Consider the following 500,417-nt stretch of genomic DNA (forward strand, 5'->3'; position numbering starts at 1 on the left):
TTTATTACACTATTTATTTTGATGGATCTTTGAAATGATTCCTTTTTTTCTATGATAAACAATATTGCAATAAATATCTCTCTGTGCTATTTTACACACATAACACAAAACGTGGGTGTTTCCCAGGGAAGAGATGAGATGATCATAAATTGCTGAAGGAAAGCACATGCATGCCTGCTTTTAATTGTACTACCGAATTTCTTTTGAGAAATGCAGTATACTGTTACAAATAGAGTACAAAAGTTCATTTCTGCAGGTACACACAAACACTTAGTACTATCTGTGTTTTTTGTTCTTGCTTGTCTTATGGGTGAAAACAACCTGCTATATGTAATGTGTTTTTAATTTGTAGTTTCCTTATTACGGTTCGGTTGAATGTCATCTCCTATGTTTATCAGCCATCTGCATTTCCTCTCCTGGGAATTGACTGCTCATTTCCTTCACTGAACTGCTCATTTCAGTTTCAGAGAAAATGCATATTGAAACAGTGAGTTTGTTTTAAGCAATGAAGTTAAAAAAAGATGACAAAAATTCTCAGAGCGGTGATGATTGATGTTTAAGTTTAGAAAAGCCACCCTTGTAATTACAAATTAGCATATTTTCTTTCTAAATGTTTTTAGTTAAAATTTAGCCCCAGAGCCATATGAGAATATTCTTCATTGTTTTATGAGACCAATGTTGATTTTTTTTAAGTGACTAAAATTTTTCAGCATCATTTATAGAAGAGTCTTCGTTTCCTCCCAGACTTGTTATGTACTTTATCTCTAAAAAATTCAAATACATAACATGTCTTTTTTTTGAACTACCATATCTTTCACTGATCTAGGTAGTCTTTGTGCTGGCACAAAAAGCTTGGTAGTGTTTTTCTTCATGCTATGGCCTCTTGTTCTGGAGAGGTGTATATTCCTAGTGCTGGCTGTGTGCATGATGTTGGGGTTACTCAGGGAATACTGGGATTATTTTCAACCCATCATCTTTTAGATGATGTTTAGAATTTGGAATCCAGAGGAATGGAGTTGGTGAGGCTGAGCTGAGGTGAAGAGAAATGGGTAGAAGAGTTTTGGAGGGCGTGTGTTCAAACACTAGAACATCCTGGAGCAGAGAGGGATGGCAGGGGGGAAGGCATGCCAGAGTGATTGTGTCTGGAGAAGTGGGAGGGGACTCAGAGTCTGGGGTGACACCTCAGGGCTGCAAAAATTAAGATGCAGAGAAAAGACAGCTCTGTGAGGCAAGCACACTTTTGTCAGCCCTTGTAAATGCCACAGGCAACTCCTAAGCGTTTGTCACTTGTTTATTAATTTGGCAATTATTTCTAAAATGTTTGTTGATGTGTCAAACATTATTCTAGATGTTAGGGCTATAACAGGAAAATTGAATGAAGTCTCCCTCCTCATGAAGCTTACATTTAAGAAGGAGGAAATAAATGCAGATAAACCCATCATGCACGTACACACATACTATCATGTGGGTGCTAAATGCTGTAAGGAAGCATAAAGCAGAGTAAGGTGAGAGACAGATAGGGGGTTGAATTGTGCTGTTTTCTAATTAGGGAGTAGAGGCAGGCTGCCCAGATAAGGTTATTTCAGTGAGACTGCAGTGAGAGTCACATGCAGACCCAGGACTCTACGCAGAAGGAAGGGCAAGCCCAAGAGCTCCTGGCAGAGTGTGCCAGGCGTGTTTGACCTGGATTGGCGGGTCACCACAAGTGAGGGTGAGTGTAGAGGGTGGAGACATGAGAGAGGTCCCTGGGGACCCAGGTCATGGAAGACCCGGCAGACCCAGATGATGGAGGTCTGGAAACTTTGGGACAGTGGGGAAGAGGCAAGATTTTGTCTTTCCAGTTTCCACTGTGTGAGGTGAGCCCATTTTTGATGTTGGGTGATGACCATACATATGTGGGCTTTAGTGTGATTCAGTCAATGTGATGTGAATTTGTGGGTATGCATGTGTGAACATATGTGTGTTTAGTGAATATGGGTGTGTATTTGTGTGTATGTGTGTGTGTGTGAGTATGCATCTGCATGTTTCAATGTGTGTGTCTGAGCAATTATGTATGTGTTAGAGTAAGTAGGTGTGTATGTGTGTATGTTTAGGTGTTTGTGTCTCTGTGTGTATAAATGTTTATATGTGTCTGTGTGTCTGTATTATATTTGTGTTCCTGACATACACAGGCAGGGGAAATGAGATCCTCGCAAGAAGCCTCTCCTGGCATCATGCCATGGGTCACAGAACAGACTAATGTCACTGATGAGGTCACAGAATAAAGCCAGTATCCTAGTGACCATGGAGAGCCCAGCCTCCAGGCTGGGGCCAGTAGAGGGCTTCAGCACAGCCAAAGCCCACCCTCATCAAATAGCTGGAGTGCTGAGTCCCCAGGTGCTGGGGTCACATCAAGAAATGCCACTTCAGGGACCACAGGGGAGACCAGTCACCAGCAGATGGGGCCACCCTTAGTTTGGCCAGCCCGGAGTCCATGGAGGAGAGTGTGGAAGTGTGCTGGCCAGGTGGGTCAAAAGAAAGGGCTGGAGGGTGGGACCAAGTCTGTCCCTGGGAGGGAGGTTCTGGATGGTCGCCCCTTGGTGTTCTTACTCAAGTGTTGTCTTGGCCATAAGAATGGATGGTGGGTATGACTGAGGCTATTGGTGAGTACAAGGTGATTTCAGGAGGTATGAGAATGAAAATGGTTAATCATTATGTATTTTCACAGGCATTGAGAAAACCAGAATTAACATGGCAATTCTGTGATTTCTGAATGATATACAAAATTCTTTTATAATAAATGGATTACAGTTAATTTAGAGCATCAAGTTGAAGATCACTGTGAAATGCCTAAGAGTAACACCGGCTCTCAGGGCTGAGTGCCTGGTACCAGCTCTGGGTCCATCAGTCATTTAAACTCTCTGTGCCTCAATTTCCTAATCTGTCAAATGGAAATCATAATAATGCAATGTATTAGGGGTTTTTATTTTTAATATTAAAGGTGTTAAAGCATGGCAAGCACTTGTATAGGATGGGATACAACTATGGTTCAAGGAGAGGGCAAGATGGGGGCACATCACAAATGCCAAAGGGGAAGGTGGGGCTTTACTGCCTGCCCAAAGCACTTTCCATGTGTGGCTTTTCAAATTGGCTTTATTGAGATGTAATTGACATAGAAAAACTTCACCAATTTTAAGTGTATAATTTGAAGAATTTTGATGTGTACATTTGTGTAACTACTTCCATAATCATCATGTAGAACATTTTCATCACCCCCAGAAGTTCTACTGTGACCCTTTGCAGTCAGTTCCCTTTGCAGGGCAGACCTGCTGCCCCAAGCTCCTGGTAACCCCTCATCTCCTGTCTCCCTATAGTTTTACCTTTTCTAGAATGTCATCTAAATGGAATCATATACTTTATGGCTTCTTCACCCCGGCTGCTCTCACTCAGCATAATGCTTTAGAGATTCACCCATGATTTGCATGTACCAGTGGTTCATGCCTTTTTTGCAATGGATAGAATTGTACAGTATGGATGTACTACAGTCTGTCTGTTCACTGGTTGATAGTCCTTTGGGTTCAGTCAAGTTTTTGGCAATTACATTCATACACTGTTTGATCATTATCGTCATATCCATAACTTACAGATGCATCTGTCTATACCTTCTTTGATCCTTATCATGGCCCACAAGGTAAGCATTATCATCTCCATTGTATGAGGAGACAGGTGCAGGAAGGTGGTGTTACTTGCTCAAGGCCCTTGCAGAGTCCTTGCAGGCTGTAGCACAGATCCCTCGCAGGCACTGATGAAGATGTCTTTCCACCTCTCAGGGACTGTAAAGAGAAGAGTTATCTCTACCGGGGCCAGCCATTCCCTGCGAGGATGACATCTGCTTCCCCAGCGGGGCTTGGAGTGTGCTGAGCTGGAGCAGCTTCCCATCGTCCCAGGCCTCCTCTGAGTACCAGTCTTACTCCCAGTACCAGTCTTGCTATTCCTGCATGTGCAAAGATGAGGACGCTGCCCCCAGTAAAGTGTGTGTGCCTTCTACACCCATATGCAGACTGTGCAGGGTGTGGCAGTGGCCTGGGAGACGGAGACTGGCTTCGAGCCAGTTAGCAGGAAGCCCCACATTCATGAAGCCGAATTCATCAAGAGGCAGAGGAGAAAAGTCTCCTCCTTTGAGGTGGCTTCCAACACCGACCTGCACTGGCTCCTGGAAGCCAGCAAGAATGACTGTTCCCCAGAGGCGGATGACTTGGAGCTGCTGGACTCCCTGGAGGGCTGCCTGCAGGAGCTGTGGGACACTCTGGACTGGCTGGTCACCGTGAAATCTGGGCTCTGGGCTGCGCTGTGTGGACTGCTGCCAGGTCTTCCCCACACTGGAGGTACTGCTGCAGCACGCCCAGTATGGCATCCAAGAGGGCTTCAGCTGCCAGACCTTTTTGAGGAGATGCTGGAGAGAAGGCAGGCCTGGGCACAAATGCAGGAGCTGGAGGAGGAGGACCAGAGCTCTTCAGACAGCAGTGAATGTCTCACACCCCATGTCAGGGTGCTTCAAGTGCAGCAGCAGAAGCAGTGAAGGGGATGTGCCCTGCCCTGCCCTTACCTCTGGACCCTCTATTGCTCCTTCTCCAGCCAGCAGGACCAGAGCCACCTGAGCAGGGAGAGAGGAGGAGGGCAGGGAGAAGGAAGCCAGCCTAGCATGGAGCTGGGAGGGCCGTGACAAGGGAAGGCAAGGAACACTTCCAAAGGGCACAGCATTTCAACCAGACTCCATTTCAAGTGTTCAAGTGTTTCTGATGGTGGGAGCAAGATCTGGAGCCTACAAGCATGTGGCCACTGGGATTTCTATTTTTGCTGGTGGATCAAGCAGGTCATGACTCACAAAAGAGTCAACTGTAAATGAAGAAGCTTCAGTCCTATTTTTTTCATTGTTAGGAAGCCATCATATATGCCCTAGTTCTATGTCTTATTTTTGTGAAATTAAACTTGAATGACTCAGAATTTAAGGCAATGACTCATTGAGTAAACCATGCTATCAGGTTGGACCCCATGGGAAATTGCCATTTCTGTAGGTTACATGTAGCACAGACCCCTGGAGACAGGCAGGTTCCCAGAAATACAGATGGTGGCTGGGTAAGTCCTGCTGACCTATGAGTTCATATGTCAATTCTGTGTTTTAGAGTGTTGCTACAAAATTCATTTTCACCCCCCTATGTGTCCCCAGCTCAAGGGGCTGCATTCATTGAAGAAAATACATGGATGATTCACTGTGTGTGTCAAGCATGCTGATGAAAATACCCCAATCTTCCAGTGAGAGGCAATTGCGATACAAGGGAATGAATCAGATATAGGAGGTTTGGGGAGCCCAGTGGAAGGCCCCCAAACTCATGCTGGTTGATGAGGAAGGAAAACTTTCAAAAGGAAGTGATGTTCTGAAAGGCTTGGAATTAGTGAAACCAGTGTTTCTCAGCTTTAATGCTGTTAATGTTTTAGGCTGTATAATTATTTGTCTTGGGTGGGAGGAGAACTATTCTGTCTACTATGGGATGTTGAGCAGCATCTGGCCTCTACCAGATGTCAGTAGCACCCCCTTCCCTTTAATTGTGACAACCAAAAATGTCTCCAGGCATTAACAAGTGTCCACTGAAGGCAAAACTGTGGCTCAGATGAGAATCACTGAGCTAGACAAAAATGAGGATCTGGAAGAGGGAATGGTACAGCACAGTATTCTTGGGCAATTGCCAGCCACTTGGCCTGGCTAGAATGCTGGAGACATTTCTCCTCTCACACACACTGAAAATTTAGCACCTACTCTGTGCCAGTTAGAAATAATTTTGGAAGTACATATTTCATGACCTGCAGGGCCCTGCATAGCCCAGCCTTTGATAAGATCTCTATTCCCATTTCTTGGCATCCACTGTTTCAGTCACTCTGCTCCAGTTCGATTGGCCTTCCTTCTTTACTAAAATGCTCCAAGCTTTCATACTTCAGGGCCTTTGCACTTGCTCTTTCCTCTAAATGGAGTGCACCCCTTCAGTGTTGCTCTTTTGGCTGACCACTTGCTCAGCTTTGTCACTTCTTCAAAGTGGCCTTCTCCCACCATATGATAAATGCCTCATTTTAAGTGTAGGTGGTTTTAAAGAGAAGTGGCATGACCAGATTCATGTTTTAAAAATACTCTGGTTGTATGTGAAATACGGATTGGTGCAGTAGCAAAAGAAAAGAAGAAGTGGGGAGATTCCTGAAGAGACTTGTCGAAGTCCAGACAAGGATAGTGTTGCCTGGCTAAGGCTGGTCACAAGCCAAGAGGGAGAGGAATAGATGAATTCAAGATATTTTTTGAGAATAGTTCCAAAGGATTTGGGACAGGCAGATATGAGGGTGGGGAAAAGGGGCTTGTCAGGGTGGATTCTCAGGTTCCTAGTAGGAGCAAATGATAGGTGGTTGTACAGGAACTGATATGGGGAATTTTGGAAGAAGATCAGCCCTGTGTGTGTGTGTGTGTATGTGTGTGTGTGCACATGTTTGTATGAACACATGTGAATGTGCACACATGTATATATGTCTGCACATATCTGCACATACATACACATTGTATGCATAAGATTGTCTGTAGGGGAGATGACAATGTTAAATGTGAGACAGTGGGAGTCTGCTGAGGATGAGACATTTCTGACCCGGTACATGGAGGCTGCTGATGGCTCTGATGGAGCAGTCTTGGGCTGAACCAGGCAGAGGTCAGACAGGCGTGGGTCAGCAGTGGACACACCACAATCCCTTAGAGAAGTGTTAGACAATTCTGTTGGCAAGTTTGTTTAAGAAGGAAAGCAGCGATGGTTGTAGCTGGGCAAAAGGAAACTAGAAAAAGAAAGATGGGGGAGAATGTAAGTTTGCTAATGGGAATGATCCAGCAGAGAGGGGGAGGCTGAAAATGCATGAAAAAATGGGGAAATCCAGGAAGAGGAGTCAAGTAGATGAGAGAGGGCTGGATCCTAGAGAGACATGGAAAAACTGGCCCTTGACAAGAGCACCTTTATGTTCTCTCTTGTATCTAGATGGGCAGTTAGGCCAGCCAGGGCTTTGGAACCAAAGTTATGGGACTTGATTTTTTTTTCCACTGAAAACTCCAAGGAGATCTTGAGGAATTGTAAGCACGTCAGGTTTGCATTTGTGAAAGGTCATGGTAAGCAGGATCAAGAGCAGATGAGACAGAATCACTGGTGACAAGGAGTACAGTTAATGAGTTGGAAACAGGATGAAGTCAAGAGATATTTAAGAGATGGAAATCAACAATTTGGGCTAGTGTTTGATGAGGGCAGTGAGAGGAAGATGTTCAGAATAATTTCCAGGCTTTTGACCTGGGTGGCTGGTGAATATTGAAGCCTTTTCCAGATAATGGAGGGTTGAAGGAGGTTTGCTGCAATGCCAAAAGGCCCACTTTTAAGTCAGCCTAGTTTGTGACAGAAACATTAAGAAGGAAGCTAGTTAGAAGAATCTAGAGCCCAAAGAGTGTTAATGGGTAGTCATCTACATATATGTGCCTAAGACCATGGTACTTCACGTGGGCCTCATGTTGGACTATTCTCTTTGCTGGCTCCTGTGTAATAGGAAGCCATGAGATCATCTTAGAATGGACATCAGCTATGGGGATGATATTTTATCAGTATTTTCAAGAGTCAGTAGAGTCACAGACTCCTATATTCACTATGAAAGTGGCTGGAGGAATTTCTGGAAGATAAAAGGGATGGGACAATGGCTCAAAAATTTTCAAGCTCTTCTCAGACAAGCTACCTGGCGGTTAAGGGAGCGCAGTAGGCAGGCAGGATCCAAAGGCAATATAAGGGGAGGGGAGGCAGCTAAGCCAAAAGTAGAATACTTCTATTTAGAAATTAGTGTGCAAGGGAAAGAAAATGAGGCATGGCATCTAAGCTCTGAAATTTCAGCCTTTGAAAGACAAGTGTATTTTTGTATTAATACTGGTAACCTAAAGGCCAAACATTGTTCTAAATAATTTACAAATATTAAGCCATGTAATGCTTTCCACAATACAATGAGATATGTCCTACAATAAGCCCTGATTTGTAGGTGAGTGAGCTAAGACCTTGCCAAGGTCACACAGTTGCTCTGCAATGGAATCAGGCTTCACGCTAGGGCAGCCTGGTTCCAGAGTCTGTGTTCTAACCATCACATAGAGAAGCAAAATTTTAACACAAAGACAGATGCAAGGTATTTAGAATAGCAAACATGTCAACTCCACAGGTTGTATTTCCTTTAGATTAAGTAGCATCAGCTGGAGATCAAGGGAAATATGATGGGCATTCAGGATAAATGAAATGACAAGAACCTTGGGTAAGCAAACTTTTAATGTAGAGGATCACTTAAGCTGGCATTGATGGGGAAGGAGGGGATAGAGTCGTTCTTAAGATAGTGACTTGCTCTTAAAACATAACAAATTCAGCTGAGTTAAGTATTCATTTATAGTTTAAATTCATCAATGTGCAGAGACCTGTGACCTCAACCAAATAAGACAAGTATCAAGGTGAGTAAGGAGGACACTTCCAGAAGGTTCAAGGGATCTCAAACATTTTAGATCTTGAACCACTTGAACCACTTCAGACCATTTATTTTCCCAAACCGTAGAAAAAGATGGAGCTCATTTTATGAAACTTACAGAAACCTGATAATAAAGCCTGACAAAGATGGCACTAAAAAAGTAAACAATATATGTCACACTTATAAATACAGAATAATAGCTAATCAAATTTACAGACTATGAAAAGAACAATTCACCATGACTGAGTTTAGATCATCTCTTGACTGTAAAGACAGAAATTATTAAATAGTAATACTTCCTATTGAAAGAAAAATCATAATGATTATCTCAATCTCAGTAGACATTAGAAAAAAAATATTAAAAAATAAGCCCATATATTTATGGTCAATTTTTTTCAACTATGTGCCAAGATAATTCAATGGGTGAAAAATAATCTTTTCAGCAAGTAGTGCTAGGACAATTGGATATGTGTATGCAAAACAGTGAAGTTGGATCCCTACATTACACCATATATAAACATTAAAGTGAAAAGGAGCTAAGTGTAAGAATTAAAATGATAAAACTTTCAGAAGAAAATAGAGGTAAAAATCCTCATGACCTTGGATTAGGTAATAGGTCCTTGGATATGACACCAAAAACACAAGCAAACAGAAATATATATATCTAAATAGGATTTCATCAAAATTAAGAACTTTTGTGTTCAAAGGACATTATCAAGAAAGTAAAAAAATCAATCCACAAAATTAGAGAAAAATACTTGCAATCACATCTGATAAGGGTCTAGGACCGTACATATATAAAGAACTCTTCTAACTCAACAATAAGAGACAAATATCGCAATTAAAAAATGGGCAAAAGATTTGAAAATATTTTTAAAGAAGATTATATGCTACTAACAAATACATGCATCATTCATCTTTAGGGAAATCTAAATCAAAACCACAAAGAGATACCACTTTGTACCCACTAGGATGACTAGGGTTGGTGAAGATATGGAGAAACTGGACCCCTCTTACATTGCCGGTGGGGAAGATGAGGGTCCCCTCAAAGATGACAGAATCTGACTGGTCTTTCCAAGGGAGTCAGCAGTCTCTGAGGTGCTCAGTAATGGATACTGTTACAGGCTGAATTGTGTCCTCCCCAAATTCATATGTTGAATTTCTAACCTCTAGTACCTCAAGATGTGACTTTATTTGAAGATGAGGTCTTTAAAGAGGTGAAATCAAGGTAAAATGAAATCATTAGGGTGGGCTGTAGTCCAATATGACTGGCGTCCTTATAAGACGAGGACATTAGGACACAGGCACATGCAGAGGGAGACCATGTGAAGACATGGGGAGAAGACAGCCAACTGAGAGAGGCCTCAGCAGAGACCAACCCTGCCAGTATCTTGGTCTCAGACTTTTGGCCTCTAGAGCTGTGAGACAATAAATGTCTGTTGTTTGAGGCCCCCAGTCTGCAGTATCTTGTGATGGCAGCCCTAACAGATGAATACAGATGCTGAAGAGGAGGAGCCAGAGGCAGGAAAGTGGCAGCCAGCAAGGCTTGAGGAGGTCCATGTATCAGGTGGGGAGCATGCCTGGGCCCAGGTCCTCAGAAATGCAAGCACGCAATTAGCACTCAACCAATGTCTGTTGCCAGGATGGTATATATACAGTGGGAACAAGAGGCTGACTTCTGCCAAACTGAGTGGCTTACTGGCCTGAACACTCAGAGTGTTTGGGGTACTCATCAAAGGGTTTTGTGGAAGGAATCTGGTGTGTGATTTTATGGTGCCATGGGGATTGGTTAAGAGAACACAGTACATTCTCTTTGATTCTCTTCCAAGCCTCCAATGCTTCCCTTCCCAGTGAGACCAACCTGAAGGCCCCACCAGCAAATGAGCTGGGCACAGGGACAATGAGGAGCTTGACGTTCTGAGCTGTGGAGAAGATTTCATGAAAATGCCATGTCTAGAGCTCAAAGTCCCACACTGGGGGCCAGGCCCCCTGTGTACATGTGTGTGTGAGTGTGGATGAGTGTGTCTGTCTGTGTGCATGCACACATGTGGTATGTGCTGCTCTGCATGGGGGCATGGTGTACCTGGCTGAGGCAGAGCCCAACGACCTGGAGAGGAGGTCCGTGAGTGATGCTCAGACTCCTGAGGGCTTTCTAATGCTCTGCTGCCAGACTCCCTGCAGGCCCTTCCAGTGCACACCCAGGAACTGCCAGCGCCCAGGTACCATCAGTCTTAGAAGAGAGTGAGAATTCCCCACAGCAGTGTTCTGCAAAGTTGAATACCATCCTTCCAAAAGCCAAGAGCATTCTTACAGGGCCCTTGTGGACTTAAGTTATTGCTGCTTAAACAATATGACACAGCACAAAACAAACATTCAAGCTGATGGTTGCTTTATAACTATAAATAAGAACACATTTATAAATTAAATACAAACACAATTTACAGCAGCAATAAAACCCCAACTAACAATGTTAATTTTACATGACTGTTGAGCATGCTGTATGCAGAGTCCAGTTGCCTCCTCAGTGCATATGGGACTGAATATGAGGCCAATTCTTCTGGGGGTGATGGGTCCTCACTGACAGGTGCTGAGATGACACAATGTCCCAGCATAGACAAAACAGATGTGAAAAGCCAGACCCCTTGAGGGCATCCTGACTGCCAACCTGGCTTCCAACAAGGGCATAGGAAAGGTGCCACCAGGTGTTTATAAGCTGCTTATCCAGACAATCTGTGATTTAAACTTTTTTCCCAGATCTACCTGAAGTTTTAAGAATCCCATTAGGAGCATAAAGAGTGCTGGGGTTGCTTGTGGGACCCCTGTTTGAGAAACACAGCCTAGGAGTGTTTGTGTGGAACATCCTTCATTCATTCCACATTCATCTGCCACTTCCCCCTTGCCCAGGACCTGGTCTCCAACAGGAGGGACACAGAGATGACTGAGAGTCAGTGTCTGGCTTTGGGGATGGATGGTCCAGCAGGGACATTTACTTAAGTATCAGTGATGCTGGATTAAAGGTTTGTATATGAAACTGTGGGGGCTCTAAGACGGTACCTAACTCAGCCTTTTGAGGTCTGGAAGGCTTCCTGGAAGAGGTGATGCCTCTTCAAGCTGAGTCTTGAAAGGATTAGAAACTTAGCAGCCTCCTTGAAGGGCATTTAGCCCAGACATCCCAAGCTGAACTAGGACTAAGGCTCTGCCTTTCTAGAATAAAGGCTACCCTAATGAATAGGAAAAAGGGTTTTTGGCCTCTAGAGAGCTCACCTCTTGTCCCCCCAGTCTCTTCTGCAGGGATAGTTAATAGTTCAGCATTTTTACCATACTTCATTGAGAATCATTCATTGACTTAAAATTTTTCCTTCTCTATTGTAATAATAATATCCTTGAAAAACTCATATAGTAAGACAATATCAGCCTTTTCCATGGTAGCATGAATTAGTTCATCAGTTAGCTATAGGTTCAGATAAAATCCTGGAGCAAATGGAAATCAAGTTTCTGTGAGAACAGTCTCCTGACTCTGCACCCCTATCTTTATTTGGCAAGGAAGTTGGGCCAGATCTTGGAGCATACCTGCTGAATGGTGGGTGCCAGGAAGAAGGAAATGGACAGTGAGGATGTCCCATCCCTCATCCATCCATGTGTGGAGTGGGGTGCATGTGTGTGCAGGTAGGGAAGTAAAAAGGTGGGTAGGGTGGGATGTTTTCTCACCACTGGGTAGCCTCAGCTTTCTCAGGCTCAGAAAGAGGTTTAATCTAGGTGCTGCACAAAGGGTGGGCTGCCTGCATCCTGCCCTCATCCAGCCAGGAAGCCTGGGAGGAGCAACCTGGCCACCTGGGATGGAGGCCTGATCTGGGGCCCAGCAGCTGTTAGGCCTCTGGCAGCCAACAGCTGAGCTTCCCATTTGGCCAGCCCTGGCTCTATTTGGGCCATTGTTTGGGAGGAGCCTGAATAGTACTGACTCTGTCTCTTGTCCTGGGTAGCTAGCTGAAAGCAGCATGCAGCTGGCCCTGGCTGATTCTGAAGAGAAAGAGCACCCCTGTGCAGAAGCAGCATAAATGTGAGAGGTAAGCCAGGCTGGCAGTTGGAGCCTCCACTGGAAGAAGCCTAATCCGAGAGCAGCAGACCAGATGGGTGCCACTCAGTGTGCTGACCTAGAGCTGGTGTAAGACCGTCAGCAGAAATTTGTACTTGGACATAACTTTCTGAATCTTGTAAATCCTCTTCTCTCAAAGCCCCAGAAGCCCTTGGTTACCCCAGAGTACTGAGTCAGTGGCTTCCATTCACCCTGACTCTGTTTCTCAATGGGAGCATGGCTGGCATCTTGCTGGGCTGTTATCCCCACACAAGACTCCCCACTGCCTTGTAGGGTGTCGCCTCTCAGCTTCTGCCCCTAATGCGAGTTGTGCTCCCACCCCTAAGGTGGTTGTAACAAAAAAAAAAACAACAAAAATAACAAAAAGCAAAATAACCCACACATTTCCAAAGACCCCTAGGGGGTTCATGCTGCCCCCTGAACGGAGTCACTGGCTGTCTTTCCAAAGATAGGTTCTACCAAAGACCATCAAATCTTTCAAAACTTCCTTAATTGATTAGCCTATGTGTTAAGCACCCACAGTGCACGGTGGGGGCAGGGCAAGGAGACTAGGTTGGGCTTGTCTACCAGGGGTGAGGAAGGGGGCTGAGGGGCTGGGTGGAGGCCTCTCAGCAGGGTTCTGGTGCAAAAGCTGCCCCCAGCTCCAGATCTCCCTGGCCCAATAAAGGCTGCTATTTAGAAACATCTAAAATGCATGGTGCCTTTTGTTTTGGGATGAGCTGCCCCTCTCTCAGAGAGCTGATCTTAGAGCCTGGGTCTCCAGGGAACAGCAGTCTCCTGGCTCTGTACCCCCATCTCTATTTGGCAGCCCCCCTCTTCAGTTTCTTGACTGCGCTCTCAATTAATAACCTGCCTTCATCTTCCTTCTCTCTCCTTTCTTCCCTGCTGTCATAGACTGAATTGTGTCTCCCCAAAATTCATATGTAGAAGTCCTAACTCCCAGTACCTCAGGAAGTGACTGTCTTTGGAGATGGGTCTTGAAGGAGGTAGGTAGTTAAGGTAAAATGAGGTCATTAGGAGGGCGGGCCCTGATCCAGTACCTCTGGTGTCCTTTTAAGAAGAGATTAGGGCACAGACACACACAGAGGGAAGACCACGTAAGGCCACAGGGAGAAGATGGCTATCTGCCAGCCAAGGAGAGGGGTCTCAGGAGACACCAACACCGCTGGCATCTTGATCTCAGACTTTCAGCCTCCAGAACTATGAGAATAAATTCCTGTTGCTTAAGCCCCAAGTCTGTAATATCTTTTGGCAGCCTGAGCAGACTTATACAAAGAAAGACTTATACAAAACAGACTTATACAAAGAAGAAAGAGACTTCCTCTCTTTCTTCACTTAATGATTCATTGATAAACCTCTGAAATGTTTATCAATGACACACTATACGCTGGGCTCTGTGCAGGAATGGATCCCTTCAGGTTCAGTACCGGCCCTTCTTTCATCCCGAGAACCTGCCCTGGGCAGTGGCATTCATTCCCAAGGCATCCCACACAGGCTTGAAGATGAAAAATGAATCAATTGTCTTTCTCAGGTTCTACCCTCACTGTGAATTACAAACTCTAAAATTCAACATTTGTCTTAAATCTCTGTCAACAGTATTGGCCATACTGGACTCAATGTAGCCCCTTCCTCTAAGCTTGCTCTGCCCCTTGTACCCTTCATCCACTCTGTGATGCCTGGGGAACCCTGTGACAGCTCCCCAATGTGTGGCACCCACAATTGTTGGGATGAAGTCCAAACTCCTGGGCCTGGCATTTGGGGGCCTCTAAGGCTTTGTTCCTGTCTGGCCTTCTAGCCACATCTCACTCCCCAGATATGACTGGTGTTCTAGGCCCCCAGAAGCCCACTATGGGATGTGAAAGTCCTTCTCCATGCTTTAGCTTCTGTGCTTTGACACATGTTGTTCTCTCCCCTGCAACAAGCCCCTCACCTTCTGCCTTCAGAACTCTCCTAGCATCTTTAAGGTTCAGTTCAAGGGCTACTCTTACTGTAAATGTTTCCAGCCTGACTAAGAATAGGAAGCAGACATGGCCTCTGTTGTGGTCAATGATACAGCTAACCTGTCCGGTTCCTAATCTTCTCATTTCAATTCCTTCCACTAGGAGCCTTCTAGAATCCAGTCGCCATTTTTTTCTCCTATCTAGCCAGCCTGCAGAGGTCCCGACACCAAACTCATAGTCATTGCTAAGGTTGTGGAATGGCCCCAACTTATCAGGGTCACCATGGAGTTGGTTTGGCGAAGCTCTTTATACCTACACATACTGTTGGGCTTACAGCTTCACATTTCCTTACCTTCACCAGTGCCCTCCACACAGCTTCTCCAATTGTACAGGGGAGAGATGCTGCAGGTTTCATGAGTGTTCAAACAGTCACTGGTGGCTCCTGGCTTTCCTTCTAATTGGATGGACCCATCCTCTGTAACCACCATCTCTTCTTGTCCTCCTCCCCATCAGTCAAAGCTGAAACTCCTTTATCTAGAGTCTACTTTTTGTTCACTCCATTTTAGTGATAATTTAAGTGTTTGACTAACTGCATATAGCAGTTAAATGCTTGTGAAGAGTAAGGAGGAGGAAATCTTAAATATTACATGTGTAAATCCAGACTGATAAAGCAGCCCAGAAATCTGCCACAGACCTAAGACAGGGGGTGTTAAGTTTTCCTTGTGGGGTGAGCAGGCAGGTGTCAGGGTGAAGTCTTTGCTACTGTGGTCCAAAGCAACTGGAAGATTGTTGGGGTTTAGGTATATGTAACATCCTTGTATCATGCAGCAAAGGCCTAACCAAGATGGTCTAGTAGATTATCTGGAAAGCTGAAAAGTACTGAGAAAACAGTACAATGCAATGTATCACAGAACTGTAAGGAAGATAAAAATCTCCAACATGGTGCCCATTTGGGCAAAGAGAAAGCAAGGCAAGGGTGGGCATTTAGATCTAACACTGGGTTGAATGTCTGCTCAATTGTATAAGGAGAGACTGACATTTAGAGAAGATGCCATGACCAAAGTAGGAATTGGCTCCTCCCAGTGTGGCCAACATGTGTAAGGGGCCTCTTCTACTTTCCAACAACTGGGAGAGTAAATCCTAAGCACAAGGGTGGGATGAGGCGGGGAGGTCAGGGTGGATACCAAACAGTCCTGCCACTCTCTTAGCTCTCTGCTCAGGTGAAGTCATGTTGACATGCTATTTTACATATGTCACCTTCATCTGGAAAATGAAGTTCAGAGAGGGTACATGGCCCAGGACCCACAGCTGTTACCCAGGGTGGATGCTGGTTGGCTTTCAGAGTCAGCTCTTCTTCTGGCATAAATCCTAGTTCCTAGCTCAGATACCAGGTGTCCCATAGGACCCTGGACAGATCTCTGGTCTTCTTTGAGCTTGAGTTTACTGATCTGAAAAATGGAGCCTGGGGCCCCACAGGGATGGAGTGTGAGTCTTAGTTGATCACTCATGCAAAGTGGTTTCCAAGCTCTGGTCTGGAAGTTTCCTAGGAATGTTTGCATTCCTGGGCTGTAAGATCCAGTCTGACACTAGTTATTGTCCTTGGCATCAGCTTACCATCAACTCCCCAGGTCCTTTCCTCAGCCTGGCTGAGGAGTGGGGTTGCTCTTTCCAGTCTGGCTGGCTTGATGGCCAGCCCAGTCACTGCAGGGCCCTGCTTCTTGTGAGGGTCTTCCAGCTGAAGAGCCCTGTGGGGATCATGGGCCCCAGGACCCTGGTAAGTGTCTGTGATTTGGAGAAATCACAAAGGTTTGCACCCATTGGCCCGGGCTGCACGGGTGAACAGTCAGTCCCTCCGTGACATGCCCTGGGGTCTGGCACCAGCCAGCAACACCGCCTCTCTCCTTGCCTTCCCCAACCCTCCTCACTATGCTTCAAATGAAGGAGGTATTCTCCTCCTCTTCCAGGGACCCACTCCCAAGCAGGGCCGGCCTTTTCTGGAACCCACGAAAGACCTCCCTTGACAGACACACACAAAACATACCTAACATGCTCTTGCTCTAGAGACCCTGGACTAACATATCAGCTGGGCTCAGACCCCATGGTTAGGACCGTGGTGAAGAGACCAGATATTGGCCTAGAGTGACCTGGGCTGAATGGCCTTGTCACACCACTCTCTGGCTGTGAGATTGGGTGGGCTCCTCCATCTCCCTGCCTCCGCTTCCTTAGCTATATTGATAATAGTAATGATAGCTGACATTCATGGGCCAGGGACAGTGCCTTACCTGGAACTGCCTCACTTAATCTTAAACATTGCATGACATAGCTTAAATATGCCTATTTTCCCATTACGCAGATGGAGGAAACTGAGGCATATGGAGATGAAGGGACTTTCTCACAGACTTACAGTGCCAGGATCAGTAACATGTTGCAGAATACCTAGCCCAGGCTGGGCTGAGGACTCCAAGTGGTCATTATTTTTCATAGTGTCCATACACTGTGAACTTGTGCTTGTGGAATGTCTCAATTTCCCAAGGGTCCCCATCCCTGACAGCCCCATTCAGGGCAGCAGAAGAGGGCTCTTCCCTCTCAGCTGCTCCTTGACTCACAAAGGTCCCTGGGGAGTGACCTCAGGGTCCACTGGGCTGGCCTCAGGTCAGTGCAGCCACTGCGTTTGGTGGTTTCCTGTGACCCCAGCCCACCCCCAAGCTCCAAGATGCCTTCCCCTTACAGTAACTGAGTCTGTGATGAAGAGCCCGCGAATACCATTGCAACTGTGCCTCCGGGACCGGTGATCACCTCTCAGAACCTCAGTTTTGCCATCTGTGAAGTGGGGTGGTGAAATGCGCCAGCCACTGGTCGCTGAGCGCATGATCGCGGGGCCTCGCCCTGCCCAGGGCGGCGGGGCACCCAGCAGCCTGGCCCGGTGAGGGCGGGACGCCGAGAGGCGGGCTGGGCCCGGGCAGGGGGCGGGCGCGGGGCGGGCTGCGCGGCGAGGCCGGGTGGGCGGCCGCGCTGCTCCCGCCTCACAGCGCCGGCAGCAGCGGGGAGATGCGGCTCCTGGCGCTGGCGGCGGCCGTGCTGCTGGCGCTGGCTCCGGCCCTGGGTAAGCGCGGCGGGGTCGGGCGTAGGGGCCCGGCGGCTCCGGAAGCCCGCGGGTGGGCGAGGCAGCCCGCGCTAGGCAGGCCGGGGTCGGGACTTGGGCCTGGCCGGGCGGCCCTGCCGCCGCCGGGCGCCCCCTCCACGGGCCGGGATCGGCGCCGGCCCTGAGGCCGTGCGCGTTCGGCGGAGCGCAGCGGCGCCTCCCCGGCCCGCCGCCGGTGCGGGCCGCCCTGCCCTCGGCTGCGGGCTCCAGCGCTCGGCGGGGCCTCGAGCAGCCCTGTGCCCCTCCACCGGCCAGGCCTCAAGGTGGGAGACTTGGGTAGGGGCGCACAAGCCCTGGCTGTTGTTTTCTTTTTTTTCTCCCCAACAGTCAGCACCGACAATTGGTGGCAGGTCAGTCTGAGCAGCAACTTCCCCTGAACTCACTTCGGAGAGCTCTTGGGAAGAACCAGCCAGAAAGGGGCTGGGGTTGCCCTGGCTGCCGGCTGGCGACCGGGGACGTGTTAGTGGGTGTTTCGCGATGATCGCGCTTGGTGAAGTAGGGTATCCACGGCTGGATGAGGTGGGATGCGCGGGGGCGAGGGGGCCCTTTGCCCGAGCATCCTGCTTCAGTGGCAGCCCCCATCTACACTGCTGGCTTTCATGTGGGGTTTCTCACTTCTAAGCTGCTGAAGAATTTTCTCTTTATTCCTCAGGCCCTGCCCTCCTGCCTCAGGGTTGGAAAGGCCATGTTGGCTAGAATAATAGTGATAACAAATATATCAATGGCTCTCATATTTCTTGGGTGCCTATAGGGTGCCAGGTATTGTGCTACACATTATCTCATTAATCACAAGGACCCTTAAAAGAGCAGATATTTATATGTCCAAGTCCTTTGCCAACATTAATTCAGTTAAACCTACAGATATCCCCTGAGGGAGGTGCTAATATTATCCCCATTTTATAGATGAGGAAACTGAGGCACAGGCCAATGAGTTGACTTGCTTTAAGGCACAAGGCTTGTAAGAGTTGGAGCTGGAATTTGAACCAGGTCAGCCTGGCTCTAGACTCTGTGCTCCTAAGGCTAAGCTGTGTTGCCATTGTTTGGTAAATAAGCTGATGCTCAGAGTTAAGTGATTTTCCAAGAGCGACCCAACTACCCAGGGTAAAACTGGCACTGGGGACAGAATAAATCATAGTCTGAGGAAGAGGGACTTGCATCATAGCTGGAAGAAATTCACTCATTGTCCCCTGGCTACCGGTGCAGTAGGGTTTCCAGTGAACCTAAGTTGGGGCTGTGGGAAATGCTCTTAAGACAGTAGTCACTGTCTTGGTTGACAATGACTGGAGGTTTCACTGGGATGGTTCGGCCAGGTGAGCCCTGGTGGCTTGTGTGGAGTAGCCAGCAGCCAGCAGGGTGGAAGGGGTCATGGAGTCTTCATTACCCAGGCTCCCTGACCACCTTCCCAATTGCAAATGCTGCCAAGGAAGGTGCCCCCAGAGAGCAGCATTTTGGGGGTCAAGGACATTCTCATGTTTCCAAGAGACCTCAGGAGCCTAGAGGGCTGGACTGTGGGTACCTTCAGAGTCTGCCCTGGCTGTGCCCAAGGCCATGCCTTGGATAATCAGCACTCACTGTGTGCCACTCACTCTTCTGAGTGTTTCGTCCACTACTCTTCATCATGATTGCCCATGGGAGGGCCTGGGACTGCTTTATACATAAGTCTGCCCTCTTAACTGCTGTACTTTTCTACCTTTTGATTTTGGGGTGGAGTGGAATCTTAGCAGTCACCTGGTCTCATCCCTCATCTTACAGAAAAGGAAACCTAGGGGAAAAATGTTTACTGAAAGCCGAGCTGTGGTCCAGAGTAGTAGCTGAGAATTGTCGTTGAAGCCAGGCGGCTCAGGTTCAAATTCCAGCTCGGCCACATTCAGTGTGCAAGTGACTTAGCCTCTCTGTGTCTCAGTCCTCTTGTCTGCCAAATAGTGGTAAACATAGTATGAGGACAAATTGAGAAAATACACCTAAAGGGCTTAGAACAGTGGTGCTTGGCATAGAGTTCACATTCAGCAAATGTTAGCATTTGTCACTGGGTAAGGCCATGTGTTTGTCCTAGGTGAGAACTATTTTTAGATGATGGGCTTAATATGAACACATCACCCTGCAGGCAAAGTCTAATAACACCTCTGTTTGGTGTGTGATAAACACTGGCTCCTAGTGCTGTGGTTTTTTAGGTAATACAAATTGATTTCTTTCAGAGATTTATTTGTTATAAATTCCAAGTACCCTTTTAATAAGAATGAGATTTCCCTTCTGTATGGTACACATAATTTCAGTTCCTTATAAATGCAGAGACTCCTGGCTCCCTGAAGTGAGTGGGGGCAATTTCTCTAGGACAGAGGAGTGTAGGGCACAGAGCCACTAGCACATCACTGGCCAGGTCAGAACAGACGGTCCCTGCCCATGCCCACCTCTGCATCCCAGGTGAGGGGGGTGGCTGTTCTTTCTATTAGAAGTCCTATACTCCCCTGACCTGGAAATTTCTATTCTCCTCTTCATGATGAGTGTGGAGGGAGGGGGAAGGGGAGGGTGTATCCTAGAGGAGTAGGTCATGTATTGCTTGGCTACATGAATGTCCTTTAGGCTCTTTTCAGTGTTAGTCCTTTTCATGACATTATCCATATGGGAGCAAGAGGGTTAGAACCCATAAATCTTATCCACAGGAATTTAATGTTCACTGATAGCCAGCTATATAATTTGTGTGATCCAGTGCAAAATGGAAAGGTGGGACCCCTTATTCCAAAATTATTAAAATTTCAAGAGAGTGACAGCAGAGATTAAACTAAGTGGGAGGCCCCTCCAAGCATAGGGCCCTGTGTTACTGCAGAGCATACACCCAAGAAGCCACTGTGCCCACACGTCACTGTGTGTCACTTTCTATTGTCCTCATCTGCCCAGCTCTCAGGGCATGTAAACTAAAATCAGTGTTTTATAGGTGTTTTCTCACTGGAGCCTTACACCATCTTCTCATTTTTCAGATGTAGAAACAAGGTGTGAGGCCTCACACGTAATAGAAATGGGTCTCCAGCCCAGGTCTGTTAAACACCAAGCCCTGACTCTCTGCCGAGCCTCATCAAACCAGTGTGAAGGCCTGGGGCCACGAGCATCCTGGTGCCCAGTGCATGTGGGGCTCCCAGGGCTACCAAGTAACAGGTGTGCTTGCAGCATCCCGAATTCCATTCCTCTGTTAGGGTCAGTCTCTTTGCTACCATGTTGTCATTTCTCCTTTAAGACCTGGCCTTGGGGGCACTGGCTGGGGTGGAAAGTCCCTTCCTGAAGTCTATCCGCCAGGCATGGGTGACTTCCCAGGCCATGGCTCAGGGCACTTCACCAGAGGACACTGCTTTCCAAGATTTATTTGTCATAAATTCAGACTATTTCCAGTCTGCACCAGGTTCTTCCTGCCTCAGGGTCTTTGCACGGGTGGGACGCTCTCTCAGGAGGATCATTATTCCTCACTGCTGCCCTGAATTTTATTCCATTAACTTCAACTCTGTCTTCATCTCACAGCCACCACCCCAGGGTGTCTTTCTTCTCTGACTCCATGGACTAGATTAGGATCTTGCCCCAATTTTCTTAAGCCCTGCACCTTTTCTCTGCAGCATGTGATGTCATTTGTTGTCATATACTCCTCTGTCTTTTTCCCAATGACACACTTGACTCTCCAGCTGCCTTGTCAACTGAACTCTCAACTCCACGAGGTTAGTAATGCTGTCTTCTCTGCCCAGTGCCCAGCACATCGTTGTTGCTCAGCAAGTATTTGTAAAGTAATTAAGTGAACAAAGTGTGAGCAGGACCATCAGCTGGAGGAAACGGGGACTCTGAGAGTGAGGCACAGGGGTGGAGAGCAGGGCTCTTACCTCCCACCTCAGGTCCCTGCAATGCAGGGTCACAAAGCAAGAAATTAAGTTCTTGCCCAGGCTATAATAACTTTGATGATTCTTCCCTCCTAGGCCAGGAGAGAAGATTCTGCCCTGCTTGGGGATGTGGCACCCATCCTCCCCTGTCTTATAGCTGCCTTGGCCTTTCATTGCTTGGCTTGCCCTTCTGCCCTGCAGTGTGTTTGCTTTTTCCTTCGGGAAAGAGCCAGAAGGGAAGGGCTTGGGCTCTCATGGGTACCATAATCTAGTCAGCCTGCCTCCATATACTGTTCCCACAACCTGATCCCACAGCCATTTTTCTCTGCTAAGCCAGTGAGGCCTGATGACAGGGGCAGAAGCTGTGTGGCACTCTCTTTCCTGGTATTAACTAAATACCCAGCTCAGCTAGCATTTGCCAGGCTCTGGGTCCTCTACCCAAATTTTCTCTCTTCTCTCCCAAGATGCCACCACTCACAGTTGAGTGCATGCGAGCTGTGCTCACCGCACTTAAGGTAGCCTCTCCTGTGCCAAAGGGAGGGTGTTACTGGGAACACCCTCAGGGAAAGCTCACTGAAGGCCCATACCCCGTGACCTGAGAGCCTGTGTCCTCTAGCAAAGCTTTAAGACCCTGAGGGGCCCTTGGGTATTAGGGTTTCAGTCATACCCTGCCATACCTAGTGTTGAAGGTGGGAGGAAATAGTGTTGAAGTGGCTGATGTGGGGCAGAAATGAGCCTTCTTGTGAACAAGGTTGTATTGGTATGTTTGGGCTACTCAAACAAATTGCCACAGACTAGGGGGCTTAAATAACAGCAGTTCTTTTCTCATAGTTCTGGAGACCAGAAGTCTGAGATCAAGGTGTCAGCTACACTGGTTTCTTCCCAGGCCTCTCTCCTCAGCTTGCAGATGTCTTCACCCTGTGTCCCCACGGTGGTTCTCCCTCTGTGCTCATCTGTGTCCTGATTTCTTCTTATAAGGACTCCAGTCATGTTGGATTGGGATCCTCCCACATGGATTCATTTTAAATTAATCACCTTATCTTCATGTTTAAATGCCTTATCTTCAAATATGATCACTTCTTGAGGTACTGGGGGGTTAGGGCTTTAACATATGAATTTGGGAGTGTGCAATTTAGCCCATGACAACGGTCTTTGCCTGTCAGTGGGAGAAAAGTGCGTAGGCCATTGGTAAAAGCAAATGGGGCTCAGTGAAGGTAGAAAGGCACAAGGTAAAGAGAAAAGGAGGCTTCACCTTGGAAAGATGGCTTAGCCCATCCCCTTTCCTGGGAGCCACTAACTCCCGGCCTGAGTTGCAGATGTGGAAGGGTTACTAGTTTGCCTCTAGGATGGAATCTCGCCTCCTATGGGGACCGGAAGCACTTGGCATGTTCTCCTGGTTTCAGTCACTATAAATAATACCTCCTTCATGCAGCATTAATAGGAGGAGACTGGGGTGTGGGGTCTCGCCTGCACTCTCATCACACCCATATTGTTTCAATTTCCTGCCTTCCCTGGCTCTCCCTGACTCCAGTGGGGAGCCTTTGAGGGCAGGAAGAGCTGGACTTCAATTCTGGAAGACAGCTGCCTCATCTCTGCCATTCTCTGCCTGCTGAAGCCCTGGGCAAGCTGTTGGGTTGGGTCTGCCTGGTGTTCCTGGCTGCTTATCAGGGGGCTCTTGCCATGGAGGCCTGTGTGAACTTCAGCCAGGGCTCTGGCAGTCAGGAGGGAATGCCCAGGGACTGCTTTAATATGGCGCATGGGTAGCATGCATAGATGGCAGGGGAGCAGTTCCTCCTCTTGTCCTACATGAATGACTGTGTGGGCATTGGGATTGCTGCTAGAGAGTGTATGCCTTCCTTTGTAGCTGCTGATCTGAGTTCTCCAGGTATCTCCTTGGACTCCTTGTCCATTATCATTGTACACATATAAGACCTGATTCCTGTCCGCAAGGAGCTTGGAGTCCAGCTGAGCATCAAACTTTTTCTTCTGTATTTATGTCTACCTATCTTTTTAAAGTAACAAAAGATTATCATGATGTGATAAAAGCTGACTAATGGTCCCCCAGGTGTCTGTGTCCCATCCCATGGAACCTGTGAATGTTACTTTATTTGGCCAAAGGCACTTCATGAATGTGATTTAGTTGAGGATTTTGAGTATCCTGGTGGTCTGGACTTCTAAGAGATAAGCAAGAAAATTAAAGAATATTGACCCTCAATCATCTCTCTCAAGGTGTTGAGTTTATTAAATAAATAGTGGAAACCAGACAATAGGATGAGCTCATTACCTGGATTTTTACATTGAAGACCATTTTTATGACACACACGGGGCCTCACCTTGTTGATTCACAGCCTCCTCAAAGTGGAAGCTTCAAATATTTCTTGATCTCTTTTTCATCCTTCTTCCTAGCTTACCTGAAGCACAGAGCTTTTGGTGACTCACATCAGGACCTAGGCCCCTTCATGTGAGTGGAAGGTGGCAGCTGGGAGCTGAGAGCTCTGGTTTGGGTTGGCCCTGGGGACACCTGCCTGTGAAGTGAGGTGGGCAGGGGGCAAGGGTGCTTCTTGCAGTTGTGCACTGGGCAGAGCGAGGCTGAGGGCATGAAACCTGCTGAGAAGACAGCCCACTTGCATGGCAGAGGCTGCAGGCATCGAGGGCACACTGCCCTTTCTGGCTCCAACTGCCAGGAGGTGCTCCATTTACAAGCTCCAGGGCAGGACACCATGCCGCTCCCCTCCTGGGGGAAGGCCTCTCTCTTTGAGGTCTGCTGGTCTGGCTGGTCTGGGTGGCCGTTGGAGTGGTTCCTCAAAGTAGTTCAGGGAAGAATGGTGGCTGGTGGTGGCAGGCAGCCCTGGGGGTGGATCTAAGAAACTGAAGGACAGAAAGTAGTGGAGCAGGCCTGGGATTCTGTGCATCGTTTGGCTTTTGGGGAAGTTCTCTCATCTCTCCTTGTTTCTGACCTTGTTCATCCTTTATTCCTGCACTTCAGCTTTAACACCATGAATCCAGAGAAGACTTAGAGGAAGAAACAGAGCAATCTGTTGTTCTAGCTCCCTAGTACTAGTTCAGCACCTGCCTGACCAGTACCGATAATTGCTTTGGTTATAGTTGAAATGGCAGAGACAAGGCAAGGGGCTTAGAAAGGCACGCCCCAGAGCCACAGCATGGCTGACCGTAGGCAAGTGATAAAACGGCAGGAAGCAGGCCTTGGGGAGATGGGCAGCCGGGATGAGATGTGGACATTTTTAAGAGCTTCCAAAAATCCACTTCTTGATGTGACACTCCTGAATTTTAAACACCAGTGACTAATTAAAAATTTTTAAGAATATATTTGGGTCAGGCTGTCAATGTCATCCTACATGGACATGATTGTCTCACTGATGAGGACGTGGGAGCCACACAATATCCCCTCATCTGCCCTGCTCCAAGAAGAGTCCTTTTTCTGTGCAGAGGCACAGAGTGAGCATGGAGCGGATGGGCGGCCAGCCTCTCTGGTTCTTCAGGCCACTTGCTCCTGCAGGAAAGTCACACTGTGTGTCTGTCTGGAGAAGGGCAGTGGCCTTCCTCATTTTCTTCCTTTTCTCTCTGCAGAGGTGTGTGGGGCCCTCAATGTCACTGTTTCGCCCGGGCCCGTGGTTGACTTCCTGGAAGGGGAAAATGCCACCCTTCTCTGCCATGTCTCCCAGAAGAGGCAGAAAGACAGCTTGCTGGCTGTGCGCTGGTTCTTCGCATGCCCCAACTCCCAGGAGGCTTTGATGGTGAAGATGACCAAGCTCCGGGTGGTGCAGTACTACGGGAATTACAGCCGTAGGGCCTCACGGGAGAGGCTCCGCCTCCTGGAGGAGAGGCGTGGGGCACTCTACACACTCTCTGTTTTGACCCTCCGGCCAGCGGATCAAGGGCATTATGTCTGCAAAGTCCAGGAAATTAGCAAGCACAGGAACAAGTGGACAGCCTGGTCCAATGGCTCCTCGGCAACAGAAATGAGAGGTAAGGGCATGTCCACTCTCTGTGGAGAGGGTTGGGGTCCAGGTCAGGGGTCCTCCATCTAATCAGCCAGACAGCAGACCCCAGATAGCTCTGCTGGGCTAGAACACATCTCAGCCCCTGTGGGTCATAGCCATGTGAGCCAGGCCATGGGGATATGGGTAGATATCTACTAGGACACTAGGTTGATGTGGAAGTAAGTTGAGGAAGGAGCATGTACCTGGCCCCATGCTGCCCAACCTGCTCTTGGGCAAAATCTCCTTCCAGCCTGAAAGATTGGACTGGCTGTGTACTGGCCTCCAGCTCAGGTCTGTGTAGCCTTGATTGCTTTGGCTGGAGGGTGCTGGCACCCGAGAGAGGAGGTGCGCACTGGGAAGTCCTGATGTCAGTTGCCAGGCCTCAGAGCAGGGCAGGCTCATGGCTCTGATCCACTGCCCAGAGGAACTGATTCAAGCCTCAAGCACTAGTTCCCTGAGAAATTCATCTAAAAGTGGGCAAAGAACCAGAGGTAGCCCTCCAGTCCTGGAGACAGATAGGAGGCATGGGCTGCGTTCCGGATTCTGGAGTGTCTTAGTTGCCAAGTGCCATATATGAGGGTTATCATTTTTTATCACAAATGTTCTATTCAATAAAACACCTCTCATATTTTTAGTAAAACTTGCTTTTGTGTGCTAAAGTTACATTTTTGATTGTTTTGAACTTGAATTTGATCTGGCACAAGATTAAGAGGATCACAAAATAGGAAAGGAAACATTTTATTATATACATGTAATAGCATACCAAAGGCATTAGTGATGTTGCTTTGATAAGCTTTTTTAAGGGATACAACTCAGCTGTGAAAAGATATTTTTTTTTGGTGGAAAGGGTAAAGGTATTTTTAAACATCCTATGTGAATAAGGGATATGTTCAAGTAGATGACTTATGAAGATAGTGGTTAATTAGTCCAACTTTGTCTTTGGAGTTTGCTTATTCTAATGTTGTTAAGCACAGAATGATGCATATCTGAAATGTTGTGTACTTTTTTCCTGAAGCAAATTCATTTAAGAAAACAAATGACTATGAGTATAAATATATGTTTTGGCACAGAAAACCGAAAAATACATCAGATGAACAAAGGCTGAGGAGGGAATTCATTCTATATATCACTTGGCTTAGAAACATATGATTTTATTTATTTCCTTTTAATTTTTATGTCTCAGTGTATTCTGGAACTGTACACTAGATCTCTTAGCAGTCAGACTGTCTGCCAATTACAAGAGATAAAAGTTCCTGCATCCAAGTGTGGACAATCGTCTGGTTCCTTATTTAATGTGAATCTACTTTCAGAGAGTGAAGCCGGGTGCTTTCTGGAATATTTCTTTGGGTACTTGGTTCAAAACTCTGAGTTAGTTCATAGTATTTCACTGGAAATAAAGATCCCTTTTCCCCACTCTATCTCCATCCTTCCATCTCTTCCTTTACCCCTTCTCAAAACCTCTGTATTTCTCTTCTTCCCCTTATGTCTCCTGTTCCTCCCATTTCTGTTACACACACACACACACACACACACACACACACACACACACACACACACACACACACACACACACACACACACACACACACCACACAGCTCTCTCACCTGAACCTCTCTCGCTGTGTCTGCTTTGCTCTGCACCTCCTTCTCCTCACATGCCCTCAGCATCTGGGCAGGGCTGTGGTTTTCTGACTGGAAGATTCAAAACCTAAGGAAGCAATGACTGTGACTTCCAGAACATTCCACAAAGGCTTCAGGTGGCTACAACATGGTGGTTAAAGGAAGGTTAAAGGTTAAAGGAAGGTAATCCCAGGTGAGTGGCCAGAATGCAGACTGACTTGTTTATGTTGGAACGTGGTTACGGGGAGAGCATGTGAAGGAAGGTTGGCCTGCTGTCCTTCCCAGGCAAGGTGGGGACAGACCTGCAGCTCCAGGGTGCCTTTCCCTTCGCCCTTTGCTTTTCTTATCTCCAGTGACCTTGCTTTTCTAAGTATTCACCTCATGTTAATAGTTGTTACATAGAAACAAGAACAAGAACAAAATAGCACAGTGAAAAGTTTTGTGGGCAAATATGTTTGGGTTGTAGTAGACCCTCTCAGAGGTATTTTGGGAGTGAGGGCCTTTACCCTGCTGGGCTCCATATCTCCTCTTTTCTAACAAGCTCACATTGCTTCTCAAGCCATCCACAAGAGAGAAACCTACCTAACGATACCCCTACCCCCTGCCCTTTACCACAGGCTATCAGGCTTTCCCTTGCAATGTTCTCAATGTGAGATAAAATTGCTTGCCCTTCTCTGTAAACTCTCAGAAAAGCAGGCTAATGCATGATTATTTCTCATCTCACCATTGCAAATGGAGGTTGACTCATGCTGCATATTAAGGGAGAGTGCCTGGCCTAGAGCACATGTGATAGGAATGTTGGCACTTATTAGTTACCCCAATTTCCATAGGTTGATTGTTTCTGTTGCAAAAATAATATGGTTCAATTAGAATATGGAAAAATGCTGAAAAGGTTTAAAGAGAAAAATAAAAATGACTTGACCTAACTCTTACTTCAGTATAAGTCCTTCCAGTCATTTTTATGCAAATAAAAATTAAAAACCTAATTCCACTCATACTATAAATAGTGTTTATGACTTTTTTCTCAGATTATTAATAGTGTACACATTTTCTCATGTTGTTAAATATGCTTTTATAACATACTTTTAATGGCAGAATAGTATTTCATAATATGAATGTACCACAGTTTAGCTTTCAGTTACTGTTTTTGGACAGTTTTATTATTCTAAATCCTTATCAGTGAATCTCCACAAATGTCCCTGTCCTAGAACAAAGTCCTAGAAATAAGATTGCTGGGTCCAAAGGTATACTCATTTTAAAGATTGATACACTTTAGATTGGCATGATTTTAAAAGGGGAAGTGACCTCTAGAGTAATTAATGAGTTTGCATTCTTTATAACTTCGAAATGCCTTTTTCCCATGGATTGGCCTACATGATGTTTTCCTTTTGGGGATGATGATTATGACAATGATGGTGACTATGAAGGCCTAGAACAATATTTGGTACACAGCTGAGACCCTCAGTAAGTACTTATTGAACAAGTGAAATGCTTTTGGACAGCACCCCCTGCTGTGGATGACTGAGGTAGGCATGGCTTGGTGGAGAACATAACTCATTCTGGGAGACCTCCCCTTTCCTCCCCTCAGCCTGTTCCAATTGTACATCTTAGTCCAGGTCCCTTGTATACTTCCACCTCCATCAGGCCTCTTTGTGTGTGTGAGCGCATGGAGACCTTTCCCACCTAAGACAAGCTACAGGTAGTCACTCCAATGTTTTTGTAAGCTCTGTGGCACAGGGATTATGAAAAACAAACTGTGTGTACAAAAGTCAAACAATACAAAAACTGTAATGTGAACATCTGTGTGTCTCCTGCTTGTAGCCTGATATCCCCAGTTCTGCTGCATCCCCAGAGAGAATCCTTGTCAATAATTTGATTTAGATCCTTCAAGTCCCTCTCCCATTGGCATTCATGCCCACCCACAATATATTTTAACAATATTACACTTAACGCTTTATAAATATTGTCGATGGTATTATTTGCACTTTTTTGTAATTGCTACTACACAGTGAGACGATACCAAACTGCATCCCATCATTCCCCCAAGTGATGAAGACTTAGGAAACTTCAACTTTTTCATTAATGCACCAGTACTTCAGTGAACAACCTTGTACACATCTCTAAGTGTTTCTCTTCATTAGAGTCCTGGAAATAGAATTGCTGGGCCTAAGGCTATGCATATTTAAATATTTAGTAAACAATGCCCGAATGTGATCCAAAAGACTTTACAAATTTATACTCTGACCATCATTGCATAATAGTGTCTATTTCCCTGAACCTCATCAACAATGGATATTATTAATCTTTTCTATTATTTATCACAATGATGGGAAAATAATATTTCATTGTTTTAATTTTAATTATTATATTCAATGCAATACAATTTATTTTCAATTCTTGTATTTAATTATTAGTGAGGTTGAACATCTCTTCATATGTTTATTGACTGTTTAAAAATTTCTTCTGTCAATTGCCTGTCCATAACCTTTGCCTATTTTTCAATTAGTTGCTGTCTTTTTCATATACAGTTGACCTTTGAACAACATGGGTTTGCATTGCGTAGGTCCAGTTATACAAAGATATTTTTCAATAAATATGTTGGAAAATTTTTTGGGGAGTTGCAACAATTTGAAGAAATATTTTCTTTTCTCTAGCTTATTTTATTGTAAGAGTATGATGTATAATACATATAACATAACAAATATGTGTCTATCAGCTATTTATGTTGTTGGAAGGCTTCCAGTCAACAGTAGGCTTTTAGTGGGTAAGTTCCGGGAGCCAAAAGTTCTAAGTGGATTTTTGACTGTGCAGGAGGTTGGTGCCCCTAATCCCCACATTATTCAAGGGTCACTATGTATATATATATATACTTTTTTTTTTCTGACCATTTATTCCTTTGTTGTTATATATGGTGCAGAGGTTTCCTCCTCTTTGTTATTTGTCTTTACACTTTATGGTTTATTTTACCATATAGATATTTTACATTTTCAGGATATTTATATGGTCAAATTTGCCATTTTTTTCTTTTTTGCATTCCAGTACTATTTTTTTATTGAGATGTAATTTATATTCAACAAATGGCAATGGTACCTAGGTTTTGTAACTTATTTAGGAAGGTGTTTCCCACCCCAAACTTGTAAAAGTGTTTTCTATATTTTTCTTTAATATTATTAAAGAATTAAAGAAAGTTTTACTCCGTTAACTCTTTGGAATCCATATTTTTCAGAAAGGTGTAGAGTAGCTAATTTCTTTGTTGTTTCCAAATAGCTATTCTGTTGTCTCAACACTGTCTTTTGAATACATAAAATTTTGCTGTTTTGAAATGCTGCATTTTTCAAAAGTTAAAGTCCTGTATTTAAATGTGAACTCGGTATACCTTGCCAATATAACACTATTTTAATTATTATAGAATAGGGCAAGTTTCCTTATTATTCTTGAAGCAAATGTCTTACCTATTCTTACACATTTAGTTTTTCCTTCAGGTGATCTTATATAGTTCTGTAAAAATTATGTGGGGTTTGATTTCATTGGATTTAATTGACTTTATAAATTATTTTGGGGTGGGTATATATATCTTATATGTCTTTATGGTTTTAAATGTTCCTGTCTAGAGACCTGTTGTGTTTCTTCTTCATGCAGGAAGTGTGGTTTAAAAAAAAAGTCAGTAAAGATTTCTTCACATGAGTCTTGAAAATTTTTTATTATGTTTATCTCTAGGTATTTTATATGTGTAATTAGGATCTGTAACTTCTCTGTCTATGTGTGCATGCACACATGCATACCTCTTTTGAATTGGCTACTGCTGGTTTATAGAAAAGTTGTTGACTTTTATTTGCCATCATAATGAGTCATTTCATTTTTTTTGGATGTAGTCTTAGTTGCTTTGCAATGACGTCTGCCAATTTAAATCCATTTCTTTTAAAACCTTATTGCATTGGCCAGTATTTTAGAGGTAGTGAATCATCAACCTGTACTCTTCTTTTTCTTGACAGTACTAGGAATTTTAACTTTACCACTTGGGCTTTTATCATGACTCTAGTTTTTCCTGTAGCCTATGTGGCCACTGTGAAGGACTGTCAGCTGCTTTACAAAAAGCAAGCTTTGGGGTATCCATGACTGTTTCATGATTCCCACTAGTAAATCTATCAGAAAAGCAATTGGGATGGACCTGACAGTGTCTCTTAATAATTTACCTTTTGCTTTTTTAATTTCTTAAAATCCTTATTTAAAAATCCATTCCAAAGAAATGAGCTTATTAAGCTATGAAAAGACATGGAGGAAATTTAAATACATATTACTAAGTGAAAGAAGACAATCTTAAGAGGCTGCACACTGTAGGATTCTAATCATATGGCACTCTGGAAAAGGCAAAACTATAGAGACAGTAAAAAGATCAGTGGTTGCCAGGGGTTGTTGGGGAGGGAGAATGCACAGGTGAGGCACAGAGGATTTTTATAGAAATGAAAATACTCTATGACACTGTAATGGTAGATACGTGTCATTACTCATTTGTCCAAACCCATAGTATGTACAATACCAAGACTGAACCCTAATGTGAGCTATGGACTCTGCTCAGTTGTGTGTCCACATAGGTTCATCAGTTGTACCAAATGTACCACTCTGCTGGGGGATGCTGCCAACGGGGGAGGAAGCATATGGGAAATCTCAGTATCATCCCTCAGTTTTGCTGTGAACCTAAAACTGCTCTAAATAATAAAGTCTTAATGATAATAATAAATCCAATCTAGAAACCTGTCAGAGATAGATGAAAGGTCCATCAACCTATATTAGCCTACTTTTTATTAATCAAGAGACTTACAGGCTTCTAGCTATTTGGCACCTTTTCTATTTTCCAGGATATCTTACCTTTCCTCAGCTAGAGTTTTTTCTGATCTGTGAATGACCACCACTAAAGAAAGGTCAAATATTCCTCTCTGAGGAGGAGAGGCATGGAGATGTGGCTAGTGAGCCCACTGGCTGCACAGGTCATTATTGGGAAAGCTCACTTGCCAGGTTCCTGCATAAATGAAACTCATGATTATCACTGGGGTCCCACAACTAAGCGGTCATGAACACTGATTAAAGGCCAGCATCTTTAAGTTGCTTATGTATATTACAGTGGAGTCAAGTCAGTTATCGTAACATCAGTCCATATCCCTTAAACTTTGATTTGATCCTTTGAATGGGACAGGAAGGGGTGGAACTACAGGGATATCCAGGGAATTTCACATAATCTGCAGCCTGTCACATCCATGCTGCATCCCTAAGATGATGGCTCCTGACAAAGTCCAGCTCATTATTCATGTGCTTGTGAAATACTTTCCAGATGTTATATAAAGTAAAAACCCAGAGCAAAAATCCCAAGACCAAACCAAATAGCCCACCCCAGTATCTGCAGTGTTATTGCTTTACTTTGCTCTACATATTTTTGAGTTTACCCACGCTGAGGTAAGTCCTTGAAAACTGTGGTGAAGAAAAAGAAGTAGCAAATTATTGGGGGGAAAAAAAGTACACTAATACATGAATTTGTCATGGCTTTTTTCCTAGAGACATCCCTGAAAGGGTTTGGCTAAGAAATGCAGGCTCTATTAATTTGGGGCAAAGCATAAGTTGCCATTTTATGTTTTAGTGTGCAAATTAATAAAACACAATGGAGAATGGGGATTCTGAAGAATGGGGATGTATTTAATTGGGGTTATCTGCAAACCGTGTACTTTGAGATTATGGGAGGGAGGCTCCTGGCTATATAGATTGTTGGTGCTGTGTGGCACAAGATGATATGATAAAGAATGAAGAATGAAACTATGTGACCCTCTAGGTGACAATGGAGTCCTGCTTGTTGTATTTTAGAGAAATTGTCATACCAGATGAACTTGTCAATGTCATTTTTATTACACAGAAGTAGAATGAAAGGCAAAGAATGTTACGTGGATTCTTCAATTGCTTGTGCCATGTGACCATTTCACTGAGCCCTGCCTGCAAAGAAATGGACTGAAAAGTCTTAAGTGACACATGGCATTGGAACCCCCTGAAGAGGTTTCCAGTGGAAACCAGGAGGGACAAGGCTAGGTTTGATTTCATTTAATTGTTTTATCAATAACATTGAAAAAGGAGCCCATGTTGCCCTAATGAACTTTACAGAAAATACAAAATTGGGAAATGTTTTTAACATCAGTGAGGAGTAAAACATAATAAAAATGAATCCAGAGAGGTAAGAAATACAGGCAGGAAATAACAGAATGAGATTCAATTTGGAAAATGGCAGAGTAACACATCTGGGGAAAATGAATCTCAGGCACTAGTTGGATAGTCAAGGGGAGGCTAAGAGGCTGTCTCTGTGAAGGGACTTCGGTGATGGTGGTGGTTGATTAGATGTGCATCTGCAATGTGATATGGCAGCACAAACAGCTGGTGTTATTTCTGTCCACGTACAAATTGGCCTGGTGTCCCTGAGAAGGAAGGTGACTGTGGTGTGTGTACTGCGCCGGTGAGGCTCTAGTGCAGACTACACAGTCCGTTTGGGGAGGCTCATTTCCAGAAAGAGATTCAAACTAGAAAAGAGGGGCAGAAATGAGTGGCAGCCTTCTGAGATGTGATCAGTTAAGCCAAGGAAGCTTTGCTGGGCTCAGTGAAGAAATTGCCTTGGAAAATAATATTGACTCCAGTGTTCAGCAGTGCTGTGTGGATTCGCTTATCTCTTCACTCAGTGGGTGTATTTTATCCAGAGCCTGCTTTGCACCACGCCTTCACCATGCTGGAAACTTGGGGACTCATGGGTGGATCTGTTCATAGTGTGGTGGATGCGCAAACAAATAGATGTGGTGTAAGTGCAGTGATAAAGGTGTGCATGGGGCATTGTGTGCTTGCATCGGAGTCCCCTAAGGATGTGGGAGAAGGCAGTGCTTGAGCTCACACTGGCTGTTTATGCAGGACAGGGAACAGTTGGAAGCAGCAACTTGGTGTGGGACAGGGGTCACCCTACAACAGTGGGTCAGGGCAGCTGGAGCCTGGGTGGGGAGGTGGGAGTGGCCTCAGGTAACTAGGGGAGGCATGCAAGGCTGCTAGTAGAGGGACTTGTAGCAAGTGCTAAGGAATTTACACTTGATTTTGTAGGCCCTATTTTCATCCTTGCCTAATGATAAGAATCACAGGGGCCACTGTTAACATGCAGATTCCCAAGTATCTGCCCAGGAGATTTTGGCCTCTTAGGTCTGGGCTGGAATTTGAGTATTTAACATGCAGTCTGGATGATTTTTATCATCAGGGAGTGTGGGAAATCCCTTCTTTAGGCCTTGGAAAGGCTGGAAAGCAGTCTTTAGATGGATCCCCCTGTTGGCTGCTCAGGATGTGGATTTGCGGGGAGCAGGCTGGAGAGTGAGGAGGCAGTGTCTTTTATATTTGCCCAGGTTTGAAATGGTGGAGGACTAATTTGGCAGTAGGAATGGAGAGCAATACAGAAGACAAATGAGGCTTCTTTAATAATTGACGGGATGTGGGCAAGCGAGAGAGCTTTGGAATGACCCCCAGGGGTCTAACCTCGTAAGTCTGTGCAGGATGGTGCCCACTGCTGACAAAGGGAACATGAGAGAGGGAGCTGGTCCACAGTGGAAGTTTAGGATTGAGAATGAGGGGCTGGAGGCTATCCCACACTGATGTCCAGTAGGTACATAGACATGTGGCCCTGAAGCTCCTGTCTGATGTGGCTAGTGAGAACTGATTTCTACATCAGGCAGGTGTAACCCTGGGTATGGGTGAGCATTCTAGAGGGCAGTGACCAAGGGTGGAGCCCTGGACAACTCCAACGTTTGGGGCAGCAGAAGGAGCTAGTGTGGCTTGGTGTCCAGTGTGGGCTCCTCTGGGCCAGCCCATTGGCTGGCTACACAAGGCCCAGTGTTCTCAGGAGAAGATCAGCACTGGAGGGTGAAGGTACAGCAGTCCTTTCCCAGGAGCCCAGTCTGTGGGAGACCAGGGGGCACAGTGTTCTAGGAAGGGATGAAGGGCATTCGCCTTGATCTGGGGGGCCCAGTGAGCCCCATGTCCTCTGCTCTGATGACAACCATGTCTAGGTAACAGCTTCTTTCTCATTCATCATGAACAGGTGAGATGCAGGTGAGGGCCTCACTGCAGGTGGGTTACATGGGAATGCCCTGGCCTACCCCAGGAATAGCAGGGAGGCGGACTGTGCAATTGGGATGGAAATAAGGGGAGTATAAGCAGAGGTTTAGGGTGCTTTCCAGTTGGAAGATGAAGCTGCTTGGTAAAGGGTCTCTCTCTTTCTCTCTCAAAGGGAGAGACTATTTATGCTCTGTTCAGGTTTTCTGAATTAGAAGCATCATAAATAGACTAGTGCAGAGATTTCCAAAATGTTCTTGGTTCTCAGTGCCCTTAGGCCAAAAGGAATAGTTAACAGTTTTGCTTTTTAAGTAGTTGGATCTAACAGCTTAATATAAGTATTTTTCTACTAAGAACTGAGAGCCTAATATGTCCCTAGAGACTGAAGCAAGCAGTTCTCTTTCTGGTAAATTTCAAGATCACTTTTGAAATGAGATGAAGACTTGGTATTTTGTGGGACCAAAATCTCCCATAGAAGTGCAAAATAATGTATAGCTAGCTGTGTTCAATTTTTTGCAAACAATGGTACTTCTTGAAGAAGTTCACTTTACTATATCCCTGTAGATGCAAAGGAGCATTGACCCCACACTTGTTCTCCACACTGTGTTAACTTGTGCATTGGCATGCACTTTATAAAAGAAGCTCACTGTCTTCCCATTACTGGGATATCAGGGTCCCTGTTGCCCTTTCACATGCCCTTTATCCCCTCTACCCTGTGTCCCCTTGTCCAGGCACTTACTGTTGTGTTTTGTCCTCTGCTTTCTTTAGTAATTCTCTGACCTCCCTTTGCTTCCTCTGCTTCCCAAGCTTCGGGAACCTCCCTGCCTTTGTGCCTTTTCTCTCCTGCTTCATGTCCCATGACCCCCAGACTCATCCTCCCTGGGCACTGATCAGGCCTTGTCCCTCCCAGGACATGCAGACCCTGTAGAGTTCTAAGCATGAGCATGACCCCGGGCAGTGATGGAAGGCTGGGCTAGCTCATAAGCCTGGACTTTTTTCAGGTGCCAACAGGTGAGTTTCCAAGATGAAGCTTGAGGGTCAATGGGGCTTCCAGTCAAGGGCAGGCCCTGGTGCAGTTCTGGGTCCCACATGTCCTTACTAGTCACCAGGCTTTGAGCTTTAGCCTGAGGGCACCAGGTGGGCCCTTCCGCTAGGGAGTGTGAAACTCTGGGGTTTGTAAGAGTGATGATATTCCTCTAGGCTTTTGCTCTTAGGGGTACAACAGCTTCAATTCCCCAGACCTCATAAAAAATTATCTCCAATGGATTTTCAGCCCAATTCTGCCACCCAGAGAGACTCAGAAGCAGCCTTATATTCTGAGCTGAAATGAATCTGTACTTCCAGATGGAGATGTCTTCATCAACAGTGAAAATGTTAATCATGGAAGCAATTTGCAAAGGCTGTCTCCTGTAATTTAATCAGTATTTCAGTCTAACCCCAAATAACATAGTTTAACAAGCCAAACTGCTGTTTGATTTAAAATATGTAAGTAAGCTTTAAATGTGAGGTGTGGACAAAGCAAATAGGAAACGGTTACCCTAAAAGTATTTGGGGACAAAGGTAGAATTCTAATTTCTTATCTATTTAACCCCCAAATGTTAGAGGGACTTTAATAATTGGATCTGGAATTACTATCACAGGGAACAATGTTTCAAGTTTCAGTGGAAGAAATTAAATAATTCCTTTTTCTCAAGAGACATGGAATAGATAATTAGGAATGAGATTTACTAAACATTTAGTGTTACTGTTTAATTAAGCAAGCACACATCATGATGTTTGAAGTGTCAACAGGTCCAGATACTCAAAGGGAACAAATTGACAACTGGAGTGTAATTTAAACACCACTGAAAACAATTCTTCATTGTACCTACCCTCATCCCAACCACCAGGGTCTTGGGAGAATTTAAGAGATTGAAGACTTAAACTGAGCAAACATGTATTAAGCCCCAGTTTATGAGCCTGTCATCACTTGCCTTGTCCAAAGAGAGGTAAGGTTGGAGAGATTTGATTGCCCACCCTCATGAGGCCTCAGCCTCACAATCTGGAGGAGGAGACATATGTAGATATGGGTATAAATCTGACAGGCATTATGGAGGTAGCTAATAAAATGAAAGTGTGACAGGGTCACACAAAAGAGTGTCATTGGCAGGCAGTGAAGGAGAGATGAAGACACATTGGGAGAATATGAGGTCACCTGGAGGATGTAGGATTCCAGTGGTGCCAAGGGTAAGTAGAGCTATGACAGCTATGGGCCATGCCATGGCAGGAGATGACACAGCCTGAGCAAAGGTGTGGACACGAGAAAAGAATATGCAAATAACTTGGTGGAGATGAATGTATGTTTGTGGTGAGGGTCTGAGGTGGGCAGTGGTAAGAGCAAAGGTTGGACCTGGCCAAGGGCCTTGATCCAGGGGCCCTGCAAGATTCTTCTTAGATGTACCCTCACACCTGACATAGTACATGGCACACAGAAAGGCTTAATAGTGAATATTTTGGATGAAAGGAAGAGTAAATGACCCAGCTCTTTGGTAAAATGCCATTTTAATGAATGGTAACAAGGAGTGGAAGGTTGTAGCAAGCAGATATATAGACCTATCCTGGAGTTGTGTCTGGAGAGGGCCTGTTACTATCCTAAGTTTCAATATTTGCTGACCAGTGTTTGGAGACCCCCACATGGCCTTTGTATTCGATGGCTGATTTCCTCTCAGAAAGCAAACTTCTTTCCCAGCTGCCTTGTCACAATGGGAAGTCTGTTTAATATGTTTTTTATTGATGTTGTTTGCTCTTTTGCTTTGCTTTTTCTAGAATTTGTCTTAGATTGGATGCAAAGGACAGTGGCTCAAAATAGACAAAGCTGGAGCTTTTCCATTTCTCATCAGCTGCTTCCTGCAGGTCACTTGGAGGTCTCACTCACATACATGGCTTTGTCTGAGCCCCAGGCAAGACTGCTTTTGGCCTGAATATTGGAGAGGCGAGGGGGAAAGGGAAGCAATAGGCAAAGTTCTGAGAACAGGAACAGAAAAGGTCTGTGTGTTGTTCTGGAGTGAGACAGTTCTCATTGTCTTCCCTGAGAATGCTGATCCAGCTATAAATAGTGGGGACATAGCTACATTTTAATAGCTTTTTCCTGGGAAACTATCCCATCACTGAATAAGAAGGGACAGTGAACTGAGTATATTAATTTTTTAATTTGCAGCGAAAGCATTGACTCATCTTTATTGTATTTAAGGGTCATTTCTTGTGCATACTTCACATCATCAATAATATCTCCCTGTCTCTTAGCTTTTTCTCTTCTGTTGATCTGTGCAAGATGCTGCCTGAGGAAACTGAGGCAAGGTGGTGTCTGCTCACCATATTTCCCCCAGGTGCAAATTAGTAGGGTCTACATGCCAGGGACCAGGGCCTTATACTCCCACCCTTTTCCTTTCAACTTGAAAGAACTAAATAATCATCTTTGCTGAAGGTCCTGGAACTTCCTGCCTCCATTCTTTAAGGAACTGAGAACTCATAGGCCACAAAGTAAATCATAACAGACCCAAAGCAAGTAGGTCCAAGGCCAGAACGTTGCTGGGGAGTCAGCCTTGATGGCCTGGCATGCTGGTGCCTTCCCATTGCCTCTGAGGCAGGGCGACCAGATGAAGGAGGGTGTCTGGGTAGGATGGGCCCACTGCCCTGGCCTCTCTTTCCACCTTCCAGAGAGTAACAGTGTCCTGGTCTCAGCACAAGCTTCCTGTGGGAGGCCTGGACTCACCAATACAGTAGTGTGTTAATTCTGTTCACTTGTTTGATCAAAAAGACTTGTTATGGGCCAAGAAGGATTTTACGAAGTGAAGAAAACTGGTGCAGTCCCCACCTGCATGCCGCTTCCCTTCAGCTGGGGGTGGCGCATCCTGAACAAGATGAATGAGTAAAGCACAGGGAGGGTGTGCAATAGCATGGTCCTTGGAGGAAGGCCTCTGGCTCAGATTCTCTCCATTTTCTAAGTTTGAGTGGCCACTTGGGGAGGCACTTCAAACCTTATAGATGGTCTGCACTTTTGAAAACTACTTTCTTGAAAACTGTGTTTTCCACATGGTATTCTTTTGCCCTGAGACATGCTATGTAAAGGGACCCATTTGGAGTCCTTTGTCAATAACACTCTGACAGCCTTCCTTCGCAGGTTTTGCTGCTATGCTCTTGTTTCCCCTTGACTGAATTGAAGATGTGGCATTGTTTTAGTTTTGACTTTTGGATCTGGAAGGGAGATTGAGGCCCAGGGTGTGGGTCCTCATGACTTGCATCCCCTCTCCAATGTCTCCTTGGACCCTGCTCGCCTCTCCTCTAGGACTGTGTGAGGCAGGGCTTCTCTAGATGGGTTCTGGGCCCCTGAGCATCAGAGTTTCCTGCTGAGAGTGTGCCCTAGTCATGCAGGTTCCTGAGCATCCCCCCGACCCCCAAGATTTCTCAAACCAGAATCTCAGGGGAGATGCCTGGCAATCATCCTTTGAACAAGAGTCTCAATTAATTTTCCTGCATACTAAAGACCAGAAATCCTGGTCTTCAGCCATGAAGTAAAGACAACATCCTCTATAGTCAAGACTGTAGAGTCTAGGGGAATACTGTACCTCACGGTGACCAGGTAGAAATAGAAAGGCAAAGACACATCTCTTAAATGCCAGCTGCTCCCGCCTGCATCCTTGCTGCTGAGCCCTGCAGCTGCCTTGCTCCCCTCTCTGTCCTCTCTTCACTCCTGTCCACCAACACTTCCATTACTGAAGGCTTTCTGTGTCAGAAGCATGCACTTTAGTTTGGATGTAACCTCTGGTTGTACTTTAAGATCCTTTCGTTGTGGGATCTGGGGCACAGGAAGCAGGTGGGAGAGAGTTTTGGGAGAAAGGAGCCTCCCCAGCACCTTGTTAGCCATCTGCTCCATGGAGAATGGGGTCAGTCCTTCAGTGCAGGTCCCAATAAAGGTGTTAGTATCATCAGTGAACAGAACACCAGAAAGGAAATGGGGGCCCCTTCACCAGGAAGACAGTGTCACAGGGTCTTGGCATGAACTCAGGGATGCAGAGTGCTACAGCCTATGAAACACACCCTCCCCAGGGGAGTTGGCAGGATGTTCTGTCCAAGTTAGGGATCAAGGCTCTCAGTTTTCACACCTCTCTGAGTGGTAGTTTCCCCACAGGGACCATCAAAGGGAACTTGACTTAAAATCTTTCTTTCCAACCTGTTTCTTCCAGACACGAGGCTAATAGGATCAGTTTGTCTTTGTTCCTCTGAGCTGCATTCTTTTTTTTTTTTTTTTGACATCACAATAAACTATTTATTTTTTCAATATGCTATATTTTAGTAAATACATTTACATCACCACCACTGAAGAACATTCAATGAGTGCCCACCAGATGCTTCATACAGCACTTGAAAAATCAGTGATTGTTGAGATGTTGACATATTTAAATTTGGCTCATATTACATGAAGCAAATGAGGGTGCGTAACTTAGATTTGGGAATTACATTTATGCTACATGGCTGTTATTTCTTCTTCCTCTTTTTCTTTTCTCCTTCTGTTAATCTCCCAGGTGGTATGGAACAAATTATTCTAGAATGCAGAGGGCCTGGATCTCTGCCGATGAGCATAACCATCGGTATACATTTTTGCCTCCATTGCTGCCACTCACAGTGGTGTAATCTGTTCCCACCAAGAACCCCTAGCCGTCCATGCTACTCGGGTGTGAGCGTTGCTCCAGTAACTTTTTTTTTTTTTTTATTGAAGGATAGTTGACACACAGTATTACATTAGTTTCAGGTGTACAACACAGTGATTTAACATTTATATACATGATAATTCTAGGAACCAGCTATCACCATACCAAGTTGTTGCAATATTTTGACTATATTCCTTATGCTATACATTACATCCTGGTTACTTATTTATTTTACAATTGGAAGTGTGTACTTTTTTTTTTTTTGTGAGGGCATCTCTCATATTTATTGATCAAATGGTTGTTAACCACAATAAAATTCTGTATAGGGGAGTCAATGCTCAATGCACAATCATTAATCTACCCCAACCCTAATTTTCGTCAGTCTCCAATCTTCTGAAGCATAACGAACAATTTCTTACATGGAGAACAAATTCTTACATAGTGAATAAGTTACATGGTGAACCTTACAAGGGCAGTCATCACAGAGGCTTTTGGTTTTGATATGCATTATGAACTATGAACAGTCAGTTCAAATATGAATATTCATTTGATTTTTATACTTGATTTATATGTGGATACCACATTTCTCTCTTTATTATTATTATTTTTAATAAAATGCTGAAGTGGTAGGTAGATACAAGATAAAGGTAGAAAACATAGTTTAGTGTTGTCAGAGAGCAAATGTAGATGATCAGGTGTGTGCCTGTAGACTATGTGTTAATCCAAGCTAGACAAGGGCAATAAAACATCCATGGATGCAGAAGATTTCTCTCAAAACAGGGGGGGGAGGTTCTAAGCCTCACCTCTGTTGATCCCCATTTTCTCACCTGATGGCCCCCTCTGAGCTGCATTCTTGGCTATTTGATCCTTTGGCCATTTCAACCAGTTCTTCCTAGAGGGGTCAAGATGTGGGGGATCTTGCAACTTGCCCGTTATTTGATTTATCTGATTCTGCTCTCTTGGGTTGAGCCCCTAGGACAGTTGGCAGCTCACGCGTCTGGACAGCCGTCTCACCAGAAGGTCAGAAGGGCTTTGCCCACTGGGTGCTGGGGTCCTGAGGAAATTACAAAGCAGTCAGTAGGTCAGCTGATGGCTTAGCTTCTGAGTGCTCTTTATTCCTCTTCTCCACTGTGAGCCCAAACTGATTGATAAATGGGCATAGGAGTCAGACAGAAATCAAAATGCCTGCTTTATGTTAAAGCTGATTTGAGAAAAGTGGTTTGGTGCTGAGACCCAACTGGACTTCCTTCTGCTTCCCTGACCAGTTGCACCACTCTGCTCCCCACCCCTTCCCGGGCCTGGCATGGAACCAGAGGCCCTGCACCCTGTGTGAGGTGGTGTGACCTTGCTCTACCCTCCCTCATGGGACCCCTGGATGTGGGAAGGACCGAAGAGGGGAGGGCGTATGAGTGGCCAGGGGCTGGGCATCCCTGGAAGCAGAGCTGGTTATCATGACCAGCAGCTGGGGTAACGAGACCTCCTCAAAGGGGCGCATACTGACCACCCCTGCATTAGTTATGGGCTGAGAGGCCAGTTTCAGAGCATGGGCAAGACAGAGCCACCTTGCTTCACTTTCCTCTTAACTGAAGAGGGGCAGTTTATCAGAAGCTCCCCTGGATCAGGGGCTCCCCCTTCCCCCACCCCCAGGGTAGTAGGAGGCATGAGAGAGAGTATGGGAGTGGAGGGAGGGACAGGCCCTGTTACTCTCGTCATGCTCCCTCCTGGCAGGGGACAGAAGCCTCAGTGCTCTCCCAACCTTGGAAACTGAGCACAGAAGTAGGGCCCCCACCTGCTATCATGACTCTACAAGACAACCCATTGTTAAAAGGCTGGCTGACTACATGTGAATTTCTAATTTTTGAGGGATTAGGCTGAGAACTCCCCCATTTATAGGTAAGCTATCAGAGTGTAAGGACTTACAGAACCCTGAGCTGATGCTTAGGAAGGACCAGCATTTTGGGTAGGAAAAGCTGTTTGTTGCCTTTTTCCCATTTGTCTGAGAGTCCAGCTGGATCACAGGTGAGGCAAACACAATTGAAAGTGAAAGATATACTGAATCTTATTTAAAAGGCTGCAGTCTTCTGATGGCTAAACCATTGGAAACCATTAAAAATGCTCTTCCACCAAGAGATTTACATTGTATTTCTGAAAGTCTTTGATCAACAATTAGTAATCCATGGTTAGAAAAGTTGCTTCATTTTCCTTGGTCAAGCAAAATGTTTCCTTGAAGTACTTCATCCTCTAACATGTTGACCCTGCAGTGGCCTCTCGACCTCAGTGTGTCCAGGTTGGCCATGGTGAATTTATGTCCTCTGTGTGCACCTGTGGGGTCAGTGTGCCTGCAGCTCGTCCACTAAGAAGACCTTCTGTGGGCCTGACTGTATCCCACAGTGTGCGTCCTTATGGTCTGTGGACACAGACACATGGCTTGACAATGTGTCAAATTCACTTTGAGATAGCATGGGATGAGCAGAACTTTGGGAAAATTTCCAAAGCTCTCACAGAGTCTCTGGAAAGGTTTTTCATTCTTGTAGGAACAGATAAGATCATGAGCAGTTTTGCTGACCATCATAGGCCAAACAAAGTTGCTGCACTTTCCCATAAAATAGCTGCACTGGGGTTGGGGGAGATAAGGACCGCCGTGGGTCCTTGGTTAGAGCTCTGTGACCTTGAATTCCCAGGTTGTTGGCTCTTTCAGCACATGGCTCCGTAAGTCGATTAGGGAAACCTTGTAATCTTTTATCTCTATTAAGGCAAAATAATTGTAATGAGACTAAACCAAGGGCCCAACATTTCTGAAAAAAAAGTCAGAGATGAATAAAAAGTGGTCCCGAAGCATCTGTCTTTGCTAGAACAGTAGCAGCCTGTTTGAGCTGTAGAAATTTAGCCACAAAGACAAGGAATGTTTTCTTGTGGACCATTTGTATGATGGAAGATTCACACACCAAGACAAAGGGCTGACGGCAAAGGATCATGCTGGAACTGGGTGTGAGGATTAGAGCAGTGAATAAAATGGACAAAAATCCCTGTTCTCAGGGAGCTTGCATCCTTCTGGATAAAAACGGCTTGCTAGGTCTCAGGTACTGTTCTAAGCACCTCTCACATATTAAGCCATTCAACACTCACACCTTACTATCACCTCCATTTTACAAATGGGGAAACTGAGGCATTGGGCAGTCAAGTGACTTGCTCAGGGTCACACAACCAGAAAATGGCAACTGAGTTTTTCAAACTGGTGTACCCTGGTACATCTCAAATGCTAAAGTACCTATGATTCATCAGGAATCTAGGTTTAAAAGCAGATTCTGATCTAGTAGATCCAGACTGGGGACCCTGTGATTCTGCACTTCTGACAAGACCCCAAATGACACTGATGCTCCTGGGAAGCTCAGCAGGAGTGGTAAGGCCCTGGGCCATGATGGGCGTCCTTGACTTCCTGTAAACTAAACTCTTTGGAGATACATTCATTTCTCATTTCTGATTGTATTCAGTCAGACCCTTGTGGTTATCCTAGTCTAAGCCACTTAGTGAGAGCCTTAAAAAGCCATTCAAGCTAATGCAGAAAAGAGGTGGGGATAGTTTAAGGATGCAGAGCTCATGGAAGGCAAGGACAGCAAACAAATTACTTGAGCCCTCTTGGGACCCAGAGGACCATTGAGATCAGTTTGAGCCCCACAGGTCCTCTCACCCCATTTTCTTCCTGTAGGTTCTGACCTCCACTTCTGCTAACTTGTTTTCTAACACCAATGCACCCCAAAGTCCATAGGCTCTTCCAGCCCCCAGGGCCCACAGTGACCATATGTTTCATACTTTAAATTTTTGAAGGGGGAATCTGATTGGTTGCCCTGGCAGTCAGCAGATTACTGGGGCTGTGGGTGGGTCAAATTAAGCAGAAAGGATGAAGGACAAATTGTCTGACATATCTAATACCACATGCAAGATCAAATATACACTAAGAATTCATTCCTGGAAGCCCAGACTGTTTACTTTTGGGGGCAGCCAGAAAGAAATATATTATTCATTTATTTTCTGGGCATCTATTGGTTGCCAGGCAGTGTGCCAAATGATGGGATATAGAGGTAGAGGACACAGCTTCTGGTGTTAAGGAATTCAGGTTCTAATGGGAGAGGAATTCTTTTCCAGTAATGGCAGACTAGCTTACAGCAGACCAGAGCCCTCCTTCTGAGAACAATTAGAAAAGCTGAAAAAAACTATTTCAGCTTTACTAACTGCATATTTATATTTCATAATACATTTCTGTTACATAATTACATGATTATATGTGCACATATATATCACAGCTATCCTAATTGTCCTCCAGAGGATAGATAGAGCATAAGAAGAGCACTGAGTGTGCCCAGCTTTTGGAGACACTTAACTCTTTAAGAGCAACCATACTTAAGCAGTGACAGTTGAGAGAAGCTATGCAGAAAGTCATGATCGGCATGTATAGAGGCAAATAGAGAATCTGGTAGTTCTAACAATGAGGTGACAACTGGAAGGCCTATGGTAGATAACCCAGGCTTTCCACTGAGGATCTCTGAAGTAAGGGCAAATCGGAAATAGACAAGATCAAAGAAAATCTGAAACCCAGCATCTAATGGTAAAAAGCCTGATTGGATTAGGTCATCACCTCCCCTACTAGGAAAATAAAATTTTATCTGGTGTTTCCATGATTTCCCATATACAATGTCTGGTAGTCACTTATAGAAATTATCAGATACACCAAGGGACAAGATCAAAAGCAAAAACAAATAATAAAAACAAGCCTACAGGCAATGTAGACATGAAAGTCATCAGGCATGTACATTACAATAATATGATTAATATGGTTGAGAGATTAGTTGACAGCTGGAGAAATTCATTAGAGAGCTGGGATATGTAGAACATTAACTGCATAATCTGGAACTGAAAAAAATACAACAAATGAAGTTAAAAACTTAATAGATGGGTTTAAGAGCAGGTTAGATGGAGACGAAGAGTAGTGATCTGCAAGATAGGTTAATAGGAAATAATCCAGAACAAGACATGGAGAAATAAAAAAAAAGGAAATTCAGAATTGAAATTCATGACAATACTAATTCAAAAGTTTGTGGGAAGGGCAGTAAATATTAAGTTCCAGGTGATCCCTGCTGTATTCCATGCCTCTCATAATTGATTCAATCTCCATGCCAACCACCTATGTCTTCTTGTTCAAATCTAAGATTCTCTTTTCTAGAGCTCTTGGGTGTGGTAGCCACTAACCAGATGTGGCTAATTAAATTCCATTAAAATGAGATAAAATTACAACCTCAGCTCCATAGTCCCATGTGGACTAGTCACATTTCACATCCTCAATAGCCACAGGTGGCCAGGGGCTGGTACTTGTACAGCACAGACAGAGAACATTTCCATCATCTCAGAAAGTTGTGTTGAACAATAATTTCATTTGGATATTTTACATTTTCTTGTGAGGGTAATTTTTTTATTAAGGTATTATTGATATACACTCTTATGAAGGTTTCATATGAAAAACAATGTGATTACTACATTCACCCATATTATCGAGTCCCCCCCGCCCATACCCCATTGCAGTCACTGCCCATCAGTATAGTAAGATGCCACAGAGTCACTATGTGCCTTCTCTGTGCTACACTGTCTTCCCCATGATCTCCCCACCCACTCTCCCCAACCCCTCCCCTTTGGTAACCACTACTTCCTTCTTGGAGTCTGTGAGTCTGCTGCTGTTTTGTTGCTTCAGTTTTGCTTCGTTGTTATACTCCACAAATGAGGGAAATCATTTGGCATTTGTCTTTCTCAGCCTGGCTTATTTCATGAGCATATATCCTCCAGCTCCATCCATGTTGTTGCAAATGGTAGAATTTGTTTCTTTCTATGGCTGAATAGTATTCCATTGTGTATATGTACCACATCTTTATCCATTCATCTACTGATGGACACTTAGGTTGCTTCCATATCTTGGCTATTGTAAATAGTGCTGCAATAAACATAGGGGTACATATGTCTTTTTGAATCTGAGAACTTGTATTCTTTGGGTAAATTCCTAGGAATGGAATTCCTGGGTCAAATGATATTTCTAGTTTTAGTTTTTGAAGGAACCTCCATATTGCTTTTCACATGGTTAAACTAGCGTATATTCCCACCAGCAGTGTAGGAGGGTTCCCCTTTCTCCACATCCTCACCAGCATTTGTTGTTCTTAGTCTTTTTGATGCTGGCCATCCTAACTGGTGTGTGATATCTCATTGTGGTTTTGATTTGCATTTCCCTGATGATTAGCAATGTGGAGCATCTTTTCATGTGCCTGTTGGGCATCTGAATTTCTTCTTTGGAGAAGTGTCTGTTCATATCCTTGTGAGGGTAATTTTTAGATTGTTATCTATAATTGGAACCTTTCCACGGTTTAGACTCTTGTGCAGCATTCAAGATTTCACACAGTGTAGCTCAATTTTGTTTCCTTGCCTGTCGAAAGCAGGTGTAGCAAATTCAGTGATCAACTGCTGACGGAGTCGACAAAACAATTTTAAAATCATATGCCTGCTGCCCTGTATGAAGAATGGTGCTCAGAGTGCTGACCCTGAGCCATCAGACTTTCGGTTCCTCTGTGTAGGGATAGCTGGCCAAGTACCCTACATTTTAGAAAGATGCCCCCCAAAGTGGTAAAATAAATAATATTTTGGTTCTTGGAATTCCCACAGGGGAACTCTTTATTTTGTAAGTATATGGGGCAATTGGGACTTTTACTGAACTGAGTCCCAGCTGTGCTATTTATTGGCTTTTAAACTTAAGACAACTGAATTGCCCTCTCCGATACCTCAGGTGTCTCAGTTATTATGTAAAAGTCATTGCACTTCTACCTAATGTATGAGTTGTGACAATTAAATATGGTTTTGCAAATGTGAAATTCACTTTAGAAATGTAAGTATCATATATGCCATATGGCATTATTTTAGATTACAGTGTGAGTCAGGTCCATAAGTGATTCTACTTCATGCTATGCTGTTTATTTTTCTCTTACAGTGATTTCCTTCAAATATTCTGAAGATTCATTCCTTGAGAAAAAGAAAGAGACCTGGGCATTTTTTGAAGGTAAAGCTTAAACATTTCTTTATTATTAAAAATGCTACTTTGGTATTAGATCATAGAAAAGGAGTAGAATAGGAAGACAGGACCCTAACTTAGTTTTGCCATCATATCAAGCTGTTTTTTTGCCCTAAAATTACTCAGTAGTAGGATGGGAATCCCTGGTGTTATCAGCCCACAAGTTTTCAAAGAGTAGAGGTGAAATCTCCAGGCTGCATGATTTGGAGTTGGTTTGTTGCTCTGTTTTGCCCCTCCAGGGAACATTTGCCAATGTCTGCATACATTTTTTGTTGTCACCCTAGCATCCTGGGGCTGTTGGCATCTCGGAGGTAAAGGCCAGGCATGCTTCTGTACACCCCACACAGCAGAGGATTATCTGGCCCCAAGTGTTAAGCGTGCTGAGGTTGAGAAACTTTGCCACAGTAAGGAAAGTTCACAGAAATTATGATCACATAGTGATTAAGGATTATGACCTTAAGCAACAAAGGAATGTATTTTGCGAGTTCCCAGATAGAGCATTTGGTTCAGTGACTAATATTAAAAGGTAATCAGGAAATTGTGAAAGATTACATCTTGTGAAGGCATGGCATTTATTGATAGCTCCTTAGCCAAAAGGAGTGAAGCAGATGTGTGTGCCACCGGACTTCAGCATCCCATTTTCTTAGCTCAGCAGATGTAGTGGAGGGAAAGCTTGCCCTAGAGGGAGAGCTCTTGGATTCAAACCTGCCTTTAACACTAGCTAGTTAAAAGCAGTGGATAGAGGCATGCTCCCTCTTAGAAAAATGTCACCATCATTGTAAACATCCTTTGCAAGCCATAGATTGTCACCCAGGTAGACCATTAGGATTTGTTGTTTCGTTTTGAAATATTTCACTTCTCAGATTGTGCTTTACTCCAACAGTGATTCTTAGTATTTGCTGCCTTTTCTTCTGCATGTTTTGTAGCTGCCTTTTTTTTTGTCTGATGACCTCTCCTAGCACAATAATCCCGGCTTGCCCCCTGAGCCTTTCATTAGGGAATGCAAACTCATTCATAAAGAGGTAAAAGTGGCTTTACTCCTGGAGTGAAGCAGTTGAAAAAGCAATCAATTTACCCCATGTTTCTGGAGCTGCCCTATGATCCAGGACCTGTGATGGGATATATTAGATGCTGAGATGCTGGGGATCCCTAAGATAGGTATCTGCAGCTGTGACAGCAGGAGCCCTATTTATAATCAAATGCATTAGCATCTCTTGGAGAGGTTGTTAGTAACCCAGACTTTGGGATCCTCCTGCGAGTATGATTACTGCATTTAGGAAGGGATCAAACAATTTGTACATTATCAGGGGCTCAAGGTGCTTCCTGATGCAAGTGGTCTAAGGACTCCTTTTTTGAAAACATTGTGAAACAAAACCCAGAACTTTACATATTTGGAAGGATTGTAGCATTTAGTTCCAACATGGCTTGCTAACATCTCTAAAACATTTGGTCAAATTAATGATATTTTATAATTCACACATAGTATAGACTGTCAGGGTTCCTCTCCATGTAACTCTACAAATCATCTGACACCCCACATGCACTCTTCTCTCAACACAGAGAATGAGGTCTCTCTGGAGAAGCAGAATTGGAATCTTACTATTTATAATGCCTCAGAGCAGCTGCTTCCCAAGTGCTCGTACCCTAGGATTTCAGCAGCAGCGGCCATGTGTTTTGCTTTTTTAACCCAGCCACAGCGTTGGCGAGGTCAGAGGGACAGTTGAAATTCCTGGGCGCCTGATCCCAGGCCTTTGCCCTTTTGTTCCTGGGTGGGAGGGCTGCTGTAGGGCTTGAGAATGGATGTCCATCCCCTTGGGCTCAGCTTGGCCTGGCTGTGTGCCTGCAGTACACAGAAGGCATTGTGAGGCCTCTTGGTGAGATACTGGAGTGAGTTAAAAACCCTCAGGGTTCCTGCTCAGGTGTTCTGCCCTGAGCAAGATATTATAAGCTGCATTAAAAAAAAATAGAAGTAAACAGTTTTCTTGACAGAACTGCCATATCTTAGGCATTTGCATTTTCCTGGAAATATAGAGGACTGGCATTGACTTCTCGATTGACTGGCCTGGGGAGAGTTGGGTTTCTTCACTGTGCTGAGGAATGCTGGGATCAGCAGGCTTCAAAGCAGCACTGCATACACCAGTGGCCTCAAGGTTGCCTAGCAACAGGTGCCTGTCTCTCTGGGCCTGCTCTGCCTGGCATGGCCTGTCCCAGCGTGGCTTTCTAGGAGGGAGGGAGGGAGCTGGTGCAAGTACATCCTGCACCCTGTCTCGACCTCCCTGCCACGTGAGCATCACTGCAGCCTGCTGGCCCCACCATCTGCTTCAGGGAGGCCTGGGCTGGGGGCAGTGGGGAGACATTTTCTGCATGGTGGCTTGCAGTTGAGTCTAAAAAGAACCAATGGCAAAAGACAAAACTGCAAATGAATTTGGGGAATATAACAAGATTTTTAGAATTATTTTGAGTGTGTAGGCGTATGTGCTGTTTTAAAAGCTAATCCCGATTAGGTTAAATGCAGATGTTTTGTTAAATTTGGACCTGAAGGCTTGGATTCAGCCTCTGGACAAGCATTGTTTGGCCTAGTCTGGGTTTTAAAAGCTTTGAGCCAACATTTATAATTAGAGAGGTGTTTACATAAAAGTTAGTCAGAAGATACAGCAACAGTGGGCCGGCATTGCTGTCTGGAGAGAGTTGCATCTGCCTCCATCAGGCAGGGCACAACTTTGTTCTAGCTCATCCGGCAAAAGAGTGGCCCTGGAGTCTGAGGAGGTTTTCACCCTGGCTTAAATGGCTCAGGGTTTAACCTTTGTTTGCCGAGAAAGACTGAGGAGGTGGTTTCAGGGTTTTAAGTAGATACAGCAGGGTAATTGTCTTTACACAGCAAAGGGATGCTTGGCACAGAGGAATAAACCAGAGCTTCAGGGTACTGGATACTGCCCAGTCCAGGGAAACTCAGGGTTCTTTGGAGCTTTTCTCCTCCTGCCAGGAGACACTTTTTAAGGTTCCTGTAGCCTCAAAAGCACAGCAGAGAGCAGGCACGATCGGCCCTAGGCCTGTGGGGCGCACACACGGGCGGCTGGTGCCTGCTGGCTGGTGTCCACAGCCTGGAAGGCTGTGTGCTTGGCAGTCCAGCTGAGCCTTCGGGCTGGCCAGATGTTTCATGATTCTGTAGCCGCGGCTGCCTGTGGAGCGCCCCCTTTGTACCCCGTAGAGGAGGCTGTGATCTGAAACCATAACATGGACCTTTGGAGTTCCTCACCTCCTGCCAGGGCAGAGTGAGCCACAGATGTCCACATTATGCTTCTGGGGATGCTCATGGGACATGCTGGCTGTGCCCTTGTCCCTCCTGGGTTCCAGCAGTCCCCAGACCTTGAAAGAGTTCTGATGAGGTGAGCTCATGGATCATGTGGTGCTGCTCTGCTCAGACAGGTTTTCTCTCCATTCTGACAATGAGCCTGGAGCCAAATTGCCCTTGTCTTTTTGGTCCAGGGGCCAGCATGTCGGAATCCCTTTGAGGTGGATGTTGTCACCTGCTCCGTGTCTGTCTGCCTGGAAACACGACCTCATTGTTTATTATTCTCTTGTGCCAGAAACGACTCCACAATCCTGTTTCCGGAGTCATTTGCTCACAGTGTGTAAATGCAGGACTGGCCATCCTGTATCCTGTCCTGAATCCTGGCCTATGACCTTGCTCCATCCTTCAGAGTTTCATGTTGTTGAAATGGAGGCCCAAGCCTCTCTTCTAACTCGTTCACAGAGTTCTCTACCATACTAATCCACAAAGCCCACACGTCTGAGACACAGGTGTGTGTATTGAAAGCAGTTTGGATTTTAGTTACAGGAAAGTTTTCTGTATTTCTATCTCAAACTCTTCTCATACCACTGAACTCCTCTGCCCTATCTGGCTCTGTCCCCACCATCCCACTGAATTGGCTTTCCCATAGGACTTTTCCAGTAGCTTCCTAGTGGAAAACCCAGTGGGTGTTTTCCAGCAACAATTGCTGCTATTAAGGAATCGTTCTCACAGTGTTCTACTTGTTGACTTCTAGAATTCTCACTCCAGTCTTTCTCTGCTTCTGTGACTGGCTTCTAAGCTCCCTTTGTGGGAGACTGTCCTTCATTCCCATCCACCCGCCCACTCCCCTCAACTGCAACCTTGTCCTACTATGCTTTCTACTTATTTTATTTTTAATCCAGGCTTTTAAGTTTCCAGCAACAGGGACCTACTCAAACTAGCTTAGGTGAAAGTACTGATTGGGCCTAAGACCACAGAAGGAGCTCATGGGCAGAGACAATGCTGAGCCTCTCTGGGGTGTGAGTCAGGGAGAGATTATCAGAAGGACTCCATCCCATTCTGCCTCTTGCTCTCTCATTACCCATAGCCTTCCCTGCTGCTTCAGGCTCACTTGTGGAAGCCACTCACCCTGCAACCCCTAGCATGCTTGCTTTCTCAGCTGAAGCATTTAACTGCTTGCCCAGGTCCCACGCGCTTGACAAAGGTACATTTCTGTTGACTCACAAATTCCTCTTGTAGGAATTTAATCTTAAGAACATAAAGTGAGAGATGCATTACATTTAAGTTTGTAAATGCCCATCGTAGGCTCATTTAGTATAGGGAACTTATTTGAATAGCCAATATTAAGGTATTGTTAAGTCACTTTTATTGCTATGGTAAATTTTTCTCTTGTCTCTATTTTTATTCTTTCTATATATTTTGCATTTTCTGTTATTTTACATGTGACTCTGCACAGGGCTTTAGTCCTCTGGGATGCCCCTTATGGCCTCCCCAGGCTGGGTTGGGTCCCTCTTTGTGTGCTCCTCATACTGGGCATATATTTCCTATTGCTGCAGGTACCATACAGCCCTCTGATTGCTTGACAAGAGGAACTTTGGATGTTCATCACTGCATTTCTCATACCAAGGAGAGGGCAGAACACAGCTGATAATAAATGTCTGTTGGCTGAAAGGAAGTCAGCAAAGACATTTTTGTTAAGTTCATACATTTGCTAAATTCAAACATCTGCAGCTTTTTGCTGCACGGAAGATTAAAACAATGCTTTTGTCTTCTCTTTCATTTTCTGAGCCATTCTAGCATTGTATCGATTAGTTCAGTGATAAAGTTGATCACTGGAGTTTAGGAAATGGATGTGCACTGTTATGGTCTGAATGCTTGTGTCCCCCAAAATTCCTATGTTGATATTCTAACCTGAATGTGATAGTATTAGGAGATAGGGCCTTTGGGAGGTGATTAGATCATGAGGGTGGAGCCCTCATGAATGGGATTGGTGCCCTTGTAAGAAGAGACCCCCACCAACCCCATCCAAGAGCTTGCCTGTTCTCTGTTTTCTGACATGTGAGGATTTCAATCGGAAATGTCTCCCAACTGGGAAGAGAGCTCTCACCAGACTCTGGATCCGCCACCATGTGAGAAATAAATGTTTGTTACTTATGTCGTCCAGTCTATGTATTTGTTATAGCAACCTGAGCAGACTGAGACATATATGAACATGGTTTATTAGAACTTAAAAAGAAATTTATTTTGACATGATTATAGACTGACATGTATTTCTAAAAAATAATACAGAGATCCTTTGTACCACTTTGTGCCCTTTACCCAGTTTCTCCCACTGGTAACATCTTGCAAAACTCTAGTACAATATGGCAACTAGGATATTGACATTGATACAGCCAAGATCCAGAACATTCCTATTACTACAAGGGTCCCTTATGGCCAAACCCATTTTTCTTTGGTCCACCACTCCCTCCTTAACCTCTGGCAACTGTTAATCTGTTATCCATTTCTATAATTTTGTCACTTTAAGAATATGATATAAATAAAACCATACAATATGTAACCTTTGGAGATTATTATTTTTTCTACTAAGCATAATTCTCTGGAGATTTCAAGTTGCTGCATGTATCAATAGTTTTTTACCCTTATTTTGAGTGGTATCACCATGGTATGGATGGATATAGTTTGTTTAACCATTCACCCACTGAAGGACATCTGGTTCTTTCCAGTTTTTGCTATTGTCAAAGCAGCTGCTTTATACATACATGTATGTGTTTTTGTATGAATTTAAATTTTTGTTTCTCTGGGACAAATTCCCCAGTGTGGAAATGCCCAGTTGAGTGGTGGTTGTAGATGTACCTTTTAAGAAACAGCCAAACTGTTTTCCAGAGTGGCTGTACCATTTTACATTCTCCCCAGCAATGTCTGAGTGACCAAGTTTATCCATATACTTGCTAACATTTGGTATTGCCACTATTTTTTATTTTAGCTGTTCTGATAGGTGCATGAGATATCTCATTTTAGTTTAAATTTACATTTCCTTAGTAGCTAAGGAAGTTGGATGTCTTTTCATGTATTTATTTGTCACTTTTATATTCTCTTTGGTGAAATGTCTATGCTTCTGACCATTTTCTAGTAGGATTGTTTATTTTTTAACTGTTGAGTTTTGGGAGTTATTTATATTCCATATAGTTCTTTATATCCTTTGTTGGATATGTGGTGTGGAAATTTTCTCCCATTCTGTAGCTTGTCTTTTTTCACCCTCTTTATGTGGGCGTTTATAGAGCAAAAGATTTTAATTTTGATGAAATCAAATTTATCAGGTTTTCCTTATCTGGATGGTGCTCAGGTGCCAAGTCTAAAAATTCTCTGCTTAGTCCTAGGTCTCTATGCTTTTTTGCAAAAGTTTTCTAGGTTATGGTTTACCTTCAGGTTTATGGTTCATTTTTGAGTTGATTTTTGATCATGTATGAAGTTTATTGTACTTGGTGTGTCTCCTTTGATGTGCCCCATTCCAGTGATCACCCAGCTCGTCCTTGCCTTCCAGATCTCTACGTGTATGCCGTGCTTGTGTGCTGTGTGGGGATTCTCAGCGTCCTGCTCTTCACCCTGACCATTATCTGGCAGTCTGTCTTTAGCAAGAGGAAATCCAGAGGTAAGAGAACAGATAAGGTCATGTCGGGAACAGGTGCACAGCCAAACCACAGGCAGGTGGAAGACACTGGGCGAAGTACCACCTTGGGTGAAAAATACTTTGTGAGGCAGGGGTTATTTACCTTTGACTGGGGAGCAAAGCAGGTGAGGAGATGTGTCTCCTTTGGACTCTGCTAAAATCAGCTATGACCACTGGTGACATTATTTAAATTTCCCTTTTTCTTAAAGCCCTTCCTGTGGTGGTTTCCGAGGGCCCTTAACCCTCTCTTCTCCCTAAAGATGCCGTGGAGTCAGGTGAACTTGGGTTTGATTCTGACTCTGCTGCTTAAGGCTGAGTTTTTAGACAAGTTCCTTAACCACTCTAGACTAGTGTTTTTGTTTATGAAATGAAATGGAATCGACACCACCTTCCTTAGCTTGAATGTTGTTCTGACTGTTCATAATTGAATCAGAGCACCCAACACTGCCTGGCAGGCAGGTGGGATTAGAAAGGCTCCCCTCCTTTCTTTTCCTAAACATCCAGTCTGAGTGTTTACTTCCTGCTGGCTCCCTTCTTGTCAGTGTCCCTGTTGCCCTGGAGTCCATGCTCAGGACCCTCAGCTCTCCTCTGTGCTCTCAGTGATTATGGTTCTCAGGACCCTGACTCTGTGTGACTGCTGCTGCCTCTCACCAAGCCTCGAGTCAACATCACATTGCCACCAGCTCCTATATGTTTTCTCTGAAACACCCCATTCTGTGCTCCCTCCTGTAGAGTTTCCAAAACAGATGAGGATGCTGTAGCTCCCAGAGATGAGCTGGGTAGGAGCTGGGCTCTGAAATTAGACTGACTGAGGTTCAGATGGCTACTCTTCACATACCAGCTGACCACTTACCCACCGTGCCTCACCTTTCCATCTAAGGAAACAGTAGGATACAGGGTGTTGTGAGGATTAACATCAACAACAATAAAACCTCTTTACCACATTCTGGCTCCTTCAAGTGTCCTGTAGTTATGATGATTTAGGGTATCTTATGCATTAGACCAAGGCCATAAAGCTGGGAAGTGTCAGATTTGGTGGTAGCAGCTTATGGGGACACTCACACAGGGACACTGAGTAGTGTTTCCTGGCTTCCTCAGAGGTGCAGGCAGGGCTCAGGAAGGGGGGAGGGGGATGTGCTCAGGGACCAGCACCCACCAGAAGCTGTTTCCATCCTAGACTTTAGGGGACAAGGGGAGGGGAGGTTCCGGGAACTCATGAGAGCTGCTGCTGTGGGAGAAGAGACAGACTCAGCAGTGTCAGCCCAGGAGGCGGCAGGGAGGGAGCCAGGAGCTTACATTCCTCTGCCTCCCCTCCCCCTCCCCCATCCATCCTGCTGCTCCTTCCGTCTGGCCCCAGCAACCATAAGCCAGAGGGCAGTGCATGGAAGTCAGCCTCCAGGGCCTGAGCAGGCTGAGGAGGGGTGGACTGGGGTCCAGAGGGGTGCGCAGAGATGCCTGACACCAGAGACAGAGCGAGGGCTGTAGCCGTATCTTTCTCCTCCACAGCCCGTGTCCTTCCCACCATGCTCTGCATGCGTCTCTGTGCTGTGCTGTCAGAGCCTTCTTCCATGGCAACTGCCCATCTCATCAACAGTGCCTGGGCTTTTCTCCTGTTCCAAACACTTGACTACTTTTATGAGCTCAATGCACATGTGCAAATGTATTTGCCTCCCTTCAAGAGGACAGTGTGTATGGCAGGGACCATACAGCTTATCCATTCTCCTCCTTGGAATCTGGCTTATGACAGTCACTCAACAAATGGTGGACAAATGGGTTTGTTTCCCAGCTCCTTTACTCCCAGCTGTTGGACTTTGGAAGCCACATAGGCAGTTTCCAAGCCTGTTTTGCTCCAAAGGCATCTCTGCCTGGGTTCAGGGGCATGATAGGGAATTCTCTCCTGAACTACAGGCCCTGTTAGCCCTTAGGTAGGGTCAGGGAAACAAAGCAAGGTGGTTAGTTCAGGAGACATCCTTCTCCTCCAAGACCAACACAGACAGACCAGGACACAGGCACCAAGCCTTACACAGAGCCACTGAGATCAGATCACATTGGCCTCTAGGTGGCCCCGTGTGCACCTGTGCACAGCATCCTAAAGTCCTGCTGAGCTGTCGAGAGCTTTGCCTGAGCACCTGCTCTGGGCCAGACCTCCTGGGCATCTCCACATTCTCACATGATCCTCCCTACCAGTCTGGAATGAGAACCCTTACGGCTCCCATTTGAAAGAGAACACAGCTGAGGAGCTTGATGAAGTCCTGCAGCAAGGGTGTGGCAGAGCCCAAGCCTCCCATGTTTCTGTTAAGGAAACCTCAGCATCTGGGGTTTGCCTGGCCAGGGGATTTTCCTCCAGTCTGTGATGGCAGCTGTGCTGAGGTGCTTCCCATATAGCATCCATAGCTCCTGTAGCATCTCGGGAGTTTGGTTTTGATACGGTGTAACTGCTGCCTACAGCCCTGGTGGGGCACATTTTGCCCCATGTGGCCCTATGAGCCAGGTACCTCCCAGCCAAACTGTAGGGTCAAGGAGGGTCAAGGAGAGAGGTCTGTGCATGGCAGGCCATTGTCACCCCTCACCTGGACCCCAGGGCCTTGAAGTAGCATAGCTTCAGAAGCAGAGCAGTGGGAGCCTGCTCAGGTGCAGATTCTGAGTCATTGCATCTGGGCAGGCCTGAGGGTCTGCAAGCTACATTTGTGTGTGAGGTCACACTCTGAGTAGCAAGGCCTCAATGCCAATTCTTAACTCTGGCCTACGCAGCACTCCTCTTTCCAACCACTATTTTGAAATGATTCCATTATTATTTTGAAATGAAACTCATAGGTAAGATCTACTACCTGTACCCACAAAAATCAAATCAGGCCCAGGTCCCCTTGTTAAATTGATGATTTCTGGGTTTTCTGTGCAAGTGTGTTTTTGTTGGGCTTTCTGCTTCATGGCCACATGTAGGAAAGCCAGCCCCACCTGGACGTCCATGTTTGCAGGCTGCTCACACACACGTGGTGAGCCCTCCCTTAGCAAGATCTGTCTGCAGAGACATCAGAGTAGCCATCCCCACTCCTGGTATGATCCCTGGTGGGCCCTCTAGGTAAACAAAGCCCATCCCAGAAGCCTGGAGCCAGAGGGGCAGTCCCCTTCTTTCAGCTTCCTGCTGCCCCACATGACCTTGTTTTCCTGGGGTGCTCACTGCTTATGTAAGCTGCAGTTGATTGCACCAATGTTTTACTAGCTTTCCACTTCCCTCCTAAGCTGTGAATCTTTCAACCCTGCTCTATATTGGTGCCAGGGTGCCTGGAACTTCATCCCACGGCCTCTAGTAGCTTTGAGTCACCCTAGAAAACACCAATTCTGGTGGCCAGGACAGAGCCATGGGTTATTCTAGTGTCCCTCAAGCACATTGGTTTCCTAAGGCTTTGCTTCTTTGGAAATCAGCCCAGACTTTTTGCTTTGAGAGGCCCTGACAATCCCCTGACCTTCCATGTCTGAGTTTTTAAAAGGATAGTTCTGCAAGCACACTAGAGCCAGCCAGGGAGGGGAGGGGCCTTGCCCCTGTGTTTCTGCTCTTCAATGTTTGCAACAGCTCAGTTTAGCTTGCAGCCAATATGCTAAAACCCTAGCACTGGAACCAGTGCCTCCTAAGACTTGCTAGGCTCCTACCCCTCCTGCCACAAGCTTGCTCCCCACTGCTTCTCCTTGGTAATACCCTCAAAAGGCCTGCAATCTTTTCTCACATAGGTACAAGGAGGGAGCTGGGGGCTGTGTCCCACTCACAGCCACAGTCAGTATAGGGAGGAGGCTGCAAAACATAGAATGGGGTGTCTGTAGAGAAAGAGCAGTGGGTGACCCCACGGGCTTGGGGAGGATGAAGGGCTCACCGGCCTGGCATCAAAGACACTCAGACAAACTCCAGCGGGAGCTGTCCTGTCCAAACACTTCCAAGACACAGGCTTGGCCCTCAGAGTGTGTGGGAAGGCTCAGCTGGCTCTCGTGGGCCCACTCTCGCCATCAGAAGACAGCCCATCTTACCTGGGTAGGAAGGTGCCTGAAAGACTCCCCAGTAGCCTAGTGAAAAGAACACTGAACCCATAACTAGGATTCAAGCTCCTTTACTTACAAAACAGGTCTTTTCAGGCCTCAAATGTCCTGAGTCCCCAGTGTCCTCACTGTAAAATGGGACATGAGTTCCTCTTAAATCACAGGGTAGCTGGGGATGCTTTCCCTGGTGCCTTGTGGCCGACAACCCTGGGCGTGGACTGCCCCAGCGGGCACTTTCTCTCACATGTGGTTGGCCTTTCCAGGGCACATCTCCCATGGTAGTCATGGCAACCATGTCGAATCAGCCATCCCAGCAGCCAGGGCAGAAGGAGCCCCCTGCGCTCTGTCCAGAGTAGAAATACTATGCAAGCCACATGTGTCATTAGACCTTTGTTAGTAGTTACATTAAAAAGTTAAAGAGAAACAGGTGAAATTAATTTTAATCTGTTTTATTTAACCCAACTTATCTGAAATACCATTTCAAGTATCAATATGAAGATTCTGAACGAGATATTTCACATTCCTTTCTTCATACTAAAGCTGAAATCCAGCATGATTTCAGAGCACTGTGCTCCTTCATTCTGCAGATGCATGGGGCCTTGTGTAGGGGTTGCCACAGTGCTCAGTTACAAGCACGGAAAACTCGGCAAAGAGCAGAAATACCCACAGGTCCTACCTCGAGGACTTCGCAACATCTGAAGGGAGTGCAGCAAGTTGGCGGGAGAAAGGGGGAGGTCAGCTGCATCTAGGAGACCCCAACACTGCTACAGGGCCTGATGGGATCGGGGGCATGGCTGCCTCCATCCAAATCACCAGTCTAGGGGTGGTAGTGGTGACAGGGACAGGCGCACGTGGGAGTGACAAAGCCTTTCGTCTGGATGTGTCATCTGGGAGGTTTGGCCATGAAGTGGGGGCTGGGAGCAGTGTGGCCCTAGCTGCAGAGGCAGAGAAAGCATGGCCTGCAGCCTCAGCCTACAGTACTCTGAGGCATCTTCCTATCAGGAGAGGTGAGAGAAACAGTCCTTCCTTTTAGTGTCTTCAAAGTCCTAAGGGTCCTAAGTTGACCATTTTAAAATCTGTGTCCAGAGTTTTCATTTCTGTGCAGGATGGTTGCCTGGCCTTGGAGCCAGAAGCCTCTGGATCAAGTGTGCTGGGCACCAGGCCCTGTGGCCCATGGTGGAGCCTGGCTCCACGACCACCATTGACTGGCCTCCTTCTTTCCTATCCTCACTTCCCTGCTCTCCAATGGGTTTCCTAGGATCCCCTCCCACATAAACTCTTTGCACTTGAACTCTTGTCTTACAGATTCTGTTTCTGGAGTACCCCCCAGCTAAGGCACAGGTCAGTGCTTGGTGTTGAGAATGGTGTGGAGTCATTTCGAGAGGGCTGTGGAGTCAGGCTGCCCAATTTTGCCCCTTTCCAGTTGTGTTAGTTTGCTTGGGCCATCATAGCAGAGCTTCTCAGTGGCTGTCTTCTGCCTGTGTCCTCATGTGGTCTTCCTCTGTGTGTGCCTATTTCCTAATCATCTCTGTATATAAGGATACCAGTCATGGATCAGCGCCTACCCTAATGACCTCATTTTAACTTAATCCCCTCTTTAAAGGCCCCATCTCCATATATAGTCATGTTCTACAGTCCTGGATTTTGAGTTTCAATATAGGAATTTTGGAGGGGTACAGATCAGTCCATAGCACTAGCTGTGTGACTTTGGGCAAGCTGGCTAACCTCTCTGTGCTTAGTGTCCTTCAATAGTAAATAGGTATAATGACAAGGTTATTGTGAAGATTAGAGTACAAAGTTGTGGTCTTTGAATATTTTTTGCTTGCAAAGCTCCTAAAATCATTTTTAAAACTATGCACCCTTAAATGTTTTTTGTTCATGTGAGCTTTTACATTGTAAATCTAAATTATTGCAAAGGATGTAATTTCCAGAGCATCACAAATATTTACACCTTAATATGAAATGGTTAAATCTCTCCTGTACATCTAAATGTTGTGAATTTAACAACTACCTCTCTTGATGATCAGTTGTATAGTTGTTAGAAGTTTTATATTGTCCCTTTTTCTCTTTGAACATCTATCTTTAATCCTTTTTTCACACTAAATTTTACCCTTTACTTTAATACATTTTTTGTTTGAAAGTCCTTTATTGATCACCTAGTATACTTCTCTATAAAATAATCTCTGTATAGAAATTTAAATTAAGAATTGGTGAATTTTTTATTCCATAAGTCTCCAGGTGTTACATTTTTTTTTTCTGGATTGGGTTATCAATATTACATAATTAGTGAGACTTGGAAAATGAGTACAAACTTAATCAAAACCACATATAAAATAAATTTAGATAAATAATTAATAGTTATAAGAAGCAAAATTTTATTGGAAATGCATTTTTATTGAAATAGATTTTATTTTTTCTTTATATAGCCTTCTGTGAATTGCTTAGGGGTAGAATTCAGCATCAATTATATTCCTATTTTTTTAATAGATGTTAGTTCTGAAATGCCTCATTCAATATAAAAAGAGGCAGGAATGGATGAACTTTTCTTATACCAGTCAGTGCTTTAACTGCTTCCAAATTGTATGTCGAATCATATAATGATCTATCATGGAAAATGATTTTTAATACTCTACCAGCTGACAACTGGATTAGGGCACTATTCAATCTCTGTTGAAAGCAAAATATTGGAAACTTGCCCCCTAGTGAAAGATTAAGTTGCCCAGTCATTACTCATTTGCTTTCTCAACACTGGCACCAGTATTTCAAGTCATTTCTTGTTTGGTGTTCAGTGGTGTTTACCCCTGGGAGAGGTCTCCATAGTAGAAGTCAGGATGGGGGAGAGGTATGCCTGATTTTCATGAAATAGAAAGGGTTGGATGACAGTGATGGGCCAAAGGAGTCAGCAAGACCTCAGGCATGTTCCAGGAGAATGAATTCTTAGGAAAGAATACCATGGAAATTAAGTGTCTAGGAACTGATTTCCTTAAAACTGTCCTTCCTAAGAGTGTCCAGGGACATGCAAACCCCAGACTAAAGATGGTCGATCTATATAATAAGCTCAAATTGTGTCAGGAACACATGAAGTGTTTAATAAAATACTATGTTGCATCTATAAATTATCCAGCACTTAGTAGGTGCTCAGCAAATGGAGTGCACCAAGGGTTTATGGGGTTGGACCAGATAAACCTAAAAAGCCCTTCCTAAAACTGAGATTCTATCATCCTGGTTTGGAACCTGCCTTGGTCACCTGGATGACAGATCACTCCAAATACAGTAGCTTAAAACAACTATTTTATTTGCTCACAATTCTGCAGGTCAGCAGTTTGGGCTTGGCTCAGTGAGCAGTTCTTGTCTCAGCTGGAGTCACTCATGCAGCTGCAGTCTGCTGGTGGATCAGCTGAGGCTTGGCTATTTTGGAGCTTCAGCTGGGATGATTTGTGTCTGTTCCATGTGGTCTCATCTTCCAGTAAGCTAGTCAGGCTTCTTCATGTGGTAGCCTGCAACAAGAGAGAGAGAGAACACAAACTTTAGAGCATGAGGGCCTTTTATGCCACTGCTTATGATGTATTGGCTAATGTTTCATTGGCCAAAGCACATCTTGTGGCCAAGTCTAGAGTCAGTGTGGAGAGGGTTATTACACAAGGGTGTGGTAGATACAGGGAGGTGTGATTCGTTGGAGCCAGCAGTCTAACAATCTGCCATACAAACCCAGGGCCCGGTGGCCATTTCAGCTTTACTTCTGTTTGAGGTGAATGCAGCTGTAAATTTAGGCTGGACACTTGTTAAGATAACTACCTAGGTATTCTTACTTTTACTCTGCAACTAGAATCTGTTTTTTCTCAAGGAGACCTCCTGTGGAGGATGTCTTGTTCTAAGACTATTTTTCTAAGGACCTCCTCTTAGTCCTGTCAGAACTTTCATCAGAGAATGGAAACCCATTTTACAGAGAGGAGAATCTAAGAAAGACAGGGTGACCCCAGAAGGCTTTCTCATGACTAAGGTAAAGCTGCTAAGTTGGGTGACTCTATTACTCCAGGACCCTTCAAGTTAGAACCCAATTCAACCTGGCTTAGCAAAAAGAAAAGAATGTTTTGGATTATGTAACCAGAAGTCTGGGATATATGGCTTCATGACTAGATCAGTCCAAGTGTGGAACAATATCAAGTCACTATGGTGTCCTTGGTATGGCTCTGTTGTACTCATCCAAAGAGAAGTATGGGAGTCCTGAGAGCTAGCTTGTACCAACATCTGAGCAATACCTGTGTACCTGTATTTTCTGGTAATTCCTGGAGTACATATATCTGAAGTATCACTTGTTTACCATCTCTATTTCTTTTTCCCTTCACAGTGAGACATTATTTGGTGAAATGCCCTCAGAACAGGTAGGAATATTTTTTTCCTTCTTTCAAATGAGACTCTTTGCTATTTTACTTTCTTTTGATATCATCAAGAAATTGATTAAATTTGTTTCTATACCTAAAGGTCTGCATATTAGTCTATAAACTGGCCTAAAAGTGTGTGTTCTGCATGCATTTGCATGTTCTCAGATTCCATGCTCTGGATATCACCCCCAGAGGGTCCAGAGAACCTGTGGCTCATGCTGGCTCAACATTCATGGTAGAGGAGGTTTGGCACCTCTACCTGGAGAATTGCTCCCCAATTTAGTAAGGGACTGGCAGCTAAACTGAACCTCGTTGATGCCTTCTGACCACAAACACACATAATCCCCTTTTACTAATGTCTGCTTGTCCTAGGCCCCACTCTGCCAAATGTATCCATTAGTTAAATATGTGCTAAGATTCTAGCCTTTTAGGTGGTAGGACACAACCTCACAGATAACATAGTATCCTAGTAGATATTGCAAATTCATAGTATTTAAACATTTGAGGCTTCTGGTCTAGACAAGATGGCATAGGTCAATTTCTCCCTGTTCTTCCCTGCTAAGTACAACTATAAACACTGGAAACAACACAAGAGATAACCAAAGCCGAACTCTAGGAAGTGCTAAGAAGAAAGTTATGAAAGCCAAAGATAAAGAAAGAGCTTAAAAGCAACCAAAAAGAAACAGTGTATTACCTACAGGACCACACAAATTTGAGTGAGTAAATTTTTCTGGAGAATCCATAGAGGTCAGAAATAAATGGTGCATTTTTCAAATATTGAAAGAACTGTCAACCACAAATTCTATATCCAGCAAAACTACCCTATAGGAATAAAGAGGAAATAAAGACATTCTCAAATGAAAGGAAACTAAAAGAATTTGTTACATCCAGGACTACTTTAAAAGAATGAATAAAAAGAATTCTGGAAATAGAAGAAAAAATCTTGGTGCATTAGGAAGGAAGAAGGAACAGTAGAAAGAAGTATGGGTACATAAGTACACTATTCTTTTCCTCATGAATTTTAAAAATAATATTTGTAATTGAAATAAAAATTATAGAACCATCTGATATTCAAGAAGATCATTATAATATTTAAAAGTAGGGAAGGTAAGGTGACCTAAATAGAAGTGGGGTTTCTATACTTCATTCCAGTGATAGTGTTGGTGCCAGTAGACTGTGGTAATAATACACACACACACACACACACACACACACACACACATGTGTATATATATGATAGATAGACAGATAGATATAGTAATGCTCAAAGCAACCATTAAAGTAACTATGAAAAAATTACACTCAAAACTGTATGGAAAAATAAAGATAGAATCCCAAAATATTTTCAACTAACATAAAGAAACAGAGGAATGAGAACTACAGGAAACAAACAACAAAATGGCAGAGTTAATTGCTAATGTACTCTTTATATTAAATGTAAATGGTTTAAATTCATCAATCAAATGGCAGTGGTTGACAGAGTGGATTAAGAAAAAATATGACCCAACTCTATATTTCTTACAAGGACTCATATCAAGTACAATGACATAGGTAGGTTGAAATTAAAGGATGGAAAAAGATATACCATACAAATAATACAACAATAAATCAGGAGTGGGTATACTGATATATGATAAAGCAAAGAAACTTACTAGATACAAAGAGGGACATCAAAAAATGATAAAAGGATCAATCCACCAGGAAGATAAATATCCTGAATGCGTGTATATCAAACAGCAGTACCACAAAGTGCAAAAAGTAAAAACTGAAAGAACTGAAAGAAGAAATGGATAAATCCACAATTATAGTGGGAAACTGACGCCCCCCCCCCAATAAGCAACGGATAGAACTGATAGACAGAAAATCAGCAAGGATATTCAGAATATCTAAACAATACAATCAACCAACAGGACCAACTGATACACATCAAACACTCCAACCATCAACAGCACAACACATTTTTTTCCAGCCTCCGTTGAACATTTGCCATAAGAGATGGTCTATTGTAGACCAAATCCTGGGCTTTAAAACAAACCTTAACAGATTTAACACAAACCATACAAAATATGTTCTCTGACCACAATGAAATAAAAAACAAAACAACAGTAGGAAAATCTCTAAACATTTGGAATTAAACAACTCATAGGTCAAAAAGAAAGTCTGAAAGGAAATAAAAAATACATAGAATTGACCAAAACTGAGAATAAACATAACAAATAAGTGGGATGCAGCTAAAGCTGACAGGGAAATTTATAGCATTAAATGCTATAAATTAGAAATGAGAAAAGGCCTCAAATCAACAATCTGAAGCCTCACTTCAGGAAACTAGGAAACAAGCAAAATAAACCCAAAGCAAATAGAAGGAAGAAAATAATAAAGGTCAAAGCAGAAACTGATGAAATTGAAAACAACAAAACAGTAAAGAAAACCAATGAAACAAAAAGCTGATTCTTAGGAGACCACTGGGAGAAAATGGGGAAAGTGTACATTTATTTGAATTCCATTTACTTGAAATGTCCAGAAAAGGTAAATTTAGAGAGACAAAAAGTAGGTCAGTATTTGTTGCCCTTGTCTAGCTTGGATTAATACTTAGCCTATAGGCACACACCTGATCATCTACATTTGCTTTCTTACAGCACTAAACTATGTTTTCTACCTTTATCTTGTATCTACCTACCACTTCAGCATTTTATTAAAAAAAAAATAATAATAATAATAATAAGGGAGAAATGTGGGATTCACATATAAATCAAGTATAAAAATCAAACGAATATTCATATTTGACCTGATTGTTTATAGTTCATAATCGTGATCAAAACTGAAAGTTTCTGTGATGACTGCCCTTGTACTGTGCACCATGTAAGAACTTATTCACTATGTAAGAATTTGTTCACCATGTAAGAACTTGTTCATTGTGCTTCAGAAGATCGGAGACTGATGAGAATTAGGCTTGGGGTGAATTGATTGTGCATTGAGTCCCCTGTACAGAATTTTATTGTTGTTAACTGTTAACCATTTGATCAATAAATATGAGAGATGCCCTCTCAAAAAAAAAAACAAAAAGTAGGTCGGTAGTTGCTTAGGGCAGAGGGTTGGAGTAGGGATAACTGTAAGTGGCAAAGGGAACTTTTGGGGGCATAGGAATAATTCTAAAGCTGTATTGTAGTGATAGTTGCACAACTTTATAAATCTGAAAAATATCAAATTGTAGATTTATGCTCAGTGAATTTCATGGTGAATAAATTATGCCTCAATAAAGCCATTTATTTCTTTTTTAAAGCACAAGTTCCCCAAGTACTGGCATCTCAGACTGCTCAGCTGCCATGGAGGGGCTACCCTGCCAGTTCCTTGGAGTTACATGCTGTGATCTAGTGTCTGGCCCCTGGCCTGTTAATGAGCAGTGCCAGGCATTGGGGCCCCAATTCCTTCCTCTCCCAGGTCTTCTCCTTCACTTGCCCCCATTCTGAGTTGACTGAGGCTTGTGAGGACATCATCCCAGCCTGGTGGGCATTAGAGTTTGGTTTCTCCCAGTTCTGGGATACCTACCAGAGTCCAGGAATGACCACAGAGTCAAATGCTGTCCCCTCTACCAGCTGGTGCTGTCAGTGGGACTGGTTGGGTGCCTGAGTTGAGTCTCCCTGTGGACATGTCTCATGTTGGGCTGGCCCACAGATATGCCTCTGGAAAGCCTGCCCCTCCTCCCCTGCACACCAGCACACTGCAGGGGTCAGACCTCCCCACAAACCTGGTAGTGGGACAAATGCTGGGCATAGAAGCCACAGGGCATAAATCTGCAAAGAAGTAAAAAGCTAACCTTTTCAAACAATATGGCTTCTCTCTCACTTACCAACTTTACATTTCCCTGTATGGCCCCGGAAGATGACTGGTTAGCCAGAGACGGGTAAGATTCCTCAAGGGAGGAACAACCTAAGATAGGCACAGTTGCAGGGGGGCCATCAGGAGAGAAATTGGGGATCAACAGAGGTGAGGCTTAGAACCTCAACCCCTCTGTTTTGAGAGAAATCTTCTGCATCCGTGAATGTTTTATTGCCCTTGTCTAGCTTGGATGAACACATAGTCTACAGGCACACACCTGATCATCTACATTTGCTCTCTTACAACACTAAACTATGTTTTCTACCTTTATCTTGCATCTACCTACCACTTCAGCATTTTATTTAAAAAAAATAATAATAATAGTAAAGGGAGAAATGTGGGATCCACATATAAATCAAGTATAAAAATCAAACGAATATTCATATCTGACCTGATTGTTTATAGTTCATAATGCTTGATCAAAACCGAAAGTTTCTGTGATGACTGCCCTTGCACTGTTCACCATGTAAGAACTTATTCACTATGTAAGAATTTGTTCACCATGTAAGAACTTGTTCGTTATGCTTCAGAAGATTGGAGACTGACGAGAATTAGGCTTGGGGTGGATTAATGATTGTGCATTGAGCATTGACTCCCCTATACGAATTTTATTGTTAACAACCATTTGATCAATAAATATGAGAGATGCCCTCTAAAAAAAAAAACACCTGGTAGTGGGCACCCTGCCAACTTGCATTAATCTTCCTGATTAGAACATCATACTGATTTGACAGTGCTGCCCAGATTCCCCTCCACGATGCCTCGCTAGTGGACTGGTCAGTCCTTGCCTTTAAACTGGCTTTGGCCTGAATTGTGCTCTTGCCTCTGCAGCCCAGACAGTGCCATCAGTGGGCCCCCAGATCCCAGCTCCATCATCGCTGCCATGGCGGTGGGTGGCTTGGCCCCTGAAGTCTTCAGCTATGATTGGGACAAATGCCATTCTCTGTTCTCTGACCACTTCCTCCTTAGGGAGAATGGGCAGAGAGTACAGGTCCAGGGAGAGGTGCCAGGAATGGAAACCCTCAGGCAGGGGAGGGACCTTTGGAAGAGGCCACATGCTGGCACTCAGGCTGTGGTCACTGACAGAGGGGCCTTGCCAAGTGATGGGGGCAGAACCTGGAGACTCTGGGGAGTTCCATGATTTACTGAGAGAAGTTCAGACAGAAAGAAAACAAGTCTCATCTTGAATTTGTGTCATCATCCCTGAAGTCAGAAGTTGCCCTCTCCTGGGAGAGGTGCCCTGATCTTTGGGCTTGGGAGACTGTCTCTTTCCCATGGCAAAATGCTCCCCCCAGAGCAGAGAGCCAGGCCTGAGTGAGCATCTCAAGGTTTGCAAGATTTAAATGTGGCCTCCCCAGGGAAGACAGCCCTGATCGCACTTCAACCGCTAAGTAGAAACTGCTCCAAAAGGTCCTGGAAAATCAAATTTAAAATGAAATGCTGCTAATTGCATAGAATTGTCAAGTGTTCCCCCACCATGACACTTCCTCAGTGGATTCAGATGCCTTCCTTCTTGTAGGTCAAGTTCAAGAATGTTGTCAAGAGGATGGAAGAGGCACAGTAAAGGCAATTCTCAGCCAGTACATTTCCTGACATTTTGCTTGACCTCTTCTTATGGGTTTGAGATAAGTATTTGCAAATGGGAGAAATTAAAGTGGACATTTTGTTACCTCATGAGCCAGTTGCAGTTCAAACTGAAGTTGTGCAGGCTTTCTTTGTGTTTCCTGGTGTACATTTTCTAATGGATAAACAGGGGCACAGACTATTTATATGTTGGATAAATTACTGGCTCAGCTTTATTGTGGTGTGAGAGTTTAGTTTAAAACATGTTTCAGTCTTTCTTGAACTGTCAGAGATTTCTAAACATACCCCAACTATCAAAGTATGGGATTTAATTAATAACTGGTTTGTTCAGGATCTCAGAATGAAGGCAGAAATAGATTTCAAAGAGGATCAGACTTAGACATGTCACTACTTGCTCCATGTTTGTAATATTGAGTATTAGTGTGGCAACACATTTATTCCCTCTGTAAAAGGAACTCTGCCGTGAAGGTTAAAGGTTCCGGGGCCAGGCTTCTTTGGTCCAAGTTTGGGCTCGGCCACTGATTGCTGTGTGCTCTTGGCTAGTTTTTCAACCTCTCTGATAAAGTGGGGACAGTGAAAGCCCTAGCACATAGTGTTGTTGGGAGAATTAGATGAGAGGTCTGTATAAAGTGTTTCTAACAGTACCTGGTAAATGATGAGCTCTGTGCACATGGTTCTGTTGTTACATAGTCAAAACTTAAGAGTGATTCTTCTATAGAGGACTGCTTGTAGGAGCCGTTGAGGTCCGTGTCCAGTGTGGGGCCCAGAGAAGCCAAACTGTGGCAGCCCCCATGGGATACCCACAGAGCTGTCCTGGGCACCCAGTGGAGGCGCTCCTCACACCACCTCAGTGTTCTGTGGGTGGTGAGGGAGGCTCCCCGGAGGTGAGATTCGGGCCAAGTCTTGCAGGAGGAGTAAGAGTGTTCCAGGAGAGGAGGGTTGGGTGAGGCCCCCACACAGAAGAGGGAGAAGAGCAGCTCAGTGAGTGAAAGTCCTGGGGGCTGGAACAACTTGGTCTATGGGAGTGAGGAGCTTAGAGATTCAGGGCAGAGCAGCAGGGAGGAGAGGCAGGGGAGAGTGGTGGGGCCACATGCCAAGGGATGGCAATTGTCATATTAACAATAACCAAGCCACACTTTTATTAAATGCCACCTCCTGGGCTCAGTGCTAAGTAAGCATCGACACACACCAACTTCTTCCCTCTGCATCACAACCCATGCGTGGGAGCTGTGATTATCTCATTGTACAGATGCACTGATACCAAGAGTGTGGATGACAGTAAGGCCACCTTGCCAGCAAGTGGTGGAACAGTGAGGGACACAGCCCAGGCCGCCTGGCTCCAGGGCTAACCCGCTGCCCAGGCTCATTGGGAAGCTTGGGTCTGATTGTGCATATTTCAAGGTTGGCATTCACACAGATGAACAAGGAGTAGATGCAGCAGAAAAGTCAGGACAGTGGAAGGAGAGGTGGGGAGGGTGTGGCTTCAGATGCTGAGGCTAGCAGTTGCTGCTCTGCCTCTCACAGCTTTGCAAAGTGCAGTGGGCTCTGGTCAGAGGCTTTGATTTGCAGATGGCCTACCGTGTTTGCTTTGGTTTGTGCTGAATGCCTTCCCCCATCCACCTTCACTGGAGCAGCAAGGTGGCAGAGGGCAGGGACAGCAGGCAGTGGCGTGTGCCTCCTGGCCTCCCTCCTGTGTCCTGGCATCCTCGAAGAGCCAGCTTCCTCTCACCCCAGAGCTCAGGCTCAGTAAGTCTATGCCTCTTCCATAGCCCTGGCAGAGGCCAGCCTGAATTGCACCTGGATTTGGTGCCAGTTTGAGCAGCGCCACCTTGCAGTTTGGTGACCTCAGGCTGGTTATTCAGCTTCTCTGGGAACGTTTCAGTCTCCACAGTGTGGGCACACGTTCACCTTTGCCCCTGTCACTCATGGTGTCGGAGTGACTCTGTGAGCACAGTGACAGTGGACTGATGCTCATCACTGATCAGGGTGCGCTCGTCACCTCTGCAGCAGGCCACTTTATGGGATTTATTTCTAAGCCTCATCAAAGCCCTGCAGGGTACAAACTATTCTTCCCAGGAGAAGAACAGGAATAAAACTGCCACCTATTAATAAATAACCAGCCCTCTGTACTATTTATGAACCTTTTGATTCCAGGTGACAGAAAAGCCAGCTTTGATGGTCTTACCCAGGAAGGGACTTGGCCAGCTCACCTGAGGATGCTGCAGTGGGTGGGCCTCAATGATCCAGGGGATGCAGGGTCATTGGGGTGGTGGCTTCTGTTCCCAGTCCTCCTCTGACAGTGCCACCTCCACTGAGGTGTTCTCAGCTCCCTCAGGAAGAGAAATGCCGCGATAGATACATTCCCTCCTGGCTTATGCAGGAATTGTCACTCTTCCTAACGAGCAAACTCAATGCCACCTCACTGTTCGTGTGCCAGGCTGAACTGAGTGCAGTGGCCAGAGGATAAGACTGTGCTGAGCAGGGGTGGGGTCAATCCCACCCAACCAGGTGCCCTCAATCCTGTGGAGGCCACGGGGTGCCGGCCAGTTAACCCCAGTGACCTCTCCCTGTCATTATTCTTACGACCTAAGACCAGGACCCTGCGTGGAAACACTGAATATGAATGAAGCCTATCCTGATCTTACCAGTTGGCATCCAGAGGTTTTAAACCGCAAACAAGACGGCTAGCCTGGCAAAGGCTCTGTGCACACTTGGCAAAGCTGGCAGAGACTGCAAAGGAGGAGCTCTGACAATGAGGCCCCAGCAGAATTTCTCTGGATGTAAACCATTGATGATAAAAGGCCACAGGAGTCTGTGGACAGGAAGGTGCCTTGGCACCCACCTCCAAGGAGCAGCTTTTGTTGTGGTGCTGTTCAGAATACCCATGCAAAAGGCCACAGGGTGGAAGCAGCAGTAAATACTGCTTTGTAACCCCCAGCGTCTCCAGGTCTTTTCTAGGTGCACAGGCTCTAGCTCAGGTAGTAGAGAACTCTGCCATGCTTGTCTCTGTTCAAGGACTCTGAGAGAAGATTCCATAATTATGATGATAATAATCCTGGTAAGATAATAGGTGACACCCAATATGCTCATTACATACCAGACCCAGTTCTACGTGCTTGACAGGCACTACCCATTTATGGAAAAGAGTCCTTTCAAGGGAGTTACTGTGAGTTGGTGGCACCATTGATACATCTTGAAAGTGAAGTTCTACAACTTTAAGCCAGCTGCTGGCATGTGGTACCAATTAACCTTGGGTATTCCAGTGGCAGGGGAAGCCCATGGGGTAGGCTCCAAAACCTGGAGTGAGATATCAGGAAATTTGCCCTCTTTGCGCGAGTCACTGGCCTTTATCAGTGGCAGCCAACATGGTGTTGGGGGTGTATTGCATTTTTTCCCCCTTCTTTACTGAGATACACCCAAACTGAGATACGTGGGCAGTAAGAAGGGAAGCATATGGACATTTCTGAAGGTAAAATGGATCAACGGAAAGAATGACTTTCAGACTGTGTGGAGCAAGAAGGGCTTGGGAGGAGTTGGCTCCAGGAAGAAGACCTGCAAGGGGGTGGCAGGACCAGAGCCAGCATATCTTCCTCAGCCCCACTTACGAAGGATTCTGGGTCAGGTTCTTTTGTCTAAGAAGCAACACGTGGCATCTTGAGCCATCCCAGCTCAGGTGTCAACACATCCCTTTGCAGCAGCTTTGTGCCCAGGGACAAGGAAACAAGATTCTTCATTCAACAGGAAATAAGATTAAATAGATCTAAGCGTTTTGTTGCATAGTTCATATGTTAAGGCACAAAGATTGCCCTGGACCGAGGGAGCCCAGTGTCTGGGGCATGGAGGTTGCATGTGTGGAAGCCCCTTGCTGTGAATGGTTAGCTGCTCCTCTAGTACATACCAGGGAGACACAGGTATTAGGGTGGCTAATGATGGAGGGCTGAGGGCTCATTATGCCACAGGTGCTGTGCTTCAGTATGAGCGTGCTTTGGCCTCCTGCCTGGTTATGAAAGCAAGATGTGGCTGGATCTCTGATTCTTAGTGATGATTTTTTCTTTGGTGGGATCAGCTCAGTTTATGCGGTTTTATTTATTTCAGATGATCTTAGCTGTAGAGTAGAAGTAGAGGCACAGAACTTCCATGTGACCAGCGCACCCAGACCCACCTCCATTTTGGAAGCTGACATCACTTATTCCAGACATTTCCAGGAGCAGGAACATGCCCCCCTCCTCCTCTGCCCAATCCCAGGCTAGGGTGGCCGTTGATCTTGGATACTGGCCATAGCCTCCACGTCCAAGACCCCAGCACTCAGGTCAGCCCCTCTACCAGGGCAGGTCTTTGAGCTGCTATAACCGGCCAGATTTGGGAGACTTAAAATGCAGCGGAATGCTGATATTGCTTGCTAGTACCTTCTCTTTAGGGAGTTGGTTTAAGCCCAGAGCACTCATTATGGATCTGGCTTGATTTACCGTCTTCCTGTCTTAGTTTTCTTGTTCTCTGTTGTCTGGACTAGGTCCAGAGTCCTTGTTCCAGGGCCAAGGAGGCAGGTCGACCTGGATCAGATCCCACATCGCCTGCTCAGACCTCTCTGAGGCTTCATTTTCTCATGTGGAAGTTTTCTCATTTTCTTCATTTTCTCATGCTGGACATTATGGATATCAAGCACTTTTCACAATGCCTTGCATAGGACAGAGACAGACATAGCCCCTATTAACTCTAGACTTTCTGCAAAATATGTACAATTTATTTAATACCTAGCAAATTGCCTGCTTTACCTGGTGTCCTAGGGTGGCCATCCACTGCTTAGGGGTGCAGCCTCTCCCTGCTCCTTGCCTGCCTGCTCTGTCCTCTGCTGGTGCTTGCACAGCACTGCTACATCTGTGGCAATGGGAGGGCATGCTGTGCTGACTTGGACAGAAAGATGTTCTGATCAAGGTTTAAGTTGAAACCTGTAGTCCCCACCTCGTGGTCAAGGCACAGAACCACGAATAGCCAAGTGGCAACACTGTTCTTCCTGGCAGCACCTTGAATGTCCCCCACTGCACCCACACACCAGAGATCAGGCTCTGTGCTATGCAGTCATTTCATACCCCATCTACTTTAGGCTGAGCTCTTTCACCTGGCCCTCATGGCAACCCTCTGAGATAGAGAGCAAGGGTGCATCTCCACATTTTATAGGTTGAGAGATGAGGCCTATGGAAGTGAGTGACTTGCTCAGGGCCGCCTCTCTAGTCAGAGTGGAACCAGCTTTAGTGCAGACTTTCTGCCCTTTGTCCAGTGCCCTTCACTAGATCCAGCCACCATGTGTCACTGAACAGAGGTACCCAGCCTCTGTGGGGTAGAGACGCCTGTGAGAGGTGCCCAGGCAGGAACCTTGTGCACATCACAACAAGGCTCCACATGCACCTCCTGCCCGCCCCCCCTTGTGGAGCCAGAGATGGCCCTGTTCCCCACAAAGAGCACTTCTCTCCAATCACTCATCTCTCTAAGTTAGATGGAGTTTCCAACCTATTTTCTCTTTTTCTTGGTTTGACTGGCTCCAACAACACTTGCTCCCTTGTGTCAAAGACAAAATACAGTCCTGTTCCAACCCAGGATGTAGAATAACTCCCTTGAAATTGAATCATAAAGTAGACTTTCTTAGCTGAAAATTCCTCCCAATCCTGCTGGCTCAATGGAAGGCATACGATTCTGAGAGAAAAATCATCTATCATATGTCATTGTGGTGACTCGTATATAACTTCTCATTGTTGAAGTACAAATTAGAACTAAATTTAGTGCAGTATGACTGTTTTGAAGGAAAACAGTGATGACAAAGCAGATCTTTTTCAGTTTACTAAAAGCCCTGGGCATGGTGGCATAAGTTTATACAAATGATGTCTCCAAACTTTCATTTTGTATTAAAGGATTAAATCCAAGAAAAGAAAAGAGGAAGGGGAAATATTATTTGATTCTGCAGGGTGTGAGGTGCAGCTGGGGAGGAAGATCCAGGCCAGAGGCAATAGACAAAGAGAAAGCATAGAATGATTTTAGCAAAAAGAAACAAATCACTGTACATTTTTTGAAAGAGCCAAAATTCAAAGGGAATTGGAGGAAATGTTTGCAAAAAACATGCAAACTGACATGAAAGATGCATGCAAATCTGTAAGAAAAACCAAGATCCTAATAAATAACATCCAGTGTTGATGCATCACTTATAGATGAGGAAACACAATTGGACAAACATGGGCAATGGTCATTCTCACTAGCAATCAGAGAAATGCAAGGAAAACCTTTCCTCATTAAATGAATAATTTTTTAAGCTGGTAAACCTGGTGGTAAAGAGGATGGAAATATAAATACCCTTATACATTGACCAAGTGGCTATAAAGTAGTTCCATTTGGAAATCATTTTGACAGTGGGTATTAAATAGCATTTAAAATGGTCCTCCTCTGTGAACTTGTAGTTCCAGCTCTAAGAATCCAACCTAAAAAAAAGGCTTAGAATGGAAACCATTATACATAAATACAAGTATAGCAATGTTATTTATATATCAAACTGGGAAACAGATGTTTAGATGTCAGGAAATGGCTGAGAAAAATGTGTCATATCTTCTCACTGGGAGCATATAAGGATGTAACAATATGGAAAATGTAGATAAAGAAGAAGGGTGAAAAATTATAATGTGGTATGATAAAAAAACAACATATAAAAACCAAGGAAGAGTTGAACTGTCCAAAACCTGCATGGCAACTTTATTCTTAATTGACAGAACTTGGAAGCAGTTAAGATGTTCTTCAGCAGGTGAACAGGTAAATAGACTGGTGTATCCACACAATAGAATGTTACTCAGTGCTGAAAAGAAATGAGCAGCTAAGCCATGAAAATACATAGAGAAATCTTTTTTTTTTTGGTATCATTAATCTACAATTACATAAGCAACATTATGGTTACTAGACTCCCCGCATTATCAAGTCCCCACCACATACCCCATTACAGTCACTGTCTATTAGCATAGTAAGATGCTATAAAATCACTACTTGTCTTCTCTGTGTTGTACTGCCTTCCCCATGCCCCCCGTCCTATATTATACGTGCTAATCATAATACCCCTTTTTCCCCCTTATCCCCCTCTTCTCACCCATCCTCCCCAGTCCCTTTCCCTTTGGTAATGTTAGTCCATTTTTGGGTTCTGTGAGTCTGCTCTTCTGTTCCTTCAGTTTTTTCTTTGTTCTTATACTCCACAAATGAGTGAAATCATTTGATAGTTGTCTTTGCTTGGCTTATTTCACTGGGCATAATACCCTCTAGCTCCATCCACGTTGTTGCAAATGGTAGGATTTGTTTTCTTCTTATGGCTGAATCATATTCCATTGTGTATATGTACCACATCTTCTTCATCCATTCATCTACTGATGGACACTTAAGTTGCTTCCATTTCTTGGCTAGTGCTGCTATAAACATAGGGATGCATATATATCTTTTTCAGACTGGGCTGCTGCATTCTTAGGGTAAATTCCTAGAAGTGGAATTCCTGGGTCAAATGGTATTTCCATTTTGAGTTTTTTGAGGAACCTCCATACTGCTTTCCACAATGGTTGAACTAGTTTACATTCCCACCAGCAGTGTAGGAGAGTTCCCCTTTGTCCACAACCTCGCCAACATTTGTTGTTGTTTGTCTTTTTGATGATGGCGATCCTTACTGGTGTGAGGTGATATCTCATTATGGTTTTAATTTGCATTTCTCTGATGATTAGTGATGTGGAGCATCTTTTCATGTGCCTAACGGCCATCTGAATTTCTTCTTTGGAGAAGTGTCTGTTCAGATCCTCTGCCCATTTTTTAATTGGATTATTTGCTTTTTTCTGTTGAGGTGAGGGGATCTAGCTAGGGGTGTATCTGTTTTGTTTATTTTCTCAAAGAACCAGCTCTTGGTTTCATTGATTTTTTTCTATTGTTTTATTCTTATCAGTATTATTTATTTCTTCTGTGATCTTTATTATGTCCCTCCTTCTGCTGACTTTGGGCCTCATTTGTTCTTCTTTTTCCAGTATCAATAATTGTGACTTTAGATTATTCATTTGGGATTGTTCTTCCTTCTTTAAATATGCCTGGGTTGCTATATACTTTCCTCTTAGAACTGCCTTCACTGTGTCCCACAGAAGTTGGGGCTTTGTGTTGTTGTTGTCATTTGTTTCCATATATTGCTTGATCTCTATTTTAATTTGGTCATTGAGCCATTAATTATTTAGAAGCATATTGTTAAGCCTCCATGTGTTTGTGAGCCTTTTTGCTTTCTTTGTACAATTTACTTCTAGTTTTATACCTTGTGGTCTGAGAAGTTGGTTGGTAGAATTTCAATCTTTTTTAATTTACTGAGGCTCTTTTTGTGGCCTAGTATGTGGTCTATTCTGGAAAATGTTCCATGTGCACTTGAGAAGAATGTGTATCCTGCTGCTTTTGCGTGTAGAGTTCTGTAGATGTCTATGAGGTCCATCTGTTCTAGTGTGTTGTTCAGTGTCTCTGTGTCCTTACTTATTTTCTGTCTGGTGGATCTGTCCTTTGGAGTGGGTGGTGTGTTGAAGTCTCCTAAAGTGAATGCATTGCATTCTATTTCCCCCTTTAATTCTATTAGTATTTCTTTCACATATGTAGGTACTCCTGTGTTGGGTGCATAGATATTTATTATGGTTATATCCTCTTGTTGGACTGACCCCTTTAACATTATGTAATGTCCTTCTTTATCTTTTGTTACTTTCTTTGTTTTGAAGTCTATTTTGTCTGATACAAGTACTACAACACCTGCTTTTTTCTCCCTATTGTTTGCATGAAATATCTTTTCCATCCCTTCACTTTTAGTCTGTGTATGTCTTTGGGTTTGAGGTGAGTCTCTTGTAAGCAGCATATAGATGGGTCTTGCTTTTTTATCCATTCTGTTACTCTGTGTCTTTTGATTGGTGCCTTCAGTCCTTTTATGTTTAGGGTGATTATCAATAGATATGTACTTATTGCTATTGCAGGCTTTGGATTCATGGTTACTAAATGTTCAAGGGTAGCTTTGTTACTATCTAACCATCTAATTTTAACTCACTTATTATGCTATTATAAACACAGTCTGATGATTATTTCTCTCCCTTCTTATTCTTCCTCCTCCACTCTTTCTATGTTAGGTGTTTTATTCTGTACTCTTTTGTGTTTCCTTTGGCTGCTTTTGTGGATAGTTGATATTATTTTTTGCCTTTAGTTAGTATTTGGTTGGTCTGCTTTCTTTGCTGTGATTTTATTTTCTCTGGTGGCATCTATTTAGCCTTAGGAGTACTTCCATTTAGAATAGTCCCTTTAAAATATCCTGTAGAGGTGGTTTGTGGGAGGCAAACTCCCTCAACTTTTGCTTATCTGGAAATTGTTTAATCCCTCCTTCAAATTTAAGTGATAATCATGCTGGATACAGTATTCTTGGTCCAAGGCCCTTCTGTTTCATTGCATTAAATATACCATGCAATTCTCTTCTGGCCTGTAAAGTTTCTGTTCTGAAGTCTGATGATAGTCTGATGGGTTTTCCTTTGTAGGTGATCATTTTTCTCTCTCTGGCTGCCTTTAAAACCCTGTCCTTGTCTTTGATCTGTGCCATTTTGATTATTGTATGTCTTGGTGTTGTCCTCCTTGGGTCCCTTGTGTTGGGAGATCTGTGGGCTTCCATGGTCTTAGAGACTATTTCCTTCCCCAGCTTGGGGAAGTTTTCAGCAATTATTTCTTCAAAGACACTTTGTATCCCCTTTTCTCTCTCTTCTTCTTGTACCCCTATGATGTGAATATTATTCCATTTGGATTTGTCACATAGTTTCTTAATATTCTTTCATTTGTAGAGATCTTTTTATCTCTCTCTGCCTCAGCTTCTCTGTATTCCTGTTCTCTAATTTCTATTACATTAACAGTCTCTTACACCTCATCCAGTCTGCTCTTAAGCCCTTCTATTGATTGTTTCATTTCTGTTATCTCCCTCTGGACTTCATCCCTTAGCTCTTGAATATTTCTCTGCAGGTCCATTAGCATGGTTATGACTTTTATTTTGAATTCTTTTTCAGGAAGATTGGTTGTATCTATCTCGCCAGGCCCTCTCTCTGGGGTTGTTTGAGTAATTTTTAACTGGACCAGATTCTTCTGCGTTTTAATGGTGATAGAAGTGATTGCCGGCAAGTGGCGCATGTGTCTGCTCGGAGAACAAAGTCCCTTCCTGCTTGATGGTCACTTTGTCCTTCTCCACTGCCTGTGCCAGTTACCTGCACACAGGGAGCAGTCACTGGGTTAACACCCTGAGCTGCTGTGTGCAGGGTGGCCCTCGAGATAGCCCAGGGCAATGCAGGGGTTGCAGACCTGCTGTGTGTATTCTCCTGTGAGAATGGTGCCCCTTTGTGCCTTCTGGACCATGCGCCAGCTTCCTCTGCCTGTGCCAGGAAGCTGCATGCTGGCAGTAGCCTCTGGGTCTGTCCCAGTTAGCTGCACACTGGGAGATGACTCTGTGTGGTTGCTGTGGGCAGGGCTGCTCCCTGGCTGGTCTGCGGCAGTGGCGGGTCAGCCAGTTTGCTTGCAGTGCTGGCCAGTGGGAATGAATGGCAGGCTGCTTATCACCATGAGGGACTTCAGAGCTGCCTTGCCACCCAGGGGGTTAGGGTTAGGGTACCTGAAGTTCCTTAGGATTCCCAGTCTGCTGGGTTGAGTGTGCCGGGACGATTTTGTCCATCTGTTAAGCCCTTTTCCCTTTAAGACTTTTAAAAAAGCACCCGCTTTTCTTTTGTCCCAGGGGAGCCAGCTGTGGGGACCCACTCACAGTCTCTGTCTTGGATTTTACTTTCCCGTTTCTCTAATATCCAGTACATCATGTGATGTGTGTCTGTGCTCCTGGTGCAGATTACTGGGCTCGTTATTTAGCAGTCCTGTGCTTCCTCTCCCTCCCCACTCTGATTCTTTTCCTCCTGCCAGTGAGCTGGGATAGGGGGAGTGCTCAGGTCCCACTGGATCATGGCTTTGTATCTTACCCTCTTTGTGAGATGCTGAGTTCTTGCAGATGTAGATGCAGCCTGGCTGTTGTACTGTATCTTCTGGTCTCTCTTTTAGGAATAGTTGTATTTGTTGTACTTTCAAAAATGTATGTGGTTTTGGAAGGAGATTTCCACCACCCTACTCACACCACCATCTTGAGCACCTCCTCCATGGAGAAATCTTAAGTGCATGTTACCAAGTGAAAGAAGCTCATCTGAAAGGGCTGTGTACTGCATGACATTCTGGAAAGGCAAAAATATAGAGATAGTTAAAAGATCAGTGGTTGCCATGGGTTAGGGGGAGGGAGGGACAAACAGATGGAGGACAGAGGACTTTTATGGCTGTTAAACTATTCTGTATGATACTATAGATACTGATGATGGATATATAATATATCTGTCCAAACTCATAGAATGTACAAGGCCAAAAGTGAACCCTAACATAAACCATGGACTTTGGGTGATAATGATGTGTCAATGCAGTCTCATCAGTTAATAGCAAATATATCACCCTGGTGGGGAGTATGGATAATGGGGGAGGCTGTGCATGTGGGGAGGTAGTGGTGTCTGAAAAATCTCTGTACCTTTTGCTCAATTTTGCTGTGACTCTAAAACTTTCCTAAAAGTAAAGTCTATTAAAGAATAAAACAAGGAGGAGTAAAAAGCCTGAAAATGAAAAGGTTGTGTTTTGGTTGTGATAGACTTATTTTCGTTTGTTTCTATGCCTGTAACGACCATTTTAAAACATGAACATACATTAATTTATAATGTAAAGAAGAAAACATTTCTAGAATCTAAAAAGCTGTGAAATGAAGCTATACATGTGGTTGCGTGTTTAAACAATTCTGAGGGTTTCTGATCCCTTGCTTTCTCTTAGCAGTCAGAGTTTTGTAAACACACATTCCTTTTGGCTATTTGTGAGTTTATACTGTTGACCTTATACTCTAAAGCTATGGCCAGTTAGGGTTTCTGTTCCCAGTAAAAAATAGCCATCCTGGGGGAATCTGAGTGAGAGCTATTCTTGGAATATCTCCCACGATGTGTGATTTAGTCTTTGTTTATTTTTAGAATTCTAGGACTATGTTAGACTAGTCTATTTTCTTTTTAAAAAATATATGTAGGTATTTATTCATGTTTAATTTGCTGTTTTTCAAAGACACAATCATGTAGTTTGATAATTAAAATTTAAAAGTTAAGTGATTAATTAAAAAATCTATGTGATAATTCTCTGTCCAGTCTTCCATCTATTTAGTTCCTCAGCACCCCTAATTCCAAGGACCCACTATTTTAAATTATTATGAATACTTTCAGAGTTTCTTTATGTATATATACACAAATACTAATATATATTCTTATTTTCCTTTATTTGTATATTAAAAAGTGGCACATTTTATACATTATCCAATACCGAACTTTTTCACTTAACAATATATCTTTTCTTATCAGTACATAAAAAGCTTCTCCACTCCTTTTTATAGCCATGTGTGGATTTGTGGAGCCACATTAATTTCCTTAATCAGTCTGCTGCTGATGGACAGTTGGATTCTTTCTAATCTGTTGCTATTACCAACAGCAGTGTAATGATTAATCTTATACATATATTTCATGCACATGCAAGGATACCTACAGAATAAATCCCTGGAAGTGAAATTGCCAGGTCAGAGTATAGCCTCTATGATTTTTATAGCCCCAGTTATTCTGACTGCCGAGTTTTTCTCCATCAGGAAGGGTTTATACTCATGCCAGCAATACTTCAGAGTGCCCGATTCCCCACACCTCTGCCAAAAGACTGTTTTGCCTTGAATTTGATTAGTGCCATTCTGATGTGGAAGAAGGAAGCACACTGGTTTTTTTTTAACTTGGCTTCCTTTCATAAAGGGCTTTAGCCCATTTTCACAGGGAAGAGCCTTTCCCCTGGAGTGAAAACTATTTATCACCTTCATTCATATTGGTTATTAGGCGGTTGGTCATATTCTTATGGATTTCTAGAAATTCTTTGTATAGTAGGGTGATAGTCCCTTTTGTTAACTGTACCTTCCTGGCTGGAACATTGCCTGAAGATGAGATTCTAAGAGGTGCTTACTCTGGATTGCTGGAGCTGGTGGGATGCATTTAAATTAGAGTCAATGGCCAATCAAGAAAGTGTATGGACTCCATCCCACAGGTAGCATCGAGAACAGCATCCTTGTCAGGACAGCCTCTGTTTGCAACTTTTGTGTTCACTGCTTATTAACAGTGTCACTTAGAGCAAGTTACTGAGCATCTCTAAGTCTTGGCTTGCTGCCCTGTAATGTAAGTTGTATCAGTAACATCACTTTGAGTTATCATAGCTAACCCACAGAAAGAACGCGATACCTCAGTGACCACATGGGACCAGAACACTGAGAAGGCTCACAGCACTGCTCAGGGTGAGCTCAGTTACCCTTTACTAAAGGTGAAGGCAGAGCAGGAGAACATGTGAGTAATCCTGGGGTACCTAGTGACATCCAGATACTGTGCTCCAGGGTCCTCTTGCCTGCACAGGAGGTGCTCTGTTTTTGGACTGTGAACCACAAAGATATGTGCAAGGAATCTTGGTTTTAGGAGAGCTCAAGCTGAAGTTTCCAATGGTATCTTGATAGCCTTCTGGTGTCATAGCCAAGCCAGACTGTGTAACTGATGACACTAGGTGTAAACCATCAAGCTATACACCCATAAACAATGCCAACAAATTGGCCCTAGGTCTTCACAGAGATTTTTGAACTATAAACAGCTCATTATAAATCACTAACTAGCTCATCTCATTGTCCTTATCTTAGCGGAGGGTCAGTACCAGACCTCCAGACATCCCTGGAGATAAGGATAAAGCAATCCCTGTCCAGCTATAAGATAACCTTACCTTATGCAGGTACACAGGAAACACTTGGAAATTATTGCTTCCTTTCCTTTTCCAAATCTCCCTTTGCCTTCATCAGGACTTTTTTGTTCTGTAGCTCAGGGGAGACCGTCACCAGCATGACCAGCTTGGCCCCATTGCAGCCCAAGAAGGGCAAGAGGCGGAAGGAGAAGGCTGAGGTTCCTCCTGCAGTCCCTGCCAAAGGTAGGGGGCTAGCCTGCAATTACTTACATGGACACCACCATGACTGACCCAGAGGTGGGTCCGGGCTTTGATGTGGGGTTAGGACAGGAGGAGGAGGCAGATGGAGGACATGATATCCAGTGATTATAGGATCTGGAGGACCCCTCTTAGATTCTGGTCAGAGTGAGCCCCATCCCTGGGCTGGGGCTAGAGGTCGTGCCATTGGCCCAGCATGGCTTTAGCAGGTAAGCTGGGCTCAGTATCCACAGACTGATCCCACAGTGTATTTCACTTTGAACTGTTCACATAGCAGAGTGGGGAAGGGGGTGTCAGCATCTTCTTGGTTCATTCAAGGGAAAGAGGGCTCTCTGAATTTTCTAAAGTTGTAAAACATGTATGTAATTTATTTGGGATTTGTTCTGAGGATAAAATGAGAGTTATTCTTTGATTCCTGCTGTGACTTAGAGCTATACAAGTGAGGAAGAAGGGTGTTTCTGGAGGAAAGAACTGTACACGTCTAAGGAGAACTAGGACCATCTATAGATAGTTCCTTGAAGGACTGTGGCTAAATTAAGAGAAGTTCAAACTTAAGGAATTTGAAATATAGTTGGAAGTACTATGATTGCCCAGGTGAATGTTTTAATAACAAGACAAGATATATTTTGTCCCTCAATGGGGGATTTATAGGCTCTCCCCTGGGGACCCTTAGAGCCCTGTGATGAAGAACAGTGGTGCACAGGCTGAACATATGTCGGGTGGACAGAGTGGGTGGAAGGCATGGACATTCTGGGAGGCATGACAGGTGTAGGCCTTGGGAGGGAAGGTGGGCAGAGAACCCCTGCTCTGGACCAGGCAGCATCCTGCTGTATTGTCTCATTCAGACTAGATAGTACCCTACGTTATAAAAGATGAAAATGAGACTCAGAGCTAAGGAGTAGTGCCTGGCTTTGAAGTGAGGTCTGCCTGACTTTCAAAGCCAAGTTCAAGTCCCAAATCATCTAAATACCACTTCTATGACATTTGAGAAGAGCCTAAGTTTCCCCCCCCTATTTAATGAATCAATATGACCCTCCCTGATGATCTCCCCAGGCTTCTGAGGGGGTCAAGGGTCACTGCTGTCTGTAATAGTGTGCAATTAGGATGAAGCCCAGGGAAGGTCCCAGCCTCAGCCTTTACCAACTGCACCTGGTGCTCACCTGCACACTTGACCTCTTTGTAGTTGGCAGTGTTTTATGTAGAGCTATTTTGTTCCCCTTGCTGAGGAGAGAGTATGACACGTCCAAAATTTAGGGGAGGATTGCTGCCCCGTCAGCAGGAACTCAAGAGTACCTAGATCAGAAACTGGAGTTCTTCCATGGGGCAAGGGAAGGGTCCAAGAATCTCCACAGAGTGTGTCCACAGTGCTCAGGATCTGTGGGCATTAAGAATCCTGGGAGCAGTTGCAAACTGAATTCTCGATGTACATCCACAGCTCCCATAGCCGCCACTTTCCATAAACCGAAGCTGCTGAAACCGCAAAGGAAAGTCGCCCTGGTGAGTAACCATGTTCTATATTGGGGTGTTGTTCCCCGCAAGCCTTCAACACACTTCATGGGCCAACCTGTACCTTTATTGGCTCAAAACATGCTGAAAGTCCTTGGTTCTTTTGTCCCCAAGCAACAGCATCCTCTCTTCTTGGGTCAACTTTTGAACCAGCTGTGCTCCATTCTTAATTCCCACATGTCTTTAAAAAATCCAAATGGAGCTGTTTGTATTATAAATGCTTTTTTTCAAGGCAAATAAAAATGCCACACTCAGGAATGTATAAAATAGAATGTGGATACCTGCTTGTAAAATTTGCCTGATAATCTCTCCAAAGAGACTGCTGAAGAACCTTCCAGAAAATGTGTCATAGCCTTTTATTTTGGAATGACTTTAGACTTACAGAAGGTTGTAAAGATAGTATAGAGTTCCCGTCTACCCTTTTCTCAGACTCTCCTAATGTTAACATCTTACATAGTCATGGTGTGTTTGTCAAAAGTAAGACATTGCCATTAGTATATCACCATTTACTGCAGTCCTGACTTTGACCAGATTTCAGCAGTTGTTCCACTTATCCAATCCAGGATATCGCATTGCATTTAGTTCTTATGTCTCCTTAGTCCCCTCCAACTGATGGGAGTCCCTCCTTTTTTGAAAATATTTTTGTTTCATGGCCTTGAGCCTTTCAAAGAGTGTCATCCAGTTATTTTTTAGAATGTCCTTACATTCTAAAATGTTATTTTAAACATTCTAAAATGTTCTAAAATGATGAGTAGAAATGAGTTTATGGATTTAGGAGAGGAACAACACCCAGAGTCTCATTGCGTCATATCAGGGTACATAATGGTAGATCTTATTAATGACTAGGTTCAACTTTATCACATGGTTAAGGTGGTGTTTGCCAGCCTGCTTCAGTATAAAGTTACCATTTTTCCCTTTGCATCATCTATTTGTTAGCAGCTAGTCACAGGTCCAGTTTACACTTAACGGGAGGAGAGCTGAGCTCCATCTCTAGCAGGCAGGAGTATCAGAGAGCTCGTGGACATATGTTAACCACCACAGTAATTAATAAATATCTTAAGAGAGATATGTCAAGCTATGCAAATGCCTTGTTTTTGCCTTGAACTTTTGCCCATACAATTTAGAATTTATCAGTGGATTTTGCTGGCAGCAGCTATCACTGTGGTGTACTACTGGTGATTTTCTATTTACCTCAATCCTTCCTCATTTGCTACTTGAAATTCTTCTGTAGGGAAGAGCTGGACCCCTTCTCTCATTTTCTTATTCACTGATTTTACATGTCAGTATTTGTGTGTGTGTGTGTGTGTGTGAGAGAGAGAGAGAGAGAGAGAGAGAGAGAGAGAGAGAGAGAGAGATTTGAAAGGAGAGAAACTGGCAAACCTATTCTAAAATGTATATGTATTACAAAGGGCCAAGATCATCATGAAAGAAAAAAACAAAGTGACGAAATTATGTACCCATTCTCAAGATTTACCTTAAAGGGACAGTAATTAATACAATATAGTATCAAGCACAAAGATAGACCAAAGGAACAGAATAAAGAGCTCCAAACAGATCTACACAGATATTGTCAACTTGATTAATGATAGAAGTGACATTACAGTGAAGAAGGGATTATCTTTTCAATATAGGGTGATGGGTCTGTTGCATATCCATGTGAAAAATAATGACCCATACCCTCTGCTTCACACTGCATACAAAAAATTACACAAGGATCTTAAATATGAAAAGTAAAAATAAAGCTCCTTAAAGTTAGCTTGCCTCCTAACTTCAGGGTAAGCAAAGATTTTTTTAAACAAAACATATAAAGTACCGACCATAAAGGAAAAGATTGAAAAATTTGGATTACCTTAAAATTCAAATGTCTCTTCTGATCAGAATACCAATAAGTAAATGAAAAGGCAAACCACAGATTGGGAGAACATATCTGTCATGCATATATCTGACAAAGGATTCTTATCTAGAACATACAAACATCTACAAATCAATATGAAAAAGACAACCCTACCAAAAAAATTGGCAGTCTTAAATTTGTACTTTACAAAAGAAGATAAATAAACAGCCAGGAAGCTCAAGAAAAGTATTTAATCTTATTGGCATCATGGAAATGGAAGTTAAAAGCATAAAACCAGTTCACATGTACCAGGATGGCTAAAATGAAGTACTTTGTATGGTTTCTTTTTGCCTGTTTTTCTCTGTTTAGGAATGTATCCTATGTTATCTGCTTGTCACATTCCTTTTAATTTATTTTACTTACTGTTGCATTAATCATTACTGACCAGTTGCATTAAACTTCACTACATTATAAATAATTATTACTCTTTCTTGAATTCAGTGTCTTCCTCCCAAATCTTTGTTTGTCTTTACATTTGAGCAGTTTGTCTGTGAATGGAATTCTAGTTTTGTGAACCTTTTCCACTCCATCCTGGGAAATATGGTAAGCATCTTTTTGTGCATTTCTGTTTATTTCCCACATTGCTCAAAATAAATACCAAACTCCTTACTATGGCCTGTAATGTTACATATCATGCAAACCACACATGTAATTTAAATTTTCTAGTAGCCTCATTAAAGAAGTAAAAAGAAACAGGTGAAGCCAATGTTAATAATATGATTTATTTAACTCAGTATATCAAAAATATTATGATTTAAGCCTATGATTTGTATAAAAATATTGATAAAATATTTTACATGCTTTTTGTTCTACTAAGACTTCACAATCCAGTAGATTTTATACCTATTGGATATCTCATCTCAGAACGGTATTTCAAGTGCTTATAGTCACATTTGCTTAGTAGCTACCTTAGTAGCAGCATAGCCCTCTATGATCTGGTCCCCATTGCCTCTTTGCCATCATTTTTCCACCTTGCTTGTTCCCCTCTGGCCACACTGGGCTCCTCACTAGTCCTTAAACATACCCCGCATGTTCTGGTGGGGCCTTTACACCAGCTGTCTGCTCTGCCTGGAAAGTCCTCCCCAGGATATGCCTGTGACTTACCACTCACCCGCTAAGGTCTCTATTCAGATGTCACCCCAATGGAGAAACCTTCCTGAAATCCTATATAAAACACTGCTCACACTCTGATGGCACTCCCTATGAGATGCACCCAGACATACTTGATATTTGTTAACTTCCCCTCCCTTTGACCAGAATGCAGGCTCTGTGAGGGCAGGGAGCTTGTCTGCCCTGGGCACTGCTATGTTCTCCATGCCCGGGACAGTGTGCAGCATGATGGAGGCTTGTTAATGGTTCTGCACACCAGCTCTGTGGAGTAGGTTCTGTCCTTCCACTTAATGCTTGAGTGCAGTGAGACTCAGGAAGGTGAGAGATGGGTGACTCACAGGGTCATGCAGCTTATAACTTGCAGTCAGGACTTGAACTCTGAATTCAGGGTCCTCTGAATCCCACACATAAGCTCATTTGATGCCTTGCCTCTAAGTGGAGCCATGGTCTGGCTGCAAGCTGTGCCTGGTTCTGATGTCCTGTCGTGGCTCAGCCCTGCCCGCACCCTGCTGCTCTGCTGCCAGCTTTCCTTCTTTTCTGCTGGAGAGGCTCGTTCACCTGATTTCCAAAGGGAGCCGCCTTCTGACTGTGGTGAATCGTGGTTTCTGACGGGCTTTCACAGTGTGATTCCATCTGCTTCATGTCATCAAAAATCCCTCATCAGTTCTGCTCTGTTGACTACCCCTGTCTTGTCCTCAAATGTAGCTGTGGAGTTTTTGCTAATTTTAATAGCTCTCTGGTCATTCTATGGGCCGTTGGAAACTCTATAGAGTACAAAAGCTAAAACTATCAACTTTCTTCACTCTCTTCTCTCAACTGTGTACATCACTGTGTATATGTATATCTTTTTCAGATCTTTTCTTAATTCTGATGTTTATCAACAACTTGAAGAGGGACTATGCCTTGTAAATTTGCCCACCTCATGTTCTCTCTAAGCTGCTCAGGACCTGCTGTTTCTAATCCAGTCTCTTAACCCTGGCAATAACAGAAACAGTTGTTTACTGAAGTTCTATGGACCTATATATTTTAAAAAATTGTGTTTTGCCTGTTACCATGTTTAATTCCCACAATAAGTCAATAAGTTTCCCCTGTCCTGTTCCCAGTTTTGCATGTGAGGACACACACTCTGTTTAAGAAAAGTGAGTTCCTACAACCCACGGGGTAGTGTTCTGTCTCCCATCTAGACAGTAGGTCTGGCCCTGTGGGCAGCCCCTTTGCAGTCCCACTGCTCTTAAATGGACAACTTTCTCTAATTCACAGCATGGTGGGCTCCACCTTTTATTTGTCCGTTAAACAAAACTCAGTTGTACACCTGTTGGGTACAAAATGCTGCTTTAGGAAGTTTGGGGCCACTGATAAACAGATTGAATTTGATGGCATTTTCAAAAGTAACACTGGTCCTAATCACAACTTTTTGTTGTAGACCTTTTTGTGTGTTTATTTGAGCTACTGTGCTCCTCTGGATGGAGATTCAACATAGAAAATTCTTAATTTTTGTAGAAAGTAAGTTGGGCAACTGTATGCATTTCAAAAGGATTCTTTGTTTTATGGGCATACACCCAGTAACAGTTCTTAAATACCACATTGTCCTTTGATTATTTAAGATATGAAAAGACTAAAAATTTTCAATTCTAAATTTTCTAGAAATGAATAGATTTGAAAGCAGTTTATACCTATAAGAATACACAATAAGGAAAAGAGTTGACTTTGAATGGGCCTCTGTTTGACCAGCAGTTTAGAGGCAAAAGTATCAGGCCTAGCGTCTGCAAGTTTTGGTTAATATTAAGATTTATTTTCCCAGGAGGCCGGTATTGACCTTAGTCTCAATTTGGTCAATATTTATCTCTCAGATCAATAAGTCTTGATGGTAGCTGAAATTAATGTCAATAGCTACTGTTGACTCATACAGACCTTGGTGGGCAATTTAGAAAATAACTTGGAGAGATCTTTTCTTTGGGGCCTGGTTCCAGTTTAGGGTGTTTAGTTCTGTAATTGCTCCATTATGCTCCAGTCTCCATAAAACACTGCTCTCAGGAGTGGTCACAGGCCACAGAGCCTGCAGTCCTCCTAGAGGGATCCTGACACTGTGTACCCCAGGAAGCCCCACTGCCCACCCCTTCCACCAACTCACTGACAGGAAGGAAGAGCCCCCATTTATTGAGCACCTTCTGTGTGCCAGCTCCTCTGCTAGGTGCCTTATCCACTGCATCTCACTCTGATCAGCAGCACATGCCAGCCCCTGCTGACCTCCGGACTCCTCCAGGCAAAAATAACATGTGTATGTCCTTTGTTTTCACTCGCAATGCATGAAGAGCAGGAATCTTTTCTTGTATCCTAGATGACATGGCAGTATGTGAGAAGTATTTACACCAGAGACTTACAGTGTTGGAAGGTAAAAAAATGATAGGATTCAGGAAGAAAACAGAGAGGTGAGAAAGGCATTTTAGACATTTTGTAATCGAAATATCAATGCTGCACGCCCTTTTTAAAACAAACCAAACACAACCACTGCTTTCAAAGTTAGCTAATCAGCTAACAAAGCCACACATTATCCTGCAGGGTCTTTCTGACCAACAAAGTGATCAGTTTGTCTAATAACCTTAAACAACGATAGTCATTATTTAAATGTATCAGTGTTTCTTCATGGATTTGGGGATGAGGGAGCACTTTTACAAAACTCAAAAAATATGTAGTTTCCCTTGAAATTGGGGTTAGGGAATGGGCACTGACTCAAAAACCCCCTGAAGCCTTCTGGGGACCCCTATGCCCTCCCTCTGGTGAAGTGTCCCTGCATTGAAGCCCCCAGAACCCGTTGAGCTAATTCAAGTACTTCCAGGAAAAGCTGTCATTGCTTCCTTGTTTCAGAAGAAACTGAGAAAGCCAGAAGTGCATTTGATTTATTTTATTGCATTAGGTCAGTTATTGATTTACAGGCCAAGTGGAGGAAGAGAAAACGGTTTCTGTGATGTGTATGCAAGACCTTAGTGTTTAAAGGAGAAGAGCCACAGGAGACGTGTTTGAAAGGAGGATAGTCAGCCTCCCAAACTGACCAAGGGCCAGAGAATGCAGTTCTTTGGGCTCAGTGAACTCCTGGGTACTCCTCCTGCTTCAGAGCCCACAGCCTCCTCACTGAGGATCACCCCCAAGTCCTCCATCTCTGGACTTAAGTTGCTTGTATATAGTACTTGACAGCAGAAAGGGTCAGGCCACCCTTGTTCTCTAAGAAGAAAGTGATCGCTGGTGAGAAAAAGACTGAAGACACAGAAAAATCAGGAACATCATGGACTTAATTGCCACAAATTTCCCAGTGGGTCTTTTGTATCCTGTCTCTCCCTCTCCAATCTATCCTCTTTGATGCTGCCTAGGGATTTTTCTAAAACACAACTTCAACCATGTCATTACCCTGCTTAAAATACTCTCCTGGCTCCCCTGTGCTTTCAGGATGAAGCATAGCTTCCTGCAAGTGGCATGCACACTGGCAGACTGTCATTTGTCCCCTGCTCTGCCCTGGTACCTGTTGTGGTCCAGGTCCTCTTACCAGGACCCAAGAGCTCTGTCCTGCACCTGTTGCCCTATCCCCTTCTCCTGCAGAGCTGCCACCTACCTGTACAGTGTGGCTCACTCACCACCTTCTTTTTGAGGCATCCTGCCCCTTCATCCCCTTCTTCACAAATCTAGGTTCTTCCAGGCATCAGAGTTATGCCTCTGCATGTCAGTGATCTCCCTATCACCAACTCTTATGGCACTTTTCAGTTAATGTTGCTTTGACACCTCGAGGCATCATCACCCTCATGCTGGAATAACTGTGGGTTGCCTGCCATACTGCCATTCTCCAGCTGTCTGTTTTCCCTCCCGAGATGGCTAGACTAGCTTCCCTCCTCTGCCTCCAGTGTTGACTGACTCTGGGGTACTCTTCCCCTTGAACACATTGCCTGGGACAGTCAACATGCCCACAGATGCAGCAGCCACCTGCACATCCCAGCGTTTCCCTAACCTGGGTCTTCAAGTCAACTCCAGACTGGTTCTTCTGACTGTTTACGGGACACTCCCCTGGAGCCTCCACACATACCCCAGAGGCACTGCAGCGCACATGGAACCCATTCCCTTCCCCTGGTCCTGCTCCACCTGGGGTGTCCCCACCTCAGGGAATGGCTGCCCATCCAGAGTCAAGGTACCTTCTTCTTCACCCCTGTGCCCACTGGTGACCAAAGCCTGTTTCTTCTCAGTATATCTGGGCTTGTCCCTCTCTTCCTTCTCCCTACCACCCCTGGCTCACATGCCTGCTGCCTCCCCATTCATCTGACTCCAGAGCCTCTCCTTGGGGCTCCCGCAGCACCCTGCCTTACTTGTATTTTAGCACTTCCCACTCCACGTTGAAGTCATGTTTACCTGCCTGACTGTACTTTTTCACCCACTGGAACCACATGGTTCCGTTTTACAAAGTGACCTCTGTATTTTTTATGCTACAAAGGCTATATATTGTATAGTCTGAACACAGTGCAGACAGTGGGAATTGGATTTTTTTAAACCGTGCTAAAATACACACAACATAAAATGTACCATCTTAACCATTTTCAAGCATGCAGTTCAGTAGTGTTAAGTACATTCACATTGCTGTGCAAACCATCTCCAGAACTCTATTCATCTGGGAAAACTCTGTACTCTTTAAACAACTCTAGACCCTCAAAACCACCCTTCTACTTTCTATCTTTTTTAATTTGACTTTATTAGATACCTCATATAAATGGTATCATATAGTATTTAACTTTTTTGTGACTGCTTATTTCAGTTTGTTAAGGATTATCCATGTTGCCACATATGTCAGAATTTCTTCCTTTTTAAGGCTGAATATTTCTTTATATATATATATATAATATATATTACTTTTTGTTTCTCAATTCATCTGTCAATGTCACTTGGGTTGCTTCTACATGTTAGCTATTGTGAATAATGCTGCTATGAACATAAATGTACAAATATCTCTTTGAGTCCCTGATTTTAATTCTTTTGGGTATATACCTAGAAGTGGAATTGCTGTATCATATGGTAATTTTATTTTCAATTTTTTGAGGGCCTGCCATACTATTTTCCATAGTGGCTGCACCATTTTACATTCCTACTAACAATGCACAAAGGTTCCAATTTCTCTATCTCCTTGTCAACACTTGCTATTTTCTGTTTTTTTTAACAGAAGCCATCTTAAAGTGAGATAGGATCTCATTGTGGTTTGATTTGCATTTCCCTAATGATTAATGATGGTGCACATATTTAATGTTCTTGTTGGCCATCCGTATATCTTCTTTGGAACAATATATTCAAGTCCTTTCCCCATTTTTTTAACTCAGGTTGTTTTTATTGTTGAGCTGGAAAAGTTCTTTATATATTCTAGATATTAACTTCTTATTAGATACATACTTTGCAAATATTTTCACTCATTCTGTAGGTTGCCTTTTCCTTCTGTTCATTGTGTCTTTTGATGCATGGAAATTTTCAGTTTTCATTAGCACTAGTTTTAAAGTGGTGGAGGACCTGTCCACCTCATCTCTGTGTCCCCAGTAGGAGACCTGGAACTTAGAGTGTGCGTATGGACTAAATGAACAACTAAAGGGCAGGGATCAGTGACTGGTGCTCTGAGTCCTTACTGCTCGCAACATGGTCCATGGACAGCAGCCTGGGCATTGCCTGGGAACTTGAAAAGAAAGTTCACACCAAATTCTAGATCTAATGACTCAGAATGTGCAATTCAACAACATCTCAGATGAACTGGATTAATGTTAAAGTTTGAGACTGTGCCTCTGAATAACTGATCAGACTCAGTGGCCAGCTCTGTTTGAGTCACTGATGCCACCTCCAGAGGGGACTCTACTAACATTTTAGTAAGAGAATTCAGTCCCCTTGGGAGAATGGTGGGATTTGCTATCTATCAATAAAGAGAAAATTAAACATGCAATTCTGCTTCTAAAGGGGATTGTGACTTCCCTTCATTCCTGAAGACTTCCCTGGACAGCGCATCCCCATCTCAGCTTGGGGTAGCCCTGTCCTGTGATCTCCTAGGGCTCCTCACAGGTAAAGAATTCTGATATGGAGGAAATATGTGGCCAAGACCTGATTGTCTGGAATTCCCTTAAAGTCTGTAATAAACTTGCCTTTCTTGTGGAATCTGAAAGGTCAGAACCCTCAAAACAGACATAAGGGACATGGTTCATTCTGTCACAATTGAGAGGGAAGGAACCAGCCTTCCACCAAGTGGTTGGCCCAGGACCAAGATACTGTGCCCTGTTGGGCGACTGTCTGGTATCAGGAAAGAAGCCCTTTTTCTTGGCTCAGATTCACTTTGAGAATATATTGCAAAGACCAGAAAGAGTTTTTCTCTGATCAGTAGCAGAAATGGGCTTTGAGGCACATTAGACACCAGTGATATAATTCTGAGAGGATTTTAATAATAACCCAAACCCCAGCAAAATTATTTCCAAAGGACAGGCATTTCAGGTTTCTTGAAGGATGTTTATAATAAGCCAGAGAATTTCTCTTGTTGTCGTTAATGTGCTAGAACTGGTTTCAGTTAAATTTTACATGAAAAGGATATATTAACCTGCATAAAATATGTTCATAATCTCGATTTAAAATTAAAAAGAAGAAAAAACCCTCAACCACATGTGCAATATATTGCCCCAAGTAAAAGCCTTGGGAAAAAAACAAAAACTTTGCTTGTACCACGCTAGTGCCATTTTTATAGAGATAAAAATTCTATGCCCCCCTCGGTACACATGCGCATCCCATTATTGTCACGGGGAGTTATGTATGTCGACTAGAGGGAAGTATAGCTGCCGAGGCTTCTGAAGAGATGAGAGTTGGAAAAACAAAAGTCATTTGGTTTCCCAGGCTTCCTACAGTCTGAAGAGAGTCAACTCAGCCTTTTATAAGTGGATGTGATCATCAAGGAGGTGTGATCAGACCCTCCTGCAGTGGAATTGAGAATGTCTTGATTTAGGGGCTCTTAGTCCTGGCACAAGGCTGTCATTTCCTGGCAGACCCTGAGGTTAGCGCCCTGGACCTCTGCTGCCTGTGTTCTCAAACAACTGGGAGGTTGGACTCTTCTCAGGTATGTCAGAGGCCAACGGAGGTTGCCTGAAGCTCTGATTTTATTAATGATGGACCAAGTGAAGCCCTTACTTTCCAGGAGTCTCTTACAACTAGGAATACCTTAAACACTCATTAGGAACCCCCATCTGGGAGACGTCGGGAACCCTACTCTAGAAGTGCTGCAGACGTTGTCTGCCTCACTCATTCTAGAAGGAGAATGTGGCTTTGAGCTTTGAAGTGGAAAGCAGCTTTGGAACTGAGCCTTCCAACTGTGTCTCCTGGTTACTGCCCCATTGATTCTCAGATCATTTTGCAGTCTTCCACTTATTCATTCCCCAAGCATTTATGGAACACCAGCAAGCAGTGTGCAGGTGTTGTGGGGACAGACACATGGGTCTTGGAGTCTCCTGACAGAGGTGAACAGGTGGCAGAGAGGGGAGCTGGGCCTGAGGAAGGCAGGCCTGGAGGTGCAGTGGGTCCATCCCCACGAGTGACCCCACCTGGTTACACAGGCCCGCCTTGCTCCAGGGATCCCCAAGGGCCCCATTCTGGAGCAGGCCCATCCCTGTGTGTCTACAGGGAATGTTCCTGCAGAACAGGGGCATGTTTCCCATCTCGGCCCAGCTGATTGGCTGCTCTTATTGTGCACTTCATTGCTGGGATCATTGCACTGCTGGGAAATGTTTTTTAAAACATTTTTTACTCTATTTTATTTTTGTAATCTCATGGAATGCTATCATTTGTGCTCACATTTGATTTTTTTAAAAAGCTTATTTCATTTAAGACCTCAGTTTGGGATGCAGAGCATTTCAGAGTTGTTATTAAAAGACTTTTCCAAGCTCAAATAGAGAATAATAGAAATGAAGTGCCGTTTTGGAAAAAAAAGAAAAGAAAAAATATTGTCAATGGGTCTGTAACATCAAATTAAAAATCATTCAAAATATCGGGAAGAAAATCTCCATGTGAAATTCTGAGTTCATGACAAACTAACAGTACATTTAAGGGGACTTTGTTTAAAATACCCAGATTCAATTAAGTTTATTATTATAACTTTCTAAAGCTGAATTTATAAATTCAAACAAGTGCACATGATGTCAAAAAGGCAATAAGCCGTGTGAATTTATGATTGGAGTATCCATAGAAATATGAAGAATACAAACTGGATTCAATCCTAGGTGCCATTGCCCACATTACATATGAATTCAATAAATGAACCAGCATACCTACTGCTATCTTATATTTGGTCTAAATGCTTGGTTTGTGTCCTGTACATTGTGTGCATGACCTAAGGCTAGTGGTGATGATGGTGAGGATGCACATTTCAATTTGATGGTACTTCCCCCTGTAGGCACTATCCCAGTGCTTACCAGTGTGAGCACTGGGGCAGCCCTGACCTAAGTAAGCATTGTTATTGTGTCCATCTCACAGGTGTGGCAGGGGAGTCACAGTGAGCTAAGTACCAGCACATGCTCCCCAGTGGGGAGGTGGTAGAGCTGGGTCTGACCAGGCACTTGGCCCCAGGTCCCTGTTCTTCCCCATTGACTCTGGGCCCTGCTGCCTCTCATCCAAATTGCTCAGTAAAGCCTCAGCTCACCAGATCTCAGGGCATTTCTGTCCTGATTTCACTGGATGAGTTTTTGCCTGATGAAAGCTGCAATGGTAATTCCAAGTGGGGTGCAGGAGTGGAGCTGGCAATTTAGAATCTCCATGTGTTAAAATAGAAAGTGAAAATCCTTCTCTAGGCCCTTGTTTTTCTGAGGTGGCCTCTGTTAGGAATTTGGCTTATATTCTTCTAAACATTTTTCTGTGTATATGCAAACTTATATCCATACCTATGTATATATTCCCAAAATGTATACACAGTTGATTCACAATCAGTGAAGGTCATCGCTGTGGATTATGATAAACACATTGCTGTGTGCTGAGCTCCCTAAGACTGGTTTTCTTTAAATCTGTCTCAAGCTCATTCGGTCCTTCATTTAAACTTGGGCACTGAGTATGTCCTATGTGCCAAGTAATACTTGAGTCAGGGAACTTCCTAGGAGCTAAGTCACAGCCAGTGGCGTGCTCCAGCCCACTCCCATCCACTAGAGAGAGCAACTCCCTTTGGCATCTTGAAATCAGCCATTGTGGGAGGATTTGCACATGTAAATCAGTAAATGCTACAAATCAGATCTTTTTTCTTGAAGACCAGTTGCTCAGCAATTTGCCAGTACACAAGGAGATGTAGCAGTGAATTAGTTTGACAAAGTACTGCTTTCATGGAGCTTAGCGGTGTGGCTCTGGTTCTGTTGCTTACTAGCTGCTGACCTCAAGTTTTCCCTTTCTGGGCCTTCGTTTCTGCAATTGTAACATGAGGATGGCAATAGGAGCATTTTCTACAGAGAGTTGTTGGTGCAGTAACTAAGCATCAGGTGCGTTATTACAGTCCAGTGGGAGAAGCAGAAGATAACCAACAGATGGTACTTTCTACTGCCAAGGGGTGATAGGTGCTCTGTAAAGCAAGGGAGCAGGGGAGGGTCTGTGTTTGATGGGCTGGGGCCTCCTTGGAGCAAAGGCCTAATAAAGAGGGGGAGTAATCCACAGTGCTGTGCAAGGAGAGCACATTCCTTGCAGAAAGCACACCCTGGCCAAGGCCCTGCAGTGGGCCCCAAGCGAGGAGTTCTGTCCAGGTATATCTGTGAGACACAAGGAAACCCATGTGGCTGGAGAGCTGGTCAGCAAGGAGGATGTGTGCTGTGGACTGAGCTCAGAGAGTCCCAGGGCAAGACCATGAAGGATAAGGATCTTGAGAGAGACTCTGAATTTTATTGTGTGATGAGAAACCACTGGAGAATTTTGTGCAGAGCAGTATGTGGCATGGTTTGGCTTATCTTTTTAGAACAATTAACTTTCCCACTATTAAAAAAAATATATCACTGAATTTATTTGGTACTGGCCTGAGACCTGATGGCATTCATCAGAATCTGGCACTTGACATTTCCAAGTGATCTCTGATTGTCTTCATCTCTGTGCCTCTAAATATTTCAAAGGGACCAATTATTTTTAAAAATTTGTACTCCCTAATAAAAATTATAGTGGTAATAATAACTAACACTCATGTAGCATTTGCTGTTTACCTACCAGGTAATTTTCTAAGTATATTACATGTATTAATGCATTTAATCCTCATAATAACCCTGTGGTATCTATTGTTATGAATTTCACTTTACAGATGAAGAAATGGAGACACAGAGAATTTAATGAACTTGCCCAAGGTCACAGAGTTAGTAAATGGCAACCCTTCTCTCTCCAAGAGTCCATGCTCTTAAATACAGCTTGACAGACCCTTGCACAATCAGATAAGTTTAGAAGAGTGTTCGAGATTTTAGTTGATTAGAAGATTGGGAGTGTTCAAGACTGAAAATTCTTAGAGTGGATTTTTAGGTAGAAGTAGATAATCAAACACTCTCTTTTTTTTTTTTTTTTTTTTGAGAGGGCATCTCTCATATTTATTGATCAAATGGTTGTTAACAACAATAAAATTCAGTATAGGGGGGTCAATGCTCAATGTACAATCATTAATCCATCTCAAGCCTAATTCTCGTCAGTCTCCAATCTTCTGAAGCATAACGAACAAGTTCTTACATGGTGAACGAATTCTTACAGAGTGAATAAATTCTTACATGGTGAACAGTACAAGGGCATTCATCACAGAAACTTTCGGTTTTGATCATGCAATATGACCTATAAACCATCAGGTCAAATATGAATATTCATTTGATTTTTGTACTTGATTTATATGTTGATCCCACATTACTCCTATTATTATTATTATTTTTATTTTTAATAAAATGCTGAAGTGGTAGGTAGATGCAAGATAAAGGTAGAAAACATAGTTTAGTGCTGTAAGAAGGCAAATGTAGATGATCAGATGATCAGGTGTGTGCCTATGGACTAAGTATTAATCCAGGCTAGACAAGGGCAGCAAGACATCCACGGATGCAGAAGATTTCTCTCAAAGCAGGGGGGGTGAGGTTCTGAGCCTCACCTCTGTTGATCCCCAAATTCTCACCTGATGGCCCCCCTGCGACTGTGCCTGTCTTAGGTTGTTCCTCCCTTGAGGAATCTTACCCGTCTCTGGCTAACCAGTCATCTTCCGGGGCCATACAGGGAAATGTAAAGTTGGTAAGTGAGAGAGAAGCCATATTGTTTGCAAAGGTTAGCTTTTTACTTCTTTGCAGATTTATGCCCTGTGGCTTCTATGCCCAGCATTTGTCTCGAGGTATCTTTACCACCTGGAGGAATTATGATACTCGGTAAATTCGATATGAGGCACGAATTCTATTTAAGGTTTGTAATTAGGAAGGAAGAAGAAAAGCTATAGATGTAGCATATGAAGGAAACTTGGGAGGATTGATTATTTCTTTGACATATCTTCTTGTATAGTACCTTAAGTATGTATAGGTTTTAAACTACTAACTAATTTGCACACACATATTAACATAATAGGAATACGGTGACATAAACAAAGCAAATCTATAATTACCAGCCATCTCCAGTGAAGCCAAGAAAACCATTTAGGCACCCTAGGCATTTGTGAAAATTTATCTATAATATGATGGATATTTTCCAACTGTACTTGAACCATCAGACAAATTAAAGCAGCCCATTTCTGGGATCTGTTCACATCCCATATGTTCTTTTAACCATAGATAGTCTATAGTCATGAGATTTTGGGGTGCTACAACTTGCACCCCTCCCAACTCCTGGTTGAGTTCCAACAGTACAGATCCAGTCAAATTCGTTGTCTCACTGTATGCACATGCCAGCCTAGACATCTCCCTCCTCCTTCTTATGGCAAGTCCAGGAGACGGTGGGCTGGATGCAGCCACAACCGCAGCATCGTCCGGATCCCTGGGGAGGCTTTTTGATGATCATCCCCCGGCACGAGTCCTCCAGAGAGTGCTGATGCCGGAAGCTCCTCCTCATATCGTATCTTATTTCATTTTCTGGGTATCCAAGCTAGGCCTTGATCTTCTGCGTAGAAACAAACAGACCCTTTGCCCACACTTTGACATGCCCTCTATACCACTGTGCAGAACTCATTGGAGGTCAGCACACAGTAACTGCTTTTTTTTTTTTTTTTTTTTAAATTAAGAGAAAGGAATATTATCAGAAAAGAGTACCTCCATAGCTGATCATCTGACACCCTTTAAGTGATCAACATTAAGGATATTTAAAGCATGCATTGATCTTTGATTTACCAATAGTTTTATCCTGTTAACGAGTAATCCCCTTTTCTTTCTTTCTTTCTTTCTTTTTTTTTTTTTTTTTAAATTTTTAATCGACCCTTACATGAAGAATACTATGTTTACTATGCTCTCCCCTATATCAGGTCCCCCCTAACAACCCCATTACGGTTACTGTCCATCAGCTTAGCAAAATGTGGTAGAGTCACTACTTGTCCTCTCTGTGTTGTGCAGCCCACCCTCCCCTTTCTCCCTCCCCCCCATGCATGCTAATCTTAATACCCCCCTTCTTCTTCCCCCCCCTTATCCCTCCCTGCCCACCCATCCTCCCCAGTTCCTTTCCCTTTGGTACCTGTTAGTCCATTTTTGGGTTCTGTAATTCTGCTGCTGTTTTGTTCCTTCAGTTTTTCCTTTGTTCCTATACTCCTCAGATGAGTGAAATCATTTGGTATTTCTCTTTCTCCGCTTGGCTTATTTCACTGAGCATAATACTCTCCAGCTCCATCCATGTTGCTGCAAATGGTTGGATTTTTCCACTTCTTATGGCTGAGTAGTATTCCATTGTGTATATGTACCACATCTTCTTTATCCATTCATCTACAGATGGACATTTAGGTTGCTTCCAATTCTTGGCTATTGTAAATAGTGCTGCAATAAACATAGGAGTGCATCTGTCTTTCTCAAACTTGATTGCTGCGTTCTTAGGGTAAATTCCTAGGAGTGGAATTCCTGGGTCAAATGGTAGGTCTGTTTTGAGCATTTTGATGCACCTCCATACTGCTTTCCACAATGGTTGAACTAATTTACATTCCCACCAGCAGTGTAGGAGGGTTCCCCTTTCTCCACAGCCTCGCCAACATTTGTTGTTGTTTGTCTTTTGGATGGCAGCTATCCTTACTGGTGTGAGGTGATACCTCATTGTAGTTTTAATTTGCATTTCTCTGATAATTAGCGATGTGGAGCATCTTTTCATGTGTCTCTTGGCCATCTGTATTTCTTTTTTGGAGAACTGTCTGTTCAGTTCCTCTGCCCATTTTTTAATTGGGTTATTTGTTTTTTGTTTGTTGAGGCGTGTGAGCTCTTTATATATTCTGGACGTCAAGCCTTTATCAGATCTGTCATTTTCAAATATATTCTCCCATACTGTAGGGTTCCTTTTTGTTCTATTGATGGTGTCTTTCGCTGTACAGAAGCTTTTCAGCTTAATGTAGTCCCACTTGCTCATTTTTGCTGTTGTTTTCCTTGCCCGGGGAGATATGTTCAAGAAGAGATCACTCATGTTTATGTCTAAGAGGTTTTTGCCTATGTTTTTTTCCAAGAGTTTAATGGTTTCGTGACTTACATTCAGGTCTTTGATCCATTTTGAGTTTACCTTTGTATATGGGGTTAGACAATGGTCCAGTTTCATTCTCCTACATGTAGCTGTCCAGTTTTGCCAGCACCATCTGTTGAAGAGACTGTCATTTTCCCATTGTATGTCCATGGCTCCTTTATCAAATATTAATTGACCATATATGTTTGGGTTAATTTCTGGGGTCTCTAATCTGTTCCACTGGTCTGTGGCTCTGTTCTTGTGCCAGTACCAAATTGTCTTGATTACTATGGCTTTGTAGTAGAGCTTGAAGTTGGGGAGTGAGATCCCCCCTACTTTATTCTTCTTTTTCAGGATTGCTTTGGCTATTCGGGGTCTTTGGTGTTTCCATATGAATTTTTGAATTATTTGTTCCAATTCATTGAAGAATGTTGCTGGTAATTTGAGAGGGATTGCATCAAATTTGTATATTGCTTTCGGCAGGATGGCCATTTTGACGATATTAATTCTTCCTAGCCATGAGCATGGGATGAGTTTCCATTTATTAGTGTCCCCTTTAATTTCTCTTAAGAGTGACTTGTAGTTTTCAGAGTATAAGTCTTTCACTTCCTTGGTTAGGTTTATTCCTAGGTATTTTATTCTTTTTGATGCAATGGTGAATGGAATTGTTTTCCTGATTTCTCTTTCTATTGATTCGTTGTTAGTGTATAGGAAAGCTACAGATTTCTGTGTGTTAATTTTGTATCCTGCAACTTTGCTGTATTCCGATATCAGTTCTAGTAGTTTTGGAGTGGAGTCTTTAGGGTTTTTTATGTACAGTATCATATCATCTGCAAATAGTGACAGTTTAACTTCTTCTTTACCAATCTGGATTCCTTGTATTTCTTTGTTTTGTCTGATTGCCGTGGCTAGGACCTCCAGTACTATGTTAAATAACAGTGGGGAGAGTGGGCATCCCTGTCTGGTTCCCGATCTCAGTGGAAATGCTTTCAGCTTCTCGCTGTTCAGTATAATGCTGGCTGTGGGTTTATCATATATGGCCTTTATTATGTTGAGGTACTTGCCCTCTATTCCCATTTTGCTGAGAGTTTTTATCATGAATGGATGTTGAATTTTGTCAAATGCTTTTTCAGCATCTATGGAGATGATCATGTGGTTTTTGTCTTTCTTTTTGTTGATGTGGTGGATGATGTTGATGGATTTTCGAATGTTGTACCATCCTTGCATCCCTGGGATGAACCCCACTTGGTCATGGTGTATGATCCTTTTGATATACTGTTGAATTCTGTTTGCTAATATTTTATTGAGTATTTTTGCATCTACATTCATCAGGGATATTGGTCTGTAATTTTCTTTTTTGGTGGGGTCTTTTCCTGGTTTTGGTATTAGGGTGATGTTGGCTTCATAGAATGAGTTTGGGAGTATTCCCTCTTCTTCTATTTTGTGGAACACTTTAAGGAGAATGGGTATTATGTCTTCTCTGTGTGTCTGATAAAATTCCGAGGTAAATCCGTCCGGCCCCGGGGTTTTGTTCTTGGGTAGTTTTTTGATTACTGTTTCAATTTCTTTGCTTGTAATTGGTTTGTTTAACTTTTGTGTTTCTTCCTTGGTCAGTCTTGGGAGGTTGTATTTTTCTAGGAAGTTGTCCATTTCTTCTAGGTTTTCCAGCTTGTTGGCATATAGGTTTTCATAGTAGTCTTTAATAATTCTTTGTATTTCTGTGGAGTCTGTCGTGATTTTTCCATTCTCATTTCTGATTATGTTGATTTGTGTTGACTCTCTTTTTCTCTTAATAAGTTGGGCTAGAGGCTTATCTATTTTGTTTATTTTCTCAAAGAACCAGCTCTTGGTTTCGTTGATTTTTGCTATTGTTTTATTCTTCTCAATTTTGTTTATTTCTTCTCTGATCTTTATTATGTCCCTCCTTCTGCTGACTTTAGGCCTCATTTGTTCTTCTTTTTCCAGTTTTAATAATTGTGATGTTAGACTATTCATTTGGGATTGTTCTTCCTTCTTCAAGTGTGCCTGGATTGCTATATACTTTCCTCTTAAGACTGCTTTCGCTGCATCCCACAGAAGTTGGGGCTTAGTGTTGTTGTTGTCATTTGTTTCTATATATTCCTTGATCTCTATTTTGATTTGTTCATTGATCCATTGATTATTTAGTAGCATGTTGTTAAGCCTCCATGTGTTTGTGAGCCTTTTTGTTTTCTTTGTAGAATTTATTTCTACTTTCATACCTTTGTGGTCTGAAAAATTGGTTGGTAGAATTTCAATATTGTGGAATTTACTGAGGCTCTTTTTGTGAGCTAGTATGTGGTCTATTCTGGAGAATGTTCCATGTGCACTTGAGAAGAATGTATATCCTGTTGCTTTTGGATGTAAAGTTCTATAGATGTCTATTAGGTCCATCTGTTCTAGTGTGTTGTTCAGTGCCTGTGTGTCTTTACTTATTTTCTGCCCGGTGGATCTATCCTTTGGGGTGAGTGGTGTGTTGAAGTCTCCTACAATGAATGCATTGCAGTCTATTTCCCTCTTTAGTTCTGTTAGTATTTGCTTCACATATGCTGGTGCTCCTGTATTGGGTGCATATATATTTAGAATGGTTATATTCTCTTGTTGGACTAAGCCCTTTATCATTATGTAGTGACCTTCTTTATCTCTTGTTACTTTCTTTGTTTTGAAGTCTATTTTGTCTGATATTAGTACTGCAACCCCTGCTTTCTTCTCACTGTTGTTTGCCTGAAATATGTTTTTCCATCCCTTGACTTTTAGTCTATGCTTATCTTTGGGTTTAAGGTGAGTTTCTTGTAAGCAGCATATAGATGGGTCTTGCTTTTTTATCCATTCTATTACTCTATGTCTTTTGATTGGTGCATTAAGTCCATTTACATTTAGGGTGACTATTGAAAGATATGTACTTATTGCCATTGCAGGCTTTAGATTCGTGGTTACCAAAGGTTCAAGGTTAGCTTCTTTAGTATCTTACTGCCTAACTTAACTCGCTTATTGAGCTGTTATATACACTGTCTGGAGAGTCTTTTCTTCTCTCCCTTCTTATTCCTCCTCCTCCATTCTTCATATGTTGTGTGTTTTGTTCTGTGCTCTTTTTAGGGGTGCTCCCATCTAGAGCAGTCCCTGTAGGATGCCCTGTAGAGGTGGTTTGTGGGAAGCAAATTCCCTCAGCTTTTGCTTGTCTGGGAATTGTTTGATCCCACCATCATATTTAAATGATAGTCGTGCTGGATACAGTATCCTTGGTTCAAGGCCCTTCTGTTTCATTACATTAAGTATATCATGCCATTCTCTTCTGGCCTGTAGGGTTTCTGTTGAGAAGTCTGATGTTAGCCTGATTGGTTTTCCTTTATAGGTGACCTTTTTCTCTCTAGCTGCCTTTAAAACTCTTTCCTTGTCCTTGATCCTTGCCATTTTAATTATTATGTGTCTTGGTGTTGTCCTCCTTGGATCCTTTCTGTTGGGGGTTCTGTATAATTCCATGGTCTGTTCGATTATTTCCTCCCCCAGTTTGGGGAAGTTTTCAGCAATTATTTCTTCAAAGACACTTTCTATCCCTTTTCCTCTTTCTTCCTCTTCTGGTATCCCTATAATACGAATGTTTTTCCTTTTGTATTGGTCACATATTTCTCTTAGTGTTGTTTCATTCCTGGAGATCCTTTTATCTCTCTCTCTGTCAGCTTCTATACGTTCCTGTTCTCTGGCTTCTATTCCTTCAATGGCCTCTTGCATCTTATCCATTCTGCTTATAAATCCTTCCAGGGATTGTTTCACTTCTGTGATCTCTTTCCTGACATCTGTGATCTCCTTCCGGACTTCATCCCACTGCTCTTGCATTTTTCTCTGCATCTCATCCCACTGCTCTTGCATTTTTCTCTGCATCTCATCCCATTGCTCTTGCATTTTTTTCTGCATCTCTGTCAGCATGTTCATGATTTTTATTTTGAATTCTTTTTCAGGAGGACTAGTTAGGTCTGTCTCCTTCTCAGGTGTTGTCTCTGTGATCTTTGTCTGCCTGTAGTTTTGCCTTTTCATGGTGATAGAGATAGTTTGCAGAGCTGGTACAAGTGACCGCTGGAAGAGCTTCCCTTCTTGTTGGTTTGTAGCCTTTTCCTGGGAGAATAGCGACCTCTAGTGGCTTGTGCTGGGCAGCTGTGCGCAGACAGGGCTTCTGCTTCCTGCCCAGTTGCTTTGGGGTTTATCTCCGCTGTTGCTGTGGGCTTGGCCTGGCTGGGGCTGTTCCTCCAAAATGGTGGAGCCCCGTTGGAGGGGGAGCAGCCAGGAGACTATTTATCTCCGTAAGGGGCCTCTGTGCTCCCTGCTGCCCAGGGGGTTAGAGTGCCCAGAGATCCCCAGATTCCCTGCTTCTGGTCTAAGTGACCTGTCCTGCCCCTTTAAGATTTCCAAAAAGCACTCCCCTTCACAAGGCGCTGGGTTCTTGCAGGTGTGGATGTGGTCTGGATGTTGTCCTGTGTCCTGTGGTCTCTATTTTAGGAAGATTTTTCTTTATTATATTTTCATAGCTCTATGTGTTTTTGGGAGGAGATTTCCACTGCTCTACTCACGCCGCCATCTTGGCTCCGCCAAACACTCTCTTTTTTAAAGCATAAACATTATCTTGAATAACACTGCCAGTAAAAGTACTTTTGGAAGACAGCTGGGAAAACATACATCTATGGTCTGTGGGGATTAGGAAATGAGTGACTGTATTAGATCATGCGGCTACCCCTGTGCCACTATGAAAAGTGTCATGTATCAGGACCCTCCCCAAGAGCATTGCTTATAATCATATTTTAGCTTCCAAAACATATGCTGGTGAAATCTAGAGACATTCATCTGTCTGATGACTTGTAAAGCTGTGGGCCTCTCTGTGCATGGCTTTAGCAATTTCTATAGCTAATCACCTCTGTCTGTCCTCAGAACTATTAGCCAGAGAGATGTGATTTTCTGTCATGTTGAATTCATTCTGGGAATTCACTTTGCTAAACATCCTCTGAATTCTCCAGACTCAAGAGCGTGATGTGAATTTGTTCTGCTCCAGATTTCCAAGTGACTTCATCCAACCCAAGGTGCCAAAAACCTGGGTAGGACTTTGAAATCTTCATCTCATCCAAGACTTCTCTACTGAGTTCCAGATCCTTTCTAATCCTTCCAAAGTCCTTTAGTAACCATGTGGAAGCCAGGTGTGGGGTAGGAATCTGAGCAGATTAAAATCCCCAGGCTTACAGATGTCTGAAGCAACAAAGGAAATGGGCATCTTACACCTCAGCACCTATGTCCCGTGAGTGATGACTGAGGATTCTGATCTTTCTAGATCCTGGTTCAGATTGTCAAGATGCACCTAAAGCAGCAGTCGCAGCTGTATGCTGGATTTGCAGAGTGCACCTGAATTCCAGCCCTCACCTCTGAGTGAGGATTCTGATAACCCGTTATGCAGCCAGAGACAGAGGTCTCAGTGGACCAATGATCTCAGCTCCAAGTAGATGGCAAAAGTAGACCTGGCACGTGGCTCCAATGGTTACTGCAGAAAATTCCCTTGGATTTCTTTTTCTATCAACACTTAATTTCATATTTCCACCTGTCCAACAGGCACCTCTAATCAAAAGTCTGTTGCCACCTCCCACACAGCCTGGCCAAAGCAGAGCGTGTACCACCATGTCACTTTCATCCCATGCAGGTCAGAGGGGCACCTGCTCCTTCCTTGGAAGTGAGGAGTCTTGGAGAGATGAGAGGCGAGGTGTTGCCTGTAGGCATTCCAGCAGGATTCTCTCCTCTGTTGTCCACTCCAGTCTGGCAGCTCCCTTCATGTGCCTGCCCTGTAGGGTCTTGGGTTCTGTACCTCAAGCCTTCATTCCCTCCACACAAGGCCAGGCCCTCTGTCCTGATGAGGATTGAGGTCAGCTCCCATCTCCCCACTCCCCCTTTAGCTAGAGCTCCCGCTGCCCACTGAGTGATGTGAAACTGTACTGAAAACTCACTTTCCCACCATTTGTGCCAGTGGAGCTCCCCCACTGTCTTTGGAAGGTCACTGTTTTCCCTTTTAAGATTTCAGGGACTGCTGCCTGCCTGGCTGATTCCCTTGGGTACAAGTTACTCACGCCACAGTTATAGTCACTGCCTCTGACCATGCACTTTGAAGTGCCGGGCACTGCCACAGAGCAGAGAATGGATTCTGGCAGGACTGCCTGGCTCTGGGTCCAGAACCCCCCCAGCAGCCGCTGCAGGACTTTCGCCAGTTCCCTGCCTTCTAAAGCCTGGTTGCTCAGCTGTGAAGTGGGCATGACCAGTGGACCCATCTCACAGGACTGATGTGAGGACTGAATGAGGTGGTGAAGCTGAGTTAACATTGGCTGAGTACTGAGTTGTTAACTGCCACACTCTGCCAGCCCTGAAAGTCACTTAAGGATTGTGTCTTCTGTACCATCCTTTGACATCTCTATCTTGGGAAAGGTGTCTCTTGTTTATTTTGATTCTTTATTTTCATATAGCATGCATATCAGGGAATTTTATTTCTTTTCATAATATGTTTAAATATAAATAAATATGCCAGTTGGCAGACCTGTGGATCTCATCCTTAAGTCAAGTTCATTCCCAAGTCCTGCTGATTCTAAGAGAACCAATAACGACAAGACAGTTTTCCTTCCTGAGTTTAGATCTACAGGTACCCACTGAGGGCCCCCGTTCATTAGAGCTTCCCTGAATACACAGCCTCCATCTCCTTAGTGGCTACAGTTATGTGTGTGGACGCTGTATGGGGAGAATCCGTTTTACTAGGTATTCCTCTGTTGAATAAAAAATGAGCACTTATCTTGAAGGGGGAAGAGAAAGCTGCCCTTGATAATATGTAATTCTCTCTTGGGTAAATAGATTCCTTATAGTGCATGTGGTAGAACTGCAATCGCAATTTTTAACAATAAGGTGATGTTAGCATAAACATCCCATGTCCTAGTTATTGATCTTTGCTCTGATAATGGCATTACCCAATTGAACTTCTGACATTGGAGAACTTGCAATGTAGGCAATTGCATTTTTCTTTTATTCCTGCAACTTAATTCAACGTGCACATCCAACTGTGATCTCCATGAAAAAAATGGCATTTTGCAGGAGTTTGCATGGAATGTTTAATCTCTCCATCACTCCTGGTAGGAACATTACTTTTTGGGTTGAATCTACTAAATGAAATACTCAGAAACTACCAAATAGGAGCTTGAAGTGTGGTGTGCTCCCAAGAGGTGCACAGCTTATAAATTCTTCAGAGTTGACTTTTCTAATGTTAGTCATATCAAGTAAATCCTTTCCTAAAAACCTATTTTCATAATCTGCAGTCTAAAACTGGGGAAAGTAAGGGCTTAAATGAGAAATGGGAGGTCCAGCCTAGAGCTGTCATCTGCTGTTGTATCGTCTCACTACTGGCAGAACAGAGGGATGGAGAACAGAAGGCACAACACTTCAAACTCTGAAACTGGCATGCACACTTTGTTACACCTTGAGTCCAGAAGGTCCTGTCACTGAATTAGAAAACTGGTATGTGTGATGATCATTTCCTAATTCTTCTAAGGGGAAGTTGTGCTTTGTGGAAATTGGCCTGGTGGCTGTCACTCAGCTCCTGAGTTCATGTCTACGATCAGTGAAGTCCTTAAGGACAATGAAAGGTAATTACTGGAATACGAACACCTACTAGAATGGCCAAAATAAAAAATACTGACAATGCCAAGTCAAGTATGTGGAGCAAAGAAAACTCTCAGACATTGCTGGTGGGAGGGAAAAATGATTCACATACTCCAGACAAATAGTTTGACAGTTTCTTATGAAGTGAAATGTACACTTTTCATATGACCCAGGACACCTACTCCTGGGTGTTTATCCTACAGTCATGCAGATGTCACACAAAAATCCACACATGAATATTTATAGCAACTCTCTTCATAATCATCAAAAACTTGAAATGACCCTTCAGCAGGTGAATGGATAAACAAAGTGTGGTTTGTGGTATACCATAGACTATTTCTTATCAGTCAAAAGGGATAAACTATTGATACTGGCAACAATTTGAGCAAATCTTGAGGAATTATGCTGAGTGAAAAAAGCCAAATCCCACTAGGTTTCCTAGTGTATGATTCCATGCGTGTGGCATTCTCTAAGTGGTGAAACCACAGTGACACGAAACAGATCAGGGTTGCCAGGGGTCATAGTTGGAGGGAAGCCGTGACTGTGGATGGCAGGGTGAAGCTTGGAACTGTGCTGTGTCCTGTTGTGGTGGTCACAGAAGCTGTGCATGGGATATGTTTACAACTGTCCACCTAAAAGTTCACTTTTACTGCATGCCATTTAAGAAAATTAAATTACAAAGTTAAGAATAATCCCCTTAGTGTCACTGGAAGACATAGCAGAAGGTACAAGGGGAACTGTAATCCAGTGGCTGAGGGGCACGTGCACATGTGCACATGCATGTGAACAGGTACACGTGTCTGTGAACATGGACATGTGCCTGCAGCATGGAGGCGTTGCCCATATTTGAAAACATAGCTCAAAAGCATGCTTAGAAAGTTCTTCAATTTTATGTATATAAGTAAGTAAATGAATACTAGTCTATTTATTATAAAATACCTTTGTTCTTTGGTGAGCTGTTCTGCAGTTATTATCAGAGAGAGAATCCTGGTAGATCCCAGTGCAGTCCCGGAAGATTCGTGATGTTTGGCAGTGCTGTGGGAGGGGGTGTGGTTTTTGATAGTGTCAGAGGTGGGAGTGCCTCACAGAGGGCCTGGGTGGGTTTTGAAGGAGTTGGGGACCACCTTGTGTAGGAGGGGAGAGGGACTTCCATGCATAAGGAGAAACCAGAAGTCCCCACACCTCGAACTTGAGGATAGGAGCCTGGGAGGGAGACTGAAAGCAGATCACACCACATAGTTTGCATCCATCTTAGAACCCTTGGCACCTTCAGCAGTGGCAGGATATCCCAAATAAATAAATGCCTTCCCTTGGGGTTTTGCGACCTGCAACAGCTATTGCTAGAGAACTTCTTTGATATTCCAAACAACGGATCAGCAAGATCTGCAAGGCAAGTATCAGTGGGTTTTTCTACGGTGAAGGAATAAATCTAGCCCTGCTTCTGGCTCATGTTGATACCCGTATCCTGAACCCTACCCCATCCCACTCTCCCAGTGGGGCAGACCTTCTTTTTGAGCATCAAAGACAGCAGGCTCCAGGCTGCAGTGATTGCTGAAAGCTACCAGAGACTCCGTGCCACCAGCCCCCACCATCTGACCACGTCCGCCTAGCCCTGGGAATGGGAATTTGCAAATCCTTGGTTTATTTTATATACTTCACTTTATCTTAAAATGGGTTGGCATTTATTTGGGCATCTGGGCATAGTCCAGGACCACTGCCAGTACACATGGCCCATTTATGTAGATTACAAAAAGGTGCCCCTTCTGAATAGACAAAAGAGCTCCCAGCACTGTTGGAACAGCCCTGGCCACTAGAGAACATCTTGGAGAGCTGAGCATGGGGTGAATTTCAACGCTCAGCCACCTGGAACCAGAGACCTGGGATTCCTGAGGCCACAGAGACTAGGGCCCTCTGTCTTGTCTCTCTGCTTTCTTAAGTATGTTAGCCCTCATTTTCTTTCTTATTGTCCCAAAGTCTCAAGATCTACCTCAGTTATTATTTTTCATTGGGAAGAAACAAGACAGCTTGCCCAGTGGGCTCCGAGTGCACAGATGTTGTATTACCATTTGCCTGGACCGAGCAGCCCTTTTCTGTGGGATTTTGATCTGTCTTCTACTCAGTACTTGCTAAACCTCACCCCAGTCTTCCTGGGCCTTGTTTCCCGTTATATCAGAAACATGAGAAGTGGCAACAGAAGAGGTGGCTTCAGAGATTGTTGGGGAGTGACAGGTGGGGCACAGGGATTTGGGCAAAAACAAGCTGACTCAGTAAGACTGACTTGTCCTCACTCAGAACTCCATTTGCTCAGTGGTGAAGGTGAGGATGAAGGGGGCTCTGTCTCTGTCCCCAGCTCAGTTCAGAGGCAGGACTGTCCTTCAGTGGAAGGCCCATTATTCAGGGGAGGCAGCCATGTCCTGGGTCTCAGTAGCTGCCTACAGTAGTTTCCTCTCATATGGGAGCCTATAGCCCCTTCTTTCCTGAAGGCTGATAGGGGTCTGACCCAGGGCCATCCCCCTGGGATGGGCTGCCTGCGACACAGCTAGGTTTGTACCACCCCAGGTGAAGCCAAGCCGAGGGACAGCTGCTGGGGGTGGGAGGTTTGTGTGTGTGTCAGTGGCACCACGTGGGGGGGCCCGGAGCCCCTCTTTTCCAGCCTGTTCCTCACTGAAGATGGGGGTAAATGTGTCAGGCCTTAGCTTCCTTCCTCCCCTTGGGAGAGGGTGGCTTTCCTCTGGTGTTGACATAAAAGAGGTTGATGCCTTATTTTCATCCACCCTGATCAGGTAGCTCATCTCCTTTCTCCTGAAGGCAGGCCATTGCCTCTTCTTCCCTTGTCTTCTACTGTATGGGTTTGCTTGGGCTGTCATAACCAAGTACCACAGGCTAGGTAGGCTGAACAACAGAAATTTGTTTTCTCACAGGCTGGAGGCTGGAATTTCAAGATCAAGCTCTCTGCAGGATTGGTTTCTTCTGAGGCCTCTCTCCTTGGCTTGTAGGCGGTTGTCTGTTCCCTGTGCATTCACATGGTCTTCCCCTGTGTGTTCTAATATCCTCAGCTTGTAAGGATAGCAGCCACATTACATTAGGGCCCACTCTAATGATCTCATTTTTCCTTAATTACATCTTTAAAAACCCTGCCTCTAGATATAGTCATGTTCTGAAGTACCAGGAGTTAGGGCTTCCATGTATGAGTTTTGCAGGGATGCAATTCAGCCCATAACAACTGATTCCTTAGAATCTATTACTTATCTGTCAAAAGATATCCAGGATTATTTAGTTCACATAATTCTTGGTAACTAATAAAGAACCGACAACATATACAAATGGATGATATTTTAGCTGGCTCTCTAGAGAGAAAGTGATGGCATCAAAGATTTATTTAGCACACATGTGTTGAGCATGTTTTGGGCAGGCAGGTGGTTCCAGGCTCTTCACATGTATCATCTCATTTAAATCTTCATTTATGTCAAACAAAGTGGTTCCCTGAGTGCCAGTGATGGAGCTGTTCCAAGGTCACACAGCTGACATTTGAACTGAGATCCACATTCCTCCTGGCTGCACCCATGCTTGCTTCCAGCCACAGGATCACGGCCTCAGGGCCACTCTCCTTGCCTCCTCTCCATGAACACTTCCACTGGACTGAGGGTTAGAAGTTTCTTTTATTTCATTCCAGCCAGCCTTTGCTTCAACAAGTCTATATATGTATCTGAATCTGCATCCCCTCTTGCTCACAGAATCCCATCTAGACTGAGGAGTGGATTCTCCCTGGCTGGGAGGAAATGGCATGAAAAGTGAGATTAAAGGTACATAAAACAAAGGGGTTTAGAACAGACAACATATATAGCAGGTGAGCACAAATACTTGGCCTTTATTGGAGGAACAGAAAGAGAAACTGACCAGGACTCTGTGCAGGCTGATCAAAGGGAAAAGAAGCAAAACTGAATAGTCCTCAGAAAGAGGAAATGGCCCAGTAAGGCTTTTTCTAAAAGACCTACCAGAACTTACCAGCAGTTTCCTTTGTGTTTCCAAAAGCTGTTGCAAGAATGTTTGTAAACAGCTAATTCAAGTTATTCAAGTTTGTGCTCTTGAGTGCTAATGCCCCTACACTTCTGTACTTGCTTCATCCCCAAGAGTCAGATGGGGCTTGAAGAGGGCCATTTTGAGGGCCAGTGGATGGCAGGGAACTAACAGAAGTGCTTCTTGACTCATCTTCTCAGGCCAACTTGCTGTATTCCAGTTCTTGAACTGCTATAGACACTAGGAGTGATTCTTAGCTTAAACCCCAGGTTTGAATTGTCATGATTACAGACTTCACCTGAAATGCAGGTGGGCCCTGCGGCAGGTTCCCCACCATGCCGCAGCCCATTGCACTCACCTACTTTTCACTTTTATGTTCTGCTTCTGGCTCATGGTTTGCTACCAGTTCCATATGCTGTGGGTTGAGTTTGTTCTCCTCAGTGCTTGTCCCTACAGAAACAAAGAACTGAAAGGCAGAGACACAATAGCAAAGTAGAGCGTAAGTTTTATTAGAATACACTCCAAGAGAGTTGCAGGCCAGAGTCAAGGTAGACCAAGGCTCTGAACTTTTAGGGGAGGGTCTATTTATCATGTCCTAGCCCGGAAGCACTTCTTTGATTGACAAGGTGAGGTCATTTGATTGACACTTCTGGTTATATACCCATTCCTCTTGATGAGCATGTCTTTTCCCAAAATGCACACAGAAAAGCCCATGGTTAATTACAGGGCAGCAAAACTGCAATTTTATTTTAATGAGATTATGATGAGGTGTGGTTTGGGTGGGTCTTAGTTTTGTTCCATTGTGCCTTCATTGTGATCTGGTTGGGACCAGTTTGGTCTGGTCCTGATAGGCAAGAAGTTAACTCCCTGCAAAGCCTTTGTTGTCTTCATGTGGGACCCCCTCCCTGGGTTGAGTTTCAGCAACTTTTTCCTTGAACCTTATCTTCCCCTTCCCCGGCTGCTATTGTCTATCATTCTACCTAACACCTAGTCTTACACATTGTGAATCCAGGTGGGGAGGGATAAATTCTCACCCAGGGCGAATTACCTTTGAAGCTGAAATCAGTCAAAGGGTTAAATAAAGTGGGAGAAACCCGTTTATTGTTTACAAGCAGTCTGTCCACTTCTGCTCTCCCATGTCTCTCGCAACCGGCTGTAAAAAGGGACTCTTCCAAACCTCTCTAGTCTAGATATACCCTGGCTCCCCTTCACCCTTGTAATCACCTACTGATATGGAGATAGGCTACTTCTCTCCATGCCTTGGAAACACTTATTGATACAATAAGGCCAGGCAAGAGATTCTGGAAATACTGCAGTTCTACCCCCACACGCTGTCTTACCAATACGCTGATAATAATTTTCTCTAAGCTACTTTTCAATGCCCTTAAACCTTCCACTAAATTCAAAAAAAGGTAGCCTGGTAAACTGGCAAGAAGTCTACATTTGTGCCCTTTCATCGGCTATTACAAATTTATTTCCAGTTAAACAAGTTGAGAAATGTAATTAAGCACATGGTTGATGGTAACAGCCAGCTGTGACTGCCAGAAAAACAATAGGTTCTTTAAAGGTGCCAAGGACTGATATTATGCATCTTCTGTGGAAACCGTATACACTTCACAATTTGGAGCCTTCTGTGTGCTGCCTCATATCTTCAATCAAATTATTATATCCCAGAAATATGCATAAGGGAAATGATTCTACACATTTTATGGTGGGTTGTTACTTGTAGCAGTAATTGAAGTACCTTTCCACTTATGAAAGTACTAATTTTATTTGCTTTTATTGCTTTTCTAGATGCAATTATTTATTTAGTGTTGTTTGGCTTTATTAAATTATGTTCACTATAGAAACATCATAAAAATGTATGAAAACAACACATCAGCCAAGCCAGCCTGGTGACCTGTGTTGAGAAAGCTAGCATTATTTTTCATATCCAAACGTAATGGAATAACTTAAGAATAAACAGATAATCTACACTAGAAAACAATGCAATTTCAAGGTAATAAAATAAAACACCTGGACAATATGATTTCATAAATCTTGGTTCTAAAATTTACATGAGTTGGGTTTTGCATTGCTTATTTGAGGACACATGGCGTTTCTAAATGGAATCGTTATAAAGTGAAATGTAATTAAACCAAAATGCAAGATGTAAACAGGATTTTTGTTGGTTTGTACGAGATGGACAACTAAGAAGCAATATAAAGACTTTTGGTTCAAAAAGTAAGCAGGAGGGTCTCATCTCCATTAATGTTCTTAATTTTGGAATTTAAAAGGAGTCCATTTGTGAAGGTCACTTGGCATTCGCCCCTGATCAGTAGGAACTGGCTGTAAGGAGTTCTTTACACACTCTCTGTCTTCTTGCTCCATCTCTATTATGATGCTTCATTTCAAAAGAAGAGAGGCTTTCTGCTTTTGGCATTTTTATAAAGGAATTTAAGTTGAATGTAAGTGGTTTATTTGTTCTGAGTTTTAGTGAGATAACCAAGGTTTGGGGGTGGGGAGAGGGAGGCAAAATCCAAACAAAACAAGGATAACAACCAAAACCAAAACCCAGAAAACAAAAGCAGGGCTGCTTAACTCAAAGACATGGGTCTTTTATGACTTTTTAACTAGTGACTGACTTTTGTTTTTCTAATTATGAATTTTGATTAATATGTTTAATTAATGTGTAAACACAAATGCCTATTACATAATTCTCAAAAGGTTATCAACAAATGTATACAATAAAGGGTGGGCCTCCCTCCACATCCAGTTTACTTCCCTGGGGGAAGCATGGATACCAGGTTCTGGTTGTTCCAAGCAGGTACGAAGGATTGTCCAAGCATATGAAATATACACATGCATATTTATTCACATATGCACATATTTACACAAATGATAGTAAAACATACAGTACACATATAGGTCCATTATTTTTAAAGACTACATCATATTCTCCACTGTATGAATGCACCAATCATCCACTGATATCTGTTTAACTGTTTCCAGATTTTTGCTTCTATCAATAATTACTTCCACCACCAATACACAAGAGGATCTGTTTCTTTGGCAACATTTTTTTTTTTAATGTTTGTAAACCTGGAACACAAAAACTGATATCTAAGTGATTTTAGATCTTGATTCTTGACAGGTGGAATCTCAATTCATATGTGTAAAAATATATCCTTTGTATATCCTTTCCTGTGAACTGTCTGGCCCTGTCTGTTATTCTTTGCTTAATTTTCTAATGGACTATTGGCCATTATCTTTGTTGAATTGTAAGGCCCTTTGACATGTGTTGCAAGTATTTTCCTCATTTTTTTTCAGTTATCCTTTTATTTAGAGAGTATTTTGCCATATATTATATGAAAATGTACATATCTTTTTTCTATTGCTCCTGAACTTTGAATCATACTTTAAAATGCCTTTTATGCCCAGAGGTTATTTTTAAAAAATTTCCCCACACATTCTTCTAGCACTTACATGAGTTTATTTTCCACATGGAAAATGTTAGTTCATATGGAATTTATCTGGTATAAAGAATGATATAGGGGTATGACTTTTTTTCCAAATGGCTACCCAAGTATTCCAATATTATTTATTGAAAAATAATGTTTGAGTTATTTTCTGGATTTTCTCATCAGTCCCACTGATAAATATGTCTATTCATTGCAACTTTATATTTTTAATATCACTAAAGTAGGATTGCCAATTATTCTTTTGACAATAATAACAAATCAATTAATAATATTTAATTAATTAAATTTATTCATTTATATTTTTATTACATAAAGTTGACATGTACCACTGTGTAAGTTTAAGGTGTACAGTATGTTACTTTGATACACTTATACATTATAATATGATGGCCAATGTAGTAGTATTTATCACATTACATAGTTATAGTACAATATTATTATCTATATTGGTTATACCTTGCATTAGATCTCTGTTTTACTTACCACTTGTTACAACTTTGTGCCATTAAACAACATTGCTCTTACCAACCCAGCCCAAAGCCTTTCTTTGGTAACTACCATTTTATTCTCTGTTTTTTACAGGTTTGTCTTTTTTAGATGCCACATATAAGTGATTCCGTACTTGTCTTTATCTGACTTATCTCACTTAGCCTAATGTACTCAAGTTCCATCTATGTTGTCGCAAGTAGAAGAATATCTTTCTTTCCCATGGGATAGTATTATATATGTATATGTACCACATCTTTTTTATTCATTTATCCATTAATGGACATTTGGGTTGTTCCCAAACCTTGGCTGTTGTGAATCATGCTGCAACAAATGTGGGAGTGCATATAATCTCATTGAAAATCCTGTCTTGAAGATGGCGGCATGAGAGGTGAGACAGAGAACTCCTCCCCAAATATATAATATGAAAATATAGTTAATACAACTAATCCTAAAACAGCAACAGGAAAGAAGGTTGCACCAGACTGCATACACCTGGATAACAGAGCAGACCTCATGAAAGAGGGTAAAATATCAAAGCCTTGATCCCGTGGGACCCAAGCCCTTTCCCCACCCCAGCTCACCGGAGGGAGGAAGAGAAAGGGAGTGGGGAGCAGGTGGAAGCCTAGAACTGCTGAACATCCAGCCCTGGAGATCTGCTTTGTGAGCACTAACCTACATTGCATGGTGGTCTGGAGATTAGTGGGGTTGGAAAGCTAAGACAGGCAGAATACTTGGCAGACTGAGATTCCAGCTGTTTGTGGAGAACAGGGATCCACATCTGGCTGCTCTGGGACAAAGGAAAAGCGGGTAGTCTGATAGGCTTCCTAGGAGTGAGAAGGCTGCTAAAGGGGCAGGGTTTGCACAGAGCTTGCTGCTCAGGAGAAGGGATAGGTGGCAAGGTTGTCTGGGCATGCTCTGCCCAGCAGGTTGGGAACTTTAAGGAGCTTCAGGTGCTCCACCCCTTAGGCTGGCTGCTCAACCAAAAGGCCCCCCACTATGATATACAGTCTTCTGCGCCTTCCTCCTGGCCTGCTGTCACTGCTTACAAACAGGCAGTCACTGCCCTGGCAGCAGACCAGCCAAAAGGAGGCCCTGCCTATGACAGCTATAGACCAAAGCACAGAGGCTTACACCTGTGTGATAGGTCCACTGTCTCTGACAGTGGAGGCAGGCACTGCAGCTGGGAAGCAGGGAACACTGCTTTCTCCCCCCCAGGCACAAGCACCACTCCCCAGCGAACCCTGACCTCCCTCCAGTGGGTGAGCAGTTCCAGAGACTAGAGCTTCTGGGCACTAGAGGGTGCCACATAGAAATATGAAACGTCAAAGGAACCTGGTTCAGACCAAAATCTCACAACCCCCAGAAAAAGGGCTAAATGACTCTGAACTCACCAATCTTCCTGAAAGAGAGTTCAAAATAAAGATAAAAAACCTGCTCTTGGAGGTACAGAAAAATATTCAAGAACTCAGGGGCAAATTTAGGATGGAGATTCAATCATTAAGAATTCCATATCTGAAATGCAACATACAATGGAGGGATTTAAAAGCAGATTAGATGTAGTAGAAGAAATGGTAAATGGAATAGAAATTAGGGAAGAAGAATGCAAAGGAACTGAGGCATAGAAAGAAAAAAGGATATCCAAGAATGAAAGAATACTGAGAGAACTGTGTGACCAATCAAAATGGAATAATATTTGCGTTATAGGGGTACCACAAGAAGAAGAGAGAAAAAGGGACAGAAAGTGTCATTGAGGAGGTAATTGCTGAAAACTTCCCCAGTCCAGGGAAGGAGATAGCCTCTGAGGCCGTGGAGGTGCACAAATCTCCCAACACAAGGGACCCAAGGAAGACACCAAGACATATAATAATTAAAATGGCAAAGATCAAGGATAAGGACAGACTATTCAAAGCAGCCAGAGAGAGAAAAAAGATCACCTACAAAAGAAAGCCCATCAGGCTATCATCAGACTTCTCAGAAGAAACCTTACAGGTCAGAAGGGAGTGGCATGATATATTTAGTGCAATGAAACAGAAGGGCCTTGAACCAAGAATACTTTACCTGGCAAGGTTATCATTTGAATTTGAAGGAGGGATTAAACTATTTTCAGGTAAGCAAAAGCTGAGAGAATTTACTTCCCACAAACTACCTCTACAGTGCATTTTGGAGGAATACTCTAAACAGAAGTATTCCTAAGCTAAATAGCTGTCACCAGGGGAAATAGAATCATATAGCAAAGTAGAACAATTAATTACTAAGCAGATGCAAAACCAAACCAACTACCCCCAAAGTCAATCAAGGGATAGACAAAGTGTACAGAATATGATACCTAATATATTAAGAATGGAGGAGGAAGAAAAAGGAGGAGAAAAAAATTGAACACTTAGGTTGTATTTGTAATAGCATACTAAATGAGTTAAATTAGACTGTTAAATAGTAAGGCAATTACCCTTGAAACTGGTAATCACGAATCTAAAGCCTGCAATGGCAATAAGTACATACCTATCGATAATCACCCTAAATGTAAGTGGTCTAAATGCACTAATCAAAAGATGTAGAATCACTGAATGGATAAAAAAACAAGATACATCTATATACTGCCTACAAGAGACTCACTTCAAACCCAAAGACTTCTTCATACACAGACTGGAAGTAAAAGGATGGAAAAAGATATATCATGGAACTAACAGGGAGAAAAAAGGAGGAGTTGCAGTACTTGTATCAGACAAAATAGACTTCAAAACAAAGAAAGTAACAAAAGACAAAGAAGGACATTACATAGTGATAAAGGGGTCAGTCCAACAAGAGGATATAACTATTATAAATATATATGCACCCAACACAGGAGCACCTACATTTGTGAAACAAATACTAACAGAATTAAAGGTGGAAGTAGAATGCAGTGCATTCATTTTAGGAGACTTCAACACACCACTCACTCCAAAGGACAGATCAACCAGACAGAAAATAAGGAGACAGAGCCACTGAACAATGTTTAGAACAGATGGACCTAACAGACATCTACAAAACACTCCTTCCAAAACCAACAGGATACATATTCTTCTCAAGTGCACATGGAACATTTTCAAGAATATATCATACACCAGACCACAAAAAGGGCCTCAGTAAACTCAGAAAGATTGAAATTGTGCCAACCAGCTTCCCAGGCCACAAAGATATGAAACTAGAGATAAATTACACAAGGAATACGAAAAAGCCCACAAACACATGGAGGCTTAATAACATGCTCTTAAATAATCAATGGATCAATGACCAAATAAAAACAGAGATCAAGCAATATATGGAGACAAATGACAACAATAATTCAACACTGCAAAGGCCATGCTAAGAGGGAAGTATATTGCAATATAGGCCTACCTAAGGAAAGAAGAGCAATCCCAAATGAACAGTCTAAACTCACAATTAATGAAACTAGAAAAGAAAGAACAAATTAGTCCCAAAGTCAGTAGAAGGGGGGACATAATAAAGATTAGAGCAGAAATAAATAAAATTGAGAAGAATAAAACAATAGAAAGAATCAATGAAAGCAGGAGCTGGTACTTTGAGAAGAAAAACAAAATAGATAAACCCCTAGCTAGACTTATCAAGAAAAAAAAGAGAGTCTACAAACACAAACAGAATCAGAAATGAGAAAGGAAAAATCACTACCGACACCACAGAAATACAAAGAATTCTTAGAGAATACTATGAAAAATTATATGCTAACAAACTGGATAAACTAGAAGGATGGAGAACTTTCTAGAAAAATACAACCTTCCAGTGCTGACCCAGAAAGAAAGAAAATCTGAATAGAGAAATTACCAGCAAGAAAATTAGACTGGTAATCAAAAAACTACCTAAGAATAAAACTCCTGGACCAGATGATTTCACTGCTGAATTTTATCAAACATTTAGTGAAGACCTAATACCCATCCTCCTTAAAGTTTTCCAAAAAGTAGAAGAGGAGGAAATACTCCCAAACTCATTCTACGAGGCCAGCATCACTCTAATACCAAAACCAGGCAAAGATACCACAAAAAAAGAAAATTACAGACCAATATCCCTGATGAACAAAGATGCAAAATATTCAACAAAATATTGGCAAACCAAATTAAAAAATACATCAAAAAGATCATCCGTCATGATCAAGTGGGATTCATCCCAGGGATGCAAGGGTGATACAACATTCGAAAATCCATCAACAAAAAGAAGGACAAAAACCACATGATCATCTCCATAGATGCTGAAAAAGCATTTGACAAAATTCAACATCCATTCATGATAAAAACTCTCAACAAAATAGGTATAGAGGGCAAATACCTCAACGTAATAAAGGCCCTATATAACAAACCCACAGCCAAGATCATACTTAACAGTGAGAAGCTGAAAACTTTTCCTTTAAGATCAGGAACAAAAGAAGGATGCCCACTCTCCCCACTTCTATTTAACATAGTACTGGAGGTCCTAGCCACAGCAATCAGACAACACAAAGAAATAAAAGGCATCCAGATTGGCAGGGAAGAAGTAAAACTGTCCCTATTTGCAGATGACATGATATTGTACATAAAAATACTAAAGAATCCACTTCAAAACTACTAGATCTAATATCTGAATTCACCAAAGTTTCAAGGTACAAAATCAACACACAAAAATCTATTGCATTTCTATACACTAATGGTGAACTAGCAGAAAGAGAAATCACAAAACAGTTCCATTCACAATTGCATCAAAAAGAATAAAATACCTAGAAATAAGCCTAACCAAGGAAGTGAAAGACCTATACTCTGAAAACTACAAAACACTCATGAGATAAATCAAAGAAGACACCAATAAATGGAAACACATCCCGTGCTCATGAATAGGAAGAATTAATACTGTCAAAATGGCCATCCTGCCTACAGCTATCTGCAGTTTCAATACAATCCCTATCAAAATACCAACAGCATTCAACTAACCAGAGCAAATCACTCTAAAATTCATAAGGAACCACAAAGGACCCCGAATGGCCAAAGCAATCCTGAGAAGAAAGAATATAGCTGGGGGGATTATGCTCCCTGACTTCAAGCTCTATTACAGAGCCACAGTAATCATGACATTTTTGTACCAGCACAAGAACAGACCCATAGACTAATGGAACAGACTAGAGAGCCCAGATATAAACTCAAGTATATGTGGCCAATTAATATACCATAAAGGAGACATGGATATACAATGGGGAAATGATTGCTTCTTCAACAACTCGTGTTGGCAAAACTGGACAGCTTCATGCAAGAGAATGAAACTCGATTATTGTCTAACTCCATACACAAAAGTAAACTCAAAATGGTTCAAAGAAGACCTGAATGTAAGTCATGAAACCATAAAACTCTTAGAAAAAAACATAGGCAAAAATCTCTGGAATATAGACATGAGCAACTTTTTCCTGAACACATCTCCTTGGGCAAGGGAAACAAAATAAAAAATGAACAAATGGAACTATATCAAGCTAAAAAAACTTCTGTAAAGCAAAGGGCACCATTAGCAGAACAAAAAGTCATCCTACCGTATGGGAGAATATATTTGCAAATTACATATCCAACAAGGGGCTAACATTTAAAATATATAAAGAACTCACATGCCTCAACACCCCAAAATCTAAATAACACTATTAAAAAATGGCCAGAGAATATGAAGAGACACTTCTCCAAAGAAGAGATTCAGATGGCCAAAAGCCATATGAAAAGATGCTCCACATCACTAATTATCAGGGAAATGCAAATTAAAACCACAATGAGATATCACCTCACATCAGTAAGGATGGCCAACATAGTAAAGACTAGGAACAACAAATACTGGCAAGGCTGCAGAGAAAGGGAAACCCTCCTACACTGTTGGTAGGAATGTAAACTAGTTTAACCACTGTGCAAAGCAATATGGAGGTTCCTCAAAAAACTAAAAATAGAAAAACCACTTAACCCAGGAATTCCACTTCTATGAATTTACCGTAAGAATGTAGCAGCCTGGTTTGAAAAAGACATATGCACCCCTATATTTATTGAAGCACTATTTACAATAGCCAATAAATGGAAGCAACCTAAGTGTCCATCAGTAGATGAGTGGATAAAGAAGATGGGGTACATTCTACAATGGAATAATCCTACCATTTGCAACAACATGGATGGAGCTAGAGGGTATTATGCTCAGTGAAATAAGCCAGGCAGAAAAAGACAAGCACCAAATGATTTCACTCATCTGTGGAGCACAAGAACAAAGGAAAAACTGAAGGAACAAAACAGCAACAGACTCACAGAACCCAAGAATGGACTAAGTTGCCAAAAGAAAAGGGACTGGGGATGGTGGGGGGGAAGGGAAGGATAAGGGGATTAAGGGGCATTAGGATTAGCACACATAATGTAGCTGGGAGAGAGCGGGGGAGAGCAGTATAACACAGAGATGACAAGCAGTGATTCTATAGCATCTTACTACCCTGATGGATAGTGACTGTGATGGGGTGTGTGGTGGGGACTTGATAATGGGGGGAGTCTAGTAATCATAATGTTGCTCTTGTAATTGTACATTGATGATAGCAAAAAAAAAAAACCCTGTCTCCATTTCCTTCAGGTGTCTACCCAGAACTAGAATTGTTGGATCATATGGTAGATTTATTTTTAATTTTTTGAGGATCCTCCATCTTGTTTTCCACAGAGGGTGGACCAGTTTACAGTGCTTGGGATTCCCTCCTGGGTCCCCTTCCCTCCGCATCCTCATTAGCTTCTGTTGCCTCTTGTCTTCCTGGTGATAGTCATTCTAATAGGTGCAAGTTGATATCTTGTGGTTTCGATTTTCATTTCCTTGATGATTAGTGATAATTGAACATCTTTTTACATGTCCATTGGTCATTTTGGTGTCTTCTTTGGAGAAATGTCTAGTTCTTTTGCCCACTTTTTAATTGGATTCCTTGCTTTTATGTTCTTGAGTTGACTGAGTTCTTTGTATATTTTGGATAGTAACCCCTTAGCCATTACATGGTTTGAAAATTTTTTCTCCCATTCTGTAGTTTGTCTTTTTATTGTGTTAAATCTTTTGGTGTGCAGAAGCTGTTTAGTTTGATGTTGGCCCATTTGCTGATTTTTTTTCTTTCATTGTTTGTGCTTTTGGTGTCATGCTTAAAAAATTATTGCCAAGACCAGTATCACTGAGCTTCTTCCCCACATTTTCTCTCAGGAGTTTTATGGTATCAGATCTAATGTTTAAGTTTTTGATCCATTTCAAGTTAGTTTTTGTGAGTGGTATGCGATAGGGGTCCAATTTAATTGTTCTGCATGTTTTTCTCCAGTTTCCCCAGCACCATTTGTTGAAGAAACTATCCTTTCCCCACTGGGTATTCTTAGCTTCCATGTCAAATAATAGTTGACCCTATGTGCCAGGGTTTAATTCTGGGCTCTCTATTCTGTTCTATTGGTCAATATCTCTATTTTTATGTCAGTACCATACTGTTTTTTGGCTATGACTTTGTGTTATAGTTTGAAACCTAGAATCCTAATAGCTCCAGCTTTGTTCCTTTTTCTCAGCATTGTTCTGGCTCTTTGTTGCAATACTATATTTCTGTACTCTCAGTTATAATGGCTCCTCTTTCATTTCTAATTTTATTTATCTGAGTCTTCTTTTTTTCTTAGGTGTGTAAATTTTGTTTATTTTTTTAAAGAACCAGCTCTTAGTTTCACTGATCCTTTCAATTGTTTTTCTGGTCTCTATTTCATTTATTTCCATAGATTCTTATTAGTTCATTCTTTCTGCTGACTTTGGGCTTAATTTGTTCTTTTACTAGTTATTTGAGGTGTAAAGTTAGGTATGTTTATTTATTAATATATGTATTTATTGCTATAAACATTTCTCTCAGAACTGCTTTTTCTGTGCCCCACAATATCTGCTATGTTGTATTTTCATTTTCATTTGTTTGGGGATAACTGTTTATTTCCTTTTGTTTTCTTCTTTGACCTATTCGTTGTTTAGAAGTGGGTTGTTTAGTTTCCACATATTTGTAAATCTTCTCACTTTCCTTTTGTTGTTGATTTCTAGTTTCATACCACTGTGGTCAGAGAAGAGAGTTGGTCTTATTTCAGTCTTCTTAAATTTGCTAAGATTTATTTTGTGGCCTAACATTCCTGGAGAATGTTTCTTGTGCATTTGAGAAGAATATATTTTCTGCTGCTGTTGGGTGGAATGCTCTCCATGTTTATTAAGTGCATTTGTTCTAAAGTGTGACTCAGTTCCAACATTTCCTTGTTATTTCCTGTCTGGACAATCTATTACTGATAGTGGGTTATTGATGTCCTCAGCTGACGTCCCCAACAATTAATATATTGTTGTTTAGTTTTCCTTAAGATCTGTTATTAGTTGCTTAAGTATATTTCAGTGTTCATTCATTGGGAGCATATATATTTACAATTGTTATATCTGCTTGATGTATTGAACCCTTTATATTTATTTGATGACCTTTATCTCTTGTTACTGTTTTTGGCCTGAAGTTTAATGTTCTGTCTGATGTAAGTGTGGCTATGCCTCCCTTCTTTTCATTCCCTTTGCTTGGAATATCGTCTTCCACCCTTTCTCTCTGAGCTTGTGTGTGTCTTCTGGCTGAAAGAGTCCCCTATAAACAGCATATAGTTGGGTCTGATTCTTTAATACATGTAGCCACTCTGTGCCTTTTGATTGGTGAGTTCAATTCCATTTACATTTAAGGTGATTATTGATGTGTAAGGATTTGCTATTGCCATTTTACTTTTACCCTTCCAGTTATTTTGCTTTTCCATTGTTTCTTTTTCCTTTTGTTTCTATCTACGTTTATAAGTTGGTGGTTTTCCATGATGAATTGCAGTCTCTCCTTTTTTGTTTTCTGTATCTGCTCTAGATTTTTGCTTTATGGTTACCAGGAGTTTTACATAACACATCTCATAGAGAAGATGACGGCGTGAGTAGTTCAGAGGAAATCTCCTCCCCAAAACATATATATATATGAAAATACAATAAATACAACTATTCCTAAAAGAGACACCAGTGGATGCAGTACAACAGCCAGGATACATCTACATCGTGAGAACTCAGCATCACACAAAGGGGGTAAGATACAAGCCATGGCCAGGCGGGACCCAAATGCTCCCCCACCCCAAAACCCGGTGGGAAGAAAGGAGTCAGAACAGGGAGGCAGTGAAAGCCCAGGACTGCTAAACAACCAGCTCTAGAAATCCACACCCGGAATGCAGACACAAGGTACACAGGGTGCTGGATATTAGAGAAATGGAAAAGCAAAACCTGTGGGCAGGTCCCTGCAACTGGCGCCCCTGAGACAAAAGAAAAGCAAGTGCTTTCTGCAAGTCTTAAAGAGATAGGGACCCCATAGCTGGAGGAAGTTGTCCCGGCAGCTGGAAATACCAGGGAAACTTAGGCTCCCTAAACAGAGGCAGTGCAGCTCCAAAGCCCCTCACAGCACTAAGCAGCCTGCCAGTCATTCCTCCAACTGGTGCAGACCCTGACACACAGGCCCAGTAGCAGGAGAGTGGCAGTGTATGCCAGGGACGGCAGCGCCGGAAGGAACTGAGAGCAGATCCGCGCGCCGCAGGAGAGGCTTGTGCTAGCCTGCAGCGGTATGACTGAGCAGCCTGGGTGTGGCTCGCATGCACCGGCGGCAGTGAAGCCAGAGCCTGGTAGAAGCCTGCACGGAAGAGCCCTGCACGCACCTGCAGTGGAGCCAGAGGGAGCAGGCAGCACACAGCAGCCGACCGGAATCCCAGCCCAACACACAGCCACCCAAGCCAGACCCAAACGCTGCTGCTGCCACACAGCTGCCCAGCAGGGTCACCACTAGCACGGAGAAGCCCACCTGGCATGCCTGCCACTCCCCGCAGGGCTCCATGCTGCTCTGATGGACACCCTGCCCACAGCAGCTTAGGGGACTAACTGGGTGGCTGCTCCAGGAGTGCAGGTAACCATCACAGGCAGCAGAGAAGGGCAAGGCATCCAGCAAGCAGGAAAGGACTTTCTTCTCCCAGCTGACATACCCGCAACCTGCCTACAGCCACTGCTATCACCATGAAAAGGCAAAAAAATCTGGTCCAGTCCAAGACAGTTACACCTGAGAAAGGATCTGCAGAGGCAGACCTAACCAGTCTCCCTGAAAAAGAATTCAAAATAAAAATCATAAACATGCTGACAGAGCTGCAGAGAAATATGCAAGAGCTAAGGGATGAAGTCTGGAGGGAGATTACAGAAGTGAAACAAACTCTGGAAGGATTTATAAGCAGAATGGATAAGATGCAAGAGCCCATTGATGGAATATAAACCAGAGAACAGGAACACATAGAAGCTGATGCAGAGAGAGATAAAAGGATCTCCAGGAATGAAACAATATTAAGAGAACTGTGTGACCAATCCAAAAGGAATAATATCTGCATTATAGGGGTACCAGAAGAAGAAGAGAGAGAAAAAGGGATAGAAAGTGTCTTTGAAGAAATAATTGCTGAGAACTTCCCCAAACTGGGGGAGGAAATAGTTGCTCAGACTACGGAGGCACATAGAACTCCTGAGAGATGGAACCCAAAGAGGACAACACCAAGACACATAATAATTAAAATGGCAAAGATCAAGGACAAGGACTGAGTATTAAAGGCAGCCAGAGAGAAAAAAAAGGTCACCTACAAAGGAAAACCCATCAGGCTATCATCAGACTTCTCAACAGAAACCTTACAGGCCAGAGAGAATGGCATGATATATTTAATGCAATGAAACAGAAGGGCCTTGAACCAAGGATACTGTATCCAGCACGATTATCATTTAAACATGAAGGAGGGATTAAACAATTCCCAGACAAGCAAAAGTTGAGGGAATTTGCCTCCCAAAAACCACCTCTACAGGATATCTTAGAGGGACTGCTCTAGATGGGAGCACTCCTAAAAGAGCACACAACAAAACACCCAACATATGAAGAATGGAGGAGGAGGAAAAAGAAGGGAAAGAAATAATCCTCAGACTGTGTTTATAACAGCTCAATAAGCGAGGGAGGTCAGACAGTAAGGTAGTAAACAAGCTAACCTTGAACCTTTGGTAACCACAAATCTAAAGCCTGCAATGGCAATAAGTACATATATAATCACCCTAAATGTAAATGGACTGAATGCACCAATCAAAAGACACAGAGTAATAGAATGGATAAAAAAGCAAGACCCATCGATATGCTGCTTACAAGAGACTCACCTCAAACCCAAAGACATGCACAGATTAAAAGTCAAGGGACGGAGAAAGATGTTTCATGCAAACAACTGAGAGAAAAAAGCAGGTGTTGCAATACTAGTATCAGACAAAATAGACTACAAAATAAAGAAAGTAACAAGAGATAAAGAAGGACATTGCATAATGATAAAGGACTCAGTCCAATAAGAGGATGTAACCATTATAAACATATATGCACCCAATATAGGAGCACCAATATATGTGAAACAAATACTAACAGAATTAAAGGAGGAAATAGAATGCAATGCATTCATTTTGAGAGACTTTAACACACCACTCACTCCAAAGGACAGATCCACCAGACAGAAAATAAGTAAGGACACAGAGGCACTGAACAACACACTAGAACAGATGGACCTAACAGACATCTATAGAACTCTACATCCAAAAGCAACAGGATACACATTCTTCTCAAGTGCACATGGAACATTCTCCAGAATAGAACACATACTAGGCCACAAAAAGAACCTCAGTAAATTCCAAAAGATTGAAATCCTACCAGCCAACTTTTCAGACCACAAACTAGAAATAAATTGTATAAAGAAAGCAAAAGGTCACAAACACATGGAGGCTTAACAATATGCTCCTAAATAATCAATGGATCAATGACCAAATTAAAATGGAGATCCAGCAATATATGGAAACAAATGACAACAACAAACACAAAGCCCCAGCTTCTGTGGGATGCAGCAAAAGCAGTCTTAAGAGGAAAGTATATAGCAATCCAGGCATATTTAAAGAAGGAAGAACAATTCCAAATGAATAGTTTAATGTCACAATTATTGAAATTGGAAAAAGAAGAACAAATGAGGCCTAAGGTCAGCAGACGAAGGGACATAATAATGACCAGAGAAGAAATAAATGAAATCAAGAAGAGTAAAACACTAGAAAAAAATCAATGAAACCAAGAGCTGGTTCTTTGATAAAATAAACAGAATAGATAAGCCTCTAGCCAGACTTCTTAAGAGAAAAAGAGAGTCAACACACATCAACAGAATTAGAAACAAGAAAGGAAAATTCATGACTACAGAAATACAAAGCATTATTAGAGAATACTATGAAAACCTATATGCTAACAAGCTGGAAACCCTAGGAGAAATGGACAACTTCCTAGAAAAATACAACCTCCCAAGACTGACCCAGAAAGAAACAGAAAATCTAAACAGATCAATTAGCAGCAACGAAATTGAATCAGTAATCAAAAAACTACCCAAGAACAAAACCCCCGGGCCAGATGGATTTACCTCGGAATTTTATCAGACATACAGAGAAGACATAACACCCATTATCCTTAAAGTTTTCCAAAAAATAGAAGAGGAGGGAATACTCCCAAACTCATTCTATGAAGCCAACATCACCCTACTACCAAAACCAGGCAAAGACCCCACCAAGAAAGAACTACAGACCAATATCCCTGATGAATGTAGATGCAAAAATACTTAACAAAATATTAGCAAACCAAATTCAAAAATACATCAAGAGGATCAAATACCATGACCAAGTGGGATTCATCCCAGGGATGCAAGGATGGTACAACATTCGAAAATCCATCAACATCATCCACCACATCAACAAAAAGGACAAAAACCACGGGATCATCTCCATAGATGCTGAAAAAGCATTCAACAAAATTCAACATCCATTCATGATAAAAACTCTCAACAAAATGGGCATAGAGGGCAAGTACCTCAACATAATAAAGGCCATATATGATAAACCCACAGCTAACATCATACTGAACAGCGAGAGGCTGAAAGCTTTTCCTCTGAGATCGGGAACAAGACAGGGATGCCCACTCTCCCCACTGTTATTCAATGTGGTACTGGAGGTCCTAGCCATGGCAATCAGCAAAACAAAGAAATATAAGGAATCCAGATTGGTAAAGAAGAGGTCAAACTGTCACTATTTGCAGATGACATGATATTGTACATAAAAATCCCTAAAGACTCCACTGCAAAACTACTAGAACTAATATCAGAATTCAGCAAAGTTGCAGGATACAAAATTAACACACAGAAATCTGTAGCTTTCCTATACACTAACAATGAACTAATAGAAAGAGAAATCAGGAAAACAATTCCATTCACAATAGCATCCAAAAGAATAAAATACCTAGGAATAAACCTAACCAAGGAAGTGAAAGACCTATACCCTGAAAACTACAAGACACTCTTAAGAGAAATTAAAGAGGTCACTAACACTAACAAATGGAAACTCATTCCATGCTCCTGGCTAGGAAGAATTAGTATCATCAAAATGGCCATCCTGCCCAAAGCAATATACAGATTTGATGCAATCCCTATCAAATTACCAACAGCATTCTTCAATGAATGGGAACAAATAGTTCAGAAATTCATATGGAACCGTCAAAGACCCCGAATAGCCAAAGCAATCCTGAGAAGGAAGAATAAAGTGGGGGGGGGGGATCTCGCTCCCCAAGTTCAAGCTCTACTACAAAGCCACAGTAATCAAGACAGTTTGGTACTGGCACAAGAACAGAGCCACAGACCAGTGGAACAGATTAGAGACTCCAGACATTAACCCAAACATAGATGGCCAATTAATATACGATAAAGGAGCCATGGACATACAATGGGGAAATGACAGTCTCTTCAACAGATGGTGCTGGCAAAACTGGACAGCTACATGTAAGAGAATGAAACTGGATCACTGTTTAACCCCATACACAAAAGTAAACTCCAAATGGATCAAAGACCTGAATGTAAGTCATGAAACCATAAAACTCTTAGAAAAAAACATAGGCAAAAATCTCTTGGACATAAACATGAGTGATTTCTTCATGAACGTATCTCCCCGGGCAAGGGAAACAAAGGCAAAAATGAACAAGTGGGACTATATCAAGCTAAAAAGCTTCTGTACAGCAAAGAACACCATCAATAGAGAGAACATATTCATAAATGACAGATCCGATAAAGGATTGACATCCAAAATATATAAAGAGCTCATACGCCTCAACAAACACAAAGCAAGTAATCCAATTAAAAAATGGGCAGAGGAGCTGAATAGACAGTTCTCTAAAGAAGAAATCCAGATGGCCAACAGGCACATGAAAAGATGCTCCACATCGCTAATCATCAGAGAAATGCAAATTAAAACCACAATGAGATATCACCTCACACCAGTAAGGATCGCCATCATCGAAAAGACAAACAACAACAAATGTTGGCGAGGTTGTGGACAAAGGGGAACCCTCCTACACTGCTGGTGGGAATGTAAAAACTAGTTCAATCATTGTGGAAAGCAGTGTGAAGGTTCCTCAGAATGCTCAAAATAGAAATACCATTTGACCCAGGAATTCCACTTCTAGGAATTTACCCTAAGAATGCAGCACTCCAGTTTGAAAAAGACAGATGCACCCCTATGTTTATCGCTGCACTGTTTACAATAGCCAAGATATGGAAGCAACCTAAATGTCCATCAGTATATGAATGGATAAAGAAGATGTGGTACATATACACAATGGAATATTACGCAGCCATAAGAAAAAAACAGATCCTACCTTTCACAACAACATGGATGGAGCTAGAGGGTATTATGCTCAGTGAAATAAGCCAGGTGGAGAAGGACAAGTACCAAATGATTTCACTCATATGTGGAGTATAAGAAGAAAGGAAACAACTGAAGGAACAAAACAGCAGCAGAATCACAGAACCCAAGAATGGACTAATAGTTACCAAAGGGAAAGGGACTGGGGACAATGGGTGGGAAGGGAGGGATAAGGGTGGGCAGAAAGAAAGAGGGCATTACGATTAGCATGTATAGTGCTTCGGGGGCGCGGGGAGGGCTGTGCAACACAGAGAAGACAAGTTGTGAGTCTACAGCATCTTACTAGGCAGAGGGACAGTGACTGTGGAGGGGTATGTGGCGGCAACTTGGTGTAGGGGGGAACCTAGTAAACATAATGTTCTTTCTGTAATTGTAGATTAATGATACCACAATAAAAAATAAAAATAAAATAAAAACATCTTATAGATAAAATACTTCTTTTCCTGCTAATAGCAATTTATCTTCATTTGCCAGTAAAAATTCCATCCTTTTACTCTTCTCCTTTTTTATTTTTTGATGCTGTGATTCCATCACCAAATTATAGCAGCTGTAGTTGTTTTTAATTATCTTTTCCCTTAAACTTTATGCTATATTTAAGAGTTTAATATACTATTCTAAAAAATAATTACAGTATTCTGACTATTTATTTCCTTAATCAGAGTTTTGTGTACTTTTGTCTTTTTGTTTCAGCTTGAAGAGCTTTTCTTAACCTTTTTCTTGGGCAGGTCTAGTTGTGGTGAATTCCCTCAGCTTTTGTTTGTGTGGACCTTTTATTTCATTTCACCTCTGAAGGATAACTTTACCAAATAGAGTATTTTTGGCTGGCAGTTCTTATCTTTCAATATTTTGAATATGTTATTCCACTCTCTCCTGATCTGTAGTTTCTGCAGAGAAATCTTTTGATAGCCTCATGGGGGTACCTTTGTAGGTTCCTGTCTTTTTTTCTCCTGCCTGCCTTTAAAATTCTTTATCATTGACTTTTGACAGTTTTAATATAGTGTGTCTTAGAGAGGATCTTTTTGCATTGAGATAATAAAGTGTCCTGTTAGCTTCATGGACTTGTATATCCAGTCCTTCCTCCCTCCCTCCCTCCCTCCCTTCCTTCCTTCCTCCCCTTTTATTTCTTTCTTTTTTTCTTCTTATCTACATTTAATCTTTTATTTAAAATTTGTTTTTCCTTTTTAAAGTTGTTTTCCTTTTAAAGTTGATATTATTATTTATTTAAATACATTCACTGATCCCCTCTTCCTTTCTTTTCCTTCTGGGATATTCATTATTCTTATGTTGACTTTTCTAATGGAATCAAATAGTTTCTTGAAAGATTTCTTATTTGAAAGATTTAAAAAATCTTAGTCCTCCATGTGAATCATTTCCATATTTCTATTTTCTATATTTCTATCCTCAAGCTCACTGATTCTTTCTTCCATATGATCTGTTATTTTCCCAATGCATTCTAATGCATTCTTCATCTCATTTATTGAGTTCTTCAGCTCTAAAATGTATTTGGTACTTTTTTAGAATTTCAGTCTCTTTGGTAAAATACCCCTGTTCATTAACTTTATTGCTGGGATAATTTTATTGCCTTCAAGTGTTCTTGTAGCTTGTTGAATTCTTCATAGCAGTTATTTAAAATTTTTTATCAAATTAGATCACAATATTCAACGTCTTTGGGTTTGGTTGCTGAAAAATTGTCATTTTGTTTTTGTGATATTGTATTACCGTGATTTTTCATGGTGTTTGATGAGAAGGTTTTCTGCCACTGCATTGGAAGTAGAAGCACCTTTTATACTCAGGCAAGGTTTTGTTTACTCTGATTCTAATAGTTCAACTGGTTGGTAGTTAGGCGCCTTCCTTTTGTTCTCCAGAAGGTGGCGCTATAGCACAAGTTTTCGGTTCTTTTTGCAAGAGCTGATTTGCCGCTAAGACTTGGGAGTGTGGGCATTAAAAAAAAAAGGTGGTGGCAGAGTGTGGGTGGGTGCATGGCAGAAGTTACGTAGTCCTTAGGGCTTTGGGTGTGCCTATGCCCCAGTAGAGGGACTCTGTAGAGGTCTGCAGGTGGTCCTGTTGCCTCCTTGGGCAGACAGCAGGAGAGGCTTTCTTTCAGTTCCTTTTGGTCTGCCACTTCCTTTTCCTTTCCCTTCCCCCCAGTCACAGCAATCCCCCTTCAGAGACAGCAATTGGTCCCTCAGGCTGCAGTGCATGTGGCCAAGCAGACGCCCCCCAACTCCTTGCCTCCATCTGCCCCTTCTTCTCCCAGAGGGCTGTGCTGGCTCACTCCTGGACCAACCCGTGCCTGCTCTGCCTTCACCTCCTCTGCCACCCCAGCGCTGCTATCACTTCCCTTGCTCCACAGCCTCCTCCAAGGTTCAGTCCGCCCACTTTCAGGTGCACAGATGGATGGATCTCTCTGGTATGCTGTGCAGAGACGCTTTTCTTCTTTTTTTAAAAATCTGTTTGTGGACTTCCAATTAGTTGTAAATCGAAGGGGAGAGGAAAAAAGGAACAACTCGCACTGTCATGATGCCGACATCACTCTATTATAATCCACCAATTCTTTATTTCAATAATGTTCCTTAATCTTGGTAAGAAAATATAAAAAATATACACCTGTGACTACTTTATTCAAAAGTTGTTTATAACAAACATGTTAAAATTTTTATTAAATGCCTTTCCAGCATCTATAGAGCTGACCATATTTTTTTTTTATCATCTATTGCTACAGTGAATTATATTGGTAGATTTTTCTAGTATTGAGCCATCTTTGCATTATTGGAATAAATCAACTTGAATATGATTACCTATCCTTTAATGGGCTTCTTCATTTTCTCGGAGTAAATTTGACTTAAAATTTTTGCTAATGAGATTGTTCTAAAATATTTGTTTTTCTTTTTTTTTTTATGCTCTGGAGCAATTTAATTACATTGGAATTATCTGTTCCTTAAGTGAATTTCTTCTAGAAATTCTCTTATAAAACTGGCTGGGCTGGGTGTTTGAGAAAGAGCTCTTTGGCAGTATTTCCTCCCTTTTTCTTTCTTCCTTCCTTCCCCCTCTCCCTCTCTCCCTCTTTCTTTCTTTTCCTTCCTTGCTTTCTTTCTTCTTTCCTCTCTCTGTTTTTACCCTCCCTCCCTCCCTCCCTTTTTCTTTTATTCTCTTTCCTTGTTTTTTGATAACAATTAGTAACACTCATATTTCTCAAAGTTAATGTTTATAATTATATTTATATTTTATAATTTTTAAACATATATTTATATGTGTATAATTAATTTTATAATTATAATTATATTATTCTGGAACATTACCCATTTTATCCTGTATTTCAAAACTTTTGGCAGTAAGTTGAGCAAAGTAATTTTGTTAATTATAAAAAGATCTCCTTCATTTACATTAGATCCCCTTTTTCATTTCCTATTTTATTCATTTATGCCTTTTCCCTTTTTATCTTGATTAATTTATTGTTCCATTTGTTTTGCTGGTGTTTTCCAAGCACAAGCTTTTTGATGTTTTTATAATTCTGTTTTTCTTAATCATACAGTCTGGTTTTAATTGCATTGGTCCTTCCTTCCACTTTTCTTTCATTAATTTTGTTTCTTTTTCTTCTACTTGAATTGAATGCTTGATCCATTGAACTCATATTGTCTAATGTAAATATTTAAGGCTATGATTTTTCTCATAGTACTGCATTCTTTACATAGTATTTTTTTTATCCTTGTTTTCAAGATATTTTGAAATTTTATTTTTTTATAGGTTAAGTCATTTAAGAAAATTTCTAGGTAGTACTATTCTTGATTTGTCATTAATTATATGATATTTTGACTCATATCTTTATTTTTTCCTTTTGATCAGACACTACTATTTACATTATTTTTACCTTTCAGAATTAAAGTATGCTTTGTGGTCTAGTATTTAACCATTTTTTATTAGTGTTTTATGTCTCTACTTTAAAATAAATCATAGTGTCTCTTTGTAGGGCACAGTGTACCATATAAGACAATGAGACCTCTATTACTGTGTTATTTAGGTTTTGTATGTCCTTGTAAATTTTTGTCCATTTGTTCCCCTTTGAATTCCCTAAATGCAATGAAAATGCGTGTCTGATGAATGAATGCATGATGCAGAACTCCCTGTGGTCAGCTAAAACTGTGTTGTGTTTTGTCTTCCCAGCCAAAGATTGCTGAGGAAAACTTGACCTATGCTGAGCTGGAGCTGATCAAACCGCACCAGGCTGCCAAAGGCATCCCCGCCAGCACTGTCTATGCCCAGATCCTCTTTGAGGAGAACAAGCTGTAACGCCGTCCCTCTTCCGTGGTCCTATTTAATACCTGCCACCCTGGTTATTTATGAAACCTTGGAAACAAAGTCCTTATTTTTCTATTTTCACTTGTGCCTTCTGTGTGGTAGGGAGCCCCGTGCCAACAGTATTCTAGGTACCTTTAAAGACAGATACAAGGTACAAGTTTTGAAGGCTCCTCTCTGCAAAAGAGTAGGGTCCACACCCTTTGGACAAATCTCCCAGGACAAGACTTCTCTGGGTTTGAGCCCTGAGGAATAAGAACTCTGATTCTGAGAGCACCCAAGGAGATTCTCTGCTGAGCCAACTTCACATTTTCTTCTTTCTCTGGGTCTTAATTTTTATTTTTAAAAATCTTTTTAAATCTTAATTTTAATCTTCTGCTCTTTCTGTATCCCTGATATCAAGCTCATAGTATATAGCTAGAGGAAATGCCATTATAGGCCAATGTGTGAGATGGTAGATACATAGTATCTGGTTTTCAGAGGATTAGATAGTATTGCTAGGCTACCCAGAGCAGAACAAACTGCTTATTGCAAGCAGTCACTCCAGATAGCATCTCTTGTTTTAAATAGATGCACTGACCCTCATGATTTAAGGGCAGATTGTAGGGGTTCTGAGGTCTAGGCCAGCAGTGAGTAGTCTCTGAACACCCCCATGCCTGTTTCCCTACCCAGGATCACCCAAGGCCATGGAACAGGTTAGAACACCATTCTAAAGGGTTTCCACCCCTTTGGCAGGGTGGACTTATGCCAATATAGAAACTAATATTTCCCACGAAGTTCTTAAATTCTTCCAAAGAAGCAGGGAAATTTGCCATCCACTGGAGGCCTCTTGGAACTGTTAGCAACTCTAATCGAATGTCTACTTGTGTGAGAGCAAAGTCTTTTACCTGGTCTCTCCTTGGTAGGAGAGTAGGAAGTACAAGCTGAGCTAGAAAAGTATGTCTTCGGGTCCCCATTCTTGCAAAGTGCCTTGTCCAACTCAGCTTCACATGCAAATCCTAATGGGCTCAGGTCAGGGGAAGCAGGGAGGCACGGCATATAAACGTGGGGAGGTTGTGCTGCAGACTTGAAATCCAGGATCGCCCTGAAGATGGATCCATTCGGGAAGGCAGCCATCTTGTCAGCTGTGTTGTGAAGGACACTTTCATGTGAATGTGCCCTGGTTGGTTACTTATTGCACACTACAGAAATCGTTTGGCTTTGTAATGGACCGTGTACATATGGTAAATTATATATTTTCAACACAACCTTGAGTGCAAGTTGTGCCCCTCTGTATAGCCATGTGAACTTGGTTGAGTTTTTCATCCCTGAATAATCTCAGACTCATGTTTATATAAAGGCAACTTAACCCCTCATAGAATTCTTGTAATGGGATTATGAATATTGCAGGATTTTGGGCACTATCAAGTGCTACACACGTACACTGTTAACATTCATGCTAAAACCAGTCCCTATTTTCAAATGAAAATTCCTTTATTATTTAATATTCTCACTGCATTAGCATTAAAAAGTAAATGTTCATTTATGAATTTAGCTCCACAGTGATACTCCCTAAGATTCACAACAGCTTATGAGTGCCTCTTTTGGTTGTTTGGAAAGTGTCCAAATTGGGAGCAGGTATGATGTTCCAGAGGCACAAATAGCCTGACTTTACAAAGAGGAAGTCATTCTCTCCAGCCTACACCTGAATCTCATTCCCTCCCTCTCTGCAGATTTCAAAGGTAATGAATAAACCACACAGCTTTTGAGGAAGGAAGACCACTTGGAAGAACTCCCTGACCTTCCCAGAGCCTGCTTTAGGAGAGGTGGATACCTGGCTAATATACCATTAGTATCGGAATGATCATGGACATCCTATTTTATCATGTCAGTGTTCCAGCGGAACAAGGTTGTATGATATTTTGAGGAAGGAGGGTGATTTCCTAATCTGCATGAAGAGTCCAACAGGAGGGCCAGGTGGGAGTGGAGAGTAGGACATGTGAAGAGGAGATCATAGGGAGAAAGAAAGAAGACAAAAGGCCCCCTGCAGAACTGATTTGAACTTCAATCACCCCAAAACATCCCCTAAACTCAATAGGAGCTTAAGACCATCACATACAGAAATAAGCACATTCTACTAAGAAGAGCACACGTTTTCTTAGAGCTGGTAAAGTACACTAGTCTAACCAGTAACTGTTATAGATTTAGTGACTCTTCAAAACTCCAGTCATAGTGGCACATATCCACACTAAGGTGTGTGAGCAGGGGGCTTCCTGGCCATGAGTATAAAAGGAGGCTGCAAGACCATCACCTCCTACTGAAAATGCTTCCCAAGGGAATTATTGAAGCATCTTAGCAGAGATTGCCCCACTGTTATCTCCAGAAGCAAACCACCCAAGTTCTGCTCACAACTGGAAGCAGTGGGTGATTTGTACCTGGCGCTTCTTTGGGATGATAAATCTTGATGTTGTCATAATAAACCTAAAAAGTGAGTCTCCTCATTCATTCTCTATCAAATACACCACTAACCATGCATTGATATTTCTAAAGGTAAGGGGAAACATATCATTCAAATAGGAATTAGGATAGATTCTTCAACTTATTTTTACTATAAGTAACTGTGGGAACAATTATAATATAAGCACTTTTCAAAATGGACAATTGCTTGTACATTTAAATAAAACAAGAACCCACCGCTGAGAATGCAGTGGCTCTTGTAGGCAGAGTGCAGATACTCAGACTCGGTGGTGACTTTTAGTCTAGGCCAGGCACGGCATGGCATCATCCAAGGAAGCAAGGAAGTGGAAAAGGGGATCTCCAAGCCCTGAACTGAGGCAGCTGTGTACGGTGAGAAGAAAGGGTCTGTGTTTCTTTGAGATCACCTCTTCATTAAAGCATCATGATTCTGTTAGCCCACAGAACAAGTAAGAAAAAGCCAGGCCTACCCTTTCTGATACTTGCTGACATGAAAATGATATAGGACACTTCATATTTTTTAGTGCTTGATGGTCATCTGGCTCATCCCACACATCATTAAGCCTAAACACTCACTTGGGGTGAGAACACTAAACCAGTTGAAGCTCTTAGGGACTCTCCATACCCTTGTTCATCATTCAGCCTTTGATGTGCGTGACTATAACCTTGGCTGGTAGAAGAATGGGGCTCATGCCCCAGGCCACAAAAGAAAAGATCCACAGCAGGCATGAGGCCTGGTCTGGGCTAACTGAAATCCTCGGGAGAAAGAATCCATGTTCCCCTTGGGCAGCTCATCTAGGAAACCACATATCACATGTGAATACAATTGACCTCACCTGCCAAGTGGAGAAGCCTTGGAGAAAGCAGTAGATGTTGAGAGACAAGTAGGGAAGAGAATGTTCTGGAAGCACAAAATCCCACCTCTCAGCCCCTAGAATGCCCCAGACTCCTCTTTCAGATCTCTTTTCAGTTCAATAAACTACCCCATTTCCCCCATCTAAATCCTGGTTTTCCTCAAACTAGTCAGTTTGCAGCAGAGAAAATTCTGACTAATAGGTACACATCAAAGTTGCTTCCCAACACTGGAAGCAAAAGAACTGCACTGAGTGTCATGCCCAGAAGCCCACTTACATCATGTCCAATAAGTTCCAGTGCACTTGCAGCCGCAGCTCCTGCTGTGCTCAGCACCTTCTCACTGAGTGGGCCCTCCCGGGGCTCTGAAGATGCGTGTCTCAATGGAGAGGGGCCATCAGGCATCAGGACTGAGGCTTTTCTAATGGAGTGACCCTCAGGTTGGGAGTAGGGATGCCCGCGGACCTGGAGTGGTTCTAAGCAGCAGCAGGTGAAGGGCACAGGGCAGAGATTCAAATAAGCCAGGTCATATGGATGTTGGGGGGCCCTTATGTGCTAGCCCGAAAGTTTACAGGGTGTCTGCGTAGAACATCATGTCTCTCCAGTACCCTTGACCTAGGATTCCAGGGTCAGGGTTCATCCAGTTCTGCATCATTTGCAGCCCAATACAAGGTGAGGCATCCACATGGTGGGGTCTTGATCCCCAAACCCACCCCCACACCATACACTGAACCGAAGCTTTTCACTGGGATGAAAAACAAGAAATTCATGGTTAGAAAGAAGGGTCTGTCTTCAGCGTGGACAATTGAGCTTGGACTATAGTGGTGTGCCCAGATGAATAGGATAGACTAGTGCTCCCTAAACTGTAATGTGTTCATGGACCACCTGGATCTTGTTTAACTGTGGATTCTGGTTCAGGAAGTCTGGGTGGGACCTGGGGGGTCTGTGTTTCTAACAAGCTCCCAGGAATGCCCATGCTTCCAATACCTGGACCACATTTTGAGTGGCAAGATGTAAACTGTTGGGAAATGTGGATCTGGAACCTCTGGTAGGTTGGGGATGTCATCAGAATTTGGGTCACAGCTGAAGAAGCCTTGATAGTGAGAAAAATCCCCAGGGAGAAGCAGCTCAGAGAGGAGGGGAGGTGGGGAACACTGTTGCTGGCAGGTCCTGAAGCAGGCAAGGAGCCTGAACAAGACCAGAGAAGGGCAAGTGATCAGGGCCCTGGACAAAGGTGTGTCTGGGAGTTTCTTGAAGGAGGAAGGTCTCAGGAGTGTGAACTCTTCAGAGGTCAGGTAGAAAAGAGGCTAAGCTTTTGCTCCTTCAAATTAATTCAGATTGCACATTTAACACTTTTAAAACAATCTGTTATGTAGGAGAAAACAATTCCCCAAGTGCACAAGGCTGATAGACTTTTACACCGAGCATGCGGGTGTTTGGCTCAGCATATTTTCTCCAGAGCAATGAGTGTCTTTCCATAGGGTGGCGATTTGGAGACTCTTAATTAATGCAAAGTGTGGGATGTGGGGGTGGCCATTGCAGTTTTCGGCTCCTTCTGTTGTCATTGATAAAAGATGACTTGGTGCCTGCATTCTAATAAACACAGCTCGATTAGCTCCACACTAATTTAGTGTCTGATTGTTAAATGTTAATGTACTGCACCCTATAGTTTTAAATAGAATTAGAGATGTTTACAGCTTTGGTTAAATGCACCTTGTTCTTCCACATTAAACTTTATTACAAGTATCCTCCATCAGCAAACAGGAGAAAAACTCATTAGTATCTGGTCTGTGTAGGGGCCATAACTGCTGCTGAAAGAACCAGTGTTCAGTTTTCCTTTATTACAGCATTCAAGCTGGTGGGGTGGTTGGGTGTGATTGCTTCCTGTTTATGAGTTTGGTTAGGATCTCAGACTCCTGGGTCTATGGGGAGATCTTAGGGAATCCACAGATACCTTGGAATTTTTATGCAAGAAGTATGTGTTGTGTCAGTGAGGGTCTGATGTTCTCTTCGATTTTCTAAAGGAGCCCATGCTCAAAAGATGGAACCTTTAGAGATTCGATGCCAAGGTCCTAACTGCAAGGTCCCCTAGGAGCATCATGACGAAGCCTGTCACTTTATGGCTGGGGAAACTAAGAAGTTGGGAAGGGACCTGCTAGTTGGTCCCTTGACCTGGTAGAGCTGTGCTGGAGATGGGCTCTTGACTGCCAGCCCGGAGCACCACCCCATGCCTCCCCCACCTGCATTACTGATCTTGGCTCCACAAAGCCTATCTGATCCCATTCTTCTCCTGGCTGGGTGAGGTCTGGCCTCTTACAGGGCTAGTCTTTCAGCCAAGTAAAGATTGGTGCTGCCCAGCCTTCCCCTTGGCAGGACCTTCTCCATCCTTGTCCTTTTCAGCCCCCCACCCTCTGTTCCCCAGTTCTACGGTCCCCAAGTATTGCATGCCCTGTGACTGCACCCAGCTCACCTCATGGCCAGCTTGGCATTCTTAAAAATGCCTCATCCCTGCTTGGTTTCCTTTCCTAGCTTCCTGGGGGACTTCTCCACCATGTATCCCCCTCTTGTTTTATCTCTTTAGTATTTCCCTCACTCTCTGAAGTGATGGGCATTTCCCAGGCTGGGCAGGCTGCCTCTCAAGCCGTCTTCTCTTGCTTTTTCCTCTGCATCTGGACATCTGCACTTAGGGTGCTGGCTGCCTTCATCCCCTAGCGCCCAGCACAGCTCTGCCCAAGCAGAGATCATTGCTGAGTGTGTGTTCTAGTGCAGAGAATATTTGATTATTCTCTGCACCATTTCACATAGGTGTACCTTCCCTTCCTGAAACTGACTCCCTGCCTTTTATGACACCGCCTCACCTAGTTGTACTTCTTGCGCCTAAGGTGATCTGTGTAATTGCCTTTCCTCCACTCAGCCCGTCAGTGATGGTTTGCTTGAAGGTTCCATCTTATGTCTTTCTCTTTACTTCCACACCTGTGTCTCTGGCCACTCTCCAGCTGCAGCCTGAGGACGCTACTTCCATGGGTCCTGTTAGACCCCATTCTGAACTCCATGTCTACCCACCAGCCATACCTCTCAGAAGCCGCTGTCCCAGACTGGCCACATCATAAGTGTCCCAGCCTCCTAGTCCCTAACATCCTGTTTAAGATCGCCACCATTAATCTCCAGAGACTGGCAACCTGGTGTCATTGGAGAGGCAGGCTGTTAGCAAGGACAATGGAATTGCTGCTGACTTTTATTGAAAAATACCAGGGGTCAGATATCATGCTGAGCACATTTTCTGTGTTATCTCATTAAGCCAATACTGTTCTATCCCAATCTGCCGATAAAGAAGCAGAGGCTTGGAGAGCTCAGGTAGTTTGCTAAAGATGACAGAGCCAGGGTTGGATTACCTCCTGCGTTCCTCCCTCGTATGACAGGCACCTACCCCTGTCTCCATCCACACGGCTCCTGCTTTCCGTCACCTCTGATCAGCTCCCTCAGGGACCACCATGTTCACCCAACCTGCCTTCCTGCCATCTCCTCCATCCCTCCAGAGGGATGCCTCTGAAGTGCAGACTGGCCAGTCACTCCCCTGCCTAAAATCCTGTCCCAGCTGCCCATGGGATGAGGCCCGGCCTCCTGCGGCAGTGCAGGCCCTGCATGACCATGTCTTGGCAACCTTTCTGCTGCCCCCCAAACCCGTTTGCTCGGCCTAAGTGGCTGTGGGGCATCAGAGCAGCGAGAGGCAGCTGCTCAGTCCTGGGCATAGGCCAGTACTGCAGGTCTCCGAGCTGACACTGAGCCGCTAGGCACCCATGGGCAGCTGCGCAGCTCCAGCTTCAGCAGCATCTAGAGCAAGAGGCCTGAAACAGGAGGCCCAGGAGGGTCACCATGCTCCTCAGTGGCACAGACACAGCGGCTGCTTTGGTAGCAACCTCCCGGCAGCACAGTGGGGCAAGCTCTGGGGCAACCTCCATCTAAGGCAGTAGGGAGAGTCCTCCACTGTCAGGAGTGTGAGGGGTTCTGCTTACACAGACAGGGAAAGCACAGCCAGGACTGGCCATGGGGAGGGCCACATGTAGCCCCCCTGGGCATCTGCCATGTATCAGTGGGGAGGTGGCCAAAGGAAGGCCAGGGCACAACCAGCCAGGAGAGTGCCGCTCAAGTCATGCCTACTGTGGAGCAGCAGGCCTTCTCTGCCCCAGCCACCAGAAGGCAATGACATCGGGGAACACCACCTTTTATAGGTGTGGTGACTAACAGAGACTTTTCTTTTACTGAATCCCCCCCCCTTTTACTTGCTGTGTGTCTTCGAGAAGCTCTCTGAGCTCTCTGATTTGCAGTGTCCCATGTGAAAAATGGCCAGGGCCAACAAGATTGAAAAAGTTAGCTTCACATAGTCATGATCACCAACCCTGCACATGGGTCCAAAGGTCAGCTGGGGATGGACAGGCATGTGGAGAGCCCCCAAAGGGGACCCAGGCCCAGGGAGCGGGTGCCACAGGCCCAGGACTGTCTAGCCTCAGGACTGGCTCTGCCAGCAGCTTCCTCTCAGCTTACACTGGGGGTCAGAACATCTGCTGAGACCCACTTGGCCCATGTGAAACATCGGGCACAAGGCCAGGTGCAGACTTACCCCCTTTTCTTGCTCCTGGGGCCTTCTGTGAGGCTAGACAGTTAGTCTCCGGCTGACTAGTCTCTGGCTCCTGGCCCTGCTTCCCTAGCACAAGGGTTCCTTCCTGTGGATAACAAATGATGTTTTTTTCCTCCCTAGGAAAGAGTTAGCCCCACTGAGGACAGGTCCCTGTCTGCTTTGTCACCACACTGTCCCTGCAGCCTGTCATAGAACCTAGAATCCATCTGCTTCTCAGTATTTAGAAAGGGGATGGACAGTGGAGGACAGTGAAGGGACTTAGAACACTTAAAAAATACACACCCCATATGGAAGGGGTTTGTTTTCCTATAGATTTTGTTCTTCTCTAAGGCATCCAAACCCTGTGCTCGAAACCACATTATCCAGAACTTACACAACTCAGCAAAAAGACATTGCTACATTTGTCCTGTTGGCAGCCCCCTTCTGCCAGATTCCAGCTGAGACCAGTCTGCAATGACATGCTGTCTGGGGGGGTGACATGGCCACAGTGACTGGCAGTGCCCTCTGGCTGTGGCCGGGCCTGGCAGGGGCATGATGGGAATCCTGGGGTATCTAGCACCTCAGAGACCTTACAGAGATTCCACTTTTTTGGGACAAGAAGGAGCTGGAGTCTTTCCCAAGAGAAGCACTGGGCCAGGATGAACCGGGAGCCCAGCCCAGGGCTGGCCCCACAGGACTTCCTGGTGGCATCTGGGACCACTGCTGTCAGAAGACCATAGCTGAGGTCTTGGGTCTGGTGGAAAAGTCCTCGATGTCCTAGAAAGATACCTGCCTCAGTCTCTAGTTTCAGACTAATGTGTAGAGGTGTAGAGAATGTTTTATTTTCTCAGATGAGATCCCAGCTCTGGAACAAGGTAGTGAGAGTAGTTTATGTTTGTAAGTTGCTTAAACTTTTCAAAGGAAGTCCTGCTGTATTTCTCCCCCAGATTCAAAACATTTTTTTAGGCTCTGAGAAAGGGCCAGAGGTTGGTCTAATTTCTGGCCACTCTGGTCTTTCTCCACTACTTAACAAAAGCACAGGTGTCTCCTGCTGACCCCCTACACCCCAGCCTGGCTCATCCCTGTCATATTCCTCTTCTGTGTCGAGTCGCCTTTCATACCCCAGTGACGTCACGTCACCATCTGCCCTGTTGCATGTTCCTTTCTCCTCTTAGTAACTCAGTGTGACTCTACAGCTCACATAATGACACCTGGCAAAAGAGAGAAATAGGACTTTTACCCATAGATGAACCCAAGTAAGACAACCATAAAAAGATGACTTTGCATCCTGTCATTTGAGCTTCCCAGCATGCTGCCCTGTGTCTCCTGCAGTATCGATCACGCAGTAGGATCCATGTTTCTTTACTTTGTATTTTTTATTTGCTTTGTGTTACGTAAACGTAAAGCATACGTAACACAAAATGTACCATCTAAGCTATTTTAAGTGTACCGGTCAGAAGCATTAAGTACATTCACATTGTGGCGCAAACATCACCACCATCCATCTCTAGAACTTTTTCATCTTCCCAAACTGAAACTCTGTACCCATCAAACAATAACTCCCATACCTCCTCCCCTGAGTTCCTGGCAACCTCGTTTATACTTCCTGTCTCTATTTGACCATGCTAGGGATCTCATTTCAGAGGAATCATTCAGTGTTTGCCTTTCTGTGACTGGTTTACATTACCGTAATGTCCTCAAGGTTCATCTGTATCATGGCATGTGTCAGAATTTCCTTCCTTTCTAAGGCTGAATACTGTTCCAATATGTATACATTGCATTGTATGCATACATCGTATGTATACAATGCTCATCCATTCATCCATTGGTGGACTCTGAAGGTCCTTCCACCTTTGGTTACTGTGAATAGTGTGGCTGTGAAGGTGGGTGTACGAATACTTGTTGGAGACTCTGCTTTCAAAGGATGTGTGTGTGTTTTAAGAAGATTTTCCTCATTGCCCAGCAGAAGACTTCACACAGATGGAGTGCCCGGTAGATATGCCTTGGCTGACTTGTGGCCGTTTGTCCCCTCCCTAGAGTAGTGGGCCCCCTACTGGTGAGAGGAAGATGCCTTTGAAAGTGAAGTTTCCCTTTGAGGGACATTTAGAAGTTGTGATATATTAACTCAATGATAGCCAAGGATATAATTTAATACTAAATTAGGTATCTAATTTGTAGTTAAGAACATTCTATTTAACTTAACAACTGGCCGGGGGGTGGGGTGAAGTGTCTTGAATGAGAATCGGAGAAAAGCTGCAATGTTGGTTTATGTAGTGGAACATGCCAGTAAGTCATGCTGGCAGAGTATAGTTTGAGATCTGTCCCTGATTTGGGGCCTTTCCGGAACCCCATGTGACTGATGAGGGTGGATGGGCTCTGAGGCCTCGCGAGGATGACGAGCACCCCAACAAGCCCCTGCTCTGCTGGCAACCAGCTCTACCGGAAGCCAGCGCCCCTGTTCAGCAGAGTCGCCATCCCGGGAACTGCTGGATTAAATCCATCTGCCCGAGTCATCCAGCTGAGGCCACCATTGTTTCTCTTCTTTGAGAAGAACCCTGAAGGTATGAGGACCAACAGGCTGGTGGAGGGTCAGGATGTGGCAGAAAGATGGGGTGTAGTGGGGTTAGGCACTGGGTGATATTCTTAAAATTCTTGAGACTTTAAGCATTTTTCTAGCCGCTTTCTTAACCTCTCTGATGCTTGGTTTTCTCACCTATGAACTGGGGATGTTTCCTCTTGAGATGGTTGCAAGGCTTAAAGGAGCCAGCATGGTGAAGGGCTAGCAGACTCCTGGGGCAAGCTCAGTGCTTGGTAAAGGGTGGTCGGTGAGAGTTTTCCTTCTCAGCCAGCCAGCCACACCCCTGGGCCTTCACTTGAGATGGCCTCAATTCGGCATCCACAATGTTCTGACAGCAATGGCATCTTGAAGAACTCCCATGAGGATGAGACACAATTGCACAGGAAACACCGAGGCAGGGGCTGGCACACAGCAGGCGGAGAGTCAACAGCGATGCCACTCCCAAGGCTGGCAGCAGCTCTGGGTGACAGGGGCTCTCCTCTGCTCCACATGTTTAATGGCTACCTTGGGCCTCTGAGGGGCTGCAGGTGGGAGTCCCCCAGCAGGCCTCTGCTCAAGCGATACTAATTGTGCCAGGGAGAACGGCTCACTAGAGTGGAAAATAGTCCTCATATATCTAGCTGAAGACGATAATGACCTTTTAAATAACAGAAGCAATTTTATTTCAATACCTCAATTACTCTGAACTCTGAAATGTCAAAGTGCTCGGCACTTTCAAAATAGCTTAATATAGACATTTATAGCACTTAGACACAGCTAGTTTCTTATCTAACCTAATTATGTGTTGTACAGGAAATGGTGAAGCTCACCATCTGTGTTATTTTTCACAGGGAACCCCACGCACAGCCCTGGGCTTGGCCAGAGTCTGGCAGCTGGTATTTCTCCCCAGCCAAGGATGCACTGTTCTGGGAGAAGGCATGATGAGGCCTGGCATCAGCCGCATGGTGATGTGGGCCTCCCAGCTTGGTTAAAGTCCACAGCACTGTGCCCAGACCCCAGGAATGGCTGGTACTCCCAGCTGATGGCAGCTGTGGTGAGGCTGCCAACCTGGGGAGGTCCAGCTGTGGTGAGCTGGTTACCAGGCCTCTGGCCCCCTGTAAAGGCCTTTTCCCAAGAGGGGCCCCCTCCAGGGGACCAGTAACAGCCCCTGGTCCCATTATATTTCCCACTTTTTTTCTTTGTCTCTTTTACTCCCTGTTCACCTCAATTTTCCACCATGAGGCCTCACTCCTAGTCCTGAGCCAAGCATCTGCTGGCCCCCAGGCCAAGGCAGCCAGGACACTATGTGGCCGGTGGTACTGCCTGAGCTCTGCCCTCCCAGCCTGAGGCCCCTCCCAGCCACAGTGGGCTGCCCACACTCACAGTTCATTATGTCTGTCCTTGGCAGGACACTGAGAAGACACATTTATAGAACTTTCAGAGGCTCCTTTTGGTGCAACATTTGTCGTTCATTCAGTCATTCATCACACCTTCATGGAGTACCCACATGGGACCAGCTGGTCCAGGCAGTACAGACAGAGATAAATTAACAGGCCAGTATCTCTGATCCTGAGGACCTCACAGATGCTTAGGGAGTTGACCGGGAAATGGGAAATTTCAATACCAAGCTGGGATAGAGGCAGAGGGGTAAGGGCCCGGGATGAGTCTAGCCTTGGGCCAGCGGTGCTTTGGTGCAGGCTCTCTGGCCCCGGGATCATCTTCTCCTGCAATCCTAGGAGTCCTTATGGGAAGAGAAGGGACAAAAATCTCATGCCTCCCCTTCCCCCAGAGGATGCTGCCTCACCCAGACCCAGGACACTCCTGAGCGAGCTAGCCCACAAGGTGCCCACTGGGTCCTTTTCACAGCTGTGCATCAGCACCTCCCCTGCAGCAGGCCCTGGGCTTGGCTCTGGTGTTCAGAGAAGAAGCAGTCATGGTCCCTTATCTTGGTGATGGCACAGTCCAGGCAGAGGGAGACAGCAAACAGCAAAGTGCCCACCCACCCTTCCCTGTGCCACATACTATCCAGATGTCCTGTGGAGCCCATGTAAGAGAGCCATGCTGCATCCTGGGAGAAAGAGCAGGAGAGTGACAGGGTGGGCCACATCTCACAGCCAAGGAAAGGACACTGGAAGAGACTGAGAGGGGCTCAGCGCTGTTCTGACAAGACCCAAAGCTCTTCACTGTAACACAGTGTTCCTGGTGAGATAGACTCAGCTGAATTCAGGCTGCTTCTGCTTGGATTGGACACTGGGTTTCTCTGAGCCTCAGTGTCCTTAACTGTAAGACATGAGATGACGTGAGATAACATGCATCTAGGGCCTCCTCCCTTCAGTTCCCAGCTCCCTGAAAGGTGTCCCTTAACATCAATATTGAGTGTCCCTTGATGTCTCATTTCACAGGACACAGCTCCTCACTAACTGTGATCTCATTTCTTCTTTGTCTGCCTCCATGACTAGGCTGTTAACTCCCTGACGGCAGGCACTTATCTGTCTCATTCACTGTTGTATCCCGGCACAAAGAAGAAGAGGTGCCAGATAAGTAATTATGAATAAGTGTGGAACGAATTGGAAGGTGCCTGGCAGAGGGCGACACCATAGTGAATTGTTTAGAAATACTTGCAAGCCACTTATTGACCCTAAAGGGGTGGGCACTCCAATGGGATATTGTGGGTGTGCTCTTCCACCCCTGTGTGCAGTACATGGGTCTTCTGCACATTTCTGAAGCCCTGCATCTGCCCCGAGGTGCTGGCCCAGTGGTTGTAAATTGAGATGGGTCCTGGAGCCAGTCTAGTCATTTGCAGGAGGCAGCCTGCAAAATAAAAGCTATAGGAAATGGCAGCAGCTGTTGCAAACTGGAAGTGCTACCCAAAACTCTCAAGGCATTCAAATGCAAAATAATGATGGGCCCAAGAAGACACCTGCAGGTTCTACTTGGTCCCCCAAACTGCCAGTTTGTGACCCTGCTATAGTTCCAAGTTCCCAAAGATCACCACTACGGAGACTGGAAGCTGGGTGCCCCTTCCTCTAGGCTGCCTGGAGTAACCACGACTCACTACTCTGAGCAATAAGTGGCCAGGTGCACAACTGGCCAATCCCTTGGTCATCGTAGGCTTCTGAAGAGTCAAGGCCCCTAACCCTAGTGAGCAGGATTATGGTCACTCTGCATCATGGGACCCCAGGGTCCCCAGGCTTCTCCAGCCTGTGGTTCAGGTGAGAAGTGGGAATGACCCACCTACCTGGGCTGTGTTCTTACTGCACAATGGCATCCAGATGGGACCCCTCAGTTATTTTAGTAAGTCATCTGGGAGTGTCATGTGTCCCCAGGATAAGACCCTAGGAGTTCCTCTGCTCCAGTTTCCCTGTAGGTATCACCCCCAGCCTCTTGAGGACCCCCCTTCCCTATTGACCTGCTGCCTGAGGCCCCTGTGCTTGTGTCCCTTAGGCTCACTGTGTTTCAAGCAAAAATGAGGAGAAAACACCTTTCCCACCCTGGAGCTTGCTCTGCTGCCAGGGTCTTCCGCAGGGGCCTTATGCCGAATGTCTCTCCATGCTCCTCAGGTAAGGGGCCCCAGGTACTTGTCCAAGAGAAGGCTTGGCAAACTGCAGCCAATTTTGCCTGCAAGCTAAAAATAAGGTTTTCACATTTTTAAGTGATTGAAAAAAATAAAAGGAAAAATAATATATTGTGATTTGAAAATTATATGAATTTCAAATTTCAGTGTCCATAAATAAAATTGTGTTAGAACAAAGCCACACCTTTATGTAATTATGTATTGTTTATGGCTGCTTTTACATGAAAAGGGTTATCTTTCTAGAAACTGCCAAACTGTTTCCCAGAGTGGTTGTACCATTTTACATTCCTACCTGCTGTGTATAATTTCCAGTTGCTCCTCTTTCTTGCCAATACTTGCTACAGGCAGTCTTTTTAGTTTTAGCCACTTTTATAGCCTTTGGCCTATCATTTGGTTTCCATTTGCATTTTCCTGATGATAATGATACTGAGCATACATTTTATGCACGTACTAGTCAGCCAGTTATCTCCTTTGGTGAAGTGTCTATTCAAATCTTTTACATTTTGTTTTTTCCTGGGTTGTTTATTTTCTTATTATTGAATTTTGGAAGTTTTAAAATGCAATGTGGATACAAGTCCCAGATCAAATATGTGATTTGCAAATATTTTCTCTCAATCTGTGGCTTGTCTTTTATTTTGTTAATAGTATCTTTCAAAGAACAGAAGATCTCTGATTTATCTACTTTTTCTTTAATGGATCATACTTTTGGTGTTGTATCTATGAAATCTTGAATACCCCAAGGTCACAAAGGATTTTTCCTAAAAGTTTAATTTCAGATTTCATCTTTAGATCTATAGTTCATTTTAAATTAAGTTTTCTTTATGGTGTGATGTGTAGATCACAGTTCCTTTTTTTCTTCTTTGCACATGGATACCCATTGTTCTAGCACCATTTGATGAAAGGACTGATTGTCCTTTCTCCACTGTATTGCCTTGACATCTTTGTTGAAAGTTAGTTGACCATATGTGGGTCTGTTTTTGGACTCAATTCTGTTTCATCAATCTGTCTGTCCATCCATGGCCATAGCCCACTGTCTTGATTACTGTAGCTTTCCAACAACTTCTGAAACCAAGTGATGTAAATCTTCCAATTTTATTCTTTGTTCAAAATTTTTAGGTTATTCTAGGTCCTCTGCATTTCTGAGTTTTAGAGGCAGTTTGTCAATTTCTACCAAAAAAAAGCCTGCTGTAACTTTGATGGGGATTGTGTTGAACCTGTAGATCAATTTTTGGAGAATTGACATCTTCACAATATTGGGCCTTTTGCTCCATGGCCAAAGTTTATGCCTCCACTTATTCAGGTCTTTCATTAGCCCCAACAATGTTTTTATAGTTTTCGGAACTTGCACATCCATCTTTTTGTCCAATCTATTGCCAAGTATTTCACATTTTTTATGAGATTCTAAATAGTACTGACATTTTAGTTTCAATTTGTGATTGCTTGTTAGGGCTGAGATTTCCTGAAAGATTAGATGTGGGTGTGAGGGAGGAGCATGCTCAGAGATGTCTCTAAGCCACTAGTAGGAAGACGTCTATCCTTGACAGTGGCCAAGCAGACACTGGATATTAATAACTATATTGTAATGATAGTGATTATATTACTGAGAACATCACATGTTCCTGGGATAGGATCTCCCAACTCACATGCATATTATGAAATCCTTACAACAACCCTGTAGGATCTATGATTCTGGCTTTACAGGAGACACCAAGGGACAGGTAGATTAGCCAAGTTCCCCAAAGTTACCCAGCTCATGAAAGGAAGTCAGGCCTTGAACCTAGAGGTCTGCCTCCAGATGTGAGCCACAGCCTAGTGCCTGCCCCTCTCATGGTGCAGTGGAAGGCATTCCTGGGCCACCTGTGGAGATGGGAGTCGCCACCCCACCCACCCACACCTGCTAACCCAACATGGACAAAGGGACCTGAGCTTCTCTAGAACATCTGCTGCCTGGGCCAAACTCAGTACCTGACCCAGGACCTTGGGTAAGGATAGCATCTCCTACAATGTGACTCAGAGACCCCAGAACCATGAGGTGGTTGTAGGGGTACATGGACAAGAGGTAGTTTTAGTTTTCATCTATTTTTTGTATTTATATTAGAAAATACACAGACTACATCAAACTTCTACTTTCATACACATTAAGGCTTAGCTGAGGTTAAAGGTAAAAAATGAATGAACTTAAAGACATATTAAGATAACTAATAGATAAAGGTGGCATAGAAAAATCTGGAGGTGGTAGGGGAATGAGAAAAACTCAGGAAACATTTGAATGAGGGGATGATGCCTCAGAGAGAGAGAGAAGAGCAGAGAAAGTCATTATTCTCTTATCAGGCCCTGCCTGAGAAACCACATTAATGATGATGACAGTAATAATAATAATTAGCATTTCCTGAGCCCTTGCCCTGTGTGAGGAACTTTATATACATTGCCTCATTTAATCTGCACAACAGTTTGTGAGGTTAGTGATTATTACTATGATTTTACAAAACAAGAAGAAGAAAGGACACCTTGGGCTGGGGGCGCCAGGCCCCAAAAGCAGAGGGGATCCTAAGTGGGGGTCGCACAGCCTAGCTCTGAGAACTCCAGCTGCAGGTGCAAGGCCTCCTGCGACCTGAGCCTGAAGTCGGAGAAAGAACTTCGTGGTCTTGGGGATGCCTCCTGCGGCAGTGAGCTCCGTGTTGCAGAAGGTATCCAAGTTGGTCTATCCTGACACAAAGATTATAACCCATTTAAAAAAATTCTTCCAAAAGCATCTGCACCCATTCTTCTTCCTTTGTTTTGTTACAAGGGGGAAGGGCAGCTGCCTGTGGGATCCCAGGCATCGGAGAGGAAGGTGGGGCGCTGAGCCCCCGGGGCCGCAGCCAGACTGCCTTGGCTCCATCCACCATGTCCCCTAAGGAGCATTAGGCCATGTGGTACTGCAGACAGGGTGCTCCGGCCTGGAACCTTGGCCAGGTCCCTTCCCTTCTCTGGGCCCTGGTTCACACATCTGTAAAATAGCATTTTGAGGGTCTGTGTGACCCCTTATGGCCATAGACTCTTAGGCATCGGTGTTCAGACTCAGCCTCTTTCCACTCAGCCCCAGCCAGGCTGAGAACAGACCCTCTGTGGATCCTTGGGTGATGATAGTGAATACATGAATGAGTGAATGAACAATTGCATGGATGCATAGTTAACATGAGCCATCACTCAGATATCAGTAAGAACCACTCGGTGCAGACAGCAGGGCTGTAAAGTGTGCCCTAGGGTGCAGATCACTGCTGAGTCATTGCAGATGATATATTTATAATGAAGCATTTCTGGCAAATGGCAGTAAAAGGCCTTAGACAAGGGGACTATCCATGTCAGCCCAATTTGGTAGCAAAGATCTTAAGCCAGGGCAGTAACAGTGTCCTCTGAGCTTTGAGGGATTTGGAGGAAGGAAACAATTTGGAGATTCCTCCTGTCTACCGTGAAGCCCATGAAGGTGGTGCAGGCAGCAGCCCATAGAAATGAAATGGAAACACCACCCTATGCATGAGCACACACACACACACTCACACACCAGACACATACACACACACACTCATATATACATTCACACACACTGGGCATATGATGTGTACCCAGACCTTACTAAAACTGATATTGGCTTGATTTAGAGAGATTCGATTTTATGCTAAACAAATTTCATCAGAATTTTCATATGAAGAGTCTATGCCTCCCCAGATGTGCCCTGCTTGGCTGCATGCTAATGTGGTCAAATCCAATCTCCGAGTTCTCTGCAGGTCCCATGACTGGGTTCTCAGGACTCCACTCCTGGCTGCTGGCTGAGCCTGAGGGAGGCAGGTGCTGTCACAATGGGCTTCTAGGTACATGGAGCCCAGAGCACAAAGGAATGAAAATGGAGAGCCAGCTTGGGGCAGCAGGCTGTGTCCCCCAGGAGCCAAGGCCAGAAGGACCCAAAGGACCCTGGAAGCTCAATCAGTGGCACAGTGAGCCCCATGGGGCCCTCCATGGGCTTCCATTGTTGAATTTCAGTCCATTCAATAGAAGCAATTCGCCTATCATGCACTGAGGACCTACAGAGTGACTCAGGCCCTTGGGCAGATCATCATTGTCCCGGGTCTCTAAGAAGTCCAGGGAGCAAGGTGCCCAGACAGCAAGTAATACAAATACAAGATGCCTAGTTGAATTCTAACTTCTGAAAAATAATGAATACTTTCTGAGTATATGTATGTCCCAGGTGAACACAGGCATGTCCAGATGGAAAAGTGGGCATGGCTTGAGCATTACCGGCACCCACTGTAGGTAAAACTTCTTCCAGAGGAGTGATGGGAATGCACCCCCTGATCTTGTGCTCTCACTGTATGTTCTGGAAAACCCTGCTTTCCTCTCTGCAATTAGAGGGATGCCCGCTGCACAGGCTCTCTTCCCAGGCCTCTCAGAGGACGTGGTGAGCCAGCGGAGAAGGGAGGACAGGATGAGCCCCTCCATGGTCAGTGGTTGGGAAGCAGCATGCATTTGGGATAGGGGGCAGAGCTGAGGCTTTCTCCAGATGGGAGAGGCAGCTTTGGCCTTGCTGGTGGGGGTGGGGTGGGATGGGAATCCCCTGTTGTCACAGCAGAGGGGCGGAGGTGGGGGCTGGCCTACAGTTATTAAGAAGTTGTCAGGGCTTGGCTACCGTCTCAGGCTGAGCAAGTGAAGTCAAGTGGAACATGGGTTCCTCAACCTCAGAGGCCAGGGAAGCCCCTTGCTCCTGCCCTGAGACTGCAGGGGGTGGCAGAGGACAAATGCTTGCATCCTTACACTGTCCTGTCACTGTCTTTCCAACATCTCCAAGTGGGAACCCTGGAGCCTGCATCAGCCTCACCTGGGAGATGGACAACATGTGGCTTCTGCTCTTGCCAGGACCTGGACTTGCATTCCAGAATATTGCTTAACAATGCCATCCCTGTGTGGGCATCCCACTCCAGCCTGATAGACCCCTGGATGTGACAGCGTGTTCCCTGTGTTTTTTCTGTCTGTCCCCAGCCCAGGCAGGGAGCTCCTCTGTGCATAGACAAAATGGTTCTCTGTCCCTGAGGTCCTGGCACAGGGCTTGGCTCATCATGAAAAAATAATGAGGAGTGAATGAATAAGTGATATGTTTAAATACTGCATCACGTTGGTGGGGGTGGCAGACTCTTGCTTGCTTCTTCCCTCCATAAAATCAACAGAGATGATTTTAATCTCATGGCAAGCCATCAGGCAAACACCAGATTCAATTTTACAGATGCAGAAACTGAGGCTAACATTGGCAGAAAGAGGGACTCCAGAGCCCTGCTCTTATCCACGATGTTCACTGCACATACCTGTCCTCTGATACTGTGCTGTGGCTGGACAGTATGGCATGGCTTCTGCTCTGGGTTCCCCTGGTCTCTGCTGGACAGGCCTGTGCCCATGTGGCCTTCACACCTAAGTTCAGCCTGCCAAGTGCTCGTAGCCTCTTCCCTGGTTGCTCCTCTGAGGGGGGCCTTGGGGCCCAACCTTCTTTTCCCTCCCCACCCCTCAAGCTTCTGCTCTGGACTTCCTTCCACCACTGACAACTGTTGGGGCTCCCAGCCCTGCTGGCCAACTTCTGAAATACTGAGGCCAGCAGGAGCCCCCTGTCACTGGAGTTGCAGAAAACCTTTGGACTGTGGGCCTCTGCTTCACCGGGGGCTCTTTTTCTTGCCCCCATCCTGGGCCTCCTCTGCTTCCCCCAACTCCCCAAACCCCTCACACGCTACTTCTGACCCTGCTGGAGCCAAAGTATAGCCAGGTTTGTAATGGGGACCTTGGGTGGCCCTATCCCCTTCAGGATTTGCATGCAGAGCAGCTTCCCTCCTCTGGGTATGGGAGAGCTGGTTGTGCAGGAGCTCGCCAGAGGCCTGCGGGGAACACGGGGGGCTCCTGCTTTAGTGCCGCTAGGAGAGAGGTTGCGTCCGGGTGGTCCCCAGGTTGTCCCTGATGTAGACACTGGGGCGTGCTAATGGTGGGCCTTTCTTCTGCATTCCTCCTCCACGTTGTCCTGCTCTCTCCTGCTCTCATAGATGCCTCCACTGCTCCAGCTCCATGGATGGCATCCACTGTTTCACCTCAGGTTGCTGGCTTTGTCCCCAGACACATCCTGGGTGTGACGCCCACCACCTGATTCCTCAAAATTCCTCCCACCCTCGTCTCTTGGTTTTGCGTCCCCCACCCATGTAGGCTGCTGCCTGGATGTGCTGGCACTCAGAGCTGTTGGTCACTCCCAGAATCACCAACTCAGAAATGCCTGTCACCATGGCTCATTCATTCATCTGCATGTACATACCCTTGAGCAACACTCTGGGAGCACCCTCTTTGTGGCAGGCACTGGGACACATCTCTGGGGTCAACAGTCCATCTCTGCCCCCAGCCCCCGCTCACCCTGCCCCCTCACTGGACTCTAGCCCACAGCCCTAGGGCAGCAGCCTGCCCTGCTCTGCCTCCCCCTCACCGTCTTTGCCCACAGGTTCTTCTGGCCTCCAGCCCACCACGCTGGGTGCCTTTGCGGATGCCACTCACCCCTCCCATAACATCCTGCTCTCCGTGTGGACATGGCCAAGTCACAGCTGCCCTTCCATCTTGTGGGGTCACCTTCTTCTGCAGCTGAATTATGTTATGAGCTGAATTATGTCCCTCTAAAATCCATATGCTGAAGTTCCAATCCCCAGTACCTCAAAATGTGGCTATTTTTGGTGATAACATCTTTAAAGAGGTAGTTAAAGTGAAATGAGGTCATAGGGAGGACCCTAACCCAATATGACTGGTGTCCTTACAAGAAGAGGAAATTTGGACACAGATACACACAGACAAAAGAGTGTGAGGCCACCGGGGCAGATGGCTGAATACAAGCTGAGGAAGGAGGCCTCAGAAGAAACCAGCCCTGCTGACACCATGATCTCAGACTTCCAGCCTCCAGAGCTGTTACAGCCCCCGCTCTTGTGGTCCTTTGTCCTGGGAGCCTGGGCAGACTCCTTCAGCCAGAATGTCACCTATGCCTTCCCTAGGGCATGAGATGTCTCTCTTTTTAGCCTTTTTACCACAAGTCACGTTTGTTGACACAGACATCTTAGCCCCCAGACTCCAGCAATAAGTCCTTGCCCTGTCTCCCTTTCCCCCATGAATGGGGAATCAAGGTTTCTGGAAACTCTCATTGAAAGAATGTTGTAAGACAGCCTCTGGTTGGCAGGCCTTTCAGCCCCTGGTAGGTGTTGGGATGGTGTTTTGAAACATGACAGCAGGCTCAGCCTTAATATTCATGATCCTGTTTCTTGGCCTTCCTGGGGAGTGGTGCCCTCTGCTCTTCAATTTATGGTCCTTCAGTGCAGCCCAGACTGGCTAGGGGATTGCAAATGGGCTGTCTGCTAATAGCACATGCAGACAGTATGGGAGATGGCTGATTCCTGGCCCTGGGGTCAGATACATGCTCCTCTCACCCAGGGAGGGGTGCTCTGGACCTGAGAAGCATCTCCACCTCCATCTTCCCTTTGCAAAGACCTTGAAGTTTATAGATAGAACACTATTTCCTAACCAACCCTCACTTGTTATTTTTGACATAGCTGCATACCACCTCTATGGTCTTAAGATTTATCTTTAAACTGACCCACCACCCCTGGAATCCAGATCACCCAGGCCACAAGTCCATTTTCTTTTGATCACCAGGCCTGAGCTTCATCAGTTGGGGACACCCACCAGGGGCTCTGCAGGGCTTGGAGAAGTATGAGAAGGACTGGTACTCTCTGGAGAGGAACCCTCAGGGAGGAGAGCTGATGCTGAGGGGCTGAGCTACCCTAAATCCCTGTGTACCCAGCTGAGCTTGATTTCATTGAAGAGGTAAGTGAATTTCCTTTCAAAGAGAGCTGGGGGTGGGGAGAAGCCATGAGGGTGAGGACCTTCAGTGTCCAACAACTGGTCACTCAGAGTGACCGGGCACTAGAAGGTACTGGAATTCCTCAGAGGGATCAACTAGCTACCCTACCTGCCAAGTATTTTCAGATGGAGAACAAATGTCACACAGCAGTCCAGACTTTTCCAGGATGAACTCCAGCTCAAAATTAGTATGTGTAGGAACCTTGACCTTCAGGTAAGGATGGGTCCTAGGAAGAGCCTACCAAGTCTGAGCCTGCCGTGGAGAGCAGAGCCAGGCCAGGCACGTCCAGGCAGGGTGAGTTCCCTGAGGCTGACTTCCCTATGCCTGCAATGGGCAGCCCTCACGTCCGTGTCCTGTGGCTCTGCCATGGGAGCTGAGCCTCCTGACTGTGGCCCCTCACTCTCCATGAGCTCCTGTATGGCAGGCAAGCCGACAGGAGGAGACCAGTTCCACACAGGGAGGCAGGAGGTGCTGAGGAACCCTCTGAAGGTGGCCTGTGCTTCCTGCCTTTCTAAGTACGGAGATGCGAACTGCTGAGTGGAAAAGGGTGGTGATTGAACTCAAGAGCCCTCTTGCATTTGGAAAATAGTTGTTTTAATAAAATAAAGACAATACAATATGTCCCTTTAGTCACTAGTATGTGACGCATTTTTTTTTCCGTGTAATAAGCCCTTGGAAAAGGTGAGTCATTGTGATTTCACATGCAGCTTATCAGTGAGTTGTGCCTCCCAGCACACTGCTAGCAGGACCCCTATGTGTGCTCTCATCCTTTTTATAAAGCACATCCTTGTGCGATCCAAGGCCCCAGTCCCAGCAGCCCCGTCCTCAGGGCCTGTGTGGAGGGAGCCCGGGGAGGTTCCTCTACACTCCAAACACTGAGTCAGTCCACATTTCATCTGGTGCTGTTGCCCCTCGGGTGCTGCTAAGCCAGGGTCTCCACCGTCTCTTTCTTCCTACCCTTCTGCAGACCAGCAGAATATTCTCCCCTTCTCATCACCAACCAGGAGTTTGGTCTGGTTTCTTGGGAAGAGAAAGAACAGACAGGAATGTTAGAGGCAAGCCTGGGAGTCCCACTACCCCAGCTAGCACTCAGGAACTTGTGACACAGGGTGGGAGCTCGGCCCAGAACCTCATGGATCTGTACCTGGCCTCCACCTGAGGCAGGGGCAGGAAGGGAGAACTGGAGGAAGTTCTGACCCCAAGGGGAACTTCTGAACCATGAGGGTGTGGTTCCCACTGAAGCTATATTCTAAGATGCCTGGGCCCCAGGGCACAGGGTGAGACCCTGACTTCTCTCCAGCACCTCCTGCTGCCTCCTGTCCTATGAGAGATGCCACCCGTCTCCCAGCCAGACCAATGGCAAGTTTTCCAGCACAGATTTAGGGCTCTGGACTTTCTGGCTCTATCCCCATGCCCCACCCTAACCCACCCCACTTCAACCCAGCATCTAGAACACCGTATAGTTCCCACCTCCACGGACCCTAAGTAACTCACTCCAGGGCAGTGAGAGAGAAGGGAAAGCACCTCTCAGAGGACCACAGAGCTCCTGAGACCACACTTCCTAGTGTGTGAATCAGGTTAACAACAGTGAGTGCCATCAGTGGGTAATTTTGAAGAATAAAATAATGTCTATCAAGTGTAGTATCTGACACTTGACCATGCTAGCTTCACTTACAGCTCTTAAAAGGCATTTCTATAATGCAGGATAATCATCACACCAAATGTTAAAATCTGTGGACCTCAGGAAAAAAGTCCCGCTAAGAAAAAATTACAAAGCAGTTTTTTTCCCCCCCCAACAAAACAATTTTGAGCAATGTTAGGAGAACAACAAGATCTCCAGTGGCTTAGGTTTGTGAATTTGCACATGGACTTGCTAACTCTAAACCATGGCACAACCTGTATTTTGTGAATATGTCTGTGCCCTGTGTCATTCATCCTAATCCTCCCTTGAACTGTAACCACAACCCCAGCAGTTAATTCTATTTGGTGGTGGTGACCTTTGGATTTATGAATTCATGGATATGCAAGAAAATGTGTGTATTATAAAACATTTCCTGTGGTGCACTACATGGCCACCTGGCCTGCATCCTGTACTTGAGTGGGTCCTTACCGTAGTGAGCCACCTTCTAGGGCGGGGGGCGAGGGCTCTCCTAAGGGTGGTCACAGCGCCCTCTGCTGGATGCCTGGAGAAACCAGGTCATGATTACCTGGACACAGCCAGAGCTGTCACCGCAGGGCTGGTCTTGCTGGGCTTCCCTGTCAAAGAGGCACTGACATCCAGCTCTCGACATAGGGCAAGATTCTTCCCCCACCTGTGGCCTGTGGAGAGTGTGCGAGAGGATAGTTAGAGAATCCAAGCAGCCTAACGCATATGCATATGTTCGTCAGCACACAGGGCTACAAACATATACACACATATTTGTATTTGTGGTCAGCAACTTGTTAAATTGAGGGGGAAAACATATTTAATCTTGGCTTGTGCTGTTGCAAAAAGGGCTGTCCCAATTTAATTTGCAGGCTTCGATAGTTGCATGTGCTGACGTGCTGCGGTATCCATTGTGTACCAAATTGGATTTGTGTATTATTGCTTTCTAAATTGCATGCCTAGTTCAGCAAAATTGTTCATCAGTGTTTACTGGCTTTATGCTTAATAAGATGCCCCACAATACCTGCTGCCAGGATGTAATGCAGCCTGTAATTGCCCAGTAAAAATGAATTACATAAAGTTGGCATTTTCAACTTATCTAAATCCTCTCACGCCACAACCAAAAATTAAATGCTGAGAATGTTTTATTCAAAAACTGTAACTCAATGATTGTTACTTCACTCATTTTAATGCCTGCATTTGGGGACAGACAATAATTCCTTCAACATGGAGGGTGAGATGGAGAGGCATCAGTGGGCTGTGTCCCTATGAAGTACCTTGGTTTAAGTCAGGCCAGGAGTGATACAGCTGTCCCAACAGTCCCAGGGTAGTTCCTTATGTGCACAGACAGGCTTATGCACCAGGAAATGCATGCACATTTTGTGTTTGTGTAGAAGTCCAAACAACAAGGTTTTCCAGAGCACTTAAAAATTGTACCAGGTTGAGTCCAAATCTATGGAATGATTCCTAAAATAAATTGTCCTAAACTGAGTTGGTCCTTGCTGAAAATGACAAATAAATGAATTCCAGGCAGAAATTAGATTGCATCTGCACACAAATGGAGTATTCTTAATATCTTCAAAGATCTCCTTTCTGCCCCGTAAGACATTTGAGGGATTCAGCGATATATACACCAATAGAATGTGCAAATATCCATGTGTCATGCCCAGTACTGTTCCCTGTCCAATAAAACAATTTTGAGCAATATTATGAGAACAACAAGACCTCCAGTGGCTTAGGTTTGTGAATCTGCACATGGACTTATTAACTCTAAACCATGGCCCAGCCTGTTTATTATGAATATGTCTGTGCCCTTGTGTCATTCATCCGAATTCTCCCTTGAACCGTAACCACAATGCTGGCAGTTAATTCTATTTGATGGTGGTGATCTCATGCAGGTCAGGACAAATAGCAGGGGAAGGATGTGCATCTGGGGTTCCTGTTGGCCTGAAAACATCTGGTAAGTTCTCTAGTCACCAGAGTGGTGTACTAGGGGAGAAGTCTCTCATAAGTCTGAGAAAATTATAATGATGACCTGAATTTTGTTGAACAGATTCTTGTCTGTGTCCATGATTTTTCTGTTATCAAGTTAGGAAGTACCTCCATTTGACATAGGGGCAAGCTGAGGGAGGGGCAGAGAAATGGCTGGGGACAGAACTGGGTCTAGAGCTTTTTTCTGCTTTTCATCTCACTTCTCTAGACCCCATTATCAATGAATACAACCTCACCACAGCTGTTGGCCCTGAGAAAGAACCGGTATATCCCCTGGGACTTCTAGAACCAACAGAATGTCTCTGAGGTGCCCTTTGTTCATCTGTCCTTCCGTCTCCCTACCCACCCATCCCGTCAGCATTCTTGCTCAGACATCTATCATCAACAACCAGTCTGAGCCAATGCCTTTGCCTGCTAGACCTCGACAACTTCAGAAATTGAGCCAAAGACTGAAATGGTGAGTGCTCGTGCATTTGTACCATAGTGTTGCTCAGAGGCAGGCTAGGAATAAGAAACCTGTGTTAGTTTTCTTTTAAGTGGGTGGAAGTAAGGGAGAGAATTTGGCCTGTGCTTGCCAAGGAAGTGCTGTGAGTTCCCTGGGATGCACAAGCCCCACACATCTTCCTTTTTATGCTGAAATGGGCTGATTCCTTGTGGTCCCAAAGGACTCTGGAGATAGCAGGACAAGTGAACTGAATGGGGTTGTAGACCGTTGTGGGTCACTGCTCTGAGTCAGCCCAGTTGTGGATGAGGGCTGTCAGACGGTGTTACCTTGAAGGAAGGGATTCCCACTGTAGAGCCCCTAGCAGAGGGAAAGCAGATGTTTGTGCATGCTTGGTGGGAGGGAAGACTTCATGGAAGGATGACTAAATGAATCACTGAGGTGTGTAGTACATTCTAGAAAGGAAACTAACTGAAAATGGCTACTCTTCATAAGGCAACCCTCAGCAATCTGGAAAATTCTCCCCTGTGAATGAAAATGGGTCCTGGGATGCAGAGCAAACCCAAGGGCTCATGAGGACAGAATTCTCCCTCCACGGCGACAAGTTTGCCTTCATCATGGGTGCTAAAAAAGATTCTGAGTTCTGAACCGGAGTCTTTGATGAAGACAGAGCTGAGAAAGAAGATTGGCTGCGCTGGGGGAGGTGGATGGCAGAGGCCACTGGGAGAGCCGTGCTGGAAGAGGAGGTGATAGCTCTGATGGTGAGGTTCGTGCTTGTGCTCACTGTGAGGGGGGTGGTCTGGTGGGTTACATGGCAGTACCTGCAGTTGAGGCTATCCTGGCAGTGGTTGGATCTGGCTGCAGAAGCGAGAACGACAGTAGCAATGTGCTCCTGGGTAACTGTGGACAAGTTATGGGACCTCTCGGTGCCTCAGTTTCTTTCCATCTCAGATGGAAGCCATAGTAGTATGTACCTCATTGGGTTCCCGTGAGAAGTAAGAGGATACACAGGACGTGTGCACGGTGGAAACTGCTCCTGGTCAGCTCTCTCCCTCAAAGCTCCAGAATAGTGGCCATGATGGTGGTGGCCAGTGGCCATGATGGCAGAAGGTAGAGCAAATTTTCTTACCTCAGTCCCATCCACCGCCACCCAGAGGGCTTTGAGCCAGAAGAGTGGTTCATTTAATTTGGTACACACCAAGACTCACCTGGGAACTTCTTAGACTTGGAAAGTCTAACAACCCCTAATCTCTTCCTGGGGTTTAGGGTAAGAACAGGACCCAGAGCTACATTTTTAATAAGGCTCCTGGGCGATGCTAACAGGTGACCAGCAGACCCATTCTGAGGAACTTGCCATGAGAAGAGCCACAGTCAACAGTGCAGACCAGGGTACTTTGCAACCACTTCCTCTCCCCAGGGAAAGGGCACTGACCCTCCATGCCCCCTCCTCACTCCTGTCCTGCAGCCCAGTTAATCAGGCAAGTAGCCAGCTGGACCCCCACTTTGGACTGGGGAATTTAGCATTCAATAGTCATCCAGGCAGATGAAGAGCATCAAACCAAGCTGTGTGATGTGGGTCCCCCTTCCTGAAGCTCAGGAGTCCCTGATGACCACTGCCACCACTGTTCACACATCTGAGGAGCATCCCAGAGCTCACTGGTCCCTGCATGATGGGCCCAGGACTCAACATGGCTTCTGCACCCTGCTTCACATTCCACCAGCAGCTGCAGTAAACTGTGTTTTTGTTCCCTCAAACTTGGCACCATCTCGGGACACTCTATGGCCTCCCAGGGTTCTGCAGGCCTGGATGGAGCTGCAGGAGAGGAAAGGGGAGGGATGGCTGAGCAACACAAGGATGCCCTGCATCCCCAGTCGGGCAGGTACCTCTTGGGCTTGGAGGCTGAGCCGAGGGCTCTTCTGGTGCTGCCTGTCTGGGAACAGACATCTTCATGTCCTCAGTCTTCCATATCTGTCCAGAGAAGAGAACAAGCCATGGGCTGGGGAAATGATCCTGTCTGCAGGCTTGGCCCATCCCAGCCCCTCACACCTGGGGGACCCTGAGAGAAGCTGTAAGGGCATGGTCCCCTTTCACTTTGGATGTTAAAGTATTCTCTGGGAAAGGGTTGCTTAGGCTTCAGCTGAGCAGTTACAGCTTGGATGAGTTCACTCTGCTCCCCTGTGTCCGTGTGCACCTGTCCACAACCCCTTACCTGTGGGGACCAGACTCAGCAGCCAGTGTATTACCATTTTGCTTGGCAAATGTCCTCTTGTCCCTCTACCACCATCCCTGGAGGTCTCCCTCACCACTCAGCAGTGGGGCCTCTCTGTCCCTTGTGTCTGGCCTTTGGTCCCAATCCCTGCTGTGAGTGTTCTCAGGCTGACTGCATATGGCTCCTCACTTGCTGAGTCTGGATATTCTGTTGCCAAAGGACAAGGACCAGCCTCCACTTAATGCTCCTGTGACCTTTACCCTGGGCCATCCCAGGAGCTCAGTTACCACACTGAGTGAGGGAGAGCTGAGCGCATGAAAGACTGCCAGTCCACTGTGGGCAGGCCCACCGAGGAAAGGCACTTGCTGCTCGGGCTGCTCCGACCGACCCACAGTGGACACCATGCTCCATCAAGCCCAGACCTTCGTGACCTCCTCACATTCTGGCCAGCCCTCTGCAGAGACCCTGTGCCCCTCACGGTCACAGATGGGGCTCTGTAAGGGGGCTCTTCAGGGAGTCCTCCTCTGCCTTGTCTCTCCAGTCCCTGCACCCTGGCTCCTCAGCCTGCATAGCCTTCCCCATGTGCTCTGACTTTCCTCATCCTCAGGACTCAGATGAAATGACACCTCCCTGATGTTTCTCTGTTGGAAATAAATCCATCCTCCCCTTGGAATACTACCACATATTCATTCTGCTTCCTGAAGCATCCTCTCCATGGATAACGTGAGACTTGGAGTGTTGACACCCCTGAGGGCAAGGCTAAGTTTAGTCATGTTGGCACCCAGAAAGCTTTCATAAATGTTTGTAAAATTCAGTGGGTCCTCCTCTGCCTTGTCTCTCCAGTCCCTGCACCCTGGCTCCTCAGCCTGCATAGCCTTCCCCATGTGCTCTGACTTTCCTCATCCTCAGGACTCAGATGAAATGACACCTCCCTGATGTTTCTCTGTTGGAAATAAATCCATCCTCCCCTTGGAATACTACCACATATTCATTCTGCTTCCTGAAGCATCCTCTCCATGGATAACGTGAGACTTGGAGCGTTGACACCCCTGAGGGCAAGGCTAAGTTTAGTCATGTTGGCACCCAGAAAGCTTTCATAAATGTTTGTAAAATTCAGTGGGCATCTTCACAAATACCTTGTGGCATTCAATTGACATTCCCTCCCATAAACTGTCCATCTCAGTTTTTTTAGTAAGCCTCTTAAGTGTTCTCAATTTTACTCATTCCTTCATCTTTCCTGTTAGTCTCAGAAAAATCTCCTGTACTTTGTTCTTCCCATGATCTTCCTCCCATCTCAACATTTCTGTTTCCTTCTCTTCTTGGTTCCTTGATGCTGTCCTTCTCCATGGCCCTCCTCAGAAGACCCACGACACTCTGATTATTATCCTAACTATAACATGGACCTCATAAATGTATTTTCTGTTCTCTCTTCTCTTCTAGGATATGAACATCTTGAGGACACTACGTATAAACAGCATATACTATATATATCCTATAGGATAAAGAGCCTATTTATCATTAATCTCTGTGTCTCCTGTGGCATATATGAAGTGCTTGTCATAGTGCCAGAGTTCAGTGAATGTTGGGATGATGGATAGACAGATAGTTGGATGGACAAGTAGTTGGGTGGATGGATGATTCATGGGTGTATGGATAATAGGTAGCTGTTTCTCTGTTGGAGATGTATGTAGGTATGGAAAGAAAGAAGGAAGGAAGGAAGGAAGGAAGGAAGGAAGGAAGGAAGGAAGGAAGGAAGGAAGGAAGGAAGGAAGGAAGGAAGGAAGGAAGGAAGGAAGGAAGGAAGGAAGGAAGGAAGGAAGGAAGGAGGGAAGGAGGGAAGGAGGGAAAGGTAAAGAGATAAATACTTGGGTAGGTGATTAGATGTATTAATGTGTGGATGGGTGAATGGATGAATGGAAGAGTAGACAGAAGGATAAATGGACACAGATGGAAGGATGAATGGCTGGATGGATGGGTAGATATAGAGATAAATACTTGAATGAGTGGATGGATGGAAGGTGGATGGATGGGCAAGCATGTGAATGGATGAGTGGGTGACCCAAATATCTCTTTTAAGCACTGGGCTATGTTATTATGCATTTGGCCATTCAGCTTTCATACCTTGTGACAATAAATTTTTATTCCATTATATAAGTCTATGTGTATATAAAATTAGACCTATAACTTTATTTATTGATTTTCTTTTTGGTGGAAAGAGCCTTGTCCTTGCCATCACTTGTTGTAGGGACCTCATCTGAAGTGCAGCCTGCAGATGTGGAGCCTTGGAGGAAGTGAGCAGAATGGAGATAAATGCATTTCATGTGCCGTGCCCTCCTTCTGCCCGAGACACACCTACCCGGACCATGCCATCTTGGCTCCCAGTGATGATGACATGGCTTGTGTCCCACGCTGGTCCCTCCATCACACAGCAACAGGTTATGGCTCCTTCAGGGCCCCAGGCCGTGGTGATGCTAGCCAGGGGCCGACCATTGACATTCCATAGAGACAGGTGGGCTCCCGCGCAGGAGACGATAGTGCCCTGCAGCCGTGAGAGATCACTTAACTCCAGGCTGGCCTCACTGCCTGCCCATCTGCCACTTGCTTAGCCACTGAATTTGTAAAGCCAAGCACCCCCAACCTGCTGTCTTCTGAACACTAAGCAAGGCACTCCAGGACTTCCCAGGACACCATTTCTTTGCCACTGACTCACAGGCCCGCTGTAACTTTAAGTCCCCGGTCCTCTGCACACTGTAATCACATGTTTGGATACTGCTTTTCCCAACACAGGCTGACTGGCTCACCCTCTGGACTCCTCCCACAGCCTTCTCCCTGGCACAGAGAGACCCAGTCTGGAGGCTTCCCTGGCTCTGGACATGGGGCCTACACCTGGCTGGCCAAGCCCATCTCCATTAGGAAGCTTTTGACATCACCTGACAGAGGATAGCCATTCCAATGATTACATGTGGTTTGTAAAATTGGACAATTTCCCTCTGGAGGGAATTCTGAGGAGAAATTTCCCCACTGCTCCTCTTGAAATGTTTGTCCAGAGTGTTTGTGCCTCAATTTTGTCTCTTTTGCAGCCAATGGTGTGGCAGCCTCTGTCACCAAGGACTCACAGAGCCAGCAGGGGCCATGCCTTTGAGCTTTGTCCTAACCACAGGGGTATAGGGAGCTCAGTGCCCTTCCACACGCCCCTGGCCGGGCTCCATCATGTCCTGTGCTGACTTTTTCAGTAGAACCTGCCTGAGCTCAGGGACCATGTCTGATACATTTCTGCTCAGTACCCAGTGTGGGCCCACCAGACACTCAGTGAACTCAGTGGCTCCAGGCAAAGTTGAGTTCAACAAATTGTTGTCTTGATATCAGTCTCTTGAGGTCTGGGGACATCATTTTTGATGGGTTTTATATCCTCCCATATCAGGGGCTTAGTGCGTTCCTCAGTACATCTACCATTCATACCTTCACCCTCATCCACCCACCTATATGCTGTCTATCCACCCATCACCCCTCAATGTGCCCATGCACCCATCCATCCATCATCCTCCATCTGCCCATGTAACATTCATCCTGGATTCAAGCCCACCTGGAGCACTATTTTTGGCCAAATTTGGCACCATGAGGCTTTCCCCTTTCCCCCTCCTTCTGTGATGCCCCTGCCCACCCCATCTATACCCTGGGTCCCTGGGCTTTCTGTGAGCAGATGTGGAGCCTTTGATCCTCAGGGAGCCACATGCTCCATGATGGGGGTTCCAGCCTGAGAGAAACTCCACACTGAGATTTAGATACACATTTCTCCAACTCCCTCCCTCTCTCTCTCACACACACACATGCATATGCACCAGTCCCTGGCAGGCTCATGTTTGGAGGCCAGCACGGAGGAACTAGCAGAAGCACTTCCTGCTGTGGGGATCAGAGGTACCTGCTGAGTCAACACTGGTCTTCAGTTAGCAGCCTGAATTAATCAGTTAAGCCCAGCACATCCCTCACCTAAGCCAACTTCCTGCCCTAGCTCCCTGGTGCCCATGCCAGGACAGACACTTCCCACTGCCCCCAGAACCCTGAGGGAGAAAAATAAAAATGACACCTAGACCCAGATGCCACACGTGTTGATGGCTCCACACTGTGCTCCACACATTTGGGGCTTTGACATTCTTGGGCGGCCAACATGGCTCTGCCCCTGGGTTTTCTCCCAGGGCACTGTCTCCCATGTTGCCATGCAGGCTTGTGGTCATGTCAAGGACTCAGACACTGAGAGAGGGGCCTCACCGAGATGTCACTGATGGCGATTGCAGAGACACCCTCATGGTGGGCGGGCAGGCGGGCCACATGGGTGAGGTGGTCAAGGTCCCACAGGATGCAGGTGCAGTCTTGGGAGCCACTCACCAGGAGGTTGAAGGTGACGGATGCTGCCAGGCATGTGACAGCTTGTGTGTGTCCATACAAAGCCTGGGGACAGGGGACAAACCACAGGTTGTGTGAAGGAGCCTTAATTCAACTACTCAGGGATGCCCCACCCCCCTTTTAACTGCTGGGCCTCAGATAAGGAAGCAGAGATTCAGTATGGGTCAGTAATTCCGAAGTGTGTGGTGTATATGCATGTGTGTGTGTGCATGTGTTTATGCATGTGCATGTGTGTGTGTACCTGTGCAGGTGTGTGTGTGCATGTGTGCACACATGTCCATGGCTGGCCTCTCAGTCCATCCATTTTCAGGGGTTGAGTTCCAGCTGAGGAGAATCAGCAGTCCTTTCATCATAACCCAAGCTGGGACCAGAAGCTCCCTAGGCACTGTCCTCCCCTACATTTGTCTTGCACCCCAAAGCAGCACATGCCACTATTAATGTGCAAGGGCACTGATTGGCAAAGTGTGGTGTCCCAGCCAGTAGGATAAACATCATCTGGGAACTTGTTAGAAATTCAAATTCTTGGGCCCTATCCCAGACCTACTAAATCAGAAACTGGGGTGGGGCCCCACAACTAAGGTTTTCACAGTCCGGCCAGGAATTCTGCTGAACAGTCACATTTGAGAATCACACTAAGGGAACCTCAGAAACACACTGGGTTCATATCCAGTCTGGCCACATGGCAGCGGGTGACTCAGGGCCTCTGTCCTGGCCCTGGGGCGGCTTGTGCAGGGCCTGGCCTGTCTTGTGGGTGGCTATGTGTCCAGATCTGGCCAAGGGTGTTGCTCCCTTGGGACATGTTCCTGGGGCGCTGGGGTGACCTGCGGGCACCCTGGTACCCCCAGGCCCACAACTGCTGGTAACAGCATGGTTTCTGCCACAGCTGTACCAAGGCTGCCAGGTGAGCCTGATATGAGAGCTGCTGTGCACACATATGCCTGGGTCTCTGGAATTGCCAGACAAGCATGGAAGTGGTGTTCTGAAGTGTGATTACCTGGGCCTAACTAGTGGTGAACCTCCACCCTCAGGATAGATGAATGCTCACTCATTTGGGTTAGTGAAGCTGGGTGTCATTTTTCAAAGCTGTCTCTTTGCCTGGTCACAGTAATTACAAATTTGCCATGAATTCCCATTTGTCTTCAATGGATCCTAACATGGTACCAACAAGACAGTGCTGGCAAAGTTCTGTATCTGACCCATGGAAGAAGATTTAGGCCATCTTAGGAAAATGGAAACTATCTGAACGAATAGAGGAAAGCAGAGAATTTGACAGGAACTTTCTGATTGTCTTCCCAGAATGAACTGATTCTGATGACTAAGTTCTTACAGCAGGAGACACGGTGACTCCAAAGAGTACAGGCCCCATGAGTAAGTCCTGAGGATTCAGAGAGAGAAGCTCTGAGCCCTTGAACCTTTGCATCTGTCCGTTAATGGAGCCAAGCCTGCCACTTTCTGAGGGGAGGTACTGGAGAGTGAGGTACCAGCCCATACTTGGGCACTGCCCACCCCCCGAAGGCCTGTTGCCTCCTGCCTGCCAGGAAACTGAAGCACCACGAGGCATCCAGCCACCCCTTATCTGGGAAGGCTGAGGAAATCAGTGAAGAAGGCCAGCAGTTTTGAGTGTGTTCTTGACCAGCTCTTTGTTTTCTCAGAATATAGTAGTCCCCTTTATACATGGAGGGATACATTCCAAGACCCACAGTGGGTGCCTGAAACTAAGGGTAGTACCAGACCCTATATATCTGTTTTTTCTATATATACATACTTATGATAATAATTTATAAACTAGGCACAGTAAGAATTAACAACAATACCTAATAATTAAACAGAACAATTAAAACAACATATTGTAACAAAAGTTATGAGAATGTGGTCTTTTTCTCTCTCAACTCATCTTAGTGACTTTCCTCACCTTTCTTGTGATAATGTAAAATGATATAATACCTTTGTGATGAGATGAAGTGGGGTGAATGATGAAGGCATTGTGATGGAGCATTAGCTACTATTGACCCTCTATCAATACACCAGGAGGATCATCTGCTTCCAGAGCACGGTTGACCACTGGTAACCAAAACCTTGGGAAGTGAAGCCATGGATAAGAGGGGACCACTGCAATATCTCTCCATATGGCCAATGAAAATAACTTCACTGTATCAACTTATACTTAACTAAGGCAGAAAAAGAATAAAATAAAAACCTCTGAAAATAATTCCTCATGCTGGATACATCATAAGATGGGTAATCTTAACTAATTGTCGGTGGCACTGTAAAGCTATCGAACCATTTAGAAAGCATATGTGACTGCTAGGAAATTCTACTTCCTGCAATTTATTTTAAGGAAGCAATTAATCAGAAGCAAACGGCAATCTATGCAAGTTGTTTTCTGCAGCACTACTTAAAGTTAAAACTTGGAAGTAATGTAATTGCCTAATTTTATAAGAAATGGTTTATTAAACTGTGGTACATTGACATAACAAAACAATTGAAATGTAATTTTATGGAAATGGAATGATTTGGGACAATTGAAATGTAAATGATATAGATAGCAGAAAAGCTGAAACAATTTGATAGGCTGGATGAAAACAGAATAAACATACCTACACAGTGATCAGAATGGTATCAATATGATATCTGGGGGTGGCAGTCTGCAACAATGAAAATTTATAGGGATTATAGAGAATTGTTCAACTTCTAAGTGAATTCGAAATTTGTCTTTAATGTTGTAATATCTTTAAAAATAAAACACTTCAAAATTGTTTCTGAAGCTATTTAATGATGATTTCTCTGTCTACAAGTCAGGGATGGATGCCTCCTCCCTGAGCAGCTGGTGGTCTGGGGGATCCCCAAGGCCATGTCAGAGTCTGTAGGTAAATGATAAAGTGTGTTATTTGATCTAGGAAATAAGAGCGTGTGGGATTCCCAATGCCTTTTTCTCTTGATTTAGAACTAGAGAGGATGATAAATTACATTTCTATGTTGTCAATACCAGGCTTTTACAGTGCATCTTCACTTCTAAAAGGGACCTTGGAGCAGTGGTGGGGGTTGTCTTCCTGGCTCCCCAGGACCCACTCTGGGATCAGCTGAATCTGCTGCCATCCCAAGTGATGCCTGGGAGACAGGAACCCTCCGCAGAGTAATGCACAGTCTCTTCACTCAGGTCCTGAATTAAAAATCCAGCCCCCCTACCCCCCGACACAGTAGTCAATGAAAAGGAACATGGAAACCTCCAGAGCAACCTGAAAACACAGAAAGGCAGGAGTTCGAGGGCTGGCTTTGGTCTGAGAGGCTGGCTGAGGGCAGCAGGCCCTAGGCCTGCAGAGCTGCCTCCCAGCAGATGCCACAGTCCCGGCTCTGCAGGAGTAATCAGCTCCCTCAGCCCTGACCCATGATGCCTTCAGCTTCTGCTGCTGAGGATCCACCATGTACCACGTGGGTACTGGGGGTGGCTTGAAAAGCATCCAGAGAAACCCACTATCAGTTACAGTGAAATATGCTCAGGTTAGGAAATCTGGTCAGTGCTGAGTTTTGTATGATTAATCTTGTTTTTTGTTATCTTGAGGCTACATGGCTAAGAAGCAGATGAAAGGATGAGTTGCATTTTAGAGTCGAAGTGTACCCTAGTAATATTTCCAGGCAAGTTCAAAAGCACACAGGCAGAGAACGTGCATGGTTTAGAGATAGACAAATCTAGATTAAAATGCAAACTCAATGTTTCTGAGCCTCAATTTCCTCACCTGAAAGGGGGAATAATAGTCCTTGCTTGAGAAGATTAAAAGTAATGTAGAGTCTTAAGTAAACAGTAAGTTTTCTTAAGTGGTAACTCTGCTTACTATTATGAGTAATGGTGGCTCATGAGGTAGGACAAGTACAAGTCCTCTGTCCGCTGGTTGGTTTATGTTCTCCTCCTGCCACAGCCACTGCTGGAAAACAGGCATGCCTTGTTTGACTGTGTTTCACTTCATTGCATGAAGGTCTGTGGTAGCCCTGCACTAAGCAAGTCTATTGGTTTTCCAACAGCATCTACTCACTTCACACTAGTGTCACACTTTGGTCATTGTCACAATGTTAAACATTTTTCATTATTATTAGTTAGGGTGATTTGTGGCCAGTGCTCTATGAAGCTACTATTGTAATTGCTTTGGTGTACCACAAACTGTCCAATATAAGACCAAAAACCTAGTCAGTAAATGTTGGGTGTTCTGGCTGCTCCACCATTCCCCATCTCTCTTCCTCTCCTTGGGCTTTCCTAATCCCTGAGGCACAAAAGAATTGAAATTAGGCCTCTTAATAACCCTACAGAAGATTATTGAACATTACATGTGTTCAAGTGGAAGGAAGAGTCTCACATCTCTCACTTTAAATCAAAAGCTCAAACTGATTAAGCTTAGTGAGGAAGGTGTGTCAAAAGCTGAGACAGGCCAAGAGCTAGGTCTCTTGCACCAAACCGTTAGCAAGTTGTGCATGCAAAGGAAAAGTACTTTAAGGAAACTAAAAGTGCTATTCCAGTGAACACACAAATGATAAGGAACTGAAACAGGCTTATTGCTGATATGGAAGAAGTGTTTTGAAGGGAAGATTAAACCACCCACAACATTCCCTTAAGCCAAAGCCTAATCCAGAGCAAGGCCCTAACTCTTCTCAATTCTGTGAATGCTGAGAGAGGTGAGGAAGCTGCAGAAGAAAGGTCTGAAGCCAGCGGAGTTGGTTTATGAGGTCTAATGAAAGAAGCTGTCTCTGTAACAGAAAAGTACAAGATGAAGCAAGAAGTGCTGATGTAGAAGTACAGCAAGTTATTCAGAAGATGTAGCTAACATCATTAGCATAGTTGGCTACACTAAACAACAGACTTTCAGTGCAGATAAAACAGCCTTCTATTGGAAGAACATGCCATCTAGGCCTTTCAAAGCTAGAAAGGAAAAGTCAAAGCCTGGCTTCAAAGTTCCAAAGGACAGGCTGACACTCTTGTTAGGGGCTAATGCAGCTGGTGACTTGAAACTGAAGCCAAAGCTCACAGACCATTCTGAAAATTCTAGGGCCATTCAGAATTATGCTAAATCTACTCTGTCTGTGCTCTATAAATGGAACAACAAAGCCTGGATGACAGCACATCTCTTTACAACATGATTTACTGAATATTTTAAGCCCACTCTTGAGACCTTATGCTTAGAACAAAGATTCCTTTCAAAACATTACTGCTCAGTGGCAATGCACCTGGTTATCCAAGAGCTCTGATGGAACTTCACAACAAAATTAATGTTGTTTTTATGCTTGTTCATACAACATCCATTCTGAAGCCCATGGATCAAGGGGTCATTTTGACTTTCAAGTCATATTGTTTAAGGAATACATTTGTAAGGTTATAGCTGTCATAGTCAGTGGTTCCCTCAATGGATCTGGGCAAAATAAATGGAAAACCTGGAAAGAATTCACCATGGGAAGATGTCAAAATGCCAACATTAACAAAAATTTGGAAGAATTTGATTCAACCTTCATGGATGACTTTGAGGGATTCAAGACTTCAGTGGAGGAAGTCACTGCAGATGTGGTGGAAACAGCAAGAGAACTAGAATTAGAAGCAGAGCCTGAAGATGTGGCTGAATTGCCACAATCTCATGATAAAGTGGATAAGGAGTTGCTTGTTACTGATGAGCAAAAAAAATGGTTCCTTGAGATGGAATCTTGGTGACGATGCTGTGAAGACTGCTGAAATGACAATAAAGGATTTAGAATATTGCATGAACCTAGTTGATAAAGCAGTGGCAGGATTGAGTCCAATATCTTAAGAAGTTCTGCTGTGGGTAAACTGCTATCAAACAGCATCACACGCTACACAGAAATGGTTCATGAAAGGAAGAATCAGTCAATGCAACAAACTTCACTGTTGTCTTATTTGAACAGATTTCCACACATATTCCAACCTTCAGCTACCACCACCCGATTAGTCAGCAGCTATCAACATCGAGATAAGACCCTGTACCAGCTAAAAGATTATGTCTCACTGAAAGCTCAGATGATGGTTAGCATTTTTCAGCATCAGGTATTTAAATTAAGGTATATACATTTTTTTTAGACATACTGCTATTGCACTCTTAATAGACTATAGTATAGTGTAAATATAACTTTTATATGCACTGGGAAACCAAAAAATTCATTTGACTCTTTTTTCTTACAATATGTGCTATATTGCAGTTGTCTAGAACTGAACCTGAAATACCTCTGCTGTATACCCACAGTCTTTTATTTTCTGGATCTATGATTTTGGACAAGTTACTTAAATTCCTTGCACCTGTTTTTTTTACCAGTAAAGTAGGGATGATAGTGGTACCTATTTTACAGGGTTGTTGAGAAGGTAAAATGAGGCTATTCATATAAAAGTGCCTGTGGCAAATGCTCAAACATGTTCTCTAGTGCAAGGAAACCGATCCACTAGCCCTCCTTCCATCAATGATATCTCTCATTGAAGTGTGGGTCTCCATGGGGGCACCAGCTCTGTGTGCTTGTCTGTCAGATCCACCCATGAGCATGAAAACTGCCCTCATAGACACAAGGTAATGCATGACAGAGCCATGTGCTACCCTCGTCACCTCACTGAGGTCTCTGTTCCTGAGGGAGCTGGGATTTCAGCGCTTGGGGATTTGGAGCAGCAAGAGCACCACCTGTCCCAGGCACTGTTCTTGCCTGAGGCATCATACCTGCTTGAGGCGCAGGCCTCTTGGGCGGCCTTTGGTCATGCTGAGCTCCCACACACACACCACAGTGCTGGCCCCAGAGGTGATGATGATCTCGGGGGATGGGCACACAGCACACAGGCAGCGGCCCCAGGCGGCCAGATTCTCGAACATCATCAGGATCTGTGGGAGACACGTGGGATGCACACTGATGCTGATGCCACGGGGCCTGGGACAGAGTGACAGAGGAACGTGGGCAGGCCTGGATGCTGCTGGCCTGTCGGCGTGCCATGGGAACCAAGAGATGTGTCACTTGTTCAGGACCCCAGCCCTGGTGACAAAATTTAAGTTATCTGGGCCTTTCTCCAAAGAGTTTATACTCTAGTGGGTGGGGAGAGACAAGTGAGCAGGTGGTGAGGGGGACACCATGAAACCCCGTTAGCACAGTGAGCATCAGGGTCTCTGTCTGCCTGGGGAGGAGGTCAGAGACAGCTTTCAGGAGTGGGTGACATCTGGAAAAGGCTTCTGGCTGCCTAATGAAGGCAGTGGGGACAGGCTAGGGAGGGTGCAGGAGAGCTTGGTGGGCAGAGAATTCATGCAATGAGATAGGGTGGGAGGGAGGGAAGCCAGGGTAGGAAGGGGGACTGGGAGGTGCCTGAGGCCATATCAAGAAGACAAGATAATAGATGGCCTAAAAATGGGGTGGACAACCAGTAACCAGATGGCTTGCTTCTGGTGCAGGCTGAATGCTCAGTGTGCATCCTTTGGGTCTAGGCCATGATGGGCTGGAGAAGCCCCAGGAATGCTCACTCAGGCTGAGAGTCTGGGCAAGCTCACAGTGGCCAAGTGACTAGCCAGCGGGCCCTCAGCAGGTCACACAAGCCCCCTCACTCCCCAGCCACAGGCACAGCCACATGGAGGTGCAGGTGGCTGTGTCTGCTTCGGGCTCGCCCACTTCCTGACCCCCTCTGCCCCAGCCAGAGGGAGGCCCAGGCTCTGTGGCCACCCTGCTCCCACTCACCTTGTCAGAGCCATAGTTCCCTAGGCAGCAGCTGAGGTCATCGAAGCCCCAGCTGAAGGTCCTGTTCCAGAGAGGGGGCAGCAGCAACTTGTTCTTCTCCACAGCCAGGATGGTCTTCTCAGTGGGCATGATGTGGCCGATGGCACCTTTGGGGGATTCTGAGCCTAGAGAGAAAAGGTACATATCTACCCCCCAGTTAGTATGGTGGAGTGCACAGGTCAAAGGACAACAAATATATCTGTTAGTTGGGCCAGAGAGGAGCCCTGGGCAGGCAACGGACTTGGCAAAGCACAGGCCCAGCTGGAGCCATGCATCAAGGCATCCCACTCTCAGCCTCACTCCAGGGGTAACCTTAGACCCTGGCCCTGAGCCAGGTGCCTTCTCCTGACTTAGCACATATACCAAGTGTGGCCATGCAGGTGTCCAGTGTCTCTTAAGGGCTGAAGGCAGAGGAGGAGGCGCTGAGGCTGTTGGGGCAGATGGCACAAAGCCACGAGAGCCTTGGGGGCTCTGCTCTTCGTGTTCCCCCTCCCCCCCCAGGCACCATACCTAGCAGGGTGGGGTGCCAAGGATACAGCTCTTGAACTTCACGGGGAACAAAAGGGCACATTGCAAAGCCCAGCAAATGCAACCTTATACTCCTTGGGGCCAGAATGTTGTTCCATGTAGTGGGATTTCCCAGAAGTGGTGCATGGCCCAGGACAGACTTGATACACACAGGGCTTTTCTAGGAAGTCGCAGGGAAGCTACTCACACCCTGGCCATCTCCCCCAGGACATGTGCTTTTGGCGAGGGACTGCAGGCCACCTGGGTTTTCAGGAGCAACAGTGACTGCGGTACTGAGGAGCAGAGGCTGCAGCCTTCCCTTGGGAAACCTGGGACTTCCTCTCTCAGATGTGGAGGGGAAGTGAGGAGGACTGTGTGTGTATGTGTGTGTGTGTGTGTGTGTGTGTGTGTGTGTGTGTGTGTGTGTGTGTGTGTACATGGACAAGATAGAGGAGTGTATGTCTCAGAGAGACAGACAGGTGGGTCTTAAGAAGTCAGGGTTGAACATGGGTGTGCTGGACACTTCAGAGCAGAGGCCACCCAGATTCCTGCCTTTACTGGAGACCGCCATCAAAGGCCCTGCCCGGATCCATGCCCCTGAACCTCCAGAGGACTGCAGTTACTGAAGGGACAACCCTGGGACAGGACACCAAACAAAGCAGGACCAGGTAGTCACCTTTGACTGTGACCTGGGAGGGCTTCAGCGTCTGCAGGCAGTAGTAAAAGGGCTGTGGGTGGCCAGGCAGGCTTGCAGGTATGGTGACATCCTTTCCAGGGGAAGGCTTCCCCATGGTGGTCCTGGCTGGGTGGGGTTTCGTAAAGAGCTGGAGAGGCAAAAGGACAGACACAAACCACACAGGTCACCAGGGCATCTGGTCAGATGAGCTGTTCCCGTGCAGGTCACAGCTAGTCAGAAGAGGCATCGTTCCTGTGTAGGTGACAGCTGCACCCCTGCTCTGGGCACTGTGAGCTGGGCTTGCTGCTGCCTGAGCTGAGCATAAACAGAACCATCTGGTTCAACCCTTTGATGCTGCAGATGAGGGGCCTGGGGCTCCAGAGAGGGGCAGCTACTTTCCCAAAGTCACAGTGAAGGGCGAGCAGAAGTAGTCCTCCTGGCTGCTAAATCCATCTCCTCCAAGCTGCTTGGGGAGAGGATGAGGTCACTGAGGAGCCCTGAGCACCCGGGAGAGCCGCCTTTGTGTCATGGCCTCAGAACAGCCCTCTTCCCGGCCTAGATGATGTGCCTCTCTTCGTCTGCTTGAGCTAGGGCTCTTGCTTTATTTTTGCCTTCCCTTTACAAACTCTCTGCAGGCACATCCATCTGGGCATCAACACAGAATTCTTTAGCAGCATTCATCTGAATACCAAGAAGCACGGGCAAACCTCATTAGTGGCCTTTCTTGTTCTCATTTTTCTTAGATTTCTACTGTCAAATTGTCCCCTTGCCAGATTTCTTTTGCTGCTTGGCAGGCAGAGTCTTTGCTCTTGGGCCAGAGCGTGCCACTGAGGCTGGCTCCTGCTCGCCACTCGCCCACCTGACTGGGCTCCTGCCTGGCTGGGCTGCTTTCTCCAGCCGCTGGGCACATTCCTCTGCTCCCAGGTGGAAGCATCCACAGTGGAGGCGGCTGCGATTGGAGCTGGCCTGTGCTGGGCACACGGCAGGGTGGGGCTCATGGGGAAGCTGGAGGTCTCAGAGCAGCCTTGGCTCAGCTGCAGCCCTTGGTTAGAGGCGGACTATCTAGTAAAGCTGGGTAGGTGATCAATGCAAATTGAAATCAGAATGATGATTTTTAAATGAGCAGTAAGGAGTGTTCTTCCTTTCATGGCAGAATAACTCTTAACACCACAGGCTGGGGCCCTGTAACAACTTAGCAGACACAGTCCCTTAATGGAACAGGGCACAGCCTTGAAGCACTTTGATGTTGTCTCAAGGCTGGAGCCACTTGAAGAATTCTAATTCTGTTGATTATTTAGAAATATATTTTTAAAAACTCATATATCACTGAGTAAAATCAGATTTTCAATTTGTGTGCATGCCATGATCACTGATGTGAAAATATTTTTGCTTGTGGACAAGAACTATGAATATATAATACAGGACACAGTTGCATGGTAGTAGCTACTATTTTGAGTTATTTCATTGCTTTATCTGAATGATTATATTTTTTTAATTAAAGGAATAAAACCATTAGGCTATTCAAGCTTCTTTCCTGAAATTCTCTCCTTTCTACAAAGTCTTCCTTGGCCAAACCCACATTTCGATGTGGCTCCATTGTCCCAGTCACCCTCCAGCCCCTCCATGTTCCCCTGACCTGAGAGTGGAGCACACCTGAGCATGTTGCATAGTGCCAGGTAAAAAAGGATGTTAATAGTTTTGCTGTTATTAGTTTTGCGCTAATTGTGAGATAGGCCCATCCAAGCTTCATGGTTACATGTGGGGAAGGCCATTGCCCAGGACAGTCTGGGACCTGGCTGGGTTTATGTAGTCATTTCCCAGTGGGGCTTCTGACTGCCCAGACTGGGACCCCAGCTTATGCAGCTGTGCTTCTGAACGCAGATGGTTGTGCCCAGGGATAAACGTCTCTACACTGAACTTAAATTTGAGGATCAACAGGGCTGGGATCAGTTAAGTAAGTGTGTAACTTTCTTGCACACCATTCATCAGGATGCCAACATGGTCACAGTGTCACATTGCTACATAACTACCCTGAGGGGGTGGAGCCAGCAGAGCAAAAGGCCCGTGTGAGATCCATGCAACTTCACCAGGCGCGCTGGAGGCAGAACTTAGATACTCCTGGTGCTCCATGTAGTAGGCATTGGAGCCAGCCAGCTGGGCTGGAGCTCTGCCTCTGTCACCCGCTAATGGTGCAATTGGAGGCAAGTTATTTAGCCTCTCCAAGCCTCAGTTTTCTGATTTGTGAAATAATCATTCCTATAGCCAGAGCTTATGAGAGGAATCAGTGAGGTAATCACACTAATAACTAATATTTGTTGCTAATCATATATCAGGCACTTTCAAGCCCTTGATGTCTTGACTCAGAATCTTCACAGCAACTCTGTAGGATAAATACATATATATAAATTAAACCCTGTGGATTTATTGCACTATCATAAGCCTCACAGATGGGGGCAGCCTTCATCATTATCATTAATGACATCATCATCTACATCAACATTAGCTGATAACTGAGGGTCCAGCCTTGAAATTGAGGGTGTAGGGAGATGACTGGACATGATATTCCCTCTCCAGTCCTCTCTCTTGCTCCTTTCCCAGGAGAAAACGTCCTCTCATTTTCAAGCTCACGCTGCACACCGTCTTTTGAGGAAGCAAGACAAAGGACACGGCACATTGTACCTGTTTGGGCACCTGTCCGAAGTTGCTGACGAAGCCCAGGATGGTGCTCCTGATCAGGGGGTCACTGATGCCGCTGAGGTCCGTTTTGTCACCATAGAAGTAGGGGTGGAAGGTATTAACAGCCTCCATTGCGGCTGACCCCTGCTGCTTGTACCCAAAAATGAGATCTATCCAGTGGTGGAGGTTGGCACTGACAAAGTCACTTTCCAAAGCCTGGAACCAAAACCCAAGAAGCATGACATACACAGGTTATTCTCATGAACTTGTGTGTCCTCCGCACACATCAGGAGTGGCACATGCATCAGGTTGCTGGCTCTCCACAGGGAAGGTGAATGGTGCCTCCCTGGGCTTGATGAGCACAAAGTGGGCAGACGTGCAGGCCCCAAAGACCACCCATTTCCTGCCTCCAGCTAGTAGCAAACAGATAGGACTATTCCCACCACTCTGGCTCAACCACTCCCTGAAATAACCATGAGGTTTGGAATATCTGTGTCATTCAATCCATGAGTGACATTTAAATGGAAGAGAACAGATTGAAAATAAAGCCTTGGGCCTGTTGAGATCTGACAGAGGAAAAAGGGAGGCTGATTCTGACAGAAGAGTGTCAGGAGGTTGAGCCTGGACAGTGGCAGCTAGGAGAATGTGCTCTGGAGCATATTGTCCCCAGCACTGCCATTTATGTTCCTTAACATCTCTGTTCCTCAGTTTCTACATCTGTTAAATGGGGGCAATAATGGTACCTTCTTTGTGGGTTTATGTGAGGATTAGGTTGTGTCTTTGCCTGGTACACAGCGAGCTCCATGTAGTGTTAGCTACAGTGATTACACTTAGCACCTATCAGGAGCCAGGCATTGGTTTGGGGTTTTAATGTGTACTGCCTGTTCATATTAATACCAGCTTTTGCTGGAAGGCACAATTACCCCACTTCAGGCTTATGTGTGGTTTTGAACCTACTGTCCCAGTCCCAACTTTCAAGCCTCAGAACCCCAAAGGGGGCTTCCAGCCTTGCTGTGCAGATCTTATCTCATCCCAGTACTTAGAAATGGGTGTGGGGACCTTTTGCAATCATCCCTAGAAGGAAAAGGATAGAGTCTACCTTTGAGGTGCAGCTCAGTCAACATGAATGTAAGCTTCACTGATTGGGGCACTTCTATATTGTCTAGGGCATGCAGGGCAAGAACATTTCACCCATGTATCTAAGGGCCAAGAGTGTGATGATCCTGAGGGACATTGTGCCCATTTACAGGCTCACTGTTCCCAGACGGGAGGACAAGAGATTTCTAGACTCAGCCACAGGGTCTTGCTCTAAGCTTAATTCCTCTCAGTAGATTTAAATCTCACTCCACTCAGGAACACAGCTTCCCCTTGAAGCCAGGTTGGCAATATTTCTCAACAGTTGCCACACTTGAGCAAAGGGAAATGTGCAACAGTATTTGGACATCCCAGTTTACCTGAAAGATGGTGCATGTTTTGCCAAGGAGAGCCCAACTTCCAGGCTGGGCCTCTAGACCTGAAGACATTCATTTGGGATTGTCTGGGCTTCCCTTGCTGATCCTCTGCCAGAATATGCAGCCTTATGCCGGGGCTTGGGGAAGTCAGGTCACCTGTGCCAGGTAAGTTTTCTGAGGCATATGGACAAAGTGGCTTCAAGAAGGCTACACTTGGGTCATGACTTAGGAGTTGTGATGAAAGTTATAGCTCTTCCAATCCTACTGTTTGGCCTGCAGCACACCTAAGAGCCTTCTTTAGATGTATTAAAGCAACTGTTGGTGACAGCAGAATGGTCACTGATACCCAAGGGATGACCACAGGCCAGGACAGCTGACCCTTCCTCTGGGCCTTTTCTTTCTATCACTTCAAAACAAACACATTTCCCATTTTTTTCAGGCTCTTTTGGAACATCCCTTCCACCTCCTTTCCTTAGGTGAGGCCTGGATCTCCCTGACCTCGAGGGGCAGCTACTTGCTCGATTCTACCCCGTGTGTCTTGGGGGCCCGCAGTTGGGGTGATGTTCTCCTTCATCCTCATTGCCACCTCTAGGCCATTATTCCTGTACCTTCTTATTAAAAGAAGAAAAAACATTCCTGCTCCTTTGGGTTCATGAGATTTAACTCTAACCCCCACACACACCCCGTTGTCCTCACCACTGGCATTTACCACTCGCTCTTCTCCTCATTCACTGAAGAAGCTGAATCCTGGCCACGCCTTTCTTTCCTCTGCAAGATCTGAGTGAGTGATTTCAGTCTCATATCTCTCAATCCCTTAAGCGCCACTTCTCCAAGGACTTTTGTATCCACTCCAAATAAAGTTTCTTATTCCCACAGACACCCTTTAACCTGTGACAGCATCCATAACTGCTCCATCTTCAGAGTCTCTCGGTCAAACATCCCAACTGGTGACAGCCACGTCCTCACCCTGATTGTTGCACTGCTTCCTGGCACCACGCTTCCCCCTCACCAAAGCTCCCAGTGCTTTTGCTCCTCTATTTCTTTACTGCTATCGACACATTCCTGCGTTCAGCCACATCTTGATCCAGCTTAGATTTAGTGGCCCATCATTTCAATAGCACTCTGGGCAATATGCCTCATTCTGTTTCTGAATCATGTGTACTTCTGTCTTTCACGGCACTCTGGGCAAACTCAAACATTTTCTGTCTTCATGCCTTCATCAGAGTGTCTGGAGGATATCATGCCAAGGGGCACACTGATCATCCTATCATATTTGGTCACTAATTTCAAATGGAGACTGAGCAATGTCAGAAGACACAGGTATGTTTCTCTGGTCAACTCATGCTCAGTCACTCCACATAACTAACATTTCCTGTGCTCTCCTCAACCCTGACCCTCCTCCACTTCAGCAGTTGATCATACCTCCCACTTCACAGAGAAAAACAGAGGCCACCAATTAGAAACTCCCACATTTTCCTGACAGCACATATAAACCTGCCTTTATCCATCACTCCCTGACTTCCCTCCCACCTGTTCAAGTCAAGAAAGTATCCCACCTGTTACCTAAAGATAAACCTATACCTGTGGTTTGGATTCCAAATCCTCCTGCTTTCTCAGGAACTTACTATTCCTTTTCTTACATATTCAAATCTCTCTTTCCTACTGGCTATTAAATGTGTTTATTAGAATTAAGAAAAATAAAACCTTAACGTTCTTCTAACCTCCCATCTTCTCCATTTTCTCCCTATGTTCTTTCCTTCACAATCAGAATTTTTGCTACCCATCCTTACCATGTTATTATCATTCCTTATCACCATTTCCTGATCATCATTCATTTACTTTATTTCTCCATGTGGATTTGAATTACTATCTAGTGTCCTTTTATTTTAGTATAAAAAACTCCTTGTAGTATTTCTTGTAGGGTAATTCTGCTAGTGATAAATTTTGTCTTACTTATCTGGGAATGTCTTAATTAATTTCATTTTTGAAAAATATTTTTGCTATGGAGTCTTTCAGCACTTTGAATATGTTTCACCACTGCCTTCTGGCTTCCAGGGTTTCTAATTAAATATTAACTGTTAATAATATTGAAGATAACTTGTAAGCAATAATGTTGCTTCTCTCTTGTTGCTTTCAAGATTTTTCTTTTGACTTTACGCTTTGACAGTTTGATTATGATGTGTCTAGGTATGAATCTCTTTAAGTTTATCCTACTGGGAGATTACTAAGTGTCTTTGATGTATAAATTAATGCTTTGCATTAAATTTGGTTTTTTTTTCTGGACATTATTTCTTCAAATATTCTCTCTGCCCCTCTCTCCTTCCCTTCTGATACTTGGAATCTGGGTGTGTTGGTATACTTGGTGGTGTTCTTGGCTCTACCCATTTTTCTCCATTCATTTTCCTTTTTGTGCTGCAGACTGGATAATCTCAAGGGACGTATCTTTCAACTTGGCTGATTCTTTCTTCTGCTGCTCAAATCTGCTGCTGATTCCTTCTAGTGAATTTTTCATCTCAGTTACTATACTTTTCAGCTCTGCAATTTCTATTTGGTTCCTTTCTACAATTTTGATCTCTTTATTGATATTTCATCATTATCATACCTTCCTTTGTTCTTTAAACATGGTTTTTACTTAGTTCTTTGAATATATTTACAATAGTCAATTTAAAGTCCTGTTCTAATAAGTCCAAAGTTTGGCTTCCTCAGGGATAGTTTTTAATGGCTGTTTTTTTCCCTCTTTGTATGGGCCATATTTTCTTTGCATGCCTCATCATTTTTGTGGAAAATTTGACATTTTAAATAATATGAAGTGGCAACTCTGGAAATCAGATTCTGTCCTCTCCCCAGGGTTTGCTGTTATTGTTGATTTCATGACTTTACTGAACTAGTGTTATAAAGTCTGTATTTTTTTGTTGTATGTGGCCACTGGAATCTCTGCCCTGCTAGCTTAATGGTCAGCTAATGATTGATGAAGACTTCTTTACATGCCTGGAACCAGTGAGTCTTCTAGTCTTTGCCAAGGGGTTCTGTGGGCATGTTAGAGAATGGTTTCAGTGCTTACCTAGGTAGTTTAAAATAGTCTTTACCTCACATCCTACTTGCACTAAGCTTCAGTATCAGCCAGAAGTGAGAGCATAGGACCATTTTAGGTCTTTTTTGAGCATGAGTACTGCATGTCTCTCCTTTGTAGCATTTCTCACTTTTCCTTGTTATTTGTGTGGTTATTTGATCAATCTGCCTCCTCACTAGACCACTGGCATTTGCAGGTAAGCCTGTAGAGTGACTCTGCTCACTCATCCCAGACCAAGAACTTTCCTGAGAGTATCAGAAGGTATGGCTGCCGCAACCTGAAGATCAAGTTCATCTCTGATCTAAAACTCAAGACCAGTGATCTGTGGGAGGGATAATTGCTGTTACTGCTCATGAATTGCTGGGGGCAAAGATAAACCAGGGAGGAATTTTCTTTTGGCAAAGGGAGGAGGACAAAGGAAAAGGTCCATCTTTGTTGTTACTCATCAGACCTGCCTTAGATTTTTTTTCTTTTTAGGTATAATTTACATATAAAAATTCACCCTTTTAAAATGTACAGTTCAATGTGTTTTGACAAATGCATGTAGTTATATAACCACCACCATAATCAAGATATAGGACATTTACATCAACTTAAAATGTTCTCTCTACTCCTTTTCCATCATCCCCTATTTCAGACCTTAGTGACTACTGGTCTGTATTCTGTCCCTAAAGTTTTGCCTTTTCCAGAATGTCACATAAATAGAACCTCCTAGTATATAGCTCTAGGTTTTGGCTTCTTTTAGCTTAGCATAATGCTTTTCAGATTCATCCATGCTGCTCCATGTATCAATAGTATATTTTTTTCATTGCTAGGTAATGTTCCATCATACAGATGTATAATTTGTTTATACATTACTAAGTGGATGGACATTTGAGTTGTTTTAGTTTTTTACTAGTGTGAATAAAACAGATGAATATTTATGTACACACTTTTCCATAGACATGTTTTAACTTTTCTTGGGTCAATACCTACAAGTGCAATTGTTGGGTGATAAGCAATTTCATGTATCTTCAACTTTATAAGAAACTACCAAGCTTTTATTCCAAAGTGGTTGTTACCATTTTGCTTTCCCTGCCAGTAATATATGATGAATTCTGGTTGCATAACATCCTTGCTTAGTCTTGATTTTATCAATATTTTAAATTTTAGCCATTCCTATGGGTTTATAGTTACATTTCATTGTGGCTTTATGTTTCCCTGATGACTAATGATACTGTACCTATTCTCATGTGTTTACATTAACCCAGGTATTTGATCCAGGATATGTGTCAAAAAATGGCCTCTGGCTTCTACCCATATCAGCCTCTCTGGGAATAGGCCAAGTCTTCCCCAGTCCTGGCACATCCTTCAGCCAGTGGGCACTCTGTGGGGCCCCCAGCCCCCTCTCCAAGCTATGGGTATGACCCTGCCTGTAGGGCTGGCTGAACTCACTGACTTGCCCTCCAGGGTATCCAGCCAGAATCGGAATTTGCTCTCCCTGATGATTCCCACAACACACTGGCACAAGGACAAAGCCTAATGGAGCTTTTGGAAAAATCCAGAACCCCAGCCTTTTCCTGCCAACCTGGGGCATCAAGCGCAGCCTCTTCTCTGGGCTCTCCAGAGATAAAAGCCTCTGTAATGCTTGTCACTCGCCCTCCACTTGCACAGAAAGCCTCTGAGGAGAATGAGATCTTCATTCAGGATTCCAGGGACTATGCCATGACCCTGTTCAACTCACCTGTCTGTGCAGGCTGATGAATTTCCGAGGGTCCCCATCAGCCCAGGGAGGGAGCTGCACATCCCCCAGCACTGTCCCGTCCTGCATGCAGCCTGAGTGAGATGATAAACAGTAGGGCTTTGAATAAGTGGGAGTGCACACTGGGCTAGGAACCAGGGGCTATAAGCTCTGTGCTGCCCAGGACTGTGGATTCTGTACAGATCAGGCGGTGAGCTGGGTCCCGCACAGACCACTCTGCTTCCTGCCTTCACTGTCAGGAGTGTCCCCGCCTTCATCTACCTGGAATATTGTGGCTTGGTGTCCACATCTTTGACCCCTCCACAAGGCCCTCTCTGCTTCCTGGGAAGTGTCTGTGCTTGATTCACAAGTCATCTAAGATGATTGTGGGGTCGTCACTGTTTGCATGCTTCCCTTGCCACTACTCTATGCCTTCTCATCTGGGTAGGAAACAGTAAGGAGAGAATAACAGTAACAATAAAAGCAATCATATTTTGAGCACCTAACTCTATGACAGGGCACAATGCTAGATGTTGACACACATTGTCTTATATAATCTTCATTCAACTCTACAGTTCATGCATTTTCTCTCCATTTTTAAAGTGAGGACAGCAAAGTTTTTAGACGCAGCTTCCCCAGACATTAAGAGGAGCCTGGATTCAAGCCCAAGTCTCTCTTCTACCCATTAGCTGCATAACCTTGAGCTTATTGCTTAATTTCTTTGGGATTTACTTATCCTACCTGGTACCTCCCAGAGCTAGTATAGAGATTAAAAGAGAAAATACACAAAAATTGCTTAGGAAAATTCCAGGCATATGCTGGTTGCTCAGTTAACATTAGTTACTGTCTTGCTTCAACCCTCTGGAACTTTCATAGAATAAACCTTCCTCTCCTCTAACCCAGAGAGCTCCTCTAAAGCCACTGTGGTCTTTCTCTTCACTCAGCCTCAACTCCTCTGCCACTAACTCAAGCATGTCTTTCCTGGGGACCAGAATAGTACAATCCTGCTGAGTCACTCTTGAACCATTTTCCTACCTTCTTTCCTCATAAAACTTCTTAGCATCAGACATTAGTTCACTTACTTAAGTGTCTGCATTTTCTATCCCCTTTCCTTACCCCAGTACAGAATATAAACATCTTCAGGGAAATCCAACCCAGGAGACCAACTAAATACCCAGTACCTAAAAAATCTCTACACACAGTAGGTGCTCAATAACCCCTTGTTTCCCTGATTTCTCTGAGGACACTCGGTCCTTGGCACGTGGGCCTTTTCCACAGCTCAGGTCCGCCCCTTGCCTCAGAGAGCCCTGCCTTTATTTCCAAGACAGAGATGCTGTTCTCCCTCCAGCGCTTGTCTCATGCCACTCTGGCTGCCTGACCCTCCTCTTGGCTCCACCATCCCTGATTTACTCCCTTGCCTTTTGTATTTGTCAGGGTTTCACCCCTGATGTGTGTGAGGCACCTGAGAATCTGAACCCTGCTCAGGCCACCAAGTTGCAGAGATCAGACTTGCTGGGCATGGGCTTGGGCATATTTAAAAATATTCCATATATATTCTGGCTGCAAACCACTGCAGAAGAGGTGAGAGCCTGGGGCAGGGACTAGATCTCCTTGCTCATGCTCCCCTGGGTCTGCCCTGGTCTAGCTCAAAATGTGTGCCCTCTATGCTGTTTGGGGGAAGAAGGAAGGCCCCAAGGAAGGGGAGCTCTGGGGCACCAGGTGTGTGCTGGTGACAGTTCATGAGTGCCCTCCACAGGGTGGGCGATTCTACCCCCTGCTTCTGGGTAGAGGTGCCCACACCCTGCTCCAGGCTCTGACCACACAGCCTCACAAGTCACCCTGACATTTGCAGCGGAGGCTCCCAGGGTACACACAAAGGACCAGGGGACCTCCCCGCTGGGGCCTCCTGAAATTATTTCAGAGCAATAGGTTAGATGGTATGGGGTGGGACCCAAAAAAAAAGAGAAAGAGCCAGCCACCAGGCTACTCACACAACTGTCCTTGGACTTCATCCAGCCATCTGTCCCTGGAGACTCAGCTCATGAAGTTCAGGTTAATCCATTTATTGGATGTGGAGGAAAATGGGGCTAGAGGGTGGGGGCTTGCCCAAGGACATGCAGCAGGGCAGTGCCAGGCCTGGCTCTTAGCAGGGGCTCCTGCTCCCTGGGTGACCCTCACTGCTGACTGAGGCCTGGGGACCCTTAGAGGAAGGGTCATGGGTGGGACCAGGCTCAGAGCTGACCTCACAGTCTGGGGCCCGGCATCCCCAACCACACTGGTCTGGTGAGGGGCCTGCTCAGCAAAGACATCGATAAAGTTGATCATAACAGATCCACATTGGGGTAGGGAACCCTGCACTGCCTAGCCCACCCTGGCCTGGCAGGGGCCTCCACTTACCAAACTCCACCGCGTTGCAGTTGGTTAGGAACTCTGGCAGGTAGAAGAACTCTGGGGTCAGCTCCCTGACATCACTCATGTTTTCTCTGGAGGCCGACTCCCATGCATTCTTCATGCTGTGGAACATCCTATCTGCCACATCGAAGCTGCCACCCTGTGAGGAAAAAGGGCCACCATGGTCAGTGTTGAGAACTCAGGCTGGGAGGGCACTGCTCTGTGGGTCTCTGTTGGTCCAATCTATCTCTGAAGCACAGGCTCTGCCATTAGAACTCACTCGCTCTTACACACATAGCCATTCATTAGCCCACGTGTGCCTGCAATGATCTCTGCATGCAGCCTTCCACTCTGCCATTCCCGGAAATGTGCACCAGCAGTTCTACAGTGGATGCATGTTTGGAAATCTTGGTTCAGATGAGAGCCAGGAAAACCTCAGTCATTTGTCTGAGTGTTACCCTGCATTTGCTGAGGCCAGCTCTGAATCCCACATGAAGACAGGATGCTCAGAGCCAACTCTCAGACGCGTGGGCCAGACTCTCCGTGTGAGGGTCAGGGGAAACTTCCTGGAGAAGGTGACCCCTGGTGAGTCTACCAGCCTGGCAACAGAGAAGATGGCAGGATGCTCTGAGCAGAGAGCGAGGCCTAGGCCAAGAGCAGAAGTGGAAGAAAGCAGGTTAGGGCAGAGCCCTGGTCGAGGATGGCTGGCTGGAGGTACACCAGCCTTCAAGGTCATGGAGGTTGGTACCTGGAGACAAAATGTCTGCACCTCCTGCTAAGCCAGCCTTGGTGCCAAGAGCCATTTCCCCAGATGGCCTGATCTAGTCCCAAGCATGGCAGCTAGGATGGGACCAGGTAAGACTTCAAGCAGATTCTTTCCTGGAATTTCCTACTGCTCTCATCTGAATTGTCAGATCTCTTCAGCTAACATTACCTTTATTCATCAGGTGGTTTTGGGGGGTGGTAGGAGGTGGAGAAGTCCCACTTGGAGGAAAGAAGAAGCTCAGAAAGAGGGAGCAAAAAGTTTCTGAACCTGGGTTTTGGGTCTAAGTACAGATCTGCCATGGAAACACCTTCCCCCTGGGACTTGATAGCTCACTTGCCCCATCAGGGCTGGACCTTGCTTCTGCCAACTTCCACAGCGTGGACATGCCCTGAAAACAGATAGGTGGGACCCAGAATGTCAATGCCCTTCTCTGGTCCCATCAGCAACAGTCACCTTTCAGAGACTGCGGTTGCCTGGCAATGTTTACCTAAGGAAGACTTTGGGCAGCTAGAGTGGTAGACGAAGGGTAAGGAAGGGCACCGGCCTTCTCCTGACAAGTCCAGTCCGTGTTAGGCACTTTAGACATGTGTAGATTATCAGTTCTAATCCTCATAGCTGGTGCATTAGGGAGGAATGGGTATGTCCATTCTGCGGACCAAAAAATGGAGGCTCCTCAATGTTTAGGCTTTTTCTCATCGAAGCAATGACTGGCAGAGCTGGGGTCAAACCCACAAATGCAGCTCCAAAGGGCATACTTTGCCCTTATGCCAGTTTCCTGAGGGAAGCTCTGGGCCTGGAGCGAACTTGATCTACTTTATGTGGGCAAAGAGGACTTGGCTCTTTCTGAGAAGGGAGAGCTCGCCACACAACTGAGGTAGGACACACCTGGGGATCCTGCGGTTCTGGTCAGTTTTCCAAGTCAAACTTGAAGATCCAGTGAGATCCAAGGGTCATCCTCTGTGCATGGACAGGGACCCCAAGAGACCCAGTTACCTCTGGGGCTGCAACCAAACTCAGGACCCGGGCAGCTTGAAGATGTGGCTTTTTTCCAAGGTCACTTTGCTCTTGGTTGAAATTAGGGGATAATGCCCACCATCAGATTCAAATTGAAGTGGAAGAAAAACTGGAGGGGAGGAGAGTGTTTCTAAATAAGTCCACACCTAACAAGTCATTCATGGAAATGTATTATGAGCTTTGCATATTTAGTCTACAGCCAGAGCCCTATGTCTGCAGGAAATTGATGCCTTCTCGTCGTCCCAGTTTTTCCTTTTGCAGCTTTTATGAGTGCTGATGGTAATCTCCTGAGAAGCAATATGATTTGGTAATAAAAAGATTACCTGTATTAAATAAAAATAATATATACATAGGAAATATTGTTAGTGCTACAAATCTGGTTAAAGATATTACCACCAAGAAAAATGTTATTTTTTTCACAGCTGTCTAATGCATTTTAGCAAAAGTAATATCTTTAAAACTTAAGCCTGTATTATTTATAAAGGAAGCAATAACTGATTTCCCTATTTTCTATATTAATAAATGTATTTGCATACATTTGTTTCAAAATTAATGGGTTTTCTCCCTTCTGCAATACAAAAGAAACACCAAATTCCCTAGAAGAAAAAGTGAAGCTGTTTTGTTCACGTATTGTAAGTCTGCAGGCTGACACGGACTCTGGTGGCTGCCAGCAATGAGTCCCAGCCAGGACCAGATTCTCAGGGAAGGGAAGAAGGAGAACAGGGAGAGAAAACAGGAGCACTGAACCAGGAGAAGGAGGGAGGCGGAGAGGCACAGTTAAGGTTTACCGAGCCCCTTCAGAAGGAAAGTCCAAAACAAAATTCAGTCTGGAGGTTGGGTGGAAACAAAGTGATCAGAGAGAATTACTGAGCCAAGATTTGCTCCTACATCTCTTCTTAAAATACTCTTGAAGATCAAGAATAATGAATCCTATGTGTATTCAAACATACCAAAATGGAAAATAGCAAGGGTATTGTCAACAAAGGAAGCACCTCTTGTTGTCAGAAGACTTTCCCATGTGACACCACACCCAGAACAAGGCAGCCAGGGCAGGGGGTTTCTGAAGCAAATGGTCACTGCTTTTGAATGTTTGTGCCCAGCTCACACGTACAGGCCCCAGAAACATATTCGGAATATTAAGGGCTCAGAAGCAATATAAACCTAGATACCCTCTTCCTTTAAAAGACTTGAAGAGGTGCTCAGCTTTGCTAAGAGATGAATGAAAATTAAAAGCAAAATCATCGGGGGAAGAACTGTCTGACAAGGCCTGCTGCTGGGTATTGACATGAGTTAAAATCAGAGAAAAACCCATAGTTAAGGTACACTGATTAACACTGGAAACACCCTTGAAAGGAGGGCTCTTTAGTGAAAGCACCACTAAGGACACAAAATCTGTGTGTACCATGTCCCTGGATAAGCATTCGATTACAACATTCACAAACTTCTCTCCAAAATGGGTGGAGAAACTATACTGAAAAAAAAAAAGCATTCAAGTCTTAACCCAGACCTACAGGAAGTTCTGTAGCTGCATGTGCTCAAGGACTCTTAACACACAGATATTGTTACAATATGTGCTAGAAAGTCTTTTCTTTCTTCCAGGTAGGACTGATCCAAATCAACCCACCATCACATCCAAATACGGGATGGGGTTTTATGAGCAGGCTGACAACTCATTGTCAGGCAGATTTTCTTTCCAGTAAGTTAAAAGTATCCCACATTAAACAATTAATTTACAGGACTCTGTTGGTCCCTTGGTGGATCTAAGTTGCTGGCAGTTGTCCATCAACAAGGCAGTGTGTGCTGAGAGGGGAAAGTATCTTAGCTTTGGCACCACACTGACTTGGGTAAGAATTTCACTAATTAGTGTCTGACCCCCATGCCATCCTTGGCAAGCCTTGGAGGATCGCTGTGTGTGTTAGCATGAGTGTGAGTGCGTGTGTGCCTCCTCGGCGCCGGGCATGCAGGAAGAGGTGCTTGAGTGAGCCCCACCCCAACGCCCCTTGCCCATCAGACTAGGAACTGGGGAGCAATCCTGGGGGGTACCCCATCTCAGTGTGTTGTGGGGAGGTAACTGAGGGCTCAAAAATGAGAAAGAAGAAGGATTTAGAAGCAGAAGGTGGAGAATGGGGGACTGAGGAGGGGTGGGGTCCTGGGACAGGGCAGGGGAAAAGAGCAGGTGCACTGGGGCAGTTTTGAGGCAAAAGCACCCCCGAAGAGGTGAAGGGACAAATGTGTGCAGGGAAGAGAGTGCTGGACGTGGCCCCCTGCAGGCTCCCCCAGGAAGTCCCAGGCTCCAACATGCTCTCTGTGAGCTGGTCTGCGAGTCTGGCAAGCCCATGAATCAGGCCAGCTGCATTGTCAGTCCTGCTCTCCATGGAGGATAGGCTGACCCCAGAGTAGCCATTAGCTTTCCTTCCTTTTAGCCAACAAATAAAACCCACAAAGGCATTTTGAAAAATATGTTGTCTGCTTTTAAGGGAAAGACAGTAGACATGTATGGAAAACTTAGAAATAGCCAAACAATTCTCATGCTGTGTCTCACTAAATCCTCACCACCTGCTGAGTAAGGGGCTCTTTTAAAGGAGGAGGAAAGAAGGCCCCATTATTCAACACTACCAATTAGAAAGTTCTAGATCTGGGACTCGGTGCCAGGTCTGCCTGACTCTAGTACATGTGCCTTTCTAATACTACTCTTTGAGTCAGTATAATAATTACACCTTCATTTTGGACACAGCTCCACTGGGACCTGGGGGCTGTCCCCCTCAGAGCTCCCAGGCCAACAGGTCCAGGCAGGCCAAGTGCTGCCCATGGTTCTCAGCTCTCTCTGCAGTTAGCATATGTCTTACTTATATCAAAACCAGCCATCTCACTTCAGGTGGTTCAGGAAACCCTTTCCCACTGCTGGGAACAGCTGACTGCACATGAGCTGTGACTTAATTAAGGCAGCACTTCATTTCAGTTTCTTATTAAATACAGCAGCATCCCGTACTCTCCCCAGGGCCAGGCTGCCTTGCTCTGCCCTGCCAGCCTGGGTCTGGTCTCAGACCTGAGGGCCACTGGTGGCCCTCCCGGGGCAGAAATGGGGGCCTGCGCTGTGGCCTCGGCAGCAGTGTGGCCTTTCACTTGATCAACTGTACGAAGACTCATAGACATAGGCTCCAGGCAGGAGAGATTCCTGAGAATTACAGCATCAGGGGAGATAAGGCCCTGGCTCCTGCCTGACAGTAGTCTCACAGCTTCAAGGGAGTGAGGTAACTGAGCACACAACCCTTGTGCCTGGGCCCCACTGCCTGCATGTGTCACCTCAAGCCACACTGCCTATATACCCTATGCTCTGGATTGTAAGAGACTATCATTATAATAATGGGTTTGGGGCAGAGAAACAAACATAGCAACAACGGAGGTATGCATCAATTTTAAACTGGCCCAAACTCAGTAAGATTTAAACATGAAGTGTTAAACACACCTTCCACCCAGGAATCAGAATGTACTGCGCTGCAATTCTTAGGCTGTGTGTGAGCCCCTCACACTGTCCATGTCCTTCTGCATGGTGCCCAGTGGAGGGTCACAGTGCCCAAATTCTGTGCCTGCCCCAGAGCTGCATCAGACCACAGAGGAGGCACAACATGGGCACAGCTCTCCACACCAAAGATGCTTCCATGGCCAAGCTTTTGAGCAAGCATGTCACTCTGGTAAGAGGCAGAGTTTATTTAATGGAGAATGGAAAAGCACACACTTTCTTATGCTGCCATTTGAGCACACACTTGGCTCTGGAAAGACCTGGAGTTCTTGCTTTCCTTCTCTCCAGAGAGATGAAGAAGGCCTTGCTGCCCAGATTCTGCATCCTCTCTACCTTTCTCTTCCCCAAACCACACTTACTCCAGGGTTGCAGATATAGTGAGGCTCTTCTGCTTGTCACCACACGGGGTTCTTCACCCTTTGAGAAGAAAGGACTGCCCCTAAGGAGGCAGGGTAGGGCTGGAGGGAAGAGCCTGGCTTTGGGAAGATGCCAGAACATTTCTAAGGAGGCCTGGGAAGGCCCCAGGATGCCCAAAGGGGAGTCAGGCATGTTCCCCAGATGGAGCCTTCATACCTATTCCCCTGGGAGATAAAGTTCATCTTGTATTCTAAGGAAAAAGCAGAAGATGGTTGGTTCTTCTGCTGGTTCCAAAGGCTTCACTTGGAAGTAGGGAGGTGAAACCAATTCAGAAGCACACACAGAGAACCCAGATGATTTCAACTGGGATGGGCCAATATGGCACAGATTTGAATCCAGAAAAACTGGGAGTCACATCAGACTTCAACATGGGAGTCAAAAAGGCTCAAGCTAATATGACTACGTTTGTGTCGCATAAAAGCGTATAAAATTGGTTCTGATCACAGTTTGGACCATCTCAGATCAAAGTGGCCTGAACCCAAAATTCTCATGGGTTTGCAATACCTGTTTCTTCTGGCCTGTGCCATCTTGGAAAGCTTTGACTTAGGCCAGACTGTCTTGAATCAGCTTAAGCCAAAAGGGACCAGCTTGAGCAAATTCTCATGGGTTGCAGAGGGAAGAAGGGAGCTATCAATGATGGATGGCCTACGCAGTGTCAAGCCCTGAGCTGGAGGCTTTGCCCATATTTCCTTATTTAATTTCAATAGCCCAGTGAGATGTGTCTAATTAACCCTCATTTCCAGGGGTAAAATAACTGGCAGAAGACTTCGTATCTATGAAGTGGCAGAGCTGGCATGTAAATCTGGCTGAATCTGTTTCTGTTTTACTCTGCCTCCCCTCCATGGGAGAGGACCTTCAGTAACAGATAGAGATGGGTTTTCATGCATTAGGCTGAAGGAGCTGGGGAAGACTTCTCAAGCACCCAGTGGCCCCTAGATGGAAAGCTGTAATGGAACGCATCACCGTCATCATTAACAGTCATCATCATTGCCTGTGGATTAATGAGCAACATCTGGACACAATTCCTGGCATGGCGTACAGCTCCGGGACCATTTGTTCTTCAAATCAAACTTACTTAAAATGCTTGTTGCCTGAGAAAGGCTCAAGGGAGACACACTTATTATTTTTGAGTGAATTTCCAGGGACGGGGGTTATACAATGTCTAGACAATCCATGCTTTCAAGGAGAGAGAAGACTGTGTCAAGAAATAGAAGACAGGAGGGTTTTTGCTCCTTAGTGGAGAGAGCGCCTTGACCTTGCCTAGCCATTCCTGCCCAGGGCCCAGGAGTTAGCTTTGGTAATAATCCAGGGTCTCTCAGGGTCAAGGTCATCTGAGTGACCACAATGAGTTACCTTGCTATTGAGGTTGGACCAAACAATACAATTCCTGGAACACTACTTGTGCTGTGCCTTTGGTGAAGCTTCACTGTCAGGATAAGTCCTGTGTGTTATGTAGCCTGTCACCGAATACAGCTCATGGCCTCCTCTCCACAGGATACTTGCAAAGCCTGGGCCATGTGCTGTATTTGCTCTGGGGTTGGCTGAGCCAGCTGACTGCAGCTGGGCTATCAAGAGCATTCCCCAGTCAAAAGCTATGGCTCTGTGATAACATGGGAAGCAGGACCCCAGTGATGAGGTCAGAATGGGAAGAGAGAAGAACTTCTCAGCTGCCCAAAGGGGACTCAGGCCAGCAATCCCATGTGCCTTGGACACTACCACCCACTCAGAGTGAGATTTGCTCACTTCCAGCTGTATAGGGCTGCCAAGTGAAACACAAGAAAGCTCAGCTAAATTTGAATTTCAGATCAACAGCAAATACTTTTTTAGTATAAGTCCTTGTTCATCTGAAATTCAAATTTACCTGGGCATCCTGTATCTTTATTTGTAAAATCTGGCAACCCTAAGCTGGCAGGACGATCTGCTAGTTTGAGAGGACAAATTGGTTAGCCTCTTTGCCTGGTTTAGTTGTTATTTCAGTATTCAAACATTTTGTTTGTCCTTATAAGCCTTTTGGCTTACACTTAGCATAGCTGTATGCTTTCTGATGGCACAAGCCATATTCTTTCCATTCCTTCTACTTGCTGCTTGTTTTTCTAAATCTTTGACCACCTACCTTCAAGTCTTCAAGCTTCCTGCTTTTTCTTTGCCACTAAAACCTATTTATGTTAATTTTTCTTCCCCATATCTCAGTCTTTATTTTTTAGATTCTTTTTTTTAATCTGCAGTACTGTTGGGCAGACATGTGGGTGTAACTGAAGAAGAGCAGCCTGCCTGGGAAGGATGGCCCTGAATCCTGCAGCAGCATTAAGTGGGAATCCCTGGGAGAAGACTGGATTTTTAGCAGGGGGCCCCACTCTTAGTCCATGAGATACAGCTTGTGTGTGTGTGTGTGTGTGTGTGTGTGTGTGTGTGTGTGTGTGTGCGCGCACGCAGGTGTGCCTGTGAGAATAGGGGGGTGGGGGAGCTCACCTGCAGAGAACAGAAGGCCTGAGTGAAGGGCGGCATCCGGACCAGGTAGGAGGCGACAATGATGGCTGAGGAGTAGTGGGTGCAGTAGTGGCACTGGGCTGTCATGTCTCCTGCAATGAGAGGACATGCCTGGTTGACTTCCCTGAGTGCTGCGCTGGCTGCAGATGCTCAAGCTAACCATGCTTAGGTGTGAACAGCAGGGCCAAGCCCTGCTCGAGAGAACACATGCAGCCAAGAGTGCCTTGGTATTCTGCCCACAAGTGTCATTATAACTGGGCTGATAGCCACCACCCGTGACAAGCATATTCACAACCCCCAGCTGCACCCCCAAGTCCTCAGTGGTCTGCCCTCCACAATGTGGGCAGAGCCAGGTTCCGGGAAGGCTGTACTGAGGATTCACAGGCAGGCATGCTCTGGTCTCTAACTGAAGGGAGACCTGGAAGCCCAGCATGCCTACACTCCCGCCAGCTATGATTTCTCCTCCTCTTCTCTTTAGAACAGAATCCCCTGTGTGAGGAGGCAAGACTCGTGAACTCAGGGACATCCCGGTGAGCGTGGGGATACAGGTCTCCTCATTTTCAGAGGGACCTGGGGTCAGAGGTACACACTTCTCCATTTTGCTTCTTCCAGGTTCTGGTGGAGCCAGAACATTGAGGCAGAAGTTGCCAATGGCCAGCAGAGAGTGAGAGCCATGCAACCACCTGCACACCCTCGTGCATGCTGTGTGCCCTCTGCACTCTCTCCTTGAGTCTCCACAGAGCCCCTATGAGTTGGTGCTGTTCATCACCCCCATCTAGTAAAGGGAGAAGCCAGAGTGCAGCAGAGAGTTGCTCATGTCAGTAGTGAGAGGCGTGTCTGGCAGGTGGCATGGTCAGCCAGGGCCTGCCTCAGTTTCCCCAAATGTCTGCTCAACCATTTCGCTGCCAGTCCCACACTTTTGGGCCTTCAGGAGTTCTCTAAATCAGAGTTGTCTGGGATGTTGCTGGATGTCCTTGTGCAAGGGCCTGAACTTAGTGTGCAACTCACATGCACACCTGAGTTGAAACAGTAGTGAACAGTGCCACAGGCCCCACCTGGGACACAGCTGGAGAGCTCTGGGGCTCCTCTGGCCTGTGCCTATGAAAAGGACCCAGCCATGGGTGGCTGGGGCACCGCACCTGGGCAGGGAGGCTGCGTGGGGTCATACTGATTGAACTTTAACCTCAGGAGGCGAAAGCCTGCCAACCCTCCAACCTCCTTCCATCTCTCCTGAGGAAATTTGGGTGCCAGCCCCATGCAGAGTGGGGGTCTTGGGCTGCATGAGTGAGCCTCCTCAAAGTGTGTTCTCTTTGATTATCAAGGGATTTTTCCATGGCTCATGGATGGACGCTCCTTATTTTAATAGTTATATGTTTATTTCAAAGTGTTTGAGAAAACCAGCTTAGCTAATATCAAACGCATGATAGAAACACTGTTTTAAAAAACACATTCCCTTAAGTTTAAGAAGTGAATAGACTTAAAGAAATACATTAAGGCAGTGGGAATAGAGGTGGCATGAAAATGTGGCAAATTGTAAAGGTGATGTGCAGATGTTCCAGAACCAGACGGATGCACGCTCTGCCATTCAGAGGCTCTGATGTTAACTGAGCTACTTGAACTCCTGAGTTTCCTTCTTTTCAAAAAGGAGTGTTGTACATAGGAATGTAGGTTGGCCTTCGCCTGGAGTATAAAAAGTGCTGAATGAATGTTACTTCCCTCCATCTTGCCTGTGCCTAGGTACAGCGGTGTTAGCTCTTAGCAGGATAGTTTTGCAAGGGTGGCATGGACCAGTGGATTAGAGAGCTCTCTATTCAGATGCAGATGTTTATAGGCTAGGTGATGGCCTAAATAGTTATCAACCATCACATCAAAGCATTCAGATGAACAGCATGGCAGAAAAACCCAGGCTGAGGGTCTACCCACCTTCAGTCTTCTCAACTTCTTTAAACCTCTGGATAAACTTCAGCTTCCTTTCCTTGGTCTGAGCTCCCATGGGCTTTGAAAGATCCCGGAAAGTCTTGGGATTTGTCAAGTTCAATGTCTAGAAGGCAGATGTGCAGCTAAAGTTAACTCCCCTTAGACCCTCCTGTGCCCCGGCGAGACTTCTGGAGCCACGCTCTTTAGTTTTATGGTTTTCTTTATTGGTTTCTTGTCATTTGGTCTGACCCCCTTCTGGTGATTCGCAGACGTGCTGGGGTTTTATGGCCCCAGAGCCAGTGATCCACACAGACTTAACAGGGGAGAGAAGGAAAATAAGAGGAGGGGGAGATTGGGCTCACACTGAACCTGTTCCAAGCTGATCCAGATCAGAGCGTCACCACCAGGTACTGAAAAGAGACTTTCAGTAGAATCCCTGCTGTCTGTGAGGCTCTGGGCTGCTGCCCTCCTGGGGCAGTTTACTCAATTGGTCAGGGCCCTTGCCTGGAATCAAATTGATTTTTATGAAGTCAGAGTTACATGTTTGGGGAGGAAATGGGGAAGAGCCTCATTTTTCTGGAGGCCCTCTCCCTTCTGGGCAATGAAAGCAGGCCACGTCACCCTTCCACCACCTCCCTTGGGAATACACAGAAGAGGAGACCGGAAGCTTTCAGGGCCAGGTGTCCTTACAGATGTTTGCTTTTAGCAGAGATGTTCTGCTTGGTGGCAGAGGAGCCAAGTATCCTGTGGGGTTTCTGTGTCTTTACAGAACTTGTTTCTTCATCCCTCTCTTCCTTTTTCCTAGCAGCTCCCCTGGGGCAGCTGGGCCTGCCACCATCCCACACCTGCAGGAGCTAGCGGGGCTAAGAGCGAAGCAGGCACTCCTAAAAGCCTCGTGAGTGATGGCATGCACGGAGAGCCGTGCTCTGCTACAAGCAATTTTGCCAGTGCAGAATGTGGCTTCATGGTTACCAGATCTTCTGATTCTCCAAAAGATACTGGAAATCCTGATTTTTATAAGAAATCTCCCATTTAAAAAATGTTGGTAAGTAATCAAAATCTTGGGTTAAATAGAAAGGGGGGTGGTAAACCACTCCTTTGCCGCCTGTAAGTTAAAGCTAGGATTTGCAAGTCTCATTTTTGAAATACCTCAGCCTCAGATGGATCATTAGTGCAAAAAAAGTAACATATGGCTGGTGAGAAAAGTTTCGCTGCAGTCGATATCTTAATTGGGGATGGCAAGTCACAAAAGACCGAGGTGCCCTCTTCCAAATCCTGGGGGCCATTCATCCTAGGCAGGACTGGCCAGGGCTGGTCTGTACCAGGAGCCAGCTACCTTCCGCCCTTTACACACACAGCCCAGCACACCTCCTGATGGCCAGAGCCCAGGTGGCCAGGACACTGCTTCATAGCCTGATTGTCCCCAACCACGTCACCGTGGTCCAGCTGTGCCAATGTTTCTCCTCCTCCCTGCCCTGCCTGCTGAGGTCCAGAGGTAGGGGCCACAAGAGCAAATGCTCTGGCTTTTCCACCAGCCTCCCCTCTTCCCACATGTCTTAGCTCAGATCCTGGGTGAAGCTCACCTACCATCAACTAAGATACTGAATTCAGGCTATGGACTCATAGTTCATTCTCTTTGGCCTCTGGGTCTCTGGGTCTCTCTCTCTTGCTCTCTCCTATCTCCCCCACCCCCAACCCTGCACATGTTGATTCTAGCAACAAATTCCATGGCCCACTTCATTAGAAGGACCAGTGTTGGTCCACGGCAGTATCCCAGCAGATGGGTATCAGCTGCCTTCCTTAGAGTAAGGAAGCCAGGAAGCTCTTTGGGATGCACTCTAGCAACTGTCTTAGTCACACTGATCATAACACAGGTGGGGCTGGGTAGGAATGCAGGCAGCCGGACTCCAAAGGCCTCCTCCAGGGCAAGGGACTGAGCACAAGGAAGCCCTCAGGCCCAGGTAGACTGAACCTCGCAGCAGAGGCTCTGCGGGCTAATACAGGGTGCTCTGGTCTTTGGTCAGAAAGCCTCAGGATACCTTTGCAGTGTCTGTGTAAACATGGTACCTGTGAGGTGTAGTCAGCCAGGACCCAGGGGAACACTGGATATTGCATGTAGTCACTGTAGGTCCTCCCGGCCAGGGTGTTGAGGTGCATGAGATACTCAAAATTGCTGATGTCCCTTTTCTACCAGAAGAAACAAAAATAGGTAAACCCAAACACAGCTGATGTCTTTTTTGGGGGGTGTGGGAATCTAACTCTCAGCCCTCTGCAGGAGACCCTCCCCGTGCAGATGACAGTGGGCAGCGTGCACCTCTGTTACTCCCCAGGTGCCTTGTACCTGAGCCAGGCTGTTTGAGGGAGGCCACAATCACTTCAATATGAGCTAAAGCAAATATAGTCAGGAAGCAAAGTTGGCCAGAAAAAAAAATACAGCTCAGCAGTCCAAAGCCTAGGGTAAAGCACTTTTGTGTTAACTGTTGGGGTGATACTCAAAAATTGATTAAAATAATAGCACAAATGCTGTGGGTGAACTCACTGCTGACACCTTAATATTTAAAAAATAAGTTGAAGGGACTTTGCAGTCACTGGGAGAGAGGCCCTTACCAACAGGCTGGCCTGTTTTCCTCTGGGACTTTAGGAACTTTCTTTATCTTGTCCCTGCCTCTTGGGATAATACTCATTCTCAGGGCCTTTAGATATGTGGTCACAGATGGAGTCTGGGATTGTATTTGGGGAAAATTCATCAAGACCAAGCGGTGAACAGCTGTTATCTCTGATATGCACCTGCAGGCTCTGGTCTCTCCTCTCTTTGGCCCACTCCTTGGGAAAGGAGTTTGGATGTGCATGGCCAAGATTTAATTTCTTGTTGCTATGTGACCTCTGGGGTTGGCCCTCTTGGGGTCCCTTTCTCTCCCTGAGAATCCTAGGCTGAATGCCAGTTCACCCAGGATGGGAGTCAAGTGTGTTTTCCCAGGATAAGAAGTGAACACTTGTGCCCCTGTAGGGTTGTGTCCCTGTGTACACCTTCATGGACGGAGCATGTGTATGCCCATCGGGCATGTGTACACACACATGCACACACACACAGACACTACCCAGCTCTGACTCCAAGGCTCAAGAATCAACTTCAGTCACTGCGATCTTGCCATGGAAATATTGCAAAATTTTAAAATTGAAATTAAATTTAAAAAAAGCTAAGATGCTTCCTGATTCATCCTCATGCCTTCTTTCTCCATCACTGGAGCCTGAGCTATGTGATGATTTGCATCCCCAGACAGCTCCCTCAGAGCCCGTCTTCGGAGGGGGTTGCTGTACCTGCCACCGCTGCAGCGTGGTCCTGTCAGAGCCGGGATGTCTCCTGTGGGACAGAGAGTGATGGTGATGACCAAGTATCTCAGCGCAATAATGGGGTGGGGGATGGCATTTCTGGGGTTTGTGGGACCAGCACAGCCAGGAGAGCCACAGACTTCCCTGGGCACACAGCTGCTCTCTCAGCCAGGGCACCAAGATGATTATCCAAGCTTTTCACACCCCCACCCTGCTGGAGTCACTGTTGCTGCTGCCTTAAGTGTGGGCTGTGGAGAAGTCCCAGCGCCATGTAGAAGCAGGCTCAGGGCCTCACCACCCCCAGTAGATTTCCCACAGCCACACCTTGGCCTTCTTTGCCCATATGAATATAATATATTGACACATGAATATAATATATGTATGTGGTTAAAACATGTAAACAATATAGAAGGCTATGAAATATAAGTCTCCAAACTACTGCTCCATCTCAAGAAGTCTCCACAGTTAATAGTTTCCAGAGGAGTCTGATCCACATGCCGTCTATATGCCTACACAGTTTTCTAAAAAAATTGACAAGGCATGGGGTTATCTCACTGCACAGGCCTGCACCCTGCCTCACTGCTTTAACAGCACGGTGGAGATACTTGCGTTGCTGTATGGCATGGGTTTTTACAGCAACAGGAGGCCACTGTGCAGAACAGATAGGAACTGGCCGAGTCTGCCCCTGAGGTGGACTTCATCCTCATCAATGATATTTCCCTGACTGCCTTCACACATAAATCCCTAAAAACTTTGTGAGCATATCCATAAGATACGTTTCTGGCAGCGATTCTAAAAAGCATAAACATTTTCAAGTTTGCTCTATGTACTGACAAATGGTCCTCTGAAAAGGTTGTACCAACTTATGTTTCTACAAATAAAATCAAGAAATACACAAGGAACCAAAGAAATACCATTTAGACCAATGTGGTAGGGAGGAATGTAGAAGCTAAGCACCATACAGTGGTAGGAAGGGGCTTTCTCATGGGAAACGTGCCTTCTGCTCAGTAGGGATTTGAAAGCCCAGTTCCTCAGCCTCTGTGGCATCCCTTGTTCTTTTCTAGCTCTGCTTCTTTCTCCGTCTGTCTCCTTGAGACTCTAATTCTACTCCCAAGATAAGGACTTTGCTTAAGGTGGTCCATCAAACCAAACCAAACCAAATCACGACTCCACTTTCCAGTTAGGCCCTCTGCCTCAGTCCTGTTCAGGTACATAGAGACCCGACCCCACAAGCATTCAACGTTCCACCCATGTGGACGGCAGCAGGGTCCTCTCTCGGGACAAGATCTGGCTTCCCAAGTGGCTGGTGGAGCAGCGTGTCATCTTCTGGCCTGAGCACTGCACCACATCGAGTTCCCTGTCCCTCCTCATCACTCCATTCCTTGGTAGATTTTCTATAAACAGGAAGCACCTCCCAGGCTGGGGTTTTCCTCTTCTCCCCCAGGAGAGAAATCCTTGATTTGGTCCATTTTATCCAGGCAAATAACAAACAGAGGTAGAATGTGGTCAAGTGTATTGCTTTAGCTTACAATGTCTCAAGTGAAGACTTGGTTCTTCTGCGCTGTCTGTGAGCCTACCCACCTACCCCAGTTCCAGAAGGCAGGCTGCTTTGAAGGCTGTGAACTACGGCAGAGCCCAGGCTAGAGACAGTGAGGGGCGCCACATTGAAAAGGACTGTGCTGAGCCTTCTTGAGGATGTGGAGTAGAGCTATAAGGATGTGGAGTTAGTAAGGCAAAGCCTGCTAATCACGCTGCTTTACTTAGAAGTGGAGTGGGAATAAATCAGCAAAATGTGCCTGTTAGGTTCCAGGATACAAGGGCCAGAGTTCTAGAATGTTACCTGTGGTCCTTTGTGACATTGCCACCAGATGGAATGGTGTGCAAAAGATAAAGGCATTTCACCATCTTATTCCTCATTTCATCAGGTATAAGCTCTAAGAAGGATCCATCATTTTGTTACCATCAGAAAAGGATGCCATTACCAACAATGCCAAGATACCTGACAAAAGGTGAGTTCTACTTTTTAATTTTTTTATTTTGATACTGTTAATGTACAATTACTTGAACAACATTATGGTTACTAGACTCCCCCTATTATCAAGTCCCCCCAACATACCCCATTACAGTCACTGTCCATCAGCATAGTAAGATGCTATAGAATCATTACTTTTCTTCTCTGTATATACTGCCTTTCCCGTGTCCCCCCCCACACCCTCCCCCCACTACATTATGTGTGCCAATTGTAATGTCCCTTTTCTCCCCTTATCCCTCCCTTCCCACCCATCTTCCCCAGTCCCTTTCCCTTTGGTAAATGTTAGTCCATTCTTGGGTTCTGTGAGTCTGTTGCTGTTTTGTTCCTTCAGTTTTTTCTTGTTCTTATACTCCACAGATGAGTGAAATCATTTGATACTTGTCTTTCTCTGCCTGGCTTATTTCACTGAGCATAATACCCTCTAGCCCCATCCATGTTGCAAATAGTAGGATTTATTTTCTTCTTATGGCTGAATAATATTCCATTGTGTATATGTACTACATCTTCTTTATCCACTCATCTACTGATGGGCACTTAGGTTGCTTCCATTTATTGGTTATTGTAAATAGTGCTGTAATAAACATAAGAGTGCATAAGCCCATTTTCAAACTGGGCTCCTGCATTCTTAGGGTAAATTCCTGGGAGTGGAATTCCTGGGTCAAATGGTATTTCTATTTTGAGTTTCTCCACATTCTTGCCAACATCTGTTACTGTTTGTCTTTTGGATGTTGGCCATCCTTACTGGTGTGAGGTGATATCTCATTGTGGTTTTAACTTGCATTTCTCTGATGATGAGGGATGTGGAGCATCTTTTCATGTGCCTGTTGGCCATCTGATGTGGCCATGTGCCTGGTGTGGTGTAAGTGTCTGTTCAGATCCTCTGCCCATTTTTTAAATGGATTATTTGCCTTTTGTTTGTTGAGGTGCTTGAGCTCTGTATATAATTTGGATATCAACCCCTTATTGGATATGTCATTTATGAATATATTCTCCCATACTGTAGGATATCTTTGAGTTCTGCTTTTTAACGATTTTTTAAATATCATATTAATCTGAAGGCAATTACAGAACACTTGAAATGGTTTCTGTGAATTTTGTAAATATCTGGTAGTTAAACCATTTCTTTGAAAGCTGATAAACTGCATTGTTCCCTCATTATAGTGTAAGTTTTAGATTAAACAAGGTGCCCAAGATGGCCTTGGCTCTCCAAACCCCTCCTAAGGTCTGGGAAGGTGGTGTGAGAAAGAGCACTGGCTCTGGAGTCAGGAGAGGCTGGGTCCCTATCCTGCCCCCACCACCTGACTGTTCTGAACTGCTGTTAACCTCATCCCACAAACATGGCTGACTGCACCTGCCACAAAGGTGTGTAGCAGACAGCAAGTGTGATCGGGGGTCTGGAAAAGGCTAGCACAGGTGTGTGCACAGGGCTCCCCCCATGGGCATAATTCTAGTGGATATTGATGCTGTTCCAACAGTAGGGTCACTTCTTTTCCACTCTGAGAGGAAGAGAGGTGTGGCATAAGAGTGAAAGCTTGCTTCTTGCCAAGACCTGTCCGGGCCTGCCAATACCTTTCTGTCTAATCTTAGAATAATTGTGCCACCTGTGAATTAAACCACCTGCTCTCTCAACCCAGTGGTCAGCAAGTGTGAGGAGCAACTCAGGGTTTGTTATGGAATCTATAGGACAAGAGTCCAGGCCTCCAGGCAACTTGGAGTTGAGAAGAATGAAAGGACTCCAAGTCATTGAGCCTAGGGAGTTACTCTGCCAACATGAAGGTGACCTAGCATGGTGGGCCCTCAGAGGCCACCCTATCAACCTTCCAGCTCCCCAAGAGAGGTATATAAACTCCTCTGGATGACTTCCAAAGATGGGAACACTATCTTCCATCACAACTTTGTGGGTGGTCAACTGCCAGACTGGGTTCAAATTCTTCCTTATTTTGAGGTGTGATTTTTATCCATGCTTCTTTTCTAATCAATGCTATGTCCCTCAACCCACTGAAGAGCTTTAGAAGCTCCAGGGCTGCTTTCCCATAGCCTTGGGCCTTCCTCCTCCAGCACTTCTGAGCCCTTGGTTTGTCTCATCATCTGGCCTTTGATTCCTCCCCCTTGAAGTCACCTATTAACAGCTCCGCTCTACCTGAGCCTGACTCCCGGATAAGCCAGAGGCATAGCCCAGGACCTTGCATCTTCCCTATAGTGGCTAGCAGAACAGCTTGTAGGGGACCTTCAGAGAGTGGGCTAGCCCAGGCCAAAGGGCATCTGCCAGGGGTATCATTTAGCTGGAGGCTGCATCCTCTCAGCCAAGGAAGGAATGGGATCTAGGGGGTCTCTGGTTCTTAGGCACCAAGAAAATAACCCAGCAGACATCCAATGAGGGCCCACAGGGAAAGCAAGCTCCTGACACACTTCAAAATCCTGCTGCCACTCAATTCTCCTGTGTATTTCCCATTTGCAAAACAGGAGGACATGGTGAAATAGGGTAGTGCGTGACTGAGAGGCATCAAAAACAAATCACAGTGAGAGGAAAATTCACTCATCTTGGCAAACAGGAAACTCCTGTCTGCTAATGGGTCTGGCTATGTCCAAGGACAGGGCAAGCACTGCCCACTGTCTTGTGCAGCCTTCCACCTGGGTGAGGCTCCAGGATGGGTAGGAAGCACATGTGCTCAGTGATGCCAGGAGGCAGTGTGTGGCACGAGCAGTGTCTCCCATGGAGAGCCAAGAGACTATTGTTACCAACACATTCCCTCTCAGAAGCAGATTTTTTTTTCCAGGAAATCCTTGAAGAGACAAACATTCCTGAAAAGCAGACATTCCTGCCTGTCCTAATAGGATGGTGACCCTTTCTATTATATCTGCCTGACTTTCTCCAGTTCTCTAATGTGTAAAAATCTTGCATACAATTCTAGACCTAATAATAATAATAACAATAAATACAATTGTCTAATGCATTACAGACTGAAAGACTTTTTGCTGGTTGTCTAATTTTCACAAGGATCCAATGAAGTATCTCCAGTCTCCATTTAGAGATGAGGAAATGGAAGTGTTGGGTGAGGGAGTTGCATGCAGACTAGGGACATTCACGATGGCTTGCTGGAGCCACCCCAGGGCCTGTGCAGAGCAGGTATCCAGGAACGTCCAATACTGGGCTCTATATACAAAGCACCTGCTGGGGCCAAACCTTAACCCTGAGCCTGACTCTGAAGACAAGCTCATTCCTCTGAAGGCAAAAAGAAAGCAAAAGCAAACAAACACACCAACAAAAAATCTTAGTTCTGGCAGGATAGAAGGCAATACCTCACAAACTAGTAATCTGTGTGTATATTTGGAGTTAAAAAATAAGTATTAGATAAGTTCCCAAATTATTATTGCAAACCCATGCCAGAAGCATGCTGTAGATGTATTAAATATCTGGGAGGTTACACAACATGAAGTTACATCCAGATGCTGACACTGACTGGCTAAGTCTTATTAGGTTTTATGTATCTGCATTTTAAACATAGTTACCTTCTTGCACATTTTTTTCCTTAAAATGTTGATTTTATTTTTGCTTATCTGTTTTATGATTTTCATATTATTTATTTTCTAATTTAAAGTATGTACTTTTATGAATATTCCAATTAGAAATGCACTAGGTTGTAAGATTTCAGGTAATTTTAAATGTTCTACTTACCTTCATTTGCCAGTTAATTTAAACGCATTTATTGTCTAAATTAAATGATCTATTTTATTTCAGTTTTGTATTAAAACAACAGTGGTGTCCATGTATTTAAAATTTTTATAGTTAGATATATCTTTTTTTTATTTCAACTATTTCATTTGCTTTTTTGTACTTCCAAAAATTTGTATTGCTTTAGTTAATTTTGCATTTCATATTATTTGTAACTATTCTGTTTATTTCTTAATTCTGCCTGGGTAGTGCAATTCAGAGTATTTTTATTTTTTATTTCTATACACACTTTTTCTACAATGTTGTTTCATTCTTTGAATAATCATTTAAATATTTAACTTTTTGACAGTTTTCTCAATTTCTGGGAATTTAAAGAAAAAAAACAGAACAAAAAGACTGTAAATGCATAAATACATTCATTGCAGCCTTATTTCTGATGGCACCAAATTAGAAACCACAGGAAAACAAAGTCCACCAAATTCAGTACTACACAGTCTTTCAAAATGTAGTCTTTAGAAACTACATATCCACATGTGACATAATATTAATCAAGAAAAAAATGACTATAGAATGGTATGAATTTTATGAGCATGATAGTCATCTGATTTAGTAGTATAAAAGGGGTACAAAGAGAAAACTGCAAGAAATAATTAGATTCAAATAAATGAAACGGATAAAAAGATGGCCCTCTCACAAATCAGAGAGCTGAAAAGCTGTTTGGAGAGATTAAGAGGAAGTTGAATGATATTTCATGAGATTCAGTCATATAGAATTAAGACATTTGTCCCTTAAAAGAAGCAAACATGGGGCCGGCTCAAGATGGTGGCATGAGTAGGCCAGTGGAAATCTCCTCCCAAAACCATATATATTTTTGAAAATACAACAAATACAACTATTCCTAAAAGAGAGACCAGAGGATACAGTACAACAGCCAGGCTACATCTACATCTGAGAGAACTCAGCATCTCACAAGGGGGGTAAGATACAAGCCGCGGCCAGGCAGGACGTGAGCACTCCCCCAACCCCAGCTCATTGGCGAGAGGAAAGGAGTCAGAGAGGGGAGGGAGTGGAAGCACAGGACTGCTAAATAACCAGCCCTAGTAATCTGCACCAGGAGCACAAACACGCATTGCATGCTGCGCTGGGTATTAGAGAAACAGAAGGGTAGTGTCTGAGATGGAGACTGCAAGTGGGTCCCCAAAGCCAGCTCCCCTGGGACAAAAGAAAAGCGGGCACTTTTTAAAAGTCTTGAAGGGACAAAATCATCCCAGCACATTCAGCTCAGCAGGCTGGGAATCTTGAGGAACTTTGGGCTCCCTAACCCCCTGGGGGGTAAAGCAGCCCCTAAGCCCCTCACGGTGATAAGCAGCCTGCCATTCGTTCCCCTCAGCCAGTGCTACAAGCAAACCAGCTGACCTGCCACAGCGGTGGAGCAGAATACAGCCCCGCCCACAGCAACCACACAGAGTCTCCTCTCAGTGCACAGATAACCGGGACAGGTGGCGGAAGCCAGAGCAAGGTCCAGAAGGCATGAAGGGGTGCTGTTCTCTCAGGAGAACACACCCAGTACAGCTGTGACCTGCCACAGTGCTCTAGGCTAGCCTGAGGGTAGCCCTGCCCACAGCAGCTCAGGATATTTTCTCAGAGTCTGCTCCTGGTATGCAGGTAACTGGCACAGGCAGTGGAGAAGAGCAAGGCCACCAACAAACAGGAAAGGACTTTGTTCTCCCAGCTGACACATGTGCCACCTGCCTGTGACTACTTCTATCACCATGAAAAGGCAGAAGAATCTGGTCCATTCAAAAATCACTCAGACCATCGAAGACAGAGGGCCTGGTGAGATAGATATAATCAATCCTCCTGAAAAAGAATTAAAAATAAATGTCATAACCATGCTGATAAACCTGCAGAGAAATATGCAAGAGCTAAGGGATGAAGTCTGGAGGGAGATAACAGAAATGAAACAATTGATAGAAGGGCTTAAGACCAGGCAGGATGAGGTGCAAGAGACTGTTTATGGAATAGAAAGCAAAGAACAGGAATACAGAGAAGCTGAGGCAGAGAGAGATAAAAGGATCTCTAGGAATGAAAGAATATTAAGAGAACTGTGTGACCAATCCAAGCGGAATAATATTCACGTTATAGGAATACCAGAAGAAGAAGAGAGAGAGAAAGGAATAAAAACTGTCTTTGAAGAAATAATTGTTGAAAACTTACCCAAGTTAGGGAAGGAAATAGTCTCTCAGACCGTGGAACCCCACAGATCTCCCAACACAAGAGACCCAAGGAGGACAACACCAAGACATATAATAATTAAAATGGCAAAGATCAAAGACAAGGACAGAGTACTAAAGGCAGCCACAGAGAGAAAAAAAATCACACCTACAAAGGAAATCCCATCAGACTATCATCAGACTTCTCAACAGAAACCTTCCAGGCCAGAAGAGAATGGCATGATATATTTAATGCAATGAAACAGAAGGGCCTTGAACCAAGAATACTGTATCCAGCACGACTACTTTTTAAATATGAAGGAGGGATTAAACAATTCCCAGACAAGCAAAAGTTGAGGGAATTTGCCTCCCACAAACCACCTCTACAGGGTATTTTAAAGGGACTGCTATAGATGGAAGCACTCCTAAGGCTAAATAGATGTCACCAGAGAAAATAAAATCACAGCAAAGAAAGCAGACCAACCAATACTAACTAAAGGCAAAAAATAAAATCAACTATCCACAAAAACAGTCGAAGGAAATGTAAAAGTGTACAGAATAAAACACCTAACATATAAGAATGGAGGAAGAAAAATAAGAAGGGAGGGAAATAAAGAATCATCAGACTGTGTTTATAATAATTTAATAAGAGAGTTAAGTTAGATGGTTAGATAGTAAAGAAGCTACCCTTGAACATGGGTAAACACGAATCCAAAACCTGCAATGGCAACAAGTACATATCTATCAATAATCACCCTAAATGTAAATGGACTGAATGCACCAATCAAAAGACACAGATTAATAGCATGGATAAAAAAGCAAGACCCATCGATATGCTGCTTACAAGAGACTCACCTCAAACCCAAAGACATGCACAGACTAAAAGTGAAGGGATGGAAAAAGATATTTCATGCAAACAATGGGGAGAAAAAAGCAGGTGTTGTAGTACTTATATCAGACAAAATAGACTTCAAAACAAAGAAAGTAACAACAGATAAAGAAGGACATTACATAATGATGAAGGGGGCAGTCCAACAAGAGGACATAACCATTATAAATATCTATGGGCCCAACACAGGAACACTGACATATGTGAAACAAATACTAATAGAATTAAAGGAGGAAATAGAATGCAGTGCATTCAATTTAGGAGACTTCAACACACCACTCACTCCAAAGGACAGTACCACCAGACAGAAAATAAGTAAGGACAGAGAGGCACTGAACAACACACTAGAACAGATGGACCTAACAGACATCTACAGAACTCTAGACCCCAAAACAGCAAGGAACACATTCTTCTCAAGTGCACATGGAACATTTTCCAGAATAGACTACATACTAGGCCACAAAAAGAACCTCAGTAAATTCAAAAGATTGAAACTCTACCAACCAACTTCTCAGATCACAAAGGTTTAAAACTAGAAACAAATTGTACAAAGAAAGCAAAAAGGCTCACAAACACATGGAGGCTTAACAACATGCTCCTAAATAATCAATGGATCAATGATCACATTAAAACAGGGATCAAGCAATATATGGAAACAAATGACAACAGCACAGAGCCCCAATTTCTGTGGGATGCAGCAAAGGCAGTTCTAAGATGAAAGTATATTGCAATCCTGGCCTATTTGAAGAAGGAAGAACAATCCCAAATAAATAGTCTAAAGTCACAATTATTGAAACTGGAAAAAGAAGAACAAATGAGGCCCAAAGTCAGCAGAAGGAGGGACATAATAAAGATCAGAGAAGAAATAAATAAAATTGAGAAGAATAAAACAATAAAAATATCATTGAAACCAAGAGTTGGTTCTTTTAGAAAATAAACAAAATAGATAAATCCCTAGCCATACTTATTAAGAGAAAAAGAGAATCCACACACATAAACGGAATCAGAAATGAGAAAGGAAAAATCATGACGGACAACACAGAAATACAAAGAATTATTAGAGAATACTATGAAAACTATATGCTAACAAGCTGGAAAACCTAGAAGAAATGGACAACTTCCTAGAAAAATACAACCTTCCAAGACTGCCCAAGGAAGAAGCAGAAAATCTAAACAGACCAAATTGAATCGGTAGTCAAAATTGAATCAGTAGTCAAAAAACTACCCAAAAACAAAATTCCCGGTCCAGATGGATTCACCACTGAATTTCACCAGACATATACAGAAGACATAATACCCATTGTCCTTAAAGTTTTCCAAAAAATAAAAGAGGAGGGAATACTTCCAAACTCATTCTATGAAGCCAGCATCACTCTAATACCAAAACGAGTCAAAGACACCACCAAAAAAGTAAATTACAGACCAATATCCCTGATGAATGTAGATGCAAAAATACTCTACAAAATATTAGCAAACCGAATTCAAAAATACATCAAGAGGATCATACACCATGATCAAGTGGGATTCATCTCAGGGAATGCAAGGATGGTACAACATTTGAAAATCCATTAACATCATCCACCACATCAACAAAAAGAAGGACAAAAACCACAAGATCATCTCCATAGGTGCTGAAAAAGCGTTCGACAAAATTCAACATTCAATCATGATAAAAACTCTCAACAAAATGGGTACAGAGGGCAAGTACCTCAACACAATAAAGGCTATATATGACAAACCCACAGCCAACATCATACTTAACAGTGAGAAGCTGAAAACTTTTCCTCTAAGATCAGGAACAAGACAGGGATGCCCACTCTCCCCACTGTTATTCAACATAGTACTGGAGGTCCTAGCCACAGCAATCAGACAACACAAAGAAATACAAGGCATCCAGATTGGTAAAGGAGAGGTTAAACTGTCACTATTTGCAGATGACATGATATTGTACATAAAAAACCCTAAAGGCTCCACTGAAAAACTACTAGAACTAATATCTGAATTCAGCAAAGTTGCAGGATACAAAATTAATACACAGAAATCTGTTGCTCTCCTATGCATTAGTGATGAACTAGCAGAAAGAGAAATCAGGAAAACAATTCCATTCACAACTGCATCAAAAAGAATAAAATACCTAGGAATAAATCTAACCAAGGAAGTGGAAGACCTATACCCTAAAAACTACTAAACTGTCCTAAGAGAAATTAAAGAGGACACTAACAAATGGAAATTCATCCCATGCTCTTGGCTAGGAAGAATTGATATTGTCAAAATGGCCATCCTGCCTGAAGCAATGTACAGATTCAATGCAATCCCTATCAAAATACCAACAGCATTCTTCAATGAACTGGAACAAATAGTTCTAAAATTCATATGGGACCATAAAAGATCCTGAATAGTCAAAGCAATCCCGAGAAAGAAGAATAAAGCAGTGGGGATCACACTTACCCACTTCAAGCTATACTACAAAGCCACAGTAATAAAGACAATTTGGTACGGGCACAAGAACAGACCCACAGACCAGTGGAACAGAATAGAGAGTCCAGATATTAAGCCAACCATATATGGCCAATTAATATATGATAAAGGAGCCATGGATATACAATAGGGAAATGACAGCCTCTTCAACAGCTGGTGTTGGCAAAACTGGACAGCTACATGTAAGAGAATGAAACTGGATCATTGTGTAACCCTATACACAAAAGTAAATTCAAAATGGATCAAACACCTGAATGTAAGTCATGAAACCATAAAACTCTTAGAAAAAAACATAGGCAAAAATCTCTTGGACATAAACATGAGCAACTTCTTCATGAACATATCCCCCTGGGCAAGGGAAACAAAAGCAAAGATAAACAAATGGGATTATTTCAAGCTGAAAAGCTTCTGTACAGCAAAGGACATCATCAACAGACCAAAATGACATCCTACAGTATGGGAGAATATTTTCATAAAAGACATGTCTGATAAAGGATTGACATCCAAAATGTATAAAGAACTCATGCACCTCAACAAACAAAAAGCAAATAATCCATTTAAAAAACAGGCAGAGGATCTGAACAGACACTTCTATAAAGAAGAAATTCAGATGGCCAACAGGCACATGAAAAGATGCTCCACATCCCTCATTATCAGAGAAATGCAAATTAAAACCACAATGAGATATCAGCTCACACCAGTAAGGATGGCCACCATGCAAAAGACAAACAACAACAAATGTTGGCAAGGATGTGGAGAAAGGGGAACCCTCCTACACTGCTGGTGGGAATGTAAACTAGTTCAACCATTGTGGAAAGCAGTATGGAGGTTCCTCAAAAAGCTCAAAATAGAAATACCATTTGACCCAGGAATTCCACTTCTAGGAATTTACCCTAAGAATTCAGGAGCCCAGTTTGAAAAAGATACATGCACCCTTATGTTTATTGCAGCACTATTTACAATAGCCGAGAAATGGAAGCAATGTAAGTGTCCATTAGTAGATGAATGGATAAAGAAGATGCGGTACGTATACACAATGGAATATTATTCAGCCATAGGAAGAAAACAAATCCTACCATTTGCAACAACATGGATGGAGCTAGAGGATATTATGCTGAGTGAAATAAGCCAGGTGGAGAAAGACAAGTATCAAATGATTTCACTCATCTGTGGAGTATAATAACAAAGAAAAAAACTGAAGGAACGAAACAGCAGCAGAATCACAGAACCCAAGAATGAACTAACATTTACCAAAGGAAAAGGGACTGGGGAGGATGGGTGGGATGGGAGGGACAAGGGGGAAAAGGGGCATTATGATTAGCAGACATAATGTGTGGTGGGGGACATGGGGAAGGCAGTATAACACAGAGAAGACAAGTAGTGATTCTATAGCATCTTACTACGCTGATGGACAGTGACTGTAATGGGGTATGTGGTGGGAACTTGATGATGCGGGGAGTCTAGTAACCATAATGTTGCTTATGTAATTGTAGATTAATGATACCAAATTTAAAAAAAAGAAGTAAACATGGCTTTTTTCCCTCTTTTGGCAATGTCCATTTCCAGCAGTTGCCATGGGAAGCAGGCTCTGCCCTGGTACTATGACCCTCCCCACCACACCACAGGGGACAAAGGACAAAGCTCACCTCGGCCAGCCCAGATAGCCCAGCCCCAGGCTGGGAAGCTGGCATGTCCTGGACACCCTTTCAGCTGTGTTCTTTCACCTAGCAGGCCACCGTCAAGCTTATGCTAATTAACTCCAGGTTTCAAGTCTCTTGTTGCCTGGTGACAGAGTTTCACAGCTGAGCAGGAGGAACTGGAATGAGCAGGGTAAGTTTTTCTCTGGTGGTGTGGTTGCTGTGCATTTATTGATTTACTTCAATTTTGCCATACAACAAACTCTTCAAACTTTGCTTTTCTCTTTACTCCTTTGAGTAAGCAGCCGGTTCTCCTGAGGTGCTTTATTTGCAAACCCTAGATTCGAATTAATGCATTACATAGGAGAGGAGGACGCTGGCTCTGAGTCCCAGGCAGGAAGTGCAGCTAGCTGGGGACACAGCAGGTACTCTTGGGTGCCGGCCATAGGCAAGCTTGGGAAGGTTGCTACACAAGGCAGTGGGAGTTTGGGGTCAGGCTTGATTCTTTCTCTAAAGTCTGAGTCTCTCTGAGCATTTTATTGCTGGTGGGTATCTGAACTGCTTCTTCACCCCAACTAGTTATGCCTCTAGGGAAACTGCAGTGAGGATACTCATTCACTCAGGAGGCTAGAGCCTATTAGGGAAACTTCAGCAGAACCCACTTGATTACTGCTAACTCAATATGGTTTGGAGCACAGTCTGTCTTTGGAGAAGTCTGGAGGCAAACGCCTTTCAGGAATTATCCTGAACACTGGAACCCACTAACAAGTGGTTAAGTCCTAGGCTGTGCTATGCCTTGCAAGGAAAGACTCTTTATGGAGCATACCACAACACACTCCTATTTTCCTATTTCCTTGACAGCTATAACAGGAAAATGTAGGCACCCCTAATTCTAGTCTTTGTGACTTTGGACAAGCTACTTGGCCTCTTTTTAGCCTCAGTTGCCACATCTGTCCAGTGGCAATCAAAATCAATACATCAAGTAGTCATAAGAGTTCCTTATAATGTCTGTAAAATGCTGCATGGCCCACCTCGTGCAACCCCTTCCCAACTCTCTGGCCTCATCTTTTGCCCTCTCTTGCTGCCCTTGCCCCAACCGCCCTGCATCTCCTGTCTCTCAAACACCCAAGCTCCTCCTTGCCGTTAGGACTTTGCACTGGATATGTCCCCTTACTGGCTGTTCCTCCTCACGTCCTCCTGGTGGCCTCTCTTAGTGTTCACCTTAGAGAGGACTCCCCAGCCATCTCAGTCTAAATTAGCTGTCCCCTAATATTCTCTTCCTGACACCTCACATTTCCCTTTCACCTCTTCAAGCTTTATTTTTTGCAGAGCATTTACACCTGAAGTGGTCTCAGATCTTTCTGTTTTGTTTTTATTGCTTGATCTGCTTTCTCCTAAAACAGGAGTTTCATGAGCAACACAATGTCTGTCTTGCTCACTGAATTCTTCTGACCTGACCCTGACCCATAGAATGACTCAAATAAAAATTGCTGAATGAAGGAACAAATGAGTGAATGAACAAGTGAGTAGCTTGGGCTGTAGCCAGTTCTAGAGGTTAAAAGTGGACAAAAGCATAATTACTGTCACAAGTTATTAACATTTTTTCTTTTATTGCTATTAATATTATCAATAGGAATTTGAGTGTAAAAATGTTGCAAAGACTTTTGTGATTGGAAATCAGCAAAGATTGTCCCACAAGTCCTATATCTGGGGTTAATGACCAGTGAGGAGTGTTCTGGGGGTATTAATTTGAGGGGGGAGATGATCAATATGGTGTTATTTGGTGAATCTATCAGTATTTTTTAGCATCATAGAGGCACTGACTGCAGGAGCCAGATTATCATTCATTGAGTATCCACTGCACAATTGATACTTCATGGTCCTCATTTCACTTATTCTTCACAACAGCCTGAAGTTTTCTAACCATTTTGCAGATCAGTAAAGTGAACTCATGAGGAAAACGAGGTTGGAAGTGAAGGTTGGGGTACAGCCTAGGTCTATTTGCCTCAATTCCCTGCATCCTGTGCTACCCATGTGACTGCCTCCTATTGAGTATTTTTTTACAGAACAGGAAAGGAACAGGCAGTGGCTAATTCATGGGCACCTACCCCTGTTTGGGAAATGCTGAACAGCTGCCCTATGCTATACAAAATGCAGGCTGCCTTTATGGCCATCGTTCACATCATTCCTAGCAAATTACATATGTTGCTCAGTCATCAAAAAAGGGGTCTCTTACTTATGATAGTGTTAAATGCTTCAGTAATAACTTCAAGTAAGCCTGATAAAGACTCAAGAGGAAAAGGAAATCTGAATTTAGGAAATATTTCTACAAAAAAAAATTAAGATTCGAAGACAACATTTTTTACACAGGTGTCTTACATACAACTAAGGAGCCCAAAACTACTCTTTTGCACCCTTTAATCTAAAATATCCCTTTAAAAATTAGACCATGGTCCTTCCAATGCCCTTCACCTCTGGATGGAGTAAGTTTAGCCACTATTTAAATCAATATTCTCCCTGACATTGCACCATATTGCAGGTCACCCACACATAAGGAGCTACACGGTTTTTATATCACAGTCTTCTGTACTTGGCTGAGGATTTCCAGTGTGATGGAGGGCTTGCTCCATCCCGGGTATCTCTGGAGGGAAACAAGAATGGCTGTCCAACGCTCCTCACCCAGCACCCCGTCTAGCAATGCTGAGCATGGCCAGGCTGGCAGACCACTCAGTACAGCGTGTGCTGCCTCAGACAACCAGACTGTCCACCTTCTGCTGAGTGTGCACATCTGTAGTTGGGAGCGATGCCCCTCGGGTGCTCCTCCCCCTCCTCCTGCACCTGCCGCCAGGCAAATCAACGTTCTCCATTAGCAACCATCCCCACTGCCGCCATCCCATCACCAAAGCTATTTATCACCTCTCACCTCTATAGCTTTTTCTACAGGATCTTTGCACTGCCCGCAGGAATCTGAGGCTCAGAAAAGGACTGTATCTGGTTCAAGTTTCCATGTTAGCAGAAAGTGGTAAGTCAGGATATAAGTCAGGCTTTTCCACCTCCAAAACTCTAACCCTAGACATGTGTGGTCCCTTCTTGTCTTTGTCCCAGGAAAATTTCCTCAGATTCCCCTCTTTGACCCAAAATCTGCTGAATATTTTTAAATCTCTCTCCTACACACACACACACACCATTTTAAGGGTGGCTTGAGTGACTTCACAGAATTCATGTAAATGAAAAGAAAGTAGAACTTTGTGTGTGTGTGTGTGAAAGCATGTGTGTTTGCAGCTTTCTTTTCTGATTAGGATATTCACTGAAAAAGCTATAAAAGGGTGTGATTCAGTCTATCAGTTAGAAATGCTTTTTACTGAAAGTTCAGAAAACTAACTGTAAATTACACGTATCTGGCTTCTCTAATAAGAAGTTACAAGTAAACAGCTGCTGATTGACTTATTGTTCATTCATTCAATCAATAACTATTTCAAGGGCACCCACACACACAAAAATAGATTTCATTTCTGTTTAACATTTATTTCATTCTATGACTACACTGTAATTATTTCATCAATTGTCCATTGTTAGATATTGAATTGTGTCCGTTTGCTTTTATAATCTTAAATGTCACTGCCATAAACTTATTTATACAGAAACTTTGAAGGGAGTGGCATCTTGCTTCCTGGCTGCCAGATGCCCCTCTCTTCCTGGGCTGTCTCACCGCCTCCTCAGACCTCTAGCTTCATCCTCTCTCTCCTTTGTACAAGTCCATTCTTACTTCTGGGACTTTTCTTTCCCCTTGGCCTAAGCCAATTAAAACAACTTCATTCATGACACTACCAACCCTGTTCCCAGCCTACAGCTACTTATTCTCATAGACAAATGACTCATCACATCATTAAATGCATCTCTTTGGAAAGCCTTCCTGTCCTCGAGGGGCACCTGAGACTGGGTCCACACTCAGTGACAATAAATATTTGCTGTGAAAGTGACAAGTTTCTCCCAAAGACTTCTCCCTTAAAAATTATTCTGTATATTTTAGAAACCCTTTCAAAGTGGAAGGAGAACAATGGGTCAAGTTGATAATGTAGCAGCTGAATACAAGCTGTGAAACTGGAGACAAAGCTGATCCCTTTCTGAAGACACAGGAACTGGACTTAATGAGGACTGACCTTGTTAAAAATTCATTCATTCAACCAATGGCTACTCTACTGAGGGCCTACTGTGCGCCAGGCACTGAGTGTTTAGAGTCTGGTGGGGGAGGAAGGGGACGGGATGCACAGTAAAAATAAGCACGACAAATAAGTCCACTATAAAATGTATCTGGGTGAAAGCACAATGGGAGCACACAGAGCATGGATCCATGGATGCTGGGGTCAGTTTGCCTCACTAACTGGGCGTCAGGGTAAGCTGAACTGAGAAGGTGAAACTTAACCAAATCCTTGAAGAAGGTGTCCTGGTCAGTCAAGTAAATATCAGAAGAATCTTCTAGAAGAATGAAGCAGCTGGAGCAAAGGCCATAAGGAGAAGCTTGCCCGGCATGTTGGAGGAATGGCTGGGCCGGGCGGCTGATGTGGAGTGTGAGGACAGGTGGTGGCAGCCCTTCAGAGAGGCCAGGGGCAGGCTATGGGCCACCAGAGGACTCACTACTTTCCTGCAGTGAAATGGGACACACTGGAGGGCTGTAAGCCAAGGAGTAACATGGTGGCATTTGCTGTGACAACAGAAATTCTCTGGCTGCTGTGTTGAGAACAGACTGCACAGGAGCAGGAAAACAAAGCAGGAGCCTACCGATGCCTCAGGGTCAGGCTGCCATCTGTCTCCAGCAGAAGCTTCAGCGGGGAGGGCAAGGCCATATCTGCGAGTACCCTGGGGGAGGGTGGGGACTGGCCTTCCAGCCTTGATGCCCTGAAGATTTTTCTCACAACAGCTAGAGTATCATTTGAAAATTAAGCCAGATCATGTCTGCCATCGTTTTTTCAGTTATGTCTCTGGCCTTCCACCTGTCCTTCCATCTTCTTCCCTCCTCACCACCTCTTGCTGTTGCTCCCCCCGCCTCTGCCACAGAGCCTTTCTGCCTGATGTTCCCTCTATCTGAAATGCCCTGTATCTCCCTGAATCCTCACTTTCTTCAGTCTCTGCTCAGATGTCTCCTCACAGGTCTTGCCTGGTCACCCTCGCCAAAAGAGCAGCTCTCCACAAGCCCCTTTCCATTTTGTCCTTTTGTCCCGACTCTCTTCCTAGCACTCATGGCCACAGGGCACTCATCACACATTTGCTTTTGTTCATCCCTTCCAGAACATGAGCAGGTCCTTCATTTTGTTTGCTGTGTAAGGCAGCACCTCACTCACAGAAGTCACCCAATTCATATTTTTTGCTGATGAATGAATAAATTCAAAATGGCATGGGAGGTTTGGCCGTTCCCTTAGGGTTGGTCTCCAGGGCTCCCCTTCAAGGTGCTTCACAGTCTAATGGTGGGTGGATTTACAGCAAAGCTTTCCCCAGTGCTGGGGGCTATGAACAGCAGAAGCGGGGACCACACTGGGACACCTTCCAGTGTACTGTGTCAGGGTACTCTAGGGTCTGCACCAAGTCCACCCCTCAGCAGATCTCACTGAGGCCGGATGGGGTCATGGTGCAGAAAGAAGGCACACTCCCCTGGTGTTAGAAATGGCATAAAACTAAATGTGATTTATTCCCAGAGGAATTGATGGTTGAACAAAAGGGTATTAAAAAGAAGCCTACATGTACCAGGGAGTCACTCTGGCTGGGAGGGGGAAGGGAGATAAGATAAAAAAGAGAGGGCTGTGCATCTCTTTGGAAAAAAAGAAATGCAGAAAAAGTTTTAAACCAGCCAATGAAATTAAGACAAATGCAAAAAAAGACCTAATATAGATATAATATGCTTAGGTGATGTCCAGGAAAGAATGTGAACCCTGTAGTACTCAGCCAATGAGGAGGGACTCGTGTGCTAAGGAATAAATTGCTTGTTGTAACCGCCCTGAGTGTGCTGCTTACCAGACACACGATCTTGCAAGACTGGCACTGAAGCCGCGCTCTGCTGTTTTCTTTAACTAAGTTTGGACCAGTAAGTGTGTTTCTCACACTGGGCACTTGAGACGAATGGCCCCTGCACTCTGCAATCCTGGGGACCTGTGCCCTGGAAGAGCCATGTCTCTCTGTCCTCCAGGATAAAGTAATCCGAAGTCTGTACCTAGAGGGGCAGAGATGCCTTAGTCAGTGAGGATCCTAGGCTGTGGGGCCTGCACCGGGGTACTATCCACTTGGAATCCTAGAGTCCTGCCTCTACTGTTGATGATAATTATGCTCCCCTATCTGTGCCACTGGTCTCCTGCCTACATACAAAATCACAATATAGGCCTCCAAATCCTCCTTGCCCTCACGTCCCCTTCAGAAGTAGCCACTTTATCATCACATTTACACAAGCAGGAGATGAAGCTCAGTGAGGCTTAGAAGACTGTCCTGGGTCACCCTGTGGTAAATGGGGAGGGGTGGTAGCCCTTTGGCCTCAGGCCCTGTAGTTTTCGCCCTGCAAGCCACTTCTCTGAGCCTGGTCCCTTATCTGCAAAGGAGGCTGTGGCTATGGGGAGAAAATGCAATAATGTCTGTCTGGCAATTGCAGTACGTAAACCATGTTGGTGGAAATTGAATTAACGCTCACCTCTGGGGGGTTAAAGGTGCCAGGACTAACTGTGGTTCTTCTGCTTTCCCGTGAGTTGAGGTTGGATTGTGTGTTTTGAATGTGTTAGTTGATGAAGAAAGCATTTCTAGTCTGTTAAACTAATAATCTTAATATTTTATTTTAATTGTAAGGCACCTATTCCCTTTTGTTCCTTTAACAAATCCAATTAAAACAGAGTATATTCAGAATTACAAAATAGATGCTATTAAACCAATAAGAAATCATAATCTTTTGTTATTGGGCCATATGACCCCCTGGGAACTTTTGCTCCAAATACAAGTTGAATTCTTATTATCCGCCAGGGGGAAGAGGGCAGTTTGACAGATAAGGGCTTCCCAGACAGCACATGTGCAGAGTCACACTGGTGGCATGGAGAAGTAAATAATATTCGGGGTACACAGCGCTGCACATGCTGAATGTCCCAGTAAGGTACTTAGAGTGTTGATCAAATTAACCAGATAATTGCCAAATGAAGTGAACCTTATAATTTCCACGTAGACACTCGCCACAGTTCTTCCATCACAAGGAGAATGACCCACCCAGAAGCCCTGAAATAAGGCAAGTTGTGTGAGCTTAGATAAACCACCCTACTCCCTGCTGCCTTATCTTAACTCAGCATTCTTATCTCTGAGTGAGAAGAGTATTCCTACCTCAAAGGACAGTTGTGAGGATGAATGAAATGCAAACAGGAGATTGCCCTGTGGAGAAGAAGGCATAGTGTGCTTGTAAGGACTGGTGTAGAAGGTATGTGGGGGGCCGCGGGTGGAAGGCATCATCAGACCAACACATGGAGATGGCCTATGGGCATAGTGCAAGTGGATCATACAGGGGTTAGATTCAAAGTGAGCCCATACGGTGAACATCAAACTTCTGGTGGCCTGCATACAGCCTCGAGGGGCCACTGCACAGCCAGCAGGCCCCGGACAGAACAGGGCTCTGCTTCTCTGGTGAGCATCTGGGAATGCAGTGGGCTAACTTTCCAAGGCTCTGCTGAATTAAAAACCTGTATCTTTACACTCTTGTTGCATTCACTGTGGCAAGAAGCGCACACCATAGGGGGGCTCCGCAGGGACTGGAAGAGCTGAGGAACGACAGAGTCCTGTCGCCATAACTGCCCACGTGAGGCACACACCTACTGAGTAAACCAACTGGTGGCATTATTTGTACCCTTTAAAATGTTTCTTTCTCTCATTGTCTCCATTAATGCTATTAAAATATCTGTAAAATTCATATTATTCAGATATATACACACATATATGTATCTAGGAATATAAGCTCCCTGCATATTGGCCCCTGCAGTGAGCAGACAATGGAATCAAGCTGAAATGGTTCCTTCAGGGACCCCGGTTTGCATGTGGTCCTTCCAAAAGGTCAGTAGGTCATCTGCATTACGGACCCCTACAGGGACTTGGGCCAAAGATTAAAGCTCCATCTCCCCCCTCTCCATCCAGTTGGCCAGCTGCCTCAGCCAGGGTGGGGGCACTTCATTTCCCTTTAAGCTGCCCACAGGTGAGTCCCGCTGCACCTCCCTGGCACTTGGCGCTCCCACTGCCAAGTTAGAATGGACCTGAGAGAGTGTCTGGCCACCCAGAGGCCGAGGACTCCATGACTCTCCTTGGTTCCAAAGTTGGAGAGCCCAGAGGAGATCCAGAATGGCAGCATACCTTTGCGGGGACATGGGGAGCAGGCAGCCTCAGTTTTCTGTTATAGAAGTGACTTTTGCCCTGAGAATGCTAGGATTCCAGAATGCCTTCCCCTCTGTGGAGTACTTGGGGGCAGCAGTGCGCCCCGCAGGATGAGGCATCTCTCACAGCTGGAGCAAAGCAACAGAAGGAAGAGAAGAGAGGCAGCAGAGCGTGGTGGAAAGATCGTAACTTAGCTTATCAGACACACGTAGGTTTGCTGTGGCTGTGTGTGGTGTCTGTGTGACCTTGGGAAAGCCATCTGACTTCCCTCCACCTCAATTCTCTTATTTTAAAAATAGGATTGATACTTTGTGTAGTTGTTATGGAGACTGGAGATACAGAAGGGTCTGACCACACATTTGCAGCACTTACTTTTTATAGCAATGTCACCTGAGTGGATGATGTTGAGTGGCCCTTGATATGACAGAGTGTTTCTGAAACTGATGTCAGAGAACCCCCATGGCCCTGAGGTCCCTGTGAGACCCCACTCCTGATGTCTGAATCTTTCTCCTGCCTGTCATTGTCATCTCTCCACCAACTCTGCCAAGAGTCTGGTGGAGCTATTGCTATGAGCGCCACAGAAACCTTTCTGCCTCTAGTCTGTCCCCTTCTTGGCAATCTGTCCTTCTGCCCACTGGAAAGAGGGGCTCAGCAAAACACAGCTGGGGGCAATAGTTGAAAAAATAAAAGCCTTTTGTGTTTATAGCCCCCATCAGTCTATACTCCTCCAAACCAGATAACCCTGTAAAGCAAGTAGCAGAGCACACAGTTACTGGCCCACAACGAGCACTGTGGCAATTCTTTTCCCCAGAGAAGACTATGCCCAAGTCAAACATTAGTGCCTATTTTGGAGGACTGGCAGAGGTTCTGGACATGCCCACTCCACAGATACCTGAACAGTGACCACCCACATCTGCACCTGCCATGTGGCTTGTCATTACAGGGATGAATTTGAAGCCACATGGGAGGTCATGGCGAGGTGAGGTGATCCTGTTCCATGTCTAATGAATTGGGAGAGAGAATAAATGCAATGCTTTTGAATGAGTATGTTTCTTGAGGGAAGTTTGCATTATTTCCCCTTTAGAGATGGCCCACAAGCAAAAGATATTTCTTACCCATATGGTATGAAGCTTAGCCCCAAATTCTGGCTAGGGTAAAACAGCAGTGACTTTTGGGCTCTCAGTTCTACCATGTTTCTATCCTGTGTCTCAGTGCATCAGCCAAATGAATGAAGTACAGTGAGGTCATGTTAGCAAGATGTTTAGGCATCAGATATATACAGACAAAGTCAGTCTTACTTCACATTTCCAAAGAAGACATACAGATAGCCAAGAGGCACATGATAAGATGCTTCACATCAATAATCGTCAAGGAAATGCAAATCAAAATCATAGTAAGATATCACTTCACACCAGTCTGATTGGCCACTATCCAAGAGACAAGAAATAACAAGTGTAAGCAAGCATGTGGAGAAAAGGGCACCTGGCACCCTCCTACACTGTTGGTGGGAATGTTTCAATTGGTGCAGCCACTGTGGAAAGCAGTATGGAGGTTCCTCAAAAAACTAAAAATAAAAATACCACACAACCCAGTAATTCCACTTCTAGGAATTTACCCAAAGAAAACAAAATTTCTGGTTCAAAAAGATATATGCACCCCCATGTTTATTGCTGCATTATTTTCAATGGCCAAGATGTGGAAGCAATGAAAGTGTCCATCAGTGGATGAATGGATAAAGAAGATGTGGTACATATGCACAATGGAATGTCATTCAGCCATAAAAAAAGGAAGAAATCCTGCCATTTGTGACAACATGAATGGACCTAGAAGGTATTATGCTGAGTGAAATAAGCCAGGTGGAAAAAAACAAATACAATATGATTTCACTTAAATGTGGAATCTATAAACAAAACAGACCAAACAGCAATAGACTCATAGACATTGAGAAGTGACTGGCATTTACCATGGGGTAGGGGTTGGGGCAAGTGGTGAAATAGGTGAATGGGATGAAGAGGCACAAAATCTCAATCATAATATAAATTTGGCACAGAGATGAAAATACAACATAGAGAATATAATCAATAGTTCTGTAACATCTTCCTATGTTGACAGTAACTACATTAGTTGGGATGAACATTTAATAATGTAGATAACCTTTGAATCACTATGGTATATACTTGAAACTAATACAATATTGTATATCAACTATACTTCAATAAAAAAAAACCTCTTGGAAAAAAATGTTAGTCCTACTTAAAAATACAAAGACACATGGGTGTGAAGCACCAGATAAATTCTATTATCACAGAGATGATAGTAATCTTACAACTGAAAATGCTCACAAATATTTTGATGGCATTAAAATGTAGGTTGCCATTACATTTTTAATTTAGATATCCATGGGGTGTCCCACCATGCTGTTTGATTCACAATGGCTAGATAGAAAAATTAATTAGAAATTAAAGTCAAACCAACTGGTCCAGTTTTTCCAAAGTATAAAAACTGATTGTATAACACAAAAAGATACAGTACATCTAGAAACTTCTCATATCTGGGCTCTAAGCTGTTCATGTGAAATGAAATCTATTATTTGTGTCTCCGTCCATCCATCCATCCATCTGTCCATCCATTCATCTATCTGTCCATCTATCCATCTATCTGTTTATCCATTTACATCTTCTTATATAACTGCCAACTTCTTTGTGTGGATTGGTCCTACTCTGACATTTAAGGATTTTATGAATTAATAATAGCAGGCCATCTGGTCAATTTTTGTTGTATCAAAAGATGATCTTTTTCACACTTCCTTTGCCAATACTTACTCTCTTATTTGATGGACAAATCTGGGCAGAATGCTGACCATTCCTAGTTGAATGAGAGAAGGGCTGTCCCTGGTCTGTGGGGGATCCTGGCACTGTCTGCTTCTAGTGGCACTCAGCAGCTTAGAGGGTCAGGATAGACCCTGGGCAACACAACACCCCTTGCCCTTCATGTCCAAGAGCAAAGGTGTCAGCCAGTTAAGGTGAGGAGAAGCAGGAAGTGGGTGGGGGCAGATCGTGCTTCATCCGGCCTGGGACTCTCTGGGGACCCAGACCTGTTGGGGAGGAGGTGAAGTGCATTACCCCCGCCAGCCCCTACTTTGCCTTGCAGGTGATTAACAAGCAGGCTCAGAGACAAAGGGCCTGTTGGATGGAAGCTCCTAGGGATAAGTACTCTGTAGACAGCTCTATGCTGCTTCCTCCGCATCATTCGTCAGAGCTGGGGCATGGCTTATCCAGTATGGGTGGGCTGCAGGGAGCAGGCTCAGCTGGGCCCAACCTGCTGGGTCTTCAGTCTACTGGAAGGACCCTTCCCATCCAGGGCCCCTCTAACCCATGCTTGGTGTATTTGCCCTCCTTGAGCTGAACTTTATCTTATACATAATACAAAAGACAGCTCAGGCTTTTGTGTGCTCAAGGGAATCTGGTGGCCAGAAACAGTAACAAATCTAGATTTTAGCCGTTTGAGCTAGGGACTGGCCCCATTTATTGCTCACCTGTGTAACACAGAGGCTTGGTATGTAATAAGCTCTTAATATATTTACTAAATGAGCAAGTGAATGAATGCAGAAAAAAGCAGTTGGACTTGGCTTAAACTAATCCCGAAGGACTAATAAGGATCATGGACAAAGAAAATCTTACCATTTTTCAGACCATGGGATAGAGTTGCCAAATAAAATGCAGAATTATTCAATGTTTGGGATCTGTGTATACTCAAAATTACCCATTGTTTATCTGAAGTTCAATTTAACTGGGCATCTCATAATTCTACTTGCTAAACCTGGCAACCCTATTATGTGGAGAAGTCATTGGTAAAACCTAAGGTCAGACAGAACATAGACTCCCCTGACCTCAGTCCATCGTTTTTTTTTTAATAAAGATTTTAACTCAAGTGCAGTAGGACAGTTTTTCACACACGTCACTTTGTGCATAGCAGTTCCCTACAGTGTGCACATGTGTGACATGCATATGCACCACAGCAGTGCCCACATGGCACCTATTTAAATGTCCTTTATCAGGCAGAATAGGGGTGAGTGGGAACATAAAAATACTTGACTTTCAAGCCGGACTGAGCAAGCAGCCATGGTGAGAGGGACAGAAACAGAATATTGAACCCCAAATATTTTTAAATAAAAAAAATTTTAGTTTAGCTACAGTAAAATTGCCCTTTTATGTATAGTTCTCTGAGCTCTGACATATGTACAGCTTCATGTAAACCACCACCATAGTCAGAACACAGGCAGTGCCAGCACCTCAGCAAGTTAAGTCATGTTACTTCCTTGTAGTCAGACCTTCCCCACCCCTAATCCCTGACCTACCATCGATCTGTTTTCTGTACCTATTGTTGTGGCTTTTCCAGAATGTCATATAAATGGACTCATTCATTATGTAGACTTTTGAGATGGACTTCTTTTACTGGGCAAAATGCTTTTGGGATTCATCCAAGTTGTTGCAAGTATCAGTAGATCCATCCTCTTTATGCTCAGAAGTATTCTATTACAAGGATATGCCACAATTTCTTTATCCATCCACCCACTGAAAGACTCCTTTTCTTCTGTTTTTAGTAATTATGAATAGAGCAGCTATAAACCCATGTGAACAGGTTTTTGTATGATCATACATTTTTACTTTTCTAGTGTAAATCTTAGTTGGGGAACTCATTCATATAAGTATATGCTGACTTTTATAAGAATCTGCCAGATTTTTTCAGATTGTAGCATTTTGAATTCCAGACAGCAACACAAGAGAGCTCTAGTTACTCCACACCCTTGCCAGATCTTTATATTATATCAGTTTTTATGTTATGTTTTGCTTTGTGTTTATTTTAGACATTCTAATAACTGTATAGTAGTATCTGACTGATTTTAATTTGCATTTCTCTAGTAACTGAAGATGCTGACCAAGTTTTTGTGGGCTTATTTGCCAACCACATAACTTCTATGGTGAAATGTCTTGCTAAAGCTCTTGTTTCAGCACTTTTTGTTTGTTTGTATTGTTTGCTTTCCTACTATTGATCTTGGGTTCTTTATAGATTCTGGATACTTGTCTTTTGTTGGATATGTGATTTGAAAATATTTTCTTCCATTCTGTAGCTTGTCTTTTCATTCTCAATAGTTTTTCTTTTATATAGCAAAATATTTAATTTTGGTTAAAGTCCAATTTGTCAATATTTTCTTTTATGGATTCTACTATTGCCTAACTAAAGGTCATAAAGATTTTCTCTTACTTTTTTAGAAGTTTTATGGTTTTACATTTTATATTTGTGAGTCGTTTTGAGTTAATCTGAGTTAATTTCTTTAGGTTGCTATTCAATTTTTACATATGGGTAACCAATTATTCCATTATCATTTGTTGAGAAGTTCATTGTTTCTCCCTTATCATCCTTTTAGTGTCTGTGGGGTTTTAGTCATATCCTCACTTTAGTTACTGTGTCTTCTCTCTTTTTCATTGTTAGTTTATCTAGAGATTTATCAGTCTTATTAATCCTAAAAATAACCAGTTTTTAGCTTCATTGATGTTCTCCTTTCAATTTTATTGATTTCTGCTCTTGTTTTTATTATTTTCTCCTTGCGCATGCTTTTATTTAGGTTTATTTTGCTCTTCTTTACTAGTTTCTTAAAGTAGAAGACCATACAACTGATTTTAGATTATTCTTATTTTTTTAAATGTTCCTAATATGAGCGCTGAAAGCTATAAATTTCTCTCTGATCACTTACTTAGTTGCATACCATAAGTTTTGATATGTTTCTATTTTCATTTTTGTTTAGTTCAAAAAATCTTCTAATTTCCCTTGAGATTTCTTTGGTTCATGGATTATTTTTAGTATGTTGTTTAATTGTTAACTATATGGAGAATCTCCAGTTATCATTCTGATACCAATTTCTAATTTAATTTCATTATTTACAGAGAACATCCTTTGTATGATTTCAATTCGCTTATATTTGCTAAGGTTTGTTTCATGACCAAGATCGTAGTCTATATTTGTGAATGTTACATATACACTTGAAAAGAATGGGTATTTTGTTGCTGCGTAGAGTGTTTTATGGGCCAACAATTAGATCCAGTTAATTGATCGCAATGTTCAGTTCTTCTGTATCTGTGCTTCTCATCTGTGGGTAATTTTGCCCCCCAGTGAACAGCTGGCAATGTGGAGAATTACTGGCATTTATTGGGTAGAATCTTCTGGCCTTCTGCTGTTAAACATCCTTCGATTCACAGGACAGGCCTTCTGCCCATCACAACAAACAATAAAGAATTATCTGGCCCAAAAAAGTCAGTAGAGGCAAGGCTGAGAAACCCTGTTCCTTGCTGACTCGATTTGTACTATTGATTAATGAGAGATAAGTATTGATGTCTCCAATTCTATTAGAATAATAACATATATTTTATAAATAAATCATCAATCTATATTACAGATTTGTCCACTTCTTTCAGTTTTATCCATTTTTGCTTCATGTATATTAAAGTTCTGTTGTTAAGTAATAGACATTTAGGATTTTTGTATCTTCTTGGTAAGGGGTTCCCCTTTTATCATTATGTAGTATTCTCCTAAATTGCAGGTAAATATTCATGCTCTGAAAAATACTCTGATATTAATAAAGACACTACAGTTTTCCTTTAGTGTTTGCATAGTATGTCCTTTTCCAAGCTTTTAGTTTAAATTCCTTTAGTTTATTTAAAGTGAACTTCTTATAGATAGCATATAATTGGGTCTTTTGTATTATCTATTCTGATAATTATGTTTTTAATTGATGTGTTTAAGCTATTTTCATTTGATATAAGTGTTCTTGTTTGTATTTAGGTTTGCCATTTTAATAGTTATTTTCTGTTCCATTTCCCTTTCCCTGCTTTCTTGTAGATTTTTTAAACTTTTTTCTTACTATTTCATTTTAATTTATATACTGAGTTTTTAACTATGTCTCTTTGTATATTGTTTGAGTGATTGCTCTGGAGATTAAAATATACAAACTTAACTTTCCACAGCCTACTTAGATTTCATTTACCTCTTCAAAAGCAATGTAAAAGGCTTACCTACCCTACAGGCCTCATTAACTTCCCCCATCGTCTAGTTGTCTTATGTATTTCATCTACATACATAAAAACCCCATCAGACGGTGATAAATTTTGCTTTCAACTGTCACTTATATTTAAAGAACTTAGAGAAAAATAGTCTATTTTTCCCCAAAATTTACCATTTCCATTGCTCTTCCCTTTATTCTCAAGTCCAAGTTTCTCTCCATTATCGTTTCCCTTTCATCTGAAGAAATTCCTTTAAAAAACTCCTTTTATAGCAGCAAACCTAGGGGCAAATCCTTTTATTTTTCATTCATCTGAAAATGTCATTGCTTGGCTTTCATTCATCAAGGATGCCGGCATTCACTCTCCGGTGACCCTTTTTTTCTTTCAGCACATTTTCTCCAGTACCTCTGGCTTCCATGGTTTCTAACGAGAAACTTGTATTTATTTACATAGTTGGATCCTTGTAGGTTATGTGTCATTTTTCTCTGATAAGTTTTTTTCTTTGATTTTGAGCAGTTTGATTATGTCTGAGTGTGGATTTCTTTGAGATTATTTATCCTGTTTGGAGTTCAATGAACTTCTTTCATCTGTAATTTTTATGTTTTTCCTACTGTTGGGGAGTTTTTAACCCGTTTTTCTTTCAAATATATTTTCTGCACTACAGTTCTTTTTCTCCTCCTTCTTCCAGGACATATGTCTATATTGATATTGGTTTCTTTCTTAGTAGGCAATCACAGGCTGCAAGTTCTGACATAACTTCTGTAGATTCTGCGGTTCTAATATCCGTTCAGTTGTCAAAAAATTTACAGTGTTATTCATCAAATCAGTCCCTCCTGTTGCCACCCGGGTGCCAGTCTGGAACCTGCACAGTGGTCTCTTAGCTCAGTTCTCAAAGCCTTTGGGCTCAGTGTTTGGGATTAGGCACTGACGACCCTGTTCAGGGTTTTTTTCTACACACAGGCAGCTCAGGGCGCACCCTGGAGTTCATACACAAGTTTAGTAAACTCCCTCCTCTTTGCAATCTCCCCAGTACTTTGTGGTTCCCAGGAGTGGCTCCACCTCCTTGATCTTTAGGAGTTTTGCTTTCTAAATGTGCTGTATACTTCCTGCCACTGTTTCTGCCTTCAGGGCCAAGTGGCAGTAGGATAGTGAGGAAAAAGCAGACTTCATGCTCTTGGGACCAGAGTTTGGTCAGGAACCATGGCTGTCCCCTCTCAGAGTTGTAGGTGCCTGCCTGGCCTCCTCCAGTGATATAGGCCCGCCTGGGGCTGAGGCAGGAGAGAATGGAAAAAACAAATCGGGAAAACCCAGGAGCTCTCCCTCACTCTCCCTGACCCAGCAGGACCCCTTTCTTGATCCTTGGTCAGAGAGGCTTTCCTTGGAAAGCTTCCTGTCACCACTAGTGCAGAGTTGGTCTTACTTTTGAGTTACTTCTCCAGGCTGTCTGGTACTATTTATCTTCAGAGTCCTCAGATAGCTGCCCCATTATGTTCTGTCCTGCACCCTTTGTGACATTCAATGGGTGGGACAGCTTACAGTGCACTTACTCCATCCCAACTATGACTGGAGCCCAGTTTTCACTTTTAAGCTGCTTTATCCCCACTGGGTTCTCAGAGCTGCATGATAATAGAACCTTTAATACCAGTGAGCATCGTTTTGTCTTTGTAACCAGCCACCTGTGCCAGAATGTGGTTGCCAAAGGCTACGTTCGGGGTACAAGGCCTGCTTGAAGGAAGATTAATGCTGCTGAGAGCTGAGATTTACTCTGGTTTGCTATGCAGACTCTATCCATCCTGGGAGGCTCTGATCCTGTAGGACTTGCACAGGGTGGGACCTTCTTACCTTCAGTTAGGAGGGGCAATGCTGTGATTTATTTAGCATGTGAAAGACAATTTTTTGCCTACTCTCTGACCCTGAGGATTATTGAGGAAAATATGATAAGCTCATATAGCCCGATAGCTGGTGGTGCATCATGTGTTATATAAACTTGGCTCCTGATAAACAGCCTGAATGATGACGTGTAGAAACCACATAGCCTGTCTCCCGCCCACTCCCATGGGGAGCCAGGAGGAGTGCAGGCTTTTGTCTCCTGAAAGCACGCTTCTCTCTGGTGTTGGAGCTTGGTCCAAGACAGAAAATCAGCAAGCTCGAAGCACTGAGTTTTAGAAAAGAGGCTCTAGAATACGACAAGATAGCTAACATCTGCTTCCTTGCCATAGAACTTTCTCACTCCAGAGTCTCCTCTCTTTATAATGGGGATAATCCTACAGATCTTACTTTATTGTCAAGGATTAAAATCAGCATATGGAAAGTTCCTGACAATAACAAATAATAGTTAATATTACTCAAGCTCTTACTCTGTGCCCGGCACTGTCATAAGCACTTTATAGTTCAGGTAGTTTACATTCCCTGAGAGCTCTATAAGGAGGCTGTTTTCACAAATGAGGAAACTTAGGCATTGAATCTTTAAAAAAATCATTCATGGTAGAAGTGGGCTTCTATACCAAGCCTACCAAGACCAGAATCTAGCCATCACTCTGTATATTTTACTTCTCTATCCAGCAGTCAGAACTATTATCACACCTGTGGGTGGAGAGATGTCTACAGTTGAATTGCAGTGTTAAGGATGTGAGGGGAGGAAGGGAAGGAGGGAGGAGGTAGAAAAGGCATAATTCTCTTGTAAGTTCTGGCAGGCTCAACTCTGGCTCCCTCTGCGCCCATGGACATGGTGTAGGGACATCCTCTTGCTTATGGGTTGAGCTTGACTTTCCTGTGGCCCTGAGGTTACAGAAGCCAAGCCCTGACAAGTTCCTCTGGGAGGCTGGAGAGGTGAAATACACAAGTCATTCTTAACTCCCATCCGATTCCCTCATATCCACCCAGGCTGTGTTGAGTTTAAGGACTCAGCAGCCCCATTCTAGGCACTCATGGAGAAAGCTAAAAAAATACCAGATTTATGTGAAGGTCTGGGAAGTGGCAGGTATCCAAGAAGACACACCATGCATGTGTACGCTCACATGTGCACACATATCTTTTGGGGGAGGAGGGACATGTGAAAGTCCAGAACAATGGAGAGATGGCTAAGGGAATGGCACAGCCAGAGGGCACTGAGCATCCCTCAGCCCAACCTGCTGCCCATTTTACATCTGAGAATACTGAGGTCTGAAGAGGGCATTCAATTTGCTGAAGATCTTTAGCTGGGTTCCATCCACGGACACCTGAGTTTCTTTCCATACTCCTCTTTCTCTCCTTTTAACTATTAGAGGGTAAAGCATCATAATCTGGGGGGAGTCCAGGACCCTGAGGTCATCTTCTAACTAGATATTTTTTCTTTTCTTATCAGAGTCCATCTTCTAGCAGTTTCATGTGACTTTCCTCAAACTGATCACCAACTAAACAAAATAACCCTCCTCAAACATTTAAAGGAACATGGCTAAAGGTGGCAAACGCCCCAAAGGCAAGAAGATCACCCTCAATGTGGCCAAGAATTGTATCAAAATCACATTTGATGGGAGAAAACGCCTTGATTTGAGTAAGATGGGAATTACCACCTTTCCCAAGTGTATTTTGCGATTCAGTGACATAGATGAGCTGGATCTTAGCCGGAATATGATCAGGAAGATCCCTGACTCAATCTCCAAGTTCCAGAACCTGCGGTGGCTGGACCTGCACAGCAACTACATTGACAAGCTCCCTGAGTCCATTGGCCAGATGACCACCCTGCTCTACCTCAACGTCAGTAACAACAGGCTGACCACCAGTGGGCTCCCTGTGGAGCTCAATCAGCTCAAGAACATCCGCACCATTAACTTAGGCTTAAACCACCTGGACAGCGTGCCCACTACGCTGGGCGCCCTGAAGGAGCTCCACGAGGTGGGCCTCCATGACAACCTGCTCAGCAACATCCCCAAAAGTATCTCCAAGCTCCCCAAGCTGAAGAAGCTCAACACGAAGCGAAACCCCTTTCCAAAGGCAGAAGAGTCAGACACATTCATAGATTCCATCAAGAGGCTGGACAACCTCTACCTGGTGGAGGAGAAGGACCTGTGTGGGCCTTGCCTGAGAAAATGCCAACAGGCCCGGGACAAGCTGAACAGAATCAAGGGCATGGCCATGCCAACGCCGAGAAAGGCCAACTTTTCCAGTTTGATCTCACCCAACTCCATAGCCAAGGAGTCCCAGAAAGATTGGAGGTGACCTGGACCCTGACCTTGAGGCAGAAAGGGAAAAAGGAGGGAGAGAAGATAGCAGTAGCTACATCCACAGGCACTTGAGGGATCCCCCCTTCCTGAAATAGCTCCACCAGTCAAGCCCATAAAATACCTTTCCCTACCTCCTTGGCTTGTGATTTTGTTGACTGAAGGCTTCTAGTTTTTGCCATTCCATGTTTCTGTCTTCTCTGCATGCACATACCCACACATCAAGGAACAGTGAGTTAGAAGGGGGCCCTTCATCTCACTTCTCCTGCCTTCAACCCATACCCAGGCAGGGACCAAGGCCAGCACACCCTTAGTCTCATTATCACATGTTTCATGAACACCTGCCAGCTCCCAAATGTGGAGTTCATTCTATGGGAATGTTTTGGCTCAGGACTACAAAGGTCAGGGATCTCAGAACATGGGTTAGGAAGAGGGCATATGGACATTTAGTCTTGGAAAGAGGACAAAATTGGGCCATAGAGATGGACAGATATTATCATTAAGTACTGGCAGGCAACATCTTAGATTCAAAGCAGTACCTTTCTCTTATCTGTGCTTGCATAAGTTGCCCTAGGGGTTTCCCAACTAAACCTGCAGGCCCTTGACTGGCTGTGAATGAAGGAGGTTGCACTCCCATATTATTACATCCAGTGCTTTTCCTGACCCCTGTGGGAGTAAGGAGAGAATGGGTACCTCTGTGGGTTGGTGCAGTCACAAAATAAATGCCTCACTAGGCATTGTGCTAGGTGTGCTGGGTGCAGAAACTGGACCAATGGGGGAAAGCTTGACTTGCTCTGTGCTGCCCAGAGGGAAGACCAGTTGAAAGAAGGCAGGGCAAAGTGTCATTGTCTGAGGAGGTTGGGAGACTGGGGCCAAGTGGTGTGCAGGGATGGCCTGGCATAGAGAAAAGCCAGAGATTCTGGAGTTGGGCACTTGTGAAATGAGAATAACACCTGCCTCCACTCTAAAGGCTGTTTGCATCTCAGCAGATAGCACACCAAGCGAGCACTCAACAGCAGTCAGCTTTCTCTAAGAACTGGGGCTTGGTGTGTCTCAAAGCTGAAATACTGCTTTGGACAGTGTCCCTAGTCCCATTAGATATTTTGGCAGGATGACTGTGGTAGAGCCAGTCCTCCCAGGAGCTGAGAATCTTCTCTGTACCTATCACTCACACCTTCATACTGCCTAAGAGGGTACAGGAAGAAACCTTCAGGGAAGTTTGTTTTATTGTTTTATTTTTAATTAAAGTTTTTCTGCATTGGTGGTAAGTTTTATAGTGGTCAGTGGGAAAGCACTAAGAAATAACCACCTCTTCTGCGGGACTAGCTTATTTCTCTTTTATGTTATAAACCATAGTGGACTGCACACTTCATTTCTTCACCCTCACTGCTTACTCTCCTCTGCAATGCTCAGTTGTGACAACTCTGTTATATTTATAAAATCTCTGAAGTTAGGGATTCAAAATTCCCTTTGCAGTTATCCCCTTAATTAAATGTTTTCCATTATAAAAGTAACAAAGCCATAACATAGTTTTAAATATAACAGTTGAAAGCATCACAATTCTATAGTATAAGTCAACTATAATATTGACAGATTTCCTTACTAGTTATTTTTCTGTGTATATTTTTGTATGTAGTTAAAATTACAGAATTCATGTCATGTTTATCCTGCTTTGAACTCATGTTGTTACATGGCCTTCATAACCATAACACAAGACATCTGTGAGACAGTTAGATGTGGATATGTAGAACTATAAGTTACTGGTGGGCATTTAAGTTATTTTCAGCTTTCCACTAATAGAAATAGTATCATAATGACAGCCTGTATGATCAAGATTTTTAAAACATTTTGCAGTATTTCCTTGGTATAATTTCATAATTGCAAATACTGTGTTAAAGGATATGTTTTTAAAAAATACTTTTGGATACAGGCTATCAGGTAGCTTCTAAAAAGTTTATAGACATTTATATATCTACCAGTAATATATTAGAGAGCCTGTTTCACTACATCCTTGCCACTATTGAGTTTTTCCTTCATTTAATGTCTAAAATGATTCATCAGAAGCCTTTCCTAAGATGAATGGTGCACTCATGCCTGTGAAGTGCATGGAACGTCATGCCTTGGGCTCAGGAGCCACCACTGGTATGTTGGGCCTTGAACATGTCTTTAAGGTAGCCATCCTGCTCCTTCAGCTACTTCATCTCTGTCCCAAAAAGTCCAGAAGCCATGCAAGGGCATATGATCCACACAGAGAGTGGTGGCTGGTTATCCAGACACTGCCCATCTTCCCCCTTAAGACACTTTATCTTTGGATTTAGCATTCCCTGCTTAGTCACTCAAAAGGTTCAGCAAAGAGCAGGAGTTAAGAACAAAGATCTCCCTGTGCCCTTAGGGAGGATCTTGGTCTAGACCCTGGATTTCCCCTTGCTCGCCCTCCTGCTCCAGCACAGCACACATCCCCACCGGGCTTGGTCCCCCCAATCCTTCTCCAGGAGCCTCTTGTGGATTCACTGGCAAATGAGTAGTTGGCATGTAAGATGACATTTATTCACCATCCTTGATCTAGGTACTTTACTATGCTTGCATTCTTAAAGCTGTTTCAGGAAGGGTTTTAAGTGCACTGAACTTCACTGGGATTGAGAAATAAATGGACAAGGCGCTTTGATTTGTCACAGGATACATTCACATTACACAGCTTGTCAGGCAGGACACCTGGCAGCAGGATGAAGTGCAGACCAGAAATTGGGATCACTTAGGAGTCCCTTTCTACTGTCAAGGAAGAGGTTTGGTGTAGATGTTTTCCTTCATGCTCTAAAATATCACAGTCACCTTTACTTCCTGGAAATTGTATTAAAGCCTAAAAACACTTGATAGGAAAATCATGGGGTTTCTGTTCCCTCAAACAGAATAAAAACCCTATTCACACTAACCCAGTGATCACCCTCTCTGAAAGCCAAACATGATCTAGATGACCCCTGTGTGACCTCTATACTTGTTGTGCTTCCCCTTTGTGACCTGGAAGAATTGCTCAGCCTCTGTGTCTCCATCCCTAGGATACGCTCACCATCCCTAGGGCACTGTATGGCAAAAATGTGAAGACTAATCAGCTAACAAGAAAAAACACCTCTGAAGAAGAAAACCTCTCAGTTAGGAGAAGAGAGTGGCAAGGAGAATATTCTGGAAGTCAGGAGCTCTGGTGCTGGCCAAGCCACTGACTTGCTTCTTAAATTCACTTTGCCTCTCTTTTTGCTTTAGACCATCTGTGTGTGAAATGACTTTGGGAAGATGTTTGGTGTGTCTTTTTTTTAATGTATATGAAGAAATGATAGATATAAATTATAGATGAAGTCAAGATTTAAAATAAGACTCTAAGATTTTAAAGACTTCCAGTCTCTACACTTCACTCAAACTGGCAAAATCTTAATACCAGTCACCTGTGATAAGTTAGGTATGTATAATTCACTATCTTGGGCAACTAAAAGTTATGTAAAAAATGCAAAGAAATATGCTCAGAAGTGCTACAGATAAATCAAAATGGAATTTTAATGAATCTTTCAGTAGTGGTAGTCAGGAAAAAGATAACAGAGAAATGAACAACAGGGAAAAAATAGGAAACAAATAGGCAGACTTTTGTCCTAATGTTTTAATAATGTAAATAATCTTCTTCATATGGCCCTAAACAAATAACAACCATACTTGCCTCAATAGGCAAATGGTTGATGGTTAAACAAGCCCTGGTCCATCCATATCATGGAGTACAACTCAGAAATTGAAAGGAACATACTATTAATATGTGCAATAAGTTGGATGGATCTTAGTGACATTATTCTGAGTAAAAAAGGCCAGTCTCCAAAAGTCACATATTCTATGATGCCATTTATAGAACATGATCTAAATGACAAAATGATAGAGATGAAAAACAGATCAGTGGCTGCCAGGATTCACGGTTGCTGAGGGGCGATAGAGGACAGGCATGACCAGAAAGCCGTAGCACAAGAGATGCATTTGTGCTGATAAAAACAACTGCGCATGTGGATAGGGGTGGTGGTTACATGAATGTACACATATGATAAAATGACGCAGCTCTATGCAGACATGCTGGACCAATGCCAGTGTCCTAGTTTTGAAATTGTCCAATAGTTACCTCATATGTAACTGTTGGAGGAAATTAAGAGAAGGCTGCCTGGGTTCTCTGTGTATTATTTTTATAACTTTCTATGAATCTGTATTCATTTAAAACAATCTTACAGCCTAGATGGAGCAATAAACAGATCCTTGTATACCTGCCAAGTGCTAATTTATGAGTAACTGAGGCAAGCTTGAAGTTCCTCAACCATTCTGAACAGTTAAGGCATTTCAGGAGAAACAGCATCTTAACCTCAGTTTACCAGACTCATCTAAAATTATCCACTATTGATCTTGTCCTTAAAGATTCTGGAGAAAGATGTTAAAATAATTAAAAGAATATGCATGGCTTCTCTATCGATGTCCCAGCTTCTCTGGTGGTGCTTTGGGCTTGAGCAGCAAGTGGGGTTGGGAAACCTGAAGCAGTGAGTTTCTCCCTTCACAGTTCTGGGTTTTCACACTCCTGCTCCCTGTCCCCCATGGAAACCACATGACTGAGCAGAGCTGGAAGGATAAAGGGGGTAGGCTTAGTGCAAAGAGCAGGGATTAATTTAGACTTCTGTATAGAAATGGGTCTAAAGCCACAGCTAAGAAGAGAGCTAAGAGGAAACGTGACAAGAAACCTGAAGAGTTACACAGATGGGACCCAAAACCAAGGTCTGTATGACCCAGGCAGAGCTCACTATGGGCCACTGACTCTGCTGCCCATGGTCCATTGAGCCAACCATGGGAAAAACTCCTAAACGCAGGGGCTTTGGTAACCCCACCAGGGTGCTAGTTCACCTCTGACTCCAGACCCTGCCCTAGAGCCCAGGGTCTGAGTTTTGCTGTCTCTACCATTGCCCTCCCAGGGCTGTGCTGTACCAAGAAGGCCCAGGAGCATGTTTCCCTACTCGGTGGTGGAGCTGAGCTGTCTTGTTAATCAAAGTTATCACATACAGTACAGAATTTTAGCCTCCCAGTTAGTCACAGTTTTGACCTCTGGAGGGTAGGACTGAAGGAGCACAAGTGAGGAGAAAGGGTACTTGAATCTTAGCTCCCATGCTGCCCACAGGGGTGCCTCTGGGGTGTGACTGGTTCTCATGGAGGATCATCTTCTATGGGAATTTATAGCATCTTATGGTTGGTTTTCTAAGTTCTGTGCATTTCATTATTTTTCAAACATAATCTATAAAAGAAACTTAACAACACTCAACCACAGACCTTGCCCAAAACGAATTTCATTCTGAACACATTTAAATAAGCTACACAATTGAGAGGGCCCATTTCAGAAATTACAAATGCCCAGATGCACCCAGGCCCCAAATATAAGTGCTGCCTCATACCCAACAGCCTCCTCCAGCCCAGGTACACTTTTGCCTCGATGACGTGGCTAGTGAGCACTTCAGACCTTGTCAGAAATCACAGCTTTGGAAAGATGCCCATTTAAAGACATGTGCTGTGCACAACAGAGATTTAAGAGAGGAAGCGTCACATAGGCTTCTAGCCTTGTATTTTCTGAGTCTTCTAAACTCTGGGCCCAGTATGAACTGACATTGCTGGGAAGCAATATAACTGAGCCAGATCATGCTAGTGCCCTAAAGAAATGTCTGGACAGAAATAAGTCCAAATATTAGGGCCATGCTTTTTCAGAGAATCAATGTAGACAATTACTTTCTGTGGTGTTCTTTTTTTCATATTTTATAAAAAGGGAATTGTCTTCTTTGGCACCCATTACCCTCAGACAAGGACAAATTTGATATTCAGTTTACGAGAAAATATGCTTCAGAAGAAAAAGTACACAAAACCCTCTGTTTCTTGTTATCTGACACTGAAAGATGGTCTAACCCTGAACAATTGTTTTGTTTTTCTTAGTTTTGGGACAATTAGAGTAACTAGGTTGCTCCAGGTACCTGAAGACATCTATTTTTTTCTCCTTTAAAGGAGTTTTAGGGTAATTTTTAAAGAATCATTGTACTGTGCATTTTTCATTGGGAAGCTGTTTCAAACCCTTGTGGAAGTATAACCTGAAGTGGAAAAATGTGTGTTTATTCACATGTGCATTCTCAGCTAGCTGCCCTTTCCTGGAACTTCAGCTATCCATCCTAGTTTTCTGACTCGTCCCCCTCACATCTCAGCCCAGCCTTCCTGTGCCTCACATCATGGAGCTTTCTGGCTCACAGACACTTATCCAAGGGGTCTAGCTGGCTTTGTGTTAGAAGCCCCTGTAGGCTTGCAGTGCCTTGTACCCCACAGATGTCTGGTTATATTACCATGCTGCCTTCAGAATGATCTAGTCTTGTGCAATGGACAGGCACAGATGGATTACAGATGCCAGATCCATCCAGGCTTTGCAAGTATTTTCCACTTGAAATCCAGGCCCACATAGCATCCTTGGAACTCAGTTATGAAAGTTCCCATTGTCACTGAAACTCAAGGCAAAACTCTGGTACCCAAAAGCTCTGGTTTTGTGCATGTGGGGGATGGCCTGCAGAGGGGCCAAATCAGCCATCAAGAGCTGGGGGCTGAAGAGATGAAGCACAGGCCAAATGTCTTGGGCCAATTGAAAACCCTCAGAATGGACTGCACACCTCCTTCAGAAATGAGAAGCTCATGTTTAGCAGTGTATCCAAAAGGCAGCAAGGAATTTTTCAAGACTTTTTGTATGAACTGGGCATTGCCCTTGGTTATTCAAATGGCAAATGACTGAAGCTGTTCTAGGCATGGGTCAACAGCCAGCCAAGCCCCCCTATGGCTGGGGCCACCGTTGCCTTCCCTCCCTGCAGCTCCTGAAGGCACAGTGTGGCTGATGGGGGAAGGTCTGGAAAGGCTGGATGCAAAAGAGCTGAGAGCTCAGTCACCTGTTTTCAATCAGTTGTTCCATAACCATGCCCCAAATACATAGTAGGTGATATTCTAAAGCTAAGCAAAGGGATTACAACATTTATCGAGCACCTACTATGAGAGCAAATCAGTTTGATCTTGAAGTCAACAGCTGGCTGCGGCAGGCAGCATAGTCTCGCCTCGTGCCCTGGCTGTTTGGGTGGTCTCCAAGCCTGGGACCAGGGCTCCCACTGGGGCTCCCTCACTTTGTCAAAGCTCACCTTCCATGAGTTTAGATAAGCATTTCTCTGGAGCAATTTTCATTTGACCCAATTGACCCCAGCGGCTTTCCTATTTTATACTCCCCAAGGGTCTCTGCGCAGGGAGCTGCTCTGAGGCTGTGCCCTGAAGGCATAGAATGGCCCTGGAAGATCCTGTTCTGGTGGGCTCAGATGATCAGGATGGAAAAATAAATACAATGGAAATAAAATCAGCACAGAGACCAGCTGTCCCACAGGTGCAAGGTGACACACGGGTTTGGTATCTAAGGTTGTCCTTGTGGATGACAGAGGAGTAACTTCTGCACATTTGACTCATCCCAAGCAGAGAATGATCTTTTTGCCACCTGGCAGTCATCTTTTGTACAAATCCCTCAACTTAGTGGCCAGAGATGAGGTTTCACTTCTGTTATGCATTCTTCCCTCTGCCCTCCTCTGTCTGTTCTCTCTCTGCCTGGGGCTGAACTAGATCACCTGTGTGGATGAACGGGTGCACTGCTGGGAAAGAGCACCTCTAAGACTCTGACAACAATGGAATGGGAATGGACAGAGGGCAACTCACAGCTGTAGGGACAGTTTCTTGACCACTGAGTGATACTACATAATACATTTGTAAGAAGGTGATCTGCAGAGACCAGTGGGGTTCGGTGAAGTTACTTATGTCAAAATTTACTCAAGAAGAGAAAGTTTCAGGGAGAGAGAAAAATGGATGAATGTTGTGGGCTACGGAGCCATCTGTATGGAGCAGAGGATGGCCATCTGCTTTTGGTGACCCCTCTTGTGTAAAAGAAGTTTGATTCTCTTGGGAGCCGCTCTCCTCTCAGTTTGGTCTATGTTGTTGGGTGTACTGACCCTACTTGCAGAAGGTGCATGGGCATAGGACCCTGAACTGGCCTATGAAAGCACTTGATGGGTGCTACTCAACTTGGGCAAATGAAAACCACTTTGGGGATTTTTGCTAACATTGCCAGGCCAAAGCATTCCTTGTGTGGCAGAATTTCTAACTGACTGACTGTCAGTCAGCCTGGAGCTGTTGGGAACTTTGATGACATTATGGAAGAGCCTGCTGAGAACACAGCCAAGCTAGAGGGAATCCTCACTATGAGATGGAGAGCCAGAGCATCCTATGGACTTACTGAGTCCAGAGGTGCAGCCATATCTAGAGCCAGGCTTTTTCTTATCTTCAGGTATGTGAGGTAATGAATCCTCTTTTTTGCTTCAGTCAGTTTATACCAATTGTGCTGAAACATTGCAAAGAAATCCAATTGTGGACATTAAAGTTTATGTGAAACATAAATAATATGGTTTCATCAGGACTGATACTCACAATTAGGGCTGTACCATCACTGAGTTATTGAAATATGCCATTCCAGTTGGTAAGCAAGTATACTCCCTTCAGTGGCCCGCAGCTACCCAGACCTCCTAGACCATCCCCTGGCATGTCCTGTACTTCCCTACAATCTACCAACTACAGGGTTACTGCCTGACAAACAGAGAGCCTTTGCTAGCAGCCACTCCAACTGGTCTTTTGAAGGTCATCAGTGCCCCGTGTTGCAAAATTTAATTGTCTTTTCTCAGTTTCTGTCTTATTTGGGCTTCCGACAACTTTTCATCATCAACACGGTTGTCCACTCTTGAAACCCTTTACCTGGCTTCCAGGACGTCTTCTATACCTACAGTTCCTCCTACCTTTCTAGGTACAACTTCTCAATCTCTTTTGCTGGCTCCTCCCTATGTCCTTAACTTCTGAAGCTTGGCATGCCCTAAGGCACCAACCGTAAACCTCTTTTCCATGAACACTCATTCTCTTGGTGATTTTATCCAGGTTTGCAGCTTTAAATACTACTTCATATTTACATCTCACTGTTAAACTCCAAATTTATATATTCAATGGCCTACATGATATCTCTACCTGGATGTCTGATAGGCATCTTGAAATTGATATGTCCAAAACTGAGCTCCTGATATCCATCACATTCCCAAATAATTCATCCCGTGGTCTCTTCCCCATTTATTTTCCAACTGCTCAAGCCCAAGTTCTTGCTTTTATCCTTATGTCCTCTCTCTCTCACATATGCATACTCCACAGTTGATTTGTCAACAAATCCCATCAGACATACCTTCAAAACATGTCTATCATCCAAGCACCTCATGCAATCTTTGCTGTCACCCCCTGACCCAAGCCACCAACATCTCTCACCTGGGTTACCACAAAAGCCTCCTAACCAGTCTCCCAGCTTTTGCCTTTGACCTACTCTGGTCTGTTCTTGACAAAGAAGCCAGAGTGATTGTTGAAAAATATAAACTAGGTCACATCATTTCTCCAATACTTCCCGTTGATTCACACTAAAAGCCAACACTATTACAAGGAGTCCCCCAGGCTTCCTTGCACTAGCCCGTTACCTCTGGCCCCTTGGCTGCCAGCACTCCAACCACTCTGGTCTCTGCCCAGCCCACTATGGTCCTCCTCAAGGCCTTTGTTTTGCTTTCTCCTCAGACTAAAATACTTTTCCTAGTATCTGCATAACTTGTTTCCCCACACTGTTCAAGCCTGAATTCAAATATTGCTTTCTGGTAAGGGTTTTCCTTACCAAGCTAAGATTTCACTCATTTATCTCTATCTACTTTGTTTTTTTGTACTTGTACCTATAATCTAACATGCTTTATATTTCACTCATTTAAATAGTTTTCTGTCTATCTTCCTCATGAGAATATAAAAGCAATAAGGACAGAGGAGATTTTGAGTATTTTGTTTGTTGTTCTGTCAAGCAGCAAACACCACATGTAACAAACTATCGATAAATAATTTTGAATGACTTGGTGGTACCCATTCCATAGTCATTACAAATATTTTGAATGTCACTCCTGGGACACCCCTGTGCACCATGTCTCCACACAATGCTAGGAAAAAACCACAACCATCTTCCTCTATTCTTATTCCTAACTGATTTAAAAGCACTTACTCATCCTGAATATGCCTTCTGGAGAACTGGGTACTTGTAAAGGGGGTCTTGGGAAGGGGATGTAAGCATTTTATTGCCTGGGAAAGGCATTCCATATCATAGCTTCATAAATTGCCATCTGATTCACACACCAGCATACATTCATTTAGCTGCTGACTTTCAGAGAGTCTCAGAGGAAAGACAGACCTGGGATCACTCATACTCTCAGCTTAGAGGCCTGATGCTAAGGCCTTCACGGGCCACCTGCCCCACCCACCATGGGCAGAGGGCTGCTTCCTGCTATTTTGGTCTGAAAAGGTCACAGAGCATATGGGATCTCAAGTCTGTTTATAGAGGTTTACCAGGCAAAAGGAATATCAGGAGTAGGATGAGGGATGTATGGGGAGGGAGAGTAAAAATAAAAGGGGGAGACAGGTGGATGTGCTCTCTGCATGACGTTTTTACAGTAGATCAGGCACATGGGGAAAACCAAAGCGAGGCCTGCAACGGCCCAGAGAAATTGGCTGGGCCCTCGCTGAACCCTTACCTTAGACTGAGGGGGTCCTCTGTGATGCCTTTTCCCTTCAGGCTGGGCTGGAAAGAGCAGAAGCTAAACAAAAAGGGAAAGAATAATTCTATCAGCAGAGTCAAGACTCTTCTGCCACCAGGGAGACATTTTTGGTGCCAGGTAAGAGGGTGGGTACATTCTTGCCCCTTCCCTGCCATTATGCCCCCAGGTTGTGTACACCAGACCTCTGAGGCACCCCCTCGGCACCCTCTGGCCTTACATACTCGGCCTTAATAACAATAAAACAATAGCTACAATAAATGCTCTGTGTTTTAGATCCCTCCTCTGGGCCCGGCATGTGACATTTCCGTTTCAGCAACCACTGCTGTACCCTGGGGACAAGCACCATCTTAAGGCTCCTTGAGCAGGCTGGGATATGGCTGGGTGACATTCACTGCCTTGCGCTGTGGATGTGTGAGACTTAGATTAACTGTGACAAGCTTTGTTTAATATACAGAAATCAACACTGGGGGAAAAGAATGTGAGGCTCAGCATTGCATGTCTACTTCTTCAGTTTGGTCTGCAATGGAACTTGAAGACTTTAGGAGGCAATGTAATAGCAGGCCTTGGAAGAACCTCAAAGGAGCACTCAGTCGATGCTGGCACAGCCTCTCCACAGGAGCTGTTTTTCTCTATTCTGGCTCTGCCTTTGGACCCAGCAGCTGCTCATGGTGCCAGGGACTGGTCAGGGCCAACAGGAAGGCAAGGCTAGAACCTCTGAGCACAAAATGGGGCTTCCCAGGCCAGGGGTATCAAATCACTCCTTGGAAATTCCAGCCCAAAGTGAAGTGGAACATAACCATCCCCAGACTTCTGCATGGTCTGTTGATGGCTAGGAATCTACCGTCCTTTCTATCCCTGTCCCTCCTCAATTCTTTACAAATTTATTTATCTATCACTTTAATGACAATAACTAATCTACTAAATAGTGATTAGTATTAAAAATTTGACACTAGCTGAAAGTTCTTAGATTGATTAATCTACTTGGAGGAAGAGAAGTTAAACTAAAATAGCAGGCTTCTCTCTTTAAGGAAGATGATGTTCCATGCTGAAGTGGGAAATCAGTTGTTTGGAATTCTTTCTGGTGAAATATGAAATTGGAACAACTAGAATTGGCAACTGGGATCAAAAAGAAAGATTAAGCCAAAAAAATCTACTTGGAAAATTAGAAAATAAAGCCAGAAAATTCTGAAAGGCCCATTAAACAGCCAGTTTCTTAAATATGCATTTGCACAATTTTTCTCCTGTCAGTCATTACTGTCCTAAACATTTCAGCCCATAAAATGGAGTCTGTTTTCCCAGGATTTAGGGAAGGCACTTCTATACCTTTCACTATGCTTTGTTTCATGATTCAACAACTCTGTGAGTCAGTAAGTTCTTCCTTGTGTCTGACCTAAATCCTGCTTGCTGTGAGATGAGAACAATTTTCCTGAGATCAGAGCTGAGCAGTCTCTGTTCCTCTGCTCTCCATTCATGATAAATTTCCTCAGAGGAGGATATTCAAAGCCTTACCTTTTGAGGACCTTATCCCGGTCACTGTTGTGAAAGACAAGAAACTTGGAATATCCATTTCGGAAAAAGACCTCCAGGGCAATGTCCTATAAAAAGAAACAAATCCCTTTCAGTGCTCCTGAAGTTTCCTGGAATGGAGATGGCCCCAGGTGAAATGGCCACTGGCAGTAAGTCATTTGGTTCTCTGTCACCAGCCCTTCCTGGTTCATCCTTCAACCTCCCACAGGGATATGAAGACCTTGGTGACAATGTTTGGGTCTCTCTGGAACTGGTACATGGGCAGGGGGCCTCGGAGTTCCTTTGGCTGAGGCAGGAAGCAAGAGCCCCACGCCCAGGACAAGCAAGGAGCAGACAGAGGGAGGACAGTGCTCAGTGACATCTTCAAATACTTTCACTTCCAGGTCACGGGTTTGGTTTCATGAACCGGAAACACTGGTCACCTTACCAGAAACACTAGCTCAACTGGTTGGGTGGGTGCAGCAGCCCCCAATCCGTGTGGTTCCATATGACCTATAGACTTGAAGGCAGAGGGCGCTTCACTAAGCCAGTTTCATTGAGCCATTTGAATGTGGCTATGCTGACATAGCAAGGGTGTTTTATTAATGCCTAAAGGAACTCTGCACAATTCACTCTTTTTTTCTTTTCCCTCCTCTGTCCCTCTCTCCCTCCCATCTATGGAAATAACAGACTTGGAATAGCCACAGAGAGCATCTACATGTGGGATGAGCCTGAGATAAGATAGAGGTGGAGAGAATTCCCACAGCTGGAGGAAGGGGTTAGGTCTGGGCCTACAGGAACAGATGGGTGGGTCGGCCTCAGAGATGCTCCATCCACCTACAAAGTTTGGTCCTGCTTAATCCCGCTGGAAGTGCACTCTTCAAGTCCAGCTCACGAGGCTCACAGTTTCTGTAATGATAATACAGACATCTCTCCTCTGCGGGTGCACATGAGATCCCGGGGCTTTCTTCCCCACAAATAGAAATATAAATACCGTACAAAGTAGATGATGAATAAAGACTATGTGGCTTCCCCCAGCAACCATGAGTGCCCAGACTCTGACTTTCTCCTGAGAGAATTCCAGAGAAACAGGGGCCTTGCTCACAAAGCTCTCTCCAGCCCCATCCCACTTGGCCAAGCTCACAAGGCCTTCTACTTCTGGCTTCCACCGCTGTCAGGCTAACCAACCATCTGGAAAGAATCACCATTTACTGGGAGGAAAAAGCCACTTACTTTACCTCTTTTCTATTATACATAACTATAAGGTAGACATATTCCTTAAAAAAATAGTTTTTGAGGACTTACTTTTGCCAAAAATTGTGCCAAGTGCTAAATTTGTAATGGTGGGAAAGATGAGACATGGTCACCTGTTCACTGAAATGGAAGTCTGGAGAGGTGCCCAAATGTGCTCTAGTGGCAGAACCGTAACTGGGACTAGACCACGCTGGCCACACAGCCCAGCAGCTTCAGGGAGGGGCTTCTTCCATGCAGCGCTTTCTAGCTCACTCTCCTTGCAAAGAAGCACACTAAGGTCAGGCAATATGAGAACCAACGTTTCGTGGTGAAATCACTGGAGAAGGTGGAAGAGAGATGGTCAGATTCCAGCAGCTTGCTGGACCCTCGCAGGGGGGAAGCTAATCCTTTCTAGAATCAGCCCTCCTGAAAGGCCTCCCTGAGTTTCAGTTGCAGAGAAGAGCAATGAGGCCTCCTGCAGGAGGCTCACTTGATGAATTACACACCCAAAGACACATACAAATGAAAGGCACCTCTGTTACTAGGTTCACTACGGCTAAACACTGGCCTTAGTAGAACAGAGACCAGGTGGAGAAGTGGGGGAGGGGTCTGGGCCCCTCCCTCCCTTCCTACAGGGGTGGTCCCTCACCTCTTCCTCTGCCACGCCTGGGAGGCTGAGGGCACCCATGAGCTTCCCTGGGTGAGGTTGCCCTGGGGAAGGCCAGCAAGGGTTCCTGAGTTCCTCTTCCTTCCTTTGCTACTAAGGCGATGCTTGTGAACTGCATCCTACACCTGAGGCGAGAAGCCTTAGGTAGTGACTAGGGCAGGGCTGTCCCTCTGAAGGGGCTCAGCTCTGTTAGCACCTGGTGAAACCTTGAAGGCACTGGGTGGGGTTCTGGGACCCTCGCTGGAGGGGACAGTCAGGGGGTCTCTAAACCACATGGCCAGGAAAGGACCAGGAGCTGGGAGACAAGTGAGGCTGTGGGAAAGGCAGAGGGGAGGAGCGGCAGAACCAGGCAGATGGGCACTCAGCTCTCTCACCAGCTCTGCCCTGAGGCAAAAGAGCTGCCCTGTCCTATATTTCCAAATCTCTAAGGCAGCTCTGGGACATGCCAAGGGGAAAATGAAGCAAAGAGGCTGGATCTTAAATGATACAAGCAGAAAGAGAAGGGTCCAACAGCCAAATGGCAAGAATGGGAGAGAGAGTGAATGAAGTGGGAACTCAGGCCGGGGAACGGCCCAGCATGGGCCCAGGGAGTCACAGATGTGTCCCAAAGGGCGCTGGCCTGTGCACAGGTGTGAAGGGGTCACAGAGGTGTGTCCCTCACATTTGGAGGCACTGGAGCAGCTGTCCCAGGAAGGGATGGCTGTCCCTCTTCCTGCTCCTGAGGCTCACCTGCAGGAGGAAGCGTGCCAGCCGGAGCTCCCTGATTTCACCATAGCTGTGACGCTGGCACAAGTAATGGTCAGAGGACCTGTCTTTGCTGCACATGTTGAAAATGAATGGATCGCTGATGCTGAAAAGGAAACAAGACATGCAGTGAGGGTGCGTCTGGCGGGCTCGGTCCCTTACCTTCCCAGGGTCCCACCTGAGCTTCTGGGGACACACTGGTAGGCTGCAGTCACTGCTGACTAGGGTGCCAGCACCCACTGAGCTGCTAACCCCTTCTGAGCACCCGCCAGTGTCAGCCCTTCCCTGAGGGCTAGGGTGGGACATCAGCCTCACTGGGAAAGGGGTCAGCAAGGCCAAGAGGCAGCCTCCAGGGTAGACAGTGGCACCGGCTGCAGGGGGTGACTATAAGAAGGCTCCCTGGGGTTAAAAATGGGTCAAGGGGTGTGGGTAAAATTTTAACATTTCCAGAATATCTGGCCAGGCTTTAGTTCATTTGCGTATCCTCAGGAGTGGAGAGAAGTTCATCTTCATATCAATGGGTAATTACCTGGGCAACCAAGGGTGTGTCTGAACCTGACAGGTTAAGGGGAGGGGCTGGCTTGCTTGCTGGCTTCTTTCAGAGCAGAGGAGAAAGATGACTCTGGACTGTAGTTTGTAAGCAATAAACGGGTTTTAAACTTTATTCCTCCCTTTGACTGATTTCGGTTTTTAGAGGTATTTTGCCCCAGGATTTCCTCTCCCCGGATTTGCAAGGGGTTAGGGAAAGAGTGAAAGAGATACCCCAGTTATGTTTGGAGAAATTTCAGACCACAAGGGCTTCCCTCCCTCCTGGAGCTTCCTGCAGAAAGATGGAAAGTTTCCACAAAATACCCTGTGTCTAATGTGCTCTTGGCAGATGGAGGCCACATGTGGACCAGCTCTCATTTGGGGCTTCATCTAGCATAGCATGGAAGGAAGCAGCAGACAGCCCCAGAGCCCCAGAGGGGTGCGGTAGCCAAGAGCATTGACAGGCTGAAGGCAGTGACCACAGTATCAGCAGCGGGTCCAGAGCCCTGCGCCAGAGCCAGGGGATCAGCCACCTGGAGGTGAGGCCAACAAGAGCCCCAGCGAGGCCAGGCACCCTCTCCCAGAGGACAGAGTGACCCTCCTTGGGAAGAGGGACAGGAGAGAAAGGCTCCATGAATTTGACTAAGATTTGTCCTAAAGAGGACACTTTGTGCACTGAAATTAATGGAAATACTGAAGGCAAATTCTGGAGCGCTAAGACCCCCACCCTTTAAGATCCAATCACCACCGACCAGATGGTCAACCACCCCTTAAGATCCAATCACCAACGCAGAACACACCCTACCCCTACTCCTTAAAAAAGAGCTTCCTCACCCACGAGCTACTGCTCCCTCTCTCTGGGGGCAGCCATTTTCTCTTTCAGATAATAAAATCTCTTGCGTGGGCCCATGTCTCCTGAGTCATTCTGGGGTGAAGGCGCGGTGAGATACCCTTTCAAATACATCTATGTAGACAGGTGAATTTTTTTTTTTACCACTAATTCAAAGAGTGACTTGAGAAATAAATTTGATTTCAGTTATAGACAGTTACACTTCTGAACTGAGTTTCATGGCAAATTTAAATTGTGCACATGACTACAAAAGCTCTAATCAAACACCCCTTTTAGGACATGAGAAACGAAGGCCTCCCAAGCTCTCTAGCTCTCAAGGAGCCTGTGTGTCAACCACAGACCCAAAGAGCCGGGAGCTGAGAGCCCCGGCACCAGGGCCAGGCTGTGGGGATGGGTGAGGGGGTGGTGTTTACAGCTGAGTATGGCCCTCACCACCCAGCCTCCAGGGCAGGCCGCGGGGCGGGCCTCGGGCCACACTCCCGGAGAAGCAGGGAGAGAAGTCAGGCTGTCACACAATCAAGGGTCAGTGGGGGCAGCCTGGCATCTGTAGCCCTCAGAGCTTAGACTCACTCGCTGTGCAGAATGGTCACTGCTAGGAAGGAAGGCTACCCATGCAGGACACAGCTTAAGCCATTGCTTAGCCCCTGCACAGGCAGACCTCAAGGATGTGGACTCAGGCCCTCTGCAGCTTCATTTGCCCCTTAGAACAATCCTATTAGGTCCCCTGCTCTGAGCCGCATTGCTGTAGGCTTGATCAAATATAAATGTGGCTTTGGTTCTGGATGCTTAATTTAAACCTGCTCCTGGTCAAGGCCCTTTGTCCATTATTAATATGTTCATCTGGGGCTAAGGTGAGCTTCCTCTAAGCTCCACTGATTCCCAGTGGGGCAATGATGGTAATTCTAGTTCTCACCCTTGGCTTAGGTCAAACAAAATCCCAGGTCAAGGTAGTAGAGGAAATGACAATGATGACATGCTTGCAGGGAACACCTCAGATGCACATTTGGTTGGTTTCTTTTCCCAGCAGGCTATGAGTGAGTTCAGTGGGGCACAGATCTATGCCCATGGCTCTCCATCCTCCACGTCTTCCCTGGAGCTCTGGGCGTGCTTGCTGAGAGGCCTGGCGCCTGTCATGCTCCACAGCCTGCCAAGAATTTCCCTCTCTGTTGTTTAATCTGACACTCACAACAAACTCTTGTGTTATTACTATTCCCGTATCAGAAATGAGGAAACTGCCTTCCAAAGGGGAGAAGGGACTTTTCCAAGGTCATGTGCAACTGGATTCAAGTCCAAGTCTTCTAACTGAAGCCCAAGCTCAGTCAATGCAATTATCTTTCTCCTCTAGGGAGGAAAGGCTTGCTGGCATTTTCAGGGCTCTACCTCCCAGCTCCCTCCTTTCAGTTTACTCTCTGCTGACTGATTCTGCAACCCAGAATTCTGAAACACTGCTAGTATGAAGAAGAATATTCTGGAAAATGTTTTTATGAAGGAGCTTTTAAGAGGAAAGTAGTAATTTTTCTCCCGCTTTTAGGGATCAAATAACCATATAAGGCAAGAATGCATGGACAGATTCAAATTCTCAGGGAGACTAAATTATAAACAACATTATTGTGTTCACTGATGTAAGTCCAAAGTGGAATTCTGTCTCCTGCCGCATAAGGGACATAGCTGTGACTGGGGTTTCTTGCCAACACCATACTCTACATGCTCTGTACATTAAATTGGAGCTCGGGCCCTTAAGGTCAATGAGTATAAAGAAGTAGCTAATCCAAGTTCTTCTTCAGTTGGAGCTGTAGCCATAGTTCACAGGATGCTGTTCACTCTTTTGCATATGGCTACCATGATACATGCAAATTATCCAGGCTGGTCATAGTGTAACTTAATATTCATACTAGCAAAATCACAGTAAGCTAATTGATAATCATGATATTGCTTGACCTCGTCTTTGATAGTAGAAGTAGATTTCAGTCTACCATATTTCAAGTTATTTTTGAAGTTTTCCAATTATTGACAGAATTCATGCCTGAAATGTATACTCTGGAATTGATACCCACATTAGAAGTTACACAATTATTGTCAGAATTCATATTTCTGACATTCACTAGATCACAAATGGTAACAGACTTCATCTGTATCTGACACATCTCTTTGCATCTATGGAACCTACCACAGTGACTGGCACAAGACAAATTTTCAGTAAGTATTTGTTGAATTGAATTAAACAGACAAACAATGCCTTTAAAATGCTGACTTACCTGGAGTAAATATTGGACACAAAGACAGACACACAGAGAGGGAAGATCATGTGAAGACACACAGAGAACGTGGCCCTGTGACTAGGGTGATGCACCTGCAAGCCCAGGAATACCAACGGTTGCAGGGAAAAATCGGGGCTTCAGGCGGCAAGGAAGGATCCTCCCGCAAAGCTGTAGACAGAAGATGGCCCCACCAACACTTTAATTTTGATTTTCAGGCCTCCAGAACATAAGGAAATAATTTTCTGTTTTTTTAACCTACACAGTTTTTGGTACTTTGTTGTAGCAGCCCTAGGAAACTAATAACAGAGAGTCACCCTGTGCGGCCAAGAGGGGGGCTCCCACCAAAAACAAAAATAAACCTTTTGGAAACATGCTTAGTTTTTGAGGAACTCTCCGAAGTATACAAAGTCCAATCACTGCTGGAGAATTCGCAGTGTTCTTGAGTTTTATTTGGGATATTTTTATGGTACATCAGAGAGGCTCTTTGAAGGTCTAATGCTCAACTGTACTCAATTTGATGTCAGTCTTTTAAAGAAACATTTCAGGGTTGACTTAGCTTTATTTTTAACTGACTTATTTATGTATCTTCTTTAGCCTCCATGGTCAAAAGAAGACTTAATCCCCATTGATCTGACATGATCTAATAGCCTGTCTCTGAGAACTGTATCTCCATGAATGCCAGCATTTTCTTAGGGCAGAAGATAAGACCACAGAGAGAAAGCACTGTCTGGTTAACAAATACTTCTTTGAGGTATGGTGACTAAAATTACTTATACAATTCCCAGATGATGTGCCAGTGTAGTAATTTGTTCTCACTACACTCCTACTTGCATCCTGGAAAAGTACATTTCTGGACATGGGAAGTCTCCTTTGTCATTGCAAATTGAGTGAGTACAACCTGACTACTGGGCTTCTATTAAAAGTGCAGATACAGTCAATTTGATCATGATTAGATGCATCTCATAAACACAATTTACCTAATCAATAAGATCTTATCTAACACTAACTCGATTTAAGTCAGAGCTGGTCAGTGAAGCAATGGATTATGCAAGTCATTAGACAGCATGCCATGCATACAGGTAGAGTGGAAAGCTTTCATCAGCTCTCAAAAAGGCAAGTCTCAAGACCCATTGTCCATATTGATCAGTATCAATAAAACATGAGCAATAAGATGGGATGAGTGTGCCAAGTATTAATTATGTTCCTTCTGCCTTGGAAAAGCACAGAAGACTCACAGCAATCAGTGAACGTTTGGTATAAATAAAAGATGGAAATTAGCAGAAAGAAAAATGTCAAGCATTTTAAAGCAAATCTAAACCAAAGGAGGTGGGCTGACATCCATTCTCCCACTCTCCTTAAACTCTACTTCCTGACATAGCCTGGAGATGATGTGACAACTGGGAGTTAAAATTATTAGTTATTGTCAGGTAAGACTCTGGTTCTTCTGTCAATAGTCTAACAGTGGTTCTCGAAGTGTAGGCCTGGACCAGTAGCATCAGCATCAGTTGGGAACTTGTTAGAATCTTAGGCTCTACCCCTGACCTACCAAACTAGAAACTGGTATGAAAATTAGTTCCAGAAGTCTGTTTTAACAAGCCTTCAGGTGGTTTGATGTGAATAAGTTTGAGAGCCACTGGGCTGAGCAGTTATCTTGTCATTATTTGAACCTTTGCTAATCAGAAAAGTCAAGAAATCTCTATCCAAATTTCTTCAAAAGAGATGATCAAGTAAAAACATACAATTTAGCAACAGAACTTCCTGGAAGAGTACTGACAGTCAATTTGATTTTGAGTGGTTGTGCTTTATAAACACAAGAGAATTAATCAGTAAGAACTGACTGAATCCAAATAGACCAAATACACTTGATTATAAAGAAGAACCTCTGAATTATCTGGCAAGACCTCTGGTATTAGTGTAGAAATGACTCCTCAAATTTCTCCATAAATGTCACTCATCTTTAAAGACCTAGAGCTTAGCCCACATCCATAACTCACCTTCCCTTACCACGTTAACCTCACATCACCAAGTGTGAACCCTGATGAGTACTCCCTGTCATATGCTGTCCCAGGATGATAGTATTCTCCAGACTTTTTCCATCAGACTGTTTATGCTGCTGATTGACTCTTGGCCTTACTCAGCATGAAGGGGCAGTTTTACATAGAATGAGCAATCAACAAACTGTGGAATGAGTAAGTGGATTGGTCTGGACTCAATCACCCAAATAATGTAAGAAGAGATCATCTTTGTCTGATGTGCATTCCAGCTCAGGACAGGTGAGGAGTTGCCGCTCAGTGAGCATTCCAGATTTTAGCCTTGGAGAACCACAGTCATGGCTGCTTGTGCCTTCAGGTTTTCCTGTTTCACCACATGGTCCAGTTTCAGGCCCAAACCTAAACCCACAGTAGCAATAATGTGGCAAGGGTTGGAGGGTGGGTGGCTGAAAAGGTAGGTGAAAGCTCAGGGCAGAACCTGCTGGGAGAAGTGGAACTCACTTGGATAAGCAGTGGCGGGTGCAGTAGACGTCACCCACGGAAGAGAGTGTGAAGTTCTCACAGATGTAGAAGTGTTGGTGGCCCAAGAGCAGGACACCTTCAGAGACTAGGTGGCCCTGCACGATCACCAGAGAGTGCTTCTGCGTCACCTAGAGGGAGAGAGTGCCAGAGTCAGGCTGTGTGCATGTGAATCATGCCCATCATTCTTATGCAGGGCAGGAGGGCAATGACCGGTCACCCACTAGGCACTTGGAGGTGGGAGCAGCACCCTGTAAGAAAGGCAGAGTCACTGTCCCTGAGCTGCCCTGCTTTTCACAGTGTAAACAGCACTTGTAAACCGACACCCTGTCTGGTTATTTAATTCACCCAAGGCCACCCAACCCCATCAAGGCATTTGGATGGGTGTTCACTGCTGTATTAAGCATGTTGACATTCTCTCTCACTTTAAGCCTGTCCACACCCCATAGACAGGCAAAACATTCCTCAGTTAACAGCAGGGAAAGTTTTTGAGGTATAAGGTGAAGGAACTTGTCCAGGGACCAGGTGGTAAATGGCTGAGCCGGGACAGGGACAAGGCCTCCTAGAACCACAAGTGGGAGACTGTGCCTGCGAAGCCAAGGTTAGTCCAAGGTGTGTGCAGAGGAGGCACGTGCTCTGCCCAGATGCCTCCTTTCAGGCTCCAGCTCAATTCCTTTCTGAAGCTGGATATGTTGGCAGCCTTCCAGAATCTTCTCAGTAATAAGACCATCTGGCCAAAGGTAATGTCCCCTTCCCCACGGCAGTCAGTACCGCAATGGCCAATGCAGATAGCAAGGGCCAGACCCTTTGGGTCAATTCAGGCCAACTCTGAAGAGCCATCCCAGAACTCACGCTCCAGGGGAATCAGCTGAGGCCCTCACTGAGTCTACATCAGAGTCCTACTGCTCCCTCTACCCAGTCCTGTGACCTCACTTCCAATTAACTTCTTGAGTGCGCTCATAGCTGGCTTCCCAGGGAGCCTGGCCTAGGAAATGTCTTTGAATGGTCCAGAGTCTGTCATGAAGGACTATGTGGGTCCTCATATGGAGTAAAGGACCTCATATTTCTGAAGGAACAAGTGAGGGAATAAATGAATTCTAGTTGACAGAAGCCCAAATGCACCAAGAGTAAGGCCAAGGCCAGCATTTTCTCATGGTAATTCTGAGCTAATTCCAATTACAAGAAAAGGGGAACTGGTATTTTTTGACTACCTACCATATCCCTATTGTAAACATTTTATCCATATTAACCAGTATAATCCTAACAAGTGACAGGGACATTTTACTATTGGGGAAAAGAAAGGGAGTACCGGAGGATGAGAATCTTACCAACGATCAATTACCTAGTAAGTGGCAGAGACTGGGATTGAATCTAAGCTCCTTACTCACTTTTGTGAGCAAAGGTGAGGCTTCAGTGATGAAACCCAGAAGGCAGGCCCTGAACACCAGTTCCCCAACTCCTGCACCAAACTGGATTAGTCAAAGTCAGGGTCACGAACAGAAAGTGATGACTCATCAAGGGTTTTGTTCAAAGACAGCATTAACCATGATGGTGAGGACTAGCCAAGAGTCTTGGTTCCTAGAACCCCAGCCTGCTGCAGGCAGCTGGCTCTCCTGGCCTCTCCTGCCCTCAAACCACCTTCAGAGACACAGTTCAAGGTGGACTCATTTCCAACTCCGCTCACTCATCCAGAAGGTCATCTATTCAACATCTTGGGATTTGGTACCTACGACATGCCAGGTTTTGGGGACAGAGCCTACCCTCATGAGACTTACCATCCAGTGGGGGAAGATGGATAGCAGGCATACACATCAACCAATAAACCATTACACATTGTGAGACATGCTGAAAGAGGACAAACAGGGTGATGACAATCAGGCAGAGAGAAATTTGGAGGGGACACTATTTTGGACAAACCCTGAGGCTTGAAGAATGGAAACAGGGCAGCTGTGGGAAAGCCTGAAGAAGAGCTTTTCCAGGGAAAGGACATCCAGTCCAGAGCCTAGAGGCAGGAACGGCAGATCTGGGGGCAGAAGGGAGGTCCACGCAGCTGAGATGTAGTTGGAAAGCAAGCTTGCCTAGATCACAGGGGACTTAGATGCCTTGGTGAGACTGCTGGGCTTTATTCTGGCTGCAATAGAAAAGGGTTTCTTCTGAGAGCTGATACTGGCTGCTTGGTGGAGAGTGGATTAGAAAGAGCTGAGTGCCTGGAGGGCGATCTGGCCATTTCACTGTCCTGCGGAGGGGCGATGGTGTGGGATGTGGCAGTGGAGAAGTAGGAGGGAGAGAAGTTGGACTCCAAACAAGAAGAGGTGGAAGGAACAGAAACTGCTACTGAACAACTGTGGAGAAAAAAAAAAAGGAAATATTGGGATATTGGGGATAAATGTCTCCTTTGGGATTTAAGCATGAATAGAACCCTCTACTTTCCCCGGAGGTCTTCCCCAGAGGCAACTGGCATCACTACTGTATGGTATCAAAGGGTAGCAGAGTTACCAGCCCAAAATATGCCTTGTGGCATACAGATTATTTTGAGTTAAAGATGCTTGAAAAACAGCAGGGACAAGAAGGGAGCTCTGGCCTTCACTTTTCTTCCCAAATTCAGGGGCTAAAACTCCCAAGTGGAAGGAGTCTTCCCTATGCCAGGAGGAAAAGAACATTCTTATCAAAGAAACAGGGAGTCCAGACAGAGAGAAATCTGTATAAACCCTCCTTGGTAAATGAACCCGTATCTTCCTTTAGCCTCCCTATATATTTAGTTGCTTTTTCATGTTTACTACTCTTTGTGCAACCTAAGCTCTTAGGCCTAACCACTTTTTAGGTATTTATTTTCCTGTGAAGATTCCCATGTTCTAGTAAAAATAAAAAAATTTAAACATAAATCTTTTCTCTTATTAATCTATCTTCTGTCAACCTAATTCTCAGGCCTAGATGAGACCTTAAACGGTAAGGGGTAAGTCTGACCTCTCCTGCAGTATGTACTTTTAAGGACATTCTTCAGAATTCGTATACTCACTGTTACCTAGTTTTTTCTCTTGATGGCCCATTTTGGAGACCCCTCCAACTCACTTTTTAAAGAGTTGTCTCATCAGTTGGTGTGGACTATTTGCTTGTGTGGCTGTGTTATAACTTACTTGACCAACCCCACTGATTTAGTTTGTTTGCAAATGTGTTGACATACAAGTGATCTGGCAGTGACCATCCTTATATGTATGTCACTTTGAACACACAAGCAAATCTGAAGGGTCAAATCCCAGAAGTAGAATTATAGATCAAGGGTGTGGGAATTTTAAATTTTGATTTGAGTGCCCCTCCTGCAAGGTAGCACTGATTTAACACCCCCATCAGCACTGTTTGGAGGGTTATGCTAGACTGTTTAACTTTTTCTCTTCTACTTTTATACAGAGAAGACTCCAACCTCAAGTCCATGTGGTGAGATACAGAGCCATGGCATGAGCTCTGGCGTATGCACCTCCACAACCTGTTCCCTCCTTGTGACCTCCACCCTTGTGCAACCTCTGTGGTGTCAAGAGCAGGGGCTGGGGCACATTCCTATGGTCTCCTGGTGTTTTCCTTTGGGGAGAATTAAATAATAACCAGAATAAACCAAACCACAAGAAAAATGCCTGGTGAGAGCTGGGTTAATAGCTTAAAAATTGATTCTGCTAGAAACAAATGGCATTTTAAAAACTGGAAAATGAACCCAAGTGAACTATTACCTGCTCTTCCATTTAAATTAGCCCTGGGAGGGCTCCATCCCCAAGTTTACTCATGATTAAGAAATCCCTCATGCTATGAGTCTATCGATCACTTTAGAAAGAATGGAACTTCTGCTTCATAAGTAGAATTTTTTTTAAGATTGGCTAGATGATTTATTATCATTCCTGATAGATGGGTAAAAAAGTATGTGGCCACACCTGGCCCTGTATATGATAAAGAGCAAATTGTCTGGAAATCCAAAAATGCTGGAGCTGAAGTTAGAGAGGGGCATCAATCTGCTGGACATCTGGACATCCCAAGGAAGCCCACACCAGCACGCTGTTCTAGAGTCAGGCCTCAGTGTGCACATCTGCAAAAGGGGAAAGTCCACTAAGTGCCCTCTGTGGTTCTTTTCAGCATTATTGACCTGCAGTTTAGTGAAAGGCCCTAATTTCACAGGGGCAGAGCTGTTGTATAAGACACCCAGAACAGAGCTGACATGTACGTTCTCTTACGTTTTTGTGCAAAATCTATTGCAAAGAAAGCTTTAGCCCTGCTCACATGTATCATGTGTCCTTTTTATACATGTTCTGCTTGCCTGACCTTGCTGTCAGTACATTCTGTTATACATATGGAATATTCTCATTTTTTAAAAAAGCATAGATTGCTGAGACAAAGTTAAGTGTCAAAAGGAGAGAGACTATATATATATTATATATGTATAATCTATAAAGATAGAGATAATCATACAAATAATTGCATTTATGTTGGTTATAAACTGTTATCTACTTTTTCCACCTTGATCACTTAGATGGAGTATCCAGTCACACTAGCAATCAAAGGAATCTGTATTAAAACAATAAGGAGATGCTGTTTTTTATATATCAATTTGGCAAATATGAGGAGAAATATGTGTGGATCTTTTTGTGTCAGCTCTTCTTTTCAGTGGAGACAAGGAGCACGGATGCCCCCTGCCTGCCTGCATGTGCCACTTCTGAGTGAGGCAGCAAGCAGCCCTGCCTCCTGGCCTTTCTCTGCCAGCTAGGAGGGGACCACATGTAAAGGACAGAAATTGCACCAGTGTGATGTGAAACATATTACAAATCCTGAAGACTGTTTAAAATGCAGTATCTGGCATGAGCTGCATTTATGAAGGATCTGTCTGCTTGTTGGAGACCGATTGAAATTGGAGCATGTTTCTGGGGTGGCTATGGTAAAATCTGGACTCATGGATCTCAGACATTCATTCGAAGAATTAGTATGTATGAGAATCACCTGGCCAGCTTGCTGAACTCCATATTCCTAGGCTACATTCCCAGATGTTCTGATCCAGCAGATACAGAATGGAACCTGGAATCTGCCTTTTAATAAGCAGCCCAGATGATTCTGATGCAGGCAATCTGAAGATCAAACTTTGAGACACTGACCCACAGACACCATCAAGGCCATAAAAGCCGAGGTCTCATCTCAGGGAAGCACACTGCACATTACTCACTCATTCATTTGTTCATGAATTAATTGACAAACATGTATTGAATGTTTAGTGTATGCCCCATGCATTGCACTAGGTACAAAGGGAGACAAGGCATGTCTTTGTGGTGCTCATGGTCAAACAGAAGAGAAGGAACATTAACTGAAGAGGGTGCATATGCACTCTGGGGGCAGAGCGGGCTGCCTGGCCCAGATAGGGGTGTGACAGGGAGGGAATGGCATCAGAGAAGTGGTTCCCAGGGAGGTGGCCCCATGGCTGGGGTTAGGAGTTAGGAAGATAGAAACAGTTAAGAAGAAGAATGACAGGAGAGGATCATTCCAAGGCATGATTTCAAGAACTGGAATTCCAAGGTGCCACTGGCCGTGTTTGGATATCATAAGCAGGTTGGTATAACTGGAAAAAAAAGTCGGAGGTGTGTGTGGGGGGATGGGGATGTGTGTCTGCATACACGTTTAAGGGTAAAAGGAGGCCTCAGGGAGGCTGTTGGGAATGGCCTTATGACAAAGTGTGCCCCAGAGAGAGTCAGAGGTGTTAAGTGGAGATGACACATGCATCTCTCTGTTTCAGAGAGTCAGTTGCTGTGATTCACCTAAATGGAAAGATGCTACATGAAAGGTTAACACAACTCTTCATCTATAAATGGCCTCAGCTCAAAACACCTTCAAGAGCCTGATGCTGCGCTCTGCTGTCGGGAACCAAGATAACTGCCTTTGCTCTGATTCTTGTCTACCAAAGTCATGCTAATATTTTAGATGGAGCTTGTATAAAACAACAAAAAAGAAGTTTAGTTTTTCAGGTAATTAAAGAGAACAGCACACCAAAAACAATTCTCATTTGATTCCGACTCTGGATGGGATCTGGAAGCCCACTTTACCAAGTGGAGCATCACGTCTGAGAGCAGCTGCATGCAGGGGTACAAAGGACCGTCCCCAACAGCACAATGGCTGATTTGGGACCACGATTAACATGCACTAAATAAACCACTCCTCACATCAAATGGAGCATTTGCAGAGAAATGTGTTTGTGGTTTTAGAAATCATTAATCAATGACATAAAGGTGACACAGAGTATTAGAGAGGGGCATCAATCTGCTGGACATCTGGACATCCCAAGGAAGCCCACACCAGCACGCTGTTCTAGAGTCAGGCCTCAGTGTGCACATCTGCAAAAGGGGAAAGTCCCTTTTACTGTCCCAGGTATTGCCGGAGGTGATCAGAGCTTCAATGTTCACACAAAGAAACCAGTTAATCTGCTGCGTCCTGGAGCTCCAGGTCTGCCTGCTTCCCCCAGGGCCATTGGGTGGTAACAGGTCGCCCAGAAGCCTGGAGGAGATTCCACTCTGAGAGTCTCCTGGGCTGAGCCTGGCAAAGGCCATAAAGCCAGCACTTCTGAGACGGCAGAGCAGGAGAAGCCAAGGAGCTGTCCTCTTGAAGGCAGGTGCTCCTAGGTTTTCTGAGCTTGGGAACACATCTGCCTCACACCCCTGTTGTGGGTGTGCTTTCACTTAGAAATTTAGAAAAAGCAAAAGGCCCAAAAGGTCTTATGGACACATGTGAATTAGGGAATTCCCAGCTTCCACTCAATATTTGCTACAAAATGTCTGATCAGAGGCAAAAAATACCAGCTGGAGAAATGCAGAGAATACCCTCTTGTATACACACACACACACACACACACACACACACACACACACACACACACACACAGAGTCATATGCTCACACAGTCACACACACACACACACACACATGGTCACACACCTGCTGTGGTGAAAAACTTGTCTGTATCCTTGCTTGAACACATTCTTGGTTCAAGTGTCAGTGCAAAAATATGTCCTTGACTTCCCAGGGGCTAGGCAAGTGCAGGCGAGCGGGTTGGCACAGTCTTAGCATGCTGTGTCCCAGGCAGAGACACCCTGGGTGGTGAGGGACCTGGAGGGCTGCACGGTGGGGGGCACCTGGAGCCACCATCTCTAAGCCTCGATGTGGGAAGGCTGCTGAGGACAGGGTGGTGGAGAGCTTAGTGGAACTTGCCTAACACAGTGAGTTAGGAGATAGTGGAGAGAGGGAAAAAGTCACACAAGCCACACATACTTAGAGTAAGACAAATCTGAGATCAAATCACAGCAATTCCAGTTAGTAGCCGCACTAGGCCCTGTTTTTGCCATCTTCAAAAGGGAAATGATAAAGCCTTCCCTGCAGGGCTGTGGTGACACTAGATGAGAGGATGTGTGCTCCAGATGTCCGGCTATTAACATGTCTACCAATGACAGTGATAAACTGCAGAATGAGGCTCTGAGTCCAGGCTGAGCACTTGTCCCATGCCAAGCTGTCCTCTTGGGTACAAACTGTTGGCATTTGCCTCCCTGATGGTGGTAGATTTCCCAGTCAGCCAGCTAGCCCCTGCTCAGCCATGCCACACCTGTTCCCAGAGGGCTCCCCCCACCCCTCAGGCCAGGTCCTGAGGCGCCTAAGAGCAGACCGGGCCACAGCTGCAGGCGGGCTGCCCATGGCCAGAGCCCACCCTACTCCTCTGCACACCTGCCAGCTCCCTGTCAATGGCTTCCTGACACAGTTGTGCTCTCTGGCTCAGCAGGTCTTTCCAGAGTACAAATGCCATGTGTCAGGAAAGGGAGAGACAAGGATAAATCCAAGCCCATCCCTACCCTTGAAAAAATCACAGGCAGACTTAGAAATAATTAGGGAGCCATGTAATAAGGAGGATGAGGGCAGCAAGTGAGGAGAGCATTATGGGACGCCCAGGGCTAGGAGCATGAGGGCGCTGGGGAGAGGCCTCCAGCTGCAGAGTGTGGGAAGCAGATGTGCAGGGGCTGCCAGGATCTGGCTGCTGGAGGTGTGAGGAGTGGAGAGGGCCAGGCCCTGTAGCCCCATCAGCCCCATAGCAGCCGCGGTCACTCCACAGAGAGCTCTCTAGTCTAGACCTGGCTCCACTCTGTGGCCCTGGGCTGCTGTCCTTGGGTTCTGGGACCTGCTTCCTCTTGCTCCTCCCTGCCTCGCGCTTTCAATCCAGGGGCCTTCCACTTCACTATGCCGTGATCCAGGCCCCAAACCCAGCGACTTCTCTCTTTCCCACAAAACTTTGCATTTTGTAAGGCTTCTGGTCTCCTAGGGGGCTCCATTCCAGCAGGTCAGGGTTCTCATGGGTTCTTCTCTGACCCTGTCTCATCCTCCACCATCCTGGCAGGACACAGACCCACTCAGGCCCCTTGAGTCTGCCATTCTGCCCAAGCACTCACCACAGCACTTCCGCACCCTGGCTGCCCTTTTGTACCAGAGGCCAGGTTGCTCTGGGGCCGCTGCAGTTTTGAATCAGAACTCAGAGCTCTTCATGGTTTGTACTGATAGGCCCCTACTTCATCAGAGCCACAGCTTAGGTACCAGGGTACGTACCCCACTCCCCTTCTTCTTGGAGCAGGAGAACACACCCTAACATGCTATTAAAGGAAGAACAATGGCCACAGGGACTGGAACAGATACAACCCACCAAGGGCTGACCCCGAGCCAAGCACAGAGTTCTGGGGAGCAACACACAGCACCTTTTTGATCTTTGACACAAACTGGCGAGTCAAGGAACATAACCCGTTTTAAAGATAAAGGAAATGAGGTCAGAAGTAGCTCCATTACTACCTGAAGTCATTGGACCTGTAAATGGTGGGGATGGGATTGGTGGGTGGGGTCTGTACCAGGTTCTGCCTGGAGTCTCCCCCCACCCCACCCACAGGGAGCCCCGCCAGTGTGGCCCTGGCCACTCTTCTTCTGGGAGCAGGTGATCTGGTAGGTTGGTGGCATGACCCAGGAGAAATTCAGGCCGAATCAGGAAACAACTTCTCCCACAATTTATCATGAAACCAGAGGCAATAAGCACAACCCAACAAAATGAATCAAAACAACTCGTGCTAAGTACAAATGTCCAGATAATGTCCAGAATCACCTTGATCTTGGAGCTGTTCCTGGGAGCCAATAGGGCCTCCCACCCTTGGGCTGGCCCCTCCTGGCAGACAAGGGGACACCAAGTATTAAGCAGAAACAGAACAGCTCCTGTTCTCAGCCCCTGCTGCGTTCTGCATGCTGCTCCTGTCTGCACAGCCTGGAGATCCTGTACCACAACAAGCTACATGTGGTGCTTCTGACAGATTCCCACTGTGCAACATGGAGACAAGACAGACTGAAGTTTAAGTACAAGACACGGGGGAAGTATATGAGAGCTAGGCCATCTGCAGAAGCTCTCCTTGGAAGGTGAGGACATGGATTAGGTGGGATATTGGCCCTGAGTGAGACTAAATGTGTCAGGCAGTATTCTAAAGATACCCCTCAAAGCCTCATCCATGGCAATCCCACCAAACACTAAGCTAGGTGCTGCTTGAAGAGACTTTGCAGATGAAATTAAGGTAATGAGTCAGCAGACCTTAAAACCGATTATCCTGGATTATCTGGTAGGTCCAATGTGATCCCATGAGCCATTGGCCACATAGGAGGAAGATGGAGGAGTGGGTGGGAGAGGGAGGCAGAGGGGAGGTGAGGAAGAAGGGGTTCAGAGAGTAGAAGGGCGAGAAGGGTTTGGGCTGCTGTGGCTGGCTTTGATGATGGAATGAGGGTAGGGGGAGCATGTGGCAAGGGATGCAGGTGGCTCCTAGAAGTAAGTGACAGCCATCCGGCAGCCAACAAAGAGACAGGAGCCTCAGTCCTACAGAAGTGTGGAACTGAGTTCTACCAATGCCTGAATAAACTTGGAAATGGATTCATTTCCAGAACCTCTAGAAAGAAATGCAGCCTTGCCAACATGTTAATTTCAGCCCTGTGTGACTAAGCAGAGAATCAGCTGAGCCCTGTTGTGCCTGGACTTGAGACAGTAAATGTGTTGTTTTAAGTGACTGAGTGTATGGCAATAATTTGTCATAGCAGCAATAGAAAATTTGTATAGGAAATAAAACCAAAGTATTGCCGTTGATCTCTTCTTATCAAAATGATGAAAAGAACCAATATGGAGACAACATACAATCCAATATTTCCTTGCCCTGTCAGGAAAAGTTGGAAGGGATGGCTGGGACTTGATGACTGTTTAATATGAATCCTTAATAACAGGTTTCTTACCTTGGCACCATAGACATTTTGGGCTAATAATCCCTTTCTGGTGGAGAGTAGGGCTGTCCTGAGCATTATGGGATGTTCAGCAGCATCCCGGGCCTCTGCCCACCAGATGCCAATAGCATCTTCCCCACCAACACATGACAAGTGAAAAGGTCTTCAGACACTGGCAAATTCCTAGGGGCAGGTCAAGTTGCCCCTTATTGGGAATCACTGCTTTGTGTAATCTTTTAAGGGCATAAGGCAAAGAAAAGTTTTTATGGGAAGAAAGAATTGATCACTTAGCTATTTCCTCAATTAACTACAGGTTTATTAAATATCCATTCACCTATAAGAACATATTGTATATTGTTCTTTGATATCCTTATATTTTTGTATTGATATATTCTCAGCTGTTATCAGCTGTTAGTCCTCAACAACTGGATATTATGACCATATACAGACATGTATACAAATTCATACATGTGTATATGTACATGATATGTATATGTTTGATATCCATTTTTTACAATTTCACAGAGTAGACATACATTACTTCCATGATCAAAATGAAATGAACATGAATTTAACAAATCTCCATTCATCAGTATTTACTGAACGGCCACTCCAGGCATGCCTAGGGCTAGGCACCTGGCGGCCCCTCCATGAAGAAGCATCAGTGCAGTAAGAGAGGCAGACAGGTGAGGTGGTGATGGATAGCCTGTGTGACAGCAGCAAGGATAGGAAGTGATTTGGGGGCCAGTGGAGACAGGGATGAGGGAAAGACCAGTACTCCAGGTCTCAGAGAGGGGAATGGTCAAGATCGGCTTCACAGAGTCAGCTGCCAGGAATCTGGGCAGGGCACTGCAGTAGTCAGCCAGCATGAGGGAAGTTGTGGTGGTGAGATGTGATGGGTCCTTACAAATGTACTCCATGCCTGAAAACTTTGGGTTAAGCAGGCATAAGAAGGACAATGTTGTTACAGGACTGTGTTGCTTGAGTTCTTACCCAAATCTGCAAGCAGCTAGGTGACTTGCTGTAAGTTCTGCCGCAGTCCATTTGGCCAGTGCTCATCAAGCCAGCCTTTCTATCCAAGCTCTGGCAGGAGCAAATCCCAGCTGACTACCCTCTGGGAGTCTCTGCAAGGAATCTGCCCCTGGGAAGGACATGCTTCCATTTCTGCACCTTGCACATGCCCATCAGAGGCTCCCTGAGCTTGTCATCGGCCCTGGAAACCCAGCCTGCTCACTCTGTGGCACTTATCACCGTTATCTCCCCGGCAGCCAGACTAGTCCTCAGCTCCCATGCTTCCTTCCATCTCTGTGTCATTCCTGTGTGGCTTGCCAGCCACCCCTCCCTATGCCTTTGTTTTGCTGGGACATCTCCTTCACTTACATCCCACACAGCAGAGTTAATCCATGAGACTCAGAGATCCACCCAGCTCTTAGACCACTCACTCTCTGGAAAAGGAAAAGAATTAGTCTTGATGAGCTACCTCACATGTGTGCAGCTCTGAGCCTTCTCTTTGCTTTCATTATCTCATTTATGCCTTGCAAGAATTGTGGGAATGGTTGCAATACAGTCCATATTAAAGATAAGAAAACTGAGGCTCACAAAGGTCAGATAACATAACACTTAGTATGTGGTCAAGTTGGAATTTGAGCACAGATCTGTTTTACTCCAAGGCATGTCCTTCATCTTCCCCACCATACATCTGCCCAGGGACCCTCAAGGTATGGAATGGATCCCTTCAAGATGATCAGGCTTCAGGCAAGGGGCCAAGATGCTAACTACAAGGTGGTCAAGAATTCTAAATTTGAAACTGGTCTTCCAGGTATTATAAAGGTCAGTGTAGGAAGTTAGAGCACATTTCATTGAACAGCTTATTAGCTTGACTTATATCTTTTAAACATTTTCATGCAAGGCATGTGAGCTTGCATTTGTACGCTTGCTCTGAGCCCACAAATTTAGGAGTATGCATAATCTGTTTAGCTCATTGATTTTTTCATAGTGAAGGAAGATAATATCTCCCATGCGAGTGACGAAACTGTAGTTCTCTCCTGTCTGAAAATCTTTAAAGAATGATTGCAATGAGCTGTGTTACCTTTTCATGATCAACAAACTCCTGCAAAATCACTTGTCTTTCCCGACACAGTTCCAAGAAATCTTCGGAGTGCAGACTCTCATGTAAAGCAGGGAAGAAGGTCAGCTGGGTGCAGTCCACCCCCACCTCATTTGTCTTGCTCTCATCCTTTGATGTCAGCTCATCTGCAGCAGCATAAAGGGACACCCATCATTGGCATGAGCCACCTGACATCAGGAGGGATGGTGAACGGCCTGGCCTGAGTCACCCAGGGGGACTGCAAGGTTTCAGAGCAGGCAGGAATTGTGTGGCCTCAGTGTGACCCTCACTGTTTCTGAAAGTGATCACCACCCCTCTGATCCTCTGGTGACCCTTTTAGGCTGTTTCATTCAGGAAAGTGTGCCCAGGCCTGGCTGTCCTGCAGCTCTCTAGTGACCACAGTGAGACATCTCAGAATTCACCCTCATACATCAGCAAATCAGTTCCCTAGAGGGTCATCCAGAATTTGCTTTTTCTGATCTTTGTTCACTCCTTTAAAAGAGTAGGAGCTTTTCTAATTATGGGTGGTGTTTTTTTTTACTATCCTCTTATCGTAAAAATAAAAGAAAACAACTTGGAAAACCCATGACACTGTGTGAGATAAAACAAGTATCACCGGTGACCCAAGGCACTGGCAGTGATACCAGCTCCCGTTAGGAAGCACTTCCTCTGGATGTGTTTGATGATGTTGTTTCCTATAGTCCTATCTAGGTTAGACAGTTGATCTCATCCTCACTTCACAAATGGCAAAACTGAAAGAACCTAATTACTTTGCTGAAAGTCACATGGCTACTGAGAACTAGAAGCAGAATCTGAACCAAGTGCCTTTGAGTCCAGAGTCTGATCTGTTAAGCTCTGGGCTGTTTGTCCTCACTGTTCAGTTTGGTTTATTTAGTTCTGTATCTTATCTTGAGAAAGTGAGAGAGAGACAGAGAGACAGAGAGACAAGACCATCCTGCTGTCACAGCCCAGGATCCTCACGTCTGCACTTTGTTACTGTAGACTGGCAAAATAGCAAATTAATTCAAAACTAGGTCCCGAGTTGCTAAATGAGACAAATTTGGTCAGCACAAAGATGCTGTCATGTGATTAAGGATATCACACTGGTTGCAGCCTAGGAGACAATGAAACTCAGACAGGGAACATCTGAAGCAAAAAGGCAGAGTCTGGTAGAAATGTACAAAATCAGAAATAGTAAGTGTGTGTCTTTGTGTGCATTTGCGTGTTCATTTGGATGTATTCATGCCAAAATGACCTCTGAAAATAACCTAGGATATTCAGCAAATCAACTCACCCAAGTTCCTCCATGAGAATCATACGAAGAATAAGCATAGACATAAAAAAGGATTCAAAGTATTTTTTTTAGTATGGGAAATAATAATAACTATTGTATCCATCATTTTCATAATGAGAGAGTTTAGTGTAGAAAAGTATTAAATATCTATTCTATCCATTTTATTTTCCTCTTGTGTGTTTTATTTTCCTTCTGTGTGTTTTGTGCCACAAGCTGAGAATGTGTCTGCTGTGTTTGGGGGCACTTTTAAGGTTTTCCTGATACAGCAAATTGACAAGATACTTCCCCTGAACTATTATTGTTGCAACCATAATATAAAAATTTTCCTCCGATCAAGTGTCTAGGTATGGAAGTTTCCTCTTCTCTCTGGAGAGCACAGTAATGAACAGTCTTAGCACTGTCTATCTAGACTTGCAACATTTTCTTCCTCAAAAAATATTAATTTTGTATCTTTAAGAATATATTAAATAAAGCCAAGAATCGGTTTAATTATTAAATGAAAAACAGATAAGCTGATAAACTGAATACCTTGGTTTTCAGCATCTGTTTGAGAAACATCACCATTTCTGTGTTGACTTTCCTGAAATGAAACCAGAGAAAAGAGAAATTAAATCCTGGCTATTACTTCCACAGATTTACAAATAGACACACTTTGATCCCTTCAAATCATGGATATACTCAAGTATCAGAAGGAAGGGGAGAGAAATACTAAGTCCTAAAGGACCACAATAAAATGCAAGTATCAATGTTCTTGAGTCAAAGGGGAAAAAACCCACAATCTTCCATTAAGTAGATTTACAGTAATTACCAAAGATGATGCCAAAAGGGATTACATAGCATCCTGGATGTCTGTGGCATGGGCCAACCCAGAGAGAAGACCAGAAACATGGTCTGGAGATGGACCCAAAGACCAGGTTTCACAGCCAAATCTTTGCCACTAGCAAAGCGGGCAGGCTACTTATTTTTCCTGTCTCTAATACAGAAAGGTATTGAGGGAAAAACAGGATATGCCACTGGATATTTATTGATAATATATTAAAAATTCAAGTGTTTGCTGAATAAATGACATGTAATTTTTTCATTAGGTTTTATAAAGTATTTAACATGGACAAAAGATTCTGAGGTTACTGATGAAAGACTAAACCCGCCATTGTAACTTGAGAGGAACATGGAAGGAAATGTCTTGCGTTCCAGTGTTTGGAAGGCTGCCTTTCAGAATATCTTAAATCAGGATTGTTTCATGAGGATATGAAAGACTACTAACAGATTTTTCTATATCGACTCCCAATCCAGCTGGTTCCCCATGCCTTTAAAAGGCAAAAATGTGAGTTTGACAACCCAGAGTTCAAGCTTCATTGCGGCAAACTCCCAGGGACTTCCCAGATTCTGTTGCTTGGACTAAGTGGGTCACTGGATCGAATTTGCAGTAATAGCTGAGTTCAAGATATTTCCTTCGTAAAGCTGGTTACAGGATTTGCTTGGATGGTAATGTGTACAGAGGTGCTGGTTAAGACTATTCCGTGACAAATACCTGGGTGCAAACAGACAATGGCCATCACGTGGCTCTTTCCAAACACTGGACTTCTGTGCATGTCAGTGTGGTACTGGGTCTGTGGTGTAGATATGAACCACTCGCTTTTCATTTGCTCACTCATTTATTCATTCATTAAGGCTGTAGTTATAGTAGCCCTTCTATGTATGTGGGAGGGGCAGTGATTCTTCTTTTCTGTTAAATGGCATCAAGAATAAATTACAGCTCTCCCACACTTAACCACACACATTCTCTCTGCTACCTGCTCAGGCTACAGCACACCTGGTGAAAGCAGCATGAGATGGAAAAACTATGGCGACACTTCCCTACATACTCCTTGTCTCAAAGCACCACTGTCCCACTGCATCTAACTCTTACCTTGACCCTTCCTGGACTCAGGGCCTCCAGTGGAGACAAGCGTCTGATGCGCTTCCTCATGCGAGCGGGTCCTTCTCTCCAGTCCAGTTCCCACTGGGAGCAGGGTGTGACTTCTGCTGGCTGGCCCCACAAGCCCAGCTCCCCGAAAAGCTCCTCCTGGATCCTAGCCCAGGCGTTGGCAGCCTTGATGTTGCCACATCTCCGCCTCTGGAGATCAGAAGCACAGTGTCACCCCTAGACACATTTCCTCATGGGCCTGGGCCCAAACCTCTTGGGTGGACAGACCAAGACACCCCCATAATTGTTTGAGAAAAGTAACTCCCTATATAGGCAGCTCAAGCATCCTCAGGGTGAGTGTATACTCTCTGGAGCCAGGACCAGGCCAGGGGAAGAAATTGGGTCCTCACCTTTGAGACCACTTAATCCAGGTTGGGGGAGGAGAAAACCATTGCCTTTGGGCCTTCAGAGCTGCATGACTGCTGGGTGCTGCCCTGAGAGCAACAGATCCCAAAGGTCCTGACACTATTGTCAGGGGTCATTGGACAGCTATTTTATAAATTGGACACAGACTCTCACCAGAACCCCCACCCTTCAAATGCGATTCTGACAATATTCCTTCCAGTGTCTGGAGTGGAGGTGTGGGAATTAGCAGACATGCCCACAATAACGGCAGAGTTGAGCAAGTCACTCCTGTCTCTAGACCGCAGACTCCAAATGTTAAATGAGAGGTTTAGACTAGATCATGTTGAAGGGTCTTTCAAATCCTAATATCATAGGATTCTAGAATATTCATAGAAGCTAAAACCTGTGATACCAATGAAAATAATCTCATGTAATATCTATGAAATCCTCATAGTTTGCATAGGTGGCACTTGAGTGTTAACACCTGCTAAAGTATAATACAAACTTTTTATAAAATATGTCGACACCCTTAAAACTGCTTTTGTTTCAGACATCATCTGTCAAGGAAACATTTCAGTTCAGCTTGGAATGCAGAATCAACTTTGCCTGCAGAGTGAAGCTTTGCAATTATTCAACTATTTGATGGTATTTGCCCTAAATTTTAATTTTTCTGAAAACTGAGAGGTGAAAGTATTAATGACAATAAGCACAGATCTTAACATAAAGAAAAAAGTAACTTATTTTCATGCATCAGGCTGAGCCCCTCACCCGCTGTGTCTCGTTTCCTCTACCCAGTGAAACTTGGCATTTGTAAATAATTTCCATCATCCTCATGAAGAAACCAATTTTAGGAGAGAAGAAGTAGCTTCTCTGAGGACCACCTGGTCACCAAGGCGAGATTTAAACCCAGCTGTCTGCTCTCACAGCCTTCGCTGAAACCTGCATGCTGGATCCCTTTCCTGGGGGCCTTCTATCATGGTATCAACTCATGACTTCTGCCACTATTACTTCAAAGACTGGCAGACTTAGATCTAGGCTCCGCAGATCTGGACCATTTTGAATAGATAAATCATTTTCAGAACTTAAAAACTCCCATGAAAATATAGCAGATAATCCAGTGCTTAGCATGTCATCTTTGGTGTTGGTTGAAACTTGAGTTATCATCACATTTCTGCTATTCACAAGCAGTTTAAGCTGATGGAGCTTCAGCTTCCCCATCAGTCGAATTGGTTAAGATTATAACAATAATAAAACCATGGGTTTATGTAAGGATTAAATGAGACAATATCTGCAAGAATTTTATATGGTTCCTTACCCAGCATAAGCAGTTAGTACGATTATTGTGAAAAAGCAAATCCTATTTCAAAACAAGATTATTTTGTTTCTCCATGGTTCTTAAATTCATATCTAAAACAGTTACAGCATTTTAAACAACAATCTAATTGGTTAATAAAGAACTCCAGGAAAATAATAACTGTCCAAAACATTTTTTTATAGGGATTTGGTTATGTGAAATGAACACTTGTTTGGGGAAAATATTTCAGCTCCCTGGAGATTTTGTAGTAGCACATGTCCATAGTAGCGCACTGAGCTTCACAGAGGTTAAACAATCCCAGGTTGTTGGGTTGTCCACCCTGGACTTCGAATTAGTCTTTTAGAGCACCCCCTCTACCCCAAGGCCCCACCTGTGTGACCTAGTGGCTCACAGCTGCCTGAGTCTTCATCATGTTGGGTATCTGCAGCCACACAGGTGTGTGCCAGCTGGTCAGATCCCTCAGAGATGAATGACTGGGTAGTCCATGATGCAAAGCTACAAAGTTTTCCCAGGACAGAGGATATGAGATGACTGACAACAGGAGCTCTGAGTTCTGGAACCTGCAAAGTGCTCTGCACATTGTGTTTCTGCACAAAGTAAGGACCTTGTTCAAACCAAAGCTCAAGTGGGCCAAATGCCATACCAGACACTCAGAGGCAGAGATTCTGGTATGTTAAAGGCAGCTATGATTTTTGGATAACAGAAACTCTTAGGTAGGATGACTGAGGTATTCCTCTGGGCAACCAGCTATTCCCTAATTTCAAGCTTTTTTGGTGGGGCTGACTCTGCCCTGGCTTCAAGGTTGAGTGTCACCCAAGACTGACTAATCTGAGGGGCAGAGAGGGGTTATAGGATAGGCTAGTGAGTATCATTCCCTGGTATTGAGAATGATGCTCTCGGGAGCTCATACAGTGGAGACAGTACAGAGAGGTGGGTTTCTGGGTATACATTCAAGGCCACCTACTTCCAAACCAAAGCACCTTCATATGCATCAGGGGATGTGCCCCATAGGGATGATACAGCCTCAAGCATGCAGCTTGGAAATGAAAAATTTTCTCTACAAGTTAGGAAATGGTTCCCCATCCTTTATGTGAACCCTGTCTAGTTCTACAATGCACCTGGAGAGCAGAACGTGAGTTTACTTCAGATTCATATGCTTTCTCATCCAAATGCTCTGGTGCATCAAACATATTAATAATCTCATACATGTGTGTATGTATATTTATGTGAACATGTGTGTGTGAGCGAGGGAAAGAGAAGAGAGAAGAGACAGATTCTTAAGAGCAGAGTTTGAATATGTGGATTAAGCTCTTGAAGCCTACACTTCCCCTGGATTTTTCAGTAACACAAAATATTTCATTTGTTGCCTAAGCCAGTTTGAGTTGCATTTCTGATACTTGGCATCTGAAAGAGCTGTGACAAAATCTTAATTGGGTGCATAGAGACTGAGCAAGAAATGGCAACAGCCTATTGGCTCCTAAAGAGCCCAAAAGAAAGTGCAACAGAGCAGTGCTCCTCTTACTAAAAGAAAGGCCATTTCTGGGGTGGCAGCATCTTGAAAAGAGCTTTAACCAACAAAGGCTGTAAAAAAAAATAGCATAGACAGAATATGATGTTTCTGTAGATTATGTGAGGACTCAATATCAGAACAGGATGGTCTGGGGATATAACAGAGTGGGATCAGAGCAACTGGACCACAAAGAAGAGGACAAATATAGTTTGGAAAAGGCAAACGGGAAGGTGGACAGGGTAGAGCAGCAACTGTTTTTGCCTCTGGAGTGATGAGAAATTTGGGAGACTGAATATTAGAATTGCCCAATTTGCTGGTGATAGAATGATGGGACATGATAATGTGTGGGTTAACTTCCAGGGCACTGGGTAATGTTATCTTTTCATGCTGTGGGCTCCTGCCATCTCCAGTGACTTCGTAGTTGTGGGCAAAATGCCAAGTTAGAGAAATCTTACACAACCGATTACCAAGAGCCCTGTGGGCCAGGACTCCTGAATCTCATTGTTGCCACCCTCTTGGGTAGACCTCTTTGAGTGCACCTGGGGCAAGCTGTCCTTGAAGAACATGGCAGGTTTCAGAAGCCTAATTTCTTTCCAGAATTTGAGCTTGACTTTAGAAAAGAGGTGGAGCAGGGCCTGCACTGGCAAAGTTCAAAAACTTTAAAAAAGGAGGGTACATGCTCCAGAACCATTTGGTGATTACCTCTGCATTCCTTTAAACTTTGAAATAATCTGTCTTAAATGTTTAAACACTCGGAAAGTATCCTTATGAATTAGCCTTAAAGTGCTGATTTTCTTGAAAATACCTCAATCAACAGTAAAACTGTACAACTTTCTCAAGTACTGTCTGAACTCTCATCAGGCCCACTGCTGAAAAGGAGCCAGGCTGACATTCTGGAGGCTGGATCCATTCCCTCTAGGCTCAGAGCCTCTGCTGAGGTTCTATCCTTCCCATGTGAACTTTCAATCTTGCAGCAGAAACTCTTGAAATACCACAGAGCACATCTCTCCTGACCACAACCAAATTGTCCAGGCCCTCCCAACCAGAGGAAGAGAAATGGTCACACTCTTAACTGGATGCAGATTGGGGAGTTTAGATACATAACATCCACTACCTTGAAATATAACAAATGCAATGAGGATGGCCATAAGTGAAGGATGCAATCCTAAAAATTCATCTTAGTTTTCCCCCAGTAGCAATTGAGTTTATTAGGCATATTGCTAGTCTTGAAAGAAGTATGTGAATACAAGTGGTGGGGTGTGCAAGGACCTGTCCAAAGGGCACGTACAACACCCAATAAACCGGCAAAGCACCCACCCAGCTGTGCAGTGCAGTCAGCAACGTTGGGGGTAGATAGGTGCCCATAGTGACAGTTTCTTTGAACTCATTTCTCAATTCTCCAAACTGACAGTTTGTGAAAGAGTGGCCAGCTTGTGCAATTAGAGAAGCCAGACATGCCTGCTGATGGCTGTGCCAGTAGCATGTCCTACACCTCCCCAAACCTGTACCTTGTCTGATAATTGCCTCTGTCTTTACTCACAGGATAGCTCAGAGGCTGTGTTCCTAGACTAAGTGTTTCTGGGGTACAAGCTCCACAACCCAAGAATTTCTATTCCCAGCGACACATTATAGGCTCTCAAAGGAACTTATAAGGATGGAATTTAACCAGGTTGCTTGGCTTAAGTTGATCAGAGCCTATTTTATTTCCTCCATTTGGGCACCACTGTTTCCACCATTCTTTGACCCTTCCCCACACCCTAGTCTCACCCAATGGTTCTTTAACTCCACTGCTCCTCTCTTCCTAGTAGGACATCCTACTAAGAAGTATTTGCCTCATCATCTTCTTTGTGGAGACTTCTTTATTCTTAGGCCCTCTCTTGCATTTTAAGAACCTTCAAGGCAGAGCAGTGCTACTATAATCTCTGCCTTTCCTAGCCTAGCACAGGTGCTGGAACAGAGAAATTGTAAAGTAAGTAATATAATTAGTAAGGTTTTAATACTGTATATTGTGTTCTATTGTTAGCAAGCATTTTTTAAAGTTTTCATTAAAAACAGCAATTAAAGAGTAAATTCTTAGCCATTCCATAACCACTTAAGGGATAGCTATTCCCTGCCAGCCAGTATAGGTGCTCTATACTTGCTCTTTAATCTCACAGGTAGGCAGGATTATCCCATTTTGGAGATGAGGACCCTGAGGCTCATACACAGCCTAGGAAGTGAAAGACCTGAGATTCAAATAGAGTTCTCACAGCCATGACACCCAGTGCTCTTTACCTAGATGGTGCAGACATCACACCCGCAAAAGTGTTCTTAATATCTAAACCTGCCCTCATCGTGGCAACCACTGCATTTAGGATTAAAAAGCAAAATCCCCATCGTGGTAGCAAGCCCTGTCTGCTCAGGCCCTGCCTCACCTTTACCCTCACCCTTTCCAGCTCAGCTCATTCAGTCACTTCTTACAGTTAACGGATGACAAACAGCTGTCTCCTGACTAAGGCTCTTCATGCATACCTCCCCCACTCCCAGCCAAAAACACTTCCTCAGAATACTTTAACCCATATTCTTCCTTCTGCAGATCTCAACTTAAAGGTCACTGTGCTAGAGGGTGCCTCTGATCAGCCCAAATTAAATGTGTTCTCCATTATAACTTCTCCTTGTTTCTGTATTTTCCATGTCTATTGCTCATCACAAGTAATAAAGACCTACTTACTTGTGCAATTGTTGAATGTCTATCTCTCCTTTAGGTTCCCTCACTGAGAGTAAGGCACATGTCTGCTGTGTTGAAAATTGTGCCCCTAGCCAACAGCACAAGGTGATATACCTATTTACTAGTGCATGAATGAGTAATTGAGAGGTGGACACACTGTCTTTCTCCTCAGCTGCTGACAGTGTGTGTACAGATCCATCACACAGTTCACACAAGTGGGACTGAGTCACTGATGACCAATCATTGACTTAGCCAATCTAGAACTCCAGCTGGAGGCCATTCTGATTCTGTCACTTCAAATTCAAGGTAGATTCCAGTTCACTGTGTAGAGAAAGGAACTGTTTTGTTTCTTACTTGTATATGATCTTTGTATAAAGATGCATATAGTTCCTGTCCTCTTCTTCTGTAGTTCTCGATACATGACACAAAATTCTGAAAAAGAAAGAAAAAAGTCACAGCTTAATGATAATTGTGATTTTAGATAAGAACTTATATATTCTGACCAACTGCCAGGGAAATAGCAGCTACAGGATTTGTTGGTCAGATCACTCACAACCTCATGAATAAAGAAAGACTCCACCTATGCTTATACACTCACATACACACATAAGTGTTTTTAGGCTACTTCCCCTTCTGGCTATGATGAGCTAGCTCATAGCAGATCTATCTTCTAAGAATAATTAGAAAAGAGATTGAGTAATCTGCTTTAAGATAGCAAACAACTACTAAGAAAGCCAAGATGTAAGGAGCCGAGTTTGTAGAGAAAAAAAATCACTGAGATGTGCCCAGTATCTGTCCTTGTTGGTTATTTTTTTTCTTTACCCTAGAGCTATTTGCAAGTTTTCAGATAGCACAAGAGACTGAGAAGCTGAGAAGAAAGTGGTGGCTAAAAGGAGAAAAGCTTAACACAACTTTTGGCACTCTCGGGTGGCTAAAGAGACAAAAATTGGAGAGCGGCTCCATCACGGCATCCAGGACCTAATGGACCACGAGTCTGGCAATAGGAGAGTAAAGACAAATAAGCCCAGATTTCTGTACTGATGTTCCCCTTTAAGCTGCTGATTCATAAGCAGTATGGGGCTGCAAGGTAGAAAAGGTAGATTAAGCTTCCACCAGTCACAGTTTGTAGAAGCCAACAAGAGCTGGGTTTCAGTGGGGCTATCTTCTGGGCTGCACCACAGGATAAAGGTAGACTGGGAATAGACCAGGTCTTACAAAGCTGAAACTCAGCCTCAAAGTACATTACAGTGATCTTCTCTGACTCAAAGACGTGCCAGAAGACAAATAAAATTCTTTCTGGAGAAGCATCACGTCTTGTCAAGCCTCTAATTGAGAATTTTCATACAAAAAGCTTGGTAGTCAAGCAGAAAATACTAGACATACCCATAAAAAGGACCAATAGAAAAGTAGACAATAAAAACATACCCACATGTATCCAGATATTAGTTATCAGACATGGACCTTAAAATAATGAAAGTAGAATGCTCTAAAAAAATGTAATATGGAGAATATTGCAAAATGTGTGGAATCTATGAAAAATAACTAAATAAAAATTCTTAATCAATAAAATGAATTAATATTTCACCTCACACACTGAGATGCATTGCTAGCAGAACCATACTAAGCAAAATACTAAAGGAGCTTTTTGGTAGAAAGAAAAAATGATATGGTAGTATGAAACTTTGGAATGATTATGAAGCTATGGAAATGATAATTATGTTAGGATATCTAAATGAATATTGGCTGCTGGAAGATAGTAACTATAGCCATGTAAGGGTTTTGAAAAAAATAAAGCATTAAAATATGTGAAAAAATAGCAGAAGATGGATGGGGTAAATGAAATAAAGTACACCAAGTCTCTTTAATTAAAAATTTAGAAAAAGGGATCGACTTACATTAAAATCTAATAAAATAAGTGTGCATGTTGTAATTTCTAGAGCAACCAACTAAAAACATTATAAAAGAATCTGTAACTTTCAGCTAATAGAAGGGAAGCAGACTAATTTAAAATAGTTGCTAATATGTTGAAGGAAGAAAAAAAGGAACAAATAACAGATATTACAAACAGAAAATGAACATCAAGATGGTTTTAAATTAAAAATATTAATTACATTAAATGTAAATGGACTGAATGCTCTAAATACAAAATAAGCAGAATCAGAATGGGATCATAAAGCAAAACTTAAGTAAATGCTGCTTAAAAGAGACACCCCTTGAAAATAAGGACAGAGAAGTTGGAGATAAACGTTTGGAAAAAGATAAACTGTACAAACACTAACTAAAATAAATCTGGTGAAGGCATACAACTGTCTCATGAAGTAGCCTTAAGGTAAGAATTATTACTACATAAAGAAGGATGTGCCAAAAGGATAAAAGGGTCAGTACACAGGGAAAGTGTAAGTTCTAAATGTGAAACATGAAATAATAGCTTCAAAATATATAATACATAAAATGACAGAACTAAAATGAGAAACAAGCAAATCTACAATCATAGAGGAAGGTGTTAACTCATCTCTCAATAACTAATAGAATAAGCTGACAAGAAAGAGATACAGAAAATTTGAAGAATAGAGAAACTTGATCTAATTAAATGTTTAAAAAATGCAGAATACACAAATAGAACCACTACTAAAATCTACCACATGACGGAACATGAAGCAAATGTAAAATAATTTCAAATGGCTGAAGTTATACAGATTATATTTTTCTGAACCTCATGGAATTCAGCTACAAGAAAATATCAAAAAGAAAATCCTGAGATATTTAGAAATTAAAAAATAATATTCTAAGTAGCCCATAGGTTAAATAGAAATCAAAAGGGAAATTGTTAGGCTGGAGGAAGGAAAAACAAGGACATGCAAACAGAACAGAGATATCATGAAAGGAGAACAGACCAGACCGCAAGGTCCGTGCCTTATATGGAAAGGGGACAGCTCTTCCTGAATTCCATCCTTCTGATGTGCCAACTAAGACCCGGATGTCACCCTCCTCCCTCTTGAAAGGAAAAAAGTTTCTAGTTGTCTATTATGTCACCTTTAGCCAATCATACCTCTCCACACCCCCTAGGATAGCTTGCTCACTCCTCCCCCTCCTAACCCCTTATAAACCCCCACCTCCCTGACAGGGTGTGACCTCTCAGGCCTGTAATACTCAGGCCACATCACCCGGGAACTGGCTTCAAATAAACTGCCTGGCCCTTTGTTGCCCCTCATCGCCTGCTTATTTCAGCTAGAATTTATCTTACAGAAATTAGAAAATATTTTAGACTAAATGAAAATGATGAAAACACACTTGATAGAAGTAAAACTTCTTGTGGGAATATATGTAAATCATGAATGGTATTTATTAGAAAAAAATAAGCCTAGAAATTAATCATATAAATCAAGAAATTTGGAAAACAATTTGAGACCAGGAAAATACATTTAAAATGCTCCAGAAAGTGTGATTAAAAAATAAAGAAAGCAGACAAACTTACCAGGGACAGGAGAGATGAAAGGAGATATCATTCCAGATCCCACAAACATTTAAAAACTCATATTGAGACAGGGACTGTTGGTGTAGTCAGAGTAGAGTGAGGGCCTCAGGAAAAAGCAAGGCAGAATATTTGCAGAGAAATGTAACTACATGCAAGGAAACCCCCTACTAAAACTCTGTGTTAAACGTTCAGCTCCAGAGTCATTCTTCAGTGAGATCAGTTGGTATACCCTCAGATAAAGAAGAGTAGCACATGTTTATTTTATACTAATCATTTATAATCATGTGCAAGATTCACTTTAACATGCTAAAAGGCCCAGGCCTATGTGCTGTCTTTCCTCCTTCAGATCTAATGAGGTGATTTTGCAAACTGGGCAAACTAATTTAGCCTGCAAGCCCAGCCATAACATAGTAAAAGGCAGGAAGGATTCCACCTTAAAGATAAGATTGCACTTAACTTACTCTTTAGCAAACAATACCTCACCTCAGCCCACCTTGGGGTCAGGCTGAGCAGGTGGCCTTGTTTCATATGCCCCCAGACCAAGATGCTGGTATCTCAAGGAGAAATCAACAGAGCAGAGGTTACTTGTAAATATCCTAGGACCACTTAGTAAGTCCACACTTCTAAGCTTTTTTTCATGTTCTCAAAAAATTCTCATCTGCCTATAAAACCCCTAGACAAACGCACCGACCCGGACTCTCTTGTCCCCTCCTGGTGTGAGCCAGGAGCTCTGTCCTTTCACGTTATTTCTAAATAAAAGCTTGTCCCTTGCTCTCTTACCTTGAGTGTTTGTGAAGCTCAATTCTTTGGCTTCGTGAACAAGAACTCCGACATCAATATGAATAATGTTATGCTTACACTTTATGAAACTTGGATGAGCTAACACATCTCCAGGAATACACAACTTACCAAAACTGATACAAGAAGAAAGAGAAAATATGAATTGTCCACTGCCTATTATAGAAACTAAATCCATAAATAAAATTCTTCCCTCAAAGAAAATTTCAGGCCTGAGCATAAATGGGCACTGGTGGATAGAGAAAAAAACTTGGGAAAATAAAACCCAAATGGAATCAACAATACATAAAAGCATTATGTATCATCACAAAATTGGGTTCCTTCCAAGAATATAAATTTGCATTAACATTGAAAACCATTCATTGTGATTCACCACATTTATGAATTAAGGGAGAAACATCAAATGATCCTCTCAAAAGATGTAGAAAAAGCATTTCATAAGTGCAATAACCATTAAGAATAAAAAGACTTAACAAATTAGGAAGGGAAGATAACTTCCTTATCTGATAAAGGATAGCTACAGCAAATCTGAAGCAGATACTATTAGTTTTGCTCTAAAATCAGAAATGAGCCATGAATGTCTACTATCACCATTTCTTGTCAACATTTTAATGAGTATTAACAAGTGGAATGGAACAAAGAAAAGAAATAAAAGGTATTAGTTTTGAAAAGGAAGAAATAAAACTAAAATTTCAGAACAACTAAAAAGGAATAAAAGGTATTAGTTGTGAAAAGGAAGAAATAAAACTAAAATTACAATAAACTATTCTATATATTAAAAATGCAAAGATATCCATAGATAAAATATTATAATTAAAAAGAAAAGTTAGGCAAGGCCCATGAATACAAAACCTAACTATATGCATATATGCTAACAACAATTTTTTTTAAACACAAAAATTTTTAATTATGTACTAATTGCTTTAGAATTAAACAGTATCAGATACTTAGAAATAATTTAATGAAAGATGTTCAAAGATCCCTCAAAGAAAACCATAAAACACAGTTGAGAAAAGTTAAAGACATAGTAAATAGAGGGATACACCATTTTCAAGGTTTGAAAGACTCTTGAAGCTGTGACTTCTCCCAAATTGATTCAATACAATGTCAGGTGAAATCCCATCAAAATTCTTTTTTTTTAATGAAATAGAGTAAAAATTCTAAAATACACATGAAGATGTAATGAGCTAAAAATACTCAAGGCAATTTTGAAGAACAGAATTGAGTGTCTTACATGATCAGATATCAATTGTTATCATTAAACTATAATTATCAAGTACCATAGTGATGTAATAAAAAGACAAAAATAACAATGGAACAGAACAAAAGATCCAAAACCCAACACCAATTAATATGATCACTTGATTAATGACAAAGGTGACACTACAGTAGAGAAATGGTATTTTCAATTAATGGTACTGGGTCAATTTGATATTCACATTAGAATGCAATGAAACATGACCACTACCTCAATTCATGCACAAAAAGCATTCACGGTAGGAGCAAAGCTAAGGAAATAGCTCCAGATGTAACTCACATCTATAAGAACAAATAAAGAGAAGCAAAAATGGTAAGTTACATAAAAAACTATAAATATATAATTGTTCTTTTTCTTCTCTCAGCTTATTGAAAATACTTAAAATTACCTAAAGGAATAATCATAAAAATGTATTGTTGGGTTTCTAATATTTGTAGATGTAATATGTATAACAATAATACAATTAAAAGGCAGAAATGGATTAAAGCTATATAGGATTAACATTTCTCTTTTTCACTGGAATTAAGTCAGTACAAATCTAAAGCTGATTCTGATGAGTTAAGATGTAGATGGTAAGTTCAGAGAAACCACTAAGGAATAACTAAAAAAAAAATAGTGAAAAAAAAGCATTAAAGAAATGCTACATTATAAATATATTCAGTCATAACAGAAACAATTTATGTTGTTAGCATATAAAAATACAGTTAGGTTTTTGTATTTATAGACCTTGTTGAAGTTTTATCTTAATTATAATAGTTTATCTATGGATATGTTTTCATTTTTAATGTACAGAATGGGGTTTATTGTGAGTAATTTTAGTTTTATTTCTTCATTTTCAAACTTTATGCCTTTTATTTCTTTTCCCTATTCTATTGCAAGGTATACTGCATTATAATACATTCAATTAATGCAAAACAAAGCAGTAAAAGAGGAATAAGAGAAACAAAAAAGGCATGAGATCCAGAAAACAAAGTGTAAAATGACAGACATAAACCCAACTATGTCAATAATATAAAATATAGATGGACTAAACAATCCAATCAAAAGGCCAAGATTGTCAGATTGGACAAAAATTAAATAAGATCCAGCTATATGCTGTCTAGAGGAGACACTTTTTAGATTCAAAGTTACAAATTGAAAGTAAAGTTTGGAAGAGATATATATATATATCATGCAAACATGACTACAAGAAAGCTGAAATGGAAAACAAAAGACTTTAAACAAAATAACGTAACTAGAGATAAAGAGGGATATTTTATAATGAAAAAGGGTGACTATCACAAACACATGAAATTATAAATATAATTAATAACAGAACATCAAAATATATGAAGCAAAAGAAAGAAAAATGGAGAAATAAACAATTCAGTAACAATTGGAAACTTTAATACCTCATTTTCAATAATTAATAGAACAACATGGCAGAAGATCATCAAGGGAATAGAAGACTTGAATAACCCTATGAACTATTAGACATAGTAGACATCTATAGAACACTTCATCCAAAGACAGCAAAATATACATTCTTCACAAGTATACATGGACCATTCCCCAGGATAGACCATATGGTAGGCCATAAAAAGAACCTAATTAAATTTAAAAGGATATAATATAAAGTTTATTCTCTGACCACAATGAAATGAAATTTGAAATCAATTAACAGAAATAAATTTTGTAAACTCAAAAATAAGTATAAATTAAGCCACACACTCCTAAACAAGCAGGGGGTTAAAGAAGTATTCCCTTACTCAAAAAGGAATACTATGAGATGAATAAATATAAAGGCACAATATACCAAAATATATAGGTGGTAAGTAAAGTAGACCATAGAGGAAAATTCATAGCAGTAAAAGTTTATATTAAGAAGAAAAGAAATATCCTAAATCAATGTCCTAACTTTCCACTTTAAAACACTGGGAAAATAAGAGCAAACAGCCTAAAGCAAGTAGAAAGAAAGAAATGCTAGACACAGAAAAATATTTGACAAAATATAATAAAATTTCATGAAAAAAGAAAATGCTTAGCAAACTAGGTAAGAGAACCTCCTCAAACTGATGAACAAAATCACACACACCAAAAAAAAAAAAAACTAAAGTAAAAAACCCCCAACACAGCTAACATCATACTTAATGGTGAAAAGCCAGATGTTTTCCCCCTAATATCAGGAACAAGACAACAGTGTCCACTCTGACCACATATAGTTAGCATTGTACTAGAGATTCTAGACAAGGAATATAAATAAAAGGCATCAAATTGGAAAGGAAAAAGGAAAACTATCTCTGTTCAAAGATGGCATGATCCTACAATAGAAAATACCAAAGAATGCATAAGTAAACAACTAAAACTAATTAATGAATTCAACAAGGTTGCAAGCTACAAGATCAACACATATAAATCAGTTGTGTTCCTATACACCAGTAGGGAACAATACAGAAAGGAAATTAAGAAGGCAATTGCATTTACAACAGCATTCAAAAGAACCTAGGAACAAATTTGACCAAGAAGATTGAAGACTTATACATTGAAAACTACTAAACATTGTTGAAAGAAATTTGAAAAGACCTAAACTAATGGAAAGACATCCTGTAATTATGGCTAAGAAGACTTAATACTGTTAAGAAATAAATACTACCCAAAACAATCCACATATTTAACTCAATCTCTATCAAATTCCAATGGACAGTTTTGTATGAATGGAAAAGGCAATCCTCAAGTTTATATAGAATACAAGGAACCCCAAACAGCCAAAATAATCTTGAAAAAGAAGAAAAAAATGGGAAGATTCACACTTTCTGATTTCAAAACTTTCCGTAAAGTGACAGTAAACAAGACATGGTGGCACTGGCATAAGGAGACATATGTAATCAGTGGTATAGAATTGACAGTCTAAAAATAAAATCATGTGTCTGTGGTCAACAGGTTTTTTACAAAGTTGCCAAAAACATTCAATGAGGAAAGAATAGTCTCTATAACAAATGGTGCTAGGAAACTAGATAGCCACATGTAAAAGAATGAAGTGAGACCCTTACCACAAAGCTATACAAAACTTCAGGTAAATGAAACAAAGACAAAAGTGTAAGAGCTAAAACTATAAAACCCCTAGAAGAAAACTCAGGGGTAAATCTTTTTTACATTTCAGTTTTGGTGGTCAGATTAAGATTTTATAATAAAAGCACAAACAACAAAATAAATAAATTGGACTTTACTAAAAAAATGTTGTGATTCAAAGGGTACTATCAGGAAAAAAAAAGACAACCCACAAAATGTTAGAAAATGTTTGTAAATCATATATCTGATAAGGAAATTATATCTGTAAAATATAAGGAATTGTTACAAATCAATAGTAAAAAGAAAAATCACCCAATTTAAATGTATAAAAGGTATAAGTAGACATTTCTCCAAGGAATATACACAAGTGGCCAATAAACATGTGAAAAAAATGCTTGACTTTGTCATTGGGGGAATGCAAATAAAATCCACAATGAGATAATCAATCTAGTATAATGGCTAGATTTCAAAAAAATATATAATAGCAAGTTTTGACAAGGATGTGGGTAAATTGGAAATCTCCTACCCTCTGGTGGGAATATCAAATGGTATAGCCATTTTTCAAAACAGTCTGATTGTTCCTCAGATGAGTGGTCTATGACCCATTAATTCCACTACCAGGTATATACCTCAGGTAAATGAAAACATATATCTAAAACATGTACTTGGTTGTGTATTGTAGGATTATTCATAATATCCAAAAGATTGAAGCAACCAAATATTCACCAACTGATGATGGAAAAACAAAATGTGGCACACCCATACAATGGAATAGTATTCAGCCATTCGGTATTGACACACCCACAACATGGATGAACCTTAAAAACATTAGTCTGAATGAAAGAAGTCAGTTTCAAAAGACAATCTATTATATAATTCCAGTTACACCCATAGAGAAAGAAAATAGGCTAGTGGTTGCTTGGGAATGGGGAGATGGCAGAGAGAGGAGTGATAACTAATAGTATGGAGTTTCATTTTGAGATTTTGAAAATGTTATAAAATTGACTGTCATGATGGTTACATATATCTGCATATGCTAAAAACCACTGAAGTGTATATTTTAAATGGGTGAATTGTATAGGCATATGAATTATATTGAAAGAAAGCTACTGTGAAGCAACAAAGAAATATTTATGGAACTGAAAAAAATAAGAACTGTAATCTCATAATATAGACTCCTGCCAGGAATCAGGAAGATCTCAAGCTGAATTAAATAAAACAAACAACAGATGCTAGCAGTGAGATGACAGAGATGTTAGAACTATTTAACAAAGACTTTAAGGCAGTCATCATAAGAATGCTTTACCAACTACCAACTAACAAGATGTCTGAAATGAATGAATAGGGAGCCTAAGTCAATAAATACAAAGTCTCATCAAATAAATAGGAGACATAAAGAAGAATTAAATGTACATTTTAGTACTGAAAAATATAACTGAAGTAAAACCCAAAAATAACAAAAATATAGATTTTTTACAAACTTTAATGGATGGGCTCAACAGCAGAATGCAGAGGACAAAGGGAAGGGAAGAATCAATGAATTGAAAGACGGAAAAATAGCAACTTGTCATTCTGATTAACAGAGAAAAAATAGGATGAAAAAATAACAGAACTCTAGAGATATGTGAAAGTACAACAAAAGATTTAACATTTGCGTCATTAGAATCTCAGAAAGGACAAAGAGGGAGGTGCTTAAAAATTAATAAATAATGGATGAAAAGTTCTGCAAATTGGCAGATAAAAAAACTATAGGTTCAAGAACCTGAACAAAGTTTAAACAAGAAAAACCAACAGAAATCCATGTCTAGACACATTATAGTCAAACTTCTGAACACTAAAGACAAAGAGAAAACATTGAAAGGAGCAAGGTAACAATACCTTACCTACAAGAGAAAAGCAATATGAATGACAGTAGATTTTTCATCCAAAATCATGGAGGCCAGAGGAATTGACACACTTTTCAAATTCTGAAAATAAAGAACTGCCAATCCAACATCTTACATCCAGCAAAAAATATCTGTCAGAATTGAAGGGGAAATCAAGACAATCTCAGATAAAAGAAAATTAAGAGAATTCATCACAGAGATGTAAGAATGGCTAATGGAAGTTCTGTAAACAAAAGAAATGATAGAAGAAGGAATTGTGAAATATCAGGAAAGAATAAAGAATACAGTATGCAAAAATATTGATAGATAAAACAGAATTTCCTTTTCTTCTTGAGACTTCTAAATTATTGGTGGTGGTTGAAGCAAAATTATAACACTGCCTGATGTGATACTAAATGAATGTAGAATAAATATTTTGAATCAATTATATTATAAATGGGGAAAGGTGAAAGGAGGTAATATTTATACACTGCATTCAAACTGGAAAAATTATATACCAGTGGATTCTAAGTTACATATACATATATAATGTAATCACTAGTGCAACCATTAAAAAAGATATACAGAGATACATTCAAAAACAACAGATAAATCAAAATGGAGTTCTAAAAATTGTTCAAGTAAGCCACACTTACAGAATAGTGCACCAATAATAGCAGAAGATGTATTCTTTTCAAGGCCTAAAAAACATATACAAAGATAAACTACATGCTGGGCTGTAAATCAAACCTCCACAAATTTAAAATAAGTGAAAATATACAGAATATGTTCCCTGACCATAAAAATCAAGCTATGTCAGTACAGGAAATCTCTAAACACCTGGAACTAAAAAATATACTTCCAAATAATCCATGGATCAAAAAGGAAGTCTCAAGGGAAATTTCAGAAAATACATTAAATGAAATGAAATTGAAGACATAATATGTTAAAATTTGTGTTACATGGCTAGAACACTGCTGAGAAGGAAATATATGTCACCAAAGTTATACATTAGAAGAGAGTAAAATTTTGGAAAGCTTGAACAGACCAACAACAAATAAGAAGACTGAATTAGTAATCAAAAACTTTCCAAGAAAGACAATTCCAGGTCCAGAAAGCTGAACTGGAGAATTCTAACAAACATTCAAAGAAGAATTAATATTAGTTCTTCTGAGTTTCCAAAAACTAGAAGAGGGAAAACTTCCAAACTCATTTTATGAGGTCAGCATCACCCCAATACCAAAGCCAGGAAAAGACCACAAGAGAAGAAAACTATAGGCCAGTATCTCTGATGAACACAGATGCCAAGTCCTCAATAAAATACTGGCAACAGAATTCAAAAGCACATTACATATACCATGACCAAGTGAGAATTCCCTGGGATGCAAGGATAGTTCAATATATGCAAATCAATCAATGTGATACATCACATTAATAGAACAAAAGAAGAAAAACCACATGATCATCTTAAAAGACACAGAAAAAGCATCTGACAAAGTTCAACATCTATTCGTGATAAAAATTCTCAAAAAAATAAGTGTGCAAGGAACTTACATCAACACTTAAATGCTGTATATAAAAGCCCACAGTTAACATCATAATCAGTGGGGAAAACCAAAACCTTTCCCTCTGACCTCCAGTACTAGGCAAGGATGCTAAGCAGGTAGATTCTAAATGGTCTCATCACCAAAAAAAAGGTAACTGTGTGAGGTGATACATTAATTACCTTGATTGCGATGATTATTTCACAATGTATATGTGCCTTAAACATCAAGTTGTACATCTTAAATATATACAATGTTACCAATGTTATCAGTAAAGGTAAAAAATTAAAAATTTTTTCAATTAGAAGATAATGTTAAAAGTAAATGAAAGTAGAAAAATTAAGGAATTAATTTAAAAATGTTTATCATAGAGCCTCTCATGGAAAAAAATTAAAATTCTTAAATCAGTCATCTAAACTCCTACTCAAGAAACTAGAAAATAGAGAAAAATAAACCCAAAGCAAGCAGAAAGAAGGAAATAATAATGATAAAATCAGAAATCAATTAAATAAAAAACAAAGACATGGAGAAAACTATTGAAACAAAATCTGGTTCTTCGAGAAGATCAATAAAATTTACAAACTTGTAGAAATACTCAAAGATAAAAAGAAAGAAGGCACAAATTACCAATATCAAGAATGATATAGAGCCTACAAATACAGACCCACAGACATCAAAAAGATGATAAGGAATACTAACAACAGTACACACATAAATGTGACAATTTAGTTACAATGGACAAATTCTTTGCAAAATACAAACTACCACAGCTCACCCAGTATGAAACAGATCATTGGAATACATCCAGAACTGTTAAGGAAATTGAGTTCATAATTTAAATACTCCCCCAAAACAAATTTCCATGTCCAAATAGTTTCACTTGAAAATTTTATTAAAAATTTAAGCAAGAATTAATGCAAATTTTACAAAATATCCTCCAAAAAATAGAAAAGGTGGGTATGCTTTCCAATACATTTTATGAATCCAGTATTATCTTATACCCTTATACCAAAACCAGACGAACACAGTACTAAAAGAGAAAAATATCCTTCATAAGAGAGATGCAAAAATCCTTAACAGAATATTAGCAATACATGGATTTAGCAGTACATGAACAGACATTTCACTAATAAAACACACAGATGGCAACTAAGCATGTAAAATATGTTCTACATTATTGTCTATTAAGACAGTGAAAATTAAAACTACAATGAGATATCACTACACACCCATCTGAAAGGATACAATTAAAAAGTGTTAACACCAAATGCTGGTGAGGATACAGAGAAGCTGGGTCACTCATACATTGCTGTTGGGAATGTGTGTTATAGCCACTCTGGAAAAGAGGTCAGTAGTTTTTAAAAATATCTATGGATATTTTTCATCTACCTACTATCCAGTAGCATGCCATATATGGAGTATAAGCATACCAAATGACCCACCAATTCACTCTTAGACCCCTGGGAATTTATCCCAGTGGAATGGAAACTTATACTCACACAAAAACCTGTACAGAATGTTTATAGCAGCTTAGACAAAAACTGGAAACAACCCAGATGTCCTTCAACAGGTAAGTGGTTAAACAAACTCTGACACATTCATACCATGGAATATTTCTCAAATATAAAAAGGAATGAACTGTTGATTCCTGCGACAATATGGATGAATCTGCATGGAACTATTCTGAGTGAAAAGACAATCCCAAGAGGTCACATACTATATATATGTGATTCTATTTAAATAACATTTTTAAATGACAAAATTATCAAAATGGAAAACAGAATAGGGATCATGAAGGACTAAGTTGTGAGAGTGGGAGAGAAGTAGAGAGGCTTTATACTGGCAACATGAGGGGTTCTTGTAATGATGGAAATTTTCCTGGTTGTGATATAGTGCTGTACTTTTACAAGATGATACCATTGGGTGAAACTGGGGCCAGGGTACATGAGGTCTCTGTATAATTTCTTACAACTGCTTATGAATCTATAATTTCCCCCAAAAAAAGGGTTTGAGTCTTAAAAAGACATCGGTGTTTCTATGTTTACCATTCAAAAAAAAAGGTATTCATATCCAGAACACACAAATAACTACTATAGATCAATAAGGGAAACAAAACATAAAAATTGAATAGAAAATGAAAAAAGGAAACATTGAAAAGGTACTTCATAAAAAAGGATGTCCCAATAGCCAATAGACATATGAGAATGTAGTCAACCTCAACTGTCATCTGTAGTACACAAAACCACAATAAGAATGTCCAAAGTTCAAATAGGCCAATAATATCAAGCTTTGATTATGATATACAGCAACAAGAACTTTCTTACACTGAAACTGGTACAATCATTTTGGAGCATTGTTTGGTAATGTCTTAAAAAGTGACTATAAACATACCAAATGACCCAACAATTTCCCTTAGATATATACCCAACAGAAATTCATACATATGTGTTACAAAAGGCACATGAGAGAATGTTCATAATAACAGCAAATGGGAACAATGCAAATGTCTATCAGCAATAGACTGGATAAATAAAGCATAATATATTTATATATTAAATACTCCATGGTAATGATTTTTAAAGTGTGACCCATGAAACCCTAGGGGTTCCATCAATCCTTTCAGGGAATCTGTGAAGTCAAAACTATTTTCAAAAGAATTATAATTATTTTTGCTTTTTTCACTAGGTTGGCATTTGCATTGATGATCCAAAAGCAATGGTGTGTAAAACTAAGGTCATAGCTTAATTGAGGCATTGGGACCAAGTACAACAATCATTGCATGTACTCCTCACCATTAGGAACCCACAGGGGAAAAAATATTTACTTAAAAATGTCATTGATGAGAAGGGACATTCAAGATGGTGGCTTGAGAGGTGACATAGAGAACTCCCCCCAAAACCACAAATAGTATGAAAATTTAGTCAATTAATACAACTAACCCTAAAACAGCAACAGGAAAGAAGGCTGAACCAGACTGCATACAGACCTCAGGAACAGAGCAGACCTCAGGAAACAGGGTAATGTATGAAAGCCTTGATCCGATGGGACCCAAGCTCTTCCCCCACCCCAGCTCACTGGCAGGAGGAAGAGAAATGGAGTGGGGAGGGGGTGAAAGCCTGGGACTGCTGAACACCTAGCCCAGGAGATCTGCTTTGTGAGTGGAAACCTAGGTGCTCTGGATGTTGGGGAGCTTGGACAGTGGAGTACTTGAGAGACTGAGATTCTGGCCATTTGTGGTGGAGGGGATCCACATCCGGCCACTCTGTGACAGAGGAAAGGCAGGCGGTCTGAGAGGCTTCCTAGCAGAGAGAGGGCTGCTGAAGGGGAGGGGTTTGCACAGAGATTGCTGTGCAGGAGAAAGGGGAGCTGGACAAGGTTGTTTGGGTCCACTCTGCCCAGCAGGTTGAGAACTTAGAGGAGCTTCAGGTGCTCCATCCTCCTGGCTGACTGCTTATCTCCAAAGCCCTTCAATGTGACACGCAGCCTGCCAAGCCTTCCTCCTGGCCTTAGAGCACCTGGCAGTCACTGTGCTGGGGTCAGGCCAGCCAGAGGGAGGCCCTGCCTACAACAGGTAGAGACACCAAGAACAGAGGCTTACACTTGTGTGCTCAGCCCACTGGCTCAGATACTGGAGACAGGTACCACAGATGGGAATCAGAGAACAGATCTTTCCTCTGCCCAGGCACCAGCTCTGCTCCCCTATGATCCCCAACATCACTCTAGGGGCTGAGCAGCTCCAGAGACTGGAGCTTTTGGGCACTAGAGGGCACCACATAGAAATGTGAAATGTGAAAGGACCTGGTTCAGACCAAAATCTCACAAACCCCAGAAAAAGGGCCAAATGAAACTGAACTCACCAATCTTCCTGAAAGAGAGTTCAAAGTAAAAATCATAAGCATGCTCATGGAGGTACAGAAGAATATTCAAGTACTCAGGAATGAATGTAAGACAGAGATTCAATCATTATGAAATTTCATATCTGAAATGAAACATATAATGGAGGGATTTAAAAGGAGATTATATGTAGTAGAAGAGATGGTAAATGGAATAGAAATTAAAGAAGAGAAATACAAAGAAGCTGAGGCACACAGAGAAAAAAGAATCTCTAAGAATGAAAGAATATTGAGAGAACTGTGTGACCAACCCAAACAGAATGATATTCACATTATAGGGGTAGCAGAAGAAGAAGAGAGAGAAAAAGGGATAGAAAGTGTCATTGAGGAGATAATTTCTGACAATTCCCCAATTTGGGGAAGGAAATAGTCTCTCAAGCCATAGAGGTACACAGATCTCCCAACACAAGGGACCCAAGGAAGACAACATCAAGACATATAATAATTAAAATGGCAAAGATCAAAGATAAAGACAGACTTTTAAAAGCAGCTAGAGAGAGAAAAAAGATCACATACAAACAAAAACTCATCAGGCTATCATCAGATTTATCAACAGAAACCTTACAGGCCAGAAGGGAGTGGCACAATATATTTAATGCAACGAAGCAGAAGGGCCTTGAACCAAGAATACTCTATCCAGCAAGGTTATCATTTAAATTTGAAGGAGGGATTAAAAAATTTTCAGATAAGCAAAAGCTGAGAGAATTTATCTCCCACAAACCACCTCCACAGTGCATTTTGGAGGGACTGCTATGTATGGAAGTATTCTTAAGGCTAAATAGATGGCACCCAAAGGATAGACAAAGAGTACAGAATATGATTCATAAGATACAAAGGATGGAGGAGGAAGAAAACGAAAAAGGAGAGAAAAAAAAGAACCTTTAGGTTGTGTTTGTAATAGCATATGAAGTGACTTAAATTAGACTGTTAGATAAGTAAGGGAATTACCCTTGAACCTTTGGTAACTATGAATCTAAAGCCTGCACTGGCAATAAGTACATACCTATCGATAATCATAATGGGCTGAATGCACCAATCAAAAGACATAGAGTCATTGAATGGATAAAAAACAAGACCCATCTATATGCTGCCTATAAGAGACTCACTTTAAACCCAAAGACATATACAGACTGAAAGTAAGGGGATGGAAAAAGATATTTCATGCAACTAATAGGGAGAAAAGAGCAGGAGTTGCAGTACTTGTATCTGAAAAAATAGGCCTCAAAACAAATAAATTGACAGAAAACAAAGAAGGACATTACATAATGATGAAAGGGTTAATCCAACAAGAGGATATAACTATTATAAATATCTATGCACCCAATACAGGATCACCTACCTAGGTGAAACAAATACTAACAGAATTAAAGGAGGAAATAGAATGCAAAGCATTCATTGTAGAAGATTTCAAAACACCACTCACTCCAAAGGACAGATCAACCAGACAGAAAATAAGTAAAGAGACAGAGGCACTGGACAACATATTAGAACAGATGGACCTAACGGATATCTACAAAACACTCCATCCAAAAGCAACAGTATACACATGCTTCTCAAGTGCACTTGAAACATTTTCAAGAATATATTAGATACTAGGCCACAAAAAGAAGCTCAGTAAATTAAAAAAGATTGAAATTGTACCAAAGAGCTTCTCAGCTCACAAAGGTATAAAAGTAGGAATACATTACACAAAGAAAATGCAAAAGCCCATAAACACATGGAGGCTTAATAACATGCTCTTAAATAATCAATGGATTGATGGCCAACTAAAAACAGAGATCAAGCAATATATAGAGACAAATGACAAAAATAATTCAACACCACAAAAATCTGGGGGACGCAGCAAAGGCTGCACTAAGAGGGAAATGTATTGTAATACAGGCCTACCTCAGGAAAGAAGAACAATCCCAAATGAACAGTCTAAACTCACAATTAATGAAACTAGAAAAGGAAGAACAAATGAGGCCCAAAGTCAGTAGAAGGAAGGACATAATAAATATTAAAGCAGAAATAAATAGAATTGAGAAGTCTAAAACAATAGGAAGAATCAATGAAAGCAACACCAGGTTCTTCCAGAAAATAAACAAACTGGATGAACCCCTAGCCAGACTTATCAAGAAAAAAAGTGAGTTTACACACATAAATAGAATCAGAAATGAGGAAGGAAAAATCACTATGGACACCACAGAAATACAAAGAATTATTAGAGAATACTATGAAAAATTATATGGTAGCAAACTGGATAACCTAGAAGAAATGGACAACTTCCTAAAAAAATACAACTTTCCAAGGCTGACCAAGGAAGAAACAGAAAATCTGAATAGACGAATTACCAGCAAAGAAATTGAATTGGTAATCAAAAAACTACCTAAGAACAAAACTCCTGGACCAGATGGTTTCAGTGCTGAATTTTATCAAACATTTAGTGAAGATGTAATACCCATCCTCCTTAAAGTTTTCCAAAAAGTAGAAGAGGAGGGAATACTCCCAAACTCATTCTACAAGACCAACATCACTGTAATACCTAAACCAGGCAAAGACACCACAAAAAAAGAAAAATACAGACCAATATCCCTGATGAACATAGATACAAGAATACTCAACAAAATATTAGCAAAGTGAATTAAAAAATACATCAAAAAGATCATCCATCATGATCAAGTGGGATTCATCCAAGAGATGCAAGGATGGTACAACATTCGAAAATCCATCAACATCATCCACCACATCAACAAAAAGAAGGACAAAAACCACATGATCATCTCCATAGATGCTGAAAAAGCATTCAACAAAATTCAACATCTATTCATGATAAAAACTCTTAATAAAATGGGTATAGAGGGGAAGTACCTCAACATAATAAAGGCCAGATATGACAAGCCCACAGCCAACATTATACTTAACAGCAAGAAGCTGAAAGTTTTTCCTTTATGAACGGGAACAAGAGAAGGATGCCCACTCTCCCCACTTTTGTTCAACATAGTTCTGGAGGCCCTAGGCACAGCAATCAGACAAAACAAAGAAATAAAAGGCATCCAGATTGGCAAGGAAGAAGTCAAACTGTCCCTGTTTGCAGATGACATGATATTGTACATAAAAAACCCTAAAGAATCCACTCCAAAACTACTAGATCTAACATCTGAATTCAGTAAAGTTGTGGAATACAAAATTAATATACACAGAAATCCATTGCATTCCTATACACTAATGATGAAGTAGCAGAAAGAGAAATCAAGAAAACAATTCCATTCACAATTGCATAAAAATAATAAAATACCTAGGAATAAATCTAACCAAGGAAGTGAAAGAATTATACTCTGAAAACTACAAGACACTCATGAGAGAAATTAAAAAAGGAACCAATAAATGGAAACACATCCCATGCTCATGGATAGGAAGAATTAATATTGTCAAAATGGCCATCCTGCCTAAAGCAATCTACAGATTCAATGCAATCCCTATGAAAATACCAACAGCATTCTTCAATGAACTAGAACAAATAGTTCTAAAATTCATATGGAACAACAAAAGACCCTGAATAGCCAAAGCAATCCTGAGAAGGAAGAATAAAGTGGGGGGGATCTCGCTCCCCAACTTCAAGCTCTACTACAAAGCCACAGTAATCAAGACAATTTGGTACTGGCATAAGAACAGACCCATAGACCAGTAGAACAGAATAGAGATTCCAGATATTAACCCAAACACATATGGTCAATTAATATACAATAAAGGAGCCACGGATATACAATGGGGAAATAACAGCCTCTTCAACAGCTGGTGTTGGCAAAACTGGACAGCTACATGTAAGAGAATGAAACTGGATCATTGTCTAACCCCATACACAAACAAACTCAAAATGGATCAAAGACCTGAATGTAAGTCGTGAAACTATAAAACTTTTAGAAAAAAACATGGGCAACAATCTCTTGGACATAAACATGAGCAACTTCTTCATGAACATATCTCCCTGGGCAAGGGAAACAAAAGCAAAAATGAACAAGTGGGTCTATATTAAGCTGAAAAGTTCTGTACAGCAAAGAACACCATCAACAAAACAAAAAGACATCCTATAGTATGGGAGAATATATTCATAAAGGACATATCTGATAAGGGGTTGACATCCAAATTATATAAAGAGCTCATGCACCTCAACAAACAAAAAGCAAATAAGCCAATTAAAAAATGCACAGAGGAGCAGAACAGACACTTCTCCAAAGAAGAAATTCAGATGGCCAAAAAGCACATGAAAAGATGCTCCACATCCCTCATGATCAGAGAAATGAAAATTAAAACCACAATGAGATATCACCTCACACCAGTTAGGATGGCCAACATCCGAAAGACAAACAACAACAAATGTTGGTTAGGATGTGGAGAAAGGGGAACCCTCCTACACTGCTGGTGGGAATGTAAACTAGTTCAACCATTGTGAAAAGCAGTACGGAGTTTTCTCAAAAAACTCAAAATAGAAATACCATTTGACCCAGGAATTCTACTCCTAGGAATTTACCCTAAGAATGCAGGACCCACTTTGAAAAAGACATATACACCTCTATGATTTTTGCAGCATTATTTACAATAACCAGGAAATGGAAGCAACCTAAGTGTCCATCAGTAGATGAATGGATAAAGAAGATGTGGTCCATATACACAAGGGAATATTATTCAGCCATAAGAAGAAAACAAATCCTACCATTTGCAACAACATGGATGGAGCTACAGGGTATTATGCTCAGTGAAATAAGCCAAGCGGAGAAAGAGAAATACCAAATGATTTCACTAATCTGTGGAGTATAAGAACAAAAGAAAAACTGAAGGAACAAAACAGCAGCAGACTCATAGAACCCAAGAATGGACTAACAGTTACCAAAGGGAAAGGGATTGGGGAGGATGGTGGGAAGGGAGGGATAAGAGGGAAAAAGGGTCATTACTATTAGCACGTATAATGTAGGGGGGTGACATGGGGAAGGCAGTATAACACAGAAAAGACAAGTAGTGATTCTATAGCATCTTATTACATTGATGGATAGTGACTGTAATGGGGTATGTGTTGGGGACGTGATAATAGGGGGAGTCTAGTAACCATAATGCTATTCAAGTAATTGTACATTAATGATAGCAAAATAAAAATAATAAAATAAAATTTTTAAAATGTCGTTGATGAAATAGTACAAATTATTAATTTTTTTAAATCTCCATCTTTGAATACACTCTTAAAAATAGTGTATGTGGTAAAATGGCAAGTATGCATCAAGCACTTCTGAACAGCAAAAAATAAATGGTCATTTCAAGCAACAGTACGTGTGTAATTGTGAGAGTTGTGAGCTGAACTAGTTGCTTTTGTTGCATAACATCACTTTTATTTGAAAGAATGACAGACAAAATTATAGTTATTAAGACTTGAGTATTTGTCAGACATTTTTTTGAAAATGAATGAAGGAAACCTGTCATCTCAACTGGCAGTATTTGCTGCCAATGATAAAATTGAGCTTTCAAATTTCAAATATTAGAATGTTGGAAAATTTGTATCTCCCTCTGTGAGTTTAACAGTTTCCAGTAGCTGAAGATTTTTCTGATAAGATTGGTGGTGACATGAATATGATTTTTTCATATTGCATAATGAAGTGTGTCAACATTTGGGAAACTAATATTCCCAATGCATGTTGCAAAATTATTTATGGGTTAAAATAGTGACAAATATATCAATACACTCAAGATGCCAAATAGAGAAATATATTTTAAAGTAACAGAGTACCAAAATTTCACTGATCAAGGTCCAAGTAACCTTTAAGAAACTACTACTTGTTCAATTTTGGTGTAGTATCAAAGAAGAATATCTATAATTTTCTGAAAAGGCTATTAAAATACTTTCTTTTCTAACTACATATCATGGGAGGCCAGATCTTCTTCATATATTTCAACCCCTCAAAATATTATAACTGATTGAATAAAGAAGCAGATACAAGAATCCAGCTGTTTTCTACCACGCTAGACAGATATTAAAGAAATTTACAAAATTTTAATGCAAAGCTGCTTTTTTTAGAACTTTTTGTTTTGAAAAATTTCTTTATTCATTAAAAATGCTATCTATGTTTACACATAAAATGGGTTTGTTACTGTTATTTTTAAATGAATTAGGGCATTACTTTAAAAATTCTGTTTTAATTCTAATATGGCAACTATCAATAGATACAATCTACAAAAAGAAAAGCTTTTTGGGGTCCTCAGTCATTTTTAAGATGGTAAAGAGGTACTGAGACCAAAAAAAAAAAAAAAAGGTTGGGAACTATTGCTCTACCATTATGGAAGTGAATAAACTTCAGGCAATGACATGGATAAATTGAACAAATATAGTTTGGAGTAAAATAAGTCAGACAGAAGAGTATGTTATTTTATTTATAAAACAGTAAAAATGAAGAAAACTAATGTATATTATTCGATGTCAGGAAAGTGTCTACTTTTGGGGACAGGGGCTGGTGACTAGAGTGGGACATAGAGTTGGAAGGATGCTTTTGGGGTGCCATTAATGCTGTATTTTTTGTCTGGGTAGTGGTCACGTGTTCACTGTTAAAATTCTTAAATTTGTATGTTTGTGATTTGACCACTTTTTTCTATGTATGTCATACTTCAATAAAATACAAAAGTGTTTATTGGCAAAGACTCAAAAAATATGAAAACAATATAATTTAAAAACTCCAGTTACTGTTTTGGAGTAGTGGGAATAGGGTGATTTCTTTTTTCTTTTCTTTTGCAAAATTCTCCTTATTGCTGTTTACACATGTTTATAGTGTAAACATGTACAAATTTATAAGTAAAGCAGTCATTGTGCACACTGCAAGTGACATAAAATGCTGACAAATTTAACTAATTTTAGTTCTAAGGCAAAAGCCCTGGTTTCTTTCTAATATGATGCTTTGGAGACACTGAGCAGAAGAGAACTCTAGGGGAGCACTTGGACACAAAGCAGCTTCTACCAAATAGCAAGTGTGTTATCTTGCTGAAGAGAAATGGACCTTTGTGGATAGCCCTGGGGGGTTAACTGGGACCAAGGCAGGGAATTTCAGGCAGTCAGACTTCAGCAAGGCAGATGAAAAGATAATTCAGACTTTCATGTTTTTCTGAGTGTTAAATGAGAGTGTGGGAGGTGGAAAGAGTAGAAGTCCAGATACCTTGGTTCTTGGTCCTTAGTAGCCACAGCATATGGGCAAATCACTCAGTATTTCTGAAATTTGATTTATCATCTATAAAATGAGGTTAACAGGACCTACCTCCTTTGTCTGTTCTGAAGAGTTATTATGAAGATACAATGAGACAGCAGAATGAGAGCACTTTGTAAACTGAAAGGGGTCACCCAAAGAGACTATTTGGATATAAGTCATGGATAAGATCAGTTGAAAACAATGACCTAGCAAGATGGCCCTTCAAAATTAATGGTTATAGAAAATGATATATGAGTTCATCTATAAATTATTTTTAGTCTTCAAATAAATAGTCTGTCTATAATAGCCATAGCTGAAGGCTACTGACACCCTAACTCAGTTACTCTACTTTTAGCTTCAAATTTACTCTCTGTTGTTAAGTTGTCCACCTATTATTTTTCAGGCACTGGATCACAAAGATGGACCCCATATCTGGTTGTGCGGAGCCTAATGGAAGAGACAGATGGTTTTGAGCTGGCTTGGCCAACATTGAGACAGAGCTATGCACCAGACACAGTGACATAGGACACAGTAAGCACACAGAAGAGGGAACGTTGGCATGAATCATGTTCAGAGAAGGGTCTCTGTTTGAAATGTTGCTTTAGCTGAATCTTGAATGAAAGAATTTGATGTGGGCCCATTAGCATTTCTTTTATTGACGTATAGTTGATATACAATGTTATATTGGTTTCAGGTATACAGCATAGTGATTTGATAGCAATGTACATTACTAAATGCTCACCACGATAGGTGTGGTTACCATCTGTCATACAAAGATATTGCAATATTATTGACTATAGTCCCTATGCTGTACTTTTATCCCCGTGATTAATATATTTCATAATTAGAAGTTTGTACCTCTTTATCCCCTTCATCTATTTCCCCACCCACCAGTCTTTTCTCTGTGTTTATGTATTTTTTGATAACTCAACTCTGGTAGCAATTTGAAGGATGAATTTTATGAAGGCAAGACTGGAAGCAGGGAGCCCCCTTAGGACACTATCATGGCAGCACACAAATGAGAGTTCAGTGCTAGAGTGGGTGAAGTAGAAGAGTCAAATTCTACAATTATAAAGAAGGTAAAATTGGTAGGAACTGGTGATTGTATGAGATGGTAAGAACTACTCTAAAATTTTGGGTTTGCCTAATTGAGTGAATTAAGTTACATAAAATAAGAAAATTAAGAGAGATCACAAAAATAAGTGACAGAGCACTTCTAAGTGATGTGAGGTCAGGCTGATTTTGAAATGTCAAAGGTACAGATGGGCATCCGTAGAACAAAGCTCAGGTGAGAGGTGCAAGATGGTAATAGATGTGTGAGTCATGAGCAATCAGGTGATAGATAAATCCTGAGAGATGGTAAGATCCCTTGTGAAGAGTAAGTCCAGAGAGGATATTGATGGGAAGAAATTAGAAACCTGGAGAACACTACGGAAGTTTAGTCAGGAACAGAAGATTAGAGGGTTTTAAGGAAAATTGGAAAGAGAAATGTCCTGAAAGTCAGGTGCTGTTTAAGCATAGTGAATGCATCAGAGAAGTCTTGTAGGATGAGGACTGAAAATGTCCATTGGACTTGTCTTTAGCAACTGGTCATTCTGAATTCTGATGAAGGTAACTTCAGCAAGTTATTTCAGAGTAGATAGCAATGAGTCACCTAGAAATTAGGAAATACAGAAATGGAGACAATGAGTATAGACAACTCATTCAAGAAATTTGACTCTCAAGAAAAAGAGGTGGGTGTAGGGTCATACGATGTAAAAGGAAGGATACCACTCAAGCATATTACTAGGCTGAGAGGAGCTCGGCAGTAGATAGGGGTTGAAAAGCAAAGTAAAAAAAAAAGGTCACCAATGGTAAAGGTTCTAGGGCTACGAGAAAAAAGGATAAGATCAGCAGCCTGTGTAGAGGGTGATCTGAGCAATGGGGAAGGGGAGAGGCCCCCCATGCTTGGAGGCTGGAGAGAAGGGCTTGAGGATGGGTCCAGATGCGGACAAGTGTTTAAGTGGAGCACTGGGAAGCGAGGTGGTTCACATCTGACAGCTTCCAGCTCCACGGAAGAGTAGGGGGCAAGATGGTTTCTGCTTCCTCTGAGAACTGAGCAGGGTCTGGAACAGAATGGTGAAGGTTTGGAAGAGTGGATTAGGAGGATAAGGGAGGGAACTGACCAAGGACATATTTGTGGAGTAGGTATTGATAATCCAAATATTTGCTATCTCTCGGTCTGTTTTCTCAGTATTACTCCAGTTAGTTAACATGCACATACACTTTATAGCCAACAGAGTAATATCCATATGCATTATTAAATTTGATATTTAGCCTCCTGACAATCTATATTATAATTATTCCCATTTTTACAGAAGAAGAAACCAAGCACATAAGTAAGCATGAGTAGCTCCAGCAATACAGGAAGTTGCAGTGCTGCTGAAGATGAGTTCTTGGACTCGGTCACCATGCACATCTCTTCCACGTGCATTTTCAGTCTGTGCATCTCCACTCTGTGCATCTCCACAATACTAAGCAAACATTACTTTCTTACTGGCCCTTGAGACTTTTCATGCTCTGAAAAGTTGTCACATTCAGGATGTGGAGACAGGAGGACGATTTGGGTTGTTTCAAGGGCAGAGGCCCATCTGCCTGAGCAGCAGTGAATGTGGTACATTGATCAGGGACAAATTCAGAGCAGAGCTCTGCATCACTTATGGAGCTAAAGAGCCTTTGCTTAGCAACTGCCTGTGTATTACAGAGTTTGAGAACCTTTGAAGTAGAACAAAAGGCCTCTGAGGCCATTTGGAGATGTGCAAGGGAAGCAGATCTGGTTTTAGGGCCTATGTCCTGCTCACCCAGTGCCCCCTCAGGGAAGAGTTTAGCTATAGGATACAGTTAAGATCTTGGAAAAGGGGAACAGGGCACATCCCACCTAGAGAGTCACCTGTAAATGAGCTAACCTCAGCTTAGTGGTGCTCGCCTTTACCAGGAGCAGCCCTGGGCGGGCCAGCTGCTGGTCACCCTTCTGCCCAGGTCGTCCCACAGGAAGGGCCCACTGTCCACTGATGACAGCCATTACACTTGATTGTTTAAAGCATCATTCGTCATGTAATCACAGTTGTGTGGTCTCACAAAAACAAGAAAGGCCAAAATTTGAAGGCTGAAATCAAATCCTCAGATCCTGCTCAAAAACTTTGTGCCAAGATGATAGTTATAGGTCCTGGCCTCTCCAGCCAAACACTGTCGGGGACTTAACTCAGTGGTGAGAAATGCCAAGTCTTCAGCAGCACTGTGTCTGCCATGTGCTGATGCATTATACGTCTCATTTTAATCCTATCACTCACCATTTTCAGTGTTAGTAATTTATTCCAAGAAAATTGAAAGATATATACACAGATGTTCACTGGACAACATTTCCCACCATCCTATATATAGCAGTGCAAAATGAAACAATGCAAATATCAACACATAGTGGGATGGTTCATCCTTATGAGAGAGCATTATGCAGCCACCATAAATCATGCTCTCACAAAGGGCCACCACTCCTAGTCTATACAGCACTTTCATGCCCCTTTTGTGAAGACATCACACTGGACCTGAATGGATGGCTTGAATAGTGGAACAAAGTTTGGATTTTAGCTTTCCCCTGCCATCTGGCCAGATCCCCTTGCAAGCAACCTACTCAAGCAATCACTCACTGCAGCCCTGGTATCAAAACCCATTTACTAACAGGGGACCAGCTTTTTGATATACTGAGATTTTTTAAAGGAGGTTAGAAAATAGTATGCCAACAGTAACAACAATTAAATCTGTGTAGATTTGCACAGAAGAGAAAAACTGAAAGAAAATACAGTGTGCTAGTCATTAGTGCTGTTTGCCAAGTATGTCCAGTTCTCTCTGCCTATAGGTACATGACATGATGGCCCTTCTTGCTACCTTTGAGCTAGGTGAGGCCGGGGAGAGGTGTGGAGAACCTTTAAGGGCTCATGAGCAATTTGCTAAGCTCCTTTTATAACTGCCATGGCAGCCCTCACGGTTCTCAGTGATGGCTGCTCCATGAGCCAGGGTTGCTGAGTGAGGTAAGGCACAGTGACGCAGCCAACTCACAATGTATCTGTAACACAACTGAGTAATGAACCTTTGTTATATAGGCCAAGTAGAGCTGGGAGTGTTAGTTACTGCCACATAACCTAACTTTTCCTGAATAATCACACTCGCTGAAAATGTTAGGAAGGGTTATAGTGGAATTGTAATAAAACACATAAAATTCATATGGATTCCTATTCGTGATGAGTGAAAAAAGATCGAGAGCCATAGTGAAAGCAAGTGTGAGATCAATTAAACACTTTGAGCAAAAAACTAGAACAATTAGAGCAACACAATAAATAACAGGCTTAATGGATTATAGCCCAAATTATAAAATAAATATGGATGAGTCCTGACTGATAAAATAAAAGAGTGAATAAATAAATTAATTGGGGGTGAGGGAGACAAGCCATCCTTACAGAAGAATTTCAAATATGTAGATACTTTCCTCTCCAGGAGGCAGAGCTTAATTGCTTACACCCCTTCAGGGTGGGCTGTGCTTAATGATTTGTTTCCAAAGAACAGAGTGTGGAAAGGGAAAAGCAGTCACTTTACAGTGGAGAAATGCCACCGTGACCACATGATGAAGGCTGCCATCACCAGAGATGGGTTACATGGGTTCATGTGCTGCAGGCTAATTATGAGAAAAATATTAAGCAAACCCAAACTGAGGCAAATTCTACAAATATCTGATCAGTACTCCCCAAAACTGCCAAGGTCATAAGAAACAAGGAGCATTCCGAGAAATTGTCACAGATCAGAGGACACTAAGGAGACATGATAACTAAATATAATGTGGTGACCTGGACTGTATCTTGGATTAGTGGGAAAACTGGAGGAAGCAAAGTCAAGTCTGGGGTTTAGTTAGTAGTAATGTACTGATGTTAGTTTCTTAGCTTTGACATACATGGTGGTAATGGGAGATGTCAACAACAGGGGAAATTAGGTAAGGAGGATATGGCAGTATTGAATATGAATATGAAAAGCAGATGAAAGGTATTCCCAAATTTAAAAAGTATATTAAAAACTACAATGGAATTCTCACAACCCTTCCACCTAAGCCCCATCATGAAACTGAGATGGAAGGTAGGTCCCTGCTCTCTCAGTTGGTCACATTCCCACATCTTCCATGGATAAATAACTCACTGTATTGAGTGTAACTTTCATGTTTAAAGACAAATAATTTGGTGCAGATCTTATTCCTCCAACTGCACACATCAACCACTGCATCAGACATATAACAAATAGTAATTGATTCCCAAAATGGTGGAAAAGCTGCCCAGTGGGTAAACAGAAGGACGGTACAGAATTCACAAAACCACAAATGGTTCCATTCTTGAATAACTGAAGGGAACTTTAGGACTATTGTTGACAACTTGATTTCCATTTTATGAATATTTTTTAGAACGTAACCTCATATAACATGACTCCACTGTACACTGTCTTCTTAGTAATTTTCTAAAGTTTCTAAATGTTCTCTAATAATTCTATAAGGGAAAAGCAATAACCATGCTGTTTGCTTTTAAGGTCAAATCCAGGTTCCTTCAAGATCTGACTTTTCTGACCAGAGAGACAAGTGACAAGTTCAAGTTAAATTCAGGAGATCTTCCATTCATCAAGGCAGGAGTGAAACTGTGGGTATGGAAGAGACTCCCCTACCCCTGTTCTCACTGAATCACACTGACCACTAATCGGTTGCCTCTCCTCCACTTGTGGGGGGTGAGAGGATGGAGGGTCTGATTAGCAGTGCCATGTCTGCTGGTGGCAGTGAGAAACAGGAGAAACCATGTCTAGAAGACCACGTTGTAGTTACAGTGTGACCAGTAATCACGAGCAATACGCTTCTCTTTCCCAGAGCACCTCAACAGGGTGCCCAGGGCAGAGTGTAAGCCCTGCAGAGGCGGCACTCCACACTACAGCAGCTGGTTTCCCACCAGCACTTCCCCACCCCCAATAGAATAAAGCTCCTTGAGGACATTGCCTATCTCTGTTACCAAGGGACTGGCAAATGGAGGCAATGTAAAAGGTTTGAGAGACTGAAATGAAACTCAAACCCTCATCACTCCTCTGGGCAAAATTCTCTGCAGCTGGTCATTCTCCTCCCAGAGAAAAACAATCCCATGGTTGGGATTAATGAGACCCAACAGGGTCCATTGACACTTCCGGGTCTGCAACAGATGAGGGTCAGGAACTGGGAAGTTCTGCCCTCACCCCCAACACCACGTTTAAACCCATCAGAAATTCAGTATTTTCCTGGTTGTGAAACATTCAGTCAATAGATTACCTACACAGTTTTCTATTATGCCTTCTCCACCTAAGGTTGACACATCTACCTTTAAGCATAAGTCCTTAGGGAAGACTTGGTTTAGTTAGATGATAGAAGCAGTTAATGAGAAAACAACTGCTTTCCCTGTCTGTTGGCAAATCACGTATAATAATATCTGCATGTGCACCTACAAAACGTTAGCAGCCCGTTATGAAGAAGGAACATGTGCCCAGTGACAGAACGTCCTCATCATTGGCTGAGGGGTCTTTGCAGGAGCTTTGGAAGACTCAGGCCAGGAAACAGTCTTTCCTCAAAGTGCTCAGATAATTGCACTTTTCTCTGCTATGGAGATACAGCCCCTGGATTCTTAATGAATGTCAAGCAATACCACACTAACAATCATATTTCCAGCAACAATGACAAACAACTGGTGCTCAGAGTGGGTGAGGAGGGACCAGATCACCACAGTGCAATTCATCTCTTGTTAAATTCACTCAAATATTAATTTCTAACATGAAAGGTGCTTTCTAATTTGTCTTTTTTGAACAGTGATGTTTTTATTAAATTCAATCGTCATGAGTACATGGAGAATGACTACTTAAAAAAAAAAACACCACCACTCCAAGGTAGCAAAGGACAAAAGCTCTGGAACTGCAGGTTCCGGGCCTCCTCAAGGAAGCCACCCTCCCTCCTCTTTGCCTCCTTCTTGGTGTCAGAGCTTCCGTGAGGCTCAGATACATGGGAAGTGTCACCACGCTGCCCTCGCCTGAACTCAGCCTGCTCGCCTTGTGTTTCTGGCACTCTTGACCCCAGAGGTAAGGTTCCTGGAGATGTACACTTCCTCAGGAAGGGACAGGAGGTTAGGAATTTTGGGAAGGGGTTTGGATAAGAGATGAATGTGAGGCTCTACCACAGAGGTTTGCAACCCATGGAAACCTCTTCCCCTGAACGTGTACTGGGACTTGGGGTTGCTGTTATGGACTGAACTGTATCCCCCCAAAGCCCACATGTTGAAACCTTAACTCCTAGTACTTTAGAAGGTGACTGTATGTGGGTATAGGGCTTTTAAAGAAGTAATTAATTTAATGAAGCCCTTAGAGTTGGGCCTGCTCCAATGTTGGTCAATATCCTCGTGAGAAGAGGAGATAACAGGGATGCTCTCAGTGAGAAGACGGCTCTCTGCAAGGCCCCTTGGAAGAAACCAAACCTGCCAGCACCTCGATCATAGAATTCCAGCCTTCAGAACAGTGAGAAATAAATGTCTGTTGGTGAAGCCCCCAGTTTGTGGTGCTTTGTTACGGCAGTTCTGGAAAACAAATACTTCTTTCACTCTAAATAATGCCTCGCACTGAGGCAGCCTGGACCCTGCACCTGACATTCCAAAGAGAGGTAACAAACTGGGGCTGGAGGTTCTGGGGAGGAATCCTTCTTTGGGCTCTGAGGAGAGAGCATGTTGACCCAGACCACCCCATAGCTGCCCACCTCCAGAGCAGAACCCTAGGTGGCTACATGGGGACACACCAGGAGCTTCCTGAGGGCAGCCCTGACCACATCCCTGCCCCCAGGATGCTGCACACACCTGCTGCCCTCAGTTCTATTGGGGGTCACACTGGAAGGTACCAGTAGGTGCTCACCATTGGGCAGCATGTGGCCCACAGGAACCTAATCAGCACTAATCTTTCACCCTCTCTCAGGCCGGGCACTCATAGATATGGCTGTTGTGAGTGGAAATTAGCTGTGGTCATGGCAAGGATGGAGAAGGCTCAGCAGGCTTTCAGAAGGGGCAGTGCTCTCAAAGTACAGGAAAAGCAATTGGTCTGATGGAAGGGGAGGCTCTTCTGAGTGGAAAGAACAACATTTGCCTGAGGGTGGAGATGGGAGAAGACAGGGTGTGTTATGACAAAATATGGCAGTGGCCTGATTAGTGCAAAGCCTCTGTGCAAGCCTGTAGCAGGAGACAAACTTGGGGGCAAACAGTGAGGATCAGCAGCGTTGCACGGTGGCATAGGCCTGAGTCCTATCCTGGACATATGGGAACAGATGATGGATTTTGATCAGCGACGTGACATGGGCAGATCTCATCTTTAAAAACTCATAGTGTAGGTGGCCTGAAGGTGTGATGGGGCAGAGTAAGCTGCTGGGCAGGGACTGTCTGCTTTGTTCTCCATAGGACCCTGGTCTCAAACACTTCTACCTCTTGGCAGAAGCATAACTGATGGGTGGGGGATAAATGTATGAACTATCTTGCCTCCCACTCCACAGTGACAGCCAGAAAGCTAGGGAACAGTGTAGATGCTTGACTGTAAGTCTTTATAGACTCCATATTTATGATCTTAATCCCCTACAACTCATTTTCTTCTATTATTTTTCCTGATCTCATTTCTTTATCACATGCATCCTCATCTAAAAGTGCCATAAATCCTCTAGGGAGTGAGTCAGAATATAAATAAATATATGAAGTTAAGTTAAAGTGGATATGATATTCCAGTAATACCAAGCCAGCAGCTGACACACTGGGCAGAGGGTCGGAACTATTCTTACACCTGGAGGCCCTTCCATCACCACCAGTCTTCCATCACACTCTTCTGTCTCCTCCTCTTCCCCCTCCTTCTCCTCAAATATCAGATCTAACTTCTCCAGGAAGCCCTACGAAGGCCCCCTTTCTTCTGGGCACCTCTTGAGCCTTACACCTCTTGTTATATTGTAATTATTTCCCCACCTAGGAAGTGGGAATCTCAGATCCTGGCCTCTGCCTCTTCTTGTCAGCATCCCCTGGCTTTAGCCCAAAGGTCTTGGGTATGGTAGGAAGTCAGTGAATGTGTGTGGAGTACTGAAGGAGGTACAGCTCAGAGCATGGCTATTTAGTGGATGAGGGTGAGTGGAGGTATAGATTCAGATGCAGATGCAGCCAGGATATGGACATATTTCTGCTCCTTTAGAGAACTTGGAATGTACTTGATGAGTAGCTCTTGCCACCATCCTCCTAGACCAGCACCCCATTTGGTCTCTGCCCCATTTATACAGACCTCTCTCTGTTCTCAAAAATACAGACACTTTCCCACCCTCAAGACTTGGCACTTTCTTGGAGCTCTCATTCCCCAGATGTTGGATGGCTACACTTTCCTCTCAGCTTCCTTATCACTTCCAACCTATGGCAATCATGAGCAATGTCCAGCACATCACCTATTTCCTTCAGATTATATCACACTACCTAACATCTTCTCATCTGTTCCCTTTGCTTATGGTGTGTTTCCCCAAACTGACAGCAGACATCTCATCTGGGGCCCATTCAGTGGGAACCACAGAAGCCCACGAGTCTGGAACCACCTGCAGGAATTGATCCAACACGTGATTGCTCAGTTGAACTTTTGTTTTACTCAAGAACCTAGGCTCCTTCCTTTATCAGCCCTCATTTTACTGGTAGGTAAAGACTAGTAAAAAAAAACTAGCCCCCAAAGAGCCCTGAGCCTTACTCCAAGGCCAGCCAGGACCAGACTGCCCTGCTTTCCTCTGCTATCCTCACTGCCTCCTCCACACTCAGCCCCTCCGCCCTCTTTGCCAGACCAAAGAGTCAAGTTTGATCCACCCCCATCAATGACAACAAATAGAAAAAATGTTCAGAACTTCCTGTTCTGAGACTTTGAAAACCTTTCTTAATTAACCATTTCTCATAATAGATGGGTCCCAGGGTGAGAACGTGGCTGTAACTCACACGGCAGGCACCTGGCTCACACAGTTGGGAGCCTGGGGCCTAGCGGGTTGTGAATGGCAGGGGTGCCTCAGGAGGGCCCCACGCTGATTCTCCACTCCACAACCATCTGCCATTTTATCATTTATGTAGTTTGGGACACTTCTGTCTTGTGAACTCTAAAGCATTTTTGCATTGATGAATATATTTAAGTTCTAAATATTCAAACATAGGGAAGCAAGCAAATGAAAGTGTATTTCTCCCATCCATAAGTCACAATTTTTAAAAATTGAAAGCATTTCATGAATGATGATAACCTTCCCCTCAACCACAACGGCAGTTTCTGGAATGCAGGTATACCTCACGTTAGGAAATCCAAAATACAAAAATATGAGCAGTGAAATAGATTCCTAAGTATAATTAGCTTTTAAAATTAAGGCTGTCTTCAGTTTTCATAAGGATTCAACCCAGGATTTCTTCAAATTGCCAGGTTCCTAAGTTAATTTCAAATCTGTTTTAATTTACAAAATCTTGACTATATACATTTTTGTCAGAAACCCATCTACTATGATTCTTCCTAGATGTCATCTAACTAGAGAGATAAAAACCAGGCTGCAAGGATCTTTAAATATAGAGACTATGTGTTACTCATTTCTATATATTTTATCAAGTAATGCTATGTCTGTTTAATAAATTCACATGTTGCTGAATTGTATACAATGAAGTATTTATGCGCATTAAAATATTATGGGTTGAGCTGTAGACTTGGATCTCAAGTTACTTTGGGATATTCCTCAAAGAGAGGTATTATATATCACAAATTAACACAGTTAGCCTGATTCTGTAATAAAATAAAATACTATAGAAGAGAAAGGACAGAAAATCAGTCAGTAACTAGCAGGAGGAGGTGAAAAGATCAATTAACCTTTTCAGACTGGATCTTTCTGTTTGAGTAGAAGTCTTTGGAGAAGGAACTGAGGCCTCATCCCAAAGCCTTCTTAAAACATGATTTAGATTCTATGTGCCTTTCAGTGGGAAGTGATCATGACCTTACGTAGAGAAAACTACATAGATTTTTGGAGCCTGCGTGACCTCAGTGCCTGCTCTCTTGAAGAGGTTTCAAGCTATCACCTTGCTGCTAAAAGCAACCCAACTTTAAACCCATTTCTTCTGAAGGACCAAAAAGGTGCTCAAAGAGGTGACCCTGGGCTGCTCTCAGGTGGCAGAGCTCATGGTGGACTGCACTTTTGTGGAGCACAAGGATGGCGCCACCCCTTAGTGTCAGCTATAGACAAAGAAGTGTGTGACTCTCAGGAGGCAGTCCTACAAACCAGCCATAGGAGGAAGTGAGTAACTGTCAGGAGTGATCATTCATTTGTTGCATGACTTTGCATTCTTAATAAGTCATGATATAGTAGACCACATGTTAAGGCAAATTTTAAGAATAAACAGCTGAGGGGAAATTCTGGCAGAGAAAATTTTATATGCTCGCTGGGTTAGGTACTTGCTACCTGTTAGAAGGTCACCATGACCCGATTTTAGCAGCCAGATCCTTTGCCCAGTCTCCAGAATCTCTGCTAGCCTCACTTCCATCCTTTGCATGCATTAGAAAGAGGAGTCACCCCTGGACAGACAGATGAGAACAAGGTGCCCTTCTTCCGGTGGATACAGACCACACCATAGCTCATAGCTTGCTAGCAGAGCTTGGAGAGAAGTCAGAACCTGCCCCCAGAACTGCCCATCTCCACGTGGAACCCTGGCCCTGTGTACATCAGTCCAGTCGGCTTCATGTCCACCACCAATCACCATGCAATGATGTTTGCCAGTCATCTGTCCCAGGAGACCAACCTCTCTCTGCCTGGACTGTGAAGATGTCTGCACCCCCAGGGATGAGTGGAGAGTGGTTCAGTGGGCTCTACCCATGGCCAAGCACTGACATCGGCCCTTTCAAGAGGACAAGGGACAGTCTTCCTTAGGCCACTGTGTTCTCTCTGCATTTATTTGAGATCCTGTTCACACAAAACTGAGGCCTGGATCTAGCACCACCCAAATCTGTCACTGGAAAAAATCATCCAAGAAGTAATGAAGGAGAGTCAAGGTCACGAAGAGAGCCTTGTCCTGCTCACTGAACAAGTGACATGAGCTGGATGATCAAACGGCCCAATGTCCTCCTGCGAGAAGAGGTGGCAGCAGGCATCACGTCCACTGAGCTCTCACAATAAACTGTGAGCTTTAGTAAAAATGGGCATTCTAGGATTTGATCAGGACCATTTAAAGAATGAAAATGTGGGGTTTTGGGGCATGGTGGCACCTGTCTTGGGAGCATCCTTTCCAGCAAGTCTGGGGACTCTGTGATGTTTTAGAAGGGTCCTCACCTAATAAGGTTACTGTATTCAACACATCATGCTCATTCCAGTTATAATACTTCATCAGAAACCAAGGGGCTGCCCTAAAATAATAGAAAATGTGAACTTAGAACCAAAGATGGCCAGACCACAAGTTTGATCTGTGCAGCTTCTCACTTCCTGTGTACATAGGGGCATGTGTGTCATCTGCTCTCAGCAAGTCATCGATTATATTCCCTGAATCTAACCTGACAGAAAGCATGTGTTAAAAGATTTAACCTAACATGCCATTAAAAGGCAAACTCAGCTAGAGAATTTAAGTTACAGAACGTTTTCAGAAAAAAAAAAAATCAGGGGTGGACACAAACATAAACACACATGTGAAATAACATGATCAGCTAAGAACAAACGCATGGTAGCAAATATATATACTGAACACTCTGGGTTGTATAATACCACAACCTCACAGTGATTTCAACACTGAACACCAGAATGGCAACTTTGATATATACCATTAATAGCAAAATATCTGCTTTTGTTGAAGAAAAAAACAAAAACTGTGTTGCTCTAAGCAGTTTTGAAATGAATATCTGATTCAAAACTTCCCCTGTGCACATAATTGCATGCTAATTTACATTTTAATTACTTCCTACAAAATCAAAAGCATTTGTTGACAGTAGAACATAATGTCAGCCTCACAGCATACTGTTGGTGGATGCTTAATGAACTTAATTAGATAATTAGTGGTGTTAATTATCCTTCTACTATGAAGATAAAGATGTCTCACAAATGATGCACTTTGTGAAGCAACATCATTAAAGGTATCAGTGTTTGCTTTGTTCATTTACTTCTGCTTTTCAAACTCCTGTAAAAAGGACTTGTGATAGACAAGTTATATTTAAGATTGCCTTCAAAAGGAAAAAAAGCCAGTGTCTCCATCAGCCTGTCATTGTCCTTCCCCGTCCTGCTAACCTTGAGCAGGGAATGCTGCTGCCTCTCAGATCCTCTGCTGTCAGGACCTACTGTCTGTGTGCGGGGTATCATTCAGACCAGCTCTTTCCTACTCACTTTTCATTGCTGCAATGAGTGAGTTCTAACATGAATTGTTTGAAGAATGGGGTGTGTGTGTGTGTGTGTGTGTGTGTGTGTGTGTGTGTGTGTGAAGAGAAGAGAGGAAATGAATCAGGGCACCCTGGTTGAGTGCCTAGACCACAGGAAGTAAACCTAAAGGGCTAATTGTCACACACATGCACTTGGCCTGGCTGCATTTCCACAACCCTCCAGTGCTGTGTCCCCACCTCCATCATTAGGATGCCTCGCAGCTATGGGACAGTCCATTCTGGATGTGGTGTTGGAACACAGCTGCCAGCAAGACCAATGGCTGTGACACATGCCGCATAAACTTTACTTTCCATTGAAGTGAAAAAGGAAACCACAGAGGTTAAAGAAATAAGATAAAGGACATTATCATTTTTCTCTTTCTTGCCCCCAAATACCACTACAACTAGAACATAACAGAAGTCCTTTCTAGAAATAATCCTAGTCCAGACACCCTGTGAAGAGCTCGAAGCCCAGCCTGGGGAGATGACATTACTTTGAGGGTCAGTTATCTCAGGAAAAGCATCAGGAGAAAATAAGCCATTGGCAGCCTTGCCCACAGCAATTTAAAATTAAAAACAAAAAACAAGATTCCATTTAGCAGAAAGTCTTAGGAAGAGTGTTCGCATCAGTACAGCAATTTACACCTTTCAAAGTCTTTTTTTTTTCATACTTTCATTTGTTTGTGAGTGGTTTTATTCCTCTAACAGATAGTCCCACTTAATTACTTGCTCACAAGACTTTTCCCATTGCAGAATACAACTGGGTTTTCCACAACAGAGTGCTGTGATTTCTCATTAAGTCTGTGATAAGGAGGATAGGCAATAATACTATGAAATACTGAGAAACCTTTCATAGGGGGTAACCACCTTTACCATGGTGAGCATTTTGTAATGTATATAATTGTTGAATCACTATTTGTACCTCTGAAACCAATATAACATTATGTATCAACTGTGCTTAAAACAAATAATGCTTAAAATACTTTTTTTAAAAGCCCAGGATTTCAGGTTTTCTGAATCACTCTCCTCTTTACTATGGTTTTTCAATGGTTTTGTCCCTCTGGGTCACCCCTCTCTTGCCTTGCTGACCTAGGCTGCCTTTCTGCCCTCCTGCCAAGCCAGTGAGACTGTATGACCAGGTTCTCACATCTCTCCAGGTCCTCTTATCTCTTCAAATTTTAGAAGTCCTTGCATGTCTTAATTTTCCCCCAAGTTTAGGCCACCTGCTTCCCAACATCTCTCTTAAAGCCATATTCATCTCCTGGGAAATTCTATTCTCTCTTGTCCACAAATACCATGCTGAATTTACAACAAGTTTAAGTAAAAATAGTCTGTGTGACAACCTTTTGAATTTCAGATTTTTAAAAATTCCTACAACCTGTTTAAGATTTTTGGCTTTAACTCTTTTACAGAAGATCATCTCTGGAAATTCCAATCTCTATTTTCAGTCGCATTTTGACGTCCTCAGCTATTAGTCTCAACTCTGTCTACAACTTACTTCCCCTTCCTTTCTATTTTCAAAAATCTCCTCTCAGCCCTGGGGCTCTCCTGACTCGTGGGCTTTTTTCCCCAGTGACCAAAATCCAAGGCTTTCCCCCTAAGTGCCGTTCACCCCAGAAGGCCCAAGTCCTGCACCGGAAAGTGCCGTTTCCTGGTCTGGCCACGCTCTCCCTCCTGAACCAGGCGGGAGGTTCGCTGCGCCTCCTGGTGCGATGCGATGCCTTCAGCCTCAGCAAGAGGGAAAGCGTCCAGCAGCAGGAGACGAATGCAAAGCTGCTGGGAAGTTCCCAGAACTGCTTGATCACTCCCACCGTGACTGCTAACGCCTCCCAGTTCTGCACACTTACTTCCTTTTCTGCAATTTGTATCTGGGTCTCATGATTTCTTTAAAGAGAAAATAAGTGTACAGAAACATTTACCCATGAAATGATACAATGTCTGGGATGTTGCTTCAAAATTATGCCATTCCAAGGGGGAAAGTGGGTAGTGATAGAGATGAAATAAGATTGGCCATGAGTTGAGACTGTGGAAGTTAAATGATGGATAGACACAGGGGGATTCATTTCATTATCTTCTTTACTTCTATCTATGGTTCAAAATTTCCATGATGATTTTTTTCCCCACAATGATTTTTTAAAGAGTAAAAGAGGGTAAAGTGCTTAGAGTAGAGGACCAAAAATATCATTTCCCTTGCCAGGGACCTGAGTCAGGGTTGCCCTTAATATAGCTGTTATTCAGTTGCCAGTCTCAGTCAGCGTCTCATCTCCACCAAGGGCAGAGTGGCTCTGTGGCTGGGGGTGGGTGACAGTAGGCCTGAGCACACACTCAGGGAACGGTGGATGGTAAGACCACAGCCACCCTGAGCACAGGAGTTCAGCATCTGAGCTCTTCAAGGCCCCCAGATGTGGGCACTGATAATCTTACGGGAGGCTCTGGTGTGTGGGGGGGGCCAGGGCTTCTCACTGGACGGCCTTTAAAGGACTTCAGAGGCCTTGGAGCAAATGTCTAGTGTCTTTGTGTTCTTGCCAGGGCAGACAGAATTCTTGCAAAATGCCTGTCTTTGGCATTTCAGAAGCTCCAGTGTGTCACCTTCTGGCTTCTGGTGGCTTCTCCTCACCTTCTATTACTTCTCATACAACCCTGGCTTCCCTACATGGGACATTTCAACTGTAAAAACAGCAACTGGAAGCGTGTCCAGCTATCTCCACAGGCCTCAAAACAAGGCAGACCCTAGGCATAGCCCTGCTCTATGGGACCTTGCTCCTCTGTAAGCCCCATTTGCTGGGAGGCTGGTGTGTGGGTCTCTCTCCTCAGGTAGGGTTCTTCTGGCCCCTGCATGGGACAGCCATCCATACAGGTACGGTTGATCCCAGGAGGAAAGTGGGATGAAAACCATCATGCTCTGCTGAACAAGACACAAGTCAGGTGATTGTGCCCAGCCAGAGGGCTCCTTCCCTTCATGGGCTAGAAGTGGCCCTGCATCCTCAATTCCCTTCCTCTGATCTTTTCCTCCCCATTCTCTGCAGAGACAACAGAACCATCAGAATCAAACACCTCTCACCGTCCCACACCAGTGGCCCTCTCTTCTCACAGCCAGAGCCAGGGCCTCTGTCCCTGATGGCCTTCTTGTTTGCTCATCCCAGCCTTCATTAAACAGTATCCTCTCATGTGTTCTTTGACTTCCTCTGCTCCAGCCTCCACTGCTGCCCCCATCATGTCCCACCTGAATGATGCCACTGCCCCCAGCTTGGCCCCATATCAGGGGCGTTAACCTCCAGTCTAACAAACAGAAACAAGCCAAACCCTTACTGCTTACACCTGCAGGCATGTCTAACACAGGCCATGGTGCCATCCAGACCTGGCCTCTGTACCCATCCTGCCACCTGCAGTGCTCACACTGTCCTCCCACTCACAGGCCCTGAACCCTCTCATCCTCATGGCCACATCCCACCCAGCCCCCAGCTCCTGTGCCTATGCACCTATTTTCTGTTTGCTAATGCTAAAAAAAAAAGCGGATGACATAGCATGCATTTTGGAATAATTTTGGATTAACGGAAAAGCTATGAAGATAGTACAGAGGGTTCCCGTGAACTCCTCATTTTGAAGTGTTAACTTTATACATTGCCATGGTGTGTCTGTCAGAACTAGGAAACCAACATTGGTGGTTGGTATTTTTTCAACTTGCTTTTAAACAAGAAAGTCTGCGCCTGAGCAGGTGAGCTAGGAAGAGGAATGGCTGGCTGGAGTGTACCTCATGGATTTCACTAAGCTGAGGGTGCACATGATGAAGTGGCTTCCCGGACGCCTCAGTCGGCCTTTGGTGGCCTCAAGAGAACATGAGTTCCCAACCTCTGTCTAGCAGACTGACACCCACTGCCTTCCCCTGGGTAGAGACAGCGACTTCACAGTTTGGTTCCAGAAGGGCCTGTGCTGGGAGTCAGGGGAAGAAAAGGAAGAAGTAACATTTATCCTATCAGCCTTGCCTCCAAGTTCAGCTCACCTACCACAGAGAAAGCATTTTCTACTGCAAATGAAGATAGGTAATCGGCATTAGGACTTGTACATTGTATGTCTCACTCCAAGGAACAATTTATCAGTGCTAGAGAGCTGTCAGTGCTGACATGATAAGGAGTAACACCGAATGAATAATGTTTCCTCCAAAACCAACTCCTTTAATTACAAGCCTCTTCTTTCCAGAAGAGAGACAGAAGATGTAGAAACACCAATTTCATGCACTTGTGCCTGAATAATGTCTCCATGCTGCTTTTTCCAGATGGCGACCTTCTCACTGGAGGGACTAATGATGTGGGCATATTTAGGGAAAAACCAATAATGGAGTCTTTAACCTTCAACGACAAAAAGCGTGTTGTACAAAATGTTCCTTGGGATACATTAGAAAATATCAATTACATTGCTCACTGAGGTGTAATCAGCTGTAATAATCAAAATTAATTTTTAAAAATAATTAAACAGACCCCAGGGCAAATAGTTGATGATCTTATCCTATGACATCACAGTGTACATATGTACCTGAGAGGTTGTGCCTTCTGTTAGCAACAAAGGCATCTCACAAGGATGAGTGATGGATGCTGGGTTTGAAGGCTGGGGAGTTTCTTCCCAGCAAAAGGAGGGGGCGCGTTTTACTCCCTCGCTGCAGCAGTTCCATACGCATTTTTTAAGGACCTCCAGGGCACCAGGCATTATGCCCAGCCCCAACGGAGTTCCTGGCCCAGAATGTTCTACAGCAAAGATGCAGTTTATTTTAAAAATAAAAACATAGTCCACTTTGTTTCAAAAACTGTTTGTCTTTAAAATGTCCACGGATATTATAAGCTGTAGTAAGGACAAATAAATCAGGTTGAAGGTAAAATAGGGCTCAAAGAAGAAGGAAGAAGCCTGGGAGAGGGGTGTATGTATCTGCATGCATGCATGTGTACATGTGTTATGCAGAAATGTATCCCCCTAGCTGTGTGCAGTCTCAAGAGTTGGGCCATGCTTATCTCTCCAAGCTCCTGAGAGCCCAGATCAAAGAGGAAAATGTCGCAATGACAGAAGTCCTGCTGTTCACGAGTTGCTGTAGAAAAGCCCAGTTCTTCCTGGTGCTAAGAGCCACAGGAGACGTTCTCCCCATGGTTGCCCTCTCCCCGCTTTAGTCCAGCTTTTTCTGGACTGGGACACCCCAGCACACACCTGCCTTGGGGCCTTTGGTTACCTGACGGTCCTCTATGCTTGACCACTGTTTCCCAGAGAGACACAGGGAGCATGTCTTTCATTATTTTTCTTACTAAAACAGAGAGGACTCTGACCACTTCTATCTGAACAGCCCACCATCCCTCTCACCACTTACCCAGCCTGATTTTTCCTTGTGGCAATTAGCACCTGCAACATTTCCAAATTTCTTTACCTGTTTATTATCTACCTTCAACCCCTTCAATGCAGTCTCCATGAAAGCAGAGAATACCTAAGTTTTTCTCTATTCTATAACCTCAGTGCTTAGAGCAGGGTACACAGTAACCACTTATAAAACATTTGTGGAGCAAATGAATGAATGAATGAGAAATTGATATGGAAGACATGTTCAGCAGCCTGCCTTCACCACAGACAGAGCTAGTTTCAAACATTCTTTCTTCCAGATCTCTCAGTGTGAACCAAGAACAAACTTGTAAACCCACATGGCACCAACATTATAGTCTACTCAAGCTTCTTTCCCATGAGCCATTTTGCACCCAGTCTCTTCAGGACTCAGAGATGGCTGAGCTGTGACAATGACAGTGACCTGGGAGGGGGAAGGCTTTGGAAAGAGGCAGCATCAATAGCCTGCAAGAGTTCCCATAAAACGCATGTCCCTGACCAGCATTCCAGAGTGCCTTCCCTAGCTCCCCAGCTGGACTGACCTGACTGCCTGCTGACAGTGCTAACTTGGTCAAGGAGTAGAAGGTCCAGGGTGAAGCCAAAGGAAGAGGGGCTGGAACCTTCCTGCCACTAAATGACATTGGTCAGGAGAAAGTGCTTGAGCACAAGGTGGGGATGCCCCAGCTTCCGGAGCTCAATGCAGCTATATCACATGTGAGATGGTCTTCCCTTTGTCAGGGAGTCCACAAGTAAAATGGAATTTTTAAAACTGTCTTCTCTTTATAAAGCTTCCACATATTTTAGTGTAAACAGAGCATGCACATTCCCAGTTGTAAGTTCAAGAATCAAGGCTCCAAGAAGTTACAGAATTTCCAAGGTCATGCTCAGCAGCACAGAGATGGGAGAGCCTATCTTCACTCCGCCACTTCCTTGACTATATTTAAGAATCAGTTCCCACATCTGTACACTGGAGCTAATAATAGCTGTGTGGTGCAGCTGTTATGAAATCTGAGTTATTTACTCACTCAGTCAGCCAGTGAGTCTGTCGACAAACTTACTGAGCAGCGTTTTCTACAAGCCCATGCACTGAGGACACAGCCTATTCTCAGTTCGGAACACCAGGTGGCCAGCCAGCCCAGTCAAGCTCATTTCCTATCTTCCCTTCTTTGCCTGGGTTCTTTCTCCACATGTCCTAAAACCTACTATTTCTGAATTTGGAAAGAAGAAAATCTCCTTCTCCCAGTTGCCTGAACAGTTGAAGGCAGCCCGTCACTCCTCTCTTCTCTCAGACTTCTGATGACGGTGTCCCCCCATCAGTCACTGACCACAGTGGACAACAGACTCATGGGGGACAGGAGGGCTCAGACCAAGCAGGTATGTGAGTAAATGGGCCCTTCTGACGATGCCGGCCAAGGCTCCAGACATTGTGGAACATAGACACTCTCATACCTCCACCCTTGCTGTGCTCCAAACTCCTTACCACAGCATCCACGATCACAAAAAAACTGTCAGTGCCACTGAATTTTAGGAGGCTGTGTTATACATCTTAGGAGAAATGGATTAGAGAAGGCTCATGGCCCCGCTCCAGTCAGGAGGACCCACTGCCGCATGTCTGAGCATAGCATCCATGTTTCTGTCCCCACTCGCTAAGCCCACACACTCAGCTCCTACTAAACTATGGGCTAGTGCTCTCTCAGCACACCTGACTGAGAAAGAGAATGGGAACAAAGATCCATCCGGTTCTTAAGGCCATAAGGAACACATGCTCTTGGTGCTCAAGGGGAGCCCATTTTCACTTAAGTTAAAGCTAGCCTAAGAGCTGGCTGCCCTAGATGCAGCCCCATCAGGGAAGCCATATGCATACCCTTAAACACTCAGAAGAATATGGAATTGAATGGCATCTAGTGACCACAGAAAAAAGAAAGACAGGACTTACAGGGTCTGAAGCAAATGTTGATGCTTCTCTAAGGAAAGGGGAGGTAGGGAGTCTTGGCTCACCTGCGTCTTGAACTCAGGGTCCTTGACCTGTCGCCCAGGCATCAGCCTCATGGCTGAGGATAAGCTTTCACTCCACAAAGCAACTTTATTTTGGTGTCCGACATTTGAGCGATTGGCCAGCAACTTCTTCTCAGATGCTGGGGACAGGGAAACAAAGACTGTCAGAGGTGAAGTTGAGAAGGAGAGCACACACTATTTCTACAGCTGGCTTGGCTTTCAAAGGGCCAGCCAGTGCACAAGTCCTGTGTGCCTGCCTCCACAGGAAACAGCCCAAGCTTGGCAACTTCTGACCCGGCTTAGACTTCTAGCTCCACAGCTCATTGACTTGCAGTGAGATGTTGGACAAGCTAGCTAAAGTTCCTGAGCCTCAGTGTTCTAGTCCTATAAAATGGGAATAAAGTGTCTAATCTCATTGTGATATCATGAAGAATAATTAAAATTATGTGTTTTAAACACAGGCATTGGAATATAGAAATTTTTCAGTATTTGGTTGTTGACAAAAAGAGAGCCACTTGTAAGTTTTAAGGTCCATCTCATTTTATTTCACTCTAAGTACATGGGTGTATATGTCCTATTTTACTGAACTTTTCCCTGACATGGAATCTGACATTTGACTTTAAATTATACTTGTATGCACATAGATAGGTACATGCATATTTGCCGGGGCTAATTTGGAAAACTCATGAAATAAAGGTTCTATACCACTAGGCCAACTGAGATTATATACATGGAAATAACTAACTCTTGAATTACTATGAATTTTGCAAATGCTGGAAGACTTAAAAGAAACTACGTGAGCCTTTATTTAAGAGGAATGACCTCCTTAAAAACAAAATTAAAACATCATTCTTAGTACTGACTAATATGAGGGTGAAAATGTTAAGTCACTGATAGAATGCAATGAACATTAATACCTTTGGGATGAACACTTTCACTTGGAATATGCATGACTCGGTGTAAGGTTTCAGAGCTGGTAGCTGAACATCAGGCTAGGACATAGCCTAAGCTCCAGAGACAAGGCTAGAGCTCTGATGTGGTGTCCCCTCCCTCTAAGCGATTATTAGAATCTGCTAAGTTGCTTGGCACTTCTGGCTTTCCTTTCACCCAAGATGAAAGCAGTACTCATTCTCATGAGGTTTCAGTAATGTGAATCCCACCCACCAAAGGGATGAGAGAGAAGGTCTGGGTGGTAAAAGCTCTGGTTAGAAAAGGCTCTGGGCCCTGAGTGGAACCTTGAGGAGTCTGGGTCTATGAGAACCAGAAGTTTTGTTCCCTGGAGCTAAGTGGATAGAGACCTAGGTAGTGCTGCCAAGCCTTGAGCATTGTCTCCTCCCAGAGTGGGGTAACCTCTTCAATCTTCACTTCACTCTCTCCAGGTTTCACAGAGAGATCAATCTTGAAGGTGTCCTCCAGCTCCTTCCGCCTCTGTGCCATAAGCTGCTGCCAGAGAGTCCGTACTGTCTTTTGAATGTTGTGCTGGACTAACAAAGAGAGCACATCACATAATCAGATTTTTGGGAGAAACCTTAGTGCTTCTCCCAGAGGGGCCAGGACATGGTGTATCATGGCTGCTTGTACTGCACATCCTTCTTTAATATAACCCCAGCTCGGCAATCTCCAGCCAGAAAGTAATTAGTATATAGAGCCACAGCACCAATGACAACACTACCAACATTCATGTGAGCTGGGCTATCCTCCAGCTCTAACTGCCCACCACCAAGTCCTGCCTGCCTCATATGCCCAGAGCTGGGAAACATGATGGATGGGCTCAGGGAGCCTCTCCCCCGCCCCCAATTCTGTTAGATACCAAACAGAAATACCTATGTGAGCTCTAGGTAACCAAATAGCTCCCCGAAAACAGCTCCTTCCCACCTCACCTTATGTAGGCCCCTCAGAGGAATGGACACCAAACCCAAAACTATAACCAGAGGCCAGTACCCAAGCCATTCTTCTTTTACGGCACTGAATTTGCCCTGATATGGAACAACCTACTAAATTAATTCTACCTGTTATGCCCCACAACTATAATACCCTGAACTATGCCTAAATTCCCTTGGACCTTGGACCACTGAGTACTCCTCTGATACCAGCCTCTATAGTCCGTTTTTCTCACTCAAGGGGAATAAACATTGTTCAGTCTACTCAACTAGCCAAACCCAAAATACAAATGTTCATGTTGTAATTAACACTGTGTCAGAGCAAATTTAAACTCACAAGATTTTTAAGCACTGGCTTAAAAATGATTATACATGACCAGAAACAAAGGCCCTTATGCCTACTCTCTGTTACCTCAAAATATCACAAGGTAAGTGGCACAGTCAACAAACCAAAGGGTGCAAGATTCTACCACTGATGAAGTTTCCTAGATCAAGAGAGAGCAATCTCTTGAACACATGAATAGGCTGCTTTTTTCTTTTCTTTTCTTTTTTTAACAGATTTCCAATCCAAAAATCAGATGGAACCTTGTTCCCATTCTTTACCTTGACTTGATAAAAGCAAATCCAAGAATATACTCCATCAAGCTAGAAATCTCATAGAAGAAATGAGTTTATTTACTCCATGGCCATTTTCTAGAGAAGAAAGCTGAGAGATAGCTAAGTAGTGGCTCAGAGTAGGTGAATAACAAGCCAGTTTCCAGGTCTAGTGGTCTAAAGGAGAATTCAAGGACCACCTGAGAAATGAAACCCACTTACAGTGGGGTTCTCTGGAATTTTAGGAAGTCTGCCAAGTTCTTAGTCTAATCAAGCCCCACAGAGATGAAAAATGCAATCCTGACAGTTACCGCTCTCCAGCTCTTCTCCCCAAAATGAATAACAAATAAAATGTACCATCACTCAAACTTGGGAAGTCTTCCCCACTTTTTTCTCTCACTTCTTCATTTGGAGAAAGAAAGACTTGATGATAAGGAGTCATTCTAGGCTTGGGTTCCAATCCAAATCCTTCTGGATAACTAGGAAACAGGAGATTTTTCATTATAAACTTGAGTTTCTTTGAGAGAATTCCATTGTTCTTTATTATAGATAAATAGCCTCCAAACTCAGTACACAGTAATATGGAAAAAGTTGACAAATGAAGTTAAAGCAAACAACTCATGACAACTTCCACAACAAAGATTATACAATAGCATCCTAGAAAATAGGAAAACACCTTTTTTTTTAATTCCCATCTTATTAAACCCACTCTATGCATCCAGCAAGTCCCCTGCACCCTCTCCTGGTTTCTCAACCATCAAAACCGGCCATTTATTTTTGTAGACTCCCATTGAACTCTGCTTTTGTTTAGCACAGATCCCAGCCCTTCTGGAAGGGACCTGGGCCAGCTTCATGAACCTGTGACCCATGCAGCTGCATAGGGTCTGCATTCAGAAGGTGAAATGCTTGGGCTCTGCTATCACTGGCTGGAAAGTTTTAGTAGTTTCTGAACAAGGGCCCTGCATGTGCATCTTGCTGGGGCCCCACACACCATGTAGCTCGTTCTTGGTGGGCACAGTGGTGTTTATATTAGACTCCCCATGAGCTGTATGCTCTGGGGCTCTTAGTCATGTTCATGTACACATGCCCCCTTCTCTGGGTCCCGTCTGCTAACCAAGAAAAGTAGACACTCAATATGTGGTTGTGTATTGAACTGAAAATAACAAACAAGGATATGAAAAAACACCAGCATATGAGAATGTCCATTCCTGAAATTTCTAGAATAAAGTCCCTATGGGTTTGGAGACCTTTCTGCTAAAAAGAGGGATACGAGGAGTGTGATTTCATGAAGCATGAAAAATCCATTAGCATTCTGCTCTTCTTATCTTTACTTCCAGTAAGGATGGGCCTAATTCTTAAAATACAGAAAAGAAAGAAGAACCTCCCAATTTAATCCACCAAAAATGGATTTTTTTATTTCAAATAAATAAAAAGGCAAGTGCCTCCCCTGGGCTAGGGCTGTTTTCCTGTGCTTCCCAGGGAGTTTTAAGACAAATAAACTCTAGTGTTCAATAGTCAACTTGACAGGATTTGGGGGACATTTTCTCAAGTAATAAAACATAATTTAGACTGTGATGAAGACAATTCAGAACAAGGACAAGAAGAAGGTGTAATATCCCATTGTCCTCTTTTCCTCCACACTAAATATGGCTCATTATTACCATGTCATATTCATAGATAGTGTGACTACAAGGCCATGGTGATACATCCTGTATATATACTGCCACAGAGAAAAAGAGAAAGTGTGCATACACAGAGAAATTGAATGTATTTTTAAACTTTGGACTTCAAGAAAAGGATTTAAATATTTAATCTCTTTTCATTACTATTCTTACACAAGTGTGCTTATGGATGTTACCTTATGTCATAAACTGTGTGTATACATTTTTTTTGCACAAAAACCATTCCTAGAGGGGTGGAGCCAAGATGGTGCCAGGAGTAGAGCAGCGGAAATCTCCTCCCAAACCACATATATTTATGCAAATATAACAAAGATAACTCTTCCTAGAATAGAGACCAGTGGACACAGGACAACATCCAGACCACATCCACACCTGTGAGAACCCAGTGCCTTGCAAAGGGGATAAGATACAAGCTCCAGCCCGGCAGGACCTGAGCGCCCCTCACCCCAGCTCCCGGCAGGAGGAGAGGAGTCGGAGCAGGGAGGAGTCAGAGCGAGGAGGGAGAGGGAGCCCAGAACTGCTAAACACCCAGCCCCAGCCATCTGGACCAGAGCGCAGACACAGTGCATGCGTGGGGTCCTGGATACTAGGGAAACAGGGCAGCAAGACCTGTGAGCGGGTCCCTGAGGCCGGTACCTGGGGACAAAGAAAAGTGAGCATCTTTTTTTTTTTTTTAGTTATTTATTTAATTGTTTTTTCTTTTATGTGAGTGCTTTTTGGAAGTCTTAAAGGGACAGGGACTGCAAAACTGGACAGAAACGTCCTCGGACACTTAGTCCAGCAGCAGGGAATCTGGTGATCTCTGGGCACTCTAACCCCCTGGGCAGCAGTGAGCACGGAGGCCCCTAACAGAGATAAATAGCCTCCTGGTCGCTCCCCCTCCAACGCAGCTCCACCATATCGGAGCAGCAGCCCGAGGCAAGCCACACCTACAGCAACAGCGGAGATAAACTCCATAGCAGCAGGGAAGGAATCAGAAGCCCTGTCTGTGCACAGCTGCGCAGCACAAGCCACTAGAAGTCACTGTTCTCCCAGGAGAGGAAGGCCACAAACCAACAAGAAGGAAAGTTCTTCCAGCTGTCACTTGTGCCAGCTCTGCAAACTATCTCTATCACCATGAAAAGACAAAATTAAAGGCAGACAAAGATCACAGAGTCAACACCTGAGAAGGAGACAGACCTAACCAGTCTTTCTGAAAAAGAATTCAAAATAAAAATCATAAACATGCCAATGGAGATGCAGAGAAATATACAAGAGCTAAGGGATGAAGTCCGGAGGGAGATTACAGATGCCTGGAAACAGATTACAGAAGTGAAACAAACTCTGGAAGGTTTTATCAGCAGAATGGATAAGATGCAAGAGGCCATTGATGGAATAGAAACCAGAGAACAGGAACGCATAGAAGCTGACATAGAGAGAGATAAAAGGATCTCCAGGAATGAAACAATATTAAGAGAACTGTGTGACCAATCCAAAAGGAACAATATCTGTATTATAGGGGTACCAGAAGAAGAAGAGAGAGAAAAAGGGATAGAAAGTGCCTTTGAAGAAATAATTGCTGAAAACTTCCACAAACTGGGGGAGGAAATAATCGAAAAGACCACAGAAATACACAGAACTCCCAACAGAAAGGACCCAAGAAAGACAACACCAAGACACATAATAATTAAAATGGCAAAGATCAAGGACCAGGAAAGAGTTTCAAAGGCAGCTAGAGAGAAAAAGGTCACCTATAAAGGAAAGCCCATCAGGCTATCATCAGACTTCTCGACAGAAACCTTACAGGCCAGAAGAGAATGGCATGATATATTTAATGCAATGAAACAGAAGGGCCTTGAACCAAGGATACTGTATCCAGCATGATTATCATTTTAATATGATGGAGGGATTAAACAATTCCCAGACAAGCAAAAGTTGAGGGAATTTGCCTCCCAAAAACCACCTCTACAGGGTATTTTAGAGGGACTGTTCTTAGCAGCTCAATAAGTGAGCTAGGTTGGGCAGTGAGATACTGAAGAGGCTAGCCTTGAACCTTTGGTGGCCAAGAGTCTGGAGCCTGCAATGGCAATAGGTACATATCTTTCAATAGTCACCCTAAATGTAAATGGACTGAATGCACCAATCAAAAGACACAGAGTAATACAGTGGATAAAAAAGCAAGACCCATCTAAATGTTGCTTACAAGAAACTCACCTCAAACCCAAAGACATGCACAGACCAAAAGTCAAGGGATGAAAAAATATATTTCAGACAAACAACACAGATAAGAAAGCAGGAGTTGCAGCACTAATATCAGACAAAATAGACTTCAAAACAAAGAAAGTAACAAGAGATAAAGAAGGACATTACATAATGATAAAGGGCTCAGTCCAACAAGAGGATATAACCATTCTAAATATATATGCACCCAACACAGGAGCACAAGCATATGTGAAACAAATACTAACAGAACTTAAGGGGAAAATAGACTGCAATGCATTCATTTTAGGAGACGTCAACATGCCACTCACCCCAAAGGATAGATCCACTGGGCAGAAAATAAGTAAGAACACAGAGGCCCTGATCAACACAGTAGAACAGATGGACCTAATAGACACCTATAGAACTCTACATCCAAAAGCAACAGGATATACATTCTTCTCAAGTGCACATGGAACAGTCTCCAGAATAGACCACATACTAGCTCACAAAAAGAGCCTCAGTAAATTCCAAAATATTGAAATAATACCAACCAACTTTTCAGACCACACAGGTATGAAACTAGAAATAAATTCTACAAAGAAAACAAAAAGGATCACAAACACATGGAGGCTTAACAACATGCTCCTAAATAATCAATGGATCAACGAACAAAATAAAATAGAGATCAAGGAATATATGGAAACAAATGGCAACAACAACACAAAGCCCCAACTTCTGTGGGACGCAGTGAAAGCAGTCTTAAGAATAAAGTATATAGCGATCCAGGCACACTTGATGAAGGAAGAACAATCCCAAATGAATAGTCTAACATCACAATTATCGAAACTGGAAAAAGAAGAACAAATGAGGCCTAAAGTCAGCAGAAGGAGGGACATAATAAAGATCAGAGAAGAAATAAACAAAATTGAGAAGAATAAAACAATAGCAAAAATCAATGAAACCAAGAGCTGATTCTTTGAGAAAATAAACAAAATAGATAAGCTGCTAGCCAAACTTATTAAGAGAAAAAGAGAATCAACACAAATCAACATAATCAGAAATAAGAATGGAAAATTCACAACAGACTCCACAGAAATACAAAGAATTATTAAAGACTACTATGAAAACCTATATGCCAACAAGCTGGAAAACCTAGAAGAAATGGACAACTTCCTAGAAAAATACAACCTTCCGAAACTGACCAAGGAAGAAACACAAAAGATAAACAAACCAATTACGAGCAAAGAAATTGAAACGGTAATCAAAAAACTACCCAAGAACAAAACCCCCGGGCCAGACAGATTTACCTCGGAATTTTATCAGACACACAGAGAAGACATAATACTCATTCTCCTTAAAGTTTTCCAAAAAATAGAAGAGGAGGGAATACTCCCAAACTCATTCTATGAAGCCAACATCACACTAATACCAAAACCAGGCAAAGACCCCACCAAAAAAGAAAATTACAGACCAATATCCCTGATGAATGTAGATGCAAAAATACTCAATAAAATATTAGCAAACCGAATTCAAAAATATATCAAAAGGATCATACACCAAGACCAAGTGGGATTCATCCCAGGGATACAAGGATGGTACAACATTCGAAAATCCATCAACATCATCCACCACATCAACAAAAAGAAAGACAAAAACCACATGATCATCTCCATAGATGCTGAAAACGCATTTGACAAAATTCAACATCCATTCATGATAAAAACTCTCATCAAAATGGGTATAGAGGGCAAGTACCTCAACATAATAAAGGCCATATATGATAAACCCGCAGCCAACATTATACTGAAGAGCGAGAAGCTGAAAGCTTTTCCTCTGAGATCAGGAACAAGACAGGGATGCCCACTCTTCCCACTGTTATTTAACATAGTACTGGAGGTCCTAGCCATGGCAATTAGACAAAACAAAGAAATACAAGGAATCCAGATGGGTAAAGAAGAAGTTAAACCGTCACTATTTGCAGATGACATGATATTGTACATAAAAAACCCTAAAGACTCCACTCCAAAACTACTAGAACTGATATCGGAATACAGCAAAGTTTCAGGATACAAAATTAACACACAGAAATCTGTGGCTTTCCTATACACTAACAATGAAACAATAGAAAGAGAAATCAGGAAAACAACTCCATTCACAATTGCATCAAAAAGAATAAAATACCTAGGAATAAACCTAACCAAAGAAGTGAAAGACCCATATCCTGAAAACTACAAGTCACTCTTAAGAGAAATTCAAGGGGACACTAACAAATGAAAACTCATCCCATGCTCGTGGCTAGGAAGAATTAATATTGTCAAAATGGCCATCATGCCCAAAGCAATATACAGATTTGATATATATAACCTTTCAAATTACCAGCAACATTCTTCAATGAACTGAAACAAATAGTTCAAAAATTCATATGGAAACACCAAAGACCCCAAATATCCAAAGCAATCCTGAGAAAGAAGAATAAAGTAGGGGGGATCTCACTCCCCAACTTCAAGCTCTACTACAAAGCCATAGTAATCAAGACAATCTGGTACTGGCACAAGAACAGAGCCACAGACCAGTGGAACAGAACAGAGACTCCATACATTAACCCAAACATATATGGTCAATTAATATTTGATAAAGGAGCCATGGACATACAATGGCAAAATGACAGTCTCTTCAACAGATGGTGCTGGCAAAACTGGACAGCTACATGTAAGAGAATGAAACTGGATCACTGTCTAACCCCATACACAAAAGTGAATTCAAAATGGATCAAAGACCTGAATGTAAGTCATGAAACCATAAAACTCTTAGAAAAAAACATGGGCAAAAACCTCTTAGACATAAACATGAGTGATCTCTTCTTGAACATATCTCCCCGGGCAAGGAAAACAACAGCAAAAATGAACAAGTGGGACTATATTAAGCTGAAAAGCTTCTGTACAGCAAAAGACACCATCAATAGAACAAAAAGGAACCCTACAGTATGGGAGAATATATTTGTAAATGACAGATCTGATAAAGGCTTGACATCCAAAATATATAAAGAGCTCACCCATCTCAACAAACAAAAAACAAATAATCCAATTAAAAAATGGGCAGAGGAACTGAACAGACAGTTCTCCAAAAAAGAAATACAGGTGGCCAACAGACACATGAAAAGATGCTCCACATTGCTAATTATCAGAGAAATGCAAATTAAAACCACAATGAGGTATCACCTCACACCAGTAAGGATGGCTACCATCCAAAAGACAAACAACAACAAATGTTGGCAAGGTTGTGGAGAAAGGAGAACCCTCCTACACTGCTGGTGGGATGTAAATTAGTTCAACCATTGTGGAAAGCAATATGGAGGTTCCTCAAAATGCTCAAAATAGACTTACCATTTGACCCAGGAATTCCACTTCTAGGAATTTACCCTAAGAATGCAGCACTCCAGTTTGAAAAAGACAGATGCACCCCTCTGTTTATTGCAGCACTATTTACAATAGCCAAGAATTGGAAGCAACCTAAGTGTCCATCAGTAGATGAATGGATAAAGAAGATGTGGTACATATACACAATGGAGTATTATTCAGCCATAAGAAGAAAACATATCCTACCATTTGCAACAACATGGATGGAGCTAGAGGGTATTATGCTCAGTGAAATAAGCCAAGCGGAGAAAGAGAAATACCAAATGATTTCACTCATCTGTGGAGTATAAGAACAAAGGAAAAACTGAAGGAACAAAACAGCAGCAGAATCACAGAACCCAAGAATGGACTAACAGGTACGAAAGGGAAAGGGACTGGGGAGGATGAGTGGGTAGGGAGGGATAAGGGGGGGGAAGAAAGTGGGTATTATGATTAGTATCCATAATGGGGGGGGTGGGAGAAAGGGGAGGGCTGTACAACACAGAGAAGACAAGTAGTGATTATACAACATTTTGCTATGCTGATGGACGGTGACTGTAGGGGGGTTTGTTGGGGGGGACCTGGTATAGGGGAGAGCCTAGTAAACATAATGTTCTTCATGTAACTGTAGATTAATGATAACAAAAAAATGTAAGAAAGAAAGAAAGAAAAGGGGGATTACTCCCTGATAGGATAAAACTAACTGAAAATCAACGATTAATGCATGCTTTAAATATCCTTAATTTTGATCATTTAAAGGGTGTCAGATGATCAGCTATGGAAGTACATTTTTCTGATAATATTCCTTTCTCTTAAAAAAAATCAGCTCCTGTTTGGTGATCTCCAATAAGTTCTTCACAATGGTATAAAGGGCATATCAAAGTGTGAGCAAAGGGTTTGTTTGTGTTTATACAGAGGATCAAAGCCTAATTTGGCTACCCAGATAACGAATTAAGATATGATATGAAGAAGAACTTCCAACATCAACATTCTCTGGAAGAGTCATTCCAGAAGATGATCATCAAAAAACTTCAACAAACATCCTGGTGCTGTTGCAGTTGTAGCTGCATTCATCCCACCGGTTCCTGGACTTGCCATTGGAATGAAGGAGATATCTAAGCTGGCCTGTGCATACAGTAAAACAACAAATTTGACTGGATCTATACTGTTGGAATTCAACCAAGAACTAGGAGAATTGCAAGATGCAGCTCTCCAAGATCTTGCGACTATAGATGATCTACTGTTAAAAGAACATATGGGATGTGAACAGTTCCCAGGAATGTGTTGTTTTAATTTGTCTGATTTTTCTCAAAATATTCAAATTCAGTTAGACAATATCCATCATATCATTGGTAAGTTTTCACAAATGCCTAGGGTGCCTAACTGGTTTTCTTGGTTTCACTGGATATGGCTGGTAATTGTAGGTCTGCTTTGGTTATGTAGCTGTATTCTTATTATGTTAATATGTGCACGCAATTTAATTAGTAATTTAAAACCTATACACGCTTATGTTACACTACAAGAAGATATGTCAAAGGAATAATCAATCTTCCCATCTTTTCTTCAGTCTGCTACTTCTATAGCTTCTCTTCTTCCTTCATAATTACAACCTCTAAGTAGAATTCGTGCCTCATATAGAAATTACCGAGTATCATAATTCTTCCAAGTGGTAAAGATACCTCAAGACAAATGCTGGGCATAGAAGCCACAGGGCATAAATCTGCAAAAAAGTAAAGAGCTAACCTTTTCGAACAATATTGCTTCTCTTTCACTTACCAACTTTATATTTCCCTGTATGGCCCCGGAAGATGACTGGTTAGCCAGAGACGGGTAAGATTCCTCAAGGGAGGAACAACCTAAGACAGGCACAGTCTCAGGGGGACCATCAGATGAGAAATTGGGGGTCAACAGAGGTGAGGCTCAGAACCTCACCCCCCCTGTTTGAGAGAAATCTTCTGCATCTGTGGATGTTTTGTTGCCCTTGTCTAGCTTGGATTAATACTTAGTCTATAGGCACACACCTGATCATCTACATTTGCTCTCTTACAGCACTAAACTATGTTTTCTACCTTTATCTTGCATCTACCTACCACTTCAGCATTTTATTTAAAAATAATAATAATAATAATAATAATAATAATAATAATAATAATAAGGGAGAAATGTGGGATTCACATATAAATCAAGTATAAAAATCAAACGAATAATCATAATTGACCTGATTGTTTATAGTTCATGATGCGTGATCAAAACTGAAAGTTTCTGTGATATGACTGCCCTTGCACCGTTCACCATGTAAGAACTTATTCACTATGTAAGAACTTGTTCACCATAGAAAAACTTGTTTGTTATGCTTCAGAAGATTGGAGACTGTTGAGAATTAGGCTTGCGGTTGATTAATGATTGTGCCTTGAGTCCCCTATACAGAATTTTATTGTTGTTAACAACCATATGATCAATAAATATGAGAGATGCCCTCTCAAAAAAAAAAAACGATTCTTAGGTTGCATGATATACATTCCTAGGATGCATGTTATACATTTTTCTGTTCTAAGACTGCATGTAACAAATGTTAACATTTGTAAAATCTGGCTGCATTATAGAAATCAATGTGTTTATTTAATGTTGCAGTTTTCTGCCCCCAAAATTAAATCAATTCTCTTACAACCTGAAAACTGTGGAACTGAAGTAAATTGTTATTTCTTGATGCTTCAAGCTGCTCAGTCACATGAACAGGCTTGAGGATGACTTATTATATTATCACACACTGCACATAATTTGGACAACCAGGTAAACAAAAGGACTATGTCATTTACATCGACTCAATCAAGTGCTCCTCCAAAGCTTTCTTCTCTGCATTGACCCCCGGCTCGCAAGGAAGCAAGGGGGCAGCTCTTACCTTCTCGAACTGAGCAGCAGAAGACAATGCATGAAGCACAGGAGGAAGCTGACATTGGGATTGTAGGTGGCCAGGATGACATCCCAGTGCTCCTGCACAAAGCTCAGGACACTGAGAAGGCCGAGGCATTCAGAAAGCGACTGCTGCGGCTTGGAGAGGCAATGAAGAATGACTCTATTTAAACTGCTGTATAAAGCACTGGTGATGGTGTCCTTTTGAGAAGAGGCATTCTCGATGACCTGTGCCATAAATAAACACACGCACACAAACGGACACACACACACACACACACACACACACACACACACACACACACACATACTTGTGAGCACTTTGTGAGTTTAGACACTGACCCAGTTAAATTTGAAAATGATACAATCTCAGATTCTTTTCTGTATTATAAAAGTGACATCTAAATTCAAAAAGAACCACTTTCCTCTACCTTTGAGCTTCTATTTAAGTGCATGATTACTAAAGGCAATTTGAACTTCAGGAATTATCAAGACCTTGTGTTTTAAAAAATTTAGTTTACCATAGTCATATGGAAAATAGATCTGGGGACCCGAGACTTCTGAAATACTGGTAACAAGTTGACATTCAATGTGTAAGAACATGCCATTAATACTGTTTAATTTTTAATATGTGTTATTAGCTACTAGTAATAGTTATGTATAGAGTGGTTACAACATTCCAGGTTTCATGCTAAGCATTTTTGCAAAGATTTGCATATATTTATATATATTGCCTCTTTTAAATATTATAACCACATCATAAAGTGGTGGCATTAAGTTTGTCCTACCTCAAAAGGGATAAGGAGGCTGAGGGACAGAGAGGTTAAGTGGTCAGCAAAGGTCAAAGCCCCAACAGACATACTCTGAACCACCATATCATCTGAGGGAGACAGGGATCCAGTGAATTTTAGTGCATGAGAAACTTAGGAGAAGGCAGAGGGTCCTGCCTTGTAGCCTTAACACTGACTGCTCTACCATCTGCTTGGCTTCATTGCTTCATTGCAACTCGTAGGTTAGTCCTGGAGATCTAACACAGTACAGAATGAGTGTAGACAACAGTCCTGTATCATAAACTTCAAACTTGTTGAAAGACCAGATCTAATTGATCCCACCACAAAAATAAAAGATAATTATTTTCCTGATAGAGGTGTTAGCTAACACCAGGGTGGTAATCATATTACAATATATAAATGTATAAAATCAACACATTGTACACCTCAAATTTATACAGTGCATGTCAATTATATCTCAATTATTTAAAAAATTGAAAAATATTTAAAAGAAAAGAATCCATAGAACAGAAGTTACATGCAAAATTTTTCAGTCTACTTGATAGGTTTCTTAGAATTTCATAGGTAATGTAAGTGTTTATACAATGAAGTTAAGTTTTTATTTAAATCTGCTGGAATTTGGGAGTCATATTTTTTTCATCCTTCTGTTCTGCTCCTAAGTGGGTCAGACCTTTCAAACTGAGGTTAAGGGTTGTGAGAGTCCCAGGCAATGAGCAGGAGAGAAGGATGGTGGATGTGGGCAGAACTGAGAGTCCTGGGGACTGGCAACCACACCCCCGCCCCACTCCAAAGACACGCTAGCCCCAGTGGTACCCACCTTTTGGTATTAGCTCTGAGAATTTCCCTTCCCTACTTGGAGCTGCCAAGAATGACACATTTGTATCCTCCCAAAATGCATATGCTGAAACCTGCATTCCCCACTGCGATGGTTTAGAGGTAGAGTCTCCCCCATCCATGAGAAGATGGAGCCCTCGTGATAGGATCAGTTTACTTAAGGAAGACACAGCGAGAGCTTGCTTCCTCTTCCTCTCCACTATGTGGAGATGGCAGCCAACTGCAGACCAGCAAGAGAGCCCTGACTGGACACCAGATCTGCTATGACCTTGATCTTAGACTTCCCACCCTCTAGAACTGCGAGAAATAAATGTTTGTGAAGTCATTCAGTCTAGAGTATTAGAGCAGCCCAAACTCACTAAGGGTGGGGCTCAGCAGTGGCTCTCATTCTCAGTCTAACTTACTGAGAGCCTAATTGCAGTCCCACTAGAGCCGACAAGGTATTTCTCCCTCTTGCAGTTACTTTTGAAGGTGCATCTGAATGCATTCCTTTCAGGCTTGCCTGGAACCGTGCACCAGTCAGACTGGCTATCACTCTAGGTATGGTGCCTAGGTCCGATCCTGGGGTCTCTGGGTGGCCCACACAGCACTGGGAGCGCTGATGTCACCCTCCTTAAGAGGAAGAAGAGTGGCTTTCCCAGGGTCTTAGGCAAAGGATGCACCAAGAGCTGCTGGCAGGAGTTGCTGGAGGCAGATTTCTCCTCAGACAAAGTGCCCCCTGACAATCACAGGTGTCTAATGGCTGGAACTGCCTTGGACCATAGTGAGCTCCTCATACAGGGAGGGTCCAAGGAAAAAGCGAATGGCCACTTATAGGGAAAGGTTTCCAGAATGAAATGGGGGGCAAGGAGTGGTGAAAGGATTTAACTCAGAACTTTGAGAGTGTGTGATTCTGTGTGTGTGTGCACACATGCCCAATAAACAATATGTACACATGTACACACACATACTTACGTCTAAGGGTGTACCTATAGGCATGAATTTTCATGTATGGGCATTTATGTAGATCTATCTGTAGAGAAAGAACACACGCAAGAAGAACAGGACTAGGTAAAAATAAACTTCCAGCCTCAACTTCAGGAAGACCTCAATATGACAGATGGAGGTAGACATTAAAGGGGAAAATAAAATAGGCCTTTTGGAGATAAAAACCCTTTTGATCCTTTGTTGATAAGGAATAACAATAATTAAGATTAAAACAGCAATCACAAAAAATACCCAAAGTGGGGGTATAGAGTCTAGGAGGGGACAGAGCTCAGGGACCAGCACAGGGGCTGCAGCTCCCAGTCACTGAGACGGGTCTCAGGTGTCCTGAGGTGAGAGCCTTGCAGGATGCTCAACAGCCACCATGTGTTACTGGGGCCATAAAGGGCCTCTGTCTTCCACCCATCTCAGATTCTATGTCCAGAAAGTTGGCAGCATATCATACAAACACTGGGTGGGTCAGCAGTAACTTCCTTGCCACCATGGCCAGCCCAGGATTCTTACCAACATGATGTGCTCTGTGATGAAGAGAAGGATGTGTCTGGGGTCTGCTGAGAACATCCCACTGTACAATTTCTCCACCAGCTTCTGGGTGAAGTGGGAAATGTTTGTGAGTGAAGGAGCAGTAGCAGCTTCTGCCGTCAGCTGAGGCTCTTTACTGCCTGGGGGAAGTTAGGGCAGTGAGGAGACAGACCAAGTTTGAGAAAACATCAGAGTTTCTTCCTTCTTCCACAGCAGTCTCCGAGACCCTCATGGTAATCACCCACACCTTACACAACCTGTGTGCCCCACTGGAACCCTCTGTACACCTTACCTCTCAGAAGATGGAGTCTTATACACAGTATATGCCCAATAACACACATTATTTCAAAGTAAATGGATCTTAATCTAGTCAGTGATAGAAATAGAATGGAGAGAAAGCAAGTAAGGGGCATTTCTTCCAGTGGCCATTTGTAAAGAGGATAGAGGAGAATTTAAGGCTTAAGGTAAATGGGAAGGCCATATTAGTGACCCAAGGCTCTGCTTCTATGTGGGGCAAAGAATTAAGCTGTAATTGCACTCATCTGTCCACTCACCAACACAGCAGGCACTGTGCTCAGATGGGGATGCGATAACCTCAGCTAATCGCTACAACAACCCTCCAAGTTAGCCACCACTGTCCTCGTGCTCATACCCAGGCACCTTCCCAGTCACACCACCCTCTGGTGACAGAGCCAAGAGCAGACCTGGGACTCCCAAGTTCATGCTTTTCACCACTCTAAACCACTACACTGCAGACTCTCCCCAGGAAAGACCAAACATCAGGACTTCCATGTCATGGGGCAAGGAGGAGTCCGCAAGATGAGTCCTATCACTAAGGATTCTGTGGCTCAGAAACCACAGAGAGGACTTCCGTTGAATACTGTCGGGAAGGAACTAAGTATTCTGAAGGAAGCATCAACATGAACCTCTTAGGGGCAACAGCAGCATCTTCATTTAGGTTCATTCATTTAAGAAACATTTGCTGTACCCAGGCATGGGTGCAAAGGATAAGACAGAGCCAAGAAGATAAGACTAAGCAGAAGAATGCTAAATCCAGTTGATATCCTGACTTCCCTCATGGGGAGAGCACAATTCTATTGAAGCTAGAGGAGAACTGTTTTTAGCACAGAGGACAGAAGGACGTTCTGTCTCCAAAGACAGAGGCAGGGGTGTCATGGAACGTAGCAAGCATGCCTCACCTGGACAGGGTCAGCAAGCTCTTGCTGTGGATTCATGGAGGCACGGCCACACAGGCTGTGGGCCATGCTTCAGTCAGTCCTGCTCTAGGGGGCTGGGTCAGTGACTGGTGCATGTGCTGGCTGTCCTGCTCGGCTGTCGGTAGCTTCGCGTCATAAACAGTGAGAAACAAGACACCCTCACTCACCTCTAAGCATGAGCATGTTGCCTCTGCTCAAGTGAAATATTTCCATGGTGGAAAGCAGAACCTCAGACTGGAAGTCTCGCTTCTGTTGGCTGGTAGCATTGTCTGGAGAAGCCTAGAAGACACCCGGGACTAATACAGGAGCCCCACGGCCACCACACCCACACAGTGCTCTCCAGGCCCCCTTGCCTGGCGGGTACATTAATGCCACAGCTGCCAAGAGCATGGGCTGCCAACAGTTCACAGCTGCCCTTCTCCAGGGTATTGCCCACTAATAAGCAAGCTGTCTCACCCAGGAGGAGATTCACACTTCCCAAGGGGAGAAATCAAGTTGTGGGGGAGGGGCTCACAGCCAATGACCACCTGGCAGGTCCCTCAAGGTGGGGCTAATTCTGGGACGTGGATAGCACACCAGTGCTCCCCTTGGTGTGAGGCTGTGACAGAGACCATTTCCTGGCTATCTTCTCCCTCATCCCCTTCCTGCTTCCCTTGAAAGCTCTGCCCCCAGTAAATCATTTTCACAAAAACCCTGCCTCAGACTCTGCTTCTAGGGACCTAGCCAAGACCTGCCGACACCCATCTAATCACTCCCTGGTTGGTGAGCTCCCTGCTCTGCCCGGGCCTGCTGGTCCCAGAAAACTCCCTCCCACCATCTAACAGCAGTCCCAGGACACATTCCAAGCCCAGCCAGCTGGTCCCGGCAGGCCTGCGTGAGCTCTCACACTCTTCCCCAGACACACCTGCCCTTGTGGTGCTCACACCTTCCCAGCCGGCACCCACAGCCCACAGCCCAACAGTACCCTTCCCAGCGCACCTCCAGAAGCACCTCGAGGGGCAGCCACTGCTTGGGGTGTGGGGCCACAAGCAAGAGCTCCCTCAGGAGCAGCTGCATGAACTCCTTCAGATGCTTCCGGGTAGGATGTGACCTGGCAGGAGCCTGTAGACCCTCCGCAGGGCCGCCATCTTCAGCTGTAGCCCCAGGGCTATCGCCATCCTGTGCAGACTCAGTCACGGTTCCCTATAGACAGGGAACCCCAGTGAGAAGCCAGCAATGCCTCAAAAAGCCTTCACATATACCTCTGAGGTGGGCATGGGTGGGATCTCATCAAACCCATTAACACGTAAGGGAACTGAGGCTCCAAGGAGGCTGGCAGCATGTCCAGAGTCTCGTGGCTCAGAAAATGGTCCACTGGGGTCTCCAAATCCGAGATAGGTGGGGGTCATGGAACGAAGCTGATCATGGAACAAGAAAGCCTGCAGTGCTCAGCGATGAAGCCCAGAAAGTGTCCTGGACAAGCTGCCTCTCTCCTCAGAGCCACAGCTCCCCATCAGTCACATGGTGACAATAAAAAGGGTCTCACAAAGATGAGGGAGGATGCAATGGGAGAAGAGTGCACATGGCGAGACCTGGCCCCGACACAAGGTCCCGAAAGCCACCTCTGCACTTACGGTGGAGCCCTCACCTTTCCTGCCTGCCAGGCTCTGCTGATGGTGACAGGACCCTCAGGTGAAAGCGAAGTGGGACTTCAGGGAGTCCTGGCGACCAAGCCCCTGTGGCACGTTGGCTGTCACTTTCTCATTTTATATTTTTAAAAATATGGGGAGATAAATGAGATAGGCTTATTAGCCCACATATGTCCAGGAGGGCACAGAGATGCAGGGAGGCCAAATGACATGGCCAAGGACACCCAGCTGGAGACTCCTGGCTCCCATGAGCTTTGCGTGCGCATTCATCTGTTGGCACCTCCTTTTGCCCATTCATAAAATTAATGCAGCTATTCTTAATTAAGCCATAAAATGAATTTAATGGCACCTAGGGAGGTGGTGACTGCATTAATTAGCTCCGTGCAGCCTTGACTGGAAAGATGCCATGTAAATTCACAGCAAATCGAAGGGTTTTGGCCATTGGCCTTCTGCATGAAAAGGATCTGTCATGTTTTCTGTGCAACAAAGGCCTTTTGAAGCTGACTGGGAGCTGGGACAAGGCAAGGAGGTGTGGGGATTAGTGCTCTGGAGCTGGATCCAGGAGCCCTCAAACAGGGCCTGTCTTATCCATGTTCTGCTGGGGAGGTGACTTTGGGCCAGGCCCTCCCTCAAGGCAGAAACCATTGAGGGTGGGGAGGAAGAGCCCTGGGTCAGAGTGTGCTTGGTGGCTGCTGGTGGGCAGCCAGCTGGAACCCCGACTCAGCAGGTGACCAGCCTGGCCCAGGGGTGTAGGGACTGAGGCGGTGATCTGGGCTCAGAATGTCAGGCCATGGACTCCAGGGCCCAGCCCCCTCCTGATGGCCCACTCTTTAGGGGGGCTTTTGTCCTTGCCCCTGCCTGACCTCTGTATGGGGATCCCATGCTCTGCCCCACAGGTGCCACCTCGGCTCTTTATTGCATGTTTTCCTACTCTTACTTTTCTTGTTTCTTACTTCAGTTGCCACTAACCCATCAGACCATTTTCTAGTCTTTTATTACAACTAATTACTTTTAACTTTTATTTGGCCATTTCATTTTACTTCAAACTGACTAGATGGAAAGAACATGGGCTTTGGGGTAAGGGAATGAGGTTTAAATCTTGTGTCTTTCACTTACTAATCACATAAACAGTGGCACATTTCATTCTCTCAACCATTTTGTGAGATGGACCTTGTCACCCCCACTAAACCTGGAGGAAGCTGGTCAGCACCGCTTCCCCACTCGGAATCTCCCTTTCCCTTTACTACCACTGCCTGGGAAGGGGGCCTGTTAGGGTACCAGACTCAGGATAGCTGCAGGTGTTCAGTAGATGGAGGCTGTCAGCATGAATACAATTATAGAATAGATGAACTAAAAAAGCAAGTTTCTTCACTCATTTGGTCATTAGCAAGTAACTGCAGAGCTAACGCGACATGCTTACTGTGCTTGGCATGGTTTCTAAAACCTCTGCCTACCATGGTCTACCTGTCTAACATCTTCCTTCCACTGAAGCTATCGATCTGCCAACAGGCACTGCTAGCTCACTCCCCCTGTCTGGGCGCCAGCTTCCTACTCCACCAAGGTGGGGGGTGTCGAGCGGATTTCTCCCCTTCCTTCTCCTACCCCTGCCCTTCACACCTGTCCTTGCTGGCACCTCAGGTCCCAGATGCTCTTAGCTCCCTGAGTCTCCTTGGCCTGCTGGACTGGCTCTAGGTCTCATACTCACACCTCTTCCCAAGCCCTTTCTCTGCCTCCACACCCACACCTTGCCCTGAAGATCCAGTCTGTCTCTCTGCTCCCACAGCCCTGCTCATCTCATCTAAGATCAGCAGACCCTCTGACTGAAGGGATTTCTGAGTCGTGGCTGCAAACAGGACAAGTGTCTTGAGAATAAAAGACAGGATGGTCTTCCAGTTCTGCCCTGCACCTGTCTGATGCATTGGCCATAGGTTTCCTGGGATGGAATTTGTTGTTTCGCATTATCAGTTTGTGGATATTCCATAAAGCACTGGATTCAATTCACCATCAGATTTCTCATCACTGAGATTCCTAACAACTCAAAAAAGTGTTGAATCTTAGAGCTGAAAATTACCACACGATGCATTTCAGTCAAGAAAAGGAATATTACCCAAGTTTTTTACTTGATGTTTCAGCCAAGTTGCCTTAAAATATATTTAATTTGGGGGGACAGGGAGGAATTTTGCCCTTTGCTCTTGAAGGACGACGATGCATACCCCTGCTCTTATTCAGTCGGGGCAATGGTGTGTCCTACCTTGTGCATTCCCACAGGGAAGGTGACTGTGGCCAAGGTCTGGAGGAACTCTGGGGCCCGCCAGGCTGGATCCTGGGGGTAGGTTCTGTGCACAAGGCCGAGGAACTGCAGCATGCTGATGGGGAAAGTCCTCTCCCAGGGGCCATCTTCAGGACTTGTAGGGGGCTGAAAGCACACTTTATGAGAGGCAGTGCAGGGGAGCATGACTGGGGGTGCACAGGAGCCAAAGAGCTTGAAATCTAGGGACAAGACCTCCTTTCTGGGACTCTCAACAGGACACTCTATTGCACAACACTGGAGACTATGGGATCCTGGGCATTAGTTGCAGAAGGGCAATATGTGCTGGCATCATTCTAAGAGCTTCACACATATTCTTCTTCCTGCATCATAACAACCCACTGAGATAGATTCTACCTTTAGCCCTGTTTCACAGGGGACAGACAGAGGCACAGAGAGGTTAAGTAGCTTGCCAAAGGTCACCAGTGGATCCAGGAACTGAACCCTAGCAGTCTGGCTATAAAGTCTGGCTGCCTTCCCCATACTGCCTCCATGTGATTAGATGGCTTCTGTGTTCAAGGAACTTGCTTATCAGGGTTGATTCTTGCCAGCCTTGCCTGGCCCAGAGCTAATGCTCCCAGCTATAGTCCCTACCCTGGCTGATACTTGGACCAGCCCTGTCAGAGGTTGATAGAGCTTGAGGCGCCTCTTCTGCTTCAGTCAGGGGTTGCAAAAGGATTGTACTGTGCAGAGCTGATACCCAGTACACTGCAGGGATCTGGTACCTGTTTGCCTCCATTACCATAACTCACCATCAGACACATGGTTGATCCCCCATTTCTGCTACACACTAGGGTCCCACCAGCTTCCTGGAGCCAGCAGTGCCCAACCACTCTGTCTGGAGACTGACTGTCATCCCCGTGTGTCCAGGACAGTGAGGAATGGGTCTCACCTGGCTCATGGTGGCTTTCAGCATTTCCAGGAGCAGCAAGGCCCCTTCAGAGCACAGCCCAGCCCGGAGGACTTCTTCCCTGTGGTGCTTCTGCAAAAGCCACTGAAGCATGGCATCCAGGCTGTCCTGAAAGGGGAGGCAAGGCTGTGCAGAGGCCTGCAGCTACACACCATGGGCTTGGCTCTCCAGCCAGTACATCATGTTCCCAGGTGGCCCCAGTGGGAAAGGCAAGATGGCCCAGGAGCTGTCCTGGCAACCGGCTTTATGGGGAAATTCAGCCTCCTTGATGATACATCAGGGAAAGTCATGCCTCCAAGAGGGTGCTGAAGACCCTCTAGCAACTTCTCTCCAGTTTACTTCTTTTGGTCTGACATCACAAATACTCAGTGTTGCAATCAAGTTTAGTGAAGTGTGAGATTATAGAAGTTGTAGGATGAATTGAAGGGCTTTGGAGAAAAGTGCAGAGTAAGGTGGAGAGAGCATGGGGTTGGCAAGCAGGATGCTCTGACTTTGCCTCTTTAAAAGCTGGCCTGATGCAAGCTATTCAGCATTTTGGCAGTTCAGCTTCCCTCTCTGTGAAATGAAAATTACATTATCTACCCCATGGGATTATTATAGATATCAAGCAAAATAAAATATGTAAAACATCTATGACAGGTCCTCACACTCAGCAGATGTTTGTTTCCTGCAATACTTTCTTGGAGAAATAAAAAGATGGGGCTTCAATGAATTTAGCATGGCATAAGTAAGAACTTTATTTTAAAGTGTGCTCTATAATGCTATTAGCATAGATCAAGATTTAGGTAAGTTAAATATAAGAGTGCACAAGAAAAGTGAACTTTTTAGACTTCTATTTGCAAAGCCATGCCACTCCATCCCATCCCCCATCTCAATTCAGTGCAGTTTAACTCAACTGAAGACCCAGGAACAATTTCTGAGTCTGCTACTTGTCAGGTGCCTAGCAAGGTGGGTAAGAGGTGGGGTCTGTTCTTGAGGAGCTCAGTATCTAAGGAGAATGGCAAACACACCACTGTGTTAGGGCCACCTAAGGGGAAGGCATGCTAAGACACAAAGGAGGGAAATGTTCCCTCTGCCCAGTGGATCTAAGCAGGAGGTGGCATCTGAGGGAGGACCAGGCATGTGAGGGTGGAAGAAGAGCTCAATGCAGCACGAGGCTGGGAAGCACAAAGCAGCTGGTCTTGTCGAGGAGGTGACTCAGGCTCCCAGCACGAAGGGCAGGTGAATGAGGAGATGCGCTGGGGTCAGTCACCCAATCACAAAGGATCTTGATGGCGACTATGGAGTCTGAACTTGATCCTGCAGGAATGGGAGCCAATGAAGCCTTGGATTTGGGGTGAGTGAATGAGTGAGTGACCAAATAGATGGTGAGAAGGTACATACAGTGCATGTAGGCTCCTTTTTGGAGAAATTTGGCCAAGGAAGGACAGGAGAGTGATAATGGGACACGGCTGGTCCAGAGTGTGAATCAAGGGGGCAGCTTCTGGTTTGGGAGGGACATACCTTATTGCATTATTAGTCTGTGAGGGAAGAATGGTGAAAAGGAGATGCTGAGAATACAGAAGAGAGAAGGGCTAACAGGGCAGGGTCACTCAGGAAGAGCTGCAGGAATCCAGCTCGGCCTTGAGCAGCTGCCCTTTGCCAGGAACAATAAGAGAAGGTGATGAAGAGGGTCCTGGAGTAAACAGGTGGCAGAGGGCAGGGTCTCAAGACAGTGGTCCCCTTAGGGGTGCCTCCACTCCCGGTGCAAGGTAAGTCATCTGAGCAGAGGGTGCCTGGGGGGCAGAAGACTCAAGAGCTATACTAGAATACAGGGAAAGAGCAGGGGCATTACTAAGGTAAAGGAACATGATTTTCTGAAGGTGTAAACTAAGGCTTTAAGTCTGTGCTGGCAGCAATTTGCCTCCCCATGACACCCCACCTGTGCCCAGGACAAAGATTTAAAAGTGGGACTGATAAAAATGGAGACCTGCTGGGAGGGATGATGGGAGGCAGAGGCAGTCGAGGTCTTTGAAGAGCTAGCCACAGTGAGGGAAGTGGGTCAAAACATAATACAAGTTGGAAAAATGGAGGGAGGTAAAGGAGGACAGGCTGAGGCAACCAGACGGTCTTGATCACATGGGCTTAGTAAACCAAATGTGTCATTCCTCCCCAGGGGCACCCCAAGAACCTACTTTGGGCCTGTCCATCAGCTCTGTTAGTGGCGTCTGAAGGAAGAAGGTGGACACGATGAGGTAGACTTCTGGAATATGAACATGGTGGGCCAGAAAGTCCTTCAAGACCCGGAATCCAGGAAGCAGGCAGGAGTTCTGGTCAGGCATGGGAGGCTGGCTCTTCAGGTTATCTATTGATCAGGTGGAAGGGGCACAAAATCCAACTGAGAACAATTGTTATTGCTTCTGGTCAAGGTGGGGATTGGACACATGAAGGATTCCCTGCCATCTACCCATCCCACAGAAATGCTGCAAAGCAATACAGGTCAGACATACATACCCACAAGAAAGTGCTGAACATGAATTCCTTTCCCCATTCCTCACATTCATACATTCATTCATTTAAAAATGGATGCTTATTTAGTGCCTACCATCTCAGAGGTAACAAGGCAACTTTGCATTAAGCACTAAGAACTTAGCCCCAGCCCCTCACCAAGTACTTACAGTGTCGTGGGAGGGGCAGGCATTAAGGAATGAAATACCCAAATAAAGGTATGCTTGTGAATTGTGATAAGTACTATGAAGAAAAGCAGTAGAGGCAAAGAGAGTATAACAGGGGTTCCCTAATGCAGGAGGGCCTCCTCCCCTGAGAGAGCGGCATTTGAGCTGAGACCTGAAGGATGGAGCCACAGAAGCCAGGAGAGCCGCACTGGTGTTGTGGGTTGGGAGAAACATCCCAGGAAGAGGATCAGAGCTAAGGAGGCTTCCAAGAATGGAAAGAAGCCCCTAGGGTCTAAAGAGCAGTGAGGTCATAGGGGGATCCTGAAAAGGAAGTCAGAGGGGGCTGGGGCCGGTCAAGGGCCAGGGGTCAAATTGATCCTATTGCACAGAACTGTGAAGGTCCCAATGGGGGAGGAGTCTTACAAGCACTCTGCCCCCTGGAGACGCCGCACACTCACCCATCACAATGTCCACACCCTCGGAGCTGCGTTCTACCCAGGATCCTGCAGACAGGCCTTCTTTAAATCTCCCTCGGAGGGAGGGGCTTGACAAAAAGTGCAGCAGCAGCTTCAATCCCAACACAGTGGTGCTAGGATGCAGGTGGCCCTGGACAAATAGCAGGAACCAGTCAGGCCCCAGGTTCAGAAACATCTCTTCCTTTGTCCTGAAGGGGCCAATAAATGCAATAAGTTATCTCTCAGTCCATGAGCAAATGACATGTCCAGAAAACATAAATAATGTTCACCCTCACCAGTCACCTATGAAAGGCAAATTAAGGTTAACATCTGGACACCACTCAGCAGAGTGCATCTTACACTGTAGAAGAATGGTAAAGTAAAAGGCGGCAAGGTTGCTGTGAAATGGATGAATTTGTCCAGTAATGGCTGAAGTGTAAATTAGCCAAAACTTTTCAAGGCAATTGGCAACTATGCATCAATAGATATAAAAATGTATGGGCCCCTCCATAGCCCTACTCCACTAATACTCATACTTAACAGTGACTAGCCACCTATCTAATTACATCAGCATAGTCCTAAAACTCATAATGGATATTTAATGCCCTCTTTAAATACATTGGTTAAAAAACTTTAATGGAATATTACAATATTTATGCATCTATGTTGGTTTAGGCAAAAAAAGTATATGTTTAACTGTCACTTTCAAAAATGAATTTTAAATGGGTGAGTCTGGAGAACAGAGACTCGCTAGAGGGACCTGGACAGCAGTGAAGTAGGCAGCCAGTCCTCAGGGGCAGTGACTCAGGCAAGGAGAGCCTCCTGAGGGCCAGGGAAAGTGCATCTTTGCTGGGCATTGTTTGCAGCACCAGCTGCCAGACTGGGCATGGTGAGGGTGTGACTGGACTGGGTGTCAGAAGACTGTCCTCTCTTCTGCCCAGCCTCTGTTTATATAACTGGATGACTTTGTCAGCTCTTGATGAGCTCTGGTCACTCTCCTTGATGATGAAGGTGAGGATGATGGAGATGATAAGGAGAACGGTGATGATGGTGGTGCTGGTGCTGGTGGTGATGACAGTAACCATTAGCTGAGGGAGTATGTATAGCATCCCAGGTCCCATGCTCAGGGCTGTCCACATAATAATTTCCAAGTATGGGCAGGTACTATTTTTAGTTTCACATGGATGAGTAGAAGTGAGGCATATAGGGCTTAAGGAACCTCCCTAAGATCTCAGGGAGCAGAGCTGGGATTTGAACCCACAAGGTCTAGACATCGAAACCTTGGTGCTTAAGCAGTATACTATATTCCCTTTCCAAAAATGACAAAGGAAGGGACTGGACTAGTTCCTTTCCAAGGCATCTTCCAGTTCTACCATGTTTTGATTGTAGAATGTAAAGACTTTTAAAACACTGTTTTACTGAGGGGTGACTCCCACCCTACTCTTTCCTCCCCCAAACACACACAGACTAAAATGTCACCTCAGCAAAAGCAACACTCTGGACAGACTTGCTGAGCGTAACCCACTCAGAGCAAGGAAGTGTCTGGCACACAGTAGGTGCTCAACAAATGGCTGCTGACTGAAGGACTGAAGAGTTAGAGATAAAGCAGGCATCAGCAAGAGAGAGCTAATGGCACTTATAGTTACACATTGTTTTGAAAGCTAACTGAAGGCAGATACTGCTTTTTTCGACTTGGAAAAAAAAACTAAATAACCAACAGCACAAAAGAAAAGAATTTGGCAAGCCTTTCTCTTGATAGATGGTATTTAGGCTAACCATTTCTCCATTCTATTGTTTGCCAAGTACAGGACGTCAATATCAGTGATTGTCACAACTGCCAAAACAATAACAATTACACTATAACAGTGGTGACAAAAGGAGTTTATTGTAATTATACCAAATCTGTTTTGAGTTACTCATGCCCATTAAACACTTGCATCAGAATATCTTAAGGCAAGGTTTGCTTTATTGGGTGCAGAGAATGTAATTTGCTTTCTGACTAGTGCAGGGAACACATTGCAGAAAACCAACTTGGAAATGCTAAACTTTTCATTAAGAAAAGGTTTTAATACCGTACCCTGTGTGAGGGAACCTCGTGCCAAATCACTCTTCCTGGAGCTACTTACTCAGAGGACAGATGAAGTTGGGAGGAAGATATTACACTGAGCAGCATCTCCAGCAACTGGTTTCTGAGCCAGATTGTCCTTCCAGATGTTTGGCTTCCAGCTACAAAAAAGAAAATTCAGATTTGAGAGAAAACGGATGTAAAGAGACATAATGTTTGCTGCAGTAAACAATCATATTCACCAAATGCTTAGTTCACGGGGAATCTGGTACGGATGAGATTTGAAATTCTGGCATCCAATTCTAGACTTCTATGCAACGCTTAAACAGAATTCAGGAAATGTTCCTAAAGTTCCCTTTAAATAGAGATGTTTTTATATTCCTTATGCCCAGAAAAACTTTAAAATGATAAGGTCCAATTTACCTTCCAGTAGAGGAATTATTTAACTTATCATAGGCTGCAACATTTCTTGAGCACCTCTATGTGTTATCAAAGACATTACACAAAGCACTGAGAACAGAGCGATGAAGATTATGGTCCTTAATCTAGGTTCCTACTCTCAGTTTGCTTCCAGGCTAGGCATTTGCCATGTAGATATTGCACTAAAAATAAGAGCTTGAATTGTAGAATTCAGAATGCAGGCCATTTAAGAAGCAGTTGGCTAAATAAACTCACAGAATGGCCCATTCCCTTGATTGGCCAGTTATTTTACAACCAATTGGAGCACAGCCACCATACTGAAGAAACAGGACTGACAAGGCAGCTTGGGGAAGTGGAGTCAGTATTTCCTTCTAGTTGGATTCTGGCTCCATCTCTTATCAAATTCCAAAACTCTCTGAGCCTCATTCCTCATCTGCAAAATGGGAATAGTAATTCCTACTTCTCAGGCTTGATTGGAGGAAAAGAGGCTTTTAGATTAACACTGCCTAAGAGAATCTTTTGCTATGATAAGAATGCTCTATATCTGCCCTGCCCAATGCAGTAACCACCAGCCTCACATGATTATCAAGTTATACTTCATGTGGCTAGCGTGTCTGAAGAACTGAATTTTTAATTGCATTTAATTTAAATTAAATAGAATTGAAATTGAAATGGCCACATGAAGCTAGAGACTCCCATCTTGGACAGTGCAGATCTGGAGGACCCAGGACAAAGCCATCAGTAATTGTTCCTTTCACACCTGCCCTAGCAGAGGGAATACAGAACACTATGTAGGTGCTGTCCTCCCTCTGGTTGGGAAGAGAAAAAGATGCAAAGAACCAAAACAAATCACAAAACCAGGCACTAGAGAAAGTCTAAGGGCTTTAGGAGCACAAAAGAGGTGACTCAACCTGGCTTGGTAGGACAGCAAATGGCTAATCTAGTCAGGTGAGCTAGGGCATTGGGGGACAGGGGAGGCATTCCTGCCAAGCAACAGCACATACATGTAAAGCATGGATGGAGGACAGGCCATCACACATTAGATTATGCAAGTGCTTCAGAGTGCTGAAGTCAGGGTTGGTCAGGGGAGCAAGGGTGGGAGAGATTCAACCAGGAAGGAAGGCAGGAGATGCAGCAGGAAGGATCCCACCTGCTGGTCTTCAGGAAACTGAGTTTTATCCTAGAAGCCTTGGAACATTCCATATAATTTGATTTGATATGTGAACCTATGCATAAAATAATGACCTCACAAGCCACTACTTAGGAACAACAGCCCAGATGGAGGTCTCTTCTCCCTCCTTTGCCTCAGTTCTTCCTTCTGCAAAATGGCCCCAGAGCATGTGGCCCTCAGACTGCCTTCAGGCTGGTGTCAGGGAAAGGTCTTCTCACCAGGCACAGAGGGGTCCAGGGCTCCGTCCACACAGATCTGCCTCTCATTCACTGATGAAGGCTTCAGGGTATACACAACAAACAGCCCGATTCTTAATGCAGAGAAAGAAGAATACACTCAGTGGTAAGCTCAGCCTTTGCTGAACATACATGACAGTTGTCTATACAGGTCCAAATGTAACTTCAAGGGAGTGTTTAAGGGGAATCACATCATTCTACAATCAAAGCAATATTTCCAGAGACTTTTAAAAATGTCAGGATTCATCAGAGTAGTTAACTCTAGCTCTACCAGATCAATAGAACAGACAATGATGAGGACAGAAAAGGCTAAATATCACAGCAGCTGGGAGTATCTTTTGGGAAGTCTGCAAAAAGCAGACATGTTAGAACATCAGCTGGTTGATCTGTGAGCATCAACTGTGCTCATGGAAATTCTTGAATTCTTGGCATAGTAGCTATGTCCAAGCACCAGTGAACAAGGACCACACAGCCCTGCTGGGGAGTCTATCAGATCCACTCCTTTGTCAACTCATCCCAGAACAGAAGCCCCTAAAAACGCACATGTGCTGGGGAGTCTGTCAGATCCACTCCTTTGTCAACTCATCTCTGAACAGAAGCCCCTAAAAAGTTCCCAAGAAATGGAACCTGCCATGACTTTGATGGTAGTAATGCTGGGTTAAATGTGGTCATGAGACAGTGAGGGCCTATATTCTCTTGTTAGATAGTACCAAGTGTCAGCCCCTCCCCCTTGGCACAGTACCTGAGAAAGTCCTGGATGCTGAAGTGGCCCCTCAGCTGACAGCCCAGAATGGCAATAATGGTGGGGATCTTGCAGGGGGTGAGGCCCGGCTCATTGAAAAGGAAGACGAGTTTGGGTATAAGTTCTGCCTGGTGAGCAACTTCAGCATTCCGGGGTCCTTCCCTGGTGAGTCCAGGAGAGAGGCAGTAAAAGCTTTTACTGGAATGAACCAAAGTTGCTGTATTTCTGCTAAAAAGGTTTCCCAATCCAGGCTTGCTTCATGGCCCTCTGATTCCAGTGCTTTCTTGGCAACTCATCAAAATGCTGTCAGACACCCATCGAATATGTGTCTGCCAAGTGCTAGAGCAGCTCAGGGATGAGCCTTCCCTCCCTACCCGCTCTCCCCCGGAAACTGCCTTCAAAGACAACCCCCAATTATTGATTTTTAAATTCCAAGCCTCAGGGAAAACTAATGCTGGTCTCAGAAAACTCAGAACAAAGCCAGCAGATGCGTGTGAGACCGCAGAGCACTTCCCAACAGCCAGAAGCATGGGGCCCACGTTGAGCCTGTCTGGGTGTGTTGCTCTTCCTGCTTGCCCCAAACCGCAAAGTGGATGAACACACTGCTGAGAGTAAAAGGGGTGAAAGAATTCAAGCATCCACATCCCCCTCCTCAGGATAATCACAAGTCCAATTTCTAGTAAATTCTATGCCCCTAAACAAAACAGCTCCCAGGGTAAATGCCCATCTCTTAGAAAACAATAGGTACAGAAAGGGGAAAGTGATGGGAAAAAAAGGCAGAGGAGGGTGAATTGGGATGGATTGTTCTTCTTGAACTGTTCTTGCCAGTATAAATATGTTAAATTCTCCCAAGCTCCACATTTTGATATACTGGTTTGATACACCAAACCAGTTCCGTGTGCAATTTGTATTCATGGACTCAATAGGGAAGGTGTGTACTTATCCACCTATAAGTACCCACTGTCTTTGGGACTCTTTCCTATCCCAGTGCGGAGCACCTGCTTTCCTGTATTCCTTCTCCACAGGACTGTGTCTTGTTCTTCTTTGAACTTCCAGCACAAAGAACTGGGTGTGAAATAGAATGCATTTGCCCTTATTCTGGTCACATTCTGATCTGTTCCCCTGGTTTTCTTTAGGAACAACCTCTTTCTAATTCCCCTCTACCTTCTCCAGAGGTCACACTAGGGCCTGGCTACCTGACCCAAGATGGCCCAGTGAGACTCCATCCTGTTGCTGGGACTGCCAAGAAAGAGAAATCCTTTCTGCTGAGTGAGGGTATGTTGTGAGGAGCTGTCCAGCAGCCATTCTTACTGACTATGCAAATGAAGCCAGCCTGGAAAAATCATACACAAGATTGGTGACAGATCTCAGATAAAGTGATGTGAGAACCATCCAGCCACATATGAAGATTTGTCCATTCAAATGCAAGAGTCAATAAATTCCCTCTTTCTCCTCCTTTCTTTCTCCCCATAGCCACCTTCCTCTTTCCTCCCTTTCTTCCCTCCCTAAGTTGGTTTGAGTTCTATATCTGTCACTTGAAACCTGAAAAATCCCTGAGTAACTAAAAAAGCAACTTGGAGAAGTCACTTAGAGGAAGCAGGAGGCAAATGGGACCCTGAGAAGTGTTTTCCTTTTCTGACCACAGTTACTGAGCCCCTGAGAAGGTGTTAATTTCCAGAGCTAGTAAGACCCCTCCCAAGACCCCAAATCACCAGCAGAGAAAGACTTCTCCCATGTATGCGACCCATATGAGAAGGACATTGCTATAGACTGAATGTTTGTATCCCCAAAATCCATATGATGGAAGCTCCATGGGGTGGTATCTGTAGGAGATATCTTTGGGAGTCAATTAGCACCCTTATGAAAGAGATGCCAGGGTTCCCTTACTACACCCACTGGATGAAATCGTAGTGAGAATGATCTATAGCCATCTATAAACCAGTTAACCAGCCTTCATCAGACACCCTATCTGCTAGTGCCTTGATTTCAGACTTCCAGCTTCTAAACCTGTGAGAGTAAGTCTGGTGTTTGTAAGCCACCCAGTCTATGATATTTTGTTATAGCAGCCCAAACTGATTGAGACAGACATGCTGACACAGGGAGACCCAGAAGTCTGTGGTTACTGAGCCTGCTCTCTTTCTCCCTGTTAATGGCATGAAGCTGTTAGTTCTAACCCCCAGACTGCCAAAGCCCATCCTACCTTGGTGATCGGAGGATTTCCACAAAATGGGAAAAGAGGGAGAACTCCAGGTTGTCTGCAGTATTCATCCAGAGCTGGAAGACAGCATACACACAGTGAAACCAAGGTGTATGGGAAGAAGGATTTCTAGGCAGTGTGAGCAGTTCAGGCACTAGACACGCTCTCCTTTGCCTTGGAATCGCTAACACAATTTACCAGCTCTGGAGTCACACCAGCTCTCCTGACACCTAGAACATAAAGGGCACCTGCCCTGAGGGAAGCTCATGCACCATTCCTCCGCCCCATCTCTGCTGCTGCCTGCGCTTCACTGTGGTCTAGATCCCAACCAAGGACACTTGTAGTCACCTATGTCTGCCCAGCCCTGGACCCTGCATCCCATGTATCCACATACCAGATATCTCATCCTCATTGGATCCAACAAGGCAACACCAGTCTTCCCATGTTAAGAGTTGAGAAAATAGGCTGAGACTGACCAGTTAAGTTACAGGACCCATTCACCACCACAAGGGGTAGGAATGGAATGAGAAACTGGGTCTCACCTTTCTGGTTTGGTACTACAGCCACTATACACCCAGCTTGTGCAGGCAACACTTTCTTCAGTTCCTGTATCCATAAAACCTGCAGCACAGCACACATTCCCTTCTCCTTTACAATGGCATTATGAGTGCTAGCAGACATGAAATGCACTGAGATTCTGAGAGTGAAGTTTATCACTCAAGTTGTTTTCATTCACAGTAAACAAAATGCAGCTCCTAACCATCCTTCTGGGGCAAAGATGATGGCAGCCTTCTTGTCTTGTTTCTACTTCCCTTTAGAGAATTCTGCTATTTCTTATCTCTAAATACTGATATTCCCGAAAGCCCAGATCTAAAAGATTCAGATGTGGGATTATAAGAGTATGTCCATATAGCAGCAAAAAGAGCCCACACTTCCAAATGAGACCATTTTCTGGAGACAAGAAGTGCCATAATGAGTCCTAAAATGATACCATTATCTGTCTGTATTTAGTAAACAAGAATGAAGTTCAGAAAGACTAAGTAACGTGCCTGGCACCCAATGGTTTTTAATTGGCTGAAGCTGGCTTCAAAGCCTGGTCTGTCTGACAGTGGAGCCCATTCTTGTTCTTCCTCCTACAGGCATCTCCTGAAGTCAGTGACCTATAAGGTCAATAATCAGCCTCACTTGAATCAAGCAGGTGGCCATGGCTCCATCCTTTTACTTAAGAAGGAAAGCAAAAGAACTTCAGTGGACACAAATTTATCAGGAGACCCATGAAGGCAGAGACCATCCCTCTCTAGTCTCAAGGCCTAGCACCACACGTGCACATAGTGGGCACTTCATAAGGATCCATTTTAAAACATTTTAAAAAGTGAATGCAAAGTGAATCTAAGTAAAATAAATGTATTTTTTTTGACCCAGCAACAGGATGATGAATTTTCAGCCCCTGCAAGCACAGCCATGGCCCAGTACACAGAGAGGCAAGGCAGCTACCATCTGGGAGAGCTGGCATGGGCCGATGTGGCTCCAGTGGGGTAGGGGTAGGCAGGCAAGTCACCCAGCATACATGTCTGTAAGGCTTCAAGAGCCTTGCAAACTTAGAATATTCATTCATGAAGGCAGTCATTGAGCAAATGATACACCATGCTCAGCACTGGGAGCCAGGAGAACTGAGGAAGTAAGACATGAACCTACCAACCTGTGTGCTCTTGTGCTCCTTACCTTTCCCACAAAAGCATGCCCCCATTTCCTTTCTGGCGCATTAGAACAATAAGAAGTTACTGTGGCATATTTGAGGCTGCCTAGCTCTTTTAGAAATTACATAATACCAAATATATGAACTAGGGGAAGCATGAACAAGTGAATCTTTTGGTTATTTTTGGCACATAACCCCTGTACTGAGGACTTCACTGAGACATCTGACTTAGATTTCCTTGAAGAGCCAATAAATAATGTGCCAAATTCTGTTCTTTTCCCACCCCTGGGACTATTCCCTCTCAGAATGAACTGGCCTGTCCCACCTTCAAGAAACCAAAAGCCTCAGACTTGAAAACCCTCAACTTTCTGTCTCTCCCTACTTCTCACCTCTCTGTCCCTCCTCTCCCTCTCAACTGTCTGTCCCAGTCTTTCATGGATTCCACCCCTTTTCCTGAACCTACTCTGTTGTCTCCACACAATCCCTCTTATTTAGGGATTTGTCCCATCAATAGTTGATTGGGCTGCTGGTATTTCAACCATATTTTTTTTCTTTTATTTATTTTTAAATTTATTTTGGTCTCATTAATCTACAATTACATGAGGAACATAATGTTTACTAGACTCCACCCATTATCAAGTCCCGCCCCACATACCCCAGTAGAGTCACTGTCCATCAAAGTAGTAAAATGCTATAGAAACACTACTTGTCTTCTCTGTGTTGCACAGCCTTCCCTGTGCTCCCCCCACATTATGTCTGCTAATCGAAATGCTCCCCCTTTTATTCCCCCTTATCCCTCCCTTCCCACCCATCATCCCGAGTCCCTTTCCCTTTGGTAACTATTAGTCCATTCTTGGGTTCTCTGAGTCTGCTGCTGTTCTGTTCCTTCAGTTTTTGCTTGGTTCTTATACTCCACATACAAGTGAAATTACTTGATACTTGTCTTTCTCTGCCTGGCTTATTTCACTGAGCATAATACCCTCTAGCTCCATCCATGTTGTTGCAAATGGTAGGATTTCTTTTCTGGTTATGGCTGCGTAATATTCCATTGTGTATATGTACCACATCTTCTTTATCCATTCATCTACTGATGGACACTTAGGTTGCTTCCACTTCTTGGCTATTGTAAAGAGTGCTGCAATAAACATAGGGGTGCATCTGTCTTTTTCAACCTGGCTGCTGCATTCTAGGTTAAATTCCAAGGAGTGGAATTCCTGAGTGAAATGGTATTTCTATTTTTAGTTTTTTGAGGAACCTCAATACTGCTTTCCACAGTGGCTAAACTAATTTACATTCCCACCAGCAGTGTAGGAGGGTCCCCCTTTCTCTACAATCTCACCCACATTTGTTGTTGTTTGTCTTTTGGATGGTGGCAATCCTTACTGGTGTGAGGTGATATCTCATTGTGGTTTTAATTTGCATTTCTCTGATGATGAGGGATGTGGAACATCTTTTTATGTGTCTGTTGGCCATCTGAATTTCTTCTTTGGAGAACTGTCTGTTCAGCTCCTTTGCCCATTTTTTAATTGGATTATTTGCTTTTTGTTTGTTGAGGTGTGTGAGCTCTTTATATATTTTGGATGTCAACCCTTTATCGGATCTGTCATTTATGAATATATTCTCCCATACTGTAGGATGCCTTTTTATTCTATTGGTGGTGACCTTTGCTATCCAGAAGTTTTTCAGCTTGATGTAGTCCCACTTGCTCATCTTTGCTTTTGTTTCCCTTGCCCAGGGAGATATGTTCATGAAGAAGTCACTCATGTTTATGTCCAAGAGATTTTTACCTATGTTTTTTTTAAGAGTTTTATGGTTCATGACTTACATTCAGGTCTTTGATCCATTTGGAGTTTACTTTTGGGTATGGGGTTAGACAGTGATCCAGTTTCATTCTCTTACATGTAAGTGCCCAGTTTTGCCAACACCAGCTGTTGAAGAGGCTGTCATTTCCCCATTGTATATCCGTGGCTCCTTTATCATATATTAATTGACCATATGTGTTTGGGTTAATATCTAGACTCTCTATTCTGTTCCACTGGTCTGTGGGTCTGTTCTTGTGCCAGTACCAAATTGTCTTGATTACTAGGGCCTTGTAGTAGAGCTTGAAGTTGGGAAGCGAGATTCCCCCAGGTTCATTTTTTCTTCTCAGGATTGCTTTGGCTATTTGGGGTCTTTGGTAGTTCCATAAGAATTTTAGAACTATTTGTACCAGTTCGTTGTAGAATGCTGTCAGTATTTTGATAGGGATTGCATTGAGTCTGTACATTGCTTTCGCAGGATGGCCATTTTGACAATATTAATTCTTCCTAGCCAAGAGCATGGGATGAGTTTCCATTTATTAGTGTCCTCTTTAATTTCTCTAGAGAGTGTCTTGTAGTTTTCAGGGTATAGTGCTCTCACTTCCTTGGTTAGGTTTATTCCTAGGTATTTTATTCTTTTTGATGCAATTGTGAATGGAATTGTTTTCCTGATTTCCCTTTCTGCTACTTCATCATTAATGTATAGGAAAGCAACAGATTACTGTGTATTAATTTTGTATCCTGCAACTTTGCTGAATTCAGATATTAGTTCTAGTAGTTTTGAAGTGGAGCCTTTAGGGTTTTGTATGTACAATATCATGTCACCTGCAAATAGTGACAGCTTGACTTCTTCTTTACCAATCTGGATGCTCTGTATTTCTTTGTTTGTCTGATTGCCATGGCCAGGACCTCCAGTACTATGTTGAATAACAGTGGGGACAGTGGGCATCTCTGTTTTGTTCCTGATCTCAGAGGAAAAGCTTTCAGCTTCTTGCTGTTAAATATGACGTTGGCTGTGTGTTTGTCATATATGGCCTTTATTATGTTGAGGTACTTGCCCTCTATACCCATTTTATTAAGAGTTTTTATCATGAATGGATGGTGAATTTTGTCGAATGCTTTTTGAGCATCTACGGAGATGATCATGTGGTTTTTGTCTTTCTTTTTGTTGATGTGGTGGATGATGTTGATGGATTTTCGAATGTTGTACAATCCTTGCATCCCTGAGATGAATCCCACTTGATCATGGTGTATGATCCTCTTAATGTATTTTTGAATTTGGTTTGCTAATATTTTGTTGAGTATTTTTGCATCTATGGTCATCAGGGATATTAGTTTGTAATTTACGTTTTTTTGTTGTGTCTTTGCCTAGTTTGGGTATTAGAGTGATGCTGGTTTCACAGAATGAGTTTGGAAGTATTCCCTCCTCTTCTATTTTTTGGAAAACTTTGAAGAGAATGGGTATTATGTCTTCTCTATATGTCTGATAAAATTCAGTGGTGAGTCCATCTGGCCCAGGCATTTTGTTCTTGGGTGGTTTTTTGATTACCAATTCAATTTCGTTGCTGGTAATTGGTCTGCTTAGATTTTCTGTTTCTTCCTTTGTCAGTCTTGGAAGGTTGCATTTTTCTAGGAAGTTGGCCATTTATTCTAGGTTTTCCAGCTTGTTAGCACATAGATTCTTGTAGTATTCTCTAATAATTCTTTGTATTTCTGTGGGGTTAATTGTGATTTTTCCTTTCTCATTTCTGATTCTGTTTATGTGTGTAGATTCTCTTTTTCTCTTAATAAGTCTGCAAGGGGCTTATCTATTCTGTTTATTTTCTCAAAGAACCAGCTCTTGGTTTCATTGATTTTTTTTCTATTGTTTTATTCTCATTTTTATTTATTTCTTCTCTGATCTATATTATGTCCCTCCTTCTGCTGATTTTGGGCCTCATTTGTTCTTCTTTTTAGAGTTTCAATAATTGTGACTTTAGACTATTCATTTGGCATTGTTCTTTCTTCTTTATATAGGCTGGAATAGCTATATACTTTCTTCTTAGAACTGCCTTCACTGCATCCCACAGAAGCACAGAAGTTGGGACTTTGCACTGTTGTTGTCATTTGTCTCCATATATTGCTTGATCTTTATTTTAATTTGGTCATTGATCCATTGATTTTTTAGAAGCATGTTGTTAAGCCTCCATGTGCTTGTGGGATTTTTCATTTTCTTTGAGTAATTTATTTCTAGTTTCATACCTTTGTGGTCTGTGAAGCTGGTTGGTACAATTTCAGTCTTTTTGAATTTACTGAGGCTCTTTTTGTCACCTAGTATGTGGTCTATTCTGGAAAATGTTCCAAGTGCCCTTTAGAAGAATGTGTACCCTGTTGCTTTTGGGTGTAGAGTTCTGTAGATGTCTGTTAGGTCCATTTGTTCTAGCGTGTTGTTCAGTGACTCTGTGTCCTTACTTATTTTGTGTCTGGTTGATCTGTCCTTTGGGGTGAGTGGTGTGTTGACGTCTCCTAGAATGAATGCATTGAATTCTATTTCCTCCTTTAATTCTGTTAGTATTTGTTTCACATATGTCGGTGCTCCTGTATTGGGTGCATATATATTTATAATGTTTATATCCTCTTGTTGGACTAACCCCTTTATCATTATGTAAAGCCCTTCTTTATCTCTTGTTACTTTCTTTGTTTTGAAGTCTAATTTGTGTGATACAAGTACTGCAACACCTGCTTTTTTCTCCCCATTGTTTGCATGAAATATATTTTTTCCATCCCTTCACTTTTAGTCTGTGTATATCTTTGGGTTTGAGGTGAGTCTCTTGTAAGCAGCATGTAGATAGGTCTTGCTTTTTTATCCATTCTATTACTTTGTGTCTTTTGATTGGTGCATTCAGTCCATTTAAATTTAGGGTGATTATTGAAAGATATGTACTTATTGCCATTGAAGGCTTTAGATTCATGGTTACCAAAGGTTCAAGGGTAGCTTCTTTACTATCTAACTGTCTAACTTAACTTGCTTATTAAGCTATTATGAACAGTCTGGTGATTCTTTATTTCTCTCCCTTCTTATTCCTCCTCCTCCATTCTGGACATGTTAGATGTTTTATTATGTACTGTTTTGTGTTTCCTTTGACTGATTTTGTGAATAGTTGATTTTATTTTTTGCCTTTAGTTAGTATTTGGTTGGTCTGCTTTCTTTGCTGTGATTTTATTTTCTCTGGTGACATCTATTTAGCCTTAGGAGTGCTTCCATCTAGAGCAGTCCCTTTAAGATACCCTGTAGAGGTGGTTTGTGGGAGGCAAATTCCTTCTACTTTTGCTTGTCTGGGAATTGTTTAATCCCTCCTTCATATTTAAATGATAATCATGCTGGATACATTATTCTTGGTTCAAGGCCCTTCTGTTTCATTGCATTAAATATATCATGCCATTCTCTTCTGGCCTTTAAGGTTTCTGTTGAGAAGTCTGATGATAACCTGATGGGTTTTCCTTTGTAGGTGACCTTTTTCCTCTCTCTGGTTGCCTTTAATACTCTGTCCTTGTCTTTGATCTTTGCCATTTGGATTATTATATGTCTTGGTGTTTTCCTCCTTAGATCCCTTGTGTTGGGAGATCTGTGGGCTTCCATGTTCTGAGAGACTATTTCCTCCCCCAGTTTGTGAAAGTTTTCAGCAATTATTTCTTCAAAGACACTTTCTATCCCTTTTTCTCTCTCTTCTTCTTCTGGTACCCCTGTAATACAAATATTGTTCCATTTGGATTGGTCACACATTTCTCTTAATGTTCTTTCATTCCTGGAGATCCTTTTATCTCTCTCTGCCTCAGCTTCTCTGTATTCCTGTTCTCTGATTTCTATTCCATTAACAATCTCTTGCACCTCATCCAGTCTGCTCTTATGTCCTTCCAGAGATTGTTTCATTTCTGTAATCTCCCTCCTGACTTCATCCTTTAGCTCTTGCATATTTCTCTGCAGGTCCATCAGCATGGTTATGACTTTTGTTTTGAATTCTTTTTCAGCAAGATTGGTTATATCTATCTCCCCAGGCCGTCTGTTGGAGGTTGTGTGGGAGATTCTTGACTGGACCAAATTCTTTTGCCTTTTCATGGTGAGAGAGGTAGTTGTAGGCACGTGGCGCATGTGTCAGCTGGGAGAACAAAGTCACTTCCTGCTTGCTGGTCACCTTGCCCTTCTCTGCTGCCTGTGTTGGTTACCCAGACACAGGGAGCAGCCTCTGGGTTAATCTCCTGAGTTGCCATGCCAGGGAAGCCTTCAGGGTAGCCCAGAGCCCTGTGGGGAGTGGCAGGTGCCCTGGGTGTGCTCTCCTGTGAGAACGGTGCACACCCTTCGTGCCTTGCCCCGGTCTCCTTTTTCTGTGCCAGGCAGCTGTGCGCCAGCAGCAGCCTCTGGGTCTGGCCCACATAGCTGTGCACTGGGAGGAGACTCTGGGTGGTTGATGTTGGTGGGGCCGCTCTCTGGCTGCTCCACCACAGGCAGGGCTGTGCCGGCTGGTGGGAATGAATGGCAGGCTACTTATCACAGTGAAGGGCTTCAGAGCTGTGTTGTCACCCAGGGGGTTATGGTACCTGAAGTTCCTTAGGATTCCCAGCCTGCTGGGCTGACTTTGCCAGGACAATTCTATCCAGCTGTGAAGCCCCTGTCCCTTTAAGACTTTCAAAAATCAGTTGCTTTTATTTTGTCCCAGGGGAGCCGGCTGTGGGGACCCGCTTCCAGTCTCCATCTCAGATTTTACTTCCGTTTCTCTAATATCTGGTACACCATGCAATGTGTGTCTGTGCCCCCAGTGCAGATCACCAGGGCTGGTTATTTAGCAGTCCTGTGCTTCTACTTCCTTCACACTCTGATTCTTTCCCTTCCAATGGTGAGCTTGAGTAGGGGGAGCACTCGGGTCCTGCCAGGTCATGGCTTTGTATCTTACCCCCTTCATGTGATGCTGAGTTCTTGCAGATGTAGATGTAGCCTGATTGTTGTACTGCATCTTCTGGTCTGTTAGGCGTAGTTGTATTTGTTGTATTTTCAAAAATATATACGGTTTTGGGAGGAGATTTCTACTGCCCTGCTCATACCGCCATCTTGGCTCCTCTAAACCATCTTTTTTCATTGCTTCCTTCTCCTCAGAATTACTATCAGACCCAAGACTCTATCTTAAGTCTTGAAATTCCCTCCCCTCTACTTTTTCCTCTCTTCCTTTCTTCTTCAATATCCCACTGACTTACTCTCTACCATCCTCCTCTCCACTCTTTACCTCACTTCTGACCACAGTATTTACTTTCCACTGAGTCTGTCAGTGACCTCTGAGTGACCTCCAAGTTACCTCTAAGTACAGTGTTCACCTCCCTGCCCTTACTTTACCTGATGTAGGCAGACATTTGGGAAACTTCTCTTCTTTTTGGAATTCTCTGCTGCGAATCTTTAAATTTCATTTTATTTTGTTTCACTCATTTTTTTAGCTCCTGGTTTTTATTGGTTCCTTGTTTTCTTAACCCCATCCTTAAAAGCACCTGCTTACCTAAGGGGAGAGTTTGCTGAGGGAGGGACTAAGTGAGTCATTCCAAGGCCAAGTGGTGGGAGCGTCATGGGTTCCCACACAGGTCATTCCTGGCTGGAGCAAGGACTCCTTGGAGCCAAGCTGCCTGAGCATGACCACAGCATCTCAGAAGGTGTGGCTGTGCAGCCAAGGATTGCTGTCATGTTTACTAGTGCTGTGGGGCCACTGTGCTCACCTCCTTTCCTGGCATGCACATTCCAGGCCTTGGTGGCTTCCTGCACAGCCCTTTCATCTACCTTCAGATCCAGGTCCAAGACATTCATCCTGGACTGATTCAATGAGCTAATGTTTTATTCAGGATTTTTGTAGTACATTTGTGAATAAGACTGGCCTGTACTTTTTCATTTCCTGTGCTGTCCTCTTTTGGTTCTGATATCAAGGTCAGCTCATAAAATAAGCTAGAATGCTCCCTTTTCAGTTTTCTGGAAGAGTTTATAAGGCTGGAATAGCCTATTTCCTGACTGGTAGGGCTTTCCTATGGATGCCCTGGGTATGGACTTTCTCTGTCAGTGTTGCTTGGTTGTAAGTTTTTAAACCAATGAGTCCATTTGTTTGATGGTTATGGGACCATTTGAGTTTTTCTTTTTTTTTTTTTTTGAGTGAGCTTGGAAAACTCAAATTTTCCTGGAGATTGTTCAAATGAGCTAAATATTCCCATTTACAGGCACAAGGTCTCAGATTCTATTCTCTTGTGTCCTTTCTGACTGCTCTTTGCTCCATAGTTATTTTGCTCTCTCCTTCCCAGGATAATTTAGTTGTGCCTTCTGTCTATTTTTGCTTTTCCAATCCCAACAGATTTGTCTGTTTTATGAGATAGTTTCTGGCATTGTTGATCCCTTCTATGTGTGCTTCTTTCCTATTTAACTTATGTTCTCATCTTTATTTTTTCCCTCCTCCTTTCTGTGAAGTTTGTTTTTGTTTGTTTGTTTTTGTTTTGGAGTTTTAGCATTTTCCTGTTTGTTTGTTTTGGTTGCTAACTTGTTGATCTGAAGGCTCTGTTCATTAATTTAAAATGTTCTCTTTTCTTATAATCTAATTGATGGCTATAAATTTCCCTCTAAGTCCAGCTTTCGGCAGCACTCTCCCCCAACAGTGTTTTGATATTTAATGTTTTCCTCATCACTCAGTTCTAAATCACTGCTCATTTGAGTGAGATTTATTATGATCCTTACTGATCCTCCTCTTTATCCCCCTGCCTTTGCTACAATTCAGGTTTCAAAATCTTTACCTGGATTTCTGAATCTTATGACCAATCTCCCTGCCTGGCACCCTTGTCACCAGAGTAATAGGCCTAAGATAAAATTCTAATGTATCATTCTTAGTTAGCATTCTCAGGAATCAGCAGTTCAGCAAAACTTATCGCCATTCTGAAAATTGATTATAAAGCCTTATCCTAATTCAACTTTGATCATTTGTTCTAAGGAAATTTTTTTAAAAGTGGGGGAAATGTAGGCACTAAAGGGCTACCTATGATACATTCATTCATAACAACAACATAGAGGGGTAACCTAAGAATTTAACAATACAGGAATGGTGAAGGAACCAGGAACTCTCTACAAGACAGACTGCATTTTGAACTTAGGACAACACTTGTAAGACTTGATCATACAATTTTTTAAATGTTTATGTTATGTGACAAAAGGCAGGACATACCTACACTATGATACTACCATGACTACAAAAATACATATATATTATGTATGGAAAGTACAAAAAAGGGAGGCATTCAAAGTTGACAACATTAGTCTGGATTGCAGAAATAAGGGTCTTTCCCTTGCTTTTTTATAATTTAGAATATTCTATAAGGGCACATACTATTTTTCATTAAGAAAACCAGTGTTTAAACTACTTGCACAGACTCCAGCTAGAGTGCATGTTGTACAGCTTGGCATCTGCAGCCTGTCTTCTCTCCCTGTCCCTCCAGCCTCACCTCTTCCTGCAACAAACACACTTGCAGGACCTTCCAAGATACTTGCTCTCCCAGTGGCTGCTGTCACCCCTACAGGTGTGCACATAGCCTGCAGTCCACCTGGAATGTTCTCCCACTGAATGTATTCTGCCAGGCTCAGCCCCACAGTTCCTGATCCAGAAATCAGAACTGACTGTTCTCTCACTCCCACTCTCAGATGCCATGTGCCCACCTCACTGTGGCATCTAGCACATTGTAGTGTCACTTTTCTGTGTCCTGGGCTCAGGTGGCTGTGTGGAGAGGCTGGGTCCTGGTTATCACCATGTCTCCAGAACACCACCAAAGTGTCCAATCCCAGTAAGCACTCAGTAAACGATGCTGTGTGAATGGATCAATGCACCTAAAGTTCTGTGCAATACTCCTCAGCCTCGAGCATGCCCTCAGCAGCAATCAGCCATCCCTTTAAAGGAGCATTTGTAAACAGCAAAGCACCATCCAAAGGAATCTGGGTATATGTCTTTACACCCTCATGTATATGGTTCTCTACCATTTTTAAATCCTTTCCCAGATACCATGTGCTTTGATCCCCACACCAGCCTGTGAAGGAGCAATGATATTCTCCACACACAAGAGAACTGGAACTTGGAGAAATCAAGAGACTTGTCCAAGACCACAGAGCCCACTGGTGGCAGGATTTCATTGTAAACCAGGGCCTCTGGGTTCCAAAGCCTGGCTTCCAAAGCCTTTGAGATTTTCCCTCTCACTACTGTTATGACTAATGAGGAAGCTGATCTGCTGGGTTTAGAGCACACACGCACACACACACACACACACACACACACACACACACACGGTCCTTTAGGGCTAATAGCCAGTCTCCAGATTACCTCAAAATTGCAGAGGATGTGCTGGAAGACACCAAAGTTGGTGACAGTAGATGGCCCGAAGCCCAGTTCTGCAGTGCCAGCAATGGAGAGGATCAGCTGAAAAGTGCGGTGGTTCAGGAGAGAGGTCTTTTTACTCAGGAGAAATGCCAGTATCTGAAAAGGTTAAAACACAAAGCAATTTCCTCATGAAAGCATCATTAGAGCTCTCTCTCCTTCATGTGCTGGTTCCCACCAGCACCCGTGGTCAGCCCAGTCTGAAAACCCTGTGCTCTCTGGGGCTACCTCCTTGGTTTCCATGATCTCATAAGAAAAACAACCAACGCCTGTGGCTGCGTTCCCACCAGTATCCACTTTTCTGTACCTGCAACCTGACGTCTCACTAGGGACCCTCTGCTGCCTCCTGAATCTCTTCCTTGGGGTTCCAGAATGCCACTCTCTCCTGGTTCCCTCCTGCATTTCTGAGTGCTTGTTCTCACTTTTCTTTACTGGATCCTGCCTTCATAGCCATCCCATAAATGCTGCAGTATCACCAGGAAGCCAGCAGGAGCCCAGTCACACCCAGCATCACTTCAGGCCGTGGCCACCAGATATGCCATTCTACTGTGCCGGGCCCCAGAAAGCTAACAACATGCAAGCATCCATACCAGGGAGGCCCTGGGGTCCCAGTGGCCACACCCAACTCGAGACTAATAAGATAGATCCCACCTAGCCTCGTATCTGTTGACTTCGGTCACACCAGAGTCCGGCTTCTTAACCATCTATTGGCACCTGGGTTCTCACCCATTTCATCTGGATTCTTGGCTTCTCTTACCCATCTACTCCCTATGCCAGCTGACATAGTCCACTCTCCCTCTCTGTCCTCACAGAATCCTCTTTCTGTGTATCACTGGGAAGCATTGTTTGTTGTTATGGACTGAATGTTTGTGTCCTCCCAAAATTGGTATGTTGAAACCCTATTCCCCAATATGATAATCTTTAGAGGTGGGTCCTTTGGAATATAATTAGGTTTGGATGAGGTTGTAAGAGTGCAGCCCTCATGAATGAAATTAGTGCTCTTTTACGTCACAGAGAGCTTGCTTCCTCTGTCTGCTCTCTGCCTTGTGAGAATATAATGAGAAGTTGGCCATCTGCAATCCTAAAAAGGGCCCTCACATAACCTGACCCTGCCAGCACCCTGATCTTGGACTTCCATGCCTCCAGAACTCTGAGAAAATAAATTTCTGTTATTTGAAAACCACCCAGTCTATGCTATTCCCTTCTAGCAGCCAAAACGGACTAAGACGATTGTGAACAGCAAATACTCAGTATCTTTTCAGAGTATTCTGGTCAGCTCCTGAATACATCTAAAATCTGACCACTCTCTGCTTACCACCAAGACATAATTAGGATGGCTGAAAGTTGCTTGAGAAAAGTCATACATTCAGGCTGACTGGTTTTCCAAATAAGTGTCAAATGTCAAATTAAACACTAGGGTCAGGACCCCAGGAGCCATTCAGCTTCCCTTCTCCAGAAGTCATGCTGGAGGGAATGCCCCCTGGGAACACTGGAGCTCCTCCCTGCTCCTTAGGGATGACAGCCACCTGAGGAGTCACAGGCTCAGATGGGAAGGCAGATTACCTGGTACCCACGGACATGCTGCATTAGGTGGTCACACATGGCGTTGCTGGTCAGGACCGAGTGCAGGACTTTCACAGCTGCATACATGGTATGGTCATCCATCGCTAAGGAAATGAGGCCCAGGAGAATGGCAGGCCCGCCAATGAAGTCCAGGCTGCTCGCAGCAGGGCTGGAGTGGAACACCCTTACTCCTGAGCAGGACAAAAGGGCATTCCATCAATACCACAGCTTGATGGCAAGGCAAGGCCCCTGGCAGCATGCTGTCATGGCCACTCACAGCAAAGGGGCCTGTGCACAGGAGACATGTGAAGACGAAGGTTTTGGAGATCTTCCGTCACTAAGGGATCCTGGGCTGAGTCCTTTCTGGGTCACCAGAAAGCTGAAACATTTCAGGGGGTTCCAGACTGCTGCCCTGTAACTCAGTCCAGAGTGCCAGATGAGCCAGAGGCCCTCTGAGCTTCAGTTTGCTGGCTACTCTGACGGCCACTGGCTCTTGTCTGCTCTTGGATCCTGAGGGATTGGATCCTTGCACCAACTCACTGCTTTGCTCTTGCGTAATTCCCATTGCTTCTGTCAAAAGGCACCACTGTGCTCACTAGATGGACTCCCTTGTGCATAGATGCCAGCCTGGTTAGTAACTGAGTGAACTGACACCTATACAAGGTGGGAGGCCAACTTTCTGGCAGGGTCAACTCCCCAGTTAGCTCTCACCGTCCTGACTCCCCAAAACTCTCCATGCCACCTGCCGCTCAGAATTCCCGTCTACATGAGTACTGTCAGTCTCAAGCCTTCTTCCCAAAGAAGGTTCAGGTCCTGACCTACCAAGTTGGCCCACAGCCACAGCTCCAATGGTTCGAAGACACCCTGAGAGGTGGTCAGCACAATTTCTTAGCAGGAACACAGGCATGGCATTGTCACGGGATGAAATGTTCATCTAGAGAAATTGAAAACAATCAGTCCTAAGAAACTTTCCTGGGGAAAAACAGGTCTTGTTCATGAGGTCCTGAGCGGCAGGCACCCCGAAACCTGGCCCAGTGCTGATAAGTGAAGGTCAGAGAATGAGCAATGATTGAACCAATGTCAAAGGGACTAAAACCAGAATTCAGGTTCACATGTCCTGCCTCCCAGGCTGTGATTTAATCACCAGGGAGCAGCTTCAGTTACACAGTTGCACCCATGTTCCACATGCTCACAGTCAACAGTTATCAAGGGCAAGAAGAACCTGAGGACAAATGGAGGTGGGAGAGAACAACAAAGGCCAGGCTGCCTCCTTCCCAGTCTAGGGTTGTCCAGCCTCTACAAGTCCTGGGAATCCTGGCCTCCTCAATCAGAAGGTGCTCTGCTGGTAAGGCACAGCTTTGGTGCTCAACGGAATCTAATCCCTGATCCCTCCTCCTCAATAAGAGAGGTGGTCCTCTGTTAGGGTAGAGAGAAATGTAAATAAATTAGCCGAAATTCATCAGTGGTAAGCAAAAGAGCTCTTTATGCAGGAATGAGGAAATAGTAAATCTAATGGCATCTTCATTTCCAAATGCATCTGCTTGCTGCTCTGGAAATTTGCTATTTAAAATAAACACAGCAACTTACAGAATGGAGTCAGGGGGCCAGTAGCACCCAGTAAAGGGAAGCTCAATAGTGTTCTCAGTGTCACAAAGGTTTTTAAAATATTCTGTTTGTCCCTGCTCTACCATGAAGATTGAGGAGCACCTACTTTCTTCTCTGAAAATTATAAACTAAATGTTTAGTATCAGGGGCTGCTAATGAGTGGGGAGGCTTAGGATACTTAACCAATGACATAGGAAGCACACCTGTGTGCATCTGCCTACACATGCACAAACGTGAATTAGTGTTCGCTTAAGCACTGGAAGCTGGAGCAAGCGATGAGATCATGATTCCAAAAGGGGGAAACAAGTGACACTGGGAGGCATACCTCCTTGGCGATCAGGCGGCTGTCCACCTCGTTGTAAATGTTTCTGATGTCCGCAACACTGGTGAGGGAGGAGCTAGCTATGTGAAGGCCAAAGGAAACCTTTTCCTCTGCAACCAGGGGTGTCACTTCCATATCAGTGTCCTCTCCTAAAACAACATGCCTTCAATCATTTTTCTTTTCACTTGACAGAGAAGGAAATCAACCTTCAAAGAGCTACACAGCAGAGTAATCATTGAGGGAATGTTTGTATGTGGTTTTTTTATGTCACATGTTTTGCCCCACCTGTGCTTCTGACACTGATAGAAAACTGGATAAACCTCACGAGTTAACCCTGCTATAAAGTAGAAGCTTCTAGCTGTGAAATCAGTAGAACCTGAAACATCTACCAAGCATATTATATAGCCTTGCTCCCCAAAACTGAAATGCTAAGTAATACGAAAGCTGAACTACACAGAAGGAAACCTGCTGGGCTGAAAGCCCTAAGATTTTCAATGAGCTGCATGCCTTGGTGAACATCCACTTGGAATTAGTACCCTGGTCCCTGAGTCAAGAGGAGCCACATGTGCCACTAGAGAAGCACAGCATGAATAGAGAGTCAGTGAAACTATGACTTGAGACCTGATCCTGTCACATTGCTCTAGCCAGTGCCATTTGCTAGAGGAAATGGAAGTTTGAAGAAGATATGGGGCCTGGAGACAGAACACTCAACAGCACTCAATTGCCCTTCACTATGCACAAGGCTTCCGTGCATAGATTCATCTGTCATTCTTCCCAGATGGGAGCTGACCCCCTTGGCTTGACGGAACATAGAGAGAAATACTCCCTACTTGAACAGCCAACAATCAATAATGAAAATGTGGATGTTTTGTCTGCCTGTTTAATAATTGAAGACAACAGTATACTTTAGTTAAAAAGCTTCTTCATTAAAAGGAATATAACTTATTTATCTCATTCTCTCCTCTCTTTCTTTGCTGATGGTATTACCTACCTATTCACCTCCATTATGTATATGCTTTGGAGTTGAAATCTAAAGGATATTGTCATTTCCTTTTCTGCAACATTTTCTGTTGGGTTGTAAATATATAATGATCCAATTACAGAGGTCTTCCCTAATGACTGACCTGTGCTGAGTTTATTCTTTATAAAGATGCCATAAATAACTGGATGTCCATTTAAAAAATAATATCAGCAAAATCATTATAAATCAAAACACTCCAGACCTGGGGCATGCACAGCTTGGAAGTTACCACAGTATCTTGGGCCAAGTTTGTTGATGACTTCCAGAGCTTCCATGGAGATGGCTTCTTCGAAGAGGTGCGCAGAGCCAAGGCGCCATGTCAAAGATGACTTTTGTTTCCAAACTCGAGGGGTAGCAATATATCCATAAACATCCATAAATGAAGATGGATCCATTGAAAGGAAAGGTCCTGGTAAGGCCTGAATGTACAACATCTGTTGAAATGGAAAGGAAAGAGGTGGAAGGGAAAGGAAGGTGTTTAATCAAATAAATAGATATGGATACAAAATGATGTACCTTATTGTCCTCTCAATGTATAAACTTATTTTATTTAAAATTATTAAAAAGATAACTTTAAAGCTGAGAAGCAGTATAGCAGAATACTTTATAAAATGCTGGCGGAGTGAAAAGATGACACTGCCTTTGGAAACAAATCTGATAACAAATATTAAAAGCCATTGAAATGCTCATTTTTTTTGCCCAGTCATTCCAGTAAGAACCTAAATGTCCAGTAGGGGCACATTAATTACGTTTTATGTATTAAAAATAATTATAGGCCTATCAGAGTGGAAAGGAAGAAGTAAAACTCTCTATCTGCAGATGACATGTCCATGTAGAAAATATCAAGGAATGTACAAAAAAACCCACTTTCTAGAATTAATAAGTGAGCCCGGCAAGCCCAATACACTATCAACACACAAAAATCAATTGCCTTCTATAAATTTGCAATGAACATGTAAAACTCAAAATATGAAAAACAATACCAATTACAATTGCTCAGAAGACAATGAAAAACTAAAACATGTATAGTATCTGCATATAAAAAATTATAAAAAGATGATGAAAGACATCAAAGAAGACCTATATAAACAGAGAGACATACCATGTTCCTCTGGATGGGAAGACTCAACATAGAAAGATGTCATTTCTCCCCAAAAAGATATATAGGTTTAATGTAATCCCTATCAAAACCTCAGAAGGCTCTTCGTAGACACAGATGAGCTATTCTAAAATTTTTATGGGAAGATGGTTTCTAGAAGAGCTTTAACAAATGGCTTAACTCTTTTTTTAAATAACTATTTTCTACCCAATCACTACCCAATATTAAGGCTTTTGTACATCTATAGTAACTAATATAGTGTGGTATTGCTAGGGTTATAGTCATATAGATCAATGGAATTGCAGATGGATTCCGGAAATAAAGCCACACAAATATGCCCAACTGATTTTGTGACAAAGGTTCACAAGCAATTCAACAGAGGAAGGATGGCCCTTCAACAAAGGGTGCTGGAGCAGCTAGATGTCCATAGGCAAAGAAATGAGCTTTGACCTAAGCCTCTCATCTTATACAAAAAAGTTAACTTACAACTGATCACAAACTCAAATGAAAACTAAAAAATTTAAGAGAAAAGGAAGCAGGAGAAAATCTTCAGGATCTATGGCTAGGCAAAGAGTTCTTAACTGGACACCAAAAGCATGAGTGGTAAGAGGAAAATTTGATGAATTATATATACTCCATCAAATTAAAAACTTTTATGTGCAGAATCCCATGTGAAAGAGGATGAAACACAAGCTATAAACTAGGACAAATTATTTGCAAATCTTATCAGAGGACTTGTAGCTAGACTATACAGAAAACTTTAAAACCCTTTAAAACTTAAGATTAAAAAATAAAAAAATCCAATTTGAAAATGGACAAAGGACATGAACGGACATCACTGAAAATGATATACGGACGGCAAATAAGCACATGAAAAGATGTTGAACCCCATTAGCCATTAAGGAAACTCAAATTAAAAACACAATGAGGTATCACCACCTATCTATTAGATTGGCTAATATGTAAAATAGTGACAACATCAAACACAGAGAAACTGGATAATCAACCATTGCTGGTGGTAATGTAAAATGGTACAGTCACTGTGGAAAATAGTTTGACAGTTTCTTATAAAACTAAACATGTAATTCCCGAAGACCCAGCAATTGGACTCCTAGGCATTTATCCCAGGAAATAAAGACTTAAGTTCACACAAAAACCTGTAGCAGCTTTATTTGTAATAGCCCCAAACTGGGAAAAACCCAGAAGTCCTTGAATGGGTGAATGGTTACCTATCCACACCATGGAATCATACTCAGCAACAAGAAGGAATGAACTGTTGGCATTTGGAATAACTCGAATGAATTTTCTGAGAATTATGTTAAATGAAAAATCCAATCCTAAAAGATTTACTGTCTGATTTCTTGTATAAAGCATCCTTAAAATGACAGAATTTTAGGTGACTGGTTGCCAAAATTAGGAACAGGGGTGTGGGTGGGGCATGGGTGGGAGGTGGTTGTAGTTACTACTTTTATAAATGGACAACACAAGGTATCTTTGCAGTGGTGGGAATGTTCAGTTACCACAGCAGTAGTGGTAGATGCAGGAAACTACACATGTGATAAAATTGTTTGGAACTAAATACACAACATAAGGGCAAGTAAAACTGGGAAATCTGAATAAATGAGCAAATTGTATCAATGGCAATATTTTGGTTGTGATACTGTTCTGTAGTTTTGCAAGAGAGTACCATTGAGGGAAACTGAGTAAAAGGCACATGAGATTTTTTTCTACTATTTTTCATAATGACATTTTAGTCTACAATTATCTCAATAAAAATTTCAATAAAATCACAAATTTTAATTTGTGGTTATATGTTATTCTAAAATTATTCTTAAATTAAACATAATTTAAGAATAACAGATAATCACAAATTAAAAATAACAACTTCAAAGCCTGTGTAAATAATTTTTTAAATAATAATATAAAAGTTAACTAAGCAATATGCAAAATTTTCTGTGCAATAAAGTCCCAACTATTTTTATTTAAAAGGAAGAAGCTGAAACTACAAATTGTGGTAAGATGGAAGGAATGTAGGTAATCTTTCTTTTCTCTATTTTTTGGTTATTTCAATGAGTTTATATTATTTTTATAATGACTATTAAAATCACTATATACATAAACATGTATATAAATAAGTTTCTAAATATGAGAGCACACATAATTTCAGAAATACTCTTTTTCTCCCTACCAATTAAATGAAATTTTCAAATAGAAATAAACCAAGTTTTTTGGTCACTGGGCATGCCTGGAATGAGGTGTGCTGTGCTCTCACTCCCTGCTGCCATCGTCTGGGGCAGAGACTTCCCCTCTTTTCCACAATGAAGCTCTGCCCCACTCCTTCAATCCAGCTTCACCTCTTCCCAAATTCCTACTGTGCATACGTGCTGCACCATTCAGATTGATTTTTTAACATAAGATGTCTCAAGTTGCTCAATGCCACATCCTTTTGCTCAATTCAGGCTGTTAAAATACTCCCCACTTATCTAAACTTAGCTTATCTTCCCTTGGAAATAAGAACAAAGTCTCTAACATTTGAGAACAGTTGTTAAACCGGGTCATACTTAACCTAAGCTTTCCCATCTTATTCTTGCCCAGCAGATGCCTGTCTCTAAACCGAGGCATTTGTGTTTATCCCAGTTACATCTCACTTGCTGATCTGGAGCCAACCTGTTGAGATCATCTTGGAAAGTCAATGTGACAGCCACGGCTTTCAGTCATTCACTGTGGCACATCTCTGCAACCCGGAGACATCGCACCACTTTCAGCCTCCTAGTGGACTCTGGTTTAGCTGGTGCCGTGGGGTCCAATGTTAATCCATGTTCCCATTCACTCAACTACATCAGCCAGTCCATGTTACTCGTTGTGGCTGTAAATTCAATTCAATTCATCAAGTACTTATTGCACATTTAGTATGTGCCAGCCCCTGTGCTAGGTTCCAGCAAGGTCCAAATAGCAATAGGACATGCTTCTTAGAGTCCAAAGTACATGAACTATTTCACAGAATACCCACCTATTCTGTGAAAAAGACAGAATATCAACCTATTCTGCAAGAGAAGGAAAAAATGAACCCACTCTGTAATCATGCCTAAGAAGATATAAACACACTGGGCAACCACAAAAGTAACCAAAGTAACCACATTTCCTATCCTGCCTATCATGAGTGACTACTGCTTCCTCTCCAATGATCATTCTCTTCCTTCTCCATTCTTCCGACCTCCTAGATAAAGTTTGGAACAAACATAGACACCGAATTATCTCTCTTTCTAACAACATCCAGTTCAGACCAGATTGACTTCTATTCTTTGAACCCTCCCAAAAATAACCTGAAATAAGCCCAAATCCTATAAAATCCTCTCCTTGCTCATTGTTATCCCATGGGATAGAGAGCCTCTTTATTCTGCAAGTTTAGTAAGTCTAACTCCTGTTTTGTACTATCTGTACACTCCTAGAGGTATTTGGCTGGTGGGCATGGATAATTCCGAGCACCTAAAACACAGAGGTGTGTTGGAGGACCTGTTTTTTTATGCTCCTGCTAAATCTTCCTGGTTACACAGCCTTTTTTAGTAGGACAATTTTACCAGAAGATAGCAACAAATTCATTTTTAGGTGTTCTACACGATTTATGTTGTTCTAATCTAAAGATTCCCAACCTAGGGAGATTTTGCCCCCCCAAGGGATCACTTCAAAATGCCTAGAGGCATTTTTGGTGGTCACAACTGGGTAGACAGATATATTATGGCAGGTAGGGGGCCACAGTTGCTGCTAAGTGTCCTAACATACACAGTATAGGCCCCATGACAAAGAATTATAAAGCACCAAACTATGGAAATGAGAAGCCCTATTTGTCTGATGTTCTGCATTCTGGTTGCATATTAGGATCATACAGGGAGCTTTGAACACATTACCAAACTGTCCCCACCCACAGAAGTTCTGCTGTCATTGATCTGGGGGGAGCAGCCTGTGCAAGAGAATGTTAAAAAGACTTTCCAGGTGATTCCAGAAAGCAGCCTAGGTGGAGGTGCTCTGTCTAGAACCTGGGTAAAATCTGGCTGTGTCTGCCCTCTGTGGTCTCCTGGGCTCTTCTCTCTCTGGCTTCTGTGCTGACCTCTGACAGGCTGCTGGAGCACAGCTGTCAGGTCTCTCACCTCCTGGCCTACTCTCCCTTATACCCCTGGACTTCAGATGTTTCTAAAGGGCAGTGACGAGATGCTTCCTCCAGCTGTGTGTTCACATTCCATTATCTTTTCTGAGTAAGGGACTATCCTTTCCTCAGCATTCTTGCTCTAGACCTGATAAGACATGTTGGTGTCTCTGCAAGCTCTGGTGCCTTGCTCCTAAATATAGTGTGCAGACCAGCAGCATTAGACTCACCAAGGAGCTTCTGAGAAAAGAAGGACCTCAGGCCCTGCTCAGACCTCCCTGGAGAATCCATCCAATCCTTAAAATGTGACAAGCCTTGCTCTGGCCACTCAGAGATTTCCATTTTCTTATGACTATTCCTACCATCAAAACAGTCATGACTATATTCATGTCCTTGTTTTACCTTCCACTCTGGCTGTGTGACTTTTACTCCACTTTCTGAAGATGTCCTTTTTTTGCCTGAGCTCAGCCAGTGTTCTGGACAGCAAGGGGGCACTTTCACTGGAGACCGCACCCCACCATCAATGAGAACAAAGAACTTCTCTGAGGCCCCTCCAGGGGCAGTGCAGCCAGAAGACAAGCATAGCTCAGGGAAACCGCCTCACCTTGGCTGAGCCAATAATCTGTCCATCCAGGTAGGTGGAAATAGTACAGTTCCTTTTCATATCCTTGGTGACAACCACAGCCAGGTGATGCCACTGAGCACAAGCCAACAGCTGCCCACACCTGACCCGAAGCTGGCGTCCAGCAGAAGGCTCAGGGTCGTCCTCTGGTTCCATGACATCTGGAAGAGAATACAGACCGCACACCTTGCATGTGTGTCTGCTGCAGCCGCCCAGGAGAAGGGGGCCTCATGCCCGAGCAGCCAGGGCCCAGCCCCACCTCAGAAAATAATGGCAATGGCTGCTTTCGTTACTTGAGGTCCTGCTTTGTGTTAGCCACTGATTCAAGGACTGTTAGAAATGTTAACATTTCATTTTCATGACAGCCCAATGTGGTAGGTGCTATCGTGATTCCCACTTTACCATCCTGAGGCACAAAGAACTTAAGCACAGAGGATTCAGACCTAGGAGTCAGATTTTGTAGTCTATCCCGCACTAAACTGCCTCCACAGTGATATGAATTTGCCAGCAAAGTACTGACAGGGAGGAGAAATAGGCAATTATGCTGTATTCCAAGAAGACCAATCCTTCTGTGAGTTTTGCTATGAAACAGTGACACTCTCAAGGCACACGAGAAGAGCAGGTGTGGCCAGGACACATGGGCTGGCCATCTCAGATGGATGACCTTAGCGAGTCAGGCTGAGCTGTACCTGGCAGAGCCAGCACCAGCTGCCAGCAGTCCTGCAGGAAGGTTGGGCCTATGGGCACTCATGCCAAAGCCTGCTGACTTAGCCCCATGTCCCCCAACTGCGGGGATACCAGCTTTGGTTCTCAAAACCTTACTTACCCAGAGGCTGAAATTCTTTCTCTTCTGTAGACACAACCAAGGAGAGGTCATCTGGGCAGAGACTGACAGAGAAGCAGATGAAGGGCTGCTCAGTCCTGGCCAGGTGGCGCACCACAGTTAGGAAGCGCAACGGGTGGCCCTCAGTGACTGTGCCATGCCTGCCAATCAGGAACCAGCAGGAGAAGGTCAAGCCCCCAGGTGGAGGGAATGACCTGGCAGTGCCTAGAGTCAGAACACAAGCACACTCTCAGATTTTGACCACGGAAGCTTTCTGGGCTCATTGTGGTTCTGATTCAACCCAGGTGTGGTCTTACTATGTGACAGCGCTGTGCCTTACCTGACCCATGCCCACTTTATGTTAACCTAACATGACAGGATGCTCTTGTCTCCTTATTCAAACTCTCAGGAGTAAGTCCTATTCCTGCCAGGACTTGAGTCCAGATCCTCTAAGACTCTCCAGTTCTGTCCCACCTATTATTCCATGCCGTGAGATCCAACACCATTTGGCCCACTGGTCAGCTGCTCTAAATCCAGGCAGTGTGTTATGTGGGGCAGAGGACACTGGCCTAACTTGACTGAACCTGGCACAGGGAAGTCTCCACTCTAGGGAAATCCATGCTCTCCCCCCACCCCATACAGGGTTGACAGTGTAGGCTGAACAAGTAGAATCAGACATGGTGGCCTGTGCTGATGGCCTGGTAATGCAATGGCACCTCCATACCCAACCTTCCATAGAAACCCAGGCCTGGCTCTCCTAACAGGGGGTGCCTGACTCAGGCAACACTGGGCATGAGTCCTGTCCTGCCCAGAGAGTTCTCAGCTCAGTGCAGTCCTGTGCAAAGCCTGCCAAGGCCTGGGTTAATCCCCACGTGAGCCAAGGATGGGCCTATTCCTGGATGGCCGTCAACATGAATTCCTATTCCTCTCTAAAGAGAGCTGTACGGTGGGCTGAGGTGTCTATTTCAGCCTTTGTCAGTCACCAACAAATTGAATCAACAACCAAATCACCCACTAAGCCCATCAGAGCTTCCTGAGTGCCCACTATTTGCAGTGCTGTGGGCTGGGTTCACAATAAACACACAATAAACAGGACACCCCTGCCCTAAGAAGGCATGAAACCCCAAAGATGGCTCACTACAGATACACCCGACCAAGAAAAGGCTCATATTTTCTTGAAATGCCATGTGGAAACATGAAATTAAAGCTTCCTAAGGACTTCCTCTCTAGGCAGGATGAGGATAGCTACCAAGATAAACACCCTGAGCAATACCTACCTGTTCCAGTGCCTCCAGAGACCAAGTACTCAGTGCTGGTCCCCATAACCGTAGACAGGGTTGGAATAAACAAACATCTGGAAACAAGAGAGTGTCTCAGATCATTGAATCATTATCCAACCTCTGGCCATGACATCTCCACTCTGTCCCTCTGCAGGGGCTTCACTCCCTCTTAGATCATGAGGCCCCATGGACAGAAAGTAGCTGATGCTGGTACCATGGCCCTAAGAGAAGGACTCTACACTGGAGGCTGGAGGAGAGAGCATTCCAGAAAGCAGAAACATCAGGAAAAAAAGAGGGTCCTGTCCCTGCATGGCTGGGGACACTGCCCCTGAGAAGCCATTGAGTAGATGGGTTGCCCACGACCCAGACATTTTCCTCTGTTGGGTGCTGAGAGCTGATGGGACTGCAATTTTGTAATCATTATTATAATTCATCAGAGGCACTGGGAAATTAGTAAAGTTGACTTCAAATATATGAAAGCTTGTCATACCCATAACCTTCCACGGACATGTCAAATTCCACGAAGGAGGGAGCCAGGGCCGCCCTCTGAGGCTGCAGGTTGCGAGGGGAGGTCATGGAGATGAGGCTCAGGGCTGTCTGGAGGGCGGTAGCTGAGTCCTGGGATGCCCCCGCAGGCCTCAGGGCCTGTGTGGCTGCTGGGTGCAGGCCTGCACCCGGTGTAGGGCCCTCAACTCTTACTGGTGCTGCCACCTGCGACCCTAAGGCAGCAGGCAAGAGAAGAGATGCATCTGCTCAAGCATTTCCACCCATCTTCTTACAATAGCTCTGACATTTCTGCCAAGGCCCCCACAGAAGACTCTGTGGAGTCACTAGGCATTTCCTAACCACCAGGAGGATGCTCTCCTGGGCCCTCCCGCCTGGATCCTCTACTGATTTAATAACACTGAACGTTAGTGACAACCTGCTTCTCCTACAAGCTTCTCCCTTTGATCCTATAATCCCTCCTCCCTTTTAAAACACACCGTTTTCTTTCGCTGTCATTGGCTTGTCCCACTGGCAGTCACTCCCTGGGGCTTTGTCCTCCACACTCCTAACAGCCAGTCTCCTTGACAGTTCTGCTCCCACCTCCTGCTGCCAGCCATGCCTGACTCCCCTTCCTCGCTTTGCAAGTGGGCCTCCTGGCCTTAAAGTCCTACGTGATCTTACATTCAGTGTGTATGCGGCTTTTTCTCCAAGTTGGTTCTCTGAACCAGTATTATCCCAGGCCTGATCCACCCAGTATTTTGGTCTCTTGAGCCCCTAACTCACCCTTGAGCTGGGAGCTGAGCCAAAACCTGTCACTGCACCGCTTTGTCCAATGCAGCACTGTCATAAGGAAACCCTCTCGCTCTTTCTGTGATCTGGGCCCAAAGAGGTCAAGTATGCTTATACCATCACCTATCTTATATGAGTGTACAGGGCAGCCTCTTTCCAGAGAATCAGGTCTTCTCTGGGGACCACCAATGCCTCTGCTTTTCCTCAATTGCTCCACTGAGCAGCAGGTCAAATCATTTAAAAAATCTGTCTGCTTCCACTGTTGTAAAGGATTCCTTACAAGGAATGCATATTCTCTTTTAGTTCCCATTAACCTGCCCCTGCTCTTTCCTCTGGCCTCACCTGAGCATGCACAGCTCCCTCGGTGCACATGAGAGGAACTGAAGATTTTTGTTGCAGCCGATGGAGGAGGGGGAATTCCAAGTCCTAGAAATTGTCTATATATTATAATATAAGAGAGAAACAAATGAAGACATTTTAGGGGTGGAAGTTTCTCCAGCTTCATCTGAACACTGTCCTAAGTCCCCACGCTCCCTGGTCCCCTCCTCACGCTCTCCTCTCTCCTCAGGCCATGCAGCAGTGGGGAGTCCCCACCCTGACACCCAGGCCAGAGGGTGGGTGAATTTAGATGCTTTTGACTTAACTGGTGACCAGCTAGGAACCTCAAACTGGACCTTGAGAGGGAGAGGAATTTCTTGGAAGATAGCCTTGACATACTTTGTTTTCAACTTTCTAATGGAATTTACTAAATAGCTGAATTAAGCACGGTGGCCTTGTCTGACAGCTGCATGTCTAGAGGCTGGCCTGGCCCCTGGGTCACAGGCATGCTGGCTGGAGAAGTTGACTTCTGTGGCCATTTTACTTGGTGCTGTATGTCAGCAGGGACCCAGCAGGCATGTGACCCCTGGATGCCACCCTCTCTGCGCTGAGCCAGGGTAGGGTGGCCTCGCCAAAGGTGCTTAGGAGACTTGACCTCCCTCCTGCAGCCTCTCTTGCCTCTGTCCTGTGCACCTTCCCTCCTGGCTCTGCTCTCAAGGAAACACATAGCTTCATGCAGGGGCTGTGAGTTGAAGGCCTCCACAAGAGACAATGGGACACTGCCTCTGCCAGCCTCCACGTCCCGTCTTGTGGGCCAATCACCCTGCAGTCCAGCCCCTCAGACAGTCAGACCCTCACAGCCTCCTGTGTCCTTCCATGGAGGACATCTTCAGATGTGGAGTTACTAACTTTCCTGGCCTGCTCCTTATGCCTCCACCAGCTCTGCTTCCTTGAGGCCCTGCCTCTTTACATCCAGTCTCCTGACTGCGGTCCTCCTGGCTCCATGTAGCTCCAGCCCTCTCCACTGAGCACCCCCCTAGGACACTATTCCATATTGCCAACAGGTCCCTTTATTGTCCCCTCTCCCCCAGACCATCACCCCTATGGGAAGGCTATGTCTGCTTTGCTGGCCCACACACTGCCCACAGGGACCCTGGTCTTGCAGTGCCCAAGGCTGGGAGGGACCACACTGCAGAGGGCAGAGCAGGCATGGGGACCCCTGTTCCTTCTACACCCCTAGTGCCTGAGGCTCGGCAGCATTTAACATGGGGCACGCCATACCTTAACACATCTGGTTCGATGGCTTGGGAAGCAAGCTTTTCAAAAATCCTGATGAGGCCCGAGTGTAAGGGGCTGCTGCCAGTGGTCAGGGCCTTGTGGCAGGAGGTCATGAGGGTCCTGAGCATCCCTGCCTCACACATGACCTGGCGATTCTTCTCCGATTTTACCAGGGACTGGATGTGACTGACCACGGAGCACTGGATCTCCTTTGAAAGCTATGAGATAACCAAAGCTGGTGGTGAGCCCTTGAGATCAGAATACTTTGTGAGAGGCTTTGATGGGCTGCTGAGTAGGCCTGGACTCGGTTGTGAGGCAGGGAGACTGCGCCCACACAGCCTGTTCTCACTGCATGCTACCTGTCCCAGGTGTCTGTGGATGCACCCTCATTACCCAATGGCAGGCCTGGAGGCCAGTCTATAGAATCAGCTGCCAAAGATGTAGACAGCTTAAAACTGAGACCACAAACTGGCAGGCAAGAGGCTGCACCTGCCCCAGAGATGGGTGGTATGTCGGAATTTATTTTTAACTTTTAAAAGTCCAGCAATTTTATGTTAAAGTCCAGATATGTGGCCTCAGTCAAAAGATAGAAAGACCTGGTCAGCCAGATGTGGGTTTGCAGTCCTGTGTTGTCATCCAAAGGCAGCTGGAGTCAGACAGTGGCTGTCCCGCCTGTGGGCCCCTCCTCCCAGCTGGCTGTGCTCACTCGCAGGGCCTATGTTTGAGTTCATACCCCTTGGCATGCAAGGTGAAGCTCTCCTGGAGTGCAGGTCTGCAGGAGGCCCCCCTGTATACTACTGGCTGTGGCGGGTACAGCCTCCTCATCTACATGGATCAAAGTGCATGCAGAGTGTACCAGCCACTAAGGTCACAGCTTCTGGGGGCAGCTTCGCTGACACCTCCCCTTCAGCCCCCAGGGGTTGTCTCCTTCCCTCCCACCCTCCAATTATCCTTTGTCCACCTCTCCATCCTAAACACACCCTGCCTTTCGGACAGCTGTGTTCTCATCTTACCCCTGCTAGATTTCAAGTCACTTAATTCTCTATGTCTTTGAAGCCTATAGGGTAGGACACACAGAGTTGGCTCACTAAATATTTGAACCAAATACATGTTTTTACAATCTTCTTTTCTTCATAAAAATATAAACCCCTGGAATTCCCAGCCCTCTGTGCATATAGACACAGTTTCAAACAGAGTGAAGAGGGGGCATTCCTTTGCAAAAACTCTTAGGACTGTCCACATTCTCTTTTACTGTGGTATAAAATGCTGCCTGAAGTGAGGGAGATGCCAGTTAGAGCTTAATGGAGTTCTCCTGTAGTGCATGCTATAGGGGCCACCCCAACCTCCTGCTCCATGTGAGTGCGCCCACCACAGCTGCGCCTTCTCTGTGTGGGAGCTGCCCACCCCCCATGGGGCCCCCACATGCATGTTTGTGCATGCACACACACACACATTTGTGCACACATGTGTTCACACAGAGATAGATGCATGTACACACATAAATATACACATACATACATGCCTGCACACAAGTGTATGCATGTGTGCACATATACATGTGCATATGCATACATGCCTGTGTGAATCCACACATGAATATACACCACACACACACCACAGACTATAGCCAATGAGGCCATACCTTCAGTATCTGTGGTGCGATTCATGCTTGAGAGCCACATCCTGTGGGCTCAGGCTAAAGCTAGAACTCAGCCGACAGCACCTTCTCACTCAGCTCCTTCCCAGGCAGCATCCTGCTTCCTTTGCTTCCCTTCCCCTGAGTCACTCCCTCTACAGATCTGATGTACCTGTGCCTCTGTCTTGGACCCCACTTTCTGAGAACCTGGCTCGAATCCCTAGCATGCTTTTCATACTGCTTGCCTTTACCCTAGTTTTGGTTGCAAACGAAGAGATCTATGACAATGTAGATTACATCGAGGTCAGTCCACCAACGTAAAGCCAGGAGTAACCATAAGCCTTTATTTATTTGAATAATCTCCTTCTTTGAGGACTGGCCTCTGGTCCCATCAAGGCACAGACCATCTATTATTACCCATACCCCCGACTGCCATGAAAACCTTTTGGGCTCCTCCCCTGCTTCCCTTTCTTCCTCTTCCCCCTGTCCCTCATATAAGTATTAACTGCCTCTTCAAGGTCAGGCTCTGGAAAAAGCTTTAGGCATTTTCTTTTTTTTTTTTTTTACAGCCAAATTGCCTTATTTTATTGGATTTTTCAATAAAAATACCAGCCATGTCAAAGTTTCCATGCAAAATCCTAAAAAGCATAGCAGATCTGGATCAGATGGGGTGGGCATAGGGAGCTCCCTCTCAGGTTTTGAGGTGGGTTGAGTGCCGGGGTGGTGGAGGCTGAGGAGGCTGAGCTGTCACCTTGATGGGGGTCTTGGCTGTGTCCTGGGTGCTGGGTGGGGTGGGTGGGCAGCCGCCAGAGGTGAACAGAGCAGTCAAGGTATTCTGGGCATTGATTGCACACCTATGGCTCACGGACCTGGTGGATGGGCTGGGGTTCTTGGCTTTCTTGTATTTCTGCAGGTTCTCAAAGTGAGCCAAGGACTTGCAGTGGGAAAGCTGTGCCCCTGAGTTGTTGTGGTAGAAAATGTGGCAGATGCAGCAGATGTAGCCCATCATGGGCACCAGGAAGTCCATACCGTATGCAGTGTTGGGACAGTAGCTCTCTGAGCCTTTCTACTCCTGTATAGATATATCTCTGAACCCCACCTGCTTGCAGAATTCCTCCTCAACCTCAATCTCTTCTTCTTCATCCTCCTCCTCCTCCTCCTCTTCTTCATCACCCTTGAAGCAGCCCATGGCATCCACTGTGATGAAGTGGTCCTCATCTTGGCCAGCTAACTCTTTTTCAAGCATCTTCAGCTCCTTGGCTTTGTCCTCGTGCCCCTGGGACTTCACATGTTCCACAAACTTGCGGGGGAATAAGACACTGTCAATGCTCTAACGGGACTCGTGGACCACAGGTGAGACACTCAAGGAGACAGTCTCAGCACCAGGAAGCACACTCTCTAGCAGAGAATTTCCAGTGTCTGGGAAGCCAGGGGTTTCTCACAGTCCCTCACAGAGTTCACAGAGCTCCTGGATTCAGAAGGGAATCCAGGCTTAAGGGCCAAATTTTGCCCTGTGATGAGAATATTTCCTGGGTGTTTAGGGTGTGCTGGAACCTCCTCCTAAGCATTTTGACATGTCTAGATTATGCAATCCCTGTGAGGAGTTCTAGGAGGGAGGTACTATTATTATCCCTATTTTATAGATGAGGAAACTGAGCCCAGGGAAGAGAATTGTCAAGGCCACATAGTGGGAACTGAGCCTGGCCCATGCTCAGAATCACCTCCTTCCATCATCTCTTCCTCACAAGTGCAGTGATTTGGGGCCACCCTGATCAGAGGTTCAAGAGTATATTTGTATCAGCAAGGGACAGCAATCAGTAAGATGGCATTCTTTCACAGGCTGCCAACACTGTTCTGTAGCATATGTGTTCTAAGGGTTAAAATATATAGGGAATCATATTTATACCGTTTATCATCAATTTTTAGATTTTTTAAAAAGTCTAGAAATGAATGGATCAACAACTCACCATCCCATCCTCCCACCTGCTACCAGGTGCACAGTACCTATAGCTCCTGCCTCAAAGTGATGGCATTCACTTCTGCACAGTATCTTCAGTAACATTTTCAACTTAAAATTGTAGACTATTTTAATTTAGGGTTAAAGTTTAAACTGCATTAGAATGGTCTTTCAGGGGGATTGCTCCCATGCAGGATTTTGTCATTCTGAAATGTCATCATTTTGCCAATGTCATTGATGTCAAGGAGAGATATCATCATTCAGGGAAGATGGACTGAGTGTTTATGCTCCCCCAAAGTTCATGTACTGAGACCTAATTTCCGATGTGGTGGCATTTGGAGGTGAGGACTTTGGGAGGTGCTGAGGTCATGAGGATAGAGCCCTAAGGAATTAAATTAGTCCTCATAAATGCTGAGGTCATGGGGTAGAGCCCTTACAAAACAGACCCTGGAGAGCTCCCTCTCCCTTTGTGCCATTTAGGGACACAGTAAGACGGGGACCATAATGAGGAAGTAGGCGATCACCAGACACCATCAGCCAGAGCCAAGATCTTGGACTTCCTAGCCCCCAGAACTCTGGGGAATAAATGTCTATTGTTTCTAAGTCACTCAGTCTATGGTGTTGTGTCATAGCAGCCTGAATGGACAGAGATAGTCTCCCTCCCTGTCACGTGCTATTGGCACAGCCAGCATGACCTGGTAGACAGACAGACATGTGCAACCCAACAGGGACCAGGAACAGAAGGTAGAGATGCCAAAACCACTATGCACTTAACAATTCCATCACCTACACTGAAGAGCTATTGCATGTGGAGCTGCACCTAACCTCTTTGACTCCCTTCCCCTGATGCTTCCCCTGCCGCCCCCTGTGGAGCCTGCACCTCTGCCTCCCTTCTCCATCTGGCCCCCAACAGAAAGGGAGCTGCCACCCTCTTGCCTCAAGCTTTCCCTCTCTCAGAACTTGGATTATCGGGTAACTGAATCTTCTAATGTGGGGGGTGGGGGAGCTGGGGAAACAGTCTGTATGAAGCAAGATGCAAAAATAACATCACAATGTATTATTAATAAGAATTAGAAAAAAACGTCTACAACCTCTAGTTTTTATTATCAGCACTTCACTTATTGCTTTGGGGGCTTTTGGCTTTCTGTTTTGGTGTTGTTACCTTTTTTTCTTTTTTTCACCAGAAAAGGAATACTGAATAAATATCTAAATATGCGAAAAAGCAAAATGAAAGGAAAAAAAAGAAAGTTTTCAAAAGGGAGAAATGCTGATCTTGTCTAATGATGCCACAAGTTTACTCCAAAACTTGCTCAATACTCCATAATGGAGGAGGGAAAATTGATCGTCCTCATTATCACTGCGGCTCTGTCAATACCAGTATTGCCTTGTTTTGAATAAAATGTGCTGTTTTTTTCAATGTTGGTTCCAGTAAAATGGGGTTTTAGTGAAAATATGAGCAGTAGCAGGAAACCAGTCTGGTTTCTCCCCTACAAATGGATTGATTTTCCTAACGCACATCACTTCTAGGGCAGGAAAGGGGATGGTGGTTCAATTAGGACCCAGTGGTGAGCACGCTAGGTCACTAGGCTCAGCAGGCTGGACCTGCAAGGCAAATTATCACAGAACGATTTGCAGTGTGGCCTAAAGAAGTTTTCTGCTTTTTTCACTTTACAGTCAAGGCTTCAAGCTGTGGGTGTTTATTCTTCTTTCTCTGTCTCTTCCTACTTTTTCCCCTGGTCCAGATGAATATGGTCTGAGAGCCCAATGAGGACTGGTGGCGTGTGGGCTTGGGGTATACCAGTCCACTGCGTGTCTTCTGGACATCACACTGTCCTGACCTAGATGTAAAAACCATCAGATGACCAGCATATTCCAGAAACTTACAAAGAAGTCGGGACTTCTACCAGCTACCTGAATTTGGGTTAGTCACTTGTTCCAATTCGGTTGACATGTTCTTTATTTGATGGCTTAGAATAGAGGAGATAAAATTTAAGTGACCTCCACTCTTCAGGGACGTCACAATAGGGGTTAGAGATATGTTTTATTTGATAAGTTGTTTTGTTTTTATCTTTGCTAACTTAGAATTAATTCTCTCTTTATATGGTTGTAAAGTTTCCATTTTGCCACTGTCCCCACCAGCCTGACATACTCCTTTGTGGTGCCCAGATAGCTGTGTAGGCATGGGAGTTTATGATCTCAGTTTAGATGTAACAGGGTTCAAATCCCATCAAATCAGTAGAACTCATGTCTGAAGGCATGGCTTCCCTGATGTACCTGTATAAATTCTCAACTAAGACCAAGATGCATGTGGGTGCCTACCGCAATTCTTCTGCTTATTTTACAAATTCCATATGTATGAAAGCCAATGCTTCCTGGTGGCAGAAGCCTAGGGTCTTGTATTTATTAAGTATTTGTCTCTTTCCCATTCCCCCATTGGCACAGCCTAACATTCTTTCCATTTGCTGAATATTGCATGCCCTTTGACTGATGCCTGAAATTGGGAATATCAGTTCCAACCCCATCCCTTTGCTGAGCTCCTGCTTATTATTCAAGAGACAATTTGCATGTCCTCTGACCCAGAAAACCTTTTCTGACTTTCCCAACCAGCACTGTATCCATGCTTCAATCATTATAAATATCACTCTCTGACAGCTCTCTCTCTACCTCTCCTATTGTCCAGCCCTTGTCCCCACCACACAGAGAACTGCTGCCCAAGACAATGATTCTTCCGCCTTCTTTCTCTAGCACCTGTCTCTGTGTCTCAACTACAATAGCTGCCTTGCAAGTGCAAGCACAGATACGAGATGTTCTAGAACACAGGAGGTGCATCTAACTGACAGGGCTGACAGGCCAGTCAGGAAAGGTGATGTGCCAGCTAAGCATTGAGAAGTAATGAAGAGAGAGCCAAGCCAGCAGGGGCAATAGTTCTTCTGGGAAAAGGGACAATATGTGCAAAGGTAAGAGGGTGAAAGTGAGTGTGGCCTTTCAGGGAAAAGCTGGGATCATGGGCAATTGTCAGTAGGGTTTAATCACTCTCTGCATGCAATTCCTTCCCTGCAACAAGCCTGTGGCCAACCCTGAGACCATCACCAGGGAAACCAGCTTGTAAACATCCTCCCAGGAGAACAGGAGACTGAAACATCTGTAGGGAGTTTCCCTCTCCCTGGACGCACACATTCTCCCTCCACAATAGCCGGATCGTGTGAGCAAGGGAGCCCAGTGGAGGATTCCGTGAGGCCCAACACAACCTGACTGGAGGTCTTCCCACTTCTGGCTGGGACTTCCCTGGATAGCTCAAGAAGGAAGTAATTAACTTACCCTAAGTGTCTCTGTTGCTTTGGCCAAGGTAATCCACTGACCCAACTCTTTTATTAGAAGAGATTTTTTAAGCAGATTGTTATTATTGTTGTTGTTGGCAGATTTCCATTCAAAATTGTCTGGAGGAGGTTTCTTGAATGGGACTGTAGAGTACTGTCTCTTGTAAAGGTGAAGTATCTATTCCCAAACAACTGTGTTGTTTCCAAGTAAACAAACATTCACATCCCTTCACCTTGTAGGCACATACAATATCTACCCAAGAGTAGGTTTGCACACTGATTTGACCCTAACTAATGTACAGACTTCAGTTAGTTACTTATTTTCTCTAAGCTTCAGTTTCCTTAGCTCTAGAATGAGAGAAAGGGAAATGTTCTCACTGGTATGTTGTTTGTGGGTCAATACAAACACCCTCTATGGTAACACTTTTTCTTAGAGGATGCAAGTGTTTTCAGGATATTAACCTATTGACAGAAATTCAAACCAGGAGGTCCTCTCTGGAGAAAGAGGACAAGAAGTGGACTCGCAGAGCACCAGCTAATCCATAGTTTTCAGGAAAGTCAATTGAAGCCATTGACACTGTGGATTGAACACTGGGCACCCATCCCATCCTGTCTTAAGCTAACCTCTCAAAACAGAGAGGAAAAACTTAGAACTCATGGCTCTGCCCTGCACAAGGAATATCCAAATTTAGTAATTGGCACATAATATTTGCCATGAACTACACCTAAATGGGTTTGACCGTGTCTGTCATCTTGAGAGGCCAGGTGGGGTATCTCAGGTGTATGCAGCCTAACCAATGGCCACATTCCCAAGCCACGGACTCTCAGAGCAGGTGAGAATGATCAGGGTCATCAAGTCCATCTCTAGTCCAGATGCTAGATTCTCTCCATTGTGAACCTAACACCCTGCTTGGAACTGTCAGAGTAGAGGAACTCACAGCTGCTCATCTGGTTTTGGCAAGTTTGTCCTTATATTAAGCCCAGTTATTTGCTGTTTAACTAACTGGTCCTTGCCTGTCTTCTATTATTCTACCACTGGTCAGCCAGCAAGGTTTTCCCAGCTCTCATTCTGCCAGTGTTTTTTCTCTCTAGGCTACATGCCCTGAGATCTCATCACTATTCCATGCACGACTAAGGAGGTTTCTCAGGCTCATCGCCATCCTGATCTCACCTCTGGACAAACACAGGGGTTGTGTGCTCAGGGATCAGTGGGACCATCGCTTCCCTCTACCTGGGCACTATACTTCTATAAATATAGCAGCAAGTAGAATTCACCATAGCAGTGTCCTCACCCCACTTGGGACTATTCCTGACCATGCACTAAACCCCTGGGACACTTTCACATATTCTATTCTCTTTGCCCACCCAGTGTGTGTGTGCATTAGACATGAGCACAAGTCTGATTATCTCTGCTGGATTTTGACCCAGTGGATTCTTGTCCATTGCTCAGGCTGGTAAGAACCCTTCACATTTCCATTTTTTCATCCAATGGTAACACCTCCTTCCAGCTATATGCCGTCTACCATTTGAGCTTCACTCAAATTCACAGATCAAATGCAAAACAGGCAGAAGAGAAGACTCCATCTTTTGATTCATAAGTAGATATTAACACACAGTTCAATATCAATTTTCTGTTACTATTAATGCTATAATACCACTTGGAAATAAACCTAAATGTATTACCTTCCATTCACAATTTCCAAAATTACATAAAACATAACCCAGAGTTCTAAGACTACAGACAGCAAAAAGTAGGAGAGAAGGCTTGGGGGCTTGATGGAGCCAGCATCTGATGAGTACCTACTGTGTGCCAGGCACTGCACTAAGTCTTGTACAACTATGCTCTCCACTACTCTTTTCAGTAGGGAAATATGATTATGAGGACACTGTGACTTGAGGTTACATCAGTTTTCTGAAGTCACATAGCTAATGAGTGGCAGTACTGGCACCCCAATCCAGTCCTTACTCCAAAGCCCATGATTTTCCCAGTGTCAGGCATTTATTACAAGACAGGGGCCTTAGATTTCATAAAGTTCATAAACTGATGGTTTATAGAAGTTGTATATAGTGAGTGTAATTTGGTTTTGCTTCTGTTTTATTTCCCTCTGCTTAAGTATATGCCGCCTCACCAATGAGTACCTTCAGGCAGAGTGAATACCCTTTCCTGTAGCCACAGGCCTCACCACTCCCTATTATTGACACCTACACATTTCCTCTACCTCTGTGGCCCCAAGACATTGAATCTGAAACCCCAGTGATCTAGGCCAAATCTGAGTAGCTGTATCTGAGGTGCAGAGATAGGAAGTGGCCTAATAAGTCATAGAAATAATGATGATAAAAGGCACTAGATACAAGGTCACCCAGTAACTGGGCCAGAGCTCATCCTATCCAGCTGTAACTTCCTCCCATGATTCTGTGTCGATGGCAGTGTGTGCTTTTCATCTTCTTCCTCTCTATGCAAGATTTCCTTGTTTGCTCTATTTAAGAGGCTACCCTAAAAAAATCACCTGGATTTTGACCAGGATCTGAGATTTTCCCATTCAGGAACAATAGAAATATTTGAGGGATGGGGTTCAGTATGAAAGAGCATAGGACACATAAAAATTCAGCATAACTGGAATTTCTTCTGTGTCGTAACTACGCAAAGCAAGACTCCTCCTTTACCAATTTCCTTGTTGGAGGAAATGGCTTTTCAAATAGCTACCCAGGGCTATTAATGCCATCAATATTTTAGTTATTTGAAACCCATATGATTAGTTCAATGTGGTTAAAATGAAGGCTAATTCCAGAAAATGGCACCCCTTTCTAAGTTAAAGTACAAATGAGTTGATAGACAAACGTAGCCCCAAGCCTGATCTTCTTTCTGTCCTATCAGACTGAAAGGAGGTTTGCGTGGCAGTAGAATCTGGAGCACAGCAATAATGACATGAGATGCAGACTGACCATAGACCACAGCCTCTCTGATGCCCAGGTCCGATTATGTTCTTCCAATAGCCTCCTGTGGCTGCCAAGTCCATACAGGAAGGCCAACGGGGCCCAGAGGCAGGAGGTCCAGGAGCCTCTTGTCAGGGACGTTCACCACCTAGCAACAGCATCAACTCTTCACTTAATTGCTACGAGTTTCAAGTCCTCTTCTGCAAAGTGAGAATTGATAACCACCTTGCAGGGTCATTTTTAAGATTGAATGATAAAACCTGTAGAGTTTTGTCAACTAACAGAAGTGGCTATGTCACCTGGCAAGTGTTTCCCATACTACAGAATATGTTCTGCTTGCCATTTAATCCTCACAATAATGCCACAAGGAAGATATTATTGTCCCTCTACTAAAGCAAAGAGAGTTAAGGATCAAAAAGATTAAATAGTTTCCCATGGCTCTGTGACTATTAAGTGGCAGAAGTGAGATTGGACTAAAATTTGTTGTCCTCAGATCCTGAGCTCTGTCCTCTTACAGTGGGAGCTCATTCAACATAGTGGTAGTGATGGTGATGGTGATGAGGATGCATGGTAACCCAGTGAAGTGCAACTCTCTCAGTGTGGTATTCAAGGCCTTTCATCATATGGCTGTGATTGACCTTTCTGGCCCCACTCACTGCCTTTGTAACCACATGGCCTATCCTAGCCCAGCTGAACTCTCTGAAGTCCCAGTCATCTTATGTGTTCTTCTCCCTGTGTCTAGGCATCTCATCTCTCCCATCTCTCCCTGACCAAGCAAGCACATGTCTTTTCATTAAAGTCTAGCCCCAGTGTCCTCATCTCCCTGTGGCTTTCCCTCCCTTCTGTCCAAGGGCCTCTGGACATACCTTTGTTACAGCCATCAGAATGCTGTCTCAGTATCTTCTCAGTCCTCTACCCACCCATCCTCAAACTCAGACTGTGGTTCCTGTGAGATTCATCTCTGCATCCCAGGGGCACCTAATAGGGGTTTAGCAATTATTCATACAAGCAAACACATCACACTGGTTGCCGCAACACAGGCTGAGTTCCACTTCTGCTAAACTGGGTCTGGGCCCCACCTCTGAAGTGTGGTCATCATGCACCCAAGCAAATAACCCTCTGCAGAAAGCAAATAAAGACCACGACACGGGTGGGAGTGGAGAGCTGCTTGGGACAAAAGCCCTCCGGTACTACACAGAGTCCTAGCCACAGCCATGTCCCCTGTGGCTGCAGAACACACTGGAAAGAAGGAATGTCCTTCTTCCCAATTAATTATTTCTTTCCGTGGCTAACTCAGCTCAAGAGAACTGAGCTGGATCCCATTTTTGCCTTGGGCTTACGACAGCAACATTCACAGTAAAATTCCCACAGTCCAATTTTAATACTGATGATGACACAAGAGTCAAAAAAAAAATTCAGCTGGATTGTCTGTTTCCAAGAGCAGCTGTCAGTGCTAGCATTTTGAAGCAGGAAAAAAAACATCTCTTCGTTTTGAACAGAACAAATTTAACAAGGCCACAGTTAGAAAGAAACCAGACAACCTTATATGTAGTTACTTAAGTTGTTGCTTCTAAAATGATATTCATTCCTTGGAAAGTCATCAGTTTCTCATCTGTAAGGTAGGAAGAACATTTGAGAAATCTAAAGTGGGTGAGAGTGTAGGGATTGCCGGGGACCATCAGGCCAGCCTGAATGGAGATGAGTGGGGACTCACATCCCATCTTTTTAGTAACACTGCCATCTACTGAAACTTCCTGCTCCTGTCTCTGATCCTCAACAAGCAGACCTGAAGTGGGTTTTGTTTCAGCATTTTCTTGAGTGGTCTCATTTCTCATTTGATTTACCATTCTATTTGTTGTTATAAGGTTTCCCAACCATCCTTCCAGAAATTAATTACTATAATTATCTAACTTTGAATAGCTCCTGACTTGGCATCTGTAGAAAATATTTGAGAAAATGTACCACTACATTTCATTTGCGTATTTGAGAGACAGTGAGGAAGAATTAGACTTTTCCTAAATTATATACTGTGACCTGAACAGTGAAACAGGATCCCATGAAATGGAGCTCTCATTTGCATACTTAGTGGTGTCAAATCACCATCACAGGATGAACAAAAGTTCTTCCCCAATCACTAATGTGACAACTCATGGAGATTATCTGAAATTTATCCATGGAGTTTCCAAGCACAAGGAGATGGAAGAATGGACAGGCCACTGTCTGCTCTGCATCATTTCATCAGCCACTGTTGTGATGGAGTTTGGCATCATACATCCATTGGCAGCTATCAGTTTGACTGCTAAGACCACCCAAACCACTGGCTCAGTTGTTCTCATTGCATGTACATTGCATGGTACAAAATACAGCTAAGGAAGTCAGACATCCTCACAATGAGGCAACTACACCTGGAAAAATGAACAATCCAAGACTTGCATGGCCATGCATCCTGCAAGAGCCACTACGGTGAGAGACCCATTCATCAGACACATGTTGACCTTGAGCCTGGGGGTGCTCTCAGATCTCCCCCCTCCAGCTCCATGACCTTAGGATCTCCTGAACCTCAAACACCCTCAAATGGGGAGATTCTTATGTACATTAATAAGCTATTATGAATATTGATGAAATAACATTCCTGGCATAGAGGTAACCCTCATTGTGTATTAGTTTCCAATGTGCTTCAGGCAGGTCCTTTCTTGGATACCAGGGTAAAGAAAGTAAGGTCCCAGACTTTAGATAACTAGAAGACATATGAATGACTAAAAGGCATTTGAGTTAGGGGTCAAATATTTTTATCCATCAGTTGGTTGCTTAAGGCAAGTACGGTGTCTGGTCCTTAAAACTGGCCCGCAACAAGTCCCTGCCTCCTGCACACACATGCTGCCCCTCACATCAGTAGTGGGCACACATGCTGCTTCCTACTGAGTCTAAGCTGAACTTGTGACTCACTTGGACCAAAAGAATGCTGTGACATCTAGGGCTAAGCCTTAAGAATGCCTGGAAGCTTCTGCTTATATGCCTTTGGAAGCTCTGAGCTGCAATATGCCTGCTGGAGAGTAGGTGAGGCCATCAGAAAGGGCCACATGCAGCTAGAAGTAAGGCCTCAGACATATGATGCAGTTGAGCAAGCCCAGGAATCCCTTGTAAGGTGCCAGCTCTGGGAGTAAACAGACATGTTGGGTCAGCCCAGCCCAGCCCACTCCGTGTGGAGCAGAGATGGCCTGTCCCTGCTTGCCTGCTGTAATTCCTGTAATTCCTGATCCATAAAGAAAGAACTACATGGTTATCGTTAACTTGACTGCAATTTGTTTCAGCAACAGCTCACTAGAAGAGCAATCAAACCTATTTTATCTCAGTCCACTGCTTTTCCATAAATGTTTAAAAATATAAGTGCATGCCATTTCACAATTAGAGGTCCTGTGCATTGGTTTGATCATCACCTGATTATGACACTTCTCAGCAGAGGAACAGGAACCGGAAAAAGGATTTCAGTTACAAAGGGACTTGGAGAGACAGAACTGGTTTGTCCTTTTTATCTCCTGTACCAGATGCTACCCAGTGTTCCCATCCCTGCACATCAAGGCTTTTTCTCCCCTACTCCACTCCCTCACTGATTTGGAGGGCTTGCAATATTCTTACCAAGCCACTGTTATTTTCAGGCTATGATTAATAATGCCACTAGTTGTTATTCCTTCCCAAAACATAGTGCCTCCTTTAACTCCCAGACACAGTAAAGCTGGACGCTTATCCACTGACCCTCGTTCTGTCTGTAGAAGCCACTGCTGTGCAGGGGAAACACCAGACTACCTGCCACCAAGTAGGACCACATTTAAAACTGGGAATCCTTCAAAGTCATTTCAATTATCTGGGCCTCCACTTTCCCACTGGTTAAAATGGAGACCATAATACTCCTGACGAAATTCCTATAAGGACAAATAAACAGGGCCAAAATAAACCAGGTCTCCCTCAACTCTTCCAGTTCTTTTTTTTTTTTTTTAGTATCGTTAATGTACAATTACTTGAACAACAATATGGTTACTAGATTTCCCCCATTATCAAGTCCCCACCACATACACCCCACCCACTACAGTCACTGTCCATCAGAGCAGTAAGATGCTATAGAATCATTACTTGTCTACTCTGTATATACTGCCTTTCCCATGTCCCCCCCTGCTACATTATGTGTGCTAACTGTAACACCCCCCTTTCCCCCTTATCCCTCCCTTCTCACCCATCATCCCCAATCCCTTTCCCTTTGGTAACTGTTAGTCCATTCTTGGGTTCTGTGATTCTGCTGCTGTTTTGTTCGTTCAGTTTTTTCTTTGTTCTTATACTCCACAGATGAGTGAAATCATTTGATACTTGACTTTCTCCGCCTGGCTTATTTCACTAAGCATAATACCCTCTAGCTCCATCCATGTTGATGCAAATGGTACAATTTGTTTTCTTCTTATGGCTGAATAATATTCCATTGTGTATATGGACCATATCTTCCCTATCCATTCATCTATTGATGGACACTTAGGTTGCTTCCATTGCTTAGCTATTGTAAATAATGCTGCGATAAACATAGGGATGCATATGTCTTTTTCAAACTGGGCTCCTGCATTCTTAGGGTAAATTCCTAGGAGTGGAATTCCTGGGTCAAATGGTATTTCTATTTTGAGTTTTTTGAGAAACCTCCATACTGCTTTCCACAATGGTTGAACTGGTTTGCATTCCCACCAGCAGTGTAGGAGGGTTCCCCTTTTTCCACATCCTCACCAACATTTGTTGTTGTTTGTCTTTTGGATGTTGGCCATCCTAACTGGTGTGAGGTGAAATCTCATTGTGGTTTTAATTTGCATTTCTCTGATGATTAGTGATGTGGAGCATCTTTTCATGTGCCTGTTAGCCATCTGAATTTCTTCTTTGGAGAAGTGTCTGTTCAGCAACTCTGCCCATTTTTTAAATGAATTATTTGCTTTTTGTTTGTTGAGGTGTGTGAACTCTACATAATTTGGATGTCAACCCCTTATCGGATATGTAATTTATGAATATATTCTCCCATACTGTAGGATACCTTTTTGTTCTACTGATGGTGTCCTTTGCTGTACAGAAGCTTTTCAGCTTGATATAGTCCCACTTGTTCATTTTTGCTTTTGTTTCCCTTGCCCAGGGAGATATGTTCATGAAGAAGTTGCTCATGTTTATGTCCAAGAGATTTTTGCCTATGTTTTTTTCTAAGAATTTTATGGTTTCATGACTTATATTCAGGTCTTTGATCCATTTTGAGTTTACTTTTGTGTATGGGGTTAGACAATGATCCAGTTTCATTCTCTTACATGTAGCTGTCCAGTTTTGCCAACACCAACTCTTGAAGAGGTTGTCATTTCCCCATTGTATATCCATGGCTCCTTTATCATGTATTAATTGACCATATATGATTGGGTTAATATCTGGACTCCCTTTTCTGTTCCACTGGTCTATGGGTCCGTTCTTGTGCCAGTACCAAATTGTCTTGATTACTGTGGCTTTGTAGTATAGCTTGAAGTCAGGGAGTGTAATTCCCCCTGCTTTATTCTTCCTTCTCAGGATTGCTTTGGCTATTCGGGGTCTTTTGACGTTCCATGTGAGTTTTAGAACTATTTGCTCTATTTCTTTAAAGAATGTTGAGGGTATTTTGATAGGGATTGCACTGAATCTGTAGATTGCTTTAGGCAGGAGCAACTCTTCCAGTTCTTTATAAGAACTTCTTTTTTCCATTTTTTATTGAAATATAATTGATAATACCATATTGGTTCCAGGTGTACAGCATAGTGATATGACTATCATATACATTACTAAATGCTCACCATGATAAATGTAGTTGCTGTCTGCCAGTATATAAAGATACTGTAATATTTTTGGCTATGCTGTACTTCCATTCTTTCTCAGAACTTCTAAAGTACATATTCTCCAAATTGAGTGGACTTATATGGGATTTGCCTCATTCTGTTACTCAATGCTTTCATCCACACACGTTTCCCTCCCTGAAATGCAGCCATTAGTTCTGCCAGGACAGGAACATGATGAGTCACCTTTGACCCTCCTCTCCCCAACCCTTGTATTGGTTCATCTCAGGGTCTCATGATTCATCACTGAACAGATCTCTTGACTCTTTTCTCTTCACACTTTCCTACAGACACCACCCTAATCATACCATTTCCACATGACACCCAAACCACAGACATGGCTTTCTAACTGCTGTCCCACTCTCAGGCCATTCTTCAAGCTACAGACAGAAAGGTACTTTTTAATATAGAAACCTGATAGTGTCATCCTCCACTCACTTGGGAGAGGCTTCTTGTTGCCCTGGGGTTAAAGCTCACAACTTGCCAGGACTGCATCCTTCCCCTGCCTGCGCTTCCAACACATTCCCTGCTCTCCTGCTCTGCTCCCATTCCAGCTACCTGCCTCAGCCTCCTTCCCACCTGGGCCATTGTTGTTAATCTTTCTGAGCTCTGCTTAAATGCTACCATCTATGAGCTGGCTTCCCTGACCTCCACCTCTTCATCTAACTTAGATTCAATTAGGTCTTCCCCCACCTGCATTCCCGTTATTCTCTCTCAGCATCCTGTTTTTTCCTTAGTATCACTTGTCATAATTTGTAATTGAATATTCATTTGAAGACTTATTTATTTAGTCTGCACTGTCACCATGTCCTGGTTCCCCCCCACCAACCATAGTGCAGCACACGTTGGCCAGTGTCCATCTCATCAGCCATGTGTGTCCTGCACAGAGCTCCTAGCCAGGATCACAACCAGCACCCATGAGACGGATGAATAAATGGGAGCAAAGGATTTCTGGTCCCACCAAGGCCCAGTGCTATATTCAGCACCCAGGACTGGCCTCATGAAGATTCAATCATTTTAGTTGGTTTCTGTTTGGCTGTACATTTTAGGTCATTTCACCAACAGAAGTGATCTGTTTTAAACAGCCTTGGAAAGGTGGGTGGCAAGAGCTCAATCAAAGGTCTCAGACACACTGACACTTCCTGCAGGAGGTGGTAGTTCTGCTGATGCATGGTACCAAGTGCAAAGGGAAAAGGTGTCTCTGGCTGGAAGGAGCTTAGAAAGTCAGTCATGTGAACAAAACAAATACATATGCTCGTCAGCAAGTACCTGGGGTTGATCTTTATGGTACAGCCGAGGCAGCAGCCTCACCATGATGCACAGGACCCCCGGGTGCATGATCATGGTGTCACCTTCATCCACCCTGTAGAGAGAGGGGAAGCAGGGTATCAGACTTGGGCCTTCCAGTCTCTTCTGCTTCTGCAGAACTTTCTGGTTCTTTCAAAGACAGGCCATGATACATCCTCAGTCTATTCTTTATTATTTAAATGACTTTAAACTAATTAATTTGAGTCTAATTTTCTCAACTGTACAGTGGAACTAACAATACCTTACATTCCACATAAAGATCTAGAATAATGTTTTGTGCACTAAGGTACAGTGCTTGGCTCATAGTTGATGCTCAATGGAAGTTAGTTCCCTGATCCTCTCCCTTCTCTCCAGATATGGGGGAGATGGAGAAACTCTCATTTTATATTATACACACAGGCTTCTGGATCCCTTCAAGATAGTGTAAGGACACTCTATTCTGTCCTAACCACTAAATGCAACTAAAAACCCAGATAGAATGCATGAGCAGCGCTTTCAGGACTCTGAAAAGAAAACAGCAGCAAAGGAGGAAATCAAACCCAAAGCACCATGCACCTGGCAGTGTGTTTTCTGGGCCCCCCACTGCCACCCCCAACCTCTGCCCAGCATCCCTGATACAGTCTTAGAAGGAATCTGACACTGGAACTGTGCACCAGGTACAGACAGGAAAGACAGATCTCTGACAAAAGACCTCTATTTCAGGTCTGAGAAGTGGGAAAGGAGGTTCCTACAGGTTCCAGAGCATGGAGGAGAACCCCTGGGACTTTCTTTGTTGGGTTTCTACATTCTTCCTCACCCCAGCCTCCAGGCAACCCCACAGCAGAAGCAGGCAGGCAGGTGTCTGAAACCAGGGAAGAAAACCATTCTCTCTGACCAGAGGAGATGTGGTTCCAAGAGTGTAGACAAAATCCCCACTCTTTCATCTCTCTTTCTCCTGTCCCTGTGCAGCCCCAGAGATAGATGCAATTGTGTGGAGTACATGACATAGCAGGGAAACTTAAGCCCCAGCTTTCTAGATAGAGAAGAAGGGAGGGACTTCTGGGAGCCTGAACATGTTGGGGAAATGATAAAGAGGAGGCTGAGGAAAATGAGACTGTTAAGTTCTGTCTCAACCTCTGGGCTCAATTCTGAGCTGTATATCTGTGGGTCTGACCCTAAGTCATATTCCAAAGGCTTTGATCGCTGAACACAGGGGTAAATAAACACCTGAGACTGGCCACTGCATGAGGTAAGTAGGGGATAGATAAAAATATCCTGTAAAGTCTTTTGAAAACTGAACTGATAGTGGACACACAGTTCAAAGAAGGTGGGTAAGAACTTGTGGTCTGAACTAAAGGGGTCGACTGCCTGCTAAAACAATAATCAACATTCTCCAGAAGATGCTGATAGAGCTAGGGTTCATAACATTCAAAATGTCCAGGAGACAATCTGAAGTTACTCAGCATAGAACAAATTGGGGAAATCCCAGTATCTCACATAGAAAAAGATGATTAACAGACACCATTCTGAGATGGCACAGATGTTGGAATTATCAAACAAAAACTTTAAAGCAGTTATTATTAACCAAACTGCAAGAAATAAGGGTGAATACTATTGAAATGAATGAAAAACTGGAAAGTTTCAGTGAAGAAATGGAGACAATAAAAAAGAACCAAATGGAAATTTAAGAACTGGAAAATACAACAACAAATTAAAAAATATGACTGAATGAGAAAAATAGAAGAAAAGGAAGAGAGACAAAAGAGTCCATAAATTTGAATATATATCAATAGAAACTGCCCAAACTAGAAAACATATGGAAAAGATTTTTTTTTAATGGAGGAAGCCTCAAGGTCTTGTGCAACAATATCAAAGGATCTAACTTTTCTGTTGTTGGAGTTCTAAAAGGAGAAGAGAATGAGTGTGGTATAAAAAGAAAAGATGTTCAGGAAGTTTTTAGTCATTATTTCCTCAGATTTGGTGAAATACATAGCCTTGAAGATTCAAGCAGCTTAGCAAAACCCAGACAGAATTCACAAGGAAATCCATGCCCAGGTGCATTGTAATCGAACTGTTTAACCCTAAAGACAATGAAAAATAAGTCTTGAAAGCAGCCAGAGATAAAGGCGTACAGCATATAGAGGAATAACATTTTTAAAGTGCTGAGAAGAAATGCACAGAGTCCATATCCAGCAAAAACATCCTTCAGACCTAAAGGCAAAATAAATATATTTCCAGATGAAGGAAAACAAAGAGAATTTCTTGTCACTGGATTTTCTCTAAAAATAATGCTAAAAGAAATTCTTCAGATGGGAGGGAAATAATAATAGAAAGAAACAAATAATATATCAGGAATGAATAAAGAGCAACAGAAATGGTAAATATTTGGATAAATAGACTTTTTTTCTCTTAAGTTCTTAAAATATGTGCTATGGTTGAAAGCAAAATTGTATTTGATGTAATACATGTAACAGCCACAATAAAAATAGGGGACAATAAAGGGACCTACATGAGGTAAAGTTTCTATTTTCCATTTGAAGTAGCAAAATATTAATTCTAAGTAGACGTTAAAGTTCACTATGTATACTGTGATCCTTAGAGCAAGCACTAAAAACACTAGACAAAGAAAGATGGTCAAAAATTCAAAAGATAAATCCAAATGGAATACTAAAATATATTCAAATAATCCACAGAAAGATAAGAAAAGAAACAGGAACAAAAAAGAGGGAACAAAGAAAAAAAGAAAGCATAAAATGGCAGACCTAAATCCAAACACATCAAAAATTATATTAAATAAAAGTGGCCTAGATACAGCAATTAATAGACAAATATTGTCAGAATGGGGAAAAAAAGACTACACTATATGCCCTCTATGAGAAACCCACTTTAAATATAATGATATTTGTAAAGTAGGTTAACAGTAAAAGGATAAAAAAAAATGTATACCATGCTAACACCAATCAAAAGAAAGCTGGTGTGACCCTATTAATCCTAGAGAAAGCAGAATTCACAGGAAGTGAAATGACAAGGAAAAAACAGGTTATACTTCATAATGATTAAAGTAGGCACAACATACAAAATGTGTAGGCACTTCACAATAGCACACTAAATTTCATAAAGAAAAACTGATAGCAGTGAAAAGACAAATGGATAAATCCACAATTATAGGCAGAGACTTCAACACTCTTTTCTCAGTAATTGATAAAGTAGACAGAAAATTATCAAAGATTTAGAACTGAAAACAGCATTTACCGATATCATTGACATGTACAGAGCACTCCCCAACAACTGTAGAATGCACATTCTTTTCACATTCCTGTGAAACATTTGTCAAAATGGACTGTTATCTGGATTTCATAAAAGTAAACTTCCAAATTTAAAACATTTCAAGTAAAATCATACAAAATATGTTTGGCAATCATAATGAAATTAAATTAAAATGAATAATAGAAAGATAACTGAAAAATCTCCAAGTACTTAGGAATTAAATAGCATTTTTTAATTGTGTTAAAATGCATGTAATATTCAACTTACTATCTTAACCACTTTAAATATACAGCTTAGTGGAGTTAAGTACATTCATATTGCAAATAATATATTTCTCAATAGCCTATGGTTAAAGAGAAAGTTTCAAGAGATTTTTAAAACATCATCTTGAACATAAATAAAAAAGACATCCATCAACAAACTTTGTGAGATGCTACTAAAGCAGTGCTTAGAGGAAAACTTATAGTATTAAATGCTTATATTACAAAAGAAGAAAGTTCTACAATTAAAATTTTAAGCTTTCAGCTTAAGACAGTATTTTTAAAAGGAGAAAAATAAATACAAAGAAAGTAAGAGGAAAGCAATAATAAAGATGGAAAAAATTGATAATATTAAAAGCTGAAAAACAATAGATAAAATAAATGTAAGAATCTAGGTCTTTGAAACAGTCTACAAACTGAACTACCACTAGTTAACTAGCAAAAAAGGGAAAAGATACAAATATTCAATATCGGGAATGAAATAGAGAATATTATTACATACCCACAGACAGTAAAAGGATAATAAGAAAATACTAGAAATAACTCTGCACATAAATTTGACAACTTAGATGAAATGGACCAACTCCTTCCAAGCCAGGAATTATCAAAAGTCAAGAAAGAAGACATAAATAACCAGAATAGATTATAGCTATGAAAAAAACTGAATATGTAATTAAAAGCCTTCCCACAAAGAAAACTCCATACCCAGATATGTCCAGTGGTGAATTCTACCATACATTTAAAAAATAAATAACATCAATTCTGTCCAACTACTTTCAAAAAATACAAAAGAACACTTCATATTACATTATATGAGGCCAGAATTTTCCAGATACCAAAGCAGACAAAACCAGTATAAGAAAAGAAAACTACCTGCCAACATATCTTAGGGACATAGGTGCAAAAATCCCTAACAAACTATTAAGAAATCAAAGATAACTTATATTAAATAAATAAGGCACTGTGACCAGTTGGGCTTATCCCACAAATGCAAGGCTGGTTCACTGTTCAAAAATCAGTCAATGTAACCCATCATATTAAAAAACTAAAGAAAAAAAACAAATGATCATATGCAGAAAAGTGTTTGAAAAATTCAGCATCTGTTCATGATAAAAACTCTCAGTAAACTAGAAATACAAGGAATCATCCATAACCTGATAATGGGCACCTACCAAAAAAAACAAATGAAAAACCCTCCTCGCAGACATAATACTAAGGGACAAAAGACTGAAGACTTTCTCCCTAAGATTAAGGACAAGGCAAGGATGTCCATTTTTACCATTTTTATTCAACATCATGCTGGAGGAACAGATTGGAAAAAAGCTATTAATCTGTCATGATTCATAGACAATGTGATTGTGTACATAGAAAATCCCAAGCAATCTATTAAAATAAATAATTTATTATAATATAAAATAAAAAATTAAAATTAAATTAGCTCTAGATTTCCTAGAACTAATAAGTGATTTTAGCAAAGTCTCATGATGCACAGTTACATGTAAAAATTAATCATATTCTTATATACTAGATGGTAACAATTGGAAAACAAAACTTTAAACATACCACTTAAAGTAGTGCTCCAAAAAAGATTAAATGCTTGGTATAAATATAAAAAAACAAATTGCTGGCTCTGGCTTTGTTTGCTGACTACTGCAGACCTTGAAAAAAAAACAATCACAGACCAATATAAATGGGAAAACATACTACATTTAAGAACTGGAAGATTCAATATAGTTAAGGTTTCAATTTTTGCCAAATTCATCAATTGATTTAATGCAGTTCCAACCAAAATCCCTGCAGGATTGTTTGTAGATATAAGCAAGCTGATCATTAAATTTATAAATACTAAAACAGCCAAAGGCAAGGAACTAAAATAACAAAAGCAATTTTGAAAAGGAAGAATAAATTTAGAGGACACATTAGATGGTTTTATGATTTATTGTAGAGCTATAGTGACCAAGACAGTATTAGTGAAGGGCTAGACAAACAGATCAATGGAACAGAATAGAGAGTCCAGAAAAAGCTCTGCATAAATATGCCAATTGATTTTTTTACTAAGGTACAAAGACAATTCAGTGGAAAAGGATAATATTTTCAACAAATGGCATAGGAAGAATTGGACATCCAAATGCAAAATTAAAAAAAAAAGAATCTCAACTTGAACTTCACACCTTGTATAAAGTCAGTCAAAATGGATCACAGACCCTAAAACTTTTTAAAGAAAACATAGATGAAAATCTTTGTGACCTTGAGTGAAGTGGAGTTCTTAGCTATGACACTAAAAGCTCAATAAAAGGAAAAATTGATAAATTGTACCTCATCAAAATTAAAGACTTTCAATCTGTGAGCGCCACCTTAAAGATAAATAGATGAATAGACAAGCTGCAGGCTGGGAGAAAATATTCGAATCCATACTATTGAATACACCATAGCAACAAAAATGTATGCATTATTGAAACAACAAATTGGAGAGATTCTGAAGGCCAATGCTAAGTGGAAAAAGCTAGCCTCAAAAGATTACACAGTGTACACTTGCATGTATGTGGGTATTCTGGAAAAGATGCAACTATAGGGATAGATGACTAGTCACTGGAGGTGATGGGTAGAGAAAGGGTTTCACTTTGAAGGGCCAACATTCAGGAACCATACGAGGTGATGAGACTATTCTGGCTCCTGATGATGGGGGTGGTCACGTGACCCTGCACATGAAGTAAAACTCATAGGAAGTTACCACAAGAAGAAATGACTTGTAGCATATGCAAACTCAAAAAATAAAAATAAAACCAAACAAGAAAACTGTAAATTTAATCCCAAATTACAAACACCTGATTTTCAAACATCCTGCCCACACTGCTGGTCCCACAACCTGAGGTGAGATTGTTCTTGGCACCACCAGCCCTGAAAAATGTCTAAGGTGCCAGGAGTGTTTCTAGCATTTGGTGTTAATTTACTCAGTTCAACTGAACGAATATTTATTGACCTAAATATTTTCACAGGCACTTTGGATACATCTCTAAACTAAACAATCTAAAACCCATGCTTGAGGAGAGAGGGGAGGAGTGTAGATAATAAAGATAAGCATAATAAGTAAATTATAATAACAAAGTTATTATTGTCACATAATACATATTACATTAGGATACTATAGTATAATATAGCAATATAATATAATGATAAGTAAGTTGCATAGTATGAAGAAAGCTAAGTGTAATTGCAAGAAAAAATCAGAGCACAGAATCAAGAGTGCTGGGGTAGGAGAAGGAAGCAATTAGCAATTTTAATTTGGATGGCAGGGGTATCCTTTTTGAGATGACATTTGGGCAGATTTGAAAGAGCAGATGCAGATATCCAGGGGCAAAGTATTTCACATGAAGCGAACACCAGCGCAAAAGGCTCCAAGATGGGAATATATCTGGCATGCTCAGAAAACAGCAAGGAAGCCTTGAAAACGTTTTTTTTTTTATTACCTTGAAAACAAAACTACACAGGGAAAGAAAACTACAGACCAATATCTCTTATGACTGCACATGCAAAAATTCTCAACAAAATACTAGTAAACCAAACTCAACAGCATATTTAAAGGATTAACCACTGTGACCAAGCAGGATTTATCCCAGGAATGCAAGAGTGGTTCAACATAAGAAAATCAATCCATGTAACACACCACATTAATAAACAAAGGGAAAAAACAGATGATCGCCTCAACTGACGCAGAAAAAGCATCTGACACCATCCAACACACTTTCATGATAAAAACACTCAGAAAACTAGGAATAGACAGGAACTTCCTCGACATGTTAAGGGGCATTTTTAAAAAGCACAAAGCTAACATACTCACTGGTAAAAGTTGATCCTCAAATTCATACAAAACTGCAAGGGACTCTAAATAGCCAAAACAGTATTTAAAAAGCACAAAGTTGGACGACTCACACCTCCCAAGTTTAAAACACACTACAGTGCTAGGGCAGCCAAACTAGCGTGGCACTGGCATGAGGACATATGCACAGACCAACAGTGTGGTGTGTGGCTCTGTGGCTGTAGTCCCTGCCAAAGGCCTGAGCTTTCCTCACTCAGCATGTCTGCCTGTTTGGTCTCTCCCCAAGGCCTTGGAAGGCCCTCCCCAAGCCATCTCAACCCCAGTGACTCTACCTTGTCAGTTTAGCTCAGGGATGCCCTCACCCGGGAACGCCTTGCCAAGCCCCTCCCAGACTGTGTTAGGAGCACTGTTCTGTTCCCCCCTTAATTTCTGGGGTGCCCCTATCATGGCATCCACCACGCAGGTGTAATGATCCATTCACACATCTATTTTCCCATATGAGGTAGGGCTGGGCCAGGGCTGATGTGTCCCCTTCTCCCAAATACTAACCAATGTGTGGCCTTAAGCAGGCATTCCCTGAGTTCTTGGTGCCAATTCCAGGCTCAAGTGCTGGACTCAGATAGCTCTACCAGAAAGGAAACCAGAGAGAGGGGCTGGCAAGAGCAGGTCAGCTGGAGCAGCCCTTCTGCAGCAGTGAGGAGACTGGCTCTGCCTCAGGCTGCATTGCAGTTAGAACAGCCTGAGCCGCACCAGCCAAAAACACCACGACAGGATAAAGTGGCCCCCACTACCCTCAGGGGATATGTACAAAGACCCTCAGTGGATGCCTGAAACTGTGTGTAGTATTAAACCCTATATTTACTGATTTTCCCTATGCATACATACCTATGATGAGGTTTAATTTATAAATGAGGCACACTAAGATTAATGACAATAACTTATAATAAAATAGAATTATAACAATATACATAATAAAATGTATGTAAATGTGGTCTCTCTCAAAATGCCTGATTGGACTGTACTTGCCCTTCTCCATCTCAGGATGACATAAGAGATAAAGTGCTTACATGATGAACGGCAGTGAGGTGAATGACATGGGTACTGTGATGTAGTGTTAGGCTACTACTGACCTTCTGTGGATTTGTCAGAAGAAGGATCATCTGCTTCCAGACCAGACCATGCCTGGCAGTGGGAAACTGAAACTACGCAAAGTGAAACCACAGATAAGGGGGCACTAGTGTAACGGCCACCTAAGAGAAAGGGCCCAGCAAAGCCAGGGCTGTACACGAGAGAGAACAGGCTTTGGGAAGATGCTTCCTGCTCAGCTGGGTTCTCACACCTGAGATGCACACCTAATCCCCAATGTCTTCACACACAATACACAAAACACATGTGTGTGCATGTGCACACACACCCTTCTACCCAGAGAAGCATGGAAAAGTAAGCCCAGCCCAAAGGGAGGATGTGACCAAGCAAGACCCCTATAAGAGGTGCCTGCTCAGAGGCGTGTGGCTTACTCACCAGGGAGGGGCCAGGCCATCCTCCCAGGACACCTAACTGCCAGATCCAGGACTGCTCCCACATGAAGATTCTTGACAAGTGGGGTGCCGATGTCAGGGAGACTGAGTGGGGATCCAGCACCAGAATACCCCCTAGCCTGCTTCCATTCCAGGGCCCACAGCCCTCGGTGGTAGCTTCCGAAAGTCAGGCACTAATGCACCCTGTTCTGCATAGCTCTGGTCCCAGCAAACCCCTGTACTACCTTAGAGGCATGTGTGAGTGACAACATTGGAGCCTCAGCCACTGTGAAAAAGGAAAAAGATTCAAACACTTCACCTTTACAGTTTACCAAGCACTCTCATTGGGTCTTTTGAGTTGATAGCAAAGTGTATATGCATTCAGAAAGTGAACTCTTACTGGGTTTTGAACCTGTAATGTTTACTGAGTGATTACTAGGTCCTACTCCAGAAGAACAGCAGCAGAGGAAGGTGAGGGACTGTTTAGAGTCTGAGGACATCCATTGGAACCTTATCTTGGTGTGGTGCACACCATGTTCCTATTGAAACAATCTCCCTTTATGGATGTAAGTTACAGTCTCAAGTTTAAGTTATAAGTCATTGGGATTGTTCCTTTTGCTGACATAAGGAATAGGGGTCAGCCCATGATGCCCAGTGGGGACAAGGGGAGGACAAATGTGGAGGCAGGGACTTAATCCTCAGTAGCCAATAGAGATAGGGTACCCCCTGCTTTTGAAGGGCACCTCTCTGGGCCCAGTTTAGTGAGTGGCCCTTCTAGACAGCAAACCCTGATCATGTCACAGCCCTACCTAAAGACTTCCACAGCTCCACATCACTCATAGAGTAAATTCAACATGGCCTAGTGTATTGAGCACTGGCTGGCCTGACCTGCTCCCCTCCCTGCCTTCTCCTCCAGACCCCTACTGTAGATCAGCTGCACAAGAAGGACATCATCCATCCTGGACAATGGGATCTAGTAAACACCAAAGAAGGCCAAGATATGATAAATCACAACTGCAGCCATCATTTATTGAATTCCATTGAATGATATATTAGGGTGGGATGGTGGGTGAGTGTGTGTGTGTTCATGTGTAGGTGGGGGGGTGGGTTATGTATATGTGTGGGGTACGGGGTATATGTGGTGCGGTGCAGTGTGGTGTGTGTGTGTGCATGTGTGTGTGTGTGCCGTGTGAGTGTATAGGGGGTATATGTGGTGTGCTGTGGTGTGTGTGTGTGTGATGTGAGTATATGGGGGTGTATGTGGGGTGTGGTGAGGTGTGCATGTGTGTATGGTGTGTGTATGTGTGTGTGGGTTGGTGGTCTATGTGTATGTGGGGGTATACATTTCATAGAGATTATATATTATGTATTTGGGATATCACATGTATATTTTCTGAACTGCATAATATACAACTTCCATGTTATGAACAGTGTTATTGAAATCATAGATGTTATTTAGATTAAAGCAACTCATGCTTGTGGAGAGCAGGGCACAGCATCTGGCCTGCAGTGCTCAGTAAATGGCAGGTGTTGTCATATGATATCTCCAAGTCCTCACCTCACAATAGCCCTCAAAACAGATACTGTTATTACCCCTGTGATCAAATCAGGAATCAAAGCTCAGATAGACAAAGTAACAGGCCCAAAGGCCCAACCACCAAGGCACAGAGCACGCTGGCCTGAATCCAAGGCCCATAGCTTTTGCCCTCCTTCTTTGGAGACCAGGGCCCACCTTGCACAGACAGGGTGGAGCCAAGTCACTTGTCCAAGGAAATGCTGGGTGTTGGTGGGGAGGAATGAGCACCTTGTTCCCCATGCCCAGCCCTCTGCCCTGACCTTTACCCAACAGACTCTCTCAGGAGATGCTGGAGTTTCACTTCCTCTTCTTTAACCATTAGGGAAGGTCAAGGGTGACGTATTTCTTTTAATGAGGAAAACATTGCTCTATTTATGAAATTGGTCTCTCACACATTCAAAAATTACTCATGGTGAAACCAGGATGACATTTGACATAGGAGTTATCTGTAAAGAGTCTGAGCTGATGCCATGCTCAGGTAAGAGTCCAAACTGTAAACTGCAGGCTATTGTGTCATGAGTTGGCAGATCATCCCCATTACTGTGGGAGTATCCAGAAAAAGCAGGAAACACACACACACACATGCACGCACATGCTTTGGAAGTAGACCTAGGTTCAAAGTCTTGCAATTTCATTTACTATATGTGTGACCTTTGGCCATGTGACTTAACCTTTCTCAGCCTTGATTTCTTTTTTGATAAAATTTTAGGGTGTGGGAAGAAATTAAATGAAAACAAGTGTTTAGTATTCAGTCCTCAGATCAGGGACATTCAACAAATGATTATTATTTTTTATCAACCAATACCACACTTTCTGGTGTTGACAAATACCTCCCCTGCCCTGTAAGAGCTAGTAGAATAAGTTGAACAAGATTTAACAGTGAAATTCCAAGTTAAATTGCATGCTGTCCAGGTGACTGGGGCAGAGACCTCTTCAGGAACCCTCCCTGGAATGGAGATCAGGGAACCTCAGAGAGGGAATTCTTCCCAAGACAAAAAAAGAAGAGAAGGCCTGGAACCTAGCCAAGACCTGGCTCACAAAGGACAGATGCAGTCACTGCAGCATTCCCAGGGCTACAGAAAGGCATGTTTATCCATTTGTAATAGAAAAACATAAAGAAATTGTGGCATACAATACAGTGGAATATTATTTAGTCATTAAAAAAATGAAATATTGCCATTTACAACAACATGAATGACTCTAGAGGGCATTATGCTAAGTGAAATAAGTCAGAGAAAGACAAATACCATATGATTTCACTTATACATGGAATCTAAAAGAAAACTCAAAAACAAAATATGAGTTCATAGATAAAGAGAACAAATTGGTTGCCAGAGGCAGGGGTGAAGAGTGGGAAAAATAGGTAAAGGGGTTCAAAAATTTCCAGTTATAAGATAACTAAGTCAGAGGATATAATGTACAGCATGGTGAATATAGTTAATAATACTGTACTGCATATTTGAAAAAGAGAGATTTTAAATTCTTATTACAAGAAAAAAATTTTGTAATTATGTGTAGTGATGGATATTATGAAGTTTTTTCATAACTGTTATTGCTCACAATTGTTATGGCAAAATATACTATCAAGATAAAGGACAGCATATAATGATAAGAATTTTGATTCCAAACAATGATATAAAAATTGTAAATATGTGTGATTCTAATAGCCTTAAATACATATAAACAAAAATTAACAGAAATTGACAAATCTACCCTTATAATGAAATATATTTAACATATCTTAGTAACTAATATGCCCAGCAAACAAATGAAAAATCTTAATATTTGAACAAGATGATTGAAAAACTTGTCCTAAAGGACATAAATAGAGCATTGACTCTAGCAATTGAAAAATATGCATTCTTTTCAAACACTCATGGAACATTTATGAAAATTTACTACATTTTGGGCCACAAGGACAAGTTCAACAAATTTCAAATGATTAACATCATACAGACCACCTTCTTTCAGGGTGATAAAATGTGAAGTCAGCAGAAGGGACAAAGATGGTGGTGTGAGAAGTGAGTCAGAAATCTCCTCCCAAAGCCACATATAGTACAAAAATACAGCAAATACAACTAATCCTAAAAGAGTGACCAGAAAGAAGATTGCAGTAGCCAGCCTTCATCTGGAGAAAGAGAAGATCTCACAGAAAAGGGTAAAGTAACAAACCTGTGATCAGGTGGGACCCAAATCCTACCCCCACCCCAGCTCACCTGCAGGAGAAAGAGAAACAAATCAGGGAAGGAGTAGAAGCCCAGGACTGCTAAATACCCAGCCCTGGAGTTCTAGTCCAGGAGCACAAACCCACATTGCATGGTACTCTGAAAATTAGAGGGGTTGGAAAGCAAAGACAAGCAGAATACTTGGAGAAATTGAGATTCCAGCCAATAGTGGAGAACAGGTTCCCACAACCAGCTGCTCTGGGACAAAAGAAAGGCAGGTGCTTTGAAAGGTTTCCCAACAGTGAGAAGGCTGATAAAGGGACAAGGACTACAAGGAGCTTTCTGCCCAGGAGAAGGAACAGGTGGACAAAATTGTCCCAGCACACTCAGCCCAGCCAGTTGGGAACTTTCAGGAGCTTCAGGCACTCCATCCCCCTGGCAGGCAACAAAGCCCCAAGGCCCCCCCACCACAATACACAGCCTACCATTCCTTCTCCAAGTTGGCAACTGCAAGCAAGCCTGCTGCCCCCACCATCATGCCAGGCCAGCTGGAGTGCAGCCCCAACTACAGCAGCTACAGGGGCTTGATGCAGAGGCTGCTCCCTACATGCTTGGCTTACTGGTCCTGACAGTGGAGGTAGGCACTGTGGCTGGGAAGCAAGAAAGAGCTCTTTCTGACTGGCAGGCACCGGCGCCACTCTCCTGCAACCCCTGCCATTGCCCCAGGCAGCAGGAGGGCAGCCCCTCCTACGGCAGCCACAGGCTGCTCCCTGCATGCTCAGCTCACTGACCCTGGCAGTGGAGGCATATACTATGAGTGGGAAGCAGGAAAGAGCTCTCTCCTCCCAGCAAGCACTGGCACCATTTGCCTGTGACCCCTGCCATCACCCCAGGTGCTTACAAGAGACTTACTTCAAACTCAAAGACATACACAGACTAAACGTGAAGGGATGGAGAAAGATATTTCATGCAAACAATAGGGAGAAAAAAGAAGGAGTTGCAGTACTTGTATCAGACAAAAAAGACTTCAAAACAAAGGAAGTAACAAGAGACAAAGAAGGACATTATGTAATGATAAAGGGGTCAGTGCAGTAAGAAGATATAACCATTATAAATATTTATGCACCCAACATAGGAGCACCCAAATATGTGCAACAAATACTAACAAAATTAAAGGGTGAAATAGGATGTAATGTAATCATTTTAGGAGACTTCAACACAACACTCACTCCAAAAGACAAATCAACCAGTCAGAAAATAAGTAAGGAGACAGAAGCCCTGAACAACACGTTAGAACAGATGGATCTAAAGGACACCTACAGGACTCTACACCCAAAAGCAGCAGGATACACATTCTTCTCAAGTGCACATGGAACATTTTCAAGAATAGATCACATCCTAGGCCACAAAATGAGCATCAGTAAATTCAAAAGGAGTGAAATTGTACCAACCAACTTCTCAGATCACAAAGGTATAAAACTAGAAATGAATTATGTAAAGAAAACAAAAAGGTCCACAAACACATGTAGGCTTAACAACATGCTCCTAAATAATCAATGGATCAATGACCAAATTAAAACAGAGATCAAGCAATACATGGATACAAATGAAAAGAATAGCTCAATGCCCCAACTTCTAGGGGACGCAGCAAAGGCAGTTCTAAAAGGAAAGTATATAGCAATACAGGCCTATCTCAAGAAAGAAGAACAATCCAAAATGAACAGTCTAAATTCACAATTAATGAAACTAGAATAAGAAGAAGAAATGAGGTCCAAAGTTAGTAGGAGGAGGAACATAATAAAGATCAGAGAAGAAATAAATAAAATTGAGAAGAATAAAACAATAGAAAGAATTAATGAAAACAAGAGCTGGTTCTTTGAGACAATAAACAAAATAGATAAACCCCTAGCCAGATGTATCAAGAAAAAAAGAGAATCTACACACAAACAGAATCAGAAATGTGAAAGGAAAAATCACAATGGACACCACAAAAATGCAAAGAATTATAAGAGAATACTATGAAAAATTATGTGCTAACAAACTGGATAACCTAGAAGAAATGGACAACTTCCTAGAAAAATACAACCTTCCAAGACTGAACCAGGAAGAAACAGAAAAACCTGAGCAGAACAATTACCAGCAATGAAATTGAAGTGGTAATCAAAAAATTACCCAAGAACAAAAACCCCATACCAGATGGCTTCACTGCTGAATTTTATCAGACATTTAGAGAAGACCTAATACCCATTCTCTTTAAAGTTTTCCAAAAAGTAGAAGAGGAGGGAATACTTCCAAATTCATTTTATGAAGCCAGCATCACTTTAATACCAAAACCAGGCAAAGACACCACAATAAAAGAAAATTACAGAACAATATCCCTGATGAACATAGATGCAAAAATACTCAACAAAATATTAGCAAACAATTAAAAAATACATCAAAAGATCATCCATCATGATCAAGTGGGATTTGTTCCATGGATTCAAGGATGGTACAATACTCAAAAATCTATCAACATCACCCACTACATCAACAAAAAGAAGGCCAAAAATCACATGATCTTCACCATAGATGCTGAATAAGGATTTGACAAAATTCAACATCCATTCATGATAAAAATTCTCAATAAAATGGGTACATAGGGCAAGTAACTCAACATTATAAAGGCCATATATGACAAACCCACAGCCAATACCACACTTAACAGCAAAAAGATGAAAGCTTTTCTTCTAAGATTGGTAACAAGACAAGGATGCCCACTCTCCCCACTTTTATTCAACATAGTACTAGAAGTCCTAGCCATGGCAATCAGACAACACAAAGAAATAAAAAGCATTCATATCAGTAAGGAACAAGTTAAACTGTCACTGTTTGCAGATGACATGATATTGTACATAAAAAATCCTTAAAAATCCACTTCAAAACACTAGAACTAATAACTTAATTCATCAAAGTTACAGGATACAAAATTAATACACAGAAATCTCTTACATTCCTACATACTAATGATGAACTAGCAGAAGGAAAAATCAGGAAAACAATTCCATTTACAATTGCATCTTAAAGAATAAAATACCTAAGAGGTGAAAGACCTAGACCCTGAAAACTACAAGATACTTTGGAGAAATTAAAGAAGACACCAATAAATGGAAATACATCCCATGCTCATGGGTAGGAAGAATTAATATTGTCAAAATAGCCATCCTGAAGATTCAGTACAATCCCTATCAAAATACTGACAGCATTCTTCAATGAACTAGAACAAATAGTTCTAAAATTCATATGGAATGACAAAAGACCAGAAATAGCCAAAGCAATCCTGAGAAAGAAGAATAAAGTGGGAGGCATTATTCTCACCAACTTCAAGTTCTTCTACAAAGCCACAGTAATCAAGACAATTTGGTAATGGAACAAGAACAGACCCATAGATCAATGGAATAGAACAGAGAGTCCAGATATAAACCTACAGATACATGACCAATTAATATACGATAAAGGAGCCATGGATATACAATGGAGAAATGACAGCCTCTTCAACAGCTGGTGTTGGAAACTGGACAGCTACATGTAAGAGAATGAAACTGGATCATTGTTCAACCCCATAGACAAAAGTAAACTCAAAATGGATAAAAGACCTGAATATAAGTCATGAAACCATAAAACTCTTAGAAGAAAACATAGGCAAAAATCTTTTGAATATAGACATGAGCAACTTTTTCCTGAACACATATCCTCAGGCAAGGGAAACAAAATAAAAAATGAACAAATGGGACTACATCAAACTAAAAAGCTTCTGTACAGCAAAGGACACCATCAGTAGAACAAAAAGGCATCCTACAGTATGGGAGAGTTTAATCATAAATTACATATCTGATAAGGGGTTAACATCCAAAACATAAAAGAGCTTACACGCCTCAACTCCCAAAAAGCAAATAATCCGATTAAAAAATGGGCAGAGGATATGAACAGACTCTTCTCCAAAGAAAAAATTCAAATGGCCAACAGGCACATGGAAAGATGCTTCACATTGCTAAACATCGGGGAAATGCAAATTAAAACCACAATGAACGAACACCTCACACCAGTTAGTAAGGCCAATATTCAAAAATTAAGCAACAGCAAATGTTGGTGAGGATGCGGAGAAAGGGGAAGTCTCCTACACTGTTGGTGGGAATGTAAATTAGTTCAGCCATTTTGGAAAGCAATATGGAGGTTCCTTTAAAAACTAAAAATAGAAATACCATTTGATCCAGGAATTCTGCTCCTAGGAATTTACCTGAAGAAAAAAAGATCACAGATTGAAATCACAGATGCACCACTATGTTTATGCAGCACTATTTACAATAGCCAAGACATGGAAGCAACCTAAGTGTCCATCAGTAGATGAATGGATAAAGAAGATGTAGTACATACATGCAATGGAATATTACTCAGCCATAAGAAAACAAATCCTACCATTTGCAACATAGATGGAGCTAGAGGGTATTATTGATGCTGGGGTTCTTGTTCAGAGCAGAAGAATCAACTTCACAAACAGTCAAGGTAGGAGAGCAAGGCAGAGGCTTTTATTTAGACAGAAAGCAAGAGGACAGAGTCCTGGCTCAGGCCAGGAGGGGACAAGACAGCCCCAGGGTGGTGCATTGTCTAGGGTTTTATAGGCAGTTGAGAGACAAAGGGCTAGGGATGTACACCTGCTAAGTGGTCTCAAATACTTTTGAAGAAGAAACACTAAGTTTCTTATTAGTCTTCCCGGTTATTTACAAGAATTTTACTGCTCTGATTTCCTCCTAGGATAGCAGCTTCCTGGTCTGGGAGGGTATCAATCAAGACTGCCTGCTTTGCTCCCAAGGTGGTCTGAGTTATTGTCTGTTTGTTAAGAAACTTTTTTAAAGTAACTGGGTTTTAAGATGGAATCCTTCCTGTCTTTACTATGTTGTTTTGTGCTTGCTTGCTACATTGCCTAGGTTGCAGCAAATCATTTGTTTAGGGCCGGAGGAAGAAAAGCAGCACTTGGGTAAAGTCAGAAAAATAAGTTGGACCACCCTCAGTAGGCCAATGCAAATCTCACAATAGATTATCTTGCTTTTGTTTTTTTCCAGAGGCCCTCACCCTACTCTGTCTAAGCCCATGGTCTCTGTCTCATTATTGTCAGTGGAATAAGCCAGGTGGAGAAAGACAAGTACCAAATGATATCACTCATCTGTGGAGTATAAGAACAAAGAAAAAACTGAAGGAACAAAACGCAGCAGACTCACAGAACCCAAAAATGGACTAACAGTTACCAAAGGGAAAGGGACTGAGGAGAAAGGGTGGAAAGGGAGGGATAAGGGGGAAAAGGGGGCATTACGATTAGCACACATAATGTAGCGGGGGGCACAGGGAAGGCAGTATAACACAGAGAAGACAAGTAGTGACTCTATAGCATCTTATTACACTGATGGACAGTGACTGTAATGAGGTATGTGGTAGGGACTTGATAATAGCGGGGGGATGTAGTAAGCACAATGTTGCTCATGTAAAACCTTCATAAGATTGTACATCAATGATACCTTAATTTAAAAAAAATTTGAAGTCAACAACAAAAAGATGACCAAAAATATTCTGTAACTTTGGAAATTCACAGTTCAAACAAGATTCAAGAGTCAAACTATAAGCCATAAAAGAAATTAAAATATTTAGGACTAAATGGTATTGCAAATGCAACATAATACTCATGTTACATAGCTACCATCATAATGACAGGGAAATGTATTTTTCAAAAGACTAAAATTAGTCTCCTAATCAATCAAACTAAGAAAAAGAATACCCAAATAAACCCAAAGAAAGCAGAGGAAATAATAAGAACAAAAAGAAGTAATAGAAAATTTATGTATGAGAGACAAAAAAAGCTGAAAGCTGGTCCATGGGGCGCACTAATAAATAATAAATAAACCTCTGCCAACAGTCTTTGGGTCCTGGAGGGCAGGAGGGAGAGAAGACACAAATGGAATTGTTAGGAATAAGAAGTTAAAAGGATTGTGAACAGCTTTATACCAATAATCGAAACTTAGATGAAATGGGAAAAGAAATTGGAAAAAAAACTTCATGATTGTGAGAATAAATAGAAATTTATTCTCACAAGAAGGAATCTCACAAGAAAACATCAAGCTTGTGAGGTTGCACTAGCAAGTTATATCACATTGCTAAGCAATAGAAATAGTCATCTTTATATAAATTCATCCAGAGAATAGAAGGGAGACCACTGCCCAACAAGTGTTTTGAGACTGGCATAAACCCAATAGTAAAAACTGTCAAGATGTGAGTGTGAAACGCCAAACTTTCTCATAAACAAAATCCTTTTTGAAAATTAGCAAATGAAAGCTAGCAATAAAATACATCAGGAGCAAATATGTATGTCACGTGTATGCGCAGAAGCCAGATGAGAAAACCAATTCATTTAGATGAAAGAAGAGCAATCTGATTATCTCCGTAGCTGGAGATCTGGCATCCGTCCCCCTACCACCAACCCCCAATACCGGCCAGTGGAGGCTCCCAGGGGATAAAAGCATGCCCTGGCTTCCAGCAGGCTGTCCTGCAGTGTTAAATGGAAGATGACGTGCAGAGGCAGGAGAGCTCATCACAACATTAGTGTGCACTTGGTCACTGCTCCTTTACAGGAATAAAAACAAAACCCAAAGGAAGGAGGGGTGTGCTTTGTGCTTGTTTGCTTTGGTGGAATTCTGTTATGGCAACGAAAGGAAAAAGTCATTTACAGAAAACTGGGCTCATTGAGGAGACCGGCCCTGGCCCACAGCAGTAAGAGGAGCGACGGTTGTCATTGTTGTGGGAGGTGGAAGCAACAAGAAAGCAGGAGGATCCCACGACTGTACAATTCCACGACTGGGAAGGACACTGCGGTGTCCTCGAGTCAAAGGACTTCATCCCATCCCCTGGCAGTGGAGCAGGGTGGGGTAAGATAAGACCTGGGAAGGCAGAGGCTGCCTGGGCAGTCTCTGCTGAGACTCCCAGCAGAGATGCCCAAGGAGAAGGTGAGTCCCTTAGAGGTTCTTGTCCTCAGTTTCCAAGAGAGTAAGCTTCCCTGGGTCTTGTGTAAACCAGGAGCCTCCCTGAACCCTGTACTGACTTTTCCACCAGCTCCCAGGGTAAGGGAGCTGGGAGTCAGAGTTAACTGAGTTAAAGGGAAAAAAAGCCAAGGGACATTTTTGTACACCCGGTTTGGAGTCTAGGCTTTTCACCCACTGCATGTGCACAGGATATCTGGGAAGAAACAGGAGACAGGGACACACTGAGGCCCCAGTTGCAGAAGCAGGCAGCAAAACTCTACCTCTCCTCCAGGTCCAGCCACTGCTTCAAGTAGCTTTGGGCATCACTGCTGGCTTCTCCCTTCTGGGCATCCACAGCTGGGTCCTGCCTGGCCCTTGGGGACTCCTTTAGGTCCTTGCACAGGTGGAGGGTGCCACTGGTCATGCTGTCCAGAAAGCTGAGGATCTGGAGGCAGCTCTGTATCTTGGGTGGGAGCAGGCTGGCGGAGGAAAAGGCCTCACTCAGCCAATCTGCAAATGGCCTGGCCTTTGTGTCCTCCCAGGCCTGCAGGGGGGTTCCCTCTTCCTCCAGGGCCCCAAAACAGCCCAGCAAGCACAGGTCCTCGGCCAGCTTCTCGAAGAGTCCATTCCTCTTAAAGAAGTCACCATTCACAGGGTCCAGGTGCAATGCTGCAGACAGGGCAGAGAGGGTGTGCAGGACCAGGTTCAGGGTCTGGCTTGGGGACACGGCTTGCCACGTCTGCAGCAGAGGCTCCTGGAGGGCCCCCTCCAGGTCAGAGAGCAGGGACAGCAACCCATTGAACCCGCTGGACACTCGGAAAGCAGCACGTCCTTTGGGGGTTTCCAAGATGCGGAGAAGAGACTGAAACACCAACAAGATAAAATTGAGTAACATTCAGGAGGCAGATCCTTGAGCTCCCATGCATCCCTGCCAAAGCATGCCGTGGGCTCTTCCCTGCTCAGGTCCACTGGAACAGCAAGCTACCTGAAGGGCAGTTCTAAAACAGTGGTAGGTCAATATTACCCCTCTTAATTTCAGTTTTCAGTTGCCCCTCTGTGCCTTCTTTCAAATGGCTTCTCTTAAAGTCTATGCTAATATATAGGGTTGATTTACAGTTCTGGGTGTTGGCTTAAATGCATCTCCCTCCAGAAAGCGTTCTCTGACCCCCAGCTTATACTCACTCAGGCTGAGTGCTCACAGCCACCTCTAATGCCTCAGACAAAACTCTCCTCACACTATATTGAAGTTAGTTGAAAATTGTCTCAGCTCTGGATTAGAGTGAAGCTCCATGACAGCAGGCTTACTCAGTGCTGTGGAACACAGCATGCACTTAATCAATATTCACTGAATGAGTGGAGTGAACCATCTCTTACATTGCAAAGAAGACTCACAGTGAAATTTATATAAAGCAGTTTATTATTATTTATCTTCCCCTCTGTGCAAGCATGAGTACCTCTATTAAATGAGGGAATCTACTTAAAATCTGATGTGAAAATATGTAGGAGTCAATGTAGAGAGGTAGAGAAGAGAAACGTTTAATGGAAGGAAACACATGAGCACAGACCGTGTGTCAAGTTCAGGCTATCCATAACATAGGCGTTTGAATCTACCTTTTCCGGATCGCTGAGTTTTACTGGACAAACTTTTATTTCTTTCTGAAATCAAACTTTTATTGAGCACTTACCATGTGCCATTCTTTCAGCACAGTGCAAGTACACCCTATATAGTATATATACTGCACTTACTTTGTAGAAACACATGTATTTAATGTTTTGGGTGAAAGGAAGGGAGGAAAGACTGCATTTTAAGAAGTTTCATTCTGTGCAAAAGCTTCACCCCTAAAAGTGAACTAACATATGGATGATTTTAGATGCATTAAAATAACCTTAGCCATTGGTATTTACTTATTTATTATTCTCAAAAAAATTGCACGGGACTAAAATAAGATCCAAGCATCATATGTGTGTTTCTCAGAGAGAGACCAGTGCTTATGGTTTCATTAGTAAGCCCTGAAGGGGAGGTCTGACTTATTGTATTCTTTTGGATATTTAATATCTTAGTGACACAGGAAAAGGGATTGTCTGGGCAGGCCCAGTTTAGAGTTAGTTCCAGGATGTCTTAAGACAAAGTTCAAAGAGAAAATAAAATGGACTCCCAATTGGTGGAGGCAGAGACAGATGTGCCTTAAATGCATGGTTTAGGATGACCATCTATGGCATGATACACAAAAATTGATGGACAAAGAGAAAACTGGAAAGTCAGAAAAAAAAAGGAGGGGAGGGACTAAATTGTAAAACTCACATAAAGTCAAATAGAAACTTAGTAAAGTTACAATACAGGTAATTATTAAATATGAAGGTATGAATTTTAAGGGGGGAGAAAGGTAATTTTCTAGCTCTATCCCTAAAATGTTGGTAATCTAAACCTAACATCAATATTTATCTGACCCAATATAATGTATGTCCCTAACACCCAAATTTACTGTCTAATGTACTCTGCCTCAGGAAACCTGAGCTGCGTGGCGGGTGGTCAATCCCATGTTTGGGCTTGGAGAACACAGGGTGAGCTGGGACTCAGTAAATGGCCACAGGCCAGGACCCTTTCAAAGATGAAGAGAAGGCCAAGGAGGTGCTTACAGAGCCCCCTCTGCCCCATCTACGACATTTCAAGAAATAAGAAAACAAATTTATGGTAACTAGGAGAATCTATGAAAGGCCAAAGTCCACAATTACTATCAAAATGGACAGATAATAATATAGAGTAAAGTAGAAACATTCATCCTTACCAATATAGGTCAATTGATCTTTTCCCAGTTACAGAAAAAGAAAATGAATGATTTATGGCAGCTAAATCAATGATTCCCACAATAGCTCAGGGGAACCACTACAGGGAAATTGAATTGTCGCTGTGTCTTTGAGAGCAACTCAGCAGCAGGGCCACCACTAACAGGGCATCAGATCAGAGATGTGGGATAGATTTCAGGGAAATGGGCTTTCCAGACTGCCAGAAAGATAGAAGCAAAAATGAAATACTGAGCAATAACAACTGCATTCTCCTCCTTGGTGAGGATATAGCCCAGCTAATTCTGAACTGGGCTCAAAACCCAGGGAAGTTTGACATTTGTAGTCTAGTCCTTTAAAAAAAGGTTCTCCAGAGTGGTGGTGCTCAGGGATTGTGGAAGCTCATGGTTTAGCAGCACTGAGCCTTCTAGACTGGATAAGGCCTTTCTCTGTGTGGACAGTGTCACCGCCGCTGCCTGCCCCTTCCTCCTCCCCTGGGACTCTGGGGCCAGGAGAGGTTCCAGGCAAATATGTTATGTCTGTGCCTGCCTTGTGTGAGCAACTCAGTCCTGACAGATTATTATTTCATTGACTGAGTTGTAAATGCACTGTTACCTTGAAGTATATGTAGTGGTGGTATCTCTTCCTGCCAACTGATAGTCCACACTAAAGGCTGAACATCAGGTGGGATACAGCATGTACACATTGTCTGAACCTGACCTTGTCTAGCTGACTCGTGCCATGAAAATTAAATAAATCACCTAAACTTTGGGACATTTTAAGCTCCAGGATTGTTAAACTGTATAAATTTAGATGAATGCTTTCAGTGGCTCCTAAAACCACTAGGAAGTTAAGGCAAGTGGAATGAATGAAACGCTTCTGTTCATCACATGACATGTGACAAAACAAATAGTAAAAAGGGAGAATGATTACAGGCAATCTTGTGAGCCCTAGATGACCACTAAAACCCCCTTCTTCCCTCAAGAAACCATCTTCCAATTGTCCACTTAACATCAGATACTGTTCTAAAGGACTCCATCATTCTAAGAATGCTGAGAGCAGACAGTTTAAAAAGAGACCAAACTAACAACAGTCCTTATGATCCGGGTCTCCCAGAGGGTCTGCCCCTGTAATTCCTAGATGGCTACTTTGTTGGAGGGGGCAGGAGGAAGGAATGGCTGTCCTTAACTGTTGCTTTGTTTGATTTATTAAATTCGAAGTCATTATCTAAAATGGGGGTAATCTCATTAGAATTTAGTCTGCTCTATTATTTCTTGGGATGGGGTTAATTTCATATTTGCAGAGTCATAAAGTAAAGAGTCCAAAATCCAATTACAAAAGCTTAATTTCATAGCAACTAAAGAGAAACATTTCTATCATAAAGGAAAATAAATACTGCGCTACTTCGGCAAACGATTTGTCAGGAACTGGGGGCCTAAGAGGAGGGTCTCCATTACTGTCATTCAACTTTGCATGATAATGCATCACCTCTGCCTCACAGTCTGCGGAAGGGAGTAAATTTAATCAGCTGAAGTCAAAGCAATCAGGCTAGGGTTGACACATTTCAAGAGAGGTCAGCGTTAAGCACATTTTCTCCTCCTTAACTCAGTTACCATGTCATCGCCTCTGAGTTAGTATTCCTCCACCTTGAATCTATAAAATGGATGTCTGCTGCAAAGCACTAACTATGTTAGGACTAACAGGATTTATTTCACATTCTATTATTTGTTATTCCTCATAATTTTCCATGTGTCATGCTGGAAGACTGGTGAGGTAATGTGATTAAGTTCAGAGTTGAACAGCTAAATGTATATTAGCAAATCAATCTGAATTTGTGCATAACGCGATCATGCTCCCACTGGCCAGGGAAGGGAAATTCATTTGCTTACATTATTCTTTAACTCACTTATCATTTGCCAGAATTAGGTGGTGAAGTCACGTGGGTTTCTGTATAGATATGGAGGCACTGCTGGATTTGGGAAACAACTGCCCTAAGTTGGGTGCTCCTGAAGGAATTTTCTCCTCCAGAGCAGCTGGCTGATTCCGCCTTGGGGAAGGGAAGCAAGGTGATGCCATGATGTGAATGCACTTCAGAGCCTTTACTGGGGGACAGGAGGCATGGCCTCTGAGGCCGCCCATCCCTTCACTTCCCCCTCATCCTACACCTGACTCACTTTGCAGGCACAGTGCTTTAGGCAAAGTCTGCTCTCAACTTCTAAAATAGGAGATCCATTCAGAAAGAGTTAAGTTTACATCAGAAACTTACATCAGAGTTAAGTTTCTAAAGTTCTAAGGAGCTCCCAAGATGACTCAGGCCACATGTGGATCCCATATCAGAGTTCAGCAAACACTGCTAGTTGCTCACATGACTCAGTGGCTGGAGAGTCTGGAACAGGCCCCAGGGCCACATTCCTCCCCACCACCCACTGGAGCAGCAGTGTATTAACAGCCCTGGTCCTGGCAGAGCCACAGCAGCTCCACGCACTGTCTCGAGGGCCTAGCGGCAACTTGGCAGCCAGAAGAAAGACAGCACATTGTACACAGAGTATGACTTTGTTAAATAAGCTTACACAATGTTAATCCTTAACGTGCTCCCTTGACAGTGTGATTCTGAAATGATATTGAATCTGTAAAATATCATAAAGGCTTTACATTGCTAATTCTAGAAATTCAGTCCTATTACCCAAGGGCTGACACTCCACTAAGCTGCCTCTGGGCTACAGAGCAACTCTCTGCTCTCCAGTGGACACAGAAGCCCTTGTCCTCTCCAAGCAAAGTACCCAAACTGTCCTCTTTGTGGATCTGTTTGACTTGCGACTGAAAGTCAGAAAAAAATGGGGATTTCAATCATTCATCCAAATACCTCAAGAATCCTGACTGCCTTGGCCATGCCTTCCTTGGCCTTCATCAGAATACGGCTCATGTGAATCCCGCTGAACTCACACACAGGAGAAAAAACTCAACAAGAACATGGTGAAGAGGAAAGATCACTAGGTAAAGTCACTAGTCTTTAATCAAACTCAGCTTTATCATTTAGTTTCAGACACTTTCTGGACCTGTCTCTGCTGGCACATTAAGACTGGATCGCATGAAGCTGAGGTCCTTCCTGGCTGTGAATTGCTGTGAATTCTCGATCTCTCTCTGTCTCTCCTCTCTCCTTCTCATGAGCCCCTCCATCCCGGCACCTTACATAACATGGGACTCTGGTGTCTTTCAAAAGACATTTGACTTTTCTTCTTTGTATCTTTTAATTCTCCTTCACTGATGTTTTGGCCCTACAAACAAAATCACTGCTTTGGTTCTTGTCATCTGTGACACATACAATGATTATGACCATAATGTCACTTTTGGATGGGCTTCCCATGATAGCTTAGCTGTGACAAGCCCTGCAGGCTTGGGCCACGTGATGACAGGAACACAGCCACATGGGTGTCAGAGAGTAGCTTTGTAGAGAAATAAAGTAGGTAAAAGAAACAGAAAAACATACTCTAAATGTTACAGTGGTCTTGCACAGAGATAGTCATGGCCAAGTAAGTTTGGTGGTGTAATTTGGGAAGTCATAACAACTTCAAATTTTAAAAATTCACCAATGGTCAACGGTGGCCTGGTAATGAAGCATAAGTGTGTGAGAGGTCCCCAAGTCAGACCCATGGGATATTTGTTTTTGCATCTGCTCTGTTCTTACACAGCACATGACAAAAAGAAAGGGGATTTTTCAAAAAAGACATAAGCCCTTTTAGGAGACAAAAGGAATGGAAAAGCAGGAACAGCAGCAAATTTGTGAAAGCTATAAAGCAGAAGGAATGGCGGTGCTGATATTTATTCTATCTTTAACTATTTTGAGATCATTTGATGACTGTTAACAGTGATACAACAAAAGCACATACTCCTCTTTGTTACCAAAAGGTGACACCCCAGGTTTACTTCTCCCTTTGTGCCATCTGCTCCCATGCCTTGACTGCCTTTTATGTCCTTTTCCCAGATCAAACATTCTCCCCTCTGTGAGCCCTCTCCTACATCTCTGTTCCCATGGCAGCCTGCTCTCGATGTCTACCAGGGCATTTCCACTCTGCACTGTAATTATTGCTTACTTATTATTAGCCCTAGTCTATGAGCTACCAGATGGCCAGAGTTGAATCCCTTTCACCTTTGTATCCCAGGTACTCTCCATCAGGCTTGGTGATTGGTAGATGCTGACTAAATGCTGGTCAAGCAAACGAGGCAGCTGTTTGGCCACCACTGATTCGGGCTCCACTTGTAGAGTTTACAGTGTTGCTAGGAAGTAGCCGCTTAGTGAGGACTACATTTCCTGCCACCGTTGCATCCACCTAAGTCCTGCTGAAGTTCTGCCCCAGGAGTTAGCATGTGCCCGTTCTTGGGCTGAACAAGAGCACCTTGTGCTATTCTCCATGCTTTCTCTTCCTTTGCTGGCTGGAGTAGATGCCCAGGTGACAGCTGTCCCTGACTGACACCCCCCACCATCACTGATTGGACTGTATGTAAGAAAGAAACTTCTGATGTGTCAGGCTACTGAAGTCATGGGATTTATTTGTTAGAGCAGCTAGTACTACCCTACCTGTATCATACAGTGACCAACCGAACAAATGCATGCATGGGCAAATGTCGATCACCTGCGACATGTCCATGGCAAAGCCCATCACAAAAGAGGACTTGACATCACCTTCAGGAGATCTAGTTTCAGCTGCAGCTCCCCTTGAGTGGACGAGCACAGAGCACCCACGATGATGCTCATGTACTCCTCAGTGTTGATGACCGAGAGCTGCTCCAAGATACTGAGTGAGGCTCCCCGGTACCACTCATCATCCAGAAAGATCTTGATGAAGGGTACCATGCCGTGGTCTTTCAGGACAACTGTAAACCAGACAGCACAGGGTTAGAGCAACGGGGCCTTGGCATCTGATTATCAATGACAAGGAAAGCTTTTTCTTACAACTTACAAGTTTCTTTTGCTGTATTTGCATTGTCTCTTCTGCCCTTTAAAAACTTTTTTTTTTTCAAAACCCATACCCACTGCAAAATTGGGAAGAGAAGAAGAGAAACTTTGGAGCTGATAGTGAAAAAGAAAAACTTTCTTTTGATTTCTTCTCCAACGAGAATTATTTAGGGAGAAAAATTTTTCCTCTTTTTTAGAAACCCAAATAATATTAACATTAACTAGATACACCTCTGCCTTTTATTTCCACTTAATATCCTAATCCAGGACCAATGGCAATTCTCTCTCTTCTCTCTGCCAAAATTCTTACTGAAAGGAAACCAGAATTGAAGTGAAGAATATATTTGATTCCTAGGTATTTTTTTAGAGAGGGGGTATTAAAGAAACATGGCTCATGGTATGCTTCTGTTTAAAAGTAATTCTAAAAATTTCTTCCCCAGAAATATTTAGAGTAATCACATGTAGAATAAGAACTAGGAAGCAACTGAATCATTCAAATGGCATGATGTGGATTTGAGTTGGTCAGCTCCATAAGACAGGATTTCTCGTATTACAGGCCAGGTACTCCCTACCTGGAAATCACTATGGAGGCCTGTTTGAAAGTAGATTCCTGAGCTTTACCTTGACCTGCTACTAATTAAGTCTCCAAGAGTAAGCCTAGGAATATGAATTTTAACCAGCACCTCAGGGAAATCTTTTATAGTCTAACATTAGAGAATCTTTGCCATATGAAATAATCATTCATATTTGGTATAGTTGATCTATGAGGGCCTCAGATAAAAATGCCCCAAATTACCAAACCCACTGATGTTATTGTGTTGATGCATCTGCTTCATAGTATGATATATATACATATATATTTTATGCATATTTTTAAGACATAGAAGCTGCATGATCTTAAGAAGCTAAAACAGATTTTGGATGGATGGAGCTACTAAGTCCATTATGGACTGGAAGCACATCAAATTAAGTCTCTTAGAAATGTCTCACTTTCTTTGCATTTCACAATTTTAAAAAATCACATATAGTTGGTACAGTGGGATATTAATGGATTTTACTTGAAAGGGTGAGGGGAGGGCACTCCGTGGTCTCATAAATTTAGGATATCTCTTGACTTCCCACCTTATTTAGCAACTTTAAATGTAAAACATGTCAGTGGAGGTATCTACCATACACTCAACATCAGCCAGAAACAGCCACAGCAGCTTTAGTGTTGGTCACGCCTTGGATATAGCCTTTGAACACTGACAAATCACTGGAAATTCCTGATGTTTTACGGAGCAGTGGCAGGTGCATGTGGCCCCATTCTTACCCGCATTCCGAACAGAGCCCTTCAGAAGCGTGGCCACCACTCTCAGCATCACAGAAGTTAGTTCTCTTTCTGGGTCCCGAAAGCTAAGTGTGGGCTCTGTGTTTCCTGCCATGTTTAAAAAGTGATAAAAGACATTTTTTAAGTATACTGGTTATGACCCCAAATCTCTGATTCCATCAGTTTTCTGTCTTCTTAAGGAAATGGGGATGAATGCTTCTTCTATAAGGGAGTGTGCATTCTAACTCATAAGATATAAATACACAGCCCCTTACAGCAGAGGATCTCCAACCTGAGCACATCAAAATCCCCTGGAGGGCTTATTTGTTAAAATCCAAATGCTGGGCCCCTTCCTCAATGTCTGATTTAAGAGGTCTCGGGTGAGGTCCTATAACTGCATTTCTAAGAGGTTCCTAGGTGATTCTGGTGGGGCTGGTCTGAGGATCATTCTTGGAGAACCACTGCCCTACATATGCCCCAAGCCCTGCCCCAAACTCTCCTTTGGACACTTCTATGGTTTGTTGTTCATGCCTGGAAGGGGGGATTATTAGCTCATGCTTGAGGTATGGAGATGCTTGGAAAGATTCTGGAGTAGACAAGCATCCCCATTAGATTTATAAGGGTGACCCACACCTGTGTGTTCACTGCTGAATCCCCAGTGTTGGAAGGGTGCCTGACATAAGAAGGAAGCTCAATACATATTTGAGGAATGAATGAATGAATGAATGAATGAATGAACAAATAAATAAAGGTAGTTTATTGATCAGGAGTATTTAAGAAATATTTAACAATAGAAAGCACAAAGTAAGACTGGATACATCAGCTCACAAAATGTTCAAATTCTCCCGGAAATGGTCATAAGTCTTGGAATTAGATTTAAAAGCAAAGTTAATGTCAGGCTGCTGGAAAACAACATACAACTAAGATAACAGATAACACAGAAGCATTAAACAGAGTGTGTGCAAAGGGCAATAGAAAGAAGCACAGAAAAAAGACTCTCTAAGACCTGGGCCAGAAGCCCAGATATGCAAAGATGGGGGCTCCTAATCCTTAGTCCTGATCTGATTTGCAAACACCCCACAGGGATACACGGGCCTCCAAAAGGTGTGTCTATGGCAGTCTTCCATGGAGTAGTACAGAACCTGTGAGAATATGGTGACTAACATTTCTTGAGGGCCTGTAATGCTCTAGGCATAGCCATGGGTCCTTTTTGGTATCTTCTCATTTAATTCTCACAACATTTTATGACACAGATATTATTCCACCCATTTAACAGAGGAGGAAACAAGCTCATGAGTTAAGTAACTTGCTCAGGATCACTCAGCTCATAACACTGCCAGGATTCCAGCCCAGGCTGTCTGGCTCCAATGCCCACCCTCTCCTGGTCAGCTTCTTCCTCTCAGGCAGGCCTAGGAAGCAGACAGACTGATGACTTTAGCTTGAGTCAACACTGAATTCCAAAAGCAGCCAGTGGCTAAAGAGTCCACCAGCAGTGCAGTAGGAAAAGAGGCAAAAAGGTGAGGACAGATAAGTGGTGGGTTCCTATGTCCGGGCATCCGTTCTCCAGACTGAAATCCCAGAGAAGCAGGCATGGACAGATAGAGGAACTGGCAAAGTTTTCACCCTGACTCCTCCTTGAACATGGGTGGAGGCAGAGCTTATGGACAACCTCGTGGAGTGGCCCTAGCAGGGAATGACCGTGATGTGTGGTGAGGCAGTGAGGGAGCCTAGGCCAGCACCCCTGAGTGCACTCCTGTCTGGACAGAGAGACCCTAAGTCCCATGGGGGGAACAGAGGCTGCTGAGCTTGAGAGCCCAAAGTTAGAGTAAAGGGGTAAAGTGATATTGCCAAGGAGCCCTGGGTATCTGACCCAGCAGGGCACACAAAAGTGTGGCCAAGACTCAGAGAGGCAAGCCTGGCATGATCCCTGCTACGAGTGGGAAACCAACAGGCCCGACAACCCCAAATGAGCAAAGGGGTCATATGCCAGCTGGCCTCAGACAGGTTCTCCATCCAGGACCCACCAGAGCCCCAGGCCCTCTGAGCCCCCTGTCCCCTTGCATTACCAAGGACCTATCATTCCCCCTGCTGTCTTCTCATCTGCCTACTCAGACAGTATCTAGTATAGGAGATAGCTGAAAGCTGAGAATTCATCAGGCCTGAGTTAGCCTCATCAGTCTGTTTAAAGTTACACCCATCCCTCTGACCTCTTCATGGGGAAGATCAGGTAACTTATAGAAAATCACACAGCTGTCTGCCCTGTGAAGCCATGTGCCCCAGGGGTAACTTCTCTGACCCTCACAGCACTGGGTGACCTAGGCATACTTACGTTCTCCATTATGTTGATAGGTGGTAGGTGAAGTGGGCTAATACTGACCTCCCATTCCCTGTCCTGTTTCACCCTTCATCCCCACTCCCCACCCTACCGATGCTGCTGAGAGGCACCTGACTTCCTCAGGATCTTGGCCTGCTTCCGCAGCTGGGCCAGCAGCAGGCCCAGGAGGCCCGAGTCCCTGAAGATATCAGTGAAGAGCAGGTCCCTGCCAGCTATCCTTAGGACACTCTGCAAGGCCAGAAGGGTGCAAGGTGGCTCAGGGCTCTCCTTGATCAGGTGCTGAACCTTCTTCAGGATCTCATGGGGCACATAATGCAGCTCAAATACCAGAAACTCCAGCAGCTGGAAAAAGTGCTTCTGCACTGGGGCAGGTTTCAGGGGCACCATCTCCACAAACTGCGAAATGGGCTGCAGGGTCCACTCCAGCAGGAAGAAGTTGCGGGCATTCCAAGTCCAAATGGTCCTGATGGCTGACAGGACTTCCATGCAGAGGACCGAGTTGCTGGCTTTGTGGAAAACATTTTGCAGGACTTGGAAGGCCTGAAGATTCTTAACGGTCTCCCCTAAAGATAAAAAAAGGAGTAATCCTGCAAGTCATTTCTCCTGCCCTTGCCTAGAAATACATGCTTGTATAACCATTAGAATATACCATGTGAAGTTTCTATATTCTACCCCCTATGAATAAATGTCTGTCAGCGGTCCCAAAAAGCCAGGTGTCCAGGTATAAGTACGGCTGGAACTGCATTGTCAAGATGTGGTGGCTAATTAAGCACTTGAATTATGGTCACTCTGAGTTGATACGTTCCATGAGTGTAAAAATATACACAGGATTTCCAAGATGGAGCACAAAGAAAAGAATACAAAAATGCCATTGACAATTTTTTTTATTGACCACATGCTGAGAATGTGGATATTGAGATATTATTTTGGTTATTGGGTTAAATAAACTATCTGAAGAAAAAATAACTTGTTCCTTCGTATTTTGTAAATATGTCTACTAAAACATTTAAGATTATGTGATGTGGCTCTCATTATATTTCCATAGGACAGCACTGGTTGGAGATTTGTTTTCAATAATTTATAATCAAAGGATGTTAAAGATTACTAAGTAGAGCCAGCTTCATTTCTAGACAAACTGTTAAATAAAGAAACCTTCTGAACCCTCCCCCTCTTTTCTCTCCAGCTCAAACGTTAAGCCACTTTCTTTCTTGTCCAGGTGGTACCTCACCAGAGAACTCCCTGCCTCTATCCTCCGTGCCTCAGACACTGGAGATGTTTCTGAAATTCCTCTCTGATCCAGACACTTCCCTGTGTGTCTGCTGGGGTTCATCCAAGGGCTCTTCTTAAATTAACCCTACAGCTCTGCAGCCTCTGCCCTCTGGTCTGCCCAGGTGCCTGTGCCCATTTCCTCAGACTCACCCAGATGTTTTTGGTTACCATTTCCTTTCCCAGGCTGTACTTTTTGCCTTCCCCTTCCTTTCTACCTGGACAACCATGCTTAGCTTTAAAAATTCAGTTGAATGGGGCCCTTTTGCAGGGTTTCCTAACCAATCCAGACAGAGATGACCCACCTGCCAGGCATCACCACTGTGCCAAATGCATTTATCAGCCAGTCATTGAGCAGATTATGGTTCAATGTATGTGTGACAGTCTCTACAGAGAATATTTAGGGAGCCAACACTTGGCCCATTCACAGTGGCACCCAGCATGGGGCTGAATGGCTGCTCCACAGAAAGCATTGGTACATATTTGAGAGTCTTTGCCTTCATTAAGTGAACATTTCCTCTAAATCTCACCCAAGGCATCTTTTCTAAAGAGATTTTTAAATCCACAGGTAAGCTCCCCAAAGCCATGATAGAATCGGACCTTCCTGTGTCACTGACAGATGCCAAGCATATGTTTCTTCATGAAGAAAGAAAGACCTGCACAGTGCCTGTCAGGGCATGGCACCAGTGGCTGCCTGGCACTCAGAGACATAAGGTGACCCACCAGAAGCCTCCTGATGGAACTTGAAGCCTTCCATTTGAGGGTAAGTGACACTGTCAAACACCTTCAGCTCGGACCGCCCACAGGTCGTCAACCACACCACCAGCCCGAGGAGCTCCTCCAGGTGGGGGTCCACTTGGCTCTGGGTCAGCCCATCATACCTGTGGGGACAGACAAGGGCAGCTGCCTGGGCATCCTGGAAGGAGCAGCCACCAGGAGTTTGCTCATGGCACTCCTCACAGGGATGCAGAGCCAACAGAAATCATGGGGCTGGGAAGATCCCAAAGATCTCCACGGGTTAAGCACCAAAAGGCAAGCAGAGTGCCCTGGATAAAAGTCACTGTTTGCAAACGTCAGCCTTAGATCTAAAGACTACAGATCAGAATACAGAGAAACCTGTGAAGAGTCATGGCATTTGCTTACAGGAAGGCTGCTTTCTATGGTTGCACCTCCCAAAAGACATGTTCATGTTTTGGGCACCAGCAGAGCAGAGCACTGCTAAAATGATTGATTTAATATTTCAAAAGAGCAACAAAACATCATGGGAAATCATCCGACGGAAATCATTAGCCTTCCTATGCTTCTTTGAAGGATGAGGACCTGTTCTGTTTCTTGCTACTGTGTGTAGGGGGGCTGCCCTGCTCTTCTTGAGGAGGAGGGTCCCCCAAGTCATAGTCTAGCTGCCATGCCGAGAGTAAAAATGCTTGCAGTGTGGCTTCAGGTAAGGCAGAAAGGGGAACCTGTGGACTAAGATGGGCCCTTCCTGACATCCCCAGAACAGGCTCATTTCCCCTTCCTGACTCCTACAAGAAGTCTGGAGAAAATCAACCACCCATTTAACCAAAGAAATGTTCAGGAACGGCTCTGACCCAGAACTCCATCAGACATGGTTCAGACTAACGTAAAACGTGGCATCCCCACAGGGGCATTTATTCTAGTGTCCATTTGGAGGAAAGACCTTAAGGTATTGTCATTTAATCACAACCTTTTGGAACTTTAGTCCCTCATCCAAGTCAGCCCCTCTAGACCAGAGCCTGACTATGTAGTGAAATCTGAAGCACAGAGGTAAGCTTCACCCCAAAGAAAATGTCTTTCATTTCTTTGGGGCAAACCTCACAGAGCAAACCTCAAGGGAATATATGTGACCTTGCCCTTAAGCAGTTTCCCCGAGATCAGTGGGAGTCTGAAAAATCAAGCTTTGATTTCCATCTGGTGGCTTGTCCAGTCGCTGGACTCAGCCTGAAAATGACAAGCAAGTCAGAGTGGAGGAAACTAGTCCCAACCCAGCTGAACGGCATCTTCATCTGGATTTCCCATGGGTCAAGGATTTGAGAGATAGTGGTTTATTTGGGAATTGATCCCAAAAATACTAGTAGGAGAGAGAGTCTGTGAGACACAGAGGAGCGAAGCCAGTATGGGAGCATTAGCAGGCAAGTGCCTCACTGGGCAACTGGAGTTGAACCCTCCTGGGGACTCTGGGAGGCAGAGTGGAGCTATCCCACCCAGCGGGCAACTTTGCTGGGGCTTTATCATCAGCACCTTCCAGTCACTGGTGAGGGCTGCTCCTGGGGGTTGTTGATTCCTTGGTACTTTCAGTCCCCAAGTATACAGGCAGAGGTCATTCCAATAGTCCCTGACAGCCCTCCAGGGCAGAGATGCATGTTCGGGCGTGTGGCTATCAGGCCAGCAGGCATACACTTGGTACATACCACCAAACAGACTTGGTGAAACTATTATTACAATCACCCACTAGTTCCTGAAGAAGTGGCTCCCAAATTCAGGTGCATGTTGAATTACTTCTGCAATATATCTCTATGGCCATGTTCCATGGAGATTTGTGTTTCAGAAGACATTCTGAGAAGGCTCAGTATCTCTTTCTCCAAAGCACCCCAAATGATTCTGAGAACCTAGGCTTTAGCAGTTTCTCCCCCACCAATCACAGCCACTTACCGAAGTAACACTTTGAGGAGCAGAGGATAGCCTTCTCCATTCTCAAACTCCATGAACAGAGCCGAGGAGACTGGATAGGAGCCCTTCACAAAGCCCAAGACAAGGCTCACTGCCTCGCTCACCTCGGGAGCAGGGAGAGTGTCTGCAAGCCTGTAGAGGTTCTGGAGGGAGATCTTGATGCAATCCATGCCTGCAGGGAGAGAACACACCCCTGTTGAGTTTGGAGACAATAGCTTTGGACATGCTATGGGCATTCCCTCCCCAGCCCTCTTTACATGACTGAATGACAAGACATGAATGACAAGTAACCCAAAAACATTTTTCTGCTGGTTCTTGGATCAAAAAGAAGGCTCTCCCATAAGAAGTGCCAGCCTGGAGTTGCACTCTGCAGAACCAGATGGAGAGCAGGTGAAATAGGAAGAAGAAGGAAGCCTCTTACCACCCTTGGCCCTATACCCAGCACGCAGGAGGTCCAGGTCCATTAGGTGATGGTGTATAAGACATAAGACCTGAGGGTTGCAGAAGATGTTCTTAAGGAAGCAACAGTGGATATGAGCAGAAATTAACTTAATGAGAAGTGCAGGGAAGGATACACAACTGTGTGAGAAGATGAGGGGCAAAAAGATGGTGTGTTTCAGCAAGACAGGGTATGGAGCCTGGAAGTGTGGATCACACGGGAGGGGAGGAAGTCAGGGCCAGCTTGTGTGGAGTCTGGCCACAGAACTTGGTGGTTAACCCAGAGCAGGGAAAAGCCAGAGGAAGACTTGAGTCTGAAAAGTGATGACATTAGATTTGCATTTTGAAGCATCACTGTTTTTAGGGCTCTTTCACTAGGAGAAACCTCTTCTGAGTGCCAGGAAAGTCACACCAGTGGATCAGGAAAATTACCTACAAGAAGTTGAGATAATGTAAGCTTAGTCCCTCAGCAGAGAGGCCTCAAACACTCCCCAAAGTCTTCATGCTGGACAGGAAAGCCCCAAGAGTTGTGGGTTTAGCAGGTAACCACCAGGCCAGCCCTTACTCCCCAACTTTCTCCTCAGCCCCTATATCCACGGAAACTACCCACTCCCCTAAAGGAGTGCTGGACACAATGCTCCAGTAGGCAGGCTCCACACCAAGGTGGAATTTTTCTTCCCAGTTTTGTTTTGGGCAGCTGAGAATATTGACACAGTGAGAGACCTCTACCACCAATTCATGCAGCCTTTTCTCAGGAGTCTCAGACTCTAGCCAGTTGGGGAAGCCTGGGCTGCTGAGCACCTGGGGCCCAGCTCAGTCCTGGATCATTACTACAGGGCCCTGGCCTCACTGAGAACTTTGAATCCCTCAGCTGGGGCTGAGATTTCATCCTGGGCTCAATTACAGTAAAAGAATGGGTTTGTTGAACTTCCTTATCTGTCACCAACTGATGCCCTCTGTTACAGAAGGCTCCAGAAAGATCACAAAACAAGTATTCATGGACAAGCAGGTTACACTGGCAGGCTCAGATTCCCACCTCTCCCCAAAAGACCCCATACCTTGGGGTTAGCCCAAGGGGTGGACTGTTGTGCTCACAAAAAGTACTTCAGCTCATGGAGCTGAGAAAATGTTCCATGGTGGGTGGGGAGGTCAGCCCAAGGGAACTTCTGTCAAAATCTTCCCCTTGGAGTTAGCCTTGCAGGGCTTCCCTCCCTGTGCTGAGATCAGCTGGCAGCTGACAGGAGGCCAATACATTTTCCTAAAATTTTCTGAGCCCCAAAGGTGTCTGTGCTTCTTAGAATTATTCAAGCCCTTGGGAGATAGACAAAACTGAGGGAGGCCACAGGACTGCTCATGAAATTGACTCCCTCAGCATCTTGCCTTTGACTACACCCAGGTAATGGTGCTGTTATGCACCCAATGGGCATGCACTGCGTTCCAGGCACCATCTAGGCACTTCAGATATGTCAGCTCATTGAAGCATCACTGCAATGCAATAAGACCAGTGGGGTTACTATCCCCATTTTGCAGATGAAAGAACAGAGGCACCCACACAAGTTAAGTGCCCAATGTCACTCAGTGAGAACAGAGCTGGAGTCCACACCCTGGCTGTCTGGTTCCAGACTCTGTGGCCTTTACCCCTACACATGCTGCCCAGAAAAGTACCTAAGGCACTGGGATCTGACGTCTCCAGGCTTAAAATCCAATTTTCTCCTTCACTAGCTGGGGAGCCCTGGCAAATTCTTCCACTACTCTGAATCTTCATTTCCCCATTTCCCCTATTGCAAAAAGACATTAAAATCTACCTCAAAGAAACAGATGAGATAACATACAAATGGGCCCTGCATGTGTCTGTTTGACAGTATTGTGTGCAGTAAATGAATTCCCCTTTCCCTCTTTCCAATGGAGCATCAAAATGCACAATAAAAGCCCATGCACAAATGGAATTAAGCAACATAGAGTCAGTCATCTGCTAGGCAGCTGAAAACCCCATTCATCCATCTCTTTCTTGGTCCCAGAAACCTATGCTGATGCTGCAAAGTATCCCAGGGTCTCATTGGGGAAAGGGGGCCCCCAGCCCACCCCTGGTCTTCTGGGGCCATACCCTGCAGGTATTGGACAATGCTGAGGTTCTGAGCCCTGGAGATTGCCCTCAGCACACAGAAGGTGGGCTCCTTCCAAAAGCAGCAGTTGTGCTCCCGGAGACAGGTCGTGGCGATCACTAGAGAATGCAGCTCAGTGCCTGAGAGAACTCCCTCCAGCCCCGGAGACTCGCTGCAAATATTCAGCAATATCTAGAACAACACAAAGCCAGGAAGACTCTGGTTAGGAAAGCTCCTTCCTGTGACACGTTTCTTCCCAACTTCTCCAGAGCATTCATGGGCACATGTCAGCATGAAGGATGTTATCATGTGCGGTCACCATCTGTCCCATAGCAGCACGGTCAACAGTGCCACCTAGGAAAGGGTGACAGGGCTTGGGGCTTAAGTCTGAATTCATAATCCTATATGAACAGTTGTCATCCTTTCCAAATCAAAATAACAAAGAAATGTTTGATGAGAGAGAAGTTTTTCTATAGAAATGCAGAAAAATGCCATCAAATATTAAAGTATAAAATTAACTGGACCTAGTGTTATTTAAAAAGAGAGATGTGTTCCCGAATCCTGGGTTGGTACTCACTCTACTTCTCTGTAAGATCTGAGCATTATCCTATAACCTCCTAACTGGGATCCTTGTTCCAGACAATCCAGTCTCCCTGTGGCTACTACCTTCCCAGCCACTCGGGATAATTCATGGCTCACAGAGTTCAGAGTGCACCAGCCCCGCCTCCTCTCACGTTATCACGTGCATCTCTCCTTTGACTCTCAGTGGCAGATACAGAAAGCTCCTTCCCTCTGAACCCACTAGCAGACAGGTGGTAGAGTCCAAGCTAGACAGCCCTGAACTGGGCTACAGGTCCCATTTCCAAGCTTCCCCTGCAGGTGGGAAGTGAGGCGAGGTGACCCTTGGTTCATGTCCATTTCTGCTCCCCTTGACTCTCCTCCCCTTCACAGCTCCCTCCCAGTATTCAACAACCTGGCTCAATGCCATTTCCCCAAAACAGCCTCCTATCATGCCCTACTATAAATCAGGTCCCCTTGTCCTTGCTTCCTATGACTTCTCCTTCATAGTGCTTAAAAAATTAGGCACTGCTCATTTATTCATGTGATTATTTCCCTGGTTTAGCTTCCCCAGCTCCCAGTCACCTCCGCAAGAGAGGGGGCTGTGCTTGCTGCAGGAACCATCAGTCTGGCGTAGAGCCACACATGGAGGATCTCAGTGTATTTTCGTGAAGTGATATAAGGAAAACCCTGGGGAACACAAACACAGTCTATCACTGTGGCTCACATTCTGCCCATACCTGAGGAGGACTATGAAGATAAGGGTCACACTCATTCCTGGCAGGGCACAAAAAAGCCTAAATTTCCAACAAATGAGGCTTAGGGAATAGCCCACCACAAGTGGAATCCACCAGAACTCGTGAGATGCCTTCTGATAATAACGATTCTGACTCAAATATTAGTCCAAGATGAATATTAAATACAAATGCATATTTCAATGGATAACTGCATTTGGAAATTCCCAAATGGTCCTACATACTGGCTATGTGTGAAATTCTGCCTGAGGCACTGGACACACAAAGATGAATAAGACACACAGTTCTCTTTCCCCACCCCTACCAAGGTCTCCTCCAGAGAGGCACGGGGCGTTTTCTGGAGAAGGCAGCATCCGAGAAACTGAGAAAGCAGAAACTGGCAAGATGGAGGCAGAAGAAGGAGCTGAGAAGTCATGTTAAAGCCACTGATGGTAGTCAGAGAGGATAAGACAGATGCGGAGGTACAAGAGGAAATAGCATTTGAAGCTTAGTGGCCTGAGATGGCCTCTGAGAAGAGGGAAGGAGGTGGCATCACAGAGTGGCTAAAGGCCTGACTCTGAGTGGACTCGGGGGCCAGATTCCTAGGGTTCCAATCCCAGCCCCCACCCACTCCCCCACGAACCTGTACTCATGTTTACTCACCATACTTGAGTTTGTATAGAATCAGGTGACAATGCAACACACCCCTGGGATGGATGAGAGGGACCACGGAGACCATGGCACCAGATGCATGCAGAACAAGTACTTAGAAAACGTTTGCAACAGTTCTACAAGGCAGGTCAGAATGCTTATTCTCAGGGGTCGGGGTAAGACACAGGAGTCTCTTGCTGCCAGGGAGAGCAAGCAGGACCTGGGCCCGCCACCCTGGAGAAGAAGGAGCTGGTGGGATCAAGGGAAGGAGGATGAGCCGAACTTTCAGGTAGAGAGCAGAGGAACACTGACACAGGGACACGATGAGTCAGAGAGAGAAGAAACCCATTTCCAAGTGCACAGGATTCACGGCATTTGCAGAGTGTGGGGGCAGAGGGCTAAGTTGGCTCCCAGAAGAACAGAGAAGCTTTAGAAATAGGCCCAGAAAGATGAGAGCAGCTCCTAGAGGTGATAAGTCTTAGCCCAAGCATCCAAGCCCTTCCTCTTGCTCACCTGCACAAACATCCTCTGAACTTGAACGTCACTCTCAAAAAGCTCATGCTTTTCCAGAGGAAAGACAAAGAAGAGGTAGAGGCACTGCAGGAGCAGCGCTGGAAGCCCGGACTCAGCAACTCTGCCCAACGTCTCCTGCAGGGGAAAAGCAGACATGACCACAGGCCACAGAGCCTGCAGAGCACAGCCCCAGCTCCAGCCCCAGGCCCAGACCAAGCTCCAGAACCAGCCCCAGCTCCAGACCCAGACCCTGAACCAGCTCCAGTCCCAGCCACAGCTCCAGCCCCAGGCCCAGATCTAGCCCTACACCCAGACTCAGACCCAGACCCAGACCCAGATCCAGAACCATCCCCAGACCCAGCCCTAGACATAGACCCATCCCCAGGCCCAGACCAAGACCAGCATGGTCGGCCATGTAGAGGGAACATGGGCGAATCCCTCCCTCTCTCGCGGCAACACATTCACAAGGAAGAATGGAAACAATCACCGGACTCACCCAGGTGGCTGTGAAGATTAAGTTTATATAAAGGGTCTACTGTGTGCTCAGTAAACATTACATCCAAAATAAGACAGATGATAAGAAGGAGGGAAAGGAGGAAGGGAGGGAGGGAGCCAGGGAAAGAGGGACTGGTACAAAGCAGAAAACAAGGGTTTTCCTGATTTTGGTTTCTGCCTCCTGATTAGGAAACTAGAAACTCAGTCATGAGGGATGGTCGATAACAAGTGAACAAAACTAATTAAGGACCTGACTGGGCCCTTTCCGTCCTCCCATACAGATCGAAGCCGTCACCAAGACCAAAATGACCCCATAGGTGAAAACCAATAACCAGGGGTGCCAGACAAAGGGGAGAAGATAGGAAGTGGGCAGGGAGGGGCCAGCCTGAGTGCAGAGCCCCCCAGGGCCCTACTTCCCTGGCTCTGCCTGGGTTCCTGCCAGATGCCCTTGGTGTGTGGGCAACCCGATGTGTGTGCACCTACAAGAGCATGTGTGGCATTCATCTAAAGTATGCTGTCCACCCAGTTTGACCACTCTAACAGATATGATGGCTTAACTAGAAAAAAGAGAAAGGAAGAATGTACAGTCGGGGCCAGAACCAGGAATATAAGGCAGGCCGCTGGTTCTACCCTTCCCCCTAGAAGCTTCCATTGTAGGCTAACATCTGCCCCTGCTTTGACACCTGGCTCTGCTGTGACATCCCCTCCAGGCAGCACTCTTGTCCTCCATGCTGCATTGGCCCCACTGAAAGCTAGAGGCCTGCTTTGAGGGCAGGCTGCTCACAGTGGAAAACAAGGCCTTTTTTTACTATAAACAAGAATTTTTTACTACTCAGCCTGAAACAATCCTTCCTCAGAGGCAGAAGGCTCTATGCCTGAGGGTGGTCCAGGCAGTTTACTTGGAAAAGTCCTGTGGTCCCCACTGGAGTTTTCAACTGCAGGCTGTGCTTCTCTCCCTGTCCATGCACAGTCTCCAAATGCCTGTCTGAAGTTGGTGTTCACCAGTAGCCTGAGGGCAGCTGCCACCCAGATCTGGCTCCCTGGTGCCATGCCTGGTGCTGAGTGCCACACCTGGCAGGCAGCACTGTGATTGCTAGACAAGTGAGCATCTGGGCCTGCCCTGCACAGGGCCTCTGGACATTTCTACTGATGGCCAGAGCTGCCAGGGACTGCTTCTGCCTGAGAGGACACCGGCCATCAGCAAACCACTCAGGGGGGGAAGCACTGGGTCCCCAGCTTCTTGGTGGGAGGACACAAGTGCAACCAGAATGGGACACTAGTGGGAAGGGAAGAAAGGGGAGCCAGCCCCTTTGAGCATCATCTCTGAGCAGGATGGGACAGGCACCTAGGAGAGACCCCTTCAGTCTGAGTTTATGGGCTCTGGAGCCAGATAGATTGCAATGTAAGATGGGTGAGCCTGATTTCTCAGCACTGATGTGGTGCCACCATGATCTGACTCACAGGGTTTGGGGAGGTTGACTGACACAATGCACAGGATGCAACCTGCCTGCCCTGACACACAGCAGGTAGTCCATACACATCAGTCACTGTTAACCCCTCAGTAACCCTAGAACCATGGCATTATCTCCAACTCTAAAATTAGTAATATAAGAGTCACAAAACTGCCCAGGGTTACATAGCTGATCACCTGGAAAGGCAACATTCAAATATGAATTTGACTATGGAAATCATGTTCTATATCAGAAAGGAAGTAGAGGAGGAGAAATAATTAGTCAGGTTCATGGGAAGAATACACTCTTGAGAAATGCCACTGCCCTGTGCTGGGACTTCCTGCTGTGCATGGATGAGGAGCGCCCTGCCCTAGGGCCCATGGGGCCTGGAACTTACTGAGTCTGTCTCCGTGAGCACATACACTGACTTCAGGAGCAGGTAACCATCCTGATCCTCATCCCCCTTCCACTGCATCAGCTGTCCAGCTGCCATTCTCGCTTGCTCTGGCAACGGCACATGAAGAGGAGAAAGTGTCACCAGCAGGGCAATGCCGTGACCTGCCCACCCAGCTGCCCTTTCACTCGGCTCCTCTCCCCATGAGATGTGCCTAGTGTCTTGAGGGGACTTCTGCCTTCTGCCCTCGCCACAGCACCCCCTGAATCTATACCAACCATTCAACTTAATCTCCTTGGAGGATGACCTTTATTGTGTCACCATTCCTGTCAATAACTATCAATGGCTCCCTGTTGCCAAATAAGAACAATCTCCTCAGCAGCTGAACTTCCCACAATTGAAAGTCTTCACCCCACTTCCCTTATCACACAGCCCCTTTGATGGAAGGGCTTCCTGCAGGCTGCCCCATGCCCAAGCTAGTCCTTCTCCCTGGAATCCCCTCACACCCTCAGCCCCATAGCCACCGTGAAATTCTGCCCAGCCCACAGGGCTGCGAGCAACTTGAGCAGAAGAGTACAAGTCAGAAGACCTTGCAGCAGAAAACAAGCCTCTGTATCTTTTCTGGATCAAGCTATTCATTGAACACACAGGTGCACCTTTTATCTCAGCACTTCCTCCCAGATACCTAGTCGTGTGTGTGTGTGTGTGTGTGTGTGTGTGTGTGTGTGTGTGTGTGTGTGTGTGTGTGTGTGTTGTGTGTGTGTGTGTTTGGAGGTGGATGTGTGTGTGTTTGGAGGTGGATGTGTATGTGTATAGGTGTGGGTCTGTGATTGTGTATATGCCTATGTGTGTCCATTTCTCTGTGTGTGTGTGTGTGTGTGTGCGTGTGTGTGTCTGTCTATCTGTCCCTCCTAAGAGAAGCAGTTTCCCCAAGGCCCCATTCCCTCCTCTGCTAGCTTTTCCCTTCATTCCCAAGGTGCTCAGTGGCAGAACCAGCTTATCATGCTTTTTAGAAGATACTATTCTAACTCCACTAGAAAGTAGAGGGGGACTTGGCAGGAGGCCTGGTAGGAGTCTGCAGAGCTGCTTTGCTCTCCATAAGGTGTTCTCCAGGACTTCTTTTCTCTTACCTGCAGGCTTTCCCACAAGTCCCTTCTGTATTTCTTGGGCAAAGTGGTTGGAAACATCTTCTGCCAGCGTCTGGAGACTGGGAAAGCAGATGATCCCCATGGAGTGTTCCCAGGCCTGAAGTCAACAAACAGGACTCTCAGAGATGTCAAAGCCACAAAGCAAGGCGTGAGAATCACCTTGCCTCTCTCCCTGCCGGCCCAAACCAAAGGCTCAGTGGGCTTTCCCAGGTTCATCCCAAAAGCCACCAAATCACCTGCCCTCACAACTTCCACCTGATCCCTACCCTAGTGCTTGTGAATTCACCAATTTCCCACTGACCTCCAAACCCACATCCAGCTGGCCCTGAGCTTCTCACCCTGAACCTGTGCTCCTGAACCATCAACCACACAGAACTGAATCCATTGCCTTCCCCACAAACTTGCTGCATCTCATCTAGTGTATGGTCCTACCAAGTACCCAGCTGCCCTTGTGGGAAATTCCTAGAGTGTTTTCCGAGCTCCTCCTTCTCCTCACCTCCCTTACCCTATCAATTGCTATGTCTCACTAACTCTCCTCTTACATGCTTCTCAGTCTTGATATCTTAGTTTTAGTCATGAGATTACTTCCATCAGATAATCTAAAATGTGGGATTGCAAGTTAAGAGTATGCTTTTCTGGTTTGTTTGTTTTTACTTTTGTTTTGTTTTCTAGTGCATTGGTACAGGTACATATTACTAACTCACTCTCCAGAAAAAGTTTACCAGGTTAGCCTCCAGGGGCTCCATGGAAGTGGGCTAGTTTCTCCACACCCATGCCAACACTATCATGTTTTTTATCTTAAATGGGAAACCTTATAGAAGAAAAAATATCTCCTCTCAGTTGCAATCTTCTGATTATAGAGCAGATGAATGCTTTTCATGCTTCTTGAATTGCCTGTTTTTACTCTGCCTATTAGTCTATTGGGTTTTTCATTATGTTATTATTTATTTTTGAAAATTCTTTATATATAAAATATGTTAACCTTTGGTCCATATTATTTTCATGATTTTTTTGAATTTGTGTCATTTTAATTTGCATTGTTTGGTTTTGCTATATAGAATTCTGAAATTTGTATGAAATAGAATTTCTCAATAAATTTTTTTGTTGTCTGGCTTTAGTTTCAGGCTTAGGAAATTCCCTCCCAGTCCAAGTTGTTGTTGTCCTTTTTAATCACCTATTTCTTTTTTAATTTCCTTAGAATTCTTTCTTACCTGTCCCTTCTCCATTTCTACCCTATCTGGTCACCTTTTTCCTCAAGCTTTTCCCCCTTATTGTTCAGGATACTATTTAATAGAAGTCATGATGTAAAATTCTGCTTGGGCTGCCTGACCCTTTTCAGAATTTCCTCCTGGTTTCTGTAGTAATCCTATTCATAGGTCTGCTTCTCATCTGAGTCTTTTTCCTTTGTTCTGCTGTATTATCACAAGCCAAGCTTACTAGTGCTAGGATGAAGATAGTTGTCTCTAGGCCAACAATCAGAGTACAGTGATTATTCTTGGCCCAGGACTAGAGTTCCCCCACCCCAGGTTCCCACCAGGAGGGTAGGCTACTGTGTGCCCATTCTTGGCAATAAGTGACCTCTATGAAATGCAATTTTGTTGGACTGCCATCCACCGCTCCCTCTCACCAGCCTCATTAAATTATATTCCTGCCCAAAGACCTGATTGGATTTTTTTTAAGCTGAGATCCTCCTTCTAGAAAAGGTGAGAAAAGCTCCAAAACTCTGAAGGGAAATCATTTTCAACATGGGTCCATGCTATAAATATTATGTTTATTAAAAGGTAATAACTTTTTTAAATCTCTATATTAAAAGACACTATGTACAAAATGAGGAGGAAAGCCACAAACAGGGAGAAAATATTTGCAATCTGGTCCTACAAATTAATAAGAAAAAGAAAACCTGATTGTTTTTTAAGACAGGCAAATGAAACAAGTAACTTACAAGAAATAAAATGAATAGCAAATTACTAATAATCATGAAAATGCAAATTAAAACCACAATAAGATATTATACACTTTTCAGGTTGATAAAAATGAAGTCTGACAATACCAAATGTGGGCAAAGGTGAAGAAACACAAAAACCATCTTTCTCTACTCGTAGAGTATAACTTGGAAGATCCTCTTTGAAGAGGTATTTAACTCAATGAAATAAATTTAAACAGGTACTTGTCTTACAACCCAGCAATCCCACTCCTAGGTATATGCCCTAGAGAAATGCTGGCATGTGTCCACAAGGAGGAGTGAGCAAGAAAGTTATCTGCAGCATTATCTGTGATTCTGCAAAATGGAAACACTTATTCATCAAAAGGACAACAAATGAATAATTTGTACATAATAATCTTTATATAGGGATACTATATAACACTGAAAAAGAAACAGAGCTACCTGCATCAACATGGATAACTCTAGAAATAGAATGTTGAGTGGAACAAGCAAGTTGCAAAAGCATATTATGGTATAATTCTAAAAACCCTGTGAGATGATATCAAGTGCACAATAATACCACTTACAATTATAAAAATATATCCAGGTCATCCCCACAGGGAATGATGACTCAATAGGATGGGAGCTACCACTGGAAGAGGGCAGCAGGGGAACGTGCCCTGGAATGCATGCATAGGGACTTAAGTTTATCTGAAATGTTTTATTCCTGTTACACAGATGGTGAGTACTTGGGTATTTATTTTGGGTGAGTCCTGGGAGGGATATTTGTACCTAAAATGTATTTTTTTTAATTCTCTGCCCTTTATATGGACATAGTTGCCCCTATCCTTTATAAATAAGAAAGCAATAGTTCAGAATTTTGCTGAAACCACAAAAAAGCTCAATGAATGTTAAACACGATTGCACATAGCAGACCTCCAACAATTATTTGGTAAGTGAACACATGATTATGATATCCACAATCCACAGGATGTTAACCAAATGTATCATGTGCTGGTCTGGTGCCAAATACTGGGCCCAGCCCTTACTTGGTGGGTTCCACTAACCTTCACAACAAGTCTTCGAAATTAGTATTATCATTATTACTATTACTAGTCCCACTTTACAGAAACCGAGGCTGAGACAGAGGGTAAGCCCAGAGAATGAGTCCAGGAGAAGTGTAAAGGATGAAATTATCTCATGCACACTTAAGTAGCCTGTGCATGCCTAAAAATTCATGCCTACCACCTGGAAATCAGCTATCACCCTGAAACTTTAATTCCTGGAAAGAAAAAGTCGGTTCTTTTGGCTGAGAATTTCTGTGGTAAGATTACTTCCCTCCCCAGGGTGGAGAACTCTGTTATGATGTCTTCCTAACAAATTCCTGTGCCTCTTCCCTGCACTGGCAAACCCCACAAAGACCAATTTGCAGGCAGTTGACTCAGAAGCATCTAGATCCTCTTCCAGCCGTGGGACTCCAGGAGGCACTGTACAATAAAGTAAATTGGGCCACTGTGAGCTGAACAGTAATTGTGTGCTCAGCTAGATTCTCCCAAGGCTCACCCTCCTTTCTGGGACCAAGATGGGTACTTATGGAGACCATATTAACTCTTTCAGGCCCCTGGGGTGCTGTTTGATGCACTGAGGCAATCATTTACTGAATGGTACCATGGAGACCCCAAAGAGTTAAGGCAGCTTCCAAAAGGATCTGATTTTTTCCCTCAACTGGGACTTGCATGCTGGAAGAATATTGCTCAATATTTTTAAAAAATTTTATTTACTCATATTATCTAAGCTGCACCATCATGCCTTGTGACTGGACCTCACATGGAAGAAAGAAAATGATGCTCTGGTCTGCAAAGGAAAATAAGGAATAACAAAAGTTCTTGAGGTGATGGGAGAAAACCCCAGCTTTTGAATGACAGGCACTCTGGTTGGTTTTCAAGTCTAACTGCAATATTACTATTTCACCATCATCGCAGAGTTTGGTGACTGGGTCTTCATGGGCTCAAAACATTTTACGTGAGTTTCCCCTGTTAGTGTGACACAGCTGATGCTCTCCTTTGCAGACATTTTTTTTTAAAGTGATGCATCAAAACTTTGCTAATGCAACAAAAATGTTGTATTCCCAAAATGGGAATAAACTATGTTACAGGCCCTGCTCTGAAATTAGATAAAGCCAGGGATGGACAAGGAGGGGTATTTCCCTTCACCATCACCTGTGGACCCCACGCTTGGATACAATTCTTGGTCATCCTTGTTATTATATTTAACATTATTTCTTTCTCTTCCATTGTCAGTTGGGTCCATGAGTGGTTTACATAGAGTTACTGACCACACTCAATGGCACAAACTCTACCACTGGCAAAGCAGTTAGTCAAAGAGTACCTGTACACACCTGTATCCATGCACATGTGCACACACACAGACACACACTCATTTCCAAGTACAACAGATTTAGTGTTAATTCCAATCCCTCCACGCTAGGAAATGAATGGATTCCTCCTTATGTTACACTCTGTTCTGGTTTTCTATTGCTGTGTAACCAACTACCCCCAAATTGAGTGGCTCAAAATAACAGCAATCATTTATTTTTCTGATAGATCTGCAATTTGGGCAGGGTTCAACCGGGACAACTTTGCTCGCTCAGCTGAGGCAGCACACAGGGGCTAAGATATCCACTTGTAAGATGTCATGCTTGCATGGCTGGCAAGTTGATACTAGTTGTCAGCAGCAAGTGCAAGGTCAGGGGCTGGTTCCTTTACACATAGGCGTTTACTCAGGGCTGCTTGGACTTCCTCAAAATGACACCAAGTTTCTAAGAGTGAGTATCCCAAGTGACAGGAAGAAGAAGCTGCAAGTATCTTGAGGCCTGAACCTGGAAATGTCACCTGTGTCCTACGCATTAGCCCATTAGCCATGCTATCACAAACCCACGCTGATCCAAGGGGAAGGGACACAAAGCCACCTGTTGAAGGGAGAAGTGTGGACCCATGCTCAGCATCTCTAATTTGCCATATCCATAGATCTCCCTTGTTTTTCTCTGTTTTCCTACCCCCCAGGTTGTCTCTCCCAGACAATGAGAAATTTTACACCAATTTCTGAAAATTCTCTATTTCACTGTCTACTTTATCTCAAAGTACATATTCTAAGAACAATCTTCAACAACCACATCACCACATCATAGCTCTATCACTACCCATGTCTATTATTACCAAGTATCTCTATTCAATGTGATGCCCTAGAGTGGCTCCCTTTCCCCCAAAGCAAGCTCAACTGAAGGTCAGCAGGACCTACCCATGCTTGCTAGAGGAATGCCTTCTTCTCTTGATGAGGTCTTATAATAAGAAAGGAAGACCATAGCCCAAGGTTCTTCACAGGAAAAGAACAACAGTCAATTGAATCCTTCCTGAAAACACTGCTCTGCACACTGAGAAGTTACTGGCTCTGTGCTGCTTCCTATGTGATGCAATAAAACCTCCTCCTTGTCTGCAACATCCTGGAGTCACATGTGTAGGAGATGGCATTCGTTTTGTACACAAAGGGGAATGTAGTATTAGCCAGGCAAAGCCATTGTCCAGTGAATCACGGCCAGAGAAAGAAACCAGATGTGCTTTGTTTTACAAACCCCAGCCTACCAGAGGGAGCCCAGCGGTTAACAACACAGCCTAGACAGGCTGCCTAGGTTAAGTTCTGTTTCTTACTAACAGATGGGTGGCCTTGACTGAGTTATGCAACATCTCTACACCTCTCTTGCTTCATTTATGAAGCTGGGATAAAAATAGACCCACTTTACAGAGTTATTATGAGGACTTGTAAACACTAAACAGAATGCCTGGTTTTATTAGTCAGAGCTTGGTGAATATTACTAGCTATCACCAGTGAAAGGACCATTCACCCTGGATAAGAGCTCCTCTCAGACCTACACAGAGGATCAGCAGAGGAGGAGAGCCAGCAGCTGTGGACGGGAGCTTCCCTTCTGACTCACCCCCTCAGGGCAGCTCCCTGTCAGGGTCCCAGGGCCCTGAGGCACCATCAGGCTCTTCCTTATTACCAAGACAGTGACCATCATGTTGAGTGAGTTCATTTCTTAACAACCCTGCAATTGTGGAAGAACAACTGGGATTTACTACAGAGCCAGCCAAGCCCCCTTTGTACTTCCCTAGCAGTTGCTGTAACTTCATGTAAAAATAATGACAGGGATAAGGGGGAGGTCTGTCCTGTGCTATCAGTGTTAGGAGTGAGATAAGAAAAAGTTAAAGAGGCTAAAGAGAAGTTCTCTAGAAGAAGATGCCAAAGAAGCAGCTCTTGGAGAGTCTGCTACACAAGACAATCCCTATTGTCAAATCTCAAGACTCATGAGATTGAGACAGGTTACAGTCCCTGAAGCAAGTGATGGCCACGGAAGCAGGGCACACACTGCTGTCAAGCCTCAGATGACACCTGACTGCATAGGCCACCCCTTCCATGCTGGGTCTGACTGATAAAGACTCTGGGCCGGTCAGGTCAGAGAAGATTGCACAACCCACGGATACAGCTCTTTCTAAGCAAGGGTGACAATTCAAAATCTCCTGTGTACATTGTCTTAGAACAAATAATATTCCACATCATCTTGACTTCCTTGGGCCCAGAGTGAAAAGAGTCCGGAGTAGAGAGTTGAGCCCCACCAGTGGGGCCTGGTTTCCATGACAACCAGTATATGTGTAAGGCTTTGATGTCAGCAGCCACACTCTATAGGAGATTGCACTATTTTTTAAGTCCTGATATTTCCAAGGGAATTCCTTATAGACTACCTTAAGGAACACTGTTTTGTGGTCATAAGATTCAGAACAGAGTAGTTACAAGCTTGACCTCTTAGATAAAGACCTGTATTCCAGAGGATGTTCTCAGTCTTCAACTGCAGGTCAGATTTTATCTGTACCACTATCTCAAAAAAAACAAGAAAAAAAACTCTCCCACCTTCCCCATGGTCCTTTCCACTATCAAGTCTTAATTAAGAAGCCTGAGGGCTCTGGCTCTGACAGAGTTTTATTAATCAGACCTTAAAGGAAGCAACAGATTTTCAGACATGTACACTGGGTGCCAATCAGTATCCTCTACTCTGGTCTGAACTTCCCATAAGGGTAAAACCTCCATATGTCTCCTTTCATAACCCCAGACCCTAGAAGAGTATAGGAGCTTCATAAATATTTGTACAACAAATGAATGAGTTCTTGCAAATCAAAAATCTAAAGAGAAGCAAAGCAGTTCCAAGGCCTGGCCCTGGATGAAAAGTCCTTTCATCAGAGCCAGGACTGTCCAGCGATAACGATACAAAACCACAGCAAACCCCTATACATTCCCAGTGAATTTCGGTGGGGAGCAGGAGGCTGCTTACATTTCTCCTTCCATAAGACAAAGTTGATCTGAGAACTGGGTGATCTCTCAGAAGCTGGAGTGGTCAGGGCAGAGGCTAGGAATGAGAAACCTAAGCTGTCTCTCCTGACCTAGTTCTCCTTTTCTAGTACATTCCCTGTCTCCCAATTATCCAATCTGTGAAATGTGATGGATGGGGTATACAAGTCCAAAATATGGAGGAAAATAATGAATTGATGGGCAGTAAGTTGCTTTCTATAGGAAGACATGCCTGAGTATTCAATGCATCCTATAAATCTGATCCCAAGAACATTCCAATTCATCTTAGGAAACCCTTAAATATTCCTGGTTAGCAAGTTAGATGAAACATTAAGAAAAGGTTTCTCAGTAAAAACTTGCCAAAACCTCCATCTGATCTAATTCTACTTTCAAATGTGAAAAGGATTTCATCTGTGCTTTGAATGTGTTTTTTAATAAAAACCCAAAATCAATACTCAAGCAAGAACTACATTTTCATAAAAAGATGTGTTCCCCACTGTGCAACTAAACTTCAGTATATTCAACTATAAGGCAGACTTCACTGGCAGAAGCTTTGTTCCAAGACAACAAATCCCTTGTACCCAAACCATCACCAGTTGCCACTAACCAGAGTGCCAGCCCAGGGGACAGGCTGGGTTTTTCTTGTGTGCGTATGACCAGGGAAGTAGGCACTGCTCTGGGACTTCCTACTGATTATACCTCAGTTTCCATTATGGGCACAGTTTGATGTTCTGGCTCTCCCAGGCCCTGGTGCTGGTATTACTGGGTTTGAGGTTACTGGCTATCCCTGCAGCTCAGGTCTCAGGACATACATTCTTTCCTCGCACCCAAAGGACTGAGTTTCTTTTCTGACTCCCAGTCTGGAATTATGGCTGAACAATATAATTCTTTTAATGAAATATACAATATTACTCAAGAGTCAACTCTCCATATTTTCCTAGCCCCTTCTCATCCTGGAGAGGAACCTTGCTTGCTATCTTCATTAAATAACATAACATTCCCCTCTAGACAACCAATTAGAGACCACTTGTGATATTAAAACCACCTACTCCAGCTTCCAGTCATCCCAGAAGTGTCCCCAGAGCACTGTTTCATCTTCTTAGTTTCAAAAACAAGAATACTAACCTTCAAGAACAGTGGGAGAAGATTCAACAGGCTCTTCTGACGCTCAGCCTGGCTCCCATGAACCAATTGCTGGTATTCCAAAAACTTCCTTTCTAGCCTCTCCCAGAGAGCAGTGGGGCTAGGGGACTGCCCTCCATGTGGGAAGTCAGGCTGAGCTATGTTGGGCTGGTCTTCATTTTGGGAACCTGGATACTCAGCCCTGTCTTCAGCCTGTGAAATGTCTTCTGCCTCCATGCCTTGGCAAAGCAGATCTGAATTCAGAACAAAAAACAAAAATGAAGTCCTGTCACAGCACTTCCTGATAAGCTAGTTGTGGGACAAGGTACCCTACTCATTCAGGCCAGTTCCTATTGAAGGTCGTTCCTCTAAGAATCTGAAACTGACTAAAATAAGGAAGACTTTAAAAAAAAGAGATTCCAATTTAGATGTAATTCATATGACAATCTAACATGTGCAGGCATTGTGCTTGGCTCTTTACACAGACTCCCTTGAGAGAGATGGGTGCTTTTATTTTTTTCTATACAAGTAAGGAAACTGACTTACAGGGCCAAAGGCATACAGGCAGCTAGACATCCAGTTGAAATGCAAACCTTGAACACTAAAGCCTGTTTTTTTATTACCTGATGCTGCTCCTCTTTGAAAAGGCTAAGTAAATAGAAGAGACAAGTGTAAAATGTTTTACCCATATTTGTAGAGTCATGTAATCCGAGATCTTCAATTTTAACTTCCCACTACCACAAGAGGCTAAAGGATATAGATTCTTCATATTACTTTTTGGTCCTCACTCAATACTTTTAGAGGATTTTGTCCTTAAAATTACCTTTTAAACCTCCATGCTGACTCAAAAGATCTCCCCTATTAGCTTACATAAGAACAATTGTGCAAACTGGGACCTCAGGTCAGGAGACATAAGGACAAGAATTTATGTGATGAAAATAGACCAATTTGTCTGAAAGGGAATCTTAAGAAGGTACCTTTACGTGTCCTTGATACAAATGAATGACAGCTGTCCTAGTCTTCAGGTAAGTCATGACTGACTCACAGCACAACAAAGGTTTGTTCCCTGTTGGTCAGGAGTGCAGGAAACTCATGTAGGGACCAGAAAGTCTAGGCTTCCTGCAAACAGCCCTCCCTCAGCCACAATGTCACCATGTAGGAGTCCATCTTGGAATTGGGCCAGCAGCTAGCAATCACCAATCATGGCACATAACCAGGCAGAGGGGCACACAGAGGAGGAGCCACTGGCATTTTGCTCTGGGCTACAGTAGCTGAGGAGTACTTCATGCTTTATTTTTAGCCCAGACACACACCCTTTACAGGCAAGAATGGGCGTTACTAAGGATCAGGTGGCCACAATAACCCTCCATCCCTGAAACTATTTCTGTACATAACTCCATGAGCCCCTGGCCCATCTATCACACAGGCTTATTACTCTGATTTCATTTTCAGAAATCATTTTCTAATCACAAAAGCCATGTAAGTTTAATGTCAAAAATTGGGAAAGAGCAAAATATCAGGAAGAATATGAAGTGTTAAAATCAAAAACAGAGACCAGCCTTGAAAATTCCCTGAGTAGACAAAACCAGTTTAGTCATACAAGCAAAGCTTTATTTAGCTCATTTTGCAAGACTAACTGGTCCTGGGTCATTTCTTGATTATACCTCTAAAATTCATAAACAAAACTAACGTGTGTCTCAAGGTTGATATGAGGTAACCACTGACCCATTCCCTGTGATTTAAGAGAAGTCTAATATGATCACCAGTCACTGTGAAGAGAAGCCACCGATTTCTCACCATATAAGTTATCATATGACCAAATACCCCTATGCCTCATTTCATATTTTGGTTTGAGTGCTCTCGGTTTGCAAACTTTTTTTTGGTGTGTGCACAATAAACATTCACTGATTACCACTTCAATAATTCCTTGGTTTTACATTGGCTATTTTTGAGCCTTTGACACAAGCTTGCCCGTGCCCAGAGAAATGACAATTGATATATCAGCTTTTATCTTGGAATATGTTGTTTAACAAAAACACACTCAAATACCATTGAAGCAAACTTTTTATTTATACATTTGCTTCTGTTGGTTGATTGGCTGGGGCTGAGTGGAGATTCTGTTTGTTTCCTTCTCTGGGTTGACCTTCAGCATAGTCTTCCTTGACCTGCATCAGGCTCTTCTCCGACTTAGTCAATTTATTCATTTATTCCTTGGCTCTCCATTCCCTGCTCCCACTCCCGTCTCCCCCACCCAGCACCCCCACCCCACCTGCTTGATAGTGTGGGCCATCATAAAACATGGCATAGGTGTATGGCTTCTGAATGCATGCATTTTAAGTTCCCCAAATGACCATTTGTTTCTTTGCTAAAGCTTCATCTTTCACTCAGCATTATGCCTTCAGACCTAACCATGTATCACTGTGCTTGTCAACTTCCATTTCCCCTAACTGCTGCCCACCCCATGTTACAAAGTGAACATTATGTGCCTACTTGACATATTTGCTAGATTAACAGATGGCTAGATGCCACAACTTCACATACTACACTTGATTGCATGCGGGTTCCCTTGCGTGCTGCCTGTGACTGGATCTGGTATGAACACTGGAGCACAAATGCTGAGTTAAGGCTATATACATGCTCAGTTCAGCTAAGTACCAAATAAGATGACTGCAGAAAGTTGACACCAGACCATACTCCCCCAACAGTCTCCTCTACCACCTCATAGACACTTGGCATCACCCAGCTTCCTAATGTTGCCAATCTGACTGACGTAAAGTGATCTTCATTGTCACTTCTTTTTCATTTTGCTATCATTAATACATAATTACATGAACAACATTACTATAATCTACTAGAATCCCCCTATTCCCCACCACATACCCCATTACATTCACTGTCCATCAGCGTAGTAAGATGCTATAGAGTCAGTGCTTGTCTTCTCTGTGTTATACTGCCTTCCCCATGTCCCCTGTCCTATATTATACGTGCTAATCATAATGACCCTCTTTCCTCCTTATCCCTCCCTTCCCATCATCCTCCCTAGTCCCTTTCCCTTTGGTAACTGTCAGTCCATTCTTGGGTTCTGTGATTCTGCTACTGTTTTGTTCCTTCAGTTTTTTTCTTTGTTCTTATACTCCACAGATGAGTGAAATCATTTGGTACTTGTCTTTCTCCACTTAGCTTATTTCACTGAGCATAATACCCTCTAGCTCCATCCATGTTGCTGCAAATGGTAGGATTTGTTTTCTTCTTATGGCTGAATAATATTCCATTGTGTATATGTACCACATCTTCTTTATCCATTCATCTACTGATGGACACTTAGGTTGTTTCCATTTCTTGGCTATTGTAAATAGTGATAAACACAGGGATGTGATAAACATAGGGGTGCATATGTCTTTTTCAAACTGGGCTCCTGCGCTCTTAGGGTAACTTCCAAGGAGTGGAATTCCTGGGTCAAATGGTATTTCTATTTTGAGTTTTCTGAGGAACCTCCATACTGCTTTCCACAATGGTTGAACTATTTTACATTCCTACCAGCAGTGTAGGAGGGTTCCTCTTTCTCCACATCCTTGCCAACATTTGTAGTTGTTTGTTCTTCATTGTCATTTTAAGTTGCATTTCTCTTACTAACAACTTACTAACAAGTCTAAGCATGTCTTTATATGCCTTTTAGGTGTTTGGAGTTCCTTTTCTGTGAACTGACTATTCATAACCTTTGCTTATTTTTCCTTGCTTGTCTTTTTCTTGTTGCCTTGAGAGACTATATTCTAGAAACTGGTCCTTATTGACTTAAAAATCACAAATATCTCTTCTCTATCCATTCATCTTATAAATTAGTTCATAACTTTCTTTTTGTCATAAAAATGTATCACAAATATTTTTCCATGTCATTAAAGATCCTCTACATCTTCACTTTGGATGGCTCTGTGGTGGCCATAGATCCATGTTGATTGTTTATTTAACTAGTCCCTTGCACATAAGCATTTAAGTGATTTCCAATTATTCATTACTAGAAATAGTAGTGTAATGATAGTCCTTGTGTCCAAGCATTTCCATACATGATGATTAAATAACATTGTAATACCTTATTAAATTCCTAAATGGAAATAGCTGGGTCTAAAGGTAGATAAAATTTTCAGGCTCTGACACCTATTTCCCAAAACATTTCATCAAGGCACAGTCCTCCTTCCAGAGTGAATCAGAGCTTATATTGCCTTAGCTACCATTTTTTAAGTCCTGCTGACTCGATAGGTAAAAAGCAGTGGCATCTCTGCTGTACCTCACTACAGGTCTTGTTGAAGTGTGTTTCTGTCTTTTTGTTGTGATGTGCTCTGTAATGGGCTGCTGTCTCCTTGAGGGGCCCCTGAGGCACCAAGTGTCCTCATCTCACAGATTCCCTGTCAGACATCTCAGCTGCTCCCACAGCTATAACTACTGTTGAGAGCCACATCTCCACTAAATGTAAGCTCTGTGAAGGAAGGCCGCTGCTTGCCTCTCTCAGAGGTTGGTGCAGAATAAATGCAAGGTGTGTTCCTGAATAGATGAATGAAAGAACCTATATACTGAAGGCACTCAGATCTCTCTCTATAGCCTAGATCCCTCTTCTAAACAAGTTCTTTTTCTCACCCCAAGATTTCTACTTGGATTTCCACCAGACTCTCAAAGTCACTATGCCCTAATCCAACCACCACTCCCACCACAAACAGAGCCAGCCCCAAGTCCAGCATGGACTTCCAAACCCACGGGACGGTGTTGGAGCCATGCTAGCAGGCATCTCTTTCACACTGAAGTCCTCCTGTGGCCACAGCAGCGGAAACCCCTGGCCAGTTCACTCGGTGAAACGTGTCCTAGGGCTGGCTAGCACACCTCTCGCAGGAGCAGCAGGGGAGCAGCCACAATGAGGCTCCGATGAGCACAAACAGGTGGGGGACGTCACACACCACCTCAGATTTCCTCCATTTCCTGAAGTGAAATGCTCGAATCATGTTCCCTTCACAGACAGAGATTTTTTAAAAACAAGAATTTCTCACAAATGAGGATCCGTGAAACCCCATGGAGAAGCTGTCTAACTCAGATGTCAAGCTGTGACCCTCCACAGGGTCCCGTGCTTCTGCCCATCCCCCAGGGCCAACTTTGGTTCTTTTGTAAAGGGACAGAAACAGGAAGCAGCCTCTCAGGGCTGCACAAGCAGCAGCAAGAAGAAACAATTCTAATCCACCTCATATCAAAAGTGCCTTCTTCCGTCTGATAAAAGGTGCCAGCACCTTGTTCTTACCCAGAGCAAAAAGGGACAAGGTGGGAGTAAGGTCACTGGGGCTCTGGGGCAGGACTGGGGTTAAGGGGAGGCAAGTGAGGCACTGTCCTTGGTCACAAGATTCAGGGGTGCCAGAAACCTCAGCAGCCAAGATAAATAACATTTTATTGCAATATTTTAAAAAATCAAATGTAGTGCAAAAAAATCCATGATAAACAAAATATCAAAATTTCAAGTAAAGACAGGATCCAACCACTGTTGCCTGACTCCACCGCACTGGCCTCCCCCCTTCTGAGAACTGGAGGCACAAAAATCAACAGGTTAAACAAATACTACCTCCAGGCCCAGACTTGTGCTGATTCTACTCTAGTATGCATAGTGTGGTGGCCCAACCACAGACACTGAAACCAGGCTGCTCTGGTTTGAATCCAGTGTACTTAGACTGAGTCACGAAACCCTCCCTGGCTCAGTGTCCTCATTTGTAAAGTGGGACAGTGACAGGACCCCTCACAGGTATTGGGATGGAACCCATACCAATGTTCAACTGGGCATTCACCATCCTTTTCAGTGTAGGCATTCGCTGCCACTGCCTCTATTAATCTCCCTAGAGTCCAGTGACCTTAAAGTTATTGGCCTCCATCTGTAGATGGTGCTGAGTCTGGGAGTAGAGAAGTGACCCATGGAGCACCCCATTGTCAGTCGGTGGACAAAGCAGATTCCCCTACCCCTTGCCCCCTAGCATGTGTTCAGCAATGTGCATCAGAGACAGACTCAGACAAAGCCTAGCTTACAGCCCAGGGGTGAGAGAGAGGGTCTGGGAGACATGCTTGGCCAAGTAACACAGGCTGAGGACAGCCTTACCACCCTAGAAAGTTCTCTTGGAGAGGTGAATGTTGGGTGTGGGGTGAAGGGAACTTGGCAGGACAAGAGGATTAGAGGCTGCAGAAGGCTCCAGGGGCCTCTGGGAAAAGACTAGTCCCCAGTGTGCTGGTGAGCTGTTTCTCAGCGTGGCCAGGCTCAGGGCAATGGCACACAGCCCACTTTAGTCATGGCTCCTCTGCAGGCCCAGGCAAGCCAGCCAAAAACTGCACTGCTTTGTGGCATGAGGCAGCAAGGGAGGCAGGTATGCAGGAACCTGCCCACTCCACAGCCCCCAGGCAGATGGGAGCCATGGAGCCAGAATGGGAGTCACAGGGCAGGGCACCAGTCCCAGCGTGGCTGTGGTGCCTTACCCAACTTACTTCCCCTCTCTGAGGCTAGGTTTCTCCTCACTAAAATGGCTCTGACAATCCCAGTTCCATCCTCTGGTCTTTATGCATCGACCACAGAGGAGACTCGGGGCAGTGAGGCAGTGCAGAAGGGCTGGAGAGATCCCCGAGAGGGCTGAGAGGCTGTGGGCTATGTGTGGGGAGGGGCACAGGGGCGGTGCTTTCCTATCTATGCACTGCACACAGGGAGCCAGATGACAGGTCTGTAGTGACCCAAGAGGGAGGTATGCCCTAAGACCTCGGGCAACCAGGACTGGGCGTGGCCATGCAGCCTCCCAGCAATGGGTGTCATTACCCACCTCACTCCCACCCCACCCACCCCGCATCATTTGAGCTCTGCTTTGTTGTGTTTCAGAAGCAAACCACCCAGGCCAGTCTGCTGTCAGCTGTTGTGCTGGAGGACAACGTCTGGAGCCTGAAGAAATCAGCTGGGTTGCTGATTTTTGAGCTGCTAAACCAACATTCCATTGACTGTTTCATCTCTGACTTTCTGTGAAGTGACTCACTGTCAGCTAAAAGTCTCAGGAAATGAGACGTGACAGAGCAGCCCTTGGAGCTAAGATGTCAGGGGCTATTCTGGAAGAAATGGAGCAAGAAAGTGTGTGCAGCCACCCTCTGATGGGGCAGGTCAGAGGGAAGCCTGGTGACAGTGCCATGACACTCAAACCTGGTGACAAAGAGTTGGGGCAGGGGGGCAGAAAACGTGTAGTAATATGGACTCTGGTTCCCACCACAGCCTCTACTGCAGTTAATCAGAGTGCTCAGGTGAACAACATCATCATTCAGAAACGTACATAAAGCACACCAAGATACCAGGACACACTGAATAGAATGGCTTTAAAAATAAATAAAAACTGGTAAGTGCTGACAACTATGCATAGACACCCAGCTCTCACCCTTGCTGGTGGGAATGCAAATTTTTACAGCCACCCTGGGAAGAGTTTGGCAGCTTCTGAGAAAGTTAAGTATATACCCAGCAAGTATGCTTCTGGGTGGTTACCCCAGACAAATGAAAACTTAATTTCAAACAAAAACCTATACACAAATATTAATAGTAAGTCTATTCACTGCTGCCAAAGCCTGGAAACAGCCCAAATGTCCTCAAGGGGTGTATGAATAAAGAAACCCAGGTATATCCAAACAATGGGCTGCTTTCCCGCAAAGGAGCACACTACTGACCCTTAGGAATGGGGATGTTATCAAAGTCCTTGTCCTGAGGGACAGGAGCCAGTCTCAAAAGGCTAGATGCCATCTTATCCCGTTAACATGACATCCTGGAAGAGGCAAAATTATAGGGACAGAAAATGCATCAAAGGTTGCCAGAGTTTGCAGCAGGAGGTTGGCTCCAAAGGCAGAAGGGACCTCTGGATGATGGAGGAGTTGTTCTCTATATTGATGAAGGCAATGGCCACACAATTGTCCACATTGTCCCAAGGGTGCACTAAACACGGTAAATTATTTGCATGTAAATTACACATCAATAAACCTGGCTTTCAAAAAATTTAACATTCTGAGTGGAAAGAGGACTCACAGAAACACTAGAGGCAGAGGGCTTCATCCCTTCACCCATTTCTGTCCAGGACAACAGGGAGACACTACACACCTAGTCACAGTGATGACCCCTTACCGAGAACTTCCTTCTCTGCAGTTTCATCTCTGAATCATCTCATTTTATCTTCACAACAACACCCATAAGAGAGCAAACAGCAGCAGTGTTGACAGGTGCTGAAAGGTTCGATTGCTTCCTCAGATGGCTACAATGCCAAGTTCTATGGGTCTTACTCCAAAGCCCATAAGCAACTCCTTGAACACATCCCACCTTCTTCAGAATGTCACAAGCTGGGGACAGGATCAAAGTTCCTGTGCACGTGAGTCACAATCAGACTGGGGTTCACCAGGGGTTGGTCAGCGTGGAGACTACATCCCAAGTTCCTATCTATCTTTCCAGCCAATTGAAAAATACTAGACCTACAAATGATTGTTTGTCAGATTGGCTGAAATAATAGACAAGGTGGGTCAATTATAAAAAGTAAAAGGACACCAAAAAGAATTGAAAGAACATGAACAGATTTTGTACATGTTTATAGCACGATTTTTACAAATAAGGGAAAAAGGTGGAAAAAGGACAAGTCTCCATCAGTGGATGAATGGATACACAACATGTGGTGTATCCATACAATGCAATACTAGTCAGCCTTAAAAAGAAAGGGAGGGGGGCGGAGCCAGGATGGCGGCGTGAGTAGAGCAGTGGAAATCTCCTCCCAAAAACACATAGATCTATGAAAATATAACAAAGAAAACTCTTCCTAAAATAGAGACTAGAGGACACAGGACAACATCCAGACCACATCCACACCTGCAAGAACCCAGTGCCTTGCGAAGGGGGTAAGATACAAGCCCCGGACCGGCAGGACCCGAGCGCCCCTACCCCCGGCTCCTGGTGGGTAGAAAGAAACCGGAGCGGTTTTTTTTTTTGGAGAGTGCTTTTTGGAAGCCTTAAAGGGACAGGGACCCCGGTGCTAGGGAGGCAGGGTGGTGGGACCGGTGAGCGGGTGCCTGGGACCGGTGCCTGAGGACAAAGAATATTGTGCATTTTTCCCTGTGGGACTGGTGGGCGGGTGCCTGAGACCGGCGCTTGAGAACAGAGGAAATCGCGCGTTTTTCCTCTTTTTTTTTCTCTTTTTGGCGAGTGATTTTTGGAAGCCTTAAAGGGACAGGGACCCCAGTGCTAGGGAGGCAGAGCAGCAGGACCAGTGAGCGGGTGCCGCGGACTGGCACCTGAGGACAAAGAATACCGCGCATTTTTCCCTGCGGCGCCGGTGGGTGGGTGCCTGAGACCGGCGCCTGAGGACAGAGGAAATCACGGGTTTTTCCATTTTTTTTTCTCTCTTTTTGGCGAGTGCTTTTTGGAAGCCTTAAAAGGACAGGGACCCCAATACCAGTGAAACAGGGCAACAAGACTGGTGAGCGGGGGCCTGGGGCCGGCGCCTGAGGACAAAGAAAATGCGCGTTTCTCCCATTTTTCTCTTTTTGGCAAGTGCTTTTTGGAGGCCTTAGGGGGACAGGGACCCCAGTGCCAGGGAGGCAGGGTGGCAGGGTGGCAGGGCCAGTGAGCAGGTGCCTGGGACCGGCGCCTGGGGACGGAGAGGGTCACGCGTTTCTCCCCTTTTTATTGGCGAGTGTCTTTTGGAGGCCTTGGAGGGACGGGGACCCCAGTGCTAGGGAGGCAGGGCAGCAGGACCGGTGGGCAGGTGCTTGGGACCAGCACCTGAGGACAAACAATATCGCACGTTTTTCCATTTTTTGTTTTTTTTTTTTTGGCGGGTGCTTTTTGGAAGCCTTGAAGGGACAGGGACCCCGGTGCTATGCAGGCAGGGCAGCAGGACCAGTGAGTGGGTGCCTGGGACCGGCGCCTGAGGACAAAAAAAAATCGCATGTTTTTTCCTTTTTTTTTTTTTTTTCTGTTTCCTCTCTCATTGTTGCTGTTGTTGTTTTGGTTTGGAGAGTGCTTTTTGGAAGTCTTAAAGGGGCAGGACAGGACACTTAGACCAGAGGCAGGGAATCTGGGGATCTCTGGGCCCTCTAACCCCCTGGGCAACAGGGAGCACAGAGGCCCCTTATGGAGATAAATAGCCTCCCAGCCACTCCCCTTCCAACGGGGCTCCACCATTTTGGAGGAGCAGCCCCAGCTAGGCCATGCCCACAGCAACAGCGGAGATAAACTCCATAGCAAACGGGCAGGTAGCAGAAGTCCTGTCTGCGCACAGCTGACAAGCATAAGCCACTAGAGGTCGCTATTCTCCCAGGAGAGGAAGGCCACAAACCAACAAGAAGGGAAGCTCTTCCAGCAGTCACTCATACGAGCTCTGCAAACTATCTCTATCACCATGAAAAGGCAAAACTACAGGCAGACAAAGATCACAGAGACAACACCTGAGAAGGAGACAGCCCTAACCAATCCTCCTGAAAAAGAATTCAAAATAAAAATCATGAACATGCTGACAGAGATGCAGAGAAAAATGCAAGAGCAATGGGATGAAGTCCGGAGGGAGATCACAGATGTCAGGAAGGAGATCACAGAAGTGAAACAATCCCTGGAAGGATTTATAAGCAGAATGGGTAAGATGCAAAAGGCCATTGAAGGAATAGAAGCCAGAGAACAGGAACGTATAGAAGCTGACATAGAGAGAGATAAAAGGATCTCCAGGAATAAAACAACACTAAGAGAACTATGTGACCAAGCCAAAAGGAATAATATTCGTATTATAGGGGTACCAGAAGAAGAAGAAAGAGGAAAAGGGATAGAAAGTCTCTTTGAAGAAATAATTGCTGAAAACTTCCCCAAACTGGGGGAGGAAATAATTGAACAGACCATGGAATTACACAGAACCCCCAACAGAAAGGATCCAAGGAGGACAACACCAAGACACATAGTAATTAAAATGGCAAGGATCAAGGACAAGGAAAGAGTTTTAAAGGCAGCTAGAGAGAAAAAGGTCACCTATAAAGGAAAACCAATCAGGCTAACATCAGACTTCTCGACAGAAACCCTACAGGCCAGAAGAGAATGGCATGATATACTTAATGCAATGAAACAGAAGGGCCTTGAACCAAGGATACTGTATCCAGCACGACTATCATTTAAATATGATGGCGGGATTAAACAATTCCCAGACAAGCAAAAGCTGAGGGAATTTGCTTCCCACAAACCACCTCTACAGGGCATCCTACAGGGACTGCTCTAGATGGGAGCACTCCTAAAAAGAGCACAGAACAAAACACACAACATATGAAGAATGGAGGAGGAGGAATAAGAAGGGAGAGAAGAAAAGAATCTCCAGACAGTGTATATAACAGCTCAATAAGCGAGCTAAGTTAGGCAGTAAGATACTAAAGAAGCTAACCTTGAACCTTTGGTAACCACGAATCAAAAGCCTGCAATGGCAATAAGTACATATATCTCAATAGTCACCCTAAATGTAAATGGACTTAATGCACCAATCAAAAGACACAGAGTAATAGAATGGATAAAAAAGCAAGACCCATCTATATGCTGCTTACAAGAAACTCACCTTAAACCCAAAGACAAGCACAGACTAAAAGTCAAGGGATGGAAAAATATATTTCAGGCAAACAACAGTGAGAAGAAAGCAAGGGTTGCAGTACTAATATCAGACAAAATAGACTTCAAAACAAAGAAAGTAACAAGAGATAAAGAAGGACACTACATAATGATAAAGGGCTCAGTACAACAAGAGGATATAACCATTCTAAATATATATGCACTCAATACAGGAGCACCAGCATATGTGAAACAAATACTAGCAGAACTAAAGAGGGAAATAGACTGCAATGCATTCATTTTAGGAGACTTCAACACACCACTAACCCCAAAGGATAGATCCACTGGGCAGAAAATAAGTAAGGACACACAGGCACTGAACAACACACTAGAACAGATGGACCTAATAGACATCTATAGAACTCTACATCCAAAAGCAACAGGATATACATTCTTCTCAAGTGCACATGGAACATTCTCCAGAATAGACCACATACTAGCTCACAAAAAGACCCTCAGTAAATTCCAAAATATTGAAATTCTACCAACCAATTTTCAGAGCACAAAGGTATAAAACTAGAAATAAATTCTACAAAGAAAACTAAAAGGCTCACAAACACATGGAGGCTTAACAACATGCTACTAAATCAATGAACAAATCAAAATAGAGATCAAGGAATATATAGAAACAAATGACAACAACAACACAAAGCCCCAACTTCTGTGGGCCGCAGCAAAAGCAGTCTTAAGAGGAAAGTATATAGCAATCCAGGCATACTTGAAGAAGGAAGAACAATCCCAACTGAATAGTCTAACATCACAATTATCGAAACTGGAAAAAGAAGAACAAATGAGGCCTAAAGTCAGCAGAAGGAGGGACATAATAAAGATCAGAGAAGAAATAAATAAAATTGAGAAGAATAAAACAATAGCAAAAATCAACGAAACCAAGAGCTGGTTCTTTGAGAAAATAAACAAAAGAGATAAGCCTCTAGCCAAACTTAATAAGAGAAAAAGAGAATCAACACAAATCAACATAATCAGAAATGAGAATGGAAAAATCATGACAGACTCCACAGAAATACAAAGAATTATTAAAGACTACTATGAAAACCTATATGCCAACAAGCTGGAAAACCTAGAAGAAATGGACAACTTCCTAGAAAAATACAACCTCCCAAGACTGACCAAGGAAGAAACACAAAAGTTAAACAAACCAATTACGAGCAAAGAAATTGAAACGGTAATCAAAACACTACCCAAGAACAAAACCCCGGGGCCGGACGGATTTACCTCAGAATTTTATCAGACACACAGAGAAGACATAATACCCATTCTCCTTAAAGTGTTCCAAAAAATAGAAGAAGAGGGAATACTCCCAAACTCATTCTATGAAGCCAACATCACCCTAATACCAAAATGAGGCAAAGACCCCACCAAAAAAGAAACTTATAGACCAATATCCCAGATGAATGTAGATGCAAAAATACTCAATAAAATATTAGCAAACAGAATTCAACAGTATATCAAAAGGATCATACACCATGACCAAGTCGGATTCATCCCAGGGATGCAAGGATGGTACAACATTCGAAAATCCATCAACATCATCCACCACATCAACAAAAAGAAAGACAAAAACCACATGATCCTCTCCATAGATGCTGAAAAAGCATTTGAAAAAATTCAACATCCATTCATGATAAAAACTCTCAGCAAAATGGGAATAGAGGGCAAGTACCTCAACATAATAAAGGCCATATATGATAAACCCACAGCCAGCATTATACTGAACAGCGAGAAGCTGAAAGCATTTCCACTGAGATCGGGAACTAGACAGGGTTGCCCACTCTAACCACTGTTATTTAACATAGTACTGGAGATCCTGGCAACGGCAATCAGACAAAACAAAGAAATACAAGGAATCCAGATTGGTAAAGAAGAAGTTAAACTGTCACTATTTGCAGATGATATGATACTGTACATAAAAAACCCCAAAGACTCCACTCCAAAACTACTAGAACTGATATCGGAATACAGCAATGTTGCAGGATACAAAATTAACACACAGAAATCTGTAGCTTTCCTATACAGTAACAATGAATCAATAGAAAGAGAAATCAGGAAAACAATTCCATGCACCATTGCATCAAAAAGAATAAAATACCTAGGAATAAATCTAACCAAAGAAGTGAAAGACTTACACTCTGAAAACTACAAGTCACTCTTAAGAGAAATTAAAGGGGACACTAATAAATGGAAACTCATCCCATGCTCATGGCTAGGAAGAATTAATATCGTCAAAATGGCCATCCTGCCCAAAGCAATATACAGATTTGATGCAATCCCTATGAAACTACCAGCAACATTCTTCAATGAACTGGAACAAATAATTCAAAAATTCATATGGAACCACCAAAGACCCCAAATAGCCAAAGCAATCCTGAGAAAGAAGAATAAAGTAGGGCGGATCTCACTCCCCAACTTCAAGCTCTATTATAAAGCCATAGTAATCAAGACAATTTGGTACTGGCACAAGAACAGAACCACAGACCAATGGAACAGACTAGAGAATCCAGACATTAACCCAGACATATATGGTCAATTAATATTTGATAAAGGACCCATGGACAAACAATGGCGTAATGACAGTCTCTTCAACAGATGGTGCTGGCAAAACTGGACAGCTACATGTAGGAGAATGAAACTGGACCATTGTCTAACCCCATATACAAAAGTAAACTCAAAATGGATCAAAGACCTGAATGTAAGTCATGAAACCATTAAACTCTTGGAAAAAAACATAAGCAAAAACCTCTTAGACATAAACATGAGTGACCTCTTCTTGAACATATCTCCCCAGGCAAGGAAAACAACAGCAAAAATGAACAGGTGGGACTATATAAAGCTGAAAAGCTTCTGTACAGCAAAAGACACCATCAATAGAACAAAAAGGAACCCTACAGTATGGGAGAATATATTTGAAAATGACACATCCGATAAAGGTTTGATGTCCAGAATATATAAAGAGCTCACACGCCTCAACAAACAAAAAACAAATAACCCAATTAAAAAATGGGCAGAGGAACTGAACAGACAGTTCTCCAAAAAAGAAATACAGATGGCCAACAGACACATGAAAAGATGCTCCACATCACTAATTATCAGAGAAATGCAAATTAAAACTACAATGAGGTATCACCTCACTCCAGTAAGGATAGCTGCCATCCAAAAGACAAACAACAACAAATGTTGGCGAGGCTGTGGAGAAAGGGGAACCCTCCTACACTGCTGGTGGGAATGTAAATTAGTTCAACCATTGTGGAAAGCAGTATGGAGGTTCATCAAAATGCTCAAAATAGACTTACCATTTGACCCAGGAATTCCACTCATAGGAATTTACCCTAAGAACGTAGCAATCAAGTTTGAGAAAGACAGATGCACCCCTATGTTTATTGCAGTACTATTTACAATAGCCAAGAATTGGAAGCAACCTAAATGTCCATCAGTAGATGAATGGATAAAGAAGATGTGGTACATATACACAATGGAATACTACTCAGCCATAAGAAGTGGAAAAATCCAACCATTTGCAGCAACATGGATGGAGCTGGAGAGTATTATGCTCAGTGAAATAAGCCAAGCGGAGAAAGAGAAATACCAAATGATTTCATTCATCTGAGTATAAGAACAAAGGAAAAACTGAAGGAACAAAACAGCAGTGGAATTACAGAACCCAAAAATGGACTAACAGGTACCAAAGGGAAAGGAACTGGGGAGGATGGGTGGGCAGGGAGGGATAAGGAGGGGGAAGAAGAAGGGGGTATTAAGATTAGCATGCATGGGGGGAGGGAGAAAGGGGATGGTGGGCTGTACAACACAGAGAGGACAAGTAGTGATTCTACAGCATTTTGCTAAGCTGATGGACAGTAACCGTAATGTGGTTGTTAGGGGGGACCTGATATAGGGGAGAACATAGTAAACATAGTATTCTTCATGTAAGTGTAGATTAAAGATTTAAAAAAAAAGAAAGAAAGAAAGAAAAGGGGGATTACTCCTTGATAGGATAAAACTATTGGTAAATCAAAGAACAACGCATGCTTTAAATATCCTTAATGTTGATCACTTAAAGGGTGTCAGATGATCAGCTATGGAGGTACTCTTTTCTGATAATATTCCTTTCTCTTAATAAAAAAAAAAAAAGCAGTTTCTGTGTGCTGACCTTCAATGAGTTCTGCACAGTGGTGTAGAGGGCATGTCAAAGTGTGGGCAAAGGGTCTGTTTGTTTCTATGCAGAAGATCAAGGCCTAGCTTGGATACCCAGAAAATGAACTAAGATACAATATGAGGAGGAGCTTCCGGCATCAGCACTCTCTGGAGGACTTGTGCCAGGGGGATGATCATCAAAAAGCCTCCACAGGGATCTGGGCGATGCTGCGGTTGTGGCTGCATCCACCCCACCGTTTCCTGGACTTGCCATTGGAATGGGGAGGGAGATGTCTAGGCTGGCATGTGCATACAGTGAGACAACGAATTTGACCGGATCTGTACTGTTGGAACTCAACCAGGAGTTGGGAGGGTTGCAAGTTGTAGCACTCCAAATCTTATGACTATAGACTATCTATGGTTAAAAGAACATATGGGATGTGAACACATTCCAGAAATGGGCTGCTTTAATTTGTCTGATTTCTCTCAGACTGTTCAAGTACAGTTGGACAATATCCATCATATCATAGACAAATTTTCACAAATGCCTAGGGTGCCTAAATGGTTTTCTTGGCTCCACTGGAGATGGATGGTAATCATAGATTTGCTTTGTTTATGTCACCGTATTCCTATTATGTTAATATGTGAGCGCAAATTAGTTGGTAGTTTAAAACCTATACATGCTTAAGGTACTCTGCAAGAAGATATGTCAAAGAAATAATCAATCCTCCCATGTTTTCTTCCATATGCTACCTCTATAGCTTTCCTTCTTCCTTCCTAATTACAACCCTTAAATAGAATTCGTGCCTCATATCGAATTTACCGAGTATCATAATTCCTCCAGGTGGTAAAGATACCTCGAGACAAGTGCTGGGCATAGAAGCCACAGGGCATAAATCTGCAAAGAAGTAAAAAGCTAACCTTTTCAAACAATATGGCTTCTCTCTCACTTACCAACTTTACATTTCCCTGTATGGCCCCGGAAGATGACTGGTTAGCCAGAGACGGGTAAGATTCCTCAAGGGAGGAACAACCTAAGACAGGCACAGTCGCAGGGGGGCCATCAGGTGAGAAATTGGGGATCAACAGAGGTGAGGCTCAGAACCTCACCCCCCCTGTTTTGAGAGAAATCTTCTGCATCCGTGGATGTTTTGCTGCCCTTGTCTAGCTTGGATTAATACTTAGTCCATAGGCACACACCTGATCATCTACATGTGCCCTCTTACAGCACTAAACTATGTTTTCTACCTTTATCTTGCATCTACCTACCACTTCAGCATTTTATTAAAAATAATAATAATAATAATAATAATAATAATAAAGGGAGAAATGTGGGATCAACATATAAATCAAGTATAAAAATCAAATGAATATTCATATTTGACCTGATTGTTTATAGTTCATAATGCATGATCAAAACCGAAAGTTTCTATGATGACTGCCTTGTACTGTTCACCATGTAAGAATTTATTCACTATGTAAGAATTCGTTCACCATGTAAGAACTTGTTCGTTATGCTTCAGAAGATTGGAGACTGATGAGAATTAGGCTTGAGATGGATTAATGATTGTACATTGAGCATTGATCCTCCTATACAGAATTTTATTGTTGTTAACAACCATTTGATCAATGAATATGAGAGATGCCCTCTCAAAAAAAAAAAAAAGAAAAGAAAGGGAATTCTGACACATGCTACAACGTGGAAGATACTTGGGGACATTATGCCAAGTGAAATAAGCCAGTCACAAAAAGACGAATGCCATATGATTCCACTCATATGAGATACCTAGAATTATCAAATTCCTCCAGACAGAAAGTAGACTGGTGGTTTCCAGGGGCTGAGGGGAGGCAAGAAAGGAGAGTTAATGTTTAATGGGTACAGAGTTTGAGTTTATAATATAAAAAGATCTCTGGAGATGGATGGTGGTGATGGTTGCATAAAAATCTGAGATATGAGGGTATAATTCATCTGGTTTGATGATTATAATAAAATAATAACAATAATGGCATCTATTGAGTGCTTCCTTCACACGAGACCCTGTGTAAGGGGTTTGAATGTATAAAGTGATTTAATTCTCCCCAAGCCCCATGGTATAGGGTCTGTTCTGATCCTCCCTTAGAGATGAGAAAATGGAGTCACCTGAAATTTAGCAGCATTAGGAAGTTACCCCAGGTGGTGTTTTCAAGGGTGGGACATGAACTGTCCTCTGGCCCCAGACTTCAGTAAATGTTTGCTACCCATGGGGCACTTGTGTCAGAAGGACTATGGGGAAGCCCTGTGTTCCACAGCTGGGTTATCTCTGAGCAGAGGACAGACGGTATAGGAGGTACAAATGAGACTCAGAAGACACCAGAGATAGAAGTGGCTTGGACAGCACAAGTCCCCAAGAATTTTCAGAAAGTGAGCAAGAACATTAGAATTCCTATAGGATGTGGTATGGGGCCTGAGAGCATAGTCTATGTAATACACAAAGAAAAAGAGTAAAGGACAGACACAAAGACCAACATCGAGGGAGTGACAATCTCGAGGTTTCCATGAGGAGAAAGTTGATAGGCGGCCACAGTACTCTGACACTCCCTTTGATGTGCCTTGCTTAGTTCTGCCGCCAGCTTTCTGGTGGTAAAGAGTCAAGATCTTCAGCCTAAAACCTACCCTCTGGGAGAAGGAGGTCCTGAAAGCAGTTTTCCTAAAACTTTGACATGCATCAGAATCTCCTGAAGAGATGATTAAAACCCAGATTTCTGGACTCCACCTCCAGAATTTCCCATTCAGTAGGTCTGAGGTGAGGCCCAGCAATTTGTATCTCTAATGAGTTTCCTGGGGTGCTGAGGAGCTGGTTCAGGGGCCACTCCCTGAGGACCATCTCCTGACAAGATGCCTTGGAGAGGGTGTTTGCAATAAAAAATATGCTGTCATCTAGATTGTATCCAGCATGGCTGCACCCTGATGGCCCCTCCTCCCGGCCCCCAGCCATGGGCCAAAGGAAAGACCCCAAACAGAGCTGTGTGAGAGGATGAAGTGGCTGGAGCTGGGGGGAGGCAGTACCAGGCCATCCCAGGTCAGAAGGAGCGGGCTGGGCAGGCAGGCTGGAGCCCAGCCCTGTGGAGGGCCTGTAAGCTCCAGGCCCAGTGCATACACTCTTTGGACCACACAGTGATCTCATAAGGCGGACACCAAGGATGCTGCTTTCACATGTGGAAACTGAGGCTGGGAAGAAGGAGCTTGTTGCTCACTGAGACCTAGGGTGTATCTGCCCCCAAAGCCTCTCCAACACTACCTTCCCTGGGAGATCCAGCCTCCCAAACACTGCTCTCTCCCCACCTATCCTGTGAGGCAAGACCTTGCTTATATCACATGTGTTTCCCTGAGCTCCTGAGCCAGGGCATGTGTGCATGTGCAGTGTGGCGGGGACAGGAGGCTCTGAGACGTAGTAACAGATTCCTTAGCTTCTGTTCCTGCTGGTTTGGAGAGTCCCCACACTGCAGGCCCCAAAACCAAAGATCTTTGAACATGGAACACGTGACCTCCTGCCTTGCCTGCCCTACCCAAGGGCCACACAGACTGTGCACTCAGCACTGCCATGGCTATGACCCACCCTGAGTTCCCTCAGTCACCCAGAGAGCCCTGTCCGTGGACATCCCCTCCACCTCCCACTTCCCTCTCCTGTATCTCACCCAGCTGCCAGCGAATGTATGTGAGAGCATCTCCAGCACAGGCCAGGTGTCCACAAAGTGCCCTTCCTCTTGCCCTGCAGCTCACAGGCCTCACAGCAGCAACTCCCACCACCACACCACCACCACACCCCTTTGGTGTGTGCTGCCACACCCAGGCTCCAGCAATCTGCCTGCAGGAGGGAGCCTAAGGCTGCATCTCCCTCTGTGGTGTACTCGGGTCCTCCGTCACTCCGTAGGGCCCAGCCTTGAGGCTGGGTAAGCTGCCCTGGTCCCACCCTGGACTCAGCTTCTCTTTGGCATCACCTCCCTGCTGGCCTGGCCACAGAGACTGTCCAATCTTGGTTTTCTCACAGAGATGATTTGAATGGACGTCAGAACACTGAGTGGACCAAAATGACACCTTAGAGGTGAGGACTTGGCCACCTTGAAGACGAAGGGTGGAACCCAGGAACAGGAGGGCTGACCCAAGAGCAAGGCTCCAGGGAAGAACCAGAGCCCATGCAGGGCACCACAGAGGGCAGGCAGGGAAACCGGCACCCTGCACACAGAGGCCGGAGTGCAGAGGAGTTAGTGCCAGAGTGCCCTGGGGCAAGGGCCAGCCATCACCCCACGCTGCCCATGACCCTCCAAGGATCCTCTCCTCCCCATCAGCCAGGGCTAAGGGTGCCTACAGGCAGAGAACAGAAGAGGCCAGGGGCCTGTTTCCTGCCTCCAATGACTCAATAGGAGAAGGAGGCAGCCCAGGTTGTTTGCAGAAGTTCAGGAATTCCCCCCAAGACTAATATTGGGACTCTGACTGACAGGAACCAGGCAAGTTAGGAAGCATCTCCCATAGCCCTCAACACTTCCTTTTTCTGATTCCAGCCCACACCTCGCAGCCAGCACACACCTCTGTGGTTTGTGTAACAGCAACAGAATATGGGAACTTGCAGCATCCTGCAGAAGGGGCCCAGTCTCATATCTCGATATCGACTTCCACATTGTCAGCAATGGCCAGGGAGCAGTTCCCTTGACCAGACCCTCGAAGCTTAACTGCACTGAGTTGTCACTGTCCGCACAGAGACATGGGCCGCTGACAGCACAGAAGGTCCAGCCGCATGACTGGGAGCCTCTCTAGCGTGGGAGCTAATCCCTGGCTCTGTCTCCACTGATGCTGCTCAAGTAAGGATGGCCACAACGGAAAGAGAATCTACTAACAAAACCGTCAATGTTCTCTAATTTTAGAAAACTTGTGCTATAGGGTGCTATAGGTATTGTTATTCACATTATACAGGTGGTCAGAGCAAGACTCAGAGAAACTGAGATTCAGAGAAAATAGGTAACTCACCAGTCAAAGTAGGCATCAGAATCAAGGCCAAACCCAGACTTTTCTGACTTCAAAGCCCTCCATCCCCTTCTACCACTCATGGCTGTCTTGACACAGTGGTCAGCAGTGGTAAGAATATACCTAGGGGGCACCCTGGGTACTAGCTGGAAACACTGCGGGCAGCCTTGCAGGGGGGCTCTGGCTGGGCTGGCAAAGTTGTTGCTGACCCTTGGCCCAATGAAATCTAGCACCAGGCCTGCTGCCTGGCCCCTGCTCACACTGCAAGTCCCTATGCTCTTGCCATCCCCCAGGGAAGATGTGATCTCTGGGAGCCACAGGGCCAAGGGTTCAGTAAGCCAGGCATGGGATGGGCATGGACTGAGCCCTCAACACTCAGCCCCCAGGCTAAGCAGCGCAACTGCAGCTCTATTCAGCTTTCTCCATGTGACAGGTTGTTTGATTATTAAACACACAAGGAGCAGAATCTCCTGTGGCCCAAACACTGGGCTAGAAAGCTCAAGTCAGGGGAGCATGAGTGGGCAGCAAGGGAAGAGACACAGTGGAGAAGGTGCTGGGCAGGAAGGTGCCTAGCTGTGGGGCACAGGAGCTCAGGCCCAACCTGGGGAGGGGCCCGAGGTCTAGGAGGGATTCCCAGAAAAGATGGTGCCCATAATGGGCACTGAGGGATGGGGGCCAGGTGAGCCCAGAACCAAGCAGAGGGACCCCCAAGGAGACATGCATGTTCAGGAAAATGAGTGGGGTTCAAAGGGGCTGGATCATAGGGAGCAGCGATGGAGTTGAGGGTGTATGTTGTGAAATGGCCACGAATGCCAGTAATGGACACAACCGTTGCACCACGCAGTCATCCTGGGAGTCACTGTGGGCCCTCAGCAGACAGTGACAACCTCCTGCTAGCTGCTGTCCCAGGCCCTGCTCCGAGGTGCTCACAGCCTGTGAGGGACAGGAGTCAGAAAAAGGGAGGCTATAATACAATGCATGCAGTATGCCCTTTGGAAGAGGAATCCAGCACTAAGGGGGCAGAGGAGGAAGAAACTGGTTACTGGGGTGAGATGGGGTGGAGGGGCAGGGGAAGATGGTAGAAGAGGCTTCACAGAAACAGGGAAGGAGAAATAAGGCGGTGGACAGGTTAGTGAATTGCTCCCAGTGAAGGAAACACAAAGGGGACGGGGGTATGCAGGGTGGAGGTAGTGGGCAAGGGCTGGGTCAGGAAGGTCTGCAGTCGCAAGTTGCCCCACCCATTGCTCACCCTCCATACTCCCCGGGGAGTGAAACCACCAGGGACTTTGCAGCAACCTTTAGATTTCTCAGGCCACTTGGTAAGGCTCAAGAGACGAAAAGATTTCCAGGATTGGTCATCTCATACAATCATCCTATTTTAGCTTTTTAAATTTCAAGTATAATTTGGTCAGAAAATAAACACCAAAATCACTGGTTAAACTTTCAAATGTCTCTGAAAGTATGGATTCCTGACTTACAAGCAAATAAGCATCTCAATTCTTACCAAACTGTTGACTAAATCAGAGAATGAATTAAAGAATTAATTCTTAATTCTCATGGATCATAAAAATCACAACAAAGCAAGGACAGACCATTCCCATCAAACATCAAGAGAATTACTGGTGTTCTTAGGCTCCCTGTCTTCTACCATGCTAGGATATTTGGATCCTGAAAACTGCTTTTAGGTTAATTCAGATGGAAGTCTGCCCTATGATGCTTTCCATCCAAGTACAGAACAAGGAAACAACTGTTCTGGCAGCTGGGAAGCAGGGTCGTCAAGCCACTGGGCAGAATCTCTTTGCCCCTATGCTGCTTAGTTCTGCACCTCTAACTAACAGGAAGTGCCTAGAATAGATGCCCCTTAAGGGTCTGCCCACCAATGAAGGTCTACTTTTCAAATTAACCTCATGTTCAGAGCCTTCAAATATCTCCTCTGAGACCTGGAATATGTTTAAACAGAATGAGTCTCCTGCAGGCTGGTGAACTTCTTCATGTGTGAGGAATACTTTCTCACCTAGACCTAATCCTCCTGCATGCCCAGGAAATGGGAGAATGGCACCAAGGAAATTCAAAAGGAGCCAAGGAACCTCAGAATGTTACACAAGTGGGTGAAATGGGTGCCTGCCCTCTGTGGGGCTTCTCCTGGCAGCTCAGCCTGGGCCCACTATTTCTTCACCTCTGTCCCAGCTCTGCTGTGGCCAGCCTCTCTGTCTCCAGTCTTCCCATTGCCCCCCACCCACTCCATTGCTCCAGGCTCGGGAACACAGTCTACCATGTCACTCTCTTGCTCAAGTGTCTTCAGTGGCTCTCCATGTTCTTCCCAAGCTCTTGACCCAACCTCCTTTCTTGCCTAATTTCCCACTGCACCCCCAGTGGGGTCTGGCCAAATGAACTGTCCATTCACACCCTGACCCTTGCATTTACTCAGGTGTCTCCTTTCCCTAGAAAGTTCTTCCTTGCCTTGCTTCCTTCCAAACACAATTCCTGGCTGCCTCCTGGACACAGGATTCCCTGATGCCCCAATCAGGAAATAACCCTCCTCTCTCCAACTTCCCAGCTCCTGCCACCACTGGGCCATCCTGTGATTAGAAAGCAGCCATACAAGCACGTGACAGCACTTCCCAGTTTGCAACATTGCACCCACACATATCTCATCTAATAATTACAGTATTGTGTGCAGGGGGACACACACCACATGTGAGGTGAAAAGGGGAGCCTGGGAGTGAATGTCACTTGTGCACAGGCAGTTTGTGGAGTCAAGTAAAATAAAAGTGCACACATTGTAATTCCCATTTCTCTGTACCTACCACCGCTAATAACTGAAACTCATCAATTTCTTCCTTGTTATCATTATTCGTGAATACTTTTTCTTCCTTGTTCCTGTCTCCTTACTTCTAAGTGTTTTTCAGTTTCAAAGTGCCATAATTATTTAATGGTTTTTTGGGGGGAGGGCGACCATCACGTTAAATGCACACCCCAAAAAGAGACTATTTAGACACTAAATTGTGTAAGGAGAGGTCTTTCTTGGAGTATTTCGGACAGGAGACTGTGAGGGGACGCAGTAGAATTCCGAGGGATAACTGCCCCTTCCCTCCGTCATCCCAAGATGGGGCCATGGTCCCATTTCAGTTATCCTGATCTGCTAAGGTTGTCATTTACGTAATGAAGTGTTCCCGGAGACAGGTGAATGTAAGGAAATGTAAGGAAAAACTAAAATAGAAGACTCTATTCCGACTGCAGGGTGGTGCCCCAGGTTTGCCTGGTTTACTCTCTTTTGAATATCTGGACGTTGCCCCAAACTGATTTCCCGGTCCTTTAGTTATCCTTCACTCTCAAACCCCGTGGCAGTGCCCCCAAACCTCCTCTCTCACCCAGGGCAGCTGCTGCACATGTGCCGGATGCACGTGTGGGGGTGGGAGTTCGGTTGCTCACGCTCCCATCCTAGGCTGCCCACGCTCTCATCAGAGACCCAGGAAAAAGAGCCGCAGGGGCGTTGGGCCCTGCCTTTGTTACACGCGTCTTTCAACCTGCAACCTTATGCACGTTGGAGCCACTGTGCCCTAGATCATCGGGTCCCTGCTCAAAAACACGGAGGGAGAGCCCTGTGGGCTCAGGGAAGCATGTTTCAACACTATCAGCTCCCCCTACTCTCTGATTAACCTCCGTAACACACAATTTCTTCATGTGAACATATCTTTATTCACCTTTGTGTATCTTTTTATATTTTGTGTCTATCCTTTAAAACACATCTCAGTGCTACTTGGACAATTTTCTTATTATTGTTTTATATACACTACATACCATATATGTACTGTATATATATGCAATATGTATACATATATATACACACACATATATAAGCCTACTACTTTTCACATCCAAGCATATTTTATTTGTAATTGATGTAAAAGGTTACATTGCACCAACTGTCCATCATTGCCGCTCTCACTTCCTAATAACAGGATGTACAGGTATCTCTGCTGCTGTTATAGGCAATACTGGGAGAAGGCATCCCCATGCAGTCTTTTTATTTGCTAAGAATCACCAATGAAGATGAATTGTCAAGAAAATGATTAACCATTTTCCATAAGGGAGGAGCCCTTTTCATACTTCTGCCAAACATTGCCTGTTTCTATCCCAAAGTATTGTCTTCTCAACTCTTTGTTGTTAGTGTTGCCTAATGCAAAGCACACACGCCTTAACATCAGGTGGAACTAGGTTCAAATCTCAGCTAAGTCACTTCCTGTCAGAGGGTGATGAACCTTACCTCTCTGAGCCTCCATTTTCTCATTTGCAAAATAGGAGTAGTGAAACTGATCTCATTGTGGAGATTAAATGAGATTACAAATACCAGTGTTCTGCCCAGTGCCTGGTTTATTTTAAGTGCTAAATCCATTCTTCTCACCCTCCATACTTTTTTTCCCCTTGGAATTATTTGGGACGAGCTACTTTCCACTTTCTTAACTTCCCATCCTTCTTGAACTCTGTTCCCCACAAAAAAATATCCTGGCGGAAGAACAAGAAGTATCACTCCTCTGAAGAGTGCTGCTCAACAGAAATATAAAGCCAGCCACAATTCAAGCCACCTGTGTAATTTAAAATTTTTAGTAGCCACACTTAAAAAGTAAAAATAAATAGGCTAAATTAATAAAACCTATTTATTTAATATATTTAAAAGTATTTTTTATTTAACCCAATGTGTCCAAAATATTATCTTTTCAATATATCATCAATATTTTTAAGTATTACTGAGAAATTTCACATTTCTTTTTCTGTTGCTTGTAATATCTTTGAAATCTGATGTGCATTTTATACCTACACTACATCTCAATTTAGACCAGCTCTGTTTCAGGTATGGCTAGAGAGTACTGTATTGGATAGCATAGGTCTAGGACTGAGACTTGAAGATTAACAGGTATGCAATGTTTCAAATGAGACCATCAGCCAAGGGCTTAAGAACGTTGCCTGGAGACATCATCTCAGGTGCGAAGTGCATAGTGATCATTTGCAGCTCTTGGAGAATAAATGCAAAGCCCTCGCTGCAACTGGATGGGGAACAGCAACTCTGTAGTGTGGCTCAAGGAGCTCTGAGAAGCTCATCTTCCCCCTCTCCTCCGTGCACAAGGTATCGCTCACTCTCCCCCAGGTAGCCACACTCTGGTTTCGTTAGCCCCTGCAGGAAGGTCACATGGGGGCAGGTGGTGCCAAGACTTCTTTTCTCCACTTGGAGATGTCTAATAGCCCTCTCAACTTTGTATGTTCAACCCTGTATTACCGAATGCAAATATGTTCCTTCTGCCTTTGACCCAGCTCAATAAATGACAATTCCATGCACCCTGTTCCTGTGGAGTCATTTCTAACTGCTTTCTCCCACATCCTACACCTCAAACACCATCAAATCCCACACTCAAAAAAGCAGGTCACCACTCTGACCACCTCTCATCACCTCTACTACTATGGCACTGTAGCAAGCCACCACTATGTCCAGCCTGGATTATCTCAACAGCCTCTTAACTGGTAGTCTTGCTTCTACCTTTGCTACCCAGAGAAGATCTAAAATGATTCTTCTTTAAATGCAAGCATACATATTTTTAATGAGTCAAAAAACATATTTTCAATGGCAATAAAATTATATAAAAATACAAACCAGTAATGAGTGAATCTAGGCAAAATATGAACTATTTTATGAAGAAAGTAATAAGATTTTATTAAATACTTTAAATAGGTCTTAGTAAATGAGGAGACATACGTGTTCATGAACTGGATAAGTTGTTGTCATAAAGATACCACTTTCCTCCAAATTTAATTTGCAATCAAATCTGAACATAACTTTTTTATTGAACCTGATAAGCTGATTCTAATATTCATATGAAAGAAGAAAATACCAAGAATGTCATGACAGAATGAAAAAAGAAGGGAAAAAAATATATGAAGAGACTCTTTCTAGATATTAAAATTTATTATAAGCTTATAGTAAATAATATTATATAGTATTGTCAAAGGGATAAACAAATTGACAGAATGGAAAGAACAGAAGCCCATATATGTATATATGCCATGTACATATACATGACAACTTGATTTACAACAGAGCTGCTGTAGATCAGTGGCTAAAAAAAAATGGCCTTTCTAATTAATGGAGCTAAGACTCCTGGCTATCCATATGGAAAAAACAACAAAAACAACAAAAAAACAACCTCTACCTCACACCATACAGAAAAAGAAATTATTTCTAGGTGAGACTAAAGACTTATATGTGAAAGGCAAAAATCATTTTAAAAAATTTTTTTTAATGCAAGAAAATAATTGTATGACTTTATAGTGAAGGAAAATTTCTCAGAACATAACAAGTGTCTATCATAAGGAAACATTGATAACTTAAGCTTGTTTGAAATTAAGAAATTAGGCCATTAATAGAAGTCACAACAAATATAAGGAGACGGCATGAACAAGAGGAAAACATTCATAACATACAAAATAACAAAGGATTGATATTAGACTACACATTAAATTACAAAAAATCTGTAGGGTGAAAGGCAGATGACTCCATAAAGAAATGGGCAAAAGATTCGTACTGGAAAAGGAATCCAGAACAGCCAATGAGCATATAAAAAGATGCCTAATGTTAGTAATCCAGGAAATGCAAATTTAAAACAGACAGCTTTTCATTTTCACTGGACTGGCAAACATGAAAACTCCAACAATGTCAAATGTTGGTGAAGCGGTGGAGTAATGGAAACTTCTACGTATTGCTGATGGGTGGGTACAATGGTATAACTGGTTTGGAAAATGATTTAGAATCATCCAGTAACGCTGAAGATATGTATGTCTTAGAACCTACGGATTCCACTCCTAGGGTACATGCCTTTGGGAATTCTTGCACACATGCCTCAGGACATACATATGAGGAGAGTCCCAGCACTGCTTGTACATGCGAGAGCACCTAGCAGTTTATAAAAGAAAAGAAAAACAAAACTAGACGTATCCCAGTGGCCTTCAACAGTAACATGGAGAACTACGCTGAGATCTATTCATACATAGCAGCACCCACACAGCAGTACACAGGAGTGAATTAGAGGCACGCACAAGACGAAGGAACTTCAGAAACATAATTTGAGCAAATTAGGCAATTCTCAAAGCATATTTAATCCTTATTTACAAAGCTCAAAACATGCAAAACTAACACATATTTAGCAATTGAAATATGTGAGGTAAAACTATAAGGAAAACCAAGGGAACAGCCCCAAATTCAGGATAATAGTTTTCTGTGACAAGACTGGGAAAAGGACAAGCACAGACGACTTCAAAGATGCTGATCATCTTAAAAAAGAAATAAACACTAAGGTGGCTGCACACAGGGGTTATGTTGCTTTTACTCCTTATGCCCTATATGCTTTTCCTAAATTTCCTTTTGCATCTCCTCAATGTGCTAGAAGCTCCCAAGTCTGGGGGAGTAAAGTCCAGGTCCTCACACTGGACAGGAAGGCCCTCCCTGACCTGACCCCACCCCATCCCTCTCAGGAGGGGCACCTGGCATGCCGCTCGCCCCTCTCTGCCACCTTGGCCTCCACCAGGCTTCTTCCAGTGTCCTTTGGTTTTCTTGATTCTCCTGCCCCAAAACGCCTCTCAGAAACCCACACGGCTCAGGCCCTCCTTTCCTTCAGGACTCCACCCAGAAGGCACATACATTCCCAGCTCCTGACCACCCCCCTACTCCCTGCCCCCTGCTGTCCATCCCCTTCAGCCCACAGCATCAAGCGCCGCCAGCCCCTGACCGCTGACCCTTGAGCCTTCAATAGTAAATGGCAGGAAGTGGCTCTCAATAAATACTTGTTGAATTATTTAATGGATGACTGCAGAAAATCAAGTCAAAGTCGAATCACCCATAGAAAGGGTAATTCATGTGATACATGAAACCTTAGTTGCCAGATGAGCTCTTTATCGCTTTGGAGAGGCTGGTTCATCATTCTGTGAGGTGCAATTTCAGGGGGAGAGAAGAGCAAATTCCCAGTGAGCCAGGTGGTCCTGCTTATTTAGAAAATGGCATTTCTAATGTTTGACGTGGTAATTCCCATGAGGAAGGGGGGCCCAAAGAGGCACCTACTTACCAGATCCTCAGGGAGTAGCCAATCACAGGCCCAGACAGAGCCAGCTCTCTCTCAGTGACTAGTCTGAAGTGGCCCACTCGGCTCAGCACCCTTCAGAGGCCTGCATGGGGGCTGGGCAAGGGAGTGTCCTGGTCAGCACCCCCACCATCCTTGGAAATTGGTCCAGATAAGCTTGGATACAATCTCTGCTTGGTGTGGCAGGTCACCTTCCTTAGCAGAACAGTGAGAAAGGACTTGATCTGAGGTAGGAGGATGAGAGACGGTCCAGAAGCCCAGCCTAGCACAGCACACTCTAACAGTGACAGACACCCAACAGACCCAGCCTCCGGAGTGGCTCTGACTGCCCGCACCACCCTCCCAGCACACACTCTAGCTCATCAGCTCACCTCCTCTCCCACACCCACATGCCCAGATCAGGCACTGGTGGTCACGTGCGTTCCCATGCTCCACTTTCTAGGAGGAGGCCAGTAGGCCCAGCCTGAGAGAAAGGAACCCCAAGCCCACCTCAGACCTGGCCTGGTGTGACCAAGTGAAAGATGACCTACCAGAGGTGTGGCAGTCTGGGCCTGTAGACATCAGATGGCGTGGGTGCCCCCATACCAGGCCACAGCCCCTCAGGCTTGCAGGGAGGGGACTTAGCCCAGCATTGTCAGGCTTCAGCAGTGTTTCACTATGAATCACTCAAACTGGGTCTCTGCTCATTTCCTGGAGAAAGCAGAAGTGGAGAGTCATCAGATGCCTGATTCCGCCTATTCCCCAACCATCAACAGAACTGCCTGAGTTCCGGTAGGTGGCTCCAGCCATGCAGAGAAGCCTCTCAGGGCAGAGGTTAAGCAGTGCTGGGTGCGGCCTAGGACAAAGAAGAAAAGCTAGTGAATAGTGGACACAGACTTTAGCTCTGTGCTATTGGGCTAGAGTTTTCCTTTTTTCCTAGCCCCTTGCATCCTCTCTGAGCCTCCAGAAAAATGAGGATATTGATGGTGTTTCGACGAATTTAGAGATTTATCAAAGTGCATCCACGAATGCTGCATGGGTTCATCAGCCCCCTCCCTGCCAGGCCCAGGGAAGGCCTCTCACTTGGATTCCTTCCTTCATCCTCAGACCTAACTTGATCAACGAGTCCTCTAAGGTCAGATGGCCAGTGGTGGTTTACACTGAAGTAATAACAAAAGAAAAGTCTAAGTAATATAATGGAATTCTCTTGAAACTCAGTACCAAAATTCTATTTCCTTTAGGTATCTTAGGTTGATTAATTTCATATCATCTATACATAACGTCATCCATGCAGGATCAGCCAGCATGACCACTCTCACAGAATACTTTCTTGTGCCATGTGAGCAAGAGCAGTGGTTAGTATAGATTACTGATCCTTAAAGCCAGCTCATCACCTGCTCCTAGCTCACAACCAACTGACCATTTATGAGCAACTGTAAGTGAGAGGCAGCATCATCTGTTATGGGAGATAAAAAGGCTCTGAGATTGGTCCAAAGGGGAAAACAACTTTGTAATGAAACCACAGCTCTCACCAGTGCAAACTTGCCAGTAGACAGCAGTCAAAATAGGAGACCTGTCCAGTTTAAAACTGAGGGCACATGCCCATGCTGATCCCATGACCATTCCTTGGCAGGAGTCAAAAATACCAGTATCCCTTCCTGAGTTTTCATTCTTTATCCTCTGTCCATGGGCAGAAAGGAAGCTGAGATGGAAGCTGGAGGGGTGCAGCACAGTGGGGTAACTGGGATTATCCTGAGACATGCAATGGTGTTTGCAGCAAGAATCACCTTGCTGAGCTAGAATGGGCTCCAGTTTTTTTTTAGAGCAAGAAATTAAAATCTATGGTAATACTATTTCCAAAATCTATCATGTTGTATAGTCTGTACATTATGGGCCAAAAAAATGTTAATTTTCTAGGCAGCTGATACAAGACTCTTACCTAGGGAGAGACCTGCTTTTGTTGACTATAGATAATAGGTTAGGAGAGGTGAGGCTCCTGGGTTGAAAATCTCAGTTGAAATCCTCCCTGCTAACTAGGACAACATCTTTAAGTCTGCTTCTTATTTGTGGAATAGAATTAATGCAATATTATAAGGAACAAATCAAGTAGTATTTGCAGGAGGGTTTTTAAACACTAAAAAGAGCAATACAAATAGAATCTGCTGCTATTACTATTGAAAAAGTTGCCCTTGGTAAGATACTGACGCAGTTAGGGAAACTATGAACTGCTTATATAAATGTGTATTTTTGTTAAAGGGGAATGGTGAGATTCTATGATTTTTTTAAATGTCCAAAAGCAGCACTTATACTTCTTCTTCCAGTTATAACACTGTAACTGGTACAGGACACACCCTCCCACTGAAAGTAACTCTAAAATAGGGTGACTGTATGAGACAACTGTTTTCAGACACTGAAGAGCAGGCAGCATAAAACTGTGATCTCTGAGACAAGAAAAACACATTAAGGGAGCCCCACAGTTGCCCTGGCTTTCTTCTTATGGGTACTTTCCTGCCATGACATAGGGACATAGCCCCAGAGCAGTAATCTCCCTGAAGTGGACAGGTGTAAAGACAAGGTGTTCCAGGCTTCTGAAGGGGTTGGAATGTTCAGGGCCAGGTTCTGTGAAAAATGTGTTTTGTGGAAATTCATTGTGAATGTACTTAGTCAAGGATTACCTATGCATGCATAGGGTAAAACTCCAACAGACCTAACAGAGATCACCTGCTCCAAGGGTGAGAACTGAGTGGAGGTAACAGTGATTGGGCAGTGTTAGGAATGTTGGAATTACATCCCATCAAGAGTGGAAAGACCCCACTGAGCATCTTGGGTTTTTATCTTATACCCTAGAAATGCCACACCAGATAAATAAGAACCTCATCCTTTTGTAGAAACCATGAATTACTGACGAGTTTAAAATTGAAATAAAAGAGCCTTAACAAAGAATAAAAGAATGCCTGGCAGAACCAAAAGGAGACTCCAGTAATTTAACTGCCAATCAGAACAAAACACATCATCCTTTAAAAGAAGGAGACATGATGCGGTATTCCTTCACTTTGTCCAGCACACAGCTAAACCTAGTGTGAATCTGAAGAAACAGAAAAGTGTGACTCATAGCAAGAAAAATAACTATCAATAGAAACAGACCCTAGGATGAACCAGATGTTGAAATTATCATTCAAGAACTTTGAGAAATATGTTCAAGGATTTAAAGGAAAATAGGTGTAATAACTACAAGATGGGAAATTTCAGCAAATGAATGGAAAATATTAGATGATTAGAATGTAAATTTTGAAAGTGAAAAGTATATCTGAAATGAAAATTTTACAAATGGACCAACAGCAGATTGGTAATTGCAAAACACATTAACCAACTTGATGACCAATTAACAGAAATTATTCAATCTGGAGGACAAAGAGAAAAAGATTGAAGAAAAATAAAGATGCACTCAGCTGCCTTTGGAAGAATATCATATGGTATAATATATGTGTAACTGGACTCCCAGGGAATAAGAAGAGAGATAAGAGAGCAGCAAAAAATATTTAAGAAATAATGTTTGAAATTTCCAAATTTTGTTGAAAAACAGCAAATTACAGATACAAAAAGCTTACTAAACCCCAAGCAGAAAAAATAGAAAGAAAACCATACATAGGCACATAATAGTCAAACTCCTGAAAATCAAAAATAAAAAGATTAACTTAAAACAGTTAGACAAAAGAAATACTACATATAGGGGAACAAGCAAATGTATTATTGAAACAGTGGAAGTCGTAAGATAATAGAAAGATACCTATAACATGCTAAAGGGAAAAACAGAAATTGTTAACTCATAATTCTTTATTCAATGATATTCTTGAAAAAAAATGATGACATAAAGTTATTTCCAGATTAATGACAGCTAAAATCATTTATTTCCAGAAAACTTGCACTATAAGAAATTGTAAAGGAAGTTTTTGAGGCTAAAGGGAAAAAACACCAGATAGAAATGTAGGTGCACATAAAGGAAAGAAGAGTACTTCCTTTGTAGTTACTTTCCAAATGTAAGCATACATAATAACAAATCTGTGAGTTAATATGATAAAACTATGACTTTTTCTTGTCTTAATTTCTTTAAAAGACTATGACTCTTTAAAGCAAAAAATGTAACACTGTACATCACATTTTATACCATATTAGACAGGAATCCCAAAAGACTGAGGGAGTAAATGGAAACATACTATTGTAAACTTATCATATTTTATATGAAATAATATTTTATTAAATCTAAATTACAAAAAAATTACAATAAATTAAGGATATATATTCCATTTGTAACTTCATGACAAAGATGTCAGGAAAGTTAAAGCTCGGTCTTAGTCAATAAACCCACACCGAGCATCATTTCTGTGCCAGATGCCAACTAGACCCTGGAAAAACAGACATAAATAAGACAAAGCTTTTGTTAAGGTTACTTCCTACAACAGTTGTTCAAGTGGACAGGAGAATCTCCTTCAATAGTGATTCAGGAATACAAGCTCCATTGTCCCTTAGGATTTTGTTGCCATATGAATCCAGTTAGCAACAGAGGAAAGAGAATGGACAAGGTGTACCTCTATTCAAAAGCCCAGTCTATAAATGGCATGCATCACTTTGCCTTGCATTCCTTTGGAATCTCACAGCCATATGACAAGGAAGGCTATGAAGTGAAGCCCCGCCATGTGCCAGCCTTAATCCTATTATTGCAACAGAATTTACTTTGTAGCCTATCAGTCTTTTCCATATTCTCTTCAGAGAGCTTACAATCTATACTCAGGACAATAAACAAAAATGTTAATAATATTTTTTGTTTTAAAATAGACCATGTTAATTTTATACATGATGAAAAATATATATAAAGAAGAGAGAATACAATTAAAATCATTAATACTGCCCTAAACAGCTTAATCAATAGCCAATATGAGAATAGCATTTAATTCTTTTTTTTTCCATGTTTGTCAAAGTATACTTCTTTGGTCTTAATTTTTGTCTTAACAACTTTAAAAGCATGCCATAAATTATGCTTCATTAAGATGTTGGGGTTCTTTTTTCATTTAAGTCTTAATAAACACTTTCCCATTTCATTATTACAATATACTTTTTATAATGGGTTGGAATCAAGAAGGAGGACTGTTTCCACATCAATTGGATTTTTTTTTAATCTGGAGAGAAAACAACTTTTAGAGCTACTTGAATTTCTATGGATCACAATGAACTCCAGGAAAAGAGAGGGAATCCAACCAGCAGATTGTATTTCCTCAGAAGGTGAAGGACATGAGTACCAGTGCAATGGGAAGGTAATTCCACAAGATACCTGGAGCCTGCAGGAAACAGAGATAATACTGATGGAGACAGGAGGCATTGTGGAGAAGAGAGAGGGGATTGGAAAACTACAAATGGTTGAAGACTTTACCAATTTTCAAAAATAGCTGGAAGGTAGAATATATAACACTGCACTGGTAGTACTGACAAAACAGTCAAAAGGAGTCCATTGAGAAGGTAAACAAGAACCATAAGCTGTCGCTCAGTTCAATTCAGGCCATTCAAGCCACTTCAATAAGCATAATGATTGCTAGGACCAAGTCCTACACTGGGTTCTACAGGCACAAATAAGAGATAAGAATGCCTACCTCAAGGAGCTATCAAACCAAGAACAAGTCCTTCAGGCTAAGCTCATTTACCTTTGGTGGTTGAGAAGACACTGGTATCAATAGGGATGAGCTTCAGGAAGGCATTGAATGAGGCCTCTTGATATTCATCCTTCCGCTTATTCCACTGCCATCCCTTCAACACCACCATATGACTGACACTATGCAAGATTCCTAGGATGGTAAGACCCAATCTACCTTTGGGGAATTCATACACATCACACCACCGTGATAGATCTCAGCCACCATGCACAGCCACACATCTGTCATAACAAAACGGTTTCATTTTGTGAAAGTAGAAATAGACAGCTGAAACTTCACCTTAACCCTGTGTGTCTTCATTCCCTCACACCATTGATGTGGCATTGATAGAAATTAGGCCTTCCTAAAGAGTCTCAGCTGTGGGGGAGATCTTGTGGAGACCAGAATGAGGATATCAGTGAAGAGCAGGCTTGAAAAGGACTAGAGTGCAGCTTCTAGCAGTAGGGAAGGTAAGGGAATATTTTGAAAGGTGCATGGGAAACAAAAGCCTCTTCAAGAAATGGTGCTGGAACAATATGGATATCTGTGGTGAAAATTAATTAATCTTGATCTCTAACTCACACCATGTATAAGAAAAAAACATAAACAAAAACAGGATGTTTCTTAGACTGAAATGAAAAAGGTAAAGCTGTGTTGCTCCTAGGAGAAACATACTAGAATATCCATGCAACGTGAGAGTAAGAAAAGGTTTCTGGGACAAGACACAGAAAGCAAAAACCATAAAAGAAAAGATAGATTCAACTTCATTAAAATTAAAACTTTCCTCTAATAAAAAGACACTTGGAAAATGAAAAGACAAATCACATATGGGGATAAAATATTCACAAAAAATATAACTGGCCAAGAAAGTATACATAAAATACAAATAACTACAACCAATCATTAATTAAAAGATAATCAGACAAAAGATTTAGATACACACACACATATATGTATACATATAACTGGTGGTAACATACCATGATACAGCCACTTTGTAAACAGTTTAGCAGTTTCTTATAAAGGCAAGCATACCCTTATCACAGGACTCAACAATTCCACTCCCATATTCTTACCCAAAGCAAATGAAAACACATGTCCACACAAAGATCATATATAAATATTTGTGACAGCTTTATTCATGATAGCTAAAAACCAGAAACAACCTAAATGTCCATCAACTGGATAATGAATAAAACAATCATGGTATATTTATGCCATGTGGAATTATACTCAGCAGTAAAAAGATACCACTATCAATATACCCTTCAACATGGATGAATCTCTCAGACATTACTGACTGAAAGAAACTGCACACAAAAAGTACATTCTGTGGTTCCATTTATATGAAATCCTCAGACAGGCAAAATTAATCTATAGTGGGAAAAAATCAGAACAGTAGTTGCCTCTGGGAAGGAGGGATTGACTGCAAAAAGGCATAAAGGAACTTTCCGAAGTGATGAAAATATTTAGATCTCGTTAGAGGTAATGAGATGGGACAATTTTTTTTAATTGTGCAGTTATGACTTGTGCATTTCAATAGACAAAAATTTTACATATAAAAACTACAAAAATAATTAAATAGGGAATGAATGGAGATATACACAAAACAAAATGGCAGAAAGGTGATCAAGGTTGAAGTTGAACCATGGGTACATTCGTTCATTATATTATGTTTACATATATTCAAATTTTTCTATAATAAAACTTCTTTAAAACAGATAAAAAGTGAGCAAGAAGGGAAGACTAGATATACCAGAAATTAAAATATTCTTTAAATCTTCTGTCATGAAAAGAGTGTTCACATGAATAAACAGAATGGAACAGAATAGAAGATCCAAAAACAGCCTCAACCTCACATGTTAATTTAGTATCAAAGGTGGCATCTCAGATCAGCGGGAAACAGAATATAGAGAAGTGGTGTTAGGACAGTGGGTAGAAATACAAGAAGAAATAAAATCAGATAATTTCTCACAACTTAGTAAAAGCCAAATAAATCTGTTGTTTACATGTAAAAAAAAAATCAAAATTCAACAAATGCCAAGGAAAAAATAACAGGATTTAGGAAGCATCCAGCAAGTACTGGTGGGGATTTAGTTTCAGAGAGGTGGGGACAAGCCAGGTCAGTCCAGAGGAGATACCAGGCTCAAAGGAAGGGAGCCAGACCTCAGGTGGGGGAGAGCTGGGGCACCGGTGTGGGTCCAGCAGGAGAAGGCACAGCTGAGGCCGCTTGCAGACCCGGGGGAAGCAAGGAGAAACCAAGGTAAAACACAAGTTCATTTCACAAGTGCATGGGCCGCACCAGGGAAGGAGTGGACTGTCTTCCAGTCACCGTACTGTCAATCACAAGGGCAGCAGCTGCTCCATGAGGGGTGGGGAGGAAGGAGGGAGCAGAAGCTGGAGAGGAGCAGCCTGCATGTGTGCAGCACCCAGAGCCGCCACAGCAGGGGCGCCAGCTGAATCTGACAAAGACAGAGGCAGACAGATGGCATGGCAAGGCGGTGGGGGGGAATGGTCCTTCCAATGGTGACCCTTCCAAACTTCTTCCTAGTCCAGGAGAGGCTGCTTTTCCATTGTTAGGGTCCGGGCTTCCGAGGCTTCTCTAAAGAACAAACTACACAGGCATAGAGATGTAAATTCAAGCAAAGTCTTTATTCAGCCAGCTAGCTGGGGTCCAATGTCAGCCCGATGCAGCGGGTCTCAACAAGGACCCCAAGCACTCAAAGCCAAGGGTTTATATAGCATTTTCAAAACACTTAACTCATAGTAATTTTCCACAGCTGCACATTATTCTTGCAAGACATACATCCTGGGGTTAAGCAAGGGCAGGATAAGACTACTCCTCAATGGTTAGGGAGGTTCTGCACGATAAGCTTGGTATGTAAGATTAACTGACCAAGGTTAGCTGACCAAGGGTCACAGCTGCCCACCACCTGGTGTTCATGATTAACTTGTTTTTCAAGGCCTTACCCAGTTCCAGTTTTTCTAAGTCACATACTCAGAAAATGGCTTCTAGGCCTTTAAGATGGCTATGCTTATGCTAACCTATTTCTATTCTTACACCATCCCCAAACGCCATACTCAACACTTACTAGGCACAGACAACCGCCCCCACAGGGAGGGCCCGAGAAGAATTTACCTTCAAGTTGAAGAAAGGAATGCAGCACCAAGCATCACCTTCCCCCACTGCCCACCTTGCCAAGAGGACAGCGAGTGTGGGGAGCAGACGCTGGAGAGGGCCAGGAGGCCCTGAGCAGGAAGGTGGAGACATCCTGAAGCACATGTGCTGGGGGCCCACCAGACATGTGCAGGAGGCCTGCAGGCCCACAGCAGGCAGGGCATGGACAGTGCTAGAGGCCCTGTGCTCCACTCTCCCTGGGTGTTCCAGCAAGATGAAGTAAGGAACGTGGCACCCAAAGACCTGACAGGCACCCTTGGAGGCCTGGCTGAGAGCTAGGACGCCCTCCCCGAGCAAACGCTGCTGCATGCTAGCAGTGGTATCTGGGCACCATGGCTTCAACATCTTCGAGGGAGGCTGGGGCAGACAGCAAAGGCATAGTTTTCAGAGACAAAGCTTTTCTCCACTGTCCTTAGTGAAGCCTAAGGAAGGGTCTGCATGGCAGGTGTGTCCTCAGTCCCGCTAGTTGGATCCTTGGTGCCTCTTCCACATGCCTCAGCTGGTAGGCTTTGGGTCAGAGGGGCAGAAAATGAGTGACTGGCTTCACCAAACCCAGCAGGAGGTGCTATTCTCTTGTCCCAGCCCTCTGCATCATTTCCCTGTGTCCAACTCTTGCTGGCTCCTCCCCTGGTTTATGACACTTGTGGGAGAACCTGGCCACACGTGGCTCCTGAGGGTCACCCCTCACATGAGGCCCAGCCTCCCAGAGAGAGATGCTCCCTCCTCTCACATCTCCGTTTGGATCAGTGAACACCTGGACTGACCAAAATATGGCCTGGATAGGAAGTGACGGTGATGAGGTCACTGTGGGTCACTGCGGGTCAGTCCCCAGTCAGAACAGTCAGTGGAGGCAGGGGCGCCCACCCCACTCACAGTGAACAAACCTGGCTGTTCTGGCTGCAGCTGTAGCCTCAGATTTGGCCAGAGGCTCCTGGTCCAAAAGGCCACCTTGTGGCCAGTCACTGCCCGGCAGCCAAGCATGTCCTTGTGCCAGAGGAGACAGAAAGGAATGCGGGTACGCTGAGAGAGATGCTGCCATGCTGGACCTGGAGGAGGGGACAGGGAACCGAAGGCCCCAGACAGCTGGGGCCGGTGGGTTCAGGAGCGGTTAGGGTATGTGGGTAGGTGAGGTGAGCAGCGCTCCCCTGGGACCAGCGAGACAGCAGGGGGGTGGAGCAGAAAGAGCAGAGGGCCGAGTTTCCGTTCTTGGATGTGTGAGCTTGGTCAGTTAGATGCCACCCTCCGGAGGAGCCTCCCTTCCAGCTCCTGCCAAGATGGAGTGAGAGCATGTAGAAGAAGGGAAACCCCTTTCTCCACTTGACTGTTCTCCTGTGCCGCATCCTTTGTCACTGGGTGCAGAGCCCAACTCCTCCACAGCCCTCCTGGGGGCCTCTTTGCCTTTGCACAAACCCCTCTGGACAGAAGCTTTAAGTTGCAGGGGAAGCAGCAGGGGCCCACAGGTGGTGCTGACTTCATGCTTCAGTAGCCATCTTGCCAGCTGGCCTGAGGCCCTTATGGGCCTCCACTCAGGCATGGCTCCCAAACACGCCCTGCAGAAAAGACAGAGCCAGAGATCACTGTGCACCTTGAACATCAAAAGGAGCAGGGCTGCCACAGTTCCCACCAGAGGCACTGAGCCCACATGGTGGGAAAGGAGGCTCCGGGGCCCTGCTGCATACCACACCCAGCAGTCATAAGCCTGACACCAGAAGGGGCAGCTGAGGGCTGGCCACACCTTGCTGGGGGTGCAGGAGGGAAAAGGTGACCGCAGCACATCACTTACCGCACCAAGACTCCGCATCTGAAAATGAAGGTTACAGCTGCTTCGTACAGATTTTGTTTTAATGAGAATTAAATAGAGTGTGTGGAAGGTTGGCAAGTCTGGGGCACCCTCCCCTCTCACCACAGCCCTGCTTGTGGATGCTTCAGTGACTTTCTGCAGAGTAAAGTTCCAGGGACTTCATGGGACACACAAGAGGGAAATGTCTTCCTGGCCCCCCCTGCCCCTGAATTGCTGGGAAGGAATCACTTCTCTTGGGGTACAGATGCCCCCCATGAGGAGGACTGTTGGACATGAGGTCTCTAAGTGTCTAAGCCTTCTGGGCCTCAGACACTGACTTCTTACTTGGGGGAGCACTGCCTTCCCTAGGGGGGGAATGACACACTAGCTGATAACTGCTTTCACTATCGCAGTCCTTCGCTGCAGAGAACAGGAAGCTGCCAAGTGCAGCCAATACACTCTGTCTAAACTCTGAGTAAGGCATCTGCCTACTCTGGGCCTTCCTTTTCACATACCTAAATTTAAGGTAAGGCGGACTAAGTAGGAATGGGCCATATGGCAAAGAGCAATATTTAGCACATTGTGAATATTTGTATATGTGTAGGCAAGAACAGAAGGTGCCCATGCCCTAGTGTGACTAGAGAATTCCTCTGGCTGGCAGGGGAAAGGTAGATATGGGGTCCAGGCTGGAGGAAGCAGATATTTTTTTAAATAGTGATTTTGTTTCACTTTTAAAATTCTACTGCAAGTGAAAGAAAAATACAGTTTATAAGAACATAAAGACTAACTTACCTTTTGCCCGTGATCACTTTGCCCTCTGCCCAAATAATCACTAAGAGTGATTGTTTTTAGATCTTATTACAACTTTAATACTTCTATTTTATGATTAATTTTAGATAGTACCTTTAGACTTTCACACATAAAAAATAAGAAAATGAGCATGCTTACACTATTTTTTTCTTCCTCTCCCATACTCCTTCCTGAGTTGTAATTATATTTTTATTTTATTCTTCTAAATGTTGCCTTTCCAACTTTATTCATTGTATTTTTTGTAACTGCCTTCATGACTTGACACAGTATATGCACCTTCTGCATATGACATTAGGACAGTTATTTGTGGCCATGAAAGGCAAAGATACTGGCATGGTTATTCTTTCCTTCTCTCCTCTCTGCATATTTTTATTTCTTATGAAATTGTTTTCATAGCATTATGGTTTAAGATATTTGTGTCAGCTCACTAAAAGTCTCTTACCTGCTTTGTTGATAGGTTGCCTCTAAAAATTAGAAAACTAATAAACAGTATTGACAATATTGTGGTTTTAAATATAATATTCATTGTAGAACCAAGAAACATGATTGATATAGAGAGAAGAAAAACACTCCTGTGTCATTTAAAGTTAAATGATATAAATGACATAAGCCTATCATTAAAGAAGTTATATTAAAAACAATAGTAAATACTCAAAATCTACCCATTTTGTTACATATTACTCCTGTGCTGTTGACATTACTAATACCTATTTATCTGTGTGGTGGAAACACTATATAATAACACACTTTCCTGCATGTTTATTTAACGACATCATGTTGGTATTTTAAAACTGGCCATGGTGGAAAAAGTTATACCATGGGAACTGGAAAATGCTGCAAAGCAGGCCTTGATTTATTGTTTTGTTGATGATACTCAAGAAAATAGTAGAGAAAATGTTAATAATGCAGATTGAATTTAAATTGTACCATGTCTATAGCCATTACATTGTGAAAAGCACAAAAAATTGAAACATTTTTCTAGTGTTTGAAAGTGATTATCCAATTCAACAAAGTCACTCACCCTTGAAAAGTGAGTACAGTTCTGACATACATAGTGTGAAAGCTGCAAATGGTTTCAGCCTAGTATATACAGTCTGTATGAGGCTGAGAAGTAATTTAAGAATAAATTGCATACCAGATTTCATGACTACAAATTACTGGATAAAGCACTGTGGATCAGGGTGCTCTGCCATTTGTCAAATCATGGTTAAATTGAGACTATACTTTGGCTAAGATTCAAGAGTTCGGAAAAAAATAATGAAAGTGTTCTGTAAGAATCCATCAGCTATGTGAATTTGCAATAGTGAATTATATGTTTTATTATTATTTGTAAATGATGTGCTACATGTACTTTATATCAATAAATTTCATAATGAACTTGATTGGCTGACAGAAAATAGAGTTTTTGAGAGCCAGTTGCTGAGCCTTTGACAGCACACCAGATCAGAAGCTTACTGACCTTTGCATCATATCACATAGGAAACTGGGCAGAAATGGAGAAAAATGCTTCCTCCTCCCATACTCCAGGGCCAGCGAGGTCCCGGGGCTACAGGACTCCGCAGAAGGACAACTGGACTCCTTGTGGGGGACAGCATCAAGGCAGGTCACTCCTCTGAGCCTTCACCCACACCTCTCTACCAAGAAGCAGATCCTCCCCTGCCTCAGGGGGCAGTTTGGAGACTCAGCCTTCCAGTCAGTAGCTGTGAGGATGTGCAGGCCCAGGGGCAATACTTGCTCCTTAAGAAAGGTATTACCATCCCCACCACTTACCAACAGAGCCTGTGGCTCAAACAACCCCTGCCCACCCACTGCCAGGCTTACCCAGCATCCTCAGGAAGCTGCCAGCGCTGAGCCGTTGCAGGGGCTGACCCGATTCTAGAGTATGGGGAAGGGCAGAGAGACGAAGCCACTTCTGCTTTCTGTTCACACCCACGGAGATATCCCTCTGGGGAGCACACTTGAATGCTCAAACCTCAGCCACAGGTTCACTTCAAGTTTTGAGGGAAAATTTACAGAAAGTTTCATTATAACTCATTATGGCTGGGTCCTCTGCAGAAGTACCTCTCTGTGCTTCTGGAGAACTGTGAAATGTGGGAATTATTGCCTTAAGTATAGGTGGATGTGACTATCACCCTCAGAGATTTCCTGACTTTTTCTTCCAGACATTTCTTGTGGGAAACCCCAAACTTAAAGTATTTCATTTACCCTTCTGTGAATCTATCCTAAAGAAATAGCCCAATATTCAGAAAAGAATTGTTAAATTTCTGCCTCAAATCCCTTTACAAATCATGGAATGATGTGGGAACTTAAATGTATGCAAAAGCAAACCTTTATGGGGAAAGGTGCTCTCTGCACATTGGAAATAATCTGAGGTGTTCAATTTTAGAAGATTTAAAATAACATTATATAGTCATTAATATGAATTTGAGATGTTATTCTTAATACCATGAGGAAATGCCTGATTTATCATAAGTGAAGAAGCAGATGAGCAGCATTATGGCATGAGCACCGGCTCTGGGATTTAAGAGCCTTGGTTTGAGGCTACCTCTGTCCTTCATTAGCTGCTTGACCCTGGGGAAGTCATTTCTACTCCTGGAGCCTCAGCTTTCTCATCTGTATGATGGGGCTATAACAATACCCTTTTCTGTGGGTGGTTGTGAGGAAAACAAGTGACAGGTTCACAGCACCTGGCCCATAGTAAGTCTTGGCAATATAAATCTGTACTCAGCATCATTTTTGTATCCATGGCAAACTCCATATACATAAAACAATGGAGGGAAATGTCACAAGCTGCCTCCTAGTAGTTATTGCTGGATGGAGCAAGTGCGGGAAGCTGTCTTGTCCTCGTTCTTGCCTTTCTGGGATAGGATTATCTCTTCTCCCCTGCCCCCAGAGCACAGGTGCCTCTTTGCTTTGCTGCTCTGTGAGATCCTGGGTCAGGGACTCTTCCCTGTTTATTTCTGTAGCTGCAGCCCCAAGCACAGAGCCTGGCAAACAGAAGGTGCTCAGTCAAACATCTGACTGTCAAATTTTTCCAAGTTTTATTGGAAAATATAACAGCTTACAGTACTTACAATAAATAAGCACAGTACTTATTTATTGATTCTGTGGGATAGAAAGCAGGCAGGGTTCAGCTGGGTGGTTCTTCTGCTCCACATAGTGTGGACTGGCACCCCCAGATGCATTCATGTAGGGGCTGGGAGGGGACTGCGAGATCTGAAGGGCCTTAGGCACACACCTGCCTTGGGCTCCCAGCAGCCTCTCTGCCCACCTGGCCTCTCATGGCTCATTAGACTAGCACAGCCTTTAACAACATGGAGGCGGACTTCCAGAGAGAGAAGGTGCAGGTGACAGGCCTCTTAGGGGCTGTGAACTTCTGCCTGTCACAGCATCCCGCCCACAGCCTGATGGCAGAAGGGGAATGTGCCTACAGGGAGGGGAGAAACTTGGAGGGCCATCTTGGAGCATCTGATACTTGAGGGATAGAAAAGAAAGAAAAACATTTTTCAAAGTACACTAGTTTAAGCTACTCCAGGGCAGCCTTAATTGAAGTATTTGCTGCTTCTTCTCCTAGTGGCACTGAGTCCAGAGGCAGGGGCCCTGGCGCACAAGCCCTGAAGTCTCCCCAGGAGGAGACTGTGCTCTACTTCACAGCGAGAGACCGCAGGGCTCACACCCAGTAAGCCCTCAGAGAAGCCTGCACAGCTCATTGCGCCCAAAGCCCCTGAGCCCCAGCACCTGTGTGCTGTGTCCTGTGGGGGAGACTAAGGTGAGTAGGGCTGGCTCCATGCCCTCTAACAGCCAGTCTCTGCTGGAGGGGAAGATGTGGCCTGGCAAAACAGTTTCCATAAGCACATCAAGACATCGATGCCTGCATGCCCACATGAGTGCTGACTGAAAGTGCTACGTGTTCAGGAAGGGCAGGGGCCCCAGGCTTTGAGGGCCCACAATAACCCAAACATACACATCAGACATCTGTTAAAGAACACAGGTCTGCCTCTGTCCCTTGAGATTTACTCAGGGCCAGCTGAGCATGACCTGTGGCCTTGACCCTAAACATCTGCTTGCTGGACTAGGACTGTCCCAAAACCACATCTCTTACCTTACATCCTCAAAAGAAAAAACAAATGTCACGGATTTGGTCTGTGGGCTTAGGCTTAGGGTTACTGGTTGGGTCACTGCCAGCATAGTCAGCACTCTGGTGCATGGGGAGGGGCTGGATTTGGAAACAATAGAAAAAATCTCATTAACTTCAAATCCTTCCTCTCATATCTCTTAAAAGTAGTAGATTCTCCATCACAAATATCATTTTCCAATAGAGCCAAGCATCCATTTTCTTGCTTCTCTTAGAGTTTCAATTCACAGTCCCAGAGGTACTTAGACATCAATGCAATATTCACAATGGCTCTACACAGCAGCCTGGAAATGTTTTATAATATTAAACAATCCACTTGCTCTTAAATGCATATATGTAGTTCTATACATAACATCCATAAAGTGCAACACAGATCCTTCACACTGGCCACATGATAGAAAATGAACACCAGAATTGCCAATAGTTTAATTTTCTATTTATTTCATATTTTTTAAATCACAACAAAAAATGTTTTCTTTAAATAACTTTTACTCAAACTTTTTATTTTAATTGTCATATGTGTTTTACATTTTGATCTTTAAGACAAATCTTTAAAAGTGTAATAATAATACACATTAGCAAAGTTTTGACATCCTAATACCTTTCTATGTGTGTGTACATAATACATTAGGAATGTGTATAGTCACTATTAGTGCATACTCACTATTTTGTAAACTGTTTTTTAAACTCTTTATTTTGAAATGATTACAGATTCACAGGAAGTTGCATAAATGGCACAGGTAGGTCCCATGAACCCTTTACCCAATTTCCTCCCATGGCTACATCTTGGATAACTCTAGTGCAATATCAAAACCAGGAAACTGATATTGGCACAACGTATAATATTCTATGACATTTTTTCACATGGGTAGATTTCTGTAACCATCAAGATTCTGAGTTATTCCATCATTCTGCCCTCATGCTACCTCCTCTGTAATCATGCCCACCTTTTGCCCCCTTGATCCCAAACTAATCTGCTTTCCGTGTATACACTTTTGTCATTTTGCAAATGTCCCAGAAATAGATTCATCTGGTATATAACCTTTTGAGACTGGCTTTTTTTTTCTCAGCATAATATCCTTGAGATTCACCTACATTGTCAGGTGTACCAGTAGATCAGCCCTTTTAATTGCTGAGTAGGATTCCATGACATGGGTGTGCCAAAGTTGTTTACCTATTCACGTGCTTAACCACTTTTTATGTTTTCTGTTTGGGGCTATTACAAATACACCTGCTTGGGGGACCTCCCCTCAACCATTTCCACTCTATGGGGTTGGTTGGGGTTGATTTTGCCCCTTGACAGGAGGACGGACAGAAGACCAAGGTCCATCAGATGAGATTCTTCTCTGCCTTGACCACAGTGATGCTTGCAGGACTGTGCATGTAGCCCACAATGGTCCAGCCTGAGATCATCTCAAGCATTTTTCTAGAAACATTAGGTTTATGTTCTTATAACCAAAAATGTCTTGAAAATTATACTCAGTCTCTCTGGGCCTCATGGTCCTCAGCAATGCAACAGGGATAGAAACAATCCCTGTGTTAACAAGTTAGTATGTATTTGTTCACTCAAAAAACTAGAAGTGTTTCATTTATTGAAAGAGTATGTGGGGAGAAATTCAAGAAGAGGGAGAAACAGGCACAAAGGCCCTGGAGCAGACAAGGAATTAAGTGGCCAGTGTGCCCAGAGCATAATGCTGGCAAGATGTGGGGTGGAGGACAGGGAGTAGGGAATAAGATGAAATGGGAAAACAGGCAAAGGTCCCCTGGGGAAGATCTAAGATCTGGAGGAGAGTTTTGACTTGAGACTTTCATAATGGGAAGCAAATGAAGTATTCTAAGCAGGAAAATGGCATGATCTGATTTACTTTTTCATGCTATGCAGAGAATGGCCTGGAGATAATGGAGCATGTGTGGAAGTCAGTAAAGAAGTTTCCTGTATAGGGCCAGACAAGAAATTATAGTGGCTTCTTTAGGGTGATAATAGTGAGGACAGGGAGAAAGGGATGGATTTGGGATGTACTTTGGAAATAGAAGTAAATGTAAGGCTTATTCATGGAATAGATCAGAAGATAAAATCAAGAAGTACCTCTAGGCTTTTTGCTTAAAGTTAGTGTGGGCAGCAACATTTACTGACATGGAGAGGAGAAGCAAGCTTGGGACAGGTTGGGGCACCTGTTTTAAACATGTTAGGCTTGAAATGCTTACCAGTAAGGGTAAAGGAGGCAGTCAGAAAAGGAAACCTGTAGCTTAGGGATGAGGCACAGTCTGTAGATATTAATTTAGGATTCATCACATATTTAAACCTGTAGAAATGGATAAAATGACCTGGGAGAATGTGCAAGAGAGAAAGAGCCCAGGCCTAAGTCCTGAAGACTTCCAACAGTTAGAAATTACATAGAGCATGGAGAACCCGTTTCTCCAAGTTCCTTCAAAGCTAAACTTGGAAAGGAAAAAAAACCTATCATCACATGCTACCTTTTTCTTAACATCTTTAGTTGATGCTTAGTTATCTTTCTTGTTTTCTAATAGACACATTTAATGACATAAATTTTGTTTAAAGTACATTAGCTACATATGATAAGTCTTGAAATGTGTTGTGTTGCATTCACTTCTAAATAGTTTGCAATTTTTATCCCAGTATCTCCTTGGAGTCATACATTAAGAGTGTGTTTTCATACTTGGATGTATGTCCTTTATTTTGGCTTTTTGTTATTAATATCTAATTTGATTGCATTGAGGTTAGAGAACTTTGAATAATATCAATTCTTTAGTGCTTATTTATTGAATCTTCCTTTGTGAAGTGGTATATGCTCAATTTTTGCAAACACTATGGGTAAAGGCATCTGTATATTTCTATTATATCAAGCTTTCTTACTGTATTCTTCAAAATCTTTACTTCTCTACTAATATTTTATTGTTCTGTTTGTTCTATCAGTTTTGGAGAGTGTTGTCATAAAATTTCCATTAAGGCCATGAATTTGTCAGATTCTTCCCATTATGTCATAGGGTTCTGTTTGTTTGCTTTCTTTCTTCCAAGCTTTGTTATTAGGTGTTTATAAGTTCAAGATTTAAACCATCTTATAATGACAATCTTTATCCTCAAAATAAAGCCTTTTCCTTAATCTATCTCATATTGATATTACTACAATAGTTTTCTTTAGCTACTATTCATCTGGCATATCATTTTCAATTAATTTATTTTCAATATTCTGCATTCTTATGTTTTAGGTGTATCTCATGAGAAACAGCTATAATTTGATCTTTTTAAAATCCAACCTAAGTACCCCTGTCTTTTAAAATGTGAGCTTAACCTGTTTACATTTACTATGGTTACTGATATGTTCAGACTAATTTTTTTTAACCTTCCTCATGTTTCTGTTAACAATGATTTTTCTTTAAAGTTTGTTTCCTGGCTTTCTTCCTTCTGTTTAATTTTTCAAAGCATTCTTATTTTTTTTGTCTGTATCTCCTTCTACTTCTGTTCTTTACTTGCTACCCTTAAATTTTTTACTTTAAAAAATCTAGTGCTGCATTGTGCAAAACAGTAGGGCTAAATACACTCCCTGAGTTCAAGCTCTACTACAAAGCCACAGTAATCAAGACAATTTGGTACTGGCACAAGAACAGATGCATAGGCCAATGGAACAGACTAGAGAGCCCAGATATAAACCCAAGCATATAAGGCCAATTAATATACAATAAAGGAGCCATGGATATACAGTAGGGAAATGACAGCTTCTTCAACAGCTGGTGTTGGCAAAACTGGACAGCTACATGCAAGAGAATGAAACTGGATTATTGTCTAACCCCATACACAAAAGTAAACTCAAAATGGATCAAAGACCTGAATGTAAGTCATGAAATGATAAAACTCTTAGAAGAAAACATACACAAAAATCTCTTGACTATAAACATGAGAAACTTTTTCCTGAACACATCTCCTTGGGCAAAGAAAACAAAATGAAAAATGAATAAATGGGACTACATCATGTTAAAAAGCTTCTGTACAGCAAAGGACACCATCGGCAGAATAAAAAGGCATCCTACAGTATGGGAGAATATATTTGTAAATGACATATCTGACAAGGGGTTACCATCCAAAATATATAAAGAACTCATATGCCTCAACACCCATAAAGCAAATAACCCTATTAAAAAATAGGCAGAGGATATGAACAGACAGTTCTCCAAGGAAGAAATTCAGATGGCCAACAGGCACATGAAAAGATGCTCCACATCATTAATTATCAGGGAAATGCAAACTGAAACCACAATGAGATATCACCTCACACCAGTTAGGATAGCCAACATAGAAAAGAATAGGAACAACAAATGCTGGTAAGGATGTAGAGAAAGGGGAACCCTCCTACACTGCTGGTGGGAATGTAAACTAGTTCAAGCATTATAGAAAGCAGTATGGAAGTTGCTCAAAAAACTCAAAATAGACATACCATTTGACACAGGAATTCCACTCCTAGGAATTTACCCTAAGAATGCAGTTTCCCAGTCTCAAAAGGATATATGCACCCCTATGTTTATCGCAGTACTATTTACAATAGCCAAGAAATAGAAGCAACCTAAACGTTCATCAGTAGATGAATGGATAAAGAAGATGTGGTACATATACATAACTGAGTACTATTCAGCCATAATAAGAAAACAACTCTTACCATTTGCAACAACATGGATGAGCTAGAGGGTATTATGCTCAGTGAAATAAACCGGGTGGAGAAAGACAAGTACCAAATGATTTCACTCATCTGTGGAGTATAAGAACAAAGAAAAAACTGAAGGAACAAAACAGCAGCAGACTCACAGAACCCAAGAATGGACTAACAGTTGCCAAAGAGAGGGACTTGGTGGGGGTTGGGGGATGGGAAGGGAGGGAGAAGAGGAATAAGGAGCACTACGATTAGCACACATAATGTAGCAGCAGAGGGGGCATGGGGAAGGTAGTATATCACATAGAAGACACATAGTGATTCTGCAGCATCTTACTACACTGATGGACAGTGACTGTATGTGGTGGGGACTTGATAATGGGGGGAATCTAGTAACCACAATGTTGCTCATGTAACTGTATATTAATGATACCAAAAAAACAAAAAACAGTAGAGCTAGCCACCTATAGCTAATGAACATTTGAAATGGGATCAACCGAACAATTAATATATTTTAATTAACTAATGTAAATTTTTAATGGATAACAATACAGTTTTTAAAAAGCTTTTACATATGTTTGGAACAATTTGGTTAGGTGAATCATTTTCAGCTCTAAATTTTGTGAAATCTAAATATAGATAAAATATTTTTAGCATCCAAATTGAGATGTCCTGTAAATGTAAAACATGCACCAGATTTGGATTTTAATTTTCATTCCTATACAGTTCCACCTATTCACACCCCCACCTTAATTCATTATCTCACTTTGTTTATACACAGTGATGATTTAGATTTACCAAAATGTTTACCGTTTTCTTCATCCACCTATATACCTGGCACCTGGCATCCCAGGCCTTCTCACAATTCAGGTTTCTACACCCAGCTTCTACACGCCACACTGCAGGCTGCATGGACCCTCTCAGTGTCACTAGTGCTACTGAGGACTCAAGGTGTGGGCAGAGACCCTCCTGCAGCTGGTGCCAGGGCCTCCTGCTCCGTTTGGAGTACAGCTGCTCCCCTGGGTTCTCTCTACCTCAGTGGGAGCTACCACACGCAGAAGCTACAAAAGGCTGGGGCAAGCCTGAGATGCAGACAAGAGAAGGGCCTCCACGGCGGTGCTCGGCTCAGCTTCCACACCCTACTGGCCCCTCTGGCTGGCCACCACACTCATACTTGCCCCAGACTCAGAATGGGATTGGGGGTGGGGCTGCACCTTGTCCATTCCTCTCCATCCACTCTCAGATAGTACATCCAACCATCCTGGCCACGCCCTCTGGGGGCAGATGAGGGGCCTTAGTGCCTCTGCTGTGTGAGCCCTACCTGACCAGGGTTAAGGTCAAAGGATCTTCCTCTCTCCTAAGGCCTTAGGGGGGCATTTTCCAGTGCCCATGCCACTCCTCACAGACACATGTTAGCCTGGATGAGGGGGAGGGAAAGGAGAAGCTCATTGCTTCCTTAAAATTTGCACTCTAGATGCCTCACCCTTATCCCAGCCCCTGAATAGCCCAGAAGTATGTGTTTCCCATGGGTGGTATACAAATGACGACTCTGAACCCCCTGAGGTCAACAGAGCCCATCCTCCTGGCAAGAGCTCCTCACACCCGTAACAGTGCAGTCAGAGAAGCCCATTAACGTATGAAGTAGTGTGCTGAGAGCATCATCTAGTGGTCACAATTGCCAATTACAGACAGGATTGCCCTGGACCCATATTCATTACTTCAGTGTCTTCTACCCAATAATGGGAAATACTCTTCAAAAAAGACAGGAAACATCCATTCAAAATTGTATCAAAAAGAATAAAATACCTAGGAATAAACCTAACACAAGAAGTGAAAGACCTATACCCTGAAAACTATAAGACACTCTTAAGAGAAATTAAAGAGGACACTAACAAATGGAAACTCATCCCATGCTCTTGGCTAGGAAGAATTAATATTGTCAAAATGGCCATCCTGCCCAAACCAATATACAGATTTGATGCAATCCCTATCAAATTACCAACAACATTCTTCAACGAACTGGAACAAATAGTTCAAAAATTCATATGGAAACACCAAAGACCCCGAATAGCCAAAGCAATCCTGACAAAGAAGAATAAAGTGGAGGGGAT

The 500,417-nt window shown here is 43.6% G+C and overlaps 4 protein-coding genes and 1 long non-coding RNA gene across 28 annotated transcripts in view; 4 read left to right on the plus strand and 1 right to left on the minus strand.

Annotated features, from left to right (window-relative positions):
- The window catches only part of FAM170B (family with sequence similarity 170 member B), a 9,084-nt gene extending 4,153 nt beyond the window's left edge, over positions 1 to 4,931 (plus strand). The window contains 5 exon segments of the mRNA XM_073240051.1: positions 2,377 to 2,529; positions 3,821 to 4,007; positions 4,010 to 4,306; positions 4,308 to 4,413; positions 4,416 to 4,931. Of these exon segments, the coding sequence (XP_073096152.1) occupies positions 2,377 to 2,529; positions 3,821 to 4,007; positions 4,010 to 4,306; positions 4,308 to 4,413; positions 4,416 to 4,558 (886 nt within the window). The 3' untranslated portion in view covers positions 4,559 to 4,931.
- A 12,590-nt stretch (positions 4,932 to 17,521) lies between these two features.
- On the plus strand, positions 17,522 to 138,401 carry VSTM4 (V-set and transmembrane domain containing 4). Of its 7 annotated transcripts, XM_073241216.1 has the most exons (10): positions 17,522 to 17,671; positions 25,153 to 25,551; positions 48,003 to 48,071; positions 53,439 to 53,504; positions 54,920 to 55,027; positions 63,420 to 63,453; positions 82,901 to 83,007; positions 84,458 to 84,519; positions 86,906 to 86,965; positions 135,799 to 138,401. In XM_073241216.1, the coding sequence occupies exons 1-10, from the start codon at positions 17,617 to 17,619 to the stop codon at positions 135,922 to 135,924; spliced, it is 1,086 nt and encodes a 361-aa protein (XP_073097317.1). In that variant the 5' UTR covers positions 17,522 to 17,616; the 3' UTR covers positions 135,925 to 138,401. The 7 variants fall into 7 exon arrangements, 5 of the variants coding, with proteins under 5 accessions (XP_073097317.1, XP_073097318.1, XP_036855319.2 ...); XR_012133294.1 differs by lacking the exons at positions 86,906 to 86,965; positions 135,799 to 138,401 and adding an exon at positions 68,849 to 82,815 and having other exon boundaries at positions 84,458 to 84,486; XM_073241217.1 differs by lacking the exon at positions 86,906 to 86,965.
- Positions 138,402 to 146,245: 7,844 nt separating this feature from the next.
- On the plus strand, positions 146,246 to 158,298 carry LOC140850446 (uncharacterized). The gene is made up of 3 exons (XR_012133298.1): positions 146,246 to 146,412; positions 148,868 to 149,968; positions 157,672 to 158,298. It is a non-coding gene; the product is annotated as an uncharacterized lncRNA (long non-coding RNA).
- Positions 158,299 to 158,473: 175 nt separating this feature from the next.
- Positions 158,474 to 478,765, minus strand: WDFY4 (WDFY family member 4). 13 transcript variants are annotated; one of them, XM_073241221.1, is made up of 63 exons: positions 478,613 to 478,748; positions 478,068 to 478,178; positions 449,171 to 449,421; positions 440,710 to 440,824; positions 439,583 to 439,689; positions 437,240 to 437,374; positions 434,786 to 434,975; positions 432,226 to 432,415; positions 430,279 to 430,436; positions 428,400 to 428,852; positions 425,958 to 426,062; positions 424,373 to 424,563; positions 417,192 to 417,772; positions 397,248 to 397,341; positions 380,268 to 380,482; positions 379,011 to 379,105; positions 377,884 to 378,112; positions 377,391 to 377,467; positions 376,117 to 376,338; positions 375,273 to 375,451; positions 369,631 to 369,862; positions 368,411 to 368,556; positions 367,303 to 367,414; positions 366,481 to 366,671; positions 364,864 to 365,016; positions 353,018 to 353,091; positions 350,818 to 350,979; positions 350,058 to 350,149; positions 348,310 to 348,409; positions 346,187 to 346,392; positions 345,249 to 345,418; positions 343,057 to 343,182; positions 342,108 to 342,272; positions 339,207 to 339,410; positions 338,396 to 338,507; positions 336,994 to 337,151; positions 333,870 to 334,108; positions 324,070 to 324,191; positions 322,537 to 322,722; positions 321,242 to 321,378; positions 277,696 to 277,773; positions 271,408 to 271,614; positions 270,027 to 270,078; positions 268,187 to 268,350; positions 255,791 to 255,939; positions 249,648 to 249,768; positions 247,022 to 247,107; positions 245,489 to 245,551; positions 202,228 to 202,270; positions 200,977 to 201,096; positions 198,916 to 199,033; positions 196,975 to 197,084; positions 188,795 to 188,948; positions 186,401 to 186,492; positions 180,160 to 180,372; positions 177,481 to 177,628; positions 176,259 to 176,443; positions 175,262 to 175,420; positions 168,435 to 168,614; positions 166,525 to 166,707; positions 163,843 to 163,927; positions 160,087 to 160,198; positions 158,475 to 158,899 (listed from the first exon to the last, which is right to left on the minus strand). In XM_073241221.1, the coding sequence occupies exons 3-63, from the start codon at positions 449,402 to 449,404 to the stop codon at positions 158,833 to 158,835; spliced, it is 9,546 nt and encodes a 3,181-aa protein (XP_073097322.1). In that variant the 5' UTR covers positions 449,405 to 449,421; positions 478,068 to 478,178; positions 478,613 to 478,748; the 3' UTR covers positions 158,475 to 158,832. The 13 variants fall into 13 exon arrangements, 11 of the variants coding, with proteins under 11 accessions (XP_073097321.1, XP_073097322.1, XP_073097320.1 ...); XM_073241220.1 differs by lacking the exon at positions 478,068 to 478,178 and having other exon boundaries at positions 158,474 to 158,899; positions 176,259 to 176,422; positions 478,613 to 478,765; XM_073241219.1 differs by lacking the exon at positions 478,068 to 478,178 and having other exon boundaries at positions 478,613 to 478,765.
- Positions 204,091 to 239,644, plus strand: LRRC18 (leucine rich repeat containing 18). 6 transcript variants are annotated; one of them, XM_073241231.1, is made up of 3 exons: positions 204,109 to 204,248; positions 218,105 to 218,183; positions 233,939 to 239,644. In XM_073241231.1, the coding sequence occupies exon 3, from the start codon at positions 234,025 to 234,027 to the stop codon at positions 234,790 to 234,792; it is 768 nt and encodes a 255-aa protein (XP_073097332.1). In that variant the 5' UTR covers positions 204,109 to 204,248; positions 218,105 to 218,183; positions 233,939 to 234,024; the 3' UTR covers positions 234,793 to 239,644. The 6 variants fall into 6 exon arrangements, with proteins under 6 accessions (XP_073097331.1, XP_073097332.1, XP_073097333.1 ...); XM_073241232.1 differs by lacking the exon at positions 204,109 to 204,248 and adding an exon at positions 215,155 to 215,354; XM_073241230.1 differs by lacking the exon at positions 218,105 to 218,183 and having other exon boundaries at positions 204,091 to 204,248.
- Positions 478,766 to 500,417: the final 21,652 nt, after the last annotated feature.

This window comes from Manis javanica, chromosome 7 (genome assembly GCF_040802235.1).
Source record: "Manis javanica isolate MJ-LG chromosome 7, MJ_LKY, whole genome shotgun sequence".
Lineage (NCBI taxonomy): Eukaryota > Metazoa > Chordata > Mammalia > Pholidota > Manidae > Manis > Manis javanica.

Excerpts from the sequence above, each read along its gene's own strand:
- LRRC18 (XM_073241230.1), top strand. The coding sequence starts at position 234,025 with ATGGCTAAAGGTGGCAAACGCCCCAAAGGCAAGAAGATCACCCTCAAT.
- WDFY4 (XM_073241219.1), bottom strand. The coding sequence starts at position 478,643 with ATGTCTACAGGCCCAGACTGCCACACCTCTG. Across the intron at positions 353,092-364,863 it reads ACATCCTCTGCAATTTTGAG|CTCTGGATGAATACTGCAGA; the intron begins GTAATCTGGAGA and ends GCTGTCTTCCAG. Across the intron at positions 249,769-255,790 it reads ACCCGCCACTGCTTATCCAA|CATCAGCGATCCATTCATTT; the intron begins GTGAGTTCCACT and ends TTTCCTTTTCAG.
- VSTM4 (XM_073241216.1), top strand. The coding sequence starts at position 17,617 with ATGCGGCTCCTGGCGCTGGCGGCGGCCGTGCTGCTGGCGCTGGCTCCG. Across the intron at positions 48,072-53,438 it reads GACCTGGGCATTTTTTGAAG|GATTTCAATCGGAAATGTCT; the intron begins GTAAAGCTTAAA and ends CTGACATGTGAG. Across the intron at positions 83,008-84,457 it reads TCCTGCAGTCCCTGCCAAAG|CTCCCATAGCCGCCACTTTC; the intron begins GTAGGGGGCTAG and ends GTACATCCACAG.